Raw genomic sequence first — 576,716 nt, 5'->3', positions numbered from 1 at the left:
ATTGACATGTTAAGAGAATGAGGGATGGTGATGTACAATGGGAGGACCCTGGGAGACATTCCGGGTCAGAGTACATGGTCCATGGGTAAGAGAAAAGCAACACTGGACCATTTCTTTGGCTCTAACGCCTGCTCTGAAAGGGTACAGGGAATGAAAGTCAGGGGGACACAGTTCAGTGATTACCATATGTTAATCCTATCCATCGCAGTTCTACTGACTCCAATGCTAAAAGGGGGTGAGGAAAATAAAAAGAGAACATAAGCACTGGCTGAAAATGAGAAGAAACACAGCGTTAAATAGCCACTGGCAGCAGATGTTTGTCGCACTTTGTAGTGGAAACAAGTGGACCATCTGGCAAATATTGGCAAAGGCCAAGGGAGAGACAATGGGTAATATGATCAACCCAAACCCGGGGAGTAAATGGGTAGAGTTCATAGGGGCCAACTTCACGACTAACTTAGAGCCGCAATCAAAGTTAGGCGAATTGGGGAGATGGCCACCTGCCCCACAGTTTGATGACATCTATTTGGCAATAACTAAACTAAAGGGGTCGCGGGCACCAAGACCTAACAGACTGTTGAATGCCATATTGAAAGCCAATCCCAAAGCAAGGGCATTAGACTTGAAAATCTTCTTTGAGAAAGTGTGTGAAGAAGGTGTAGTACCTGATTCACGGTTGAAGGCTATCCTCCTGCCCATCTATAACGAAAGAAACGGGGGGAGACCGGAAAACTATAGACTAATTTCATTGTTAAACGTAACAGGTAAATTGTTTTCCAGTTTCGTGCTCCAAGCTCTACAGGGTTGGGCAAAGGAAAACAAAATCCTGGATTACACACAGATTGGTTTTCGCCCGGGGTCTGCAACTACGCACAACATACGACTGATCGACAGCCTTATCAGGGAAGCCAAAATCAAGGGTAACCCAGCGCTTTATGTAATCTGGGTGGACTTCAGTACAGCGTTTGATTCCGTTAATCAGGATCTCCTGTAGTCAAAGTTGAGAAATTGGGGTTGTCCCGAATGGCTATTGGGAATACTGATTCGATTACATACTAGGAACAGTGTACAAGTGTGATTGAATAGCATGGGGGAGTTGTCCACCCCGGTAGAAATTAACTGGGGTGTTAGACAAGGGTGCAATCTGGCTCCTCTGTTGTTCTGTCTCTACCTGACAGACCTTCCTGCAAAGTTAATGGGGAGCATGGGTTGCCCCGTGAAGATCTGTTCGAACCACATAGCTAGACTGCTGTACGCAGATGATCTTGTGTGCCGTGATCGCACAATAAGAGGTGCGAAAAATACATTTAAGACACTGCTAGAATACGCTAATCCGAATGATCTTGCTATCAACATGAGCAAGACTAAGATGATGGTCATGTCAGGGAGGAGGATAGCTAGGGTGAGTTGGCAGATAAACAGACATAAGGCGGAGTATGTCAACAGTTATCCCTACCTGGGTCTGGACCTATCAGCAGATGAGGGGCATAATATTATTGTCGAGTGTAAAAAGAGAAAGGCTCGACAATTAACAGGTTTGATCAATAAATTTACCAAACATAAAGCAGGGTTCTCGCTCGAGGGGATCCTAAAGCTCTACAAACAGAGCTACCCTCTATGGTCTTGATGCCTTGGCCATGAGGGACTTGACTTAGCTAAATGTGGTGGAGGGATACTTTTGGGGGAAGCTCCTGGTCCTCCCACCTACCACCCCAATGGCCCACCTGAGATTAGATCTGGGAATAATGTCCCTGATGAGCCAAGCCCCTATGCAAAGCGGTGTATTATACATGAAAGCGAGAAACAGACCAATGTGTAAACTGTTATATTTAATGGGCTCAAAACATGAAAGGTAAGGCAACCACGACTGTGTCACCTTGAATGAGATATGCTTTTCAAACATAGGTTGGTCCCTGATTTCACAAGTCGAACTAGGCCGAGGTGTTAAAAACACTTTTAAAAACAAAGTTAAACAGTGGGACTGGGTGGGAAACTTTACACACCTGGAAAAGTTGCACACCTTTAAATACCTTGAAGGGATAGTTTACTGCTACTTCCAGCCCCAAAAATATCTCCTTAAATGCCCAAGTCCAGCGGTTCGTATGTTTAGGCTGAAACTGCAGACAAACCAGTTGCCACTGCAGGGAGCCCAAGCTAAAACACCGTCTGACCAGAGATTTTGCTGTATGTGTGGGCTAAAAAATCGCAAGGAAACACCCAGACATGTGCTGACACTGTGTCCTAGATGGGGACCCACATACAGGTTGGTGGAGTTTGTGGGGAGCTATGAGGCAATGAAAAGGGAAAAATTCTGTATTTATTGTTTAAATACTGACCTCGAAACAGTACATATGGCTTTGTTCTCAGTGTAGCAAGCGATCTCAAGGGGGGCAGCACAAGGCGACACAGAGCGCCCCCTCGGTATATCCTCAAAACCTCAGACTTTACAATGAAAGAGAGAACTTAATAAGAAAGCTAGTAGGTATCTGCTAACAGTCTTGGTGAGAAACGTTTCGCACAATTGTAACATTTATTTTACACATTTTTTAAATTTTAAGGTTTTGTGAATACTTGAATCAATTAATTTATGTGAAAAATGTTGTCTATTTTTGTTACATAAATGTCAATTTTTTAGAATCAAAACAAATAAATTAAATAAAAAAATGTAAACAAAGACTATTCAGGGGCTTTAGAACAAGCTGCATTGAATGCATATCTCCAAATGTTAAAAAAGTGCACGGGAAAATGTTTTGCTTCCTGTGTGTATCAGCTAATTTCGGGAAAGTGGCAGAGTTGTAACACAGATGTCACGACTGGAACCTAAACTACACTCAGGGACAAAATGGCCGCCAAACAATAATGATCTCTTTTGCATTCGAGATGCAGTGAACACGATTCAAAGATAAAGTAAAAAGCCACTTATCTTAGGAAAACAGTTTCACATATAACTCACCAGCTACGAGCGCAAGACCTCCCAAAGAGACACAGCGAACTCTCTCACCTAGTTGCAGCGACTGTATTAAGTACAAATGAACAGTGGAATGAATTATGTATCAGCAGTTGCTTCTGCCTGTAGACATAACTTTTTTAAATGGCATAATTTTCATTTACATTGGATGTCAGAACACTCTGTTCCTCACAAACTATTTATAACTGTTGTAAATGTCAATATTCAGACTCAAATTGCCTATAGTTAAAATCACATTTGTACTGCATCATTGAAATTACATATTACTGAAAACCACATCAGAGTCAATCAAAACACCTGGGACTGATTTGTTGTTTTGCAAAAATGTAATAAATATATCTTTAAAAAAAAGTCCTCGTTAGGTCATTTCACATTTAGTTGAACGAGTGGAACTTACAAAACATGTGCTGCTTCATAAATCAGTTTTGTTCAGCAGTGGTTCCTAGATTGATGAATGCCCAGGGCATCCTGGGAATGATGATAGCCTAAGACATCCTGGGAATGATGATAGCCTAAGACATCCTGGGAATGATGATAGCCTAAGACATCCTGGGACTGATGATAGCCCAAAACATCCTGGGAATGATGATAGCCTAAGACATCCTGGGACTGATGATAGCCTAAGACATCCTGGCAATGATGGCAGCTCAAGGAATCCTGGGCATGATGAATGCCCAACACATCCTGGGAATGATGATAGCTCAAGGAATCCTGGGCATGATGATAGCCCAACAGATACAGGGAATGAGGATTGCCCAGGACATCCTGGGAATAATAATAGGTTAAGGAATCCTGGCCAGGACATCCTGGGAATGATGATAGCTCAAGGAATCCTGGGAATGATGATAACTCAAGACATCCTGGGAATGATGATAGCTCCAGGGATCCTGGGCATGATGAATGTCCAAGGCATCGTGGGAATGATGATAACTCAAGGAATCCTGGGCTTCAAGATTGCCCAAAACATCCTGGGAATAATAATAGGTCAAGGAATTCTGAGCATGATGAATGCCCGGGGCATCATAGGAATGATGATAGCCCAACACATCCTGGGAATGATGATAGCTCAAGGAATCCTGGGCATGATGAATGCCCAGGGCATCCTGGGCATGATGAATACCCAACAGATACAGGGAATGAGGATTGCCCAGGACATCCTGGGAATAATAATAGGTTAAGGAATCTTGGGCAGGACATCCTGGGAATGATGATAGCTCATGGAATCCTGGGCATGACGATTGCCCAAACCATCCTGGGAATAATAATAGGTCAAGGAATCCTGAGCATGATGAATGTCCAAGGCATCATGGGAATGATGATAGCCCATCATATACGGGGCATGATGAATGCCCAAGGAATCCTGGGAATGATGATAACTCAAGGAATCCTGGGCTTGAAGATTGCCCAAAACATCCTGGGAATAATAATAGGTCAAGGAATTCCGAGCATGATGAATGCCGGGGCATCATGGGAATGATGATAGCCCAAAGTATCCTGGGAAAGATGATAGCCGAAAGCATCCTGGGAATGATGGGGGGGCAGATGATAGCCCAAGACATTCTGGGTATGAGGATTGCCCAAAACATCCTGGGAATGATGATAGCCCAAGACATCCTGGGAATGATGACAGCCCAAGGCATCCTGGGAATTCTAGGTTAACATAGCCTGGGCATGACAATAGCGCAACGCCACCTGTACTGGACAGTACAAATGCTCATGTGCATGACTGATTCACACGTATATCGTCTATATCGTCCTTTACTAGTTAGTATTTCTAAGTGCTAGAGATGCGATGGACTATATAGAGAAGAGACAAAACTTCAGTAATTGGAAGACTATAGTAAGTGACCCCGCATTTCTAATATCTGAAGACAGCAAGTTCCAAGGTGTCCCCAACACCACCGAAAAAGAGCTCTGGTCTCTATATGCCTTTTATTGGGAAGAGGGCAGTCCCCCCAAGGTGCTTTAAAGTAAGGCGAGATGCACTCAAGGCACTGTGATAAGCCAGGTGGAGCGGGAACAGTGAGAGGGACACCTTCCCATCCAGCGGGATCCAAGGTTAATATAACCAATTATAGTCCAACTACATGGTGTGGCACAAGGCTCGAGCGGCATCGCTATTTTGCATAAATATTAATAATCCTAGCTAGAAGGGAATGATTGCGTGGTAAATGCAGCATTACATGCACGAGGCCCAAATCCACGAGGCCACAGAAATCTCCAGTCATGCCCAAGCTCCCAGGAGAACAATGTGCACCCCCACCCGCCACACAGTCTATTCATTGTTCCCGAAAGTGTTGCAAAGATGTGTTTTTTCACCCAAGAGAAATGTACCCTACATGGCCACGATCAGAGACCGGCACGTGATGTGCATGTTATCTCACACTGGCCAAAGCCGGACCTGGCCCATTCCCGGGTCACCATGAGTTACAGCCCATATAACTAACTAAACTCTAAGATTCCCGAATTCCATGGCACCAGGTGCCCTTTGACCAGCAACCCCAAAGTAACAAAGTAAACACTGGTGGGCTGCTGTGTCCTCTATTGCATAGGTTGGCACCACTAAGTGTTACCAACTGCACAAATGGAAGTTCATATCCAAGTGAACTGCATGAGGTGGAAACGTTTAAAGTGTCTTCCCCTCACCACGTTATAACACTGAGCTACAGCACCTCTATGGAGTGTACGCCCCGCCACTGAGAACTACTTTCTCAAGACAGAATAAACTGATGGTTTGTGTAGGGCTTTGAGACAAATGTAAAGGAGCGCTTTGGTTGCAATCAGTATCCTCAATAGAAATGAGTATTGGGGTGGCAGACCAGGGGGAACACATACGGGGTGTGGGGTGGTGGCACATCAAATAAGGGTCAACAAGTCCAACTGGTTTAAGTATACCTATATCTTACAAAGCTGGTTAAGAAATGTGCCAATAAGCATGTTCAGAGAAGTTTTAACAAATAAATGTTTTGTATCAACTTAATATACATCCCAAAAAGTGAACACACGTTCAACAGTTGCAAAAATGACCTATGCACTCAGCAAGAGATTGCATTCTTTTAACTCAAGCAGACATCACTGACACCACAGCCTCAATAAATGTGTAGTCAGACCCTCCAGGATTTTGCGGCTTGATATGACAAATTTTGCGGCACAAACTGTTATTTATGGCAGCATTTTTGCAGCACAATTTGTATTGACTGGAGGGTGCAAAATTGGCACATTGCAGGAAAGAGGCTGTGTGCAATGCTACAAGAGAGCCAGGGTGTCAATATATATAGTGGCCATGTAGTTATGGTTAGGTTGCTGTTTCCATAGGAAGAGCACTTTTTGGGTGGCTTATAACTTCGCTCTCCCTAGACGGATCCTCACCAAACTTTGCAAAAAAAGTATTTGGGTCACTCTGAATTTATTTGCAAAGTTTGGTGAGGATTCGTCCAGGGGAGCCAAAGTTATAGGGGGGGTCCCAAAACTTTTTTTTTTCCCATAGACATAATGGGAAAAAACTTTGCTCACGCCTACAGCCCAAACCGCTGGACGGATTTACACCAAATTAGCGGCAGGAGCGGCGGCTTAGTCCTGAAAGCGTGCTTTGCTTTATTTGGTGTAAATCCGTCCAGTAGTTTTTAAAAAAATGACAAAAATGTAAGTGAAAAAAATTAGTGATATCTGTGTTCGCTTCGCGGACACACTTCCCTGTTCGCTCCGCGGACAGGACGGTGATTGGGCAAGCAGCTTGCGTGATGTCCGCGGACATCTGACGTGCTCTCTCATTGGATGCGTGAAAGCGTGCAGTGCGTCTGGCTTCAGAGACTCCCGCCATCTTTGTTCCTCGCATGAGAGGCTTTGTATCCCGCCTGCACAGTACGTCCCCCACCCCCGCTCATTCCCGTGTCTGTCTCCTGTTCCTCCCACCCCCCGCTCATGTCCGTGTGTCTTTCTCCCTCCCGCCCACCGCCGGCTCATGTCCGTGTGTCTTTCTCCCTCCCGCCCACCCCCCGCTCATGTCTGTGTGTCTTTCTCCCTCCCGCCCACACCCCGCTCATGTCCGTGTGTCTTTCTCCCCCCCGCCCACCCCCTGCTCATGCCCCGCTCATCTCTCCCAACCGCCCACCCCCCGCTCTTGCCCCCTGTGTCTTTCTCCCTCCCGCCCATCTCCCGCTCATGTCCGTGTGTCTTTCTCCCTCCCGGCTGCTCATGTCCGTGTGTCTTTCGACCCTCCCGCCCACCCCCTGCTCTTGCCCCGTGTGTCTCTCCCACCCCCGTGTGTCTCTACCACCCGCTGCTCATGTCTGTGTGTTTCTCCCCACCCGCCGCCCGCTCATGTCCGTGTGTCTCTCCCCACCCGCCGCCCACCCCCCGCTCATGTCCGTATGTCTCTCACCACCTGCCGCCCACCCCCCGCTCATGTCCGTGTGTCTCTCCCCACCCGCCGCCCACCCCCTGCTCATGGCCCGTGTGTCTTTCCCCACCCGCCACCCACCCCCCGCACATGCCCCGTGTGTCTTTCCCCCTCCCACCCACCCCCGCTCATGTACGTGTTTCTCTCCCCACCCGCCGCCCACCCCCCACTCATGTCCCGTGTGTCTCTCTCCCTCCCCTCCACCCCCGCTCATGCCCCGTGTGTCTCTCCCCCTCCCGCCCACCCCCCGCTCATGCCCCATGTGTCTCTATCTCCTTCCCCCCACCCCCACTCATGCCCCGTGTGTCTCTCTCCCCTTCCCCCCACCCCCCACCCATGCCCCGTGTGTCTCTCCCCCTCCCGCCCACCCCCTGCACATGCCCCGTGTGTCTCTCCCCCTCCCGCCCACCCCCCGCTCATGCCCCGCGTGTCTCTCCCCTTCCCCCACCCCCCGCTCATGCCTCGTGTGTCTGTCTCCCTACCCCCCACCCCCGCTCTTGCCCCGTGTGTCTGTCTCCCTCCCCCCACCCCTGCTCTTGCCCCGTGTGTCTTTCCCCCTCCCGCCCACCCCCGCTCTTGCCCCGTTTCTTTTTCCCCCTCCTGCCCACCCCAGCTCTTGCCCCGTGTCTCTTTCAACCTCCCGCCCACCCCCGCTCTTGCCCCGTGTCTCTTTCCCCCTCCCACCCACCCCCGCTCTTGCCCCGTGTCTCTTTCCCCCTCCCACCCACCCCCGTTCTTGCCCCGTTTATCTTTCCCCCTCCAGCCCACCCCCGCTCTTGCCCCGTGTCTCTTCCCCCCTCCCGCCCACCCCAGCTCTTGCCCCGTGTATTTCCCCCTCCCCCCACCCCCGCTCTTGCCCCGTGTCTTTCCCCCTCCCGCCCATCCCCGCTCTTGCCCCCTCCCGCCCACCCCCGCTCTTGCCCCGTGTCTTTCTCCCTCCCGCCCACCCCCGCTCTTGCCCCGTGTCTTTCTCCCTCCCGCCCACCCCCGCTCTTGCCCCGTGTCTTTCTCCCTCCCGCCCACCCCGCTCTTGCCCCATGTCTTTCTCCCTCCCGCCCACCCCCGCTCTTGCACCGTGTCTATCAACCTCCCGCCCACCCCCGCTCATGCCCCTTGTGTCTCTCCCCCTCCCGCCCACCCCCGATCATGCCCTGTGTGTCTCTCTCCCTCCCCCCCACCCCCCGCTCATGCCGCGTGTGTCTCTCCCCCTCCCGCCCACCCCCGCTCATGCCCCATGTGTCTCTCTCTCCTTCCCCCACCCCCCTCATGCCCTATGTGTCTCTCTCCCCCCCACCCCCGCTCATGCCCCGTGTGTCTCCCCCCTCCCGCCCACCTCCCACTCATGCCCCGTGTGTCTCTCCCCCTCCCGGCCACCCCCCGCTCATGCCCCGCGTGTCTCTCCCCCTCCCGCACACCCCCCGCGCTCATGCCCCGTGTGTCTCTCCCCTTCCCCCACCCCCCGCTCATGCCTCGCGTGTCTGTCTTCCTCCTACCCCCCACCCCCGCTCTTGCCCCGTGTGTCTGTCTCCCTCCCCCCCATCCCCGCTCTTGCCCCGTGTGTCTTTCCCCCTCCCACCCACCCCCGCTCTTGTCCCGTGTCTCTTTCCCCCTCCCGCCCACCCCCGATCTTGGCCCGTGTCTCTTTCCCCCTCCCGCCCACCCCCGCTCTTGCCCCATGTCTCTTTCCCCCTCCCGCCCACCCCGCTCTTGCCCCGTGTCGCTTTCCCCCTCCCACCCACCCCTGCTCTTGCCCCGTGTTTCTTTCCCCCTCCTGCCACCCCCGCTCTTGCCCCGTGTCTCTTTCCCCCTCCCGCCCACCCCCGCTTTTGCCTCCTCCCGCCCACCCCCGGTCTTGCCCCGTGTCTTTCCCCCTCCCGCCCACCCCCACTCTTGCCCCGTGTCTTTCCCGCTCCCTCCCACCCCCGCTCTTGCCCCGTGTCTTTCCCCCTGCCGCCCACCCCCGCTCTTGCCCCGTGTCTTTCTCCCTCCCGCCCACCCCCGCTCTTGCCCCGTGTCTTTCTCCCTCCCGCCCACCCCTGCTCTTGCCCCGTGTCTCTTTCCCCCTCCTGCCCACCCCCGCTCTTGCCCCGTGTCTCTTCCCCCTCCCGCCCACCCCCGCTTTTGCCTCCTCCTGCCCACCCCCGCTCTTGCCCCGTGTCTTTCCCCCTCCCGCCCACCCCCACTCTTGCCCCGTGTCTTTCCCCCTCCCTCCCACCCCTGCTCTTGCCCCGTGTCTTTCCCCCTGCCGCCCACCCCCGCTCTTGCCCCGTGTCTTTCTCCCTCCCGCCCACCCCCGCTCTTGCCCCGTGTCTTTCTCCCTCCCGCCCACCCCTGCTCTTGCCCCTTGTCTTTCTCCCTCCCGCCCACCCCCGCTCATGCCCCGTGTCTGTCTCCGGTTCCCCCCACCCACTCATGCACTCATGTCCCGTGTCTCTCTCCTGTTGCCCCCCACCCCCCGCTCATGCCCCGTGTCTGTCTCCTGTTGCCCCCCACCCCCCACTCATGCCCCGTGTCTGTCTCCTGTTCTCCCCACCCCCCGCGCATGCTCCGTGTCTGTCTCCTGTTCCCCCCACCCCCGCTCATGCCCCGTGTCTGTCTCCTGTTGCCCTCACCCCCGCTCATGCCCCGTGTCTGTCTCCTGTTGCCCCCCACCCCCGCTCCTGCCCTGTGTCTCTCTCCTGTTGCCCCCCACCCCCTGCTCATGCCCCGTGTCTGTCTCTTTTGTTCCCCCACCCCCGCTCATGCCCTGTGTCTGTCTCCTGTTGCCCCCCACCCCCTGCTCATGCCCGTGTCTGTCTCCTGTACCCCCCCACCCCCCGCTCATGCTCATGTCTGTCTCCTGTACCCCCCCAACCCCCCGCTCATGCCCCATGTCTGTCTCCTGTTGCCCCCCCTGCTCATGCCCCGTGTCTGTCTCCTGTTCCCCCCACCCGCTCATGTCCTGTGTCTCTCTCCTGTTGCACCCCACCCCCCGCTCATGCCCCGTGTCTGTCTCCTGTACCCCCCCACCGCCCCGCTCATGCCCTGTGTCTCTCTCCTGTTGCCCCCACCCCCTGCTCATGCCCCGTGTCTGTCTCCTGTACCCCCCATCCCCCGCTCATGCCCCATGTCTCTCTCCTGTTGTCCCCCACTACCCCGCTCATGCCCCATGTCTGTCTTCTGTACCCCCCACCCCCCGCTCATGCCCCGTGTCTGTCTCCTGTTCCCCCCACCCCCCGCTCATGCCCCATGTCTGTCTCCTCTTGCTCCCACCCATGCCCCGTGTCTGTCTCCTGTACCCCCCCACTCTGCGCTCATGCCCGTGTCTCTCTCCTGTTGCCCCCCACACCCCCGCTCATGCCCCGTGTCTGTCTCCTGTTGCCCCCCACCCCCTCGCTCATGCCCCGTGTCTGTCTCCTGTTCTCCCCACCCCCCGCTCATGCCCCGTGTCTGTCTCCTGTTCCTCCCACCCCCGCTCATGCCCTGTGTCTGTCTCCTGTTGCCCCCCACCCCTGCTCATGCCCCGTGTCTGTCTCCGGTTCTCCCCACCCCCCGCTCATGCTCCGTGTCTGTCTCCTGTTCCCCCCCGCCCCCCGCTCATGACCCGTGTCTGTCTCCTGTTGCCCCCCACCCCCCGCTCATGCCCCGTGTCTGTCTCCTGTTGCCCCCCACCCCCCGCTCATGCCCTGTGTCTGTCTCCTGTTGCCCCCCACTCCCTGCTCATGCCCGTGTCTGTCTCTGTTGTTCCCCCACCCCCGCTCCTGCCCCATGTCTGTCTCCTGTTCCCCCCACCCCCTGCTCATGCCCCGTGTCTCTCTCCTGTTGCCCCCCACCCCCCGCTCATGCCCCGTGTCTGTCTCCTGTACCCCCCCACCTCCGCTCATGCCCCGTGTCTGTCTCCTGTACCCCCCCACCCACCGCTCATGCCCCGTGTCTGTCTCCTGTTGCCCCCCCACTCATGCCCCGTGTCTTTCTCCTGTTCCCCCACCCACTCATGTCCCGTGTCTCTCTCCTGTTGCCCCCCACCCCCCGCTCATGCCCCGTGTCTGTCTCCTGTACCCTCCCACCCCACGCTCATGCCCCGTGTCTCTTTCCTGTTGCCCCCGACTCCACCGCTCATGCCCCGTGTCTTTCTTCTGTTCCCCCCACCCCCCGCTCATGCCCCTTGTCTGTCTCCTGTTCCCCCCACCCCCCGCTCATGCCCCGTGTCTGTCTCCTGCATTCCCCCACTCCACGCTCATGCCCCGTGTCTCTCTCCTGTTGCCCCCCGCTCATGCCCCGTGTCTGTCTCCTGTTGACCCCCACCCCCGCTCATTCCCCGTGTCTGTCTCCTGTTCTCCCCACCCCCGCTCATGCCCCGTATCTGTCTCCTGTTCCCCCCATCCCCCGCTCATGCCCCGTGTCTGTCTCCTGTTCTCCCCACCGCCCCGCTCATGCCCCGTGTCTGTCTCCTGTTCTCCCCACCCCCCGCTCATGCCCCATGTCTCTCTCCTGTTGACCCCACCCCCTGCTCATGCCCCGTGTCTGTCTCCTGTTGCCCCCCACCCCCCGCTCATGCCCCGTGTCTCCCTCGTGTTCCCCCCACCCCCCGCTCATGCCCCGTGTTTCCCTCGTGTTACCCCCCGCCCCCCGCTCATGCTCTGTGTCTCCCTCGTGTTCCCCCCAACCCCCGCTCATGCCCCTTGTCTCTCTCCTTTCCTCCCCACCCCCGCTCATGTCCCGTATGTGCCCTGTACCCCCCCGCTCATGCCCTGTGTCTCCCTCGTGTTCCTCCCCACCCCCTGCTCATACCCCGTGTCTCCCTCATGTTCCTCCCCACCCGCTGCTCATGCCCCGTGTCTCTCTCGTGTTCCCCCCACCACCGCTCATGCCCTGTGTTTCCTTCCTTTTCCCCCCACCCCCTGCTCATGCCCCGTTTGTACCCTGTTCCCTCTCACCCCCCGCTCATGCCCATGTGTCTCCCCTGTGCCCCCCCAACCCCGCTCATGCGCCGTTGTGTTCTTTATACACCCCGCCTTCCCTTTCCATGGTGGCCACCTTGGTAAAAGATTTTCCTTCCTACACCGAGACGCCGCAGGCGTCCCAGCGTAGGAAGGAACATTTTTTTGTTTTTTTTACCACCCGGCATTCCCACTTTGAGGACATAAGATGTTAGTGGTCTTCATCTATTGAAAAGGATGTTATGGTCACGTTGTACTAATAAAAACCTTTAAAATTTAGTTTAAAAAAAATGTTACAGGGACGTTATGGTTAAGTTGCACTAATAAAAACCTATGAAATTCAGTGAAAAAACTTTGTCAAAGGAATGTTGTGGTTCCAAGTAAAACCGAAAAACCCTTGAAATTCGCCAGTTATGGTAAGCTAAGCAACCATAACTCGCGCCACCACCGTGCACTGCTAAGACTAACACCCAGGACATCAAAGATGACATCACAAATGTCATTGATGACATCACTGATGACATCACATGTCTGGCTCACTCTTTTTTCTTTTGCTGACATATCTAGGCCACATGGTTTTCTTCAGTAACAGTCAGAAACTAAACATTTTATTTTATTTGTAGACGTATCCTTCAAGTAGGTTCTTACAGTAATTCTGTTAGAGTCCAGTCACATCATATGAAACATATACATACGGGAAGACACAAGCTTGAAAGACAGCAATCCTTTTTGTGCATAAAGATAATCAATAGACTTATGAGCACTTTCTGATAGTTCTGTTGTTTTCTTTTATGGCTGTACTTTCCCTGTGGGTCCAATCACTTCAAGTGATACATATAAATAGGGTGAATAGCAGCTTTGAAACAGAGCAATCATTTATTTGCATGAAAATAATCAGTTAAGTTATGAATTGTTTCTGCTACTACTCGTGCTTTTTTGCTAACTTCACTTTCCCTGTATATACCCATATTGGTATGTGTTCTTGTGTCTTTGTGTTTTGTCTGTAGTAATGTTTTATTAGCTACGTATTACATATTTCACAGTACACAAAAATCTATTAAGAAAACAATTATCATTTCATTATTCAACATATTAACTTTACGAATATTATACCTTCATCTTGTACACTGCACACCATGTTATGTTTCTGTATCAGTAGCTTAGTATACTAGAGTACACAAGAACACATACCAATATGGGTATATACAGGGAAAGTGAAGTTAGCAAAAAAGCACAAGTAGTAGCAGAAACAATTCATAACTTAACTGATTATTTTCATGCAAATAAATGATTGCTCTGTTTCAAAGCTGCTATTCACCCTATTTATATGTATCACTTGATGTGATTGGACCCACAGGGAAAGTACAGCCATAAAAAAAAACAACAGAACTATCAGAAAGTGCTCATAAGTCTATTGATTATCTTTATGCACAAAAAGGATTGCTGTCTTTCAAGCTTGTGTCTTCCCGTATGTATATGTTTCATATGATGTGACTGGACTCTAACAGAATTACTGTAAGAACCTACTTGAAGGATACGTCTACAAATAAAATAAAATGTTTCGTTTCTGACTGTTACTGAAGAAAACCATGTGGCCTAGACATGTCAGCAAAAGAAAAAAGAGCGAGCCAGACATGTGATGTCATCAGTGATGTCATCAATGACATTTGTGATGTCATCTTTGATGTCCTGGGTGTTAGTCTTAGCAGTGCACGGTGGTGGCGCGAGTTATGGTTGCTTAGCTTACCATAACTGGCGAATTTCAAGGGTTTTTCGGTTTTACTTGGAACCATAACGTTCCTTTGACAAAGTTTTTTCACTGAATTTCATAGGTTTTTAGTAGCGCAACTTAACCATAACGTCCCTTTAACAAAGTTTTTTCAATATATATATATATATATATATATATATATATATATATATATATATATATATATATCTTTTGTATCAAATTGGAAGAGTCCTAGATGTCTCTGGCTTGGCAGAACAGGGTTGGTTTTGGCTACGTTTTTTGGTTTAATGTGCATGCCTATTTAATATTATTAAAGTTATTAATCATTATCAGTTGTAATGCTGAAAATGTTCCCCTTCTATGTTCCCGAATCCCGCAAACTCGCACACACCTCTCTCACCCAACACACCTCACATGTCTCACCAATTCCCCATCACAACTTGTATTTTTGAACCTCACGCTCAGTCATACACATACTCACATGCTCGGTCACACTGCCAAGTCACAATTTATGCTCTCCAGTCCCTGCCAAACTCCAAATCATACTCCCAACTCACACTGTACGCTCCCCAATTCCTCCAGCAGTATACAGTCCTTCATTCTTGCATGCTACTTCTGCATCTTTCATCCTTTCTCCCATTCTATCACACTCTTCCCTCATCCTTCCTCCCAATCTGCAGCTTACTGCCCCTTTCCGGCCAACCCCTCTCTGCTTTTGGGCCCACATTCCTTCCATTTTCTGTACCTCCACTCTCTCTCTGATTATTGGGCCACCCCCCCCCCCCACTGCATCTGCTCTGCTCTCTTGCTCACTGCTTCCCCCTCTGACCCATTGCTCTCCCTCTGATCTCCCTTTTGCTTTCTTGCCTACCATGCCACAGCTCACCCTTTCTCTCACATATTGTGATCATTTTTCAATTTTTGAAGAAAACTGTAGATTTTGGCCTAAAGAAACGGGGCATCTAAAAATAGAGCAGAAGATGTGCTGTTTTTAGATAACCAATTTTTGGAGATGAGGAGGCCACCTTAATCTCAAAGGTGACCTGCGCATTTCCACGGGGCAAATGATGCGCTGGCCAGCCGCCTTGAATACCTTTGTGTTGGAAGTGCTCTCCCGACAATGGTCTACAGGCTCCCCGTGCATTTCACCGCGACTGGCCCTTAAGGGTCCTGCCACTGCAAAATGCAACCCACAAAAACTGAATTCTATCCCATTTGGGGAACATAAATGCAAGTGAGACAGCAGCTGTCACACTTAAAAATGTTTTTTCAAAAAAGTTTTGCTGTAAAGCAGTGGCACCCCTCGTGCATGTTTTAAAAGTGGGCGCACAGGGTGGCCTACAAATTCTGCACTTTTAAAAGCGCTTCTTGCTTGTCAATTTGGGATGCGCTTTTAAATGCACAGAAACGCCCCCTGATTTACTTTAAGGGGTGAAAAAGGACATCTTAATGGGCGCATATAAGAAGTGTCCATTCAGATGTCCTTTGTGGAACTGACTGTTTTTTTTTTTGGCTCAAGTGATGAGATTTGCTTGCGCATTTCATTTCTTGAGTCCCAAAAAAAATCGGAGAAACTGGCCGCTTGAGTATTTTTTTTTTGTGCAAAAATGCCAATTTTTGTGCTTTTTTGAAAAACAGCTGTTATTCGCGGCATTTTGCGGGATCGCAAAATTGCTATAAGCTGGAGGGTCTGTGTAGTTAAAGGTGCTATTTACAGAAGAGACATCGCTTACAGCTCATCTTTCAATAATAGCCAGTCAAAAAGAGTCTGTTTAACAGAACAGATATGATATTACATGGCATTTATAACGCGTCTGTACACAACTGTTTCTAGGCGTGACAAGACAAGACAAGGAGCGGGAAACAAAGGGAGGAAGAAAAAAATGATCTTACTAGGCCTTGTGTCATTCAGAACGCGCAAGTGCAGGAAGGAGGGACGGAGATGTGCCAGGGGGAGGGGAAGGCAGAAGTGCAGGTAACTCAATAAGTGCAACCAGCGAGTGGCTCATAAGTGCAGAGATAAGGGACTCTAGGTACAGACCCTTAAGTGCTGGGGGAGACGGAGGCTTTGCAAGGGCAACTGGATATGCAGGAGCCCGGGCCCGAGTTCAGAGGGTAGGCAGATGTCCAGTGCGTGGAGCAGTCGTAACATCAGCAGAGGAGAGGAAAAGAGAAAGTGGAAGTGAAAAGGAAGACCTTGAGTTGCTTCTGGAACCAGAGGTGGTTTTGCCCAAGTTTGACAGAGGAAGGGAGGCTGTTCCAGAGAGAGGCTCCAGCCAAAGAGAGAGATCTGCCCTCAACTCTCTGCTTGGAAAAGCGTCTGACCCTCAGAGAGTTGGAGGTGGATGAGCAGAGAGCTCGAGAAGGCAGATGTTTAGGAAGAGAGAGTTGGAGGTAGAGCGGTCCCAGGCCCCAGAAGGCCTTGTGGACAATGCAAAGGGTCTTAAACTCGTTCCTTGCCGCCACAGGGAGACACTGAAGAGAATCCAGAGCTGGAGAGATATGATCCCAGGGCTTGAGGCCAAGGACAAGTCTCGCAGTCCTGTTCTGGATAAGTTGTAGAGGCCTCTGAGAAGAGGCAGGCAGATTTAGAAAGAGGCTGATGCCGTAGTCCAGCCTTGAGAGGACCAGAGCTCTGGAGACAGTGAGCTTCTGGGGGGAAGTGAGGAAAGGAAGAATACCTCTGAGGAGGTGCAGCTGATAGTTTGACTTCTTAGAGATGTCAGAGATGTGAGGAGAGAAGGAGAGGGTAGAGTCAAAGATGACTCCAAGGTTCTTATCCTCACAGGTAGGAGCAGGGAGAGGGCCCAGGGTGGGCGGCCAGAGAGAGAGAGGAAAGGAGGGAACTGGTGTTCTGATGAGGAGGATCTCGGTTTTACTGCCATTAAGGCAGAGATCATTGGCGGCACACCATTCCTGAATTGTGGTCAGACAGTCTGGTATGAAAGAAGGGGAAGAGGCGGCTGAGGGGAGCCTGAAAGAGAGTTGGGTGTCATCCGCATTACACTGAAAGTTGGATCAGAAAGTAGCAATGCGATGGGAAAGGGGTGCCAGGTAGTGGTTGAAAAGCTAGGGAAAAAGGTTAGATCCCTGGGGAACGCCACAAGTAGAGAGAGACAGAGAGAGAAGAGAGGAAAGACCCCAATTGGACCTGAAAGGGTTGGCCAGTGAGAAAGGAGGTCAGTCAGGCCAGGGTCTGATCAGTGATAACCAGGTTATCACAGAGGCGGTTGAGCAGGATGGCATGGTTGACCGTATCGAAAGCAGAAGAAAGATTGAGGAGAATGAGGACAGAAGGAAGGGTAGAGTCAAGTTTGGAGTGCAGGTCTTCACAGGTGTTCAGGAGAGCAGTTTCCGTGCTTCTCACAGCTCTGAAGCCAGGCTGGTGGTAGTGGAGACAACCAACAGATTCAGTGTGCAGATTAAGCTGGGAGATGGCCAGCCTTTCCAAGAGTTTGCCCAGGAAAGGAGTGATGGAGATCAGGCGATAGTCAGCTGGAGAGGATGGATCGGCAGATGGCTTCACTAGGAGGGGGAGCACAAGGGAGTGTTTAAGGGGGAGGGGAAGATTCCAGTGGCAAAGGAGTGATTGCAGAAATCGGCCAAGGCTGGAGCTAGAGTGTTAATGTGGTCCTTGATGGTTCTGGATGAAACTCATACATCGGTTTTGAAGGATAGTCAATGACAGTTTGTTTTACAGATGAAATATCACCTGTAGAAATGGTTGCAGGAATCTCACTGTGTCCCCATACATTTTTTAAAGTTTTCAGTTTCTGGCTGTACACCCCAGTGGCGGCTGTGAATTTTTCAACTAGAGGGGCATAAATATTTCCCCTAAATCTGCCAGAGGGAAAGAGTTTAGCAAGGGAGCCACCACCAATTGAGGGGTTGGGAGGGGGAGGTCCGCCGCTAGAATTATTTTTAAATAATGGCTTCAAATGTTGCATTCTACAGCACGCTTAAAAATATGTTTAAAAAGCCAAACAGTTTGCAATCGTTTTTCTACGAACTCATGAAAAAATCCAATAGATGCAAGTCACTAACAGTGCACAAGAGCATTTCCCCAACACATTTTCACGATGCCTATGCCCGCAATATATTCCAGTATAAAAATATGTTCATGCTGGCCCATACATTTCCATACTGGCTGCACCAACATCTGCTGTATAAGGGTATACCCATGTTTGCTATGTGCATGTTGCCAGTAATGATAATATAAGAAAGCATGTCCATGCTTGTACTGCCAAGATATTGCAGTATCACCATATAAAAACATACTCCATTAGGCTCCACAATTAAAATGTCATGCCACAGTATGAAAACATGTCCAAACTGGCTCCATCAAAATAACAGACTAGCCACGTAATAACACTTATCATGCTTGCTTCATCAAAGATACCAAACACTTTACTTTTACTTTTATTGATTTATTTTGGCAAAATAGTCATAAAAGCAGTTCACAAAGAACAAATAAAAAACCACATCAGTTACAGCGTCACAATCACTTAGTTCAAAAATCGCTTCCGCTAAAATTACACATTCATCACTTTACCATAGGAACAAATAAAACAGAATCAACATTATGCAACAATAACAACTCCTGCAAAAATATATCTTTATCTCATAGCACTGTTCAGCAACTTGGCCTTCCTCGTATACATTTTTCTAGTCCAACTCAAATAACTTGTAGGGGAAAGCACAACCTCTGCATCCGCGGCATCCAGACATATTGCCATGGCAATAGCTAGGGACCTGCAACCACGGCTTAGAAACAGAGGCTTTAAAAAAACGCTTCCTCAAAGGCATTGTGGCCGGACAAAGTAACAAATGATGTTGTACAGTCTCTTCAGATGCACCACAAAGAATCCATGACGCAGAAAGAAAATTGCTCCATCTGTGCCGAGATATAGCTGTCGGCAAAATTCTAATATGGAACTTTAAATATAGGGCTCTTTCCCACCCAGGTGAAATATAATCCAGGTATTCTTCGCAGCCCGCCCGCGTCTTTATTAGAAGATATCCTGCTGGCTGCTCAGAAGCCCTGGATCTTTCCATGATGTCCTCCCGAGCCTTTGCCCCTGCTGCGCTCTTGACCGCTTCCCTTGAAACCGATGTGATCATTGAGGGATTTGACCAATAATCCTCCAGACCCAGCAAGACCAGATATCCTTTCACATGGGCAGCCCACTTTAAGGAGCCGCTCCCCTGCTGGGACAAAACATCTGTAACTGCCTCTCTGTATTTACAAAGGTGAGGATTAGACCAGAGGCGAAACCAGTACAAAACTGGGCGCAATTTACAGATCATCTGAAACCTCTAATCCAGTTTCCAAAAGCATTGGGTTGTTCGGGGAAGCAGTGGGCAACCCAAGGGTGCTTTTCAAAAATGTTGTCTCTGCCACTGCAAGAGACTTAGGGCCTGATCACGACTTTGGCGGTAACGCTGGCGGTATTACCGCTGCGGGTATTAGCCCTACCGCCGAACTCCCCGGCGCTAATAGCGCAGGATCACGCGTTTGGCGGTAATGTTAATCCCCATTCCCCATTGAGCCCATTCGGGAATGCCCCATTCCCCATTGGGCTCAATGGGGAATTTTCGCGTTCTTACTGCCGGCGGATTTCCCGCCAGCGGTAATAGCGCACATTTTCGGCAGATTTCCCCCCAGCTCAGAGCTGGGGTGAAATCCGCCGAAGTCCTGATTTGGCGGACCCTTAAATCCGGCGGTAATAGAGCGACCGCCGGATTTAAGGGTTACCGCCAAAGTGGTGATCAGGCCCTTAGTCTCCACATGCCCCATACAATGCTGCCTGGTGTGCTTGTGCTCTATAGGCCTCCAGTGAAACCTTCACTGCCCTATTCCCATGTTCATTAGTAAGGTTTATAGTGATAATGTAGAAAACAATAATGTCGAAAGTCATTTTTTAGAAAAGAAAATGTCGGAAAAAAAAATGTCGAATTTATTTTCAATATGTTTTTTTTTTTAAATGGGGGGGTTCACCCCAACCCTCCTTTTTTATATATTTTTTATTTTACCCATTTTTTTATACTTACCAAAGACAAAAAATACATATAAATAAAAAAATAATACATTCGACATTTTTTTTTTCGACATTTTTTTTCGACATTTTTGTCATTCGACATTATTTTTTCTAAATTATGACTGACCACCCATTAGTAAATCTAGTGAGGGCCCCACCTTATCTGACCAAGCTGTGATTGGCCTTCTCAACCTGCATTTTCCAGGTGCATGATGCCATAACTCTCATAACTTAAACGTAGGACTGAACCTGCTCAATTGCACCCCCTCTATGAAGAGAGAAAAGGGCTTCTGCTTCTTCTTGGGATTGGCATTGAAGATCATAGCCTTGTTTTTGTAATATTCAAAGAGAGCCCATTCCTCTTCGAAAAAGACACAAAAAATCTCCAATTGATGATGCACGCCAGTCGGTGTGAGGGAAAGAAGCACAGCATCGTCTGCAAACAACAATGCGGGAACCGTATCGCCTGCTAATGAAGGGGCATCAGTCTAGGCAGCCAGAAGGCTCCTCAGGACTTCATTAATGAAAATGCAGAACAGCCTAGGCGCCAACACACGTCCCTGTCGCACTCCCTTCTGTATATCAATACTATGAGAGCTACCGGGATGCCAAGCTCCTCCTGGACCATCCTCAAACATGCCCGTGGGACCGTATCAAAGGGCGTGCGAAGATCCACAAACTCAGCATAGACGTTAACCTTTCTCAGCACAGAGTATTTTTTACAGATCAAACGCAACCGAAGGCTTTAGATACACAATTCTGAATGAGGATCCCCAGCCTGGGCAACCTGTAATAAAGAGTTAACAAGCCCAGTCCATAAATGTTCTATAAGCCTTGCTTCCTGGTTAAAATGTTCAAACACCCCAATGTACCTCGAATGGAAGAGTTTCCTCGACGGTTCATCGACGGGAACCTTCGAGAGGTTTTCCCTTTCAGCCGGAGACCCTGGGTGTCAAGAACCTTGAGAAAAGATTGAACACTTGCAGCGAGGCTGTGGCTTTGGCCTTTGCGGTGCTATTCTACGATCGATCGTGGAAGTCCTGGGAAGATGAGGCGTTGCGGTAAACCTAGATGCAAAGTGTTTGGTGCCTCAAATAATACTCAGTGATTGATGCAGGCTCGGCAGCGGGCGTCGGGAGTCGTGTTTGGCGGTCCTCTAGCCTGTCGGTGCGGCTGCCGTAACACGTACCTCGGGATAGCTTCGGCGATCAGACTCGAGCATTCACTCTGGCAGTGTCCCCGAGACGTCTTTGTCCACTTCTGGTGGTGGGAAACCCACCGGCGGACTTTCATATGTAGCTGGCAACCTCGACTCCCTCTGGTGGGACAAGGTAGCCAATGGTGATGGTAAGGGAGCCCTCTTTCGAATGTTCTTAGGCAAGTGGAGCTTTCTCGGGTCCAGGCGTCAAGCAGCACAGCGTCAAGGTGTCCCCACTTCTGGGCAACACGATTCAGCCTGGCTTCCAGCAGTCACGGAAATCCTCCAACCCCAGTCGACGCCAATGGACTGCGATGACTCTCGATGTCCCAGCGCACTCATTAGGATTCTCAGCGGACCCCTTCTCCGGTCGACAGCCTTTCGGGGCTGGCTTCCAGGGTGCTTCGATGAAGAACAGCAGTTTTGCACAATGGTCGCTTGTCGGTCTGGGAGAGGTCTCCTAGCAAGTTCCTTTCTCGGATCAGTCCTCGACAGACTCGACAGCTCTTGGATTGCCTTGAAGGAAATGCAGCAGCAGTCTTCTCCTCCAGCTGGGCTTCAAGGGTGAGCTTCAAGTTTCGACTTCAGCTTCTGAACAAATTGGTAAGTGAGAGGTCCAAAGATTTACACATCTGTCCCTCATTCACTGTGGCTGAGCCAGGCTCAGTTAGCCAATCAAACAGAAGGGCATTCATGCAGGCAGGCAGCCAATCAGGCTCACAGGCATTCAGGCCATTCTCTCCCACCCAGACACCCGTAACAAGGAATGTGGATTGGGGCAAGCACCCAGCCTTTCAGAACACCACACTGCATTCATGTCAGTTTCAGGCAGGGCTGTTTTATTCATTGTGTCACACACATAGAAAACAGACACCCATAACATAGAAGGCATATTGATGCATATTGGTCACACTCTATTCACACATGTCCCACCCCAAGGGTGTCCACAACATACAGTCACTGGGAAGGCTCCAGCCAGTCTGGCCTGGACTTTCCCACAATACCATATATGGTTATTCCACCCAACAGCCAGTCAGGGGAAGGGGCATGACTTTTGGAAAACAAGGTTACAGGCAATAGAAGCCAAGAGGCCCCAGGGGCCATATTGCCTTCTATTAGGAATCCACTGATTCCTATGGCAGGGCCTGGTATCCCAACATGGAGGATACTCAGATGTACTGTCACATGAGCATGAAGCTGCTGCCACCAGCCCATACCCTGCTCTGTGGGCAACACACAAGTGCCCAAAACATACACTAGGGGCACAGTGTTGTACCCCCACCCACGGGTATCATAAGGGTATCTCATAGGTCTCTGTTCACCACAACAAAAAGAGGAAGAGCTGCACTGCCCAACTGTACTCCTGTGCAGAAAGCAATACAGAACAAACATGATAAGGGACTACAGAATAAGGAGAGGGAGGTTGTGTCCCTCCAATGCATTTCCAGCATCACAAGCACATGGGAAGGAATCGTAGGAAGAGATTTAGTGTGCAAGATAGGTGCAAAAGAGGTGATGCTATGGGTGGCTGGGCAGGATACAACAATTTACTGTGTGTGGCCAATTCTGAGACCTGCTTGTTTAGAGGATGGTGCGGCTGATGGCGCACAGATGTCGTGATGAGGCGGCATGGAAAAGCTACGCAGCTCTGGAAGCGCAGGTAAGAACAAAGGGTTTGGGGGTTCATTGGAGGAGTAACTGGAATCGCTGTGTACACTGTGTATGGAGGTACAGGGGTGCTACTCAACTCAGAAAGGCCAGGTAAGAACAAGATGGGCAGGGGCTGTAGGAGGAGGTGCAGGAAGCACTGTGTACACTGTGTATGGAGGCACAGGGGTGTTGCATAACTCAGAAAGGCCAGGTAGGAACATGGTAGGCAGGGGCTATAGGAAGAGTGGCAGGAGGCACGCCAGTCCCATAAGGGGGCGCAAGGGTTGAGTATGGCTCCAGGAGCACAGGTAAGAGCACAGAGGGAGATGGGAGGGTGTTGGAAGGGGTGCAGGAGATGCGTAGACCGCATTCTGAGACATAGGTGTGCCACGAAATATCGAAAGCCTAGGTAGAAATGAGGTGGGCAGGGGGTTGTTAGATGCAGGGTGGAGAGTGTACAGGCCAGAGTAGGAGCAGCAAAGCTTGTGCACAGTTCAGGGAACACAGGTAGCAGGGTGAGAGGCGGCTAGGACATACCAATCAGGTCATGTATGTCTACTAGAAGCATATGGATAGGAGAAGTGCTAACATCTGCCAGAGAGACAGCAGAATGAACAAAAGGTTGAGATGGCGGTTATACAGAATCATGAGGGTAAACAATGTGTTTCCATATGCATACGAAACGTGCTACCTGAAGGCTCTTGCCTATGTATAAATTCATGTCTTTCATGTTATGTTGAATTAAAACCTTTTTTCTATTTGACATAATGAATCATACTTCCTTTAACTATTGGTGATCTTCTTACCCTTCTTTTGAGCTAGCTAATATCTAGCTCCACGACCAACAGTTAGGTGACCTCCCTACTCAGGCCCATGACTAGGGTAGCTTTTGACTCCAACCCTCTCTTTGCTATACTTTGTCAGCTGAGACTGCAGCATAAGGCCTTTTGCTGAGGTTGGCTTTGCGTTCTAGCTCGTCCGGGCTCCCAGTATATGCTGGGCAATGGTCCAATCAGAGACTGGCAGGCCTGCTGCACGCTGAGAGCCAAGTGTTGTACTCTCCTGAGGGATCTCTAGCCTAACAGGTAAAGGTTCCCCACCCCCTTTCGAGAAGTGACATAAGACTGTGATTGTCATACTAAAATGCCAGTCCTGAAACATACTAACATTTATCATGCTTGCTTTATCATAGATGCCCATTAATAAAATACCATGCCTGCCACTGGGCCCCCAGCTCTTCGCACAGGGAGCAGATTTTGGCCGGTGGGGGGTGTTTTGCAACAAGCCCCCTCCCACCAAAATCAGCTCCACAGCCCAGCACAAATAAATGTGCACACACGTAGCATGCACTTCCTCTTTCACACACGCACCCATCATCATACACTATCTCATTACACACAACACAGCATACATGCATACATACACATATTTGAATGAACTTACCTCCTACCCTGGTCCTGACGTTTCCTGCCAGTTCTCTAGCTGTCGCATAGCACAAATAGGAAACAGGAAGCAAAGGGCGCTTCCTGGTTCCTGAACATGCGTGCAAGTCCCGGAGCACTGATGACAAAGCACCCCATTATGTTTGTTTGGGGAGGGGCACAAACAAACATGCAGTTCCCCAACCAGCATCCCCAATGAGCCATGCAAAGTTGGGGAAACCAAATTCCCCAGGCTTTGCATGGCCTATTGGACATGTGCTGCTGGGAATAAGAGCTTTCAAATGTAAACCACCTTTCCTTTTGATAGTTCAAGTCAGCCTAGAATTGCTCCCTAAACTAGCTCCTCGAAACCTCCATAATGGGAGAGAGTGCTCATGGGTAAACCCCCCCATCCATTAAGGTTGTGCCGCCACTAGTACACCATCAATTAATCTATGTACAGGGTCAGTGTGGCTGGAGATTAAATACTGTTGACTTTGATGTCATATACATAAACCACACTGTTGGTAATGCAGTGATTTTCTTTAGTACAGTTAGGGATCCATAGACACGCTCTACAGTAGAAGGCTACTAGGGTAGATTAGCAGGTTGAGTGACAGTTGCTGAGATGTTATATATTTAAAACTGGTTGTTAACCATTTGAATTTTTGCAATCTCTTATAAACAAGTGCTATAAAATGTGTTTGGTCAGGGGATGGGTTGGGCTGGTCATTTGCTCATTGGACGTGGGGGTATTTGTCACCCTGTAGTGAAAATAAAAAGTTGGCATCCGTCCCCTCTCCGGACCTATGGACTCCCCATATTGTCTCAATCCCCTCCCCTTTCTCTTCTTCCCCCATTAATGCTGGAACCAGATGAGAAGTACTCCTGGCACACTTCTCATCCTCTAGGTGTATCATTAATGTCTATCTGAATGGCACTGTCATGGTCCAAGGCTCTCAGCCCAACCTCCTCCTTCTTTATATGAGTCTTCCATGTCTCATCAGCTCCTTCCCTCTGCTGCCTTTTCTCCTTCTTCCACCCCCCCTAGCCCCTTCGCCACCACTGATGGTTGTACCACATCCCTGCACCCCCTCCTCTGAAAACTTTCAAAGGAGGCAGCCAGCTTCACTTAGCTACTCTCAATGCTCTCCCTGCCATTAAACATTCTGCTGACATCTGTCTCCTTCTTGAATATTTTGACCATGACATTCTCTCCCGCACTGAGATGTGGTTCAATGCCAGCTCTGTCACTGCTCTGACACTCTGTTTCCTGAGGGCTACAAGATACTCTCCAAGCCCAGGCCCACCCGGTCTGGAGGCAGAGTGGCACTGATCTTCCCTCAAGGGTCCCTGCTACTATCATACGCACTCAATTCTATTCTTCCTTTGAATGCCTTGTCTACAGGCTGGGTGTGTCTCCTACCCTCTTGCTGCCATATACAGTCCCCCTGGTCCGGTCTTCCTCTTCTTCTCTGAATGGGCCGATCCCACCTCTTCTCTTCTGACCTCCACCTCCAAGCTTCTCCTCCTCAGAGACTTTGGGCCTCATTACGATCCAGGCGGTAAGGGGTTAACGGCAGCGTTAACAGCGCCGACCCTTACCGCCTGAGTATGAGGTCCCTTAGCGCCATGGCGCTTTTAACACCTGCTTTTAGCTAAGGGACCATGGAGTTAATTACGCCACCGTAATTTACGGTGGCGTAATTAACGCCTTCCCCACTCCCATTAAGCCCTATGGGGCAAAAATGGGAATGGGGAAGGGTAAATGGGGATTGGGGACTTACCGCCCCGCCAAGGTCGGAATGGGGCGGTAAGTCCGCCAACCACCATGGCGTAAACATAGTTTACGCCATGGTGGTAAAGTCACGGCCCAGGCGGTAACTTACCGCCTGGGTCGTAATGAGGCCCTTTAACATTCATCTTGACTCTTCTGAGCAGCCACTGTACTGTTCTGCAACCTCTGTGAATCTCTCTCCCTCAACATTCTTCCGTCTGGTCCTACCCACTCAGCTGGACATATCTTGGATGCGCTCATCTCAGCAGGCATCCCTACCTCTAACCCACTCACTACACCTTTCTCCGGGACTGATCATGCTCTCCTCACCTCTCATCTAGAGCTCCTGGGTTCCCTGGCTCTGCCCGCACTGCCAATCTCCTTCTCCATCAATCGACCAATGAAGCGAGTGCTTTTGCCACCACTTTGATCCCTCCTCCTACCGTGGCCATTGACTCTCCCACCGACTCATCCCTCGCTAACCTCCACCTCTCCATCTCCAACACCCTTGGCACCTTTGCCCATGCCACGAGGATCCACATGAAGCATGCCTTCAAGCGCAACATCTGGTATGATTCCGACCTAGCCTCCGTGAAATACAAGTGCTTGATGGCCGAACGGAAGACCTCAAACACATACTCTCACTAACTGGCTTGTCGCTTGCTCCAAAGGCAATACCATCTCTCCATCCGCCTCAAGAAAAGGGCCCACATCCAAGTTTGCATCTCCGGCTCCACCAACAATATGGCTGAATTGTTCAAGATCTGTAAGGAACATGCCAATCAAACCGCAGTTTCCACTTCTCCTCTTCCATCCCATGCCCTCTGCACTGGACTGGCCTCCCACTTCACAACCAAAACTCAGGATATCCTGTCCTCACTCTCCACTACCCCCCTCTGCTCCCCAACCTGCTCATACCTCCCTCGGCCCCCGTTTCACCCTCCCCCATACTCTCTTCCTTCTCACGAATAGCACCGGATGAGGTTTCTAAAGCTGTCTGCTCAATGAAACAGGTCCTCCCCTGCTCCTCCAGAACTATCAAAGACAACATTTCCTATCTCGTTCCTGCCTTGGCTGATTTCTATAACCACTCCTTTGCCACTGGCTCCTTCCCACAATCCCTTCAGCACTCCCTTGTGCATCCACTCCTAAAAAAGCTATCTGCTAACCCCTCCTGCTGGGCTAACTACGGCCCTATATCTACTACCCCCTTCCTGGGCAAACTCTTGGAGACGTTGGTCATCTCTCAACTGACCCACCACACTGAATCTGTTGGCTGTCTCCATGACCAAAGGTCTGGCTTTAGAGCATCCAGAGGCATGGAAACTGCTCTCCTGAACACCTGTGAAGACCTGCTTTCAAACCCTGATTTCAACTCTCCTTCTGTTCTCATCCTCCTGGATTTGTCCTCTGCCTTTTACACGGTGACTCATGCCACCCTCATACAACAGCTCTATGATACCCTTGGTATGACAGACATGGCACTGAATTGGTTGACCTCCTTCCTATGTAACCAACCTTCCCAGGTGCAACTGGGCCCTTTCCTCTCCTCCATCTGACGCTCTACCAGCGGTGTCCCCCAGGGCTCTAACCTATTGCCATGGTGTTTCAACACCTACCTTGCCCCACTGGCCCACTGGATTTCCTTCTCTTCTCATTTCCACTGTTATGCCGATGACACACAGCTCTCCTTCAAGCTTCTCCTGAAGTACCACCTCCTCTTCTTCCTCTCTCATTCCGGACTGTCTGACTGCTATCCAGGCATGGTGCTCGGCTAATGATATCTGTCTTAAAGCCACTAAAACCGAGATCCTTCTCATTGGAACCCCTGCTCCCTACTTCCCTCCGACTCTCTGGCCACCCTCCTTGGGTCCCCACCCCTCATCATCTGGTGAGGCTAAAAGCATTGGTGCCACCTTTGATCCCTCTCTCTCCTTCTCCCCTCACAACATTGACCTTGCCAAGAAGGCACACTTTCAGCTTCACCTCATCAGAGGCATAATCTCATTCTTTAACCTTCCCCCAGAAAGTCAATGGCCGTCATTACGAGTTTGATGGCCTAGAAATAAAGGTACCGGTAGCAACATACTGGCACCCTTTCCAGACCGCCAAACTACAATTCTGCTGGTAGGGGCACTGAACTACCGGCAGGCCTGACCTGCCGGTAGTCCAGGCCCCTACCGGCATGTTTTTCACTGAAGCACCGGCACAATTAACAACAGTGCCGTTGCTTCAGTGTCCCCATTCCCATGGAGTCCTTTGTGACTGGGTGTTTACCGTACCACCACCGCTTGTGACATTCCAGTAGCACTGGGATGTCAGGCAGCGGCACCAGTTGTTATGGGGTTGCCGGTAACCCACTGGCTACCAGCAGGTTTTACCGACAACCTCATAATGAGGCCCAATGTGTCCGGGGCTTTGGTCCTCTCTAGGCTGGAATACTGCTGCTGCCTCTTCCTCAATCGGCATCACTCCTCCATTCGTCCCTTTGAACTGATGCAGAATAGGACTACGAAACTTATCTTTGGACTCAACTCCAGGGACCGCATCTTACGAGCCCTTACATCTTTTCATTGGCTGCTCGGGGTTTCTGCAAGGATCACATTGAACACCCTCTATGCATCATTCCCAAGGCATTCTGGGGCCTGGGACCCTGCTACATCCAACTCTCTCTCCCTAAATAGCTTCCTGCTAGAGCCCTTCACTCTTCTAACTCCAACTCTCTGCAGATCATACGCTTTTCTAATCAGAGAGTTTTGGGGGGGTAGATTGCTTTCTTCGGCAGTTGCCTCCCTTTGTAATGGCCTCCCTGCCCTGCTCAGACTTGAGCCAGACCTCCGTAAATTCTGGAAGCTTCTCAAGACCCTGCTCTTCTCTGCCTTCTTCCCTCGCCCCCTCCCTTGCTAACTCCTTCATTTGCCTCTGAGACTGGCAGCCTGGTCCCTCATGAGCCATACAGAGCACCAGGCCCACGTGACTAGTCCTTTCCCTCTCACCCTCCCTTGTTAAAGCTCCCATCTGACGCTGCGAATGGCAGCCTGGTCCCTCATATCCTTACAGAGCAGCATGCCCTTCTTGCCCAGTCTATACCAGCAACACCCAAACCAGCAATGCCCTGCTGAGCCCCCTCCCTTGACTAGCCTGGTGAGTTTAGCATCCCTACCTTGTCTGGTCGTCCCACCGTCCTCGCACTAAGCCGGTAGTCCACCCCCCAGAAACCCCTGCCACTTGCCCCCTTGTGCTCCCACCAGTACTTGCCTAGCCACTGGGCCCTTCTCCCCATTTCTTTATGCCCCCTCCCCTGACCTTTCACTACCACCCACCACCACCACACGTCCCCCTGCACGTCTTGTTACTGCACTTTAACAATCAGAATGTCACAAAGCCTATTAGCACTGCTATTGTTGTTCATCTCCCCTTTTCCCCTCCCCCTTTTGTCTTGTGGTGCCTGGAAACACATTTTGGTGTACAAATAATATATACAAAAATGACCCGACAGTTTAATTTCCTTATAACGGCTGTCAGCACAAAACAAGCATGTATTTGTGATTAAGCAGTTTGACAAGCAAATAGCTTTATACATATACCCTGTCAGGGCTGGCATTAGGATTTGTAGGGTCCTATGCAGGAAGAGATGTGTGTCCCCACTAATTAGCATAAATAGTGACATTAGTGCTATCACAGAATGAGTGTTTAGTACGCAAAGATATCATGGTAAGTTATTTTGTTGCCATGTGTAAGGTAGTAGACAAATACACTGTGACGTCCAGTATAGGAATTGTCAATAGTAACATTTACCTATGTGGCAATATCAGGGGTGAGGCATTTTATTGAAGAAGCAGACAGCTGAATATCTTATACAGACCTTTGGCAGATAAGTCATAGTGCGATAAAAGTTGCGGGAGCACACACTTTGGTTAAGTGACAAAGGCCGGATTTCTGAGCAGTATGCAATACAGGAACTTGAACACATCTCTTCCCATGGGTGAAATCCTGGTAGCCAAATGCTTGAGGAAGCTTGCCAACCTCAAATACACCCAGGGGGATGCGTCCGCCTGCTGAAAAAAGTTACACTGTCCACCCACATGTATCCTTTACTTGTGGCCCGAAAAAAGCACATGGCCACAATCAGGGAAAAATAACTGCACCAATCTCCAGGATTACCACATCCTGGGCAAATATTCAGGGCTTGCATGCCCTGTCATCATTCGCCCTCCTCAACCACATATCTGGCTTTCAACAATACTATGCTTTATAAAGATTACTTGAAAAGTACACATAACATAGGTACCTACTCAAATATATAAAACATTTCAGAAATATGTAAAAGGTGTACAATTGTGGCATTATTCCCCAATCTTGACCGCGAGACTACAAATACCAGAATGCAATTCAGCAAAATGCAAATAAAATGGCCTTTGGGTTTTGAGTGTTTTTTCAAGACATATAAAAATATGTAATGTGTGAAAAGGTTACCTCATTGTGTTTTACAGTTTGACAAATGAAAGGTTCACATATGATGTGATGAAAATATGACATTCTACCAAAGGTAAGCTTTTTTGCGCATTAAATATGAGCATCTGAAAATAATGTAGCTAATTTAAAACTGTTTCATTTCATATAATTTAATTGACCTGGAAGAGAGCATGGATTTAGGCATTTAACTGATGCTTTGTGTGTGCTTTCAGAATGAAAAAATGCCTTTTTGCATTTCTTAAACACAAAAACGTTGCAAACATCTCCTCCAAAGCAATGGTCTCTTAAACGGGACATCATTTGTAAATCGCCTCCACTTTAATGCGCTGCTTGAAGAAAGAAAATGAAGCCCTCCTTGACCGCCTCATGTTCTCTCCTTCTCTACGCCTTCTCTCCTGTCACACCCAATGAGGTTTCCGGAAAAAGTCCGGTCTATGAAATTCTCATCCAAACAGGTGTCCACCTGCCCCCTCCAGAACCATTAAGGACAACATTGACTCTCTCGCTCCAGCCTTGGCCAATCTCTGCAACCACTCTTTCATGACTGGAGTCTTCCCATCTCCTCTCAAGAAGTTCCTTGTGCACACCCTTCTAAAAAAGAAACATCTGCCGACCCCCCCATTCAGGCAAAATATCACCCGATCTCCATCACTCCTTTCCTGGGCAAACCCCTCGAGAAATTGGATATCTCCCAGCTAACCCTCCACATCGAAGCTGTCGGCTACCTCCTTTCCACTGACTGCACCAGGGGAGTGCCCACCCTCCTATACCTAAAGTGGGGGATCCTTCCGCATCGTTCTGCATCACCCATAGCTCATCCGTCCACCATATTTTGAAAGAAACTAGAGTTCTGGGTGATGGTCCCAACACCATCTGTGGCTGTCACCATTGATCCCTTTACGTTGACCACGAGTGGCCATGGCTCGTATGTAAGGGATAACTCCCTGCGGGATGTCGTGTTGGCACTAGGATACTGTCTCCTGGTGTCCACGGATAGTCTTGAAGGTGCATCTTCTTGTTTTCTTGATTGATTACTCGTTCTCTTTCTTCCCTCGCCTCGTCATTGTTAATGGTTGTGGGTGCTCTCTTCTCCATTGTCTGGGATGAAACCTCGGGGACAGTGTTGGAATAGGGCCTCTAAAGCACTAGCCCGCACGTTTGCACCATCCCAGGGAGACTGTGATAAAGTTCAAACAGCCTTCACAGACAAAATCAATAAAGCTAGGGAATTGATAAAAGAAGTGCAAACAACATCCTCAGACCAGGTTGACCTGTTGATTGGGGGAAAGTCACTTAATCAACAGGAAACGTTCAAATTTCATAAAATTACAACAGAGGATATGGCCAAGACGCTGTCTTTGATGAAACCAACGTCTTGTGCTGAAAATGTACTCCCAATGAAATTAATTTTGGAAAACAAACATTTTTGCCCCGCTACTCACAAAAATTGTGAATGCTTCCTTTCGTGATGGAGTAGTTCCAACAGACATAAACATTGTAACTATCACACCATTGCTGAAGAAACCAGTGCTTGAAGCAAATGATATCTTGCTTAACCAGCAGTCAGGTTTCCGTACGGCCCATAGCAGGGAACCAGCAATGCTTGACTTACAGACGCATATGCTATGCATAGTTGAGAAGGGGAACACAGGGCTACTCATAATTCTTGATCTGAGTGCTGCTTTTGATCTTCTAGATCACAAGGAGCTCAAACAGGCACTTGAGAATGGGCAAATTGCTCCAAAGAAGCAATTGACTGGCTTACATCCTTTCTTTCACAAAGGAAATCCAAGGTCCACTGGGGGGATACATTCTCCCACGAAACATTTAAATTCTGTTGGGTATCTCAACATTCCAGTTTATCACTGCTCCTTTTCAACCTCTACATCCGGTTGCTCTGCGTAGTATTAGATCAAATTGGCGCACACTTCAGCAACTACACTGGCGATACTGAGGAGGTGGTAGAACTGAGTGGAAATTACACACAAGATAGAGACAAAGTCAAGGCACTATATACGACAATTGAAAACTGGATGAACAATAGTTGGATGTGCCTAAACGGCGAGAAAACAGAGGTGATGGTCTTTGGATCAAATCAAACTCGGGCCACATTAAAGCATCAGTATGATTCTTTTGTATCAATGTCTGCTCCATAAAGGTAGTTGGCATGGTGAAAACTTTGGGGATATTCATGGAAGCCTCAATGAGTGGCGAGGCTCATGTTATGCAAATAAGTCAGAACTCTTCCTACTATTTACGGCACTCAGGGCAATTAGACCTTAGTTGAGTGAGGACAATTGTGCATCTATAGCCAGAGCGACCATACTGTCCCGAGTAGATTATGGTAATGCATTTTTATTAGGGGCAAATAAATGGTGCATATCAAAATGCCAAATTATGGACTTGCACCAGAACGATGACATTCTGGTCAAGGCTAAAGCATACCTGCACAGAAGCAGGGATAACTAGATATGCATGGTCCCCGAAAGAATGCTTGCTAGGATCCCATCCCAGAGTGTCCAAACACAAGCACATATTTAAACTAATGGACATCGCCTGCATTTTGGCAAAGAGGTCTATAGCAATGGCATGGAAGTCCCCCAGGGACCCGAGATATGAAATATGGATCAAGGAACTGGAAAGATGGACTGATGCGGAAACCAGGGTCTGGCAAGACGGGGCTTACACAGGGGCGGAGGAATTAAATGATACACTTGAATCTTGGAAGGCCCTCCTGCGGGACATTTGCTTCACCGCTGACCATAAGCCACCCTGACTTTCTGTTTGCACCTATGTGGTGAAGGCAAGCGTCCCCAGATAGCACGACCCTCCCCGCAATGAGAGGCAAGACTGGACTCTCCCACGAATGAGAATAAGGCTAGGACCAAGTGCGGGTGAGCTCAAGGGAAGCTTTATCTAAGTCAAAATAGGGCATGCAAAGAACTCTGCAAACTCCAAGAGCGCTCTGTCTGACACTAGCAAAGACAGGCGTTTATATTTACAAAAAGTGTCATAGGCAGCTACACATTATTTGGGGCACATGTACATGGGGATTGGGTGGCGTCGACTAACTATATGTGCAGCTGTGATGCGTCTCTCCGTGGTTGGTGGACACCACCGGGTGCCAATGTGGGGTGGGCAGGTCAGCTGGGCTCATCCGGGAGGCGTTGTCCGGTCAGGCGTGGTCAGTGTCATTGATGGACGTCTTTCTTGGCTTTCTGCCCTAAGGGCCAGGCACACCCCATTCATTCAATGCTGCAATGTCAGTTGTCCTGTAAATCCTACAATAGGTTATTCTACAGGTTAATATAACACAGGAGGAATGTGCATTAGGTGGGGTACTTTGGCGAGACATCAGTACAGGGTTGGTGTTATCCTGTTGACTAGGTATCATAGGCCACGGGGTCGGGTCTCAGGGCAGGGGGTAAGCTGTCCGGGCTTTGGGTCTCGTTAGAAGTCATGACGGATGCTTTTACACAATGTTGGTGCAATATTAGGTGTCTTCTTTTACAAGCGTCATTATTCTGGGGGGAACTGGTGGGTCGTGGGACCTATGAGGGGGCACCTCTGGCCTCTGGTTATGGCCGGATTTTGCTGCTGCGCTGTAAATAATTCAGGTGGCTGTTCGTGGCCATGTGAGCTGCGGGGGAATCATGAATGCCTGAAGTGGCTCCAGCTGAATTGGGGGAGGTGAGGCGGCGTCGCTCGGGCCTTTGCTTTCTCTGGCAGGCTTCAATAGGAAGGGAGGAGAGGTGGCCTTGGACATGCCCACAATGATAGTCTTCTTGCAAGCTGCAAATTGTAAAACTAAGGGATTCGCATAATGTAAAATGGCTAAGGGGTTACACATCTATAGTATTTACATCAGTACATATTCATTTCAGAATTCGTTAACTATATCTACAGCTCCATTAGTCACTATAGGGTAAGTATTTGCAATATTGGCAGTTTTAGTATCAAACTGTAAACACGATACGTGAGGTAGCATTAGGGTTGGTGGAGCACGCAGGAGCAACAGACCAATACGGTTGACAGCAGTAATACACATTAAACCTGTACATTTGCACTTGATGGCATTCTATGTATCTTATTTACATGAGCTCACAATACTGTCACGCTTGTGTTCCTTTGCACTCTAGCAGCATCAGGGTAGTCATGGCATAAGCATTTGGTATCACTCACTTTACATTACCCCTAGAGAAGCACATAGTAGGAGGCTAGGGGCCCTGAGTGTGTGCGCGTACTGAGGGGGTTTGAGTATTGTGACCATGTGGTCACACAACGACACATTCTTCGGTTCGTACAGTGTTTGTAGATTTCTGACACGGAGGTCGTGCAGAAAGGATATCATTGTAATGCAATATATGTATATATGTATGTATGTATGAGCAGTTTCTTGGTGTGAGATTAAGGCTTTTGTTTCATCGAGGACGGTTTACAGTTATTTTCTAATCCAGCCCCGCTGTCCAGGTCACGCTGAGGATAATGATGCACTGCGGAAGGTGAAAGATACAGTGTTTGCTCTAACACTATCTCATGTCCGACTGGTCGTGGGAACGGGCTTTCAGCGGATCTGCCAGGGAGCGGAGGCAACAGGTTAGACGAGGACTCTCTAAAGGTGGGGGCCATGCTGCAGCGCACAAGGAGTCATGTCTTAAGATGGCGTTCTGGTTTTCAAAATGGTTTCCTAAGCCTAGCCTAATACAGTATGTTTAGTCGATGTGTCAGCCAGTGGTCCACCCACCACCTGGGCCCTGGTGGCAGGGGGTCACCTGACGAGTCATAGACATCACAAGGAGGGGACTGCAGGGGAGGGAGGGTCTCTTTGACCTGTCCTCCCATACATTTCCCCTCTTTCGTTACTTAAGTAACGAATACCGTAACTCCCCCAACCGCTCACATTCTTTTTCAACAGCCACAGCCTCATCCCACGCCGGGGTGCCCTTTATGGGCATCCAAGCCCTGCACACCCCCCTCAGGCTTTCCCCTCTTCTAGCATATTCGTCTGGGGTACAAGTTAGATATATACAATCCCTAGTTCCTTCCAAGTCTACCCACACCTCCTCATACCATTCCAGTTCCCGGGGCTCTCTAATTGTTGTGTGCCATAATCTATCTACTATATCCCCATTGTGGTATACCAGCACTATTTGGTATTTAGGCCCCCGGCTCTTCGCCTGTTTGCACTTGAGCTTCCAGCATAGCTTGCACTGTTGTGCCTCGAGCATTGCCCATTGTCACCATCATCAACGTACCATTTGGTACCGCGCTTGCACAGCATCGAAGGCCCATTTGGCACACACAAAAAATTAGAAGTAAAAACACTACTGTTGGCATTAGTAGTTTAATAGTCAATCCCAGCCATGATGGGACCCAGGAGAAACACATGCTTGCTTCTGCCCCGCCTTCCGTTTTCATTATTTCTCCTAGGTTGTGCACTGCTGCGATCATGTGGGACAATGTGCCATTATCAGCGTCTTCAGAAGGTACGAAAATGCAGCATACACTTCCGATTTTTCGCCAAACACCTCTGTCCATTGCTGTTAATAGGTCCAGGACATACCTATTTTGCATTGTCATTAGCCGCAGGGCTCTCAACTCTACCTTGATCACGTTGAAACCTTCCTCTGTATCGTTCGCCAACTGGATCAGCTCCCAGCGTGTTATTTGGAGCCACTTAGCATTTGTCCATGCCTGGATGCTTGGAATGAGTGAGGCAAAGAAGGTCTCTGCAGAGCTAAACAATCGATATCTGTCTGGGATCTGTGCCAATAGCTCTGAAGATGCCTTGGATATTTAGTTTGATGATCGTCTGTTTCGGGACAGCATTTCCTCCTTGTTGCCAGAGGACAAAACATACATCTGTGGTTCTACTGTCAGTTGGGCCTTGTTTTCACGGGGGGCGTCTTGCCCTTTCTTGCCCCCACCGATGTGGCTCTCTGATATCACCATTAGTGCTGAATGTAGTGTGGCCAATGAGCAACTGCCGCTCCATGATTGTGGGAGATGCAAGTATGCCTGGCGGCCACACAACCAGTAGGTGTCCATGAGTGCTGCTGTCGCCTTTCTCATGTCTGGGATGGTGAAAGTCCTATTGCAGTCTTTGTTTACCCCCATTGCGGTCTTTCCTTCCCCCTGGAAGCATAATTCATATGTTATTTATTTCTGCAGTTTGAATGGTTTTTCAATGGCAGTCACCCACGTTAACTTTGTGATGTGCTCTTTCCAGATGGGTGTACATGTTCTTTCGATCCACTGCATTTTTTCAGGTGACACTCCACTCAGTGCCTCCGCTTTGCATGTAACTTCTTTGTCTTTCCATGGGTTGTCTGTGAATAATATCCCCTTTATTACAAAAAATGGTTATATTATGGCATATTACGCCTTCCACTTTCGGGTAGCATGTTTTTTCGTTCTGCAGCATGCTAAAAGTTATTTTGTGTGCCTGAAAGGTGTTCTTAATTCTGCAAAGCGTAAGATGAAGGAGACATTGGGCATTTATCAGAGGCAATTCTTTTGGTAGCAGCACCTTGGGTGTTCCTGAGGCATGGGGGATAAGGGAGCAGACATAGCAACTCTCATTTGTTGTTTGTTTAGCAGTTGCGCTCATGTCTGCATACCATTTATTAGTCTGGTGAGGGTGTCTTGGGTCTTCCATCTGATCTAAACCCAGACCATAATACTCGTCATACTTCCTACTTCCCACCTCCCTTTTCCTCCTATTATTTCTAAGATATCTCGCAGCTTCATGGGCGATGTGTGCTCTATACCCCCCTTTTCCCACATCCCCCTCTGTCAATTCATCATATAGCAATGCAAACCTTTCTGCCATCTTTTTGTTCTCTTCTGTTATTCTGTGATAGGATGTACTGGCTGCTGTAGGGGTGGTTACTTGTGTGGGCGGGGCGGTGGGGGTATTGTAAAGCCACGATATGACAGAAGGTTGCGGTCATTTAGACTGAGGGCATTGTAGTCAGAGACATTTGGCACGGGACTTATGCTAGCATTTATTTCAGCACTGCTTTTCTTGGAATGGTTGATTGTTTTGGGCGGTTTCGTGTTATACCCCCACACAAGCTGGTATCCGTTCCATACCAAAAAATCACCTTCTTTTGCCTTTTCAGTTGTTATATTTTCATTTGCAATATTACTTCTGTTCCCCCCTCCCCCCTCATTCATCTCGATAGAGACGAATGCTATGAACCAATATGTGCTTATGCCAAACAGTATCACAAAAAATAATACGATACACACAGACAATCCACATTCATATGAATATCTACAACTTTCCACTATAGCATTTCTATATCTTGATATTCTATTGCTTTCCGTTGCGGGCTGCCCGTTTGTTGCCATGGTTGTTCCTATTTGAAACATAAAAGTGCATTAAGTATATACATGTAAACATTTTCATTTTTGACAATAGACTCCATACATTTATAATGTGAGATAGAGGGAGAGAGAGGGGACGGGTGTAGAGAGAACGAGAGAGAAAGATATATATTCTCATTCATATTTGATCACTTTTTCCATTTTTCATTTTGTCCCTAAATGTTATTCATTTATTTCTTTCTCGTACCTGTAAATCAATTTCTTTGTTAGCATATTAACATACCTGATACACTTATTTTTAGCTGCACCTTATATGTTTCATTTGTTATCGTTTGCTGTTGTCTGCACCTCCTCATCCACTTCCTCCTGAACATTATTGTATGCCCTTCGTACGTCTGTTAAATATATCCAGAACCTCAGCCCTTTACCTTTGACTGCTGTGGGAGTACAAAAAACTACCTTGTATGGGCCATGGAATCTTGGGGCACTCCATCTGCGCACAAAGCTTCTAACATAAATAAAATCCCCTGGCATTAGTTGTCCTTGAGGGCTCTGTTCCACAAATTACACAGTTTGGTTTCCCTCTTCTCTTGTAAATGGCGGTGACAATTGTCTTGAGATTGCACACGCTGCTCTAGTCAATTTTTTCAGATAATTAGTAAACTCATCTCCTAAAATTGTTGCGCTTCTATGTGCATCTGAGTGTCTACGCAGCGGAGAATGTGTTGTGTGTATTCTTCTCCCTGTCACAATCTCGTGAGGGGACAAGTGGTGGTCCTTACTTGGTTGGGTTCTGAACTCGAATATTGCTAGGGGTAAGCAATACACCCAGTTCTTTTTGAGTGAGAAGTATAGCTTGGACAATCTTCCTTTTAATAGGCCGTTTGAAAGGGGCCCCTAGGGGACCCTGACGTCTATGGAAACAAGGCGAGTCACCACACACGATAGAGACGCCAGACACAAGGTTGTATTCCCAAAGCTAGGCTTTTATTGCAAAGCAAAAGTCTCAGTTGGCCAACTCGGTCCCACGCCCCGCGACGTGTATCTCTAGACCTCGAGGGACGCAAGAGAGTGAATTACGTACATCAGTTACATATATACAAAATGCATATCAAACAATCAGCTATGTCATGGTTAACACCCCTCTTCATTGGGTTTCTTTGAACTTGGTGTGACGATGGACATCTCCGGCCACTATGACACCTTCAAACATCTATTCTAGTAACAATTTGCAATTTGTGAGTGCGTAGGCATCTTTCAGTTGTTGAATAGAACACAGCGCTTCTGTTCTTGGAAGCGAGCTACATGTAGAGGGGGTTACATTCCGGACCTTGCTATTTATCAGGTGCTATTCGCGTCCTGGGAGCCGACATGCTCTTAGCGGGCTCAGCAAAGGGGGGCCGTTAGAAAAGCATAATTCAAGACTTTAGTGGTATTATTCTAACATATTCTACAATATAACGAGACTGGATAGCAGCTGTGAAATGATTAAATGCCCTGCGGCTCTGCTTCAAGGCTACATTAAGGAGGGAGCCGGGCATTCTTCCTGGCGCTGCCTACGTTTGTGTTTCAGCGAAACTCTTGTTATCCTCTCGGCCCTGTGCCCTTGTCCTTTTCATATACAGACAGCATTGTTCCTCAGTCAAGCAGTGTAAGCGAAAAAATATACTGCGAAGCAATAGGAACAGAAAGCAATGAGCAATGGTTAGAAAACAAAATGGCGATTCTTGTTACATCAAAATGGCTGTTCATTAGAACACTCGAAAACCTATATTCTGTCGTATCGTGCATGAGACGGTTGGCCCACGGCCACCAAAATACGTTTGCTGTCTCGAATTAGATTTCTAGACTGACAAACCCTCCTTTGGCCGTATGCCAAACGTCTCATCTATTTATTGAAACCTCCTCTAGTGATGATGAATCTGAAGTACTTATGTCTGAATTTCGCATGCTATCGTGGTCATCATTGACTTCAGTAATATCTATTGCCATCAACTCTTTCATTACTCTCATCTCATTTGGGTCTGGGCTAGTTTGATCATGAGGTTGTTTTTTTCTTTGTTATCATTTGCATGCATCCTTCCGTACATCCATCAGTTACCTCTGCACAAACTATGGGTAAACAATGTATACAACAACAACACGTTCGGAATATTCCGAACACCACTACTAGTATCGAGATCAGCTTCCATCCCCAAGATCGTAGTATTCCCCAAAACCAAGATCCTATTTCCCAGCTCCCTTCTCCCGTGGGGAGGTCAGAGCTTAGAACGTGCATTTTCTTTATTGCTTCAAAGATCGTGGGGGAATAGTCATCGACATAAACGCAACATGCTGATCCCACTATTTTGCAAATTCCCCCACGATCAAACAGGATTACATCGAGAGCCATTCTATTTTGCAGCGTCATTAACCTGATTCCTCTTTCTTCCAACGTCATGTTGAATAATATATCTGTTGTTGTGTTTATTGTATTCTTTAGGATTCTGGACAATTGCCTTATATTATAGGAGTTCACTATCTGTCCTAAGAATGGAACTAATGATTTTGCTACATCAGTTGCTATTAAAACACCGTTGTCAGTCCTTTTGACTCTAGTTCTGGATAATTTGGCCATGGCTGCTGTTTCCAAGAGGAATACTCCTGGGAACAGTAGACCTAGGTAACGTGTACCTCCCCAGTTTCTGGGCAACCAAGGATATGCTTTCTCTCCACATATAAAATAAACTGGATCACCTACATATACTGGTTCTATTTCCCATTTTAATACCACTGTATTCATGCATCCAGTATATGGTCCGACTGAAAAAGAGCCTTTCTTTTTCAGGCAAAACGGGACAGTTTTTGGGCTATAATTCACCGTGTAAGATGGGGGAATCACATCTTTGTTCCCTTCTGTTCTTACATGAAACGTCATTACAGATGTTTTTTCTAGCGGGGACAATCTATCTCGTCTATTTTGTCGTGTTATTTTACGTGTGCTTTTCCTCGTGGGCTATGGGGCTATTAATTGTGCTTTATGGAAAATGGAACAACCCACAGGCTTCATTATTATCTCCTCAAACTCATTCATGTTGGTTCTGTCTAATTGACCCGTACTACTCTCATTCCATTTCCCATAGAACATTGCACCTAAAGATGCACTACATGCAGAACTTAATGGTAACAGCTGCACATACCACCCTATTCCTTTCCCAGCATGCTGTGGTAAATGGGCACATACCCAGCAGTTTGTTTTCTTCAGGATTGCATGTGTCATGTTCATGATTAATAATAATGTATTATTCCCAAAACCTTCCCTATGTTTTTCTTCCATTGGGGGTAGGGTATAAGTGATCACCTGAACCGGGCTTTCAGTAGTGGATATATTAATTATTGGTAAAAACATTTCTAATGGGTGTATTGTTTCTACCCACCATAATATTAGGGCTGTTGAGATTGGTGCTACCACGCTCATAAAGCACATCATTATCTTTAGTGTCGGCATACAATTTGTTTTACCATGCGTTTTTCTTAAACTTATAGTCTTTATAACTGACTCATTTTCAGCAGTGCTGTTGCAGGAGGAGGCTGGAACCGGTCCTGGCATGTTTCTCGTCGTTCTTCTTCCTTATCACAGTTCGTTGTGTATATTTCTCTTCGTCGCGTTTGCTCTGATGTCTATAAGTTCAATGAAATTCTCCCAGTTCAGTTTTGCCTGTCCTTTTTTTGTTTCAGCCTGGATTCGATTATTCGTTTTTAGACGAGATCACTTGTCCCTTCTTATACTGCTCAGAGGACCTTTGATCAGTTTTCGCCTCAGTATCATGCGCGCCCAGCTTGTCCGCTCTGGTTCCGGACGCATGTACTGTTAATCACTTATCTCACTTGCCATAGTACCATGTGTGCCCAGCTTGTCCGCTCTGGTTCCGGACACATGTACATTTATGATCGCACCGAGGAGCCGCGAGTCTTGAATTGTCCGACTTGCACAATTCTCACGCTTCTCTCCTCTACGCCCCTGGTTCCTGCTCCGTCCATGAGCTGAACCAGAGGTTCACATAAACACCAAAAGAAAAAGAATGCAGATCACCTTATCTTCCGAGGCCGCAGGTTGTATCGCCTTGCTCCTGGTATCGTATGATCCGTGAACAGTGCAGGTGCATTTTCAGATTCAGGCTTGAAGTCAGCCTGCGGCGCTTCTGCAGGTGCTGGTGTGCGCCGCGCCAATGATGCAGATTCGGTCTTTGGCGTGCTGGCAAGTGCTGGTGGGCGCCAAAGGGGTACACAATTTGTTTCTGCTGGTATTTGCAAGGCAGATTTCACGTCGGTCAGCAGTGATGTCGATTCTGCTGGGCAACGTTGGGGCACTCTTTGCTCTTCCCCCTCTTTGGCAATCGTCTCAGGCTTTGTTTTGAGTTTCACTTCATGTTTTGGCAGATCAGGTGGCTGCACACTGGCAACAGTTTATTTTGTCTCTGCGACCGCTGTCTCTTTCCAGTCATCGGTGTCAGGCAAGACTTTCAGTGCAGTTGGAATCTTCTTGGCATTGGTGGCATGGATCCACGACTTCCTTCCATCCACCCTGATTGCCATTTGCGTCGCCAAAAGTACTTGATAGGGCCCGCGCCACGTGGGTGCTAATGATGACTTTCTTTCGAAGTTTTTTAGCAGCATCCAGTCTCCTGGCTCCAGCGCGTGCCCCGGACTGGTATACCGCACGGGTAATGCCTCCTGTACCTGCTGATGAATCAAACGCAATTTCTGCATTAAAAGGCCACAATAAGTACTGAGCACAGGATGTTCTATCTCACTGAGTCGTTTTGGCTGAGGTGCGCACCATACATTTGCCGGCCTCCCCATTATGATCTCGTATGGGGAGAGCCCAGTTTTAGCCTGTACAGACGTATGGATGCATAATAGTGCTATTGGTAATGCATCCACCCAACTCAATTTGCTTCCTGCACATATCTTGCTTATTTTTGACTTGAGAATCCCGTTGTGCCTCTCCACAAGACCGGCAGAACTTGGATGCCTTGAACTGTGGAATCTCTTATCAATCTGGAGACCTGCACATATCTGTAACACCACTGCACCCACAAAATGTGGTCCATTATCGGACCATAGGACACGGGGCAAGCAAAATCTGGAAAAATACTCCTTCAACATTACTTTTGCCATACTCATCGCTGTGCAGTCTTTTAAAGGATATGCCTCCACCCACTTACTGAATGCACAGATTACCACCAAGACGTATTTTAAGTTTTGGCACCTTTCCATCTCTATGAAATCAAAATGAACTACCTCAAACGGCATGGAGGGCGGGCCAAAACTTCCTGTTGGTGTCACTGTTTCCTTTCCTACATTGTGTTGTAAACACGTGATACAGTTCTGCACCAACCTTTCTGCATTCTTTTTTATGTTTGCATTCTGCCATACTGTAGAAAGGTGCTGTATCATTTTCTTGGCACAGATGTGCGTGGGACTGTGGGCCATTGTGACCATTGCAGTCACATATGAATTTGGCAACATCCAGTTTCTAGTTCCCTTGTCCACCCAACAACCCTCCAAATCCAACTCAGCAGATCCCTCTGCCCATCCCTGTATTTCATTGGCCGTAGCCTCGACCTGCATTTCTTTGACAGTCGCAACTCCATCTTCTATCATACAGGGTACTTCCTCTGTCTGAACCGTCATCATCTTGGTATTTAAATCAGTGGCAGTTTGTTTCGCAATCCTGTCTGCAAAACGCGTTTCCCTCTCCTATTTTGCATGTTACTTTGTTATGTGCCTCACATTTCACTATTGCTAGGCGCTTTGGAAACGTGAGTGCAGACAGCAATCGTACAATCAAAGGGCCATGTTGAATTCTGGCACCATGTGATGTCAGAAACCCTCTCTCAGCCCAGAGTCGTCCAAAGTTATGAACCACTCCAAACGTGTACTGACTGTCAGTATATATATTCACGTTCAAATTTTCAGAAATCTCGCAGGCTCTGGTTACTGCTATTATTTCCGCAGCTTGTGCTGAATTATAGGGGATTCTTTTACTTTCTACAACACTCCCTAGGGTAGTGATAGCGTATGCGGCAGTTGTCGTGCCATCTGGTAATTTAAAACATGAGCCGTCACAAAATAACTCTCCATCCGGCTCTTTCTGTGGAATATCACTTAAATCAATTCTCCCCTTGGTTTCTTCCTCAGTGACCATTAAGCAATGGTGGGGGGGTGATTTATTCTTCCCAATTTCTGTTATGGTTAATGGCATTAATTCTGCAGGATTCAAAGTGCTACACCTCATAATTTGGACATGGGGTGCAAACAAGATAATCTCATATCTTGTCAATCTAGCAGAGGTGAGGTGTTACGTCTGTGTCCTATTTAATAGAACGCCTATGGCATGTGGCACCATCAGAATTAAAGTGTGCCCCAATACCATCCCTTCCGTTTGTTTCACTGACGCAGAATCCGCCGCGACAGATCGCAAACATTGTGGTAGTGCGCGCGCTACAGGGTCCAGCGCAGATGAAAAATAGCCGCACGGCCTATTTCTTCCACCTTGTTCCTGTGTCAAAACCGCCACTGCACAATCTTCACTTTCACACACAAATAGTCTGAAAATGTTCTTATAGTTCGGCGTACCCGAAACGGGAGCCGAGAATAATGCAGTTTTCAATCCATCAAATGCTCTCTGACATTCCTCACCCACTGCAAAGGCATAACCGCATCCTTTCTAGTCAAATTCACTAATGGTTTCACAATCAATGCAAAATTACCAATCCATTGGGCCTTTTGCGGTAAGTATGGGTTTTTACCGGCATGGCGGAAAGACCGAGTCCGGTCTGGTACGACACCGCAATTTACAGGCCATTCTGACTTCGCGGCCACGAGCTTTCCACCATGCCGGTAAATCCCCTAGCGGCATACCGCTAAAGGGCCCGTAAAACACCTTAGCGGCATGAAGCGAGACGGTCATTACAACACCGCCACCGAAGCTCCGCTGTCCGTTATTAGCGGTGACCGTAATTTACGGTATCCGTAAATTACGGTCACCGCTAATTAACGGATACGGAAATTACGTCATCGCACATGAACGGGAAGGAGCGCGGCGGCCATCTTTAAAAACACAATCCACTGCCATCCTCTTAATACAGTACCCGGAGGTATATTTCGACCCTCAAAAAAGCCATCAGTGACCAGTATCATGCCGAAAGCTCTGAAGAAAGGTGCCGCCCGCATCAGGAAGGAGCGTTTCACGCAGGACGAGCTCCAGGTCCTGGTGGACACCCTGCACGCAAATGCTGAGACAGTATTCAGCAGCGACATGCGTAGGCCGACCATTGCCAGGAAGAAGATCTGGGACTTGGTGGCACAGAGGGTGAGCGCCATAGGGAACACCCCCCGTACGACGAGGGACTGCAGGAAACGGTGGGATGACCTCCGTCTCAGGGTGCGGGCCATCCTATCGGCCAACCGAACACAGGCCCTGGAGACAGGAGGAGGCCCAGCTTCTCCAATCAAGATGATGCCCTGGGAGCAAACGTGTGCGGACATGATGGGCACTGAAGCCATAGAGGGGGACGGCGAGATGGAGTGCGGTGCCCCGTCATCCGCAGATGGAGGTGAGTGCCATGAGTGAAGATAGTAAATGCATTCCCAATGTAAGGCACCGCCAAGGGCTGGGCAAGCAGTCACATCACGTATGGGAACCCCCCACCCCCCATCAAATCATGCCGTCACAAGTAAGACCCAGGCTGATGCCAGGTGCAAGGCTCCAACCCATATTGGCCAGAGCACACAAAGAGGCAGTCAATGTGAGTCAGCACAGTACTCCACCAACATGAGTGACCCAGACACCTGCATGCATTTACCGTCCAAGCCCAGATCACTGTCCCACTCCCAACCCAAATGTCAACAAAACGCTGCAATCCCATTGTCATACCATAGGCTTGAAGAAATGCTGACCCCCAAATCATAGCTCATGCCATCTCTCTCTTCCCCCCCACAGGCAGCGGCCATGAAAGTGAGGGCCAGGAAGCCACACAGCCCTGTACCTCCAGGGGCACAGCCAGGGGACAGCGTAAACCTGCAGGAAGGAAGAAGGCACAGGCAACACCACCTGCACCAGCAACCCCCATGGAGGCTGCACAACCCGCACCCACACCCCTACCCATGCCTGCACTGCTGACGGAGACATGACCCACGGTGCACTCAGAAGAGTCCAGTGTGGCAGGGGAGAATGCTGCCTTGTGCCTCCCCGAGGAGCCAGATAGCCCGACATCAGTTCCCGTATCCGACGTGGAGGAGCCCCATGACATCGTGCACAGCCCAGACACCCCATCCTACAGTCAAGTTGCACACAGCGACTCCGGGGAGAGTGATACCCCAGGCCTCACAGGCCAAGGAGCACCGCCTGCCAGTCCTGGATCCACCTCCCCTGCAGAAAGCCCCGAAAGGGCTGCAGGCTCAACACTACGGCTGCCTAGCACATCTGCCACACCGGCCATGGATGGATTGCACTCCCAGCGCCTCACGAGCCTGATTGAGGACTTCATCCGGGACAACTGTGAATCCAGGTCAGAGTGGCACAATGACCTGCAGGCCCTGGGCGAAGTCATCACTGCCAACACAAACCGGCTCTGTGAGGTGCTGGGCCGTATCGCTGATGCCCTGGAGGCAGCACCCCCCAGACCACAGCCCCAGTGGGAGTGCCCACCCTCACAGTGCTCCTCCACGCAGACCAGCCCTGTCCGTCGGTCAATGCGCACACTCCGCCGGCAGAACATGGATGCCCCTGGCTCTGGAAGCACACAATGACCATACTGCCACACACAAGTGGCCTATGTTGCACTGATGGGACTATTGTGGGGTTGTTGTGGGGGGAGGGGGAGGGGGATGAGGGTGTGTGTGGGAGTTGGGGGGAGGACGAGGGGGGGTGAGGGTGGTGGTTTTGTTGTACACGTTCCTACATAAATGTTGAATACACTGGTTGTTCATTCCCAAAAAACAGAGTGGACATTGCTCATTTTGCTTGTGTCTTTTGATGTCGCACATTGCATGGTGTACATGTATCGCCACACCCAGTGCCCAATGTCCTCTCACCCTCACACCCTCAGCTGACTTGTGAGTCAGAAATATTGTCCAATCAATGATTGACGCACTGAACGTCCCTCCTGTGCATCGGCACCGTGCTGCTGTCCTGCCATTCCTTCCTCCTCCCCCTCATCATCATCTGGTGGTAGCAGTTCCACGTCAGGGGGCAGTGGCACGTTCCGACGGATGCACATGTTGTGTAGCATTACACATGCCATGGTGATCTTGGACACCTTCTCGTGGCTGTAGATGAGTGCCCCACCAGACCGGCTGAGGCAACGAAATCGTTCCTTCAACAGGCCGAAGGTCTGCTCTATCACCACCCGTGTACGGGTATGGGATCTATTGTAGTCCTCCTCGTGCCTGTTCTGTGGGTTGCGGACCGGGGTCATGAGCCACGGCTTTAGAGGGGAGCCAGCATCACCTGCATGGAAGTGGAAAGGAGGTAATTGTGTGTGCATTCATGGTGGAAAATTGTACTAGTCTTACATGGCCGCAGATGATTACTGGGATGAGTGTGCATCCCCCCGCCTTTCCCACCCAGGTGGGGTATGCATCCCCCCCACCTTTCCCACCCAGGTGGGGTATGCATCCCCCCCCCTTTCCCACCCAGGTGGAGTATGCAGGCGACCTACTCACAGCCCCAATGCACTGCCATGGCCCATTCAGGTTACTCACCAAGCAGCCAGGCATGTCGTCCGGCATGTCGCTTCATGTAGCGTGGTAGTGTTGAGTTCCGCAGGACCAAGGAGTCATGAGTTGATCCGGGGTATCGGGCATTGCAATGTGTGATGGCTTTACTGGCATTAGACACCATCTGGACGTTGATGGAGTGGTATTGCTTGCGGTTGCGATACGGCACCTCCATGGCATGCAGGACCACTAATTCCACGTGGGTGCAGTCGATGGCACCTATGCAATTTGGCATGCCTGCCAGTGCATGGAAGGCAGCTTTGGTGTCATATATCTCCTGGGGAGTACGGGGTAGGGATATGTATTCCCTTGTGTGGGTGAGGAGGGCATCCAGCACTTGTTTGAGTATCCGTGAAAATATGGGCTGTGAAATGCCATGCATGTGCCCCACTGTATGCTGGTAGCTGCCTGTGGCGAGGAAGTGGAGCACAGACACTACCTTCAGTAGAGGGGGGATGGCAGTGCGGATTTCTATGCGGCTCACTGTATCATCATGTATCATGTCCACTATGCTGGTAATGGTGTCCCAGTCAAGCCGGTACAGGGTGTGGATCTGCTCTGGTGTGAGGTTGAAGGGGGTGGCTCTGATGCGGGGGATTGGGGGCTGCCGGCATGGTAATGGTGGCTGCACCGGTAGGGCATGCTGGGCCTGTCTCACCCTCCTTCTCCTCCTGTGTATCCTCTGTGGTGGGGGTTGTGGTTGTTGTAGTTACTGTTGTTGTAGTTGCTGCCTTGCAAGCAGGGCCTCCAGCTCCAGGAATGCTGCTACAATTGGTATCATCTTGGTGTGGGAGGGGGTGTGGTGTGTGGGTGTGCTCCTTTTCTGCTGTGCCAGACTCCATTGCCTCCACCTGTGCTGATTGAGTGCACCTGTTCCTCTTGGAAACACTGCTCAGGGTCCTTAACACCTTCTCAGCGATGCCGGTATTTACTCCATGGCGGTAAGGTACTTTGCGGTCTTGTGGAGGCCGTTTTTTCCATGTCCGCTTTACTTGGGATCAGCTCCGGTTTACGCCATGCCGCTAATTACGGCATGGCGTGTCGGGCGCGCGCCACTAAACCGCTATTTTTGGCATCGTACTTTACGACGCCGTAAATAACGGTCTGGTGGGTCCGAATGGGCTGTAACGGGAAACAATGCCGGTATTCCTTTACCGGCATCATTTTTCCCTTACCACCCAACTCGGAATGAGGCCCATTGTCGCCAATATGAAGCCATGCCTATTATGGCTCTGATTCCTTTTTGTGTCTTTGGAATAGGCATACAAGAAATACTTTCTATGCGTTCTGGCGTTAGTCTTCTCCCTCCTTTCGAAAGTAGGTAGCCCAAATAAACTACCTCCTTTCGATTATACTGAAATTTCTTCAAACTAGCTTTATGGCCATGTGGCGCTAGGTGTGACAGTAGTAATACAGTGCTTTCTTTACAAATCTCCTCTGTGTCTGCAGCTAGTAATAAATCGTCTATGTACTGCAAAAGTACACAACCCACGAGTAATTCCAGCATGTCTAGCTGCTATTTTAATGATCTACTGTAAATACTTGGCCTTTCCGTGTAACCTTGTGGAATCCGTGTAAATGTAAATGATCGTCCTCCTAATGTGAACGCGAACAAGTATCTACTGTCCTTGTCGACTGGAATACTAAAGAATGCGTTCTTCAAATCTATTACACTAAAATATTATGCTGAAACAGGTATCATTGTCAATATTGTAGTGACGTCTGCCACTAAAGGAAATTGCGGATGTACTACCTTGTTTAGTGCGCGTAGATCAATTATGAAACGGTATGGTACCTCATTACCTCCTTTTTTATATACTGGAAGGATTGGGCTATTACATGTAGTGCCTGTGATTTCCTCTATTACCCCTAATTTCATCAAATCGGTAACAATACTCTTCAATCCTTTCTCACCTTCAACCAAAATTTTGTATTGGGGTATTCGCGGTAGGGTAACACCTTCTTTTAAAATAATCTTTACTGGCTCTGTCTTTAAACATCCCACATCGTTGTCATGCATTGCCCATATAGAGGTTGGGACTTTACTTAGTTCCCCTGGTAATGCTTAGGACATGAATTCTGACACAGGGGCATTGTGTGGCCATATCGTTAGAAACACTCCGTCTGCCGTGCAATGTATAAAAGAACCTAGTCTTTTCAACAAATTCAATCCCAACAAATTTTCTCCACTTCTCCACAATTTTCTGTTAGAAGGAAAGGACAATGTTCAGTGAATGGTCCTATGGTAACTGGGACTGGTTTGGACACTGGGTTTATGACTGGTGTACCTGCGAACCCTACAGAAATATTCTTTTGCCCTGACAGTGGTATATTCGGAACCAAGTGATGGTCTATTGAACAGTTCTGTGCTCCTGTATCTACAAGAATGCGGTGTTCCTCATTCCTGACTCTCATTTCTACGTAGGGTCCTCTCTGATTCACGGGAATAGACACTGGTTCCGTCCCCTGTCCTGGGCTGTCCTATTGGGGAAATAACACATCGTCCGATGTGTAATCATTACTATTACTGTAATACGTGTTTGGCTGTGTATCAAAAACATTTCCACTCTTCCCTCTATTTCCTCCATTCTGATTTCCATATTGTTGATTTTGCTGTCCCTAACTCTGGTTTGGGGCATTTTGGATTTGGCCTTGGTTTTGATTACCTCCGTTATTATGATGCTTCTGCATACTATTCCTATTTGGTCCATTCGCTCCTGGGTGTCCTCTATGCTGTCTCCTTTGACCAGACCCATTTCTGTTCTGTAAATGCGGGCATTGCGCTCGCCAATGTCCTTCCTCTTTACAATATGCACACTGATTCAGCCCCACTGTTCCCCCATACATATTCAAACTACTCCTCACTTGTGCGTTCCCTCGCCCTCTATTATGTCCTACTACTTGCTGCATTAATACCCGTGTCTTAATTAGACATTCCTTTAAGTCTGCCCCCACCTGTTTTAGCAACGATAATTCGATCACCATCTCCTTCTGTCCCGGCGATGGTAACTGCTGCCGTTTATTATGCGACCCCATTTCCTTCTTCCCCGGTCTCCTGACTTCCCTACTCGCTGCGGTGGTAATTTCCCAAATAGCTGTTTCCATCTCTCCACCAAATATTCACCCATGCATTCCAACACTACCTGTCTTTCGTTGCTTCTACGAAAGTCATATATCGAAGCCAATGTTACCGTCCCATCATTCCCGTCTATATACATATCTGCTTGTTGCTGCAATTCCACCTTCCTCTCCTTGCTGATTGCGCTACGGGTTAACCTTGTGCACTGCCGTTGGTCAGTCCCGCCTCTTGCCCCCGTGGTTTCAACTTCAACCCTGGGAGGAACGGACGGTACCGAGTCTGTGTCTAAGGCGGGAGGTGCAGATGGGACAATGGGAACAGCGAGTGTCTGTTGTGGGCCTGGTTGGCTAGTAGGAAGTGTTATGTGCGCGGTCTGTTGCTGTGGGAGGGCTTGAGCTACCGGAGGGGGGGCTTGAGCTACGGGTGGGGTCTGGGCAATAGTTACTAACGTATCTGGTCTTTCTTCTGATCTTGGGCCTTGTTTTGTATGAGTCAATATATTTTCTATCAATTCATCTGCCATGTGTAATTCTCGTTGTGGGTATATCTTTTCTATATTCAACTGGTCACGCCTGCCTGCCCTTCTTATACTCTCAGTCCACTCCTCCTCTTCTTTTTCTTCCGCTACCTCACCTTTTGATTTATGCCTGCGCGCATGCTTTGCTCTGCTTTTAAATTGGAGCATTGCTTCCTTTCTCCAGTCTTTAATAGTTTCAAATGCCGCAGGGCGCGCTTTCTTTCTTATCAACACCCTTTCCAAGTTATCTATCCTCGCCATCTCAAAACTACCATTAATCGGCCACTGGTGGTCTTGTTGCTTTCTGGTTTGCCTATGCCAAGTCTCACAGAATATTATCGCACCCACTCCATACTTCACATACATCTCATACGCCAGCGTTCCCCCAGGTGGTACAATTTGGCCATCTTCCAAAGATTGTCTACCACAGCGGAAAAACCCAGCTAAGGTGGACAATACCCCAGGCATGTTTCAACCTTCCCCTTGGTTAATCAACCTTAGCTAGGGCGTTTGATTTTGCAAAGTCAACTCTCAACCAATATCAGGATGCTATGAATCGGGGAATGACTCACCTGATAAATCAAGTCGTCTGTATTCTAACGCACCAAAGGATGTCGTGTCTGCGTTTCTTGGCTTCCGCCTCGTTTCGGGACCCTCGCCTCCTTGTTCTCTAGCCAGGCACGTCGGTCAGGGATCAGATGTGTGCAGATCTGCAAAGGAGTCTCTCATCACTTTTACAGGGCGCCCCGAACACCTCTTGATCCCGGCTTGATCGTTCCGTCCTCGCCGTTCTCTGCCTTTCTCAATTACAACGTTACGCGAAGGAACAAGTGGGGGAGGGTCCCTGTTCGGGCACCATCTTGAAAGGTTCCCCTAGGGGACCCTGACGTCTATGGAAACAAGGCGAGTCACCACACACGATAGAGACGCCAGACACGAGGTTGTATTCCCAAAGCTAGGGTTTTATTGCAAAGCAAAAGTCTCAGTTGGCCAACTCGGTCTCAACGCCCCGTGACGTGTATCTCTAGACCTCGTGGGACGCAAGAGAGCGAATTACGTACATCAGTTACATATATACAAAATGCATATCAAACAATCAGCTATGTCATGGTTAACACCCCTCTTCATTGGGTTTCTTTGAACTTGGTGTGACGATGGACATCTCTGGCCACTATGAGACCTTCAAACATCTATTCTAGTAACAATTTCCAATTTGTGAGTGCGTAGGCATCTTTTGGTTATTGAATAGAACATGGCGCTTCTGTTCTTGGAAGCGAGCTACATGCAGAGGGGGTTACATTCCGGACCTTGCTATCTATCAGGTGCTATTCGCGTCCTGGGAGCCAGCATGCTCTTAGCGGTCTCAGCAAAGGGGGGCGGTTAGAAAAGCATAATTCAAGCCTTTAGTGGTATTATTCTAACATATTCTACAATATAACGAGACTGGCTGGCAGCTGTGAAATGATTAAATGCCCTGCGGCTCTGCTTCAAGGCTACATTAAGGAGGGAGCCGGGCATTCTTCCTGGCGCTGCCTACGTTTGTTTTTCAGTGAAACTCTTGTTATCCTCTCGGCCCTGTGGCCTTGTCCTTTTCATATACAGACAGCATTGTTCCTCAGTCAAGCAGTGTAAGCGAAAAAATATACTGCGAAGCAATAGGAACAGAAAGCAATGAGCAATGGTTAGAAAACAAAATGGCGATTCTTGTTACATCAAAATGGCTGTTCATTAGAACACTCGAAAACCTATATTCTGTCGTATCGTGCATGAGACGGTTGGCAACGGCCACCAAAATACGTTTGCGGTCTCGAATTAGATTTCTAGACTGACACGTTGATCTTCTCCACAACGCCATTGCTTTGAGGTTGATAAATTGAGCAAAGCTTGTGTTTGATCCCCAATAATGCAGTAACTTCCTTGAACAGTTCATTTACAAAATGAGTGCCATTGTCTGAGCGAATCACGTCGCAAATTCCCCAGCATGGGAATACTTCCCTCACTAGGAACTTTGCTGCACACTTAGCATCCGGTCGTGCACATGGACCAGCTTCAACCCCTCTTGAAAATGGACATACAACTACTATCATGTAGCGTGCCCCATTACACCTTTCCCCCATGTCTGCATAATCAATATGTAGTTCCCGGAAGGGTCCTGTTGGTTTTGGAATTGTCCCTCTGAGTGTCCGTAATGTCATTCCGGAATTGTATATCTGACACATTGTGCACTCCATTGCCAACCTTGATATATGTTCCTGGAGCCGTGGCACGAACCAATCTTCCTGTATCTCTGCTGCTATGTGTTGTTTGGCATTGTGTGCTGGAAGGTGTAATTGCTGGAACGCTATCTCCATCAATTTAATGGGCATCACCACCTTACCTGTGTTATTTTGGCGCCATAGTAAATCTGTTGCCGACTGGCTGCAACCTCTTTTTTCCCACAATTCTTTTTCCTCATTACTCGCTTCTTCCTGCAACTATAATATTTGCGATATGGGCATGGCATTGTACCCTTCTGGTACTTCTTCGCTTGCTTGTTGCTGCAATATGTACTCACCTGCAGTTTCCTTTTGGAAATATGACGCCTCCTTGGCGCCAGCGTCCGCTGACGCGTTTTCCAAAGATACAATATCTGTGTTGGACGTATATGCTTGGCACTTGACGATTGCCACCATTGTAGGTTCTTTAAGTGCTTCAATTAATTCTTGTAGCAACTCAGCATGTTGCACTGGGGTCCCATCTGCCCTGCGAAAACCCTCTCCGTCCCCATCGGGCCAGACCACCGTGTACCGTTGTAGTCATGCATGCTGAATCTGTGTATATTGTGACTGTGCATCCCTTGGCTGCACGTAATGCTTCGATTAGGGCAACGAGCTCTGCTGCTTGTGCGGAGAAGTGTGATGGTAGGCGATATTGCACTAACACTTCGTACTCTCCTTCCTCTAGTCTCACTACCGCCATCCCTACGTGTTTCTCCCCTGTATCCATGTCAATTGATGCTGATCCATCCACAAAGTACACTTCTCCTTCCGTTAGGGCATTTTCATTTACCACCGGGCCCTCACCCTCTTCTCTTGTGTATGTTGCACAATCGTGCTTTTTGCATGTCTTCTACTGTACATGGCTCGGTGATGAATGTCGCTGGATTTACTGTTCTGCATCTCACTATGTGGATGTTGGCGCTGGATAATATTATCTCGTAAACTGTTGCTCGCTGTGTTGTTAGTGTACTTTTAGATCTTTCCAGTATCGCGAAAAGGGAGTGTTCCACATATAATGTAACGGAGCATCCCATTACTATTGTGGCACTTTTCTCAATGGCGAATGCAGCGGCAGCGAGAGACTGTTCGCACGCAAAGTGTCCTTGCATAACTGCGTCTAGTGTGCCACTGTAGTAAGCCAATAGCTTGTGTCCCATGGATGTCTTTTGTGTCAGAACAGCTGTCATTAGTGTTCCCTTGCAGTGAGAAAACAGGTAAAATGTGCGCTCATAATGCGGGTTGGCGAGTACTGGAGCACTTGAAATTAGTTGTTTGAGTGACGCAAAAGAGTCACTCATCTCTTTTGACCATTTAATTTCTTTATTCACCCGCTGGGCCTCTTTGAGTGCTTGTAGTAAGGGTCTTGTGTATTCTGCGTAGTCTAGTATCCATGCTCTGCAATAGTTTCACATTCCTAAAAACTCCTGCATGTCTTTTACTGTTTTTGGCTCTTTTACTATTATCTTTTTGCCATCCTTTGATATCAGCTGTCCCAGGTATAATACTTCTGGTTGGCAGTATTGTAGTTTCCCTCTGTCCACTTGGTACCCTTTGTGGGCTAACAGTGTTAGGAGTGTAACTGAGTCCTTCCTGCACTCTTCCTCATTCTGTGCGTATATGAGCAAGTCATCTACGTACTGAATGATTGTACTCTCAGCTGTCAAATTTCCCAAGTCTTCGTGGAGGATACGATTGAATATACTGGGGCTCTCACAGTAACCCTGTGGTAACCTGCAATGCTCATATATTTCCCCCCCTAGTGTAAATGCTGTCAAGTATCTGCTCTCTTCTGCCAGGGGAATGGAGAAAAATGCATTTTTCAAATCAACTACTGTGAAATGTGATGCGTTCTTTGGGATACTGCAAAGTATCGATGCAAGGTTTGGGACTAGAGGAAACTCTTTTTGTATGACGTCATTTAGTGGGCGTAGGTCCTGGATCATCCTCCTTGCCCCTCCCTTTGCTTTTTTGATCGGGTAAATGCAAGAATTACATGGGGAATTTGAGGGTACTATTATTCCCTGGGCCAATAAGGGACTTATCGTTTCTTTTATCCCTTCCTCAGCTTCACGGGACAATGGGTACTGTTTGACTCGGGGCAGGATTGCTCCTGGTTTTAGTTTTATCGTGACTGGGGTAACTCCGTGCAACAACCCTACATCATGGGGACCTGTAGTCCACAAGTTGCTTGGCACTAATTTCATGTTATCATCAGAGAAGAAAGGTGTTGCTCCCACCACAGCCATTAACTGTACAGGCACTTGTCTCGTTTGTATCAAGATATCACATGGTATTGCTATTTCCATTATTATTTCTCTGTCACTTTCTGAGTCTGAAAAGAGATCCTCATCTGATAGTTTACGTAAGGCAATGTCAGCATTGATGCACAACACAGTGTGCCATTCACACCCGTCTATGTCCATACCAATTACGGCAATTCTTTTGGCTGATATCTGTACGGCATGCAAATCTAAAGATATCACTGACCCCGGTGCAATGTCTGTGCGTACTATTGGGCGGAAGATGAATTCTGTTGGTACCCTCCATTCTAACCTTTTTAGCTCAGGTACTACTCGGGCTAGAGTTTTCAACCCTTCAATGAACACACTTTCATCTACTGGCATGCCACGTATCTCTGGCGCTGTTGCTCGCGCATGGACTACTATGGACTACTAGCATGGACTACTAGCATTACACGCAGCGGGCATATTCCTGGGGTTGAGCAAACTATCCCTCTCTCTGTGAAGGAAATAGTCATATTGAGCTTGCTGAGAAGGTCCCTTCCGAGCAAGTTTATTGGTGAATGTTCGTAATACAGTAGGGGCTTCCTCACTATATTACCCCCCCACTGTCACCCCCACTGTCACATCCAACTCTTCTGTGTAAGGAACTTTGATGACAGCCCCAGAGAACCCCTGCGTCTCCAACCTACGGTTAGAAAGCGGAAACCGACCCTATGCATGATTTTTCGGCCCCCGAATCCACCATAAATATGAACTGCTTGTCTCCTATCTGCGCCCCCACTAATGGTTCCTCCGCTGCATTGTAGGTGGTAGATAGGATGGGACACGCAAGTGTTCCCTGTGGGCTGTCCTATGCTGGCTGCCTCATTGCTCCCCCCTGACTTAAAACATTGCCTGACACTAACGCCACACCGCTATAGGGGGCTGGGGCAGGTGCCCCGTTCGCAACTGTGGCGAAGGGGTTTCCTGGTGTGTAGTGGATAGGTTCGTCGATCTGTGGGTGACCCTGTGTTCTGCTGTGTTGAACGTGTCTGTGGTCTACATACCCTTGCACCTCTGGCCTCTGTTGTCTTCCCATGGGGAGGCCATATGGGCTCCCTGGGTGGGGGTTACCATATTGCTCCACATCCTGAAATCCGTTGTTTGGTCTGTTTCTACATTCTCGTGAGAAGTGCCCCCACCTCCCGCAATTCCAGCAGCTCCCTTGTGCACCTCTGGGGCCTTGCCCCCCTTATCCTCCATTACCACTGTACCCCTGCCCCCCTCCTCTGCGACCCCGATACCCACCTCGTCCCCCTCGAGGGGCCCAATCCTGCCACTGTGGACCTCCGTACTGCTCCTGTCCGTTCCACTGCGGTTGTCCCGCTCCTGCCCAATTCGCTCCCATCCTCCCCTGTATTGCTACCAGCCCCTCCTCCTCCTCGTCTCCCTCCCTGAGCTCCGCTACTGCTGCAGCGACCTTCACCAGTTTCGTTTGAACTAACTTGGCTTCATCTGCCAATCTTTTTTGTGCTATTTCCTTTTCACGTTCCTTTATTCATTTGCAGTGGTGTACTATTATACTCTGTATTTCGGGCCACCCCTTCGCCTCGATCCCTGCAATTTTGTCAAGTGCTTTCTGTACCTTTTTCGGCAGTCCTCTCTTGATTATGAAATAAAATAATGATGTTGACTGGTACCAGGGTGTGCCCGTTTCTGCTCTCCACATCTCCTGTACCCGAAAAATGTAATCCATAGCATCCTCCCCCTCATTCATTGTGCATTGCATTACTGACTGTAAATCTGGTGTGTCTGGAAATGTTTCTCTTAATGCGTCCCACACTCGTGCTCGTACTGTGTTAAAGGAAGCACCATCATGACGGTCACAATCTAATGTTATCCCCGGAAAAACGGCTTTTATCCACACTCTATCTGCTTGGTCCCCAACCGCTGATACTAGTAGGGTTTTTACATCCCCTACCGCCAGTGGGACCCCCGCTGTGTGTTTCTCGAATGCATATATCCACTTACTTGCCCCTCCGCACAGTGGTGGTAATAGTTTTAACAGATTGGCCTTATCCATTTGAGGCCAGGTTATGTAGTTTGGTCTCCCTCCTCCCCTGTGTATCAATGGGAGTTGTAACTTCCCCTTTGTTGCTTTGCCTGTACTCACCTTTGTTCCCTTCCTTCCTAGTGGGGCCATTCTCCCTAGCCTATTTCTTAGTCGCCCTGTCCATTCCTCATCCATTGTTCTCCCCAGATGTGCACTATCCATCCTCCCACTCTCTCCTCCCATTGCCACACTTAATCTCCCACCTTCTTCTTCATCGTCCTCTACATAACACCGCAAGTCCTCTCTTCCCCCTGTGACCAAAATGTCATCATCTCCATGTTCACTTGCCCCGTCTACTTCTATTATTCGCGTGGGCTCTTCTTGTATTCTGAACAATATTTCCCCCTTCTTCCACCCCTCCTCAATCGTCCTGTCATTGTTTTGTGCCCTTGGTGTTTGCTCTTATCGGGCAGCATTAGTCCCACTTTGCTCACAGATATTTTTAATTCTAGATAATTCATCTCTTGCTAATGAGAGCCTTGAATCTAAATCCTCTGTTAACTTCTCTATATCTACTGTGGGTGTACATATCTGTCCACACTGTCTATGACCCTCATATGGCGGAGGTGCAGTCGGGCCATGTGTTGTTGCAGCTTGAGTTGGGGGCACATATGTGGGGTCACTATACCCTTCTGCGGGCACTGGTTTATTAAGTATAGGGTACAACCGTGTCACTTCACCTGGTTTTTCTTCCTCAGTCCCTTCTTTATCGCCATTGGGTATCAGTAACGGGTTGTCTGTGGTGGATGGCAAATTGGTCGTTGGCTCTATCTTTTTAATGGGAGGCACCTCTTCAAACAATCGCCAGAGATCTAATATCTAAAGATGCATGTAGCCACCATGTCTAGAACATTTTTATCAAAAGATCCTCCTTCGGGCCATATTTGGGGCAGACCCTCTCCCTTTAACTCTGTGACCCACTGATCGTGGTACTTTCTAATGCGTTCAGCATATCCAGGTAAACTCTTACAGATATGAGCCAGGGGTGTTTCTGTCCCCATTGTATGTGGCTGGCTTGTATAACAATATATCTATAGATATGTATCTCTGAAACTCTATGCTTTTCTGACACCTTAGCAATAAGGGGGTGTGCGGTTGTGTACTTTATACTAAAAAAGTACTTAGGGGGCACATACAAGAGCAAACCACCTTCTGCACACTACCAATATTTCCGGTACAAATATTCAAAAGAAACAACTTAATTCATTGGGCTTACCACCTTATAATGTTTCCTGGTCACACTTACCATGACCACACCATGATCATGCGCATTTTACAATCCACTAAAATCATCATAACATGGCTTTGTGTCTTGGCTTCATGATGCGGCAGGCCCTGCCCTATCATTAGCAGTTCCTGACAATTATACTATCCTACGAGCAGACAGACACACCTCGCGTGGTGGGGGTCTAGCAATCATAGCTAAGAGCAGTCTAGACATGAGAATTACCGCAACCCCTACTATGAAATCTTGTGAATGCCTCACGGCCCAAATTGCCACCGCTAGCTCCCAAACATTAAACCTCTTCCTTATCTATAGACCTCCAGGTACTAGTGGAACCTTCGCTGAGGATCTCTCTACAACCCTGTCCATTAATTTAAAAAACACCTCCCAAACAATAGTGCTAGGCGACTTCAACCTAGGCTATAAAGACATTAAGGATATCCAGTCAACAGCTACTGCCTTGATCCTAAAAGAACTGGGATTCTCCCAGAAAGTCAACCTTCCCACTCAAAACAAAGGTCGAATCCTTGACTGGATAGCGGAACACAACTGTGAAGCAACCATCACAGATACTGTACCCCAGATCTGGACTGACCACCATCTACTATTATTTACAGTAGCAACGAACTATGCCACGGCCCAGTCCTCACTTGCCCATCCTATGCTCACGAGGAACAAAAAACCTATGACAGCGGAAACACTGTTGCCCATTATACTACCACAACTTAACTCGCTCCCAGTCAATGTGGATCCTAATGGGCTAGTTGAACAATTTAATGAAACTATCAATACAGCCCTTGACCATATAGCGCCACTTAAACTACGGAATAGTAAACCAAAAAAACACCTTAACTCATGGTTCACTCCTCATCTAAAAAATCTAAGGCTAATAAAAAGAAAACTTGAAACCATTTGGAGACTCTCTCCTTCAGCCGGAAACAAACGTAACCTCGCCAAGGCATCATCCCAATACAAGAAAGACATCCTACTAGCCAAACAGGAAACGTACAATACTAGAATATCTCAATCTAAATCTAGTGTCAGAGAATTATTCAGCATTCTGAAAGAACTGGAAACACCTATTGCTCCCCAAGAAAACTGCACCAAGGATAAAAAATGGTGCTCTAGCATTTTGTCTGCCCTAATCAACAAAGTAGCCAACCTACAAACTAAAATTGCCCTCAAAAAAGCATCTCTAACGCCTCATATCCCGCAGACTATAGCACCACCACCAAATCCAAAACAAGAATCGCGTTTCTGCTTCTCCAAGTTATCGACCATTGAGGTAGAAAAGGTTATTCTGGGACTTAAATCATCCAACTGTAAAGGTGACCAATGCCCTGCCCAACTGATTAAGGATGCTGCGAGAGAATTATCACCATTCATAACTAAACTCATCAATTCATCCTTTACCACAGGCACTGTACCAAATAACTTAAGAGTCTTGGGTACTGCCACTTTTAAAGAAGCAAACCCTTGACCCGGCCATTCCCACTAACTTCAGGCCCATCACGACCGTGCCCTTTCTCTTAAAAATTCTCGACAAAGTGGCATACATGCAAATACAAAACTTCCTTGAAACCAACCACCTACTCGGAACCCGCCAATCCGGATTCCGCCCACAACACGGGACTGAGACAGCCCTTATCGATCTTAAGGCACAAATAGATCAATGCAGAGACAATGGCCAAGCAGCCCTACTCCTCCTGCTAGACCTCTCAGCTGCATTTGATTTAGTTGACCATACAGTCTTATGCAGCCACCTAGACTCTGCAGCCCACTTCTCTAAAGAGGCCATAATATGGATCAAGTCCTTCTTGAGTAACCGAACTATGAGAGTCTTCTCTCCATCAGCCTCGGCAGACCCGATCCCCATAACTTGTGGTGTACCTCAAGGATCCTGTGTGTCACCTACCCTCTACAATGTATTCACAAAGCCACTTTTTGACGAAACGGATCATCTGGGTATTGCCTACACCAATTACGCAGACGATACCCAGATCCTCCTTCCGCTTTCAGGAGACTACGTCAAGGATCTAGCCCTAGTGAATAAAATTTACAGCATCGTTCAGGCCTGGATGGCCACACACTTCTTATGCCTGAACGATGACAAAACTGAGCTCATTATTCTAGGCACCCCGACATACATATCTAAACTCGGCCCTGACTATGCCAATTTCATTATCGATGGGAATAACATAAAAGTAGCTAAGGAAGTGAAGACCCTAGGTTTTTACCTAGATGCCACCTTGAACTTTTCTAAACAAGTTAACTCTCTACCCTCAGCTACTGCATCCACATGCAAACTTATCAGAGCCAGCAAACAATTCCTCTCTACAGACAGTTGCATCACGCTCGCCAGAGCCCTTATACTTTCCAAATTGGATTATTGTAATGGACTATATATTGGGGCCAATAAACAGACCATACATAAAATCCAGGTCCTCCAGAATAATGCCTTGAGAGCAGCTCTCAAGATTAACAGAAATGAGCATATATCCTCGGTAAGAAGAGAATACAAATGGCTATCTACTTCTGATAAAATTCAACTCAAAATGTCCTCCCTTACCCACAAGTGCCTCAACAACAAAGCACCACCCTACCTCAAGGATAGGATACATCTAAGAACCTCGACCAGACCCACAAGATCAGCAAACGCAAACTGCTTACAAGTCCTGCGATTCAAACTCGCTACCATAGGAGGACATAGTTTCCCAGTCAAGGCTGCACAGCTGTGGAACTCATTACCCCATGGCATTAGAGAACCCCAGCCTTTTGTGAAATTCAGACAGAACTTGACCAATTGGATGAGAGCTAATGACACCTAACTACCCTGACTTGCTTGTATCCGCTGACGAACTAACCTGAAGTTCGACTTGCACCTCATCACCAGACTATGTGTATCCGCCTCTTTCTTTATGCACTGGAATGTTCCGGGTGCCTGTATTTTATCACTGTGTATATTATTATTATTTTATATTCCTCTCAAGAATACCTCCACATGTAAAACTCTGTTTCAGGACCTAGAGCCTGCCTTGTATATATCTACCCACTGACAAATTGTCTGATGTTCCTACTTACCATGTTCCTGTAACTAAGCTGAGCATATTCTTGTCTTGTGCGCCCTGATGCCCCAGGGTCTGGCGCGCTCTATAAATAATAAACTAAAGTAAACTAAACTAAACACATATAATGCATATACAATGATAGTCGGTACCCTATTGGAAGTTAACCTTTAATCTCGTTCTTCCCTCCGTTGTTTCCCCTAACCTTTCTTTATTTGTTATGAGGTCCCCCTTTTTCACGCAAATCTCTTTTTGTCTCTACTAAGTATTTCACCTATTTTCATTTATAGACCCAGAAAGAATGAAAGAAAAGCATTTACTAATATATTCACCGTGTCTCCTTTTTCTACCAGACACCTTTATCTTTTCCTCCACTTGTTCATATATTCCCAGTACTAGTCAAGATTGCACTATACGGCGCCGTCTTCTACCCCCTTGCAGAGCTAGGTTCCCGTCTCTTTATCTCTTTTCACCTTTTGATCCTAACGGCCATATGCAAAGAAAAAGGAAAGAAAGTATAGTATTGATGCTAGTGATCCCCACCGTGTCCCCTTTTTAAATGACCTCGTTTTTTTTTTTTTAGATCCTGTTCCCTTCCCCTACTCCCTGTATCCCTTATGATCACTCGCACTTAATACTCACGTGCCCGTCTTGAACCGAGAGTCTCCGAACTGGGTTCGTCCAGGCGGCGCTGCCTCACGCTCAACGTCCAGCCCCAGCTCCGGCGAGCGGTACTCAAAGGGGATTTTTTTAAATGGGATCCCTTACCCTTTCTCTAATACGTGCACACTTCTAAGCGTACCAGTCGCCGTAGGCGGATAGCTTTATGGAGCAGGCGTACCATGCGTCTCCCCTTTCGACCGGAGATTTTCGTGCCAGAGGGGACGGAAAGGACGTACCAGGAGATGTAATCACGCAATCTGGGTCACCACTGAAGGCAAGCGTCTCCAGATAGCACGATCCTCCCCGCAATGAGAGGCAAGACTGGACTCTCCACAAATGAGAATAAGGCTAGGACCAAGTGCGGGTGAGCTCAAGGGAAGCTTTATCTAAGTCAAAATAGGGCATGCAAAGAACTCTGCAAACTCCGAGAGCGCTCTGTCTGACACTAGCAAAGACAGGCGTTTATATTTACAAAAAGTGTCATAGGCACCTACACACTATAGGGGGCCCATGTACATGGGGATTGGGTGGCGTCGACTAACTATATGTGCAGCTGTGATGCGTCTCTCTGTGGTTGGTGGACACCGCCGGGTGCCAATGTGGGGTGGGCAGGTCAGCTGGGATCATCCGGGAGGCGTTGTCCGGTTAGGCGTGGACAGTGTCATTGATGGACGTCTTTCTTGGCTTTCTGCCCTAAGGGCCAGGCACACCCCATTCATTCAATGCTGAAATGTCAGTTGTCCTGTAAATCCTACAATAGGTTATTCTACAGGTTAATATAACACAGGAGGAATGCGCATTAGGTGGGGTACTTTGGCGAGACATCAATACAGGGTTGCTGTTATCCCGTTGACAAGGTATCATAGGCCACGGGGTCGGGTCTCAGGGCACAGGGTAAGCTGTCCGGGCTTTGGGTCTCGTTAGAAGTCATGACGGATGCTTTTACACAATGTTGGTGCAATATTAGGTGTCTTCTTTTACAAGCGTCATTAATCTGGGGTGAACTGGTGGGTCGTGGGACCTATGAGGGGGCACCTCTGGCCTCTGGTTATGGCTGGATTTTGCTGCTGGGCTGTAAATAATTCAGGTGGCTGTTCGTGGCCATGTGAGCTGCGGGGGAATCATGAATGCCTGAAGTGGCTCCAGCCGAATTGGGGGAGGTGAGGCGGCGTCGCTCGGGCCTTTGCTTTCTCTGGCAGGCTTCAATGGGAAGGGAGGAGAAGTGGCCTTGGACATGCCCACAATGATAGTCTTCTCGCAAGCTGCAAATTGTAAAACAAAGGGATTCCCATAATGTAAAATGGCTAAGGGGTTACACATCTATAGTATTTACATCAGTACATATTCATTTAAGAATTTGTTAACTATATCTACAGCTCCATTAGTCACTATAGGGTAAGTATTTGCAATATGGCAGTTTTAGTATCACACTGTAAACACGATACATGAGGTAGCATTAGGGTTGGTGGAGTATGCAGGAGCAACAGACCAATACGGTTGACAGCAGTAATACACATTAAACCTGTACATTTGCACTTGATGGCATTCTATGTATCTTATTTACATAAGCTCACAATACTGTCGCGCTTGTGTTCCTTTGCACTCTAGCAGCATCAGGGTAGTCATGGCATAAGCATTTGGTATCACTCACTTTACATTACTCCTAGAGAAGCACATAGTAGGAGGCTAGGGGTCCTGAGTGTGTGCGCATACTGAGGGGGTTTGCGTATTGTGACCATGTGGTCACACAACGACACATTCTTCGGTTCGTACAGTGTTTGTAGATTCTGACACAGAGGTCGTGGAGAAGGGATATCATTGTAATGCAATATTTGTATATATGTATATATGTATTGAGCAGTTTCTTGGTTTGGGGTTAAGGCTTTTGTTTAATCGAGGACGATTTACAGTTATTTTCCAAGCCAGCCCCGCTGTCCAGGTCACGCTGAGGAGAATGATGCACTGCGGAAGGTGAAAGATACAGTGTTTGCTCTAACACTAGCTCATGTCCGACTGGTCGTGGGAACAGGCTTTCAGCGGATCTGTCAGGGAGCGGAGGCAATAGGGTAGGCGAGGACTCTCTGAAGGTGGGGGCCGTGCTGCAGCGCACAAGGAGTCATGTCTTAAGATGGCGTTCTGGTTTTCAAAATGGTTTCCTAGGCCTAGCCTAATACAGTATGTTTAGTCGATGTGTCGGCCAGTGGTCCACCCACCACCTGGGCCCTGGTGGCAGGGGGTCCCCTGACGAGTCATAGACATCACAAGGAGGGGACTGCAGAGGAGGGGGGTCTCTTTGACCTGTCCTCCCATACAGTGGCCCAGCTGATGGAAGCCTGCTGCTTGACATAAGCCCAAAGTAACCCATGAACTGCCAGCCCGTGATACACCCAACTTGGCCCGAACGTCCTGAGGTCGCCACGGCGTGAGCAGACTGTTTTTGTTGACTGTTTGTCTAGTTACTTGTTAGTTAATTGTTATCTGTTGAACAATTTAAAGAAAAAGAAAAATGCGACACTATCAACTCTCATGTACCCAAAAAGAGTTTAATTTGCAATTGTATGCGATATGTCAATAAAGTATGTTTTAAAAAAATAAAAAATGCCAAATTATTCAGAACAACACAGTAAGAATCATAAAAAAAGAGGAAGATAGGAAGATATCAGTGAGGATAGAAGAGCACTGCATTGGTTATCTGTGGAAGACAGAATTCAGTTCAAGGCGCTGACCTTGGTACATAGGTGCATTCATGGGAAAGCTGCCGTATACCTTAAAGAAAAGATCACTCGATATGTACCTGGCCCAGCCCTTAGATCTGACGTACAAGACCAAATCATGGTTGCACCTTATGAACAAACAAATAGCCTTGGCAAAGCCTTTCACATAAAGGAAGCAACCAAATCAAACAACCTACCACTGCATTTGAGACTCGAACCTATTTATACTATCTTCCGAAAGAAACTTAAAACGTACTTGTTTAAGTAAAACACCCATCCTAGAGTCAGAATAGCCTCCTTCGCCCATCTCATTATGTGTTATATTTTTGTCCTGTTATTCTGTTAGTACTATGTCCTTGTCTTGATGTAGGTGCCCCGATGCCTGAGGGCTTACAGCAGGGTAGTAATAAATAAATAAATAAATAAAATCATGCGGCACTCCTGTGCAGCAGTGTGGTGTGCGGTATTCCAGGAAAAACTGGCATAATGCTCTTCTCTCGCATATGCCCTGCCCATGGGCGATGCAAAATACCTTGTTTAATGTGCGCATGAAGCATTCTGCCTCACTGTTGGTGCGCAGGCGTGACCTTCCTGTGGCGCCCTCCTCTCTCCTCAAGGAACTCCCGGAACCCCTCCACTGTGAAATGGGGGCCCGCTCTCCGAGCACAGTACGCTGGGGATTCCATGAGCCGCAAACATTTTCTCCAGTGCCGGTTGTGAGGAAAGATTTCCTTTAGGTGCAGTTTTCCCTCCATTGATGGACCCCAAACATTTTTCTTTCATTTGGCTTACCTAACCTGACTTTTTGCAGTGGAGCCTTCAGCTGCACTCCTCTGGGCTTTCGTTCACTTGCTATGGGGAAACAGACACGTCATTCGGACTGTCAGTACTGGGAAACTATGTTTCCCTTAGTCTTTGACTATGTTGCCATTTCTTGGTAACTTTATCTATGTGACAAATAACTTACAGTACCGCACATAGGGGTCCTTTTATTTTATGGCCCTAGACACGCTCTAAGGATTTTTGGGAGTTTGTACAAATCTTCCTAGGACGAAATGGTGGCAGCAGTTTACTTTTAAGTACTTTTACTCCGTTTTCATGGACCATATCGCGATTACCATGTTTGGTCCAAGACTGTGGACAGTGCCAAAAATGGCCATGCCACAAAATCTTTTGTTCTGTCCTTTGGCCATTTTGTCCCTTTGCCTTCCCCCCAGGTCGAGAGACTTGGGTATTCATTATTTGGGCATGCAGCCTCCTGCAAAAACCGCATCTTTCGCAGCCTCCTACAAGTCACGTGTGCGAGTGCCCAGGAAGAGATTTGGGACTGTCTGGTCCCAATCCACACTACTGGTGCCAGTATGTCTGGCATGCCTGAATAACTGGAACCACAGTGGGCCACGACTGGCCTACATCTGGCGTGCATGCAAGAGAGCAGATCTTCCATTGGCTAGCTGAGATTTGGGCACAATACAAATCTTGGATAAGAGAAGGGGCACTGTATCCATTCCAGCTCGATCACCCGAAGTTCACACCAAACTACAGCAGAAGCCAAGTATCCTGAATGAAAGAACAGACTTGTGGAACCAGCAGTGATGTGCTGGAAGGTTTAGCACCCTGACCACGCTGTTGTCCTGTGGGACCCCTGCTTTTGTATTGTACCAAGAAGGCCTGCAAGGGTGCTTCGACCGTTTGGAGTAGTGGGACCAGCTGCTCTCAGCTCCCCCTACTTACCCTTGCAAAAAGCCTGTTTGGAAGTGTTCCTGGTCCATCCAGCAAACTGACCAGTTCAAGCCTGGGATATCGTACAGGAGCATCGCCATCCGGAGTTAAGATTCAACACTTTGGGCATAGCTTACTTTTGGTCCTGGGCTCTCTCCCACCAAAACCTGTTGTCCTAGCTCCTCTGGGTTGCGATTTATGAGAGTGCACCACGGCGCGAGCATTTGCGGTCCCTGTGTCGCCCCACTGTGGTCACTGTTGCTGTACGTGCCTGCAGACTTACCCCACCGTGTCTTGAGATGTGCTGCACCAGAACTATTCTTCCCCTGTCTTTGGGAGCTGAGAAAAAGGCTACTGTCCCGCCATGGACGATCATCCAGCCACTGAGAGCCGGAGCGTCCTGTAACCTGTGAAACCTACTAGCAAAGTGGACTACACTGGCAAAGTTTGGTCCGGACTGTGCTGAAGGTCGGTGATTACTTGCATCACTTACCGGTGGCCCCCTGGCACATCCATCGGTTTTTACGCTCGGAAATCCCTGAAAAGATACTCAAATTAGCTGAGCTAGCCTGTGCTCCACAGCTATTCCTGATCTCCAAAACTCACTCTATCTGCAAGGGAAGACCCTCCTCAAGGAGTAGAGCTTTATTCTTCATCGCCTCAACCCCCTTCCTGAACAGCTCCAGCTCCTGAAGAGAACCCGATTTTTGCCTTACGCACGACTGTGTGTTGTTAACGCACTGCCATACTTTCAGCATAAGGCTCTTCACTACTTAGGGCTGGACTGCATAAGATAGGGATTGACTTCTAAGAACTGCATAATGTGATATCTGTGTTGAGCTTACCCCTTTCTGTTGCTGGTTGTGGTTTTTTCTTCCCCTTCAACAGCATTAGGATAAATGCATTTTGTATATATGTTACATAGAAAGAAACATGTGTGGTAACTGTTTCATTATTACAGTGGTTTATTTGTGTTTAGTTATAAGTCCTATAATAAATGTATTTTTGATATAAATCTGTCTAAGGGTAATCTGTGGAGTTGTGCTGTGTGTGCTCATTGTGGGCTTCTGATCACTCCCACCCCTCCTGAGGCTTAGTCTTGACCGCCTGCCACGCTACTATAGATTGATCTGGTTTGTACAGAAGGTTCCCCTATTCTACTAAACTAGGGTGGCCTCCTAAACGTCTGCCCACCAGGTCAGAGTTTAGAAATCCATCGTAACACCGGTATAATGTCCTTTAGGGCTGTTGATGGTACAAGTTCGACCTCTGGCTAATGGGACCACTGGTCTATAGCGACCAGAAAGTGAAAGTCTCAGTGGGTGGATCCAAAATCCACATGTATTGTGTCCCAGGGAGATTCGCTTCTCTCCATACACTCGATGCAGGGCTCAGCGTGCTTAGGGGGTGGCCTGGCGCCATATGCATGACTCCACAAACTCTTCGACCTTCTCTTCTAAGGCTGGCAACCACACCTTTAGACGGAGCCGTGCCTTTCTTTTTGCAACTCCTCCTTGGTGTCCGTGGTGGGCCAATTGAATGACCCGTTGTATCAGTGATGATGGCACCACCATTATGGATCTACGCAGGAGAAGTCCATCCTTGATGAATGGTAATTCGTGTCGCACTCACCACAGGTGAGTCAGGGTTGTTTTAGCCTCCTGGGTGCATTTGTCTATGTTTTGTAGAATGCTCCACTCTCCTCGTGGCAGTGTCTTCCGCAACAGGTTGAAGCATTCGTCATGCTCGGACGTCCTCTTCAGCTCTTCCACCTCCATTGAGTTAGGGATGGCTCATTACCCCATCGGGTAAGTTGGGTAAGGACTGGTCCAAGGCCAAAAGGGCTGCCGCCCACAATCAGTTCTGTGTCAAGGCTGTGCACTCCTCGGACAGGGCTTCCTTGATTTCATCAAAGGCGTGTTGTTCTAGGGGTGTCCATTGCGATGCTGTTCCTTTCCGGGTGAGACTTCTTAGTGGTTACTACATGGATGCCAGGTTTTTAATGAATTGACTACAGTAGGTGACCGTCCCTAGAAAGCTTCTCACCTCAGACACCGTCTTAGGTGCTTTGGCAATGAGAATTTCATGGACCTTCACTGGGTCAGCAGAAACACTGCCTCCTAAAAAATGAATATGAAGATCTCAATCCTTCTCTTTAAGAATTCTGATTTTTCCTTATGTAGGGTTCATCCAAGTGCAAGGTTGCATTCTAGCACCAGAGTTAGGCGCTCAAGATGTTCGGATTCTGATAGGGCAAATACGAGGTTGTCATCACTAATATTGAGTGCTCCTGACAGTCCTGCTGAGGCCCCCTGAATGATGTTTTGAAAAACCTCAGCTTTCGAGGATACCCAAAGTTTAGTCTCTTATCTCGACAAAGTCCTTTGTGGGTCGAGAAGGCAGTGATGTACCTTGACTCGTGATGTAATACTAGTTGATGATAACCAGCCCGAAAGTCCAGTTTTGAGAAAAATGTAGCACCTTGCAGATCAGTGATGATATCAATGGTGGGTGTGATGTGACGCTCTCGTTTGATGGCCTTGTTTGGAAGGTGCATATCTACACAGATTCTGACAGAGTCTGGCTGCTTGGGCTTCCGGACAACTACAATGGGGGAGAAACACGGGGTGGGGCCTTCCACTGGTTCAATGATGTCCAGGTCAACCAACTTCTGGAGCTCTCGTTCCACTTGGTCTCGTAGGTGGAAGGGTGGTCTCCTGTGCTTCAATGCTATTGGCTGAACAGTTTTATCAACCTGGAGACTCACAGGGTCACCCACCATCTGCCCGATGCCCATGAACTCGTTGTTGAACCACTCCTCTATCGTTTATAGGTCTTCCACAAATACTCTGTAGATGAATTGCACCAGCTTGAGTGCCTCTGCAGCAGCATATCAGAGTAGTGTTTGATCGCTGACTCGGGATACAAAGAACTGTGCCTTAGTGGAGATGTCCTTGTACTTGACAGATGCCACAAAGACCCCTTCGAGTGGCAGTGGAGTCTTGCTGCCAAACGTGAATATGCGCACCCCTGTCTTCTTTAGTGGTGGTGGAGGTTGAAGTGTCTAATAGTGGGTATCCACCATGAAGTTTACGGATGCACCTGTGACGATTAGTGCTGGGATGTCTTTGTTTAATATGTTTACCAGGCGTTTGGGTTGGCACTTCTTTTTTCCGTTGATCGTCTGCACCAATGAAATGAAGAAAATGTCCTGTTTGTCCTCATCCTCCAAAACACTATGCGTCTCCTGTGGGGCTTCCTCCACAGCCACGCCCTGAGGAACGTTGCATCGGACCGGTGCTCTCTGCCATTCTCTCCCTCTTGAATGGGTTGCACGGGCCTATATCCTGCGCACACTGGCAAAGTGGTTCTGGATGCCACACCTGCTGCAGGATCCACTTCTAGGATGCGCTGTCGGGTGATGCCCGGTTTGCGAAGGATCTGTCTCTGCAGTTTAGTCAACAGGCATCTGATGATGAGTTGAAGGTGAACCTTCTCTTCTTCATCAGCCCATGTGCACATGGATACAAGGTGGCAAAAGGCGCCCATGGTAGCCGTCCAGACTCTCGCTAGGTTTTTGTGATGCCGTTCACATGTTGAATTTTTCATAATCCGTGTTCACCATGGGGGCGAAGTAGTCATTCAGGGCGGACACAGACGCTGCAAATGTGCTGACAGTGGGGTGGAGGGTCTCAAACAATTTGGTCTACTGCCGGGAATGCAGAGTAGAGTAACATAGATTTACGGGCCTGGTCACCGAGCTCACCAGTCGCGTGTACATGTACAGGCGTTTGACCCACATGCTCCATCTAGGGCCTAAGGTGGCAGGGGAGCTGTCTGCATCAAGCTCGGGGATGGGTGCCAAGGACCCTTGAAATCGAGGGGCTCTCCCCCTTGGGGCTGCTGCCCTTTTGTCATCGGCCATGGTGAGGGTGCGTGTAGAGACAGTAGACCAGTTAAAAGGGATCCAGTAGTGTGCCTTAGGGTCAACACCGGCAATGCTGCCACCCGTTCGAGGTACTGTCTCATAGGCTACACTTGGCTTATGGGCGCACAGGCACTCTTCCAGGAGTCGCAACCCATGCCACAGCAGTTATGTGCCCATCAGCAATACTGGGATTCAGGGCGCACATGCACTCCTTTTCCAGAGAGCCGCAACCATGATGTGCTGGTGTGATGGAGGATCCGTCTGTGACCTTACAGCTGAACTCTGATGTAGGCATTGTGGTGGATGAATCAGCTGGTGCCTAAAGTCCCTCAAAGTGCTCCTCAAGGGAGTGTCCAAAAATGTGTTCTGCTGCCAGTTTACTGTGTGCTGATCAACATGAGAAGGCAAGCGCGATCTTCCCAGCGGGATACTCTGCACGTGCCATGGGTCGCAGTGACTGTGCTAGCCGGCTCTTGATAATGACGTGGACTGCAATCCCACCGTTGTCGCCAGTGTTATGCCCAACAGGACCGGTGCCATCCGGGGGCAGGGTCCGGATAATGAGACTAGGAGACTGCCTTTATTGGCTTGCCTGGTGATGGACGCCGTCACCACGCATAATCGTACCACATGAGGGTGAGCAGTAATGAAAGGGCCTGCAGCATATGATGGGCTTCTGGGAACGGGTGTCTCTCTCTAGAGAGCCACAGGAGGTTGGGAGGCCGACATTGGCCTCACGCGAGTTCCCTACATGGAAGCTGCACAGCAGTTGAGGCAGACGCTGGTGCCTTGCGGTGCCCCTCTGACAGCGGGGCCCTGGCTGGTGCCTTGCGGGGCCCCTCTGACAGCGGGGCCCTGGCTGGTGCCTTGCGGTGCCCCTCTGACAGCGGGGCCCTGGCTGGTGCCTTGCGGTGCCCCTCTGACAGCGGGGCCCTGGCTGGTGCCTTGCGGGCCCCTCTGACAGCGGGGCCCTGGGCCGCTGCACAGATTGCCCATCCCTCGGGCCTGCTCTGTACCCTGTCATAAAACACAAAAAAAGAAGGCACATAAAAATCACAGAGTATTTGTGTGGTATTCTGAAAAAAAAGGAGCATGTTAAAGGAAACTCGTGAATGCAGTATTAGGCAGCATTTTTCAGTTTGGAAATGGCTTTTTTTTTGTTTCTATTGCAGTGTAAGTTGCACATCAGTCGTGTGTCCAGCATGTAGGTGGCCTGCTTTTAGCAGTGATGCCCCCAACCCGTGATATTCATGGCCCATTGATTCCTGTGGTGCCCCTTTCAGGCCAGAAGGAAGAACACAGACTAGGTAGATAGAGTCGGCACAGGTGCGAATGACGCTGGGCGAAGGCGCATCTTTAAAACTGGAAATCATTTTTTGCCAGAGAGGGTGGGAAGCAGGACACCAAGTACGGAGAGGGGAGGGCAAAAAAGCGTGGTCAATTGCCCCTTTTGTCCCTATCTAGGGGCGCCTATGGTTGCAATTGATGCGAGATGTCTACTCGAGCCTTTCCCTGCCCTATAACTTTAAGTCCTGCTATTTATCTTTCTCTGGTTCACACCAGTCCCTTCTCATTTATTGCCAAGAATAATCACCTCTGTGCACTTCTTCTAAATTATCCCGTTCCGCGAGTTCCGCATGCAGGAAGCGGGGCATGCATGGGCAGAAAAGCGCTGTGCCAGGACTGAGCATGAAAGTAGAGGGACACTGCCATCTAGTGGAAAACACGTGCAAGCCTTCTGCATCTGAGAAAAACCCAGGGCTCAGTCAGATCACCAGTGAACTCACGTAAACATGACACTGTCAAACCTACCAGCAACCTCAAGGACAGTCCCTCTAACTCAGTGGTCTTCAAACCTTTTAGGCCTGGGCCCCCCCCTGAGCACAATGTGGGCAGGCCGGGCCCCCCCAAAAATGCCAAATGGACAGCAAGTCCAAATGGCTATGAACTATCGTTCACCATCACCACACCCAACTCCCAGTATAGTCTCTGGGCTCCCCCACCTGCTCCCATCACAGTCTCTGGACTCCCTCATCCCACTCCTAGCCCACTCCTAGCCCAGTCCCTGTGCTCTCCCCACCCCACCACAGACCCTGGGTTTCCCAAACCCTGCTCCTACCACTATCCCATGGCTCCCGCCCATCCTCCTCCCAACACAGTCCCTGGGCTCCCCCATCCTGTTTCCACCACAGCCCCAGGACCTGTGGTGGCTGGTGATTTTTTTTAAGTGGAGGTGCTTATATATTTCCACCAGATATGCCATAGTGACCAAGCGCAGCAAGGGATCCCGAACCAATCAAGGGGGATCGGGTGATTTTCCCCCCATGATTATTTTTAAAATAATGTGTTAAAAAGTTGCATTTTAGAGCATACTTTAAAAAAAAAAGAATGAGTGATAAGCCAAACAGTTTGCATTTGGCGCTGGGGGGCCCAGGGAACAGGCATGATATTTCTTACTTGACATCTATGATAGATGTCCATTAAAAAGATACCATCCCTGTCCCCTAGGCCCCACAGTGCATAACACAATCAACATGACTATGTGTGTATGCAAGGCTATGGGGGACCAAGGGGGAAAGCATGGTATTTTTGCTGGACATATATGATAGATCCAGTAAAGAAAATACCATCCATGTCCCCTGGACTCCACGCACCTCAGAAGGAGAGCTGATTTTGGCAGGTGGGTACGGGGATTGTGCAACAAAGGCATTTTTAAAATGCATTTGTTGTACAACCCTCCTTTCCCCCTCTATCTCCACTCACCAAAATCATCTCACCTAACCAAACCAAATACACACACACACATTCACACAGCAATCACTCTATCATTCACACGAGTACCCATCACCATACACTCACTCATAACACAAGCATACACGCATCCATACACATATTTAAATGCAAAATAAATTAACATAAACATACCTTCTGCAGGGGCCTTCGTGTGGATGCTGAAACACCCCACTCCAGGCTGCTCTGTCCGTATGTGAGAGGAGGCGCAGGAGCTCCCCCTTGCACATACAGACATGCAGTGCCCCAGCCAGCATTTCCAAAGAGCTATGCAAGGCTGGCAAAGAAAAATGCCCCCAGCCTTGCATGGCTCTGTGAGCACGTGCGGCTGAGGAACTGAACTGTCAAAGGGAAACAATGTTTCCCTTTGGCAGTTCAGCCAGCCCAGGAGCACTCCCTCAGCTGGAAAAAGCAGCTGAGGCGGTACTCATATTTCACTGGGCTGTTATGTTAGGTTAGGATTTTTCGTAGCCAATGTAGAGCATTAAGAACTGGAGAAATATGCTCCCGGTAGGAAGCACCCTTTGCCAGACGGGCAGCTGAATTTTGAAGAATTTGAAGGCGACATAACAGGTAGTCAGTCTGAGCCAGATACCGAGAATTGCAATAATCGATCCGACTGAGAACCAAGGCGGAGACCACCGGAGCCCGCAAGTGAAAAGGAATGAACTGCAGAACCTTTCTGAGTATCCTCCGTTGAAAATGACCAGCCTGGCCAACTGAGCTGATCTGGGAGGCCATAGAGAGGGAAGCAGACAGCTTTACACTGAGATTCCTAATCACAGGGACAGCAATAGGAAAGGAGCTGAAAGAGGAGGGCCAGAAAGATGACGAGACAGCAGTAGAACCCACAACCATAACCTCAGACTTATCCCCATACAACTTGAGCCAGTTGCCGCTCGTCCAGCACCCCACAGCAGACACTCTTGTAGCTGAGTGGCATGGCCCGGACTTCATCCTTGGCTCTGTTGGGGATGAACCCCCAGGTATGCCAGAGGGACACTGGAAGTTTGTGGACTTGGAGGGCCCAACACTCTCTCCCAGGATACATGGAGGACTCAGTCAATGGCAAGTTCCAACTGCCGTTTATTCCAGACAGAACTGACAGGGATATGCACAGGAACAGAAAATATTTATGCACATCTCGCTCTTCCTCGACTCGCAGGACGTTTTCACTCCCAGATGGTGTCAGCACTTTGTCACAACATGGGTCCCTCTCCAGGCCAAGTGATTGGATATTGAGTATTTTATTACTATATAGGACATTATAGATGTTTTTCTACTGGCCCTCGCATGTCAGGTGGCTGGCATGATCCATCCCCAAGTCACTAACTATAACATTGTTGCAGTGTTGTGGACTTACCATTGGTTCTTGCCCATTGCTACCTACTCTAGGGTAGTAAATTGTGATTGGCTGGAGCTAACGTCCCCAGGCCTGGAATCCGCAAAGGTTCTCAGCTCACTGTGTACCTCTTAAAGGTGATGAGAATAATTATGTGTCTGCATTGTAACTTGTGTGTACCACCTTTGCCTTAAGAGAGTGCTCTCCTGACTGACACAACACATGTTACATACTGTTGCATACTCTTGCATACTTGTTGCAGTGTGTGTCTGGCTTCCTGGGACCGGCTCTTTCCCACCGCTGGTCGCTGTCCATTGCCTGCTGCGGCCGTGTCACGTGTTCAGAGACCACGTATTTGAGCTGTGCAGCTCTGAATTATGAGGATTTATTCATATTTTCTGCAGCTGGTCCCTTTGTCATATAGGGATTGGAATGTCATCTGTATCTTGTGACCTTGGCTGTGAGTCCTGTTACACACGTCTTGCTCTCTGTCCAGCCTGAATTGGCTCAGCTCGTCCCTTGCTCAGAGGCCTGAGGCCTGCTGTAATTTTCCTAAACCTTATAATGTGGTTTCTACAGTGTCCATGCTGTACTACTTATCCATAGGTTAGTCACGCTTCTCTCTTTTAGGTCCCACAGGTGCTCCTGCAATTCCATATAGTTATTTGCATGTAAGCATCTGCAAGCTTTGCTCAGGATCTCTTGCTTCTTGCGGTTTCTGCGTTGCTGCATTTGGCTGACGGCAAAAAAAATAAAAGCAATGACAGTGTGTATATGTATACGTCCACTAACTATAGAACTGTACACTCGTGTTCTTCATGTATTCGAGTACGTGTTGGTATCCTGAAGTGCGGATGGCACATGTACTTCATGTCTAATGCTGCTATACCGTGGTGTTTCTAATGACGTCAGCAACATGGCTTCTTGGGGTGTAGTCCAAGCTGTCCATACAGGTGTCTCTGATCATGGCCTGTGGTTCTTCATCCATGCATGGATAGGACTGTATGTCCTCTGTCGGTATGGCTGGCTGAGGCGATACCTCTTGAATTACTTGTCAATCATAAGTCCATTAAGAATTTGTCCGAAATAGAATGGGTGACTGCAGTGTTTTCTAGCCCTCTTCCTTCTCATGAATTTAGTAGGAGGGGGGTGGTGGTGGCAGGAATCCCCATCCCTTTTCAGCTCCTCCATAATGGGTGATGGGGCCACTGGGTGGACGACCCCTCGCCCATTATGGATGTACCGCCAGGCTCAGACTGGCCCATAGGGCAATAGGGCAATGACAGTACCAAAAATGCAATATGCTAGTGTGGGCCAGTCAAAATGGGCCACTTTTTGGCCAATGTGGGCCAGTTTGATGAGTTACTTCACTAAGCAGCTAGTAGTATTGACCATTGTTGCTGAATAAATATTCTTTACATAACACGATTTTTTTTTTTTTTACAATTTATGTTGGGCTCTCGCGGCCCACAGTTTGAAGTTAGAGTCTAACTGAAAAAAAGCCCTATAGTCCCAGGGCCAACAGGCCACCAAAGAAGCACAGCACCACGCTGCACTGCCCAGGCAGGCCAAGCTGTTGGTTGTGTTATCCACCAATGGACATATTCCATTAATTAATTTACTTTCATGTGTTGAGCACTTTTGTAAAAAAATTGTTGCAGATCAGGTTAACAGGTAGTAGTATGGCAAAAGTCAGCAATCGCACTCGAGGAAGGGAGAGGCTTAAGAGGGGCGTATAAGGGGGCAACCAAAGTGGGAGCTGTGCACAGAGAAGGGGAAAAGGAGCGTCCAAAGTGTGGCAGCTGGCAGGGAGAACGAGTCGAAACGGGGAACGAGGAACAGTTAGCAGATGATGGGAAGGGAGCAGCAAAGAAAGAGGACACAGGCTGGCAGCACAAAAAGGGCAAGCATACTCGTCCTTGGCAGTTAAGTGGTTAAATAGAATACACAGTTAGCAACACTGGAGCCATGCAGTAAAGGAAAGTCAATTTATTGACAGTAGCAAGTGAAGGCAGGATGTGAAGCAGGGAAGTGAAAGGGCAGGGAGTCCCAGAATGGGCGAGGAATAATCAATGGGAGAGAATAATAGAGTCCTGCTAAGGGGTCAGGAGGGTCGGAAAAGGGAGAAAGGGGAGGTTTTAACTTTTTAACTAACAGGTGAAGGCAAGAGAAGAAAGGTGAGAGGAAAAAGGCAGAGAGGGATGAAAGGTAAAGCCGAGATTGGAGGCGGAGGAAGAGACGGAAAGGGAGGTGTGGGGGTGGGGGGGAATGCTGCGGTTGTCTGTAGGAAGGCCAGTTTTAGATGAATTGAGATATAATGAGTGGAGAGGATCCAGGACTTCACCAGAAATGACAGTCAGACGATGTGGCCTGAAAGTGATGAGCAAAGGAAAAGAAGACTGGGGGTGGGTGGCCAAGCTTAGAAGTGGCAACTTGAGCCACAGAGGAGAAGAGAGACAAACAGTAAGAGAGATAATCGGTTGGGTCCTGAGGGACACCACAGCTCATGGAAGCGGAGCAGGAAAGAATCACCTGCCTAAAATACAGGGCTGTAGAGATAGGGTGATAACCAAGAAAATTGCCAGACACGTGTAGTGTGGAGCTTGCATTGCCATATGAAATGCAAGCCATGGAATTCTGGCTTGTGGTTGAACACTGGGTTCCCTCAGGGTTCCATGGATGACAGTCATTCAGGATGGGAGACACAGCTGAGAGGAGGATGCTCCCTTTGCTCCCCCTCTCCTCATCACCTATGGGTTCCATTGATGACAGTCATTCAAGATGGGAGACACAGCTGAGAGGAGGCTACTCCTTTTGCTCTCCGACTCCTTATCACCTATGGGTTCCATGGATGACAGTCACTCAGGGTGGGAGACACAGCTGAGAGGAGGATGCTCCCTTTTCTCTCCCTCTCCTTATCACGTATGGGTTCCAGGGATGACGGTCACTCAGGATGGGAGACACAGCTGAGAGGAGGATGATCCCTTTGCTCTCCCTCTCCTTATAACCTATGGGTTCTATGGATGACAGTCACTCAGGATGGATGACAGTCACTCAGGATGGGAGACACAGCTGAGAGGAGGGTGCTCCTTTTGCTCTCCCACTCCTTATCATCTATGGGTTCCATGGATGACAGTCACTGAGGATGGGAGAGACAGCTGAGAGTAGGATGCTCCCTACGCTTTCCCTCTCCTTATCACCTATGGGTTCCATGGATGACAGTCATTCAAGATGGGAGACACAGCTGAGAGGAGGCTGCTCCTTTTGCTCTCCCTCTCCTTATCACGTATGGGTTCCAGGGATGACGGTCACTCAGGATGGGAGACACAGCTGAGAGGAGGATGATCCCTTTGCTCTCCCTCTCCTTATAACCTATGGGTTCCATGGATGCCATTCAGTCAGGAGATACAGGTGAGAGAAGGATGCTCTCTATGCTCTCCCTCTCCTTATGACCTATGGGTTCCATGGATGACAGTCACTCAGGATGGATGACAGTCACTCAGGATGGGAGACACAGCTGAGAGGAGGGTGCTCCTTTTGCTCTCCCACTCCTTATCACCTATGGGTTCCAAGGATGACAGTCACTCAGGATGGGGGACACAGCTGAGAGGAGGATTCCCCCTACCCTCTCCCTCTCCTTATCACCTTCCTCATTTTTCATAACAAACAAATTAAATACTTTCCTTCATTAATGATGGTTTAAACTTAACAGTCTTAACTTAGTGAACATGGTAACATACCAAACTGGTTCTGGCCCAACGTGGGCAACATCTGTTGACTTGATCTTGACCCTGTAAGGTTGAGCTTATACACCCATTATGTAGTCTTCGAATCGTGTGGGGCACCTCCTGTTTTCTTGGTTGGGGAATCTGCTTATGCCTGCCTCCCCTGTGGCTTGGTCTTTGACCAAGGCTGGCATCAGCGTCTCATTTTGTCACATGTTTCCTGGTCCTGCCGCCGCTCCTGAGTTTCTGGTCGGGAGTATCTCATCATCCTGTTCTCCTATTCCCTCATTTTCACCAACCTTTTGGAAGAAACTGGAGTTTCGAGTCACTGGGCCTCATTACGACTTTGGAGGCCTCCAAAATCGGGTCCGGGTTTCCTGAATGGGGAAATACCGGGCCATTCCAAGTATGGAGGGCCCGGTATTTCCTCCTTCAGGGAACCCGGGCCCTTCCCCATTCCCATTCGAGCCTCCATAGGGCTCAATGGGAATGGGGAGGGAGCTAACAACAGGCCCATTACAAACGGGCCCGTTGTTAGCTCCCTAGTCCCCTCGCGGGACCCGCTATGGACGTCTGGAAAAACCGTCCAGAGCGGGTACCGCGAGGGGACCTCGTAATAGTGCAGAGTGGGTTTAACGGCGTCAGCACCATTACCGGCACCGTTAAACCCATTCCGCACTTGTTGTAACGAGGCCCACTGTCCCTCTTTGATCTACTGTGGTCACCATCGAACCCTTGACTTGGACAACACCCTGGGGCAGGGCTCTTAGGTTAGAGATAATTTCCCCCCCTGGGCATCGATTTTGCACTAGTACGGTGTCTCCTATGGCTATGTCTGTTGGCTTGAGGTGCTGTCAGATATTTTCTCCTTTGTAGTGGATCCACCAATCCTCTGCTGTTCCCTCATCGTCGATGGTCCCTGGGGGACAGCCCTCTATCTCTAGGATGAACCCTCTCCGGCCTCTCCGGAATAGTGCCTACGCTAGAGCAACTCCTGTGGAGCAATGAGGCATAGATCTGTATTCCCGCAGGAATTGGTACAGGGTCCTCTTCAGTACATTGCCTTGGCCCTGTGCAGTGTGGAACACCTTATTCAACGTTCTCATAAACCGTTCAGCCTCCCTGTTGGACCGGGGACGAACTGGCATGACTTTTCGGCGGCTGATTCCACATTCTTTCCGAAATTCTGCAAAGCTCTCTCCTTGAAATGGGGGCTCGGTGTCCGAGCATATAACTCTGGGGAAGCCGTGGGTTGCAAACATTTTCTCCATTACCTGCGCAACTTGGTCAAAGGATGTGGATTCAACTAGCTCAGTGTCTGGGCACCGAGACCACTGGTCTATCATTACCAGGAAGTGCATTCCACAGCCTGTGGACCCAAAATCTGCATACAACGTCCCATGGCCGGTCGATGTGAGGCATGGACTCTATCTGGGGCTCTTTGCTGGCTGTGGCTGCTGCTTGACACCAGATACAGTTTGCTCGGAAACCATATCTTGTAGCCTGGACTAGGTTTTGGCTGTTCCCTGATGGCCACAGTGTGCTAGTTCGATTGCACTTTCCACCAGCACCTGTGGGATCACCAACTTGCATCCTCGTAAGATGAGCCCTTCTTCGGTTGTTGATAGTTGGTGCCACACCTGCCACAGCTACTCTAGGTCTTGCTGTGCTCCTTGGTCCCTTCGCTGTGGGCTAGACAAGAAGGTCTTCCAGTCACCATTGGCCATGGCTGCTTTGACCATATGGAAACACATATCACAGTTTGATGCGTCTGCCACCTCTTGAATGGAGAGCACTACTGGTTTGGCGGCCTCCACTCCCATGCGCACATGTTCTTCGATCGCACTTTGTTCGATACCTTCCACTCCCCCGTGTTCCTTGGGTGTCACGAGAGGTAGTCTGCTGGATTGTGGGTGCCAGACCAGTATGTCAGACTTACCCCGTACTCCATCAGTGCGAGCATCTAGCGTTCGATTCTCAGGGGCAGTTTGGATGAGGACCCTGCCAAGATGGGCAGTAGCGGTTTGTGGTCAGTCACTACAGTTACAGGTTTGCCTAGGATGTAAATGCCATGTCTCATAGAAGACGTTGGTCCATTTGGCATTGTTGGTCCCGCATTGGCATTTCCCACATTTCTACTTCCAACATGGCGGACCGTGTTGTCTGCAGTATTCCAGCATTGCTGTTCAGGTCTCACCATGTGTCTCTGCCCCCGTTGCCAGGGATGACATATCTGGCATCTGTATATGCGCCAAGGTGTGTTGCTACTCTTCTCTCACGAACACTCTGTGAGTTCTCCTGTATTATTGATTCTGTCCTTTTGTTTGTGTGTTGGACTGTACTAATCAGCGGTCTCTGTCCATAGGAGAAACTGTTCATTTGTATTCTAATCCCGATCGCCAATCACAGACAACTACATTTAACAAGATTTCCTCTGAGATATCTCACCCTGGTATGTGTCATGAATTCCCTCGTGTTATTCAGACTGTAGAAACATCATGTACAAAATCATACATTTCTTACCTTCGTAGCTCCCGATCCTTGCATTCAGTTGCCACAGCAACCCGCAAACGCCATCTTCGTTCACAGCAAGGTGTGCGTGGTGATTCCCTACTGCCAATCTGTCTTGCATCATTGGATTCTCGCTGCCGATCTGGCAGTAAGACGCTCTTAACGTTATTGCTCTATCCGATGTCTACACTGTTAATAGGGAACTTACTAGTCTCTCTGTTCCCCTATACTTACACAGATATATGTGGATGAACTGCTGATGAATATTTTCTCTTCAAGAGTCACTCATTCTGGTAATACTTTCTTCCAGCCAACTATTCATCTTACTTTAAGCCTTTTTTCTTCTTACCACTTATCTAAAATATACCCCTTTTCTACCTATTCACTACTTCAGATGCAGTCCTTCTATTAACCACCGCCTGAAGTCTCCTCCTACTCTTCATCTACAAGAACATTGCAGCTCCTAGATTCCAGCAGGGTTTTATTCCCCAGAGGGTTTCCCTGACATTCTCACTTCTTCCTTACTTATTAGTTTACAGGAAGTAAGGGAACTGACAGGAGGCCTTATCATCATTGCTGCTGTCTCAGAACCAGGTCGAAGGACTTGATGCCTTGTGAGTGATTATTACTTACCTAGATATTATCTCAGTCGTACAGTAAAGGCGAAAGTGCCGATGTCCCCATAAGACAGCTAGTAATTCTCTTTTGATTTTGGAGTACTGTTGTTCCGTATTTGTTAGTGCTTTGCTGGCGTATGCTATCGGTCCCATCTGTCCTTGTGTGACTTGTTGTGACAGGACTGCTCCGAATCCAAAAGGGCTGGCATCAACAATGATCTCCCACTTCTTTTGCCGGTCGATGAAGGCCATGGATTCCTTCCCAGTGAGTGCATGTTTGATGGCTTCAGAGGCATTCTGCTCTTTCGCTGTCCACTCCCACACTCTGTCCTTTCTCATGAGCACTCCGAGGGGCACGGAGAGGGTTACCAAGTTGTGGATGAAGCAACTACAGTACGTCACCATCCCATGGAAGCTTCTTGGCTGGCTCGCCCCTTGTACGTCTTGAATTTTCATGAAATATGTACCTGAAGAACTCTATGCTGTTCTTCAAGAACTCGCACTTCTCACGGTGAAGAGTGAGCCCGAGGAGTAGAATCCTCTCTAATGTTTTCTTGAGCCGTACAATATGTTCTGCCTCGGACATGGCGTACACCAAAACCTCATCACTTAGGTTTATGACTCCATCAAGACCCGCCAAAGACCCACGTATCACGCTTGGAATACTTCCCCTGCTGAAGAAATCCCAAAGTTTAAGTGTTTGCGATAGAGGCCTTGGTGGGTTGTGAAGGCGGTGATGTAACGCAAGTCTGGGTGGAGTTCCAGTTGATTGGACCTGAACCGCAGATCTAGCTTCGAAAATACTCAAGCACCCTGTAGTTCGCCCACCATGTCATCAAGAGTCGGGTAATGTGTCGTTCCCTCCTGATGGCCTGATTCGGAAGTTTCATGTTGACACAAATACATAGCGACCATGGTTGCTTCTGTTTGCTCGCAACGACAATAGAGGAGACCCATGGAGTGGGTCTTTCCACTCTTTCAATGATGTCTAGTCCCACCAGGTTTTGTAGTTCCAACTCTATCTGCTCTCTTAGGTGGAAAGGAATCCGACGGTGTTTCAGTGTGGATTGGCAGACTGTTACATCGATGTGCAGCTTGATGGGTTGATCCCGCAGCTTGCCAATGGCTTAGAAAACCATTTTGAATTACTCAGTTACTTCATTGATGTCCTCAGCATATACACCAAAGGCAAAATGAACGATACCTAGGGCCTCTGCCTGCAAAGCTCAGTAATAAGTGAGTACTTATGTCTGTGACGAAGAATTTGGCTTTGATTTCCTATCCTTCAAGGGCCACTTTTGTGATGAACACACATTTGAGAGATATTGGTTGGGTGCCACCAAATGTGAAAATCTTTGCTCGGGCTTTGGACAGAGTTGGGGGTCCTGGGAGGGCTTTGTAGTGATGGGTTGCCATCGAGCATACTGACGCTCCTGTATCTACGATTACTGGCGTCTTTGCTCCCTCCAAGGACACTGTGCCCATGGGTACTCTTTTTTTTCATGGAATCTATGCTGGAGATGAAAAAGATCTCCTCTTCCTCCTCTTCTGCCAGCTCTTGACCTGGAGCATATTGTTCAACTACTGCCACTTGCCTCTGTCACCCCAGAATCTGACTGGGCTTCCTGCTTGGTTCTCTGAGGGTGGTCACAGGTGTGGGGGCTTTGCACATTCACCTGAAGTGACCCGCTGCTCCGCATCATCCTCATTCTCTTCCCCTTGCTGAGCACTCCCCTGCGTGCGGAGGGGTGTAGTCACACTTGGGGCAGGGCATCGGGGTTTCGGCTCTCCTTGCATTCCAACAAGGTTTTGCCGGACCAGCGCCTTGTTGCCATCCCATCGCACAAACGTCCTCCAGTTTACGTGACCGGACTGCAGCGTCCATTTTGGTGGTTCAACGTTCTGCCAGTTCATATGATCTGCCCATTTCCAATATGAGGGCTAGCATCAGTCCTGGCTCACGCAGCACCTGGCGGGGCAGTTTCCCTGAAGTGCACCCTTGTATCACTTGGTTTCTTACCACGCCCTCCTCATTTTCCCATGCGCACGTGGCTGCCAAATGTCAGAGCCTACATAACAGCGCACATAAACCTCTCACAGTCCTGGTTTGCCAGCGGTTGGAAGTGTTCCTTGAGTCAGTCCTTTGCCTCCGGATATGAGTCGTTGATGGGAGTGAGGGACTTGAAATTCTTGTGTACCTCTGACCCAGCGGAGTAGATAAGGGTCGCTATTTTGGCCTCCTCATCAGTCTCACCAGTTGCTCTAAAGTACATGTCCAGCTTTTCTATCCAAACCATCCATTTCGCTCCCAGACTGGAAGGGTTACCGGAGGTATCGAATTCCAGCATCGGGGCTAGTGTGCCGTGTAGATGTGGGGTTCTTCACCCCTGAGGGGGTTTCGATGTGTCTTGTCCGGCTGCCTGTTGATCTTCCTCGTCACCCATGGTCGCAGGTCGCACAGGCACCTCTTATGTGAGTTTAGGCCGCGACTTGCACCTGTTGACACACTTAGGGGCTGGCAGGGTATAGACAACTGCTGTGGTGCATCAGCTCTGTTTTCAGTGGGGGCCACCATGCTGTATTGTGGGGCGAGCCAGTGCCTCAGTTTCAGTAGGGCACCTCTACTTTTGACCAAATTCAGTAGGCCCTTGTGGGCCTGCAGGCAGTCTTTTGCTTTGCCTTGTAGGCGTGGATTGGGGGCTCCAAAGATTTCCCACACGGTGCACAACCACTCCACCTGTGGAGCCGCTGCCCTTGGGAGCACAAAATGGCAGTTTTTGCCTTAATGCAATTGGGAATGCATCTGACAGTTGTCAGATCAGGTCACCGGAGACTGTATCTAGTGTCGTAGTGCCTTCCCCCTGCTCAGCTGCATCCTCATTGCCCGTGTTAGATTGTGCTTAGCCTGGGGACTCCCGGATGCAGGCCTCGCCCCACCCGTGCCGGAAAGGAACACACAGACACAGGTCCTGCTGTATCATGTTCGTGGCGCGCACTTCCGCGGTGCGGGACCGCCCCCTTTATTATTAACTACGTGCAACGGCTTAACTTGGCCGTCGCGCACCACGTGACCACATCACAGTTTGCACTAAAGTGCAAACATAATGATCCTCCTCTGGATAATGTATGAGAACTTAAACATGAGCCTCACAGTGGCACCTTTTCGAAATCCCTGTACTTTCTGCAGGGGGGGAACATGTTACGTTTGCACGTAGGTGCAAAATGTCCTGCTGGCGTAAATGATATCGAATTAGTATGGTGGAGAAAAAGGCAGAGGCTGAATAATATATTGCGACCCGGGCGCACTCTCCGCCATGCAAATCCATGAACATGAAGTGCAATGTAAAATTAATGAATGCTTAACAGTTTTACAAATGACTTATAAGCATTTATGTTATGCTACAACAGAACATGAAGACCACCACAAATTCAGATCGGCGAGTCTTACCGCCTCTGGGCCATTTCCCCCCTCTGTTAATGTTAAATCTATGGCGTTGCTTATCCATTTGACAACACATCAGATGAGTCAGTAACCAAAAGCACAGTCGTCTGAGAAATGACATCACACCACGCTTCATCCATCAGTGAAACCATAGATGGTGCCATAGCACGACCTTTGACCCCGATAATTAGACAATGTGTACATCTTTATCTAAAACTCGAGAAATCAGCCTGTTAATGAAGAGTGTCTGATATCTTTTACAAATACACACCTGATCAGAGTGGTAAAATCACAGGGTTGACGCAGCAACAAAGAAATAAAAATTGCTAACCCCTCAGCTACTCTATGACGTAGGTCAGAGGTTATATGGCAGAACGTGCTGCCCGTTCATGTGGTGGACGTTTTACATTATAGTCCACTGCACGCTCATGTGTTAGCAGCACAGAGTTCTAGTAACAAACTAGAGGGCCAACCATCCACCAGAAAGTGAGGCACCTCCACAGAGTTATAACATAACAACTAGAGAGCCAATAGTCTACCAGAAAGTGGGGCACCCCCACAGAGTTATAACATAACAACTAGAGAGCCAATAGTCTACCAGAAAGTGGGGCACCCCCACAGAGTTATAATATAAGAACTAGAGGGCCAACCATCCACCAGAAAGTGAGGCACCTCCACAGAGTTGTAATATGAGAACTGGAAGGCTAACCATCTACCATCAAGTGAGGCACCCCACAAGAGTTATAACATAACAACTAGAGGGTCAATAGTCTACCAGAAAGTGGGGCACCCCACAGAGTTATAACATAACAACTAGAGGGCCAACAGTCTACCATCAAGTGAGGCACCCCCACAGAGTTATAACATAACAACTAGAGGGCCAACAGTCTACCAGAAAGCAAGGCAGCCACACAGAGTTATACTATAAGAACAAGCGGGCCAACAGTCTACCGTCAAGTGACACACTCACATAGAGTTATAAGAACTAGATGGACAACAGTCTACCAGCAAGTGAGGCACCCCCACAGTGTTATAGGAACTTGAGGGCCAACAGTCCACCATCACGTGAGGCACCCCCACAGTGTTATAGGAACTAGAGGGCCAACAGTCCACCGTCACTTGAGGCACCCCCACAGTGTTATAGGAACTAGAGAGCCAACAGTCCACCGTCACGTGAGGCACCCCCACAGTGTTATAGGAACTAGAGAGCCAACAGTCCACCGTCACGTGAGGCACCCCCACAGTGTTATAGGAACTAGAGGGCCAACAGTCCACCGTCACTTGAGGCACCCCCACAGTGTTATAGGAACTAGAGAGCCAACAGTCCACCGTCACGTGAGGCACCCCCACAGTGTTATAGGAACTAGAGAGCCAACAGTCCACCATCACGTGAGGCACCCCCACAGTGTTATAGGAACTAGAGGGCCAACAGTCCAGCATCACGTGAGGCACCCCCACAGTGTTATAGGAACTAGAGGGCCAACAGTCTACCATCAAGTGAGGCACCCCCACAGTGTTATCCATAAGAAGTTCTGGATGGCCAACAATGAAAGAAGATGAGGCACCCCCTGTACGCCATACTGGTGGATAAAACAAAACAATTTCCTACACAGCCTCTGGCTCCTTATCCACCATCATGGCGTCCAGCAACTGCCTCACTTTGTGCTGTCATCAAGTATGCAATGTCAGCAATTTAAGGACTTTATTAGGACTCTGCTAGTGTCTAATGCAGCCCGTAGCTCCTTATGCACCGGCATGGCACCCAGGGCTCTTCTCATCACGTATGGAATGTTAGTCCTCTGGTTCTCTACTGGAACTCTGTGTGTGCAAGATAAGGAGGCCATCTTGACGGGCGCGGCCAGTTACGCGCATGCTCGTGCCGTGCTTTTGTTGCAGAGCTCACGTGGACAGCCCGGAGGCAGATGTTATCATGGGAGTGCTACGCCAGTGCAACAAGCTAACAAAGGTACATTCTGGGCGTGGACCCAATCCTGAAAAACAAATGGACTGGTCTGTCCTAAATGTGCAGGCAAGTGGAATGCATAGTTTTCATGCGGGCCAAAGCCATAGAAACATGTGCATTGTTCCCCCATGCATAATGCGTCTGTGTGGTGCTCTCTGTGTGAATTGTAATGAAATATGAATTATCTGTGCAGAATACACTCTACTTCCCACAACTCTCTCACCTGTGGAGACTGCAGTAGAGGGGTGGTGCTCGATATGACAGGGGAATATTCTGCAGGGCCACTTGTACAATCTTTATTCATTCAATGTGCTTTCAGTAAAATGTTTTCTACACTATTCCCAATTGTAACCCATTTGCTCACCCTCGAGAAGCCTGAGTCAGCCTTGGTTGTAACCATGAAATGTAATGAGATTTTAAAGATGCGTTTGTTCCAAAGCCCTGCCTTGGAGTGAACATGTTGCAATGTTCTTCCCGTATGCCCTCAGGCGCAAGACATCTGCAAGAAAAGCACAAGATGGGAATCGTGACACTCCTGATCTCCCGAAGCAAAGGGAACCAGCAGGAGCCCCACCTAGAATCGCCGAGCACAGGCGGTGGCCGCCATTAACCCCAAGAAAAAGAACATGCTGTTGGCAAGAAGGATGGGGAACAAAGAGTCAGCATTGGCAAAGCCGAGGTCTTGGGCTCGGTATGGGCATTGGAAAAGGGTCTGTTAGGAGAGAGAGAGAAAGAGGGGCACAGAGAGAACGGTAGGCGAAGAGGGGCTGAGGAGTGAGGGAAAGAGGGATAAGGACTGACGGAGCAGGACTTTAAGTGGGCAGGGTCTAGCCTGGGTTCAGACCATGCAGAGTCCAAACATTGACCATGATCAGGGGGGACTCAGTAGGGGCTCTTCACCTGATTTCACTGTTCTAAAAGTCAATGGCAATATTGCTCTTTCCCAGGAGGTGTCACCCTCACCAATGCTTTGAATCATTTCATCCGTTTCAGACATTTATAGTCAAATTATGTTTTTATACTACTCTGAATGGAAAATGCAATACAGTAAATACATTGTTTGAGTTTTGCAACAGATATTCAAGTATTTCCATCGGAATAATGGAATAAAACGAATAGATTTCCTTCAAAGGAGCTGAAGGATTAGAATTGTCATTGATTAATTCTTTCAATTTGTTTTTATATTTATCACGTTGCTGAAGTTGGATTAGACCAGCCCACTGCACAGGTCAAGAAATCAACAAGCTTGCAGGATAGCCAAACACCCGTGTCATGTACCGAACATGGCGAAAGCTTTACAGATCCATCTAACATCATAGGAAACTAGGGAGGCCCTATTAAGTGGAACCCCCAAAAATGTATGTACTGTGGAAAGCGCTTTACCCAGCAGTCACTACTTATGGTGCATTTGAGGAACTGCTTTGAGGAGCAAGCTTTTCCAGGCAGGGTCATTGGAAAGTGCTTCCGTAACCGATCCAATCTTATCCTGCACAAGCAATCCCACAGTGCAGAAAGCCCTTATAAGTGTAAGGAGTGTGAAAAATGCTTCACTCAGTGCTCCAATATGTACACACATCAGAGGATACATACAGAGGACAGGCCATATCAGTGCATTGCATGTGAGAAAACCTTCACTCAGAAAACCCCTCTTATCAGTCATCAGAGGATCCATACTGAGGGAGGCCTTTCCTGTGAACTGCATGTGAGAAAAGCTTCAGTCATAAATCCAGTGTAGACCAACATCAGAGAATCCATACAGGGGAGAGACCATTCCAGTGCATTGCATGTGAGCAAAGCTTCACTAATAAATCCGGTCTACACACACATCAGGGGATCCATAGAAGGCATCCTCTTAAGGCTTTGCCTATCTGTGCCATGGCAGAAGCACAGCATCATGACCGAGGGAGGGCAGGAGCCCATCCCCCTGATCCCACGTGGCAGCTACGAGAGCACAGCCCAAGCCTGCATACACCATCGGCATCGTCGCCCCTGAGAGGGTAAGCCCATCAGTGCCCCCCCCCCACTGACCTCCATTCGCAGTGTCCTGCCCCTGCATTATCCTGAGCCACAAGACACGGCCTAAAAGGGCCACCGCCTGTTTTACTGTTGCCAAGCAACAAAGCCTTGTATTTTGATTCGCCCCCAGCCCTACATCTTCAGTACGGCGCCGCTGAAATGGGTGAGCTAGCCTTCCTCTGAAGGCATCCTCTTAAGGCATTGCCCGTCTGTGCCTGTCGGGGCCGTGGGCCTATCCACTATGCCCTAATCCCAAGCTCCCGGCGTGAGGTAAGAAGCCATCCATACTCTTCACATCCGAAAGTACTCTTTTTAATTTCCAATCGATACTAATCCATATTCGCCGTCCTACCTCCCTGCTGATTGAGCTCCTACTGACGTCCAATAAGCGCTAATTCACCTAAACCTCCAGATTCTGGTCTACATTGAAGCCAAAAACAGTAACTTTCGATCCTGTACGGCGCCTGTCCACATGCGTAATTCAGTTGCCCAGGCTGCGGGCTCGGCACCTTGAACACTGCCAATCGACAGTCCTGAACTCACTCGCATCACTCTAACCAGCCACTATGAGGACCTTCTTTGCCTGTCTATCGTTCTCGCCATAGCCCACTCGTATGCTGCCCCCTTATATACGTTGGCACTCCACTTCAAACTACAGTGCTGTTCTATGCTGTTACTCCCACGACCAACTTGGCGACTAGCTCCTCGCACAGCATTGATGTGTCCTGTTTGCAACCTACCATAAATCCATGAGATACTGTATAAAATTGCATCTAGCCCGCATTAACTCATCGGTGTTAATATGTGCAAACTGTACCTGCCTGCATAATTACCGCGGACACCAGCACAATCTGCATATTGCCTGCACCAATCCTGTCTATATTGTGTTTAAATTTCTCCTAGCCTGCATGAATTTCTCACTTATATTGTGTGTAAAATGTACCTGCCTACCTCAATCCCACTGTGACTGAGTACAAATGGCACCCAGTTTACCTCAACTCAGCGTTTACCACGCATAGATTGCTGCAAGCCTGCACCAATCTCTTACTAGGATTTTGTGCATACTGCACTCAGCCTACTTCTATACTTGCTGGCACTGTGTGACAGTTATGTAAATTAGCCTGCTCTGTTACTGCTGACTATTATTGCACCATTGCTAGTTTGATCTGTTACTACTGATTACTGCTGCACTAATGCCCATGTGCATTAACTGTACCTGCCCTGTTACTGCTCATTTCAGTTGCACCCATGCCCACGCACATTGACTGTATCTAGCCTGCTCAGCTCTAGCTGATCATTGTTGTACCCATTGCTAGTCTGCTCTGTTACTGCTCATTACTGCTGCACCTATGCCCATATGCATTAACTACATCTAGCCTGCTCAGCTCTAGCTGATCACTGCTGCACCCACTACCAGCCTACCCCATCATCTCAGGACTGTACTTAGCCTTCCTAGACTTTGTTAACTTTGATTACACCTTACTCATAGCCCAACACAACTTTGTGCTTGTATTGACAGAGCGCGACACCCAGTTCATCTTGATACTGGCTACACAGTGCTAGCACTCACCATTCAGAGAGGGTAACCTATTCTAGTATCCTTTTCTTCTCATAGTTACTCAGGAAAATCCCCTTCGTAATGTCTGCCCATTGATCTTTATGTCACTTACCTTCACTTTAATATCATCCTACCTATACTCACCACTATCGGTTCCAACTTTATCTATTCCAAGCAGCCCGACGCAATTACAGAGCTGCCACCCCTTCATGTCCTTCCCCATGTTCACTTCACCACATATACCTACTGTTCCGTACCCTACCGCCGGTAAAAATATAAGACTCAGCCCTTGCACTAAAACTAAAGCACAGTTCCAGCATAAAAACTCCCTGCTGAAAGGCACCACCGCCAAAGACCCTCAAATCCTGACACCTCCTGCATCCCAAATCCAAACAACCAACACTCCCTCACTGCCTGAAGCTGCCACAATCAAGGGTGCTGTTATTAATGCAAGATCCCTTATTGACCATGCACTAGAATTGTTAGACTTGATTACCACAAACAAACTAGATTTCCTGGCGATCACAGAAACGTGGCTCCACCAAGCGGCCGGCCCCGCCCTTATGCTAGCAGTCCCTGATGACTATAACATCTTCAGATCAGACCGAACCACCAAAAGAGGAGGAGGTGTGGCCATCATTGCAAGGAACTTGTTAGCTCTCAGAGAATGTGTTACTACCTCCCTCCCATCGGGAGAACTCCTCTCGGTGAAACTCCCACTCTCCCCAGACCGAACACTCCTCATCCACACCATCTACAGACCGCCTGGCCAACTTTCCTCCTTTGAGGACGACCTAACTGATCTACTCACTCAAAACACTAAACCCAATTCACAAATTCTCCTATTAGGAGACTTGAATCGCGGCCTTTATGATAACCTCGACACTAATGCACTAGCTATCCAAAATATATCAGAATTAGACTTCTCATTAAAAATATCAGACCCCACTCATGACAAAGGTACAACATAGGACTGGGTCGCAGAGTTTAACTGTAACACCAATATTCTTACCAACTCCCTATGCGCATGGTCTGACCACAACGTCATCACCTTCGAAATCTCTGACGCCAAACATCCCTCACCTAAAGATTTCCAAGCCTCACCAGCCCTAACAAGGAATAATCGCCTAATCTCTTTAGAGCGTCTATTGCCATTAATTCAACCTATCTTCCTACAACAACTGTCCCCTGACACGGACCCATCCACAATGGTAGAGCTCTACAACCAGCGTTTACTAAACGCCTTGGATCAATTAGCCCCGCTCAAACTTAGGAAAGCTAAACCAATAGCTCACCTTAATAAATGGTTTACCACTGAGCTAAAAACATTACGCAAAGCTAAAAGAGAAGCAGAGGCCGCCTGGAAAAAAAACCTTCAATTCAAAACAAGGATACATTTTCAAAAGCTTTCACTATCTATAAATCGGCCATCCGGGAGACAAAAAAGGAGAACTACAACATTAGAATTTCTAATGCCAAGTGTAGTACTAAGGAGCTCTTTTCCATCCTTAAAGAAATGGAATCTCCCATCTCTCCCCCTGACTCCTGCATGAAAGACACCCTATGGTGCACCAATATCCAAAAAGCCTTACTTAACAAAATGTCTCTTCTTCAATCAAAAATTGAAGCTAAAAGAGTCAGCCTGTCAACCACTGCCAAACCCAACATCCATAATATGCAACAGACCAATCTGAACCCCCAATCCGCCACACCTACCGCCCAAAAGAAAGTCTTTCGAATTCACCCCTGTCACTCCAGCGGAGGTTGAATCTATAATTAAAAGCCTCAAACCATCCAGATGCCAAGGAGACTCCTGCCCAGCATCCATCATAAAAAAAGGATCAACGAATGTTCTCCTTCTATCTCCTCCTTCATAAACGCCTCCTTCGCCTCATGTACAGTACCAAAAAACTTAAATGATGCATGGGTCATGCCACTCATCAAGAAACCCAACCTGGACCCGAACATACCAACTAATTTCAGGTCTAAAACCATTGTGCCTTTCTTACTAAAAATCTTAGACATGGATGCAAATACACAAATCCAGAATCACCTTCAACAATCTCCTAGGCCTCAGACAATCGGGATTCAGACCAAGACATGGGAGAGAAACAGCCCTCTTCAAATGGACGAAGCAAGAGACTCTGGCAAGCCCGCTCTTCTCCTCTTGTTAGATCTATCAGCTGCGTTCGATTTAGTCGACCACAGCATCCTAACCAACCACCCCACCACAGCCGCCTCATTCTCCAGCAAGGCCGCCGCTTGGGTTAACTCCTTCGTTTCGGACAGATCCATGAGGGTCTTTTCTTCCTCTGCCTCAGCAGACCCCTCTCCCATCACATGTGGAGTCTCACAAGGATCCTGCTTCTCCCCCACCCTTTACAACATCTTTACTACGATCCTGTTCGACTACCTAGATGATCAAAGCGTTTTATACACAAATTATGCGGATGATACGCACATACTGATCACCTTATTAGGTAACTACCATGCAGACTCCTCACTCCTAAATGACAAATACAGCAAAAGCTTGAATGGCCAACCATGGCCTTTGTCTCAGCGATTCCAAATTAAGACTCAACAAGCTAGGCCCAAAATATTCATCATTCACTACTGATGGTAACCACATCAAAGTTGACAAAGAAGCAAAGACTTTAGGATTCTATCTAGAATCGGCACTAACTCTCCGAAAACAAATCAACGGCACCTCATCTTCTATAGCCTACACAACAAAACAAATAAATGCCTGTAGACCCTTCTTGAACACCCACAGCTGTCTTACTCTGGCAAGAGCCCTCATAATGTCCAAGTTGGACTACTGCAATACTCTCTACCTAGGTACCAGTCAGAGAAACTTGCATAAACTACAAGTAATGCAAAATAATGCTCTACGAGCAGCCCTCAACATTCCTCAACATTGCTCAAACTCACCGTGATGCCAAATGGCTCCCCATCCAAGACAGGATTACCTTCAGAACGCTCATGATCACACATAAGTGCCTCAACAACTCAGCACCCAAGTACCTCACAAACAAATTCTCCAGAAAAGAATCTTCCAGACCCACCAGATTCAACCACGCTCATTGTCTAAACATTCCAAAATTCAAACACACTAAAGCTGGGGGTTTCAGCTTCCCAATGCTTGCAGCCAAGACCTGGAGCAAGCTCCCACCGGCATTCAGGATTGACCCAGTATTCCTCTCTTTTCGGTACAAAATAAAAACTTTGCTCTTCTCACTCTCAAATGGATCACTCTACCTCCTTGACCTTGATCCCTTGTCCTGCGACCTCCCGACATGATTACTGACTAACTATTCGGCTGAATGTACCCAGACTTAGATTTATCTCAACTTGCACAGTCACCTGTACTATCTGCGCATTTGTACATTCCTGTATGTTATACTGTATATTGTTATTTTATGTCCTGCAATCTATTGTCCATCCTTCAATGTTTTCATATCTACCTTCCTATACCCTATGTATCTCAGTCTGTATATTGTATATTGTAACTATGTACTCAAGAAATGTGCCCAGTTACCCTTGGGTTTGGTGCGCTATATAAGCAAATAAAACAAACAAACAAAACAAATAGATTTATTTCAGTAAATTCTTGACAGTTGGCTACTTATATGGCACTTAACACATTTAAAATGGACTTTCACGGCAGGTGCAAAATCTACACTGTCTGTAATGCCACTGTTTTGGTTACATAGAGCACACGTCTTGTAAAGTTTCCTTAGCTGCATGCTATTTTCAGGCCACCTATGTCGATTCATGAGATGTCGTCACTTCTCCCCAGAGGAGAGCCCTTCCCTATGAGGATAGGGGGGTGAGGCGACTACCCAATAGTCCCACTAAGGGTGGTGAAAACAGGAGGACCTCATAAGGGAGAGACACATCTCATGGGCATAACCACTCTCGTCCCGTGAAAGACCTCCAGGAAGCCATGCCCACATTGACTCCTTCCTCTCCCGACTTGAAACTATTACTGTATGTTATTGTGAAGTTTCTACTATTTAACCTGTAAGACCAGATAGGACTAAGATGAAGAGCCAAAGAAACATACAGAAACACAGTACACAGTATTACCAAAGTACTGTAACAAGGAGGCCATCGGGAGGCATGAAGATGACAAAAAGTGACACAATGCTGGGGCTGTCCCAGCAATATAATGAGAAGAGCAAAGAAGGACAAGGTGCGACTGGGAGCAGGAAGAGCAGTGAGGGAAGCTGGCGTTTTTCCTGCAGGTCCTGGGAAATTCAAACTCACGCTATCCGAAGCATCGAGAGACAGTCAGTCTTGGAAGAGGCATCAGAAAAGAACTACACAAGCTGGATAAAACCAGACTAGCTGCAGAGGCAGGAAGAATCCAGCACTGGTGTGATCTCTCCGGGGTGGGCAGGATGGTCCATAAAACATGCTGAAACTGCTGCAGCAATGGCTCCGGGGAGCCGCACCTACCAGAGAGGAGGACAGCCGGAATACGTGTGGAGTGCATGCAGATTCAACAGCGACCTGAGACACCAGGAAGAATCGGTAGTGCTCCTCAGTGAAGTTACAGGTAACAGGAAATTGTGGGAAAGCCGGGTGGGGTCCAGGGAACCCAGAGAGTGAAGCATTCCTCTCGAGTGATCTGCCTCGTCACAGTAGTGATACCCAGAGAGCCAAGAGTGAAGCCTTCTTCAGGAGTGATCTCACACAGAACAGTATTGATACCCAGAAAACCAAGAGTCAAGAAATCTTTGGGAGTGAGCTCCCTCATCACAATAGTGATACCCAGAGAACCAAGAGTCAAGCATTCCTCAGGAGTGATCTCCCTCATCACAGTAGTGATACCCAGAGAGCCAAGAGTCAAGCCTTCCTCAGGAGTGATCTCCCTCAGCACAGTAGTGATACCCAGAGAACCAAGAGTGAAGCATTCATCAGGAGAGATCTCCCTCATCACAGTAGTGATACCCAGAGAATTACGAGTTAAGCATTCCTCAGGAGTGATCTCCCTCATCACAGTAGCGATACCCAGAGAACCAAGAGTCAAGCCTTCTTCAGGAGTGATCGCCCTCATCACAGCAGTGTTACCCAGAGAGCCAAGAGTCAAGCCTTCTTCAGGAGTGATCTCGCTCAGCACAGTAGTGATACCCAGAGAACCAAAAGTCAAGCATTCCTCAGGAGTGATCTCCCTCGTCACAGTAGTGATACCCAGAGAACCAAAGGTAAAGAATTCCTCAGGAGTGATCTCCCTCATCCCAGTGGTTATATTCAAGGAAACAAGAGTCACAAAAGTCAAAGGGGTAGTCTGCCGAATTACTGGAGTAGTCTGCAAAGTACAGAGTGTGGCAGGAGTGAACTCCCTCCTCACGGTGGGAATACAAAAAACCATAAATCTCAACAGTGCCTCTGGACTGAACTACCTCGTCACAGTGTGAACTCCAGCACCTGTAAAAGATACCAAAAGGACCAAGAACTGTCAAGGAGCAATATCCCCAAAAACCAAGGTATAAAAAGTGCTGGAAAAGTCCCAGCACTAAGAAAAAGAGTTGTTAACGCCTTAATTCTGTTGTTTGCAAATCCATGGGCGGAAGTAAAGAGACTTTTAAAGAACTCTACAAAGGACTATCCAGAAACAGTCTTCAAAACTCTTCCAAATAGCCCAGGAGGAGGGTGGCATTCTCCTGGTCTAAGACTATGTGGTAAATCAGAACCTACAGCAAGAGACTGCTGTTAAGTCAACCTAAGCCCGGATTATTTCACCAGGAGAAGGGAGCTATTCTCCTGCTGGTTTTGATAAGAAGTTCATCTAACCCTTTTTGGTTTATTTCTTAGTGTCAAGGATAGAGTAGTTGGTTTTGGGTGATATATTGTTTTTTTTTTACTTATATCCTGATGAGCACCCAAGTTATTTTGTGTTGAGGTTGGGAAAACCCCTCTACAAATCAGGAAAGGCAGCTTCTTTTCTTTATTTCAATAAAAGTCTATAGCTATAGCCAACATTATACCACTTTGTCAGCCTGTTTACTCCACGCACCACACACCTCTTAGGACCCAACACCAAATAATGTTTTGTGGCTCATTGGGGCTGTGCCTTGATTTCCTGCCCAATTTACAGCACTGGGAAAGAGGGACATTGAGGAGCACGAGGAAATGGGGCAGCAAGTAGTCCCATATTTAAGATAAAATCAATTTTCACCAAATAAGAACCAAGTTAGGCACAAATCGCTGTAGATGTGCCTTATTTTGTTTGGGGTAAAGCCCTGCAGTATTTTCATTTAAATAAAGTGATGGAGAAGGTGGTGCCCATGTGTCAAAAAAACCTCTGTATATATTACATGTCACATTCTGAGACTTTTCCGAAATGAAAAACAACCTTTGGGTGTGATAAAATGTGTGTCGTTGCATATGTTCCGTGCATTCAATTCCTGAAAAAAAACAAGCATTGTCAAAGCCAACTGTTTAGCCTCTTGTTGATACATTAGGTTGAGTCAGTTCTGCGGGACTATGATATAATATTCCTCCAGGAGACGTGCGCTCTTTCCCCCAATACCCTTGGATGGCTTTGTCTTTGTCTCGAAATGTGTTGCTGCCAAAAAGAGCGGGAAAGGCCGTTGTTATGGCGGCTTGGCAATCCTGCTGAAGTCTTCCCTAAATATCACTCTAACATTTAAGGAGACAAAAAATGTGAACCTTGAGTGCATTAGTGCACGACCCGAGCAGGGTCGAGCAATGACAATGGTGGACTTTTATAATAGCCCACACATTCTCAATTAAGGGTGCCCAGGGGCACTGAGGGATCTCATTGACTCAGGGCACATGGCTAATGGGAGTCAAGACTCGATACTAGTCATGGGCAGTGACTTTAATGCTAAAATGGGTTTGGGTGGCCTGCCTGAGATGGTAGACCCTGGGGAAGATTTTGCCTGTGGGATAGCCCCTATCCAAATGATAGATGAAAGAATGTGTGCGAGGGGCCTGCAGTTTAGTGAGTGGCTTCTGGAATGGGGTATTTGCTCCCTGAATGGCCGTGCTGGCCTGGATCGACCTGGGAAGCCTACTTTTTACAGCAGCCAAAGGTCATCTACAATTGATTACCTCTGCAATTATTCAAAGTATTGACCCCTAATAATTGAGTTTCAGGTACCTGAAAAGATATTTAGTGATCACCACCCCCTGAGGCTGGTATTAAGAGCTGATCAGTTTAGGGCCCCACACGTCAGTCTACCACAACTGGACTATTGCGAAATTAACCCACTGTGCAAGCGTAGACTAAAATGGGCCAAATTGGACTCTATGGCTACACAGTCTAGGGTATGTAATATCAATATGGAGCAAATTGCAATCATTCTCTTGAATGGGTCAGATCCCAATTCCATAACTCTGGCCTCACAAAACATCTGGATGTTCTTAACAGATCTTTTCCAGCAGGTCTTCAGAATAGGGAGACCGAATATACGGAGCTGGTTCGACGAACAATGCCGTGCAGCACAGAATAATCTGAAAGGGCTTTTACATGTAAAGGACAGTACGAGACGAGAGATAATCAGTACTCGGGATCATTAAAAAACTGTCCTGTCAAAAAGGAAGAGCCAGTTAGATGAACTTGCATGGGAAGAACTTTTACAGACTATTAAGCAAGGGGATTCCAAAAGGTTTGGGGAGTTTGTGATCGATGGGCCTCCTCATATACGAACGAGGACTCAAAGAGAATAATTTAAGTGCAAAGGCATGGTCGGATCACTTTAACTCCCTATACAAAGCAGGTGCCCCTACAAAATTCTTTGGGGCTAGCGGTACCACTATGCGTCTCACTCTAGAGGAGGTACAGGTTGCAATAAATAGTCAACTTCTTACCTGAGCCCCGGATGCTATCCTAGCAGACCTCTTCCGCGACAAGGTGGATTTGTGGGTACATGGTGCCTACACGACTTCCTGGCGGCAGGCAATAATCTAACCAATTTTTAAAAAGGGTTACCCAGGCAACCCTCTATCCTACAGACCGATATCTCTGTTGGATACTTCCTTTAAAATCTTTGGTTGGGCTGTTCTCGAGTGTCTGGAGAAGTGGATCTCTGATTCTGGGGTACTAGCAAACATACAATATTGTTTCTGCCTGGGTCTGGGGACCCGAGATCAGGTCTTGAATCTATACCTGGTGGGTGTAACATTGATCTTTGTTAGGGGGGGGAACCACTCTATTTGGCGTTCATGGACCTGAGCACAGCATTTGACAAGGTGGACAGGCGTCGCTCTGGACTGTGCTCAGGTCCATGGGTTGTCCGTAGGACTTGGTGAAGGTGCTTCAGTTGGTCCATGAAAACACCTCAGCCTGTGTTAGATTTGGAGAACAGGCACTGTGCACAGCTTTCTTTGAGACTTTTTTGGGTGTCCAACAGGGCTGTGTGGTGGCACCGGTACTATTTGCCCTCTACATTAATTGAGTGTACAGGGCATTGGTGGAAACTAACACAGATTTTATAAGGGTAGGTCGGATTTCCGCTCCCAGTATTGAGTTATACGGATGATATGGTTCTAATGGCCCGTACCCCCACAGCTTTACAATGCTTGGTAGATGCCTACACACGGTTTATGTCCAACCACAAATTGGCAGTGAACGCTAAGAAGTCGGCAATAACGGCGTCTAGGGGCACAGGCGATAAACCACTGAAGACCATACAATCTGGAGTGGTGGAGAACCTATACCCAGGGTTAGTAAATTTGAATATCTTGGAGTATGTATTAGTGAAAATTGGCAGGGGCTTGGCCATGTAGAAAAACAGTGCCTGAAAATGAGGCAGGCACTTGGGGGCCTGTCCCGATTTCAAAACATTTGTGTAGGGAAACCTATCAAATTGATCTTGGAGGTGTATAGAGCCCAAACAAAAACCACCACCAACTATGCGGCTGCACTATGGGGCATGGAGAAATTTACCAATATTGAAAACAGAGCAACTCTTTCTTGAAAAAACTGCTTGGCCTACCAGAGTCAGCACCCAACTATGCCACACATATGGAATTAGGTTGCCCCCACATCGGTGACGAGTGGCAGATGGCCCCTCTGTCGCATTGGTTGGCGATATGGTCAAACCCAAAAGCCACATTAATGCACACAATTATAAGAGGCCTGGTCTCTAGCACAACAAAACATACAATTCCATGGCTCTCATACATTCACAAATGTATCCCTCAGTTAACCGCAGAGAATCTGCTATGTCCCCCAACCCTTGTGTCACCTTGCACAGTAAGAAAATACAAGCAACTCTATAATGACATTCTTGTGACAAATAGAGAAACTCTTGCACTGGGGGTCATTGCGAACAGAAGGCATATTGTTATAACAAACATATTTGCTGCACAGCCACACGCCTTCTGATCGGTGGGCACAAACGCAGGCACGTTTAATTCTTTATGGCTCGGGGCACGAACCAAAAATTGGTTACACAGCGAACAGCCTATAGCCAGCCCGTGCTGTCAATGGCGTGAGGAGGATTTATTGCATTTTGTATTGTTCTGTCCAGTTTACAGTGATCTAAGAAGAAAAACATTACTACCTCTGCTTATAAATGCAAGTTTTTGTTAGGCTAGACCTGCCTTGCTCTATCTGCTGTAAGCCGCCACTATGCCTGTGGCCTGGGGCTGTGTGGAATACCTGAGAAAAACATGGTACCGGCGGAACACATTTTTTTCAAGTTGATTGAATATTTGTAAAGTTTACGAAAACTAAGAAAAGATTGGGATTGGTGGAATCAACTCTTTTTCAATTTGCCTGAACACATGCACCTATTTTTTATTATGTTTTTAATTGGTGTTTTCTACTGATTTGTCATTGTTGCTTTTAACAAAATTTTGTATGAATTGTTTTTTAACATTTTTTCAATGGGTTTTTTAACAAAATGTTTTTTTTTAAACTTATCAAAAAACATAGGGGGGTCAGGAAGTGCATATAAGGCATAGCAGTGGTCAGGAGTCAGGAATACATAAACACAATAGGGGAGGGGGATTTTAGGGGAACGCCCCCAAAAATAAAAACAAATAAAATTATATTTGTTTTTTCAGAAAAAAGGTTTAGAAAGAAAACCCATCGGAAAAACATCTGACGATGAAAGAATATAGAACCAGCAGAGCATGAACCCCATGCTTCACTGGCACAACGCCTTGCTTCAACTTAAGTATGTAAACAAAACTCTTCAGAAAAAACACATATGTGCACTCATAAAAATCTATCCAAGTCAAGTTGTTGGCTCTACGACAATACTTGCTCCTCATTACATGGGTTGAGGACAATTATCAACTTGGCTCGTCTCTCACATCCGAACATGTTACTTCCTTTACTCGCAAGCTAGACCTTTTTGACTGCAAACCAATCTTTTAATTCCAATTCACAATGGAAATATGGCCTCAAGGATATTTTTTCATCTTCAAATGGCTGTGTGTGATCTCTGCTTTCATGAGCTTTTCATGTCTAAACAAAGGACAAGAGATTTCTTGCAAGGATAACAAGTTTTAATCATATACAAATATTAATGCAAGCAAACAACTCTGCTACTCGAGAACATTCTGCTGAAAAATAATACAAGCAGAAGCTTATAAGGCATCACAGCGTCATCACTGTACAGTAAACGTCTGTGTGGCAGATTGGTGAGACCGTATACATGGGCCTGCTCCATAGGGAATGTCAGGCTGCGAATTGCTCGGGTCTCATCCTTCTGTCTTCCACCACGTGGGGTCAGCTAGGATCATCTCTCCAGGGACTGAAGGTCAAGCTCTTCACATGTTACAGAGTTACTATTGTAGAATAATAATACTACATCATTATGGCAGCACCTGGGAAACTTGGGACTGGCACAGAGGGAGGAACACAATCATGCTGACTGACACATTCTTTGCTCAGTTCATATCGCACTCTCCACACCCAAGGCTTCCTCCCTCGCCTTGTACTATAATTTATTCCTCCCTGTACCTCGAATTACAAAGGGTGTTGTTCTGGGATAAGGTGAAATGGTTGTGTTAGTTTTGATCTTTTACAAACACTGGGCTTATATTTGGTGGTCTGAGGACACCTACTATTACGGAATTCAGGGGTCTTGGACTGGATCAGTGGTGGATGCCATTACTCCTGGTGGTTGGGTGGGGGTTGGAGGTCTGCTGGTGCTTGGCTGAGATGGATGTGCGCGTTGAGGAGCCTGGTGCTGTCTCATGTCCTTGCAGAGCACATTCCTCTCTGGGATAACAAGTAATTGCAACAGTTAGGGAACAAAGGGAAGTTTCTATAGGAATTAGCAACATTTGGGCCCGTTCATGTTTCTCCATCGGGCCTACATTTACCTCACAGCCAAGCAGGACTGATTGTGTCTGCCATAACTACAAAACGGCTTCTCTTTATATGCACGCACTAAGTCTATACACCTATACTTCATGCAATATTGTGTTTGTGCTGGGTTTCTTAGCACAGCCCTTTCCCCCCGGTACATCACACGTCTATCTATGGGACTCACCTCACTCTAAAGCGCCAAGACGTGTGGGAAAGGCTAATTTCCTTCCCAACATTTTCCACTTAAAGTCACTTCCACAGTAACAAACTCCTCCGCATGCTTGCGTTAATTTTCCCTCCTCACCTCAGCTTCATATGGCGGTGTTCCCTTTATTGGCATCCAGGCAACCCTACATACATCCCACAGGCTTTCTCCTGCTTGTGCATACTCTTCGGGAGTGCACGTCATGTAGATACATCCCGCTTCCCCTGCTAAATCTACCCATACCTTCCTTATCATTTTCAGGGTCAGGGGGAGCAACAATGATCATGTGTTATAGTCTGTCTACTTCATCTCCGTAGGGTATGGGAACCATGTGGGGGATAGGGTGGTCAGTTTGTATTTCTATCTCTTTTGTACTATGAGGTACTTTTGAAATGCTAATTGAAACCATCATCATTGCACTATTGGGTACTGCTTTGGCCAAAAAATGGAGTCCCAGTTGGCACGTGCAGAAGAGAACCAGGATTAACGCGATGGCAGGTACCAGCTTCTTCACCCGGGCTCCCAGCCAGGATGGGGCCCAGCTGAACGCCATTGTAAGCCAGTTCTCTTCTTGGATGCCAGCTTCTTTTTTCATCTGGACCCCCAGACCGTGTACTGCAGCTATGATGTGGGACAGGGACACATTTTCTGCATCTTCAGAAGGTGCGAACGTGCAACAGGAACCCCCAAACTTTTTGCAGACACCTCCTTCCAATGCCGTCAGCATATCAAGGACGTAACGGTTCTGCATCATCATCAACCTTAGGGCGCGCAGCTCGACGTTTATGACATTGAACCCCTGCTTGGGACTGGACCAATTCCCAGCGTACGATCTGCAGCCATTAGGCATTGGCTCGTGCTTGTACGCCAGGTAGCAAGAGCGAGGCAAAGAAAGTCTCAGCCATAGCACAAGATGAACAAGGCATTGTGCCTTTATAAATGGGACTGCTTATGGTACTAAAACCTTGGGTGCCTCTGATGCGGTTGTTAGTCTTCCCACTGCACTCATATTGGAATACTAGCTTTTTCAGTGTTCTGGATGACTATTATCTTCAATAGCATCCAGACCTAGGCCATGGTATGCATCGTATTTCGGCCTAAACGCTTGCCTTTTCATTCTGTCACGGTGCGATATATTCCTCCTTGTTGGTATACTGCTACTTACATTAGTGTTGCTACTACTATTCATGCTAAAAAAGAGGTTTTTAATTGTGGGAAACAGTATTTCTAACATTTTGCTCAGGCACACACTCATTGGCGCACTCTTGTTACTTATATGAGATGTATTGTACATGTGTGCTGTTGTGTTGCTGGTTTCATTTGACAGTACAGTTGCGTTCAGTGGTGTACTTACATTCACTTTGCCCCTGACCCCCTCTTTTAGATGGCTTGAAGAAGGTGAGCCCCAATATATTTCTAACATAAACATAAGTATGGTGACCAGAGTAGCAGTAAAATGCAAGCCACAATTATATGAATATAATCTGCTAGAACTAATAACATTTCTATCACTATGCAATTAATAATTTGATGTTGAGCGCTCTGTTTTCTTCTTCATGTAATGGGAACAAAAACAGGTGGGGGTAAAGCGGAAGGGAGGGGGAGAGTAAAGGGGAAGGGGGAGGGGATAAAAGGGGAGTGGAAGGGGCAGTAAAGGGGAAGGGAGGGTGGAGGGTAAGAGAGGGTAATGGAGAGAGAGTGAGAGATTTGTTTTTAATTTACAGAGCTTATGCATTTAGCAGCAATGCATATTTGGTAGCTTGTACATGCACTTATATTAGCAGCATTATGCTAAGTATGGTGATGTAGATTGGTTGTTCGTTGTAGGATACTGGTGAGGAATTTAGCGGTGCCTTGCGAATATGAGAGGTGTATCCAATATCGAAGCCCTTTCACCTTTACTGCGAGAGGGGTGTAAAACAGCACTTCATAAGGCCCGTGAAACCTAGGGTTGTTCCACTTGCGCACAAAGGTCCCGATATAGACTAGCTCACCCGGCAACAATGGTTGGGTGGCCGTGGTGTCTGTGACAGGTTGATCTGCAGTGCTTTGTGGACTGTCTGAGTGAAGTTGCGTGACCTGTCATGAGACACAATCGATCGCACATGTTCGATTTGTTAAGTATTCTTTGAACTCCTCACCCAGGGGCAAACAATGGACCCAGTTCCTTTTTAGGGTGGTGCAAATTTCGAAAAGCTTACTTTTGAGAAGGCTTTTGATTCATTCCACAGCGTCATTTGCTTGGGGATGATAAATTGAGCACATACACTGTTAAATGTCAAGTAGTGCTGTGATTTCTTTGAAGATCTCATTGAAAAAGTAGGTGCAGTTATCAGACCTTAAAACATTGCATCCCCCCATTGAGGCAAAACCTCTTGGACAAGACATTTTGCGGCACACTTGGAATCTGGTGGGCACAAGGGGCAGCCTCAACCCACTGAGAGAAGGGGCACACAACGACAATGAGATATCATGCTCAATTACAGCTCTCACCCATGTCTGCATAATCAATATGGTGCTTGCGGAATGGCCTGATGGCGTGGGGTAAAGTGCCTCGTAGCATGTGGAGCATCATTCCAGTGCTGAATACTTGGCATGCTGTGCATTGTATGACCCTGGTTGTGAGGTGTTCCTGAAGGTTTGAAATTAACCAGTCTTCCTGAATGTCTTCTGCAATGTGTTGTTCCGAACTGTGAGAGGGGTAGTGTAATTGGTCAAATGCAGTGTGTAATAGTTCAATGGGCATTACTGCCTTGCTGGTGCATTGCTGCCTCCATAAGAGATCAGTGGCTGATTGAATGCACCTTTGCTTCAGCCAAATGTCCCTTTCTTCCTGTGGTGCTCTGCATTGGAGCTCTATTATTTGTGCTGTGGGCAGTATTGTGTATGGGTCCTTCTCTGGTCATGCCGAAAACGGTAGTGACAAAAGGTACGCAGCAGGTGTGGGAGCTGGGAGATAAACCGCTGCTTTGGCTGCCTCATCCGTGGCTGAGTTTGCCAAAGAAATTTCATCAGTATTATTGATATGGGCAGCACATTTGATGACTGCCACTACATATGTCTCTGTCCGGGTGGAAATCAGGGTATTTAGTAGTGCTGCATGTTGCACATGTGAACCATCTGCCCGCCGGAAGCTCCTTCTTTTCCAGTGCGAGAGACCAGCATTCACCAGTAGATGGTCACGTGACAATCTTTTGATGCTTGAATCATTTCTGTGAGTGCTACGGGCTCTGCTGATTGTGCCGAGTAGTGCATAGTTAGTCTTTCATTATTAATTTTTCATACTCTCCTACTTCTTAGCACACCACTGCTGCCCCAGTATGTCTATCTCCTGAAATATTGTCGCTGACCCATCAAGGAAGAGCACCTCACCCTCTTCTAGTGGACTGTCCTTAGATTTGGGGATATCATCCTCATCGCCCTCATATGTGGCGCATTCGTGTTGTTCCAAGTCTTTGTCTGTGCATGCTTCCATTAAGAACGTGGCAGGATTTACTGTTTTGCATTGCACTACACGAATATTTGAGCTTCAGATGATAATCTCATATGCTGATGCTCTCTGGGTAGCCAGGGTGGACTTCGATCTTTCTAAGATCGCAATGACTTAGTGCTATACGTACAATGTTACTGAGCACCCCATCACAATTGTGGAGCTTTTCTCGATGGCAAAGGCAGCTGCTGCGAGAGCTTGTTCGCATGCAAACTGCCCTTGCATCACTGAATCTAGTGTACCGTTGTAGTAGGCCAGTGGTTTATGGCCCATTGTGCTCTTGTGGGTCAGCACTGCAGTCATAAGTGTGCCATTTGAATGTGGAAATATGTACAATTCCTGCATACAGTCTGGAGTGGCGAGTACTGGGGATGTGGAAATCACTTCTTTTACATCATTGAAATTGTGTACCATGTCTGCTGTCCATTGTAGTTTATGGCTGCCTTTTTGTGCTTCCTTGATGACTTGAAGGAGTGGCTTTGTGTATGCTGCATAGTCCAGAATCCATGACCTGCAGTAATTGCATAACCCCAGGAACTTGTGTGTCTTTTACTGTAACCAGTTTGGGCATGGCACGCACAGTTGCTGCGCTGTCTGTTATGATTCTTTTGCCGTCTGCTGAAATGAGATGTCCTAAGTAGAGTACCTCAAGCTGGCAATACTGGAGCTTGGCCTTGTCAACTTTGTACCACTTGCGGCTAACAGTTGCAGTAGGGTAATGGAATCTCTGCGGCAGTTTTGCTCACTGTCACTGCAAACTAATAAGTCATCCACGTACTGGATGATCGTGCTGGGCACCTAGATGTTACCCAAGTCTTTGTGCAGTATCCTGTTGAATATACCCAGGCTCTCGCAATACCACTAGGGCAAACAAGTGTGCTTGTAACACTTTCTGCCATGTGTGAATGATGTGAGGTACTGCGAGTCTGGGTGCAATGGTATTGAGAAGAAGGTGTTCTTTAAAATCGACCACTTTGAAGTGCGTCACTTCTTTGGGGAAGCTGCACAAGATGGAGGCAGGGTTCGGAACTAAAAGAAATTCTTTTTGCACTACGTCATTAAGTGGGCAGAGATCCTGCATCATTCTCCAATGCCCCACTGTCGCCTTTCTGACAGCGTATATGACCATGTTGCATGGTAAGATAGAGGGCATTATTATCCCTTGGTGCAGTAAGGCCTGTATTGTGTCTTTTATCCCTTCTTTGGCCTCCCTTGATAGTGGGTATTGTTTTACTCAGGGTAGTACTACTCAATTTTTTAGTGTGATATGCATGGGGTCCCTTCTTTTAGTAGCCCTACGTTGTTTGGGTTGGTTGTCCATAATTACTTTGGCACATGCTCTCAGTTGCCCTGGATGAAGGTAGGCGGTGCGGCAATGGCCATTAGGGGGCTCTGGACTCTCCTATACTGCACCATGATATTGCAGGGGATGAAAATCTCAAGTATTATTTCCCTTTCTTCATCATTGTCTTCAAAATGTTCTTAATCTGTCAATTCCTTGAGGGGTACGATGGGATCAATGCACAATATAGTGCACCACTAGCACCCCTGAGTGTCTGTGCCAAGGACAACAATTATTTTGGCAGATAATAACAACCCCTGCAGATCTATGGACGGTATGGTGCCTGCTATTAACTCTGGGGACACTACAGGGCAGAAAATAAATTGGTTGGCACTCCCCAACAGGCTTTGGTAATTTCCAGCACTGCTTCCATGAGCACTGTTATGCCAAAGATTAACATGTCTTGGTCAACTGGAATGCCTCGCAACACTACATCACGTGCCATGGCGTGTATTACGAGCATCACGATCATAGAGCACATGCCTGGCATGGCGCAGACGATGCCGTTGTCCGTGAATAAGATCGTCATGTTCAACTTGGTCAGCAGATCCCTGCCGAGCAAGTTAACAGAAGAGCTCTCGGAATACAGTAGGGGAGTGCATACTACCTTCCCTCCTATCTTTACATCAAAATCCTTTGTATATGGAACTATTAAAATAGCCCCAGAGAATCCCTGCATGTCAAGAGTTTAGCCAGATAGAGTGAAGTCACCTTTACTGATGTAGGATTTCTCAGTGCCTGAATCTACCATAAAAATGAATTGTTTGTTGCCTATCTCTGCCCCCACCAAGGGTTCCTCTTCTGGGCTGAGGGTCATTGGAGACCCAAGTGCTCTCTGTGGGCTGTCCTAGTCAGGATATGTGCCTGTCCCCGGGAATGAGAAAGGGTTTCCTCCCACTACTGTAGCACCTTCGAACAGGGCTACTGTACCGTAGGGCGCACCACTAAAGGCATTTGCGTTCCCTGTCTGCTAGATGCTATTGTGAGGCGGGTAATGCTGCATCACCTATAGGGGGTGTCTCAGCAAGGGGAGGTCCTGGGATCGGTGGGGGCAACTGAGTGTAAGCTCTGTGTATCTAATATGAAATTGCGGTCAGTCTGGGAGTCGTCCCTTGAGGGGGTCCCTGGGGTGGTGTGCCATAGTTCTGTTGGCCATAACCATACCCGATTAGTTGCCTGCTCCTGCACCCTCTTGAGAAAAGCCCCCACTTCCCACAGTTCCAGCATTGCCCCATTCCTCTTCCTGCGGGTCCCATTCATCCAAACCCTCCTCCCCTTAATCCTCTGAACCCACCTCGGCCTTGCTGTTGTCCTCCTTGCCACTAGGGCCCAGATAATTGGGGGTTTCCACCCCACTGTCCTTGTCAACCTTCAGTTCACACCACTGCTATTCTGGCATTTGTGAAGTTAGGGGTATATCCTGCCTCTTCTATCTGGGTGGGCGTTCGTCCTGAAGCCACCACAGCTACTTCACCAAATTTGTTTTGCATCAGTTTTGCTTCCTCTGCCTGTCGCCTCTGAAGCATTTCCGTCTCACGCTCTTTTATCCTCCTACAATGGTATACTATTATGCTCTGAATCTCAGGCCACCCCTTTGCTTCGACCCTCGCAATTATGTTGAGCACCTTTTGCACTTCTTTGGGCAGGCCTTGTTTTACTATAAAATAGAAAAAGGGCATTGACTGGTCCCAGGAATTACCCGTTTCTGCTCTTCACATCCTTTGGACTGTAAAAATGAATTGTGCAGCGTCCTCATAATCACCCATGGCACACTGCATAATGGACTGTAAATCTGGTGTGCCCAGGAAAGCTCGCCACAGTACATTCCATACTTTTGCTATAATCTTATTGAAGGAGGCTCTATCATGAGCATCATTGCTCAGGGTTATTTCCGGGTACCTCCCCTTCACCCACACATCAGCAACCTGTTCACCGACAGCGGCCACCAGTAAACTTTTCATATCTGCTACTGCTAGGGGCACCCCCGCCATTTACTTTTCGAAAGCGTATATCCATTTCCCAGCAACCAGCCGAAAGGGTCAGAAGCACCTTTATTAGGTTGTTCTTGTCCATTTGTGCCCAGCGGCACAGAATGCTGCCTCCCTGTGCCCTTGCATATCAGGGGCATTTGCATTTTCAGTTTACTCCTTCAGCCCTTCGTCGCACTACCCTTTTTCCTTACTACTGCCGTCCGGCCAAGCCTGTCTCTCAACCTGCCGTCCCATAAGCTCTCCACTCTACAGGTGCGTTGAGGCACATGCTCGTCCTCAACAGATTGAATGCGCTCCACTTATCTTAGTCTCCCTTCGGGGAACCTACATTCCCGTAACCTCGGCTTTCTGTGTCACTGTCACGCTCTATGTGTAGGGTACTTATGGGCCCGCTGCCTATCCTGAATAAAAAGTCTCCTGATTTCCACTCATCCACCCCCTGCTGCACTGGTGTGTCTTTCTTGGTTACACCACATGCGTCCGCTGTCTGGCTAGTTCTGTGCACATCAATGTTAGTGCTATTTCTAGGTCCATTGGATTGAAGTCTGTGTGCGCTGCGACATATGGAGGGGAGACATATGGGTCGGGGAGGCTGTCGCTGGTGTTGATGCATTGGAACTGGTTGATACATATGTTAGGTTTGTATATGCCACATCGGGACGAGCTACTAAAGGATATATTCCCTTATGTCCCGTTGATGTCTTCCCATCGTCGCTTGGGCCTGCGACTTTGCTATCTTTGCGCACCCCACTCCTGCTCCTCTGTATCCTCGAACATCTTCCAGAGGTTCAATATTTCCCTACTGTTCCATTTGCTGTCAGAAAAATGGGCATGTGTTCTAACCTACTCTTGTCAAAGAAGCCCTGCTCTGGCCCTGAGCAGGGTATCCCCGCTCCCCTAGTCTCGGTCACCCACTGGTTGTGATACTTCTTGATCCTGTCGCAGTACAACGGCAGGGCCTTACACATGTACTCTATGGGTGCTTTTACCCCCCATGGTCGCATCTGTTGTGTGCTTGCTAGTAGTACTACATCTGTGCTAATGCGCCACACAGTCATATAGATATTGTCAAAAGCAAAATTCAATTTTCCCCCCTCTCTGCCAACACAAAAGATCAAAAAATACTCTTTCATCCCCCAACCCCCTGCTTCTCCTTTTCGGTCACCTCAATCACGTAAACCACAATCTCGACAAACACATGCAAACCACACAATGCCCCTTCTGAGCCTCCTCCCTACACAATGAAATACACAAATAAATCAAACTAAAATAGCAAGCTAATATAACCATCACTACTATGCCAGAGCTCTCTACTTATACGGACCTACTATGTATTTGCTCTTTTTCCTTTGTTCAACAATGGTTTTGGCATCACCGTCCCTCCGCACATAAGGAGGCACCCTATCTTCCCATTTTCTTTTCCTTATTATTCTCCTTGTACAATTAATAAAACCAAAAAACAAGACAAGCCACAGGCATGCCACACTCCCAATTTAAATCTCTTCATGTTCACACTTCCCCATACATCTGTCCCCTACTTGTTATCCCTTGTAAGGCTATACTCACGTGCGCGTGTTCAACTGCACTTCTCCGTTCATGGGATTCCAACAACACCGGCCTGCACTTCTCCTTGGTGCCGCAACCCGCTCCAAAGAGCAGACAGGATTCTGCAAAGACGGCTCCTGCACGGCCACTGGTAAGTATGCATTTTTAGGGCTGGTCGCTGTAGGTGGGCGCGGCCCTTCCGGAGAGGCTGCCTGGACACCTCCGCAGGTACGGGAGGCACTGGGATCACATCAGGGTCATCAATTGAAGGCACGCCCCTGTACGCTTGCGTCAGAAAAAATACAACCCATTGGGCAAAAAAAAACCAAGAGATTTCTTGCAAGGATGACGAGTTGTAATCATACAAAAATACGAATGCAAGCAAACAACTCTGCTGCTCGAGAACGTTCTGCCAAAAATAGTATCAGCAGAAGTTTATAAGGCATCACAGCATTATCACTGTACAGACAAAATCCGCATGGCTGGTTGGTGAGACCCTATACATGGGCCTGCTCCATAGGGGATGCCAGGCTGCAACTGGCTCCAGTCTCGCCCGTCTGTCTTCCACCACGTGGGGTCACCTGGGCTCTTCTCTCCAGGGACTGAAGGTCAAGCTCTTCACATGTTTATTTATGCATTTATTCTTTACTTTTTAGGTGCTTATACAACAAGAAAATACTGTTTCAAAGCACACACAGCGCTAAGCGAGGAAACAAGGGAGTGAAATACATTACAAACACAATATTTAAAACAGTGGAGGGAAAAAAGAATGAACCTACTATGCCCTGTGAGTATTCAGAACGTGCACATGCAGCAAGGAAGAGGGTAGAGGAGGTAAGAGCATGGGAGTTCAAGCTCATGGGTGAGCCACAGATCAGTTGCTTTCAATGTGAAGTACCACACGGCCTAGGGCCATGTTAAGTGTAAGAGTGACGGTGGAGGGTGTGCAAGGCAAGTTCTCAGGGTAGACAGGAGCTGGGGCAATTGGGTGTGGGAGTTCAGGGGCCCTGAACTCTGCGATTAGCAGAGGAAGGAATAAGAGAAGGTGGAGGTAAAGATGATAGCCTTGAAGAGCTTCCAGAATTTAAGAAAGTCCTGCTCCAGGCTCAGAGGGAGGGGGAGGCTGTTCCATAGGAGGGAGCCAGCTGAGGAAAGTGTTCGACCACCTACCCTTTGTTTATTGAAACACTGTACACAAAAAGAGTTGGTACCAGATGAACATAGTCGTCTAGAGGGAGAGTATTTAGTAAGATAAAGTTGAAGATATTGTGGTCCCTGGGCCCAGACTGCCTTGTGAATGATGCAGAGGAATTCGAATTTAATCTGTGGAGAAACCGGGAGCGAGTGAAGACTTTTTAGGGCAGGAGAGATGCAGTCCCTGGGTCTAAGGCCAAAGTTAAGTCCTCTTGCCCTGTTCTGGATTAGCTGGAGGGGTCACAGAGTGGAAGATGGTAGATTCAGGAGGAGGTTATTGCAATAGTCAAGCCCAGAGAGAACCAGGGCTCGGGTAACATTGAGCCTCTGGGGAAAGTGAGAACAGTGAGAATTCCTTTGAGAAGGACGATCTGAAAGTGGGACTTCTTGGCAATGCCCTGAGTGTGAGGGAGGAAGGAGAGAGAGAAGTCACAGATGACTCCAAGGTTTCTGGCTTTAGAGGAAGGAGCAGGGGGAGAGCCCAAGGAGGAAGGCCAGAGTGAAGTGAAGAAGGGGGGCCCACGGGTCCCGATGGGAAGGTTCTCAGTTTTACAGGCATTGAGGCAGAGATCACTGGAGGTGCACTAGGACTGGTTGCAGATAGGCATTCAAGGATGATGGAGGGTCAGAAAAAGGAGGAGACGAGGTGTGCAAGCCGAGCAAGGTAGATGTTAAAGAGCCAAGTGGAGAGGATAGATCCCTGGCGGACACCTGAGGTGGCAAAGGAAGTAGGAGAGGAGAAGGTGCCCAGGATGACTTGGGAAGAGCGGTCAGTTAGGAAGGATGTCAGCCAGTCCAGTGCCCATTCCGAGACACCAAGGGTATTGTGGAGCCTTTGTACGAGGGTGGAATGTTTGATTGTGTCAAAGGCAGAGGAAGAGGACAGCTGGGGAGATGTTGTCCAGAGATGTGAGCAGTTCTTCACAGGTGTTCAGAAGAGCAGCTTCCATGACTCTGGATACTCAGAATCCAGATTGATTGTCGTGGAGACCACCAACAAGTTTGGTGTGCAAATTGAGTTGGGTCAATGCCAGCTTCTCCAGCAGCTTCACCGGGCAGGGGGTGATGGAAATAGGATGGTAGTTGGCAGGACAGGTAGGGTCTGCTGAAGGTGTTTTCAGGAGGGGGCACACAAGAGAGTGCTTAAGGGAGGAGGGAAAAGATCCAGTGGCAAAAGAAGGATTGCAGAAATCAGTGAGGGCTGAGGCAAGAGAGCCAATGTTATCCTTGATGGTCCTGGATGAGCAAGGGGAAACCTGTTTAGAAGAGACCTTCATGGTGCAGACAACTCTGGTAACTTCTTCAGGTGTGACAGGGGAGGAGGAGAAGGAGGAAGGAGGAGGATGAGGGGCCAAGAGAGGCAAGGGGTGTGGGATGGGTTGGGGGTGGGTTTTTGTAGTGAAATGAGTGGCCAGTGTGTTGCAGAGGGCGTGGGAATGAGAAGGGGAGGAGGAGACTGCGGAAGATTTGGCTAGTTCCCTGCAGATCTTAAAAAGTTCAGCCGTGCCTGTATGTGGGACCTTTTTTTGGCACAGATGGAGAGTCTGTATTGCCTTTGGAGCAGGCGGCAGGCCAGTTGGTCAGAGGATGGCCCTGACCTTTGCCACTTCCGTTCTACCTGCATGTTCAGAGTAGTACCAGGTGTTAAGCTTAGAGGCAGGTTTCAGGCGGATCTTCATGACTGGGGCAAAAACTTCAAGAGTATTGGTGATGGACTAGCGGAGGTTGCTGCGAGCAGAGTCCGAGGTAGAAACTGAGGTAGGGGAGTGAGGGGGATGAAGGTGGAAGTGAACGAGATTGGCAGGGCTTTTGGGGGGGCAGTCAGAGGGCCCAAGGGACAGAGGAGAGAATGGTATGACCGCGAGAGAGGAGTGACTAGTGGGGGAGAGAGCAGTCAGAGTGTATGAGGGCATCCAGAGTGTGTCCAGCTGAGTGGGTTCGAGAGGAAAAGACAGGTGAAGAGGTGAATGAAAAGAGTGGATGCTGAGGCAGGGGAGTCCAGTTGGATGTTGAAACCACCCAGGAGGAGGAGGTTGTTGAAAGTAAGAAATAACAGAAATCAGCCCATTCAGGGTGGTGGCGCCAGGAGGCCGGTAAATGGTAGCAATGGTCAGGGTGGAGATGAGAGATATGACCAACTTGCAAACCAGGCTCTCAAAGGAAGAATAGAGCTGAGTGAGTGAGATGGAAGCAGGAACCCACTCAAGGAAGATTAAGTCAACCCCCCCCACCAGTGCAGTGAGATCGAGGCTTGGAAAAGGGAGTCAAAAGCAGTGACTGAGCTGGCATTGAACCATGTCTTGGTAAGAGAATGCCGAGGTCAATGTCTTCAAAAAGGAGGCAGATGTCAGCAGAGTGTTTTTTGGCTGAGCAGGCGTTAAGAGTCGCCAGGTGGAGGAGGTCTCCACCTCTGAGGTTTTCTGAGGTGGGATACAGGGCATGGTAGAGCAGGAAGAGGAGGGATAGAGAGAGTAGTAGCGGGAGAAGCGGGAGAAAGAAGGAAAGTAATGAGAGAAGGGAGGTTCTGGTCAAAAAGGAGGAGGCTGCGTTGAGGACCCTGAACCAGGATGGTGCCAGTGTGATAGACATTAACAAAGCAACATGAAGATGAGATGCCGGCCAAGACGACTTCCGACTTGGTGCCACCGTTAATAGGTGACGATGTGGAAGGAGAGGGAGTAGAGATGAAATGGGGTGTCCATACATCGGGAGAGGGGACTGAGAAGAGGATATCAGTGAAGACCTCTCTGGAGGAAGCGCTGACACACGTGTCTGTGATGGGAAGGCCAGGATTTGTACTCAAGATGTCTTTTTTGTGCTTTTTATTTTACCGGACTTCGTGAGAGAGGGGGTTAGGTCATAGTGTAGCAGTTATGATATGTATGATATGGCATTTATAACGCACCTATACACAAGGGTTTCAAGGCGCAACGAGGCAAGGGAGGGGGGAACAGAGGAAGACAGACAACGATCTTACTAGGCCCAGTGTCATTCAGATCACGCAAGTGCATGGGAAGGGGGAAAGGGAAAAGTGCGAGGGAAAAGGGAGAGGGGAAAGTGCAGTACATGGGATAATAGAATAATAAGACAGTAAAACGGCCAGAAGGTGCCAAGTGCAAGGTAAGTACAGACATAAGTGCTGGGAGGGGGACTGTAGGGATACAGAAAACAGACCCCAGGTGCAAGGGTTTCCAGGGAGGCAGTGCAGGTGTGCAACTTGTGGGGCCTGGGCCCGAGATCAGAAGGGTGGCCAGGTAACCAGTGCAGTATCAGCCAGGAATTCATCAGGGGAGAGGGGGAGAGAAAGCAGAAGCAAAGAGGAAGGTTTTGAGGTGCTTCCGGAACCGGAGATGGTTCTCCTCAAGTTTAAGAGAGGCAGAAAGGCTATTCCAGAGGGAGGCCCCAGCCGAGGACAGAGATCTACCACCAACTCTTTGCTTGGAGAAGCGACTGACCGTGAGGGAGTTGAAGGCGGATGAGCAAAGAGCTTGAGAAGGAAGATATTTAGGGAGAAAGAGTTGAAGGTATTGAGGCCCCAGGCCCCAGAAGGCCTTATGGACAATGCAGAGGGTTTTGAACTTAATCCTCAAAGCCACTGGGAGCCAATGCAGAGATTTCAGTCCTGGAGAGATGCGATCCCTGGGCTTGAGGCCAAGGACAAGTCTCGCAGTCCTGTTCTGGATGAATTGCAGAGGGCGGAGAGTAGCAGGCAGATTTAGAAAGAGGCTGTTGCAGTAGTCCAGCCTAAAGAGACCCAGAGCTCTGGAGACAGTGAGCTTCTAGGGGAAGGAGAGAAATGGAAGAATACCTCTGAGGAGGTGCAGCTGGTAGTGTGACTTCTTAAAGACGTCAGAGATGTGAGGAGGGAAGTAGAGTGTGGAGTTGAAGATGACGCTGAGGTGTTTGGCCTCACAGGTGGGAGCAGGAAGAGGGCCAAGAGAGGCAGGCCAGAGAGTGACAGGAAAGGAGGGAGCGGGTGTGCCAAAGAGGTGAATTCCGGTTTTACTGGCATTAAGGCAGAGATCATTGGCGGTTCATCTAAACAGAAAAATGTACCCTTGCTAATAATTATTTTCATATTATTTCTTTTTTTCTTTTTGTTTCAAATAATGAATTAATATCTCTGAAAGGTTTCCAAATTGTGGAAATCCTAAAGTATGAATCTACCGCTGTTCTTATATAACCACCCAAATAATAAAGTAGCTGTGTGTTTCAAAGGACAAACATTACGGTGGTGCTTCCAGTGTTTGAGAAATAAAATAAAAGGTAACTCATATAATTAAGGGAAAAAGTGCAAGACATTCACTTTCTACCTCCGAGGACATCAAAAACATATATTTAAAGGAAACCAGAACACATAATCGGAAGTCAACAAAGTTATAATCTCAACCAAAAAATAGAACAAAATACAAATACATCCACATAATACATTTAGGAAGCAACGTTTTTTTGTAGAAAGAGATTACAATGTGCATAAGTGTTTTGACACAATAAAAAACAAAAAACACAAAGAACATTGGATTAATATTCATTTCTTTACATTATAATGATTAAATCATAAAGAAGAGTGCAAATAGGACATACATGTGATACTGGTTCAGTAAATAAACGAGTATCATGGCCCAATTTCTAGGTATTGTTCAATGATAGTCCCTTTTTGCAATTGTTAGTTTCAAGCAATTAATGCTGCAGGGTCTTTGATACAAGATATCTTTTTTATCCTTGCCAACGTGAGATTTGATGGTTGGAACCGGAATGTAAGCTCCAAACGATCAGGGATATGTATGTATGGTTTGAATCCCTGTCTTCGTCACGTTTCGGCGGTTATTCTATTACGATAGGTCCGCCTTCATCAGGGCTCCTAGTTGGGGACCCTGCCGGTGTTTGAGATCCCAGAGGTTCGGGTGTGGGCCACACAGGGAGGGAAAACAGGCGACAGGACCAGGCGTCTATGTGAAGAGTGAGAACTCTCAGGTAAAGTCACCGTCTCGTCTTGGTGATATCCTGGATTAATTTGCCGAGTAGTAGAGAGATTGCGCCGTATGGGTAAATTTTCTCCTCTGTCACCGTTATTGTGGAATGTGGTTGTTCACTTTGGGCTGGTGGCTGTTGCCCGAGTCCTGCACCATCCGGTCCGCTCCCTTATGTCTACCATCTCTTCCACTCAAATGGCCTGATTTAGGCGTCAGCACCACTCGAGATCATTGGCGGCACACCACTCCTGTATGGTGGGCAGACAGTCAGAGATGAAAGAGGGAGAAGAGGTGGCTGAGGGTAGCCTGAAAGTGAGCTGAGTGCCATCCGCATAGCACTGGAAGTTGGGGCAGAGAGCAGCAATGCTGTGGGCAAGAAGTGCTAGGTATTGGTTGAGCAGCCAGGGAGAGAGGTTAGACCCCTGGGGAACACCGCAGGTAGAGATAGAGATAGAGGAGAGGAAGGACCCAAGTTGAACCTGGGAGGATCGATCAGAGAGGAAAGAAGTCAGCCATTCCAGGGCCTGACCGGTGATCCCCAGGTTATCACAGAGACAGTTGAGCAGGATGGCATGGTTGACTATGTCAAAGGCAGAAGAGAGATCAAGTAAGATGAGGACACAGGGGGTGTTGGAACAAAGGTTGGAGAGCAGGTCTTCACAGATGTTCAGGAGAGTAGTTTCCGTGCTTCTGGCAGCTCTGAAGCCAGACTGATGATCATGGAGACAACCAACACATTCAGTGTGAAGATTGAGCTGGGAGATGGCTAGCTTTTCCAAGAGTTTGCCCAGGAAAGGAGTGATGGAGATTGGACTATAGTTAGCCGGGCAAGACAGGTCAGCAGAGGGTTTCTTATGGAGAGGGTGCACAAGGGAGTGCTTCAGAGTTGAAGAGAAGACTCCAGTGGTGAAGGAGTGGTTGCAGAAGTCAGCCAGGGCAGGAACCAGGGAATCAATGTGGTCCTTGATGGCTTTGGAGGAACAGGGATGAACCTGTTTTGATGAGACTTTCATAGATCGGACTTGTTTAGAAACCTTGGGCCTCATTCCGAGATTGGAGGAAGCCATGGCACTATTTGCACCATGGCTGCCTCCAGTACCAGGTCCAGCACCGGTCTTGTTCAATGGGGACTTACCGGTGCATTCTGACCCCGGAGGGACCGGTAAGTCCCCATTGAACAAACCATTCCCCATTCCCATTTGAGCCCCCGTAGGGCTCAATGGGAATGGGGAGGGCGCCAATAACGGGCTCGTGACTAGCAAGCCCGTTATCAGCGCCCTGGTCCTTTAGCGGGACCCGTAAGGGATGTGTGGTCAGACCACACGCTCTCGGAATTGGGCGGTAAGGGATTACCGGCACCGGTCTCCTTACCAGTGCCGGTAATCCCTTACCGCCCAACTCATAATGACCCCCCCACCCCCATTGTCTGTTGAGAATAGGGGAAAGGCAGAGAAGGAGGGGGAGAGGTGGCCGAAGAAGGGTCAGAGGAAGAGCAAGGAGTAGAGGGAGGAAGGGGAGAGGAGGAGAGAGAGGACAGGATGTCCTGAGTTTTAGAGATGAAATGAGAAGCCAGTGCCATGCAAACATCCCTAAGTCAATGGCTTTATCTAAACCTGAAGCACATCCTATGACATTTCTGCCCTACACCACTCTCCCTGTGTTCTGGTCTTACCTGAATCCCTCTCTCACCTGCACACACTGGTCACCCCATGCTGCAAACCATCCCCATCTTTCATCTGCACTCCGTTCTTGTTCCCATCTCTCCCCTCTCTTGCTCTTCTCTTTTTCTGTCCTCTGCACCCTTTCAACCCTTTTTCACTTTGCAGTCTCCCACTCTACTGCACCCCAGTTCCTCACTTCCCATTCCCCCATACCCAGAACCCCACAACTCTCATCAGTACACTTACTCAGCACTTTCTCCTCAGTCTTCAGAGCAACCTCGCTATCTTTGGGCGCTTTTCTACAACTATTAGTCATCCTTCATTGCCGTACCACATTTTGGGGTCTTCTCCAGGTCCCTGTCGAGGCAAGGCTCAGCAAGTGCTGTGCACACATGCATGTATTTATTATTTACACTATAATGCTGCTTGCCGCTTGGCGGATGCTGTGCACCCCCATTCCGGCCTACACCGCACTGGTCTGAGACCACATGTTTGCCTCACCTGCACTGTATGCAGTGTCAGTATACATACACTCATCGCTCTGTGGTGATGAAGTCCATGTATGGACCCAGCAGCGGGTTGAGGGGGCAAGTGGATAATGGAGATTATAAGCCACTTGAACTTCCATAAGATAGTGCCCTGTTCTGGATGTGCTAAGGGAACAGAAGGGAAGATGGCAACATGCTTCTTCTCACAGCAACAGCATTAATACTGCATATACCATAGGGACCCCTGGGAGCTCTGGGAGGCAAACGCACAACACAAGGGAAAGGAAACAGCAACAGAGCATGGACAGGAATGTGCACTGGCACGCAGGTCCATGGGGGAAAGAGGCCCGCTAACAAGGCCATACAGTACTGTCTCGGGTCACTGTCACCAGGTAAGTAGCATAATGTAAGTGACTGGCCTGCATTTATTTTGGTGGGGTTGAGCTGTGGGGTCAGGTCTTTGTAGTATTTACACATTAGCCTGCAGTGCAAGTCTAAGTAATTTCTCATTTCTGCATTCATGTAATACAGACTATTCTTTGTAGTCGACACGATTTCCAAACGGTCATCTCCCTATCATGGCTTTTTAATTCCCACAAGGCGCAGGTGGCGCGGCGGTGGTGGTGCTCTGACCTCACACTACACTTGTGGTTCCTAAATCCGAATTCGACCTCTGCAGAGCCTAAACAAGGTCCCCCCTAGCCCCGGGCCAACCGCTCCCTGCGACACACACCTCCCCTCAGCCACAGCCACCACAGTACAGTAGTTGGGTTCAACTGCTACAAATGAATCCACAGATGTGTGAGCACATCCCTTTGCTCCGATACAGGCCGAGGCAACTTTCATTTCACACCCACTTTAATGGTCCTCACGAATGCCCTCATTATCAGGAAGACAACACTGCACAATGCACCCCATTATGAACTTCAACATAAACAAATAGCTTAATTTTCCAAAAAATGGAGACCTTCCCAGAATAGCGCTCCATTTTATGTGCTCCAGGTATGTCACCACAAACCAGTTTGCCTGCGGTGACCTACAAAGAGTTCCACCAGCGGGTAAAAATTGGTAAAAATGGAATCCCTCTGAACTGGGGGCTTTTTTCTGAAGTTGCGTAGGTTTGCGATGCACTCATTAGCACGTTGCGCAACACAGGGGTCTTCGGTGTTGATTTATCATTTATGTTCTGTAATGGGGCTATGAGAAAGGTGAACAATCCGTGCAATACATCAGGGACGTATGTATGCTCATCATTTAAAAGTGCACATTGCATGCACAGAACAGCCCAATTTAGCACTTGTGTGTTGTTGGGTCACCTGCATGCAATTTGAAACCTTCACGAGGCATGGGGCGAAGCCTGTCTTTTCCTGCAATCATGAAATAAAACGAGAGTTCGACCCTCGGGTTTTTCAGTTCATGATGAAACATTAAGATGCCAGGATTCCCTGATCAGTTTGCAACGCGCTGCACGTGTTTAGAAACTGTATAAATATGACGTTGGACATTCTCCCTAATAAATCCTCCCTATGCCGGCCTGCACTGCACCTGGTAGAGGGGGGCCATTTGACTTACCTTAAGTACGGTAGCTGAGGTCAAAGGAGGTCGAGTGGCAGTCAGAGTCTCACTCTGTCTCCCTCGATTTTAACACACTCGCTGCCTGGCTTCACTTTCGTTCTGGAAGCTGAGGCTGGGCAGCAGTGCACTGCGCAGGGGCAGGTACAGTTCCCCAGCCTGGGCACGTTCCAAATGCACAGGCGCGGGGCATGCATGAGTAAGCAGCAGAAGTTCTTGTTTTAGCCCGCTGCTGCAGACAGTCTGAAGTTAAATTGTACTTTTGCACGAATGACCAGGGATGTCATTTCACCAAAATGCAAGGGGTAGCAGAGGTGACATCACACGACCCTTGACCTCTGATGACATCACAGGAGGTGATGTCATTTGATCCCACCCCAAAGTGATATCCCGGGAAGCAATGGAACTCAACCTTTCACGCCTTGACAAAACAGGAAGTGGCATCCCATAGCATTGTTCCTAAGTACACTACGAAAAATATGTTTACGATATCACTATAATGTGATGTACACTTCATACAAGAATGGATCGCCATATGTATCGTTAGGATCAGTGTCTATAGACCCATATTACCAAATTACTGTGAATGCAACCATACATCCATGACCAAATGATAATGATGTGTTACTATATAGCACTTATGCTTAAGCGCTTTATATAGAATAAATATACACCCAATATCACCCAACCTGTGGTGGTACTCATTTATCGACCTCAGAAGGATGAAAGGCTGAGTGGATGTGTTTAAGAACAGACTAAATCAGTGACTCACCCCCTGAAGTGTGCCTGAAATTAACCTTTAATGAGTCTAGCAATTATTGTATAGAATTCCAGAAAGACACATTATTTGGTTTTCCTATTCTTTCTTATTTAGGGTCAGTGCTGAAAGTGTTAGACTTGTGGCACCCCTGTTCTTTTTTTTCTTCTTTCTTTTGAGGGCTGAACAAGAAAGCCAGCCACTCCAGAAGAAAAGCACCACATGGTGCTGGCCACAGCCCGGCAGCTTGCATTACAAAAAAAGAAAAGAAAAAAAAGGACACTTTTTTTCTCCATTTTTTTTAGGGATAGCAAGGGAGACAACAGGGGTAGCAAGGGAGACCTCAGAGGTCGCAGTTGCGACCTCTGGTGACCCCTTAATGACGTCCCTGCGCATGACATCTGCAGCCTGCAGTGCAGGCTGCAGACGTATTTTACATGCTGAAGTGACACAAATTCTGGGGGGGGATAAATGACATTATATCCCGCCCACTTAAAATTGTGGGGGGATTTGTCCACCCTGCACCGCCCCCCCCAAGTCCTACGCCCATGGGGCGGAGAGTAGCGGCAGGCAGTTTTAGATAGAGGCTGTTACAGTAGTCCAGACTAGAGAGAACCAGGACTCTGGAGACAGTGAGCTTCTGGGAGAAGGAGAAGAAAGGAAGAATACCTCTGAGGAGGTGCAGCTGGTAGTGTGACTTCTTAGAGATGTCAGAGATGTGAGGAGAGAAGGAGAGTGTTGAATCGAAGATGACCTCGAGGTTCTTAGCCTTGCAGGTGAGTGCAAGCTAGAGGGCCAAGAGAGGCTGGCCAGAGAGCTGCAGGGAAGGAGGGAGTGGGTGTGCTGATGAGTAGAATCTCAGTCTTACTGGCATGAAGGCAGAGGTCATTGGCGGCACACCACACCTGGATAGCAGACAGACATTCAGAGATGAGAGAGGGAGAGGAGGAGGCCGACGGTAGCCTGAAAATGAGCTGGGTATCATCCGCATAGCACTGAAAATTGGGGTAAAGAGGGGCGATGCGGTGGGCAAGGAGTGCTAGGTATTGGTTGAACAGCCAGGGAGAGAGGTTAGATCCCCGGGGGACACCACAGGTAGAGAAAAAGATATCGGAGAGGAAGGACCCAAGTTGGACCTGGGAGGGTCGGTCTGAGAGGAAAGAAGTCAGCCACACCAGAGTCTGACCTGTGATGCCGTTATCACGGAGATGGTTGAGCAGGATGGCATGGTTGACAGAGTCAAAGGCAGAAGAAAGATCATCAAGCAGGATGAGGACGCAGGGGGTGTTAGAATCAAGGTTGGAAAGCAGGTCTTCACGGATGTTCAGGAGAGCAGTTTCCATGCTTCTGGCAGCTCTGAAGCCAGACTGATGGTCATGAAGACACCCAATAGATTCAGTGTGGACATTAAGCTGGGAGATGGCTAGTTTCTCCAGGAGCTTGCCCAGGAAAGGAGTGATGGATATTGGGTGATAGTTAGCTGGGCAGGAGCGGTCGGCAGAGGGTTTCTTAAGCAGGAGGTGCACAAGGGAGTGCTTCTGGGGGGATGGGAAGACTCCAGTGGTGAAGGAGTGATTGCAGAAATCAGCCAGGGCAGGAGACAGGGAGTCTGTGTGGTCCTTGATAGGTTTGGAGGAACAGGGGTGAACCTGTTTTGATGAGACTTTCATAGATCGGACTTGTCTAGAAACCTCATCTGAAGAGAGCAGGGGAAAGGCATAGAATGAGGGAGGAGGGGTGGCTGCAGGATGGCCAGTAGAAGAGCAGGGAGTGAGAGTAAGGGGGGATAGGAGGAGAGAGAGGACAGGATGTCCTGAGTTTTAGAGATGAAGTGAGAAGCCAGTGCCGTGCAGAGGGCCCGGAAGGGGACAGGGGAGGTAGAGACTGCAGCACGATTGTCCAGTTCCTTACACATTTTAAAGAGTTCAGCTGAGTTGTTAGATGCCACAGGGACGCAGGCTTGGATGTGAGCTCTCTTCTTGGTAAGGACAGAGAGCCGGTATTGCCTTTGCAGCAGGCGGCAGGCCAGTTTGTCAGAGGATGTAAATGAAGCACGCCATTTCCTCTTAGCCACCCTACACTTGCGTTTTAGGGTGACGAGGTCTGAGTCGTACCAGGAGTTGCATTTGGCTTTAGGCTTTAGACGGATTCTCATGACAGGGACAAGGATATCAAGAGTATCAGAGATAGCAGAGTGTAGGATGAGGAGGGCTGTGTCAGAATGAGAGTCAGCCAAAAGTAGTGGGGGTGGGGTGAGAAGATGGCGGCGAAAGCCTCAGCTGACATGTGCTTCATGGGTCGGATGACTGAGAAGGTGGGTGGCAGTGATGGAGGTGGCTTGTCCTGAGGGGTCGGGAGGGTGAGGTGGGAGGAGAGGAGAAAGTGATCACTCCAGGAGAGAGGAGTGGTTAGAGGGACAGAGTGTAACGCTCACCTGATTCCCACGGAGGCGCCGACCTGTTCTGGACTGCTATGACCTCTTCTAAGGTGATGCGCAGGACTCGGAAGACGGACTGGACCGGACCCCCCAAACCTCGCCTTTCTGGCCCGTAGAAGAATCCTTCTGTAGATGGAAAAGGGGATTAACTGTCTGCTGGATAATGTGTCGGATTCCCCCCCTTCCCCCTCTCACACTCCTCGAACCCCCTCTGCGATTCCCCATAGAGTCTCACCTTAGAGTCTGAAAGGACGAGCTCTCCATCCTGCTTCCGATGCAGGGGCGCGTTGATTTCCAGTTACTTCACTGGATCTCGGGTTTGGTGAGTATTCAACTCCGCTTGACTTTTCCGATATGAGGCCGTAAGTATTCAGTTGCAAAAGTTCAAGCCTTAATTGTCCGTTGTCCTTTTCTCTAGTTCAGATGCAGGATGAAGAATCCGCTTAGTGGAATGGATTCGCCGAAGGTAAACTCTGGTGAGTCTTTTTGATGGATGGTTCCCTTAGTGATCTTGCTTTCACCCACTAATGCGTGACTTTTTCCCCTTAGGGGCCGGGGTACGGAAGTGCCAAAGAAGCGGCGCCGACCCGAGGTGAGGAAAGATTGTCCCAACAATAATCAGGTAAGTCTTAAGGTGGAAGAATCAGGCCTTCCTCAATCTGTTCCTTCGCTCACCTTTGTTTTGTCTCTTTTTCTCCTTAGGCGGTGGATGGTGCCAATGGTCGCTGAAGAGCCAGAGGGCGCCTCGTGAAAGTGAGTGGAACGCGGCGCTGCAGCGAGCGATGCAATGCGCTTCTAAAAATAATGTCTTTTCTCAGGATCGTCGGAGTGATGGTTCCGGACTCCGGATGGAGGTAGGTAAAGTTCAATTATTCACCTTTCTCTCCTTTCCTTTCTTTTCAGGTGTTCCAGGTTGCAGGCCGTCGTGGCTGGAGCCAGGATGCAGGAGCAGACACGGTGAGCGTCCAGCTGCTAGATGCAGAACAACGCAAAGCGTGAGCTGCTGTCTGGGCGTGGTTTAAATAGCCCCCAAAGTAGTTCCAGGTAAGTATTCTTCCTCAGCCACGCCCGAGTGGTAAAATAGTCCCATAGGTAAAATAGTCCCTTTCAGACCTCAAGGAGGTCTGGATCCGGCAGCATGGTCTGCATCAGGTAAGTCCATCCAAGCACTCCCATAATGAGTCTGGCGCCTATGGTGCCAGGACTGATGCCTTCTATGAGCCTGGCGCCAAAGACGCCAGGACAATGTCCAAAGAGCCCCTATAAGGGGTTGCTGGGTCCCTCCCTGGGGACATGATGTCTGCTTTTGGGGACGCTGGGCCTGAACTGGCTTCCCGGGAATAGGCATCATGACAGCACTCTCCCCCAAGGCTCCTCCCAAGATTGTTCCCTCCGGGGGTTTTGGTTTGTTTGGGAGGATCCGGTGGAATTTCTTAATTAATCGAGGTGCATGTACATGGTCACTGGGTTCCCACGACCTCTCCTGAGGCCCATATCCCTTCCAATCGATTAGATAGAAAAGTTTTGACCTTAACATCTTTGAATCTAAAATGTTCTTCACCTCGAATTCAGGTTCTCTATCTATTTGAATGGGTTCTGGAGGCTTGATTAGTCTGGTTCCAGGTTGCACTGGTTTCAAAAGTGACACATGAAACAGGGTGAATTCGCATGTTAGCTGGTAAATCACGTTTAACGGCCGCTGGATTGATTATGGCCGTAATGGAGTAAGGCCCCAGATATTTTGGATTAAAAGTTTGAGGTCCCTTGAGCGATAAGTGCCTGGTAGCCAGCCATACTTGGTCCCCAATCTAGTACTGAGGTGCTTCACTCCGATGCAGGTCAGCATTCTTCTTGTATTTTCTCTTGGCTTGTTGTAAATGTGTAGTTGCTTCTTTGAAGGCTTGGGTAATTGTAGAATGCAGACGGTCCACTGCGGGCATTCCGAGGCCTCGAGGCGAGTCGAGGTCTGAGGTTCGAGGGTGATGCCCATATAAAGTATAAAAAGGACTTTGCCCAGTTCCAGAGTGTACCGAATTTTTATATGCATAATCGGCTATCCAAACAATGTCTTTCCAGTTACTTTCAGATTGCTGCAACATGCACCGTAAATATTGCTCAAGGGTCTGATTCGTCCTCTCTGTTTGACCATCGGTCTGAGGGTGGTGACTAGTCGATAATCTTACATCGATTTGTGCCAATTGACAACATCTACGCCAAAAGTGGGAAATGAATTGGCTTCCCCGGTTTGAGATTAGTACAGACGGGAATCCATGTAAAGGAACAATATTTTCAAGGAATTCTTTGGCTAGAACTGAAGCTGAAGGTGAACCTTGCAATGGAATGAAGTGGGCCATTTTGGAAAATAAATCCACAATAACAAGAATAGTGTTATATCCTGAACAAGGAGGTAAGTCCGTAATAAAATCCAATGACAGGGTGTGCCAAGGTGCTGGCGGAATGTCTAAAGGTTGAAGGAGACCGGCTGGTCTTTTCTTTTGGCCTTTATTTTGGGCGCAAACACCACAGGACATCACAAATGACTTAACATCTTTTTCGCCAAGAAGGCCACCAGAATTGTCGTTTCACCTTTTCTTCCGTCTTGGCAATACCGGGGTGCCCCTCTATTAGTGTATCATGATAACGAGAAATAACGAGCTCTTGTAATTCCTTGTGTGGCAGAAATAAGCGCCCTTGGAAATAAGGTAAATCATTATTTATAGTAAAGTCAGATCCCTTTTGTACCCAATCCTGTAAGTCTGTAGGGTCCAGGAGTTGTTTAACTCTAGCTTGAATGTCTTCAAGCATTTGTAAAGAAGTCATGCCCAAAATTCTCTGTTCGGGAATTATCGGTACAGGTTCTGAGTTAGTATCAGTTTCTCCCATTCCTATTCGGGATAGAGCGTCCGCTTTGCCATTCTTACACCCAGGACGGTAGGTGATTACAAAATCGAATCCGCAAAAAACAAAGCCCAACGGAGCTGTTGAGATGACTGAGCCTTGGCGGTCTTTAAATACTGTAAGTTCCGGTGGTCGGTGATCACCGTGATGGTATGTCTAGCGCCAAGTAGATAATGCCGCCAGGCTTTAAAGGCGGATTTAATGGCTAACAGTTCTTTGTCAGTGATTGCGTAGTTAACCTCGGGTGCCAAGAATTTTCTGGACCAAAATGCAACGGGATGCAGTTGGTTAGTTTCGGGATCTCTTTGAGACAGGATAGCTCCCATGGCTAGGCTGGATGCGTCAGTTTCGACGACATCAGGGAGATCTGGGCGCGGGTGCTTCAATACAGGTGCAGAGGTAAATTTAGCTTTTAGTTCCTGAAAGGCCTGCTCGGCTTCTTCAGACCATTCGAAACTTTTATTTTTCCTTAAGAGCGCAGTGATGGGTTGAACCACACGAGAAAATTCCGGGATAAACCAGCGATAAAAATTGGCAAAGCCAAGCATGCTTTGAACACCTTTCACAGAGCTAGGCGATGGCCATTTGAGGATAGCATCCACTTTTCGTGAGTCCATGCGGACTCCTTTAGGTGTCAGGATGAAACCAAGAAACTTGACTTCTGTGGCATGGAAAACACATTTTTCAAGTTTAGCAAATAGTTTGTGTTGGCGCAATTTCTCGAGAACTGCCCTGACATATTTTCTATGATCAGATTCCGAAGAGGAGTACACAAGAATGTCATCGATATATACGACAACACAGACGTCGATGAGTTCCCGAAAGACATCGTTCATGAAGTATTGGAAGGCAGCCGGTGCATTGCACAATCCGAAAGGCATCACCTGGTACTCGAATAGCCCATATTTGGTGCGGAAGGCAGTTTTCCATTCATCGCCTTCCCTTATTCGCACCAGATGGTAGGCCCCCCGGAGATCTAACTTGGTGTATATGCAGGCATCCTTCACCTGGTCAAGGAGTTCAGGGATCAGGGGCAAAGGGTATCGGTTTTTAACAGTTATCTGGTTCAATGCGCGGTAGTCAATACAAGTTCTGAGGTCGCCTTCTTTTTTTGGCACGAAGAATAAAGCCGAGGATGCAGGAGACTTAGACGGGCGAATAAAACCATTGGCTAGGTACTGATCTAGATATTGTCGTAAATGAAGATTCTCGGGTTCGGTAAGGGCATAGATCCTGCTGCAAGGAGGTTGTGCACCGGGCAATAGATCGATCTGGCAATCGTACGACCTGTGAGGCGGTAGAGAGTTGGCCTGTTTCTTTTGGAAGACGTCTTGAAATTCTTGGTATTCTGGCGGTATTTGCAAAATGATAGGGGTTACTGTAGCTAGGCCAATATTTGGATTTCTTGCATAACAGGTTTGTTCACAATCTGGAAAGTTTATCCTCTTTGCTCGCCAGTCAATTCGAGGATTATGTATTTCCAACCAAGGGATTCCTAGAATTACTTGAAATTGCGGAGCCTTGATTACATCAAACACAATTGCCTCCCGATGTCCGTCTTGACCCAACAATGTCACTTCAGTAGTGGAGTGTGTTACCGGCCCAGAGGCGATTTCGGTTCCATCCACTGTAGTGATGACATCCTTACTGGTTTTAGGGCCAAGAGGGAGGTTGATCCTGGAAGCCAATTCAAGATCCACATAGTTTCCTATAGCCCCACTATCGATGTATGCCTTAATGGCATGTAACCGCCCAGGCTGCTTCGGATTTACGAGGACCATTGGCATGATGAAATGCAAGGTCAGAGAGTTAATTTTTAAGCTCGGCAAGCGGACCCCTACGCTTGTCGGGCGTGGTTGTTTCCCGACTCAGATTCCATCAGGTTCTTATCAGCGACTCCTACCGCCTTAGACGGTTTTATAGGGCAATCTCGTAAAAAGTGTCCAGAAGCCCCACAATAAAGGCATAATTGCATTTGCCGTCTTCGTTCATGCTCTTTTTGAGTTAAAGGTCCTTTAACCCCTCCAATTTGCATAGGTTCAGTAACATCGGCACCCTTGGGGTTAACATGGGTTTTGACCAAAACCCGGGTCTCAAACTTGGACCGATCTGCCTTTCTGTTTTGAAGTCTGTGATCTAATTGGACCACCAAGTCTATATATTCAGAGCAGTCTTGGGGTGGATTTACGACCTGGGCCAGGACATCCTTAAGTTCTCCACGTAGACCTCGATGGAATAACGTGATTCTTTTATCCTCCGGCCATCCAGTCTCCATAATTAACCTATTGAAGTTCGCGATATAGGCTAAGAGGTCCAGGTTACCCTGTCGTAGGGATAGAAGCTCGTTGTCCAGGGCCTGTCCCTGAGAATTCTGCGCAAAAAGTCTTTCCATGCTTGTCTGGAAGGCTTGAAAGTTCAGAAGAATTGTGTCATCTTGAGTAACCAGTGGAACTGACCAATCCGCAGCACTGCCGCTGAGATATGATAGTACAAAAGCGACCTTGGTTTGGTCATTAGGGAAGGCCCCAGGTCTGCAGAGGAAGTGCAATCGGCATTGATTCATGAATACGGCAAACCTTTTGGGGTCCCCGGCAAAACGTTCCGGTGGGGCCAGTGGCGTATTTCCAGGTAGATTAATTTGCACAGGGTTATTTGAAACCACTGGGGCGGAATTACCCCCAGAACCTGGTAAAGAAGTTTGACCAGCCTGACCTTGTGATAGCTGTCTGGCAAGATCATCAGTTCGTTCTTTAGATACAATTAACTCTCTACTGAGGGCATTCGTCTCCTGGCGAGCGGAATGAACTTCAGCCCGTAATTCCCCCAATAGCTGGGCCAGCTGGTCTGACTCGGAAGTCTCCATAGCGCCCGGGTGGGAAATTGTAGGTAGGCTTCGCGCTCTGTAACGCTCTCCTGATTCCCACGGAGGCGCCGACCTGTTCTGGACTGCTATGACCTCTTCTAAGGTGATGCGCAGGACTCGGAAGACGGACTGGACCGGACCCCCAAACCTAGCCTGTCTGGCCCGTTGAAGAACCCTTCTGTAGATGGAAAAGGGGATTAACTGTCTGCTGGATAATGTGTCGGATTCCCCCCCTTCCCCCTCTCACACTCCTCGAACCCCCTCCGCGATTCCCCGTAGAGTCACACCTTAGAGTCTGAAAGGACAAGCTCTCCATCCTGCTTCCGATGCAGGGTGCGTTGATTTCCAGTTACTTCACTGGATCTCGGGTTTGGTGAGTATTCAACTCCACTTGACTTTTCCGATATGAGGCCGTAAGTATTCAGTTGCAAAAGTTCAAGCCTTAATTGTCCGTTGTCCTTTTCTCTATTTCAGATGCAGGATGAAGAATCCGCGTAGTGGAATGGATTCGCCGAAGGTAAACTCTGGTGAGTCTTTTTGATGGATGGTTCCCTTAGTGATCTTGCTTTCACCCACTAATGCGTGTGTCTTTTCCCCCTTAGGGGCCGGGGTAAGGAAGTGCCAAAGAAGCGGCGCCGACCCGAGGTGAGGAAAGATTGTCCCAACAATAATCAGGTAAGTCTTAAGGTGGAAGAATCAGGCCTTCCTCAATCTGTTCCTTCGCTCACCTTTGTTTTGTCTCTTTTTCTCCTTAGGCGCTGAAAGGCGGCGGATGGTGCCAATGGTCGCTGAAGAGCCCGAGGGCACCTCATGAAGGTGAGTGGAACGCGGCGCTGCAGCGAGCTATGCGATGTGCTTCTAAAAATAATGTCTTTTCTCAGGATCGTCGGAGTGATGGTTCCGGACTCCGGATGGAGGTAGGTAAAGTTCAATTATTCACCTTTCTCTCCTTTCCTTCCTTTTCAGGTGTTCCAGGTTGCAGGCGGGTGTGGCTGGAGCCAGGATGCAGGAGCAGACACGGTGAGCGTCCAGCTGCTAGATGCAGAACAACGCGAAGCGTGAGCTGCTGTCTGGGCGTGGTTTAAATAGCCCCCAAAGTAGTTCCAGGTAAGTATTCTTCCTCAGCCACGCCCGAGTGGTAAAATAGTCCCATAGGTAAAATAGTCCCTTTCAGACCTCAAGGAGGTCTGGATCCGGCAGCATGGTCTGCATCAGGTAAGTCCATCCAAGCACACCCATAATGAGCCTGGCGCCTATGGTGCCAGGACTGATGCCTTCTATGAGCATGGCGCCAAAGGCGCCAGGACAATGTCCAAAAAGCCATTATAAGGGGTTGCTGGGTCTGCTTTCGGGGACGCTGGGCCTGAACTGGCTTCCTGGGAGTAGGCATCATGACACAGAGAGGGGAAGGTCTTAGGAGATCAGAACATCAAGAGTGTGCCCTGCAGAATGAGTCGGGCCCGAGGGGAGAATAGTGAGTGAGAGAGAGTCGCAGTGGTCACAAAAGAGTCCAGAGGGAGGACAGGGGGTATCCAGGTGGATGTTGATGTCTCCAGGAAGGAGGAGTTGAGTAGTTGAGGCCAGGAGTGAGGAGGAGAGGTCCGCCCACTCAGAGAGGAAGGATGAGATCTGGCCAGGTGGCCAATAGATAGTAGCCACAGTAAGGGAATGGCTAGGGGTGAGAGAGAGCCTGCAGATGAGGCATTCAAAAGAGGAGTAGGCCTGCGTAAGAGTGACAGAGACAGGAATCCACTCAGGGAAGATCAGGGCAACACCCCCACGCGGGCGGTTGGCTTTGGGTGTGGAGAGGATCTTGTAACCATCAGGAAGGAGTGTATCAAACCTTGTGACAGAGGTGGCCGTGAACAATGTCTCGGTGAAACCGAGGACATCAAGGTCAAGTTATTCCAGAAGGCGGCAGATATAAGAAGAGTGTTTGACAGCAGAGTGCGAGTTTAGAGTGGCAATAAGGAGAAGGTTGCCATCCTTGAAGGACTTCCGGGGAAGGGTACAGATCAGAGGTACGCCCTGTGGAGGTGTAGAGGGAGCCTGAGAAGGAGCAGAGAGGGAAGGGGAAGGCAAGGTAGCCAAGGAGGAGGCAGAAGAGGGAGGCAAGGTCGTCATGGAGAGGTGAGAGGGGACAGCAGGAGACTAAAGGAAGTTGAAGAGGCGCGGGAAGCGTCTATCAAAGAGGTGAAGTTTGGCCTGAGGGCCTTGGACCAAGACGGTCCCATTAGAGTAAACATTATTGATGACCTTAGAGGAATGGAAGGATGCCAGGAGGGTATCCCAACGGGTGCCACCATTATTGGGAGAAGAGGAGAAAGGGGAGAGCACAGAGACCATGTGGAGGGTCCGTAGGTCTGGCGAAGGTATGACAAAGAGGATGTCGGTGAGAGTTTCCTTGGAGGAGGCACTGGTGTAGGTGTCAGCAATAGGGAGGCCTGGATTGGAGACCAGGATGTCCTTTTTAAACTTCTTCCTACCAGATTTAGTGAGGAGAGCAGGATAGTCTATAGAGAAGCAGTTGGAAAAGATAGGAGAGACAGAGAGCACCATAGATTGGGTGGGGGAAGGGAGAGGGGACACACTAGGAAGGTCAATTAGTGCAGGTGGACAGGGCAGCGCGAGGCAGGCAGCTTGAGCAACGGGACAGGAGGACACTCAGGATGAAGGGATCCCAGAGTGCACATATAAAATACAAGTTGGAAAAGCCACCTAAGTTTGCAAATCCTAGATAGTGGGAAAAAGGCCTATGTTCACCATGCAATATTTGAACTTAGACAGTCACATTAAACACAAGGTGGAAAAACTACCAACAGGTGGTAGGGGGTAGGAGGGTGCCTGGCAGCTGGCAAACCTCTGCGGACACCTGCAGACACTTACAGGGAGCCGCCCAAGTGGGAGCCGCCCTTAGCCTATGGCCCTTAACTGTGTGGCTGCTGGGCAGGGGGGCTACCCATGGAGGGCCTGTAAGTAGGAGAAGGAGAGCCAATCAGGGAGGGGAGTGGGCGAGCAGGCAAGCGCAGAGGCGGGAGGAGACAACACGGGAACTAAGACGAAGGAAACTGAGCAGGGGGTTAGGGGGCACCAGAAGCAGAAAGTTCAACAAGCTCAAGGCCCTGGAGGGTCTTACCTGGGGAGTCTGGGCAGACACAGCAACCCGCTCAAGCCACGAGGGAAATGGTGAGCGCTGGTGCAGGGGAGCAGGAACACCAACACAATGGAGTGAATCAACCAATCAGGAAGGGGGGTGGGCGGTCAGGCAAGTGGGGAGGCGGGAGGAGACAACACAGGAACTACGACGAAGGAAAGTGAGCATGGGGCACCAGAAGCAGAAAGTTCAACAAGATCAAGGCCCCGGAGGGTCTTACCTGGGGAGTCTGGGCAGACACAGCAACCCGCTCAAGCCACGAGGGAAAAAGAGGAGATGGGTGAGATGGAGAGAGCCATAGGTGCAGCAGACGTTAGTCGAGGAGTGAAAGAAGAGTGGCTGTACAGCACAGCTCTAGCTAAGCTCACCAGGGGGCTTAGTGGACGTAGTCAGAAAGGCATAAATGCAATACCGAAAGGCAATAGAATTTTAGGAGACAAGAGGTGCAAATATGAAAAAGTACACACCTAAAAGCGACTTTTAAAAAAGGAGGCGCAATGCTAGTGCAAAGATGTAAAAATACAAACACCTAAATTCGATTTTTAAAAAGGAGGCACAAACGCAATGCTAGAAGTGCACAGATGTAAAAGTACACACACCTAATCTCGATTTTTTTAAAAAAAGGCACAAATGTGATGCAACGAATAAAATATATTCATCAAACACATGCATATAACAAAACAGACAATTAAGACATAATCCATCAGTACATATTAAATAAATCAGACACCATTGCATTTTAAAAATCCAGAAAGAAGTAACAATACAAACATACAATTTATATGATTCTAAAATGCAGCATCTTAACCTCTTGAAAGCCCTTCTTTGGTGCATGGCAGCCTTCAAGTACAACAACAGGGCCCATGCCGTCAGTTCCGTTTCTGCCATAAATAGGAAGATCATGGCTGGCCTGTACTGACGCAGATCTGTTCTTTTTTATCATCCTTTATCATATTTTCGCATAGCCCGGACAAAACAGAATAAAATGGCTCAAATTTTTGTTCAGGGCCCCACACACAGGGCAACTTGGATCATCTGTATAACCCACCCATTTCACTATGTTGCCTCTCAACCGTAAACAGTCAAAACGTGCCCTTGCGATGAGCCAACTGTGGTATTCTTCCTTAGCCCACACATGGTATGGCTGTAAGGTTGATGTCCCACATATGATTAGGTGAAATCTATCCCCTTGTGACGCCTGTACTACTTCTGCACGTTTGGCCATGATTTCCTTACTTACTTCCTTAAATGTTCTTACTTCATGCTGCAGTAACATCCGAGGGGAGGTATCATAATTGGCATGTCCGCAAATGTAGTCAGAGAAGATGTAGGTTATTTGATGCAAGGATGTCAGAGCACATGAGTACATATGCACAGTGAATTGTTCAGAAAGATTGGTGCTTGCGGCAATGGAAGAGTTCAGCCATCACTCACTTGCAGAGCTGCAGGGAGCGTAGATGTCCAAGGATCAAAAGAAAAACACATGTTTGAGCAGTAACTAGTCTGGAGGCCGAGTCATAGTTTGTGTCCGGAGTCTCCAGCCCTCCTCGGCCCGGACAGGCACAGACAGGGTCCTTAGGAGTGGACCTTTGGCTGTGGGCCAGCATTCGCCTGCCGGTCTGCAGTTGGTTGATAATAAGGGGCATCAGCCAATCAGGCAGTTTCAGACTGCGTTGGGAAACACAAAAGGGATGCAGTATACCATGGCGGCAGTCTTACAGAATCGTAGTTTCAATTGGGGGTAATATACAAACAGAAGTTGAAGCACCAAAACAAAGCACCAGCAGGTAATTCCTAAATTAAAATGTAGCGCTTTGGAAATGCTTCTAAAGCGCTATTTATAGTGCCAAAATAGCACACCCCACAAGCTTTGCTGCTCGAGTAAGGCAGCATGGTGGAATTGCAGACTGTGCAATCCCAAGCTCATTGCAGCTTTGTTGAGGTGAGAGGGCTTCTCGCCAGCAAAGGATTAGCCGGTACGATAGCACAGCGAGTAGAGCACTCGCTTTGACATCTGTGCAGAGCCTGCTGACGCAGGCTCGAATCCCGGCAGGGCCAAAATCAGCCTTTCATCCTTCTGAGGTTGATAAATGAGCACCACACATGGGGGGGGGTAATAATAAGCAGCGCTCAGATACCTGAGGGTTTGTAGCACTATATAAATGCTAAATTATATGATGTGGGGCCTCCTTCCTTTGTGCTGAAAGATGTGACACAGAGTTACTATTGTAGAATAATACTACTTGGGTAATGGCACAGGGGGGAGGTGATCATGATCATGCTGACCCACACATTCTTTGCTCAGTTTATATCGCACTCTCCGCACCCAAGGCTTCCACCCTCACTTTGGACTATAATGTATTCCTCGCTGGCCTCGTATTACAAAGGGTGTCATTCTGGTATAAGGTTAAATCGTCGTGTTGGTTTAAGGGTTGGGTTTAGGGTTGGTGGTCTGAGGTCACCTACTATCGCACAGTTCAGGGGATCTTGGACTGGGTCAGTGGTGGGTGCCAATACTCCTGGTGGGCTGGTGGAGGTTAGAGGACTGCTGGTGGTCTAGTTGTCATGAATGCATGCCACACGGAGCCTGATGCTGTCTCATGGCCTTGCAGGGTGCATTCCTCTCTAGGATAACGAGTAATTGCAACAGTTAGGGAGCAAAGGGAAGTTACTATGTGAATAAGCAGTGCGGGTTCGTCTGCCCTCAACGTTTGGGCCCGTTCAGATTTCTCCGCCGGGCCTACGTTTACTGAACTGCCATGCAGGACTGAATGTGTCTACCATAACTACAAAATGGCGTCTCTTTACATGCACACACTAAGTCTATACACCTACGCTACATTCAATATGGTGTTCTTGACTGGTTTTCTTAGCACGGCCCTCTCCCCCCTGGTACATCGCACGTCTATCTATGGGACTCGCCTCACTCTAAAGTGCTAAGGCAGGTGAGAAAGGCTAATTTCCTTCACAACATGTGTACTACAGATCTTCACACAGCACTGTGGTATCTACCTTATACTTTCCGTCACCGATGCTGCTTCCGCCATGAGCACTGCGTTCTCTGGACTCCTTTCATCCTCCATGGAAAAATTCACATGTGTGCTTCTGCCCATTCGGCACATCTTGGCGAAAGGACTAACCCACCTACATGTGTTAAACTCTTTACTCTGTGCCAGGCATGTCCTTCTAGAGGGTATATGTCCAAAACCTCCACAGCGAGGGCATGTCCTAGAGTTGTGCACTGCATCTCTGCCACATTGTCTCTCAATGGATCCTTCTCTGCCCAGTGGCATGTTTGTAGGTTTATCACTCACATAAGAGCAGGTCGCTCACTCCCTTGCTTGTCCAGCACCATCACACTGCATGCAGACACCACCATACTCTTGGCCATATAAATTGCCTGTTCCTGAGTGAAATCCCTGCCACTAAACGGCTTCTCCAGAATGTACTTGCTGATGCAATGCACCACGTGATCCTTGATATGTTGATCAACCAGCAGAACAAACTCACAGTCAGGAGACAATGTTCGTAGTGCTGTCCCATATCCCTCAATTGACTCCTCTGCATCCTGCTGGCAAACACAGAACCTGATGTAATTCAATGATAACATTAATTTGAGCAGCATACTGTCTTTCTAGCTGCAGGCTGCCTACTCGTATTCATTCTAGTTCAGATCAAGCACTTCAGCCCAAGGCAGGTGATGGAAAGCAGTCTGTCTCCCAAATTCCAATGCAGTGGCGTTGAGCCTGTGCTCACTGTTCTTTAATTTCTGTCACCAATAATTCCCTTATGTTGTCCTATGGTGCCCTCTGGTGCTTAACCTTAGAAGAGCAGTCTCACTGCTTCTGTGCTCTGCATTCCTCGCTTGTTAGTCTTTTAGTGTCAGGCTTTCATTCACTTTTTCACCCACCTCCTCCAGTGTGCTTCCCCACATCGCTGGGAGGCAGGGCCATCTTAAGCACTTTTGGGGACATGGGCACAGACATCTTTGGGGCTCCACTCCACCAAATCAAAGGAATTAAGGATTCAAGAATACTGGTCGTGCCTCCCGCCTCCACCTGTCGAACTCACAACCTATAGGTTGATATGCTGTCTCGCAGCATAATAACCACCTGTACTCCATTTAAGTCCCTTTGCCCTCTTCATTCTTGCTCTAATCAGAATGATAAACAAGTAGCATTTGAAGACCAACACATTACCAAACATGACCATTTTTAAACAAAATATTATAGAAGGGTGTTATGCAAAATGGGAATGATAATAATAATTTAGCATTTATATAGCACTGCGAACCCTCAGGTATCTGAGCGCTGCTTATTATTACCCACGGTGTGTGGTGCCCATTTATTGACCTCGGAAGGATGAAAGGCTGAGTTTGGCCCCGCTGGGATTCAAACCTGCGTCAGCAGGCTCTGCAGGATGTCAAAGCAAGCGATCTACTCTGTGCCACTTGACCGGCTGATTCTTGCTTCATTCTCTCCATTATCAAGCGAAGTATATAAGTACCAACGCACCAATTGATGTGATTTAACAAATTTAATCTGGGTTTGTCTTTTGTATTGTAAAGCTTTAAATACTTCCAAAACAATGGCTTGTGAAATTTTCATTTATAAAGGTGCATAAAAACCTTTGATGTTTACCAAAAAGCAAACTGATTCTTGTGTCAAACAAGCAGACCTTACAATGTGCCTGCCTGAGGCCTGAAACATCTGGTCGGCTCTCGTCTGTCTACCAGCTCTTCCACCCTAATGGCCTACATAAGAAGAAAGATCAATTAATGGGCTAAATGATACCAGCAGCATGAATAAAGGCAAACCTCACAGAAGACAGCACAGTAACGTAAGATATATTAGATGATTTGACCAGGATCACTGTATCGTCTGCTGGCAAATCCAGGCTACAAGCATCAATTCTTTCGTTCCATAGTCTTGAATTTGGATACGTATTCACCTCTTGGACTAACAGTTTATGCCATTGTTGGAGGCGATTGTCTAGGTTTTACAACACCCCATCTGAACAAACCAATTTCTAGGCCTTCACCATACGGATGATCGTTTTTATAGCAACCCCTATCTGGTGCAGGTACATTGCTGATAATAGCAGATGCTGTTCTGCAAAACCAAGTACATATGCAGGCAGGTTTATAAACTTCAGACATAGGAAAGGCTCAGCCAGCCATGCTGGAATGTGATATTCTAATTTTGCATATGAATACATATCTCTGCAATGGGTGCTTCACACACTGAGCTAACTTCTGAACCATTGTGGCACTCAATTTATCAATATTCATTTCACTGTTGCCTATTGCACATGATCAGCATAAAGGAAGGAAAGAATGCTACAGAGTTGTGCCGTAAGGAACACACAAACTATGTGTACCACAGTGAACGCAGAAAGCAATACATGATGAATTGATCAAGGCAGAATGTACTTGTCAAAGCAGAAAGGCAATGTGTCGAGAGCCCAGCAGCACCCCGTCAAATATCCTGACGTATGCTATTTAAGACTGGTGAACAATGGAATCTTACTTCTTCAGATCAGGCAGCCCTGTGGGGCCCCCTCCAAGGAGGCGGCCCTGGGCAAGTACCTCTTTGCCCTCCCATAAAAACATCTCTGCTGGGAGGTCCCTGGATCACTATTGGGTAAACCCTGGGCCCTTCCAGTACTGCACCCTGATTGGCAGAAGAGCTCTGCCTTTCCCTCACAGTGGGCCGCAAGGCGTTGGACCCTGGTCCTTGTTGCCAAGATAATGTGGAGTACAATGAAGATGGAGCCATCAGGAATTTCTAACATTCTTCTTTACTAAGGTCTGTGAAGGAGACAATGGTGCCACTGCTTCCCCAACCGTCCACCCCTTGTGTTTTATAGCACATGGCACGGTCCTGTGCCGCGCACCATGGCATAAGATTGTATTGAAGGTACTGAACCAGTGCCATATAGGGGTAGGAGGGGGGGTCGTACCTACAACCTGTGGGAGTGAGCAGGGATGGGAGGGCAACCTAAAAGTGGTAGGGAAAACACAGGACAACCAGAATACAGTCATATCATGAGAAATGACCACATGGAATTGTGGGGTTGGGGATGTCCTATATATATTAACAGCACAGAGGACCCACGTATAATTAGCACTCGATAGAGATGGCCTATCCCAAATATAACACACCAAACATGGAAAGTGACCATGTCTGGGAAATCCCGCTTTAAGCACATGATCAGCCTTCCACGGGCCAGGGGAGTAGGAGACAGAGCTCACGCTGCACAGAACAGACAGACAAAGCCAGCTACAACCACAGAGGGTGTTGTCAACACAGGTCAGAAAGCCAATCCTGGGGCACTGAGGGATGAAGGGGGTGGGAGGTGGACCTGAGCCAGCGATTCGTTCACATGGCCGCGAATGCCTATTGGCCGGTGGCTATGTGAAATGAAGCTGAGCGGAGTGAGGTTCCTGGAAGAACCAATCAAGCGCTCCGTTGTGTGTCCCTAGAAGGTGGGCAGGTATTTAGAAGGTACCGTGCGACTGTCTCCCTTACCAGCAGAAGCCGGCTGGCTCACGTCTCATTTGCAATGGCGCTGCCTAATGGCAGAAAAATAAAGCCCGGTCAGCACAAATATTATATTACTAATTACAAATTGTTCCAGGCAGGGGTGAGAATCAGCGTGGCACCACACGGGAGGGATGTATTGGGATATTGTTCATTTGATTGCTCCAATCATGTTTCACTAATATACGCACAGCACAGCGGATATGACATAACAATAACACAACAAATGGCTGTCCTGGTAACGATGCAGAATATGTACATTCTAACCACAAGTTTCAGATGCGTGGACTATTTTAACATCCTATAAAGCCTGTGTTCCCTGTGTGCCCTCTTGTCAGCTCTCATCAACCAGTGCCTGCCTAGTGCCCCGTTTGATTTGTACTTACCCAGCATTAGTAACCTGCTCGCGCTGTACACCGGGAATACTACGTGTGGATTGGCTCTTTCCCAAGTCATACCGCACGGTATTCTTGTGTTTGTTAGTGTGTCCCGCGTGTGCCGGATACTCTGTTCCCAGCGTGGGGCGTGGCAGCCCCTTAGCCAATGAGGAGGCTGGAAACGGGGCAATCCCCGCTCCGATCCTCCCCATGGCTGGAGGCTGCCTACGTCCACCGCCGGGGACTCAGGTAAGTTTTTTTTTCCCTCCTGCCCCCACCCCCACAAACTATCCCCTCAAAACCCTCCCAAACCCACTTACCTTCTTTTTTCTTCTTTTCTTGGGAGCAAACGCACTGGAAACACTTCTGTTCCCAGCGCGTCTGCCCCGATGGCCACCATTGAAAGGGGAAACGGACTACGTTTTCCATTTTTTGGTGGCCATTTTTTTCATCTTTTTTTTCTATTTTGAAACACGGCAGCATTTCAAAACAGAAAAAAATGCCATTAGTACCCGAGTCTAACGGGCCGGGGTACTAATGGCTATAAAACCGTCGGCGGCTGGCCAATACCGCCCACAGTAATGCCCCTGGGGCTTCGTTGAGGCCCTCGCTATACTCGGGCCTGTAACTACAGCTCCGTGGGCGTTGCCTGTGGCGTTATTGGCCCGGCACCTCGGGTCTTATTGCCACAGTAATAAACAGCATTGATTCTTGCCCGGTGTGTGCCCTTTTTGGACTTTGATTTTTTTATATGGTATGATCAGAGGATCCCATGTATACATTTTTGAATGCCCCAGTGAGATCCTCAGTCCTCCCAGCTAGCTGAGGATATCCAAGCCGCCCGTGCTCAGCAGGGGGGGGGAGCTCGTACTGGAGGCTCGGTACCGAGTGTTAGGAAAGATTCCCATTTATGTGTAATTCTCTCTTCAGCTGTGTACCCCCCACAACTTTTTGCTGATGTTAAACACCACAGTCTGACTTTACCAGAGAAGCTCAGCCTTCTGCTGCACTCCTCTGGGCTTTTCACTCACTTTTTATGAGGAAACTGACATGCCCTTAAGACAGTCAGTACTGGGAGACTTTGTTTTCCTTAGTCCATTCCAATTTTGCAACTTTTCTGCAACATGTAACAAGTGTACAATGTACCATCCAGTACAGTACACTTGGGTCTATTAGTCATTTCCAAAGGCCTTAGATACTCTCAAAGGATTTTTTAGGAGAAGTGCAGATATACCTCGGACAGGGCCGGTAGCAGCTTATCATTTTGTATATTTTTAACCCTTTCCTGCCAGGTAAACCGCGATTAACGCATTTGGCACAAATAGGTGGCCCGGCTCCAAAATTGTCCATGCCACTAGGTTCTTTGTCCGGTCCTTTGGCCATCTTGCCGCTTCACTTCCCCAAGTCGAGCCAACCCGGGTCAGTCCTTATTTGGGCATGCATTCTCCTGCTAAATGCCAAGCTTTCGTGGGCTTCTGCATGCCTTGTGTGTGTGCCTCCAGGATTTGGGCTGGAACATCTGGTTCCAATACACATCCTGGGTGCCAGAGAGTCTGGAGTGCTGTGAATGCCTGGGACCACCGTGGTCCGTGATTGGTCCACATATGGTATGCCTGTATGTGAGCAGATCTCCCATTGGGTCCTCTTCATTTTGGCACAAAGGAGATTCTGGATAAGAGAAGGCCCCAAACACCCATACCGGGTCGATCACTTGAGTTCTCACTGAACGAAGGATAAGATCCAAGTATCTGAAACGAAGAAGCCGAGTCAAGGAACTGCTGGTGACCTGCTGGAAGGTTTGGCACCCTGAGCCCGCTGCATCTGGTCGTCCTAAAAGGTCTGCGAAGACGCTTCGATCCATTGGAATAGTGGGACCAACTATTCTTGGCACCTTCATCACACCCTGCAAGTAAGCCTTCTCGGAGTATCCCAGGGCCAACCAGTGGGCTGACCAGCTTACGCAGACTCTTTGCCCTGATTCCGCTGCTATTTCGAGGAGGCCCTCGAAACTTGGTATATCGCTAGCTATGTGTTCATGGCACCCTCACACCGAATTTCGCACACTTGGCATTCCCAGGTCTGAAGTGAGACGAGTGTGCCAGAACCGGAGTGCACACGGTTACCGTGTCGCCCACCCGTGGTGACAAACTTTGCAGATGTGCTGCATTTGTGCCCCTCTTGCCCCTAAAGCCTGCTGCAGTGAAACTGGCCTGATCCATCTACCAGGAGCGGAGAAATCGTCACTGTCCCATTTGGGAATCATCGCTGTATCTTCATTGCTGAAAGCCGTAGAGCCGCAAAATTGCCGCACTTGAACCTGCAACATGTGTGCCGGCGGTCAGTAGTAAATGCAACCCTAAGCGGTGGCCGCTAGTGCCTCCCTCAATTTTTATGCACGAGAGGCCCTTGTGGGCCCCTCTCATTTCCACTGCTAGTGAGAACTAGCAAACTATTCCCAACTCTTGGAATCGATTCTGCCCTCAAGTTTAGACCCTCCTCGAATAGTGGAAACCTATTCTTCATCTCCTCACCCACCTTCCTGAATTGCTACAGACCCTTGAAGAGACCCTGTTTTACCCATTTGAACTGCTTCATGCACTTGCATTGCATGTACATTTGAGCATTAGGCTCCACTCTTCTTAAGATTGGACTGCCTCTTAGTTAGGAGTGTGTTGGATGGAGAAGGGACTAAAGACTATTTGCACTGCCTGTTTCCTTCACCTTTTAGGTTGTGGACCCATTTCATGCATTAACCCTTTGGACCCCAATGGTCTTGTATGTATGTATTTAGACAGGATTGTGTTGGCTTAATACTATTACTGTGATTGATTTGTGTGTTGAAACTCAAAGGCCTTGAAATAAATGTATATGTATTTTTAATATATCTACACCTGACTGGGAGTCATTTGTAAGTATCCTTTGCTCTGTGTGCTCATTGAGATCTTTCTGTCATCCTCACCACTCCTGAGACCTAGTCTTGACCTCCGCCAAGCTACCTTGATTGGTCTGGCTTGTCCAGAAGGTTACCCTGTTCCAAGAAACCAGACTGGCCTCCTGAACCTCTGCCCACCAGGTCAGAGTTCAGAAATCCATCTTAACACCAAGGGGACTTGAAGGTCTCCAAGACGTGAGTATACCATGCAAGAATGTGCTGTATCTTTATGGCATGCCCACAGCGGAGGAGGGATACATTTTTTATGGTATCTAGGACGCATCCTCAAGGAGGGGGGACGATCGGCCGAAGTAGTACATACAAAATAGTGCATGCCAGCCAACAGGGATTGTACGGAGGTGTGTGCACACCTGCATTAGGCAGGGGCGGTGTGTAGTGTGTGGTGAACACCATTAGACGAGAGTTGTGCGTAGTACCGGCGATTGTATTGTTGCGTCATAGAAGTGAGAACTGTGCTGTTGACTTTGTTGTATTTCTTAAAGATCTAGAGAGGGATACGCGTGCAGCAGTTAGTGTTGTTTAGATCATACAAGACTCATGGTGGCAGAGTCGGTATCAGAGGGTACCTCATTGTAAGATAGCTTGCTTGGCATTGTAGCAGCAATTGGGTGCAGGTGGCATGGCAAAGGCACAATGTCTTTGCTCTAACACAAAGCATGGTGAGCCCTTGAAGAGAGCTGTCTGATACTAACACCTAGTGAGTGTTTGGGCCTGTAGAGAAGGCCTGTGTGACGAGTGGAGTGTCTGGTCGGGCCTGGGGGAAGTGGAAGCGAGTGCGTGGGTAAACAGGGTAGCGAGGACAAGGGAGGGAAAAAGCAGGAACATTTCATATTTAATGAGGCCCCTGGACCATATGTGTCGGAAATTGCCCCAGTATTGTGAAAAATTAAAATTAAAATTAAAATACAACTTTCAATGGGCCTAGGAGACTAGAAGTCAGCGATTCCATACATGGCCCGGGGAGGATACTTTTGACAGCAAAATTATAGAAAATACATTCTCGTATCTATGAAGAAAGTACAAGGGCTCTAAGCTGAAAAGCAGACAGAACATACTGGGGCTATGGAAGCTATATGTGGAGACATATGGGGGAAAGATGAAAAAGGAGGAAGGAGAGACAGCAGAAGGGAGCATACCAAGCTTGGTGCCCCCGCCCTATGGTGTCTACCCTCATTGTAGAGCAGAGAGCAAGCCCAAGACCCCACTGCTGCCGCCATTCACTGCGTGGACCAGATCCACACAAGAAAATGGTCGCCGCGACGTTTCGGAGTGCTTTTGTTTATTGATGTCGCCTAGCAACCAGCAGCTACGTGCTATTTACTTCTCCCGGCACGACCGGAAAGGTGTGAGCCGGCACCCTGACTCTAAGGCACCGCCTACAAGGCTCAGCCTGTCTGTGCCTGTCCGTGCGTGACAGTGCCCAGAAAGCTTCACCCCCTCCTCACCAAAGGAACTGCAGCCAAAAGGACTCTAGTATCCCGGACACAATTGTAAGGTACTCGTAAAACCATTAGCTTGTTTTGAATGATTACTCACCGTTGATAAGACCTTTACCAGGTCCTCCTATCAGTGAGCTGTTCGGCAAACTATATCATTTTAAGGCACTGCATTTGCAACACTGTACTCTATGTCTATGAATGCTCTTGCTATGGTCAATGATGTGTCACCATATGATGCTCTGCTGTCCGCCTGATTTACTGTGCTCCTATCCCTTGCTCAGCCAACTTACTACATAGCCTCTCAAGCTGATCACACCCTCATCCCATTAACGGCCCACCTACCCCATTCTGACCTAAGAAAGAGTGCCCACAACTGACTATGGCACCCTCTCGTCCCTGCTCACTCCACATCCCACCCACGTGGTTCTTACCCGCACTCACTATTGTCAGCACCAATCCCTCGCATACCATTAACTGCCCTAAAGGCGCTCCTACCCACAACACCACCACTAAGCCACACCCCAACACACAAACTATCACTAGACCCATGCCTGTCCACTTGAGGAACCAAAATCTAGGTATCCGCTCCACTCGCCCCAGACACTACTCTGTCATCCACCCAAGCACACACACGCAGAACCCACCACCCCCAATATAAACAAGCACCTCGCAAGTGAACACCAACAAAACCAACAACCCAACTAATACCTACACAAACGCCAAGCATAGGGACAACCAGAAAATACAGCTCCAATGTGCACTCATTAATGCCCGCTCCCTAACTGCACATGCAACTGAGATCCATGACCTCACACAGGACCTAGATCTGGACATACTCGCTATTACCGAGACATTGTACATGAAGCCACCGGACCAGCCATCTGCCAAACCCTACCACATGGGTACATCATCTTACGCCAAGACAGAACTTCCGGTAAAGGAGGAGGGGTTGCACTAATCCTCAAGGAGACCCTCAACGCTAGGCAGTTGGAGATGCACGAAGCTGAGAACTTCGACATCTTATCAGTGAAAATATCACCCTCTCCCAACGACACCATCACAATGCATATCGTCTACCGCCCACCAGGCCCAAGCCCAGACTTCCAAACTAACATAATACACACCCTAGGAGACAACCTGAAAGCCAATTCGAGAGTCCTTCTCTTAGGAGACCTTAACCTTGGGTTCAAAGACCCTAAAGACACAAAAAGTAAAGATCTCGCCAAAGCCCTCTTAGACTTAGGCTTCACCCAACGAGTGAACGATCCAACACACACCAAAGGTCGCATCCTAGACTGGATTGCCGACCACAACTGCACAGCTGACATCAGCTCTAACACCCCCCGCCCCTGGACCGACCACCACCTACTGCACTTTTCCATCCCAATAAAAACAGGAGGTAACCCGTACCCACCTGCACCAGCCACCTTGGCCCGATCTAAAAAACTGCTCACCGTAGACAGGCTACACCCACTCCTGGAAACCTCAGCCCTCGCCCACCCCACCTCTAAGGACCCAACAACATTAGCTGAGACTTACAACACCACGCCTAAAGAGATAGTGGAGGCCATAGTCCCACTGGAAAGGAAAAAAGCCCAAAAAATACTCCATGCTAACTCCTGGTTCTCTGAAGAACTTAAGGTAGCACGGACCGCCAAAAGAGCAGCACTAACAGCCTGGCAGTCCAAGCCCTCTCCTCTCACTAGAGAGACTTACCGCACCATGGCCAAACTATATAAAAAAGCCATTGCCACAGCTAAGGCAGCCACTTACAACACCAGAATAGAGTAAGCTAACTCACAATCCAAAGAGCTCTTCGCCATATACAATGAACTTACTATCCCCCCCACATCGGCACAACCTACCGAGAAAAACGCAACCTGGTGTAACAACATTGAACATGCCATGCTAGACAAAATCAAAACACTCAAAAACAAAATCAAAACCCAACTCGAGAATCTGCCTAAACCCAGCTCACTGCCAGCCAACCTTTCCACCAACCCTCCGGTAGGAAATACATCCGACAGCAAAAACCCACCCAAACCCTTTAGCTTTAGGGAAGTAACTATCCCCGAAGTCCTACATATCATGAAACACACTAAGCCCATATTATGTAAAGGAGACATCTGCCCAGCCAACCTAATCAAAGATTGCGCTACCGCACTTGCCCCCTTTGTCACTACCTTCATCAATATGCCTCTTTTGCTAACAGTACTGTCCCGCCCACCTTCAAGGAAGCCTGGGTCCGACCCCTACTAAAGAAACCCACCCTTGACCCCGACTCCCCAAACAACTACCGTCCGATTACCACTGTGCCTTTCCTTTTGAAAATTCTAGACAAAGCCGCATATTTACAGATCCAGGCTTTCCTAGAAAATCACAACATCCTAGGCAAAAGACAATCAGGGTTCCGCCCCCGCCACGGCACAGAGTCGGCGGTACTTGACCTCAAGAACCAACTTCTTGAGGCTATGGACAAGGGCAAAACCTCCCTCCTCCTTCTCCTAGACCTCTCTGCAGCTTTCAATCTGGTTGACCACAAGATCCTCTGAAAACATCTGACTGACACGGCCCACTTCTCCCAAGAAGCCACCGCCTAGATAACCTCCTTCCTGAACGGTAGAGCCATGAGGGTTTACTCTGACCAAGCATCCGCCATCCCTTCAAAAATTGACTGTGGAGTCCCACAAGGTTCATGCACCTCCCCGACTCTCTACAATCTCTTCACTCTCCCCCTCTTCAATGACCTAGACGAATTCGGCATATCATTTACAAACTATGCCGATGACACACAAATCCTAGTCCCAATAACAGGCAACTATGAGCAAGACCTCAACACCCTACAAAGCATATATGCCCACATCCAGGCCTGGATGGCAGCCAATGGCTTATGCCTAAATGGGGAAAAAAATGAAATACTATTGGTAGGTCCCAAGGAAGCCCTCAAAAAACTAGATGACTCTTACAACTCCTTCATCATCGAAGACACAGTCATCACCACCTCCTCTGCGGTAAAAACCTTAGGCGTCTACCTGGACTCCACACTGTCCATGGATAGGCAAGTCAGTGCCATCTCCTCCTCAGCAGCCCTCACATCAAAAATCATAAATGCAGTAAGACCTCATCTCTCGCCAAAGAACTGTCTAAACATCGCTAGAGCCACAATCGGAGCAAAACTGGACTATTGCAATATCCTACTCCATGGCACGTCCACAAACAACATTAACAGACTGCAAATCGCGCAAAACAATGCCCTCAGGGCAGCCCTCAACATACCTAAGAGAGAACACATCTCCCAGGCTAGAAAAGAGGCCCACTGGCTCCCGATCAAAGATCGCATAACGTTCACAGCCCTCACGATCACACATAGATGCCTCGCCGAGACAGCACCAGCCTATCTAGTGGAAAGAATACACCAAGCCCCATTCCACAGACCTAAACGCGACAAATACTCTAACCAACTCTCAGTCCCAACCTTCAACAGAACTAAGGCTGGTGGTACCAGCTTTGAAGTCCAAGCTCCTAAAGCCTGGAACTCTCTGCCACCTAATCTCAGGAAAGAAGAATCCCTACTCACATTCAGAAAAGCGCTAAAAACCAAACTATTCAACTAAACTATGCTCCAATACTACCCCTTACAATAAGTAAGCAGTTCCACTGTAACCACGGAACACCATCTCTGTCTGTATCGTTAATAACAATTGTGCTCACTTTGTTCCACTGTAACCATGGAACTCCATACACCTATCGCAAATAGACATGATCTATGCCTGTAACCATTTTTGTCAGCTGGTTACCAAGTCAAATATTCTGTAACAGCGCCACGATGCCCCCGGGCCGTGGGGCGCTTAACAAATCCAAATAAATAAATAAATGCCCATCGCTACGGCCTGCATCTGGGTACACTAACCCCCAGTGAGAAATAACTACTAGGGTGGGGGAACAGAGCAAAAAAGGTAGGGGAAAAGGGCAAAGACACTCGAAGGGAGGAGTTGCATGCAAGGGGTGAGAGGAAATACTTAACACACAGAGAAGGATATGCAACAGGTGGACACGTTATTCGGTGAGGCAGAGAGGGTGATAGAAGAGGAAGTACAAAGGAAAAACAAGGGAGACCATGGGGAATGGCTATCATGGAGAATACAATTCAAATTAGACAATGAAGGGGAAGAAGGGAAGAAGGGGGGTGATGAAAATGCAGCATCAGATGACGGACTGTTAAGGGACAAGTGGAGTGACGGGATAGTGACGAATGGGCACCCGACAAGACAAGGGGGAGGAAAGAGCAAAAGTGCCAAGATCGTGACAGGGACTGGTCCACCTCCCTTTCCAGCAGGATAGGGAAGGTAAACATGGGGATAACTTAAGCAACTACACCAGGAGGAGGAACAAGTCCAAAGACACAAGTAATGCAATTAATACAGAAAGGGAGAGGGGATGCACATTATGTGCCATGGCAGATGATGGACATAGACAATATAATATGCAGCCTGCCTTCCCTCATTGCAGGGGCAAGTAAATGGATACAGGCGCTCAAGAAATAGACAGCAGGGGTGACATTAGCAATCAGGGACATGAAACGTTTATTCGCAGCCATAATAGGGGAGCAGGCAGCCAAAATATGGAACCGGGCAGGATACAAAGGAGTGAAGTTGAGCACAAATGCTCATGATGGGGCTCCCTTTAACAACTGCCAAGCACATGTCTACGAGGTTCTGAGAAGCATGTATCCTGATAGTTACGACTTAGGGACAGTAATGGCTCATAAAATGAAAAGCAACAGAGGTCTTGGGATGAATCCATACCCTTGTTCCATCACATTCTGATAAAAGGACTGCTGGGAAAAGTACAGGCATGATTTGCAAGATTGTGGGCATCGAAGCTAAGGGGTGGCCAGAAATACAGGCGACGATTGTGCATTATTGCAAACCGAAATAGGAGCGTGATTGACAGGCAGCAGAAAATGCTGCCAAGGTGGAGAATAAACTAGTACAAAAGAAACAGGGTAAATAGTCACTGGAAGAAGCACTGCTGATACAAGACACTGCTGCAGTGGCACCTGCCCCAATTGGGGGGAGGGGTTGCTCACGAGGAACATGCCACAGCAAGGGAACTACATGCAGCTGCATTACATGCCACAATGAGGAACTCCACCACAAGGGAATTATGTGCAGGGTGATTCTACCAAATGGGGAGAGGGTACCTACAGTGAGGAAGAGGGATCTAGAAGGAATGGGGTACAGAGTAATTGGGCCATGTTTTATATAGCAAAACATGGGACATTTGGCGCGCACCCGCCCTTTCGTGCAGCAAGTGCAGGCAACTTATCGTGCCCCTTCTGTACTCCAAAGACACCCCCATCAACATACTACAGAGGGATCTGCTTAGCAAGCTAAATACAACAATCTGCCTTTAGAACTCCTGTTAATAACTCAGTGCCAGAAAGATGCCATGAAAGGAACCACACTCATGCTACAACTAGAAGAGGTGGTAGTACACAAAGACATAGTGATCCTGGGTGGGATAGACAACGACAGCAGGAAATGGCGTATAGTGCTATGCATTGACCCCACACTGACAATTACAGGAGTAACAGATGTACAATTGTTCTCCGATGAGGAGGAGGAGAGATGGTGTTTCAGATACAGATACCATGTCCAATTCAAGTAAAGAAGAAACTGATACCGATACTAACACAGTTACAAGAGAGAGGGAACAGACACAGAAGAAGATCTCAAGAAAGTCCCAGAGAAACTATGGACCAAGGGGCCCCATGATGAAGAAGTACTGAAGGGGGTGGGGGCAGTAAAGATAAAACTGAGGGAGGGGGCACTTCTGCCTTGCACGAAGCAAAACCCATTGTCCAGAGAGGCAGATGAGAGAATATACTCTACCTTGCATTCACCATGCCAACAGGGCAACATCCAGTCCTCCTCATTGCCATGCAACACAGCAATATATCTGATAAAGAAATCAAAGGGTGGGCCATGGCGTTTCATCCAGGACTTGTGCCCCTGAATGATGTGGTTGATGCAGAGTTTCTCTTGGTTCGGAATCCCTCTACAATATTGTGTAACATCCCAACAAAGGAAAAGTACTTCACAGTCATACGTATCACGGGAGCAGGTTCTAACATACCCAGCTGCCCCAAGGGTACTGTGAGTCACCCAGCATCTTTAACAGAGTGATGCAAATGGATCTGGGTAATGTACACATGCCAATCACAATGATCCAGTATGTTCACAATTTGTTGCTATGCAGTGAGACAGAGGAAAGGAAGAGTGTAGAACAGATTCAGAGTATCTTCTTACCTTGTTAGCAGACATGGGCTATAAGGTGGACAAAATCGAAACTACAGTATTGTCAGGAAGAGGTTGGGTACCTGGGACAGATAATATCAATTGAGGGGTGCAGGATAGCACCAGAAAGGCTGCAAGCAATTCATTCCACTTCACGCCCTTGCACAGTGAAAGAGATACAAAAATTCCTGGGGCTTACTACTGCAGGGGATGGGTGCTTGAGTATTCCACATACAAAATCTGCTACTCCAGGGCCTCAAAGAGGCACAAAAAGAGAAGAGAGAACTAAAATAAACAGCAGAAATGAAGGAGAGATTCACAGAGCTAAAAGCGGCATTGGCCCATGCACCTGTTCTGGCAACTCCAAACTACAGAGAGATATGTTATCTGTTCTGACACTCAGATGGCTCAGTAATGTCAGCAGTCCTCACACAACAGAAGCCACAGCGACAAAAGTCAGTGGCATACTACAGTGGTTCCTTAGATCCTGTAATGCATGGACACTTCCCCTGTGAACAAGCGCTTGCGGCTACAATATTTGCCATAGAAAAGGTGGCAACAATCACAATGGGTTGCCCTGTAGTACTGCATGTGGAGCACGTATTATTAGCCATCCGTGAGAAATCCAATAGTACACTATCCACACAAAGGGCATCAGATTAGAGGTAATACTGACTAACCCAGCCATTGAAGTAGCAAGGTGCTGAGTGGTCAACCCAGCTATCTTCATTGAAGAGCCCGTAGAGGAAGGGGACTACATACATGACTATGCGGGGCACATGGCCAGAATGAAAGGCAACATACAGGTAAAAGAAGAGATAGCGGGGGAAGACATGGTTTACATTGCCGGGTCATCGAGAATAAGCCTGGAGACAGGGAGGAGACATAGTGGAGCCGCGGTGGTGTGCACTATAAATGGGGAAAATGTAATAGCATCCCACCTGTGATTACCCTCACACTCTTCATTGCCAGCAGAATTGGTGGCAATCATCAGAGCATTAAACATGATGGAAGGACATGCCGCCAACATCTTTTCTGATTCTGCCTATGATACCTCAACAATACATTCAGGATTAGTACGATGGGAGAGGAGAGGGTTCAAAAGAATGACGGGACCCCTGTGCAACATGCAGAATTGCTTAAACAGTTAATTGAGGCCCTAAAGCACCAGCAGAGTTGGCAATCATAAAATGTGTTGCCCACACAATTAAATAGGACAGATTATCATTGGGGAATGAAATGGCAGACAGAGCAGCAAAAGAAGCATCTTACTTACCTGAAGAGAGTGTAAGAAGGTACCCAGGAATTAAAGAAAAGGCCCCTCATGGTACAGAAAGGGAGGTGAGTGGGGATGAAGAAAGAGGATAATTTCAATACAATACCCATCATTCAAATGGGGTATATGTGAAGAAATAACATCTGATAATGGCCAGGACTTTGCCAATTACCTTTTTGAGGAAATTGCATGTCTCATTAGAATAAAACACAAACTTTGGACAGTGTATCAGCCGCAAGCAAACAGGATTGTAGAGAGGATTAACAGCTTAGTAAAAGAATGCTTGGCGAAGCTAACCTCTACTCTATGTTGAAATTGGCTTTTTTGCCTCCCCTCACTCTTTTTGCCCTACGCAACTCACCCAGTGCGCATCACCATTTGACTCTGCACAAAATTATAAGAGGTCAGAGAATGCATGTTCCTATCCCTGCCACACGTTCAATTTCAGATGCTAACCCAGCTCAGAAATCCTTGGAGATTAAACGAAAGCATAGATGTCCGAAACTAAAGCTCTCCGCTACATCTCCCGCCAAGTTCAGCAACCTACCTGTCAGTCAGTCAACAATGAAAAACAGTCAAGTGCTCATCAGGGGAAAGATTATCTGGAAGCACTGCCTTATTACCTGGGTATTCATCCACAACGTGGTTCCAAAGCAAAAAAGGAGCTGCGATTCTGTTGCCCCCACTAAGTGGTGTATGCAACACCAATAGCAAGTAAGATCAACTTACTTTGAGACAGGCATGAATACATTTATCTGGAATTCCCAAAATCAACAGCCGCAAAACAGAACCAACATGCATCACTTGATGGGAAAAATTCATGAAATTTCTTGGACATTTTGTGCTGCACTTAGGTGGTATCAGTGGCCCACCAATGGACAAGATGATGGGCAAGAGAGTACTAGGGGAAACAGGAGGAAAAAAGAGAATTACTGTAAAAACAATGGGGATTGGAATACTGTGTACATTTACCTTTTGTCTTCTTCTTTCCTTCTGGTTCCTAATACAAAGGGATAGTATCAGTATATCGGCTTGTGGTGATGGAAAGACAGGCACTAAAAGGAGTACATCCAAAATTGAAGAATTATATAATGCAATTACAAAAGGAGTGGACCTGGCTTCCAAAAACACCTTGTATAGGGAAATGAAGAGGGTGCAGCGAGGGAGCACTAATGGCACCTGCTATGTGTGCTCCCTCATCCCACATCTGGCAGGGACCCTACACATTTTTTTGGCGCAAGAAGTGAACGTAAAGGAAGGGGGATGTTTCATGCTTTTGTCTCTATGTAAAACAAGGGGGCTATTCCAGGAACATGAAGTATATGTAAAATGGATTGATGAAAGGGAAGAAGTTTACGAAATAACTTCTGACAACTAGAAAGCAGGGCCCGGGGTGAAGTATCCAAACACACGATATTAGAATATAAAACTGAAGGGTCAGAGAAAGGAAAATAGTTGCCAGCTACACACAAGAAAAAATTGTGCAAAACAGCAGGGCATGATATACCATGGTGCACACCAGACCCCTCATGCAAATAAGAGGTTGAGTGTATCACAACGAAAAATGGGGCAGAGGGATGGTCAAATGTCATGCAGAGGGATTGGTGGGGTTTGAGGAAAGGGCGGTGAAGAGGATAAATTAGGAGTTTGGGGAGATATGGAATAGTAACGTTCATGCCTTAACCTGGATAGATGAAAAAGACCACCCTGTTAACATAAAACCACTCAATCTGTATCATTTGTGTTTCAGAGGGAACGGAACAGTGGTGCTGGGGATTAACACCAGCTGTGGGAGGGCCTTGAGCGCTGCAGAATTGAAGAGAAGGACCGCTGTAGCGATGGACATATGGTGGACCTGTGGAACAATTCCGTATGCTCAGCTGCCACCAGGCTGGGGCAGTGTGTTCGCACTGGTGAACTTACACAGCCCCGCATTGGTGGTGGCGTCAGCAGATTTTGCACCATTTGTTAACATGTTGGCTCAAAAAAGACAGAAGGAGGACACTGGGCCTCACATGACACAAGAGGAGCGGCCCAAGATAACAAGGTGAAAGAGGGCCAGCAACTACATCTCAGCCAAGTCACCCAAAGTTTAAATGTTATTGCACATTTTAGCCTCTTCAGCAAGGCATCTGTCTTCATTACCTCCCTCCTGTTGCTCGGGGTGCAAATGGCCACTAATGCAAAATGGATCCAGATCACCAGATATGAGTTGTTTCAATTGGCTAATGCAACAGAAAAGGGACTAAACACAGTGCAAGATGAGCTTCAAGCTTTGTGTCTAATGACCGTACAAAAGCAATTCAGACTGGACGTAATGACAGCAATGGAAGGGGTGTGTGCCACAAGATTGGTAGCACCTGCTGCACCACCGCAAATGATGCAGAAAACGGAATACTCAGAGAGGCTGTTGCGGAGATACAAACAATTCACGAAAGAATGACTGAGGAAACGCAGGACGTAGCATCAAACACCTGGTTTGAGAGCCTATTTGCATAGGTGCGGGACTGGTTGGCAGCGATGTTTAAAATAACTGTGCCCCTCCTCGTCAATATTCGCGTTGCCATCGGCATAAGCTGGTGGATCATAGGCTGGTGCAATTTCCAGCAAAGGATGACAGGGTATATAATGAATGCCAATAAAATAGAACTCAATAATGTGTTAGGTGAGGGACACCAGTGTGTGAATGGAAGTGAGGATGAAATGGGGAAGATTTATACAGCACCACTTCAGGATTTAGAAAACTACAAGGCCCTGTGGGGTGAGTGCTCACCTGATGGAGAGAAAATATAGATTTTTGGGAAATATTTAGAAAGGTATGAAGAAGAAGGGGACATAGACAGGGTCACGCGGGGGTGGGTGCATAAGGGGAAAGGTAAGGAAATGAGTGGAAAATAGAGATCTATCGAAAGATCGATCGAAGGGGGGAGTGTATTGAAGGTGCTGAACCAGCGTCATATAGGGGGTCAGACCTATAACCTGCATGTGTGAGCAGGGGGGGGGGTGAGTGTACCCTAAAAGAGGTAGGGAAAACACAGGACAACCAGAATACAGTCATAGCATGAGAAGTGACCACATGGGAAATTGCAAGAGTAGAGATGTCCTATATATGTTAGCAGCACAGAAGGCGCACGTACAATTATCACTCGATGGAGATGGCTGATCATAAATATAACACCTAACAGGGAAAGTGACCATGTCTAGGAAATCCTGCTTTAAGCACATGATCAGCCTTCCATGGACCCGGGGGTCGGGAGACAGCACTCATGCTGCGTAGCACAGACAGACTGAGTCAGCTAGAACCACAAAGGGTGATGTCAATACGGGTCAGCAAGCCAATCCTGTAGGCACTCAGGGATGAAGAGAAGGTGGGCTTGATTCAGCGATTCATTCACATGGCCGTGAATGCATATCGGCAGGTGGCAATGTGAAAGGGAGCTGAGCGGAGTGGTGTTCTTGGAAGAACCGATCAATCAGTACATTTTGTGTCCCTGGGAGGTGGCCAGCCTTTGGAGTATCTACTTCAAGCTTTGTGAAGGCCAATATTCCGAAGGTCCGTGTGACTGTCTCCCTTACCAGCAGAAGCTGTCTCGTGTCTCATTTGCAACAGTGCAGACCAATGGCAGAATAATAAAGCTCCAGCGGTCAGCACAAATGTTATATTACTAATTACAAATTGTTCTGGGAAAGTGGTGAGAATCTGTGTGGCACCACGCGGGAGGGATGTCATGGGATATTGTTAATTTGATTGCTCCAATCATGTTTCACCATCATACACACAGCACAGCGGATATGACATAATACAACCAATGGCTGTCCTGGGTGCGATGGAAAAAAATCGACATCATAACCGCATCAGTTTCAAATGCTTGGACTATTGTACTCATCTTATAAAACCTATGTTCGATGTGTGCCCTTTTGTTGGCTCTCATCATCCACTGCCTGTCCACTGTCCTGTTTGATTTGTGATTATCCAGCTGTAATAAACAGCATTGCTTCTTGCCCGGTGTGTTCTCCTTTTTTACTATGAATTTTGTATATGGTATGATCAGAGGACCCCTGTGTACAAGAAGTAACAACCCTCAGTCCAGAAGCACATGCATGAGATACAGAAGGAATCAACAATGGCCTAAATAATGACATCACAGGTGTGGGGGGGACCGCTGAGTTAAAATAGTTGTCCCTTCACTCAGTCGCTGAATTGAATAGGTTTGGTTGCGATAAATCGATCATCTTAACAGTGTTCTGACTAAGGTTTCTTCACTGAATATCAGTTCGTTGGTGCCATGTTCATTGAAAAAAAAGGCAAACAGTCGATACCTTAATTAGACTAACAAATTAATTTATTTATTTGCAAGCTTTTGTAATCTTCAGATGACTCCATTAGACTCACTTAGAATGAAGCTTTCAGAAATATAAGCAGCTCAAGCTTTCACTGCTGGCATTCATTATCTGTTCATACCTGTGGTTCTGATTTGTGGTTCCTTCACAAAGCCACGTACTTCAGAAGTTACGGCCGGCGCAATGCAGTGTGAAAGACTTAAATGGTCACTGCAAACTATATGCTGGCAGGAAGAGAAAGAAACCTTGTTAAGTGGCTCTCAGGAAGGGGCACTGTCAGTCATGGCAGGTGCAAACCGATTGAAGGCTGATAGGCTGGAGTGCAACTTGCCTGCTCCTGATGTCCAGAAAGGCCCTGTGCATACATTAATCAGAGTCATTCATACATTCATATGTGGGGCATGTTGATCGTATTTCTAGCACTGTCTCCAAAAGGCTGGTCAGACTGCATAAGAGCAAGTCAATTATTGGTGTTGGCACAGTCATCTGTGGGTTTGGCTTCTGCTTCTAGAAGGCCAAGGGAAGGGGGGGGGCAATAAGCCACGTGTTAGGCCTTTTATTTGGGAAAGCTAGTGTGGCAATGCTGGGATAGCATGTCACATTGAGAGTCTGTTCCTCTGCATCCAATGAGGTACGGGCAGAGTCTGGCACGACTCACAGGCCTCTGGGCAGCTTGTGGGTCAGGGTTTATAAAGAGCTTGGAGGGCTTGGTTGAAGTGAGTCCTGTAACGCACCATGGCCCCAGAAAGGATGGTTGAATGCTACATGAAAGACTGTCTCATAAGCCTGGAAGTGTTTTTGTGTGGGGGTGCATGCAGGTGACAGGTGTCCTGAGTGACAAGTATGGCATGACAGTAATGACAATAATGACAGTGTCAGTAATGAGGAGGTCAAACAGGATGCGAGGGGGGAAAAGCTTTGGCCACACCCTTTATTTTAGTACAGGCCATGGTGCAAAAGAACACCAACCATAACAACATTATATAAAGAATGACAAGAATATATTTTGGGTACAGAGGGATCAGGTGAGCAGGGGGCCCTACTCCCATGTAGGGCCCGCTCGAGGCTGATCCCCGCCGCCCTTCATACTCATGCTTGTGACGATTGGTGGACCCAGCGTGTGAGATGTGTCGGTGTACTCGGTGGACCCAGCGTGTGAGATGTGTCGGTGTACTCGGTGGACCCAGCGTGTGAGATGTGTCGGTGTACTCGGTGGACCCAGCGTGTGAGATGTGTCGGTGTACTCGGTGGACCCAGCGTGTGAGATGTGTCTTGTTTCTTAGTACTTGACTTTGCAGTAGGTCTTCCCTGCTTTCACTTGTTTTTCCCGTGTGAGGTGGAGGTATGTGCTTGTAGAGGGGTTATTTTTTGCCATCCCCAGAGGTGGTTATAGACCTTCCACTTGCATCCAACCTGATCCGGGTTTGGGACTTGCGCCCTTTCATGCTCACGGTGTGACTTTTCCTGGCTCATGATCCACTTTTTGTCTGAAACCCCCTCTGCGATATTCTTGCATTTGATACTCCTCGGGGTGGGTTCTACGAAACATTGTGTTTTTATGATCATGTGTTTTGCAGTTTTTTGGAGGCATTTTAGACTTTGTGTGTAACACTTGGGTGTTAAAATTGGCATTTTCTTCTCTCATGATCCACTTGCGTTTTTGAAAACCCCAAGCTCTTTTGTTGTATTGTTATTTCTTCAGGGGTGGGTTCTTAAAGCCTTACTATGATCTTACCCTGCTCCTGATCCACTTGTGGTATGAGACCCTCGAGCGTTTTTAATGTATTATTTTCAAAAGGCTTAGAGCCTTACTGGGAACTTACCCTGCTCATAATCCACTTGCGTTTTTACCCCCCTGTGCGCTTTTAATGGATTGTTTATAAACGGGGGTGGGTTCTAGAGCCTTACTCAGAATTTATTCTGCCCATGATCCACTTGCTCTTTGAACCCCCTATGCGCTTTTATTGGATTCTTTTCCAAAAGTGGGTGGGTTCTTCGAGCCTTACTAGCATTTTTCCCTGCTCGTGATCCACTTGTGTCCTGAAAACCCCCGCAGCACCTGTATAGCACCTATCTGAGTTCTTTTCCCGTTGATGCGTTTAAAGCCCTTCACAGCGCCTGTGTTTATTTTCTGCAGGCGTTTTAGACTTTCTTTCTACTTCTTTCTCTTTAAAATTTGTTAAAAAATGGTTTCACTTTTCGCTGTCATTGAGGATCTACCTGGTCCCTGTTGCTGTTGTTCCTAGAGGCTGTTTGCAGGGTGGGAGGGAGGTATTTTTCTCCGCACAGCAGGTCCGTGTGCCTGCTGGAGCCTGTCAGGGGGAGAGGCCATGAGTGAGAGGGGTTGCCTTACCCTCCCTGGTTACAGGCCTATTTTTGCCTGGGGGCAAGTTAGCCCCTCTTTGATCACCAAAGGCCCCTCCCACTCCACGTCCGTCCGGATTGGAGAGGGGAACCTTTGATGTGAGGTAACAGGGGCAGGGACTACCTGTTGTCGACTGCCCCTGCCACCTCGCTTTCCTGGAGGGCGCCCAGCAGTCTGAGTCCTCATTGTTCTGGGGACTCAGCTGCCCGGCCTAACACCTGCATGCAAGGCAGAGGCCACACCTAGATGGTGCTGCCCTACCGGACCCATAAAAAAACCCACCTCCCAGTTTATGCCCTCCTGCCTCCCATCTGGGAGGACCCATGTTTATTTGAACTAATCAAGGACGGTACACTAAACAAAACTTTATATACACAAGCACTGCGAAGTCCAGCAGAGGGGCCATACAGATGCCAGATGCAACATCCCACTGATGATACTGATTTCAGAATCAGCGAAAAAACAGATTCCTACTCTGTAGGTCTGTCCAAGTTTTTACTTTAAATGTGTGAATCTTATGTGCGGTTAACTCTTGCAATAGCAAAGAAACCAAAGCCCCTATAGTTCCTTTAGGTACTCAGTGTATGGTAACTGAATAGCGCATAGATTTAATCTTCATGTAATGCATATGTCCAGGGATTCTGGTCTTTAAAGGTCTGATCGTGGAGCATACACATTGTGTAATAGACTGACACAAAATCACTTAAACATCATATGTGGCATTACAAGTAACATGCTGTTGAACTGTGAATGTGTTATCCAGATTGGGAGGCAGACAGGGAGGAGGTTTCAGAAAGAGGGAAACAGAGAATTAATTGACAAAATGTTGGAAAAAAACACTTCAGAAACTGGATCTAGTAGAAAACATATCGAAATAGTCCACGAAAATGTACAAAGTGCACACTGCCTTCAAAGGAAAAGCATGAGAGGTAGGGTCCAACTGGGGCAAAAAATGGTCCCGGGCACCAATGAAGGAGTGTCCCACAGTTGCAAAAGACAATTAATTCGTTTTGTGACAGACTGAGTAGTATCAAAAGGGGGAGTTTTTGGATAACATGTTATGCAAACTGTGCAATTTAAAGAATATTTATTCAGCAACAATTGTCAAAACTACCAGCTGCATGGGGAAGTAACTCATCGAACTGGCCCACACTAGCAATTTGGCAGAGCAGATGCACTAGAGATCATTTAAACACATTTGAAAAAACATTTGCTGAAATATACATTTTTATTTGACTATCATATAGCTACGTGGCTGCACCCAATAGCATATTCAGTTGTATGTCGCATAAGCAGCCAAATAGCTGTTTTATTTAATTAATCATGTCCCAAACTTGATAAAAAAATCTTTAAACAAATAATGTAATGCATGATTTTAAATATGGGTTCCCATGTTTAATTTATTTATTTCTGTTTTAACCAACAACTCATCCTTATTCAAAATGCACAAGACAGAGAAGAACAGATTAAATAAATAGTAGGGGTCAGATGTGGAGGAATGATGTTGCATACGCAAAACCAGTACTACTAACTGTGGCAGACTTCACAAAGTGCAAGATTGCAATGACCAAAATGGATACAGCAATATAGAACGACCACTGCAAATTGCACATATTGCAATCTCTTGTGTGAGGGAGGCTTGTATCACAAGTAGACACTGACACAAGAGCTGCACGTTTCAAAACCTTTATTGATGGATAAAAAGGGGTTGGAAAACTCCTATCTTGCCCTATAATTAAGATGGCAGTATTCTCGACCATCAAACAAAAAGAAAATGCAGTCCTAGTCAGTCCTTAGTCAAAATAAAATGGCCTATACAAATATGCCTAAATCCTGCAAAGGGAATGTATTATACAAAAAGGAAAAATCGTGTTCAAAAGAAATATCAGTATGGCTGAGTACACTCCCTTCCCCACGTTTTGTATCACGGGGTAAGGTGGCACACTTCGACCTTGTGACACACTCTGGCTTCGGACACAAGGATGCAGTTTGCCTTGTGGACCAGGGCCCACTTGGCCTTTCATGAAAAGTCACTAGTTTATCTGCTGGATCTCTCGGCTTTCTCACTCCAGCCCAGGTCACCTTTTAACTTGTAGTAAAGTTCAACAAAAGGTCATTTCCTTCTGGTTACCACAATTCGGTACAGGCTTCCCTCCGCTGGGCTCAAATCTTTCAATCGCAATGTGTGGGGGTTCACTTCCCCAAGCTTCAATCACACCTTCATAGGCTTCCCTGGGTCGGGCTCGAGCCTCCTTTCACTTTCTTCCTCTGTCAAAGTCCTTCAAAACTGCAAGGCTTTTGCTCTCACCTCAGCATTACCACTTCGATCTTATTTCCTCAAACTTAATTTTTTCTTTCCTACACCAAGGCCTCTTGGTAAATGTAGTTTCCAGTACAGTACTTATTTCAAAGTTCAACGATATCTCTCACATTCAGGTTTCCCTCTGCTGGGATCAAACCCAACAACAGTTCAAATCTTGCATCTCAGTTTCTTTCTCTTTCAGACACTTATATGGCATCAGACATTTCAGAGACTTTCGAATCTCCTTTCCCTGACCACTTTAACATTGTATCTTTAATTTACAGTTCTTTACAATGCGTTGCTTTCTCTTGCGTCTTAGGGGTGATGATAAGCGACAAAAAGTTCTCCTTTCATGTAGACACAGGGGCGACTAGATCCTGCATCCGGGAAGGGAAGTATAGAAGGTCAGGCAATGCCATGAATGCTCAGGGATTTTATGGGTTAACGTAATTGATTCCATTGACAGACGATATTGCGCTTGCTATAGGAGAGCACGACCTAGCTCTACCCTTACTGTATTCTCGACAGACACCGGCAAACAATGGGGAGAAACATCATGAACAAACTTAACATGACCATCTCATTCACTGACCAGGGGATAGATAGGATGTTGCATACCTGGCTTACACCTTCTAAACTTGAGGGAGATTATTCAAGCTCTTTGTGGACGCAAGGTACAGAGAGAGTGCCAGCAGATGAGGAACTATTCCGATATGGGACTGAAATAACAGCATGGCTCCCATGGAAAAAATGTGCCGCCTTCCAAAGGAGTACATGTTTAGGCCAGAATTACCATTAGACGAGAAGGAAGGGATGATGGTGCCACTAGCATTAGAGGCAGTAATAGTGGGGGACGACAGGATACCAGTACATGGGACAGATGTCACAGGGGGAGCTTGGCAATCCGTGATCGCTGTGGCCAAAGAGTACAGATTGACTACAGTCACATATGAAGAACTGTTTAAAGACAATCTATCAGATCACAAGGTATTGTTTGATATTAGCTTCACATACTGGGTCAAAATACATTACAGATAGGTACCACAGAGAATGGCGATGATGCTACAATTACCACTGACATTTCTCGAGGAAGACTTGGCAAAGGTCCCCAGCATTTTATGGACCACAAGTCCCTATGATGTGGGGCTTCTGAAAGGGATAGGAGCAGTAAAAATGAAACTGAAGCCATTAGCCATTTTACCATGAGGTAGGCAATATCCCCTGTCAGGGGAGGCAGAAAAGGGCATTTATGAGACAAGTGCAGCACTAGTGAAGCAGGGCATCCTAATATCATCTCAATCACTGTGCAACAGGGCGGTGTACCCTGTGAAAACAGCGACGCAGGGTCGTGGCATTTTATACAGGACTTGCATCCTCTGAATCATATTGTCGAAGTAGAATTTCCTTTAGTTCCGAATCCAGCAACAATTTTATGTAGCATTCTGTTGTAATGTATCTTGGATGAGGTGATGACATCACTGTACATGGATGCAGTGAGGTCAGTGTGAGTGGAGTGTTGGTGTGTTATCTGAAGCTGGATTCTATGCTTGGCAGTTAGAGGTATGCTGGCTTGGAAAGGACATGCCAATGTTGTTCCTGGCAATTGAACTACAATAAACCTACTTAATATCTTACCTGCTGATCCGGGTGTTCTTGAGCTACCAAGATATTACACATTCCCATGGAAGCTAACTACCTCACGGTCATATATTTGAAGAATGCTTTCTTCTCTATACCATTACACTCAGACTCACAAAACTTAACTTCATTTCTATATAGAAATGAAGAGTGGAAACATACTTCCTCAAGGGTACTGTGAATCACCTTCCATATTCAACAGGGTCCTTCAAATGGACTTAGGAAATGTAAAATTAGAGAGTGTTGTTATACAGTAAATATACAACATTGATTTGCAGCAAGACAGAGTGTTATCTGTTAATGTCTGAGACTAGTGATCCCAATCGGTCTCCTACATATGAGTTAAACAGACGTTATGACTAGCCCTTCACAGTGACCATTCGCATGCAATAGTGACCAAAACACAGACCTGATCTTCAGGGTAGAATTGAAGATATGAAAGTTCACCTAGGACACTCTCATCAGGCCGAGGTAAACTGGCACTGTGAGCGAATTCCAGGCAAACCCTCAAGGGGAAAAAACCCTGTGAAGCTGGGGTGCGTAGGTCGTGATGTCTGAGAAAAGGCTTAAAGGAGAGTGGAATCTTGGAATGGAGTTCGGTAGGAGTTGTTGTGTTTACCCCTGGTACAAACTGCAGGAAAGAGAAGAGGTTTAGAGAGGCATTGGAGCCAGTCTTCCTCTTATTATAAAGAGATTTACCTATTCTCTTCCTTCTGGTCATTTCTGCACCTCAGGTCAGAGCAAAGGAGGCGGGACTGCACTCATACAAGAGACTAGGAGTATACCTTAAGAAGCATTATTAGGATATTAGACTTAATTACTTCAATTCTTAAACCAATATATAATCTGGTTTCTCACCTACCAAGTTGAGGGATATTAGGTAGGGTTCGGTAGTGTCGCGGATGTTTGGAGCTGGGCGAGAGATGACACAGGATCTAAACTGAGGGAGCTGTGTGACTGTGGAATACAAGAATAGTTATTTCTGAAAGGGAATGCGTCTATCGTGAAACAGAATGACCGGTCGGAATACCTACTTGGTATGTGAATGCCGGGCTTTCTTGGGAGATGTAATGGGATCGAACCGGACCGCTGCGCATGAGAAAATCCCTGAATGCACACGAAGATAGTAAGAAAAAGATTCTGAATAATGGCCACTGTAAGCTATAGGTGTAGAGGGAACAAACTTAGAGCTTGGTTTCTGGTAGCAGTAGCAACGCGAAGCTGCAAGGTCTCCCGGAATCGATAAAATGCTTCCTGGAAAGGGGGAGGAGCTACTGTCTTCGACCTTGGATTAGTGCATAGAACGCTGCACAACACTCGGGGCTCCATCTTGGAGTGGGCAACATGGGTAACGGCAATGCGACGCCAGCGTGTCCATAGCGACCAACCGCGCCACCAACCCTGAGCTATAACAGTATGACCCCTCCGTAGGGAGGCAAATCCTGGCTTGCCGGGGTGGCACCGAAAAAAAGAGTGGTTAAGACGTGGGACGTGAACCGCAGAAGCCGGTTCCCATGATCTCTCCGCCTGAGAATACCCCTTGCAATCAACAAGAAATTGAAGAACACCCCGCCTATATCTGGAATCACAAATTGCTTCTACTTCGTACTCTGGACCCGTGGCGGTCAGCACCAGTGGGGGAGAACCCGTAGAGACCGGATGGAAGCGATTCCGAAGATCTGGCTTCAATTGAGACACATGGAACGTGGGATGGATCCGCTTCCAGGAGGGTGGTAAGTGCAAGGTGAAAGCTGCAGATCCACATTTGGCCGAAACAGAAAAAGTGCTGAAGTATTTCGGAGAGAGTTTGGAAGGCACCAGCATCCGGGGAAGGTAGCTACAAGCCAACCATATTTTGTCACCGATTTGAATGGATGGAGATGGGTTCGATGTCTGTCTGCCAGTTTCTTGCTCCATGACTGGGCTTCTTGCAAGGCTTCACAAGCCTTCTTATGACCCTGTTGAATGGAGTCCACCCGGCTATCCAAGTCTGGACATGGAGCGGATTGAGGGATGGATGCGGGGAAAACCCAAGGATGAAAACCATGCGTGCAGAAAAATGGGATGGCTCGGATGTGAGTGAGTATCGTTATTGTACACAAATTCAGCCAACGGTAGCATACCCTTCCAATTGTCTTGAGCTGATATGTAGCATTTTAGATATCCTTCCAAGGTTTGAATTAAGCGTTCTGTCTGTCCGTTGGTTTGAGGGTGGTATCCCAAACTTAAAGCTCAAGAAATCCCAAGGGTATCACAGAGAGATTTCCAATATGGAGAGCAGCGGTATAAAGTGAGCCATCTTGGTAAGGGTGTCTATGGTAATCATGATTGTGGTACATCCTTCAGATTCCGGAAGATCTACAATGAAATCTGTGGAGATTTGCCAGGGTTTTGTTGGTAGTTGCATTATGACCAGTACTCCCAATGGGGACACTCTCAGAGTTTTAGTCTGTAGACAAATGGGACAGGAGGCTATGTACTCCCTCACATCCTGCTTAATGGTAGGCTACCAGAAATGGCGTTGGATTAGTTCTATGGCATTTGTGACCCCTCCATGTCCTGCAGCACATGAATTATGGCAAAGCCTCAATACTTCCTTACAAAGGTCGTCCTTCGGGACAAACACTCTTTCATCCTTGAAGAGTAGACCTTTACTCTTTGTTAATCCATGCAGTGGGAGTAAGCCTGTTGGGAGATTTCCAATTCCTTGGATTTAGCCTCAACCTTTTGTCGGAAATGGTGAACTACTGGTACAAATACGGCCTTTGGGAAGATTTGTTCAGACTGGAACGGAGGACATTCCAAATGATACCTTCGGGATAATGCGTCGGCCTTTCAGTTAGACTTTCCGGGTATAAATGTGAAGGTGATACAAAAAGGGGAAATGAAATGAGCCCATAGAGCTTGTCAGCTGTTTCAGGTTTGGGCATATTAGAGAGAACAAAGGTTATGGTGATCTGCTTTGATTTCAATCGGGCATCGAGCTCCTAATAGTAGGTGCTGCCATTCCTCCAATGCTCGTATAATGGCTAATAATTCCTTCTCCAGGACTGTGTAATTGATTTCAGCCGGGGAGAATGTTTTTGGGAGATATGCCACTGGTCGCTCGATATTCTTGGCATCGGGTTGGAGAAGTACGGCTCCCATTGCCTGATCTGAAGCATCGGGTTCCACTATGAATCTTCTTTGTTGATCGGGTATAGCCAAAATAGGGGCCTTTGTAAAGAGGAACTTCAGTTTGTCAAAGGACCATCGATTATCAGTTGTCCAGGAGAAGATAACACCCTTTTTAAGGAGGTGAATCAAAGGCTGAGTTAGGGATGAAAAGTGTGGTATGAACCTTCTATAAAAGTTTGCGAAACCAAGGAATCTCTGGATTTCCTAGATGGTTCTTGGAGTAGGCCATTCCTTGATTGCCGAGACATTGGCTGGATCCATAGAAATGCCCTGAGCTGAAAAGATGTACCCTAGATATGCAACACTGTTTTTTTGGAACTCACATTTTTCGATCTTACAGAAAAGATGGTTTTGTTGAAGACGATGCAATACCTCCTGCACATGGGTAACGTCATCCTTCCGGTTAGAAGAAAAGATGTGTATGTCATCCAGAAAGATAATGACATAATGCAAGGCTATGTCAGCAAATGTATGATCCATTAATCTTTGGAAGACCGCTGGTGCATTGGACAACCCGAAAGGCATTACTCTATCGATAATGACCAAATGGGGTCCTAAATGCTGCTTCCATTCATCTCCCAACTTGATGCGGATTAGATGGTATGCGCCTCTGACAGCCTCCAAGAAATCCGGAATTCAAGGCATTTGATATTTGTCAGGTACTGTTATTTTGTTAAGGCCTCTATAATCTATACATGGGCGTAGTTCTGAAGTGTTCTTCTTGGGAATAAAAAAAAAGAGAGGCTTACGCCGGGGATGTAGATTCAGTGATAAGACCGTTTTTTAAATGGGTGTGAAGATATTCCTTTAATGCCTCCTTTTCCTTGGCTGACAGAATGTACATGCCGCCAAAGGGGAGAGGGCTATCCGGGAGTAGGTCTGTTGCACAATCTTCTCTCCTATTAGGTGGTAGCTCAGAATACTCTGTCTGTGAAAAGACTATCTTATATTGATTGTATTCGGATGGAACGGTAGAGACTTCATTTAACATCGTGCGTGTGGACATAGTGATGTCTTCTTGAGGGTTCCTGGTTGACTTAGGAATATTAATGCTCGGACAGTGATGAACATAGTATTCCGAGCCCAAAAATATAGTACCTGCCGTCCAGTTGATGTATGGGTTATGAACCCTCAACCAGGGCAGTCCCAAAATAACAGGATAATGTGCTGTCTTTATGAGATCTAATTCTAATGTTTCTCGATCAGCTGCGATGGTCATGATTAGGGAGTTTGTTTGGTCTCTGATAAGACCCGAGGTTAAAGAACTTCCATCAGCACTCTCCACAGGTACCGCCATATACCTGGCTAATCTAGGAATTCCGTGGGTGATTGCCCAGTGGTCATCAATAAAATTGCCCGCTGCCCCACTATCAATCCGAGCTGGTACATTTTCTAACTGAATGTTGTCCCAGGCAAACACAACCCCCAAAACTATCATGTTTTTGAAGGGAGGCCTTTGTGGAGAAGCTAAAGCACTCTGGAGTGGACTTGTGGGCTGTTTTAACCTACTAGGCTCTGCCCCGAGACATCCCTGTGTGCTGGTGGCACCAGAATCAGCAAAATGGCCATGAAAAGCCGTATGCGTGCCAAAACCTATGGATATTGCGCTTTGAAAATGGAAAGATGGCTGCCAAATCTACTTTGCCTGTTGTCAGTAGTGGAAAGGAGACCACACTGCTGAAACATGCCACTGGGCTGCCAACCAAGTAAAAATGAACACTGCAGGAAAGGCAGTGCTTTATTGCAAGAAACCCAGAAATTGCTCTTAACTCCCTTTTTCTTGGTTGTTGAAAATACAAAAAACCGAACCAAAACATCCAATATCTTTGCTGGGTGTTACCCGCCACTTCATTTAAGGAATCATTATGAACACACAATGTCAGGAAAAGCAGAATCTATCATCAGAATATCCACAGTAAAAAGTATGCTTGCCTGTGAAAATCTGTCAAAATATGGGTGCAGTACCAGCGGCCGCCTGCATGACAGCTGCCATTAGTTGCATCAGAAGCTTAAACTTGTGCAATTGAAATCAAATGTCTATAAATTAAGTGACCTGTTATCAAAAGTAATATAGGTTACAACTATTTCATCTCCATGGTTTAGAGACTGGAATTAGAGTTCTGGTTACCCGTTTTAAAATTGCAAGTTTATTTTCAACAAAGAAAAATGTAACAAAGTGACTTTTAAAGTAAGCCTGATTCAAGTCAAAACTACAAAGGAACTTCCCCAACTGGGCAAGGCACCTCGCTTCTGCTCTCTGGACCAGGAACCCCCATTCATGTGTTGATTAAGAGGGGAGGGGCACTGGGGCTGCTCCTGGGAGAGACAATGAACCTTCCCTGGCTGAAAGGATATGCAGATTGTAAAGTGTCAACAGTGGCCTCTGCCAGAGGAAGAGGGTGGAGATTGCTCTTGAGCTGCAAGATGGAGATGGAGGCAGAGACAGACATTTTTGTTGATTCACAAAGCACAGAAAGCATATTTCTGAAAAGACTGATAAAGGACTGTGCGAATTTGTAAAAATGATAGAATTAGTAGCGGTGTTAATGTGATTTTTATGTGCACATTTTAAGAGGTGCCAGAAATCTGTGCGATGTTCAAGTAAGGCGCAGTGAAAATTCTGGTTTTGTAGCAATTGTATTTATGTCAGAAGCATGAAACTTCATACGATTATGCTCAGATATCATGCGCACATATGTACAAAATTGTGGACAAATCAGATAGTGTCCCGGACAAAAAGTGTGAAATGTTGCCAAATCCAGACCCAAGATCTCACAGCAACGAGCCCTGGAAGAAGGTGTGCTCCACAAAATATGTGATCTATGTATGTTATTGGTATAAAGATTGTACACATGTAAAGATGTATTATATCAAAAATAGAGTTTATGTGCAAAAGGCAAAGGGGGAGGATGTTTTGCCTCATAAACCACATCATCATGATGACACATCTGTTTTCTCCTCCAATCAAGGGAGAGAGCAGACTTTAGCCAATAGACTACCTAGGGGGTGCACCTAGGATAATTCAGCATACCCACCCCTTTATCAAACTCATATAGACAGCTGAGGACCTAGAAAGAGACACTGATCCACCCACCATCCCGAATTTGGCAAAACACTCTGAAGGAGATCCATCCATACTCCTTGTTCCAGATGACAAAAACTTTGCAAGCAGAAAGGCTCAGAGCATAGCTGAACCACTTTCAGCTGAGCCTAACTTCCAGAACCCATCCCTCAACTTAAAGGGGAAATCAAAGAAGCAGCCAGGCTGTGCTGTAACTGCTTACGTGCCAAAGAACTATCTTCATAACCAGAAGGGCAGATTAAATCCCAGTCTGGTGCTGTGCCGTGTTGTGCAGACCACAGGGCCATTGCAAATCCAGTCCAGTCGTGCTGTGCAGTGTAGAACAGAGCGCCTTGCTGTCCAGTCCTGCCGTGGGGTGTACAGAGCGTCTTGCTGATCGCTGAAACAGACCAGTCCGGTGGGCTCAGCAGTCAGTCCCAGAAAAATACTTGCCCAGAAACAGAATTCCTGACGGTTCCATTCAAAACATTGTAGTGAGTATCCATAGTATAGGATTGTCACTAGCCTGTGTACGGTCCATAGTCATCCCTATCCAGATCAAATCTAACTATATCCAGAACTGTATTGTTAGAAATCCTTTTTGTCTTGCCTGAACTCTCTCTCTTGTCCTATAGTCCTTCTGTAATAATATTGTTAAAATCATCTTTGCGCTGATATATTTTTCTGAAGAAGGCGAGCGTCTCGGTGGGCAAAAACCTGATCTGAGACATCCTGGTCTGGTGGATGTGCTGTCGAGTAGTTTGTATCTTCATAGTCCATCCCTAGTGTAAAGAAACCTTGTTTGTATTTTAAAAGCGCATCCTTGTTTTACATTTTGCCTTTATCTGAAAGAAACGACCTCCACGAAAACATCCATAACTTCAATTTTTATGCTAGAAACGAACATCCTAAGCTTTCTAAAGAATCCAAAACTGCATCTCAACTCCTTATAGTTTTTCCGCAATCACGCTTACCGCGCGCGGAAAAGTTTGCTGTGAATTTTTCGTTTGGCTAAAATCTATAACGTGTAAAATAGCTTTTCATTGCACCCGACTTCAAAATTAAGTTTTCAACTTGCTTTTTACTCTCAGATCATTGGTAGTTTGTGCCTGAAACTAGATAAAGCGACTCCCATTAAAATTTCAACCATTTCAGTGAATTAAACCATTTTCAGTGTTTTACCCATTCTATTCAAGCCAACTTTAAAACCATTTTGACAAGTTGCCAATCAATTCTGTTTTTCTCTGGTGTTTGCTGGGGGAAAATTGGGGTTGATATATTTGCATTAGAATTCAGCATTCCTGAAACCTGTTCTCTCTCCTTCTATCTCTTTATATTGCATATTGGGGGATAGAGGAGTGTGCAGGGGAAATAGTAATCACATTGCTTTGATATAAACACACCCAAAAGTATTATTTCTGTGTTTCCCACCATTGCTCCTTGTGATTAAAGAGATTGTTTAGTGTGACATCACCCCATTGGTGATTATTGTGTAACCATTAAAAATAGTGTGATATATATTGTGAACTACATAAATAAATATTTTTAGCTTTGCAAACCAGTCCGATTCCTGGTTCAGTGTGACCGAGCGGGTTTAAAAGAGAGTGGCGTGATACAAGTGGTACATCATTCAGAATAAAAGAACTTATAGACAAAAATAGATAATTAAGGGTTTCAGAGGTGCATCCCACGCTAGGCATTGACTTAGGTGAAGTGCTGGATTGAAATCACTTACAAGATTCGGGGCTTGTCACGAGATCCTGAATTTGACATACCACTTGTGACAGTCTAATACAGCGTGCTAACTGACAGCGTACATAAACCCTGTTGGGCTACCACACTGTGAAAAGCACCCTTCAATAGGAATGCTCTAAGGAATTGGTCTGTTTGTAAAAATAAAATAACTTCTGTAAGTCATAAAGGAAATTAATATTTCCGGAATGGCGACCATAGTAGAAATCAATATGGCAAGGGAACACCCACTGCACAAATTATTTGTCAGAGGTGAATGGACAGAGCAGGATCAGAAGGTGTGGTTGCAGGAAATCAAAGAACAGGCCACTGCAACAGGATTAAATATATGGCAAGATCAGGGTCCATTACATATGGCACTGAGTGAACTGTATATGGCCCCTAAGGTAAAAGAAGAGCAGAGTAAGATTGCCAAAATAGCGGCATATCTGTACCTCCACCTTGGAGCAATACAGGACAAATATGCCGAAAACCTAGATCTGGCAAACAAGCAATTATAATCATTAGAACAAGCCCAAACTGATCTGGGCTCTGCAGAGCAAAGGCTACAAAAGAACCATGAATCAGAAAATGAAACCAGGCAGTACCTGATCAAAATAAAAGAAGATATGGATAACCTGCAGCAGGAGAAGGTAGAGCAGGATACCAAAGTACTGGTGATGCAGGAGTAGTGCCAAGAAAGTTTGGACTCTCTACTGCAGAGCCAGAAAAAGCTGAAACAGCAAATACATTTTAATAGAGCATGCGCACAGCAGGTAGTCACCCTGCAAAACCGCCTAGACCAAGAAACAGAAGAGAATAATACATTAATTCTCAAAGACCTTGAAACCCAGACAGAATTCGATGAGGTGCGCCAGAAAGCTGGTGCACTCTAAAAACAAAAAGGGACGACCTGGCTGCACAGAGGGCTACTCTTATTCAGGAAAGGGACACCTTAGGCCAGGAGGTCAGTTATTTAAAAGATAAGATGGAAGAAAATCACCTGGCCCTCCAGGCGCTGGGTGAGCTCCAAAAAGATTACACAAAACTGTTATAGCACTCCAGGAGGATGGAAGATGCTGTGGCAAAAAGTGACCAGGCCAGTAAGGACAGGACTCAGGAGGTAACCCTCCTGCAGCAAAAAGTGGCCCAATATTCAAAAGTTACACAGGAAGCACAGAGAGACAATGAGGCTCTCTGTGAGAAAAATGACAGGCTCCACAGACAGTTAGCTATGGAGAAACAACTGATCGAGACTAGCAAGGCCTTGATAGAGGAACAGAAAGGCCAGGTTCTTGCATGGCAACAGGGAGTAGAGGCTGAGAGAGAGGAGGTCCGCTGCGAAAGGGAAACACCTGAGAATAGCCTCAGGAACCCTAGTACCAGAGGCTTTCATCTCTTCCACTCCATGGACTCTGCCACCCCCATGTACACTGGTGCACATGAGCCAAAGGCCCCGGTGATGGCAGACTGCAAGCCAATGAGGAATATGGGGCTCATAGATCAGCACCTCCCAGGAATGAGGGCGGGCATCTACGTAAGGGCCACATTCTCTGATCAGGGAGACTCCAATGAGGGGAGGGTCAGAGAAATGTATCCTCAGAAATATAACTTACCCAGAGACCAGATGGTAAACTTTAGTGGGGAACGCCATGAGAGTAGGCCCCTAAGGGCATCCTGAAAACCTCTTCCCAGCTAGGACAGTGGGGGGGGGTGGGGTACTCAGCCAATCCTGGGAGCAAGGAAGAGTCAGAAGACTCTTCTGAGCACCACAAGTCCCAAGAGACTAGGCCCCCACATTCTGTCAGCCATTCCCAAGCTTGCAGAATCCGGGAGTGCCTAGAAGACCAGACAGGCACCTCTGGTAGCAGTGCCTCTGAGTCAGAGGATGAGTGGACCAGGGTCATCTGAACCAAAAAAGCCAACAAGGTTAAAAGGGCCTTGCTCAAGGATCCCCTAAAACAAATAAAGGCCATTAGGAGCGCCATCACGCCCTATCATAAGAACGCAAAATATTCGGTTTGGGAGCACCTTGAGCTCTTTGCACAAAGGATGGAGACTTTCCATCTGAAGGACAGCCAAAGCTGTATTCAATATGTAAAGTGGACCTTCTCTCCCGAGTACTCCAGCTTCTTTGCGGGAGTGGAGGATCAGAATCATTCCAGATGATCCACCTACAGGGCGGCCATCTTGAAACATTTTTCTGTGTACAGGAATCCTCAGGAGGCTCGCAAGGCAGCCTATAACTTGCAATGTGGGGAAGATCAGGCCCCACAAGAATTTGTTCAAGAGTTGAAACGTGCCTTTGCGCAGACCACTAGAAGGGTGCGCACTGACAGCAAAGAGTTTGTAAATGCTTTCTTCCACGCTCTCCCTAAGTACATCATGACCCAGCTAGTGAGGGACTTTCACAAGAAAAGATCACTATACTGGGTCATTGAACAAGCCACACGCATTTATGAGGTGCAAAAGCCAGTGGAAAACAAAAATAGTCCCAAAAGCCCCAAAACAACCAACACCCCAGCTGCTGCTAAAGTGGCAGAGGTAAAGGTTGCCCCCATTTTAGATTTAGAGACGGGGGGGCTTAAAAACCTGCCCGCACAGAACCAAAACAACCCCAAACCTAGAAGGCCCTCGGGTCAATCACAAACAGGGAGCCAGGGAGGCAACCCCACAAATGGGACCTCTAACTCCCCTGACTACATCAGCCCGCGCTACAAGAGCAATAGACCCAAGGGGTGGAGGGATCCAACCAGACAGCAGCTAACCCAGGGAACTTCCCTCCTCACTTTCCCCAGGAGGGCAGTAATCCCCCAAATACCAGACAATTTCCTCCCAAGGTTCCCGCCAAACTTTAACCCCCAAAACAATCCATCCTTCTTTCCCCAATTTCCTGAGCCCAGAAAGCCCAATCCGGGAGAGGGTAGGCCAAGGGTGGAGGGGTACTCGAATTTTCCTAACCCGGGGTATTTTGGGAGAAGGGATAGCTACCCTTCCCGGGATCACCCAGGGGAGACATGAGAACCCCGCACCAGCCAGAACGGGTGTCACAACTAGAGCACCAGCTCCAAAACGTGGCACAGGATCTGGTTCGCATGCTGAGAGCTCAACAGAACCCTCAGATGAGCATGGTGGCACAGAATGCCTCAAACCCAGGACCTGGTGCTCCAGAGCAATGACGGGGGAAGAACCCCGACAACCCACCGGTTCCCATAGAGGAGGCTTAAGGAGAAGGGGGGTGTAAAGCCTTTGAGGAAGCTTCCTTCCCCACTTGTAAAAAGCCCCTGGAAACCCAGGAACCGGAAACCAAAATCTCCTGCCCGAAAGTCTGCAACCAAAGGAGCAGAGAGGGGAAAGGAGAAATAAAGAGCTCAAAAAGACCCATTTTGAGGAGGAGGTACAAATCTTCCAGTTTGAAGGAGAGGGATCCACAGAGGATCCTGGGAAAAGGATCTTCTCCTTCAGAGATGGGGGAACTCCTCCCAAAGAAAAATTGGTACCAAAGGATCCAAATCCAGACTGGGTACATGTGGAGACTGAGTTAGCACCTCCCATCATCAAACCCCAGAACCATCAGCAGGAAAATCTCCTGGTTCAAACCCATCCTGGGGACTGCCTCCAAAAAGGGGGGGAGCAGCCCAGAACCAGGGGAACCCAAACCTTCCCCCATATCTAGCTGTCACCTTTTTCTTTCAGGCTCCCCGGACCCCAAACAGAATCCTGCCCAAATCACCTTCCTGTCACGTGTCCAAAACCAAGAAACTAACCCACCAGTTGTCCAAAAATGTGCATTATCTTTGCCCCCTTGAGGAGAAGGAGGGAAGATTCTATGCCCCAGTTCAAATATCGGGGCAGTGTACAATTTTGGCACTGGTGGATACTGGATCCCAAGCTACCCTTCTGTCAAAAAGGGCCATTGATCAACTGAATTTGGGAAGGGGAGAAATACCAAATTCCTCTCACCCCTCTTCCTGGACAACTTCAGAACTTAGACGGGAAGGAAATTCCTGTCGAGGGGAATGCAGATTTGGACATTAAAATTGGGTGACACAAGGTGAAGCACCCGGTCATAGTTTTGATTCCAGGGGGCACCCCCTGTTTACTAGGGAATGACATCCTGCGTAGGTTGTCACCCTTCATAGATTGTGTAAACAAGGTCCTCTGGACCCAGACTAGCCGACCAATAAAATTGAAACAGTGTCAACCATGTTAGTTTAAACGGCACATGCCACTTGGTTGAACAAAAAGCTGACAAATAGAATTTCACTTCCAGAACAACCAAATCCTAGACGTGACAGTAATAGTAGTAGGACAACAGACTGGTGATGGTGGGTCCTCTATTTCTGAAAATCAACGTTCCTTCCAGTCTAAGGTGGCATTCCACACTGGAAGGAAACACTCTGAAATTCTTTACAAATTCACAATCAGAAAATCCCACTCCTATAGTCCAGAAAGATGAGACATTAGCTCAAAGCCTGGCTGATATTCAGAAAATTGGAGAGCAGTTGTTCATCCCTGGTCAGTTAAATGAAGGGAAGGACTCTGTTCTCGCCCGAGTGTGGGTGAACCACGGTAAGAGCTTCATCAGCGAAGTCATGTATCGCATACTCCCAAAAGATCCAGCCATTCCCACATTTAAACTGTTAGATAAATGGGAAATGGACGTGAAAACACCTAATTCCAAACATCTCCTGCCTAGCAGGTATGCTCAAAATTTCCATAGGCAACAAAAGCATAGTCCATATTTGTTGGGGCGTGGCCGGAGCTCATGGAGTGGGGCAGCAGCAGAGCTGAGCTCCCATCCTGATTCTTACATTGATCCTTGAAATTGCTTCCAAAGCAAAAATTTCTGGCAAATAATCACTACACCAGTTAGAACAAGCGCTGCTGTGCCTTTCCAGCGAAGACCCGAAGAAAATCAGAGCCTGCATACACCGAAATGAGGTTTGCGAACGGACCCCGGAGGTCCCACTGTAATGGCGGCCTAATCGAAGCCAAAGGCTCCAGCAGGGGAGGAGCCTATTTGGACGCTGTAGGCCTGAGGAACGCCAAAGACTGCCACGGCCCAGAATCGTGAACTGCCGACGAGAGACTGAGGAGGGCGCAGCAGCCCTCAGAAATAGCCACACATTGAAGCCGCCGCACATTGAGCCCGTCTCGGCTCACCCGGCCGCACAGCAGTTGGAGGCGCAGCGGTGCTGCCATGCTACAGACCTGCTTGAGTACCCCCCCAGCTGCCGCACCGAGGGAGGAAACCGCTGGCAACGCGGATATACCGCCGGGGTAAGGACTGACACACCGTCCTCCCCCTGCAGCATCCAAGCATTCTGTTGGTTCCCCACGCGAACGAAGATCGGGACCATGACAAGGTCTCCGTATCACAAGTGAAATACTTGGAATAGCAGGGTTTCCTGCCGGGGCGCACACTCAACAGAACACTAACGCTGGAGCCCAGACTCACTTGCAGGCGAAACCCGTGAAGGCCTGTGGGGGTGCCGTGAAAGCACGGATAGAGCTTTTGGACCGCAGCACTGCTCGTGCCCTCAATAAAAGCTCCCCACTCGAGGGGCCTCATATACTGGGCCGCAAGGGTCCCAAGGACAATATCATACCCAGATGTCCCCCACCTCGCCAAGACACTCTCTGGCAGACCGCCCTTTCTTCGCAACCGGTGGGAAGTCCCAGTGAAGTGCAGTGCCCGGGGAGAGCTTGGAAGCACTGGTGGACACAAGTCACTAGCGTCCAGATAACACAAGGCCTGACACCTGGGCGAAGTATTAACGCTAATACGAGGGAGTGAGGGCCCATCACGATACGCCAAGGACTACTTTGCACCACGGCGAGCTAGAACCTGCTGGAAATCCCTACGCAACACAGCGCAAGATGTCCGCCTCACGACACAAGAATAAGTCGGCTTCAATTATGCAACTCCAACATGAAATTACCACGCAAACAGAGCCACCCCCGCTCGAGGACGACCCTAAAAACACTCAGGTACTACAGGCTATTGCGGCACTCCAGACATTTATTGAGACCAAAATAGGCGAATTCAAGGCCGACGTGCAGCTCATATGCCAAGATGCCCGTAATCTTACAGATAGGGTGAGCAAAGCGGAGGTGAACTTGCAAGACACCACGGATACCGCCACAGATTTGAAAACCAAGGTAACTGAACTACAAAGGCAGGTTGCATGCTAGAGGCGAGATCGGAGGAGGCAGAGGGGTGGGCTCACCACAACAATATACGTATTCTTGGAATTCCAGAGGAAATGGAAGGAACCGACCCAACAAAATACGTAGAGTCCATGATACTTCAGGAGATTGGAACCGTCAAGCTCACACAGGGATTCTCAGTTGAGAGAGCTCACCGATCTCTTCAAAAAAGACCCCCACCAGGATCACACCCATGCCCGATGACTGCAGAGATTTTGAATTTCCATGACAGAGAGACAATACTTTCTCGAGAGAGAGGGAGGCGAGATCAAACGGAATGGCTTCAAGATCGTCATGTATCCTGATTATACCCCCAATGTGAACCGAGCCAGGAACTCATTCATACCAATTAAAGCCTGATTACGCAAACTCAATCTCAAATACATGCTCCTATACCTATGGAAACCCCAACTGCAGACAACATGCGGCTGGAGCATAATAACCTAGCCAAAGGCAATTAATGCACTTTAGGGGCCGAAGGTCTAAGCAGGAATCAGGAATCCTAAGAATGAAACCTCATCATGTTACGAAACCTGAACATTGCATCTACAAGGTGTTGAGAAGGCAAAATGTGCTTCTATGGACGGGAGCTCAGACGATCACACATGGGCACTGTCACAACCCACCCCGTCGCAACCAGTGCTGGCCTGTTGCCAGCGCTTCATCCCCATCTCACGTCCTGTATAGGCCAATGGGAAGTGGAAGCCCCCAAGCGTTGCCCTCCCAAAGCAGCTGCTGGGGGCAGTTCACAGTTGTTCCATGTTGTTAATCCACCTCTTCGTGTGGACTTTCAAAACATTAACAAGTCTCCACTTTCTAAAGCAATTCAATCACTAAAGACACGGGAGGGAATAGACTATCTACCAATACTGATCAGCCATGAGGGGAGGCGTCCAAAATGCAAAGCCAACAGGAGGGTGAACCGGCTTGGCCGGGAACGAACACTCGATCTTTTCTTTGTACTAACATGGCCACAAGCATCAAGGTTGTAACCTGGAACGTGAGGGGTCTGGGTACCTACCTTTGTCGCAACAGGATTAAATCCTACCTCCACAGAAAGGAGGTGGGACTGGCCCTCCTACAGGAAACCCACCTAACGAAGGAGTCCATCGCAACGCTTCAGACACACTGGGGAGGGCAGGGGTTTGGATCCACATACTCCAGATATGCCAGAGGGGTGGACACATGGATTAGCCCCCATATCCCCTTCCAATTCAACAGAGCTGAATCAGATCCAGAAGGAAGGTATGTGATATTGTGGGGCCACATCGAGCAAACTGAAATATGCATTGTTAATTCATACCTCCCCAACAGCAACATACCAGCACATTTCGACCTGATGTATGCCAAGGTCACACAGTATAGGAACGGATTGTTTATTTGGGGGGGAGATTTCAACTGTGTCAGCAACCCAGAACTCGACAGGTCCACTCCTCTCCCCGGGGGCCCGTCGGCATCCACCGCGGCACTGAATGCCATGCTGAATCGCCTAGACTTAGTGGACATCTGGCAGGAGAAACATCCAAGAGACCGGGGCTACTCCTTTTTCTCGTCCCCACATAACCTCCACACCAGGATTGACTACATTTTCACTGGCAAAGAAACCCTACCCCAGATCGAAACGGTGCAGTACTTGGACCGGACCATCTCTGATCACTCCCCCTTAATAATAGCATGGAGCACCGCAGGGCCCAGATCTCCAATACCCACATGGAGGATGCCCACTGAAGCGCTAAAAGACCCAGCATTCAGAGACGACCTCAGGGAGTCCCTGGAGAACTACATAAAGGAAAACACGGATAGAGTTGACCATCTAAGCACATTATGGGAAGCCCTGAAAGTTGTTACACGAGGGGAAATCATAGCAAAGGCAGGGGGAATCAGGAAGCACCTGAGAACTGAACTGGAGCGATGGGAAACCGATATTGAACAGCTTGAATCCGGCACCCGAGTTTCCCTGCAAGCAGAGGATGAGCTCAAGCAGAGTAGAGCTGAATGCAAAAAGGCTTGGGACAGGCTAGCCAAGTTTGATTATACTACCAGGACCAACAGGGCACACACCCAAACGGACAAACCCGGCAGACTATTAGCCTGGTTGTGCAGAAAGGAGCACCCCAGATACCCGACCACATCCTTGAAAGGTGCAGACGGCACACTACACCAGACCCAACAGGGCATCAATGACACTTTTAAGCAATGCTATGCCCAGCTGTACTCCCATGACGCCCAGGTGCCCTCATGTGAGATATCGGACACCTTGGGGGAAATAGGTCTGCCTAAACTGCCGCTCGCACTCAAAGAAGCCCTAGACGCAGACATCACCAAGGACGATATAACCGAGGCGATCAAGTCCCTGGCCACGTGCAAAGCCCCGGGCAGCGATGGGCTGCCCACGGAATTTTACAAGACTTACGAACCTGAGTTAACCCCGCTGCTGCATGAGGTTTTTCAGGAGGCTTATGAACTGGGGATCCTACCTGAGAGTATGCGTGAAACACTGGTGATTCCAATGCTTAAACCCAACAAACCTGCTGAAGATTATGACTCTTACCGCCCACTTGCAATGCTCAATCACAACGCCAAGATTCTGACAACGATCCTAGCTAAGCGGCTTTCTAGGGTAATAGGAGGGGTGGTGCATCCTGACCAAAATGGCTTTGTACCAGGCCGCAACACCACTGCCAACCTCCGTAGGCTCCAACATGTTTTGTCTCAAAACAACCTAGACAGGGGTTCCTACACTCTGCTCTCCTTGGATGCCATTAAGGCATTTGACTCCATCTTTTGGGAGTGGCTGCTGGCGGTGCTCCGTGAATTCGGCTTTGGAGAGAAATTCATTAGGTGGGTCAAGGTCCTTTATACTAAACCAAGGGCACGAGTGAAATCCGGACAGCTTATCTCTGCAGCCTGGGACATACAAAGAGGCACTAGGAAAGCTTGCCCACTCCCACCCTCAGCCCCCCCATGCTCTACATACTTGGGCTCGAACCTATTGCCATCTATTTCAGAAAACAATTTTTTGATGCCGGCATACGGCTGGACGGGACAGATCATATAATATCCCTGTCCTCCTCTATATAAGAGATCCGCACCTGAACGTCCCGACCATGCTGGAGGTCCTTGGCAACTTCGCCAAAGTATTGGGCATACAATTTAGCAGAAGTAAATCCTGCCTCTTCCCATTGGGAGGCCTCAAAAGTAAACACATGGATGACCTGCTAATTGTTGAGTATCACAATCCTGGAATCATTGAAAACATGGCTGAAACCCCAAACTATTGCTTGAAGTGTCAGCAATGCAGGACCATACCCATCAGTAACCTGGACAATAAGGTATTGCCAGCAAAATGCTGACAGTTCTAACCGGATTCTTGCATAGAGATCACTTTGGATCCACACCATCTATGAATGCTGCAGTCAATAGGAAGCCAACACTTTATGTAATGGATAGTATGCATCATCAAGTCAATGTGAACTTCCCATGGCTATACGCAGGTGTATTTGACCTGTGTGTCAGTCATAACATGCAGGTCTGGTCTGAGATAACTATCAACCCCACATTGGATGCAGATATGTGAAATAGAAGGAAAAGTACAAACCCTCTCCATGTATGCATGACGTGGGATAAACAACCATTGAGGCAAAGGTCAAGTGAGTCACAAAGGGTACAGGTCATGGTGAAGGGGGCCAACACAGGAGTTGAGAAGCAATGATACTATAGCAAAACTGCATTACTGTGCAATACAAACCAGTGTAGCACGTCTCCCCATAAATACAGTGAGGCAAGAACATTGATAAGTGCAGGGGCTCAGGACTAGTCTGTCTGAGGGTCGCTACTTGGCTTGGGAATTTGAAAGGCAATACCACTTCAGAGTCCAGACAGTTGCCCTCTTTCAAAGAAAAATCGCTCCACCCGGTTTCTTGGGTCTGGTCCTATGCACCCCTGTCTCGTGAGAAACCATCTCTTGTGGCTCTAAGGACCTTGATTTCTGGGCCTAGAGTCCAGTGGGCACTTTCAGTTAATGAGATTTGATCTTGTGCCCCCAAATACTTTCTTTAACTTTTCTTGGCAAAGGTTGGCCCTCCGAGGCCATGGGTGTGCTAGTTTGTCATAATAATAATAATATAATAATAATAATTTGGCATTTATATAGCGTTACAAACCTTCAGGTATCTGAGCGCTGCTTATTATTACCCACGGTGTGTGGTGCTCATTTATCGACCTCGGAAGGATTAAAGGCTGAGTTTGGCCCTGCCGGGATTCAAACCTGCGTTAGCAAGCTCTGCACGGATGTCAAAGCGAGCGCTCTACTTGTCATCTTCAGGCCATCATCATTTGGCCACGTTGGAGACTACCACAGGCTCAGGCAATACCTTTAATCTACCTGCTCGTCTCAAGTGCACAGAAGAGCCTGTGTATTAGCAGCCCCTGGCTCTGCACTGTGAAAGTGAGCGTCCCCAAAAATACAGCACTCACTCCCCAATGAGAGTCAATAATGGATACACCCCAGGAGGGAATGAGACCAAGACCAAGTGCGGGTGAAGGTAAAAGGTAAGTTTATCCAAAAACCAAAATAGGGCAAGCAGAGAACTCTGCAAACTCTGAAAGACTCTGCCAGACATCAGAAAACATTCACATTTTGTTACAAAACCACGTCACCTATGACGTGGAAACTAGGGATTACATGAATCAATGAGATTGGGCACTGGGGACTGGACAGTATGGATTATATAATGTCGATGCTCCAGGATTGGTGAGGCTCCACGTGGTGTCACGGTGATGCTTGGAGGTCAGCTGGGCTCATCGCGGTGGAGTGTTAGATGAGGAGATGTTTGAATTGATACATCGTGGCTGCATTGACATTTGCCCTTGTGGCCACACATACTCATTCAGTGTTCATTATAATTCATAATGCCCTGTAAATCCTACAGGCTGTTAATCTAACATCACAAGAGAGATCGCACATAACTCTGGGTGCCCTTATCTCATCATCATAAAAACACGATGCAATAAAGGGGCTGCTTCATGGGTTCAGGTACTCTATCAGGGGGCACATGTCAGGGATGCCTCTACCATTCTACTTTGTTAGATCTAGTGGGCGACAACTTTATAGTATGTTAGTACAAGAGTAAAATATACTGCCACTATGGTCAGTCGGGGTTGGGGTGAGCTTGGATACTCTCTGGTAAAAGGGCTCATGGCTGGTACATCAAAGGGTGGTGGGATGAGAGGCTTGCTGCCTATGTTTCTTTTAACCAAGGTCTCGGGTGTGGACCAGGTTTTATGGTGTTGTTGTGGGTTTAGGGGATTAGGGGAGGGCGGATGCCCGGTGCAAGCTTAGTGGAGGGGTGAGAGGTTACAGTTACAGCATCACATTGTAAATGAGAATAAGGGCCTTTAGCAGTCAGCCTGACCTGAGGGGGGGGGAAGGTGGGGGCTGCATGCGCGGCGCTGCAGGAGAACACAAAGAGAGAGAGCCCGGTTGCTTCTAGCTTGTATACTTTACAAGGTTACATACATGTCATTTAGAATGCGGGGTAGGATTAAGCCAGTGTAGTTACAGGTACATCGAACAATATGAGAGTTTATGAACATTGTTATAGGTTACACGTTTACGTTTCATGAGTACCATGTTACAAAGTAAATTCTATCAACAACAGTCTTGCATCTTTACTGTCTTACATTATATACATTGGGACCAGTATGCAAATTAATAATTTTTGTGACCACACGTAGATTTGAAAAGCCAGTGAACATATGGAATGTGTGCCTTGTATTGCAATAAATGAGTAAATCAACATATCATGCAGAAAAAGACAAGATTCGTTCAATGATATGGGGCTTGGGCATATGACTAATAGCTTACGTGCATTGAAGATAGGGGAGGATCTTCTTGTTTCGTATTCTGGATTTTAGCCCCTTAATACACTTTTACATGAGAGGATTTATAACCTTCTCAGAGGGATTAGCAGTATGAGTCAACCAGGGTGGCACACAGGCTTAGTGTCAGGCTTAGTGTCATTGGTGCAATCAGCAGTTCTATGATGCATGGCTTGCGGCTGATGGTGAGCCTCAATTGCTTCAGCCCTGGCATTCGACCCCTGCTCCTCCTCTCTGTGCTTGTGCCTTCCTACTATCCCTTTATGTCTCAGTTTTTTGCACCTACCAAATATTTTCTGCCTCCTCCTACTTGTCCGTTAACGTGTCATTTACTCATATGCATATTCTGCCTTGCTCTTACCAGCCAACTCCAAATTCCCACCTTTAGTTTGATGTTTCATACCCTTATATATTGTGTAGTGTCAATGCAGCTTAATGAATATTCAAATGTGCACCGGCTGCAACTTACAGGCTGGGCCCTGCCGACAGCCCTGGTGTAACTAAGTATCCTAGTACTGGAAAGGACCAGCCCATGGCTAAGCAGGCTGAGCGCATGCATACCTAGGGCAACATCTTAGAATCAAGCGCCCCTGTTAGGATGGCTGTATGACGGTGGAGGGGATTCCTTGTTGATCATAGGAATCCCATTGTTTGTGCAGAGAGTTATATCAATTGTCTCTGCTTTGGGGAACACAGTGGTTAAGAGTCCGGGCCACGAGGATGCACCTACTGTTCTGCCGTTGTATGGTTTAGGGGTCATAATAATGTTCGATGCCCACTAACTGGTGAACCAAGGTACTTCTCCTGCTCCTTTTGGGGGCGTTTGTCCACTGTTTCACAGAGGCCAAGAGGAAGGGAGAGATGCTGGGGGAATCCTATATATATATATATATATATATATATATATATATATATATATATATATATATATATATATATATATATATATATATATATATATATATATATATATATATATATATATATATATCTCCTTTGGGTTGACATGCTACAGTAGGTCATCACCTCCCAGCCACAGGGTGTTGCCTTCCCACCTCCCTGACCTCAGAAATGTAACTGTCACAGTACACAATGAACATGAGATTGCTGGCTCCAAAGATTATCACAAGGGGTAATGCAGTAAATATCCAGTCTACAGTACCGGCCCAACTTTCCTGTAGCCAACAGTCCGGAAAGCATTTAAGAACAAGTTACTTTCTTACCTGGTAACGTTCTTTCGATGGGATGGTCCGACGACGTATTCCATATCTATGACATGTAATCACCACAGCTGTGCTGCTTCGGAAACTTTTCCGGCGTCTGCGTCCTGCGTCGATGCGCCGACGTCTAGGACCTCCTCCGACGTCTGACGTCATCCGATGTGATAAGTAGGACGCACGACGCCCGTAGCCTCAGTTGTAGTTTTTTCCCCCAGAACGTGTGACATAAGTCAACTGCCAGTCAGACACAAAGCCTTGCGGAACGCAAGCTGCAATCGCAAAAGAAATTCTGCAGCGGGGAAGGCAGGGCGGGAGCGATATGGAATACGTCGTCGGACCATCCCATCGAAAGAACGTTACCAGGTAAGAAAGTAACTTGTTCTTCGAGGGGATTGGGTCCTCCGACGTATTTCATATCTATGACAGACTCCCAAAGCAGTACCAAAACAAGGAGGAGGGAAAGAATTTAGAAACAAATTTACAATAGCCAATCAAATAGCAGAGCAAAGGACCGCCTTGCCAAAGGCCAGATCCTGCCCTCTGATGGAATCGAGGGAATAATGCCGTACAAATGTATGTACTGAAGCCCAGGTGGCTGCATCACAGATGTTGCGAATAGGAACACCCCTCTGCAGCGCAGTAGATGCAGCCACACCCCTGGTAGAATGGGCCCGCAAGCCAGCCGGTGGGTCCTTACCCGCCAAGCGGTAACACTCCGAGATGGCCAAAATAATCCAGCGGGACAAAGTCTGTTTCGTCACAGCTTGCCCCAAACGCTTACCAGCGTAACCAATAAAGAGTTGATCGTCCACTCTGACCCGGGACATGCGGGAAACATAAAGCTTAAAGCTCTCCTAGGATCAAGCCTATGGAGCCTCTCCTCTTCCTTACCAGGATGCGGAGGAGGATAGAATGCCGGAAGAACAACCTTCTGGGCCAAATGAAATTCCGTCACAACCTTCGGAAGAAAAGAAGGACGAACTCGAAGGACAACCCTGTCCTTGTGGAAAACAGTAAAGGGTGGCTTAACTGAAAGTGCCTGTAACTCACTCACTCTGCGAGCGGAAGTAACCGCAACTAAAAACACAGTTTTCAGAGTTAACAGCCTCAAAGGGCAAGAATGCAAAGGCTCAAACGGAGCACCCATAAGAAACCTAAGAACAAGGTTTAAATCCCAACCGGGCACCAGGAAAGGTGACGGAGGGAACAGATTAGTGAGCCCTTTGAGAAACTGTGAAATTAAAGGGATCTTAAAGTAAGAACACTCATCAGACGAGCACTTAAAGATGGACAGCGCCGCCAGGTAACCTTTAATGGTACCCACTTGCAAGCCCCTGTGGGCCAAAGAAAGCAAAAAGGACAGAACCATGGGGATGTCACATGCAAAAGGATCCACATTCCGAACTCTGCACCAGTCGCAGAACTTACGCCAACGGCAACGGTACAGAGACTTTGTTGCTGGCCTTCGGGCCGAAAGCAACACCTCCAACACGTCTTCAGGGAGGTCCCAATCCCTATACCTCAACCTTTCAGAAGCCAAGCGTGAAGGTTGAGGGATCTGACCTCTGGATGGAGAACCAGACCCCCCTCCCGTGAGAGCAGATCGTCTCGGTAGGGAAGACGACGTGGAGGGCAGATGGACAAGTCGAGAAGGTCCGGGTACCACGTCCTCCGAGCCCACGCCGGAGCAATGAGGATCATCCGGGAACCGAACTTCCGTAACCTCCGCAGCACTTGCGGGATGACGGGGACTGGAGGAAACGCGTACAGCAGCGGGAACGACCACTCCACCACAAACGCGTCTCCTAAGGCTCCTTTTGGAGGAAATTCCCGCGAGCAAAACCTTTCGCACTTCCGGTTGACACTGGAGGCGAAGAGATCCACTTGAGGGGTCCCCCAAAGGGCGAAGATCTCCAGGAGAATCACCTGAGCCAACTCCCACTCGTGAGCGATCGTGCTCTGCCTGCTCAGAGCGTCCGCCGTCACGTTTTCGACTCCGGCCAGATGAACTGCCGAGATCGAAACTTCCTGCTGGATGGCCCAGAACTCGAGCTGCATCGCCTCCCTGCACAGAGGAAGTGACCCTGCCCCCCCCTTTTTGTTGAGGTAGTGCATGGCCACTGTGTTGTCCGTCAGGATCAGGACATTCTTTCCTCGCACAGTCGGCAGAAAAGCCTTCAGGGCTAGCCTGACGGCCCTCAGCTCCAACAGATTGATATGGAGTCTGGACTCCGACGGAGACCAACGACCGCTGACTGTCAGCCCGTTGGCATGAGCTCCCCATCCCGTGAGGGATGCATCCGCCACGATCGTCACCTCCGGCCAGGGAAGCCAAAATGGAGCCCCCTTCATCAAGTTGCCTTCGACGGCCCACCACAGAAGGTCCCGGGCGACCGAGGGTGGCACCTGAATCGGGTCCGACATCCTGCCGGAGGACTGAGACCATTGCATCTTGAGTGCCCACTGCAAAGATCTCATTCGCAGGCGAGCCTCTGGCACCAGAAGAATGCAGGATGCCATGAGGCCGAGCAACCTCAAGAACTCGAACGCTGGGAGCGTCTGGGCATGCTGAAACTTGCGCACCATCTGCTGAATGTGAAGAGCCCTCACCTGGGGAGGAAAACACTTCCCCAGGGAAGTGTCGAGCACTGCTCCGATGTACTGGAGCCTCTGCGTTGGCGTCAAATGGGACTTCTTTAAATTGAGGGAGAAGCCCAGCCTGTGAAGGGAGTGGCAGGTGACGGACAGATGATCCAGGACTTGCTCGGGAGAGCTCCCCCTGATCAACCAATCGTCCAGGTAGGGGTAGACGTGAATCCCCCCTTGCCTGAGATGCGCTGCCACCACCACCATGAGCTTGGTGAAAACCCTCGGGCGGAGGTCAATCCGAACGGCAGGACCCGAAACTGAAAGTGCGAGTCGCCAACCGCGAACCTCAGGTACTTCTTGTGCTTGGGATGGATCGGCACATGGAAGTAAGCATCCTTGAGGTCGAGTGACACCAACCAGTCCTGAAGCTGAAGGGCCTGGAGGACTTGAGAGAGAGTAACCATCTTGAACTTGTCCTTCCTGAGGCGTTTGTTCAAACCGCGCAAGTCCATGATGGGTATCAATCCCCCGTCTTTCTTCGAAATCAAAAAATAAGGGGAATACCATCCCTTGTTCCTCTATGCTACAGTCACCAGTTCTATGGCGCCTATCTCCAGTAGGGCTTTAATTTCCTGCGCAAGGAACAGATCCGGACTCTGCAAAGAGAGGTTCCCCGGTGGATTGTCGCGAGGCCTGTGCTGAAAGGGAAGACAGTAGCCATGGGTTATGATCTCCAGAACCCACACATCTGAAGTAATGGCTTGCCACTCTACAAGATGCTGCGCCAGCCTTCCCCCAACCGGCGAACCATGGGACATGGCCTCATGACTGAGTGGGAGCGGCTGCAGCGTTACCTGAGGGCAAAGAGGCAACTGCCCGAGCGGCCTTGGCACCACGGGTACACTGTCGTCCACCTCTGGTACCCCTGCGCTGGCCTCTTTGACTGCCAGCTCCTCTCGCTCTACTGAAGGGCGAGTAATAGTGAAAGGAACCACCCCTCCACTGCTGTCCCCTCGGACGAAAAGGCGGAGGTTGGCGAACTGCAGCGCCCAACGACTTGGCTGCAGCTTTTGAGGTCTGCAACCTCTCAAGGCTCTCGTCAGCCTTGCTGCCAAAAAGGTGTTCACCATCAAAGGGCATGTTGAGGAGGCGGGACTACACATCAGGAGCAAACCCCGACTTCCGCAACCACGCAAACCTGCGTATCACGGTGCTCACCGCCATGGACCTACTGACGCATTCAGCTAAGTCCAATCCCGACTGAACGGACTCACACATGGCATCCTTACCATCCTGGACCATAGCAAGGAAACCATCCCGTTCGTCCCCTTCGGGAATATGTTCAGCCGCTAACGCAACACAGTTCCACAGAGTGTGTGTGAAACGAGACAAGGCACAAATGGAGTTGGCCGCCTGAAGCGCCATACCACCAGAAGAAAACACTTTATTCGCCCAGCCATCAAAACGTTTGTCGTCCCTATCAGGAGGGATGGTAGGGTACGACGCCTGCTTTGCCGGGGCCGTGGCCGCCTGCACCACCAAACTCTCCGGAGTGGGGTGCCTGGTCAAGTAGCAGGGGTCGCTACTGGCTGGACGGTATTTTTGCGACAAGGATCTGCCCACCGCCGGGAGACTCTCCGGAGCAGTCCAAGCCGCCGCCACCCTCCTCTGTAAAGCCATATGGAATGGCAGTACCGGGTCAGTTGGGGGACCAACATCAAGGATGTCCGCGAGATCATCCTGCACAAACTCCCCTGGGGGAGCAGACCACCCCAAGTACTCAGAAACCCTAGCCATAAGGCGCCGGTACGAGGAATCGGCATGAGAGCCAGGCTCAGGCCTACAAAACTCCACCTCCGGAGAGGTGTCCAGTCCACTGGCATCATGCAGTGACTGCCTCAAATCGTCAAACTGACTATGGCCCGAGACAATTTCATCTGGAACCTGACTAGGAACCAGGCCATCAGAATCCTCATCCGCCTCTGAAATATATTCCAGGTGGCGAAAAGAAGGCACCCGAGAGTGTTTGCTCTTAACCAGAGCCTTCCTAGGGGGTTCCCCCGTGCCACGGCGTACCTCCGACACGAAAGGCGTCGATGGCATCGAGCGAATCGGCGCCGGCGTCGAGCTAACAGGCATCGGCGTCGAGGAAATTGGCGTCGACGTCAGATGCAGCGCCGCCAGCATCGGCGGCGTCGACACAGCCCTCGAAGCTGGAGCCCCGAGCGTGTCCTTCGACGACCTGAGCGTCGACGGCTTCGACGACTTCCTCGGAGCCGGAGCCTCGAGAAAGCCTGTCGACGCCCTCGACGCCTCAGACATCGATGTCTTCCTCGAAGACCTCACAGGTGCACACGGTCTCGAACGCGTCGAGGACTGGGACCTTGAACGGGTACGTCGAGAACGAGTCTCCTTGTCCGAACGGGACCTCTCCCGTGACTCGTGCCGACCACTCTTGCGAGCGGTGGCTCTCGACCTCTCACAACCGACCCCACTCGGGGGCGCGGACGGCTTAGTACCCTGCGACTCGAGAATCGCCAGCATTTTCTTCCCGAAGGAAGCCCATTCCTCCGGCGTCGCATGGCTGGTGGGGTAAGCGACGTGCCGGGCAGAGTCCTCCGAAGAAGACCTGGAAGACGACCGGTGTCGGCGCTTCCGAGAATGCCTCGAAGAGGCTGAGGAGTGGCGAGACCGACTCCTAGAAGGAGACCCACGAGACTTCCGACGATGACGCAGAGAGTCACCCCTCGAATCATCCGTCCGGGGCTTGGACACCCGACCTACCGACAACTTCTTCTTATGTTCGCGTAAGGCTTTGGACGTGAGCGACTGGCAGTCGATACAGTCATCCGTGTCGTGGGCCTCCCCGAGGCACCAGAGGCAGGCGTCGTGCGAGTCCATCACCGACATCTTGGACCCACACTCCCCGCATTTCTTGAAGCCTGGACACGGGGTCGAAGACGAAGTAGAAGACATCTTCACACAAAGGATTTTCACAAAAACGAACAGGTTCGAAGAACCGAGAAGAACAGAACTCCAAAGAGTCGAGGCGTTAACCGAGATTCACGAAGCAACACGTTCGCGGAAAAAACAGAACTGAGGCTACGGGCGTCGTGCGTCCTACTTATCACATCGGATGACGTCGGAGGAGGTCCTCGACGACGGCGTATCGACGTCATCGACGCAGAAAAAAGTTTCCGAAGCAGCACAGCTGTGGTGATTACATGTCATAGATATGGAATACGTCGGAGGACCCAATCCCCTCGAATGTGGCGTTTAGAGACAATATCTGCACCGAAGCAACACGAATGCCCCATTAATACTTTTTGCAATGTAAACAATCGCAGCATTATTTGAGTAGGTCCCCTTAACTCTGGGGGAGCTTAGTTTAGGTTAAAAGGCATGTAGTTTCCCCTTTACTCAATGAAGTCATTTCAAGTCTAATCTCTTTAGGCAAGCGTGCATGATCCCATAGATATTTATATATAAACTGTTGCCATTAAAGGCATGAAACGTTTGTAAACATGCCTGGCACTTTCATTTGAATAAGAAAGGCACACTAAAATTTGTTTTTACATTTTATTACAAAATACAAGAAATGCAAATTTTTCTTCAAAACTCAAATTTTACTTATATCTCAAGATTGAAAAGTCATGACTCCACCATAATGTCTTAACAAAAATGTCTTTTTTAATTCATGTTGCATATCAGCTCCTAAGTGACAAACCGGTCAAAACATTTAGTTCTCTTCAGATATAACAGTTTTTCTGCACCGACCAAACTAATGTAACAAAAAGCCTCGAACGATTTATGTGTGAGGAATTACCAATGATGCCTTCATTATGTAAAATCTAAAAGCTGCAAAATGTAGTGGAAATCCTCATTCATTCATGAAAGCTACCCCAAAATTACCCCATGTAACCCAAAATAAAAAGTTCATTTTGCACTTAAAAATGGTCAATACTCAGTGAAGCATCACCTGTTTTTCAGTGTCTGTCCACATGTCTTCTTAGACTGGCACTTCTCACTCAACCATCTGGCCTAGGGTGCATCCTCCCATCACCTCATATATATGGCGGCTTAATATGGGGTGCCTCATTTACTGTTTGATTAGCTGGCCTTAATCCCAAAATGAGTACATACCTTTGACGGGTGACTGTTTCTGTAACACAGAGTACCAGGCATTTCCGCCTGTAAATTGTTTATGTAAACAACACTTCCATGTGTCAATTACAGTCAGCAGTTTTGTATTTCAGAGTGGCGGTGTACTCTGCCATCAATCCTGGTACTCACTGTTCTTATACAGAGGTCACATCTAAATTTAAATCATCCCCTTCTAACAGAGTCTTACAACACAAATTACTTCGACCGGTGTGCATTGAACTGTGCCCACTGTCTTGGAGTCACATTTTTGTGAATCATTTGCTGTTTCCTAAACTGAAGTTTTTTTTTTTTTTATTTACTTGTGTGTAATCAAAGGAAAAATGCTTTTTACAAGAAGAAGAAAATAGAATTTGCAGATACTCTCTTCCGACAAGTGTCACAGATAAACATATTGTTTAGCATGTTTGTTCAATCCTAAACTCGCTGCGCAATTTCAGTCCATGCGCCAAAGAAAGCCGAGAATTGTTCTTAGAAGAGAAGAAGAAGATAGAAGTCCAGACAAGCGGATATCCCCCCTGGCTTACAATTCCAATTGTCGCCAAATGCAGAAAGTTCGATGCAGCAAGTATCTACGGTAGTCCCCTCCATCTGAAGGAAACAAGGCCACAAATTATTCTTTGCCTGTCGACTGTGGCTTACGTTGGTTAGCCGAAGGTTGGTGATTGGAGTCGTTGGCGTTTATTTTTGTAAAGGCTATTTCCATTAATTTGCATGTAGCTACTGCCCATAGGGCTTTTTCCCCCGAAATAAGGCGACAATACCATGTGTCTTCTTCTACCAGCACAGAGTTTACCCACAGGGGTGCCAAAACAGCTGTGCGCTCTGGTTTTAGGGTGGAGCAATTTAAAAGGAGATGTCGAACTGTTTCTTTGGAGTCCGGAGTTTTGCACAGTCTGCATGTTGTTAAACTGGCTTGGCGTATTATCCCCAGGATCTCTCTGGTATGCAGCAGATTGAGTCGTGCTCTTAGGAAGATGCTTCTGAGCTTTTTGTCTGGAAATTGTATACAGTAAGCCAGGAGTGTTTTTAACTTATTATATGTTGGCGGAAGGTGTTTCAGGAACTTGATCGCCACTGTTTGCTTGCCTGTGATTACCCTGTCTTGGTTTTTCAGCTTTTGGATCACTCTTTGTGGGTTTGCAATCAAATCATCTGTTGTGCATGCTAGTTCTTCCAGTTCATTTTTTTGCTGAGTGGTCCACTTCTGAAGCGCCTTAGATTTAGTTGACACAAGCTCATTGCCGATGGTGTTGAAAATCGGAAGGCCATCTTGTATAAGAGTCTTCCTGTAGATGGACAGTGAAGACACACTGACGGTAGCTCCCAGTGACAGGAGTCCCAACTCTCTTCTCACTGCCGAAATTGGTATAGAGTTCGGGAGACCCAGGACCGTTTTCCAGATGTAGCCCTCCAGTTTCTGCCAGATCGAATTTGGCATGGTGATAGTGGCATCCATACCATATGTTAATGCAGGTACTGTTTTGCCTTTGTAGAAGTTAATAACTGGAATCAGTGAGAATTTGCCAAACTTTCGATCAATCAGCCTCATTTGCGAGGTCAAGTTTTTTGCTTTATCCCAGAGATTTTTTTGCATTTTAGCCTCCTGTGGTGGCCAATCAATGAGGACTCCAAGGTATTTGAAGTGAGGAACAACTTCAATTCGGGTTCTGTTCACTGATCAAGAATTAGCGATTTTCTGGGGCTGTCGATTCTTTGCAAAAATCGTGATTTTAGACTTGGTATTGTTTATACAGAGGTTGTTAGTAGCCATATATTTTGCCAGATTGTCCAGCTGTCATTGGAGGCCTACTGGCAGATGGTCAAGTAGTATCATGTCATCTGCATAAAGAATACGAGACACCTCAGTATTGCATATTTTCGGGGGAAAGGAACAAACAGTTGCTTCCGAATCTTTAAAGTCTCCAAGGAAAGCTAGGAAAAGTGCCGAAGCCAGCGGGCTGATTTGGGTGACTGAGTTAGATCAATCGAAGGGGCTGCCTTTGTTTTTGCTGAATCAGAGTTAATTGAGATTTTGATCGGCCGAGTCTCCAGAGTGTTCGAGTCAGCTCCAGAGTGTGTTGGCAATCGGGTCAGTAATTCTATTTGCTCCTTCTCTGCCAATATTAGAGCTTTTTTCCTTGTCCCGGCCCTTGTAGGTGTTCAGTACTCCGAGTAGGCACTGAGATTGTCTTCAGTTGTTTTTTGGTCATAGTTGTTGCTAATTTGGATTGGTTGAGAAATATTGGTGCAGTTTCCTCATTCCATTTAGTCAGAGGCATCTGTGTTGATTTTTTCTCCGATGGCCCAGCTGACACGTCTTTTTGTTTTATGGGAACCATAGTGTTTTGAGACTCAGCCTCATTCATGTCCCTTTCTTTTTCTTTGTGAGATGTCATATTTCAAATCTATGGCAGTTATGAAACCTTCCAAGAAGGTTAGCTTCGACTGAATGATTGCTAGGGTTTCTGTGTTGTCTCCAGAGGCATCGCCTATAGTTTCATAAAGTTTGCAGAAGGGGGCCATTGCAATTGTTATTGCTGACACGATCGTAGTCATATCTCTCCTGTTGTTCGGTGATTCTTTTTGTGTGGCTGATGGAAGTTCACTGAGCCTTCCGTTTTTCAGAGGTGTGTCTCTACACTCTATGGATTGAGGTTTCGTGACTGAGTGCCGACGCCTAACTGAGGTACGGCCGGCCTCTGGTTGAATGCATGACCTTGGGGAGGAATTCCACGGCCCAGCATCGGAGCGTCCTTGGGGCAGCGGGTCTATTGAGTGATCTTGCAACATTGGCAGAGGGTTTGAAGTTGGCAGGTGGGCTTTTGTCCAAGGTTTTGGACTCATTCCTCTTTGCGATGGATAGACTTTTGGCTGCAGTAGAGCGAGTATGTCTAACATTCCGTGCTGCTGTGTCTGGGCGTCTGTTGGTGGCATTTGTATGGTGCTGTCCAAAATCCTCAGTTCTGGGTGAATGACTTTTGCTACCTGCAAGTCTATTGATTGCCTTTGTTGCGTATTGTCTGGTCTCAGCAGTTCAGGCTGGGTGATAGCCTCTATGTCAGTAATGTTTCCCTGTCTGTGTGGGGAGCAAGTAGCTTCTCTCAGAACCACACCAGGGAGGGCCTCTTGCGTAGGTAGTGTTTTTCTACATTTGGACAGTGGGGGGGTCTCTTCCAGAGCTTCCAAAATTTCTGCATCCGAGGGTTCGGAGTCATTGGATAGGTTGCGTTTTCCTTGTGTCTTAAAGTTCAGGAGGGCATTCGAAAGCAGAGGGGTTGGTAGTGTGGTTTTCCCAATCCCCCTGCTTTTTGGTAGATGATTGGGGCCCAATGCTTTTACTCGATCTAATTTCTTTTGCATTGTTTTCATCTTTTTTTTTTGTGTGGTTGCTTTGTCATTGATTCCTTGCGTCGAGGCAATTTTAGATTTGGCATTGCCTCTTTTTTTGTACTGTATTCTTTTCTTATTTATATGAAAATTGGATTTTGGGTTGCTGATGTCAGACAAAATGGATTACTGCTCAGAATCTGAGTCTGAGTTGAGTGTATAGGGAACACTTTGATTTGGGTGTCCCATAGGTGGATCTAGGCCCGAGATCTCTTCAGATACTGGATCTAGAATCTGCCTCTGTGTTTCGACAGAAGGCTGAGAAGTTGTTGTGACAATTGCATCACTGGAAATAAATGATGCAGCAGGAGGGACTGATGTTTTTTCTGTGAGGTCAGCTTTTTCTGGAGCATTTTTTTTTTTAAGGTGCCTCCTCAGGCGATGGATTACCATGGCCATTATGGTCAGTTTAGGAGATACTCCGTTGTATCCTTGGTGCGCATCAGAATCGATGGGGTAGTTGTTGAGCTGGCCCAAGGTCAGGTGATCCGGGGGAATTCGTGCCGCTGAGGCAGTTCCCATTGGCGTCATTAGAACCGTAGAGATCTGCGTGTCTTGACTCTCTCGGCTGAGAGCGGTGGATGACTCCTGTTGAAGAACTGGATAATTTCCATTCGCCTACGCTGCCGCCCTCCGATCCACTCGCAGTTCGGGCCGCTCCCCGAAACGATAATGGGGCGCTGGCAGATGGAATGGACCGAGCTTGCTCTGCTGGTACGAGGGCTCCTCCCACCGATCCTGGCGGGGTGAGCAGCGCTGACGGCATCGAGGCCGCGAGCAGCGATGGAGGTGAGCTGCTGCCTGTTGCTGCTAAATGTCTTAAGTTCTTATGTAAGTTTGGTGATACTGGTAATGTTTGCGATATATGTCCCATATTGCTGGTTTTAGGCGGGGGGTAGGTGAGACCCAGAGGAGCAGCGAGATCAAGTGGACTCCCCACCATAGGTATGGAGGTGGGAGTATTCAAATTGAAAGGTTGTTTCGGAGTCATGTTTTTTTTTTTTAACATGGCTCCTTAGGCAGCATTGGTCGGGGTCTTCCTCCATTTTATACGTATAGTAGAAAGACAGAGGAAGCTTTTCCTAAAGTAGATACAAATGTCAGGGATGCTCAGTTGAAATGTTCAGCAGATTGCACACAATAATGTCATCAAAAGTCTGCTGCCTACCTCACTATCGGGTGACAGATGTTCTGAATGCCGAGCGGAGGGCCCACCGCCCCCTGCTGCAGATTGATACTCTGCTCGAAACTCTGCGCGCGCTAACGAGGGTTTTTAAAGGGGGTAGGCCTTGTTTTCCTTAAAGCCACAATCCACAATGCCCAATCCACACGGTTGGAGCAGCAGAAAACGATGAAGCACGTCGGTTCTGGCAGTCCAACTGAACTTTTAGATGTGGCGCATAACAGTTTTTCCATTTTCTTTATAATTTCTTTAATGCACGATGCTGGCGACAAATCTGCTGTGTATATGAATTTTGGACCTTGTATGTGACTTTTGTATGCTTTGCTACTTTGCTAAAACAATAGAGGCATTAATGAGAACCAAATTACTTTGATTGAAATTTGCAAGTCTGATATCTGGGTCTGAAGATTCCCCAACATGCCATAGGGGAAACCAAAGTATTGTTAGTAGCTAGATCTTTAATGAGTATTCAAAGCACATGTGCTGGTCTCATATGAGCATTTTGTTTCAAAGCAAGCGCTTTTACTCACATGCACCATGAAATGCATGTATGGTCATACCATTTATACAAAGAGGAGTTGCTACGCGCAAATCTGTAATTGTGGAAAGGAATTGGTTAAAAGTATGCGCAGCAAAGTGTGTGACATACTTGATATATAGAAAAATTCCAAGATCAGTTCCGCTGTGTCAGAGTCTTGGCTATGGTCACAACAAAAATTGAAGTCGACTAAGAGAAGAAGTTCTGTTTCAGCCAGTTGCAGTTCTCCTCTGTAGTCTACGCAAGTATGTGAACAAACAACTTTTGAGACTAAGTGGGGTTGGATAGTTGAAATTCCAATCAGGATAATGGAGAGCCCGAAATTGGCTTACAGACAAATCTTGCTCATATATATCTTCACTACACCACTGCCCATTCTGTTTTGATGAGAATTGAGCAAACTCTTACAGGCCATGGGAACAAGATCGGATGGAGGTGTCAGAAAAGTTGCTGAAAACCATGTTTCAGTAAGACACACGGTCTTGTTTTTCCATCAATGATTAAATCAAGAATGGGAAAACTAATTTTAGGAGCCAACATCACTTTAGAAGCAAAGATCTTAAGTTTGTCCCCTGCATTAATATGCAACATTCTCAAGGATGTCTGAAGCTTCCACTTACTAGTCAAAACCGGTACAATCTAGCCCTGTAAAATGTACTGTTCTAAAACTAGCCCACAATTCAAATAAAACATACAATCGTAGCACAAATAGTGAAACTTACTAAAAACGTCCATGAGACTGGAGCATGATAGGCTGCGAACTCGCTGTCAAATCGGCTGTGTAGCTAACTAGACTGTTGTGTAGTGACACAAACAGATCTATCAAATTCTCAATGATTAGGTACGTGTGTATTTTTCAATGTTACTAAAACTACAAAGCTGCTGCTTTAGTAACAATGTCTTAAGAGTCAAATCTAAGCGTGGTCCATGTATTCCACAGCCAAAGAGAAGGAGTGCACTCTATATTGTATTATCACAATTCGATAACTGTGGCTTTTTCCACACACTCAGCAGCGAGACTAGTTCCCTGATCTTGCATGGTGGTGCCCCCAGTCCTCTGTCCTCCCTAGCTGCCAGTGGCAGTGACTGTGCAGCACTGATTGGGTATGCTAGGTTTTACATTCACTGAGCCTGCACCCTTCTGTACTTCTGCACTCTTTGCCAGCACAAAGTTAAGAGAAAGCACTAGGCCAGGGACTGGGCATACCGGGAAGGAGCCCTGCTCCCACCTCTTTGGTAGCACAGGATGCCGGTCACACCTTTATCGCATAGTTCATACCCAGTCCTGCACCATATCAACGTGTATGATGTAGTTGACATAAACCGTGCCTGGGCGTGGTCAGCGCAAATGCCATCACCATCAATAAATTAATGAACATTGGATTAGAGGGTGCCAGTGTGCAACAGTGTCAGCCCTGCTCATCAGTTTCATTAATTGAATAACAGTGAATAACAATGAGCCAGGCACTTGGCGGCAGAGACTGCACACACGTTGAACCGCCCCGACAGTGATAATATAACAAATTAATAAAAGATGCGAGAAAATACAGAGAGCAGATTTTATCAATGCCAACTGAAGAACGCTTGTGGGAAGTTAAGAATAGTCTCAGGGCTCAGCCCAGGCAAGCACCGGCCCAAAGTAAGCACTGATCCCTTGACAGCAGCCTCTACGACAGGGTGTAAAAGCAGGTCATAAAATATTTACTTCGTTCCCTCCCCCCGGGGGCTCTTTTCAGCTTTTCTTAGCCTATCTCTGGATGGAGTTATTACAAAGATGAGGAAGGAAGGAATTCTCATGGCATTGAAAGTAAAACATTCAATTCCCCGAACATACTGTATATCTACAGCATCTCCAGGAATCCGAGCTTCATTTTTATTTGAACATATACTGTACCTCTCCCACAAAGCACCATGTCGTTTGCTCGTGAAATTGAAGAATTTGAAATAAGCATTATTTAAAAATACAGAACTTTTATTATAGTTTTTGTGCAGTTAACAAGTCTAAATTGTCCCATAATCTTACTGAAAATAAGATTTTTGCCACTTGTTGGGGTAACTTGTGTGTTCTTGCCGGTTGAGTCTTCGCGTATCTTGGCATTGCGCTTCCTCCGGGACCACACGCGTGTTACACTTCACAGAGCATGGCTGCAGATGGTACTCCAGAGTCATTGAGACGTTTAGCTCAAAGGCCATATCTTTTCTTTACATTTATAATGGAAGAAGCCATTTCTCCAGACATCTCTATGTGGCTGAACAAGGTACGAGCAGCTGTGGACAAGAGGCATAATAGATCAGGTCAGTTCATCATTATAATTAAATATAGAACATTTCTGAGTTAAATACAGTACCAACGTGTGCACAATCTATGCGTTTAGCTATTTATAATTCTCAGTCATCTCACGGATGGCTCTTTCTAAATTTTCCCTGATAAAGGGAACAATGGAATCAAAGAACTAAATATGTACCTCTCGGTAATGTTCTTTCTGATGGAGTCTTTCCACTTAGATTCCTTATCTTCGACATTCTCTTTCCAGTGCCAGCTGAGTTTGGAAACTTTCAGACACTAGGGAGCACAGTGTGACTCTGTATCAGCTTCGCCCTGTGCCATTGTGCGCACTGATGCCGGACGTGATGATGGGGCAAGTATAAATCGAGTTGCAGCACCCCATGACCTCAATTCTGCCCTTTTCTAAACCACCCAGCAGCTGAGGGGCCCCAGAATAGATTAGGTGTACGAGCTATTGGCCTCAAGAGGCAGGTTTGGAGGGTGATGAAGAATCTGTTGGCGGAAAGACTAAGCTATTTCAATGTATATTACCGACAGGTACGTAATTTGTTATTCTAATGGATTCCTTCTTCCCACAGATTCCTCATCTAACAGATTCCTCATCTAAGATGGACTCCTACAGCTGTACAGAAAAATCTGGAGGAGAGTAAGTAACCACCACCTACACCTGCAAACTCTGGAGAATTCTCAGAAGGCAGTAATATTTGCCACCTCTGTCCGTCGACAGGACAGAGGTGGAAGCTAGACCTCTGGTGGAATGAGTCTTGGGACCATCAGGCAAATCCCTTCCAGCCAGATCATAGCATTCAAAGATGCAGAGGACGGCTTATCTGGACAGTGTCTGTTAAGTAATAGCCCAGCTTGCATGGGCACTGGAGATATAGAAGCAGAGGGCCTGCAAAGGGTCCACTCAACGGGCTGTCTCGTCCATCTTCGAGGGATGAGGTGGAAGGTAAAATACAAGAAGATCTCTGTTAGAGGCGAAACTCTGACAAACCCTTGGGCAGGAAGAATGGCTCCGCTCAAAGTCACCTTCCCCTTATAGTATAGCAAGTATGGAGGTTACCCACACAGAGCCTGGAGCTCACACACACATTTTGCGGAAGTGATGGCCACCAGGAAAATCACCTTAAGAGGGAGCAGTATTACAGAAGTGCAATGTTGGAGCTCAGGGTTCCCATAAGAAAAGATAACACTAAATTCAAATACCATGCATGAACGACAAACTGGTGTGGGGGAAGCTGGCTAAAAACCACAGAAACTGCACAATAGCATGGATCCCGAAATACAAGCCCTGCTAAGAGGTCCATTAAAGACCGAAATGACAGACAGGTGGCCCTTTACAGTGCCAATCTGATGGCATGTCCTGGAAAAAGAAAACAGAAAAATCCAGAACAGCGGATGCTGGACAGGCTCAAGGTTCCAGACCTTTCTCCCAAAACCAAGTTGAAAACTCATGGCGACTGCCTGCAGGCCACTGAGCGTAAAGAAGCAGTTCCACACAGGATGTCGTCAGAAAAGTGCCACTCCTTATACTTTAGCCTCTTAACAGCCAAGCATGAAGGTCCACCTTCCTTGGAAGTCACCACGGGGGACATTATTTCTTTATTTATTTAGAATTCTTATATAGTGCCTTATGCCCATAGGCCTCAAAGCACTTCCAAAAGAGACATACCATACAGACAATACATAAATGGAAAACCTCAAAACAGACCATTTATAGCAGGACAAATAAAAGTAGTACTGGATAGAAACTTTACTACTGAGGTAATTAAGCGAGGTCAGACTATAAGACCAAGGTTTGTGGAGCCCATGGGCAGATATTTGCACAGGGTCAGGTACATAGGCAGGGTGCAGGCTCCACACCCCACCACGATGCAGTCTCTGTCCTCTTGGGCACACCAATTAACCAGTTCACTCTGGCGCAAGAATTTCAAATCAGAGGAACACACTACCCCGGCCCCGATCTTGCACGAAGCCAGGCAAGAACTTTGTTCCAAAGTGCGTCTCCGGGTTCACTCTTAAGGGGTTTCGGAACATTAGTAATGATGAAGTTTCGTTTATCCAAAACCAGAGCTTTGATGGCTTTATCCTCAGGTATTAACATGTTGGATTTTCCCACGGCAAAGACCTTGAGTCTGCCCTTCTCGGATTCATGGGCTCATGCTGACGAGGGAAACGTCCCTTTGCAGGAAAATTGACAGGCTCCGGCGGAACAATGCTGTGATTCTGTGGTGACTTATTAGCTGATGAAGGGGAGGATGGTGGAACTTCTATCCGACGAGACCGCGGCTCGGGACTAATTCCAATGCGCAGGGCCCCAGTTGAATATGCATGATTATCAGCTTCCTTTAAAGGCGGGTCTGTCTGAAATCAACGGTTCTCTTTGCTAATGGGCAGCAGGCTCTCAGGTGGAACATTGGCTGCTTGAGCACTTTTCTCAAAGAAGGAAACGTCAAGAGACACTAACCATGCGTCAAAGTCCTCAGAAGACTCACAGCTATTCAATTCCTTTATAAGGGTATATTTCCATAAGCTCAAGGACTCAAGGACTCAAGGATGGAATTCAACTCCAAATTCTCTGATTGAGCGGAGGGAGAAGCAATGGGGAATGTAGCAGCCCTCTCCAGGCGAGGGGCGGGTGTTTACATGGTCAGAGGTAGCACCTCTGTTATTTCCAGAGGCTAGAAGGACTCATGGGTTACCTTGGCGGTCCTATCCACCCCACTCGGAGTTACTGGTAGGGTAGAAATAAATGCGTCCATGCTGTTTGCCTGATGGTTTTTATTGGGACTGACAACCCCACGGCCTATATGAATTTTGTTCACATTGCCCTTAGGTATTGGACTCCTTAACGATGGGGCCAATTCTTTAGTTGAAATTGTGCAGGGCCGATCATAGGAGCCCATGGACTCCTAGCGTAAATCAGTGCACCTAGCACCAACATGCTCTTTCCTATGAGAGGTAAGGGAAAGAACTTCAGACAGCTGGTCTTTTTTAGAAGCAGACAACATGACCGGGGAGTCAGAGGCAGAGTGGATTGTTTCAAGCATCATGATAGAGTGCGGAACAACATAAGAGGCGTTTAAAGGATGAAAAAAGGATCCGTTGAAGGCAGCACTAATGCTTGTGTTAAAAGCAAAATTGAAATGTGTAAAAATGTAAATTCAAGCGAGTGGTCTTATCCCTCCCAAAATGTGGGCTTGGCAACTGAACGGGCAAATCAAATAGAAGAGGGTCGGCTTTGGGTAAGATGATGGAAAATACCCAAACCCAACGAGCTGGCATTTCATAATTTTGACATTTCTGGTTTGTGGTTTAGGTGTTATAAGGAGATTGCCTGAAATTACCTGGGCTGGAACTGATAAGATTTCTGGATGAAACTAGGAGAGGGGACAGAGTCTGAGCCCTATGGCAAAGGAGAGGCAAAATGGAGGGGTCGAGCATAGCGAATATCAATGACCGAGGTTGGATTCTGAGGGTCCCTATCCAGTATCTGAAAGTCTTGATGTCCTTTTTCCTGAGTATTTATGTAAGTAAACTTGTGCAACCAAACCATGTCTGATGATAAGGGGGAAGTACCAAAGAGGTGAGACGCACAGCAGGCCAGTCAGTGAAGCATGGGAGCATGGAGGGTGCAGGAATGTGTGCCTGTCTGGTATAGCGGTTATTTCTACTGCTTCTCTGAGCTTTTAGCTCCTTTTAAGTTTTGGATAGAGGCATTAAAAATACGAGGGAGAAGAAGAATCGAAAGAATGGCAAAAGTACAAGACAAATGAGAAAAATCACACAACCTTGAGAGACAATATGGAGTTTCAATGTCAGAATAAAAATTAAGCAAGGTAGGAAAAGGCACTGACCACCTACTTTTCTTTTCAGACTCTGTCATAAACATTACCGCCATATCAAATCTTTTAAGTTCCGACAACCTCTCGAGGACTTCCAAGATCAGGGATGGCTGCTCTTTCCTGCAATATCAAAATAAACATTGCTTAGAAGCAATCAGCCCTGTCTATCAATCTATCAAATTCCTTATTTCAAAAAGAAAAGAGAAAAAAAGAAATAAAATATGCTCTTCAGTAACTACATGTCTGCTCATCAGCGTAATTAATCATTGTTTTGTGAATGTTGTGACCTTCATAAAACTGCAAGGCTCTAAGAATACAAACTACCATTTTGAGTCCCCTCCATCTTTGTGATGGCCAAACAACATTGCTTCGCGATGCATCTTGGCCATCCACCAACCACCAACTACGTTCAGAGACTATCCTACAAATCTGCTCTCAGAATGCAACCCTTCATAAGACCGTAGACCAATACAAATGGTGCATGATCACAAACATATGATGTTATTTCATCTTCTGCATACATTTCTTCAACTATAGAACTTGTTTGGATGGGTACCAAAGCATTACCTAAATCGAACGGAGCAGTCCAATAATACACATTTCAGTAGAAAATCTCAGTTAGGCAGTGTGAGCAAAATATTACCACGCCAGGCATATCCTCAAAAATCTAATAACCCAGATGAGACATATTAAAGTTTATTTGTATTATTTAAGGAAGGCATAGTATCAAACAGTGAAGACAGACAAGTGATAACAGTTCAAGGGTGTTTATTGAACTTCAATGGGTTGGTTGAACGCCTATCTAAACCTAAAAGATGGGAGCAAGCTACTACCATTAAATAATAATAACACAATCCTAGTCGAGTCTGTCAAAATAAAAGGGCCTATACTAATAAGGAACAAGTTACTTACCTGTAACTGTTGTTCTCCAGCATGGGGTCAGGCATGGATTCACATGCTCATGAATATAAGAATACATAGCAGTATACACATGCACAACCACGGGAGGTGGCAAAAAGGCTCAATATCAAGCAATACAACAACTCAACATTAAGCAACTCTTACCTCCTCACCAGGCTCCCCTTAGGCGAACACGTTGCGCAGCACTGCCTGGCCGACTCTGGACTCCTCCCTGGAATCCCGGTCGACGCAGTAGAATCTTGTGAAGGTGTGCGTCGACCTCCACGTAGCAGCCCTGCAGATGTCGAGCAGGGGCACACCAGACAGGAACGCTGTGGTAGCAGCGATCGCCCTGGTCGAATGGGTTCTCGGACGGCCTGGCAACGGTCGGTTTGCCAACCGGTGACAGTGCATGATGCAGCCGGAGAGCCATCTGGAAAAGGAAGTCTTCGAGAGAGTCTTCCCTTGATTCACAGGTCCAAAGTTCACAAACAGCTGTGATGTCTTCCGAAAACTTTTCGTGCGGTCCACGTAGAACTTCAGCGCTCTAGCTACATCTAGTGAGTGCAGAGTCCTCTCAGCCGGCGACGGGAAGAAAACTGGCAACACCAAGGGCTCGTTGAGGTGGAAGTCCGACGGCACCTTGGGCATGAAGGAGGGGTGTGTCCTCAGCACCACCCTCGTGTCGTGAAAAGTCAAGTATGGAGGCTTGCAAGATAGGGCCTGGATCTCTCCCACTCGTCGTGCAGAGGTGATAGCCACAAGGAATGCTGTCTTCCACGACAGAAACTTCAACGGCACTGAATGCATAGGCTCGAATGGGGCCCCCATGAGCCTAGTCAGCACCACGTTGAGCTCCCACGCCGGGGCAGGGGCCTTCATCGGCGGGAACGATCCGAACAGTCCTTTCATAAATTCCTTCGCCAGCTGATGAGACCACAAGGACGCCCGTCCTGTAGTTCTGGTGTAACGTGAGATGGCAGCCAGATGCACCTTGATGGAAGCGTGAGAAAGGCCAGCCTTGGCCAAGGACAGTAGGTACGGCAATACTTGAGGAGCCGTAATCCGCAGAGGGTTAATCTGTGCACGGCACCAGACAGAGAACCTCTTCCATTTATGTCCGTAGCACTTGAGAGTTGAGGATGCCCTGGCCTTTGCAAAAACCTCTCTGCAGTCGGCCGGGATGTCGTACCCTCCAAACTCTAGTGCTGCAGGAGCCAGGCCTGCAAGTTCAGCGACCCTGGTTCGTGATGAAGAATGACGCATCCTTCTCTGGAGAGAAGATCTGCGTCCGTCGGCAGCTTGACTGGTGTGGACGCTGACAAGTCCAGAAGGTCCGGGAACCAGATCCGTCTGGGCCATGCCGGTGCGACGAGGATCATCCTGCACCGGGACCTCTTGAGCTGGTTGACGAGCCGGAGTAGTCACGGCAACGGCGGGAACGCATAAAGGAACAGGCCATCCCAGGGGAATGAGAAAGCATCGCCCATGCTCCTCGGCTGGGGAAACCAGCTGGCGAACCTCCGGCACTTGGAGTTCGCCGCCGTCGTGAAGAGGTCGATCTGGGGTTCGCCCCATCGTCAGAAGAGTCGATCCACTTAATCCTGGCGCAGTTCCCACTCGTGGCGAGCGCAGCTCTCTGCTGAGCGAGTCGGCGATGGTGTTTTTTATCCCTGCCAGATGAAAGGGTACCAGAAACATCCCTTGGACGACGGCCCAATGCCACAGATCCTGGGCTTCTTTGGATAGGGCAGGGGATCTGGTTCCGCCCTGCTTCTGAATGTAAAACATTGTGGTGGTGTTGTCGGTGAAGATCCTCACCACCTTGCCCTTGAGGGATGGGAGGAAAGACCTGAGGGCCCGGAACACTGCACGGAGCTCCAAGATGTTGATGTGGAGTGTCTTCTCCTCCGGGAGCCAAAGACCTCTCGCGTGGAGATCCCCGGTGTGCGCTCCCCAACCTTCCAGGGAGGCATCGTCATCACCTTCACCTGGTGGGCCGGGGCTAGGAAACCTGTTCCTGCCGTCAGAGGAGAGCGGGAACCCCACCATCGTATCGCTTGATGGAATGCTTCGTCGAGCGGGATCCTGTCCTCGAAGCTGCCCGTCGACTGGATCCAGTGGGTGTCGAGGAATTCTTGCAAGGGTCGCATCCGAAGTCTGCAGTGGCGCACAAGATAAATGCAGGAGGACATCATTCCGAGGAGGGACTTGATAGACCTCACTCTGGCCACGTCCGTGGCCAGCAGACGTTGCACCTTTCACAGGATGGTCCTGATCATCCTTTCCTCCGACGGAGAGGCCCGTTGCGCCACTGTGTCGAGCTGTGCTCCAGAAACAGGGCGACTTGCGACGGGACCAGGTGGGATTTTGGAAAGTTGATGGAGAATCCTTGCCTCCTTGACCACCTTGGCGACGACGGCGGGATCCACCTGACTTGCCGCGTCCCCTGTAGGCCTCCTGCGACGAAGATCTTGCCGCTTGACGGTACGTAGAGGAGCTACTGCCGGCTCCCCTGGAGGCACCCTGTCTGCCTCCGGAGCTCCGAAAGGACGGCCGTCGCTGTTGGAGCACACCCAGTGCACGGGCCATCTCCGTGTCCGTCTTGATCGCCTGAAGGGACTCATAAACCGCATTGACAAACAGGTTGTTCCCATCGAAGGGCATGTCCAAAACCTTGGTCTGTACGTCCTGGCGGAAATCCGTCTTCTTGAGCCATCCTCGCCGTCTCAGGCAAACGCCGTTGCCCAACTGACGGAAACCGGTGTCTGCGATGTCCGTAGCCACTGTAATGGCGTGGTCCGAAGCAATCTCACCTTCCTGTAAGATTTCCAGGGCCTCGGTCCTCTTGGCGTCCGGAAGGAAGTCCAACAGAGGGGCGATCTTGAACCACAACTCCCTGTTGTAGCGGGATACGATGGCCAGGGCGTTGGCCTCCTTGATGGTCGTCGCTGCAGATGAGATGACCCGTCATCCCATCGCATCCAGCTTCCTACCCTCGCCGTCCGGCGGGGAGGTTGAAGTCGAGGCCGATGCCCCCCCTGCTTTCTTCTTGGACGCCGCCGAAACGACCAAATCCGGGGTAGGTTGCGCCCAAAGGCACAAGGGGGCAGCGTCGGGGACCCAGTACTTCTTCTCGTACCGGTCCCTCTTTGCAAGCGCCGTGGCAGGGTTCTTGAGGAGGGCGAGCCCCTCATCCCAGATGTCATCAAGAAGAGGTACGGCGAGGACCGTTTTCCTTTTAGCCTCGCGCCGTTGGTAAAGGAACCCTTCCTTCTTTTCTTCGGGGCAGAGCTGGAAGAGCTTGGATGCCCTGGAAATCATGGCATGGAAGGATCCAATCTCGTCGGGCGGGGACGCCCGGGCAGGGGGCGACAGGGGACACGTCCCGTTGTCGCCTCCGTCGTCATCCGTACCGGTCGTAGTCGTGTCCATGCCTGTATCATCCCCGTGGGTAGTAGACCGGGGGGAAGGCAGAGAAGGCCGCAGAGGCGGGAGAGGTGGCCTAGGATGCGTCCTTCTCCTCTTAAGCGGTGGACTCTCCGAAGGTCCTGGCTCTTGTTCCCCCGTCGGGTCTGGCTCAGGTACCTCCGTCGGGGGAAGGGGCAACCTAGTCCTCATCTCCGAGCATAAGGACTGAATGACTGACAAAATGGCCACCGAGGAGTCCTGCGGCGCCGGAAACAACGGGAGGGAGGGCTCTAGAGGAGCCTCGTCTGCGACACCGTCGCTCTCGTCGTCCCCCTCGTCAGGATCCTTCCCGATGGGCTGGGCCTCTTCCACGACTTGGATGAGCTCCCCTTCAGAGGTCGTGTCCGTATCCACGCTGGCCACCAGCCCCTCCCCCACCCTTTCCAACGAGGACTTCGTGGGGGTCTTCTCGATGGGCCTGAAAGAAGACTCCCTCCGCGGTGGCAGGGAGACTCTGGCTCCTGAGGGCGCCTCCACTGGTGTAGCCTCCACAGGCTGAGCCAGGGCCGTGGCAACATCCTCAATCGAGGTCTTAGCAGGGTGAATTAAGGCCGACGTCACCTTCTGTACGCCTGGGGCCTTCACCTTGGGGGGAGGGTCCGAGCCTCGCTCCCCCTCTGCCGGAATCTTCGAGATCGACCGGGGCCTCTCCAGAAGCTTCACCAGGTTCTCGGACTTCCTCTTACCCGAGCCAGAGCATTGGCTCATGGATGAAGGCACCGGGGAGAGTGCGCCCTGCCTGGCAGCCAAGGAGCCCGACCGTTCGGCGCTCCCGGTGCCCGCGGACTCGTGGTGCTTAGCCTTTTGTTGGGCCCCCATCGCCTGGGCACCCTCACAGGACTCAGAAGACTGCTCTGACTTCTTTTTCTTCTTCTCGCCTGGCGGGCTCTTTCCTTCCAGCCAGTTGGCGAGACGGAGGTGGCGATCCTTCATGGTCCGCTCCGACATGTTCCCACAAAACGCGCAGTCCTTCTCCTTGTGCGTCTTGTCCTCATGGAGACAGTAGAGGCCTAACGAATGCTCGTCCTCCTTGAAAACGTTCTGAAGCTGGCATCCAGGGCAGGTCCTGAATAGTTTCCCGGGCGTCGAGCTTCCTTTCTCCTGGGCCATGACCGGGGTAGGCCTCGGAACTTCTGGAATCCTCCAAAAGCGTAACTCGACAAAATCTTCACCCTTGAGGGGCGTAGAAACTCCGAAACGGATCCCCGTTGATCGGATGTAGACACGGTGGAGCTTGAGGCTCTATTTAACCGAAAAATGAGAAAATCTCCTGAAAAAAGCGCGAAAACGCAGCAAAAGCTCGAGAGCTACAGCACGAGGACTCCCAACACTTGAACATGCGGTAAAAATCTGAGGATGGCTGCCAGGGGCGGGGCTTAGGGTGAGGGCAGTCATTGGCTGGGGACAGTATGACCCAGAGACCATTGATTGGTTACTAAGAAAGACAGATCAGAAACGAAACTGATACTGATTTTTTCTATACTGAGGATTCCCGGCCTGACGACGGGAAATATTCATGAGCATGTGAATCCATGCCAGACCCCATGCTGGAGAAACCTATTGCCAGTCCTTACTTCTAAATACAAAATGGTGTGGAACAATAGTGTATGCAAAAAAGGAAAAGTGTTCAAGAAACAGTATGTCAGGACAGTTGAGCAGTTGGGTTCCCTTCCCCACGTTTTCAGCATGGGGCAAGGCGGCACGTTCGAGCTTCGCACACACTCTGGCTTCTCTGCCACAAGGATACAGTTCAAAGCAGAGGTATCCGGGCCTTTTGCCAAAGCTTCTTTTCCTTAACAGTCTCTTACTTCAGAGGGCCTGTCACAACAAATAAGCACCAAAGTTCCTTTCTTATCAGGGTTTTTCAGAAAGGTCAAGAGTATTTCTCTCCTTGCGAACCCGTCTTGGTTTGCCTTCTTTCTCCCCTCCTTCAGCTGCCGACTCTAAACTGCTGTTCCTGTGTGTGCTTTGTCTTGCTCAGAGGGTGCTCTCGTGCTCTGCCTTTTATCCGTGTGGGAAAGTTTAATGAAAGTCAGGTGTGAGTGATTGTCAGTAATTGCCTGACTTCGCCTGACCACAGTAGCAGGACATGTCAGGTACACTTCTCAGGAGTGAGTGTTTTCTCCCAGAGCGAGCTGTCCGTGTGAAAGTGTTTGTGAAAGGAAAGGAGTGTGGGGGAGCAGGGGTGGAGGTCCCGCATATCCTACCTGGTAGGATGGGGTAAAGGTGTTACGGGGGGGATACCGCGTCTTGCCATCCAGTGTCCCACTCCCAGAAGACCCCTCACCCAGGTGACCCGCCCGCACTGGCACACCCCCAGGGACTGGATCCAAAGGCGATGGCTGTGCCCTAGCCACTTGAGAGAGAGAGATCCATGGGGACTAGCGGGTGAAACACCTTTTGGTTTCTCACAATTACTAGAGCAAAATGTTCAACCTGGGGACAGAGTGCAATCAATCCAGTAAGGAAGAAGACTTATCCAGAGGACCGAACACACAAGGTCCTGTGACATCTTCGTGACCAGCAAATGATCCTTCATGCAGCCCTGAATCTGGGGCCCTGACAGTGAAGCAGCCATTGAAGAGACACAATGTGAACCACAAAGATGCAGAAGTCCAGGAGGTCCGGAAGGTTGAGAAAGGCAGCAGGCAACGGCCAGGGATCAAGTACAATAGCTGGGCCATTTGAAAGATGTTGGAAATACGTCCTTGGGAAGATGAGAGAGGTGTCATATTTTGAAATATAAAAGTCCAAATTATGTAGCAGGTGGCCTGTGGTGAGCATGTGCTCTAGAGGACTCTGGGATGTGGGCGCGTATCAGCCAATTATCCAGGTAGGGAAAGCAGAGAATCTAATCCCCCCGAGATGAGTGGTCACCAGTGTCAACAGTTTGGTGAAAATCCTTGAGGGCGATGAGAGGCCAAAAGGCAGAACTGCAAACTGGTACAGGGTGTTGCCTACCACAAACCTCAGAAACAGCTGGTGTTTCCGTGAATAGGCACGTGAAACTAGACACGGGAGGTCCAAGGTTACCAACCAGTCCTGAAAGTCTAGAGATTAAGGGCCTGTTGCAAAGGCCAGAATTCTGACATTGTCCTCGAGCAGGTTCAGTTTTGCAGCGGCAGATGTAGGATGCGCCTTAAACTCGGTACAAGAATATAGTGCCATGCAGGCACCAGCTCTAGGTCTATCTCTTTGATAGACGTTGAGCAACTTCCTGCAGCAGGGTGTATCAGTTAGAGTGTGGAGGGCAAAGCAGACAAAAAACAACATGCAAGACTCAGGTTCCATTCACCGACTGTGAGAACCAAGGCAGCCTCCTCCACCAAAACCAGTGAGGAATGGTTGAGGTTAACATTTAAGATTGTTCAATGCTAGTTTGGAGGAAGGTAGTGAGGAGGTGGAGTGGTCAAGTCTGGGAGCCCCATGTTAAGATGATTTCCAAAATCAACCCTGAGGTGGATTTCCAGAGGCCAACCTATTATGGTGAAGAGGAAAGAGAATTAAGTCTAGCTAATCCCAATCAAGGCAGGTAGCTGAGTAGTCCAGGTTGAGTCTCAGGAAGGATGTGAGAGTGGTCTAGGGCTACAATGAGTCCACACCAATGATTCCAGTTACATAGGTAAGTGCAAAAATAGACAAAGATTTATTGGAATAATTCTTTAAAATACACACTAAGGAAATAAAACTTCTAGTTAAATATATTCAAATACTAACTATATAAAAGATCTATAAATTCACCATTAGAAGATTGAATTAAATGCTTTCTGTCACCAGTAAAAACTGGTAAGTATGCACATGCGCAAGTTCAGTATAAAACACTTAAGTGTAACCACAGTACAGTTCCCTAGCACTAAGGAAGTACTGCACTAAGATAGTTAGGGGGCTTCAGCTCTACTATGTGACTGGACAATGAAAGTGGTTATAATTCAAAATTCCAAAAAGTAAAGATCTGTTAAGTAATCACTAAATCCAATACACTAGAATAGGCCTAGTGAGGGATCCTTGACCAGGTTTCTACCAATCAAAGTCAGGACAGAGTGAGATTAGGACAGGAATTTACACCCATGTTACCCTTTGAAAAATGGGGTGCAGAAACAGGTATGTTAACGTACCCCCTGACTATTTTCTCCTGAGACCTGATGAGACTCTGGGATCCGTTGGTGACACAAGTCTTCAGTGCTTGGTGCAGTCAAGGAAGGCCCAAGGGCTGCCGATGCAGAGGTCACTTTCGGACGCTGGATTTAGTTTCAGTTGGTTGCGGTGCTTAGATCTCGATTCCAGGTACCTTCGAGATGAACACCCAGGTGATGGAAAGAGGAAGACTTCTGCAGAGCAGGTGAAATCATGACACCGCAAAGAAGACAGATTGCAACGGGAGTCATCACTGTAAGGTGTTGACAGTCAATCTTAAATGGACGAACAAAGGATCAGGTGCTGCGTGGCTTCTGTTGATGCAGGAAGGCTGAAAGGGCAGGAGCAGGCATCTTGTAGTACACTCTGAAGATCCTCCAAGTTCCAAACTTGTGCTCAGAACAGTGATGGCTGCATCAAGGTAGCCCAGGAGGGAGCTTGTCAGTCCACTGGTTGGTCCAGGGACACTTCTGAATACTAAGAAGACAGACACATATCGCTCTGGTCCATCATTGGTAAGGATCTGAAGCATTCAAACAGGGAGTGGCTATCCAATCATGGATAGCCACTAGCCACACATTCTACCCAGCAACAGACATTCAGGCACGAGGATGTGAACTGGAACCAGACAGTCCCAGACCCCACATCCAGTCACACACCCAGGCCACCCATTAGCCTGCAAAGGTAGCAGCGTTCCCCATGAAGGTGTATTCCATATCAGGTAACTATGTCCATGAGCGGTCAGGAAGAAGGCCAAAGAATAATATTGCGTGATTACTGGCAAACCTGGTGTGTAGCCATTTGCAGTAAATGCAAAAGGCAATGGGTAAAAACTTCAAAACATAGTAGGAACACATCCACTGCCACCAGCCCATCCTGGTCACATTGAAGAATAAAAGGTAAGGATACAAAGTATCATAAAACGACTCTTCAATTTAGGATGATATACACAGTTGTAAAAATCCATAAAGAGAGACAGTTTCTCAGCACTGATAGTCTGATGGACTGGTCAGTTTTCCCTTAACAATAAACACAAATCAAGGGAAGTGAGAAGGCTTTACGTACCTTCAGAAAGTCAGCCAAGGAGTCGAAACAAGCCACAAAAAAGGGTGTCCCATAGAAGTCTACGAGAGAGAAAGGAATATTTTTCTCAACACCCTTTGGCAATGCTATCTGCACTGAGGCCCCCTCCCTTGTGGGTAAAGGATGGGAAGGAATGAAAGCCCAAGACACCTCGAGAATGAAGAGGGAGGTCGTTTACACCTAGTGACTTGGTTGTGCTCTTGAATGCTTCTCATTTCTCATGAGATTCATTGGCCTTGCAGCCAAACAAGTTGGCACTGTCAAGAGATCGCCTACAGAGGGCCATTGGGTGCTCCACTGAATTCTGCTGGGGGACATAACACCAAGATTGTGTGTGTAGGAACAATATGCATAAACATTTACATGTACCTGTGCTCAACGCTGGTGTCTCCACCTAGATGTTCATGAAACCATGTGAAACTGAAGAACAAGTTACTTACCTCTTTGTAATGCTCTTTCTGAGGTATGTTCCTCCCAGGGATTCCTCATCCATGATATCCCTATTTTAGTGCAACTGCTCTTTGGAAACCTTTACACCACCAGGTGGCGCAGCGTCGCTCTGCCCGATGTGTCTACGCGCCCGGTGCCGGCCAGGACGTCAGGGCCAGTATATATTGAGGTGCTGTGCCTTGTGACCTCCGTCCCACCTTTTTTCCTTAGCACTCTAAAGACGAGGGACAGTAGTACCGTTGGTGTACTATCTATACGCCATCGTGGAAAGTAGGGAGGGGGCGATCCATGGGAGAAACATCCATCAGAAAGAACATTACAGAGTTACAGAGAGGTAAGTAATTTGTTCTTCTAATGGATTCTTCCTCCCATGGATTACTCATCTATGGTAGACACCCAAAGCAGTACGTAAATCTGGATGAGGGAGAAACGGAGAGGATGAGGGAGAAAGCAAAAGGGCATCTCCTAGACAAAAAACTCTGGAGGACTGCCCTACCAAAATTGGCCTCCTGGCCAGCAAGAAGTAATGCTTAGCAAACATTTGCAGAGACGCCTGCGTCGCAGCCTGGCAAATGTCGAGGACAGGAACTCCCCTCTGCAGGGCAGAGGCAGAAGCCACTCCTCTGCTAGAATGAGCTCTGAGACCCTCAGGCACATGCTTTCCAGCTAGATTGTAGCATTCCGAGATGCAGCAAATGATCCACCTTGACCGGGTCTGTTTGGCCACAGCCCTGCAAACACAGGCACCAGCGTAACCCACGAAAAGCTGGTCATCTTTCCTAGCCTCTTTCGTCCGAGAGACATAGTAGGTGAGGGCCAGCACCGGATTCAGGGGATGGAATTGTGCCTCTGCTTTGCAAGGGTGAGGCAGAGGAAAAAACACAGGTAGATAGATCTTTTGAGCGTGATGGAAATCCAAGACCACCTTTGGAAGTAAGGAGGGCTTCACTCTCAAAGTCACCCTCTCTGTGGGGAGAACCATGTAGGGAGTTTTCGCAGACAATGCCTGGAGCTCACTCCCCCATCTCATGGAAGTGATGGCAACCAGAAAAATCACCTTAAGTGTGAGTAACGAAATAGAACAGTAATGGAGGAGCACCCACAAGGAAAGTCAAAACTAAATTCAAATCCCAGGCAGGAAACAAATTGGTGGGGCAGAAACTGGCTACACAAACCCTGCAAGAACTGCATAACAGTGGGGATTGTACAGAACAAGCTCTGTTCCGGAGACCTCTTGAAAACCAAAATAGTGGCGAAGTAACCTGCATGAGGGCCAATCTGCACGCCTCTTGGGCCAAGTAAAACAGAAAATCCAACACAGGGGACAAAGGACACACTAATGGAACCAGCTCCCTCTCCCAGAAACAAAACAAAAACCTACGCCGGGCCCAATGCAGAGGAATCATGATCAATGTAGTCCCAAACAGGCGCAGCCTAGTGAGAACCAGCGGACTGATTGGGATCGGTGGTAATGCATAAAGGAGGTCGAACGTCCACTAGACCATTAGTGCATCTCCCAAAACTCCCCGTCGAGGGAATTCCCTGGAGCAGAACAACTCACACTTCCTGTTCACACTGGAAGAGAAGTTCACTTAAGGAGTGCCCAAAACGGAGACCTCCTCCAGAACTTCCCGACCAAGCTCCCGCTTGTGGGAGGTCGAAGTCTGCCTTCGCAAGGCATTTGAGTGACATTTTCTCTCCTGGCAAGATGGGAAGATGTCAAAGACGCAGTTCTCCAGAGCCCTGAACGACAGTCGCTTTGCTTATCTGCACAGAGGCAAGCACCCAAGACAAACTCATTAGTTGAGATAGTACATGGCCATTTTGTTGTTCGTCAGGACCAGCAGAGTCTTACGTTCCACTTAAGGGAGGAAAGAGCCTAATTGCTCTCAACTCCAGCAAAATTATGTGCTCCAGAAACTCGGAGGGAGACAACAGTCCGCTTACTGTCGGGTCTGACAGGTGGATGCCTAGCCCATCAGAGAGGCATCAGTGACCACTGTCACCTGGGGCCAAGGGTGACAAAACAACGTGCCTCTCATCAAGTTGTCTCTCACGGCCCACCACGCAAGGTTCCGAGCCATTTGGTCTATAACCTGCAAGAGGTTCGACATGTGGCCCTAAAACTGCAATCATTGGCAACAGAGAAGTCACTGAAGTGACCTCATGCGCAGCCTCGCCCCCGGCACCATTAGGATGCAGGAGGCCATGAGTCTCAGAAGGAACAGAAAGGCCAAGGCAGGGACGTGTCCCTGAGACTTAAGGACATTGACCGAGATGCTCACCACTCAGTCCACAGGCGGGAAAGCCCTGCCTAGGCGAGTATCCAAAAACGCTCTAATAAATCAAAAGGCACTGGCACTGCGAAACCAGAGACTTTTTAAAATTGGGGGAAAGGCCAAGCTGTGCAACAGGCTACATGTGCAGAGAAGATGCTCCGAAACTAGGTCTGGGGAGCAAGCTCGGATGAGCCAGTCATCCAGGTAGGTAAAGATATCAATCCCCACTCTTGAAGCGAGCTGCCACCACCGCTAGCAGCTTCGTGAATCCTATGGGAGCCGAAGAAAGACTGAATGGCAGGTCTTTGAACTTTGTTGGCCCACTGCAAACCTCAGGCACTTCCTGTGCTTCCGATGGATCAGCACACGAAGTTGGCATCATGAAGGTCCAGTGGAACCAACCAGTCCTGCAGATCGAGGGCTTGAGAATCTGGGCAAGAGTAACCATCTTGACCTTGTGAAGAAACAAATTCAGCAGCCAAAGATTCAGAATAGGCAGCAAGCTCCCGTCCTCCTTCGGCACCTGAAAATAGGTGGAGCATGGCCCCAATTCTATCGCACTCTTTGAAAAAAGCGGACGGGCCTCCTCAGGAGGATGAGATCCAGATACTGGGTGTAGGCCTGAGGGCTGTGGCCTGGAGGGAACTGAAGGTATGGGAGACAATACCACTGACGAATGACCTGCAAGCCAAAGTGTCGGGCATGTTCCTTGACCATTCCGAGCTGATTAGGGAAAGCCTTTGCCACCCGGCGTTAAATGCCAGAGCCTATCAACAAGGCTTATTAATTTATTTTCTGGGGCATTTATGAGACAATTATACAACAAGACAGTGTTTCATAGGGAAAGGGAGCAAATGAACAATAATCAATAAAGTGACAAAGAATAAATCATAAAACAGCGGTCCTACTATGCCTTGTGACATTCGGAGCGTGCAAGTGCCGAGAAGGGGGAGGGGGACGAGGGGTAAGTGCTGGAGATTCCCCCAGGGAGGAAGTGCCATAGGTGCCAGATGCAGAGGCAACAGGTGAGTTCAAAGACAGAGATGTCCCAAGTGAAGGGGGAGGTCAACCACCCATCAGGTAAGTGCTGGCCTGAAGTGAAACCCAGGCATGTGAAGGCCCATGGCCAGTGCATGGGACGGGGGCGGATGCTGGGGCGATTGGGCACTCTTGAGGGACCAGGCAACCAATTTCATTGACTGTGGGGATGGTTAGCAAGGGAGGGAAAGAGGGAAGGGCGAGAAGAGAAAAGTCTTGAGTTGTTTGAGGAACTTGAGGAGATTTCATTCAAGATGAAGAGGGAGGGAGACTGTTCCAGAGGAGGGAGCCATGCTGTAGCATGACTTTTTATTAAGTGAGCATTTATGATGATGAAACAAGGATAAGTGTTCTTATGGGTCTAAGCTGGCTTATATTGGAATCAGTTTGGACACATTTTCTTATTGTGACATGCCACTTTTAATGGCCAAACCAACTGGAGTATTTTCTTACATAGAAGTACTGGCATATATTGGCAGAGCCAGCTTTGTGCCTAGTGCCAGTAATACTACTATAAAAAAACATCTCAAAGCTAACAGGAGTATGTTCTTATATGGGAATACTAACATATGTTGGTGGAGCCAGCATGGAAATGTATGGGCACAGACAGCATGACATTTTTTATTTTATTATTTAAAAGTTGTTATGGCCGCGAAAAACTCGAGACCTTTCAACTCATTACAATGGTTAAAACATAATAATAAACAATTTAATCATACATTATTTGTCTTTTTGCAAATCATAATAATGCACTCCAATAAATATACATAAAAGGGACATATTCGCAAAAATAAAAATTAACACCGAGCCTTCTCAATATTTAAATCTTAATTCATTAATCTTAATATACACATTCTTAATTTGTAAACACCAGCCAGTTCGTCATTTTGTTTTTAAATTTTACAGACACAGATGGCGAAGGTAGTTTACTACAGCGTATCTCACCGACTTCCTCTTAGAGTGAAATAGCAAACCCCACAATTTATCCGCTGTCATGTCACTATACTCAGCAAATTATTGCTTATAATGAATACATCTAAACGTCACCAATTCAGTACATTCTGTGCATAGATGTTTGAGGGTTTCCACCTGTTGTTTACAAAAGCGACAGTTTACTTGCACAGATCCAACAATATTACGCCTATTTAACACATCTTTAGTCAGCCATAAATTCAAGCGAAATCTCATAAAACCATCTCGATGCACTGGGCTAGGAGATTTCACCATATAACTCGCAACCTTGTGATATTGTTTCATCTCAAAAAGATGATCAATAAAATGTTGATATTTTGAACAAGCTGTTCTGGTTTTAATCCAATCTATCTCCCAAATTTACATTTTTTGCTCGATCTGGATTCTCTACTAACACATCTACGTCAATTTGGGCTTCTTCTAGAATGCTCTGAATTTTCATACGCCACATTTTAGGAAATAAATTTGCTGAGTTTAACAAATAGGTTGATATGATGTTGGTAATACCCTTTGTTAATTCATTCATAAGACATTTGCAGTAAAGCGAACATAATTTCCATTTATAGACCGCATTCAAAGAGATTAAACCCAATTCATGTCTTATTAATGGCAAAGGTTGGGAATTGGGTAAGTTTAACACTTGTCTCCAATAACGTCCTTCTCTAAATGCCCAATAGGTATAAGTCATCAATTTCTGAGTCTCAGCACCATTCAAGATAACTGGGGTTGCTTTAAGTTTAAAGTAGGCAATCACCGGCACAATTGAACATTTACAATACCTAGCCTTAATAATACAGGCTTGCGAAATTGCCGTTTGAAGTTTTAACATGCCTTGTTGGTTATATGAATCATTTGCCCGTTGGTTAGATATAATCATACCTAGATAAATGTAAGCTGTTGCCACTGAGATTTGACAATTTTGCAGAGGCCACTGCAGACTAGCTAGACTTTGTTTTCTTGTTCCAAATTGGATTATTTTTGTTTTTGGAATATTAATTGTTATACAATTTTTCTGAACATATTCGTCCAATGCTCCAAGTAATGTATGCAAACCCTTAGGAGTACGGGGTATAAGGACCACATCATCTGCGTACTTGCACGCCCATAATCCTTGGGGAATCAGTAATCAACTGCGTGAAGGCATGGTTCACATCCGAAATAAAAACAATTAAATAAAGTGGAGGCTAGCAAGCAGCCCTGCTTTAAGCCTCTAGCAGTTTCAATTGGATCTGACAGTAAACCACCCTTCGTCAGGCTCACCTGAATAGTGGTGTTTGTATGTAATTGTATGATCCATTTTAAGATTTCACAAGGGCAATGTGCTTCGGCAGGTTTTTTATAAAGAAGCTCTCGTGGAACTGCATCGAATGCAATCTTAAAGTCAATGAATGCTACGCACAATGCTTGTTTACACTGGTAGGCTTTCTGTATAATACTTGTAAGGGTGATCATGTTAATGGCAGTACCTATACCTGATAAAAAATCAGTCTGAAATGGATCACACAGATTCTTACTATTCAGCCATCTGTTAAAGACATTTAATAACAATCTGGTGAATAGTTTTCCCGGGCAGTCTAGTAGTGCTATCGGTCTATAAAACCTAGGATCTTCACGATCACCTTTTTTAAATATTGGCAATATGATTGATTTTTGCCATGTATCAGGAATACTACCAGTTTTAAAGACATGTACATATATACGGTAGAAGATACCAGCCCATTCATTTGAATGAATTTTAAGCATAGCATTATGCAGCCCATCTGGACCAACAGCACGAGATGTACTTAATTTACTAATACAATTTTTGATATCATTGATGTCAAACAGAAAGTCATGAGACATTACCTCACTTTGAAAGGTTAAATGCATAGAATGGTGATGGTACAAATCTTGAAAATACGCCTGCCATGCCTTAGATGATATCGAATTTATTTGGACAGCCACTTGGGGGTTTCCTGAGGTTTGATTAAGTAGGGCCCAAATGCCAGATGTCGATTTAATAATTAATTGTTTTAGCATTGCGGCCCCATCGAGTTCATATTGTTTACATCTGCTATTTTTAAGCCACATTTTATACTGCTTTTTTAAATATATGATCTTTATTGCAGAATCCAAAGAGCCCAACATATACAACCGGCGAATTTCTCGCCTTAGTTCGGCTTTCTTATACTTAACATCAAGATCAAAGACGTGGACATGCTAATGCTTGATGGTATTATCCACTAAGATGGTCTGTCTGAACATCTGCATGGCATGAGTATAATCATTATTCTCTGTACTATTACCCTGATATATTTTTTCCAAATTTTGATCAAGGTTACATAATTTAGTTCGTGACCATCTCAATCTAGTACCCTGATTGTTCACGGATACATCATCTATATTTGTATCTGCTGCCATTATTGTAATTGGAAACAAGGTATCAAATGTTAACTTTAGTTTGTTCTGATCACTCATGTCAGTATATACGACTTCAAGTGTGTTGACATAATTAAAGAGTGTCGAATTAACATATATATAATCCAAAATGGCATCCTGAGGACTTCGATGCCATGTCACTTGAGCTGGTATATCCCCCCGCACACTCTCATTCACCATAATGAAGTTTCTTTCCGCCATAATTGTGGACCATGTCACTTCATTCCCTGATAACTCAACTTCCACACTCGGATGAAGATGTAGATTGAGGTCGCCCAGTATAATAATATACATTATACCAATATCTAATGCTAGAGTGTCTAATATGGTAACAAATTGTTCAAAAAAATCTTCTGTTTTTAATGTATCAATACTCCAGTAGATATTAACTATCGCCAGTTTCCCTTTGCTGGTGATTAATTTAGATACTTGAAAGGTAGCTCAGTTTGAAATCCACGGGTTTTCTTTACAGCAAGCAGTAGACCACCTTTCGGCCGGCCCAAGAAGCTTTTTTCTGCAGGTGTAAACAGAATCACATGCGAGTCCCAGATTGGTGGTGACAGGAGCCATGTTTCCTGTAGGGCTATGATGTCAATTTCAGTTACGTCACCAGTAGATAAGGAGCGGAGATGTCTATGCCCTCTTGTATTCCAGGATATCAAGCTTATGCTTTTTGTATTTGGGAATTGTTATGATGACATTGCTTGTGTTTTGGGATCTGGCTTTGTTGATCCACTGCGTGTTGCTACAAAAATCTGTGGCGTATACCCTTGTGTCATTAATGCATTGGGGGGCATTTCTTGTGTTAGAATAAAGCCCATATCAAACAATGCCATTCTCGCTTGCCAGAATGCATTTGCTACCAAAGCTGACCGCATGCACATCCGGGCCGCTGTCAGATCATTGTGATTGATAAATTCAATCTGGTCAATATCTACAGTTATTGAAGCCAAATCTGGAATTTCTGCACAGATATTTAACACACTTGTTCTATTCAAATCATATTTTTTGTATGGTAGATCTCTACATTTAATAATTAGGCGATGTTGACTCAGATCTTTCCTTTCTTTATTTTGGGGACATTTCTCCCAAGCACGGTTAGTAGATCTGGCAGAAACTGAACCTTGGGGGTCAGTATTGCTCATCAATGGGAATTGGAGCGGTCTAGCTGCCAATTGTCCAGATTGGTGTGAGTGGCTGGTTGGGGTCCTTTTAGGAATGATGTTATCGATGGATACAATTTTCCTGTAGACTGTTGATGTATTACACTTTGATCAATGGCATTAGATTGCATTATATACGCTTCAATAGATGCCTTAATTTCATCGCGTATTTCTTGTCTAGAAGCTGGCTTTGAATTTGCAGAAGGTATTGTTAGCGTTTGCATTATCTGATGTTGATGATTATTGGCTATATTTACCTTTCGTTATGTGTCATACAAGCATCAACAGAAACTTTGATTTCATCACGTAAGTCTGCAATAGAGGTGTCAACTTTCGCAGATGCCTTGGTCACTAATGGATTCTGTCCCATTTGCTCATTTACACTCGCAATTTGGGTAGTACTTACATTATTATCTTGACCAAAGTTAGACTGTTGTATGTTGTTAATTTGTTGAGTATTTTCTTGATCGACTAATATAACCTTTTGCAATTTAGTAGAATCAAGCTTCATATAGGATTCAATTGAGCTCTGGGTCTGATTCTGAATATCTGCTATCGAGGGAAATATAGGAGCATTGGCCTTTTGGTCAAGTTTCTCAATTGGCGGGCCATTCACCTCAGCAAGCTGCGAAGGTTCTATCGTGTCATGAGAACTTTTCTGTATTACAATCTGGTTATCAGTGGCAGCTACTTTAATCAGGCTTGCCAGATCATGAAGTGGTTTATATGCCAAACAATTTTCAGAAATCAATTCTTCTCCAATGTCATGTCTATTGCTTTTGCTAGTATTTAAGCTAGATTTAGTTGAATTTATTTTTATAAATTTTCTGGCCTTATACTTGGCCGGCTTATTCGTACACTTGGCCCTCAATTGAGAAATCTGTGACATTACAGGCATGGGTTCCGCCTATTGTACACCCTAGAAGATCTAGTTTTAGTCCCTGCTGCTCCAAATACTTCGAACATGTTTGTATGGGTGAAGTCTTTCGAAAAGACACCCCGGCGTCCATTTGATGTTTAGCCACTATTGCTGACATTACCATGGGGTTTTGAACTTCTATAGGTGTGTCAGTGATGTCTGGACTAGAGTTGCCCTGACACTGAGTTTCTGTTTGGGCCACTAAAGTTGGTACACTTTGCTCTACAATGCCTGGGACCTGTGTGCTAAAGTCTTTGGCCAGCGGTGAAGGCAAGGGATCATTGGGGATTTTTTAGTCTTTTTCCACCACTGACCCTATGGCTTCAACACAACCCAACGCAGTTAGAGATGCCTGTAAGCCCTGCTGGGCTTTGGTCGCATTTATTGATACCAAAGATAAGAGCTGCTTGATATACTCCGTTTGTTTTGTAACCTTCGTGTCCAGCATTTCATAGAGTTTTGCTACAGCTAATAGGGCCGTATTCATTGCAGTTAAAGTGTTATTCAGAGCTGGGGCCTCTGGAAAGGAACCCCTGCCTGGATGATTGGAATTGATGAAAAACTCGGATTCACGAGCTGATGGATCGAATCTTGAATGCCTTGGAGCGGGGGCTATAAATGAGACTGATTCCTCTACATATTGAGTGGGCGAGTTATCATTAAGCATGGGTGTTCTCGACGGCTTGTCTTTTTGATCATCGGTATTGGGCAAAACTGGCGAAAATGGTTCTATATTCATTCTTGAGTGATTTTTATCATCTCTCCCTTCTTTCACCCGTATTAGAACAAATATATAGCACTTCATTACTACCTTCTTGAGTTTTGTTAGACAAGTTCATAAATTCTATGTCCTCGTCCTCAATTTCCCCTATCATGGTTAGATGTGCATGTGCCTGCCTTCGTTTTTGCTGCGCCGACAGAGCACAGCACCGGTTGCAACATGGTTTCATCAGTTGCATGAGTTGATAATTGCTGGGTGTCTTCAATGAGGCAGGCAGCAATTAGTGTAGTATCTGTGGGAGCACCATTCATTTCAACTTCACTTACTACATCCTTATGTCCCATGAGGTGGTTAACTGATGTTTCTTGACTTGCACTACAGATTTGTTTGCCTGTTGTGTTTCCAGCAGGGGTTACGATGTGTTCAATGGGTGGGGCAGATTCAATATTACACTTAGTGTGGGGAGCTACACTCTCAGTAGTAAACAGTCTAATATCTGCTGACACACAAGCCGAGCATTTAGAAGTTGAGCGCCCAGCACGTGGGAAAAGACTTGTTAGGCGACTCTGAAGAAGAACTTTACCATTTCCATTCTCTCGAGATGGTACATCAATTTTCGCCCTTATTATCGAGATAGGTGGCATATTACTAGTCAAAGTATATTGTTTCATCAAAAAAGGAAGAAGAAAAGAACAGAAAAGGAAAAAAAAAGAAAAAAAAACGGTTGACTAAAACAACCCTAATCGGACTCAAACTTACTTTCACTTGATTAGCGTGAACACAGTTTAAAAAACAACTCCCACGCTCCCAACGCTAACTCGCTAGCCAGCGAGACAGCAGCCAACACACGTTCCAAAGCACTTCTCAAATGCGCACACGCAAATGTGCAAGCACTGTGCTTTTGGTTAGCTCCGGGAAAGTGGGCGTGTAACACGCTAAAAAACAAACAGAAAAGAGTATATAATTAAGACTGCCGCAACAGCTGACAATGGCCAGTAGCAGCCTGTAGGCCAATAACAGGCTCAATGCTGTGTATGCGTACCAAACCAATCAGCTTGCTGCAAATGTCCACGTAACGTCACGAGAACAGCAAAGCCTTGTCTCGCGCTCAGTAGCACAATATGCGGTCCTGGAAAATCCTGGGCAGCAGCGAGACAGCAGCCAAAACACTTTCCAAAGCACTTCTCAAATGCGCATGACATTTTTTTTTATACAGGCATTATTGAAGCGATCGGCATGACAATGCACTGGGAAAACGCTTGTGCACTTTTGGTGACTTGCATCTATTGTACTTTTTTTTCATGAGTTAACCTACACCCTGCACAACCGATTGAAAATTATCTGGCCTTTTACCCAAATTTCCACAGAAAGGGTGCTCTGTAATGCACCATTGTAACCCATTATTCAAAACATTTTCCCATGGGAAAGGGAAGAATCCCCCTGAATCTCTCAAACCCATTTTTGTTAGTTCGGGCCACCTCGCTATTCTCTGTCATAATTGCATACTTGTGGCAAGTATCTACACCTTCCAATAAAACAACTCACCAGCCACCACGGGTGGCTGCTATATTTGGGGACCAAGCAATGCCCCCTTCTTTGTACACTAGGTGAAACATTAGGTTTGATTAAAAAGCATATTTACTTCTTTGACTTGGAGTAGTGCATGCCGCTGCAGCAGCGGCATAATCAGCATGGACATTGCACACACATGGTGGCCCGAGCAGGCCCGGGGTGTGGCGTGCCCTGTACTTTAAGGAACTTGGGCAGTTGGGGGTCCCTCAGCATGGCTTGCAGAGGGGCCCCCAAATTGTGTGCTATGCCACGGATTGGGCTTTGCTCACCTTGAATGGATTAAAGTGGGATGTGAATGGTTGAGAGGAGCCGCAAACTCCAACAGGACCCTGCTCTGGTGCAACACTGTTTAAGAAAATAAACACTGGACATGGGAGTCTCAGAAGTGAGAGAGCCATGGAGTGACCCACCCTCCCCACTCAGACTCCTTCCTGGAAAAGGCTTTTTGAAATCTACATTCACGGTTGAGGGATGGGGGGGGTCATTGAATAACGCACCTCGCAAATGGAGCTCTGAAAATCGTAGATGCATTGAGCCCCACACTTGAGGTAAGTGCAGCCCCCATCCACACACCACACCCCGTTAAAAAAGATTGAAGAGTCCTGTATCAAAGACTAGGACATTAAGGTGTTATGTTCGGCTCTGGGTTGTGGGAAACAGCGTGTGGTTCCTTGTCACAACTTAAAAATAAATGCACACGAGACAGATGGCCTCAGCTTACACCCGCACACAAGCTTACACTTCTATTGTTGTGGTAGCTGACTCAGATACATTTATAACCTGGGAATTTTGTTGCTACTAAATCCTGGTAAATTATTTAATTTTCAGGTCTTGTTCATCTAACATTTTGCTCCTGGGTAAACAGACAGCGCACGCCTCTCCAGGTCAGTGCTTTTTTGGCTTGTTTACATCGATGCCACAGAAAACGAGTACTTCTGTGCCCATTGATCAATAGATGTTTCATGTCCACGTTAGAGATTTTGGTTAACCTATTACAAGTACTGCATTATGTATATTTTACATATAGGCTCCACGTCAAATCTGGAAAAGGACATTCCCCAAATATGCGATTGTGGACAAATCACGCCTCCCTATGTGCCTGGGTTCTTCTATCTGGTTGAAATGAGAGCGCCTGGAAACACAGGTGTTGGACGCATCTGAAGGTCGTGTGCCATCACTTCCCATGATCTTATTTGAGACGGGGCCAAATGACATCACTTCCTGTGATGTCCGAGGTCAAGGGCCGTGTGATGTCACTTCAGCTACCCCCGGCATTTTGTTGAAAGGACGTCCCTACTGCCACAGGAATCCAGATGTAATCCACAAATGTATTTAGATCACATGTGAGGTATGAGGAATCCAATAAAATGGTTTACTTAATGTGTCTTTCTTGGAAGGTGAAAGGAAAGCGGCAACATGTTATGGGTTATTTATTATTCTTAACATACTTGGCAGAGCAAAACGAACGTGCTTATGGTTCTGCTTATTAGTCTACGCTTCATGTGTAGCACATCACTTCATGGCTCTGCACACCACTATCAACAGCAGACATTCAGGTTGCAGAATAGGATCACACAATATGCACAAAAAGGTCCAGGAGCCCCTCTACTGAGAACAAACACGGCCAAATAACCTGTTCTATGGGAAGGTGTCTGCTCAGGAGGGTCTGCAACCACGTTTTAGCTCACTCTACCTTTTAAAACTCCACCTAACTGATGAGGCCCGACTAGGCCGAAACACATGTCTGGGGTTGCTGTTGGTACTCTTGTTCAGACGAGAATTGCCTAGCATTTCGGTGCTGGACTGCCCTTGTGGCCGGGACAAAGACTGATATGCAAATGGATATTTCTTCTCTGTGAAAGGTACAGTGAGCTAAAACATGGTTGTAGACCCTCCCGAGTGGGAACCTACCCAGAGAACAGGCTATTTGGCCGTGTTCGTTCTCGATAGAGGGCCTCATGACCTTTTTGTGTATGATCAGACAATAGCCATTCTGTGTGATGGCCTTCCATATCTACTCCTCTGGCTACTCCAGGCTGAAAGCCATAATGGGTGGAATCAGCCTGAAAACCTGAACGTTCCCTCGAAGGAAAATCTGGTTCTATGCCCGCTGAACAACAGGAACAGGATCAGAGTTGTGAAGGGTCAGGAATGAAACAGACGCATATTAAATATGTTTTTGGCTAAAGACCTTTATTGATAAAATAAAAGGGGTTGGGCAAAGGCCTCGCCGTCCCTGCGCTAGAGGTATTTCCCTACCTAAACTCAAAACTAAAGATCGGTCAGTGTCAGAATGCCCAGAACAAAACGGTCCTGTGTCCAAAGTACTATGCTGACCCTCACCTTCTAGGGAAATAAATCTTAAGGTGAAAAGAATAACATCTTTTGTCTTCAGTGTTTCAAAACTGTTCAAAAAGAAATTGATAACTCCAACATAAAGTCTCTGAAGGATATTGCTCCTTAATGAAGAGTGTCTCCCTTCCCCTGGATGCTTCTTCACAATTTCTTGATAATAGTTCTCTTCTTCTCTTGTTCAACAACAAAGCCACATATATAAAATCTTTGGCCTTTAGGTTGTCAGGCAGGCAGTTGGTGAGCAGGTGCAAGTGGATATAAGTCACCTGGCGTAAGCACCACCCACCTTATTAGCCCTGCCTCTACCTTTCTGCTCTTATCTCTTAGATCAAGGGCGTCTCTCGCCCAGGCGTCCGGAGAAAAGGGCCGGCGGAGAAAAGGGCCGGCGGAGAAAAGGGCCGGCGGAGAAAAGGGCCGGTGTATGTGATGGTTGGCTTCAACTTGATTCAGCCAAACGAAGAGCTGTAGCCCACTCCCATCAGCAGTTTGCCATTTTATCTGGTGATATTGTTTTAAATGTCCCGGGACAGGAGTATGGGCACAACAACTAGAGCATTGCCTGTGCGCAGGGCTTCCTCTGCTCTGCATGCCTCAATTCCTCTTCCCAGTGTTAAGGTGTTGCTGGGAATAGTAGTTCCCATTTACCAACTTGAACGAAAGCATGGGAGGAACGGTTTGAACATGTCCCATGGGCGAATCAATGTTTGAAGGGTGTTATGAAGAACTGCTTGAGGGAAATTCAGCATTCTCCTTTGAGGAGCAGAGAAATAGTCACAATATGCCATTTGGGTTTTATGTATGGGTGATTCATCCTGCAAAGTGAAGGGGGTTACCATGTCTCATCCGTAGACACCACCACTTTCTCCTGGAGGCTGTTTCCTCCCATGTTATCCTCCTTCATATAGCCACCCCCAGGGTCAGGATTAGGTAGTGGGTCCCGTCCCCTGGCCACATTGGAGGAGGTCACCCCTGGGAAAACAGTGATGACTGCATCGGATTCATCACAGAGTGCTGATCTTCTTAAGATCAACGTCAGTGATTGGGGAGACCTCTGGAACATGGGCTTGAGGCTAAACTCTCGAATTACCTCAATGATCCAGGCACAGTTTTTTCCAGGTGAAATTCCATCCTTTTCACTGACTTGGGCCACATGGCAATGGCTACCATGACTAAGGTAATGGACTTTAACCATACTTGCTGGCATACCAGGTACAAACATTAAACACAGTCCAAAATGGGTCTCGAACAACTATTGTCAGGCACAAAACAGGTAAACCAGAAGGGGACCAGCTTAGGACAATCTACTGTCAGAATATTTGAAGATCCTGTGTGGAATAATATGCTCCGACGACAGTATCTTTTTTTTTATTTTTTATTTAAAATGCATTTGGTTTATTTCTTAAACCTTACATTTGTGCAACATATTGGTGCAATTTAAGAATAATATGAATAAAAACGGAAAAAAGAAAATCTCTGAACGAAAATAGCATAGTCTTTAAAACACTTATTTATAGTTTACAGCAGTGATGTACTTCCAAAAGTGGACGATTGTGGACACCATTTTTCTGTTTCCCATTAAAATATAGCTCCACTGTGCCTCAATGTCCAATGGGATGATTGCTGACTCGTATCTTTTACTGTATGTGAGCCTTTTCTGATTCAGAGCTTCACATTCCATTATTATATGTTTGATGGTTTCTTCAGTGACTTTGCAGAATCTGCAGTTAGTACTGTTCGAGGCGTTCAGAGTCCATATGCCTAAGATTTGTCGTGTCGGAAGGATGTTTAACCTAAATCTTAGGAAGGCGTCGCGTATTTGGCGATCTGGGAATAGGTTGAGCTAATGGGGCAGTTGGTTTATTGCTCTTGCTTCTCCGTCGCATTTAAGATTTAGCTTGTATTCATCTTTCTTTTTTTCTGTCTCAATCCAGTCTAGTCTAGCCAGATGCTTTTTGGCTTGAGGCCTTTTTATCAGCATGTCGAGTGATATGTTTTTTTCCGAGCATATGAGCTCTGCGGCTTCTGTCCATCTTGTCAGTACAGAGTTGGGTGGTGTTGATGGCGATGCTCTAAATATATCAAGTGTTGCGATGTTGTCTTCGTTATTCAGTTTCCTGTATGTGTCAAGGATTTTCCACGTGATTATGGATTGCAAAGATTGAAGGCCGAGCTCGTAGCGTATATGTGGCATGGGGGTTGATTGTGGTAGAGATAGAATTTTCCGCCAGTAGATGGCTTCAAGTTGGATCCATATAGATTGATCCATGTTAATCAGGCATTCCCACCTGTATGTCAAGATTGCTGTTACTTTTTGCTTGTAAAAAGCTAAGGCAGGTTTGATCGAGAACTTACCAAATTTCCGGTGGATGATTAAACCCTGTCTGGCCAGCGATTTGACTTTTGATTTTAAGTAGAGTGCCCAAGGAATTTCGCTCGTTGATTGATTTATCCAAATTCCTACATACTTGTATGTGGTGACTTGTTCTTCAATTTACCTTGGGCTTTCTGTATTAAAGTCATGACTTTTTTTTTTAATATTTATGGTGAGTTCGTTGTAATCCATGTATTCGATCATTTTGTTTAGTGCAATCTGAAGACCGCGTGGCATTTTTGCAAGGAGAATAATGTCATCAGCATAGATCAGACATTGAACCACACTGTTGTTAAGTTTCGGGGGGTTGATGTTAGGGGAGTTGGTGCTTTCCTCGTAGTCAGATGTAAACAGGTTAAATAGGGCAGCAGCCAACGGGCAGCCTTGTTTGAGCCGGTGCCATGTTCCGATGTTGTTGCTTACGATCCCATCTGCTGTCATTCTCACCTGGATCTTGGTGTTCGAATATAGGAGTTTTATAGGTGCCAGCATGTCGCTAGGGCATCCCCACAGCTCAATTTTTTTCCACAGGAGGTCCCTGTTGATTGTGTCGAAGGAGAGTCTTAGGTCTACGTATGCAACATACACTTGGGTGTTCGTCTTGTCCGTTTCGTGTTTTAGCATGTTCAAAATTAATAGGCTTATACTTGTGCCAATTCTTCTCAAAAATCCCGTTTTTTCGAGTTGCTTGGTGGTAGGTCAGTTTTGACCATGCGTTTAATTTTGTTAGGTGGTGGTTTGCGAATACTTTCCCAGAGGATCTAGTAATGGCAAAGGTCGGTAATTCATCGGATCTTTGGTGGATCCCTGTTTGTATATGGGGATTATTGTTGCCAACTGCCAGAATGTAGGTATCCTTTTGGTGCTGTTGATTAGGTCGATGATTGCACCGCGGTATTCGGCCCATTGTTTAGGATCCTTTTTGAGAATTGCATTTGATAGCCCATCAGGGCCAGGGGCCCGTGATGCATTTAGGTTCTGGATCGCATTTTCAAGATCTTTTACTTCATATACAACTTCCCATGTGTTTTCCTTTTGGGTGATGGTTTTTCCTTGGATTGCAGGCCTTTCTTTATATAACTCGGTGAAGTATCTGGTCCATTCTTGTTCAGTAACATCGACTATCATTGCTTCTTGTTTGTTAGTATTCGAGTTTAGCAGGTCCCACAGACGTCGGGTGTTGTTGTTTCTGAGAATAGACATGTTTTCTGCATTCTCTTGTTCTTGTATCATTTTTGCATTTTTTAACCAATTTTAGAATTTTTGCTTGGCTCTATGTATTTTTATTTTTTTGGTTAAACTCGTTTCGTATTTTGCTCTTCTAACTTCTCTTCGCGTTTCTTTTTTTTTTTGCAGCAATCGAGTCATTATAGGTGTACTGATGCCTCGGGTGTTGAAGGTCTTTCCGGACGGTTGTCAGTTTGAACTGATTCAGCAGCCATCCGTAGCTTATTTTGCTGTTGTCTTTTAAATCAGCGTTCTTGAGTGTTTCCATCAAGGTTTTTAGTTTGTGGTGGGCGATTTTGAGTCGGTTCATTCTGGAGTTTACCGTTATTGGAGGGATGTGTATTCTCCTTGGGGAAGTGCTGCTTGAGTCCCACGAGCGCTTCAGGATGTAATGGTCGCTTAGGATCCTGGATATGTTTTCTACTTCCATGATGGCTGCTGAAATTCTTTTCGTGACATAAAAATAGTCTATTATGGATTGCTTGTTTCCACATGACCAGGATGGAGTGGGGGTCAATGTGTCTGTTTATTGCATCCAGGCGGATGAAGTTCGTATTGTCTAGTTCAGCTGACCATCTTCTTGCACGGGGTTCGAGTCTATGTTCTTCTAGCTTTTTTCCTTTCGAGTCGTAAATATGGAAATTAAAGTCGCCACATAAGATGTGGTCTATACCTTCATATTTCTGTGTGTTGATGTCAATTATGGAAAGGATTGTGTCTATTGTCTGCTCGTCTTCGTGTTTCTTTGGGTTCCAATAAACGTTGGTAATGCTAAAGGTATTTGGAGGGGTTCCCTACATCATTTGTGGTTTGTTCCAGTTCCTGTGATATTCGTTTTTTGAGTATTGTGTTTTGTGCGTAGGAGTCTAGGTTTGTGTATTCGATGACCTCATAGGAAAGGTCGTGTCTGATTAAGGTGATGAGACCGGCTGAAGGTCTACCTGCCTTTCCTGCAATTGCGGGATTTGTCTGTGTGAGGTATCCTTCGCAGATTGGAGGAACAGTGAGCCAGGTCTCTTGTAAGCATATTATGCTGGCATTATTCAAACCTGCATGTGCTTTGTGGAACAAATGTGAGTGACCACGTGTGTTCCATGAACAACATGTCACGAGCTGATTAATATCTGAATTTCATTATTATAGTGAAGTTTTGTCGTTGTAATCATTGGTGCTATTTGTTGAGTCGAGCTTTCTCCAGAAGGGGGTTTTGTCAATACTTCTCCTGTTGCCTGCTCTTCTCGGTCTATGCTGATGTGTATCAGGGTTGTAGAAGCTGATGTCACTTTCATTGGAGCTCTTGTTGTGCTGGTCCCAGAGCTTGGTGTATTCTAGGTCTTCGGTGCTGCTAATTTCTGAATACATTTGGCTGTTTCCTAGAACGTGCTCATGGTGTAGGTTTTCATATTGCTGAGCAAAGCATTCTACTATTGATAAATTGAAACCAAGGTATTTTATGTCTTTCTTGGATGAAGAAATTTTCCTCAGAGTTTTTTTCTGTGTGACAATGTATCAAAATGTCGTCCAGACTTTTGTCGTTGATGAATTCAATTGTTTTCAAATCTTTCGTGGTGATCGTCTTTAAATTTGGGATGGCTTGAAATAGGCAAAGGGTGTTAGTCCTGTTCATGATCAGTTTTACATCACGATTTGTTGTCCTTTCTAGTCTTAATATATAGTGATGGATCTTGTGAAGTGGGTCAACAAATTGAGGATATTTTAGTGGCTTGTTTGTTCCATCTGGCTAGATTTCTTTGGTTTGGGATGCATCTGGTCCTCTAGATTCAAGGTTTGGTCCGAGTTCGCTGACTCTGAGGGCGTAGAGGTTGAAGAGTTATTTGACGAAGTTAGATTGCCATCGGAGATCTCCTCACATGATATCTCTGCAGTTATCATCGCGCTTTCATGGGTCTCTTCATAGCAGTCCAGTATTATCATTGATGATGTGTTGATTTGGTCTCCTTGTTCAGTTGGTTTCTCAGGATTTTCGTTCTCTTTAGGTTCAATTTCTTGTTCAGAGTAGGTTGAAAAGTTCATCAACGATTCTGTGTTTCCTTCGTCACTGTCCTCTTTTCCAGTGAATGGGATTGAGTTGTTGGTTTGTTGAATCTCTTCTGATGCTTTCTTTGAATGTCCTTGCAGATTAGATTGCACTGGTATGCTCGTTTTAGATCTGTCTATTTTTGTTTCTTGACGCTGGTTTTGTATAGCTTTTTTATTTTCGTTTACACTGTTCATTAGATTTTTCAGAAATGCTTTTGAGCCATTTTGACGCTTTTTTGTTAAGGTCTTTTTGTTTTTTTCTTTTATTTTAGGTGCTTCACTTGGATTTTGTTGTTCAAAGATGCTGTAATTTTGCGTCCCCTTTTTTGGCTTTCCTATGGGGGTGTCTGTTTTAGGATTTTGGTCAGACGCTTCAGAGGACAGGATTTTGGCAGCATCACGTGGGGGGTGAGTCTGGAGTTAGGTCAATTAGTAGAATATCGCAGTCAATGTTCTTATTCTCCATTTCAGAAACCTTTTGATTTATCACTGTGTACTTCTTTTTTTGGTTTATAGTTTGCGTCCCATTATTAGTGTTTTTTGCCTCCTTGGGTTCTGTTTGTGTATTCAAGCTTTTTGTCGCTGTTATGGCGATAAGAGCTTCGATTAGTGCGGCTTTATCCGATCTGTCTTGTCTTGCTATTTCAGCAAGTCGTTGTTGCCAGTTGTAGCTGATCTCTGCTTCTTTATTCAGAAGTTCTTGGATTTTTGCTATTATCACTTCGAGAGTCTTTTGTTTGGCGTATATTGAGGCCAGTAAGGTCGTGTGCTCTTTCACAGTCTGCATGTTTGATTCATGGAGCTTTATGTATAGGATCATGGTTTGGGTCGTCACCTCCATCAACATGTTTTGGAGGTCGACCATGGAGGTCGCTATAGACTCTTGGGGAGCTGTCAAAGTTGTTGCGCAAGTGCACTTTCTCTGTTCATTCGTTGGATCCATTTTCTCTGGGCACATTGATTGGTTTTTGTTGACCATAGGATTTCTAGATCTAGGGTTCATCTCGGTTCTGCTTGTCAGAGGGAGTGTTTGGTTTGTTGTTCTTTTAAGCTTTCTATTTGTGTCCTGTAATTCCATTAAAGCCTCAATTTCAGTCAGATTGAGTGATAATCGCTCCATCCGTTTAGCATTGATGGGGAATGTATTTGTGGCTTTCTGTTCAGGGGTCCTTATGCTTTCATAATGATTCTTCCATTGAGTCTTTGCGTGCATTGCTCTCTCTTTTTGTGAGTATAGGCTGAGAATGGATGATCGATCCTTTCCTCTCGCTTCATACTCGCCACTGGTTCCTGACTATCCTGGTTCTTCTTTAAATTCACTTAATGTGGTAGATGGATATGTCGATTGGAACTGCACTCCCGTCGAGGCAGAGGAGTAGTTCTTGGGTATGGTTTGCTGTATATCTTTCAATGTGGTTTGTTTGGTTTTCTCTTCTGTAAAATTGGTCACAGTGTTAGATTCTATCAAGCAGTGCTTCCTTTTGTCTTTTGCGGTGGGTTGTGTCTCAAAGCTGATTTCTTTGTTTCCGTGGTGAGGATTAATGCTGTCTTGCTTTGAGGCTGTCGGAGCATCTAGCGTGTTTGTTTCTGCATCACTGTGACATGTTTGACTGTCTACATTAGATATGTCGCAGTCCACCTGTCTGTAGGAGTTTAGTAGGCTGCCTGCATCCTTGGCTGAGATAGGAATGCGGGTTGATATGCGCATTTCCTCCATGATTTTTGTTTGCATCCTAGTATTGGGGTGTATATTCAGTGCAACTTGCTCTTTCACTTCTGCCATACTGATTTGTTTATTTTATTTTGTGAGTGTTATTTTGTTCGTGTCTTTTGTATGACTTTGGTCTTTGGTATCAACTAATCCCGGATACAGATACAAGCCCAGGGGGGGGGGGGCGGGTCAAGGGTGTTTGTTGCCGAGGCTGCCGGTGCCGCTCCTCCACACCAACGGGTGCGGCAGGCTGGGCAGGGCGGCGTCAAAGGACTGGTCGGGCTACTTCGCCTGATTGAGTGTGACGCAGTAGAGCGGGTTTCGGAGGTCTGGGGCCGACGCCGGTCGCGCCGACCTCTTCACCAGCAAACAAACGTTCAGGAGGGACCAGGAAGACAGGCAGTTGTCATGGACAGGTGGTGAGATTCAATTGTGCTGAGAGAGAGAAAAAAAAAAGAAGAAGAAAAAGCTGGGGTGTCAGACAGCTTATGCACCAAGTGCTGGGGCTCAAGGCGAATGGGTCAAAGGACAAAGGCCCGCAGCTATCAATCTGTGTTTCGCAATTCTGCATGCAGACTTGTCAGATCAAAAGAGCAGGGGGTGCTCGAGGCGTGAGGGTCAAAGGACAGAGTCCCGCAGTCCCCCACACGCTATCCCCACAAGCAGGCAGTTCCTGGGATATATACTTCGTGAGTTATTAAGGATGGGGTTCCAGTCGTCTTTTAGTCTTAGATATCAGTTCTGCCAGCTATCAATGTTTGTTAGACCCGGTGCAGGTTAGAAGGAAAAGCACCGTTACAGGTGTGTTTCTTACCTGGAGCTTTCTGCTTTCCGCGAGTCCCGCGGACTCCCGCAGACTCCACACTTGTCCTCCACACTCCGCGGCCCCCTCTGCGGTCTGTTGTAGGTTTAGTAGAGGCAATAGGCTCCTCCTCAATAGAGCTAGAAAGAATACTGTGGCCAGCTCACAACAGTATCTCGTTGATGATCTAATCCGATTTAATGATGCCCAGCACCATGTGTAACAGCAGAGGGGATAAGGATTTTCAACCACTGCACAGAAGCTGTAAAATTGCCCCAAGCAAGAGATATGCAGTGCCTCGGTGCTCGAGGAAATTCACAAAACACTAACTGGCAGAAACAACCATGCCACAGAACTCACTGAATGTAAATAAGGCGGTCTGGCTGTTTTGCTGGATGCACCAAGAAGCAATTGAAGTTGGGACAGTTTACATTTCTGAAAGCCCTGTTCTTTATGCATAAATGTCACTTAAAGATCTTGTGCAAAATCTGTGTCCTTCAGCGTTACCTAAAACTTTCAAAAAGACTAGATTTAGCATTTACCCTGAACTGTTATGCATAGTCCTATTGTAATAGCGACACATCATGACATTTAGAAACAGATGGTTAATGAAGCTCTACTTACCCAAGATAGAATTCTTGTAAAACCTTTAAAATCTGGTTAAACACATCTGGGTCCAAGGATTTCTGGAACAATTTAGGGTAGAATGATGGCTCGATTTGCTTAAAAAAATAAATAGAAAAGGGTAGATTGTTATTAAATAAGTACAAAGAAATCCCAACGTTCATAAGTGGGCTATTTTACCATACAAGAAACAGTCTGCCTTGAAGGTAGGTCTTGATAGCTGCAAGAGAACATTTAGAAAAGTCATAGTTGTTAGACGATTACCTAGGTGACTTACCCTATGCATGGGTCCCTACTTGCTGCCAGAAAGCGTGTTAAGAAGGTGGAACAGGAGTGTGAGTTGAGTGTGTGAGCGTGCTAGTGCTCCAGTTGGCTGGCATACCCTTTTTTAAATGCTACTGCTGGGAAGGATAGGCTTGGCCAGTGATAGAATACCAATTGCTCAAGAAGGAGCCATCTGGTGCCTTCCATTAGCTTCTCCCCTCCACCCACCTTCCTATTACATGCACTTGGCTGGACTGAAACAAGAGGCAGACTATGGGGTGCTGTAAGGCACTATACCGTGGACTTCTACCAAAAGACCCCTGGAGGCTTCATGTAGCTTCTAAACTCCTAGAGATCCAAAACTCCAAAAGTTACCCACATTTTCGAGCTATCAAGTTGCATTATAGTGGGAAAGGACGACCATAACTCCAGCGCTTTTCATGTATTTTTCTTGCTTCAGTTGGAGTGAGCAAATCTGTGGTGGTCATGTTGCTGGCGCGAGCTGAGCGCCATGGCTAATGGTGAACCCCTTCAAGAGGGTTGGCGGCGCTCTGCTGGGCGCGACCCAGGTTTTCATGTTGGTGCTCCCCCGACGAGCAGGGGAGCACCTAGAGCACTGCCACCCCCCAGGTGGCCAAGAATCACCGCCGGCCCTGGGAGCTTCTAATTACTGGCACTCCCCATAGCTGGGGCACGCCCAATGTTTTCCAGCCATCCTGGGCTGTTTTAAAGAAAGGGACCAGCCCTTCATGGACCAGGGGGCCCACTGAGACCTGGGCCACACCTGGGGGACATGGCCCAGGTGAGAGAAGGCTCTGGAGCTCCCCCCTCTATTGGTGAGTGCTGGGCTGCATCTGCCACACGCAGCATCTCTAAAGACTTTAGGGGTCCCCACACACCCAATGCTGCTGTTGCTGCCATGAAGGTCAACACCAAAAAGCACAGGAAGAAAGAAGATCAAGAGAGCCGCAGAGACCTTGAGACAGCCCAGGCCAGGTTGTCTTGCAAATAAGGTCTTTCCAAATAGTTTTTAATACAGTGCATTGTATAGACTGTACATATTTTTGAAAGATTCATTATGTAATATATAAAGGACTCTTTTTATATGTTTTTTGTTAGACACACAGCTGCTAGGAGTAATTTATGTTGGGTCCTGTGTTTGGCCCTTCTATACAAAAACTTTTAAGACACCTGCTGGTGTACTGGAAAAGTATATAGAATGATTACTGTCGAGAAAAAATAGATGTTGAGGAGACCGGAATCAATGATGAAGAACGACTAGAATACCCCATGTGAATAGCCCCGTCCAGAACAAGCCAAACCCAATACTGCAAATAGTGACCAAAGCAAAGCGCCATGACTGGGCTACATAAAGTGAGGCAGAGTTAGTGTGATAACCAGGGGATGTCGGGCACCTGCCAAGTTGGGAACCTTGTTGACCTCAAACGGATGCATCCAGGTTTCCTGCTAAACTGGAACACAATGTCAGGTATTCGTGAAATGGCAATGGCAGCTTTGGGAGTGGAATTTCTTAAATTATTGTCTGTGCCTTGTACCTCTTATCCAGGGTCGGTCCTATCCTACATTTCTCAGGGAATGAGCTTTGACAAATTAACCAGCAATGAGTGAGTACACTAACTTTTCCCTCTGAGATTTCTTTTCAAGTGTGATAAGTGTGTATGTATGTGTGCATGAATGCATCTGATTTATGAAACAGAAGACTAGCTTCAAATCGACAGAGAGCTGTAGATAGGGGGGTGCACCTAGTGTGCTACAGGTAACAGAGGAGCTGGAATGGGCAGGGGGAGGAGGAATGTGAGGGAACACCAAAGTGGGGAGGAGGAGAAGTAAGGTTGAGAGCAGCCATCAGCGAGATGATTGAAGAGCAGTGTATTCAAGTCCTTCCTCAAGATTAATATGAGGCGCTCCGTAGTCTCACCTGCATTGGTGACCTATTCCACAGAAAGGGTGCGCAGCAGGAAAGGGCATGCTTTCGAGTTTATTCCCTCCCTCTTGCAGTTCTTTTTTTTACCAGCCTGGTGATGTTGTGGCTTCTGGTGGCCTTGGTCCAGTGGAGATGGCGAGTTTCTCAGCCAGGTAGAGGGGCCTTTCGGTTGCGACTGCTTTATAGATTATGCAGGCCGTTTTAAACATGATACATGACATTTAAATCACCAGTCCTGCAGCAATCAGATTTAGCAACAAGACATTATTTCCAGATAATCATCCAGAGAGGATTCAAGGGGGCATCCAGGAACCCCCACTTCAACATCAATGTGTGAGTGTGAATGAAGGCCCGAGTGTCGAAGCTGCAGCCCTCAGAAGCGCTGGATCCACAGCCCATTATAGCCACAGTACTCCAAAAGGCTGATAAGGCAATGCCACAGGGCTCTGGTCCTACATGGCTTGGCTTGAAACAGCTGGAGAGGCAATAATGTCATCATGCGTCCTGCCACTGGATTTAATGCAACGCAGGGGACCATCAAGCCGGGAAGTCTCTGGAGACACAGGACACAATTTGATTGCAAATTCTAGACGAGCAGCATGGCTTACCAAAGAGACGAATGACTGTGAGAAGTGGGAGGCCATGCCTCGAGTGTCCTGATCACCCCTGAAGGATTGGGGTCACTGCTGGTATGACTTTGGCTAGTTCAGGGTAGAGCCCACTGAGTGAACTGCCTGTAAAACCAGTTGGAGGCTTCTGCGCGGATGAGCTGGGCTGTCAGAAGAGGTGCTCTGTTGGAATATGGAAATGGGCCTCCATTGCACCACTTCAATGGACAATGGTATGTGGGCCAGGAGGCCAGTAGGAGAACTCATCATATTCAGGGCGTCCTCTGTGAAATTACTACCCTCTTTGATGGCTTCTGAAGCTCAGGAGGAGTGCACTGGCCCGCACTGAGGGTGCCCACATGCCCAATTTGAATAATGTGTTGCCAACTTTTGTCAGCGCTAACTATAACATCTTCAGGCAGCGGTTGACAGGGACACAGAATGTGCTGCACTTGTGAATTCAGAAAACTGGGCATATTTTGCCAGTTTGTCACTGCCGATTGGCTGCAGGTACACAAGGACCTTCCTGTTAGAGTGACAACCTGCCCAAGCCTTGGAGTGTACCTTGGAATGTTATAGACTGAAGAAGGTGTATGCTATTTTCAGGAGGCCTTTCTGCGACTTTGATGGTCAACACAATGTAAAAACGAGAAGGCAATTTTGACACATGACTCTAAAAACTACTCTACTCGACCAAAGAAGTTACATATGAAGCAAAAAAGAGTGGCATGGCTACTCTGAGGTGGCACTAAACAGGATTCTGTGTTTCTTTGTTTCGTATGAGAATATAATTGCATACATGTAGAAGAGTATGTAGGCCTGTAACAAACCGTATTGAGCCATTAATAGATTAAAGGCAATAACCAGCAGCACTTGATCAACCAAGTCAAAAGGAAACGTGCAAGTTATTGTAATGCGCATTGGGTGCAAAGGCAAATGTACCAAACCATACTGGCAGTTTTTATTTTGCTGCATCCAAAACAGAGACCGAGCCTATAAGCAACTTTCTGGGGGTAAATGGCATGACAGCGCAGAACAGTGAGTGAGTTGGTAGTCGGAACAGGGCTGCAAGCGACATCATAGCTAACGAGCATGAAAAGTGAGTGGTCCGTGATGCAACAGGCAATGCGAGGAGAAAGTGCCCACCTACAGTATTAAGTCATCGTTGTTCACTACATTCAATTCTACCACCTTAACAGCATCCATAAACCTGCTATACAGCTTGGTGATTAAAAGGCTCACGGGAGAACTATACACAGCAGGTGTCAAAAAGTCCACTAGCCACTAGCCATTGGCTAGTGAAAATTGACTCCCGATAAGTAAATGCTGTGCTGTTTGCATGCAGGAAGAGTGCCTCACTTGTGACTTGTACCTTTACATTTTCCCCCCCTAATATAAAAAAAAACATCTGGTCTCCTACGCACCGCCCATAGAATTAAGGCGGCTACCGGTGGCCAATTCACTTGAATCTTTTGGTGCCAGTTGTATACAGACATTCTTCATATTTATCAATATCAGACCTAGCACCATCACATTACATAGATACAATCATACGTTTCAATACAAGCCAAAGGGATTCTCCTCTGGACCCACCCCTTCCCCACCAACTTCTTGCAAAATCTTTCCCATGGCCCAACAGAACATTCAAGAAATACCTGATTTACGGTGCCATCCGCCAATAGCCCCAAGACGTTGCCTCCACTTTCTCTGCATATCAACATTCCCCTCATTACTCATGCTTCTTCCGGCTCCTACCCATTACCCCCAGAGCGTTGGAACCATGGAGGAAGCTGTTCTTGCAGTATATACAGCAACTCTGTTCATACAGACAGAGCTGTTGCAGAGCGCCGCCACATCTCTCCGAGAACTGTGGAGTGGAGTGTAGTTGTGGCCCAGTTTCACTGAACGGGGTGTATCTTGCTCGCTCCCGCTTTTGTGCGACTGTGGCAGCGGGATGCCCTGCAATAGCTCAGTGGCGCTATTTAACATCTGCGCTCTGGCTTGCTTCGCACAGCTGTTGCGCTCAGGTGTGGAACAGCAGCAGCACGCGCACCATGTTCATGCTTCTTTGATGCTCTGAAAGGGCAGTGGGCAGGAGTGTGGGAGAGGTGGAAGGTATCTGCTGTGTAGTCCTTTGTATGCTGCTGTGACGTCACAACACAAGCAAATCTAATATGTTGTACATTGCTGTGACATCAAAATCAGCAAAAGTAAATGTTATTTGCTGTAGTGACTACGCTGTACTCCTAGTCCAGAATCCCTCTTCCTCCATACTCTTGGATATGAGGTGCTAACTGTATAGAGGAAGGAGGACGGGATGCAGGCATACAAGGACTTTAGTTGGCATCACTGATTTCGTCAAAGATATAGGCAGCCATTATTGAGGCTACGGAGGGACCAATGCATTCAAATCAATTACCTTTTCTTAAATTGCACATCAGCACCCGACGGGAGGTTTTACCTTCAGGTACATGTATAATACATCAGGAATGTCTTTTAATCTTCTGAAATCAGATTCGAGTTGGAATGAGTTTGCCGGGACGGCGGGGACCTCAGAGATGGGCACAGTACATGCCGATGGCCGCAAGGTGTTTCCGGTTTCTCTTTCCATGCTAAGAGCCTGCGACACAGCTTGGAAATGGTCACCCTCACAGGTCTTTGGCCTGCAAAAAAGTAGTTAACATGAATTGTGTGCATTTCACCTTTCTCAATACAATTCCTTGGGTGCACAAAATAAACTCGCACTCACAAACATTTGCACAATCACACAATTGAGAAACAGGACCACCGACTTGACTTTCCAACATTTAGGCAAGCACAGCAAACGGGCCCGACAAAAGTATTTCCACAGAGAAATAGATGGGTCGTCATATTGCGGGGTCATGTCAGAAAAAAGAATAAGCCATCAAAACACAGCTAAAAGTGAACTCAAAGTACAGTGCTTTCTCATCAAATGAGCATTTCTTGTAAAGGATTACTTGTGGAATTGGTCAGGTAAGCACGATCTGCATGCCTGAGCGACCCCATTTTTGCGTAGTTTAAAACGAAAATAGTTTTTTGCTGGTAGTAATTGTATTTGCCTCGCCTGGAGATTCACTGCGTGTTCGGTGCCTGGCTTCTTTCCCGCGCCCCCTGCTCGCTGGCTTCCCTCTGTCCCCAACCCCCGTTCGTCCCCTCCTCTGATCGGCTAAATTCCCATCGCAGCCCCTTCAGATAAGGACCTGAGGAAAAGGGCAGCTCCTACAGAAGCAGCTCCAGATCGTATCTGCAGGTGTCTGACGACTGCTGGCTTCTTGCTTCCCCGGCTGTCAGCAGCCGACAAGTTAGGCAAAAGTCACCACTGTTCCTCATTAAACTACCCCACCATTCACATTTGTCTATAACCTTTACATTATAATTATTTCTCAACGCTTAGCACTCCGCTCAAATACATCCATAGTTGCTTGTTAGACATCTCTCAAAGAGACACTAATCACTGTGTGCTCTCAGCAACTGCTGCACTTTGCAATTTTGAAACATAGGCTTTTTCCCCACTATCCAGGAAAACTCGAATCTAGGTGCGTTCTCATTGTATACTAGGAAACCTACGTTTTTTTCCCAGCCACTATCCAGGCACTCAAATCTAGGTGTGTTCTCATTGTATGCTATGCTTTGAAACCTAGACCGTTTTCTACCTATCCAGGAAACTCGAATCCAAGTGTATTTTTCATTAACTGCTGTACTTGGACACTCCTTTTTAGAGATATCCAGATGCCCCACACAAGAAGCCTAGAACCTCATCTAGTCTGGGAATTTCCGCCTTACTCACCCTAAAATAAAGATAATCTAGCTGTATGGCAAGCACTCCCCAGTCACCCTGCCCCTGCCAACCTTCCCACCTCTATCCGATAACCACCCCACATATCAGGCCACCAACTAACACTTGGATAGTTCAATCAATATAAGCAATCGTGATCTTGTTGTTTGTCTCATCATAAAAAGCCCGCAAAATTGATCTCCTCATTAAGTCCTTTTGGTGCCAATGTCCCCAACCTGTCTATCCAGAAAGACTCTCTTTGATCTAGTCTTCTCTGAATGTTTCTCGTGTGGTTCTCTTCTCTTTATTGTTTCCAAAACCTGGAATTTGATCTGTGACAATGTCGCATGAGAAGAAACATAATCTGTCAAAGTCTTTCTGGACAGACAAGTTGGGGACATTGGCACCAAAAGGACTTAATGAGGAGATCCATTTTGCGTGATTTTTATGATGAGACAAACAACAAGATCATGATTGCTTATATAACTATCCAAGTGTTAGTCATCTGCAAGAGATATAGGGCTATGTATGAAATGAATATTATGAAGATGCTCTGCCTTGTTGACACATTGTTAATTCTGAAAATGTCATAGCTAAAAAGTGAACATGTATAGGTCCACCATTGGAGTAGCCATAATTTGTGATAGGCTCCACTATGGTATAGATTTAGCATCCTGAAGTTGGGAATTAGCTGGGTCCTATCTCTTAACTTGGATAGACATTTTCAATAATTAGCCCGATGCAGTTATTCACATAGGAATCTTGTTACTGTTTGATGAACTCAGATTGAGATTATTTTTGACCACTTGTTCTTGAAGAACAATAATTAGATGTGTTTGTTTATGACTATGGTAGCAGCTAGTTACCACTGACAATGTACACTAGCTTGTGGATATAATAGTCGGATACTGGGACCACACGTACAATGCTTTGAGCACCCAGATGACAGCACGCTTTGTGCGCTTCCGTGGATGTTGACAGAGTTACTCATGAGCATGTAACACACAGATAGACACTGGATAGTATTGATACAGGATTGTCAGCTCTGCAATGCAGAGTAGTATTGGGAGCACTTTCACTGCACCCGCAACACTGCTAGCAGATGCAAGGTGTACACGTGAGACATAATATGGAGAACAGTCACGTTGATGTACATTATTACCAACAAACAAGTGATCTGCATGCTTGCAGTCCCCATTTGATTCATGGGGGAATAACGGGCAGACTTGCCTGCGATAATCACATAATGGAGTTTACAGTTATTACAATAACTTGCACGTGCACATACAGTTGTTACCAAAGTATGAGATATCTGTATGCCTATAGTCCCACTTGATAGGAAAGGGGAATCATGGGGAGAGGACCCTGCGTAAAGGTATTGCTTCTTGGTGTTGATTGTACTTCAAAGCCATCACTGTTTTGAATATGTGTAGGCGAGCAGGTTGTCATGGCGACCTCCCGTCCCATCCTACGGTTTCCATGGGAGGGTGGGACGCGAGGCGCAACTCGTACAGCTGCTCGTAGCCTACGGGCGGCGCCTTTTGGGTCGCCATGATGACGAATAAAGCCAGGAAGCCGTGCGGATTCCCGCGTAGGGGTTTGCAGTGCTGGCGAAGGAGTGAAACGAGCAAGAGGTGAGTGTGCTAGCTTACTGGGGCTTGGGTTTTTGTCATACAAACGGACATGAGGCATTAGCTTTGACTCATTAATACATATGTTACAGGCAGCTCGCCCGTTAGCAGATTCCCAAGGGGAGATCACGAGTTAAGCCCCCGCACGGAGACCCAGCCCTGAAGATGGTGCTAGGCAACGAAATGCATTGGCACAATGGTGTTTTTCAACACACCAATGGGTCTTTCTTTGCCTCAACAACCGTGTGAATAAACACGCCTTTTTGAAATCTTTATTTGAATTGAATACAACTATTATCATTTTTTCGATCTACTGTTTAGAAGAGTTTCTTCTTTGAGAACTATTAAAGAAAAAGGATATTTATTGATCATACAGTGGGAAATACGATGTTGAAGCAGTGGAACTAATGAATACAGCTCAGTTTGAGCAATTTTTTTTTTAATAACATTTTATTGAAAGTTTTGAACATTCATACAACATACCAACTGTTTCTCCCCACCCTCCGTCTCCCTTTGCCGGGTCGATCGTCGATCTGTTCGTCTCTTGCCACTCTGTACATCATCTGTCCAGCAATAAGGTCTTTGCCATGTCCATGTTGTGCTCCTGTGCTTCCCGCTCTCCCATCCCTCAGAGCGATCTCAGGTCACACTTTCTTCCTATTATCCCCAGATTTTTGTGGCCTTTGCCGGGCATCCAGGTGCTGTATAAGTTCTTTCGCCGCGCAGATGTCCATTTCGTTGGACCACTGAGCCACTGTCGGACACTTCGGGGCTCCCCATTTCTGCGCAATGTCACGTTTTATCAGGCCCATTGCTGTGGAGAGAAGAATGCCCTCCCATTTGTTTGAGATGTTCTCATCTGGGGCCCCCAGTAACATTATTGCGGGTCGCAGTTCTATCGTGCGGCCCAGTGCTCTTGCCAAAACTTGTAAGCATTGTGTCCAGAATGTCTTGATTTTAGGGCAGTCCCAAAGGAGATGGATGAAGGTGCCCTCTTCCCCTCGGCATTTTAAAGAGTTTGGATCCGTTGCCCTTCCCCAACCAAAAAGGGCCACTCGGGGGTAGTATACCGTATGTAGTATCTTTAGCTGTACCACTCTTATTCTGGAGTCTATAGAGATTTCACGTGGATGCATGAGAACCTGGATCCAGTCCTCAGGCTCAATGTCCCCGACATCCCGTTCCCATCTAGATTTGAGGCTGGTCAGTTCTGGGGTGGCGAATGCGTTAATAGCTTTGCATAGGGTGGTGGTCACCTTGGTGGGGATATGTTGTGGAACTAAATTGCGTTCCAGGAGTGTGTAGTCTGGGGCGTCAGCAAGTGCTTGCCTGTGGCCACTAAGTGCGTGTGATAATTGTGTGTAATGGTAGTGTTCTGCTGCCGAAATACCATATTCCTGCTGGAGCATTTCAAACGAAAGAATAGAGCCCTCTGTTAAGATATTTCCTATCGTGGTTATTCCGGCCCTCACCCACCAGGTCCAGGCGGGCAGCTTCCCCACTTCCGTCAGCATGTGGTTATTCCATAGTGGTTGTGCCATGGTAATCTTGTTCCCCCAGCCTATGTGCTTGTGTGCCTGCCGCCAGACGATTGCGATGTGAGAGGACATTGTCTGAGCGGGGGGTCTGGATAGCCGTTGATACATCATTTCCAGTGGTGGGGTATCTTGCCTGAAGGGTAGTTCTGCTCTGATGTGTGGTAGGTCACGGTCCCCATGGAGGAGGTTGTTGACAATGTTTAGTTGACTGACCCAGTAGTAGGACTTCAGGTGTGGGACACCAATACCCCCCTCCCAGATCGATCGCTGCAGCGTGGTCAGCGCGATTCAAGGTTGCCCCCCCTTCCACATCAATTCCCTGAGGGGGCGTTCCACCCGGCCAAATTCCGAGTTTGGTATGGCCAGTGGGGCGTTCTGCAGTACGTAGAGGAACACTCATCATTATTTGATAGTCCTCTTTTTTTAAGCCTTTCAGAACACCAATAAACTCGGTTCAATATTTTAATTTGGCGAGATCTCTCCCCCAAATTTACCGAACATAAAAGTACATTCCTGCAAATAATTTGCCAATTCTCAGGAGTAATAACAAAATCAATCCTCCTACTCCCTTCTTCTCATAATTTGTCATTTCCTTGTAACAATCAATCTATATATTCTGCTAGCCAGCCCTGCTTCGCCTTCTTTTGGTCTAGCCAGAAAAATATCCACATCCAAAGTAGTTGTCCAATCAACCACCCCTACCAACTTCCTTAAACGCCTATAGGCAGAATCCGACAAAGCCCTGAAACCCACCGCTCTCTCATCTCATTCGCCGTCATCCATCGCCCATCCTTACCAAGATCACCAATCTTTCTTATGCCACCAGAGGAGTACCAATGATGTGCGATTGGCTCTGGCTTACAATTTCTGGGGTGCTAGGGAGGTACTCTGTGTCAAGCCACAAACATGTTCATTGTAATGATTGTCCCCACAACCCGATCTATTTCTGGAGAGAATCCATCACCCGTAGTTTAGTGCCACCCTGAGGTTTACTATCAAAAAGGATTAATACAGCGGTTACAATTTCCTAAGCGTAATTTCATTTCAAAAGGTTTATTGTGACAAAACAAAGCGCCTGTTTTAATTAACTGCAGTTCAGTTCTGAAGGCACTACAAGAGGCATAATCTGTACAAAGTGATACTGTGGAAATGGCAGTATCTATATGTCACTTCTCGTTTACCGTGGGTTTTCATTTTACTAATGTATTGCATGACTTTCATGTTTCCCAAATGTATTTTCCACGGCATAGGACTGTATATCACTGCACTGTTTATGCCAGCTGTTTATTTCTGTCAAGTGCTTGCATGTTCCCCAACATTGCCTGATCACTATATTTTGTACCTTCATAATCCCTATAGTTGCTTGTTTCTGGCACAAGGGACATTGCTCACCTGGGGACTCCACGCACAGCTAGTAACACCGTCATCACGTTCCTCCCAAAGGCCTGGCTGACTCCTCTGTCGGAAAACCTGTTCTGCAGCTTCCTTGAGGCAGAAACCAGCCCCAGTGTAATCTGCTGCCTTGGGCTCCCCTTCCATGAGACCCTCCTGAAGTCACCGAGCTAGCTAATGATGGGAACCTACATTCCCCACTCAACAAATAGCACGCCCTTTGGTCCCAACTTCCCTGCACAGTATAGTTTAATCTCTCCACGCCCTACAATTTATATCCCCTCTGGTCTCAAAGTGTGTGTCCCACTCTGCATCCCATCTCCCCTGGAAGCGACCCTGGCAACACTTTCACAAACAAACACTTGCCTGGGTGAGAGGCTGGCCTTGCAACGGGTGGGAAAAACAGCCTTATATAAGCCTGTGGAGAGAGGACTGGGGGTCTTCCTTTTTTGGCTGCTGGGGGTGTGCGCTGACTGTGGGGGGTTGAGGGCAGAGAGGCCTCCTATCTAAGGTACCCTTGTCCCCAGTCTACCCTTCATTTTCTCCCTCTTCCCCAAACTGTTCTATTTATCCTCTCTGCCATGCTTCCTCCTATTCTGTGTCTGTCTCCCTGTGTCTCCGTGTCTCCCTGTGTCTCTGCCTCCGTCTCTGCCTCCGTCCCCCTGTGTCTCTGCCTCCGTCCCCCTGTGTCTCTGCCTCCGTCCCCCTGTGTCTCTGCCTCCGTCCCCCTGTGTCTCCCTGTGTCTCTGCCTCCGTCTCCCTGTGTCTCTGCCTCCGCCTCCGTGTGTCTCTGCCTCCACCTCCCTGTGTCTCTGCCTCCATCTCCCTGTGTCTCTGCCTCCGTCTCCCTGTGTCTCTGCCTCCGTCTCCCTGTGTCTCCCTGTGTCTCTGTCTCAGTCTCCCTGTGTCTCCCTGCGTCTCCGTTTCCCTGCGTCTCCGTTTCCCTGCGTCTCCGCCTCCGTCTCCCTCCGCCTCCCTGCGTCTCTGCCTCCGTCTCCCTGCGTCTCTGCCTCCCTGTGTCTCCGTCTCCCTGTGCCCCGCTGCACCTGCCCCCACTCTCTCTCCTTTTCCACCTCACCATCTCTACCAGACTCTCCTCTCCAACCCTTCCCTTTCTCCCTTGGTCTCCCTTTCCCCCTATTTCCGAGGGCACTCCCCAGGCCCGGGTTGCATGCCAGTGGGTGTGCCTAGCTAGTCCAGTGCATCCAGTATGTCCTGCTGGCAATGTATTTACTCATCTTCCTGTAATAAATCTGTTCCTGGTTTCTACAAAGGTTTTGGTGCCTTCATTGTGTTCCCACTTTTCAGTGCAGCCTGCCTGTTATTGCCAGAGGGTGGACCCAGTTGTCTGCGTACACAATGCACCCCACCAGGTCTGTTGACTCCCTGGTCCAAAACTGTGGCTCTGACTGGGGTCCCCCACATGGCCTTCCCCATTTTGGCCTGCCACCCACTTCCACAGTTTTCTGGTGCCGGTGACTCGGATCCAGAAGCAGGTCTAGGTCCCTGATCACCCGAATAACACCGTAATGCCTGCACCTTCTCGGAGTAAACTCATTCCTGTTCTGCAGCCTGCACTCCTCATCTGTCCATTTTCCCTCTGTCCATTTTAACTCTTTTACTATCTACAGACCAGTCCCTGAGAAAAGGTGCACCTGCCCTCCATGCTGCCTGCTGTACCAGTGTCTAGCAGCCAGCCTGTCGTTTCCAATAAGGTATGAACTGAAGTATCAGTCACACACATTGACAGCTTGTAGCTTGAGGGGAGGGCTACTTGTCTCTAAGGGGGGTGGTAACATTGAGGGGTAGGTCAGTGTACCCATCAAGTCAACCCAGGTCCCACTCCCACAGTGTCAAGGCGCTGATGCGTTGCCACTGTCAGGGGCGTATCTGCACACCCACACAACATCACACAATTGTACTGGCAAATTGTAAGGTGTACCTTTCCAGATAATCTACCCAACTAGTCACAGCATCCACTTCTCAGCCCTTAATTTGATCTGGTGTTCGGTTTTAACCTGGAGGGTTCCTCAGCTGAGGGAAGTCACCTACACTGTAACAAACTCACTTTCTAGGCCTAAACTGGAGGGTGAACAAGGGTAGCTGTGGCTCAATGTTTACCTTAGGGACTGGTCCACCAAGAGCCTCGTTTTAGAGTTCACTAAATGTTGCTTAATTCAGTTTACTAGTGTGCCTGAATCTGGGTACAAAGAGTGGTGAGGTGGCATCCTAATAGTAAGTCCTGTAGATACCTTTGTGGAGTGTTCCCTGATATCCTTCAGTTTGCTTGTCTGGAGCCCTCACCCAGGGGTGAGGTGACATCTTTATGGTAAGTCCACCCGTAGATAGCGCTCTGAGGTATACAGCTGGCACCCTTAATTTTGCTTGTCTGGGTGGCTGGAGCCCTCACCCCACCAAAGCGTCTAATTCAGTTTACTAGCACCAGAGTCACCTAGTCTGTTTCAAACTCATCTCCTAGACTCTCACTAGGGGTGAACAAGGCTAGTAGAGGGCCCAACCTCTCCCACTTACCCATGTTTATAGTGTACATACCCTGGTCATGAGAGCTAAGTACTTCTTTAGGACTACAACTCTTTTGTGCAGAGTGCCAGACCTCCCTTCTTGCTTGAATCCGAGTAGTTTTCCAGGGACGCCTGGCAATTGTATTTAACACTCCTTTTGGAAGTGGACCAGCAGCTTGGCATTACCGTGACCCCTGTCCTGCAACAGTATATCATCCAACCCCTTCCCTAGTTGAGTGCCTGTACGTGTGCATCTGTGAGCGATTGCGAGTGCGCTAGAGTAACCCTGTATGACAGACTTGGATAGTAGGGACTCAGTTGTGCTGACCTACGTCCGGTAGTGATTTAGTATTTGTCAAGACATCTGCAAGCCAGGGAATGAGGCTTTCTTCGGATTCCCCTGTGGGACTCATGGCTACAGTGCATGGCCCAGACATTGTCAGATGGATGCTAGTATGGCATAAATAGACAAAGCCTTAAAAAACTACTGTTCTGGCCCCCATAATGCTCCTTTGATGACTCACCTAGCTGCGGTGAGTGAGGTTCTTTAAAGGGAGAAAGGGAAGTCTGCAGTTAGGCAGTGGAAGGCCTACACATTGTGGTCCGTGCAGAGTGTGTCTGTGGCGAGGAAGAAGTGGCTGGAACGACAAGTGATCCTAGAGAGGAAGCTAGAACAGCCTAATCTAGAGAAAATGAGAAATGACCGCAGTTATGGGCTTGACCCCCGCCTGTTCCCAGTGTTGCCCCCCTAGTCACCCCTTGTGTCCCAGAGGATGTCCTAGATAGTTCTGCGCTTGCTCCCACACCCAGCTATTCTGCTCCCTTCCAAGTTCCTGCCCCTTGGCCACACTCCCCTGCTGCATCAGCCCCTGTAAGGTCAGCCTATGGGGACCAGTATAGGTATTCTTGAGGATGGCACAAATTTAGTGGGGGAGGAAGAAGAGGAATCATTCACCACTCCCAGATGCCGCCTCGAAACCCCCAGCACTGGGGCTATGAGAGCAATCGATACATGCTTCAGCATGTCCCATGCCAGTATCCACCGCCAGCCCGGTGCCCATTCCAGTTAGGTCACTGCGTGCATCAGGACCAGTGCGCGCCTATTGTAAGGAATGGGCTTAGTGGAAGTACAACTGTCCTCAGTGGATTCAGTAACAGCAGAACAAGGGCACAGCCCTGTCTGCTTATAGCAAATCGCAGCTCCTATACCATGCCCGCCTGGTCCCTTTCACCTACCCACTCAATCTAGACCAATAGGTCACAATGCCGGTTCTGGCCCAGAACCCCTGCCTGGACAACCCCAGGCCAGATACCAGACCAAGGCAGCTCATCTCCCAGCCAGTAGCAAAAACAGCCAAGGTGCCTCTTCTGGCACCACCTTGCAGCCCTGGCCCCAGAAGCCAGGCCAGGGTCCCATCCATTTCCCGCACGCTTGACGGGAACTGGACCCAGACGATGTACCCCTGGCACCCCAACTCCTCGCCCTAACCATCCCCTTCCCATCCAGTGGTCCCTATGTGACAGCACAGGTAGGTAACAAGTGTGCCCGGATACTGCTGGATACAGGAGCCACCTTCAGCAAACTGAGGCTGTGGGAGTTCCTGGATGCCCCAGTGTCTGACCGGACTGTCACCACTGTAGGAATAAAAGACATCCCATCTAAGGTGCCTGTATCATTGTGGTGCACTGTGTCCTCTGGCCCACTACAACATTCTACTTGACACTTTAGCTTCTGCCCTAAATGTTTGTATGTGCTCTGTTGCGAGTTTGGTGCCCCTGGTTCATTCTCCCCAATTCTCCAGTACAAAACCTGGTAGGAGAACTGACAATATTGCTTCACAATGCAGGCTACCCCAGGGACGAAATGGAACACAAAACTTGGGGGGAAAAGAGAGGAAGAATGGGGAGCTACAAGCTGGCAAAAGTGTGCGCACAGACCAGACTAAGTTGGCCAGATGCGTTGCCCCTTGCCCTCATGTAAATGGGGTATGCCCAGTAGCTTTGCTGGACTCTCTCTATTTGAGAGCATGATGGCAAGAACAATGCATCTGCCCACTGCACCACCTCCCTCTGTGAACAAGTTGCTTTTGGCACTGACTGATGTTGGAACAGAAAATGTAAACTAAGATACACTTATAACAGTCACATTGCATGATGGCAGTTGAGAAAAATGGCTCTAAAGAAAATATTGACTTCCCCTGGCGGAGAGGGTGCACTTATTGGATTGGAGCAGTGTGTATGTGTTGCAGACTCCTATGAGTAAATCTTTCACCATGCCGCTCACATCACTTTCTTGAGGCCACCCGCAAGGATGCAGCCAAAGACCTTCTAGGTGGAATAAAAGACTGGTTTAGCTCGTTCTGGGGAATCTCCTTTCATATATCCTGTATGCTGTTGGGGGGGGGGGGGTGCTTGCACCAACTGTCACCTGCAAACAAGAAACAAGTTACTAACCTATAACTGTTTTCCAGCATTGGTCTGGCATGGATTCAGATGCTCATGAATATTTGCCATCGTCAGGCTGGGAATCCTCGGTAAAAAAAAATCAGTTTCAGTTTTGTTTCTGAACTGTCTTTCTCCTAATAACCAATAACTGGTCTCTGCGTCATACTGCCCCCAGCCAATGACTGCCCTCTACCTAAGCCCCTCCTCTGGCAGCCATCTTCAGATTTAGTAGCACGTAAAGTGGCAGTAGGACCAAGAGAAGAGCAGCAGAGGGTTAGGCGGGCGGGTTTGCATGTGAATCCATGCCAGACCCATGCTGGAGAACAACAGTTACAGGTAAGTAACTTGTCCCTTCTCCAGCATGGGGTCTGGCATGGATTCACATGCTCATGAAAAAAGAATACACGGCAGTACACACATGCACAACCACGGGAGGTGGCAAGGCTCAACATTAAGCATTTCAACATCTCAACATTAAGCATCTCTTACCTCCTCACCAGGCTCACCTTCAAGCGAACAGGTTGCGCAGCACTGCTTGGCCGACTCCTCCCTGGAATCCCGGGCGACGCAGTAGAATCTCGTGAAGGTGTGCATCGACCTCCACGTAGCAGCCCTGCAGATGTTCATCAGGGGCACACCAGACAGGAACGCCCGTAGTTGCAGCGATCGCTCTGGTCGAATGGGCTCTCGGACAATGGACCGATTACAATGGGTGATGCCGCCGGAGAGCCATCTGGAAATGGAAGCCTTGGAGAGGACCTTCCCTTAGTTCACAGGACCAAAGTTCACAAACAGTTGTGATCTCTTCCGAAAGCTCTTTGTGCGGTCCATGTAGAACTTCAGCGCTCTAGCCACATCCAGCGAGTGGAAAGTCCTCTCAGCGGCGACGAAGGCAACAGGAAGAAAACAGGTAACACCAAGGGCTTGTTGAGATGGAAGTCCGACGGCACCTTGGGTATGAAGGAGGGGTGCGTCCTCAGCACGACCCTCATATCGTGGAATGTCAAGTACGGAGGCTTACAGGAGAGGGCCGGGATCTCTCCCACTCGTCGTGCAGAGGTGATGGCCACAAGAAATGTCTGTACACAGGGTGTGCAGCGCTTGCAGTATGTCTGCCGACCTGTCCGTCGGTGGTGGAAGCGGCTGCAACGGGAGCGTGGGCAGTGGTGTGGTCTCCTCCGGTTCCTCACCGTCCTGCAGCCCCTCGTCGGTTCCCTTGTCGCTTTCCACGTCTGCCTCATCGGGGTCCACCCGTAGGACCTGGCCTTGATTAATTTCTTGTCCAGCCCCTTCTTCAGCCCAGAGAGTTCCTTCTCGGAGGAGATGTCCGAGTCCGGCAGGACTACCGTGCCCCCCCCTTCTTCTCGGCCAGGGGCGACGGCCTCGGGGAGATGATTGGCATCGCCTTCACTGGCGTTTTCTCAATGGGCAGGAAAGCCAATTCTTAGAAAACTCTTGGCTCGGGGGTCGTCTTCCCTGGGCCCGCGTCAGCGGCCTTCGTCAGGGACGCCATCATGCCTTCAATAGACGCCTTAGCCTGGTGAAGCTGGGCCTTCATGACCTTGGGCGTGCCCGGCGCCTTCACCGTGGGGACCGGGGGGGTCAACGCCTCGCTCTCCCTTGGTTTTCTCCGTTGGGGTCGACCGGGCCTTCTCCAGAAGCTTACCCGGGTGGTCAGACTTCCTTTTCTTCACCGAACCGGAGGGTTGGCTCGTGGTTGACGGCGTCAGCAATGCTACGCACGGCCTGGCTTCCACGGAGGCTGTACCAACAGCACTCTTGGTGCCCGTGGACTCGTGGTGCTTTGCCTTATGTTAGGCCCCTGTCGCCGGAGCGCCCTCAAAGGTCTTAGAAGACCGCTCAGACTTTCTTTCGGGAGAAGTACGTTGCCGAGGCTCACCTGCCGCCGGGTTCGTCTCCAGCCACTCGGTGAGCCGCTTGTGACGGTCCTTCATGGTGCGGGCAGACATGTCCTTACAGGGCGCACAGGCCTCCTCCATGTGCGAGCTGTCCGAATGTAGGCAATAAAGGCACATGGAGTGCCCATCCTAAAGGATGATGTTCCGTAGCCCGCATCCTGGGCAGACCCTGAACAGAGGTGTCAAGTCTCCTTTATCTTCGCCCATGTCCATGCGGTGTAGGCCTCCAAGAGTCTTCTGGAATCCACCAAGAAGTAAACTCAACGAAAAATCGCCTTTGAGGGGCGTAGAAAGTTCAGAAAAAAGGGTCCCCGTTAGTCGGTTGGTGGATCGATGGAGCTCGAGGCTCGATTGACCGAAAAATAGAGCAAAACTCTTAGAAAAATCGCAAAACGCAGTAAAAGCTCGAGAACTATAGCACGAGGACTCGCAACACTTGAACGTGCAGTACAAATCTGAAGATGGCTGCCAGAGGAGGGGCTTAGGTAGAGGGCAGGATGACCCAGAGACCAGTGATTGGCTATTAGGAGAAAGACAGTTCAGAAACAAAACTGAAACTGATTTTTTCTTTACCAAGAATTCCCAGCTGGCCGACGGGGAATATTCATGAGCATGCGAATCCATGACATACCCCATGCTGGTGAACTCTGGTTCTTCATATCAAACTGTTGCCAAACCCCTGGACACCACTTAACCATGGCTCATATCCACCTCACATCCTGGAATCCAGACTCAAAACAAGAACTTTCCGGATTGAGGAGTGACGCTGGTGACCAGCCCAGTTTATGTGACACTTTCGGGACCAGAGGGGGGCTGTGGAAATGGCAGTATCCATGTGTCACTTGTTGTTTACTGTGGGTTTTCATTTTACCAATGTATTGCGTGACCTTTGAAAGGTAGGCCACACTTGTACCCTTTAAATACATTGAGGTACCCCCTGATCACGCTCAAACCAGAGTAAATGCACCCCTCTAGGGAATTAAGGCCATGAGTCTATCTTGCAAGAGATAACAAACTTTAATCCTTGCAAAGATGAGGATTGAGGGGAATGGCAGAGGACTCTGCCATTCTGACCTCCTTGGCTGGCTCCCAGGTCCTGAAGACTGGTGCTGGGCCTGGAGCTTAAATACTCTTGACTTGGTCACTGGAGACCGGCAGAGCTCATCCAAAACTGTTCTTCTTGCCATACAAGGGACGCTGCAGTTCTTCCTTCTTGCATGGCTGGGTTCCGTTTGGGACAAGCTACATAACATTATGCTGCCTATGCAGGAATACATTGTGCTCTTACTTAGCATCATTTGCTATGTTATAAATGAGCACCACACACCGTGGGTAATAATAAGCAGCGCTCAGATACCTGAGGGTTTGTAGCGCTATATAAATGCTAAATTATTATTATTAAATTATTATAAACATTCATACATCTACCTGCCATTTTCTTAACACTTCACTCAACATAATTATATTAGATCTGGTCCAGTAATTTCTACAAAACCCCCTTATTTTTACATATTGTTGCATTGTGCGTATAAGCACGTACATTCTGCTATTCTTAATTGGCATGGGCTTTTGATGAACAGAAACAGCTATTCATCCACCTTATGTGCTCTGCGAGAGGTAGCCTTGGTGACGGTGACGCAATGCCTGAAGTCTACTTTTAGCACAGGCTGCATTCCTTCTCCAGAGAGCCTGCTTTGAGATTTGATTTTAAAACTACACAAAATAACATTTGCAAGTGTTTTCAACTTGTGGTTATTTGCACCTTATATTTAATACTATTTTCATTTAGTGGCTGGCCATGCCTGTATGTGATTATATTTGCATGAAAAAAGCGTTCTCAGCGCTATAGTGATAAGAAGTCTTCCCTAATTCTAAAGCACTTGTGAAACTTGGGAAAGAAGGAAAGCACCAGGCTCCTTCCCAACACTTTCATGTTTCCCAAATGTATTTTCCACCTTGCACTGCATATGACTGTATATTCACTGCACTGTTTATGCCAGCTGTTTATTTCTGTCAAGTGTTTGCATGTTCCCCAACATTGCCTGAACACTATATTTTTTACCTTCATAATCCCTATAGTTGCTGGTTTCTGGCACACTGGACATTGTTCACTTGGAGACTCCACTCCCAGGCAACCAGCCTACAGCCAGTAACAAAGGGATCACAAAGGAATCACATTCCTCCCAAAGGCCTGGCCGACTCCCCTGTTGGAAAACCTGTTCAGCAGCTTCCTTGAGCCTGAAACAAGCCCCAGTTTAATCTGCTGCCTTGGGATGAATCTTTACTCCCCCTTCCATGAGACCCTCCTCCACTACCCAGTGACAGTTGGCCTGCCCTCTGCAAGTTACCAAGCTAGCTCCTGCTGGGAACCTACATTCCCCACACAACAATTAGCGTGCCCTTTGGCCCCAAACTGCCCTGCACTGTATAATTTCATCTCCCCATACCTGCTGTGGGCTCAAACTGCCAACTCCCCTGGTCTTTACTTTACTTCATTTATATTGCGCCACCATAAACCCATAGGTGTGAGGGCGCAGACAGGACAAAAAGGTCAAGCATATAGGTAGATCCGGAAGCAGAAGGGAAGACTGAGGATCAAGTGCTGCTACTTGAAAATGAAGGTTTTTAGGTCTTTCTTGAAGTTGGTCAGATCGACAGAGTATCTCAACCGAACTGGTAGGGTGTTCCAGATAGCTGGTGCCACAAAGGCGAAGGCACCCCATTGTGCTTTTTTGGTTTTGACTTTGGGCTGGTGAAGCAGGTTCCGATTGTTGGAGCGAAGATTTCTGCCACTGGATTTTATTCTTATGTATCTTTGAAGGTAAGTGGGCATAATGCCCTTGAGACATTTAAAAGGTAATGACCATGAGTCTAAAGGTAATACACGCATCCACGGGCAGCCAGTGCAACGCGCGACGTGCCTCAGACACGTGCTCTGTAGGCCAGACCTGAGATAACTCTGACCGCTCCATTCTGCACCACCTGCAGGCGACTAATGGTCTTTTTGCTTGCACCTGCTAGGAGGCTGCAGCAATAGTCCAGTTTATATCCTATGATGGCACGAGCAATGGACTCTGCATTAGGTTGAGAGATAAGTGGTTGCATGTGGGATAGCAGTTTGATATAGTAGGTGGCCGAGGACACAGTACTAGCCACATAGGAATTCATGGTAAGCGATTGGTCCAGCACCATCCCTAGGATAATTACTTTAGGAAGAGAGGGAATGAGATCATCTCCCAGCTGAAAATGTTTATACGCTGGGTCTAGTTTAGACAAAATACTGTCAGAACCCACAACCATGAGTTCCGTCTTTCCTTGGTTTAAGGTGAGATTGTTCAGCATCATCCAGTGTTTGATGGTCTGGGAATCACACAGAATACTTGAAAGTGTATGTCCCACTCTGCATCCCATCTACCCTGGTAATGACCCTGGCAACACTTGCCCTAACAAACTCGCCTGGGTGATGGGGCTGGCCCTGGAAATGACCCTGGCAACACTTGCCCTAACAAACTCGCCTGGGTGATGGGGCTGGCCCTGGAAATGACCCTGGCAACACTTGCCCTAACAAACTCGCCTGGGTTATGGGGCTGGCCCTGGAAATGACCCTGGCAACACTTGCCCTAACAAACTCGCCTGGGTGATGGGGCTGGCCCTGGAAACGACCCTGGCAACACTTGCCCAAACAAACACTTGCCTGGGGGATGGGGCTGGCCCTGGAAACGACCCTGGCAACACTTTCCCAAACAAACACTTGCCTGGGGGATGGGGCTGGCCCTGGAAATGACCCTGGCAACACTTTCCCAAACAAACACTTGCCTGGGGGATGGGGCTGGCCCTGGAAATGACCCTGGCAACACTTGCCCAAACAAACAATTGCCTGGGGGATGGGGCTGGCCCTGGAAATGACCCTGGCAACACTTTCCCAAACACACACTTGCCTGGGTGATGGGGCTGGCCCTGGAAATGAGCCTGGCAACACTTCCCAAACACACACTTGCCTGGGTGAGAGGCCGGCCTGCATTGGGTGGGAACAGCCTTATATAAGCCTGTGGAGAGAGGACTGGGGGGGTGAGGGGGGTCTTCTTTCTTTTTTGGCTGCTGGCGGGTGTGTGCTGATCGTGGGGGTCGAAGGCAGAGAGGCCTACAATCTAAGGTACCCTTGTCCCCAGTCTACCCTTCATTTTCTCCCTCTTCCCCAAACTGTCCTATTATCCTCCGTTGTTCTCCCTTTCCCCCTACATCCAAGGGTACTCCCCAGGCCCCAGGATGCATGCCAGTGGGTGTACCTAGCTAGTCCAGTGTGTCTAATTTATCTCACTTGCTCCCCCACATCGCACCCACACACCACCTTTCTTCGCCTCATTTATCGCCCACCTACACGCAATCCCAACTTCCACACCGACTGGACTGACTTCACTACTAACAACCACACCTGCCCCTGCAACAAAATCTACCTTGGCGACTTCATCCTTGGTAGTTCCCTTCCAGACACCAATCCCATACTAAAGACTGTCCATTCTCCACTCATCCCTTATGACATTACACAACACATCACCTATCCCACACACATTGCTGGCAAAACCCGAGACCTTTTGATCACAAGCAAAAATCATGTCTCTGTGGATAATCAAATCTGGGTATCGTGGTTTGACCACTTTGCTATCCCTTTCATGCTCACACTATCACAATCCCACAAAATCCCACCACCTCCCACAACACATCTTCAACCCCCAGCCAGACAAACCAAACACATTACAGATGGAACAAGTTACTTAACTGCAACTGTTGTTCTACAGCATGGGTCTGGCATGGATTCACATGCTCATGAATATTCCCCGTCGTCAGGCTGGGAATCCTCGGTAAAAAAAAATCAGTATCAGTTTCGTTTCTGATCTGTCTTTCTTAGTAGTAACCAATCACTGATCTCTGGGTCATACTGCCCACAGCCAATGACTGCCCTCTCCCTAAGCCCCTCCCCTGGCAGCCATCCTCAGATTTGGTAGCACGTAAAGTGACAGTATAACCAAGTGAAGAGCCGCAGAGGGTAAGGAGGGAGGGTTCGCGTGTGAATCCATGCCAGACCCATGCTGGAGAACAACAGTTACAGGTAAGTAACCTGTTCCTTCTCCAGCATGGGGTCTGGCATGGATTCACATGCTCATAAATATAAGAATACATAGCAGTATACACATGCAACCACGGGAGGTGGCAACAGGCTCAACATTAAGCAATACAACAACTCAAGATTAAGCATCTCTTACCTCCTCACCAGGCTCACCTTAAGCGAACAGGTTGCGCAGCACTGCTTGGCCGACCCTGGACTCCTCCCTGGAGTCCCGATCGAGGCAGTAGAATCTTGTGAAGGTGTGCGTCGACCTCCACGTAGCAGCCCTGCAGATGTCCAGCAGGGGCACACCAGACAGGAACGCCGTGGTAGCAGCGATCGCTCTGGTCGAATGGGCTCTCGGACGGCCGGGCTGCGGTCGGTTTGCCAACCGGTGACAGTGCATGATGCAGCCGGAGAGACATCTGGAAATGGAAGCCTTCGAGAGAGCCTTCCCTTGATTCACAGGTCCAAAGTTCACAAACAGCTTTGATGTCTTCTGAAAACCATTCGTTTGGTCCACGTAGAACTTCAGCGCTCTAGCCACATCCAGCGAGTGCAAAGTCCTCTCGGCCCGAGACGAAGGCGACGGGAAGAAAACTGGCAACACCAAGGGCTTGTTGAGGTGGAAGTCCGACGGCACCTTGGGCATAAAGGAGGGGTGTGTCCTCAGCACCACTTTCGTGTCGTGAAAAGTCAAGTATGGAGGCTGGCAAGATAGGGCCTGGATATCTCCCACTCGTCGTGCAGAGGTGATGGCCACGAGAAATGCTGTCTTCCATGACAGGAACTTCAACGGCGCTGAATGCATAGGCTCGAATGGGGCCCCCATGAGCCTGGTCAGCACCACGCTGAGCTCCCACGCCGGGGCAGGGGTCTTCACCGGCGGGAACGATCGGAATAGTCCCTTCATAAATTCCTTCACCAGGCGATGAGACCACAAGGATGCCCGTCCTGCAGTTCTGGTGTATCGGGAAATGGCCACCAGATGCATCTTGATAGAGGCGTGAGCCAGTCCAGCTTTGGCCAGCGACAGTAGGTACGGCAATACTTGAGGGGCCGGAATCCGCAGAGGGTTAATCTTCTGTGCACGGCACCAGACAGAGAACCTCTTCCACTTATGTCCATAGCATTTGAGAGTTGAGGACGCCCTGGCTTTTGTAAGAACCTCTCTGCAGTCAGCCGGGATATCGTATCCTCCAAACTCTAGCGCTGCAGGAGCCAAGCCTGCAAGTTCAGCGACTCTGGGTCGTGATGAAGAATGGCGCCTCCTTCTCTGGAGAGAAGATCCGCTTCCGTCGCCAGCTTGGTAGGTGGGGACGCTGACAAGTCCAGAAGGTCCGGGAACCAGATCAGTCTCGGTCACGCCGGTGCGACGAGGATCATCTTGCACCTGGACCTCTTGAGCTGGTTGATGAGACGGAGCAGCAACGGCAACGGAGGGAACGCGTACAGGAACAGGCCGTCCCAAGGGAACGAGAAAGCATCGCCCATGCTCCTCGGCTTTGCGAACCTGCTGGCGAACCTCTGGCACTTGGAGTTCGTCGCCGTCGCGAACAGGCCGATCTGGGGTTTGCCCCATCGTTGAAAGAGCCGATCCACCTGGTCCTGGTGTAGTTTCCACTCGTGGCACGAGCGCATCTCCCTGCTGAGTGAGTCGGCGATGGTGTTTTTTATTCCTGCCAGGTGGAAGGGAACCAGAAACATCCCCTGGGTGACGGCCCAGTGCCACAGATCCTGGGCCTCCTTGGATAGGGCTGGGGATCTGGTGCCTCCCTGCTTCCAGATGTAGAACATCGTGGTGGTGTTGTCGGTGAAGATCCTCACCACTTTGTCCTTGAGGGACGGAAGGAACGATTTGAGCGCCCAGAACACGGCTCGTAGCTCCAGGATGTTGATGTGGAGAGACCTCTCCTCTGGGAGCCAGAGGCCTCTTGCGTGGAGATCTCCGGTGTGGGCCCCCCATCCCTCCAGGGAGGCGTTGTCGTTACCATCTCCTGATACGCCGGGGTGTGAAAGTGCATGCCTGCCGTGAGGTGCGCGTGGGCACCCCACCATAGAATCGCCCGACGGTACTCCTCGTCGAGCGGGATCCTGTCTTCGAAGCTGCCCGCCGCCTGAATCCAGCGGGCGTCGAGGAACTCTTGTAGCGGACGCATTCGTAGTCTGCAAAGGGGCACAAGGTAGATGCATGAGGACATCATCCCGAGGAGGGACTTGATGGACCTCACTCTGGCCACATCCGTGGCCAACAGGCGCTGCACCTTGCCCAAAATGGCCTACGTCCTTTCTTCCAACGGAGATGCCAATCGCTTCACTGTATCGAGCTTCGCTCCCAGAAACAGTGCCACCTGCGACGGGACCAGATGGGATTTGGGGTAGTTGATGGCGAATCCCAGCTCCGTGAGCAGGCGGACGGTCCTCGCTGTGTGTTCGACGGCGAGTTCTCTTGACCTTGCACGGATTAGCCAGTCGTCCAGGTAGGGGTAGACGTGGATCCCTTGCAGGCGCACCGCGCCGCCACAGGTGCGAGGCACTTGGTGAACACCATGGGTGCCGACTTTAATCTGAACTGCAGGGCTCTGAATTGGTAGTGACGCCCCTGGACTACGAATCTGAGGAACTTTCTGTGTCCTTTTAGAAATGGGATGTGGGAGTAAGCATCCTCTAGGTCCAGTGATGATAGGAAGTCGCCCTCCTCCAGCTGTCCCAGCACGTGCTGGAGGGTGACCATCCTGAATTTCTGTGCCTTGATGTACTTGTTCAACCGACACAGGTCCAGGATGGGGCGCCAACTGCCTGTCTTCTTTCTGACTAGGAAGTATCTTGAGTGTATTCCGGAGCCCCGGAGCCTCTTGGGGACGAGCTCGAGGGCACCTTTCTTGAGCATCGCCTTACCTCCAACAGCAGTTGAGGGATGCGATTCTCCTTCCTGGCCACGAGAGGAATGCGAGGACACTTCTTTTGAAATTCTAGCGAGTGTCCGCGGGCCAGAGTGTCCAGCACCCAACGGTCGGTGGAGATGGACTCCCACACGCTGACTAACTTCGTCAGCCGGCCTCCCACCGGGGTGTTTTGGTGGGGGCCCAACGCTACGGCCGGTTCAGTCCTGCTTGGAAGAGGCCTTGCCGCCTTGGCCTCCTTGCCAATGGCGGCGAGACCCTCCTTGCTTGCCACGGCCTCTGTAGGCCTCCTGGGACGAGCAGCTGGCCGCCTGGCGGTAAGTAGAGCCACCGCTGGATCCCTTGGAGGCTCCCTGTCTGCCTCCCGAGCTCCAAAAGGGCCGCCGTTGCTGAAGGACTCCTAGGGCTCGGGCTGTTTCCGTGTCTGTCTTGATGGCCTGGAGGGACTCATCCACCGTCTTTCCAAACAGGTTGTTGCCGTCGAACGGCATGTCCAACACTCTGGTCTGGACGTCCTGGCGAAAGTCCGTCGCCTTGAGCCATCCTCATCGTCGGAGGCAAACCGTGTTGCTCAGTTGGCGAAATCCGGTATCGGCAATGTCCGTTGCCACCGTAATGGCGTGATCCGACGCCACCTCGCCTTCCTGCAGAATCTGTAGGGCCTCTGCCCTCTTGTCGTCCGGTAGGAAGTCTAGCAGAGGAGCTATCTTGAACCAAAGCTCCCTGTCGTAAAGGGCCACAATCGCTAAGGCATTGGCCTCCTTAATCGTCGTCGCCGCCGACGAGATGACTCGTCGTCCCATGGAGTCCAACTTCTTGCCCTCGCTGTCCGGCGGGGAAGTGGAAGTTGAAGCCGCCGCACCCGCTGCTTTCTTCTTGGCCGCTGCCGAGACGACAGAGTCCGGCGTGGGCTGGGCCCTGAGGCACAAGGGGGTGGCATCAGGGACCCAGTACTTCTTCTCGTACCCGTCCCTTTTGGCGGGTGTCGTGGAAGGGTTCTTTAGGATAGCCACCGCAAGGACCGTCTTTCTCTTGGCCTCTCGTCGTTGGTAAAGAAAACCTTCCTTTTTCTGTTCCTCAGGGCAGAGCTGGAAGAGCTCAGATGCCCAGGCTATCATGGCGTGAAAAGAGCCAATTTCGTCGGGTGGAGAGGCCCGAGGGGTGGGGGGTGATGACAGGATGTCCATTGTATCATCGCCGCCGACGTCGTCCGTCCCCGTCGCTGTATCCGTCGCCGTATCCTCCCGAGGGTCCGGCGAGGGGGATGAGGGGTCCACAGGCCTCGCAGGCACGAAGGGCAGCGCGGGATGGACTCTCCTCCGCTTGTTCGGAGGGCTTCCCGACAGTCCTGGTTCTGGATCCTCCGTCGGGGTCCGTGGTAACCTCGTCCTTATCTCAGTACATAAGGATTGGATCGCCAACAAAATGGCCACTGAGCTATCCTGGGGCTCGGGTAATGGCTGAGACGGACGGGATGGCGCTCTACTTGGCCCTCGTCATCGCCATCTTCGATCACATCAGCGGGAACCTTCCCGTGGGATCGAACCTTCTCGAACCCCTCGTTGAGGCCTACGAACCTCTTGTTGAGGCCTTTCACGGTTTCCAACGGATCCTCCTCAGAGGCTGAATCCGAGTCCGTAATGGCCACCGCCCCCCCTCTTTTTCCACCGGGGTCTTCACGATGGTATGGAAAGAGGATTCCCTCCGCAGTGGCAGGGAAACTCTGGGCCCCGAGGCCGCCTTCACTGGCGTAGCCCCTGCCGGCTTCGCCAGGGCCGCTGCAACAACCTCGATAGAGGCCTTTGCCGGTTGGATCAAGGCCCTCACCACCTTAGGTGCATCCTGGGCCTTCGCTTTGGGGGGAGGGTCATCGCCTCGCTCCCCCTCGGCTCCCTTTGAGATCGACCGGGGCCTCTCCAGAAGCTTACCCGGGTTCTCGGACTTCCTGTTCCCCGAACCAGAGCGCTGGCTCGTGGTTGATAGTACTGGGGAAGTCGCGCCCTGCCTGGCAGCCGAGGAGCACGACCTCTCGACGCTCCCGGTGCCCGCGGACTCGCAGTGCTTGGCCTTCTGTTGGGCCCCCATCGCCGGGGTGCCCTCACAGGACTTAGAAGACCGCTCAGACTTTGTCTTCGCCTTCTCACCTCCTGTGCCCTTCTCCAGCCAGGCGGCGAGGCGGGAACGACAATCCTGCTTGGTCCGTTCCGACAGGTTCTTGCAGAACGCACAGTCCTTCTCCACGTGCGTCTTGTCCTCATGAAGGCAGTAGAGACATCTCGAATGCTCGTCCTCCTTGAAAACATTTTGCAATCCGCATCCTGGGCAGCTCCTGAACAGCTTGGATCCGGGCGTCAAGCTTCCCTTGTCCTGGGCCATGTCCGTTGAGGTAGGCCACAGATCTTCTGGAATCCTCCAAGAAGCGTAACTCGACGAAGACTTCACCCTTGAGGGGCGTAGAAGAATTCCGATACGGGTCCCCGTTATCGGAAGTAGAAACGGTGGAGCTTGAGGCTCGATAAAACGGAAAAAATGAGAACATTCTCCTGAAAAAGCGCGAAAACGCAGTAAAGCTCGAGAGCTAAAGCACGAGGACTCCCAACACTTGAATGTGCGGTAAAAATCTGAGGATGGCTGCCAGGGGAGGGGCTTAGGGAGAGGGCAGTCATTGGCTGGGGGCAGTATGACCCAGAGATCAGTGATTGGTTACTACTAAGAAAGACAGATCAGAAACTGATAAAGAACCCATGCCCCTCAACCAGAACACCCCGCAGACACTGCCGTAACAAATCTAAAACTGCCATACGGAATGTCAATACGACCCATTACTTACAAGAACTCCAACCCGCCACCAATCGTACCCAGAAACTATGCAACACCATCAAGTCCCTCTCTAAACTACCATCCACACCTTCCACACCTTATGCAGCTCCCTCATGTACTACTGACACTCCAAATTACACATCAGGACAACTCTCCTCTCTGCTCTCCCACACACACCCCCGCTCCCAAAAATGTCAACACATGGGACACCTTCCACTGCATCGACACCAACACCCTCACTGCCAAAACAAAACCTGCACACATCCTGGATGATGCATGCCCATCTCAAGCTGCAGCCAATTGCATCACCACCCGCGCTGCACACTGGCTCACCATGATAAGCTTCGGTCTCTCACATGGCACTACACCCTCTGCACACAAAACTGGACAAATCTCACTGCTTCTCAAAAAAACATCTCTCGACCCCACGCTCCATGAAAACTACTGTCCCATTACTATCCTACCATACCTCGCCAAAATCATGGAGCGCTTTGCAACTACCCAACTGCAACACACCACCACCACAAACAATCTACTCCACCCATTCCAATCTAGCTTTTGGCCTGGACACAGCACTCGGACCACTACTTTACACATCCTCGATGACCTCCACAGCATTCCAGACAAAGGACATATAGCAAATCTCACACTCCTCAACCTCTCTGCAGCCACTGACACCATTGACAACAACATTCTACTAGACATCCTAGCCCACAGTATGAAGCTCTCTGCCACCATACTCGACTTGTTCACCTAATTTCTCACAGACAGGACACACTTTGTCTCTATGCCACCTTATCGATCAGACCCCCAGCCCTGTCAAGTATGGGGTCCTGCAAGACTCCTCCCTATCGCCACTCCTCTTCAACTTAGAAGTTGAATCGTTTGGACAAATGCTTAGCAAACACAATGTACATTTCAACCAATGCGCAGATGACACAAAAATATGCTTCCAAATGTCATCCCCTTCACAACTCCACACCCTCAGAACCTGTCTCTCCATCACCACCAACTGGATGGCCACCCACTTCCGCGTAATCAACCCTTCTAAAACAGAACGCCTCCTCATGTGCTCCCCCCAAGGCACAACCACGGCCTCACCCGTTGTTAGGCGGAAACCTGTGCAGTTCCCTCTGGGACCACTGCAAAAGATTTAGGACTACAGGCGTTGGCGGTGAACCCACTTGGTAGCAGTCTGCACCACACAGATTCACGTGGTAGCTGTGGCTGAGCAGTCAGACTTCTCTCAAGAAAAGTTGAGCAGTATGTGGAGTATACAAAATAGGGCAATTCTTCACAGCAAGACAAGCAAACACGCAACGAGGCTTAGTGTAAAGATATTAAGGTATTTATTTATAGCAAAACATCTATGGAAAACACTGAGGCAAATCACGGCAAACAAATCAAACACAATTACTCTACGAGGTAGAAAACGATCAATCCCCCTAGCAAAATATCGACAACTCTAGGTTCTACTGGTACCACTTATTTTCAGACAGAGGTGTATACCTCAACCTAGATGACACTCGAATATTAGTTAGGACGGGAGAGAAAAAAATAGACAGGTTACGAAATCAACGCAGTTCAATACTTCGCGGATAAAATGCAAGGCAGGAAGGCAAGGATCACAATAGATCGTAAAGTTCAGAGGCCAGGCCCACTCAGAGAGAGGCAAGGCGCGATATCCCAAAAAGTCTCTAGTGTAGATGCATTCAAGTCTTATAGCAAATTGTTATCGGCAGATTGAACCAGTTCAGAACAATGAATGAGAAAAGCTTGGAGGCGACCCCACGGAACGGAGAGGATTAAGACACCTCACTCGAACCGACCGAAAGGGAAGCCAGGCGGACACGGTACCTTGTTGTGGAGGGCAGCTCCGGCGGGGGCAGTTGTTCCTGGTGGTGGATGCACGTCGGGTCTTTGCCAAGAGTAGAGAGGTTCTCGTCGTCGAAGAAAAGTGAAGTCCGGTGCACCACCAGGGAAGAGACCAGCCGCGGAGTGCTCCGTCACAAGGCACCACCTTTTGGTCGCGGTACAGGGGTAGTGGCTATCCGGTTGCCGGGTTGCTCTGCACGGGCAATTCGACCACTGTGTCCTGAGGCGAATAAAAAGCAAAGGGGACTGGTTGTTCCCACCAGTCAGGGGAAGAGACTCTCCGGCAGGGAGATCTCCTCTGTCGTCGGGAAGTGGTGAGTCGCTCAGCAGGGCTCCACCGGAGGTGTCGTCGTTGCAGGTCGGCTCAGCGTTACCCTCGTCGGATTCTTAGGTCCTGTGGCGACTTCTGAAGATCCAGTCCCAAAAGCCCTGCTTTTATGCAGAAACCCCCATTCATTCAGCCTAGCTGTCAATCAACACATGCTAAGTGGTGAGCGGGAACGCTCACCACTTGGGCCAATCACTCCAGAGTGCGACCTGAGTTGGCAAGGCAACTCGGTCCAGGGTGCCTAAACCCCCTCCCACACCCCTGTGGTAACCCAGACAGAATGGCACCACTTTGGAGGGTCTCTGTACAGAGGCCCGCCAAAAGTGGAACAAAGGGCTCAACCTTTGGTTTAGGAGTCACAGAGACGAACACAGACGCCATTTTACAAACCGAGTTCTGGCAGAAAATACCATCCGATAAACTTATTTAAGATTAGGAGACCGGTGGTACGTTAGAGATTAACGAGAAAAAGGGTCAATCTCCAACAATGGGACGAATCCCATAGGGTTATGTCCAGGGTCGAACATAACAAGTAGTTTCCACTGCCACCAGCCAAAACTCGACGAGGGGGGACGGGACAGTGCCCCCTCGAGTAACAGATCCAGGAGTAATCGAATTACCCCTACTAGTACGTCAACAATAAGATGGTTTGTACTAGTTCTGTTAGTAAATTTAGGTCTAGTAAAGCCAATGGTGACTTTACATGCCCGGGGAGACAGTAGTCAGTCCCCGGGTATGGAGTCTATGGTGGAGGTCCGCTAGGACGCCCCAGTGTTACGGCACGTAGGGTGCAGTGTAACACACATAGAAAAACATATGAGACCCTATGGAGTAAAAGACCCCATAGCCCATCGAACACATTGACATTTCAAAGGAATTACACACATACATGTCCAAGAGTGGGAGAAAAGAGTCTCACTCTTGGCAGGATGGAAAAAAACTAACTCCAGAAATCCAGCAAAGCTGCTGGGGGACTCACTAGGTTAGGAAATTCAGCCTAAACAGAGAATTCTCCCTAACACCCGTGGATCTAAAAACTTGCCACAGACAACCCATGCATATCCCTCTCAACACCTGTCAAATCCCTTTGCTTCAACATCAACGCCAACCTTTCCTTCACACACCACATAGCCACTTTCACCAAAACATGCAATTTACAACTACACCTTCTCCAAAAATCAGACATATCCTTCCTCTGGACGACTTCCGCACCGCAGTCCAAGCACTGGTTCTCTCTAAGCTAGACTATGTAAAGGCTCTCCTCACTGGACACCCCAACACCACCCTTGCCCCCCTGCAAGCAATTCAAAACGCAGCAGCCAGACTCATCCTCCACCTACCTAAACATGCACACATCACCCCCACTCTTGCCCAGCTCCTCGGGCTCCCCATACCATGGTGAATCGCATTCAAAGGACTCTGCATCGCATTGAAAGCCATCCACCTTAAACCTTCATCTTATCTTCATGAGAAACTCAAACCAACACCCACCCAAACACCAGACTAGCCAGCCAACACCTTCTACAAACTCACATGCACACAAAACAGGCATTTACCCACTGGGCACCCAGGGCATGGAACATCCTTCATGACCACATTCAGAAAGCGCCTCGAAACCTACCTGCTCCCCACACATAATCCTGCCCTCCTCCACTGCTATCATTTGTCTATCCTAATCTCCCCATCATTCCCTGTTCCCCACACATAATCCTGCCCTCCTCCACTGCTATTATTTGTGTATCCTAATCTCCCATCATTCCGTGCTCCCCACACATAACCCTGCCCTCCTCCACTGCTATCATTTGTCTATCCTAATCTTCCCATCATTCCCTGTTCCCCACACATAAACCTGCCCTCCTCCACTGCTATCATTTGTCTACCCTAATCTCCCCATCATTCCCTGTTCCCCACACATAATCCTGCCCTCCTCCACTGCTATCATTTGTCTATCCTAATCTCCCATCATTCCCTGCTCCCCACACATAACCCTGCCCTCCTCCACTGCTATCATTTGTCTATCCTAATCTTCCCATCATTCCCTGTTCCCCACACATAACCCTGCCCTCCTCCACTGCTATCATTTGTCTATCCTAATCTTCCCATCATTCCTTGTTCCCCACACATAAACCTGCCCTCCTCCACTGCTATCATTTGTCTACCCTAATCTCCCCATCATTCCCTGTTCCCCACACATAAACCTGCCCTCCTCCACTGCTATCATTTGTCTATCCTAATCTCCCCTTCATTCCCTGTTCCCCACACATAACCCTGCCCTCCTCCACTGCTATCATTTGTCTATCCTAATCTCCCCATCATTCCCTGTTCCCCACACATAAACCTGCCCTCCTCCACTGCTATCATTTGTCTATCCTAATCTCCCCATCATTCCCTGTTCCCCACACATAACCCTGCCCTCCTCCACTGCTATCATTTGTCTATCCTAATCTCCCCATCATTCCCTGTTCCCCACACATAACCCTGCCCTCCTCCACTGCTATCATTTGTGTATCCTAATCCCCCATCATTCCCTGCTCCCCACACATAACCCTGCCCTCCTCCACTGCTATCATTTGTCTATCCTAATCTCCCCATCATTCCCTGTTCCCCACACATAACCCTGCCCTCATATATGCAGTGTACATTTTAACCTGGGTGGTGGTGTATGCTTGTATGCTACCCTCTACCCTTTCTCCACCTGGCTCCCCATCTGAGCGTATGTCCTGGACCGCTCGGCTAAGTTTACCCCTGGGGGAGACATATACCAAAGTGCAATGGAGCCTGGGTGCGGATCGATCTCCCCGAAACCTAAACATAGGGTGCAGGAACATCTCATCACTTATATTTCTAAAATATGAAATAGGTTTCTGAGAAGATTTTACTTTTATCTTTAAACAGGAAATGCATTTTTTGATTGTTTAAAGGAATTTACCCTAACGAACATGAAGTGGTTACAGTTGTAAACCACAATGTTTACAAGTTTGATCATTTTAGAGGCACAATGAACTACTAATAAAGGCAAAACATTGGACTTACTGAACGGCTGAGCATTCCACAGCATCTTCCATCTTCAGCACCTTGGCCTGGGGGATGTCACTCGGGGACGGATGCCGGTCATGGCTGGAGACGTCCTCTGTTACTATGGAAGACATGTGTTTTCCAATAGAAGGGTTGACCTGCTCAGTAGCTGTGGGACTTGGTGATTTAGAGACATGGATCTCATCACCAACTTCTTCAATCACCATTCGCCTTAGAGGCTTCTAAATGGGCGAGGAGAGAAATCATAGTCAGTGGCTTATAAGGCAATACAAAATTACACTGCTACACTTAATACAAATAAATTCCTACATGTCTGTCCTTCGAGCAGAGAACGTGCACTTGCAGTAATAACAGAGCAGAGCACCCCACGCTTTCCAGAGGTGGGTCAATTCGGTATTCTCATAGTTACACCTTTAATACATCTTCGGAGACATTTTTCTCATCTTTAGAAATGCAGTGCCATGACATCCTAATTACAAAACAAACAAAGGCAAAGCCAAGAGGTTTTGTCTTTTACATGCATTGCGTCCTCATTTACAGGGCACTGTCGTGATGTTCCCAGGAACTTGCATGATTTGCCAGCTGCTGCCATTTTAGGGCTAGGTAGCAGCACCATTGTCCAGACATGTCCATGTAAGGTCTCCCCGGGTACGTGAGCCAGCTGCAGCACTGCAATGAACCAAGCTAATGACAGGAATGGAACAAGTTACTTACCTGTAACTGTTGTTCTCCAGCATGGGCCTGGCATAGATTCACATGCTCATGAATATTCCCTGTCGTCAGGCTGGGAATCCTCAGTAAAGAAAAAATCAGTTTCAGTTTCATTTCTGAACTGTCTTTCTCCTAACAACCAATCACTGAGCTCTGGGTCATACTGCCCCCAGCCAATGACTGCCCTCTACCTAAGCCACTCCTCTGGCAGCCATCTTCAGATTTGGTAGCACGTAAAGTAGCAGTAGGACCAAGAGAAGAGCCGCAGAGGTGTAGGCAGAAGGGTTCGCATGTGAATCCATGCTGGAGAACAACAGTTAAAGGTAAGTAACTTGTTCCTTCTCCAGCATGGGGTCTGGCATGGATTCACATGCTCATGAATAAAGAATACATAGCAGTACACACATGCACAACAACGGGATGTGGCAAGGCTCAACAGAAGCATCTCTTACCTCCTTACCAGACTCACCTTCAAGCGACCAGGTTGCGCAGCACTGCTTGGCCGACTCTGGACTCCTCCGGGGAATCCCTGTCGACGCAGTAGAATTTTGTGAAGGTGTGCGTCGACCTCCACGTCGCAGCCCTGCAGATATCCAGCAGGGGCACACCAGACAGGAACGCCGTTGTAGCAGTGATCACACTGGTAGAGTGGGCTCTCGGACGGCTAGGCAGCGGTTGGTTTGCCAACTGGTGACGGTGGGTGATACAGCCGGAGAGCCACCAGGAAATGGAAGCCTTGGACAGGGCCTTCCCATGGTTCACAGCACCAAAGTTCACCAACATCTGAGAGGTTTTCCGGAAACTCTGTGTGGGCCACATAAAACATCAGCGCTCTAGCCACATCCAGCGAGTGCAAAGTCCTTTCAGCCGGTGACGAAGATGTCGGAAAAAACACAGGTTACACCAAGGGCTTGTTTAGATGAAAGTCTGACGGCACCTTGCGCATAAAGGAGGGGTGGGTTCCCAGCACTTGTGGAAAGACAAGTAACGTGGTCTACAGGAGAGGGCCTGGATCTCCCCCACTCGTCGTGCAGAGGTGATGGCCACGAGAAAAGCTGTTTTTCACAACAAAAACTGGTGCAGAAGGCATAGGCTCGAACGGAGGTCCCATGATCCTAGTAAGCACCACACTGAGTTCCCACGCCAAGGCCAGAGCCTTCACCAGCGGGAACGAGCGGAATAGTCCCTTGACGAATTCCTTGACCAATTGGTGCGACCACAAGGATGGTCGTCCTGGGGATCTGGTGTAGCGGGAGATAGCCGCCAGATGAACCTTGATGGAGGCGTGGGCCAGTCCCGATTTGGCCAATGACAGCAAATATAGAAGTACCTGAGGAGCCTTGATCCCCAGTGGGTCGATCTTCTGGGAACACCACCAAATAGCAAATCTCTTCCACTTGACTCTGTAGAATTTCAAAGTACACAATGCTCCAGCATTGGCGAGAACTTCCTTGCAGTCCGCCGGGAGATCGTAGCCACCGAATTCTAGCGCAGCAGGAGCCAGGCCTTCAGTTTCAGAGACCCTGGATTGTGGTGAAGAATGGCGCCTCCTTCGCAGGAGATAAGATCCGCGACCACTGGCATCTTGCCTGGTGGAGACGCTGACATGCTGAGAAGGTCCGGGTACCAGATCTGCCTCGGCCACGCCGGTGTGACAAGGATCATTTGGAACGGGCACTGTTTGAGTTGACTGATTACTCGAAGTAACAACTGCAACGGTAAGAACGCATACAGAAAGAGGCCTCCCCAAGGGAATGAGAATGCGTCCCCCATGCTCCCCTGCTGGCAAACCTCAGGCACTTGGTGCTCGTCGCCATAGCAAGCAAGTCGATCTGGGGATTGCCCCATTTGAGGAACAGGTTCTCCACTAGGTCCTGTCGAAGTTCCCACTCGTGGCAAGAGCAAAGCTCCCTGCTCAGAGAGTCGGCGACCGTGTTCTTTACTCCTGCCAGATTGAACGGGATCAGGACCATCCCATGGGCGACGGCCCAGTGCCATAAATCCTGTGCCTCTTTGGAGAGCGCTGGGGACCTAGTGCCCCCATGTTTCCTGATGTAAAGCATTGTGGTGGTATTGTCTGTGAAGGCCCGCACCACCTTGCCCTTGAGGGACGGCAGGAACAATTTGAGGGCCCAAAACACTGCTCGTAGCTCCAGAACGTTGATGTGCAAAGTCTTCTCCTCTGGCAGCCACAGGCTTCTGGCGTGAAGACTTCCGGTGTGGGCTCCCCATCCTTCCAGGGAAGTGTCAGTCATTACCGTCTCCTGGTGCGGTGGCACCTGTAAATCCACGCCTCCGGCCAGATTAGAATGTATGTCCCACCACCTTATCGCCCAATGGAATCCCTCGTCAAGTGTAATCTTGTCCTGGAAGCTTCCGGACACCTGAATCCAACGGGTGTTGAGGAACTCCTGCAGTGGGCGCATCCACAACCTGTAGAGACGGACGAGATAAATGCATGCCGAGCAGAGACTTGATGGCCCGTACTGTGGCGATATTCAGAGCAAGCAGCCTTTGCACCTTGTCCAGGATGGCTGCCACTCTCTTCTCCGACGGTGACTCTAGGCATGACACTGTGCTGAGCTGGGATCCCAGGAACAGAGCGTCCTGCGATGGAGTCAAGCAGGACTTTGCGTAATTCACAGAGAATCCCAGATCCGTCAATGGGCAGACGGTCTTTGCTGTGTGGTCAACGGCGATGCTCCTTGAGCAGGCCCGGATGAGTAGACGTGAATCCCTTGTAGTCGCAGGTGGGCTGCCACTGGCGCCAGGCACTTGGTTAAGACTCTGGGCACCGACTTCAACCTGAAAGGGTAGTGCCTTGAATTGGTAATGCACCCCGTGAACGACGAAGCGCAGAAACTTGCGGTGTCCCTTGTGAATGGGGATGTGGAAGTACGCATCCTCCAGATCCAACAACGACAGAATTCTCCCTCTTCTAGCTGTCCGAGCACGTGTTGAAGGGTGACCATCTGGAACTTCTGAGACTTTATGTACTTGTTCAAACTTTATGTACTTGTTCAGTCGCCGTAGGTTGAGAATGGGCCTCCAGCCCCCGGTCTTTTTTTGCACAAGGAAGTACCTTGAATAAACTCCAGAGCCGCTTTGGAACCAGCTCTATCGCCCCTTTCTTTAGCATGGCCCGAACCTCCAACAGTAGTTGAGGGACGTGGTTTTCCTGCCGGGCCACCAGTGGTATTTGGGGCACTTCCGTTGGAACTCTAGAGTGTGTCCGTGGGCGAGAGCATCCAGCACCCAGCGGTCAGCGGAGATGGTCTTCCATACGCTGACGAAGTTGGCCAGCTGGCCTCCCACTGGGGTGCACGGGGGAGGGGGGCCCGACGTCACGGCCGGTTCATTCTTGCTTGGACAATGACAACGTCCTCCTCCGAAGGCCTTGGAGCGGCCCCTGTTGGTCTCCTGGGCCGAGGAGCGGGAGGGCTGGTGGTAAGAAGAGGAGCCCCCACCGTAACCCTTCGAAGAATGGGGAGACTTGCCGCATGAGGACCGAAAGGACAGCCGTTGCTGCTGTAGCATTCCCAGGGCATGTGCCGTCTCCGCCTTGATGGTCTGTAGAGACTCATTTGAAGCCGTCCCGAACAGATTGTCTCCGTCAAAGGGCATGTCCAAAACCCTTGTCTGGACCTCCTGTTGAAAGTTGGTGGCCCTGAGCCAGCCACGGCAGCAAAGGCAAATGCTGTTGCCCATCTGGCAGAAACCCACGTAGGCTATGTCTGTGGTCACCGTGATGGTGTGCTCCGACACCAGCTTGCCCTCTTGCAGAATCTCCAACGCTTCTGACCTCTTGTCAGGGAGGAAGTCCAGCAGAGGTGCAAGTTTGAACCACAGCTCCCGGTCGTAGCGCACTACGATAGCGAGGGCGGCCTTGAAGGTCGTGGCTGCAGAGTAGATAACTCGTCATCCCATCGCATCCAACTTCTTCCCCTCGCTGTCAGGAGGGGTGGATGCCGACGGCACCGCCTCCCGGTCTTCCAGCGGCACCAGTGTCGGCCACCCCGCCGACTACGGGTGAACCACCGGCCAAGACGAGGAAGAGGCACCCGATGCCTCCTTGCTACCCGTCTCCTCCCTCTCCACCGCCCGCAACAGGTGAGACGGAGTCGGACACAGCAATGACGACGGGCATGGACGACGACAGAGGGATGGGGACCTCCTGTCTCCGCCGCCCAGATCCTCTCCTCCCGGCGAGATGGGATCGATTCATGCAATGATCTCCAGAGCATCAGAGCTCTTCCAGCTCGCGCCAGAGGAGAAGGAGGACTTCCTATATCAGTGACGCAAAGCGGAAGACCATCCTTTCAGTTCCGCTCTTGGACAACATTTGGGACGAAGGACTGACTCTCCCGAAGAACCCTTCTACTGCCCCATCAAAGAGGGACCGCCTACAGAAGAAATACAGGGTGCCGGACTCTGCACCCAAGTGTTTGCAGGCCAAACCGTCACTGGACTCTGTGGTCTCGGCAGCGGCCAAGAAGAAGTCGTCGGGCTCTTCATCTTCAGCAGCATCCACCCCTCCTGACGCTGTACACTGCCTCGTCTTTTCCTTGGTCGCCTCAGGGGTCACCTTCAGCTTGCCCGGGTGATCAGACTTCCTCTTGGATGATGATCCAGAGCATGGACTGGATACCGATGCAGCCGGGGATTTAGAACGCGCCTTGGCCGCCGAGGAGCACGCCGCAACGGTGCTCCCGGTGGAAGTGGACTTGCGGGGCTTGGTCTTTTGTTGGACCCCCGCGGGAGGGGCGCCCTCAAAGGACTTCGAAGCCCGCTCAGCTATCCCGGATCCGGAAGAGGCATGCTTCTGGGACCCACCCAGTGCAGAGGCCTTGGTCTGCAGCCACTCATTCAGCCGCTTACGCTGATCCTTCAACGTGCGTGTCGAGAGTTCACGGCAAACATTCCCAGTGCATTTACTGCTTGTGCATCGGGTACAGGCAGTAAATGCACTGGGAATGTTTGTCGTCCATGAAAACATTCTGCAAGCCACAGTCGGTGCAAAGCTTGAAAAGAGCAGGGGATTCCTTCTTCTCCTCCGACATGATCCACGCATCGTAGGCCTGACTAATCTTCTGGAAGCCTCTACGAAGAAACTCGACGAAATCCGCCCTTGATGGGCGCTGAAGAATCCAAAAAATGTGTCCCTGTTAATCGGAAGGTTGATCGATGGAGCACAAGGCTCGATTGACCGTAAAATAGTACAACTCTTGCAAAAAGCGAAATACGCAGCAAAAGCTCGGGAGCCAAGCACAAGTACTCCCAACACTGGAACGTGTGGTAAAAATCTGAAGATGGCCGCCAGAGGAGGGGCTTAGGTAGAGGGCAGTATGACCCAGAGCTCAGTGATTGGTTGTTAGGAGAAAGACAGTTCAGAAATGAAACTGATTTTTTTTTCTTTACCGAGGATCCCCAGCCTGACGACAGGGAATATTCATGAGCATGTGAATCCATGCCAGACCCATGCTGGAGAAGCTTGGAAAATGGGAGAGTACTTGGGCATGTGACCATCATATGTAAGATATAGCCCCAAGTGCTGCCATCATATGACAGGTGCAGCCTTGAATGCATTAATAATGCCATTGCATGCCTGATAAATTTGACATATGTAGGGTTTACTGTTTTCAGTGTTTATTTTCCCTCCTGGTGGTGTTTTTTATTCAAACTCTGTAGTCATCAGTGTTTACCCATTTTTTCCCTCACCAATCACCGTGGTTTCCACTGTAGAGAAAAAGAAAATCTTTTATTGATGTGTGTATATTATGCATACTTCCTTTGAAAGAAAGAAAAACGCAGATGGCGCTGAGGCACTCCTTGCTGTCCCTTTACATTCTTGGACTTGTAGGCCGGAATTTATAATGGAAAAGGAAAACTACACATACAAAAATGCAATGAAATCAAAAAAATGACTTAATGGGTTCCAGTTGTGTGTCTTGGGGCAAGGTAAGATCCGGAATTAATTTAGCAGTGAACCCCAAGACATGCACTACCCAAAGATAACATACATCATGGTGTGCAAGAGCGGAAGAGAAGGTTGTATGAGAGACATAAGAGGCTTATCAAAGCTGCAGGCAGGGCAAAGAACTGAGAAACCTTTTTTTTAAAAAACAAAATACACTTTGAGAACGAATCTTATGATCACACAGATTGCAATGGAGCACTTGGTAAAAATATAAAGTTTGTATATATACCAAGTGTGTGGTTAAATAGATTCTGGAACTGGTCTCCGGTCCGATAGCACAGCAAGTAGAGCGCTCGCTTTGACATCTGTGCAGAGCCTACTGAGGTAGGTGCGAATCCCAGCAGGGACAAACTCAGCCTTTTATCCTTCGGAGGTCGATAAATGAGCACCACACACCGTGGGTAAAAACAAGCAGCGCTCAGATACCCGAGGGTTCGTAGCGCTATATAAATGCTAAATTATTATTATTTTTTTTTAAAGCTGGATATTTATTTTGATGGGAATTAGGAATCCAAATCACAGACAAAAATATTATTTAACTGACCCGTACTATCAAATTTCGCTGAAAACCTTGAATTATTGGAATAGAAGTGACCTTTCCTTGGCCCATTTCCCCACTAGTGTATGATGTAGGATCTTTGGAATACAAGGCTCCATTTGATCAAGAAGCCCATTTGGCTCTTCTCTGACAAGTCACTAACAGATTTATTTAGCCTTGTAGTTTCAGGAATCCTATAAATTAACTCCAAATTGCTACTTTAAAGAAAATACACGGTCCATGCAATATAGCATTATTAAGGGGATCATCATATGACTTATTTCAGTTTATATCGTATGCAGTATGACAATGTCTGAAACTGTCCACTTGATGGCAGTGCTGAGCTTGCTTTCAATTTTAAATTTAATACAGTACTCAGTATTTTTTTTAGCAAGGTCAGTGCTGCCATCTACTGGAAATTATCGGAGATTTTTCGCAGAAACCGATTTTACTGACATCCCAAAAGCCTACCCATATCTAAGGCATAGCTTCACAGGTGCTGCCATCATATACCATATTCAGACATACTTACACCAGTAATCTCCCTGTATGGCAAGCAAAGTCACCTCACGTAAAAGTATAGCTTTGCGGGTACTGCATTCATAAGCTAAGTTCAGAACTTCCTGAAAACATTTCTTTTGCCATTTATAAAGCGCACTAGGCCCGGACACATCAAGCCACTGGCAACAAATTACAACAGCATGGAAAGACAGAGCGAGAAAAAGTTCAGGCAATGGCAGTTTTTTAAATTTTTTTATGAGAGTCTTTCAGCGATCACATCCTTGGCAAATTAAAGTCTTGAGATGCTTACGGAAGGCCCAGTAAGATTGTTCCGATCTTAGATGCAGAGGTAAGGCATTCCAGTTCTCAGCGGCAATGACCAGGAAGCTCAAAGACACCGAGCTCTCTGAAGATCGAATTTTGAGCCAAGGGTGGGGAGTCAGGGGATGTTCCCCAACGGGTTCTAGAATTTGTTTCAAAGACCTTCCCTGCTTCATTTGGATGATGTATACAAAAGCGGAAAACATGCCTGGTGCCCAACAGCCATACATTAGTTGCTCTTGTATGCATCAATGACATTCAATTCAGTCACGTGACACTGCAGCCATCCAAAGCACTGCTGCAGAGCACTCCTTCAGCTTTTCTCTCCCTTCGGGGTCAAAAGGTGGTTGAGGTGGAGTTGGGGGGGAAGTGGGGTGCTGCCCCAGCATATACGAAAGTCGCTTTGCCTCTTGTTACCCAGTGCTGGAAATGGGCAACATTTACTGGGGGACTCCACCCACCCCAAACGCACGTGTGTGGGTTGTCAGTGATGTGGGTGGGACCTGGACCGGATTGTCAGTGGTGTGGGGGGGATTGCGGGTAAGTGTCGAATGATGATCGTGCCCTGAATATAGGATGCTGGCTGCTTTGCATAGCAACCAACAGCATTTTGGGAACAAAAGAATGACCCCCAATTTATCAAACATGTCTTTGCTAGTAATTCAAACGTTCATCCCTTCAGAGCATGGAATGCACACTTGATATGGTGCTCATTTCCTCTGTCACAACAGTCACCCGGACAGTAAAATGTGTGCAAAGCATGAGACACATATACAGCTTGGATTGTTTCATTGTTTGCGCTGGAATTGTTGAGCAAAGGACGACTTTCAGATGCAGTCTGCAAAGTCGCTGTATACTGCGGCACAGCAGCTGCACAGAAGCACCGTGACGGTATGCATGCAGCTGAGCAGCGATATGCAACAAACACTCCAACCCCTCTGCGCCCCCCCCCCACAACTCAAGTTGCGGAAGCTCTCTGCCCCCGACACGGCGAGGCTTGCAGCGGTTTTCTGAATGCTGTGTCTCGGACGAGGCAGCAGCCCTGGAAAGGAAAATGTCTAACCTGCAGAGTGGAAATGCAGACAGTGGCTCATAGAGGGACAGCTAAGACCTGAAACACAGGGAGGGGGAAAAGGGCAAGAGGGAGAGGAGGCTCAGCGGGGGCAGAATGTGAGAGAAGGAAAGATCCTGCGCTGAGTCTTCTGTGAGGAGTTAGTTACACTGTCTCAGAGAACTTTAGCTGTTTTGACTTTCCAGTGATATAAGATACAGGATAATGTATTTATATAGCACCTATACACAAGGTGTTTCAAAGTCTTTCCACGCTGCTAACCACCAGAAGGAGGTGGCAAACATACACTTGCCTCTCTTCCAGCAGAGTGGTGTGTGTTCCTTCAACATCTGCCTTTAAGCTCGTCAGACGACACCGCCACTCCTCTGGGGGACAAGTTGGGAGTTTGCGGCATCAGGGGAGCTGCAGCAAGTCATTTACAACCATTGCCATGTGATAGCTTATTACTCGCAAATCTTTGGTAAACGTGTCGACCGCGCTTACAATTTAATGTTCTGCTTACCAGGGACTAAAACTGAAGTTATCCTTCCGGGGAAGAAGAGTACGTAACCTACTTACGCCCAATAAGCGCACGTTTATAATTGCGCCTACTTTGGAAAATCATGGCATGTCACTGCGGAGCAAGCAGCGCACAATGAGCACGACTTGACATTATACACCATCTTAATACACACATGCTGCCAATCATTCATTCTGTACGGCCCGCCCAGGGGGAGGTTGTAAGAAAAACAACACAGCACAAACCATCAAAAATACCATCTTTCGGCAGATCTTCAAAGCTTAGAACGACTCCACGACTTTCCTGCATGCCGAAATTACCAGCGACACCTTACAACGGGATGGCAAGCTCAACTAATGCAAACATCAGTGCACGTCAGGATTCACCTGGCTTTCTTTCCAATCATGTGCACCTGCCAGAGGACACTCATTCTGAGTCTCAAACACCACATACTGCAAGACTCAATATCCCAGTGATGCTCCAAGTGGCTGCAGAGCCAGAATTTCACGCAACGCCAGACAAAGCTATTATGAATGAACAACAGACAGACTCCACTGTAGCATCATGTAATGCTACATGGAATGTTACATATGTAATATGTGGAATGTGGAACTGACCAGGGCTGAATGAAAATGTCACAGCAATGTTTGGACACAAAAGAAGCAGGTCCTTAATTGGTAACAGCAGTTTCCTTTGCATACGTGCCAAGAGTACTTGGATTTATTTGTAAGCACACTGAAACAGCAGAGAGACTTTGACGTTCCTTTCTCCCCTTGTGACTTACGCTCACAATGGGCTTTCATCTCATGAATAACGAATACTCAAGTCACTGAGGTTCCTTTATTTATGTGTGGAGTGGGCTGGCTTCAACATTCCTTTCTGAATGGAATACTAAGAAGACAAGACTTCCTTTGCTCTCATGGACAATGTAACAATTGAAAAGAAAGCTATAATCGAAAAAGGAGAAATACAAGGAGCAGGGGTAGCAAGGATGAATCCGACAAGAAAGGATGTTTTTGTTGTGCTAGTACTTCCCATTTTGCAAGCCCGGCAATTAAAGCTACGTGCAAAAGGTGCAACAGGCGTGGACATTTTACCTCTTGTTGCAGGACAAAAAGTGAGAATATTGCTCTGTTGGATGAACTATGTGAGGGCATGGAGGACTGCACATGTCTCATTGATTTTACCTCAGATGTCACTATGGTACAGGATGATGATGCTGACACCGAAAAACGCATGGCTGCCATTGAACTTCAAGGGATGAATCTGAATATGGTGATAGATTCAGGGGCGAAGTGCACGTTACTGCCCAAACATGTGTTCGAAAAGGGATTGCAAAGCTCCATATCTCTCAATACAGTTGATATCCGCCCTGTTGCCTATGGTGGAAAGAGAATAGATTTGGAGGGTTGGTTCTGGGCTTTATTGAAGTTCAAAGACAGGTCAGCAAAGTGCAAAGTGTACGTTTCTAAGAAAGGTACCATCAGAAACGGCTTAAGATAAAATTAGATCCTAATGTTGAGGAAACTGTGTATACTGTAGAAGGCAATGTTGATATGTCCCAACATGCTGTGTTTCGTGATGAGTTAGGCAGTCTCAAGGGTTTTATGCACAAAATAAGAGTAAAACCAGAATCTGTTCCTGTTGTACCTAAACTCAGGAGTGTACCACTAGCCATCAGGGATGCGGTTAAAGAGGAATTGCTTACCATGGAGAAGAATGATGTTATTGAAAGGGTAGAGGCTGTCCAATGGGTCTATCCTTTAGTGGTGGCACAATGGACAACTGAGATTATGCATTGATTTAAGATCTGTTAATCGTTGTATAATCGCAGATAGACATCCCTTACCCAACATCTCAGAAATGCTTGGTACCATTAAAGAAGCAAAGATTACGAGCACACTAGATTTGAGGTCTGCCTATCATCAGATTGTACTCTTCCAGGAATATGACAGCATTCATTACGCCGGAAGGCCTATTCCAATGCAAACGCATGCCTTTCGGATTAGTTTCAGCTGCATCAGTATTTCAACGCATTATGTACCAGTTATTTCACAATATGAATGGTGTTCTGTGTTTCCAGGATAATGTGTTGGTGTATGGTAAAGATCAGGAGGAACATGAAAGAGGTTGAAGAAAGTGTCAAATATTTTTATGGAAGCAGGTTTAACCTTGAGTAAGGACAAATGTAAGTTTAGTAAGACTGCTATCCTATATTTGGGACATACTATATCTGAAAGGGGCATTGCGCATAAGGCTGAGATAGTGGACAACATTGTACATTGCCCCAGTCCTTCTGACAAGGAGAAAATACTATCCTTTTTAGGCATGGCGGAATACTATTCCAAGTTTGTGCCAGGTCTAGCGAGCAAATCCACTCACATGAGGGAATAAGTAAAGAAAGAGGTAATATTCAATTGGTCCGATCAGTGTGAAAGAGAATTCCAAGAGATTAGGTTTGCTCTCAACAAGGCACCCACGTTGAAGAACTTTGACTCTAGGAGTAATAACCATGGTCTGGGTGCAGTGCTGTCACAAAAGGGTGAGAAAGAGAAGTACACTATTGCATTTGCATGTAGGATGTTTAGGGCTGCTGAAAGAAATTACTCCACGATACAGAAAGAACTTTCAGCCATAAAATGGGCAATAGAGAAGTTTTGTCCCTTTTTGTGAGGGATAAAATTTGCAATTAGATCAGATCATAAGCCTTTGAAGGAAATTATTATGTCTAAGGGATTGGATAAGGTGTCATCCAGGATTCGCAAGTGGGCCGCTGGATTACAAGACTTCATTTGGGATATTGAGTACCTACCTGGTGTTAAGAATAAGGCAGGAGATTGTTTATACAGGCTCACTAATGTGGTTGATGATGAGGATAAATATGAACACATTTTGAGTATAGACTAGGCAGTAGTGACACAGGAGGATTGACGTGAGGGTATGTTGGTTGATGAGGTCCACATCAATGTTAAGGAAAGGTTGGAGTGTGGTATGAAAGGTGTTGAATTAAGAAAAGGGGTAGTGCCTGATCCCTTCAGGCATGTTTTCGATGAACTGTGCATAAAAGGGGATTTGATTTTAAGGGGTGATAAGATATTACCCTCAACAGGTGTTAGGAAGAAAATTCTTGAAATGGCTCATGAAGGCCATTTAGGAATGACTAAAACTAAACAATTGGTTAGACAGAACTATTGGTGGCCGGGGATGGATGTACATATAGAAAGGAGTATCAGGGAATGTGGCATCTGTGAAGAAGCGGCCAAAAGGGTGTGTTTCTAGAGCTGAACCCATGACCCTTTTATCTATTCCCTCTGTTCCCCGGGAAAGAGTAGGTTTGGATATCATTGGTCCTGGGAGGTCTCAAGGAGTCAATAGATTTGGTATAGCACTAGTTGATATGCTGTCTCCCTGGGTGGAATTGTTGTGGGTTCAAAATGTGTGTGCCAGGGACGTGATTTGCATTTTTGGATAATATATTTTGGAGGGAAGGCTATCCCACTTCCATTGTCACTGATAATGGAGTCCAGTTTGTAGCAGATGATATGAAAGAGTATGTTAGGACCAATGGCATTGAGCATAGGACGAGTTCCATTTACCATACTGAAGCCAACGGGATAGTCAAACGGTTTAACAGAGTTATTAAGAACAGTATAAGGGTGGCTATCTCGGAAGGCAGGGATTGGAAGAAGGCTGTGGAGGACACTGTGGTAGCATACAGGTTCACACCCCATGTTACAAAAGGTATTTCTCGTTTTGAAATGTTAAGAGGAAGGAAGCCTAACACAAGAATCTGCCCAGGTTGGTTAGGTAGGGCGTGTCAAAGGAATATTGATTTAGATAATGTCAAGGACAGGATAACTGCTAGACAATTGAGCAATAAGGCTACATTTGATTTGAGGAAAGCGACCAAGCAGGTTGTTGTTAAAGAAGGGGAGTGGGTTTTCATAATACTCCCTGGTAACAGAATGGAAGGGGGTTTGAGATGGTTGTTGCCCATGAGGGTTATTAAGAAATTACATGGCGCTGTGAAGGTGTCTGATGGGCGAATGTGGAACATGAATAGGGTATGTAAAGACAACAAGGAGGTTACGGAGAAGGAGATGGTGAGTGATTCAATAAGGAGTAAGTCGCCTGGTGTGAGCAAGCAATCTTGTGTGTTGCACAAGACTGACAATTTGAAGTGTTTCAGTAAGAGGGTGGTCCCCAGTAGGAAGTGTGGGAGACCATCCTATTTAAAAGATTATGTGGAATGAAAAACGTTTCTTTATCTGCATGCTCAGATGAGCTTTCACAAAGTATCTCTCAGTATTCATGACTGTTAGTTATTTACCTATCTGTGCATCACTGCAGTTATTCAGTTTCAATGTAATGTTCTTATATAAATTCTTCATTTTAGGCTGTTGCTTTTAATAATGCTCAGGCATCTGTTTGTTTCATTTTCTGCTTTTTATTATTATTATTATTATTATTATTGTCTGTGCTGTTATGGAGAAAGGGAGCTGTGTAGCATCCTGTGATGCTATTGGGAATGTTGTGTATGTGGAATGTGGAACTGGCAAGGGTGGAATGAGAATGTCAATGTTTGTCTGGTCAGTTAAAAGGAGCGGTGGACAAGGCCGGTGGGGCATTTGGCAGATCTTAAGTTTATGTACATAAATAATCTTCACTGACCTCATGAGTGAGAAGAACCATTTCATCCACACAGCAAAATGAGCATGACGGAGGAGGAGTCATTGCAGAGTGACTGCCGTTATTGGCAGGAGAGGCCATTTTATTGTGCGAACAGTCTTTCTTCACTGGAAGCTAATAGAAGGTAGAGCACCCTTACAAATACTGGACTATAGCGCAAAGCGCCATGGAGTCACTGCAGAATACTGCAGTTCTTGGCAGATACGGCAGGGCTCTTGATGCGGTGAGATGGGGAGAACTTCCACCAGAACAAATATGGTGAGTGACGTGCAGAGTGTATGTATTCCTTGTTGCCACATACCGCCCCCACTGCGTCTCCGGCCCTACAAAATTGGGACTTTTATATCTTTGATTGTGTGCTTTACTTTCCTTTTCTGCTTACGTGACTGTGCTCTCATCCCTGCTCGCTCCACGCATTTTAGACCAATTATGGGGAAAATCAATCCACCGAAGCCACCTAAGCTAGTCCCCCGGAGGACACCGTTGCGTGCTGCCAAACAAGGGCGCAGTCCCTTGCCAGCTGCTACCATCAAATCTTTAAATCAGCACTCCAAGAAAGCGAAACCGGCTACGTGCTTCTTCATACCCCGCCCAAATGAAATTGACTGCATATTTGGAAAATACAATCCCAATGGTCAAATTGGGAAACAAACCAGGTGGGAAACTAGACAAATGTGACGTACATCCTGTCAGCCTCCTGCAAAGATTGTTCCTGATTGCTAATGAGGAGTCATTGTTAAACCATTGCTTGAACTTGAAGCATAACTCGCTCGCCCTCAATAACTCCAGTACCAAACCTATCAGCTACCCCCAATCTTGATCAACTGGCTACACCAGAGTATTCTTATTAATCTGAAAGTGAGGGGGGAGAATCTGAATTTGCCCAGGAAGAAAACTCCAAGCGCCCTATGGTCCGGATCCATGATTCCTTTGAATCCTCCTTGGACATGATAGTAGCAAAATTGGGCGCTTTATTTGCACTATGCTATAAATTTGCTGAGGATCATCTGGTTATTAAACACTCCAGGGCCAAGATTCAGGAGGCCTTGAGGGGGACACCCAACGACAGACAGTATGGCATGCGACCCCACTATTATTCCACATAGCATGCAGCTGAGGGGCAATCGCCATCAGGGCAGCAGGTAGGCCCTAACCCATTGTACTCTGGAACCGGCTGTTCAAATTGTAAAGACCACAAAGCCAGTACAACCAGTGGTCTTGCAAGACCCCTCACTTAGAGTCACAGCGGTGTCAAGAGAGCAAGCGATGGACGCCATAGACATTGAGAAATCCCTCATCAATAGCCCGGATAGATCCCCCAGGAGGAAAAGGCAATGTCCCTCCCAATCTATGCCCAGGCCCTCTGCATCCAAGGAAAGGGCCTCAACCGGCTCCAATGCTGGCGGCTCACAAAGTGTTAGATCTTCATGATGATGAACTAAGTGCGGGCAAATATCTAGTAACCAATACCCTACTCAACAGAGCCAAGAGACAAGTGGTACTACATGGCCCCCTGGACAAATGGCTCGCCCCTGCGGGTCCATCTGGCTGAAAATTACTGTCCCTCCTCCGTCGTTGAGGGCAAATGTGCAACAGGTTCCTGGGATAAGCCCTCTGTGGTTAACCGGGAGGGCGAGCAGAATAAACTGATTCCTGGACAGTCGCATATTCAGGCCTCTGCCCCCGTTTTGGAAGGTGGGCAGGGCCTCCCGGGGTATAAATTAAACCACCGAACCTTGTATTCATGTGTGGAGACACGGAGCAGGTCCTCTATGAAGGAGAGGCTGTCTAAAGGGTGTGGTGGAAGACTAGCATTTCCAAAGTGTCTCAACACAGTAGAACTCGAACCTTATTACATTTATTCCAGCTTATCCTGGACTTAGGCAGGCTTACGTCTGAAAACATTTCTAGCTTAGAGCTGCCAGTTTCTGGTAGACTCACGAATTGGGTGTTAATAACAACGGTTTCATCTTTGATTGCTGAGCAAATTTGTATGAATGTTAAATCTTTGCTTGATTTAGATTTTGAGGTATTTGTTTTCCATCCATTCACCCACTCGCTCTCCATTGCAAATAGGGCATATGGTATGTATGAGGATTCGTGCTGGGCTTCGGAACAAGAGAAGGGAAAGGATGGTTGGGTCGCTGGACCCAAAAGTAGACTGCTCTGTACTTGGTCACGGTTACTGTGCAACCTGAATTGAACTTCAGAGTATCATTCAGCCCAGTTCTCCATGCTATCCTGGCACACACAAGGCCACTGTTAATTTTGAGCCAATCCCTCAGGCCTAAAAGAAATCCTCTATGCCCATGTCTTTTACCTTCAGGAAACCTGGCTTACTTCTGCATTCCTTTTAGATGGTTACACAGTGTTCTTCCGTCTTTCCTCTCCTCCTCTATCTGGTCGCCCTAGGGGCGAGCTTTGTCTAGCGGCCAGGTGTGAGTAGTCCCCTATTCTCTTCAGTGGAATCAGGAAAGATGACCCTTTTCTGGCAGTGATACTCCCTACTCTCCTGCTGAAAAGCTGGGGTGCATTAGTATCTATGTTGTATGACCCACTGGGGGGAATGTGACAAATAATCTTATGAAAACAGTTTATGATAATCTGCTGGCATGGTTGGTGAAATCGAAGGAACGGGAGCTCATATTGACAGGGGATTTCAATGTAGACTGCCTAGCTGAGGAAACCCCTTTATCAAGGACTCAAGGTCTGTGACCTTTTGGCCATGTTTGACCCGACTCCTCTGATGGTCAGATCATCAGATGTAAAGTTCACATGGTCCAAAGGGGTCTACAGCAGTAGAATTGATTTCATATTTGTAAATGCAACCATAAGGATGTACTGCCTGAATTAATTACACAATGAGTGAGCATGAGTGATCATATGATAATGAGAATGGTTTGTAATAAGGATGTTGCTAAAACTATTGCGTTCCTGAGGGAGAGCCCCCAGGTCAACCTTCAGGGTAACAGGTTAATTTGGAACACGGCCATCATGGGAGGCTTTAATAGGGCAGTGAACAAGTGAGATCTGACAGTAGAAACAGTCCTGGAGATTCGCTTCTGGGATATGGGCCAATTTAGAGTGGTCTTTTGGCCTCACGGGCGGAGATGCTTGGCTAAGCATATTAAACCTTCTAAACTTGGTGTCCCATATGACGCTGTTATTGCCGCTAAGAAAAGAGAAGTGAGGGTAGCACTTCGATACGTAAAGCGTAAGAGGACTAAGGAGCCTCGTTCCTGTATGGAACAACTTTTCACATTTGGATTAGAACGCACGACACAAAAAAATTCTGCCACATGTTGCGACTATTCCGGGCAGGTCCAGAGGCACAGGAAGTTACCGGTGTGGCAGAAGCAGATTGAGGCAGATTTATTGGGAAACATTACTGGTCCCCGGTGAGGTCAGGGAGGATGGACCAATTACTCCAATGGCTAACACATTCGTGCAGTCCCATGTGGCCTCATCCGACCTAGAAGGGATGAGGAGAAAAGTTTAAACATCACGGGTCATGGGTCCAGATGGCCTTTGTATTGCGGTCCTAAAAATGGACACACCACCCCTTTCTGGGCTGCTTTGCTGAAGCGTTACTTCCAACCCGTATGTGAGGTAGGAACCATTCCTATTTCTTGGCAGGAATCAATACTGGTGCCGGTTTTTAAGCAGGGCTCACGAGAAGATCAGTCGCGCTACAGATTGCTTGCCATGTTAGACTGCAGCTCTAAGCTTTTTGCGGGCCTACTCTTGCCATTGCTGTGGGATTGGGTTCAGAATGTACACCTACTACGCCCTAGTCAGTCAGGTTTTCTTAAGGGATTTAACACCTCCCAATCCATTTGGATTCTACAGACTCATACCACTACTCAGAGGCCCCTCCTTATCTTTGTTTCGTGGACGTGGTCTTCGACTGTAATTCGCTCCAGTCTTTTCGAGAAACTAACAGCATGGGGCATAGACAGCTCCCTGTTATACTTCCTAAAATCATTATATGGTGACACCAGGGTAAGTGTAAGACTCTCACAGTAGGGTGGCTTGTCTGGACATTATCATACCAATGTGGGGCTTAAGCAGGGCTGCGCAGTGGCTGCACTTCTTTATAATTTATACATATCTGACCTAGATTTGGCCTTAAATTCTGTAGCTAATGCCCCCCTCCCTAATTGGCAAAACCAAACCGGCGTGCTTAATGTGCGCAGACGACACTGTAATCTTGGACAGAACTGCCATAGGGTTGTAGCGATCCTTTAATGAATCGTGACCATATTCCAAACTAAATGGCCTAAAAATGAATATCTGAAAGACAAACACCACGATATGTGGTAGGAAGTTACATGGTCTTTAGACCATGTACGACTGGAACGAGTCCATACATATTAGGTACCTCTGTGTTTATATGCAGGCTTCCCCGTCCCGTGCACATTTAGAGGAGCGGATAGCAGCTAGAGCGTGGGATGGTAGGAATTATGGACACCCTATATGCCATTACTAGTGCTTCTATAGATCTACCACCATTTTGGGAAATCACCCTCTTAATTGCTAACCACTTGCTAGCAATTAAGAGGGTGATTTCCCAAAAATGGTGGCAGATCTATAGAAGCACGTGTAATTTATTTATTTATTTGCATTTGTATTTGTATAGCGCGCATCGGCCCTAGGGCATCGTGGCGCTTTTAAGGATACTTGCTTAGACAAAGAGCATAGCATAATGGCATATATATGGTGTCTATAATTCCTACCATCCTATATGCACTGGAAGTCTTCCCCCTCAAAGCAGTACTTTGGCTGCCGAAGCTCGAGGCGAAAATTCTATGCTCACTATTGAATCTCCTAAGTGCCATCCAGTAGAGGCCTTAAGATTAGAACTTGGCCTACAGTCTCTAATATCTGCCTGAAAAGGGCTGCCTGTAAATTTTGGGGCGACATTAAATTTAAATGGAGTTCCACTGACTCTCTGTTGTACAACACACAAGCCCATAGTGACCGCTTATCTAGAAGTTCTTGGTTCAGGGATCTTGAGTCTTTGGTGGTAAACCACTGTCGAGGCATTAGTTTATCCTGTTCTGGGATCTCAGATATACCCTTATTTAAGAGTAGCATCATTGGGAAAACACACATCTTTGATTACTGCTCTTCCTTGAGCAGGTTTGCAGAGATGCGTAAATATGAGGTCTATACACATCAGGGTCTGTCTGGGGACTCCCCGAGAAAATACCCAATTACAGCACGTCTCCCTGCGCTTATACGATTTATTCTCTGTCTGAGCTTTGATCTACTCCCGGTACTAGCAAATACAGGAGCGTAGAAGGGAATCAAAAGACGAGCATATCTGCCGGCTATGTACCATAAAAGTATAAACAGCTCGGCACATGCTGACAGATTGTTCCTCCCTTCATGATTTTGATGTAAGGGGATACGCCAGATTTGGTAACTACCGCTCTGACCTGTTATGGAGTGCCCTATTCTCTACAGAATCGTATGTTATCCTGGCCTCAGCCTTCCATTTCTGCCTCAAAGTAAACTGTGTATCCGTTTTTTAATTGATTTTTGGATGTTGATAATTGTCAATAATGAAATGTTGATTTTAATATATTTGATTATACTGTATGTTTTAGACTATGACATTTGTACTGATTTTATGAAGTGTGCGAAAAGGACGCCAAGTGCCTCCTAAATGCACCACATACCAAAAATAAAAAATAAATGAGCACAATAACTCTATTGTCTTAGACAAGTCTTTTCTGTGTTTGTGTAGGGAAATGGGTGATCTCAATGACAATGGTGGGGTGGTGCATACACTAAACAATGATGAACCAGTGCCCACAAATCAAGATCAACTGTGGGAAACGGACCTCCTAAGGAGGAAACCTACCTTAAATGTGCTGGGTCATAAGGACTACTTTATGCCGAGAAATACACAAATAAGGCGTGAGACTAACATTTTGCCCAACCTGAACTGACTTGAAACTGCTTCAATATTGGCCTTCCATCTGGTCTTGGAATCTTTATGAGGCTATACGATAACATTAAAGAAACCGTCCTGGACACTTCGCTAAAAATCACAGGCATATATTCTAAAATTCAAAGGTTATTGGTTCTGGCCACTAAGAACAGAGCTAAGAAAAAGGAATAGTTCCCAGCTACAAAGGCGATTGATTCTATGTCAAGACTCGGAGGCTCAGATTATGCTCTGACTTCTCTTTACTAACTCGAGCAGCAACCATATAAACAAAATAAACATGGAAACCAATAAAACTACAAAGTCCAACGAAACCCAGTAATTTTGTAGTTCGTTTTCCATAGGATAAGCAAAACCATGTGATCCATTCTTCCAATCAGTGTCACTTCTCCCTTATAACATCCCATAACTCTGAAGTCCTTCCTCCCTTTCTTTGCTGCTCGAGCAGCGAGATAAGTACCTTTATTTTATTGATAAATGTTGACTTTGATGCTGTATTGTTAACAAGCTGATAACGCGCGCGTTTGCAGGCGAGCGCGTAGGGATTGGCGGAGCACATCCGCGGGGAAGACGCGACGGGACTCTCGTTCCGGCGTCGGTTTCCCTCTAGGAGGCACTGCAGGCACGGAAGTTCGCAACGGCGCGACGGGACCTCAGGAGTTCCGGCGCCGTTGCGAACTTACGTATTGGGAGAAAAGTACGAGCAGAGTTTCACGGAGCTCGTAAAGGATAATATATTCCAAGCCCGACTTTTGAAAAGCGCATCAAACTCCGTCTTCGGAACGGGCAGCCGTGTGTGGACTGAAGAGGCACGGCTCTTTGCCTAGACTGGAACGCCACCTAGTGGCTGAAGTTGATATCGCAGGCTACAAACCTACTCAGAAAATTGTAAGCTGGGAGAACAGCACAAACTCACTAACCCCTCATTCTGCCACTGGGGAGGAGGTGAGCAGAGGCTATAACCTCTGCTTGACGGGCTCAGTCCCAGGTAAGACTGTTATTACCACGAGGTCTCGCCTAGCTACTAATACATATCTTTGACGGGGGCAGCCCAAGCAAACTGCACAAGGCACCTTAACAGTGCTACAGGGGCACCAAAACATGAGCGACTACACCGACGACTCGGACGGCCCCCATGTCAGCGGGCGCCGTATGACCGAGGCGGTGCAGATTCTGCAGAGTGCCGAAAGGCCCCGGGAAGAGAGGGGCATTTTGCGAAGCCTGGCGGATCTGTCCCAGGGTAAGGCTCGCAAAAAGAGAGGGGGAAGCAAACACAAAACCCACAGGGACCGTAGCGCCCAGACCCCCCCGGGTTCACCCCACAGATCGGGGAAAAGGAAGGCGAGATCCCACGAGAGAAAGGTCTCTAGCTCGAGCGAGTCGGACGACGACTACTGTAGGAGCAGCTCGAGGTCCGAATTTTACACCTCCTCAGAAGACCAAACCTCCCTGGAGGAGGAGGAAAGCCGTCCTAAGAAAAAAGGCAGGAGGGAAGAAGAGGATCTGCTCAAGGGGGAGTTCGATCCCGATGATCTTATCCACCCCAGGTCCAATGAATGGGACCCGCCGGAGAAGATCGCAGAATACCTTAGAAGGCGCCTGCGGGCACCGTTAAGCAAACAGGCCAGGTCCAAACTGAAATCTGAATGCCCAAGACCAAGGGTCCCGGACGGAGTAGCGCAGACCCCGGAGATCGACGAGAGGATCTTGACGTTCCTGGGCCGGTATGGCAGGGACGTAAAGAGGGGCATCGACAGATCCTGGCGGTCCTGTCAGGACAAGGTGCTGGATATGCTAGGGCCGGTCACCAAGATCTGGCAACTGGCCGAGGAGGCAAAGGCCAAGAAGGAGCCCATGGATCCAGGGATTATATCTGGCTGGGCTCAGAGAATTATCTGCCTGCTCGGTAACGCAAATACAGCGTTGGCGACCGAAAGGAGAAGGTCGATCCTAATGAAACTGGACTCCAGATTAGGGGAGATGGCGACCTCCGAGCAGGCCACAGCCGCGAAGGGCAAGCTCTTCGGGGATTTGTTTATCAAGGACATGGCGAAATTCGCCAGTACTTATGTATCGATGGACAGGGCCCAATCTTCCCTGAAGAAGATTTTCGGTCGAAGAGTTTTCGACAAGGCTGGAGGAGGAAGGGGCCGCTCGTCCAGCCGTGGCCAGTACAGAGGCTCCTACAAGGACAGAAATTGGAGGCAAGAAGACCGAAGGAACAACGGAAGGCAACATCACCAGAGTCCCCCAGGTGAGAGATGTGAAAGTGCTAGCAAGGTCAAATGCAAGTATTCCTCCAGTAGGGGGGAGAGTGAAACGATATGTAGAAATATGGGAAGAGTTGTCTTCAGACGCCTGGATAAGACAGACCGTAAGAGGGTTTCAGTTAGAATTCTGGCGGGAGCCATATCCAGTAGTACGGCCAAGAAAGATACATTTCAGCAGAGAAGACGAGGTCCTGCTAGACAAGGTGGTGGATCTGCTAAGGGCAAAGAATGCAATCGGTCCAGCCTCAGAGGGACCAGGGGGTTTTATAAGCAATCTGTTTTTAGTCAAGAAAAGACACAAGGTCAGACCAGTGATAAACCTGAGGGGTTTAAATTTCTTTCTAGTGTACATGCATTTCAAAATGGAAGGCATCCATCTTCTAAGGGATGTTCTCCAACAGGGAGACTGGCTAGCAAGGATAGACCTCAGGGATGCGTATCTAACGATTCCTATCTGGCCAGAGCAGACAAAACTTCTTCAGTTCCTTTGGAAGGGACAGAAGTGGGAATTCGAATGTCTCCCCTTCGGGCTAGCGTCGGCGCCATGGTGTTTCACCAAGCTCTTGAAACCTATAGTGACACGCCTGAGAGAACAGGGGATCAGGTTAATTATTTACCTGGACGACATATGTCTAATGTGCCAGGACAGAGAAGTTCTAGTTCGACAGGTCCTGTTAACCACGGGGTTATTACAACAGCTGGGGTTCCTGATAAATTGGGAGAAGTCACAGCTAGAGCCAACTCAGGATCTGGACTTTCTGGGGTTCAACTTAGAGACAACACAGGGCACTCTCAGATTACCCCTAACCAAAGTAAATTCAGTCAAAAGGGAAATCAAGGTCATGTTGGCGAAACAGGAAGTTTCTCTGAGGGAAATAGCGAGACTTATAGGACGTCTGTCATCATCGATACAGGCGATATTTCCAGGCCCTCTGCATTACAGGGCGTTACAGAGGTTGAAGATCAGCCATCTCAGGAAAGGGTTTTCTTACGAACAGAAAGTGAAACTATCACAAGAAGCGAGACTGGAACTAGAATGGTGGTTCTGCCACATGGAAGTCTGGAACGGCAGGGCGATATTTGGCTCATCCCCGGACCTAGTGATAGAGTCCGACGCCAGCCGCTGGGGATGGGGAGCCAGATGCGGAGACCAGTCGACAGGGGGGAGATGGTCGAGAGAGGAACTGGGTCTCCACATCAATTGCCTGGAACTTCTAGCGGGTTCCTTCGCGATTCGGTGCTGGACACAGAAAGCGGCGAAATCGTCCATTCTTTTGAAAATGGACAACGTTTCGGCAGTCGGATATATCAATCGACTGGGCGGAACAAGGTCACAGAAGCCGACGGGGATGGCCAAGGAGTTTTGGCAGACCTGTCTCCAAAAGGGGATAAGCGTGAGAGCAGAACATTTACCGGGGGAGCTCAATCTGATAGCAGATTGGAACTCAAGATACCTGAAAGACTCCAGCGACTGGCAGCTGGACGACTCAGTCTTCCAGGAATTAATGCGCCGCAGAGGTCCCTGTCAGACGGATCTCTTTGCTTCCAGGTTGAACAGGAAGCTTCCCAGATTTTACAGTTGGAGACCGGATCCGGAAGCGACAGCAACGGACGCTTTTCTCCAGGTCTGGGGACCAGCAAGGGTATACGGGTTTCCCCCATTCTCCTTGATAGCACGCACAGTGGCACAGGTCAGACGTCAGTTAGCAACAGTGATTCTGATAACACCAGACTGGAGAGGCCAAGCTTGGTTCCCGGACCTTCTGGAACTGTCGTTCGAAGCCCCTATTCGGCTGCCGGCCAGGGAGGATATCCTGCTGAATCCGGCAGGAGAGATTCATCCGTTAGTCAGGTCAGGGAATCTAAGTCTTCTGGCTTGGGCGATTTCAGGGAGAACTGGTCTAAGCCAGGACTTTCAGGCACAGCTCAGGAATTCATCAGAGAATCTTGGGCTCCATCGACAGGCAAGGCATATAGAGTGGCATGGCATAGATGGAGTAATTGGTGTCTGGAGAGACAGGTTGATCCCGTATATACAGATGTGATACACATAGTGAATTTTTTGGCAGCGCAGGCAGCGCAGGCAAAGGCCTACAGGACCATTAATAATTATAGGTCGGCGATTTCAGCAGGCCATGCGTACATAGACAACAAGCCGGTAGGGGAGCATCCCTTGGTATGTAGGCTTCTGAAAGGCATTAGGTGTATGAAACCCCCAGCTCTCAAGTATACTCGTTTGTGGGATGTGAGTATAGTTTTAAGAATGTTTCAGGGTTGGCCGGACAATGAATTCTTGTCCCGGAAAGCACTATGGGCTAAGTTGACTACCCTTCTGTGTCTTATTTCCTGTAAAAGAGTCTCGGACGTGAGAGCGTTAGAAACAAACAGAAAGTCTTTTTCCCCTTCAGGGGTAATATTTTTTATAACAAGGAGAACTAAGACGAATATTAAGTCTGTAGAATACATGGCCTTCCCAGACAAGCCTAAGCTGTGCCCAGTTACGTGTTTGAAAGTGTACGAGCGGAAAGCAAATGAAGTGAGGCCCGCGGGTGTGAACCAGCTACTAATAGCAATTAGGAAACCTTTTAGAGCAGTAGCATCAGCCACCTTAGCTAGATGGGTCAAGTGGTGCATGGCCGAGGCAGGAATAGACGTACAACAGTTCGGGGCACACTCTACACGGGGTGCAATGGCATCGTCCGCCTTTTTGGCAGGGGCTCGTTTGGAAGATGTCCTAAAGGCGGCAGACTGGTCTAATGAGGAGACCTTTAAGAGTTTCTATTTTAGACCAGTGGAGCGAGTTGCATCGTTGGTGGTAGGTAAGCTTTAAACGAGCATAATCTGAGCCTCCGAGTCTTGACATAGAATACAGATTTTCCACACATTCGTTACAGAAAGTCATGATTCTATTAAAGACTCGGAGGCGAAAGATTATTCCACCCAATTTAAATCGCTACGGTATATGTAATTTTATCATGCTGTAATAATGCAATTTGTTGGAAATATGCAATTTTGTCTTGATTTATAATGGTATTGCTATGCGATTGCCCACCCGTCTATGAAGGAATTTCTAACGATTTATGTTTGTTTCAGGAGCGGAACAGAAAACGACAATTTGAAAAGTTTGGCTGAAGCAAGTCGCCTACCGGTTGGGGCGCGAGTTTGTCGGTGCAGCGAAAGAAAGAGGAAGGACTTCAGAGTTATGGGCTGTTATAAGGGAGAAGTGACACTGATTGGAAGAATGGATCACATGGTTTTGCTTATCCTATGGAAAACGAACTACAAAATTACTGGGTTTCGTTGGATTTTGTAGTTTTATTGGTTTTCCATGTTTATTTTGTTTATATGGTTGCTGCTCGAGTTAGTAAAGAGAAGTCAGAGCATAATCTTTCGCCTCCGAGTCTTTAATAGAATCATGACTTTCTGTAACGAATGTGTGGAAAATCTGTATTGACCTACAGTATTGGTGGGCATGGCAGTAGGTCCAGGACCCGAATTGGCCAGTCAAATGCCGAATAGTCCAACGCCACTTGTTGAGCGTTATCTCAGGTCCTGTGCCTCACCAATTTTATTTGAATCCTCAACTGCTATTTTGGGCTTCGAGGAGGATGCAACACGTCAGCAACACAATATATCCTTACCACCTTGCCCAGTTAATCCATGTACTAGGGAAACCAAATCTCCTTGGCTGTACAACCAATACCTCTCACCTCTCTCCCACTACATAGCTGCTTCTCTGCTCCAAATTTCAGTGCTATGCGGATGTCACCCAGCTCGCTTTTAGGCTCCCATCAGCTGCCTCTTCTCCCTCCCTCCCTCATCCCGGATTGTATGTCCGCTATCCAGGAATGGTGTGCCAGCAATGATCTCTGCCTTAATGCCAGTAAGACTGAGATTCTCCTCATCGGCACACCTGCTCCCTCCTTTCCTGTCGCTCTACGGCCGAGCTCCCTTGGCCATCTTTCTGCTTCCATCTGTGAGACTAAAAACCTCAGGGTCATCTTCGACTCCACACTCTACTTTTCTCCTCACATTTCTGACATCTATAAGAAGTCAAACTACCAGCTGCACCTCCTCAGAGGTATTCTTCCTTTCCTCACTTTCCCCAGAAGATCACTGTCTCCAGAGCTCTAGTTCTCTCTAGGCTGGACTACTGCAATAGTCTCTTTCTAAATCTACCTGCCTCTACTCTCCTAACTCTACAACTCATCCAAAACAGGACTGCGAGACTTGGCCTTAGCCTCAAGCCCAGGGGTTTTATCTCTCCAGCACTGAAATCTCTTCATTGCTCCAGGGGTGGCAAGGTTCAAGTTCAAGACCCTCTGCATCGTCCACAAGACTTTCTGGGGTATGGGACCGCAATACCTCCAGCACCACAACAATTTCATTTTCTCAACCATGCTTCCTTAGCACCACAACAAGTTCCTTTCCTCAACCATGCTTCCTTAGCACCACAACAAGTTCCTTTTTTCAACTGTGCTTTCTTAGCACCACAACATCCTTTCATCTATTTGTACAATTCCGTTTCATTCGATCCTTGTTGGGATCTTACTTCACTAATCCTTCTTCTTCGTAGCCTTCTCCTTTTCCAGGTTCCACTTTCACCAACTTATTCCACTTGCTTTCCACCTTAGCGTTTACTTATTTTTACATTTCACAGAGACCGTTGACAATGCAGCATTCCGCAGGACCACTCTGTTACTTTGTTTCACCATAGTTCAAAAACCATTCAGAGCTTTCTTTCAACTCATCTCGCTTTGCACGCCCATCTTCTGCTTGCACCTTTGTAATCACTAACGTCTTTTAGAAACCGAGCTCTCGCATCTCTTTAAATTCACCAGTTGTATTGAAACAACGCGTCCTTCACTTTCTTCTTCCCTGTCCCAGGGAAACAAGCAATCGCCTGGCACACCGTTCAGAGAGATCAGCCTCCTCTACGGTTTTCTGCAACAAACTCTCTTGGCTTCTTGGGAGCCATGGCTCCCTCGCCACGCTTTCATCCGGTTAGGCTGGCAACCATGTAGTGTCTTGGCATCCCGTTCACTGAACCGTGGTTCTTGACAGTTTCTGCTCTCCCTGGCAAATGCGTTCTTGCCTTCTTGGCGTTCCGTGGTCTCTGGGCTCTTTTGGGTTCCACCTCAATTACATTAAGGTTTTTGGTATCATAGGCCAGTGCCTGACCTCGTCTGGCCTTAGTAGTGGGACATTCACAGAAAGGGAAGAGTTCTCTTAAATGCAAGTGCTCCGTCGTGGTCTTACTAAGATGGGAGAAACTTGGTCTCCGGAAAAACCAGGGGTCTGGTTGACAGTAGGCGATGGGAATGCCGGGTAGGGGGTTGTCTGAAATTGCAGGGGGGGGGGAATACCATGTCTCACCCTCGGGTAATCCCTCACCAATCGCAAGGGACCCTCCACCCAGGTGACCCTCCCTCATTAGTCATCCCCCAGGGTCGGGACCCAAAAGCGATGGCCTTCCCTTGGTCACCTGTTTGAGAGGTCCCCAGGAGTAGGGAGGTAAAAACCCTCAGTTTATTAATTTAATTGTTAATAAATTAGCCAAATAATGACCAGATTAATGCTATGGTGGCAACATTACAACCACAACGTTTGATGGTAAGGCTTGAATAAGCTAACGCAAAGATTACAGGAGGATGTGTTTTAGGTAGGGAGGGGCAGAAGTGGGTGGCACTTGCCATAGGGATTAGCATGGGCAGTCAATGAGCGTGTAAATAATCAAACATCTAGAAGCTTGTATCCCTCCTCATATGCATTCTATCTAGCTGTACTCTAATGCAATAGTTTGGGCTTGTAGGTGGCGCTTTAGCACCACCTAATATCTAAAACAAACAACAACAAAAATATCTGGCGACATTCTACAATTTGTTCCTGCACAGAAGGCAAGAGCAAGGGGCAAATTGAAAATGGAGGTTGGGCGAGGAGGGAGTGTGCATCTCTGATGCCCACCTTCTCAAGCTGGTATCCCATGTGATGCAATAGAGTTACATTTCACAAGTAGTGTTATGAAGCACTACTGAACATAATCCATTTAAATCCTGATGGGCAAGATGTTAATGGGATTTATTTTTTTAAAAGAGGATTCAGTGAAATACCATTGGTGGCATTTCCGCAAATACACATCCCTTACCGACGTTTCAGTGATATTGATTTACCTGGATTGGTTTCAAGATTAACGCCAGCAGGTATCAATGTGAAAATCCATTCTTGCAGCAATGTGGTTTTAAATGATACTCGTTTTCAGAAATAAATAAGAAGAACAGCAGAATTCAAATATATGCATGCAGATTCAAAAACCTCATGCTAGCTACATGCATGTGTTATTACCCCCATAAAATGAATGAGGCCAATGCCACAGACCATCTGCATGAAATAACAACCGGCTAATCTATAACATTGGAAGTTGGTAATGCAGACAAAGAAATGCCCATTGTTATCACTAATCTGTGTCAGTCACACTTGTGTCTTAAATATATACCGAACCGGAGATCTAAAATCATATCCCGTAAGCTACGGAGATTAGTGCATTTTATGTTGCAGCTTCTGTACAAAGTGATGTGAGGCTGAATGTCAGATCTGCTTGATTATATCACAGTGGGAATAGGGCCACTTGAGTTCCTTCCCTGTGGATGTGACTACTTTCAAGACCAATCCAGGCACATCAGAAGAGCTTGCTTGGGTGATCAATGGAGAAAGGATTGGAGGGTGGCATTCTTGGTGGTACCACTCCTAGCAAGCAGAGCTATCCGCAGATGGAAAGTGTGAACCTCACGTAAGAGCAGCCAAGAGAGAGATTAAATAGAATAGAAAACAAGCTATAGCAGGGAAAAGGTGGGAAACGAGATTCAGGGAGAAAGATAAAAAGAATGTGAGAAAGGGAGAGAGAAGAAAATATAGGAAAAGTGAAAGGGGAGAGAGCGCAGAGGAAAGAATGACTGTTAAAAGGAAAGTGCAAATTCAAGTGGGAGAGGAGAGACAGCAGAAAGAAGAGTGCTCAAAAGCAGTGTCAACAAGCTGGCTCTTTACATCACCCCTGCAGTGAAATGCAAACAAGAAAACATCGACGTGCTGCAGCACTATTTCTAGATGCAGAGAAAGCTTTCGACTGCGTGCGTTGGAGCCTTCTATTCCAAACATTATAATGAATTAACTTTGGACCAGAGTTCAAGAGCCGGTGTGGATTTTATACAAGAGCCCAACGGCTGTAGTGTTGACCAATGGTATTCTTTCCACAAAATTTGACCGACACTGGGGGGCCCCCGCCCGGGCTGTCCTCTCACACCATTGCTCTTTGTCCTATCATTGAAGCCTCTTGCTCCAGCTATTAGATCGATGGAAAAGATAGTTGGGGTCAATTTCTTTGGCGTGATGTAGAAACTGTGGTTATATGCAGATCTCCTACTGGTGTTGCAGGACTTACCAGTTTCTATACCTGATTGGACTAAATTGAGAGGTTTGGCAAGGTTTCAACTACAAAATCAACTTGCTGAAATCACACAGTTTTGCAATAGTGCAGACCTGACAGTCCGTGGCTTTAAGTGGTGTCCGTCAAAGACGAAGTATCTAGGAATCTGGTTGACTAGTGAATTGAGACTCATGACAGACATTCATCTGAGGTTGGTGACAGAGAAATTATCGGCGGATCTGCTACAATGGGATTCCCTCAATTTCTCGCGGGAGGTGGGGGAGTGGGAGGCGAGTGCTTTGAAAATGACGGCCTCGCCACGGATCACCTACATCATGAGCATGACCCCCCTCCCCCTTTCCACCTTGTAAATCCTTAATGAGAAAACTGGACAGTATGATTCAGAACGTATTGTGGAGCACAAGCCTCCCAGGCTTAAACTTTAGAAACTTCAGCTTTTGTGTGACAGAGGGGACTGGGTGTTCCTAATTTCACTAGATATCACCTAGCATTTAAGTCAAGACATTTTTTTCCTGTTCTTGAGGGAGCCTCTCGATGAGTGGTCAATTGCTGAGGCGAGTGTAACAGGTCCCCTAGAACACATTGCTGTCCTCTGCAAATGAGGTGAGAGAAAAGTCTGTTCTGACGGAATTTCAACAAACCTGCTGGAAGGATGCAGCAAAATAGCTCAGTGGATCCTTTTCTAACAATTTCAGCATCAATATGGTTGAATCCTTCAATAAGACTCAACTAAAAAGTTTTGTTCTGGTCTAATGGGTACTTGGGAGGAGTACAGAAAGTTGGAGACCTTTTTGAGGGGGTTCTTGGCTCTCCTGCCGAAATATGATGGTTAAGTATGACCTTGTAGGTTGTACATATGGAGAGAATAGGTCTCTTAAATCAGTTGTACCACTGAAGGACCTTTTGAGTACATTGTCCACTTGGGTGGTCCGGATCACATGGATTCCGATTGGAGGTGCTGTTTTTCTTTTTCTTTCTTTTCCGCCCCTCGATTCCTTTTCTCTAATTGCATTGTTTATGTGGATGTGTTTTTTTTGTATTAAAACCAAAGTAATTCCAGCAGCTATTCAAGAGCAAAGAGAACTATGACGAGGGCTTTGGACGCAAACAGCACAAGGAGCTCTGACCGTTGGCCTTATATGTGAAAAAAAGAAATACCTTTGATACAAGAATGGGAACAAATGAAAGGCTGAACCTATATGAACTGAGCTGATGCAAAATGGTGTCAGTGGCGTGACAGCAAGATGATTGCTGCATGATCTTGCATACTTGTAGCAAAGGCATATTTCTAGGAGTGGATTAGGGGAGTTGACCAACCAACTGGAAGCGGTTTGCCCTTTACTGCGGGAAAAGTAGTCCTTAAGGGAAAGATGGTCTATAAAGGTTGAAAACAGATTATCTTAACCATATTACAGGACTGACAACCCCCCCTGAAATAAAAACATTACTTCCACCCAGCAACAAAGAAAAAAGATAAAAAGACCAAAATGATAAACTAAAAAAAAAGAAAACATCAACGTGGCTCTGAAACCTACCGGACTGCAGGACGACTTCATCAGAATTGCAACCTTTCAATGATCGATCAGATGAGCTGATGTGTGAATGTCTTCCCGCACATCTGACTGGTGCTAGAAAATACCGGCAGACACGGCTGCTCTGGAGCATTTTTTGCTATGCGTGTCACAGGTTTTTAGCCTTGGATACTTGAATACAGTGATTTTGATCCAGTTCTAAGAGGAACATGATAGATAATGACACGGCATATATTGGAAAAGGAGCTTTGAAGTTGACCTACAGCTACTAGAGAGCTATTGAATAATCAAGACTCGACTTGTTGGAGTCAACGGCCTAATTTTGATGTAGATACACCGGCGCTACGGGTACCAATTTAAGAGGAAGCGTGTGAGAACCCTTAATTGTGACCTTGGATTGCATGGTGGAAAACTTATAATTGAAATATTCCCCTGAAGAAAGTTCATGCATCTGAGCAACTAAGAACTGAAACATGTCGGGAGCTGTTTATACCTGAATCATTATACTCAGGGTTTGGAAAATTGTTAAATCCATTTATTGTGGTCTTCTGTAATTCTTTTTATTGTTGTATGTGGATATATGGATGTGTATTTTTGTGATTTGTATTGTTTTTTATAACCATGCTGTGTGAGGTTGGGTTTGACTCATACCAAACACTTTTATAAGTGTTTTTATGCTTGTGAATTAATGATTAAAAATATAACAGAAATAACAAGTATCGGGTCTATTTTTTCAGGACTGAAGGTACCAGTACTGTGGGGCACATACCAACACATATGCACAAGATCAGAAAAATGTTATATGGTGTAATGATCTCCTTTACATATTAATATATTTGGGTCATCCCCTGACCGTGTGAGAACGTTTGAAAAGGGGCTTGTTGTGCCTTATATAAAGTGGGGGGCTAGATAATACCCCACAGAAGTGCTGGCACCAAGGGTGTGGTGGTCTGCTGCCTGAGAGCATACATGGCTGAAAATAGGCATTTCTCAGGGTTAAACCAACAAAGAACCACAAAACAAAGCACGGAGGTTGCAGGGCTTAGCAACCCCTTGGTGTCCACATTTCTCCGGTTCAGAGAGCATGTGGCTTCCGAAATGGTAAAGGTCTACAACACTGTGCAGCCAAATAAAAGTATACATCTTTCACCAGCCTGTGAAACTAAACCCATTTAGAGGCAAAGGGAACTCAGCCGAGGACAAACGGGGCACTTTGTTTGCTAGTACCTTTAACCTGGTAGCTTAGAAGGTACCTAACACAGTTGAGCTTTCAGATTGACAAACTTGAGGAAAGAGGGACTTAAAAGATAGTCTGAGCCCAAGCGGAGGTGCCATTTCTGATTTCCATCCACATCCGCATTTTGTGTTGGGGAATGTTGTCCAGAAATCTCCACAGTACCGTAGGTTAATTCTGCGGAGCCCTGACAGATCCCAGCCTAAAGTCTCCTGCCATGTGGCCAGGGAAAGGAAGACACCACCTGATCCTGACCCTGGGGGTGGTGCAAGGGGGAAGGATCACATGGGAGGAGAAGGCTATCAAGGGAATGTGGCGACTTTCAGGAGAGACGCATGTTGCCACAGTAAGACCTCCCCTCCCGGGATTATTCAATGTACCAAGTATGAAATTCCTTTGTGTAAACCTGAACAGGATGCATATAAGGCACAGGGACATAATGCAAATATTTTTTGTAGTTATGATTTTCCAGTGGGTTTAGATAAGAGAAAATCATTACCTCCTTTAAAACCTTCCCCTAGAAATATGTCCCATAAACCACTCAAACAGAATGGATTCAATGATCTTAAAATAACTAAGGGGATTAGGGACTTCAAGTCCCATTATGCTCTTTCTACTTAGATGAGAAAGAGGAGTACAGAGTAACTAAACCGTAGTGAGCGGTCTAATTGTTCCAATGAGCCACACCGGAGGGGGACCTTTGAACATTTAAAGGCCTTTCAGGTACAGGTCAATAGAAAGCAGTGGGAGCGGCCGATGCAGAAGGAGAAAGCAGAAGTAGAAGTCACTGCTGAATGCAGTACAGAAAGCGTGGCATAGAGCGAGGTTCCTGTGAGATGCAGAGGACACGCAGCAGGAGCGGTGTGAATCCCAGCTGTGCCGACAGAGAGCAAAGCTTTCCTAATCATGCATTTCACTTTGGTGTGAAGTTTTCACCGGAACACGCGAGGAGCATTGGAAGCTCCATTGACAGACCGTATGAGTGTCATAAGGTTTACCTGAGCTGTCAAATGCAAAGGAAACCCTGACGCTTTAAGAAGCAGAAGTAGCCAGTCCTGAGGAGATGCCAGGAAAGACCATTGAGTTTACCCGACACAGGTGACCCCGGGGCGCTCCGTGACGCTGCATAACAATATATGTTTTGAATACAGAACTTTTGAATTGAAGCAGGTTGGACGTGACACTCATAAAAGGGAGAGGTCGAATGAAAGAACATTTTAACCAGTATTGCCAAAGCCAAGGGGGGAAATAATTAAGCAAGGAGAATATAATATCCCAAAAGTGAGAGGTCGCATAAAAGAAAGCTATGGCCCGCATTGCCAACGCCAAAAGGGGACAATAGTAAACAGGGAAACAACTTACCCAAAGAGGGATATCTAACAAGAGGAAACTATAACCAGCATTGCCAAAGCCAAAGTAAGCAGGGAGTGATAACAAGACCATTTGAATGTAACAATCCGAGAACAAGATACCTGTGGGAGAATGTTGTAAGCTAAATTGCCTACAACCAATAGGTTGTGAAAAAAGAAATAAGAGACTGAAGGAGAAAGGCCCTCCTTGTAGAAAGGATCAAGGGGGAAAGAAGTATAACCTGCATGGTCTATGGCAATGAGATCAATATGAGAAGCATTGTCATTTTGTATGATATACATGTTGAAGTTGTGAATTAAGTATTTTGAAAGTCAAGAAACTGAATTAAGGAACAGTTGCTGATACAAATGCCCCATTAAATATTTCAGTGTGGAAAGTTGACAACAAACCTCACCACAGTGATAGTTATGGGAATTTTTTATCCTGGCAGGCGAGTATACCAGGAAAGGGACAAATAGTAGTCAGTCCTGGCAGGCGTGTGGACCAGAAAGAATATGATTTGAGGTACTGTAATGTGGTAGAAGGTCCTGGTGCAAAAGGACGAAATAATTCCCCTACTGTGTTTTGATGAACTGTTATATAACCATTGTGACAAAAGTATTGTTTATGAAGAAGAAATGTACTGTGATATAAAAGTCGTCACACTTTTGAGAAAAGGACATATATATTGACTTTCAGATTGACACATGAAGAGAGAATCATTTTTGGTTTGTCAAGCAGAGAACTTTAATAATTACCTCAAGATTGAAGAATCCTTTTTGCATCTGGAAATCACTTTGCCAAGTGAAAGAACTATTGAAACTGTGTGTTCTACTCGAAGTAGAATTTGGATAGTGAAAGGAACTTTCCTGAGCTTGATTGTAGGTTTGAAACACCCTGAATTGATGCAGGGGAAGGGAATCCAAACCTGGTCACAAGGATTTCTATTTATAACTTTTGATGTTTGGATTTACATGTTATTTTGTGCAGTTTAATTGCAAAGATATTCCTGCGTGTTTTTATTATGTGTACAAGTGTGAGGAACAGTTATTTCAGACACTAGGTCATTTTCCTTTAGCTTTGACTGATTAGGCTAGGGAAAGATGGGCGTTATTCTCACCCTTTATTATTTAAATAAAATGGTGACTTTTGAGAAAACTCCACCTATGTGTCTGCCTCACATTCCTGACCCTTCAGAGTACTCTGGACAGCTGTTTCTGGGTCTAGTACACAGAGAGTGGCTAGTTACAAAATCTATTGGGACCTGCCCGATTAGTTCCCTTGGACATGCAACAACCTTGCTGTAAAGATTCATCTATGCTTTTGCGACCCCCAAGCCCCACAAAATGCAGGTCTCTACTCTCCCTCTTTTGCTCTATGATCCTTCTCTGCACTGTCCGAGATGGCCTCAAGAACATACCAACTCCCAGAGACAGCACAAGGGTTTTTATTTTCAATTCAGTAAAGGCCCTAATGGCTGTCCCTCTAACCTAGGAAGGAGCAGTGCCACCCTAACCAAAGCTAAGCTCGATCATGGACTGGTACTAGAGATGGGTAACTTCTACTATATCTTCAAACTGTCTGGCTTCTGGTGATGGACGAAAAGCAAACTCCTCATCTAACTAAGCTTGCTCAGAGAGCAATCTGTGTGTTCCTATTTAATGACTTCCCCAAAGGAATAGTTTAACATTTGTCTCTTTCAGACATTCAGATCATCCCCCTCTGATATTCCTCTGCTTAAAATCGCTCTACTACTCACCATATTGTCCTCCTACTCTCCTTCCCTCCTACACCACCTGCAGTGTCTCTTCCCTCCCTCATGCTCCCTCTGGTGTTCTCCGATGGTGCTCTCGCCCCCATTTCTCCTTGATGCTTCTTTCTACCCTACAATCCTACTCACCACTAATGTCCCCGTTGCACACCATTACTACGGTTACCAGACATTTGGTCGAAACAAATTGGTCGACCAGACAAATGGTCGAACCAATTTGGTCGAAAACCAAATGGTCGAATTTTTTTTTTTTTTTTATTTTCACCCTTTTTTTTTATTTTTTTGGGGGGGTCCCCCCCAACCCCCTTTTTTTCTCTAAAAACCCCTTTTTTTAAAAAACGAAAACCCGAAAAATAAATATATAAATAAAAAAAAAAATTTGACCATTTGGTTTTCGACCAAATTGCGTCGACCAAATGTCATTCGACCAGTTTTCAGTCGACCAAATGACTGGACACCCATTACTACCCTAGCCACACATCTGCTACTCTCCCACGTCCACATCACGACTACTCCCCTCCCCTCTCCACACTTTTGTAGAGGAAGAGCCGAATGCCTCAAGAAGTCCCTCCCCCATTTTGCCTCTATGTTGTGAACCGGAAATTGCGACATGTGCAACACCAGTAATTATGCCTACATCACGAAAAGCCTTCGAGATTAGGTATCCATTGAGAAAACCTTATCTGATGTATCCCTGTAAAGATGACAATCTCTTGGAAGAGGTCCCTGAAGGAATATGAAGATGTGAGAAAGAGAAGTTGGTGACATCACACAAGAGAGGAGTGTGACGCACTGAGGAGACTGGCTTGAGAAGAGAATGTATGAATCTGATGACGAAGTACAGAATCGAGTAACCTTTCATGTGCGATATGAAGATTGCACGTGTGAAGAGCACTGCAGAAAATGCAAGCCGTTTTATAACTGTGCAGATGCTGTAACGCATGTAGACAAAGTAATCGTAAAGGCTGGGTATACGTAGTGAATAGACTGCAGGCAGTGCCGCCATTATATAGAATCTGGATATTTGATGTCACAACTTTAGTAAGCCAGGACCCATGAAGAGAAGGGCTGAAAGTGTGGCGCAGCAGAGAAAACAGCAGAAGATCGAGGAAGGATCGAGAAGGCTGTTTGGCCGATTGTCAAGGGTTGGGGTAGACAAAAACTGGCTATCCATCTTTGAAGATACAGAGAATGTGAGAAGGGAGACGAGCCCCTCTTAAGGTGCGAAGGAAAGACACTATGAGTGCCAAGTTTTATTAATTTAATATTATTAAATATGAAAAAGGAGCTAAAACACGGTCTCCTGTCACATGGGGTAGATGGAAACAGAAATTGGGCAAGCAGCACCGAGACTTGAAGATAAGAACGTGCTTGCACTCCCTTCTATTCTCAGGAGCAGTCATACTTTACAAGGCAGAGTTCAAAGACAATTCAAATGGCAGAAGCCATGAGTGATGATGATGTGAGGCTAATTGGGTGGGAAGGCATGGTCAAGTCATTCCACTGACACATGGGGTACCAGCTTGCGTGCTGCTAGCTTGTCGAATATTCCAAAAGGGTATAAGCATGCCAACCAATTATAGAGGGCCATGTATTGAAGAGCCCTATAGATTGGAAGCCAGTGATGTACCGTGTATCTAACAAATGTTGAAGATGACTTGCACTAGAGGTGGGAATAAGTTGTCCACCTGACTATAGAGATCCAATCACAATCCAGTCCCTTATTGAAAGTATATCTAGATGTTCCCCTTCAGCCAACAACCACAATACTAAGTAGGTTATCTTAGTTTGCCACGTAGTATGACATCACAAATTACACATTTGTTGTATATAAGGAACAAGTTACTTACTGTTGTTCTCCAGCATGGGTCTGGTATGGATTCACATGCTCATGAATATTCCCCGTCGTCAGGCTGGGAATCCTCAGTAAAGAAAAAATCAGTTTCAGTTTCATTTCTGAACTGTCTTTGTCCTAACAACCACTCACTGGTCTCTGGGTCATACTGCCCCCAGCCAATGACTGACCTCTACCTAAGCCCCTCCTCTGCCAGCCATCTTCAGATTTGGTAGCACATAAGGTGGCAGTAGGACCAAGAGAATATCCGCAGAGGGGTAGGCTGGAGGGTTCGCATGTGAATCCATGCCAGACCCATGCTGGAGAACAACAGTTACAAGTAAGTAACTTGTTCCTTCTCCAGCATGGGGTCTGGCATGAATTCACATGCTCATGAAAAAAGAATGCATAGCAGTACACACATGCACAACCACGGGAGGTGGCAAGGCTCAACATTAAGCATCTCTTTCTTCTCACCAGGCTCACCTTCAAGCAAACAGGTTGTGCAGCACTGCTTGGCCGACTCTGGACTCCTGCCTGGAATCCCTGTTGATGCAGTAGAATCTCGTGAAGGTGTGCGTCGACCTCCACGTAGCTGCCCTGCAGAAGTCCAGCAGGGGCACACCAGAAAGGAACACCGTAGTTGCAGCAATCACTCTGGTCGAATGCTCTCGGACGGCCCGGCAACGGTTGGTTTGCCAAATGGTGACAATGGGCAATGCAGCCGGAGAGCCACCTGGAAATGGAAGCCTTGGAGGGGGCCTTCCCATGGTTCACAGGGCCAAAGTTCACGAAAAGCTGGGACGTCTTCCGGAAACTCTTTGTGCGGTCCACAAAGAACTTCAGCGCTCTAGCTAGTGCAAAGTCCTCTCAGCCGGCGACAAAGGCGTGGGGAAAAAATACAGGCAACACCCAGGGCTTGTTTAGATGAAAGTCCGACGGCACCTTGGGCATGAAAGAGGGGTGCGTCCGCAGCACTACCCTTGTCTTGTGGAATGTCAAGAAAGGTGGTTTACAAGAGAGGGCCTGGATCTCGCCCACTCATCGTGTGGAGGTGATGGCCACAAGGAAAGCTGTTTTCCACGACAAAAACTTCAGTGGTGTCAAATGCATAGACTAGAACGGAGGACCCACAAGCCTAGTCAACACCACATTGAGCTCCCACGCCGGGGCTGGAGCCGTCACCGACGGGAAAAAAAACGGAACAGTCCTTTGATGAACTCCTTAACCAGACGATGTGACCACAGCGGCAACTGTCCTGGAGATCTGGTGTAGGAGGAGACAGCCGCCAGATGGACCTTGATGGAGGCATGAGCCAGTCCAGCCTTGGCCAACAACAGCAAATACGGCAGTACCTGCAGAGCCGTGACTTGTAGAGGATCGATCTTCTGTGCACAGCACGAAACGGCGAACCTCTTCCATTTATGTCCATAGCATTTAAGAGTAGACTATGCTCTGGCCTTGGCAAGCACTTCCTTGCAGTCTGCTGGGAGATCATAGCCTCTGAATTCTAACGCTGCAGGAGCCAGGCCTGCAGGTTCAGCGATCCTGGGTCGTGGTGCAGAATTGCACCACCTTCCCTGTCGAGGAGATCTGCGACCACCGGAAGCTTGACAGGAGGGGCTGCTGACATGTCGAGAAGGTCCGGGTACCATATCTGTCTCGGCTACGCCGGTATGACGAGGATCATCTTGCACCGGAACTGTCTGTTGATTGACTGTTGAAGAAGCAACAGCAACAGAGGGAACAAATACAGAAATAGCCCGTCCCACCTTCTGCACTTGATGTTCGTCGCCATCGCAAATAGATCCATCTGCCCCATCTGCGGAAATGGCGATCCACTTGGTCCTGACGAAGCTCCCACTCGTGACAAGAACGCAGCTCCCTGCTGAAGGAGTTGGCGACAGTGTTCTTCACTCCTGCCAGGTGAAACGGGATGAGGAACATCCCCTAGGCGACGGACCAGTGCCACAGTTCCTGCGCTTCTTTGGAGAGTGCCGGGCACCTGTTGCCCCTGCTTCCTGATGTAGAACATCGTGGTGGTATTGTCTGTGAAGACCCGCACCACCTTGCCCTTGAGGGATGGAAGGAAAGACTTGAGGGCCCAAAACACTGCCCGCAGCTCCAACACGTTGATGTGTGACACCTTCTCCTCTGGTAGCCTCAGGCCTCTTGCGTGAAGACTTCCGGTAAGAGCTCCCCATCCTTCCAGGGAAGTGTCCGTCGTAACCGTCTGCTGGTGAGGTGGGGTCTGGAAATCCACACCACTGGACGGATGTCCGTGACTCCTCACCACTGTATTGCTCGAGGGAAACTAGAGTAGAGTGTGATCTTGCCCTCGAAGCTTCCTGGCACTTGTATCCAATGGGCATTGAGGAACTCCTGTAGTGGACGCATCCGCAGCCTGCAGAGTCGAATGAGGTATATGCATGACAACATCATGCCAAGCAGAGACTTGATGGACCTCACCCTTGTGATCTTCAGGGCCAACAGCCGTTGTACCTTAACCAAGATGGCTGATATTCTCTCCTCCGACAAGAGACGCCATGCACGACACTGTGTTGAGTCGGGATCCCAGAAACAGCGCGTCCTGCGATGGTGTGAAGCAGAACTTTGCATAGTTCACCAAGTACCCCAGCGCCGTCAGGAGCCGGACGGTCCTCGCTGTGTGGTCGACGGCGATGTCCTTTGAGCTTGCCTGGATGAGCCAGTCGTCCAGATAAGGGTATACGTGGATTCCTCGTAGACGCAGCTGTGCCACCACCGGCCCCAGGCACTTGGTGAAAACCATTGGTACCGACTTCAATCCGAAGGGAAGGGCCCTGAACTGGTAATGTTGCCCTTGCAGTGTCCCTTGTGGATAGGGATGTGAAAGTAAGCATCCTTCAAGTCCAGCGATGATAGGAAATTCCCTTCTTCTAGCTGTCCTAGAATGTGTTGAAGAGTCACCATCCGGAACTTTTTGGACATGATTTACTTGCTCAGATGACAGGTCTAGGATGGGCCTCCAGCCACCGGTCTTCTTTTTGACGAGGAAGTAACTAGGAGTACACTCCGGAGCCCCACAGCCTATTTGGGACAGGCTCTATCGTGGCCTTTCTTAGGATGGCCCACACCTCCAGCAACAGCTGAGGGACGTGGTTTTCCTGCTGGGTCACTGGTGGTATTCGGGGACACTTTCGTTGAAATTACAGGGAGTGTCTGTGAGCGAGAGCGTCCGGCACGCAACGGTTGGTGGAGATGGTCTTCCACACGCTGATGAAGTTCGCCAGCCGGCCTCCCACCGGGGTGCATGTCGGACGCCACGGCCGTTTCAATCCTGTTTTCATTTCGAAGGGCCACCTTAGAGACCCTAGCAACGACGATGTCCTCCTCCGAAGGCCTTGGAATGGTCTCTGTTCTCCTGGGTCGACGAGCGGGAGGGTTGACGGTAAGACGAGGCATCTCCACTAAAACCTTTGTAGGATCCTTGGGATTTGCCGCCTGAGGTCAAAAAGGACTGCCGCCGCTGTTGAAGCGTGCCCAGGGCACGAGCCGTCTCTGTGTCCATCTTGATGGCCTGAAGAGACTCATCCACGGCCTTCCTGAACAAATTGTCTCCGTCGAAGGGCATGTCCAACACCCTCGACTGAACATCCGGACGAAAATTGTGGCCTTCAACCTGCCCCGTCGACGAAGGCAAACGCTGTTGCCCATTTGGCAGAACCCCGTGCCGGTGATGTTTGTGGTCACCGTGATGGCGTGGACCGACGCCACCTCACCTTCCTGCAGGATCTCCAAAGCTTCCGACCTCTTCTCGTCAGGAAGGAAGTCCAGGAGGGGAGCGATCTTGAACCACAGCTCCCGGTCGTAATGTGTTAGAATGGTGAGAGCGTTGGCGGCCTTGATGGTAGTCGCTGCCGATGTGATGACTCGTCGTCCTATGGTATCCAACTTCTTCCCCTCACTGTCCGGGGGTGGTGGAGGCCGCCGAAAAGGAGGAGCCTGAAGACTTGTTCTTGGCTGCTGCCGAAACCACAAAGTCCGGCGACGGTTGGGTCTGCAAGCACTTGGGAACAGAGTCCGGCACCCTGTACTTCTCATAATGGTCCATCTTCGCCATGTTCGTGGAAGGGTGCTTCATGAGGGCCAAACCCTCGTCCCAAATGTCATCCAGGAGTGGGACCAACAGGAATGTCTTCCTCTTGGCCTCACGGCGCTGGTATAGGAAACCTTTCTTCTTCTCCTCCTCAAGAACTAGCTGGAAAAGCACCGAAGCCCTGGAGATCATGGTGTGGAACGAACATATCCCGCCGGGCGGCGAAGATCTGGGAGGTGGAGACTGGAGGTCACCCAACCCGCTGTCGTCGTCCGTGCCCGTGGTCACTGTGTTCGGATCCATCTAGTCCCTCGGGGGGGGTATGGAGGCGATGGGTGGCAAGGAGGTGGAGGGTGAACTTTCCTCTTCTTGATCAGTGGTTCCCCCGTCAGCACCGCAGGAGGGGCCACCGGTGCAACAGTATCCTCGTCTGGATCTCTGAGACCAGAGTATGCAAAACAGAGAATGTCCGCCGAGATATTTCCAGGTGGCCGCTGAGGCGAGTGCGGTAATGGAGGCGATACCGGAGGCTGAGGCGCAGGCTGGTCGTCAAGACCCCCACCACCCTGCTGTTCCTCATCGGTAGCTTCGTAGTCGCCCTTGTCGGAATCCTTGCCGTAGGGCCTGCCCTCAATGCACCTCTCCTCCTGGATGGTCTGGAGGCAGTGAAGCTCCTCCTCTGAGGAGATATCTGTGCCTTGGAGGACTACCGGTACTCCCCCCCACCCCTCTTCTCTGAGACCAGAGGGGACGGGTTCAGTGAAATGACTGGCATCTTCTCTGGTGTCTTCACAATGGGCTGAAAAGAGGACTCCGTCCAGGCAGGCAGGGTTACTCTCACCTTCGCGGTCGCGTCCTGCGGGTCCGCCACAGCGGTTTTTCATGAGTGACACCACCACCCCTTTGATGGAAGGCTGTGCCTTCATCGGATGTACTTTGGCCTTCACGACCAGGGTCAAACCCGCGGCCTTCTCCTTAGGGGGGGATGGTCAGCATCCCGCTCCCCCTTGGCTTTCTCCGACAGGCCAGTCTTGGGCTTCTCCTTGAGCTTGCCCGGGTGGTCCGACTTCCTCTTTGACGAAATCCTGAGCGTTGGCTGGTGACCAAAGCCACTGGGGACACTGTACTCGCCCTGGCTACCGAGGAGCCCATCGCAACGGCGCTCCCGGTGATAGTGGACTCATGGTGCTTGGCCTTTTGTTGTGCCCCCGTGGGAGGAGCGCCCTCAACGGCCTTAGAAGACCGCTCAATTTTCTTGGTAGCAGGGGATGCATGCTGCTAGGACCCACCCAGAGCAGGGGCCTTGCGCTGTAACCACTCCTTGAGCCGCTGATGCCGATCCCTCAGCGTGCTGCGCACGATCTCCTGACAAAACACACAGTCCTCCTCCACGTGCGTTGGGTCTGGGTACAGGCAGCAGAGGCACTTGGAATGCCTGTCATCCGAGAAGACTGTGACAATGAGGCAAAACAGGCGGGTTGAAGGAAACAAAAAATGCTGGTCTTTATTCAGATTTAACAAAATGCTAATTGGCAATATCACACAAAGTTCTTTTTAAAGAAGTCTTCCAGGTGTTCTTCTTGTTGAGCAATGGTTTATCCCCTGTTCTCTTGTAGGGCACGGTCTATGGACCTCTGGCAGGCTTCTTCCTCCTAGTCCTCATAGGCCCAGGTTCTTCCTGTAGCTCCAGAATCCACGTCTGATCGGCTCTGCAAGGAAGTCAACAATGAACACCCTTCTTCAAACCTGCTTGCTCTGTATATAGGCAGGTAACAATTGGCCAATCAAGTTCCACTTCCTGTTTTAGAGCATAAGAACCCATATAGGCCCCGCCCCCTTTTCCTTGTGAGCCCCTCCCCATGTTCGTTCCTGCACCTGTTCCCCGGAATGCCTTTCTGCCGCCCAGGTAAGTGTCTGCTGTTGAATCACTTGGCATTTTGTGGGGAACACTGGTCGGGTTGTGAATTCCCTGCCAGAGACATCTCACTACGTGCTTGTAACTATGTTGCAGCGGGTCACCTTCCTCCTGCCCGATGTCTCCGTATAACACACGGTTGGCGTCCTGCCCGCGGTTGCAGCAACACACACAGATGGCGTCTCCACGTAATAACTGGAGTTCTTCCTTCCAACATTCGTCTCTCATATGGGACGTCGGGTCCTCTTCGCGGCTACGGTTTCCTTCTCCTTTCCCCTTGGCCGTCAATGCCGCTTTTGTGAGGCGAGTCTCTCCCTGTCGGACGCAGCGCTCTGCCTCTTCGTCCTCGAACTCGGGGTTTACATCTTTGCGGGGACGTTTCAGCCGCCGCGTCTCTGCGGGCTGACATAGCGTTGGCTGCTCTGGGTTCTTTATATTGTCCCGTGATGTCCCACTCATGGGTATTATGGGCCCCCAGTCCTTTAAGAATTCAGGAAGTTCTTCGGTTCTGGGTATGTCGGGATTTGGTTTCTGGGATGCATGGCCCCACCACTCGCCATTCCTGAAGGTCGCGGTTGGTTCTTTCCCCAGCCCGCAAGTCTCCCTTCTATATTCCCGGGGTTTGCAATCCCCCTTGTCTGGGTCATTACAAAGACATTCCGCAAGCCGCAGTCCGAACAAATCTTGAAATGGGGAGCCGAATCCTTCTTTTCCTCCGACATGTCCATGCGGCGTAGGCCTTAAAGAAACTTCTGAAATCCTCCACAAAGAAATACGAAGAAAATTCACCCTTGAGGGGCGCTGAAGAATCAGAAAAACGGGTCCCCGTTAATCAGAAGAATTATCGATGGAGCACAAGGCTTGATTGTCGCAAAAATAGAGTAAAACTTTCAAAAAGCGAAAAACGCAGTAAAAGCTTGAGAGCTAAGCATGAGGACTCCCAGCACTTGAACGTGCGTAAAAATCTGAAGATGGCTGCGAGAGGAGGGGTTTAGGTAGAGGGCAGTCATTGGCTGGGGGCAGTATGACCCAGAGACCAGTGATTGGTTGTTCGGAGAAAGATAGTTCAGAAATGAAACTGAAACAGATTTTTTCTTTACCGAGGATTCCCAGCCTGACAACGGGGAATATTCACGAGCATGTGAATCCATGCCCGACCCCATGCTGGAGAAGGATGTTTTTTTACATGATACTTCGAGATTATGCTGTGCTTCGTCCGTTGTACTCCCTGTTTTAGACAATTAAGAATAAAACAGAATACATTGCCAACTTCCTGAGTCGGTCTTGTTATTTGGTGTAAGAGTTATTCTTCATCCCCATCCATCTAACGATGCGCTACATCATTTAAAAGGGCCATAAGGGTTCACTTCTAGTACCTTCTCTCTCAATCGCCATCTTTCACTCTCTTAGGCACCTTCTTACTCACTCCCTATTCTCTCCTACGGCTTCACTCACACATTCTCATTCACTTCCAGCACCACTTCCTCTCACCAACCAATACCTCACATTGCACACAAACTCCTTCACCTCCTCCTTCTCCTCCCCCTCCTCCTCCTCCTCCTCCTCCTGGCTTCTCTACATCGTCCCTTTTCCGATTGGTCTATTGGTGTGCCGCTCCTCCAGGGAGTTCACCCGAACATCCCACAACTTCCTACCTTCTAGGTCTCTTCTTATCCTGCCCCTTTCCTACCCACTGGCTACCTTTCCTCATTGATTCCCCAGGCCAATCTTTCTCTGTTCTCCCCTCCCAGGAGGTAGTACAATTATCAAAAGACATGAAAGTGGGGTCCAATCCCTGCCCCTTTCACTTATGCTAGTCAGCCAGGGTTTTGCAATGGCAGCCCGTCATGATGAGTCATGCTGCTCAAGCCCCAGTCCATGCGAGCTAGTTTGGCTGGAAGTCGTTCTTCAGCTCTCTCACAAGTGAGCAAAATGTCTTTGGAGCGTCTTCCGCTCTTGACTGCTGTTCTGTGTCGTGCAGCGGATTTCCTTCAGTATATTGCAGGGTTGGGCTTAGAGGTACCTTGCAACTCAGTGGAGCTTCGTTCAGCTGGTCACTTGATTCTCTCGCTGAGGATGCTGGGATATGTAGTTGTCTGGAAGAAATGGAGAAAAGCAGGCCAGCATCATGAGATATAGGTATAGGGTGACAGGCAGTGGCACGGTGTGCAAGCAAATTGCAACTATCAGAAGGGACAGGAATTTGGGACCTCCCAATGGCCACCCATCCCCAACGGGGTAGGGCTGGCTCTGCCTTCTGTTAGGAAAGATTTACATTTATGTGTAATTTTCCCTCTAGTTGTGTACCCCCTCCCCCCAACTTTTTTGCTCCTGTATAACACCATAGTCTGACTTTACCAGGAGAACCCAGAATTCTGCTGCAATCCTCTGGGCTTTCGCTCATTTTTTGGGGGGAAACGGACATGCCCTTAAGACAGTCAGTACTGGGAGACTTTGTTTCCCTTAGTCCTTTCCAATGTTGCAGCTTTTCTGCAACATGTAACAAGTGTACAATGTACCTTCCAGTACAGTACACTTGGGTCTCTTAGTCATTTCCAAAGGCCATAGATACTCTTGAAGGATTTTTTAGGAGATGTGCAGATGTGTCACGGACAGGGCTGGTGGCAGCTTATCTGTTCATGTATTTTTAACCATTTCTGCCAGGTAAACCGCGATTACCACGTTTGGCACAAGTAGGTGGCCTGGCTCCAAAATAGCCATGGCACGAGGTTCTTTGTCCTGTCCTTTGGCCATCTTGCCTCTTTGCCTTCCCCAGGTCGAGTCCTTATTTGGGCATGGATTTTCCCACAAAACGCTAAGCTTTTGCAGCCTTCTGCATGCCTTGTGTTTGTGCCTCCAGGATGTGGGCTGAGGGCGTCTGCCCCGAATACAAATCCTGGGTGCCAGAGAGTTTGGAGTGCTGTGAATGCCTGTGAATGCCTGGGACCACTGTGGACCACTGTGGTCCCTGATTGGTCCACGTATGGTATGCCTGTATGTGAGAAGATCTCCCATTGGGTCCTCTTTATTTCGGCGCGAAGGAGATTCTGTATAAGAGAAACCCCCAAACACCCATACCATGTCGATGTCTGGAGTTCTCACTGAACGCAGGATAGGATCCAAGTATCCTGAAGCTAAGAAGCTGAGTCGAGGAACCGCTGGTGACCCGCTGGAAGGTTTGGCACCCTGAGCCCGCTGTCGTCCCGTGGGACCCCTCTGCATTTGGTCGTCCTAGAAGATCTGCGAAGACACTTCGACCCATTGAATAGTGGGACCAACTATTCTCGGCACCTTCATCAAACCCTGCATATTTCGGAAGTGTCCCTGGGCCAACCAGTGGGCTGAACAGCTTACGCAGACTCTTTGCCCTTATACCGCTGCTGTTTCGAGGAGGCCCTTGAAACCTGGTAAATCGCTAGCTCTGTGTTCACGGCACTCTCAAACCGAATTTCGTACACTTGGCGTTCCCAGGTCTGAAGTGAGAAGAGTGCGCCCGAACCGGAGTATACACGGTTACCGTGTCACCCAGCCGTAGTGATGACCTTTGCAGGTGTGCTGCATTTGTGGCCCTCTTGCCCCTGAAGCCTGCTGCAGTGAAACTGGCCTGATCCATCCACCAGGAGCGGAGAAATCGCCACTGTCCCGTTTGGGAATCATCGCTGTATCTTCGTCGCTGAAAGCCACAGAGCCGCCAAATTGCCGCACTTGAACCTGAAACCGAAGTGGAAACGACTGCTGAAGTTTGGTCTGGAGTGCGCCGGGGGTTGGTGAGTAATGGCAACCCTAGCGGTGACCCCTAGCGCCTCAATCCATTTTTACACATGAGTGGCCTTTCCACTGCTAGTGCGAACAAGCGAACTATTTCCAACTCTTGGAATTGACTCTGCCCTCAAGTGGAGACCCTCCTCGAATAGTGGGAACCTAACCTTCATCGCCCCACCCACCTTCCTGAGTTGCTGCAGACCCTCAAAAGAGACCCGGTTTTGCCCATTTGAACTGCCGCGTGTGCTTGCATTTCATGTACATTTGAGCATTAGGCTCCACTCTTCGTAGGGATTGGACCGCCTCTTAGATAGGAGTGTGTTGGATGCAGAAGGGACTAAAGACTATTTACACTGCCTGTTTCCTTCCCCTTTTAGGTTGCAGACCCATTTCATGCATTAACACTTTAGACCCCATTGGTCTTGTATATATGTATTTAGATGGGATTGTGTTGGCTTAATAGTGTTACTGTGATTTGATTTGTGTGTTGAAGCTCAAAGGCCTTGAAATAAATGTGTATGTATTTTTAATATATCTACACCTGACTGGGAGTGATTTGTAAGTGTCCTTTACTCTGTGTGCTCATTCAGGTCTTTCAGTCACCCTCACCCCTCCTGAGACCTAGTCTTGACTGCCGCCAAGCTACCTTGATTGGTCTGGCTTGTCCAGAAGGTTACCCTGTTCCAAGAAACTAGGCTGGCCTTCTGAACCTCTGCCCACCAGGTCAGAGTTCAGAAATCCATCTTAACACCTTCCACTCTGGTAAGCCGCTCACCTCTGACTGAAAAGGAGTCCCCATCCCCTTGACACAGTCAGCTTACTACCACCCCTGTCGCACCACAACCTTTCCGTCCCCCGCAACTCCTCCCATTTCCGCTCATTCTCAATAGTGGCACCTCGCCACTCATACAATGGACATTTTAAGGCTAAACTTAAAATCCCACTGGTTAGCCTGTGAAGAGGCATCCCACAGACCACTTACGGACCATGGCCCAAACCTAAGGACCTAACCACACTGATGCGTTACTAATGGATCTAGGCATAACAACGGCAGGCTCAGTGTTCCAAGCCTTATTGTATACTATATTTTTGTCCATGTTTTTCGTACCCAGTGTATGTCGGACTTTATCACCAAAGTATCACCGGGTTCTTTTAATAATATTCCATCTACCCCTACTGTAAAGGCTTCTTACACAGGTACTGCCTCGGTTCTTCAGTACTGCCTCCCAATGCATGTCATTTCTGAGAGAAATTACAGCCAGATTGCTAAAAAAAAATACAAAACACATTGAATGGTTTCTGCAAAGGCACATTAGTGATTTACTTTCTTATAGAAGCATCTTTCTGCAGTGCAGATGTTGTCCATCAGTTCACGTGCATTACATTTTTTTAAATTTTTATACTTTGACTGATAATCCAGGGCAATCTTCCTAACAACTTCATTAAATTATCGTTCCCAGCATCCTTCTCTGAGAATATCTGCATTTCTAGCTGTCACTCTGGACAACATAAAGCATTCCTTTGGAGTAGGAAGGTGGATCACTCTGAAGATGTTTTCCATTCCTCCTGCATTCTATTTCCAAATCCACGCTTGTGTCAGGCTCTTCTGGAAAAGGCCTTTACTCTACCACCTCCAATGCCGGAAACTGTCCTATCTGACTCTCTAATACTACAGGTGGAAGATTGTTGTCCTGTCTTCTGAGGTCCCTGTTTGTCTTTGTGCGCCCTGATGCCTGCGAGCTTTGGCGCTATACAAATATATGAATTAAACAAATAAAAATAAATTAAGAGCCAAGACCCTGGTTTTCAACCCACATGGGCTTGGCTGGGTAATGGGCCAAAATGTCGCCCTCACAATTAAGACGGCCGAAAATGCCGATTTTAAGACCCCCCCCCCCTTACACCATATATATATGTGGAGGGGGGTATGTTATATAATGGTAATATGGGGGGTCCGGTGGGGTGCTCCCCCTGCATATGTATGTGGTGTAAAAGGGGATTAAAAAAAAAAAAGAAAAAAGTCGGCATTTTCGGCCGTCGTAATTATGGGGGTCGCAATAATCGCATAGCATAGATCCCTTGGCTGGATAAGCATTCATTTATTAAAATTGATTTACTGATAGATCGTATTTGTATAACAGACATTAACCCAAGTGGGTCTGTTGGTGATCATTCTAGGTCCTTGACTATCTTTGTTCAGTGTCTCAGGGCTCAATTGATTCAATTAGTACCCATTCTTGGCTCTAAATCTATAAATCCTCGCATTTTCCAATTTTCATTTGCATTCTGCATCAATCTGTCAGCACCATCGGAAACCAAAGGTGCTACCATAGATCACTTTTTGAACTGGCATACACAAGTACTTTAGGTTCTACTAAGTTCAGGCAAACACCTAAATGCATTTGACAATAAACTGATGTACTTACAGTTGACCTTAGGTGTGGTGGTTTTTCAATGGGTTTTACAAGACGTTTTATTTCCGTTTCAGAGGCAGGAGGTGACTGACATTCCTGGTCAGGACACAATCCACGGTCACCAAATTCCTACACAGATGAAATAAAGAATATCTGAAGGCATTTATTTGAATACACATTTTTATCAGAAAATCTCTACTTTGCGATATATGGTGCATCAGTGCAGTAGGTGAGAACGTTAGCAAGCAGTGCAGGTGAGGCGGGGTTTAGCAATGGCACTCTGCGATTATGCCACAAATGAAGTCAAAGGGAATGGTACCAAGGCCCAGGTAGAATAACCCAGGTAGAAAAATTAGAGCAGTTGGGGCTAAGGAACAAGTTACTTACCTGTAACTGTTGTTCTCCAGCATGGGTCTGGCATGGATTCACGTGCTCATGAATATTCCCTGTCAGGCTGGGAATCCTCTGTAAAGAATAAAATCAGTTACAGTTTCATTTCTGAACTGCCTTTCTCCCAATAACCAATCACTGGCCTCTGGGTCATACTGCCCCCAGCCAATGACTGCCCTCTACCTAAGCCCCTCCGCTGGCAGCCATCTTCAGATTTGGTAGCACGTAAAGTGGCAGAAGGACCAAGAGAAGAGCCGGAGAGGGGTAGGCGGGAGGGTTCGCATGTGAATCCATGCCAGACCCATGCTGGAGAACAACAGTTACAGTAAAGTAACTTATTCCTTCTCCGGCATGGGGTCTGGCATGGATTCACATGCTCATGAATATAAGAATACATAGCAGTACACACATGCACAACCACGGGAGGTGGCAAAAAGGCTCAATATCAGGCAATACAACAACTCAACATTAAGCAACTCTTACCTCCTCATCAGGCTCACCTTAGGCGAACAGGTTGCGCAACACTGCCTGGCCGACTCTGGACTCCTCCCTGGAATCCCGGTCGACGCAGTAGAATCTCGTGAAGGTGTGCGTCGACCTCCACGTAGCAGCCCTGCAGATGTCGAGCAGGGGCACACCAGACAGGAACGCCGTGACAGCAGCGATCGCCCTGGTCGAATGGGCTCTCGGACAGCCTGGCAACGGTCGGTTTGCCAACCGGTGACAGTGCATGATGCAGCCAGAGAGCCATCTGGAAATGGAAGTCTTCGAGAAAGCCTTCCCTTGATTCACAGGTCCAAAGTTCACAAACAGCTGTGATGTCTTCCGAAAACTCTTCGTGCGGTCCACGTAGAACTTCAGCGCTCTAGCTACATCTAGTGAGTGCAGAGTCCTCTCAGCCGGCGACGAAGGCGACGGGAAGAAAACTGGCAACACCAAGGGCTCGTTGAGGTGGAAGTCCGACGGCACCTTGGGCATGAAGAAGGGGTGTGTCCTCAGCACCACCCTCGTGTCGTGAAAAGTCAAGTATGGAGGCTTGCAAGATAGGGCCTGGATCTCTCCCACTCGTCGTGCAGAGGTGATGGCCACGAGGAATGCTGTCTTCCACGACAGAAACTTCAACGGCACTGAATGCATAGGCTCGAATGGGGCCGCCATGAGCCTAGTCAGCATCACGTTGAGCTCCCAAGTCGGGGCAGGGGCCTTCACCGGCGGGAACGATCGGAACAGTCCTTTCATAAATTCCTTCACCCGCCGATGAGACCACAAGGACGCCCGTCCTGTAGTTCTGGTGTAACGTGAGACGGCAGCCAGATGCACCTTGATGGAAGCGTGAGATAGGCCAGCCTGGGCCAAGGACAGTAGGTACGGCAATACTTGAGGGGCTGTAATCCGCAGAGGGTTAATCTTCTGTGCAGGGCACCAGACAGAGAACCTCTTCCATTTATGTCCGTAGCACTTGAGAGTTGAGGATGCCCTGGCCTTTGCAAGAACCTCTCTGCAGTCGGCCGGGATGTCGTATCCTCCAAACTCTAGTGCTGCAGGAGCCAGGCCTGCAAGTTCAGCAACCCTGGTTCGTGATGAAGAACGGCGCCTCCTTCTCTGGAGAGAAGATCCGCGTCCGTCGGCAGCTTGACTGGTGTGGACGCTGACAAGTCCAGAAGGTCCGGGAACCAGGTCTGTCTCGGCCACGCTGGTGCGACGAGGATCATCCTGCACCGGTACCTATTGAGCTGGTTGACGAGCCGGAGTAGCAACGGCAACGGCAACGGCGGGAACGCATAAAGGAATAGGCCGTCCCAGGGGAACGAGAAAGCATCACCCATGCTCCTCAGCTGGGGAAACCTGCTGGCGAACCTCCGGCACTTGGAGTTCGCTGCCGTCGTGAAGAGATCGATCTGGGGTTCGTCCCATCGTCAGAAGAGTCGATCCACTTGATCCTGGCGCAGTTACCACTCGTGGCACGAGCGCAGCTCTCTGCTGAGTGAGTCGGCGATGGTGTTTTTTATCCCTGCCAGATGAAAGGGTACCAGAAACATCCCTTGGGCGACGGCCCAATGCCACAGATCCTGGGCTTCCTTGGATAGGGCAGGGGATCTGGTTCCGCCCTGCTTCCGAATGTAAAACATTGTGGTGGTGTTGTCGGTGAAGATCCTCACCACCTTGCCCTTGAGGGACGGGAGGAAAGACCTGAGGGCCTGGAACACTGCACGGAGCTCCAAGATGTTGATGTGGAGTGTCTTCTCCTCCGGGAGCCAAAGGCCTCTCACATGGAGATCCCCGGTGCGCGCTCCCCAACCTTCCAGGGAGGCATCCGTCGTCATCGTCATCGTCACCTGGTGGGCCGGGGCTAGGAAACCCGTTCCCGCCGTCAGATGACAGCGGGAACCCCACCATCGTATCGCCTGACGGAATGCTTCGTCGAGCAGGATCCTGTCCTCGAAGCTGCCCGTCGACTGGATCCAGGGGGCGTCGAGGAGATCTTGCAAGGGCCGCATCCGAAGTCTGCAGTGGCGCACGAGATAAATGCAGGAGGACATCATTCCGAGGAGGGACTTGATAGACCTCACTCTGGCCACCTCCGTGGCCAGCAGACGTTGCACCTTTCCCAGGATGGTCCTGATCCTTTCCTCCGACGGAGAGGCCAGTCGCGCCACTGTGTCGAGCTGTGCTCCCAGAAACAGGGTGACTTGCGACGGGACCAGGTGGTATTTTGGAAAGTTGATGGAGAATCCCAGGTCCATGAGCAGCTGGACGGTCTTAGCAGTATGTTCTACGGCGAGCTCCCTTGTCCTTGGCCGTATGAGCCAGTCGTCCAGGTAGAGGTAGACGTGGATCCCCTGTAGGCGCAGCCGCGCCGCCACCGGTGCTAGGCACTTGGTGAACACCCTGGGCGCCGATTTTAATCCGAACGGGAGGGCCTTGAACTGGTAGTGCCGCCCTTGGACCACGAATCTGAGGAACTTTCGGTGTCTCTTTAGAATCGGGATGTGAAAGTACGCATCCTCCAAGTCCAATGACGACAGGAAATCGCCCTCCTCCAGGTGTCCCAGCACGTGCTGGTGGGTGACCATCCGGAACTTCTGTGCCTTGATGTACCTGTTCAGTCGTCGCAGGTCCAGGATGGGACGCCATCCTCCTGTCTTCTTCTTTACGAGGAAGTACCTTGAGTAAACTCCGGAGCCCCGAAGCCTCTTTGGAACAAGCTCGATGGCACCTTTTCTGAGCATCGCCCTAACTTCCAACAGCAGTTGAGGGACGCGATTTTCCTTCCTGGCCACGGGAGGAAAGCGGGGGCACTTCTTCTGGAACTCGAGGGCGTGCCCCAGGGCCAGGGTGTCCAGCACCCAACGGTCGGTGGAGATGGACTCCCACACGCTGATTAACTTCGTCAGCCGGCCTCCCACCGGGGTGCTTCGGCGGGGGCCCGACCCGACGGTCAGTTCAATCCTGCTTGGAGGCCGCCTTGCCTCCTTGACCACCTTGGCGACAACGGCGAGATCCACCTGACTCGCCGCGTCCCCTGTAGGCCTCCTGAGACGAAGATCTTGCCGCTTGACTGTACGTAGAGGAGCTACTGCCAGCTCCCTTGGAGACACCCGGTCTGCATCCGGAGCTCCGAAAGGATGGCCGTCGCTGTTGGAGCACATCCAGTGCACGGGCCGTCTCCGTGTCCGTCTTGATCGCCTGAAGGGACTCATCAACCGCCTTGCCAAACAGGTTGTTCCCATCGAAGGGCATGTCCAAAACCTTGGTCTGTACATCCTGGCGGAAATCCGTCGCCTTGAGCCATCCTCGTCGTCTCAGGCAAACGCTGCTGCCCAACTGACGGAAACCGGTGTCGGCGATGGCAGTAGCCACCGTAATGGCGTGGTCCGAAGCAATCTCACCTTCCTGTAAGATTTCCAGGGCCTCAGCCTTCTTGGCATCCGGAAAGAAGTCCAACAGAGCGGCGATCTTGAACCACAACTCCCTGTCGTAGCGGGCTACGATGGCCAGGGCGTTGGCCGCCTTGATGGTCGTCGCTGCAGATGAGATGACCCGTCGTCCCATCGCATCTAGCTTCCTACCCTCGCCGTCCGGCGGGGAGGTTGAAGTCGAGGCCGATGCCCCCCCCGCTTTCTTCTTGGCCGCCGCCGAGACGACCGAATCCGGGGTAGGTTGCGCCCGAAGGCACAAGGGGGCAGCGTCGGGGACCCGGTACTTCTTCTCGTACCGGTCCCTCTTTGCAGGCACCGTGGCAGGGTTCTTGAGGAGGGCGAGCCCCTCATCCCAGATGTCATCAAGAAGCGGTACGGCAAGGACCGTCTTCCTTTTAGCCTTGCGCCGTTGGTAAAGGAACCCTTCCTCCTTCTTTTCTTCGGGGCAGAGCTGGAAGAGCTCGGATGCCCTGGAAATCATGGCATGAAAGGATCCAATCTCGTCGGGCGGGGACGCCCGGGCAGGGGGCGACGGGGGACACGCCCCGTCGTCGCCTCCGTCGTCATCCGTACCTGTCGTAGTCGTGTCCATGCCTGTATCATCCCTGTGGGTAGTAGACCGGGGGGAAGGCAGAGAAGGCCGCAGAGGCGGGAGAGGTGGCCTAGGATGCGTCCTCTTCCCTCTTAAGCAGTGGACTCTCCGAAGGTCCTGGCTCCGGTTCCCCCGTCGGGTCTGGCTCAGGTACCTCCGTCGGGGGAAGGGGCAACCTAGTCCTTATCTCCAAGCATAAGGACTGAATGGCTGACAAAATGGCCACCGAGGTGTCCTGCGGTGCCGGAAACGACAGGAGAGAGGGCTCTTGAGGAGCCTCGTCTGTGACACCGTCGCTCTCGTCGTCGCCCTCGTCGGGATCCCTCCCGATGGGCTGGGCCTCTTCCACGACTTGGATGAGCTCCTCTTCAGAGGTCATGTCCGTATCCACGATGGCCACCAGCCCCTCCCCCACCCTTTCCAACGAGGACTTTGTGGGGGTCTTCTCGATGGGCCTGAAAGATGACTCCCTCCGCGGTGGCAGGGAGACTCTGGCTCCTGAGAGCGCCTCCACTGGTGTAGCCTCCACAGGCTGAGCCAGGGCCGTGGTGACATCCTCAATCGAGGTCTTAGCAGGGTGAATTAAGGCTGACGTCACCTTCTGTACGCCTGGGGCCTTCACCTTGGGGGGAGGGTCCGAGCCTCGCTCCCCCTCTGCCGGAATCTTCGAGATCGACCGGGGCCTCTCCAGAAGCTTCGCCGGGTTCTCGGACTTCCTCTTAGCCGAGCCAGAGCATTGGCTCGAGGATGATGGCACCGGGGAGGGTGCGCCCTGCCTGGCAGCGAAGGAGCCCGACCATTCGGCGCTCCCGGTGCCCGCAGACTCGCGGTGCTTAGCCTTTTGTTGGCCCCCCGTTGTCGGGGCACCCTCACAGGACTTAGAAGACTGCTCGGACTTCTTTTTCTTCTTCTCGCCTGACGGGCTCTTCCCTTCCAGCCAGTTGGCGAGACGGAGGTGGCGATCCTTCATGGTCCGCTCCGACATGTTCCCACAAAACGCGCAGTCCTTCTCCTTGTGCGTCTTGTCCTCATGGAGACAGTAGAGGCATAACGAATGCTCGTCCTCCTTGAAAACGTTCTGAAGCTGGCATCCAGGGCAGGTCCTGAACAGCTTCCCGGGCGTCGAGCTTCCTTTCTCCTGGGCCATGACCGGGGTAGGCCTCGGAACTTCTGGAATCCTCCAAAAGCGTAACTCGACGAAATCTTTATCCTTGAGGGGCGGAGAAACTCCGAAACGGATCCCCGTTGATCGGATGTAGACACGGTGGAGCTTGAGGCTCTATTTAACCGAAAAATGAGAAAATCTCCTGAAAAAAGCGCGAAAACGCAGCAAAAGCTCGAGAGCTACAGCACGAGGACTCCCAACACTTGAACGTGCGGTAAAAATCTGAGGATGGCTGCCAAGGGCGGGGTTTAGGAAGAGGGCAGTCATTGGCTGGGGGCAGTATGACCCATAGACCAGTGATTGGTTACTAGTAAGAAAGACAGATCAGAAACGAAACCGATACCGATTTTTTCTATACCAAGGATTCCCGGCCTGACGACGGGGAATATTCATGAGCATGTGAATCCATGCCAGACCCCATGCTGGAGAAAGGTAGTATTCCGATTCCGTCGCCTTTCTATTCGGCGTTCGTATAGTCTATGTTCAATTTGTAAAGCTGAGGTTGTCAATTCTGGAAAGGATGCAGGCCGGGGAGATCGGGCTAACTCATCTTTAATATCTTCCCACAATCCTCTTCTGAAGATGATATATTGGGTCTGCTCCTGCCAACCAGCTTCTGTGGCTAAGCGTTTGAACGTGGTAAAATAGGTGTGGACATCAGTCTGGCCTTGACGTATGTCTAACAGGTCTTCGCCTGCAGAAAACGAAATTTCAGGCCTCTCGAACTCTTGTTTTAGTCGGCCTACAAAAGCCTCGTAGTCTTGCAGTATAGGGTCTGTTCCCAACACGAGTGGAGTGGCCCAGGCCAGGGCATTACCCGACATGTTGGAAATCATGAATCCCACCCGGGTATGACCGGTGGGGAATGTATGAGGTCTAAAAGCAAAATGGATACTACAAGCTTCCAAGAATTCCTTGAGCTTCTTTGAAGCCCCGTCATGTTTCCCTGATGGGAGTGCCATGGGAGGCAAGTCTACTGGTTTTGGTTCACGATTAGAAACCAGTTGTTTTAACATGTTATTTTCAGTGCTTAAGGTTTGCACTTCCATGGATAAATTTCAAACCTCTGCTGAGAGGTTTTGAACAGCGGCCACCATCTCTTGCAATTGTTCAGGGGTCGCCATCCTCACCACTGGGCGTTGCAAACTGTCAGCCCTCTGAGAATGTTCAATCTCCACCCTTAACCTTTCTCCCCTTTCCTCCTCCTCACCTGAAGATTGGTCTTGAATGGATGATATTTGTGGTCTTCTAGCACAATAATCCTTCTCCTTCTTTCTCCTTTCTTTTTTTTTCTGAGAAAGTGTCTTTCTCACGAAAGGAAGCCACAGTGTAGTGCTGTGAATAGCACTACCTGCGGCCCCTCTTCCGAGAGGGACAAACTGGGGAAAAAGCCAGCCGGCACAAAAAACCCCAGAGGTAGAACAGCAGCAGCGGAGGTAAGGATTCCGGGTGGAAGGTAGGCTCCAAAGGAACAGTGAGGTAGCCGATAATGACAGCCTGCGAGAGTCAACAGTACGGAGAAGAACCGAAAGGGAGCCGGAGAAAGGAGGCAAACCGAAGTGAGAAAGGGAGCAGGAGGAAGAAGGAAAGGATAACAAGAGGACCGGGAAAACGGGAAGGCAAGAAGCGGCCCAAGGGGCGGCAGAGGAGAGAGAGGAAAAAGGAAAGAAAACTAGCGGAACCGCAACCGAAAGAAAGCAGTCAGGGAGCTGACCAAGCGGGTTGCAACGCACTGTGAGCCGGGGGGGCGTGGCTGATAAGCTTCCCGGCTCGCAGTGAAGGAAACACTAGACTGCTACAGCGACGTTTGAAAAACGTGGTGGAACGCTGCAATGGCGGCCCCCAAGCTGCACCCTGGACCATAACGTCCACGGGAGGCGGCGCATGACAAGAACATTGTGGTGGTGTTGTCCGTGAAGACCCGTATCACCTTGCCCTTGAGGGACGGAAGGAAAGACTTGAGGGCCCAAAACACTGCCCCCAGCTCCAGCACGTTGATATGTAAAGCCTTCTCCGGTAGCCACAGGAACTTGCGGTACCCCTTGTGTATGGGGATGTGAAAGTAGGCATCCTCCAAGTCCAGCGACGATAGGAAGTCCCCTTCTTCCAGTTGTCCCAACACATGCTGAAGAGTGACTATCCAAATCTTCTGAGATTTTTTGTACTTGTTCAGACGGCAGAGTACTAGGATGGGCCTCCAACTGCCAGTCTTCTTCTTGACGAGGAAGTAATGAGAGTACACTCCAGAGCCCCGGAGTCTCTTTGGGACGAGCTCTATCGCACCCTTTCTTAGCATGGCCCGTACCTCCAGCAGGAGCTGTGGAATGTGGTTCTCCTGCCTGGCCACTGGTGGTATACGTGGAAACTTCTGTTGGAATTTGAATGTCTGCGTGCGAGAGCTTCCAGCACCCAACGGTCGGTGGAGATGATTAATTTCGCCAGCCTTCCTCCCACCGGGGTGAGTGGATGGGGGCAGACGCCACTGCCGGTTCTATTCTGCTTTGCCGTGGAGGCACCGCCTTGGGGACCTTGGCGACAACGGCAAGCTCCTCTAGACTTGTTGTGGCCCCTGTAGGTCTCCTGGGCCGAAGAACGGGAAGGCTGACGGTACAACAAAGTACCTCCACCGAAGCCTTAGGAAGATCCTTGGGATTTCCCACCGGAAGTCCGAAAAGATGCCCGTCGCTGTTGAAGTGTGACCAAGGAACGAGCCGTCTCAGTGTCTGCCTTGATGGCCTGAAGAGACTCATCCACGGTTTTTCCAAACAGATTGTCCCCGTAGAAAGGCATGTCCAATACCCTCGACTGCACATCCTTGTGAAAGTTAGTGGCCCTTAACCATCCCTGCCGACGAAGGTAAACTCAATTTCCAAATTTGGCCGAACCGCGTGTCGGCAATGTCTGTGGCCACTGTAATGGCATGGTCCGATGCCACCTCGCCCTCCTGCCGGATCTCCAACGCTTCCGCCCTCTTGTCGTCGGGAAGGAAGTTCAGGAGGGAAGCAATCTTAAACCAGAGCTCCCTGTGTAACACGCCACAATGGCGAGTGCTTTGGCCGCCTTGACGGTCGTCGCTGCCGATGTGATGACTTGTCATCCAATGGCGTCCAACTTCTTCCCCTCGTTGTCCGGGTTGGGGGAGGAGGTCGTTGTTGAGTATGAGCCCGAAGATTTCTTCGCCACAGCGACCACAGAATCTGGGGAAGGCTGGGATCTCAAACACTTGGGTGCAGAGTCCGGCACCCTGTATTTCTTCTCGTAGCTGTCCATCTTCGCTGGGGACGAGGACGGGTTTTTCATTAGGGTCAGCCCCTCGTCCCAAATGTCGTCCAAGAACGGAATTGAAAGAACGGTCTTCCTCCTAGCGTCGTGGCGTTGGTACAAGAAACCCTCTTCTTCTCTTCGGGTACCAGCTGAAACAGCTCTGATGCTCTGGAGATCATGGCATTGGGCGGTGAAGCTCTGGGAGGCGGAGTCGGGAGGTCCCCTAATCCTCAGTCGTCATCTGTGCCCCTCATCGCCATGTTCAGGTCTGTATCATCCCTTGGGGGTGGGGAGAGAGGTGAAGAGTGGCAAGGAGGCAGAGGGGGAACTCTCCTGTTCTTGGCTGGAGGTTCTCCTGATGGCCCAGGTGTCATGGGGGGTTCCGCCAGCGTAAGGGGCATCTTTGTCCGGATCTCCGAGCACAAGGTGTGCAGTGCCTTGAGAATGCCCACCGAGACGTCCGCCAGGGGCTGAGGTGGCTGCTGAGGTGGCGAAAGTGGAGGAGGCAAAGGCGCGGTTTAGGGTCTCCCAAATCCTCCACGCCCTGTTGCTCCTCGTCGGTCTCATAGCCACTCTCGGTGTCTCCCTTGTCGGGATCCCTCCCGTAGCATCTGGCCTCGACGAACGTTTCCTCCAAGATGGTATGGAGAGTAGAAAGCTTGTCCTCAGAAGAGATGTTCGTGCCCTGCAGGTTCTACCGTGCACCCCCCCCACCTTCTCTGCAACCAGGTGAGACGGTTTTGTGTGATGACTGGCATCGCCTTCTTCGGTGTCTTCTCGATGGGCTGGAAAGAGGATTCCCTCCTGGCAGGTAGGGAAACTATCTTTAGGTGTCTTACCCTGCGAACCCGCATCTGCGGCCTTCGTGAGGGACGACACTACTCCTTCAATGGAAGGCTGGGCCTTCGTCGGCTGTGTTTCGGCCTTCACGACCTTGGTCGAGCCAGAGGCCTTCACCTTAGGGGGAGGGTCCAAGCCCCGCTCCCCCTTGGCCTTCTCCGTAGGGTCTTTTCCAAGAGCTTGCCCAGGTGGTCCGACTTCCTCTTCTTTGAAGAACCCAAGTGTTGGCTCGTGGTAGAAGGCGCTGGAGACGCTGCACTGCCCTGGCCGCCGGGGAGCCTGTCGCAACGGCGCTCCCGGTGACAGTGGACTCGCTGTGCTTAGCCTTATGTTGGGCCCCGGTGGGAGGAGCACCCTCAAAGGTCTTAGAAGACCGCTCAGCTTTCTTCTTGTGGCTAGGGGAGGCATGCTGCCGGGACTCACCCGTAGCAGGGCCTTGGTCTGCAGCCACTCGGTGAGATGCCTGCGCCGATCCTTCATCGTGCGGGGGACAATCTCCTGGCAAAACGCAGTTATCTTCCACGTGTGTTTAACCCGAATGCAGGCAGTATAGGCACAGGGAGTGCCTGTCGTCTGAATAGATATTCCAGAGGCCGCAGCCTGGGCAAACCTTGAACAGAGGCGTTGAGTCTTCCTTCTCCTCCACCATGTCCACGCGGTGTAGCCCTCAAAGAAGCTTCTGGAATCCTCCAAGAAGTAAACGCGACGAAAAGTCACCCTTAATGGGCATTTAAAAGTCTGAAAACAGGTCCCCGTTAGTCGGATGATGGATCGATGGAGCTTGAGGCTCGATTGACTGGAAAAATAGAGTGAAACTCTAAGAAAAAGCATAAAACGTAGTAAAAAGCCAGAGAGCTAATCACGAGGACTCCCACCACTCGAATGTGCTGTAGAAATCTGAAGATGGCTGGTAGAGGAGTCATTGGCTGAGGGCAGTATGACCCAGGGGCCAGTGATTGGTTATTAGGAGAAAGACAGTTCAGAAATGAAACTGAAACTGATTTTTCGTTTACCGAGGATTCCCAGCCTGACGACAGGGAATATTAATGAGCATGTGAATCCATGCCAGACACCATGCCTGAGAAATAACCTTACAAGGCAGTGGTGATGCAGCTTCTCGCTACTTAAAGAAAGCAGACAAGGGTGTTGAGCTGATCATAGGAGAGAGGTCTCTAGTAACGGGAAAGAAGGACGGTGAAGGGCCAAAATCAAGAGACAGCAAAGGGGGGAGGGAGGGAGGGTTGTACGGAGACAGACAGTGCTGGAGCGGTGGGCTTGTGTACTAAAAGGTTGACTTGAAGCGGATGACAGTCTCTTCTAGGCGATGCATGTGAAACAAAGTTAGGGCAGACCACGAGCCAAGTGGCCCTGGGCTGCTAGAGGTAGGTACCTGCGGTGAGGTTGAAAGTGTGGTGAAGATGAGGGCTTTAACCAGTGGAAAGAGTTGAAAGTAATGCCAGGGCTGATGCAGTTTCATCTGCCTGGTTTGGTAAGAAAAAAATAATTAAAGCTTTTTGCCTGAAAGTTAGGTGTGAACGGTGCCAATCAATATTCAGTATTTGTTAGCAGGTCTGGTGTCCGTTGAGGCGATGAAGGCAGTTATTCCAGTTGTAGCAGACTCTGAGTGGGCGGACATGGGCAGAGGTTGGTGTCAAAGGGTACGGGGGCAGTGAGGAGAGAGGATTGGGCTGCTCGGAGGGCATTGTTTTGTACGATCTGCATCTTGTTAATGTTGCGTGTGGATGTTCCAGTGAATAAGGCATTACAGTAATCAAGCCTGGAGCCTATGAAAGCTCTCGCAATGGTGACACAGCGTTCGATGGATAGGAAGGGTATGCAGGCGTTGATTAACTTGGAAGTATGCGCAGCGGATGAGGCAATAGCGTTAACTTGCACGGTTAAGGAGAGGTTGGCATTGAGGTAGACACCTAGGGTCTTGACGTTGCTGGAGGCTTGGATGGTGATGCCGTCTATGGTGAAGGATTTGTAAGATTGTTTGAGCTTACTAAGTGAGTTCTGTGTTCTCCCTAACAAAATTTCGATCTTTGCGTGGTTAAGACAGAGATGGTGCGTAGCCATCCAGGCCTGGACGACGTGGATGACTGAATGTAGATTGGTCAAGTCTGTTGTGTAATTTCCCGTCGGAGAGAGAAGGATTTGTGTGTCGTCCGCATAGTTGGTATAAGAAATGTCTTTATCATCAAGCAGGTCGAAAAGTGGCTAGCGGGCAGCCACGCTGGTTGAAAAGACTCATGGTCCTTCCTGATAGAAAGGAGGAGGTACAGGCAATTGCTTCCGGGGAGAAATGAGCAGCTAAGGCCAGGTGTCGGCATAGTGTTTGATGGTCCAACAAATCAAAGGTGGCCGACAGGTCTCACAAGAGTAGGAAAGCTGAATTGCTTGCCATCTTTAATTATGTCCGATTGGATTTTTATGTCGAGTAAGGCAGATTCAGTACCATGACCTGGGCGGAAGCCAGATGCCGGATTGGTGCTGGCCCAAGAGGTTATTAGATTCCAGGTGGTGCTAAATCTGGATGTAGGCCACCCGGTCCAGTATTTTCAAGTGGAACGGGACTGTGGTGATGGGGCGGGAGTTTGTAGGTATGCTCGGGTCCAGTGATTTACTTTTTTAGGAGGGGAAGGACCCAGGCATCCTTGAGGCTGGAAGGTACTGAGCTTGAGGTGAAGGAGAAGTTGATCAGGGTAGCGATGAACAGTGCTAGTGGATCAGCACAGTCCTTGACGACTGCAATAACACCACCACGCAACCTGGAGGATTTACCTTTAGGTTTAAGGCATACTATGCTGGCAACGGTAAATGAATATTTATTACTGGTAATTCCCACAAGCTCATAGGAGGCCCGATAATTCCCTTTGGGATCTTGTCATGTCCCTTATAAAAGGATATGACCCCACTGTTTTTTCATACCCCTCTTTACGATAGGCGTGACAAACTTGAGGATGTCGTCCCCTTACCCTAGGTACAGATCTTCCTATGGGGCCAGGGTGGTGCATCCACAGTACAAAAGTCCCCATTGTGGTGGTACACCGAGGGAAGATCACACGGGGAAGGAATCCCCCTATGGGATTGGGGGCGACCATCACCAGGGAACGGGGTAGCACCCCACTTTATTATATTCAACCCTTCTTCAACTCTAATTCCTCCTTCCCCCTCCCTGGATAGAGCCAGTGTATTCTGTTGTTGAATCAGTCAACCTAACCTATATGGCAACACTGAAAAAAACTGAAAATGCAAATTATCATGCATGTAGCTTTAAGGCTGGTACTGTGACGAAGATGGCCGGGAGTCCAACACTCACTAACAAGAATCAGAACAAGCGGTCAAACTTCCTAATGCCAGTAATTAGCCCAAAAAAGTACATGAACACCACACTGGAGTTTGAAAGCAGCTCAAGCACAGATGAGTAGAGAAAAGGGAGAGAGAGAGAAAGGGAGAGAGGGAGAGAGGGAGAAGAAGGAGAAGGAGAAAGAAAAAGGAGAAATAGAGAGCGATCCTCCAAGAGAAACAGCCAGAGCCGTTCACGGAAGCAGCTGACGCAAGCTGCAAGGGAACCCAGAGGAAAGAGAACCCGAGCTTTGAGGGAGCAGTTGTCCAACCTCGCCGTCTGCAAATAGAAGAAAACTTTTTGCCGCAACAGTCTTTTGCCTTATTACTGGACTCCTACCCAAATCCGCCCCCTGGCTCTGTCCACCTCCCACAGCTCTACCTACTTTTCTGACTCCCACGCACACCGCGCGTGCGCGCCCGGAAATGCCCCTAAGTGCGAGGCTGTTTGGCTGTTCGGGTGTGCAGCGTGAGCTGCGTGGGAGATATTTTGTTGTACTCACAACACACACGTTGGGATCTTAAACCCTGACGATTTAATTACCTCGTGGGCACTCACAGCAGGTACGGCAGCCCTCCCCTCCTGCACATAGCGGTCACATGACATGGGAAAGCTTGCAATCTACGGTTAGTCTAATTACTGCTACGTTGTTAATCATTGCTCATTATTTGCATTCTATCTGACAAAAGAACAGTCTATCATAAGCACGAACATACTAAGAAATGGAAAATGATTAATTTATCTCTAAAAACACGAGCAAATTCTGCTGCTATGGCCCATGAAATCCCACAGTCTCAACCTAACATGTTACCAACAGTGGAAACTTGTCATTTATCACAGAATGCATCTGATGTAGAGGCTGCTGCAGTAAGCGTTAACAATGCTGATAGTCCAGATTGCAAGCCAAGCAATCCCGGTCTGGGTACAGACGTACTAAATGCTTCTAACCAGCAGATAAATACATTCCCTCACACGCACGGTCTTCATAACATTCCAATCATTGACAATTCATTTCTTGGTGCTACGTGCGATTGCAATGTCATACCTGCTGTAGACACCTTGCTAGTTGCATCTGCAATTATGGCGGAATTGCACAAGCGAGTAGGCTTGTCAAATGGCCCTTCAACTCCCGTCTCGAAATCTCAAGGCCTGCGCGAACAGGTCCATTTTCACCAAACGCCATCAATGAATCAGCCAGCTCCTAGTCTAAATGGAGAGGTGTTTCACACAAAGAAAAGATCTATAACCAAGTTAATGCTAGTTCTCCAACCCTTGAGGCCGCATCTCTAATGTTAGAGCTGCTTTCCTTGCATTCCCGGTCGATTTAACCAGTTCTACCTCACAAAATGCTATGGGGCCTTCATCTCATCCACCCCATTCTAACTTTCCATTCTACCCTTTGGAAGACTTGTTAATTGATTTGAATGAACACGAGTTGCAAAACATTCCAGTGCTTACTCATATACTAAATCTGTTGGAGAGGGGGCATGAACGTACGCATTTAGCCATCAACTCTCTCAACTCATCCACATCCGATATTCTCATTAAATGGAGTAGAGTTGAGGGCTACATGCTGGCATGTGAACATCTTCAGGCATCCGCCCTACATCAAACCTGCAAGCACGTGCATGCCACTCATCACGACCATGTTTTTCCTTTAAAAACATATAGGAGACAAGAATCACAAACATGTATTGAACTGCAAAACCAGGCGACAAGGCCTAAAATCTTTGCAGAAGTACTGAAACCCCTAAAGCCTGGACCTTCTAACGATGAGGCTTTGCCGTCCGTCGATTATATGATGGTGGCAAAGCTGCAGCATGACAGAATTGAAGTCATTGAAAATATTCTTTAACAAGCTAATACAGTACCTAGCGACCCTCTTCATGAAGTATACATGACACAGGATATCAATCTACCTTCTGAGGCAGTCTCCTCCTCACCAGATAGCCCATCAGCACTAACGGCAATTATAGATGCTGATGAGCTAAACTCTGCTGAGATCAGCTGGCCAAATGATTACACAAACAATCGAAGCAAAATCAACAAAACGTACAATTTATGTCACGTAAAGTTAAAAAATCATACTTAAGAGTGAGAGGAAGAAGAACAGCTTTGGCTCGAGCTAACGGCGATGCAAATACCAAAGGCATTGCAGATTGCAAATACAAGAACTTGCCATTAAAAGGTCACAACTCAGCAGTTAAAAAAACCTGCCAATATGGCACATGAGGATGCCATTATTGATCTTAATCAACTTCATCTTGAAAGCAAACTACATCTTGACTTAAAGAATCATGAAACAGCTCTGTTATCGAAGGAGAGTTCAAATACCACTACTGTGTCCACGTCTTCTGACATAATTGTAGTAAATGATGGTATTCCATAGTTGATTCCGAGCAAGGACCTATTTCCAAAAACAAATATGGCAAATACCCCTCTAACTCAAATGCAGCTGCTCAACTACTTTCAGGCAACTGGAAACAAGAAGACATCTGGTCCCATTTAGGGCGATATTCCTTCTACCTCCAGCATCAAATCTCCCACTAAAGAGAAGGTTCTAACTGCAACAAATAATTGCAATCCACCTGTCACAACAAGTTCGGTATCAAAGGATAACCATATGGTGAACACAGAAACATTGCCACCAAAAGGGACACTCTCTGTGTCTCACTCTTTGAATGGCCATGGTCAAGTGGACCACTCCTCCATACTTCAGTCCGCGACGACGTGCAAAGGGAGGGTGGAAATAGGCACACACCTTCTGACTGGACCAGAGGCACCAGTCACTAGGATCGAAGATGTCTCACCTGACATGAAACTAATCCTGGGCTGGTACTCTAATTCCGTTACAAATGGGTCAGCTAGTCTTAATAGTTCAGCATTAATGAAACTCTTCCATTTAATTCCATCTCTCCGTAGCTTCATTTCAAAAGATGTGTAATGGATTAAATTGCCTCTCTCAAAGAACAATCGCATGCTATGTAAATTACAAAACACACATAATAGCAAAATACATTTGGGATCACGAAGCGGACTTGGTGGCACTTGGTCGTCAATTGTTGGTCTTTAAGTCTGTAGAAGAAACGGTTACTTTCATTGAGTACCACCCACCTTTGGTTTCATTGCCCATCCAGACAATTGTCCCTGACCATCAAGCTCAGGCAATTAACAACACATTAAAGGACCAACTTGACTCATTCTCCAACATAATAAAGGGACTTGCATGGCTTGAACCGTTGATTAAAACATTAACCAACACCAATGCGCAGGCTAACACTTCATAAAAAGTAGATATCTCCATTTGCTCGTGGAATTGTTGTGGTTTTAATACTTTTTATGCATGGTTTATAAGTCTGGCGGACTACCCATCAATCATCATCTCACAAGAAACAATGGCATTGAAAGACATTGTATCAGATGGTTACACAGCTCATTTCCATCGTGCCGAAAGAGGACTTATGGGGAGACCGTTTGGTGGGCTAGCCGTCTTTATTCAAAACAAAATACAATTCTCCTACCAAGTGATTTTTTCATCTCCACAATTTCTAGCTATTGAATTGCCTTTGTCCTTAAGTCCGCCTCCGACCATTTTGATTATCTCACTTTACTGGAATCCAGTTTCCTCTCCCACTGAGAACATAATCTTTAATCTCAATGAAGTATTAAGTGATGCTTTTCTCAGCAATCTCAACTTACAAATCATCATCAGTGGTGATTTTAACTCGTCTCTCAACACATGTTCCAACTATCCATTTCAGAACTCACAGTTTTCCCAATCCCATGCAAGAGGTCTCTCTTGGGTCCACTTTCTTGAAGATTAGGATATGCAGATAATCCTTTCAGATCAATATACAATATACTTCCCCTTTCACCTGGTAGAGAGGCTCTCACAGATCCTGCATTAACTATCTTGTATTATCGACCGGTTTAGCCATGAAAGCAGGTACACCAACTATAGTCCACTCTGGGACTAGTGCCTATCCCTTACTAAATGGTACATTATCTATGCCTTGTTTCATATACGTTGCTGATTCCATACTTAAACTACCAGTCATTGATAGACATTTGCTATCAGTCAGATGGAATGCAACAACCTGTAGGAAGCTAAATAGCCTGGTCAGACACGACCTATGTATACCAAAAGCTACTTCTAAGGGGGGTCCTAATAACATGGAAATCGATATCTGGAACCTAAATATGATTCACAAACATCTTCTGGACCTAGCTCGGTTGGATGTCTCTAACACTCAGGATATCCATGCAAATCACTCTAATTATTCCATAAGAGCATTGATAAATCATACAAACCGTGCAATAAGAGACTTGAATGGCTCCAAATGCACCACTATTGTCTACTTGGCTTAAAAAAAAAAATTCTCCTAAGGTATAAAAAAGACATAAAAAAATTAAACTTGAGTTGCATTTGAAGGAAAAATCAAAACATGATTAACCTGATTTGTAAAAAGAATAAAAGAAATGTGGGCATTGATGAGAAATCCTTCAGCCAAGTCCAAACCTGATTTCCAAGCAACAATTTCGGGTGCTACCTAGTCACAATATTACAGAGCCAAATACATTCTTCCTCACGGCTTTTGTGAATAATCAAAGTTTGTTACCTGCATGTCCATTGGAAATAAAAAACATTCTTGACGCCATAACCAGGCTTAAATACTCCATGTGTACTGAAAGATGATCCCCACTTTAGGGCCCGCAGTTCTCAAAAGGCGATATGACATCATATTTCAAACTAGGGTCATTCCCAGCTCATGGCTAAAGTCTATCATATCCCATTGTACAAAAAAGGGCCAATGGATGTGCCATCCAACTATCGTCCCATTGCTATAATAGACGTGGCTGCGAAAATATTTGCCTCATTAATACTACAAGATCTAAATTATCACATCACCACGCACAGAATTCTTTCGCGTTTCCAAACTGGCTTTAGGAAATCAATGGGTGCGCAATTAAATGCAACCATTTTAGCGCACATGCGGGTATCTTCCCATCAATCTATAAATGGACAGTTATATATGGCATTACTAGATCTATCGTCTGCATTCGGTAGTGTCTTCAGAAGTCTTCTCTCGGCCAAAATGCAAAAATACAGTATCCCACCACATCTTATAGCCATTACTGCCCTTTTACATCACAACACAAATTATCAAATCAGAATCGACCAGACTGGTTCTTTAACTGATACAATTCCAACGGAAATTGGAGTTAAGCAAGGTTGCAACCTGGTGTCTGTCTTGTTCAATCTCTATCTGGCGGACACTGACTCTCTATGGTTTCATAAGGACACATATTCGGCAAAATTAAGCGGTTTACGCTTAAATTGGCTCGCATTCGTGGATGATGTGATCCTATTTGATCGAACACCGTTAGGTCTCCAGAAAAGAATTGGCCTCTTTGCAGGGTTCTGTACCCAACACAACCGGACTACTAATGCTGAGAAATCAAATATTCTTGTATTCGCAAACAAAAAAAGAGGTGTAGTCTATAACTGGACCTTAGGGGGTAGACCCATTCAATGTAAGACAGGTCTAACCTATCTATGTTACAATTTAACCACCACAAATTCCTTGACAAGATGGTACAACTTTCTAACCATCAAAGCAGCTCCGGTAATGGAACAAATGAGAATCATCTTCACCAAGTTTTGCAAATTCTCCCTGATTCCTCTGATAGACTTCTACTTACTCAAAAGTTGAATCCATCCTCCTGTATGGATTAGATCTTTATCTATTGGATATAGGCGATCATCTAAACAAGATACAAGGTCTAATTTGGAAAACGGTATTACATCTCCCCAAAAGTCTGCCTAATGTTTGCATTACTCACGAGCTAGGTATTTTGCCACTAGCTATGAGGCTTCAATGGCGTAAACTTAGCAATTTTGCCAAAATTCTACAAGCACCAGCAAACTCACTTTATGAGGACTTGGCAGATATGATGACCAAGGATTTTCCCATTTCAATGGCACGATTCAAAGGGCAAATGTTCTCTGTACTTGCCATGTTGGGTGTGGGAGAACACGATCTGATATCACGTCCAGGAATTGTCAAGAAAAAACTCTTGCAGCTAGATTGGACGTGCATTTCTGATCAGTTAGCAAATTATTCTCAACTAGAGGAATACACTAAATTCAGGCATAAACAAACTCCACGATTATCCTATCTTAAACTTTGTCCCAATGAAAGAGATTCAGATTAAATATTTTTCACACTAAGGAACGAACCAAGCATTGGAAAAATCTACATGCAATTTCACCTGACCAATCGTGTTGTTTTCGTCATAGTTCAAATGAAATAGAAACTTTAAAACATCTAACTCTCTATTGTCCGTTTTTTGAAAATCAACGTCTGTGTGCACTGGGTCAGTTTATGGCAAACACCTCCTCTTTTTCAATGGAATTATTGTGGATTTTTTGTATGTGGGGAGAGAACAAATCGTCTTTTACTGTATATTCAAACAAGATTAGTTTAAGGGGAAAATTAACCTTTGTAAATGTACACATGTGACAATTTGTGATGTTATGTTTAAACGTTTCAACAAATAAGCTTGCTAAAACTGTTAAAATCTTAATTGTTGCAAATTAAGAACCACTATATCCAAAAGCAGTCCCTTCTTCTCACTAGGACTGTCTGTCGTATCAGTGACAATTGTCTGTTCCATCTCACATTCTTTTTCTTGCCTTGGCTTCTAGTCTTTTGTCTAGATCACAAGTTCTTCCACAAAAGTCAAATGGTCATGTCTTTAAATGATTAGGTGATGGTTTATTTTATTAATTTGTTTGTTATTGTTTTCTGATGTTACTGTTTTAGGATTTTTTGACTGAGTGGTTAAAGTGTAGCGGATTATTTAATAACTGTATGGAAAGTATGTATTGTTTTCCATTGTAAAGTGATCAAACAAAATGTTGCTTTTATTTATTGTAAAGGTGCTTGCATCAAACACAATTTTAATTAAAAAAAAGAAAGAGAACCTGAGCGTGATCCATCACGAGAGGACTACTCGGGTTGCCGCCGGGCAAATCCTCTGTGCCTCTCAGGGTCTGGCGAAGCGTGGAAGAGACAGAACGCACAGCTGGGAAAAGGCATCAGACTGCAGAGCTGCTGCAGACCCCGCCGGACGCCTGTACGCTACTGGAGCCTCTATAGGGGATACAGCTGCCCGGGAACAGCAGGTACCTCCAAGAAGGAAGTAAACAGGTACACGGGTTGCCCGGGAGCTGTTAAGAGGTCTGGGGGAACAACAAAGTGAGCTCAGGAACTGGAAAAAGAGGGTGTGGCACTCTGAAGCAAATGAGGGAATTTATATATACTTTGCAGGAGAGTGAACCAAGCAGATACAACCCAACAGTGTGAGTCTGGGACCGCACCCAAGAATAAGAGTGTCTGGGACCCTGAAGCAAACGAGAGAGTGTTGGATAGCAAGAACAGGACTGGGGGGATGGATTGCCTTCCCACGAGAGAATGAAACTCAATGCTTTAGGAACTGGACCATAAAACCTGATGACTGTCTGCAGTTCATTTTCAATAAAACAAATGGTACCCATTTACAACTTGCATCTGTCTCTGTGCTTGAATGTTAATCCTTAAATATACATTGAATGTATTCTGATCCGTGGTCACAAGTGGTCCCCTGTCATCTAATCGGACATTTCAATTACTGAAGGAAGGCATTTAACACTTTTTGAAAGTGGAGGGCTGGATCAAAGGGGCAGCTAAATCCTGGAATCACCCACGTAGAAGGGACTGAAGGCAATAAAAACTCCTGCCAGCTTAACTACAGCGATTATTTGCCATGGTGATCGAGCATTCACAGGAGTCATAAAAGCCCAACCCTCAACTAGCAGGATGGAATACCAGATGTTCTGTTGATGGGCAGATTAAATGGAGCTGCCATATAATATTTGTAAATAAGAAATAAAATACACCATTGAAATTACATTGGATTGCTTTATCACTTATAATTTCCAAAGAAAGTTCAAAGAGACTTAATCATAAAAATAAAAAAACAGTGGGTTACCCAATGACTCCTGACCCATCTCTGTCCCTCACATCGGATAATGCTGCTTGACAGACTTGCATCATATCTGATGGCTGTGGACGCACTACCCAAGGCAGAAATACACTATGCACCCACGTTGTCAGTGGGGCAGGGGACGGGGGTGGTTTGGGGGTGAGGATGAGTAGAATCGACAGGGCTGTGTGGCATTCCCCATTCTGGAATGATCACAGGTAAAATAGGCTCCTTTGGACAAAGAGATTGAACTTCACTTGTGAAAGCCATAGTCACAAATATCTAAATACCAAGGGGACCAATTGCACCTCAAAGTAAACGGTTTACATTGCCCAACCATTGTGGGGTGGAGGAGTGGTGACGCCAGTCTGTTGGCCTAAAGGAAGAAAACACTTCATTGGACCTCAGAAAAACAGGGGTGTGGGAAACCAAAATGAAAAAGAAAAATGTAAAAAAAAAAAAAACACAAGAAAACAGATTTAGCGTTAAACAATTACTAGTAGGGCACTTGCTATTATCAAACACTAACTTATTTCTTCATCTATATAAATAAGAAACACAGCCCTTTATAGACTTTTTTGATGATACCTACTTTCTTGATTTTCTCCAGTTCAGTCAGCGCTTGCTTATTTCCAGGCTCGAGCTTCAAAACTATTTCAAAGTCTAAATGGGAAAGCACATAAGACACATTTAAACACAATATAATATGCTGCACCTGCAATAAAGATGTTATTTTGCCAGTCATCATGGCCTTGCTGTAACAGATTCAGGCCATCTTGGGCTGTGATCATTATCCTAATGTCTAATTTCTCACTACCAAAGCTTTGCACTGTGACATGTACAGCACTCCATTGCGCCAGAGCTAATTTTGTGCAATAATAAAACTAATACTAATAATAAACAGGGCAAAGTTACTACATTAGTTCATGGATCGATAGTCACTAACAAATCTAGATTTTCCAAAAGCTTTAATTACAAGGATCTCATTGAAAATGCAACGGGGTTGATTAAAAAAGAGTATGGCTGAAATCATTTTTAAAGAGTACAAAAAACGAATGGCTTCCTATTAGCAACTGTGAGGGGTCGGAAATGCGGGGCAACAACTTTGTAAGGCTTTTTCAAAATTTGCCATTTTATTAAATAGAAAGTTTGGATAAACGCCTCAATATCCCTACCCTAACAAGCATTTCCTGCCTAAAGTAAACTAAAGAAACCACTCTAATAAAGGATATCTTTCCTTCACACTTACACATTCAACAAATCAATAAGGAAATGCATGGCAGTTCAAAACAACACAATTAATATAACAATTGAATTCGTAATATGACCCAGGCCTGGCTTACGATCTGGGCGAATTCCCCTTCCCCAGATTCAAACAGGATTCATGCTCCACCGTTCAAAAGGAAATCAGAAAATCCTGGTTTGTAACCAAGTTCCAACACAGTTCCTCATAACTTCAACTGGATAATAGAAAGTTCAGACACTTCACAGATATACCAAATAAAATCAAATGTTCTTTCTCTTCTTTGTTTAAGAACAAGCATCAGAATTATCTTCTTCACTAGACGACAAGAATTGTCTTCGTCAGGATGATTTGCCACAACTGAATGCTTTCAACAACAGAAAGAAACCTCCTCCACAGCAGGTCTATACAGTTCTTCCTTCAGCACCGCAAATAATGAAAAATGTCTTTGTTAAGACCACTTTACAGCACTTCATCAACTGCTGCTGCTACCTGGTTTACTCTCATGCCAGGCCTACTTACTTCTTCAAAGGTTTGCAATCCCAGTATAATCTCCTGCCCAAACAAGGTTTCACAAAATGGATCATGCTTTAGTGGTAACCTTCAACTTATAACAGCTTTGCAACAACTTCACAATGTTCATTATCTTGCAGCATTACACTTTTAGCAACTTCTCAGGGAAACCAGATTCACTTTGGTGCTCTAACACTCCTCTGCAAATGATGCTCCTCTCCCTCTGATAACCTTTTTCAGAAGGGCAGCCTTTTTTGCCACTTTCGTTCCTCCACTACACAAGTAACCAAATATTTTTAAAGAAAGAGTCTTTTCCTGTTCCTTTCATGGCTTTGGCAATGTGGGTTTATATCAGCTGTTGGTATATGTGTCACAAAAAATGCATAGCAAATTTCACAACCCTTGGGTCTTCCATTACTCCCTTTTCGCCTTTGGCAATACCTGTTGGGCTTATATTGTTTAGGTTTTAGTTTCTCTTGGCGTGGGTGATCTATGTATGCCTTAGCTTCTAACAATGTTGCCCCACCGTGTTGTTGGCTTTTCCACAAAATCACATGCTTAAATTTACAGTCACTTGCTTTCACTGAATACAACTGTCGCTGCATTTTGATAGTTGGGTATTCAAAAGCACTACTAACACTTCTTTTACTCATACGCAAGTGAAACTGCCTGCCTCAAACAAACAGTCCTGAATCGCTCCGGATCACTTGCAACTTGTTGACTCAACGGGTACGTCGTCTGCTTCCGATCCTCTTTGCATTCGCAGCTCTCTGATGCAGTGGCTCCTCATGACCTAAACAGCTTCTCCTGGTCCGCCTTTCACTCGTTGTTGGAGCTTCCTTTGCTCCTGAGAGTCTGTGGTGCATGCCTGCCACTGAGGCCTTTCGAGAGGGAAAACATCCCTCAGTGCTTTTGCTTCCCTCTGCGCAACCTCTTCAAGTAAGACAACTGGAGGCATAGACCCTTTCCGGACCCACTACTGTCTTTGGCTTCACAGTGGTCCTGCCGTCTTCTCCCTCCTCCAGTCCCGACCTCGGCTGCATACACAGTCTGCACTGGTGGTCACTGGGCTCTTCTCAATTTCCTAATGCCTGCACATAAGGGGGCTTTTTAAACCTCCCAGTCTCCCTCAGGCGTGGCTTATCTACATTAATTATTTGACCTCTCCTGCAGCATTGTTCCTCTTGAGCTCTCTTCCCCGTCCCAGTACTTAGGGAATTATGTGACTTGAAGTTCAATATTGATAAAATGAGCTTCTTTGTCATTTTCTGTTTTGCAATAAGCCATGAGAAGTTTGGGGTTTCGGGGAAGTTAAACAAGGGGATTTTCCATTCCTCCTCACCTGTTCTCCCCCGGCCCCATGTGATCCTAGGGTCAGGATCAGAAAGAGTAAGTCTTGCCCTGGCCGCATGAGGGGGGGGGGGGTCCCAGGCCATGTTTTCTGGGGGAATCATTGCCGATTCATCACACAACCAACTGTTGAAGTTCCAGTAAAATCTCTTCTTTTTGAAAAGCACGAGTTACCTCTCCAGGGTAGAAATGCCAGATTGCTAATGATGCCGGTTGAGTATAAAATGAAAACCCTAAGAAGAGATCTCCAAGGAACTACACACGCTCTTGAAAAAGCAAATGATCAAGAAGGAAATGATCTTTTTCATTATTTAATTAACCGAACATGTTTTCTTTTCTCCAGTTTAGACAGTTCGATGTAAAGTTGGTTGGAAGAATATCTTTCTTTTTTTATTTAATATGGGAGTTTTGTTTAGAAATATAAGACAGATACAACCAGGTTTGGGTTTAAAGTTGTATGCCTCAGTAGTAATGAATAATTTAATTCACAGCATCTAACGAAGCAACAGAAAATGGTGCACTGCAAAGCTGGTGGAGAAAAATGACCAGTTCTAGAAGACAAGGATGGAACAGGTTACTTACCTGTAACTACTGTTCTCCAGCATGGATCTGGCATGGATTCACATGCTCATGAATATTCCCCGTCGTTAGACTGGGAATCCTCGGCAAAAGATAAAACAGTTTCACTTTCACTTACAAACTGTATTTATAACTATTTCTCCTCTAAACCAATCACGGTACTCTGGGTCATACTGCCCCTAGCCAATGACTGCCCTATCCCTTTGGCAGCCATCTTCAGATTTGGTAAGCATGTAAAGTGGCAGTATGACCGAGAAGAGCCGCAGAGGAGTAGGAGGGAGGGTTCGCATGTGAATCCATGCCAGACCCATAGTGAGAACAATAGCTACAGGTAAGTAACTTGTTCCTTCATCAGCATGTGGTCTGGCATAGATTCAATATAAAGAATACATAGCAGTACAACATTACACAACCACGGGAGGTGGCAAGGCTCAACAGTAGCAATTACTCTTACCTCCCGACAAGCTCACCTTCAAGCGAACAAGTTTCCTAGCACTGCTTGGCCGACCCTAGACACCACTCTGGAATCCCCGTCGATGCAGTAGAATCTTGTGAAGGTGTGTGTGTGTGGGCCTAGCAGCCCTACAAATGTCCAGCAGGGGCACACCAGACAGGAACGCCGTTGTCGCAGCGATCGCTCTTGTGGAATGGGCTCTCAGACCGCCGGGCAGCAGTCGGTTTGCCAACCAGTGACAGTGCGTGATACAGCCGAAGAGCCACTTGGAGATGGAAGCTTTGGACAAGTCCTTCCCATGGTTTACAGGACCAAAGTTCACGAATAGTTGAGACATCTTCCGGAAACTCTTTGTGTGTGCCACATAGAACTTCAGAGCATGCGCTACATCCAGTGAGTCCGTTCAGCTGGCGACAAAGGTTTCAGAAAGAACACGGGCAACACCAAAAGGCTTGTTGAGGTGGAATTCCGACAGAACCTTTGTCATGAAAGAGGGGTGCGTCCGCAGCACCACCTTTGTGTCGTGAAAAGTCAGATAAGGATGTTTGCAGGGTAGGACTGGATCTCACCTACCCACTTGACAGAGGTGATGGCCACGAGGAAAGCCGTTTCCATGAGAGGAATCGGGTGACTTTTAAAAGTAAAAAGATACGTAGTTAAATATTTAATTTTGTATATCGCAGTGGCAAGAGACTGAAGTCTCATTCAGTTACACATTTTAAAAAGAGTTCCGAGTTTTGATAAAAGCAAGAAGTAGATGCAATAGGTAAATACCAAGCAACAACCATCGGTAAAAGACTTTTATTGAAAACTACAACAGTTTCAAGATTTCAAGAGCCTATCAGCAAAGAAAGCATAGGCAGAAGGTATAGAAGGGACATTGGGAAAGGTAACCAATAGAACAGTTGAGAATTAGTAGACAAGTGGGTAATATTCTTTTGTGATTAACTTCTAGGTAATCAACTGAATAGTTCTTACAAAGGAGAGATCAGGAGACGAGGGCAATAGAAGAAACCTGCGTTTATTTTATCCACTTCCCCATTCCCCTTGGGGTTGCCAGCTTGATAGTTGTAACTAAAAGATTATTGGGGCTGCAGGGTTATGGGGTCTGGTGGGCTAACATCACTCATGCAGGAATTTTCGAGTTGGACCTGACACTTGCCCAGCATGACCGCTATCCTCTCTTCCAAGGGGGCCGCCAGGCAGGAGACTGTGTTGAGCCTGGTCCCCAGGAACAACGCGCTGTGCAATTGTATCAAGCAGGACTTTGGATAGTTGATGGACACCCCAGATCCATCAGTAGCCGGACGGTCCTCTCTGTGTGTTCAACGGCTACTTCCCTTGACTTTGTTCGGATGAGCCAGTCGTTGAAGTACGGGTACATGTGTATCACCTGAAGATTTAGATGGGCCACCACCGGTGCCGGGCATTCCGTAAACAACCTGGGCGCTGACTTCAGTCCGAAGGGAAGGGCTTTGAATTGGTAGTGCCTTCCCTGTACCACGAAGCGCAGGAACTTCCGATGCTTCTCGTGAATGGGGACGTGGAAGTATGCGTCCTCCAGATCCAGTGATGTCAAGTAGTCTCCTTCCTCCAGTTGGCCGAGCACTTGCTGCAACGTGACCATCCTGAATTGTTGGGACTTGAGGTACTTGTTGAGACGCTGCAGGTGTGGAATGGGCCTCTAGCCCCCGGTCTTCTTCTTTACCAAGTAGTATCTGGAGTAGACTCGGGAGCCCCAGAGTCGCTTTGGAACCAGCTCCATCGTCCCTTTTCTTTATCATGGCCTGTACTTCCTGCAGGAGCAGAGGGATGTGCTGCACCTGCCGGGCCATCAGAGATATCCATGGACACTTCTGCTGGAACTCTAGTGTGTGTCCGTGGGCGAGAGCGTTCAGCACCCATAGGTCAGTGAAGATCATCTTCCACTCGCTGACGAAGCCCGCCAGCTGGCCTCCAACCGGGGTGCATGGGTGGGGGCCTGACTTCCTGGCCGGTTCAATCTTGCTTCGGGGCCTGCGTGCCGCCTTGGGCGAGACGTCGGCCACCTCCACTGAAAGTCTTTGAATGGCCTCTGTAGACCTCCTGGCTAGTGGTATGGGAGGGTTGAAGGTACGAAGAGGACCCTCCGCCGAAACCCTTTGACGATCTGCCAGACTTCCCGCCGGAGGCACGAAAGGACGAGCGGTGTGGAAGAGTGCCCAAGACACTGGCCATCTCAGTATCAGTCTTAATGGCCTGCAATGACTCGTCGACGGCCTTCCCAAAGAGGTTGTCCCCTTCGAAGAGCATGTCCAGAACCCTCATCTGGACTTCCTGACGAAAGTAGGTGGCTTTCAGCCAGCCATGATGACGGAGGCAGACACTGTTCCCAATCTGTCGGAAGCCTATGTCCGCGATGTCCAGGGTCACCATGGTCCGATGGCACCTCCCCCTACTGGAGGATGGAAAGTGCCTCGACCCGTTTGTCGTCGGGTAGGAACTCCAGCAGCCATCTCATACCACTGCTTTGTTTTATCTGGCTAGGATTGCAAGGGCATTGGCACCCTTGACTGTTGACACCGCCAAATAGATTACTTTTCTTCCCATGGCACCCAACTTCTTCCCTTCGCTATCGGGCGGGACAGAGGACGAAGACCAGGGGTTAGATGACTTCTTCCTTAATGCTGCTAAGACCACTGAGTCCGGGGAAGGCTGTGAATGTAGGCCCTTGGGTGCGGACGCAGGCACCCAGTATTTTTTCTCCAGCCGATCCCTCTTGGCCGTGGCCGGGTTTCTCATCAAAGCCAGGCCTTCCTTGCAAACGTCGTCCAGGAGAGGCACCGCCAAGATGGCCTTCCTCTTGGCCTTGCGTCATTGATATAGGAAACCTACCTTCCTTCCTGGTCTCCTCCGGTGTCAATTGGAAGGGATCCGACACTCTGGTGAGCATGGCATGGAATGACCCCACCTCGTTTGGGGAGAAGCCCTTGGCTGTGGCGAACCGCCTGCCGTGGCCATATCATCGTCTGTGTCTGTGGTCGCTGTGTCTGTCCCCGTGTCTCTGGGGGGGCCACGTGTGGAGCTTGATGCGGCGGCTTAGGGTGCGGCTTCGTTTTTTTCACCAGAGGTTGGTCTGGGGCCGGTGGTGTTGTCGGCACCATTTCCCAATCTCTAACACCAGGGTGTGCCGGGTCAAAAGATATCCAGCAATACTTCCCTTGGAGGGGGTCTGGCGGTAGGCTTACTGGCCCTGTGACATCGTCAGAAGGTCAACGTCGTCACCTCTGTCGTCGTTCCCAACAGGACTTTCACTGCTGGCATCGTCGTCGTACCCCACGTCCTCCTGGATCGTGTGTACTGACTGGTAACAAAGAGGAACTCCAAAATACCTCGGGAACCGAAATGGAGCACAGAACTAAGGGCAAACAAAGATATGTTCCTGTGTAAACACAATTGAACAAATGATTTAAAGACTACCAATATATTAATAAACTGGTTTCTGTAATGAATTAATCACAAGGTTTAAAGACATGCTCTGCTTGTTAGCACAGATAAACTGAAATGAACAAAACAAAAATCATATACAAACTGTTTTTTAATAATATGTCAGTGATATATTAGAATCAAAAAGTGACATAATACACATTTTCAGAACCAACAAAAAAAGACGATGGTGTGATGGCAAATCATAAAACAAGTATTACAAATATATCATACACAAAAAGTATCTACCTATCCCTGACTGAATTGAAGTTGATTACATCAGTCTCTAATGACAGATAGGCAAAATAATTATTTTTTGGAATGCTGCTTCATAGATGCTGGTCACAAAAAACAACAGAAATGCTAGTAAACAACTAGAGATGAGACTGATACACTGTGCCTCATGTTGATGAGCAGCTAAAGATGAGACTGATACACTATGCCTCTACGTCATCCGTTGCCGTGAGTGATGAAAAGCGTGGCTTGCCACGTTCATTAGTCATGAGAATAAATGCAAACCCCGTGCATGGACAGTGGCTTAACTGGCGTTTCGGTGGTGAGATGGAAAAAAATAGACCACCTTCATCAGGATGATGGATTGTTTGTACAGCCCCTACAGTACAACCAAACAAACTTGGTAAGTGAACTGTGCCTATATTATAACACAAAACAAGCTATAGCATAAGCGGTAACCAAAAAGTAAGAGGAGCATTATTGCCATATGCTTAACCGGACATTATCCACTCCTGCCGGGTTAGCCCAGGAGGTACACCGTCTACCTGATCATAGTGTGCATGCAGTGCCAGGTCAGTGCAACCAAAGTGAGAAACACACCACATGCATTAAAGGAGGATTACGTGAAAGATCAGATATGAGACACATGCACAAAGAAAACCAAAGTGCTATGGTGCCATTCCCGTTAAATCATTTCTGCCATATGTATAGAGAAAGAGAGGGGATAACTGGTGGTGTAAAGCAAATTCACAATGGGCAATTGAAATAAGGCATTGCTACATACCAAGGTGATTGCTTCAATATCAGGTATAGAGGCATGATGATGCCATATTATTAATGGCCATGCCTCCATTTAATAACTCTGAGGTAGCAGGGTATCTCCTCTAAAGGGCAGAGAGATCTGATGGGGGTGGAATGGATTAAGATAGTGTTAATGTATTGCCTTTCCATGTGTCCCCTGCTTAAGGCATACAGGATAAAATTATGAGTTTAATGGCGCTGGATGTCTGAATTAATTAGATGTACCTGCTATAGGTGCTACCGGCTCGCCGAAATCTGTGCCATTTGCTTAAAAAATGTCTGTGGATGGAACGATGAACCCAAATAACTCACTCCATGGCAGCAAAGTGTAGAAGAGGTTCCAGACATGGCCTGCACCCCGGCCCCCCATTTCACGGTACCAGAGACATACTCGCCGAGATATGTGACGTATGAGGAACAAATGAACCAACAGAGAGCAATTCTAGGCCTCTGCCCAGTGCCCATCAGAAATGCAATATCCGTCGAAGTGCCTATAACCAGACAGCCATGGGCAGCTCGGTACCCACTGAGACAACGTACCAGCAGCTGACACGAAATGAAGACTACTTACAAACTGTCCCCGAAGAGACCCAATATATCTTAATGGAGGGTAAATGGTGACGACATAAGAACCTGAACAGTCGTACAGATGAACATAAACGACAAACAAAAGTTGACAAACAAGGGTGAAATGCTAGGAATAATGTTGTAATGGACGTGTAAGAGGAAAGATGTTAAGATAAATAAACGTAACCAATAAGTGAGATGAACACACGTAACTGACTAAAATGCCTGTAAATAGGCTTGGAACGCAAGAAGCTAAGAGAACGTTACTGCTTGCAATGCTTAGTAGAAGACTAGAGCGGCATGCACCAACTATATATCCACCTCAATAAAGCACACTATACAAGTGCAACTCCATTTTGTAAAAGCAGAATTAAGCCTAGGCTGCAAAGGGCTAGCAAGGCCATGATTCATATTCCAACTGAAGCCAAAGGGAAGAGCGGAATCGAAACTTAGTGAGAAGGAGCTCATGCTTGGGAATTCAAGGTCAACCTAAGGAAGGGAGAAGAGCGGCATCTCCGGAGAATCGAGACTTCAGAGCATAGCAGCCAGTCAGTGAAAGTCGAGATAAAGAGGCCCCAGGCAGGTGGCGAGGCTACGGGAGAATCAAATACACGAATACAAGGAACATGAAGCAGATTCACGGTGAACAGACCCGTGACCAGCCAAGGGCGAAGAGGTACCAACGTCTGATGTCACCCAGAACCCGAAGATGCCATAACTTTCCCAGATGAGAAGCTATAGTTTCGAGGCCATCCTCGGCCAACTAATTGACACATAGCCCTAAAGTACTGATTGATGGAAGGGAGGCAAGGTGAATCTTGGGGCACAAGGCACCTGGGTGTCTATTCTGCATGCTGCTAATTAAAGTAGAGATTTATGCCTAGGGGTGTAACCCACCCAATCACAATGGACTGAATAATCTACGGTCTTATAACTGTAGAATCAATTAGACGTTGTGCTTGTAGTGACGAGTAGACGCCCACCCGATAAGAACTATCCAATCCTTGCGCTTTGTTACCATATACAGATATAGCATCTATACTTAAGTTACCTTTTCCAACCAATAGAATTGCATGGTAAACTTATGGGTGTTGCACGTCAATGATGACGATTTTTGGGTATAACTATTGCTGTCTGAATGAAGAATGGGGGAGTTGAAGCGAGACAGGCGATCGCAACACTGCTGATTTCCATTTGTTTTCCCCATTTTTTGTACTTGTCATTAAACGGACTTCCCTTTGCCAAACCATTGAGTTGTCTTTATTGATTGGTGTCGGAGTAAGAGAATCCTGCACCCCATCCTCCTCAAGATGCAGCTATCTCGTTTTAATGTGCCGGAGGGCGAGCTCTGAATCTTATGTGCCCGTTCAGAGGTCGCTCCGCCCTCCTGTACAAAAGCACCAACAAAGAAAAGGTAAGCAGACCTATAGAACAGATAAACGTGCGAGTGAAAATGCGGGCTTGTATTTGTTGTAAAAAAAGCCTTGAGTTAATTCCTATCTCGAGGCAACCAACCTGTGTCCGAGATCTTTCAAGTTGCGCAATGAAAGCGCCGTAGTGCTACTGTTTGAAGCACTTATGAGTCTGCCGCGAAAGAAGAAGCTTTGCCGAGTTCGGTAAGCTTAGTTCCAGGAAGGCAAATGTATGCAATCATCGAAGAAGAGAGAGGACTATAAGTAAACATGTATAGTAGACAGACAGTTCTAGAAAGGCCAATGAATGCATACATAGAGAGAGAAAGTGGACTGTGGCTGAACGAATATAGTAAAGAGAGCGTATTGAAGAAAAATATATTAGCAGTCGGGGGACAGCATCTCCATGTCCATTACGTGACTCAGTTGCAATGCGGTATTAACATAGGATACATCACTCGGTGAGGTAGATAATGCTCTACCCTACACCAAACCGATTGATCAATCTGGAAAAATCCAGAGAAAAGAAAAAAAGGGAATATATATAAATGAGAATTCGACTATAAAGCACTAAATCAACAGAAAGAATATTTAAAATGAGTCCAAGATATTGATATAGAAATAAAATACTGGAGAGCAGATCTATATATCCAACGTGCTTCCTTATTGGCTTGTACTTGGTGTGGATTGGCAGCATTCTTAACCACATCAATGACCTACCAGCGGAGATCTTGTGTACTGACACCTGGTCCTCCTCATCCAAGGAAGACATATCCGTGCCCTGGAGTATGGTTGAGGCCCTGCCCCTTTTTTGCATCCCGGGGAGTCAGGTTCGGGCTCAGGGATGGCATCCTCTTCTCTGTTGTCCTCTCCACCGGCTTGGCCGATGCCTCCTGTCTCGGGGGAGGGATACTCTGGGCAGAGCCAGGGCTACCTTGACTGGGTCAGCCCCCTTGGCCTTCCAGAGGGCGGCTGCCACCAACTCGATCATCGACTACTTCTTTACCTGGGCTGCCTGGGCCTTCTGGGGCAGGTCAGTCGTCTTTTCCCGCACCTTTGTCTTCTCAGGCTTTTTCTGCAGCTTCACCGGATTAGCCGATTTCCTCTTCGAGGAGGAACTGGAGCGATGGCTGGAGATGGAGGCAGATGGTGAAGATGAGTGCGCCCTGACTGTCACAGGACCCTCTTGCGCAGCGCCCCTGACGGAAACGGACTTGTGGTGCTTGGCCTTGTCTTGGGACCCCACCGATAGAACGCCCTCAAAGGACGTAGAAGCCCACTCTTCAAACCGTCCGGTCATGGGTGAGGCATGCCCCCGGTTTCCGCACAGGGCTGGGGCCTCAGTGCTGAGCCACACCGCCAGCCTACTGTGACGATCCTTCAGGTTCGCTCGGAGAACCTGAGGCAGATTTTGCAATCAGATTTCCTGTGATCCGGATGGAGACAGTAGAGGCACTGGGAGTGTTTGTCCTCTATAAACACATTCTGCAGTCCACATCTGGAGCACAGCTTAAAAGGGGAGCTTCCCTTCTTCTCCTCCAACATGGTCCGGAGTGCGGAGCATACCCGATGGCCTTCGGGAAACTTTGATGAAACTTTGATAATTCTTGCCCTAAAGGGCCATTGATTTTCACCGACAAACGGATCCCCGCTTGTCGGCCAATGCAGAGAAAGAGCACACAGGCTCTGTTTGACAAAAATCAAATTTTTACTGAAAAAGCATGAAAAACGTAGATCAGCTTACAGAGCAAAACACGAGGACTCCCAACACTTGAACGTGCAGTAAATATCTGAAGATAGCTGCCAGAGCAGGGGTGTAGGGAGAGGGCAGTCATTGGCTGGGGGAAGTATGACCCAGGGTACAGTGATTGGTTTAGAGGAGAAATATACCTCTTATTCCTTATTAACTCTGTAATCCTGAATATTCCTTTAGGTTTACCCGCCTCTAACAGCCCTGTACATATCTGTATATTTACCCCTGCATAGATATTGACTCTGTATATATGAAGATTTGTATATTTTTTTTTTATTCCTGTAATTCTGATTATTTTTATGACTACCTCAAAGTGTATATTTCTGCAACATTGTAAGCCTCGAATTATCTTTTGCCTGCGCCCTGTTGCCCCTGGGTAAGGTGCGCTATACAAATAAATAAACAAACAAACAGTTTGTAAGTGAAACTTTTACAGAGGATTCCCGGCCTGTCGACAGGGAATATCCATGAGCATGTGAATCCATGCCAGACCCCATGCTGGAGAAGTGTGTTGACATGAGCAACAATACAAAAAAGTAGAAACAAGTCGCATAAGTTCCAGAAAGACACAGAAGGCACATTTCAGGTTACATAGAGTACATACTCTATGGATGTGTGCAAAGAAAACAGGCTATTTGCTGATGCTAATTGAGGATGTGCGCAGAGAGGGGCCGAATCATGTGCGATTAAGTTAAGGGTTGAGGAATCAAAAGACTGTAGGTCCTTGATTCAGCGAACCAGAGCTTAAAGTGCTTTTTGAGTCTTGTGCAGCCACGTTCAGTTTTCAGGAGAGAATAGAAGGAGTTTGTGTTTGGCACCTTGATTTGCCAGGGACCTGCCTCCATATTTCATTTGGTTGAAGCAGACAGCAGAGAGTTTGTGGTTGGAGGTCGATCCAAGTGATCTTTTCGGAATATTTCAGATATACGAGTGTCAGTAATGCTGGCTCTTTTTCCCAGGATACGTATATTGCAATACAGAATGCCTTCTGCCTAATCAGATTCTCGCGTGGCGGGCATTTAGGGCCTTCAGAACTAAGGAAATGCAGGCCTTGCAAATTATTAAAAATCCCACTAGACCTGCAGGGCGAGTTCCTTAGTTTATATACTCTACTTAAGAGAAATGCACTCGCCCAATGGTGACAAATGAGAAAAATATTTACCAGTGCTTTCAGTAAAATGGTGCATGTCACCATAAGCACAGGCATATTGGTGCAATGCTGTCACCCAAAGGCCAGCCATACACAGTGACACTTTCATTTGACATTTACTGCCAAAGTTTGTTTGCAGTAAATGTCAAATGAAGTTTCTGACATCCCCATACTGTCCAGCAAGGCCGGGTACACCATGTAAATGGTACTCACCTACATAAAATCTCCTCCCCAATGCGAGTGGGCTAGAAGATTTTGCAAGCTCCGAAATGTGATCCCATGGCTTTAGGCCAATACTAATCCGGCATCTTTATTGTAAATTAGCAAATAAGAAATACAGCAATGTTAGCTAAATCCTAGGTAAAGGCTGTTATAGTAGTCTACGTGCAAGATTAATTCTTCAGGATGTGGAGTTGGCAATGTGACTTTGGTACTAAGGTACCGTTTTGAGATTGTTGTCAAATTACACCCCAGGTTTCTCAAAAAGAATGGAAGGGATTGGGCCAGGCCTATCTGGGTGCACCAATCAAAAGGTAGAGTGCTCAAGTTAAGGATGTCAAAAACAAGGTTACTGTCAGAGGCAGAGATAATAGTTGATGTTCCAATCTTGCATTTCTTTAAGGTGGTCTTCATCCTTCTGAGAATTCATAATCAGGAGGACTTGGAAATTGTCTGCGTAGGGTTGGGAGGATTTGGTAAAAGGATTGGGTCTATTAAATACACCAGGCGTATAATAGACACAGAAAAACCTAGGTGAGATGACAGAACCTTGTTGTATTCTGCATGTCAGAGCGGATGTAGAAGATTTGAAGTCTCCCAAAGGAGTGATCTTTTAAATAGTTGGCCAACTGGAATGGTTTTAGAATTTAACAAAAGAGCTTAGAGAAATGATGAAATAACTAGCACTCTCTTCAGACATCTAGCTGTAAAAGGTTTGAGTCCGGGCAGGGCCAGCTCAGGTCTTTATCCTGCTGAGACGGATATACTGCGCCCAATTAAGCTCTTCGGCTAGAACACCCAGCTCTTATAAGCAGGAAGAATCTGGAATGAAGAACTAAACAACAAATCCATGTTAATAGTTGGTTGGAAAAGTTAGGAAATGCCTTTATTCAGCTTTTCAACAAGTCAATGCCCAAGAAAATCAGAAATCAAATTTAGTGGGCAGAGTGAAATGCTGGCTCAAGCATAAGGGGCAGAGTGAAATGCTGGCACAAACATAAGAGGTTAGGAATAATAAATAGCATACAACTGATTCAGAGACTAAAGAGAAAAAACCAATAGGAAGAAAGGAAAGCTCCAGTAGAAGGTTTCATTCGATGTGATTTATATTTGTTAAAAGAATGTAAACCCTTTCCTGGACTCACCCTCCCTTGCAGCACATCCCAACAGCGAGAGGTGCAGGAGGCATGGGGAATCGGCAGACCAGATACACTCGACAACTTCAATTTAACACAATGTATTGGGATATTATTACAGTGCAGGGCCAGAACAGTAAATGAGGAAGTTATAGGTTGGAACAGAAAAGGGTCAGGCTATCCTCATGGTCTCAAACTAAAATTCTGGAAGAGCTCAGGGTTCACAAACTCACTCCGGGGGTTGGGTAGTTCCAAGGTATCACTCCAATTAATGGATATGGTGCAAAAAAAGAAAGTCTTGACAGCAACAAAGTCTCTGCAGTTTCCCAATGCCCCATGCACTCCTTTCTCCTACAGGCCTTGGTGTTTTCGGGTGCACTGGCTCAACTGGAACATGTCCCCTTTTTTCTCTTTTTTTGGCTTGATTCGTAGAGCTCAGTTTGTTCCTGTCGTCGGGGATTCCTCCGGTCTGCCAGAGAGGCCTCACTTGAGTATGGGGAGTGGTACTTTCTAGAGTATGGGGTGTGGACGAGGAGAGCTTGGCAGAAGCGAAGGGGTGGCCACCTACTCATCCCAGACTTAACCATAGAATCTTTCTGCTCCATGTCTGACCACACTCCAACTTCATCATCCATTCTGTGGAGTCTTCCATTGGTTCTGCTTCCTAGGCTTATATTTCCCTATATAGCGTGTCTATCTCTGTCTATCTCTGCTATTAAAGCCCCCACCAACTCTCAGGCTCTCTCCTTGAATGCTCTTTCTATATCCATCTTCAGTCTTGATACGCCTCCTGTCACCATCATCTCTGGTCTGGATACATGAGGAACCGGACCAGAGACCGGAAGTGACCTATATATTAAAGCTAATAATGAAAACTTCCTCACCTAGAGCGGCCGGTCCAAATGGGCTCACATACCAGGTACTAAAAAATAATGCAGGACTGTGGGCCTGGCTGTTAGGCATACTTTTCGATGAGATTCTGAAAAGGAAGGTATTCCCCCCCCTCGTGGAGAAATGCAATAGTTATACCAATTTTCAGGGGGGTGTCGATCGGCTGGAACCAGCGAATGACCGACCGATCGCCCTCCTTGATATAGAAAGTAAGCTGTTCATGAAACTTCTGCTGGGGGACTTAGAAAAATGCGTTGAAGGAGAACATATTTTACCAAAATTCCAGACAGGCTTCCGTAAGGGGTTCTCAATGGTAGTCAACGGGCTTGCCCTGGGAATACTCAGTGAAAAAGCAAGAGGAAAGGGGGGAGACTTCGCTATACAGCGCCTCTGGGCAGAACTTTCAAAGGCATTCAACCGAGTACATCGAGACCACTTCTGGGAAAAACTCGAAAAATGGAAGGTACCAAAACATCTTTTGGCCATGGTAACAGATCTCCATAGAGATACTACCATGAGAGTTAGGCTGGACGAACAGGGCTATCTGTCAAGAGTTTATAAAAGTGGAAAGAGAGAAGGTTGTATGGCAGCTTCCCTTCTATTTAACTTATACCTGGCAGATATGGGGAAATCACTGAACGAAGTAGCTTTGGCCAGCCCTAAAAATCAACGATTGTAAAATCAGTTGGCTGTCCTATGCTGATGATATTGTGTTAGTAGATAAAACGGCAGTAGGGCTACAACGTCTGTTAAACGCTCTCGCTAAATATGCAAACGACGACTTAACAAATCAAGGGAATTCGAAAATAGTGATCTTCAAAACAGCAGGCAGAAAAAGCCAAACATTCAAATGGTCTTTGGAGGGTAAACAAATCCCGAGAGTAGAGGAAGTTATTTACTTGGGCTTTTGTGTTTTTGCATCACCAATGATCGCCCTCATAGCGACAGACCTACGAGCCAAAATTCTATATTTATTAACTCAGATGAAAAATACTCTATACAAATAGTGCAAATTCTCACTAATTCTACTCATAAAATTCTACGTAGCTAAAGTGGTGCCAGTGATGGATTAGAAGCAAAACCGCTAGCTTGGAAATCCAATTGGCAAAAATGGGAAGAGATAATCTGGAAGAGTGCTTTCGAGCTTCCCCATGGTCTATCAACTTTGTTATTTGAGGTATGAACTCAGCCTAAAATCATTGAAATATCATGCGGATTGGAAGCTGGTCTCTCTCTGTCGACTGATTATTACATCTCAGTCTTTTATATCCCCATACAGACTATCTGCCTATCTTAAACAGTCAAGATCAGCTATGCTGGCCAACCTGAACACCCTGCTAAATGTGATATTGACAGGAGCAGACACTGACTTAGAAACTTTGATTCTCAATCCAACGAATGTGAAAAAAGCAATAGAAAGGGCAGTTTGGATTGCAAATATAGATGCAATGTATAAAGCATCTCTTTCGGGATCACTCAATCTATAACAAAAAACTTGGGTTGCTACCCAAGTACCTAAAACAATTCCGTGACTGGAGGATGAGACAGAGCTTCCTTAGACTCTGTTTATATACATTACACACGTGAGGTGCTTACTAAATGGGGGAGGGGTGATGAAGCGTTGACACTGTGTAATGTCTGCAAATACCCTAGACGACAATTAGACACCTTCTAATGAAATGTGAGGGAACCTAGGAAGTTAGAGTCAACCTGCTACAATGGTCTGTGGACAGAAAGGAAGGGCTAGTGTCTGAAATGTTCTGGGACAGACTAATTGCAGGCCATGAGACAGCGCTTACAATAAAGGTGATACAGGTCCTACACTTGTGTAACTTGCTAGACAATCATTGAAAATGGTAAGAAAGGTTTGGTGACCTACAGAGTATTAGAATGGGCAAAATCTAATTCTAGAAACCATATTACTTAAAAAACGTGTAATGGATCCTGGAAATGCAGTGTTGGTTGCAATCAATATGCCCTTCTTATTTTATTAGTGTTAAACTTTACATTGTGATATTTTATGTAGATATTGTGATTATCTCTTGTTTTTATTCTTGCATGATTTTCTTTTCATTTTGTTGCTTTTCTTTTTTTAACAAATTGGTGTGTGTGTGTGTGTGTGTGTGTGTATAAAAAAAAGAATCTGGTTACGACACAATAAAAATAAATGTGATGGTGGAAGGTTATGAATTAATATTTACCGATGGCATTGCTCTGGGCGAGCTTCCACGTCATGGTTTTAGCCGGTCTGTGCCATTGCAGAAGGGACTAATCATACAAATCATTCTGGGTCCTACCTCCTGCACACGGGCCCTAGTGTGAAACTGCCTCATGGCCGATCTTCTAGCCTAATGGGATTTGCTCTCACTCCAGAACTTCTCTCTCTTCAAGCCTTCTACAAGACAGCTCCTGTCTGCAGTCTGCGCTATCCAATGTCTACTACATCTGCTTCTGATATCCGAGTGGGCCCTTGGATGATTTTAATAGGACTTTAACCCTACCCCTCAGTCCCTCTCTGGTGAAAGGAGAGTCCAGCAATTAGCTGTTGGGCTCTGCCCCATGGCATGGCAGATAGTTCTGATGTGGGATGCAACAGGGTCAGAGCCATGTCCCTGTCAAGGTGGTAGGGGGCAGGGAACTCCTGCCGACTTGGGGTAGTTGGCCTACCAGGGCAGCAGGGTGAGTCGAGGGGCCCCAGTCGCTACCCCCCACTGAGTGTGCATTGTATGTGACCAACAATACCACCGTCAGCTGGTCTTCTGGCCAAGGTTCTCTTTTGTCTTTTTCAGAATGCATCCGGGTGAAACTAAGAAAACCCTGACTAGAACCAAAGATATTGAATCGATTCCAGGCATGGAATGGACTGTGATTTCTTCTGCCAAACAAGGATGAGACGCCCCATCATTTCCCTAGGTCCAACAGAAAATGAACTGAGAGCAACAAGGGGCTGCAGGGGAGCAGGGTATACACAGAATTCCTCCCCACATACCTGCGCCGGAAGCAGACTACAAGGAAGACAAGCAGAGCACAAAACTGCCACCTCAAAACATGGAAGATGAAAAAAGGGAAGGGCTAAAAGCCTTCCAGAGGCCACCCCAACTCTCCGAGAGATAGCTTAGCCAGAGAGGCCAATGGGAACTGGGAGGAGGCGTGTTGGAAGAGGTTAGGCTCAGAGGTGATGGACAGGTGTTTGAGTGTCACCAGATGGAGAAGTGGCGGGCTAAGACACTAGGCGGTGGGAGGAGGGGAGTGCAGAGGAGATGGTGGCAGAGTTGGTGAGCTTGGAACTACTCTCACTATTCCTGGGCATGGCTTGGTTTGTTTCATGTTCCACAAAAGGAGTTCAGCTCCCACACATATAAAAACCTCCTTCGGGCGCATGAGTGGTGCTGCTCCCCCTTTATAGAGAGTCTCTCCCTCTCTCTCTCAACAGAAAACCTGAGTATGTACAACACAACAGGTTTATCTATGACAAAGTTTTTGTATAAATAATGTTAACATGTAATGAACCGGAAAAGAGTAAAGGTTTTTGTCACTATATAGGACTTGTAAAGGAAAGATTTTAAGTGGCTGGGGAAGAACAACAGCCCTATCACAGTTAAAGGTCACTAAAAAATATACATACACTTTTTTTTATGGGTAGTTGGTAATATATTTGAAGTAATCATGCATCCATAAAAACACAGTTCAATTTCAAAAAGTAAAGAAAACAGTCATTAAAAAAACTGATATTTTCATCTCCCAAATTGCAATGGCATTTTACAGTCCTATTTACTCCCACAAACCCCAAAGGAAATCACAGTGGGCATAATATACTGTCATGTGCCAAACCCGCTCTTTATCAATAATGTAAACTATCCTAATGAAACGGATCACTTCCTACAGCAAACAAACTACATATCCCATGAGGCTCTGCTATTATGCAAATGAAGCCTATGGTGAAATGCTCTGTTGCTATTAAACTCCACTCATTTACATGATCATAACAGGGGATAGTTCCCGACCTTCCTGGGCTTCCTTCAGTTTCCCAAGCGCTGCCCGGGCCGTCCCCCTCCTGGCGAAGGCTTTGGAGTAGGACCCATCCAGGGAGATGGCGTGCGTACAGTCCTTTTCCGCCTCCTCGTACCTGATGACAACACGAAACAAGGCCTGTGTTAGAAGACAGCGGCGGATACCTTTTATGGGTTCTACATTGTTGCAAACATATTTGAAAGTCTGCAGTTTGACTTTTGGTCGAAATGAATACGACCTTTTTTTGTTATGGGGATCCTGCCATGTTCCACTTCCCTACACCCCGACCCCCACATACACATAATTGTATGTGCATCTGCTATTGGTTGAATCGACCAAAGGTGGTCGAGCAAACAGCAGACTTTAAAAAGGACGTATTTAATAGGCCACACTTTTTAATGCATGAACAACATAATGGCAAAACAAGAAGAAGCTCACATCTCACTGAAATAGAAATAGTTGGAATGGGAAATGCCGCCTGGGTTTCATAAATTATGCAGCTGATGGAGGACCCCCTCTTCCCCTCTTCCTTATGGTCTCCCTGATATATACCGTAACTGGGCAATGGTAGGTGATGGAGAAGTCTAGACTAGATTCAGGATTTTATTACATTTATTTAAATTGTTAATTTATAATGCACTTAATACCAGCGAGTGGTTTTGAAAGCACGGGACCAGGATTCAAACATGTAGTGCGCCTATTGCCTTGCTCCCAAGACCAAGGCATTTCCCCTGGGCGATCCTTCCTCCCCAATTGGTTTAGTGCGCCTCCAACGACCTTTGCCTTAATGCCAGTACGACGGAGATCCTTCTCTTTGGAACCTCTGCTCCCGCTTTTCCCTCGCTAGCAGTCCTCCCTCCTTGGGCCCTCTATCCTCGCCTTCCTCTGAGGCATAAAAAACCTTGGCATCATCTTCAACTCCACTCTTTCCTCACATCACAGACCTTGCCAAAAAGGGCCACTTCCACTTCCAGCTGTACCTCCTCAGACGAATTCTACCTATTCTCACTTTCCTCCAGAAGCTCACCGTCTCCAGAGCCCTGGTTCTCTCCATGCTGGACTACTGCAACAACCTCTTTCTCAATCTGCCTCCCTCTACTCTCCGCCCTCTAACTCATCCAGACTGTGAGACTTCTTTGGCCTCAAGCCCAGGGACCGTATCTCTCCAGCCCTGAAATCTCTCCACTGGCTCCCGGTGGCTACAAGGATCAAGTTCAAGGCCCTTTGCATTGTCCACAAGGCTTTCTTGGGCCGGGGCCCACACTACATCTAACTCTGTCTTCCAAAAATACCTTCCTTTTAGAGCCCTTCGCTCTGCTACCTCCAACTCTCTAAAGGTCAGATGCTTCTGCAGACAGAGTGTGGAGGTAGATCCCGCTCCTCTGCAGGTGCCTCCCTCTGGAGAGGCCTCCCCACCCATCTCAGAAACGAGTCGAACCACCTGAAGTTCCGGAAGCAGCTGCAAACCGTCCTTTCCCTCCCTCGATCCCCTGCTAACTTACCTGTCTGCTGTGCCAACTGGTTGCTTGGTTCCCTCAGAGTCTTCCTGGGTACCAGGCTCCTCCACGGCCAGTCTCTCTGGGCCTACTGCACACTTAGATGCTGTAACTGTAACGCCTATAGCCCCCCCTGCCTCCTTGCACTTACCCAGAGCCGCGCTGCCCTGGCTGCACTTACTCAGAGCCAGGCTGCCCTGATCGCACTTCCCACTCTCCTTCCCCTTGCACTTCTATTGTCGCACTTGCACGATCCGAACGACAAGGCCTAGTGGGATCGTTTGTCTCGCCCTCCCTCGGTCTTCCCTCCCTTGTCTTGTGGCGCCTAGAAACACTTTTGTCCAGGCGCGTTATAAATGCCACGTTATATCATAACAGACTGCTCTCATTCTCGGGTTTGAAATGTACCTCTCGCTAGTGTTTGCTTGCATTTTTTTTTAAATTTCTGATCTGGATAATAAAATCCATTAGTTCATTAGAGTGAGAGTGACGAATGTTAGCTATCCATGGTATTGGCACAGTGTCCGTGTTGATGGGTGGTGTGTGTGAAACCGGCAGGTGCCGCGTCCTGTGTATTAGTGCTGATGGGGGCTGGGGGTGTATAGCTGTGCATTTTCTCCAAGGGTCGGCAGCTGGGATAAATGCAGTGCTAGTGGCTAGTCTTCCCCATCTACATATCCTAATCACGAGTAGTAGAATAAAACAACTTGGGACTCTGGATTGCGTTCTACAACCCGGTCCCTTCAGTGGGTCTGTGCCCAGAGTCTCTAGAAACACTCCTGGGCTCGCCTAGCAGGGGCGCCCCTGATAGGGGAGTCGCGTTCACGTGTGGGAGGGGGCCAGGCTTCAATGACTTCCTATGGAAAGTAGGGCAAACATGCACATCCTTAGTGCTTAAGTGGTTACGCGGTAGCTCTCACCAGTAGGCAGCAGAACCCTGACTGCCACTTCTACCTGAAAAACCACACGCTAGTGGGGGCAAAGGCTTTGGGGGCAGAGTGAGGCATGAATGAAAGGGGATTGCTGAAATGAGCACTACGCAGAACATTGCCCCCTTGCATGTTGCAGTTGTTTGATGTGTAGGCGGCAGCGTGAGTGGGTTACTTCCCACCATAACTAGAGACGCTCTGCATTTCAGAGAACATGGTTTGTCACCGCTTTGCAAATGGAAAGCCAATCAATAACCCACACAAGTACATCCTATCCCTTTCAAGGCATTAAAGAGAAGACCCTTTCTGTGACCAGTACAAGGTGCAGCTCAATACAAAACAGTGTCAAGCTATTTACTTTTGAATTTTCAGATAGGCCATGGCTCTGTTCGCTGGCAGCAGTGCGTTGGCGCCATCTGCTGCTATGCCTCGTGTATAGCAGTCTATCGCCACTTCATACTTCCCCTCTTTGAAATAGCCATTCCCCTGCAAAAGAAAGCGAGAGAGTCATGAGATCAGATGGCTCGTGCCAGCTGCCAAGCTTTCCAGACCCACTATACACGGCTTAAGCACAGCGCCACATTGTACAGAGAACAGCACGGGGACCCAGCATTCTGAGCATCACCCATCTTTGGCATTCAGCGACCTCTCCCCCCCCCCCCCCCCGCACCCCACACACACCATGCTCGTCCACATCCTCCCAAGCATCCTTTCCATAGGTCTTACCTGGCCTCTGCGCCCTGCCTGCATGGTGGCCAGATGGCCCCCCTGGTCTTACACTGGGGCTCTGGAACCCACCCGGCGCCGCGGTGCTCACAGCCCTGCACACAGCTCTCCAGGTCCCCTCGTTTATAGGTGTAGGTTCGTGATTAGCCAGCCTCCCTCCCCTCTTCCTTTGAGCACCAGAGGAAGCCTCCGACGGCGGCCTCAAGCTTCAACAGTTCATACTTGTATGGTGAAGGCTGCCTGCCAGGCTGAACATCTGTAAACTATCTAGATTTGTTTTCGTATAGCGCTACATCGCCCAAAGGCCTCAGAGCGCCCACAGTGACATACAGAACACAAGGAAACACAGAAGACAGTGAGGTACTGTTTGTCTGGCAACCAGAAACTGAAGGGAAATTACTCTGTGGGGTCGTCTAACAACCAGGACTTAAGCTGAAAAGATATTAAACAGTAGCGGCGATAGGCATGAGCCCTGTGGAACTCCAGATAGCAGCGGGATTTTTAAAGAGGAGAAATTCCCCTTCACGACCGCTGCAGATCTGACACCTAAAAAGGATTTAAACCAGTCTGCTGCGGACTGGGAGCATTTGCCAACTGTTATGAGTTCTTTCAGCAAGGAATTTGTGGTTAATCAAATCAAATGCCGAGGAACGATCTAGCAAAAGAAGCAGTGCATTGTTTCTTTTTTTCGATGATGGAAGCAATATTATTCTGGAGATCCAGAAGAGCTGTCTCTGTGCCTTGATTGGCCAGAAAGCCCAATTGTTGCTCTGCAAGAATGTTATTACTTTACACAAATGTCTGATATTGTTCACATGCAATCCTGTCTATGATCTTTAGTAAAAATGGTACATTTGTAATGGGTCTAAAATTGCCGGGTATTGAAGGATCGAGATTATCTTTCTTTAGGAGCGGTGTGATCCAAGCCTCCTTGATATTGTTAGGAACGTAGGATTCGTCAAAAGAATGGTTCACAAAATGTGTGACCAAAGGGGCCAGAGTAGCGGCAAAATCTTTGAAAAGCTTTGCTGTGAAGGCATCTCCCTTGCAGGAGGAGGGCTTCAGTTTATGGATAATATCAAGGACCTCCAATTCTGATACCCTTCAAAGGTGAAGACTTCTGAGGGATCTTTAGCACATTGGACTGTCCTCTCTGGTGTCAGGATATTATTAGAAAGGGTTTGTAGTTGTTCTTTGATGGACTGTTGGTGTTTTTTGGTTTTAATATTAAATCCGTCGTGAATGGCTTGACACCAGGCATTACTTTCTTGTGTCTGATTATTGACTAAGGTTTTTATTAGTTCTTGCAAAATAGAGAACGTTTCTTTGGTGTGGGATTTGGCATGATGGATTCTATCACTAAAGTATTTGGCTTTGACATTTAGAATTATTTTGTAACATTTTACAGTTTGCTTGCAGAACACCATGTTTTCTGTGGACGGAGCTTTCCTCCAGAGTCTTTCTGCTGTCCATTAAGTTTGTCTAGCTATCAGAATATCCCCAGAGAACCATTTGTTTTGGTTCGTAGATTTGTTAGGGTTAGCTAATTTAATAGGGGCGAGCAGATCAAATGCAGAATTATTAGCTGACCCAAATAATTGGGGAAAACTCATCAAGGGAATAATGTTTCTGTAATGAGAGAAGGAGTGGGACTACTCGCTCCTTAAAAGCGTCATGCGTCAGATTGTTTAGATTACGCCATGTCTGACGAGGTTTATTCTTGTTAGACATGTTTGTTTCTAGTGCTCGCACTCAAGCACTCAAAGTTAACGAGGTAATGATCGGACCAAATGCATTCCACAATAGCAGAGAGATTTATTTGCAGGTTTTTAGTTGCAATCCAGTCCAGTATATTGCCGCTACTGTGGGTGGGGCTATGGACCGGTTGTTGAAACCCGATGGATTCCAAGGACATAGTTAAATCCTGGGAAACCTCATCAAGAGGATTGTTGTACCAGTAGTTAAGATCTCCAAGGATAACAAATGAGGATGTGTCCTTTGATAGATTACCTAGAATAGCCAATAGTTGTTCTTCAAACAGTAGAGTAGTTCTTGGGGCTCGGTATACTAGCAGTATACTAATAGAGGATGTAGGGTTTATATTCAGTTTTACCATTAGGCCTCGCAATTATCAAGATTTGGACAGTTGGTGGCGTACAGCTTCAGTTTCTGTTTAAAGATAATAGCCACCCCCCTCCACTTCCAACTTCGCGCATGGTTTGGAGGGTCGAGTATCCCTCAGGAGTAGCCAGAATCATAGCTTCATGAACCCATCCCCTGTGCAGCCCTCTACTCCCAATCTAGACCTCAGTGTGCTATCTTACTGCTCGAGGCTGCACACAGAGTTCCCCTTCTAGTCCAGTACAGATATTTCCACCCGGTCTCAAACGCACCTTCTCCGCAGGCCCAGCTCCAGCCTCTGGCCCCCCCTAGAAAAGAGGCAATGTCAATGGTGTTATACACCACTGGTAACCGAGGGAGTGGGGGGTGGGGGGTGGATGTCACTAAGGATTCAGCAGTAACCTGCAGGAGGCCCGGCCAGGATATGTTTTCTTGCCGTAAACAATGATTTATGCCCCACAGCCATAAAAGTACAAATAACCAGGGAGATGGAGGGCCATTCACACCTCTAAGTGAGGTAGCACACTTATTCAAGCAGGCTGCCTACAACGATTTTCTCAAACCTAAAATCACCGTTTTGGTTTCTGTAATTTAAAGTATGTTTAGGGGGAATATAGTGGTTTTTCACATCATGCTTAATAAAATGGTTAACTAGATCAAACAATAAATGACAGGTAAAGTTGCTTGAACACACATTTCTGCAGAAGGGGCGTCAACTGACTGGAGCCCCCTTACAAATCACATTCAAAGTATATATTCTGCTACATTAACTACTTAAGTATAATTGAAAAGATAAAGGTTGGTAGTAACACAAACTTTAATTCTGGAGGTGGGAAGAGTGTAGTAAAAATCAAAAAGTGATTGTGCTAGGCTTTGAATTAAACAGGACCACTACCGTTGCCCTGTGCAACATTCCATGCCATGATTCCGTAGTATGTCTGTGTGATTAGAGAAGGGGACAAGCCATTAGCAAACTGCTTTTGGTGCTGCCACTAAAAGGTGCAGTTCAGGCTCAATTGCTGGGCCGTGTTCCATCTGCACTGGAACACAATAAAACACATGAATTGTTAGGCCCTGTGTTCTAGCAGTTTGGGAAAAGCTTCAGATATTAGTGATAGGGCCAGGGCCGATATGCAAACAATGGTATGGAAGGCTGGCCAGAGCAATGACGGTGGTTATAAATGATTCAGAGACTTTTGCTTACTAGATGCAACCAGAACGCATGCTGTGGAGCACAGATAGGATGATAACAAGGGGGGTCCTGGGAGTCCCTCTGCCAGACATTAGTCCTGGTTACGAGAGACTTACCCAGAGTCTTTAGCTCACTATCTTTCACAGAGAAGAAATATCCCAAACACATCAGTCTTTGTCCTGCCCTGGGGCAGTCCAGCACCGAACTGCTGGGCAAGTCTCCTCTGAACAAGAGTACCAACAGCAACCCCAGACACGTGTTTCCAACTGGTTGAACCTGATCAGTAGGGTGTAACTGTGCCTCTCTAAGAATAGTGAGCAAGGGGTCCATGTCTGGATTCTCCTAGTATTATAAGCAATATATTTGTTAATGCCTCTGAGTTGCACTGAAGTCCTGTCTTAAACAAGCAACCACAAAACCAGCAGTTTTGGCTTGTGTATAGGTATTAGAAGACATTTTCCAGGCAATGCCATCATTTGCCCAGTTACTGGCATCATGTTCCACTTGTTCCCATCTTATGGCCAGGTGGGTACCCTTATGGCAGTGCCTGGAAAATGCCCATCAATGCCTAACCAAAAGCCCAAGCTGTTGGCTTTGCCAATGCATGTTGGCTTCCGTTTGTCTCCCTAAGTGAATGTGTATTTGCCCAGATGTGGGTGTCTTGCTTACTACGCCTAGATTTGCACCTCACTGAGCTGGTCCAACAAGGCCCTACCTGAAAATGATAAGGCTAGGTTGTCAAGTATTGACCAGTTTCTGAATGTTCTCATGCATACTTAGCACTGGGGCTCTGACCTAAATAGAATGTATCTTTGTTTGGAAGCCTCGTCTACTCTGACAGAATGTTTCATTATTCAAACTTATAAGTACTGATTTGATAACCTCATTCTGTTTGAGTAACTTTACAGAGTTTGTATGCAAACAGAATATGTCGTTTGTGTTGTGGGATTTGTTTGGAAAGTATGATGTAAATCCTGGGTGCTGGGTGTTTAGGCAGTGCCGGAAATGAAACATGAACACCTGTAAAATAACAAAAAAGAAAGAGCGTTTTCTATAATGTTGCGGGAAAAGTATACAAGGTGTACATCTTTTATAACTAAAAAGCAGTATTTAAATATTTTCTGAAGAGTGCAATCAGAGGTGGATTTAACGCCAATGCCTCCCTACTGCTCTACTCTCCCACCTCAATACAAACAGCAGGGCTGAACAGATCCTACCAGTGAGATTTTATCTTTTTAACGTGTCTCAGAGGCAGATTATTTACAACTGGAAGTGATTAGAGATGAGAAAAGGTAAAAAGGCAGTGAACATTGCTTTGGCACTTAAAAAAAAATTATATAGGGTTTTAAGAAGCTATTTAAGTATGATTGTTGGGTGATTAGTAAGGGGATACAGAACAAGCTGTGTGAAACAATAACCTTGTCATGCATTTCATTTTACTTTGTGTCTGTATGAGATTTATTTGTAGGTTCTCATTAATTGCTATGCTGGAACTTGTAGGCTTCCATTCAGGATGGGGAAAATAAAGCTACAGTCATAGGGGATAATTTTCGAGGTCAAGCGGAGTGGAAGAAGTGGCGTTAAATGCATTTAATTCCACTTTTTATGAGCTGCAGGGTTTTGTATGATTTGACAGGCAGAGTTGGAGAGCAGATTGGACTTAACAAGGTCCCCCTGCCAAATCCGATTGGTATTCCACCAGCATGTATTATTACGTTGGCGGAAAACCAATAGATTCCCATGGTATCTGCTTGACTTTTACACCTGGCAAAAGCGGGCAGAGGCTGGAGGAATTCATTGTGGATGGCTCCCAAAATCGTTAATTGTGGAAGGGATTTACACTTTTCCAGACACAGTGGTAAAGAGCAAAGGCGATTTTCGCCTGTGTTTTACTCTTTACTTTTCCTGTACTTGGTGGAAAAAATGTAAATTAATGAACAGCCCCTTTTGCAAAAAAAAAAATGCAAACAGGAGAAATCCACTCTGTGCAATTTAGGATTCAAAACAAAATGCCCCCGCCCCCATAATCTTTTCATCAACATGTTTCTACAATGATTAATACATTTCCAGGTTGATTTATCATGTGACTTGTGCATTTTTAAAGTAATCTGTATAACATTTACTATTATTTTAAGCCAAACTTCAACACATATTAGTACCAACTTGAACTCAGGAACAGGATCAGACCCTGAATCAGGGGAGTCGGGAGGTCACAAAATGGGGACCGAATTATCACCGGTCCCGATGCTCCTGAAAAACAACAAAGTAGGAAATGGGCAGGACTTTGAAGAGAAAGAAAATAATCCTAGGGCCAATATAAATTAACTGGAACAGGAAATACTGCCACCAAGCTGGCCAGGAGACCTCATTGAAGAGAACCGCGAAGAGTCAAAAATCCCCGAAAGGGTGGAAATTGAAAAATTGAAAGGGGGGGTCAAGCTGAAAGGGGAGTAAAACCCATCCCCGCCTCCCCTGAGAAGGAAGTTGAAACACTTGTAAATAGAGATGACACTGCCAGCCTTGGAAAGAAAGGTGAGGCTGTCGTTCAACTGGAAATGAGGGAGCCAGACAAAGAGACTTCAAAGTGGGAAATAGCCATCAGAGAACACTTCCCTAGCCGGAGGAAATCGGAGGTGGGAATATGGAAAGACGATGGTCCATGGGACCTAGTAGACCTGGAGCTAATAGATGATGCCCGAAAAGAGTTGCTGAGGGAAGATAAAGTTCGGCCGAACAGGACCGAATTACATCGTCAAGGGGGAGAAAAAGCCACACCACCGAAAATAAGTAAACTTGGATGTCTGAATGGAGAGGAGAAGATCGGTGGTGAAACAGGAGAGGGGTGTGCATTGCCTAGTAATGGCCGCAAGCATCCTTGGATGACAGTGAAACGGTCAACTTGCCAACAAATGACCATAGTAATTCGAGGCTGGCAAATAAAATAATGCAGGATATTACAGCACTTACTGGCTGCAAGAGAGAAAAGAAAAAGCCTATCCTTTATAAACGATTGGATCGCTGCTCTTGATATGGAGAAAGCACCTGTCGTCTACATGGAAGAAGGAGAGGGTTTCAGGCTGGCACAGGTCCGCACAAATACATCTACTCAAACAGACCAAATAATCCCCCAAGTAGACATGACGCTTATGCTAGCAGATCTACCCAAAGAGGAACTAGTACAATTAATTAGTGATTCTTGCAAAACAGAAAGAAATAAAGACAACGTCCATTTTCAAAATGTAATCATGGCTTCGCTAACTATTTCCATTGCTCCATTCCTCAAATTATACGAGACGGTAAACGATTCCCTTCAGTAGGTAGCTCAGACAAATCTACACATTAAAGAGCAGATAAGGGAAATGGAAGATTCCTTAAAGAGACTGGAAAAAAGAATGGATAAAGAGTCGGATTTAACAAATACCTGATAAAATCGACTTCGTGATTTAGCAAGAAAAGACGCAAATGATAAATCACTATTGATGGATGCAGTATTAGAGGACTGCAAGTGGATGAGGAATATGTGCAAAATGGATAGTCCATCTAGCAACCAGGCAAAGGAGACGAAATCAGGAAATGGCCCAATGAAATTGGGCAATGGTGAAGTTCCAAAATCGACTAAAAGAGGTGTCAGTAGCGGTTTAAGCCAACCAATCCCTTCGATCCACCAAGACGTGAAGAATGGAGAACCTCCATTAAAATCAAACTACTCAATCTTTGCTGGGAGAAATGCGCCGGCGCCCCTTTCAGTTCAAGAACTACAAAATGATGAACGACAGGACGAGAAGGAACCGAAAAGGGGAAAAAAAGTCAAAGAACCAAGCGGCAAAGGGGAAAGTGAATGGCTCCAGAGCTTTCCTGAGAAACATTAGAACGCTACCCCGAAGAGAAAGTTTGCACTGTGCAAAAAAACTGAGGAGAGAATTGAAACTTGCTGATATTACGGTGTCCCCTGAAAACATGGAAAAAAATTCAATAGAAGAAACAGAACCAGAGCAAGTGAATTGTTCAGATGACGAGTCCAATGGCTGTCTAAGTGATCTGATAGAAGTTATGTAAAAAAATAAGGAAGATGAAGAATGGGACAATATTAGTCTATCAGATTGGCAAGACATAGGGGACAAGGAAAAGGACTTTTTGCCTGACCGATCCGAAGAGTCATTGGTACAGAAAAGTTTAAGAAAAAAACCTGGTGAGGTGTTAAAGTTCCCAGAAACTCGAGTTCAAAAAAAGGCAGAACCTCCAAAGGAAAGAAAAAGTTTAAAGGACAAGCAAGGAGAAGCACCCTTCAAACCGTTGGAAGAAAAAAGGAAGCAATACATACAAGAAGAAAAGGGAAAGAAAAACGTGAGGGAAAAGTCACCCCAAAAACAAACAAAACACAATAATGAGGAACGAAATAGAAGTGACTTAAGAAAATAATCTACTGCATTGAACGTAACCAGTAACAAATTTAAAAAAGTATGGAACCTTAAGCTTGGAATAACATCGAAGGGCCCTAAACGTGCCCTATTGAATAGGAAATATGTCAACACTATTCAATCAAATCCCAATGCTGCGGAACATCTCAACGGACAATATAAAAATAGTTGAATTTGTAAATGAAGACCGGCTTGACCAAGTATGACTCCATCTAAAAACAAATAGGATTAAGCAGACGCTGATGGAAGCCTCTGATAGACTCTTGAAAATGGGCTATCGACTAAGTGATCCGGATTGGAGAGTTAGAAATAACAGCAGGGAGGGAAGGAGAGTGCAAGAAAAAGAAAGAAATGAAGAGGAAAGACCTGAGCAAATCAAAAAGGTGAAGACAGAAATGAACCAGAAATAAAAATAAAAAGATCTGAACTAAAGAGGGATGATGTTAAGGAGCAGAGAGAGAATCAAAAAAGATCACCATTAAAACAAAGAAGGGAAACCTCAAAAACGGAAAAGAGTGAATATCACCCCAAGGAATCACAGAAAGTTAAGTCCAGTGGGCGATCATCAAGCAGCCTACAACAAAAGGGGGCATCCTTTGATGAAGCCCTTGTAAGAAAACTAAGGTTTACTGTTGATAACTCAGGAAAGTCCTCCAAAAATCATACTGCATCAAAAGTGAGCTGCAAGAAGGACGATGACTAATCTTGGATGGCGAATGCCTTAACCTCAAAGAAAAACCAATAGACCGAAGAAGAGAACTCAAAAAACATCCTCTGTGCCTCATGGAACACCAGAAGGTTTAAGCATTTATTCTCTGGCGAAAGCAACTTCTTGGGCCAATACAACATCATATGTATGCAGGAATCATGGCTGAGGAAGACCTTAATGTGCGAGGGATATGAGGTTTATATAAACCCGGCACGAAAGGGACCAAAGGGTAGACCTTTTGCAGGCCTGCTGAGCCTGAAGAAGATATTTATTTATTTTATTTATTTATTCACATTTGTTGAGCGCACAACAGACCGAAGGCATCGTGGCGCTAGTTACAGAGTTGCTTACTTAGTTACATACAGTTCAAGTAGATATACTTTTTTGCAGATGTGCCATAGCAGCAGGAGTACATGAAATCGTGTTTAGTTGAATAGGGCAGTTTTAAGCTTTTTTCGGAAGGAGAATAGAGATGTGTCAGCTCTGAGGTCAGTAGGAAGGGAATTCCAGAGTTTAGGTGCAAGGAAAGGGAAGCCTATACCTCCTGCTTTGGTTCTGTTGATGCGAGGTATTGCTAGTTGGTTCGTGTATTGTGCTCTTCTAGGTCTTGTGGATTGGTATCTACCTATCGTGTCAGATAAATAGGAGGGAGCTGTGACAGTGATCTGCAGGTTGTAGAACATCAAATCCCGAATCCATTTGTACAGATCTTGAAAATAAAAGAAATCACAACGAACCCAAAGAAGGGCCAACAAAGTTGCTCATAATTAATACATATTGGAGTGAAAATATGACCAAAACGGATATAAAGACATATCATGGAGGCGATTGATAAGTCCATAATGGAGGACAAAGAGCAATTCATCATGGTCTGTGGCGATCTCAATATCAAACTATTGAACAAGGAAGGAAAGAAAAAAGTACTAATATCTTGTAGGGAAGTAAAGGAGATGGATGGAGGAAATGAGAGTTTGTGACATGAACATGCTGAATAGCCATATCAGAGGCGATCTGAAGGGGGCAAACACATGGACTTGTGGAAGGAGCGGAGCTTGTTTGGACTATTGCTTCGTAGCAAGTAACACCATACAGTGGATAAATTCCTTCACGATCAGGAAGCAAATGCATAGTGACCATAACTTATTGGAAAATTAATTATCATGGAAAATAAGAAAAGCCCACATAATGAAAATCGGCCTTACGGAAGTATCATGGGGCAGAAACAGACTAAAACTCAAAAACCAATGTATATCGAAATGTGTGGGGTAATAGGATAACTATACATTGGAAAACCAGAATGCAGTTGAATATAGATGGTTTCTGAAGGATTTTGAGGTGAAACACGATCCAGGCAGGATGAAAGTGATTACAAGAAAGCACGAAGAAAGCACGCTTATGACGAGATCCTGGTCGTTAAAAGAAAGACATTTAGAGCAGAACTCCCACAAATAAAAAAGAACAACTCTGAGAAAGAGGAACAACTAAGGAAATGTCGACAAACATAAGAACTGGCTCAGTTCCATAAGACTACAAAGAGCCCAGGGAGATGCAGAGAAATGTTAGCTGCTGTCGAAACAGCCAATGCAAGGAGCCTGTGGGATATAATAAATAACTCTGTCAACCAAGTCTCGGAAGAGAAATGGATAAAACATAACACAGCTTTGTTCCAAGAGAAAACAGACAACCAAGGAGAAAAAAAGGGCATAAACCAAAGCCATGGTCTACTGAATTTGATCGAGAAGACATCTCAGGGTTGATTAAAAAAATGAGTTCCTCAAGGGCGGCAGGGCCCGATGGCATCTCAAACCAGATTCTTAAGGCAAATTGCGAAGAATGGACGGATCTAATACTATCACTGTTCCAACAAATAAGAAAAACATGATCTATCCCAGCATCCTTTTATTGTGCCAATCTACAAAAAGGGGGATAGAGGCGATCCAAGAAACTACAGGCCAATCGCCCTTTTGGATTCAATTGGCAAATTATTTGCCTCCCTCCTGTTACAAGATCTGAAAACATGGGCCCTAAAGGCAGATATCTTGGACAAACGACAAACTGCCTTTATTAGTGGTGTACGCACATCCCTGAACTTGTTCTTGCTCAATCTTCTGAAAGCTAGGGCTCTAGAGACCAAACAAAATATCTATCTGGGCTTCATAGACCTTGAGCAGGCATTCGATGGAATAAACCGCGACCGACTGTGGACAAGGATGAAAAGCTGGGGATGCCCAGAAGATTTGTTAGAAGCTATTCAAGCTCTATACATGAACACCACTATACAGGTAAAGACTACTGCAAAGGGCACAGTAACGGCAAAGATACAGAACTTTAGAGGGATAAAGCAGGGTTGCGCATTAGCACCCTTCCTGTTTATCCTATACATGGCAGATATGAAAACCTCACAAGGCACGGTACGAGCATTTGCGCCAAAGATTGATGGAACAGAAGTGCCATGGACACTATACGCTCACGGTGTACTTTTCATCAATCAGATGGCTATAGGTCTTCAGCGACAGATAACGGCATTTAAAAAAATATCAAACAGAAAATAGTATGAAGATCAACATACAAAAATGAAAGATAATGGTAATGAAATCAAGCTGTGGAAAGAAAGGGGAAAAGAAAATGTTTACCTGCACTATTGACAATCAACAATTGTAAGTGGTGGAAACAACAATATACCCAGGAGTGAGGATAAATAAGAACAGTAATGAAGACGGACAATACGCCTTGATCTGGCAGAGATTAGTGACCTTAACACACCAGCGGCAAGTATTAAATCGAAGATATGGGAAATACTCCATGACCCCTTGTTAGGCAGAAACCTGTGCAGTTCCCTCTGGGATCACTGCAAAAGATTTAGGACTACAGGTGTTTGGCAGTAAACCCACTTGGTAGCAGTCTGTACCACACAGATTCACTTGGTAGCTGTGGCTGAGCAGTCAGACTTCCCTCAAGAAGAGTTAGGCAGTATACAGAGTATTCACAATAGGTCAAGAGAACACAATAGAACAAGTAAACACTGACCAGGGCTTGGTGTAAAAGAGATATAATTATTTATTTAAAACCACATCTAGAAAAACACACAGGCACTAATAGTAAGCAATTCAAAAACATGGTCACTAAAAGATATACACTCCCTTAAAAGAATATCAGACAAGTCTTAAATAAAGCCCCACTTATTTTCAGACAGCGGTGAGCGCTTAATGTAGATGGCACTCTAATAATTTGTTTTAAAAAGGGAGAGAAAAGCAGAGAAATAAATTGAAACAGATCCCAACACTTTTTCACGAACACAACAAGAGAGGAAGGCAAAGTAACACAGTGAATTCAGAGTCAGTAGGCCGGATCCGCTTTACGAGGATCAAAACGAAATGTGTCCAAGGTCACACGGTTGCAGTGCACAAAAGTCTTGTAATGGTTCAAAAAGGAGTTGGACCAAAGAAAGGGACCAGTTAGAGGGTCAAGGAGGCCTGCCCAGTCCAGAAGGTTAAGGGGTTATTATTACCTTGTAGCAATCTTTAGAAAGGGAGGCCTGGCGGACACGGTACCTTAAAGTGGTGAGAACGCTCCAGCGGGGGAAGTTGTTCCTGGCAGCGGATGCAAGTCGGTGCTTCGTCCGGGGGAAGAGAGCATCTCGTCGAGGAGGAAGACAGGAGTCCGTTGCACTGCCAGGGAAGAAACCAGCCGCAGAGTTTCTCAGGTAAAAGGAGCGGTCCTTTAGTTCGCGGTCCAGTGGTGAGTGGCTATCCAGTTGCCGGGGTGCTTGGCACGGGCAATTCGACCACAGACCGGTCTGGGGTGCGAAGAGAAGAAGGTAAACTGGTTGTGCCCACCAGTCAGGGGAAGCAGCCTCTCCAGCCGGGAGATCTTCTCTGTCGTCGGGAAGTGGTGAGTCGGTTGCGCAGGGCTCAACCGGTGGTGTCGTTGTGGTAGGTCGGCTCCGCTTCTCCATTGTCGGATTCTCAGGTCCTGTGGCGACTTCTGAAGTTTCAGTCCCCAAAGCCCTGCTTTTATGCAGCATACCCCCATTCACTCAGCCTAGCTGTCAAACATGCTAAGTGGTGAGCCGGCCAATCACACAAGAGTGCGACTGAGTTACCAAGGTAACTCAGTCCAGGGTGCCTAAACCCCCTCCCACACCGCCTGTGGTACCCAGACAGAGTGGCACCACTTTTGGAGGCTTCTGTGGAGAAGCCCGCCAAAAAGTGGAACAAAGGGCTCGACTTGGGTTGGAGTCACAGAAGAGAACACAAACGCCATTTTAGAATCGAGTCCTGGCAAAAAATACCAACCAGCGAATTAATATTAAATAAATAAACCGGCGGTATGTTCGAGGCTATGAGAATTAAATAATTAAAGTTGGTAGCCTCGAACAATGGGAAAATCCCATAGGGAAATATTCGCGGTTGAATATAAAAAGTAGTATCCACTGCCACCAGCCAAAACTCGATCAGGGGGGACGGAGACGTGCCCCCTCGATTAACAGACCCCGGGGCAATCGAATTGCCCCGACCAGTACGTCCACAATATGATGGTTTGTACTGGTTTCTGTTAATAATTTGGGACTAGTAAAGCCAATGGTGACTTTACATGCCCTGGGAGACAGTAGTCAGTCCCAGGGTATGGAGTCTATGGTGGGGTGTCACTATGACACCCCTGTGTTACTGCACGGAGGGTGCTGTGTAACACACATAGTAAAACCACATGAGACCCTATGGAGTAAAGGACCCCATAGCCCATAAAACACAAACAGTCAAAGGAACACCATAAATCATGTCCAAGAGTGGGAGAAAAAGAGTCTCACTCTTGGCAGGAGAAAAAACAAACTCCAGAAATCCAGCAAAGCTGCTGGGGGACTCACTAGGTTAGGAAATTCAGCCTAAAGAGAGAATTCTCCCTAACACCCCTATCTTAACCTTTTATAAGCAAAAGGTGGTAGCAGTCCTTACCTATGGATCAGAGGATTTACTGGACCTCAGCTGGGAAACATGGCGAGTCTGTGAAGCATATTTCTGGCGAAAGATCCTGAAATTACCAAACTCCCTTTCAGTGGATATCATAAAACACGAGTTAAGGCTGCAAACGCTTGCTTCCATAGTAATGTGTAAAACTCTTTCTATCTACAGGAAACATATCCTGTGTCGGCCTCCAGCACCTTTTGAAATCTTAGTGCACCCTGGGCTGGTAGAAAGAGAAAATATTACAAGCCTGGAAGAGGAAATGTAAAAGCTTTCTAGATCACCAGAGCATTACCTGTGACCTATTGAATTTAAATCCAAATAAAGCAAAAAGAAACCTCCAGGAAAAGGACTGGGATGATACTCAGGAAGCGAAAAAATGAAAAAGAGTCCTGCCATAACATCAGAAGGGAAAGGAAAACATTGACTAACCTCCCCCCTTACTTGAAGAAATGTCCATCATATCACTATAGGGACCTTCTGATGAGATGCAGAGTAAACAGTTGGCGCTCAAGAGAAGTTAAACTAAGGAGAAAGCAGATCCCAAAGAAGGAAGCGTATTGTAGGTTTTGCAAAGACAAAAATTTGCTGGAGACCATCAGGCATGTGATGTTAAACTGCCCTGCCTTGGGGGCGCAACGAGCGATGGCAATGAGGGAATATGTGATGGGGCTACTCCCAGAGATGGAGGAAGAATATTGGGAGGGGCTATTGACAGCAGATAAAGTAGGGTGGACAATCGATGCCCTAAAATATGTGCAATCCCTGGATATGGGGCAGGTGGAGAGAGAGGAACCGTGCCTAGATGAAACAAATGGATCTTGAAAATGGACATTGCTAATGATATAGGAAAATGGACAATAGTCATACGTAAATGATAAATAGATATGGAATTGGAATGTGACAGTGTTAAAGGTTAAAAAAATTTATCAAATTAACCAATAAAACAATAAAAAATTAAAATAATGAAATAGTGGACTAACTTGATGGACAGACTTCTGAAGCGCGCATCTGATGGCTTCAGGGCAAGCTCCCTGGCACAGCTGAAGACGGTTGCGGTCTAGATCATATATTTACCAGGTCTTTGTCGGCGATGGCCTGCTGCCTGAGCTGCTGCTCTGCAATGCGCTTCTTCTCTTCTTCAGAGACTTCGGGTCTTCTGGACTCTTTTGCGGGCTGCTTGCACTGATTGGATTCCTGCAGCGCCTTGGCCTATTCAAACACAAAATCACAATCAGTGCTTAGTCGGAGGGACAGACCTAGCTGTGTGTCTGTGCGCGTGGGGGTGGTCGATGTATTGAACACCTTTGAAAAGGCAGCTTTCATGTACAACTAATGTGAACGCATTCATTAACTCAAACAAATATGTACAGGCATTTTTTGGATCCTCCCTAAATGGTGGGGTGTAGAAAAGGCATTAATGGCACGCTCCATTTTCTGTTCCCCACTTTCTCATTTCCCTGCCCCTTTTCTACACCCCTCCACTTAGGGAGCTCTGTAGCGACTGTACTGCAGTTGCACCTTAATACATCCACTACTAAAAGGCAGACATCTGCAGCTCCTCCCACTGGACATCTTTGGGAAACTCCCCCTACTTGTAAATCATTCCAATGTGTCTGAAGATGATACTTACATCATGCTGTGTTGCACTTATTAACCACAATGCTCTAATTACCCCAACCACCTTGTTCTATTCAGGCACTTGCGGGTGCACTCATGGCACTTATCCCCCTCTCTTCGCTCCCGCACTTATTAACCACAATGCTCTACTTTCCCAAATGCCTTGTTCTATTCAGGCACTTGCGGGTACACTCCTGGCACTTATACCCCTCTCTTCGCTCCTGCACTTATTAACCACAATGCTCTAATTACCCCAACCACCTTGTTCTATTCAGGCACTTGCGGGTACACTCCTGGCACTTATACCCCTCTCTTCGCTCCTGCACTTATTAACCACAATGCTCTACTTTCCCAAATGCCTTGTTCTAGGTCAGGCACTTGTGAGTACACTCCTGGCACTTATCCCCCGCTCTTTGCTCCTGCACTTATTAACCACAATGCTCTACTTTCCCAAATGCCTTGTTCTAGGTCAGGCACTTGTGAGTACACTCCTGGCACTTATACCCCTCTCTTCGCTCCTGCACTTATTAACCACAATGCTCTACTTTCCCAAATGCCTTGTTCTAGGTCAGGCACTTGCGGGTACACTCCTGGCACTTATACCCCTCTCTTTGCTCCTGCACTTATTTACCACAATGCTCTACTTACCCAAATACCTTGTTCTATTCAGGCACTTGCGGGTACACTCCTGGACTTATCCCCCGCTCTTCGCTCCTGCACTTATTAACCACAATGCTCTACTTTCCCAAATGCCTTGTTCTAGGTCAGGCACTTGCGGGTACACTCCTGGCACTTATACCCCTCTCTTCGCTCCTGCACTTATTAACCACAATGCTCTACTTACCCAAATACCTTGTTCTATTCAGGCACTTGCGGGTACACTCCTGGCACTTATCCCCCTCTCTTCGCTCCTGCACTTATTAACCACAATGCTCTACTTACCCAAATACCTTGTTCTATTCAGGCACTTGCGGGTGCACTCATGGCACTTATCCCCCTCTCTTCGCTCCCGCACTTATTAACCACAATGCTCTAATTACCCCAACCACCTTGTTCTATTCAGGCACTTGCGGGTGCACTCATGGCACTTATCCCCCTCTCTTCGCTCCCGCACTTATTAACCACAATGCTCTACTTTCCCAAATGCCTTGTTCTAGGTCAGGCACTTGTGAGTACACTCCTGGCACTTATACCCCTCTCTTCGCTCCTGCACTTATTAACCACAATGCTCTACTTTCCCAAATACCTTGTTCTATTCAGGCACTTGCGGGTACACTCCTGGCACTTATACCCCTCTCTTCGCTCCTGCACTTATTAACCACAATGCTCTAATTACCCCAACCACCTTGTTCTATTCAGGCACTTGCGGGTACACTCCTGGCACTTATACCCCTCTCTTCGCTCCTGCACTTATTAACCACAATGCTCTACTTTCCCAAATGCCTTGTTCTAGGTCAGGCACTTGTGAGTACACTCCTGGCACTTATCCCCCGCTCTTTGCTCCTGCACTTATTAACCACAATGCTCTACTTTCCCAAATGCCTTGTTCTAGGTCAGGCACTTGTGAGTACACTCCTGGCACTTATACCCCTCTCTTCGCTCCTGCACTTATTAACCACAATGCTCTACTTTCCCAAATGCCTTGTTCTAGGTCAGGCACTTGCGGGTACACTCCTGGCACTTATACCCCTCTCTTTGCTCCTGCACTTATTTACCACAATGCTCTACTTACCCAAATACCTTGTTCTATTCAGGCACTTGCGGGTACACTCCTGGACTTATCCCCCGCTCTTCGCTCCTGCACTTATTAACCACAATGCTCTACTTTCCCAAATGCCTTGTTCTAGGTCAGGCACTTGCGGGTACACTCCTGGCACTTATACCCCTCTCTTCGCTCCTGCACTTATTAACCACAATGCTCTACTTACCCAAATACCTTGTTCTATTCAGGCACTTGCGGGTACACTCCTGGCACTTATCCCCCTCTCTTCGCTCCTGCACTTATTAACCACAATGCTCTACTTACCCAAATACCTTGTTCTATTCAGGCACTTGCGGGTGCACTCATGGCACTTATCCCCCTCTCTTCGCTCCCGCACTTATTAACCACAATGCTCTAATTACCCCAACCACCTTGTTCTATTCAGGCACTTGCGGGTGCACTCATGGCACTTATCCCCCTCTCTTCGCTCCCGCACTTATTAACCACAATGCTCTACTTTCCCAAATGCCTTGTTCTAGGTCAGGCACTTGTGAGTACACTCCTGGCACTTATACCCCTCTCTTCGCTCCTGCACTTATTAACCACAATGCTCTACTTTCCCAAATACCTTGTTCTATTCAGGCACTTGCGGGTACACTCCTGGCACTTATACCCCTCTCTTCGCTCCTGCACTTATTAACCACAATGCTCTAATTACCCCAACCACCTTGTTCTATTCAGGCACTTGCGGGTACACTCCTGGCACTTATACCCCTCTCTTCGCTCCTGCACTTATTAACCACAATGCTCTACTTTCCCAAATGCCTTGTTCTAGGTCAGGCACTTGTGAGTACACTCCTGGCACTTATCCCCCGCTCTTTGCTCCTGCACTTATTAACCACAATGCTCTACTTTCCCAAATGCCTTGTTCTAGGTCAGGCACTTGTGAGTACACTCCTGGCACTTATACCCCTCTCTTCGCTCCTGCACTTATTAACCACAATGCTCTACTTTCCCAAATGCCTTGTTCTAGGTCAGGCACTTGCGGGTACACTCCTGGCACTTATACCCCTCTCTTTGCTCCTGCACTTATTTACCACAATGCTCTACTTACCCAAATACCTTGTTCTATTCAGGCACTTGCGGGTACACTCCTGGACTTATCCCCCGCTCTTCGCTCCTGCACTTATTAACCACAATGCTCTACTTTCCCAAATGCCTTGTTCTAGGTCAGGCACTTGCGGGTACACTCCTGGCACTTATACCCCTCTCTTCGCTCCTGCACTTATTAACCACAATGCTCTACTTACCCAAATACCTTGTTCTATTCAGGCACTTGCGGGTACACTCCTGGCACTTATCCCCCTCTCTTCGCTCCTGCACTTATTAACCACAATGCTCTACTTACCCAAATACCTTGTTCTATTGAGGCACTTGCGGGTGCACTCATGGCACTTATCCCCCTCTCTTCGCTCCCGCACTTATTAACCACAATGCTCTAATTACCCCAACCACCTTGTTCTATTCAGGCACTTGCGGGTGCACTCATGGCACTTATCCCCCTCTCTTCGCTCCCGCACTTATTAACCACAATGCTCTACTTTCCCAAATGCCTTGTTCTAGGTCAGGCACTTGTGAGTACACTCCTGGCACTTATACCCCTCTCTTCGCTCCTGCACTTATTAACCACAATGCTCTACTTTCCCAAATACCTTGTTCTATTCAGGCACTTGCGGGTACACTCCTGGCACTTATACCCCTCTCTTCGCTCCTGCACTTATTAACCACAATGCTCTAATTACCCCAACCACCTTGTTCTATTCAGGCACTTGCGGGTACACTCCTGGCACTTATACCCCTCTCTTCGCTCCTGCACTTATTAACCACAATGCTCTACTTTCCCAAATGCCTTGTTCTAGGTCAGGCACTTGTGAGTACACTCCTGGCACTTATCCCCCGCTCTTTGCTCCTGCACTTATTAACCACAATGCTCTACTTTCCCAAATGCCTTGTTCTAGGTCAGGCACTTGTGAGTACACTCCTGGCACTTATACCCCTCTCTTCGCTCCTGCACTTATTAACCACAATGCTCTACTTTCCCAAATGCCTTGTTCTAGGTCAGGCACTTGCGGGTACACTCCTGGCACTTATACCCCTCTCTTTGCTCCTGCACTTATTTACCACAATGCTCTACTTACCCAAATACCTTGTTCTATTCAGGCACTTGCGGGTACACTCCTGGACTTATCCCCCGCTCTTCGCTCCTGCACTTATTAACCACAATGCTCTACTTTCCCAAATGCCTTGTTCTAGGTCAGGCACTTGCGGGTACACTCCTGGCACTTATACCCCTCTCTTCGCTCCTGCACTTATTAACCACAATGCTCTACTTACCCAAATACCTTGTTCTATTCAGGCACTTGCGGGTACACTCCTGGCACTTATCCCCCTCTCTTCGCTCCTGCACTTATTAACCACAATGCTCTACTTACCCAAATACCTTGTTCTATTCAGGCACTTGCGGGTACACTCCTGGCACTTATCCCCCGCTCTTCGCTCCTGCACTTATTAACCACAATGCTCTACTTACCCAAATACCTTGTTCTATTCAGGCACTTGCGGGTACACTCCTGGCACTTATCCCCCTCTCTTCGCTCCTGCACTTATTAACCACAATGCTCTACTTACCCAAATACCTTGTTCTATTCAGGCACTTGCGGGTACACTCCTGGCACTTATCCCCCTCTCTTCGCTCCTGCACTTATTAACCACAATGCTCTACTTACCCAAATACCTTGTTCTATTCAGGCACTTGCGGGTACACTCCTGGCACTTATCCCCCTCTCTTCGCTCCTGCACTTATTAACCACAATGCTCTAATTACCCCAACCACCTTGTTCTATTCAGGCACTTGCGGGTGCACTCATGGCACTTATCCCCCCTATTATTGACCCGGAGCATGTTACTGACTTTGGTCTTTCCCTTCACCCTACATATTGCTCCACGAAATTACTGGTGTCACTGCAGGCATCTTATAACTCAATTTAAAATAAATAAAAAATACACTTTAATTTAGCAACCGCGAAAGAATGAAAGCTAAGTCGGCCCTTCCGAGCGGTAAATCTATGACCTGCAACTAAAGACAGACCTCTGCAATGGGCACTCACATACGTGCCAACATGCCACCATTCGGGAGATGCTAGCCCAGTTCCGGTTTAAACACTGCATTCTGGCATTTGTAGGCCCAGGTTTACAGTGAGGAAATGCAGAACTACAAGGCCCAGAATGCAAAATTAAAACCAGGCCCGGAGAGCCATCTCTCGAATGGAATAGGGGCATGTTAGCATGTATGGCTTAGAAAAGCCTTACAGGGCAGGGCCTCATCTTAGAGAGGCTACGAGGGACACATGCATAAAAAGAAATTAAATGATGTCCTTGTTATATGTTGCAAACTCTTCCTGTACAATAATCCGGGTGTCAGAAAACTACAGGAGTTTTTAGGGATTTATTTAGGACCTATGGACCAAATGCTGAAATGTACCAAAGACTGCCTGGAGAGGAAGGACTTTGCCACCAATATTCCAAAATGACCACTAGGCCTGTGTGAGGGCAGGTACTGATTCTACCCAGTTGGGGACTCCTAGCACCGCCTCTGAGACATAATAGCCATGTGCCCTCCATCACGTCAGGTGGGGGAGGGTGCCGGGAGGCACAGGAAGCGGGATGGGCGGAAGGGGAGGGTTCAGTACACTGATGTTATGTGAAAGAGTAAAGGTGTGTGTTCAACTACTCCAGTGTGTCAGCACCTTAAAGGGGCGCAGTGCAGGGGAACGAGTTTGGAGGTCCCAACCCGGGGGCCGTGAACCACATAGGAGGGCCCCGATGTAATGAGGCTACCAAGGGAGGCCCACAAACACCGGTAATGTTGAATAAAGCGCTGGGGAGGACTATCAGGCTCCATGAGAAATGCCAATGCCACCATTTGCAGAGTGAAGGAGCGTGTTGGATGGAAATGAGTCTATCCCACCCCCCTAGGTGCTTCCAAATAAGGCGAACACCATAGAAGTGTACATACAAGTGTAAAGACGCCAGAGGGGGGTGTCTGTACTTCTGGTCTCTATATGGTAGAGGAGAGGCACAGAGGACCCCAGCCAAGATTCTCTATTCGGTAGCTATGGTCGAGCAATCAAGGCCTAGCTTCTCAGGAGGTGATGCAGGCTGGTTCTTAAGTACAGTGTAGTCCCCAAGCACCCACAAAGGAATGTCCGCACACTGTATTGGTTAAAATACAGTCTTTATATAATTAATATTCAAAGGTATATACAATATCACAATAACGCACTGTGTGCTCGGAAAATCAACAATGGTAAATATATACAGTTCTAAAGTGGTACCACAACGATTATTAGATCTCATAAAAGTGCATGAACTATATGGTCAAAATGTCACACAGATCAATAAAGAGGAAACCAGCAGTAGAGAGAGGAAGGAAAGCAAGATGGTTGAACAATTGGCAGAATGCTGGCCCCGTACCACTAGACACAGTTCTGTGTGGAGATCCCCCCAATTGGGCAACCTGTAGGATAAAAATACAAGCCCAGTCCATATATTGTTCACACTAGACTTCCTAATAGTTCTGCAACCCCAAAGTACCTGGCGCTGTAGCGTTTCTCATTGGGGAATCGACGGCCCTTCTTGAGTGCCCTCCCTTTAAGGCAGGAGTCACGGGTCGAACGTCCGACGGAGAACAGGTTGAGCTACAACAGTGAAGTGGCAGCTTCATTCCTAGCGGTGCTCATTGACAGGGAAGCGTAAACGTCCTGCAAGGAAGAGGCGTGCGGGGCACCTCGTTGTCGATAGTTCTGGACCACAAAGAGTTTGAAGAACTGTGGCCCAGCAAGGGCGTCGAGTCGCCGCGTCTCTGTGGTCTTTGAGTGGCGGGAAACCCACTGGTGGATGCTCCTTGGCGGGTCGACGGTCAGGTCTTCTCCAGCAGGATACAGCGGCGACGATGCGGACGAGAGCGTCCTTGGATCAATGAAGTTCTTAGGCAAACGGGAGCACGGCGGCTCCAGTTGGCGACAGCGGTCATAGACAGTGGCAGACAACAGTCCGGGTGCTTCTCCTTGCGATTCCGCGGCGGTCGGCAGCCTGTCGAAGGTCTGTCTACCAGGGAGCTTTGGCAAAGATCAGCTGGTGCACGATGGTCCCTCTTAGCTCGGGAAGAGGGCGCCTTACCAGGTCCTCTCTGGGTTAGTCCTTGGAGGCACAGCAGCTTTCAGATTGCGAAGGAGAGCAACAGCAATTCTTCTTGTCCAGCAGGGCTTCAAGGTCAAGCTTCAGTTACTCCAGTTAGTCGTCGTAGTGGACTTCAGCTTCTGAACACGATTCCTAGCAGTGAGAGGTCCCCAGATATACTGTTGATCTCCCATTCATTCCGCTGGGTCACACTCAAGCATCCAATCACGGCGAAGGGCATTCATGCAGGCAGGCAGCCAATCAAGCACACAGTGCATTCAGGCCATTCACTTCTCTCCAGACACTCACAACAAGTTATGTGTATTGGGACAAGTACCGAGCCATTCAACACTCCACACTGCATTCATACCGGTTTCGGGCAGGGCTGTCTCAGTCATTGTGTCAAACACCAGATAGTAGACACCCACAACACAGAATGCATATTCGTCACACACTACATTCACCCAGGTCCCACCCACAGGCGTACCCACAACATACGGTCGTTGAGAAGGCTCCAGCCAGTCTGGTCAGCACTTCCCCACACTACCATATATGGAACTTACACCCAACAGCCAGTCAGGGGGAAGGGACAGAGTCAGGGCTTCCCGGGACTTCGGGAAGATCAAGGTAACAGGCGATGGAAGACAAGAGTCCATGGGGGCCATTTTGTCTCCATCGGGAATCTACCGATTCCAATGACAGGGCCTGGGCAACCCAAAATGGAGGACGCTCAGGGCACCAGTCAATTCAACACGTAGCTGCCACCAGCCCGTACCCTGCTCTGTGGGTCACAAACAGGTGCCCAAAAACATACACTAGGGGCACAGGGTTGCTGCCCTACCTATGGGTGCAATAAGGGTATCCCATGGGTCTGTTCACCAAACCAAGAGAGAGAGCTACACTGCCAGGAGTCTTACATGAACTCCTGCGCGGAAAACACGACAGAACACACGATAAAAAGCTGCAAAGGTCAAGGATACAGAGGCCCCGTCTCTCCGATGCATTTCCAGCATCACAAGGGTGGAGCAAACCGCATTACGGGGCACTATGTAGAGGCCATGCAGTGCTTAGATGCAAACCCGCGACTCAATTTTGTATTAGGCCCAGAAGGGATAAAACTGCAGGCCCACGTTGTTCCACAAGGCACAGCTTATATGCGAACACCCTGACTGCGCACAAGCCCTGTTCCCACGAAAGTCCATTTCCCTTCTTCCCTCCAATGTTGCGAATATTTAGTATCGTCTAAAAGAATGTGCTCTGTAAGAGCATGAGACAACACCAGGCTCTGTGCTGCTGGGTCCATTCATCTGCACTAAACTGCCATAAGGCCTCTAACCTCTACCCAGCCAGGGCGAGCCGGCCTCACACCACTGACTCTACCCCCACACCTTTGCATTCTCAATAAGCAAGAGACCCCCAGGTACTAACCCCCATAAAATGTCCACCAAAGGATCTATGCATGAGTGACTATTTATACAACAACAACACTCTTCCTGTTTAACACGAGGTACCAGGAGGGATAAATTACAGATCAAACCCAAAGGGGAGGGGGTGGGAGACCTTGAGTGCGGGAACTGTGGTATTAATGAAGTTCTGAATGTGTAGGTCAGCACGACTGTATTTTACCCTCCCTTCTCCCTGGCATCATTTCCCGTGCAGCCCAGGTAGGAAATCTGGAACCCATATTGCCACTAACAGAAGAGATCAACTGTATTCATTTTTTCTTCCTGGCAGGAGAGTGAACCAGGAAAGGGATCACTTGTAGGAAGTCCTAGCAGGCGAGTTTACCATGAAAGAAACAGTTGCTTTGAAGAAATGTGTATGTTGTAAAAAGGTGTTGTGGAAAGACATTGGTAACTTTATCATTCTGACAAACTGTTGCATCACCAAAGGTAGTTGGCTGTGCTATCCGGACAAAAGTATTCCATTGGAAGAATAATTGTGATATGCCAATATTTGCTTTGCATCCTGACAAAGACATTGCGCGGAGGAAAACACATGCCTTGGTTTATGAACTAGTGTTTTGTGAAAGAGACATTTGCCTTATCAGGAAGGATACTGTGGAGGAAAGAAATTGCTTTGTTTTTTGAACAAATGTCTGTGAACGACATTTACTTTATCAAGCGGAAAGACACAGTGGATGGAAAAGACATTTTGTGTTGAACTGAACAGAACTTGTTGAATCAGAATTTTCCCAAGGGTATTCCTGAATTGATCCAGGGGAAGCAAGCCCAACCCTGGTCACAAGGAGTACTTTCTCAAAAACTATAAGTTTGAACTTTTTCACTGTTTTGTTGAACTGGAGACAGACAATTATTCCTCATATGTGTTAGCGTGAGGGTCCGATGCTTTTTGGGCACTAGGTCAACTTTATTTAGTTTGCTAGGTAGGGACATTCTCGTTAGGATAGGGAAAGATAGCTTTTTATCTCAACTCTTTTTGATTTTAATAAATGGCAAACATTGTGAAAATGACCCTTTTGTGTCCGTCTCGCATTTCTGACCCCTCACAATGGGTATATCTGGACAATGGGGCGTATCGATCAGGGGCTTCATCACTTTAGGCGCATTCTCTCCAACATAGCCTAACTTCCTCTGCACTCAAAACCCCTCAAGGAAATTAGGGTGTAGATGCCATGCTCTGCCCTAAACTAAATATACCATTGGCTTGGCCCTGCAAACAAGGGACTACCAGCTCCATGCTATGTTCCTCAATGGGTGAGCGCCACATCCACAGTCATTACTAGGTCAGAAGGATAAATGCAGAAGTATGGGGACCATGCAAAAGAGTGAATTAAGACGCAGTTAGCGCAAACCTCTGATTCATGTCTGTTCTCGTTCCAAAAGTATTTCCAACTTTATTAGTTGGATCAAATAAATCTAAGAGTAAACTGTTTCAAGGGAGATTGCAACATCAATTTTACTACAGCATGTGTGGGAATCATGAAAATAGAAAGACAAGGTGGGAATTTAATATAGCCAGTGGTTGAAGTGTACGAAAAAGAAGTAGTGGAACTATGTTCCCTACCTGCCTGCCCTGCCTCCGACAAACTCCATCACCAAGCCTACCTTCCATGCGCAAACCAAACCCCCAAACACATGTGCATGCTGTTTAAGGGAACTTTCAGAGCAGTGCACTGAAGTGTAACTTTCAACTTCTTCCTACACTTTTATTTTAAAACAAAACCATTCCAGAACAGTTTCTTTTTAAAATATAAGTATAGGAACAGTAAAACTTAATAGAAATAAAGTAAAGGAGCACCGCTCCCAACCGCTTCAATCACTGAATCTATCATTAATATACACAAGGACTCTTTTCAAGCTCTTACCTGATCAATTTTCTTGAGTTCGTTTTGTGCTTCGGAGTTGTTTGGCTCAAGTTCCAGACATTTTTCATAATCTAAAATAAAGGCAATACATTCAGAACATTTCCAAAAACAATTTGGAAAGATTTCCAACAAAACCAAATTGGCCGTAGGAATGGCGGCTGAACTAGAGTTACTTCATCACAGTAGCACATAAACAGGTGGACATTGTTGGAACCCAGATATTTGACTCAAAATATCCATGTCCGACACAGGAAGACCATATCACCTCCCTAAGTTAAGGTGTGGGGGATAAGGCGCACACTTTTAATGCAGTTACTTTTAAAAGTATAAGGGGGTAGCAGCAACTAGATTTTTATTAAAGAAGACAAATATATGTTTTCTGAGCAGGACTTCTTTGTGAAAGTCCCCTCCTTCCTTATTGTCTTGGTCATGGGCTCTGTACACACCGGGCAGGTCTGACTGCGCTGGGGCAGTGTGTTTTCCACTGGAAAAGGGTGGGTTCTGTGAATGTGTGGGGGGAATGAACTTGGAGCGGAGTTTCGAGCAGGTAGTACTTTCCCTTGGATCAGTCACCAGACTTTCTGTTGATCCGTTCAAGGTGCAAGGCTTGATTTGACAGAAGAATCCATTTGGGAACACCCTGGGATGAACCCCCTTCCTCTGAAAAGATCCCAGGTTTCATGGACCAGTAGCAGGGCAATCTGTGGCATCTACCAATGTATATAATAATCTACTCCCATAGGAAGGAATACTTGTGGATTACAGACAATAGGCACCTGCTTCAGGATACAGGAATGCCAAATCCAGGATATTCGAGCTGCCAAAACATGTGAAACAGATTAATAAGTAAAAGAACAGTGATTTCTTGGTTTCTAAAGGTTCCTCCCTAAATTCAATAAGTTGGTGAGGATCTGATTGAGGTAGTAACAGGGATTACTGTTCTTCTGCAAATCACACTTTTGCATTATTTTGGATACTATTTTGAATAATATTTTACATGTGCCGTGTGTGAGAACATGGGTTTTTGGAGTTTTTCCTAGGTTTCGTTCTGTGAAGCAGTCTTCTGGCCAGTCTGCCTTGTCTTTCCGTGTGTTGACCAACAGGAATCAGAAGATATCAGAAACTATGAAGGATCAACCGGACTGTTAACTTGGCAAATAAACAGTGACAATCAAGAGGTTTCAAAAGGAGCATGAATTGATCAGGATTCCAGTATCAATGGAATGTACACTGCACTATAGATGAACTGTGGATACATATATAACAAACGTTCTTCAAGAGCCCTGAGGAAGAGCAGTGCTTGAAACACACGCAGGCTCCACGTAATGTGAAATATACAGGTTTTGAAAAAAAATTCATTTCAAATTTCAGAAAGAGCAAAAAGAGTGTTAGTCAAAATATGGTACTAACCAATTTAATGAATTTAGGGGGGGGTGTTTTGGAATCTAAGAAATTACTGTTTATATTAATCTCTCAAAGACCCAAGGGAAGTGTCTTTTCTTATGGATTCGTTGCGAAACCCTACGAATTTTACTAGCAAATAGTGCAGGATATGAGGCCTTTTCATCTCTGAATGTACTAGATTTAGAAGTGATGTTCACTGGAAGGAACAATAGTCTCTTGCTTGGTGGTAGTGAGGCAGATGAAGAAAAGAAATGGCTTCACGCAGAAACAGCGACAAAATTAACAGAATTAATGCTCAGAGGACGCATCAAAGCGTGCACGCCCTTCCTCTCAACTAACAGCTGCATCACCCTTGCGAGAGCTCTGATCTTGTTGAGACTGGATTACTGCAATGACCTTTTTGCGGGCACTAAGACCCAGAATATCAAAAAATTGCAGGTTATCCAAAATAACGCCCTGAGAGCAGCTCTCAATATTCCAAAAACAACCCACATTTCATCGATCAGTCGGAACACTCACTATTTACCTATACAAGAAAGAATCAACTTCAAAACACTCTCACTAACCCACAAATGGCTACATAAGCAAGCCCCTAAATACCTCATAGATAAACGCACGCCCAAATATTCCAACAGGCCTACACGCTCAGCCTTTGTGCACCGCCTCATCCCCCCACTATTCAAGCTGCAGAATGCAGGCGGCAGTAGCTTTCCAGTGGTAGCAGCCAAACTATGGAACAACTTACCAGTAGCTTTAAGGTCGGAAGCGGCGGTCCGTTGGAATTACGGTAGTGCGGCTCGACAAACCATCCCTGCTTTCTGTGCTTGCGGTGTTTCTGCGGGGTCATTTCCTCTAATCTGGCGTGGTCGCGCGGTGCCGGTCTGCCGCACGACTGGAGGCTGTGGTAGCTGCAGTGCCGGCTACTTCTGGAACAAGGGTGCAGAGACACGGTTGGAGCGGTGTATGGTGGCGGCGGGATTGCTCTGCCTTTTGGTCCTTGTCCCTCACGCTGGGTATGTAGACCTTTGTACTCTGGCTCGTACATTGAGTCGGTGCCGCTACGACAATCATCAAGCAGCAGGCACGTCTATTGGCGTCGCTTTCCCAGGCTGCAGCTAAATTTGACTGTAAAGTCTGCCAACTGCCTCTGCTTCTTAAGTGGGCACCTTTTTTGCTATTAATAATGCCTTCCCGTTTTTTCGGTCATGAAGCCAAAATTGAAATTGAAGGACCCGGTGCTTTACTCCCAAGCCACCTCATCCCTGCATAAGAGAGATCGGGTGTCTGTCGTGATCCTTAGCTCTTGTAGGAGAGGGCATGATCGCGCTAAGCGAACTGAGGCACTTCCTGATTCAAGGAACTCTAGTGTTATGCCCTCCGTAACCCCCACTAATGGCTTAGAGCCGGCTCAAATCTTAAGGAGCCCAGCAACTAGGGACCATGAAAAAAACATTATGTACAGTACAGGGGGCAGCCAGTTCCAAATATCCCCGGCTAATTGTGTTAAACCGCTCTTCTCCATCCTACTGGCAACTCCCTGTCGGGTAGTTGAGGTGGCCACTGTTAACCATGCTTCTCCACTGGCCCTAGCAAGTAATGGGGTCTTGCCAAACTATCCTTCCTGCATCTTTACCCCTGGTGGAGGGGTCTGTTAAACCCAACCTTGCCTCTGTGTCAGACCCATTGGTGGGTTTTGAAATAACATCCTTCCCAGGGCCTTGGAGGTCTTGGACGGAGACACTCAAAGAGCTGACGAATTGCCATACCTCCCAGGATTTCGATGCATGGCTAGTGTCTCTCGATATTTCCGCTGAGATTTACCATGCTCATGCCCTTGCCAATGGCCTTCAAGCAGCCCATATCCTATCTATGAATCATCAACCTCCTTGTATGGTGAATTCTTCATCTCAAACAGTCTTGCCCTTTATGGGGGTTACTCACCATGTGCACATTTTAGCAGTCTCTCAAGATGGTTTCAGACCCGAGGCTCTGCCCCTGATGAAGTACCTCCATTACTCCGCTCTGCCCACAGTGGGGTGTACCATTGCGCCTGTGGAAGGACGCATAGATGATCCTTGTGAGCCTTCGAAGCCCTGACAGGCTAACAATGATTCAGCGTTTAAAAAAACTAAAATGCCAATCCCCAAAGATGACTATTAAAGATTTGGTTATTGATGACAGGAACTTTATTATCACTAATGTCACGAACCCCATGCAGAGAGAACCCAGAGATGCTCTTTGCAATAAAGTCCTTGCTTGGCTTTGTGCAAGATCCAGACCTGGGGTTGTTCGATGCTCCGTCCTGAAGTTCTTGCGCAGGATGGAACCGGACGATTGGTACGCCCAGTGGAATAGGGATTGTATTGAGGTGGGGTGCGGAGTTAGTACCCTGCTCCTCTACCTGACATTATGCAAATATTTGCCCATGGGCTCCTCGAACCTTGGACTCGTAGTCTAACCCCTTTGGCTGCCTGATATAGTGAACCTCTGGTCACTCTTGATTTTTTATATTGTTCCTTTATGCTGTGTTTTCTGCTCTAAATGGTTGCGTTTTTTTCATTTACCAGCTTTGCCTTTTCACCAATGTTTTTATTGTATGTATGTTTGTCTTCTTTGTAAGCGTTTTGGAGGCCCATGGGCAAAAGACGCACTATAAGAAATTTTAATAAATAAATAATAAATCAACCTCTTATTGGACCTTCAGAAAACACCTTAAAATATGGCTATTTGCACAGGAGTTACTAAAATAACTGCACAAACCTACCCCTCAACTAAGCCACAATCTACAGAGCACCACCTTACCTATGTAACTCAAGAACTACTGCATTTTTCATCTTTCAACTGTAACTCTGTAACCTAGTAAGTTTAAGTAACTGAACAACCACTGTATCTGATGTCACCTGTGCAACCTTGTAACCATGTAACTTGCGTAACTGTGTAACCTTTATATACCAGTATGAAATCTGTAACACCATCTTTGTTTACTGCCAAGAACAGCGCCTAGATGCCTTCGGGCTTGGTGCGCTACATACATTGCAAAATAAATAAAAATAAATAAGCAGTCTCAAGGATGTTCGATGAATGTTCAGTTGGTTTAAGTGTCATTCATAGCAGTAGGCCTCTAGCTCCACATAATACCAGCCCTCAGTCATCCGGTGCTCCCACCGCTGTGTCAAGCAGTGCAGCTCTAGCAGGACGGCACTGTCAGGGAACATAGGGGTGTTGGAAGGCGTGTAACCTATTTGGTCCCACCGGGTCAGGGTGAGGAAGCTCTGAGGTTAGTTGAGAAAGCTGGAATAAGCAGATCCCAGCAGTTCAACATCAAACTGTGACCTTGTGCAGATTGAATAACACAGCTTCTAAAAACCCCTCTTTGGTTTCTTTGGTTTCTTTGGTTTTAGGTTGCTTATCTGTGGTTTGGGGCTTGTTTCAGCAATTGACAAAAGGGGTTGGTAAAGATTCCCCCATCTTACAAAAATATCTGAAGCAGTGCGCAGCCCACCTACCAATATAAATTGAGCATCCTTTCAAACATTGTGCGAAAATCCATTCATTAGGTTGTCCACATCCAAACTTTCCTGGCCCCCTTCCAGGGCTAGCATAGTAGGTGGATTTGGCTTTGAATCGCATAAGAAAGAAAATACTTTTATGTCTTTCTTTTGAATAACTTGGATAGTCCCAGTGTTCTGGCAACAGTAAAACTTTTTCCAAAGCCTCACTGAAGATTGCAACTCATTTATTTTATTTATTTATTGGGCATTTGGAAGGCGCTTATACATCAAGTAAATTGTTTCAAAGCGCCCACAGGGCAACGGGGAGGGAACATGGGAATGATAATCAAATAAAGCAAAGAACGATAAAGGCAGACCTATTAGGCCTTGTGAGCATTCAGAAAATATCATGTCTATATGGCTACCATGGAAGGGGTTCTGAAAGAGTGGCCCAGAGTGTCCCTGGGTGAGTGCTCACCCAGACAGTGTGCCAGGGCTATAGGTTGGAAGCAGCTAGCTCTAGGTTTGGGTTTACAAGGCTACATCACAGTGTAGCCAGCTGGCATCAAATGGCAGCCATTTGCTCTCTGAGCTGGAGCAAAATGACTGCCTGGTGTTTTAGAATACTGGTGTCTAGTCCATTGTCCTTGTGTTTCTTCTTGTAAGTGTTTCATGCCTCGTACGGGTGCCCCTGGACGAACGTAATCCAATTCTAGCTGGTTCTGTGTCTGACTGACACCTAAATTCACATGTGAAAAAAACACTGAGGCTGGCCTACAACTGTTGGGAGGCTGTCACATTTCCAAAAAGGTGCCCGAGTGGTGATTGGTGGGAGGGGCAACCCCCTCACAAGCCCCCCCAGCCCTGCAAGGTGTTTATCTGTGAAGGCAACCAAGCGCCAGTCTATCACCTGGAACTGCTCTTGTGTACAAGATGATGACACTGCAGATGGTCCATGATGAAAGCTCTGTTGATGGACACTTGATTCTTCCGAAGGTTGAAGCTCTACTCCTTTTCATCAAGAGGAAATCTGCTTCAGTGGACTCCTCCTCTGCGGTTTGGTTTTGGGTGCTCCTCTGATATTCCTGGACCATGTGTATGCTGAAACCAGAAGTGGGAGCTCAATTGTGTTGCTGAAGGCAGTCCTGCATTAATTATGTGTCCCCAAGTGTTTTTCCCTCCCAGGAAGAGGCAGCCTAGACCTCTGAACCAGTTCTTCTCCTGAGGGAAACTCCTTTGTCCGGTCATGGAACGCCAAGTCCTGATTGAGGCATCCACTTATCAATCCCAATGAGTCCGTATTGGATTAATTTGCTGCTGATGTTCAGTCCACCGGGGGTCCATCCATGTAGCCCTTGGCCTGGGGAACCGTGAGCTGTGAAACAATCTATGTCATACCTTCCCTATGCACCCAGAGCCCCTGGACCTGTTAATACTCCAGCAGCCCTATCTGTAAGTGGGTGGTTTTAGGACTCCTGCTCCATCTCTTGTCCCACTCTTCAGTTCCTTGGGGATGTGTTGTAAGGCATTCCTCCTGGGCACTGCAAGCACAACTCTTTCTGCATCAAACATGTGGATTTGCTTCTGCAATCTTCCTTCCATGGCCTTTTTGTGCATTCAGTTTTGTTCTGGACCTCCTCTGCAGCTCCTTGGCAAAGTTGCTACGGACATACTCCTGTTACCCATGGGCAAACTTCTATGACGCCTTAAAGTATCTGAAGATTTATTTTACTTACCTGTAAAGAATAGTATAATACTTGTTTGCATTGTCGTCTTGTGACCCTTAGGGGGACTGGATTAGTTTTGAGTATTTACATCCGACATATACATTTCCTTTATGCACAACTTGTACATTTTCAGCAGTATACTGTGTTGACATTCCTTTATTGTGCGATTATGTGAGTGTAAACTGTACTTTACTAACAGAGCGGCGCCTGGACCGTTTTACCAGCTGCCATTGTGAGAATCAGGGAATGCCATGCCTACTTACAACAGTTGGAACTTCCTAGACCCTCAGAGGCCTTTTGTAATATCTTCCCAACAAATCCATCTGATTCATATACTCCCCAGATCTAGACTTGGCCCCCACCCAGGCTTCCTGGGCACTTAGTATCCAAGACATACATGGAGACATCAGCACCCTTTCAAAGAAAGTCGAGCTAAGCTGCAATACACCTTCAGATTTTCAAAGTCAAGCGCTCCACACAGGATCTGTGACAGCAAATAGGTGGCACTACCAAATTGGTAATTTACTTCAAGGCTCGGGGCACTATCAGCGTAGCACGGCTTCCACAATCTCTGGGGTTCTCTCTGCTTACTTGGAAAGGTTGCTATCTGAGGAGAATCAGGAATAACATTTGGTCACCCAACCTTGGGAGGCGGAAGGCCTCCAGGTTAGCGCAGCACACACAGCTTCACCCACAGCGAGGCATTGGATGCAGACCCACCGGTGAAAATGGTACGTGCACCACATCAGGCCAATCAACTATTCAGATTTCCTACCTCTTACGCATGAAGGATCAGAAATCTGGGGATTATATGGGATCAGGCTCTATCCTTCTCTTCTCTGATTAATGAGGTCTCCAGAACTGCATTTTGTTTGCTTTCGGCTATTGAAAAGAGGCTTGGCCTTCATTCCTAAAGGAAGTTGGCGTCTGGTTACCGGAACCTTCATCAATTCCTACATTGACTATGGGAACGCTTTATACGAAGCTTGCAAAAGATTCAAAGAGCAGCAGTACGGCTTATTTTCCAGCTATCTAAAGATACACCCATCACATCCTTTCGGCAACACCTTCACTGGCTTCCAGCCCACAGAGGATGCAGTTTAACATCCTCTGCTGGGTCTCCAAGAGCAGACGTGGGTGGTCTCCGCCTTACTGGACTGTGCTGCTGAAAAGGCATCCACCTGTAAGGTGCCTAAAATCAATGCATAGTAATTTTCTGGTAATCCCCCACACCCATTGTTTATCTGCCTGAGGAGCTAGGTAAGGCTGACATCTTATTGTTCTGAAAAGAAACCTCAAAACCTTCCTTTTCTGCAGATCACCCGGTTCTTTCTATTAAAATCTCACCCAGATACATGGTCTCCTGTCTGGTCCCTCAAGATTAGTGCATAACAAATGTGCACATCCAACTACAAACTGGATGGTACATCATACAGTTGCTTTCTTAATTATTTACTACACACATTACACATTTTAGCATGCGAGGAAAAGGACTTGCCCAGAATGCAATGACTTATTTATGTTCAGGATTCTCTTTTTTTTGCCAACTCCAATTAGGATTAGAAGACAGGTCTCATAGTTCCAAACTCATCAACTCAGCCACTCCATCATGCAACGAGCCAGAGGACCCCAGGTTGCCTTCTAAATTCATTCAAAGACTTACCTTCTTTTGCGCCTGTTAGGTTTTTTAAAGCTAGCCGACAAGATCCTCTCCTAGAGTAGGCCTTGGCATAATTCCTGTTTAGGGCAACAGCTAAATTGCAATCAGATTCCGCCACAGCGTACCTGTAAAAGGGGAGACGTTTCAAACAGAACATGTGCGATTAGGTGTTATATGGCATCTACATTTCTCTCCCGCAAAATCAGTTAAAATAAAAGCCACGCAAGTTTCTAACAGTATAACTTAAACGAAAAGAAAAACATATTTCAACACTGAAACACACATGACAAAACATATCTGATGTAGAGCATAACAGAATATACCTGTGAGATACAGAATAGAAATATCCTGCGACTCAAGAGGGTCGTGAGAGCAGGGGGGATAGATTGCACATTCAAGAGCAGCAGGGCTACAACAGGGTGCAACATTTGTGGGAAGGCCGGGTGATTCTGCAGGGAGTTTATTTTTACTTTTTTTTTTTATTTTTTTTTTAATTTGATTTGGCTGATAAAATCAACCTTTCAAATATATAAAAATAAACTTACAATGTACATTTTTATCAATTCATTCATTATTTAAAACAACAATCAAAGTATAAAATAGCTCAATTAACCAAGAATCACAATCTATACAACAAACTTGATATATTATAATATAGGAAATGATCAGTCGATTTCATTGTGGTCATTGGGTAAAATAGCATTTAAATATTGTATTATTGCAATTCTAATAACCAGTTTTGAGCTTCTAAATAGTCTGATCCAAATATCATTTTCATTCATAGGGACATAAGCACATAATAAATCAGTGAAAAAGGAGTTTCTTAGTGTAATTAAAGCTGGGCAGCTCACTAGCAAGTGCTGCAAAGTTTCAGAGAGGTCTATGTTTTCACAGAATCGACAGTAATTTAATTGTTTCGGAACCATCCCTCTCCTTGCCATTATTTCCCTTGTCGGCAATAAATTAAACCCGAACCGTAGATATTGGTGTCTAATATCTGGCGCGGGAAATTTAACCAGGTAATTTGCCATTGTGTGTAGCCTTTTTTGCCCAAACCACTGTTCGTTAAAATCTTTATAGGTGGAACATTTGGCAGTATTACATATCCAGTCATACTGGAATAGCTTTAACTTGGCTCGATCAGGGTTTATGAGAAGTGTCTCAAGGGATATAGTTGCATCTGCCAGAGCGTTCAGTACACAAGTTCGCCATTTGGATGGAAAAAAGTCTTGCGAGCCTGCAAGATGAAACGCAACTGTGCTTAAGATGTTATTGTTTGCTAATCCCAGTAAACATTTTCTAAATAGTGCACACATTTTCCACAATAATTGAGTGAATAGCGACACTAAACCCATCTCAAAACGAATCATGGGGAGTGGAGCACAATTCGGGAGTTTCAAAACAGATCTCCAAAATTGTGCTTCACATAGATCCCACGTGTTTCTCCTGAGGGGCAGTTTGGTATCAACTCCATATAGTAAGATTGGAACTACTTTTGCTTGATAGGAAGCCATAATGTGACTATATGAAAACTTCCTATATTCATACACAAGTATATTAGCCTGTGATTTCAGCGTTTCTAACTTCAAATTCAATTTTACAATATACGCTTTTTCATTTAGAGTGTTAAAGATGGTTAAGCCTAAATATTTATAGCTTTCAACATTCATTAATGTGACATTGTTAAGGTGCCACCTATATTTTTTTCCACGGGAAACCTTTTTGGCTTTTTGACAGACTACTACTTGTGTTTTCTCTAAGTTAATTATGAGATTGTTTTCTATTGAGTATGCGTACAACTTGTCTAATAAATTCTGTAGCCCTTTAGGAGTCTGTGACAAAAGGACTAAGTCGTCCGCATACAGCATCCAAGCTATGCGTTGTTGTCCCAGTTTTGGTGCATCACTAATAATGTCTGCAAACGATTCTCCGAGATCAAGAATAAACAAGTTAAACAAAAAGGATGCCAAAATGCAGCCTTGCTTAAGTCCTCGCCCAGTTAGAATTACTCTGGAGAGCAAGCCTTCCATAGTAAGACGAACCTGGATCGAGGTGTTAGTATGGAGTTGTTTTATAATAGAAATAAGAGAAGGGGGACATGCAAATCGAATACGTTTTTGATAGAGTAGATTGCGATCAATAGAATCAAAAGCAACCCTAAAATCAATAAATGCTAAATATAATAATTGATTCCGGGCTGCATACTGTGATTTTAACATGTTCAATGTCATGATATTTGGTGCTGTCCCTAACCCCGACACAAAGCCCGCTTGGAAAGGGTCCCTCGTTCTCAAGTTCGAAGCCCAGTTGTTCAGTTCTCTGAGTACAATACGATTGAAGATCTTCCCCGGTGCATCCAACAAGGCGGTGGGTCTATAACTGGCTGGATCCGACCTATTACCTTTTTTGTATATTGGGAGAATGATTGAACGTTTCCATGAGTCAGGAATTAATTGCGTCTGAATGATATTTGAAAAGATGTTGTATAATATCTCAGACCAAATTTCCGGGTGTCGTTTTAGCATGAAATTCGAGAGCCCATCAGGACCCAGAGCTCGAGATGTACTTGCTTTATTTATGAAAAATAAAATGTCTTTTTTATCAAAAGTTAAAGAAAATGTTTCTGTTAATTCTGGCAATCTTTGTTTGCTTATATTCGAACATGGCTTATATAAACTTGAAAAATGTGTGACCCATGCCTGTTCTGACACATTATTAGACTGTTGGAATATTTGATGACCTGTAGTCACTTGATTGATTACTGACCAAATTTGTGACGTGTTCTTTCCTGCTAGCATGCTTAACATTTTAGAACTATCATTCTGAAATAAAATTGCTTTGTGTGATCTTAACCAATTCTTATAATTTGTCCTTAATTGAGAGATGACAGTATGTCTTATAATGGGTGGAAGCTTCGAGGCTTGTCGCCTTTTTGAGCGAAATGTTCTTTTTGCAGCTTCCACTTCCCTGTCAAATGTATGTCGAGTCCGAGTCTTGAATGACATGATGATGTTTGTTTTATATTGAAAAAGTTGCATTAATTTATGATATGGAATTTGCAGCTGGGGATGTGCGATTACTTTACCGGCTAGCCTTGCATAAAAGTGATTAAATCTTTTTAAAGAGGTTTCATTCCAATATAATCGATTACCACCAGGATTAACAATTACAAAATCTAGGGTGTTAGTAACTGCCTGGATACTTATTGATTCACGTATATTCCACTGCATTGAGAGACTATTATGATCGCTCAAAGTCGACGGATTAATCTGAAATTTAAAGACTTCTGAAATGAGAGATTGATTTACATAAATGTAATCAATTATTGCAGAGGTGTTACCTCTGTGCCACGTTGGCTGTGGAGGTATGTCATCTGCAAATGAACCATTTAACATTTGGAGATTATGCATTTCAATAAAATGGTTCCAAAGTAACAATCTATTACAAGATTTGCTTTGATCAAAGTAATGCAAATTTAGATCTCCTGTTATGAGGGCATATTTAATGGAGTTATCAAGACCCACCAGGTGCATTAGAGAGTTCATGTCTCTCATAAACATGTGGTCGGAAATACCAGTAGGGTTCCAATATGCGTTTATCAAGGCATATATGGAGTTGCCAACCTTTAGTTTTATCATCTGCTGAAAGGGATTTGGAGATGACCAATCTTCAGATTCAAAGAGAGGAATTTGTTTAACAGCTATGAGGAGGCCTGACGTTGGTCGCCCTTGCTTTAATTTTTGGGCTAAATTTATATGTATATTATAATTGTCCCAAACCGGGACACTAGTGAGCCATGTCTCTTGAAATACGGCTATATCAACGTTGTCGAGGCTTGACTCAACAGTATTGAACAAATGGCGAAACCCTCTCGTATTCCAACTGGTTAGAGAGACATGAGTTCGCTGATTAGGTTGATCTAGTTAATGCACATTGTGAGTTAGATGACAGTTGCAGATCTTTGTGGAGTCATCTGTGGACCCCTGTGTGGCACTTGTTTCAATGTTCCTCTCATGAGTGATTACTGAGTGTGATGAATTTGCTGATGGAGTTTTGGAAGGAGGGCGGGATACTTTGATAACAAAACCTAGATCATATAGTTGGTTTTTAGCTGACCATATAGTATTCACAACAACTCTAGAGTTGATCCACAGTTTTACCGAATATATGCGCATCCTCGAACTCCACTAATTGAATGTCAGCAGATTGAATATCTTCCAACTCGGGGATTTCTGCAAAGATGGTGAGAATCGATCTGCAATTTAGATCATGTTGCACGTCTGGAGGTTGGCGACATGCAATAATCAGTGAGTGTAATGCTGGACGTTTCAAATCATTTTTAAGTGTTTTTTTGTGTTGTGATGGATCGGGACCACTTTTAACAGGGACTAGGTTTGTTGATGCTTTTTTATCAAAAGAATTTACTATAGTTGTTTCAATCAGCCGTTGAAGTTCTGGCCCCAGCGCTGTTATCAAACTTTTCTCCTGAAGTGCAATGTTTGTTTCGGACGTTGTTCTTGCTATAGTCGGTGGTTCAGCTAAACGAGTCTGATTAATTGCCTTGGTACAAATAGGTCGTAGGGGCTTTTGGGCCAACAGTTGAGCATGAGAGGTCCCAATTTCAGCCTCAAGGGCTTGACGAAGATTTCCAATTCTATCTGGGACAGATGACTCTTGTCCATATAGAGAAGAGGTTCTAGTCGAGTCAAAATGTGCAAGATAATTTTGCGCTGGTTGTGCGGACATATATGTATCAACCGCATGCCGAATCTCCTTTCTGTGTTCCTCCAGGATCTGCTGTGAAGATCCATGTAAATAGGTATCTTGACTAGTTTGATTTTTAGATCCTTGTTTTGTAATGGGTGAAATGTGCTCTGCGCTATTTGCAGTAGTAACCAAGTTATCTTGAGCGAATTTCACATGGTGTCCAGCAGAGAGGTTAGTCATCTCATGTTCACTATTAGTACTATCTTGACGAGCTAAGGTCTGCAGATGATACTTTCTGGAAATTGCTTTTGATGCCAGTAAAATGCTTTTCTGTGGAGTTACTAAGGATTTAATGAATCACTTAGTTGTGGAGGTGCAGACGTTTTTGGGTAGAGCTTTATTTTTTGATTTTTTCTTGTCTGTCAATGAAACTGCAACTTTTTCTAGCGGAAGATTGGTGCAAGAGTTGAGGACGACAGCTTCTTTCTCAAGAACATGTGGTATTGAGTTTGCATCTGATCTTTGTCCTGCGTTCTCAAGGTTTCCTTCCTTTGATCCAACTGGATCCAAAGTTTTGAATTTACCAGTGCCAAGATTTATTCGCACCCCACGATCGCACGTTGCTTTCTGGTTTTGATCATAGTGATCTTTTAAAAATATGGGGGCAATTTTTCGAGGGGCCTCGATGATTTCATCAGCCCCGCCGTTAACTGTAACTGCCGAGATCTTTGTTAAAGAGCCTTTTTTGAGAAAAATCGGGGCTATTTTTAGTTTCTTCTGCGGAGATGGTGATGTGAGTCCGACGGTTTGTTCGAAGTTCACTTTAGTAGTTTGCGAACTTGTTGATGTCATCAAAACTGTTTCCTTTTTCCTCTCCATGTCTTTACTGGGGGCTGCCTCATAGAATTGTTTATCAATTTCAGTGTTGTTCTTGATAATTTTTCGAGATATGGATTTTTTTCCACGTTTTAAAGTTGTGACTTTCTCTCGTAGTCTTTTTCGTCTTCTTGCTTCTCTTTTTCTTTCCTTCCTGTCACCTGATAACGAAATATGTTGTGGACGAGGGTTTTTTTCTATACTATGATCTTCATTGATGATTGCCGGGCCAACTGATGGATGTGCATTTAAGGTGATTTCGCTTTCACACTCAATACTTACATTGGCCAACCTTCGAAATTCATCAAGAATTGATTCAGACAACGGAGTGTCGTCTAAAGGCTGGTTTCTGTCATTATCATTAACTTGGATGAGCGGAGGCAAATCTTTGATGGCAGAAGCTCCTGAAGTGAGAGTCTGTTGGTGTCCTCTAGACTATTTTTGAGGGCCATGGATCTCTGTATTGCAGAGAGATCCATACCTTGTTTTGTTGATTCTACTTTAAGTTCCTGTATTTGTTGCAAAATATTGGTGTTAATAAGATTGCAACATCCAACCATAGCTCCATCTAGAGAGGCGACTTCCTTTGTTAATTCCAAAAGGGAACCAGTCTGTGATTGAACTTCGCTTTTCAATCATTCGAATACAGATACTAAAGAGTTTAATACATAATTAAGTGCACTTAATGTATGTGTAGAGGGTTCGGATGGATTCTGACGAGGTTCAGCTTGCAGGTTTTGGGCTTCAGATGGAGTGTGAGGGGTTACCAAGTTATTGTCTTGATCAGAAACTAAAGAATCTGAAACCCCATCTAAATTGGATAAATTTAGCTTCTCCAAGGGATGCGTACTTGTGTTGGAGACCAATGACGTTAACGCAGAAAAGCTCTGAATGATCGGAGATTCACCATGAGTTATCAGTGGAATCGCTTCCTTGTGAGTTGTTTTTTCCCCAAAATGATCTTCAATTTTTCTCTGTAATTTTGTTGTTGTAACAGTAAAGTCAAGTCCCTTTTTCCAGTTTTCAATTAGAGGGACATGAGCTTCATGTGTTGTGTATATTTTAATTGGGGTAGAATTCGTTGACTCAGAGTGGATCTGTGCTGTGATGTGTTGGGGCGCTGCATAGGAGAGAGGCTGACTCGCAGGAATTGCTTGGGTATCTATTGATCCATTATTGGGGGAGACAGTCGATGGTGTTGGCTCATCCCATTCAGGAGCACGAAGATCATCCTCAGGTTGATTGCTGCAAAGTTTCATCTCTTATATATGCACGAGTACGTAGCTAGAAGTATTAATAGTTCACCTTGCTCTACTTTTAGATTGGGTTAGTGTCTGTTAATAAAACAGATTACTTAATTCACTTGATCAGCCGAATCAAGGGAACTTGGATCCCGCAGTCTTCGGCAATGGGTAATGTGTTATTGTTGTACCCAGATTGAGCAAAGTCGAGTGACTAAAGAAAATGCTGCTCAAAGGCTAAAGCCCGCAGTCACAGCATGTTTATAACAAAGTAATAATCAGGTGTCAATTTTCCCAATATTAATGAGCACTCATCTAGAAAGTGATCAAGCCAGTATCATACGGGTAGGCGCACTGGGAATAAGAGTACGTAATGCAAGGAGAGACAGTGGTTACCTGGTGTCCAAAGTGTAGGACCTTCAACAAGTCATCCGATTGTCAGTTCCCGATATCGGCGCCTCCCAGGGCCAAACAGCGGCAAAACAGTTCTTGTAGAAAGACAAGATGCACCGCCCTTTACTCCGCGGCCGGGCTTAACGCCGCTCTGTCGACTGTGGCAGTCCTTTAAGGTGGGTGGAAGTCACGTGATAATGCACGTGACCGGCAGCAGTCTCCGCCCCCTCCGGGGAGCGAGCGTGATGCAGCAAGAGTCTTCCTGACTCGCAGTGCTGCTGTTAAGGTGATAAAAACAAACGCACGTTCGTTTTCAATGAGCCAGTTCCAAAAGCAGCAAAAACACCAGCAGTGAGTTTATTATGATCATGTGGAAGAAGCATATCCTTGCAAACACCGTAGCCTAGCAACAGCACTTTACATGCTGGCATTTGTAGGTCCATTGTAATGGAAAATGCAAAAAAAATATTCATAGTATGCAAGGTGCTTGAGGTTAAAAGGGAGTGTATAACTCCAGATTCAATAGTAGGAAGTAGCAATAATGCATTCCCTTTATTGACTACAGATCCAAGTGCTGAGGTACTTAATTTTATTTAACGTCTCCAAGTCTTAAGCTACTGTTTATATTGTTGGATGGCATAGCCAAGAGTTCTGCGACCATCCCAAGACATGGAGATGACGCTGCAATCAAAGAAAGTCAGCCTACCAGGACAATAGCATGACAGCGATGAGCTCCCTGAAGTTGGCGCAGGGTTGGAGCTTCAGAGACCCACCCTTTATGTCCATATCACTAGCTTGCTCCTCCTAGAATTCCAAGGTTCAAACAATGGTCATGTACCTTTGGCCCCGGCTGTCAGATACCGAGGCTTCCTCCCCCAACTCCTCACCTGTTTCTTCCGGTATGGGTTCTGTAAGAGTAGCCTCTGATCTCTTCTGATCCCTCCTCCTTGTGGGAGTCTTGTCCTTTGGTGCTCGGGCCTTTTTATCGTACAGATAGGGTCTGTCCCCTCCGGAGGCCACCTTGGCAGAGATATTCCCTGACCGCGGGGATCCCCAGGGGGCCAGTCCTAGGTTCAGGGAAAAAGCACTAAGGCAGAAAAAACCCTGTTCCCAATTGGGTTCTGCTGGGCAGCAATTAGAACTCCTCTCTTCCCGTTATGAAAGTTCCATTTGCAGCAGGCAAGGAAGTCCGTTAGACTTGAGAACAAACTCCACCTCTGATGAATGCTCAGTGTATCCAGGAGATGTGGAATATGTGAACAGGAGAAAACAAGAAAGCTACTAGAGCCAGAGGTTCAGACTAAACAGAATAACAGAGAAAAAGTACTAGAAAGGGTAAGTAGGTAAAGAATAAAAAGAACCCATTCAGAGCAGACCGCGAAGGCTAACAGTTTGGAAGAAAGGAAGAAGTACCGTGAAAGAAACCCACTCACCAGTTAAGAAATGCTCCTTAAGGTCTTAGTGAGCAAGGCATCGCTCGCTAAAACAGAGTGACGGCGCCGGTTGTAATTATACCCCCGGTACCTAAAAGAAATGAAAAGACCAATAGTGCTCAAAAGAATTACCAACAGAAATAAGCATTATGAAGGCAAAGAAAAAAGGTAAGCACGGCACGGCCCAGAGCAAGCCGATACCGCGTACAGTGCAGTAGAATTCAGGCAAAGGAGAAGGCAAAAACAACGGAAGTACAAGGCTAACACGAGAAGGGCTGAAGAGTACAGTAAGGAATCAAACATAGGCGAAAGTAGGAAGCCGGAACGGATGAATTTCACGAGAGAATCTCCACACGAACGGAGCGCTGGTAAACAGATACAACGCGTCGGCTTGTGGGAGGAGCCTGCCTATAAAGGTACGGCGGCCATCTTGGGTGAGGACTGGAGCGTGATCAAAGCTTCCAGCGCTTCCACAGCCTCCAATTCCTGACACCGCCTCAGAAGGTGAGACCGACCGGTTACACTCATGCAGGGAGGAAAGCCTAAATGTAAAATAATAAACATATCAGGGGCCCAATGACACCATCCATGAGGCCCACCGCACAATCAGGGATACAGTGGTCCACGAGAAGGAGGAAACACTGTTGACAGGAAAACTCTGCAGGATCCAGTATGTCAGCATTGATTACTGCACAGTAGTAACCGATCACACCTGGCAAAAAACACCAGAACACAATTAAAGCACCACATAGATCAGCGTGGTCCCATTGGCCAAAGGAGAGCCCCTTAACACCCAGCAAAGACCTAACGCTGGTAAGCATCTGAAGAATGGACACCAATTCGATAAGTCGAGACATCTGGGAAGCAGAACCAGGTGGAAGGAGCAGCACTTCCACCCAACGTCAAAATATCCACCATCAACGCTAGAGCAAATAATGGGGCTATACAAACAACCCAATTGCGTTATGCACTCTTTACCAAGCTGGTTATGCTGTTGTTGAAATTCTCTTTGGCTGTAGATATTGGACGTAGTGTGGATTTCACTAGAGCACTTTTTGAAGAGCGCACCGTATCAACAGTATCTGGTAATTGTATCCTTTCTCACTGGACATATTTGCATGATGTAAGAATCTGCATATATGGGTGGCTTCCAGTAAATTAGGGCACGGGTTTAGTTACAGCACTTCTACGTACACGGTGTGTTGGACATAAGGAAATGGTCAGTCTCAAGAACGCTGCATGTGCTTGGCTAACCAATTAACGTGCTTTTAGAGATACTGCAAGGTGCAGTAGGGAGTTTTAGGCACTTGGAGGCTTGAAAACATTCCCATCAGTGTGTGCACACTAATGTGCATTTACTACACGGATGGAACGTGTTGGGTGTAGGTGGCACTAACAATTAATCATCAATCTTATCAATTAAATAGAATATTTAATAGAGAACCTGCTAGTAGTATGCTAATGAGGCAAATCATATTACTCCATTTTATTTCTCCTATCCCTTTCCCTTCCCCTTTGTTTTTACATCTCCTTTGTTCCCCCTCCCCAACAATTAACCACTGAATGAGTGGTTTCAAACAATGTATATGCATTTTTGATTCACAATTGGATATATGCATTATTCTACATCTATCTTCAGTTGTGTTTATGTTGTATTTTTCATTTTGATATCACTTACATTGATGTTATGTATACTCGAATTGCCAATGTTAATTAATCATGGTAGACTAAGTATTAAGCCCTGAGGAGGACCTTTGGTCGAAACACGTGTCAGCTTTTGTTGCATATATTGTTTCATATGGATATTAAACAACAGTCTTTGCACTATGTGAGACAGACATGGTATCAAAATATGACACGGACAACTGAAGCATAGTTTGGAAACCTTTATTTTATGGGTCAGGATGGTGTAACAACTAACTTGCTCCATTTCTAAAGGTAGGAATGTTCCTAATCAAAAAGAAAACTAACGGAAAGTCTAAGTCTATCAGTCCAAAGCAAAATACTGTCTGTGTCATAAGTTATGCTTGTCCTCACTTCAATACAATAACAATGTGTATGGGACTTGAAAAACTCAATAGTGTTCAAAGTAAAAATAGTTTGGCAATGAACTTCTGTAACTCCCTTCCCCAAGTTCAAGGCACTCGGGATCACAAAGTTCCACAGGCTCCTCAAGATTCACTTATCTCAAGCTCATAGTACCTTAGTTGGCAATGTTCCTTGGGTTTATCTGGGTTCCCTTTCCCCTAACTCAAAGCCCTCTAGTTAACACCCTCCAATGGGTTTCTCGGGTTTCCCCTGCCCAAGTTCAAACTCCTTTGACTTTACACCAATGTTCAACTTGTCAAGTTCCGCTTTTCAAAACACAAGAGTTCAACTTGTTTCTGTAGGGGCTCCCTTTCCCATATTCAATGGAACAGAAAGGTTCAACTTATTAACACACAAGTTGATCTGGTTTCCTTAGGGTTTCCTTTCCCCACATTCAATGGCTCCTCTTGGTTTATTCAATTCTGACTTGCCACACACTTCACTTATTCAATGGTGTCTCCCCTGGTTGTGGCGCAGTTGTCAGACCGCACTGTCCACCTATAACAGGTCGCCCAACCAAGCGCCCTGGGGTTAAACTGTGCCTTCTTGTTAAAGTTCATTAGCCAAAATAAGATTCTCTTTCAACCTCCACTTTCATAAAAATTGCTGTTTCTTCATATTCTTTTTACTGGGTTTCTGTGGTTCTCCTGGGTCGCTCCCCTGCCTGGAAACCTTCCCAGTATGTATTTCTTTATGATGTGGTCCCTGCGGCCGTCCTGAATTGCTCTCCCACCTGGGGGCCACCCTGATGCTGAATTCATCTTTTGCTGGATCTCTGTGGGTTTCCTGGGTCACTCCCCTTCCTGGAAACCTTCAGGTTAAACTTCGTTATGGTGGGGTCCCTGCGGCCCTCCTGGATCACACTTCTGCCTGGTGGCCACCACAATGCTTAATTATTCTTTATAGTTTTTCTTGGGGATTTTGCTCACACTTCATCTCTTCACATAACTCCCCATTTCTCTCAATGCTCTTCCTTCTTGACACATAGGCTGTTTACTTTAAAGTATATTTCACATGGAGACTTCCGAAAACATCTCTTCACTTCTTTGAAGGAACGCGCCCACTCCATTACAATGTACACTTTAAAAAATGATAGAATAGAAGATCTTCCTCTAGCATTCGCAATCAATATCACACAGGGTTTTTCAGCCTCTTACACTGACCAGCTCCCCTTTGAAGGGTTTACTTTAGATTGCGCTTGCCACAGACTTTGTGAAATGCCGCTAGGAGTTCTTCCTCTACCCCTCAGGCACTCCAGCACTATCACAGTGCCCCAGGACGGCGAGCACTCCGCTTGGTGGGTGGAAGAATGGCCCCTCAGCTGGCCTCCTTCCTCTGCCTCGCCCCTGTCCCGAGGAGCTCCAGCTCCTAAGCCACACCTGCCAGGACCAACAGCCTTCCTAGCACCCAGGGTGTGGGCGCTTTCCAGGCTGCAGCACTGCATACACCGGCTCTGGCTCCCCTTAGAGTCTCGCCTCCTTTCAGGTTCTCTTCTGGCTTCACGACCACGTCTGCTTCCGTCACTCCCAGGATTGTTACTGCTATTGTCGCTTTCTCTCCTTTTTATACACATGTGACTGGTTAATGGGTTGCAGGTTGGTATACCTAGTTATTGGGACATCTCCGTTCAGTATGCTGGTGTGCCTTTGTTTACATCTTCTTCATCCCAGTATCATAGTGGTGTTTCACATAGGAAGGCTGTATTCCTCCGGACTCCCTCTTCTTTGTTCCATTACTTGGTATTTTGGGAAACGAAGACAGTGTGCTTTAATATATCGAAGGCTGATGGGGGCGGGGGAGGGCAGGTTGGATAGGTCAATGTTAGAGAAGGGGGAAACCATGTCTCTCTCTCGGCCATTCCCTCCCCACACCCTGAGGACTCTCTACCCAGATGATCCCCTCTCTGGTCGACCCCTAGGTCTGGGATCTATAAGCAATGGCCCTCCCCATGCCACCTGTATAGAGGATCCCGGACAGTAGGCAGGGAAAAACACTTAGATTTTTCAGAACTGTTGAGTTATTATCGTTTGTGTATAATTTAGCGTTACTATTCGGCCAACCGGTTTTGAGAGAGTCACAATTTAGGTTGGGAGGTTAAGAGCGCATGGGAGCAGCATCTTTCTTTTCATGTTTGTTCTTGATTGGCCTTGGGCTTAGGCCAGCTGCTTTTATTCAAGATAGTACCCTCCTTTTATGTTCACTCGCATTGTTCGAGTAGCGCATAAGGTTGCAGCTTGACTCGATAGCAGCCCAGTGCACGATTCCTACCTTTGTGGCACCAAGTACAAGGCCTAACACAAACGAGGATGAAGACATTTAACTTCCTGGGCCACGATTCCGCAGAGAAAATGAGCGGGGCTTAGCCCGCTACTTGTAACCTTTGTTTCCTTCCACAAAGAATCTAGTAATTTTAACGAATAAAAACAGAGAATGACTTTAATAACGAAACAATAATAAAGAAAAAATATAAAATTTTTATTTATATTTAAAATACATATGGAGTTGGGGTAAGGGGTTAAAAACAGGTGGGAAGAGGTTTAGGGTGGGTTTAATGCATGGGGAAAGGAGGGGTTTGGGGGTGGGGAACCCCCAAATAAACAAAAAACATTTGATATTTTTTCATTATTAAAGTTTCGTAGTTAAATCATTCTCTGTAATTAGAACCCTTCCACACGTCCTGGATGTGGGGAGACTGGGCCAAATTGGCCAGGGACAGAGAACCTCATCCACAAAGGGGACATAAGGCGATCATATGAAGCAGAACTTATTCGGGTGTGGGAGGAGGAAGAGATGGAAGACCAAGAGACTAGCATGAGGGAGGAGCCAGAGAGTGTGAAGGCGATTTCTGGATAGATTGAGGTATTGAGTAGTCAGTGAAGGTGGTACTGCGTGGTGAGTATGTTAATGGTATCCAGTGATTATAACGGATTTCTTTTTTACGAAACAATACCAATGAAAAAACATCGAATTTATTTATTTTTAAATATGGAGTTGGGGTAAGGGGTTAAAACGAGTGGCAAGACGGTTAGGATGAGGTTATCCCCCCAAGCCTCCAATTTGCCTATGCTTTTGACGCCAACCTAACCCCTTCCCCACCCGTTTTAATCCATTACCCCACCTCCATATAGAAAAATATTAAAAATTCGATGTTTTTGTTGTTATTGTTTCGTTAAAAAAAACATTCTCTGTAAAAGATTTAGAAATAATCACATAGAACTGTGTGAATGTGTGGCTAAGAGAAGGAGAGTAGGGAGTAAATGTGAAGTGAGTGTGTGAGTGAAAAGGGGTGTTTTAGAGATGGGAATAGTAATAGTGGTGTGAAGAAGGGAGTAGTATTTTGGAGGGAGGGCTAGTAGGGCGGAGGGAGGAGTAGTAGTGAAGTGGAGGAGGGAGGGCTACTAGTGTGGAGGGTCAAGTAGTAGTAGTGTGGAGGTGGCAGTAGCAGTGTAAAGGGCGTTGTATAAGTGTGGAGGGAGGAGGCAGGAGTAGTAGTGTGAAGGAGATATAAGCAGCAAGGATCAGGAAGGATTAACAAAGGGCAGAGGCGATGCATCAGCAGAAATAGGACGAACAGAGTAGAAGCGGATGGACTTGGAGAAGGCATGTAGGAGACAGCCGAAAAGCGGAAGAGGAGACAGTGAGCATGCAAGGAAAGGACTGAGGCAAGCAGGGTGTCTGCAAGGTCCAGATCCCATTTCCTTTCACAAACTAAGACCTGGTTGGAGTATGCAAAAGCCAAGAAGCCCCTGAAGGAGTTTAATAAGAGAAGATCTCAGTCTATTTAGCAAATTAGCATACTGAGGGTGAAACCATCATTATTTACTAACCGGGGAGCTAAAGACAACTGGGTTAGGGAGGTGCATTGATACGAGAAAGAGAGGGAGGGCCCCAAGGCCCATTGACATTTAAATAAAAACATTGACCCACTTCTGAGGTTTGGAGGGATTCTTGTGCCTTCTCCCGCACTACATTGTAAGGCTAAAACAAAGCCAGTGAGTGTGATTTAGCAAGCAATAAGTCAAATAAAATCACAGGAATGCATTAGAAATACATGGAAAGCCTCTAAAACCCAGGGCCACGTGGGAATCAAAGACAGTGAGATTTCAGATTTAAGGAATTGCTATTGATCCCATTGGGGTGTTAAAGACGTTCAAGAAAGATTTGTTAAAAACCTGCAGAAAAGACCAATCCAATAGTTCACGCACTGTGAAAAAGTACATACCACTACGAGGTAATAGGTGAGGAGAAAGCAGGGCAACCATGCATCTGGGGAATCTTTAGGGACCCACCAGAAAACAAGCAGACTCAGGCCCGACCACCAGGGGGACTGGTGAGGGGTGGCAGCCGAATGGGGGGGACACAAGTCCACTGACTAATCCAGACAGGTGAGGTGGGGGGGGGGTCGCAGAATAAGGAATGCACACAGGGCCCAGGACCATCAAAAAGAGGACAAAGCGGTATGATCGGGTTCAAAAGACCCTGGAAGACCACCAAGGCTGACAACTGATGTGGAGAAGGTCCATTAAGAGCAGGTGCCAATTTCTGCTGCATGTCCAGATTTGGTGCGACTCTGCAATGATATTTGTGATTCCGTTCGGTTTCCACAGTCACAGATTGTGCCACAGCCACAACCATAGACTTATTTACAACAAGACCAACTAGGGCCACGCCTAGGGCTGCAGAATGCCAGAGGAGTAGCATTGTATTGCTGTTTAATTTCAATGTACTGGTTGTCATTTCTTGTAAACAGTATGTACCACTTCATTTGTGAAGGTTCCTGCACTGTGCAACTACCGGGAATGGTGTTGCTTCTGAGATAAATGTTCAAGGGCCGCCCTTATCCATTACTCCGTGAGAATGCACTGCCAAAGACTCCCAGGAACCTTCTCCAACTGTCTTTACTCTGCTGAGGTGTAGATGCCCAGGCAGAGTTTACAAATTACACTTGTGATTTTGTCATATTTTAATGGCGTTCCAGCCCAAGGGATTGGAGGTACATTGGCTGTAGCAGGTAACTTGCCTTATTTCCATTCTGCCCCCCCCCCCCTAACCCCAGAGCTGTAACCAGGAGGACAGGGTTGAGTTATTTTTATTCAACATTTTTATTCGATGTGCATGTACCGCTTGCATATGTTTCATGTGTAAACTTTACCATTTGACAAGACCGGATGTAGACATTTAGTTATGTTGCATTAATATTACAGACCAGTCTACGTGCTTCTGAGGGTGACAGCAGGCAATTTGTGAGAGAAACCAGATATTAGCACTGAAACCAAAATTCCTAATTCCATTCTTTTCTCAAATGTGTCCAGTTGGCAGACAGCTTATGTTCTTATCACTTTCTCCAAAATATTGTTTTCAGATTTAACTGAAAGTAGACAATTAGCCGTAACAATTACCTCTATTGAACTCAACTGTAGAACGCACTGTCTTCTCCAAATCTTGGGCAGCAGAGATCTTAAAACACTCTTTCAACTAATATAAAATAAAAGATAACCGGCTTGAATTACTAGAGAGGGAGCAATAACATTCTAAACCCTGCAACCTTAAAAACACATTCTTACAATGTTATGGAGCCAAAATAAGGCCAAAATGGGGCTGAAGGGGCGTTGTTTGCATAATGCAGACAAAGTGTGTTGAAGGGGCAGAGTCTGGTGAAGGTGCAGATTCTGGCAGAGGTGGAGTTAAGTTGGGGGAGGGAGCGCAGGCATTTATTTTGGGCCTAGGGCAACGGAAAGCCTAAATATGCCACTGGCCACAACTGCAGGTTTCAACAGCAGGGGAACCTCATCAAGACAATCCATGTTGAGGAAGGACCAGCAGCATCTCAGATGAAGGCAGCAGGAAGGGCCCATTGAAGAGCAGCTGCAGGGGCCCAAGATTCAGTGTCCCATGACGGAGGAGAGGATTTGGGAAAGCAGTAGCAACCCACTCACCAGGCGGCAGGAGGACCTCACCTCAAGTTCAGCAAACTGCATGAGGATAGCATAGCTCAAGAAGGGTTGCAGGCGGGCCTGGAAGGCTTGTGGTCTAGGGTTTCCAGCACAGAAGCTCAACAGGAGGAGAAGAATGTCAGGATCATGTTATCTTGCCACCTGGGTACTCTTAAAGGGTCTGTGGAGACCAATCATTAGCTGGTTATATTCCAGAACTGTTCAAGTGTCCTAGCACCAATCCAAATACCTCCGATGTGAACCCAATCCTGGCCCTCTGCCTTGCTAATTCCATTTACTTTGTTTGTGATTAGGAGAGCCAACGTAACTCCGTCCTAGCCAGAGGCTTGATTTGCAAACCGGATTCCCAGCTCTGTTCTCTACACTGAAGTATTGCTTGCAGATTTCATTTTACCCACTTGATGCCTTTCCTCTCAGATTTCTGGTGTGGTGAGGAAACTCTGTTTGTGCGCCACACTGACATGCAGCATCGCGTTCATGTTCCCAGTTTGTAGGTATTCCTTGTTGCTATTAGGAATTCACATGCTCCGGTTTCCAGGTATTGTGATAGCATTCTGTGTTCCCTTGACTGTTACCAATAACCTTACCCCAGCAATTCATGTCTGTGGTAGTGCCGAGGTCTAGCCCTTCATTAGTGTTAGTTTGAGAGCAAGAGATAGCTGTGCTTCTTTCCTTTCCATGGCCAACTTATTTTGTTGTTTATTTCCAGCCCCTGACAAAAGTTCCACGGTTCCCACGACCGACTATATATGGAGACTATCTTTTCCTTTGTACTCGTCCACTTCTCCTCGGAAGCCATCAAATGGATTGAGTCCTTTCTGAGCGAGAACTATGAGAGTCTTCTCTCCCTCGGCAGCAGCTGACCCGACACCTATCCTGTGCGGTGTTCCTCAAGGTTCCTGCTTCTCGCCAACCCAATACAATATCTTCACCAAACCTTTGTTTGATGATCTAAACCATCTGGATGTCATCTATACCAACTACGCAGATGACACTCAGATTCTCCTCCCGCTTTCTGGGGATCACAGCAAGGACACGGGGTTGGTGAACAAAGTATATCTTATCATCCAAGCATGGATGGCCACTCATGGTCTATGCTTGAACAATGATAAGATCGGGCTGATAATCTTGGGCTCGCAGGCCAACATGAAAAAATTAGGCCTTGGATTCTATTTGGACTCCACATTGTCCTTTGATAAACAGGTAAAATCCCTCACCTCCTCCACAGCTTACACCTGCAAGCTACTCAGAGCTGGTAAGCCATTCCCCTCTGATGACAGTTGACTGATCCTGGCCAGAGCCCTAATACTCTCCAGAATCAACTATTGTAAATGCCCTATACAGTGGTGCGAATAAATCTACTATCCAAAAGCTGCAAACACTACAGAATAATGCCCTAAGAGCAGCCTTAGGCATGAATAAAAAACTCACATCTCCGCCCTTAGGCACCATCATAAATGGTTATCCACGTCTAATAAAATACAACTAAAAACGCTTTGACTCACAAAGCCCTCAACAATGTGGACCCCAGCTACCTTACAGATAAAATCCAGAAAAGAATTTCTCACAGACCTACCAGAATTAGGAATGTTAACTGTCTGACCATACCTAAATACAAGCTCACCGCTATTGGTGGTAATAGCTTCCCTGTAAAGGCAGCTACATTTTGGGACTCACTGCCACAAGATCTCAGAGCTGACCAACCCTACCTACACTTCAGAAAAAATGTAATAAAACATATCATTACTACTGACCCCTAGTCTCCCAGTACCCGTCTCAGACTTGTCCGCAACTGACGAGACCTACTCACACTGCATCAATATTGTAATATTGTGTTAATACCTGTAGACCATGTATAATCTAGTCTTCCTATCGTGATATACGGAGGGTATCACTTTCGTAACCTGTATTTCTGTACATTGCTTACTGTTTATCTCTGTAACTACATAGGTCTTTTTTAGTTTGCGCTCTTATTTGTACATTTTGTAAATTATGTAAGCATGTAATTATTGTATCTGGTGTATTTCTCGCAATTTTGTAAGCTTTGCATTTTCAAACGGCTGCGCCCTTTTACTTACGAGTCTGGTGCGCAAAACAAATGAATAAACAAACAAACAAATAAGGTTCTCCTTCAGCTTTTCCTGCTTTATGAGGCCTTTTCAATAGGTTTTCAAGTGTGATATGTATCCGTTTTAGTGCACTACTCGCTTTTACCAATAGTGCCCGTGAGTGGGTGTTACAATGCCCTCAAGTACAAAGAAACAAACATAGCTTTCTTTCTCCATAGAATTGCTGGGTCTCTTTTGTCCATGCAAATGCTGGGACACTGTAAGAGCCACGGCTGCAATATGGTTTGGCAATCTCTCTGTAAAGTAGCCACATTCCCTCAGCCAACAAGCTATCATTACTTATAAGGTGGTTTGTTATGCGTGCTCAACATAATAATTCACTCTCCGTTTCTACTGCTTTGTTTATTTGCTTCTGGTCATTAACTAAGCGTTTATGCTTAGCTGGCATTCATGCAGAGATATAATGGTTGTATGTGTGTCTCCCCTTTCTGTGCTCTTCATACGGCATGTTCAAGTCGCCTACGCTAGTCCAGCCCACAGCTACAGTCCAGCAGTCCAGTACTGTTACACCATCCTGTCCACTGTGTTGCTATTCAGGCATGGTGACACTAAACTATCACCCTTTCTGAATTAGTTTCTTAAAGCTCTGTGTGGAGGCATCTCTAACCGAGTTTCGCCCCATCGGTCATGACGCAGGGACATGGCAGGGACAGCACAAGCATGGTCCTCAGAGACATCTCATCTCCAGCTTCTTGCAGGTAGTCATAAAAGAAAAAACACACACACACACACACACACACACACACACACACACCCCCCCTCCACTCTATGCTGATATCCATTCAGACAAACGGTTCCTACAGACAGAACAGACATGTTGCTTATTACTCGTGATCTATGTAACACAGGAGTCTGCACCCTTAGGCTATGCAGATTTTGGGGCAAGCCAAAGGCCACGACCGTCCTTAGTAAGGGACAGTGGGAGCCGTGGTCTAACACATCTGGAGAGCCAGAGGTTGCAGACCCCTGGTGTAATAAAATGCATCGCAGCACCCCTGCTTGCACAGTGGAGAGTCGACAGGAAATGTGGAGTATTTAAGTGTCTTTGTGTGGGAATTGTTAGTTTAGTTTGTTTATTTATAAAGCGCGTCCGAACCCTCAGGTAACTGGGCGCATAATCATGTGCACAGCAGCGTTACATATCGTTACACAAACATCTTACTACACCAGACAGAGCATACATTAGTCCAAGCTCTGAGTAGTTACATACAAGAATAGAATATATAGGGAGCAGGGTACAAGATATTTGCAGTGGAGAGTGAGGACTGGGTTACAGGGTGGTCCTGAATCGGATATAGACAGGGTGACCATTACCACATGGTGACGAGCGGCGGCTGGCCGAGCGTGTCATTGAGAGATTAGATGTTTAGGCTAGTAGCCATGATTTCACCATGGCTCTGAAAGGCCAGAATGCGGCTTCCGATCTAATTGCAAGAGGGAAGGTATTCAGGCACTGTGCTGCAAGCCCTGGGAAGCTGGAACCTCCTGCTGTTGTTAGGTTGTAGTTGGGGACCTTTAGTTGGTGCAGGTAGGGGGTTCTGGTGGGTCCAGTGGAGCAGTGTCTAGTGAATTTGTCTGAGAGGTAGCGAGGGGCGGTGCGTGACAGGCACTTATGGGTGATGACCAGGGTTCTTAGCTTATTTCTGTCGCGGATCGGGAGCCAGTGGACTTCTTTGCTCGCCGTGGATACGTGAGCCTTGCGCGGGAGGTTAAGGGCGCATCTTAGTGCATTATTTTGCAAGATCTGGAGCCTGTTCAAGTTTTTTGTGGTAGTGCCTAGGTAGAGTGTGTTGCAATAGTCTAATTTAGACAATATCAACGCTCTAGATAAGGTGAGGCAACTAGAGGTGGAGAGAAAAGGCATTGATCAATTTATTGGTGTAGGTAGTGGTTGAGATGGTGGTGTTTATTTGTTTTTTTAGTGACAAGGTGGAGTCCAGGTACACACCTAGTGTTTTGACCTCTTTGGAGACTTATGATGTTGCCGTCAATGGTGAAGGATTGGTACCTTTGGTCTAGTTTGTTAAGGCGAGCCTGGGAGCCTACGATAAGCAGTTCTGTCTTATCGTCGTTGTGGCAGAGAATGTGTGTGGCCATCCAGGCTTGGATTTCTAGGTAGATTTCATTAAGCTTTGCAACATCCTCTTCATAGCTGCCAGTGAGGGTGATGAGGACCTGGGTGTCGTCTGCATAATTAGTGTAGCTGACACCAAGACGGTCAAAGAGGAGCTTTGTGAAGATATTGTAAAGTGTGGGGGAAATGCAGGAGCCTTGGGGCACTCCACATGTGATTGGGATAGGGTCCGCAGCCGCAGTGGGGGCGAAGACTCTAGTCGACCTGTCAGACAGGAATGACTGGATCCACTTAGTGGCATTCTGAGAGAATGCAGCAGCCGAGGAGAGGCGTTGAGTGTGGATCTGGTGGTCAACCAGATCAAAGGCAGCAGAGAGATCCAACAAGAGCAAGATGGCCAGTTTGCCCTTGTCTTTAGCGTCATCCATTTGGATTTTAAGATCCAAGTGGGCAGTTTCAGTCCCGTGCCTTGGTCTAAAGACGGATTGTCGCAGACCTAGGAGGTTGTTGTCTTCCAAATGTTGTATTTGGAGGTAGGCTACCCTGTCTAAGATTTTAAGGAGAAATGGGACTGTGGTGATGGGCCTGTAATTTGTAGGGATGTTGGGGTCGAGGTTGGGTTTTTTGAGCAGGGGTAGGACCCACGCTTCTTTAAGGTTATTGGGGACCACTGAGTTTTTGAAGGAAGAATTGATCAAAGAGGTGATGAGAGGTGCTAACTCATTAGCCCCGTCTTTGATGACGGAGGCGGGACAGATGTCACCTTTGTAGTTGGATGGTTTGAGACTGGCGATTATCTTGATTACTTCCTCTTCTGTGACTGGTGAGAAGTGGAAGGAAGGGCTATTAGGGGTGGTGTGGTTTATTATGCTGATGGGATTCTGTTTGGAGGCAAGGTTGGCTTTTTTTGCTTCCATCTTAGTTTGTAGGAGGGCAATTTTGTTAGCGAGGGCAAGCTGGATATTATTGCACCAGGTCTTGTCTTTAATGCAGTCCTCTGAAGGAGGCAGTGGTGATTCGAGTTCCCTTAGTATAGAGAATAGTTCTTTAGTGCCAGATTTGGCGTTTTGTATTCTCATGTTATAGATCTCTTTTTTAGCATTTAAGATGGTGGATTTGTAGGTGGAGGCTGCTGAGGCAAACTTATCTTTAGTGGAGAGAGAAGGGGCTTTTCTCCAGCTAGTTTCTGCAGTTCTTTTGATATTGCGGAGAGCCTTTAATTCTGCTGAGAACCATTTGTTGGAGTGGGCAATGGGTTTGGCTTTCCGTTGTTTAAGAGGAGCTATCTGGTTGAGAGCTAATTCTAGGGTATTGTTGTATAGGTCTACAATGGCTTATGGGTTGTCATTTTGCGTAGGTAGATTAGCTTTACTGATAGGCACGAGAAGAGGTCTAAGGTTCTCTATAGTGATGTTGCAGTTATTTCTGGAGATTATTTGAGGCAACCTAGTGGGTAGTGTGGTAGATGGTATAGATCTGGGTAGAGAGAAGGTAAGAAGGTGATGGTCAGTCCAAGCACAAGGAGTGATGTCGGTCAATGAGAGGTTGCAGTTGGCGTCCGCAAGCCAGTCCAAGGATCTTGCTTTTGTATGTGTAGGTTTGTTAATGTGTTGGGTGAGGCCTAGATGAGTAATGGTGTCATTAAGGGAAGTGGCCTGATTGTCATTGGGGTCATTAAGTCCCAAGCTGAAGTCACCCAGAAAAGATGATTTGTGATTTAGGTTTCAGGTTGGTAGTGAGTAAGAGTGAGATATCTTCTTCAAAGGTAGAGGGGGGTCCTGGAGGTCTGTATATAATGTGGAGAAGGATAGTTTTGGTGTCAGATAATGGGAGTTTGACGGAAAGGAGTTTGGCTGAAGGTAGGGTTGTGCTAGTTACTTCTCTGATGTTTAGGGTGGATTTCGCAATAATTGCTATTCCTCCACCTAATCCATTTTTTCTGTCAGCTCGGATGATGGTGTAGTTATCCGGGGTGGCTAGAGCTATAGTGGGGCCGGCTGCTGGGTGGAGCCATGTCTCCGTGATAGTGATAAAGTCTAGGTGGTTGGTGGAGATAATGTCGGCGACATCAGTAGCGTGGGCTACCAATGAGCGTGCGTTGATGAAAGCTCCCTTGATGGTGGTCAGTGGAAGGTTGACTTTCATGTGTGGTGGCGGGTAGGGTGTTGCAGGATTGGGACTCGGTGGAGGGTCAGTAAGTGAGGTGGGCTGCCTGAGGTTCCTAGCCTGATTAGTGAGCATTCTGGTGAGTTTTACATCAGGATTAGTGCGATGGCTGAGTCTAGCGTTTCTAATCATGGTTGGTGGGGCTGCGTTCAAGAAGGTGGTAGAGGGTACAACAAGGCGAGAAGCTAGTCTTGTATTTCTGAGAGGTGTGGGACAAGGTATGAAGGGTGTAGGTGGGTCTGGCGAATCTGTTTATCCAGTCCGCTGGAGAAAGTAAGTCTGGGTAAAGTGGTGGGGTTGTGTAGGCATGGTTCTGAGGTGAGATATTCTGGAGCAGCGGGAGGAAAGTGGCCATAGTTAGAGTGGCACCTCTAAGTGAGGCCATCATGGATAATTTGGCTCTGGAGATATAGGCAGTGAGGTTCATAAATTATTAGCAGAAGTAGTTTGGGCACTCAGTTAACGCGAGTGTGGGCGCTAGTTAGGCGTTTCACTGACAAACATAGGCATTGACTCAAAATGCAGTGTGCAGAGGGCAGAGTGGATGCTAGATAGGCATATCAATGGCAATAAACATAGGCATTGACTCAAAAAGCAGTGTGCAGAGGGCAGAGTGGACGCTAGATAGGCATATCAATGGCAATAAACATAGGCATTGACTCAAAATGCAGTGTGCAGAGGGCAGAGTGGACGCTAGATAGGCATATCAATGGCAATAAACATAGGCATCGACTCAAAATGCAGTGTGCAGAGGGCAGAGTGGACGCTAGATGGGCATTTCAATAGTAGTAAGCATGGGTAGTAACACAGCAGTAAGAGGTTGCAGCGAGCAGTATGCAGTTTGGCAGAAGTGCACAATTACGGTCACGGTAAGGTGAACGCTTAAGGATGTTATGCAACAGGGGGCTATTAGTGTCGTTAAAAATTGCTATGTAGAGCTAGCTGGGTATGCAAAGTATCAAAGCCGACGGATAGGATGGGCACGGTTAATCAGGGATTCTCTCCGATAATCACTCATCAGATGCGGTAAGTCAGCAAGAAAACAGGCAGATATGCTACGTAGAATGAGTGATATATATAATAGTATCACGACCGTGATAGACAGAGGCAGAGCAGCGGAGTTAAGACAGTAATGAGAGGTTTGGATCTCAACCCCTGGACAGAGGATCTCCCAGTAAATGTTCGGTAGGTCGGGAAAGTTTTGCAAGCGTGTAGAGCGTAGCGTCGTCGCCTTGCTCCGGTGGCGCTAGGTCAGCTTGGTCAGTAGAGACGTAGGCCTTCTTTCTAAGGCCTTACTTCATAGGCCGGCTGATAGCCTGCCGGCTATTGGATCACCTTGAGAAAGATTAACTAGCCAATCAGGGCTGAGTAGGGACAAGCACCGGCCGATGCTCAGAACGCAGATAGGCATGGAGGTGGTGCGGCGGCGGCCATCTTGTGACGGGTTCCCATAAGCTGCATTATCTGAGATTGTTGGCTGAATCTCAGTGTAAATGCAAACAGGGGCCAGATAAATTCAGGTATTTCGGGCGGGTTCGCTCCGATTCAAAAGCGGCGGCTGTGTGCGGATGAGGAGGGCTTCAGGCACAATTCTTCAAATGCCTTAACCTTACCTCCGTAGCACGGCGCTTCTCAGGGGGAGGGGGTGTCCTTTTGTCTGATTGTTGGAAACATGCAAACCTGACCTGAGCGACTGGTGCAGATGCTCCCATCCAGGGTCTGCGCCTACTCCTCCCCCCCCACGTTCCCCCTTCTGCTTCTAATACTGCTTTACAGCAGAGAAGAGTTAGAAAGCATTGCCCAAGAGGAAGTCAGCTGTAATGAAGCTCCTTAATGCACAGGAGAAGCTGCGGGGCTGTACACCAGTGTGTGGTAGCTGGGACCTGCTGATGGAGAGGTTGGAACTTAGACCTAGGCAGGAATTGGTACATTGTCCATGCATGACTTACGCACCGTACAATCTACGGGTTCTACCACTCCAACGTACTAAGCCAAGAGCATTGGAAAACAGGTGTGGAATTAGAACAAGTAAATCGTCTGGTCTAAGTAAATCGTCTGGTCTCAAGACCATGTGGCCACTTCATTCAAAACAAGGGGGTGGTCTCTCCATTAGCCAAAAGAGCAAGAATCTGGCAGAGGTCACGATTTTGCTTTTTTAACAAAATCCCATATGGTGTCCCATGGCTGGAGAAGGACCTGGGAGTGACTGGACAAGGTAAGAACTCTATGCCATTTCAAGTGTTTCTGTATGGAATAGGCAGAGTACATGTGCATGCATGCAAACTTTGAATGCAATTCTGAGCAGTTTTTTGCAAACGTACCCCATTCACAATGATGAGAACCGACATCAGAGCCTTGCTAGGGACATACAATTAGAAATTGTGTACCCTGGTGGAGGCACAAATAAGTGGGTTAAGTAAAGAATAAGAGAGAAAATAGTGCTTAAGGATACAGGCAGAGAATTCATTTGCAACAGAAAGCGGTTTGCAGCGAATTGCTCTGCAAAGCTCTTCTGAAAATAATGCCCAGCTCATCATGAGCAGATGTGTGCTGCCAGTGGCATAAGACGTACCACAACAGAAAATGCATTCGTCATCTGAGTATTTTACACATATTGGGGCCTTTGTCTTTCCTGGCATATAATGTGCAAGTTCAAAATGTCCAGTCAATTTCGGCAACAAAGCCAGCATGTGTTTTCAGCTTTAAGGGGCTTCCCGAGAGCTCCCAAATATAGCAATTATTCCAAATGTCTATGTTCTGGATATAAATCTGAAAGTATAGGACCTCCTGAAAGAGGGTGAAACCAACAAAAAGATCAAAACAATCAAAAGGAATAAAGGAAGAGATGCAACCTGCAAACCTCCCCAACAGGAAAAGCTGGATGAGGAACAAGGCAGAGAAGCAGGGCCCTCCTCATTAACTTAAGAGACACACCTACAAATTGTGTCTAGAGGATGAATCCAAATTGTACTTCGTAGCAAGCACTTCGCTCACAGATGGCGATGATCAAGCACTTCGCTCACAGATGGCGATGATCAAGCACTTTGCTCACAGATGGCAATGATCAAGCTGCTTCGCCCCTTGAAGGGATTACAGCACGCTTAGGATAAAAGTACTGTATCATTAGATGCTGAAAAGGGTCCCCACCATGGTTGCTTTGCTCTTCCTCATGTGCCCTCTTAAACAGTGTAATTGAGGCGCGAGCTATTGACATGGATGAAGTCCATTTGGCCTGTGTCATCCCAGACGTTGCCCTTGTGTGGAGGGGGCTGGGCACTTTTCTCTATAAACTTGATATCATTTGTAGCCGTAGAAGTTAACAGTAACAGCTGTTTTTATTGTTCCAAGAAAACACAATGTATTCTTTCCAGCATCAACAAGAGAAAATTGGTCATTCTGGGTGATTACATGCGGGGTATCTCCATCCTGTCCGTTCAGGCCATCACTCATTAAGACCACAAATAAGACGGACTTACTTCTTCATCCTAAAAAACACAGCGGCTCTGTTGGTCGGCAAGACTGGATCGTACGGATCAGCATTCATTCCACGTGTGTAACTTTCTATTGCGTCATCAAGTTTGCCTTCTTTGAAAAACATGTTACCCTGCAACAAAAAAAAAGACGGATTACTGATTTAATCACACAATGAATAATGAGCACATTTGGTTACTGGGCGATTTCCAATCCGGTTGGCCTTTAGAAATGCCTCTCAACCCAGACCACCTCCACAGAAAGTGATAAGCGCAGCACGGGGACTTATAGCAAACAAGTGGAAGCCAATTTGAGGCTGCCATGTGGGCTCACATAGAACCAGATGTGCAGACGGCCCAATTGAAGCCTGCCCTGGGGTTCCCGAGAACAAAGTAAGCCCTAAAATACAAAATGGCCTACAGCAGGACTACCACAATGAATTTCCTGTTCCACTTTAAGTTGTAGAAAGCGATTCAGGATTCTTTTTATGTAAACTATGGTTTTCACAGTTCAAGAAGTTGATCAGTCCTTGCAAATCTGTGAAATATGTTTTACGTGCCAACAAAGATATCATTTTCTCCTCTTAAAACCCAGAAAATGAATTGCCTTGTGGAGGCAATCAAAAAACAAAACGGTAGAAATAGGGAAGAAGCATGCACCTTGAGAAACGAATACAAGGCACTGTTGGAAAAAAAGTTCAAACATATGAAGGAGCAAAGGACAGCATTGCATTATGTAATTCACACACGCAACACAAAGGAATGTTGGCGTACGGTGAGATCTGGTCCAACTATAAATAAGAGACCGGATATGTGCCACTTTGCACCAGAGACATGTGTAAAGCACTTTGAAATATGTTATTCCTTGAGGCAGGCTGAATCTAGGTTGGAGATAGAGGCTACGAGCTCTGGTGAGACCGAGGCAAATGAGGCCAAGAAACCTACTGCCCGGAGTTGTGCTTTTCATTTCTACAAGTGAAGTTGAGAGAGCCATCCTCTCACGGCAGAATGACAAGGCTCCAGAACCTGATTTTATCCCGGCCAAACTCTTTAAGAGCAATATAAATATATGGGTCCGCTTCCTGATAAAATTCTTTAACAAACTAAATAGTTTGTTTGTCCTCCCCCGCAGCTGGAAGGGAGCAAATATAATTCCAATTCACAAAAAGGAACACCTGGTCCTTGGTAGCAAACTAGAGGCCTATATCACTCATTGATTCTACTGCCAAGATTTACGCAAAAGGTATTAATCCAGTCCCTGGAAACCTGGGCCGAAGAATACAGTATCCCGTCTACTGCCCAGGCAAGGTTTAGAAAAGGAGTGTCGCCCATTGATCAGGCATTTAGGTTAGATCTTACTCTCCAAACGTTTGTCACACTTCGACTACAGCCTATATACCTGCTATTTGTCGATCTGCAAACAGCCTTCGATACTGTTCCCAGAAACAAGCTGGGGAAGGTGATGTATGATATAAAACTTTCCGAGCCACTTGTCAAATCTTTTATGGCCCTCTATGCCAGTAACTATGCATGTGTATGATGGAATGAAGACCGTGAACTAACGCATACATTTCCAGTTGAGTTAGGGGTACAACAGGGATGGCTCCCGTTTTATTGTACATCAGCAGCTTTGCTGCTGAAATGCAAACGCTATCGCTGGATGCACCAAGGTTGGGTTCTGCAAAATGGAGCCTCTTGCTATTTGCTCACAACGCCATGCTCTTCGCCATAAGCCCCTAGGGCCTACAACAGCAACTTGCATCCTTTGGGCTGCTCTGCATGGACAAAAACATGACTATAATACAAACAACACAAAGACTATGGTGTGCCGTCCCTTGGCCGGCCCAATTGACTCAAAGTAAAATTCTACCTGAACAACCATCCACTATCATCCGTAGAGAGCTTCGAATACCTGGGTATATCCTTTGCGAAGGATCGGAAATGGACCAAACAGCTGGAAAAGAGCTATTTAACAACGGCTAGACAGACTGGTGCAATAAACACCTTTTCAGCATGCCTTGGCGGCAGATCAGTGTCCTCGGGAATGGTGGTGTGCAGGACCCAGGCAGTCCTAGCCATAGTCTATGGTGCAGAATTATGGGGCATATCTCAACTGAGTCATTCGAGAAAATGGAAAATCAATTTCTGAAACGTCTTTTAGGCCCACCGGCCAGTGCTCCATCAGCCCCAGTTGCCCCACAATTAGGGGATGTAAACATTAAGTATGATGTCATGCTGAAACCTCTCCTGTATTGGTTAAAGATCTGGTCCATGTCGGAGCTGGATTCCTACAGAAAGGGCCTTGTGGAAGTTTTAAAAATGGAAGGTGTCAAACTCATGCTGCGGCTGAAACACGTTAAACACCTTCTCCTGGTCCTTGATCATTTATTTATTTATTTTATTTCTATAATGCTGGAGACGGGACCAGTGGCATGAGAGCGCTACAACAGGACACACAAGACAATTAAGCAGGGTCTTAAGCCCGAAGGAATATGTGCATCAGGCCAATTACTCGAATAATTCGCTAAGAGGTAGACAACGAGACACAGAGTAAGGCATAAAGCCACCTGTGAAATGTTGGGGGGAAGGAGTGTGTTAAGATGGATTTCTGAACTCTGACCTGGTGGGCAGAGGTTCAAAAGGACAGCCTAGTTTCTTGGAACAGGGTAACCTTGTGGACAAGCCATACCAATCAAGGTAGCATTGGCGGCAGTCAAGACTAGGTCTCAGGAGGGGTGAGGGTGACTGAAAGACCTCAATGAGCACACAGAATAAAGGACACTTACAAGGCACTCCCAGTCAGGTGTATATATAAAACTTATATGTACATTTATTTCAAAGCCTTTGAAAGTTAACCACACAATAATAATCACAGTAATACTTTTAGATCAATACAATCCTATCTGAATACATATATACAAGATCAAGCGGCCTAAAGGGTTAACGCATTGAATGGGTCCACAACCTAAAAAGGGAAGGAAGCAGGTAGTGCAAAGAGTCTTTAGGCAGTTCTGCATCAAACACAATCCTAACTGAAAGGCAGTCCAGTCCCTAAAATGAGGGGAGCCTATTGCTCAAATGTACCTGTAGTGCAGATGAGCGAAAACGGGGTCTCTTCAGAGGGCTGTAGCAGCTCAGGAAGGCAGGTGAGGTGATGAAGAATAAGTTTCCACTATTCGAGGAGGGTCTGCCCAACAGGGCAGAGCAGGTTCCAAGACTTGGGAATAGTTCGCACTAGCAGGGGAAAGGAGAGGAACCCTCAGGGGCTACTTGTGCGTGAAAAGGGTTGGAGGCGCTAGGGGCCACCGGTAAGGGCTGTTACTTATCGGCCCTCGGAGCACTCCGGACCAAACTTCGGCAGTCGAGTCCACTTCAGTTGCAGGTTCGAATGTGACCATTTATGAGGATCTGCGTCTTTCAGCAGCGAAGATACAGTGATGATTTCCAAACGGGACAGTGGCAATTTATCTGCTCCTCGTGGATGGATCAGGCCAGTCTCACTGCAGCAGGCCTCAGGGCCTAAAGGGGCACAAATGCAGCACACCTGCAAAGTTCATCACCGCAGCTGGGCGACACGATAACCACGTTCACTCGGTTCAGGCTCTCGCTCTTTACTCCAGACCTGGGAATGCCAAGTGTACGAAATTCGGTGTGAGAGTGTCAGGAACACAGAGCTAGCGACGTACCAAGTGTCAAGGGTCTTCTTGAAACGGCGGCGGTATCAGGGCAAAGGTCCTGCATAAGCTGGTCAGCCCAATGACTGGCCCAGGGACACTTCCGAGAAGGCTTACTTGCAGGGTTTGATGAAGGTGCCGAGAATAGTTGGTCCCACTATTTTAATGGGTTGAAGTGTCCTCGCAGACCTTCTGGTTCAATCAGATGCAGAGTGGTCCAGCAGGGCGGCAGAGGGCTCAGGGTGCCAAACCTTCCAGTGGGTGACCAGCGGTTTCTCGATTCGGCTTCTTGGTTTCAGGATACTTGGATCCTATCCTTCGTTCAGTGAGAACTCCAGAGATCAACATGGTATGGCTGTTTGTGGGCCTCTCTTATCCAAAGTCTCCTTCGCGCCAAACTGAAGGTGACCCAATGGGAGATCTGCTCACATACAGGCACACCATACATGGACCAATCACGGACCACGGTGGCCCCAGGCATTCACCATACTCCAGACTCTCTGGCACCCAGGATGTGTTGGACTCAGACAGTCCAGCCCACTTCCTGGAAGCACACACACAAGGCATGCAGAAGCCTGCAAAAGCTTGGTGTTTTGCGGGAGAATGCATGCCCAAATAAGGACTGACCCAGATTCAACTCGACCTGGGGAAGGTGAAGGAGCAATATGGCCAAAGGATAGGACAAAGAACCTCGTGGCATGGCCATTTTGGAGCCAGGCTACCCTTCTCCTTCTGTGCCAAAAACGGTTAATGCGGTTTGCATGGCAAGAAGGGGTTAAAAATACATGAAGATAAGCTGCCATCACCCCTGTCCATAGCACATCTGCACCTCGCCTAAGAAATCCTTTGAGAGTATCTAGGGCCTTTGGAAATGACTAAGAGACCCAAGTGCACTGTATGTTAAGATACATTGTGCACTTGCAACATTTTGCTGAACAGTTGCAGCACTGACAAGGACTAAGGAAAACAAAGTCTCCCAGTACTGACTGTCTTTAAGGGCATATCAGTTTCTCCATAACAAAGTGAGCGAAAAGCCCAGTGGAGTGCAGCATAAGCCTAGACTCCTCTGGCAAAGTCAGACTGTGGTGTTAAAACTAAGCAAACATTTAGGGGGTTCACAACTGGAGGGAAAATTACACATGAACTGGAAATCTTCCCCAACAGTGTGCACTGTCAGATTGCTAACAAACTATTTCCTATTGACCCCACTCCAGCCCAATTATCTTAAGCTATCCGTCCACCTACATTAATAGACCACAATCAATAGCAAACAGTGCACATGTGGGCCCATCTGCGGTACCAATGTAAAATCCTAACCAACAGCATTACCTTATTCTTTTCTGCGAGGGCCTTGTCAGTATCAACTCGAATGCCATCTTCATCCTCAGACTCCGACTCGTGTGTGCTGTTGCCCTTATCAAGTTCTTCCAATACACGGTCCTTGAACCCCATAAAACAAAATAAATAGAAGTAGATAGTGAGGCAGAAAGGTCATTATGGAATGAAGTCAAACATCAGCAGAATCATTAAGGCACATGTTCATACAAAACTCCAAACCTAAAAGATTACAAAATCATTGCTGTAGAGAAAACCCAAGATCAGAGCAGACAGTTTCAGACAGGCAAAAGAGCCGTTGTGTCCAGCTTCCCGGTGGTGGCAGCAGCCAACCATTGGACAATCTACCACTACCCCTTCAATCTGAAGCCTCCTATCCTCTGTTCAGAAAAAATCTCAAGACGCACTTGTTCAACTAATACGGTATGTACCTAATGAATGTACCATATCTAAAACTAGGGCCTAGATGCACAAAGGTTGTGCGCGCCTCTACAAATGTAAGAATACAAAAAATAAAAAGATAAATATAAATAAACCTTTTTCCATGTGGTTCTTTTGCAAGTGTTAACACCACACACAAATAAGTAAGAAGGCACAATTTTTACAGATAGACTGCACAAACTTTCTTGTTGCAAATGTGTTAAAGCAGCAACTGGAAGGTGTTGGTCAACGTATGTTGCTGTATAGGAATCCTCCAGCCATTGCATGATGGGTATAGAAACTTTGCACAATCCACATGAGTCCCACATGGCAGTTATGAAATCTGACTACAATGTGCATGTAAAATCCATTGGGCGCCAGATGAACGGGGATCAAGAGAAGTTGCCTGGAAGCCTGAACCCAATGCTGCCAATGGATGTTTTAAGACTCTGGACAGACAAGGGCACCAATAGGTGGGAGGCTGCTTTATCAAAAAGGGGAGGATGTACATTTGCCTGGGTGTTGTAAGGAACGCATGGTGGCAATAGTAAAACAGAGACAAGTGACCACAGTTCAAGGGAGTTTATTGAATTTTTGCAGGGGTGTGATAACCTAAATAAAATGGTACCAAGCTACAACCATCAAATAATAAAGAAGGCAGTCCTAGTGGAATCGGGTCAACATAAAATGGGCCTATACTAAAATATCTATTGCCAATCCTTACTACTAGATATAAATAGTGTGGGGGTGCAGTTCATGAAAAAGAAAGCAGTGTTCACAAAATGATAAATCAGGATACTTTGGCCGTTGGCCTCCCTTCAACACGTTTTCAGCACGGGGCAAGGCGGCTCACTCAAGCGACGCACACACTCTGGCTTCTGCAGCATGAGGATACAGTTCCAATTTCACAGTCCACAAACTCAAGATCTTCTGTGTTAAAGTCGCTTTACTTCTCACCAGTCTCTTGGCGCAGAGGGCCTGCTGTAACAGAAACGACACGCAAATGTTCTCTTTAGCGTTCACAGTATTCACTTTGGGTATTCACACTGGATCCCGCTCAGCCAGGCTCAGATCCTTTTCACAAATAAAAAGTTCAATGTTGGATCCCCCTCTTCCAGGCTCAGATCCCTTTACCAAACAAGGCACAATTAGTCTCCCTCAAGCGGGCTCGGACCAATTGGATTTACCTTATATACTGTCAAAGAATTTCGAATGTGCACAGGGTTTAGCAAGACCCATTGCAAGACCACTTCGATCTTCATATTTCATTCACACTCAGCATTAGTTGGATACCTAACAGAAACTTTCGAATGAGCACCAACGTGGTACCGGACCACTGTGTATGGTATCTTTTCTTGATTTCTCCAGAGTTTAATTCTGAAGTTCAAGTAATTCTTTCTGGCTTTCAATTACAGTTGCGCTGCTCATTGCAAAACGCTTCATAGAATGATCCCTTTATACAATGTTGCTGCTTGCAACCTTGGTTCAAAACACAAGCTGGTTTGGTATCAGTCTCTCCGACCCACTGGCTGTGTTGCTTTTTTGGATGCCACTTGGTTGTAGGAGCAAGGACAGTACCACAGCGGCAATCGCTCCTCCCCACCTTGGTTATCGACGCGGGAGTGCGCCGGGTACCTCCGACACACAGATCTTCGGTTTCTTATTTTCCAAGGCTCGTGGAAGTAACAGTCTTTATAGATCAAGGGAGCTTCCCTTCTTGCAACCCTCTCTGGTCTCATCATCTTCCTCCTTGTATTAAACTGCGATCTTGCAACTGCTGTTTCCTCATGCGTTTTGTCTCGCTCAGAGTGTGTTTTCGTGCTCTGCCTTTTATCCATATGGGGAAGTGTGATGGAAGTCAAGTGTGTGGATTGATCCATAATTGCCTGATCTTGAATATAAACACCTGGTCGAGATCAATAATAAAGATAGAAGCCAAATATAGCAATAGCCTCAGGCAACTAGAATTTTGAAGTGTAGTCTCCACGGACAACATTGGCTGCGATTTGCCATTGATCCCCCAAATCCCTGAAGTTGAAAGGGCTAACCTTTATAGTTATTGTATCTTATTTGATCTTATATAGTCCTCAATGTGAGAATCTATTGATGAGGAAAACTTGGAATGGGATAAGAATGTCAAACCCCTTTATTTTTAGAGCAGGTAGGTTGAGGAGGTGTTGTGCTCTCAAAACTGTGGAAAAGCTCAATGTTTTCGAACCATCAAACTATTCAAATGTGAGTCCAGAGTGCGGGAACCATTCCTAAAACCATTGTTCAATGCTCTGCTTTCCTGTGGGCAAAGCCCAGATTCCTCGAGTCAAGCTGTGAATATACTCACCTATACAAAGGGAGCAAGGAATAGTCCCTATAATATCAGTCTGATATTCTGGCTGGATGTAATGGGTGAAATACTTAGTAAAATCCTTCTAACTAGACTGGAAGCCTGGTCTTCAGACAAATTCCTTCTGACAAATATATAAGCAAGTTCCCCGGGGTATAGGGATGCTCGGTCAGGTATTCAGATTGTTCCTAATACTACAAGAGTAAGTGATAACCAGCAAGCAAATAATCAATTGTGTATTTATTGACTTACAAACCACCTTTGATTGTGTTCACCAATACCTGCAGTGGGGAAATGTGGCCAACATGAACAACCCAGCTAATATCATGTGACCCATCAAGACCTTATAAAGCAACAACCAAGCAATGGTAAGATGTAGATCATGAGGCAAGTGATCACAACACTTCCAAGTCCAAAGCAGTGTTAGAAAGGGGTCTGTATAAACTGTACAGCAAAGGCTTGGCCCTAAATAGAATATCTGCAACAGGCAATGAACAAAAGCTCAACAGATATAACAGGTCATTCTTCTCTTTAACGAAGATTGTGCCCTTAAGTCAAGGACCCCATCAGGCGGTCAGAACAAAGTTGATAAATTCAAAGAATCCAACTATAAATAGAACAAAAACAAAAGCAATTGCTTGTAAGACGGGCAAAAAGCTGAAGCACAATGTTAGAATAGGTAAGGAGGGGTACATATTGTTGATCACTATGGGGCTCATTCTGAGTTCCTGTCACGGCTCGCTCCCTTCGCTCCCGTTCCCGCCACTTGGGGGCATGTTTTGGGGTTTCTTCCCTACTGGACATTTCCTCCGAACCTTATGCTACAGTGTCCTGATGAATTGGGAGCGCTAAAACCTTATTTCCCAAATTACTTCCCTTCCGGATCCATTCCAGGTTTTTGGCAGCCAGCATGCTACTGCTACTTTAATCAAATGACTATGCTTCCCAGAATGCCTGGCTCACTGCCTCACCTCCTCCCTTGCAGGAAAAGGCTGGGTGGAGGATAGGCAACACCTGTGGCTGCAGGTGCAGCAGGCGACACGCCTGAGGGGTGTGCTCGTTAAGCAGCTTTAAAAGCCTCAGTTTGCTTCAGTCCAGCGCTGGTCATTGTTGCAGCGTTCCTGTCGTGCCCAGTTTCTAGTTAGTGTTTCTTGTTCCTTGTCCTGGAATTCGTATTTGTATGCCTAATTGATTTCTGCCTTTTGGAAATCCCTTTCTCTGTCTGCAGGCAGCCTTTCTCTGAGCTTTCCTTTTGCTGTAGCCCAATTGCCTGTGTTCACTGTTTCCTAGAAATTGTCCTTTGCTACTGAAAGACTTGTTGCATTAATCTTTCCTTTACAGGTTTAGTTTCCTGCCTTCTCACCTTAGACGGGTGGGAAAGTTTCCCTTTTGATATCGTTTTCACTGCTCCTGATCCTTGCCTTCTATTGGGATCCATGCCATGTTTTCCTTTACACTTTTACATTTATTTCCTATTTTATTATTAGGTGTGGGAAGCTGTTGTAACTAGCTCCTGTGTGATTATCTTTTGTTTTCCACACTGTACTATTCCTTCTTGCCTCTTGACTTGGGTTTAGGTATTTAGTCATCCTCACTCTTTGCCTTTACTGTCTTCTGGGTTCTTGTTTGATTTACAGGGTTGTGGGTTAGTACTGACTTTTGAGTGGTCTTTCCGGTCCTCGTGAATACGGACATCCAGGTGGTCTTTCCGGTCTTCGTGAGTACTGGCATTCATGTGGTCATTCCGGTCCTTGTGAGTACTGTTTCCAAATTCTTTATTCAGTACCGTCTAGAGTGTCAGCTTACAGATTCTGTCCCTGCTTGCCCTCTACGTGGGCTTAGCGCTGTCAGTATCTGTAATAGCATAGTGGGTAAGGAGTTTGCCGACTTTCCTTTCAGTCATAAGGAGGTTCTAAGTGCTTACCCTACATTCCTTTTCATATAGTGGTATACACGAGTCTTGGGTATTGAATGCACGTTGTTATATTCAAGGTTGTTTACTGTGTATTTTGTGCACATTTCCCCTGCCATATCCATCGCCTTCTTCCTTTCCTAACAGTTCCCTGGTCCAGACAAAATGCTGGAAAAAATGCTGGTAATTCCAGACCCGGCATTTTTTCCGGACCGGGGAAACACACATTTGCTGGTAGGGTTAGTGATCTACCGGAAGGCCTGACCTGCCGGTAGTTCAGGCCCCTACCGGCAATCCCATCCATGGAGTCCTATGGAACTCCATTGAATGGGAGCTTACCAGCGTCTCCTATACCAGTAATACCGGGACATCGGGTGGCGGAAATGGTAAGGCAGTTTTGACTGTCTCCTGCCAGAATTACCAGGCAGGATTACCAGACAGGAAACCAACAAACTGTAATGAGGGCCTATAACTACTTATGCATCTGAGTAAATTAGGGATCGGTGAACCGACTCGAAAAAGATTCAAGCCCATGAAAAAAAAAAGAAGGGTTTGATTTGGCTTGAAAGATTTCTGAATGAAATTCGAGCCACTCATATAGATGTAAGTATTTGATGGTCCAACTTGACTTGACCACAGCTCTTTGGTAACAACACTACATTCTAGGATCCTGGCCAGGATTCTACAATTCAGTATTACTGGTGCCTATTGATTGATAGTACAGTGAAAAAAGAAAAAAATGAATGCAAGTGAAAAAAGTGCAGAGGATGTTTTTTTTTTCCTTTGCATCAATCTTAGAAATATGCAGATCAACGTAAATATGGCAACCCCCCTTCAGACATTAGTATGAGAAGTGAACTCCTGACCCTAATGTAGGACAGTCCACAGATTCACCACAATAAGAAGGTAATGATAGAAATGGGTTGTCTTCCATATGAATTGGATCAGAAACTTCATTTTCAGTGAAATAGGAAACCATGAACGAACATCACAAGTAACTGGATACAAGAGGGCAGGAGATCTTACCACATCCAGCTTGTCCCACGCTTCATAGTCATAAGATTTGATCTTAGGCTTTTTTGCATTCTCGTTTTTCTGATTCTTTGATGCTACCTTAGATTTGCTCTTTGCCTTTTTCTTATAATCCCGGTTTCTGATTGGAGGCAAAGTCTAGAAAGAAAGCGAGGTATCATAAAAATACAGTTGGATTCTTGAAACATTTCAAAAGAAAACTGGTCTAGGGACAAAGAGATGCTGAAATTGAACTAAATTAAACATCTACATCTAGCAACGAGGACTTTCATTCTCTAGCACAAGACACTGCTGAGCATACCCCCCCCCCCCCACCAGGTAGGATTGCAGGATTTAGCTGTCTTTACCTACTTGAAGAATACATGTAGCCTATGAAGCATCTTCCTCCTAAACAACCTAACCCCCCTCCATATTACACACGTAAGCCCTGCTTTCTAAACATCCTCTCATGGTCTTTCATAAAGAGGGTTTTTGGGAATGGAGCATTGGGTACAAGAGCATTCATCTACAGAGTTCTTGATTATTTTTCTGGGTGTTTCTGGTGAAGCATTGAGGTATAGGTTTATTATGAGTTAGTACTTTGGTCCTGGAACAGGAGTCAGAGAAATTTGGAGGGCAAGTCTAGTTCTAAAATGTAACTGTTTTAGAAAGGGGGATAGCAAAGTAAGATCTCAGGTGTTCGCTTTTCCGACTACATATGTATTTGACCGAGATAGAACACGTTTGTTTAGAACCTACCTAGGTATTACAAACAAACGATTCACTAGCACTGCCCTTTAGCTGAGGTCCTAATTAAAAGTATCTTGGAGATGATTTAACTCTCTGTAGCAAAGCTAACAGTCAGATACCAATTTGAAATGTAACATCTAGTTCTGAGCCAGGAAATGTGTTCACAGCTATTTACATGGCTGAGCCAAGTTATCAAAGCAGTCTATGCAACTCTTCCAAAAACGAAGGATTGCCACTCGTTTTCATGCCACCTCCTGCATACAACCGCCGACTGGACGTTGCGATTTCATCTCTGGGAAGGCAGACATCCGCTTAAGTTGGAATCTTGTGTAGCACCAGATGAAAAGGTTTGTAGGATCCTGAGTACTCAAGATTCAAAACATTTATGCAATTGTTTGCCAGGTGCATGCAGACCTTTGAGCACTTGGGTCATTTTTGTTCAAGAATATGCACACAAAGTAAATAATATCAGTAGAACCGAACCAGGGCAAGTGTGCCTCAAAGCTTTCAGGTCTTCGATAGAAGTAGAAATCAGGAAAAGATCTACTAAAATGTCAGTCATGAAACATTGATAAAGTGTGTAAAGGAGGAGGGTTAGGCATTAGGTTAAGTAGAAGGTTGAAGAGCTGCAGAGATAGCCAAGGGGTATAAACGTGTGTGCTACGGGACCATACATGGAATACACTTGTTTCAATGGTTACCAGGTAAATCCAGCCTTCTTGTGGCATCTCGCTGGCCTGCTATACTCAAGTCACTATTTTAAGGGGGAATGAGAGCCTTCAATCTTCTGAATTAATACAAAACATCTGTAGCCAGCCAGCGTGTTAAACAAAAAGCCCCAAAAGTTGAATCTCCTCTGATACTCTGCAGCGTGACTTACTGGAGAAAAGATGTTGCTGAACCATGAAGTAATACAATACTAAAATAACAAGGGACTCGCTTCGATTAACAGTTTGGGACTGTAATCCAAGCAAGTAACGCTGGGTTCAAAATCTCGGAAAGCTATTTAGCTCCTACCTGTAGCCTAGAAGAGCTTGGGTAGCTCGACTGCAACAGCTACTATTAGCTTATTTTGACTTTCTAGGACAACTGTTGCCATATAAGCATACCCCCCTGCTACCACATGTTTATCCTAATCGGTCTATCCTATCCTGAAAAAACGTGCAAATTGTATTTCATCTCCCCCTTTTCAATCTTTGAACCTTGTAAGGTGCTCCGAGACACTCTGGGTCAGGCCAGGTTGAATACAAATACCAATGAGATATTAGCTCTTTGTATAAAAGAGGCAGAAATTGAAAGCAGAACGGGTCATATACAAAGACAAAACGTTATAGTTTCCCGTGACATGCTGTATGCTAGCTTCTCATCCCTCAGTGCTAGCTCCTGCTACTTGGATGATGTCCAATACCCAGGAGATGATTTTAGCTCCTACCCACAAAGGCACTTTGATCCCTGCCATGCAAAGAGTTGGATGCATGCCTCTTAGTCTCATAACCTCTTTGTGAAAGTTGCATTTAGAAGTGTTCCCAATAGCAATGTTCCCAATAGCCACTCTGGAAAATTGAATTTAGAAGTGTGCCCAATAGCCTCTCTGTAAAGTTGCATTTAGAAGTGTTCCCAATAGCCACTCTGGAAAGTTGAATTTAGAAGTGTGCCCAATAGGCTCTCTGTGAAAGTGGCATTTAGAAGTGTTCCTAGTAGCCTCTCTGTGAATTTAGAAGTGCGCCCAATAGCCTCTCTGTAAAAGTGGCATTTAGGAAAGTGTTCTGTCAAAGTTGCATTTAGAAAAGTGTTCTGTGAAAGTTGCTTTAAACGTGCTCCCAATAGCCTCTCTGTAAAAGGTGCATTTAGAACTGTTCCCAATAGCCTTTCTGTGAAAGTTGCATTTTAGAAGTGTTCCCAATATCGTCTCTGTGAAAGTGGTATTTAGAAGTGTTCCCAATAGCCTCTCTGTGAAAGCTTCATTAAATCTGTTCCCAATGGCCTCTCTGTGAAAGTTCTATTTTAGAAGTGTTCCCAGTAGCCTCTCAGTGAATTTAGAAGTGTGCCCAATAGCCTCTCCGTGGAAATTGCAATTAGAAGCGTTCCCTGTAGCCTTGCTATGAATTTAGAAGTGCGCCCAATAGCCTCTCTGTGAAGTTGCATTTACAATTGTACCCAATAGCCACTCTGGAAAGTTGAATTTAGAAGTGCGCCAAATAGCCTCTCTGTGAAAATTGCATTTAGAAGTGTTCCCAATAGCCACTCTGTGAATTTAGAAGTGCGCCAATAACCTCCCTGTGAAAGTTGCATTTAGAAGTGTTCCCAATAGCCTCTCTATGAATTTAGAAGTGCGCCCAATAGCCTTTCTGTGAAAGCTGCATTTAGAAGTGTTCCCAAAAGCCACTCTGAAAAGTTGAATTTAGAAGCGTTCCCAACAGCCACTCTGAAAAGTTGAATTTAGAAGTGTGCCCAACAACCTCTCTGTGAAAAGCTGAATTTAGAAATGTGTGCAATAGCCCCCGTCTGAAGGTTGAATTTAATTGTGGGCCCAATAAACTCTCTGTGAAAACTGAATTAGAAGTGTGCCAAACAGCTTCCATGTAAAAGTTGAATGTACAAGTGTGCCCAGTAGACTCTCAGTGAAAGTGGAATCTAGAAGTGCGCCGAATATCCTTATAGTATAATACCATGCCGGACCGAACCGACTAATCTCCCTAATAACCACCTTGTGCAAAACCGATTAAGATTCATGCCCAATACCCTCCCTGTATAAAGCTGAATTAAAAAAAGTGCAACTATTAGCGTGCCCTAATCAAACTCGCTAGTATCACTTAGCCTCTCCGCACTTAGTACAACGCGTAAAAGTGTACACAACACCAGTGAGGTTAAGAAGCGTACCTAAATATCCTAATTATTAGTATGCCTAAAAGTATATCTGTGTAAGGTAGAATTTAGAACTGTGCCCAATAATCTAATATCCCCACTATACAAAATTGAATCTAGAGATAGACTTAATATCATCTCTATGTACAGATGAACTTAGAAGTGCACCTAACTAATAACTAGTAGCATAATATCATTTGTGTACAATTCAACCTAGAAGTGCACCGAATAGTCTAGTATCGTCTCTGTGCAATTGAACTTGAAGTGTGCCTAAATCCATGCCCCACGGAACTTAGAGCTACAATTAGAAAGCCCTCCTAAAATCCACCTAAATGCGCGTACCAAGCATGAGTGCACCCACTTCACCAGAGTTCATTGGAAACGACCACCATGGACCGCCCCTACTTCCTGATCTGCCTTCCCTCCCGTCCCCCCCTTCCCAAACCACCCCACCCTCCTTCGCACTCCCTGCCATTCCCCTCTCTAAACACCAAGCCAGAGGGGCACGATGGCGAGCCAACCACCCTAAGACCACTCCTCCCCTGAACACCACCACCGACCAGCAATCGTTAACCATGCCCGCTCCCATCACTATCGTACCTGGCACACCCTGCCCTGAAATCACCCACTCCCTGCCTTGTCCTCACACCCCTGCCACCTTCGCCCCAGGTCCGCACCCTTTCCCCTCCCTAAAAACGGCACACCTAGCCCTTGCTAGAACCGAAGCTGCATCCCTCTCCCCCTCTGACCCCACTACCCTCTCTCACACCCCAATCGCAACAAGGAAACTAAAGAGGAAACCTTCCTGGTCCCTCTCAATTTCTCAGCACTCTTCGCCTCACCTGTCTCGACCCACCACCTCATTCCCGCAATCACCTCCTTCCCCCGCGGCTTTACCCTTCCTGAAACCCCTCTCCCTCGATTTCTCATCAACTGCAACTGAAACTCCTAACCGCCCACACCCCACCTTCAAATCCCCCGAATCAAACCGAATCATCCTAACACACCCAGCCAACCAACCCCGCTCAAATTTTTCTGCCCGCCCATTATTCCCATCGAGCATCACCCACCCTAACCCCCTCCCTCCTCCACTCTCTGCACCACCACCCCCTCCGACTCCACCACTGAGACCAACCTCGCCTGCCGATGTGAACTGCATCCTATTTAATGCCCGATCCGTAGCAAAAAACAGACACTGCATCTTCGACCTCCTCGCCTCTGTCAAACCAGACCTTGTTTTCATCACTGAAACTTGGTTCTCAGACGACTTCGCCCCAATAGCTAATGAAGCCGTTCCCCCTGACTACTCCCTCATCCAACTGAACCGTCCCTCCAGAGGAGGGGGAATAGCATTCGTCTTCAAATCTCTCTTCCACGCCTCAATCATCGACAACCAACCTTCCATTCCTGCCTGCGAATCTCTCCTTGTTAAACTATCGATCTCCCCATCGCCCTCATACAGCTTCCTAATAATCTACAGGCCACCTGGCTACGATGGACAATTCGCAAACAACCTCTGCGACTCTATTGCCACCCTTCAACTAAACCATCCCAACCTCACCCTTCTTGGAGACTTCAACATATGGCTCGACATCCCCACGAACCCTATGACACACTCTCTGGTTGACGGTTTAGACGCAATTAACCTCCAACCCCGCTTAAATGGCCCAACTCAGTATAAAGGACACACTCTGGATGCCATCTTTAGTTCCAACACTCTGATTCATCTAAAACCACCCACCCCTATCATCTGGTCCGATCACTTTATTCTCTCATTCACCTTTCGCTCACCCGACCCCCTTCCCGTTCTCGAATCTGAACCTCCAAATCTAGGCAAATGCTGGAAAAAACTAATAATCACCCCGGACCTAGCCGAGGCACTCCTCCAGTCTCCACCACCTACCAACCCTCTCATCAAATAACTAACCCCGGACGCCTTTGACTCATGGCTCAACGCATCTCTGATGCGGCTCGCACCCCCGTGCAAACCATCAGCCCGCCGTGGCCTCTTCCCCAAATGGTTCACTCCTGAGTTGAAGATCACTAAAAAACTATATATAAATACCTAGAAAGCAAATGGCAGAAAGACAAAACCCAGGAGAACAGGGCCACCTTGGCCCGCCACCTCTATCAGTACAAGGCCGAAATCCGGAAAGCAAAAAAAGCCCACTACAACTCACGAATCCTAAACTGCAAAAATCCACGCAAAAAACTCCACAAAATCATCTCCGAATTCACCAATCCGGCCTGCACCACGACCGTCCCGACCCCCTCACAATCATTGTGCGACTCACTCTCCCTCCACTTTTACACCACGGCTCTCGAAAGAACAAAAACCCTAACCACCAAACTGGCTCTCTTACATACACCAGGCAATTTTCCGCCCGTACCGCCCAGCCCACCAGCTGGGACCTCTACGCAACCAACATTCGAATCCTTTAGCCCAATATCAACAGAGCAATTTCTCAAACTTCTATCTGCCCGCAAACCATCTGGATCGCCGCTCGACCCTTGCCCAGCCACAACCCTCAAAGAAATGTTCACATCCACCTGCGCAGGAGAACACGCAAGATCCATCAGAAATGCCTCCCTTTCCTCTGGTATCTTACCCGATGCATTCAAAACGGTTCACGTCAAACCTCTAATGAAAAAACCCTCGCTCGACCCTCTCGAACCCAAAAACTATCGCCCCATCTCAAACACCAGGTTCCTTGCCAAACTCATTGACCGAACCGCCTACTCCCAACTAAATGCCTTTGTCGAAGCCAACAATCTCCTAGACCCCGCCCAATCAGGTTTCAGAGCCCGTCACGGAACTGAAACCACCCTAACCTCAATCTGGGATGACCTTAAAATGACGGCAGACTCCGCGGGATGTGCCGCGCTAATCCTGCTCGACCTATCTGCCGCCTTTGACACGATCACTCAATCCTCCTAGACCGCCTCCACTCCCTAGGAATTAGTGGAACCGCTCTTAAATGGATTGCCTCATTCCTCAAAGATAGGTACCAAATAACGATACTCTCCACCTATACCTCCCAAGCCCGACCAGTCGACACGGGAGTCCCACAAGGAGCATGCCTATCTGCCCTCCTATTCAATCTCTACCTGACCACCCTCCGACCGATAATCCGTTCACACAACATCCTGTGCTACAACTACACCGACGACACTCCGCTAATTCTAAAGCTCCTGAACTCAAAACTCAATCTCCGACCTGACCTGCTGCCTCCTTGACATAGAACTCTGGATGACCCAAAGCCACCTCCTGTTAAACCCCTCCAAAACGGAAATCATGGTATGTGGCAACTCCGAACTCCTTCCGCACCCACTACCATGGCCATCCGCCATGGGCAACTCACTGACCGCCTCCAAATCATTGAAAAATCTTGGGTGCACCCTTGACTCTGACCTAACTCTCTCGCGCCAAGTCAACAACATCTCAAAGTCCTGCCACTACCACCTTAAAACCCTTAGACGCATCTTTCCATATCTCTCCTTTCCCAACAGACTCTTTGCCGTCCAATCAATCGTTATATCAAGACTGGACTACGCAAACCCCCTATACCTCGGAATCCATGCGTACCAACTGAATAAACTCCAAAGGGCACAAAACGCGGCAGCCAAATTACTACTTGCGCTTGGCCCAAGAGACCACGTCTCCCCAGCCCTTAAGGCATCTCCCATCGAACACTGCATAAAACTGGACCTGAATATCTTCAAGACAAACTAAAACCCTATCAACCCCCACGCACCCTAAGATCAAGTTCAGCCGGCCTCCTAGTCATACCGAAAACAAACTCAGTCAGGCTAGGCGGAGCATCATTCTCAGCCTTGGCCCCCACGCTATAGAATTCACTCCCACCCCACATCCGCCTAACTGAGGATTCAATGTCTTTCTGCAAACTGCTGAAAACCTGGCTCTTTCCATAAAACCAACCCGTACCATACCATCCCAAACAGACTAACGACAACTCAATGACATCAATCCAACAAACTACCGATGCGAGAAATTGACAACTAATAACCCTTACCTTAAACTAGAAGGACAAACAGAATTAAACGAATAAAGTAGATCAAAGCAGTATAAGGGTTAATAAGAGTAAATCATACAAAAACAGTAAAGAAAGTTAAACTGCTGAAATGGACAGATTGCATGTGGTGTAAACGAAGTGAATGGCTAGGATGATATGGTTAGAATTGATGGCTGGAATGATATAGTTAGAATTGATGAAGTCGGTGGAACAGATGAATGCACTGAGTCGAAGAATGCATGAGTGGAAGAACAGACAGCTATATAGCGAATGAGTGTAGAAATCAAAAGAATAAGTAAACCGGATGAGTTTATAGAATGGATGAACACGTTGAACAGAAGAGTGTGTAGAGCAGACGGGTATGTAGTGCGAACGAGCGTGTAACACGGATGAGTGCGTAATATAGACGAGTGTGAAGAATAGATGACTAAACCGAATGAGTGTGTAGAACAGATGAGTATGTGGAACGGATGAGTTTGTAGAGCATGTGACAGCTCCAAGGCATAGTCTGCAAGTTTCCGCAAGAGAGGCAAGTAAAGCGCATGATTGAGAGGATAGCGGATGAACTCGGAAGTGCAAAGCGGATGACTGTATGGAGCAGACGAGTGTATAGAGCGGACGAGTGTATAGAGCAGACGAGTGTATAGAGCAGACGAGTGTATAGAGCAGACGAGTGTATAGAGCAGACGAGTGTATAGAGCAGACGAGTGTATAGAGCAGACGAGTGTATAGAGCAGACGAGTGTATAGAGCAGACGAGTGTATAGAGCAGACGAGTGTATAGAGCAGACGAGTGTATAGAGCAGACGAGTGTATAGAGCAGACGAGTGTATAGAGCAGACGAGTGTATAGAGCAGACGAGTGTATAGAGCAGACGAGTGTATAGAGCAGACGAGTGTATAGAGCAGACGAGTGTATAGAGCAGACGAGTGTATAGAGCAGACGAGTGTATAGAGCAGACGAGTGTATAGAGCAGACGAGTGTATAGAGCAGACGAGTGTATAGAGCGGACGAGTGTATAGAGCGGACGAGTGTATAGAGCGGACGAGTGTATAGAGCGGACGAGTGTATAGAGCGGACGAGTGTATAGAGCGGACGAGTGTATAGAGCGGACGAGTGTATAGAGCGGACGAGTGTATAGAGCGGACGAGTGTATAGAGCGGACGAGTGTATGGAGCGGACGAGTGTATGGAGCGGACGAGTGTATGGAGCGGACGAGTGTATGGAGCGGACGAGTGTATGGAGCGGAAGAGTGTATGGAGCGGAAGAGTGTATGGAGCGGAAGAGTGTATGGAGCGGAGGAATGTATGGAGCGAATGGTGTATGGAGCGGAGGGGTGTATGGAGCGCACGGGTGTATGGAACGCACGGGTGCATGGAGAGGATGAGTGGGCAGAGCTGTTGAAGACATAGAACAGACGAGTGTGTGAGATTGAATATATAGAATAGGATATCGCTGTTGGATGCGTGAAAAGCACAAGTGCTTAAAGCGGATGAGTGCGGAGAGGGGATGTGTCCATGGAGCAGAGGAGTTCGTGGAGCAGATGAGTGCGGATGAGTGCGTTGGAGGGGTGTGCGCCCAGAGGGGGTGTGCGCGCGCAGAGGGGGTGTGCACGCGCAGAGGGGGTGTGCACGCGCAGAGGGGGTGTGCACGCGCAGAGGGGTGAGTGCGTAGAAGGGGTGAGTGCGTAACGCGGATGAGTGCGTAAATTTAAGAGAAGCGACTAGAAGGCAAGAATGCGCAAACCGGATGAATGTGCAGAACGGATGAGCGAAAACAGGATGAGTGTGTAGAACAGATCAGAATATGGAGCGGATGAGTAAGTAGAGCCAACGAGTCTGGATAGCTGATGAATGCGGAAGTGCGGAGAGTGTGTTGATCGCCTGAGCGGACGATTGTACAGACTTGGCGAATGTATGGAGTGAATGAATGTAGGAAGCGAATGAGGGTATGGACCGGATGAGTGTAGGGAGTGGATGAGTGTAGGGAGTGGATGAGTGTAGGGAGTGGATGAGTGTACGGAGTGGATGAGTGTACGGAGCGGACAAGTTTTTGGAACAGACGGTGGAATGGAACGTATGGGTGTATAGAACGCATGGGTGTATGGAGCGGATGAGTGCATGGAGCGGATGAGTGCATGGAGCGGATGAGTGCATGGAGCGGATGAGTGCATGGAGCGGATGAGTGCATGGAGCGGATGGATGCATGGAACGAATGGATGCATGGAACGGATGGATGCATGGAACGGACGGGTGTATTGAGCGGTTAGGTGCAAGCACCCAGCAGATCGGTGTATGAGAGGTTAGATGTATGCAGTCAGCAGATCGGTGTATGGAGAGGTTAGGTGTATGAAGCCGAGGGGAGTATGGAGCGGATAGGCGTATGAAACGGATGAATATATGAAGTGGATGTATACTCAGAGTAAATGAAGGTATAGGACAGATGAGTGTAGAGATGAATATATAGAACAAGATATTACTTCTGGATGCGTGAAAATCACGAGTGATTAAAACGGATGAGTGCAGAGAGGATGAGAGCGTGGAACGGTTAAGTGCGTGGAGCGGGTGAGTCCGTAGAGGGGGTGAGTGTGTAGAGGGGGTGAGTGCGTAGAGGGGGTGAGTGCGTAGAGGGGGTGAGTGCGTAGAGGGGGTGAGTGCGTAAAACAGGTAAATGCATAGCACGTGTGAGGGCATAAAGCGGATGAGTACCTGGAGCGATCAAGTGCCCAGAGTGAACTGACGCGTCGCGTAGAGCCAACGAGCACGTAGAACGAACGAGCACTGGCGCATCCAGTACTGATGAGTGCTTAGAATGGATGAGTACGTTGAGCTACTGAATGCGTAGAGCATGAAGCAGTCAGGAGTGCATGCCTGGGGCAGTCAAGAGTGCATGCCTAGGGCAGTCAAGAGTGCATGCCTGGGGCAGTCAAGAGTGCATGCCTGGGGCAGTCAAGAGTGCATGCCTGGGGCAGTCAAGAGTGCATGCGTGGTGCGGACAAATGGACAGTCGTGTGGCCGACAAGAGCGCATGCGCGGAGCAGACTAGACCGCGCAGGGCGGACCAGAGTGTATTGGACCTGACTGGGGTGCATAGAATGGATAGCTGTTCACGGTACGGACTGGAACGCATAAATATTGCGTGACGTATATAGTATGGTTTAGAATGAAAAGAACGTTTGAAAGAGCATATAACTCATCATATCACACCACCATGCTTACTCTCTCTTTACATCACCACTCAACTAGAACACAGAGATACTATGACACCATTCGGTATCTCTCTATCATACCAACATCCGCCGCTCACCCCACATCATACTAAGTTGACACTGCTGGTCTCACACCCCCCAGCCAGGCGTTCTCCTCAAGCCTAACGCAGCCGCAGCCGTTCTGGATAAAACCTTCCTGAATGAACACATTCTCCTGACCTCTCAACCACCACACCTACCGCTAAGAAGCAGCTACTACACTGATATCGCACGTGCTGCACACATACCCGGTGCTCACATGCACCTTTTGACTCTCTCTACTGATTTGAACTTCGGTTCCCAAGGGCGTTCAACCTACCAGCGCCTTCAGACCACACCAATGGTATATAAGGCGCTATATAAATGCAAAATAACATAACATAACATGAATATCGAAAAAAGTATGCAGAAAAGATTTCCGTCCCTTATGGACACTGTCAGAGAACACAGGAGTGAAACTGAAGATGTTGCAGGTTTGTAAATTGAGCGATTTGGATGCACTTGCCTCTTCTCCAAGACTTTCTTTGTTCAGCTTGGCATCAGTTGTCTTGATATCCTTTTCCCAGTTTTCCAAATCCTTCAAGAAATCCTGAAGCTCTTCAGCATTTTGTCTCATCTGAAGCTGCAACTCCAGGGCTTTGTTTGGAGAAGTCATTTTGTCACAATGTTGATAGTGGAAGTGTCAAACCTGCTTAAGAAGAAAAGAAATGTGCAAGTAAATTAAAGTTGGTGTGAAACGAACGCTTCATTAAATGGGTCATTTTCTTATTAATATTCCATCTTGTTAATGACACACTATCTAAAGCCTATTTACCGTTGGGATAATTCATAACCTATGCCTTACGAGTATTTTAAGTCACGAGGCACCTTATTAAGTGTTTCAGAACACAAGCAAGTCACTAGCAAGAAACTCGGTCAGGCACATTTTCAATTAGGCCCAGTGAAAGTAAAAGCTCAGGAAATGATCATATGCTAAAGCAGACACGTTTCAAATATAGGTAGCTTGCTTAGACAAAGAAAGACACTCCTCAGCGGTGATCAACAATCAGAGGTGGATCCATCCTGCTTGAAGCTGGTCGATGTGATGAAGGCTTTGGGCGACTGAAGGTCAAAGGTGAATAATGGATCAGAGACCTAGGCCACCTGCTATGCACCTTCGTGCTTCCAAGATGCCATCAACATTTCGGTGTGGCACTGGACTGCAAGAGTGCAGTACCTGCTGCATTTTTACGTATACTTGTGTAATGTTATGTTTTGGGTTAGGGAGTAAGTGCACCAGTCCACCAGCCTTCACCTATCCTTGGAGGGAAGCCTGACTGCTCTGCCATTGTCACCCACATCGGGTTTCATCCAAAAGATGTACCGAACCCGATCTGGCCCATACGATATACGATTTAGCATCCTCCCCAGTGGGCAATTAAACGACTACCATACCTCAATTTCCATTCCCTAGCCATCAGTAATTAATGAATAAAAATCATTGGTAAAGACTCAATGACAACTAATGCAATAAATGTAGATATATTTTAAAAGAGAAGTGTTCAACCTCTGTAGGCTAGAATTCTTATGCATGTAATCCCAATCCAATGAAGGTAGAACAGGGGCATGGTCGGAAAAAATAATTATAATCTAATGTAGACTATGAGTCACAAGGAGGCGTGCGCAAAGTTTTCATTCCGCTATCGGAATTCTCAAAGTTGCCAACTACTTGATGGTTTGCAGGATTTGAATGCCGAGGTAACCGCTGTTCTCATGATCGAGGACTTGAACGTAGCCCATGGCCCATATGGGGCCCGGCTAGAAAAGGCGACATGTTTGTCCCCAAAGGGCAAAAACATAGAACTAAAGACACAGACACCAGGGTTGAATTAAGTACTTTATGTTGTGTAGTGTTTGTGTTTCCTTTGTGGGTGGGTGTTTAGATGTTGCAGACTAATCAAAAAAGCCCACCATGGGGCTGGGTGAAATGCTGGAAAGACGAGATAAAGAAACAAAGGGACAGAACTCCTCTGCCCAGGTATGGACTGTACAGGGGAGAAAAGATTCAAGAGGTTTTGAAAAGAAAAGCATTACCAAAAACAGTTGAGATGAGAAAAGAAAGAAAAAACAAGAGAAGAGCGATAGCAGAGGGGAGAGAAAAGAAAGCCACTCCCTTGGGGGACCGTGGTCTCGAACGTCCCCGATCCTGGGCCCAAGGATCATTTATATGGCAGGCCACGTGAGGTGAGCTTGGTAGCCATGAGCCCCAGTACCTACGGGCCGTTGCACCTGAGGGCCCGCCCCAACAGCCTGCCGATCTGCTGTAAAAAGCACCAAGGCCGATATAAAAGGTTTCAAGGAGCAGGAGGGCTCCCCCGTCTCTGTTGAATATTTTAAAAGCTACTGAATGGATTTACTCCAAACCAGTCAAGTAAATTAAGTCAATGCTGAGTGCCCAAATTGTTTCTTGTTTGGACCAAATCTGCCAAGTGGTTTTCACGCTACAGCTGTTCAAAAACTGCACTTTTTCTCTTCAGCAAAACAAATGGGCTGAAAACAAACTGTGGTGTTATAATTTTCATTTTATAACTGTAAAACCACTTTTATTCAGGGTTTCTGTGTGGATATGGGAAGTCTGTTGCAAGTTTGTTTGGCAGGCATTTTTTATTTTCCTTTGTTCATGCTCCCGGCGCGAGGTTTGGCACTGGAGACACAAGGTATGCTCCACGGGCAGGGGGAGCGAGCGTACGTGTGAGGTGATTTCACCTCAGAGCGGTCAGGAGCTCCCCTGCCGACTCACACAGGTGGAAGATCCCCGGGGAAGATAAAGCCCAGGGGGGATCCCTGGGAAGAGCTCCGGAAGACAGGAGAGGAAGAAGAGAGGGCACACGGAGGGCTGTGACACCTTTGTCTTGAAGGCCTGTCCTGTGTGCCCGTTCGCTCCACAGCTTTCATCTTGCTCTCCCCTATCCAGGGGTGAGACTGCGAACCGGGTCGGGAGCCGTAAGAGGTGAGAGTTGATGGGTGTGTGGGCTCACACACCGGCGCTGCAGTGAGGGACAGAGCACATCCTATTGTGAAAATACATCCGTTTTCTGTCATTCTGTGTTAGCCTAACGCACACATTAGAATGTGCCATTCAGCTGCCATTTTGCTCACTTTATGGGTTTTCATTTCACATGCAGGAAATTATCGCAGACCGAAAGGCTGGCAAACGCGTCTCTGCGGGGAATGCTTAGCTAATGGAATTTGCCAGCTACAAACCTTGAACAGGCAGGCACGGTCAGTAAATTGTACAAATGTGACGCAGAGCAAAGCTCCATGGTGAATGGCTTTGTTACGTGAGTCGTAAACTATGTATTATTTCACCCGAAGCGGATTCTGAAGTGTACTTAAGGCTGTCTGTCCCCCATGTGAATTGCTCAACTTCTCTATGACTGTGCGCAGACATAGATGACTCTGGTTCCGTTTGAAGTGAAAATAAAACTTGTGTCATATATTTGTTTCGTGACGGGTGTGTTCTTCATTTATTTGCAGTAACTGCGATTTGAGACATCCCCAGAGTCAGAACCGAGAAGAGGGAAAGCATGAAGTGGTGAAGGGTGGTGAAGAGAATGGATAATTTGTACAGCATGTTCGCTGTATCAAGTGCATATTGCTGTTTACACATGGGTTTACCATGTTGGCCAAGTCCAGTCAGAGGGGGCATATTAAACAGTGTGTGCGGAATAATCATAACACGCGCTTGTTTTGTACCGACGGGCCTAAATGAGTTATACAGGGCCGGTCATAGAAAGCACAGAGTAAAACCTTTATTTCGTAGCCTCTACATGCATTGCTGAGGGGATTTCACCTCAGGCAAGCATCAGGGGCCCCTCCGGCGGCCCAGGGTAGATCTGGGTGTGTGTGGGTATGGGCTTAGGTTAATACAAATGCAAAGGGAGTCCAGCACTCAGTACAGTTACTGAATTGATGCTATTTAATTATTTGTCAAATGTGAGTCAACATGTGCCCAACAGGCTTCCTCCCAGAGTACTGAATTGATCCCATTTAATTATTTGTCAAATGAGAATGAACCTGCGCCCAACATCCATCCTCCAAGGGTACTGCATTGATGCTATTTAATTATATATTTTCTAAGGTAACGAAATTATGTAATTTGAATCTGTATTCCTTTCATGTATTAACTGAGAGTGCCCCATCCTAGGGGCACAGAGATGAAATGTTACACATGAAATAAAGATAACCTGTTCAACACATTCAGGTATATAAAAAGGCTGTTCAAGCATTGCAAATGAAATAAAGCTGTATCTGTTTATTTAACCAGGTGCTCAGGTACCACTGTCAGTCATCAAGGCTGACCAACCCTAGGAGAGGGCCTAATCCCCCTCAGGGCACACTGCATATACTGAGGTCTGCAATTGACCTTTACGAGAGGGTTCACAATTTATCACCCTGGGTTTCATTTGCACATGTGTTCAGTAAGGTGTAAGTATCCCGGCTCAGGTCCCATAAAGGTTGCTGATCATTCCTTCATAAAGAATAAAGGGGAGAAACACTGCTGGAGGCACTGCTGAGATCCCAGGGGCCATTCACACTATTTAGCAAGGTCTCTGGTTTATCCAACAGGAGCAATGAATAATACATTGTGGTTTATTACCTTTGGTCGAAAAGGCGCATGAATATGTGTTGCATTGGGTACGCGCCGAAGGGCTCAGTCCCACGGCCTGCTTTAGACTGGCTGAGGTCCCCTTACATATCACGACCGATGAGGTTTTAGCTAGGACTGGTCCCTTGGAACCCATCACTGGGAAAGTGAAAAATGTGGGGCGCATACCTGGTCAAGATACAACATTTTCTATGCTATGTTATTGTGACATTTCCCTTACAGGTAAAACCCTGCCCACTGAGATCCAAGGTGGGGAGCCTTTGATTACCTGCCCCTTCTGGACCTTTGATGCTTGGCCCGGAATATCTCCGCGTGCAGAAGCTATTACACCCAAAGATGCCATAGTCATTGCTGCTGCGATGACTGAGGCCGGTAGAGTGACTATGGAATGGCGATCCCTGTCCTCTTTGGTTAGTGAACATGGACCCTAGACCAGATTACAACCCTTTTCTGGCGAGAAATCTGTGCCTAAAGGAGAAGAGGGCTATGAACTATGGGCATATCTCACTCAGCTTATGCTACACGACTGGAGAGTGTCTGATCCAGAGAATAGACAGCGAGTCATAGAGGTACCGAGAGGGCCTACACTGCAGACGGTACAGTCCCTTTGAGCACTGAGTCTTGTTCCAACTTCCGGCACGTGATAGATGCACTGGAGGGAGCTTTTTGCACTACTGAGCCAGGAGAGGACCCAATGATGAAGTTTCATGTCACCTCTCTGAAACTGGGAGAGAAGTTGTCCGATTACCTGGTAAGGATCGAGCAAATGTTTGCGTCTGGCACGCCATAGAGGAGGAGTAGAGACTTCCCGATTGAACCAGTGTCGGTTGAAGCAAATATTTAGAGGGGCCAAGGAAGCCGCCATACCTATTCTGCAACTGAGACTGCGGGAGAAAATGGACACCTCAATCCAATGAAGAACTACTACGGTCAATAATGGCCCTGGAAGAAAAAACATGTCATATCAATGTCCAGAGCCACCCAACCCAGCAAAAGGCAGGATCTAAGTACAATGCCACTTCTTAGCAGAAGCAGATTGAGGAGGTGCAACAGCTAGTCAGGAAACTACAAACCAAGTTGCTGATCTGGGAAAGCCTGAATGCAAATCAACATCGAGGCAGAGACCTTTTCCCTTCATCTCGAGAAAGAGAGCATCAGGTATTCTGGCGAGCACAAGAGCCTCGAATATTTACACCAATCCTCTGCACCGTTACTACCATGGAGATTTTGCCATCGATGTGGGGATGACAGCCACTCAACTGGACTGTGGCCAAGACCCAGATTATGCCAGAGTAGCAGCTTGCTTTAATGCACTGAAATTATCTCCAGCCTGGGCACTGTCGGGAAACGCACAAGAGGTTGTAGCGGAGGAACAGCTAGAAACTCAACTACAGGAGTAAGCTCCACTGCAACTTAACCTTGCAACTCAATAAGGACACTGAATTCAAGTCTCCACACTAACCAGTAGCAAATTAAGGCTCAGGAGGGTCCCACGGCTGACCACCTCAGTCTGGTTCATGAACTCTGTAACACCAAGGAAATGCTGCCAGAGAACTGTAACAGACTAAGGACTCAAAACAGTCTCTCCTGAGGAATTCCAGCTGGCCTCATTGGGGCCCACCATGACCATCCCAGATGATCTTGAAGAGTGAAGGACTACAGCATTACTGGCTCAAAGGGCAACATTGTATATGAACCCTACTATCGCCGACATATGTTGCATCTGCCCTTAGAGCCGCTGGAGGGGCTTCATCTGATGGGAGTCGGAGATGCTGCCTGCCGATATCTGGGGTATACCTGTGTGAAGATCCATTTGAAGCAAGAAGTGGTCGGAGTGAACGCCACCTTGACCACCCTGGCTTTGGTGTGCACCACAAAGGACTCGAATCTGGAGATACCCCTAGTCATGTCCACCAACTCCGCCTTCTTCAGTACACTAACCAAGATGTGTATGGAGATGGCAGGTCCACAGTTCGCCCAATCTTTGAAGATGCACCTGGCGTGTAAACAGGCCTACCTCATGAAAAGTATGGAGATGGCAGAACAGCCTGAGGGGCCAGTGGGAGATGTGACCACCACCAACCACTGTCAAGCTGACATACCACTCGGCCAGACAGTGATGGTGCCTGGCCATGTGCACCTCCATGGACAAAACAAACAGTTACAGAAGATTAGTGATAGAGGCTCCTGAAGGGGTAGAACTGCCTGGAGGTCTAATGGTCCAACACACTCTGATTAGCGATACTGGCCAAGGAGTGAAAACCATTAGAGTCCCCATCACTAATATTACTGATAAAACAGTGCACCTACCAGGAGTTCTGACAATTGCAGTTTCACCTTCCTGACTCAGTGGCCCAGACGGCTGGTACCAGAAGCATATATCCTCCCTTGGATGCAGGAAAGATAATCTTTGGGGAATCACCATTGTAGGAACGCAAAAAAGATCTACGAGACCAGATGTCCATGCGTGCAGATGTGTTTTAAACCAGTGACTGGGACTTGGGTGAAGCAAAGGGAGTAAAGCATCATATCCATTTGAACAACAGCACCCCTTTCGAGAAAGATCACAGGCGTTAGCACTGACTGATGTGGAGGATGTTTGGCGGCATCTTGAAGAACTGCGGCATGCAGGAATCATATAGGAATCCAGAAGTCCTTATGCTTCCCCCATGGTGGTGGTACGAAAGAAGAACAATGATGTGCGTCTATGCATTGATTACCGGCGTCTAAGCAGCAGAACGGTGCCCGACCAATACACCCACCCCTTGGCCCCCCGACACCCGAGTGGATGAGGCTTTTGACTGTCTGGTTGGGAGCAAGTGGTTCTCAGTCTTAGACCTACGAGTGGATACTATCACATTCACATGTTACCCGAAGACAAAGAGAAGACTACATTTATCTGCCCTTTCGGTTTTTATCAATTCACTCAAATGCCACAGAGGATATCGGGAGCGCCAGCCACATTACAAAGCCTGATGGAAAAACTGTAGGCAACATGAACTTTCTTGAGGTGCTGGTTTACCTAGATGATGTGATTGCGGGAGGACTTGAAGAACATCATCAAGGGTTACTGAAGGTTTTGGATCGCCTCCAGCAGCAAGGGCTGAAGGTGTCCTCAGATAAGTGCCAATTTTGCCAAACCAGTGTAAAGTTTATTGGACATGTGGTGTCAGCTGAAGGAGTGCGTGTGGATCCCGCAAAGATGGAAGCTCTTGAAACTTGGACCCGTCCACAGAATCTGCGAGAGATGAGAAGTTACCTGTGGTTCTGTAATTATTACCAAAGGTTCATGTCAGGCTTTGCCAACATAGCCCAACCACTCGCTGAACTGACCAAGGGCTATCCAGCCCCACAGAAGACAGCAGCTAGCGGGGTAACTCATCCCAAGGTCCTGTACCATCCCAAAGAGAATTCTGGTCAGCGATGGAGTGAGGTGTGTAATCAAGCCTTTGCCAGACTAAAAATAACTCTCTCCGAAGTGCCTGTCCTGGCGTATGCCGGTCTACAACTGCCTTATATTCTACATGCAGATGCCAGCTACAATGGGCTGGGTGCAGTACTTCATCAAGAAAGCAGGGCACAGCAAGAAATGTGGCTTTTGTCAGCCGTCGGTTAAGCCCCCTCTGAGATGCACTATCCCACTCACAATTTGGAATTCTTGGCTCTAAACTGGGCAGTGACTGTAAAACTGCATGACTATCTTTACGGAGCAACGTTCACAGTGAGAATAGACAACAACCCATTGACCTATATCCTGAAGTGGTCCAAGTTGGATGCTAAGGGACATCGCTGGTTCTCAGCCTTGTCCATTTACAACTTCCAGTTGGAGTATCGCCCTGGAGTCAATAACACTGACGCGGACACCCTGTCCAGGAGACCCCCGCCGACAACAGCTCAGAGTCTATCCCAACGGAGATGGCTTCTGTGGCCACTATGAAAGACACTGGTAGGACTGCAACTTTCTCGCAAGCTGAGCCAGCGAGATTTCCTGACTCTCTAGGGGGAACCGATAAGGGGGGCCCTGTGAGATATTGCAATGCAACCAGTCGGATAGCTCCTGAACTGCCTTACCTGACCAAGGCTGAAGACAAGCGCAGTTGAAAGACTTGAAGTATGCAAAGTGATGCACGCCAAAGAAAATAATGCTGAAGGACCACCGGAAAGCACAAACTTGGCCAATCACCAGATCTATCGCAAATAATGGGAATCTCTAGTGATGAAAATTGGAGTGCTGTACAAAGAGTCAAATCCAGGGGCGACTGATAAGCCGGCTTGTGCGCCGGCTTGTGCTCCCAAGCTCCTTACGTCCACTAGCACTGCGCACCCTTCATGATCAACATGGGCACCTGGGAAGCGAACAAACACTTGAATAAGTCCAAAGCCAATTTTACTGGCCTCTCTTGGGCCCAGAAGTAGAAGAGTATTGCCACACCTGTGGCAGATGCATTGCCCGGAAAAAGCTCAGCCTTCCAGCCGCAGCACTTCAGCACCTTCAGAGCTCTGAACCCATGGATTTAGTCTGTGTTGACTTCCCGGGCCTTGAACTGGACAACAGCAGAACTCAGAACATTTTGGTAGTGACAGATCATTTTACCCGATATGCCCGAGCCTATCCCACTAAAGATCAGAAGGCTACCACCATAGCCAAGGTACTTTGGGACAAATTCTTTGTGCCTTAGTGCTGGTCCGCTCGCCTACATTCTGACCACGGGTGAGAATTCGAATCCAAGCTTAAAGAACTCATACAGTTGATTGTGGTAAAGAAAATCAGGACATCCACCTATCACCCACAGGGGGATGCACAAGATGAACATTTCTATCGCACATTGTTGGGTATGCTCGGCACGCTGAATGCCAAATAAAAACTCAAATGGAGTCAGCATGTGTCAACGTTAGTTTACGCATACAATTGTTCGAGGAATGACAGCACTGGGTTCATCACATACAAGCTGATGTTTGGAAGAGATTCCAGGCTACCCACAGACTTGAGTTTTGAGGTCTCCGCTGATGGAACTGGTGTGGAGAACTATAGCAAGTAGGTGAAAGATCTTCAAGACCAATTGTTTTAAGCCTTCAAACTGGCGCAAGCTGCTGCTGAACCGAATGTGCAACAAAACAAAAAAAGATATGATGATGAAGTCAGATTCCATAATCTACAATTCGGTGATCGGGTGCTCATAAGGCGTCTAGGGAAAAGAGGACGAAACAAGTTGGGAGACTGTAGGGAGTCTCAGCCCTACATTATTGAGAAACAGTTGACAGGGTTTCCTGTGTTCCGACTAAGAAGGGATGGCACCCAGAGGGACGTGAAGACCATGCACAGGAATCACCTCCTACCCATAGGGGATGGTGTGGACATGGATCCGACTGTTGCCAAAGTTAATCTTTAACCCAGTAAGAGCATCACCAGAACTCAACAACAAGAGTCACTCGACGGAGAAGACCTACACCCTGCAGGTCCAAGTACTGTACCGTCTGTAGTCTCCAGCTAAAAAGAAAAAGAAAAGGATGAGGAGGAAGAGCCACCAAACCCAGAAATAGCCCAGAGGCCCTCAGTGACACACAAGATACAATGTGTAAAACCTTTATTAAAGGTTCTGGGTTTGGAGAAACTACTACTTTGCCCTATAACTAGGATGGGAGTAGTCTCGGCCATCAAACGATAAACAAAACAGTCCTAGTGAAGTCCGTCAAATCAAAATGGCCTAGCTAAAAAAATAAATGAATACCTGCCCTATCTCGGGTACAGAAAGTGTATAAAGGAGATATGTATGCAAAGTAAAATCAGTGTTCAAATATAAAAAAATAAATCTGGCTGAATCAGCTCTCCTCCCCACACCTGAAAGCACGGAATAGGGCGGTTCCCGTAGGCAGGATGACACACTCTGGCTCGAGGTTTTAACACAAACAGTTCAAAGCGTGGATTGAGGCCCACGTTAAAGTTTCTCTTTCCAGTCTTTCAAACAATGTTCAACAAAAAGTTCACGTTGGTCCCCATCCGTCTTGCTCAAAAAGGTACATCAATCCTCCTTGCAGGAGCTCCCTTCCCTAAGCATATTACACTTTCGGTCTCCCTCAGTCGGGCTCAGACCGTTTTCGCATGTCAAAAACTTTCGAATGTGCATGGCTTTCCTTAGAGACCTCTGCAGGACTGCTTCAACTTAAAGTTCAATGTTCAGCTTTTTACTATCCCCTTCTCTCTGGGTTAATTATGATTACTTTGCTTTTACAGTTCATTCACTTTATCGCTACAAACAATGTACCTTTAACAGAGACTTGAGTGAGCTACTTCCTTTCGCTGGACCACACGTTACTCGGTATCGCTGAGCTGTCCTTACTTCAAAATTCATTCACAGGTCTGACTTTATTTGCATCTCATTCACACGCGTACAGCCTTCACTTGTGATATAATGTTGCAACTTCAGTCTTTCTTTAACACACACAGCTCTCTCAGATTGTTTGCCAACTCAACGGTTGTTTGCGTTTCTTTTTTCTCTTTACAAATTCACAAGTCAAGGTTAGTACCACAGGATTGGTCTTGCCTCCCTAACTCTGGTGTTCACCCGGGATGGTCGCTGGCGTCCTCGAAAAACACAATGCAGCCTTCTGCTTTGGGATTTGGCCTTCTCCACGTAACTGTCATGGCCTTTTTCAAGGCAATAACCTCTGTAGGAAACTCCTGGTGTTCTTGACCCGCCGCTCTTGTCCCTTGGTCCGTAGCTCTGCAAGTTCTGCTCTTACTTGTGTTCCACTTTGCTCAGAGTGTCCCTTTAGGTTCTGCCTTTTATCTGTGTAAGGAGAGCTAATTGGTATAAGGTGTATGTACTTAAAGTCAAGTGCCTGACTTTGCCTGACCCGATTAGTGGGACATGTCCAGTGCAATATATGAGTTAGTCTTGTTACTCTCAGTCGCCCTCTTCCTCGGCCCAATGTTTGTATAGCAAAGGGTTCGGGGGTGGGGAGTTGGGACACCTAAAAAATAGGATGGGTTAGTTACAAAAAAAGGGGGGGAATACCCCGTCTCACCATCGGTTGCCTCACCCCCACTCCTCGAAGACACCTCACCCAGGTAATACTCCTGCCGTGTTCCAACCCCAGTAACTGGATCCAAATGCGATAGCTGTATGCTGGCCACCTGGATGATAAGTCCACAAGGACAAGCAGGCGAGACACCATTTGGTTTCTCAGATTAGGTATTGTGACGATTCATGGTATCACGTCACTTCTCCCTAGGAGGTAGCCCTTCCCTGTGATGCTTGCGAGGTGAGCCCGCTATGCAACATTCCCCTTAGGGGTAGCAGAGAGTGGGACCTCACACAGAGAGACTCCCCTCCTGAGATGGAACTCCCTAACCTTCTTGCCCTTGAGACCATGAAACCCATGAAGACTGCTGAGAAATAATCTTAAAGCGCTACTGTATGTTATAGATATAGTCCTTTCCTTCCTTTCTTTCTTTCTGTAAATAGTGATACCACCAGGACCAAGAAGACAAAAAGAGACATACAGTCTGGTTTCAAATCATCTTCCAAGAGTACTGTGAAGAAGAAGATTAATGGATTTAAACAAACTTTGGCATGTACCAGAGATACTGGAAAGGTGGCCCAGAGGAGGCATGACGAATACACAATGAACACAAACAAAGGATAAGGAAGCAATGAGAGGCCAAGCAGGTGTGAAGCCCGGCAGATCCGGAAAGTTCAGACCTGGAAGCAAAGCGCTATGCCAGAGAAACAAATCTTCGGTCGGGAGGACGTAAACAGCAGGTTGCAGGAGTCCTTTACAGGCCTACGCAGAGCAGGCCTGACTGCAAGATGGTAACCGACAGATGGTGGCAGGACCTCGAGGAGGTGGACCGAGCAGTCCATTAACAGCGCCAATGCCGCCTGGCTGGAGACCCCACTGAGCAAAAGCATGGCAGTGGGGAGAGGAAAGAGTAGCAAGAATAACATTCCACAGGAACGCATTGATCCAACATCCCAGGGTGAACCGTTGACTTGGTCCCAACAGAGAAGAGGTAACGGGAGTCACAGGCGGCCTGGTAGGGATTGGGGAAAGCAGACGAATATAAAGAAGGCATTGGCAGTAATTGTCCCTTGTCACAGTAATTTTACCTGAAGTACCAAATTGGAAGAATACATAAGGAGTAATCTCCCTCTTCTCGGTAGTTGCATCAAGATTATTGAATGGAAAGAAAGCCTCAGGAGTTGTGATAAAAGTATCACGTGTGAATAAAAGTATCAAGTGTGAAGATTACATCACAAGTGATCTTCCTCAAGTGTTGTGTCAAAGAGAGGAACATAGTGGGAGTACTCTCCCTCAACACTCTACCCTCAAAAGGGGTATTCAGGCTAGGGTACCAGGAGAATCAACTACTTTGTCAAAGTGCTGGAAGGAATCAAGGACACTACAGTTCCCCTTGTTTTCATCAACAGGAGGAGGGGAAAGAAAAAGACAAATAACTATTGTAAACAAAGGGAGTGTTTGACCTTTAATCCTTTAACTTCCATGCCCACCCCCTTCAGTTTCAAGGCCCTTTTTGTTGATTTCGGTATGTCGCCATTCAATGCGTTGTAACTTTTTTGTTACATGAGATATCTCAGCCAAATGTGGTCCCTTTTTTCCCCCCACATGTACTCGGTCGTAACGCCACCGAGGAATCCTAGGTTGCTGTAGGAGGGTGAGAGAAAATAACCAAAAAAGGTAAACATTTTGGGTTTTTTCAGAAAATGCCAATAAAATGTTGTACAAAGAAACCTGTGTTTTTTTACTTGTAAGAGCTAGGAACAAATGGTTTGCTGTGCTGAATTCCCCAATTTCCTGGCTTTCAAGAACAGGTTGAGTGGGAACACAATTATGTTGATGTGGTTTTCAACCGTTTTGTGAGAGGTAAGCAATTTTGTCAATTGGACATGCGTGGACGGAATGGAAGAAAAGGGTATGAAAGCTGAATTGGAGGACAGAAAGGCATACATTTCTGAAAAGTAGGCGAAATTCGACATTTAGGAAGTGGTGTTTGGCGCAGGTCAGGCAACAACTAGGTAAGGGAAAATTCCATAGTTTGGGGAAAAAGAAGGAAAATGACAGAAAAATAAAAATAGGTATGTGGTGGACATGCTTGGCCTGGTATGGAAATTCTATGAATTTTGAGAAAAACAATGCTCCACTACATTTACCTAACCCCACACCCCCCCAACTCTTGCAGTTAGGAAATCACACATTTTTTGTAGTGTTTCACAAACAAGCAATACCACAAGCCAAAAACTGAACCATGGTAGACAGGGGATTTATGCTTACGGCCTGAACAGACATACTTAGCATGTGTAAATCAGGAAAACCAATGTGGTGAGGAAGGGCAAGCATACATTTTTTGAAAGAGCACAGGCAGACCTTTTCAAGGGTAGGTGACTTGTGCAGGTTACAAAAGTGTATGGTGCCTAAAGCAGCGACTAAATGTAGGTCGCATTTGGTTGAGTGACAAAGGGCAGCAGCAAGTGGGTCGAAACGTTATGAAAACCACGCAAACACAACAAATGTCATACCTTTGCACGCTCCCACAGGTGTCAAGATGAAAACGGTACCTCACATTTGTGGGTGCAGCTACCTGGGCGCCATGGGGAAAGCCGAAAACGCAGCTAACCCCAAGTCTTTTCGGACAGCAGAATTTGTGGAAATTTGCTGAAACGCAAACCATACAGATATCGGCCTAGGGTGTCCAAGCCACCAAGGACATTTTGTGGTGGCCTTCTCCCCCCTCACCCGAAATGGGTGGTGGGGCACCTCATGCAGGCCTCCCTGGGCCTCCTACGAATGGCTGTGTGGGGTACAGCCCCCACCATTTGGGGTGGGAGGGGGGAAGAGGGCAACCAAACAATGTGGGACAGGCCCCCCAGTGGGTGGGGCAGTAAGGTTTGGGGACCCTGGGGGCAGATTGGCACACCAATGTGCCCATCTGCACCAAGGCAAGTTTGGTAAACAAAGACAAACATTGAAAATGGCAGGCTGCGCTTTAGGGGGGGCTGAGGGGCACCCTAAACAACAGGGGAATTTTGTAATGGGAAGGGGGTGCACCTCTCCAGCCCCCCAAATGGAGGGGCGTGGCATCTCATGTCGCCCTCCCTGGGGGCAAAATAGGGGGGCAGTCACACACTCCTCCCTGGGGTCAGGTGTCCCTTCCTAGGAGCACATTTCTGCCCCCAGGGAGGGCTGCATGACATGGCCACCACCCCTTCCCATTAGAAAATTTGGCAGCGGTTTGGGGTGCCCCGCAGCCCCCCCCCTAAATTGCTGTCTACCATTTACACTTTTGCCCACACCAAATGCAGAGGGGGGCATCTCATTCAGCCCTCCCTGGGGGTGGATAAGAGGGGCATTTCATGCAGCTCTCCCTGGGATCAGATGCCCCTTCCTAGGAGCAGATAACTGCACCCAGGGAGGGCTGCATAACATGACTCCCTGTCCATTTTGGGTGGGGGACACCCCCTTTCCATAAAAACAATTCCCTGGTGGTCTAGTTTGTTTTCCCCTTGGGCCCATTCCCTAGGGCAGATGGGCACCCATCTGCCCCAGGGGGGTCCTAACCTGCAAGCATCATCCTTTGGGGGGCCTTCTCACACTTTCCTGGTGCCCCCCCAATTGGATGGGGGGCCACCTCATGTACTCCTGCCTGGAGGCATAAATCTGCCCCATGGAGGGCTACAAGTGGTGCCCCCCTTTCCCCTTGGGGTGAGGGGGAGTTGGCCATCTCCCTTTTGTGTAAAGAAAATAATCCCTGGTGGCCACCCACCCACCCAAATCTCCCTTTGGTTTTTCAATGTGCCCCCTTTCCTGAGGGCAGATGATCAGCCATCGGCCCCCAGGGTTATCCATATATGTGCCCCCATGCTTTGGGAGAATCTCCCCTTTCCAACGACACCTGCCTCGATCTGTGGCCTGAATACAGCCGGAGATTGAGGCAGAGCAAGGTGGACACTCACCTTTGTGTTTTCACCGCGGCAGCCGAAAATGGCTGCAGCGGTGAAAATACTTTCAGTTTCATGTCGGCATGCGTTACGCACACCAATGTGAAACTGAAGGTAATCCAGCCCCGGGGCAGTGAGGAGGGACCTCCCCCTCACATAACCCAGGGGTTGGATTCCAGTTTTGGGTGATCCCTGCTTTGCAAAACTAAGTGCCAAAACTAAGTGCCAAAAAGGACGAGGTATCTCATCCTTGGCAACAGGGAGGTAAATAAAAATAAATAAAAATAAATAAAATCCCATGGACGAGATATCTCGTTCTTGGCACTTAAGGGGTTAAGCAAGCCTTGAGAGCAACATTGGAATAAGTACAAAAGGTTGATAAACTGTTGCAGGAAGTTATCCAAAGATAGCCAACAGCTGAACACACTTGTTGAATAGAAGGTTGCCGAAGAGCAGCCTGGAAGCGGATAACATGGACCAGGAGGAGATAGTAATTGCTGAACTGTTGAACCAGGAGATGGGAGTAATTCTCCTGGTAGTTTGTACAAGTGAAGAAGTTGAACCGTTATCAAAGACTAATAGAAATTACACCCCTAGTGTTGATTCCATTGAACCAGGTGTTGGGAGTAATTCTCCTGTAGTGAGTTATGTTAATGTTGTATTAGTGGTAGGTATGATTAATCCTGTGAAGTCATCACTGATCCCCAGCGGCTAACGAATCCTGACCCTGTGGGTGGTATTATGAGAGAGGATCACATGGAAGGGACGGCTGTCTGAGAAGTGTGGGGATCCTATCAGGAGAGATGCAGTATCCTTCTCTTCATGAAGAAGACCCTATGATTCCTAAATTCCTAATGTCATTTTACAAATCTCTCCCTTTGTAGGACCCAAAGAACCCTTTCTGCAAAACACTCTAGCAGAATAACATTCACACCTCAGGTACACATGACTCACATTTAACATCCTTGGTCTCTGATGGTGTTGTACTAAATAAGCGTCCCAAACAAAATACCATTACACATAATGTCCACTTAACACCTGTTTCTGATGGTTTTGATTTAAACAAAAATCCAAAGCAATACAACTTTTAAAAGCACAATCCCATAAAACCTCAATACTGAGATGAGGAAGAGGAAGAAGGAGTTAATGTGGATTAAAAGAAACACCAAGCTAAACGTGCAGACTAGGTGTTGTGATGGAAATCGGCAGTGAGGAACATTTAAAAATGGAGTGCCTCTTCAAGTAAGAAGTGAAGGTGGAGGAGAGAGATGCAGAGCAGGCGAAAAAGGAAGCAGAACCGAAGGCAGATACCCGAAAGCAGACTGTGCTGAAGGAGGCAGGCGCTTCATACCGAAAAGGCAAGATACAGTGAGAAATGCAACAGCTACTGCAGGAGGACTGCTGGGGAGCTGGCAATAGCGGAGAGGCTGTCAGGGACGCAGTCACATTGAAGAGCAGCAGTTCAACAAGCGGGTGAATGAGAAGCCAGCGGGAGAAATGCACAAGGGTCTGCAGAATGGGAAACACTTTCCCGAAGCAAGGACTTCTCTGCAGCCATCCGCCACGGGTCGGAAACGCCAGCAAACTCCAGTGAGTCTGCCCAGAAATATTGGGAGCCACAGGGTGTACAGACAGGCGAACAAACAGTTGGAAACTTGTTTGAATACCAACCAGGTAATATAGAAAGACAGAATGTACACAAGTCTCTGTATATGAGATTACGATATGGGGAAAACTGGAGTAACATTGAAAACTAATGAGAGCTGCTTTTAGGTCCTGCTTATCCGATCTGAATTTCGATGCCCGAGCATGGACTGTTGGAATTTTGGCTGACAAGGTAATGCATTTATGTCTGAACACAAATATTATCAATTAATAGGGACAGCAATGGGAACCTCCTTTTCCCTGGTATATGCAAATCATTTTATGGGGTATTGGGAAAGAGTTTGGCAATCAACATCATTTTAAAAATACAAAGGAAATATTCTTATGTGAAACAGACACATCTATAATATTTTGATAAGGGACGAAAGAAACGTACACTCTTTTGTGAGTCATCAATGAAAAGAATTGGAATTTAAAATTCACTGTTAGCCTGAGCCAAAAGGAAATGGTCTACTGTGATGAATCAAGGGAATTCGTCCCTTCTCCCCACGGGCGAGCATGCCCTCTCCCCCCTTGTGAGGCTAGCGAGATGTGCCTGTGCTGCAAAAACTTCCCTAGGGGTAGATGCAAGTGGGATCTCACTGGGAGAGACTCCCCTTTTGGAGATAAAGACTGTCGTTCTGGCAAGGAACTGCCTAGAGAACATGTCAATACTACTGCTTCAGCTGTATTTTTATAAAGATTTGTGTTAGAAAAATTTCAATATGTGCTACTGTAAACAGGAAAATGTGACTATTCCTTTAAGTTAGGAATTCCCAATGACTGAAAAGAAGAAGATGAAGAGAACCATACGAGACAGAGAAAAAGGACTACGACTCTATGCCAGGGAAGTCCCAAGAATTAGAAAAGTGGTTAAATGCCAGGGAAGTCCCAAGAATTAGAAAAGTGGTTGGATGCCAGCAGTGCGCTAAAGCTCGATGGTCGGTATCCTGAGAGAAGAAGAAAAAGCATCCTAACTGATAGGATACTCCCATCCCCTGCACACTGTCAATGGTAAAAAAGCCAAAAACATAGGAATAAGCAATTTATTCAGAAAATAATTTCATCCTGCACAACGCGTTTTGTACATTTGGTGAAAGAATTTAATTTCCTAAGGAGCCCTCGGGTAAACCAACTTTTCAATAGTTACTGCACATATTGTAAGATTTGTCGCGCATTCATAAACCACTCACTGGAATGTATTCAACTTATTTTACAGATTTTAGAGGTTATGCTCCTGAAGAAGGGACACGCAAGTCCCAAAACGCTGAATGCAGTTTTTTTTCTAAATAAATTACTTGGATGAAAAGAAAGGATTTTGAACTTTCATGGAACACTATTTACCTGGGCTTATTTTATAATTTGACAATTAAATTATCCATTGTGTATCTCTGACTGTATAATAATTTTTACAGAAGTTGAAAGTACTCTTCTGAGGTTTTTGGTGTTTTGCCATAGATAGTGTGCAGGGCACGGGAGTATCATATCAGTTAGGATACTTTCTTTTCCTATGTGTTTCCATCACTGTGCCAGGAATGTTTGTTTCTCCCAGCACCTTTATTAACTTAAATGTTTCCACAAGAATTGTTTTTAGTTTTTATCAATATTGGTGTGCAGTGTAAGGTTGCTCTTTTTGTGGTCGGTATCCTGAACCAGCAAGAGAACGGGAATCAGACCAAGACGCGCAGCGTCTCGCACCGACATGAAGGAGAGAACCAGAATGGGACGCATGGAATCCTAAAGGTCAGAGAATGCACAAGGAGGAACGTGGTGGTGTGACCACAAACTCGTGGTGCACCTGCGGTCCTTCAAGCAACACTGATACTGCTCAAGAAAAGTGGAATGAACCAATAGGTGGGAGACCAGAGACCCTGCAAACCCAGATGCAAGAAGGAAGGGACGTGAAGGAGATCCTAAAGGCCAACCTGACGAAACACAGACGAGCAGGAGAGATTGGAAATCAGTGACGTTATCCCTACTAGTTGTAGGTAACAGGGAATACGGGAGACCCGGGAAGGGAACAGAGAACTCTTATTGTAATGCTTGTATTCTTCCCAGTACATAAAAAGAAGCAATAATATTAAAACCCTTTGAAGCAACTGAGAAGCTTCATCGGACTACTCATACTTATCCCATTACAGGAAGATGAACTCCAATATTAAAAACCAGCGAAGAACAAGAGAAGTATGAGAACATTCATACTCGTCCCAGTACAAAGACTATAATATTAAAACCTTTGAAACCAGTAGAAATCATTATCGAATACTCAAAGAAGAAAAGTATATCAAATTGATGTTTAGAAAAGTGAAAGAGAATAGGTATTATGTTTAGAAAAGTGAAAGAGAATAGTTATTATAACACTCATACTCGTCCCAGTGAGAGAGAAGAATACATCATATTAATACCCAGAAGAGGGATTCTTCATGCTCAGCTAAAACTAGAGATACTAAGTCAAGAAGAGAGACCAAAGATCAAGGAAAGCAACAAAGGAGAGATTTGTAAATCCTCAACAGTCATAAGCAGAGGAAAGGAGGAAAGCCCCCATTGATACAAGAATCCACAAGGAAGACTAGCAGGAGGCTAAAGAATATAAAACCAGAGAAAACAAAGTCAAGTTTAAAAAAGTGCCTGGTTAACTATATGGTTTGATAAAAGCATTCACCAGAGACTATTTGAAGATATTCCATTACACTGAAGTTTGCAAGAAGTGAACACCCCAGGAAAAGGGAGTCATTCACCGGTCCTTATTTATTAGGTTAAAGGTAGGGTCAGATAGGGTTAATTTGTACGGGGACAGATTACTTTACACTTCACTGACAAGCACCTTAATCTGTTAGGTAGGGACGTCCCATAGTATGGGAAAAGGGAGATGGGAAAAGGGAGACATTTATATTTTCCTTTAAAAAAAAATTATCACACAAAAAAACTAAAACTGATATGAATGATCAGAGTCTGCATCCTTCTTCTGACCCACCACACTTCCTAGACTTAAACATTATGGTCAATTGTAACTAATTGGAAACAGCTAATTACCAGAAAAAGAGAATATGTATACCTTTTATCATTAAAACATAGTATACTGTATGGTGAGCTGGTGACTTAAAGTTGTACAACCAAAGAAGAACAATTGCGACAGTTAAGGTAAACATCGAACAGATTCATAAAAATGAAATCTCTGAAACATGTAATCGATACGACATATTACAGTGTTGATATTCAAACAAGAGTTTTAATTGATCTCTAAAAGTAGAAAACAATTTACGATTAAGAATATGGTGGCAAAGATATGATAAGGATTATAACAATATACAGTCGGAGTCGGTGCCTGGACCAGTCTGTGCGCTGCTACTTCTCTTTCCACTTAGAGCTCAGCATGAATGTTCTAGAGAAAAACAAAAAGCCAGGAACAAGAGCAACCCCAAAGTGTATTTTATGAAGCAAACTATTGGTAACTCCTGTGGCACAGTTGTCTTAATTCATGCAGTGGCCAATAACCGCGACAAATTGAGCTTTGGTGAAGGGTCTGCCTTAGAAAAGGTTTTGATGGACAAGTTGTACAGATGGACACACCAGACACAAAATATCAATATAGGGTTTGAAAATGAGGGGAGGTGGGAGCTAGTTAGCTCCTGCTTGTGGCCTGGAAGTGCCTGTTTAGCTTGACATCAATAGCTACTAGGAGCTACTTTTGGCTCTCCAGGGCAGCTGATGACAAACAAACACACCTGTTATTGCCACAGGAGTTACCAATAGTTGGGACATCTATAAATGAGCATTAGGACACAAAATCATATTCCAATTGGCAAGATGGCTCCTGTCCAGGAGATCACATTCTGTGCATGCAGAGCGTCAGAAATCGGATTCACTTGAAAACGTGCTTCATTTACACTATCTTTGTTGATAATACTCCACAAACTGATTAACTGTTTCTGTGCAATTATTTTCAACATAATTTGGCTGTCTTGTTACCAAATATGAGGTTTATGACAACTAAGCCAATTTTTTATACCTTTGCTTCAGTGCCTTATGTGAAGAATCCTGTGGAACCCTCACTGAAACCATGCCTTATGTCTCCTGCCAGGCAGCCAGGGGAAGGCAGACGCTTCCTGATCCCCAACCCTAGCAGTGATCTACTGCAGGAGGATCCCCTGGGAGGAGACAGGGTCCAGGGTGGTGAGGAGATTCCGTGGGATAAGGCACAGTATTTTTCCTCTGATGGGAAGGCTCTTCCCAATGTACCTAAAGAGTTAATGGCTTATTGTCGTGGTAATGTCTCTGACTCCTATATTAAAACTAACATTGTGGACAGAAGTGGTGCTGTTTTTGTACAAGCCTTATCAAAGGAAAGATCTTTTTGGGAATCCCAAATCAAACACGCTCCTTACTCCCAAAAATATGATGTACAGGAATCTGGAAATGTTCTCTTTAATAAACTACATTCCTCTATGACAACTAATTCTAATGGTCCTTCTATTAATCAGTTCAGGGAAATTAATTCTACCTGTAAAAAGAACTCAAATGTCAGAAGAACTAATTTAGTTTAAGGGGACTACAAGTTCCAGAATCCCAGAGTTACTGGGACGAGGGAGAGGGCTGAAGAGGCATGGAGATGTAGTAGCCAGGCCACTAAACCTAGTGGCCATTGCAGTAGTCAAGCAGTTTAGTTTAATAGACCACACCTGAACATTTTAAAAGAACCTGGGAGGCATTAAAGGCCCCCTCAGGAAAGGAGGAGAGGAAGAAGTTGGAAGGCTAGCTGTAGTAGAAGTAGAGAAGAAGCACAAGGCTGGCAAAGCACAAAGAAGTGGTAACGCAGAAGGGGCGCCAGAATGTGGGGACAGCAGATTTCACCTGCAAGCTCTGAGAGAGTCCTGTTCTCCCAAAATCTGAAGTGCAGAGGCCGCACAGCAGAAGATGCGCAGGAGACTACATTTTCCCCATGTGAGCCTTATTGTCATGGATGCAGAGCTGTGAACATGCAGGAGACCGAGGGCAGAAGCGTGAGGCAAGCCGAGGGTCAAGGAAGGAAAATGAATAAACAAATTTGAGTGGCTGGACCAGAGACACCTGTGCAGGAGAAGTGTGTGGGTCCCCAGCGAGCCAGTAGTAGTGGAAGTTGGAAAAGAAGTGCATTCATCAAAGCAAGTGTCTGATAAGCCAGTGAGTGAAGCACAGCGTTCTAACGCTTTGCGCAAGACTTGCCAGTAACTGTGTCCAAATCCTTTTTGAGCTGCGTATGATTTTATGCAAGCAGAAGCTGTTCACTGTACTCAAAATATTGCTAACAATGGAAATGTAGCGCTCACGTATACCAAAAAAGTCCTGTTATTCGGGTGAGAATTTAAAGCTAATGAAATCCATTGTTCCAATATCCTTAATTAAGGAGAAGGAACGCTGATAGAACCATTTCCGAATACCGAACCTCGACAATACACGAGTAACACTTTATATAGTCTGAAAACCACATCAGAAAAAGGTTGCATAGTTGTGGTTCCCTAGGGAAGTCAGAAGTATCCTTTTACAATATACAGGAATACAATTCTCTCTTCATCTTTAAACCTTGAAATGTACTTAAGCCGATATAAGCCTAAATGTGCACTCGCGGCCCGTGAGGCAGTGCCCCCCCCCCAGATCCCTGAGTCGAAGAAACGGACACAATCAATGCCCGAAGAGCAGAGATCTAAGCTCCCGTGCAGACAGCGGTAAAGTGAAAGTAACTTTCACCGCCTGTGGCGTTTGGCGCTCACAGATCGAGAGGCTGGGAAAAGTGAATGAGGCCCAGCAGGAGGAGACCACACCGCTCCAAGTGAGGAGCCCCACGCCGCAGGCCCAGCAAACCACATAGCTCTCAACTCACCCGCTTTTGGCGGGTGTCACCCGCCTTGCAAAGGGCTGACTCACCCGCCAAGCCTCCTGCACGCCCATTCATTCCAATGGGCGTCTCACCCGCCAGAAACAAAATCGGGTGATTTCACCCGCCTTTGCGAGACAAATGGTTGAGAGCTATGAAACCACAGATGGGTAGTCCCTGCCTGAGAACCGGGGCATACTTTTTCCTAGCCCCTCGGCCTCTCCTGGCGGGGGAGGCACCAGACGCCTATCCCTTTCAGATGAACACAGGGTAAGTGCACCCCTGAATGCCCCAGTGGCCCACGAGACAAGTGAGGACGCCAGCACCCGGATGCGGCACCGGAGGGGCCCTGTGCAGGCCACCCCCAACCTTACCACCACAAGGGGGCAGTGAAGGTAGCAAGCCGGAGACCCTGGGTGTGAGGGAAACACCAGGGGCCTTTGTGTGAAGCCCCCCAGGGCCACCTGAGGGAAGTGAAGTGCATATGGACATAGGGAGGTCTGGGCCCCCGATTATGCACGTGTGCCCGCCTCCCGAAGGCAGTGACCAGCTAAGGAAGGAGGTAGTGGCAGACAACCAGAGAGGCTGAACTGAGAGCCCCATGCCCCACGACATGACTATCAGTACTCAGAGGGACAAGACCCAGTGCAACACACCAAAGGCAGCAGGTGACGGAATTCCCCCAGTCACAGCACACAGAGAAGACGCAAAGAAGATTTCCCCCATAGAGGCAGAGGTCGGAGCCCTGTGGTGGGGAGGGGGGAACACCCGATCCACGTGGGGGCCGGATGCAGAGTACCTCCAGGAGCTTCCCTGGGACTCTCGACGTGCAGTGCTGAACTTATGCTGTGCAAGAGATTCATCCTCATCTTAGGATAGAGTTCAGGGGTAACCCTTACCAATGCACTCTGTTGTGCACGGTGCCGCATGGACTGGGTCTCGAGGCTCTCAGGTTATATTTACACCCAGAGGGTCGACACAAGGATTGCGGGACACAAGAGCAACATGGCGGGGAAGAAGGAAGACTGTGGCCACATAAAAAGATGTGGCCTCAATGGACGAGATCAGAAGCATGAGAGCGGACATAGGTGGGAAGGTGGACAAGATCACACAGAGGATCGATAAGATAAGAGGAGTGACTACAGGAAGAGGAGCACAATCAGTCCTCGCTCGACATACTAGAAACCCATATGGATGTGAGGATGGCCGAAATCGAGTGTAGTGAAGCTGGGATGAACTTAAAAATGGATGATTTTGAGAACAAAGAGAGGAGATGTCTTAGGATTTTTGGAATACCGGACAAAGAGGGGAGAGAGAGAAAGATCTGAAAAGGAATCTGCATGAAATTACTAAACACTTTTGGCAATGGCTCCATAATCGAGAGGATACACAGAGTGGGTGGCCCCCGTGGGGGACCAAGATCTGTCCCTGTTCGCTTCCATAACTACCCAGATAAGGTCACGGTCCTTGAGAGGGTGAAGAAAGTGGGGCCCGTTACTTCTGGCGATGTTAGAATCATCATTTTTCAGGACTTACCATCCCTGACCCTCGCCAAGAGAAGACTCTGTTAATCGACGGTTATAAACATAAATTGGTCACAGAGGAGAGTTCAACAGAGCAAAGAACAGGCTTTTGGAACATGCAGATGCTCCCTCAGGCTCTCAGGAGGCGAACACTGAGGGGAGACAGTGGCAGGTTAAAAGCCCAAGAAGAAAACGTATTCAGGTGCTAGGAAATACAGGAAACTGAGTGCGTCCCTGGCAGCCGGAACCTGACTTACTCTGGTTCCGGGCACACAACTATGAACATCTGCCCCAAGGGTTGGAGAACAGGGGTCAGGGGGGGCCTGGTGAAGGGATATGACTCCAGGAGACATACCTAAGAAGTAATAGCCTCTGGGTGGGGTTAGGGGGGTGAGGGGGGATTTCGGTGAGTGTGTGTTGAGAAATTGCACAATGTTGGTGCCAAGGGGAAAATTAGGGGACAGGGAGGGGGCTCATTGGTTGATGGGTGCAAGTTGAGACGACCCAAGTAGTGGGTTTAATTGGCGGTTCCGCTACACATCCTAGGATGGATCTGGGGGGTGGATGTTGGCTCTTAGTTATGTTGAGTTTTGGCTTGGTTCAAGACAACGTTCGCATCTTACAGTGGCATAGCAAGTGGAGGAGAGGGGGCTCTATCCGTGGGGTAACATAATGGTGGCCTCGAGTCAACAAATGGGCTCCCTGAGGGTCCGTACCCTGAATGTTAGGGGCCTTAATTCCCCGACAAACGGATCCTTGGTTGCCAGGGAATTTCGATAGGGTTAGATTTCCTTTTTCTACAGGAGACGAAATTCAGGAAGGGGGAGGAACGGAGGATCCCAAATGGCACAATGCGACACGAATTCTGGGGCTCCGGCCCCTGCAGGAAAGCGCAAGTAGGCATTCCAGTACGTAAGGCACGCAGGATGGTGGCATCAAGGGGTTTGGTCAGACGTGGAGGGGAGGGCCCTCCTGGTTTCAGGGAGCATTCAGAAAGTGAACTTTAAGTTTGCCACGATTTAGGCCCCCAACCAGGGGCAATTGAGATTTATGAAGGGTACACTCCCTAAGATACTGAGTGAAAGCTCAGGACATCTCGTTCTGGGAGGCGATTACGCCTTCTTCTCACAGCCCCCCACCCCCACGGAACATTCAAGAGGATAGATTACCTGTACATATCTAAGGACCTGTGTGACATTGCCCAGGGATCTGAGGTTCATGCTATCTCATGGTCGGATCACTAACTGCCGACGCTGGACCTGGGCTGGTTGGGGGATGAACCATAAAAGCTCGAGATGGCGGTCCAATGAATCCCTGATAAAGGTCCCAGTGCTCCGGATGAGCTGCAAACAGAAATCAAGGAATTTTTCATCACAAATCACACAGGGGGAAGTAGGAAAGACAATAGTTTGGGAAGCGGGGAAGGCGACCTGGCGGGGAATACCGATTAGAAGAGCAGTGGCGCGAATGCCACTGGGCAAGGGGCCATGTGAAGATTGGTTCTTGGCGGGGTTCTACAAATCATTCCTTGAAGTCTTATTGCCCTTCATGACAGAACTCTTTAATGATATACGCGAGAAGGGAGTGGCCCCCGATTCCTTCACTCGAGCACCCACTACAGTAATACCCAAGGAGGGGAAGGATCTGAGGACATGTGGGGCATATCGGCCAATCTCCCTCCTCACCAAATATTGATGCCAAAATATATGATAGGGTTCTTACGTCCAGGCTTCAGGAATAAATACCCTGATTGATACACCCTGACCAGGTGGGCTTCATCAAAGGCTGGCAGGGGATGGACACGATGAGGAAACCACTGCACCTATTACATTAAGCAACAAGAGTAGCAGGTGACCCCACCATCCTCTCAGTGGATACCGAAAAGGCTTTTGACAGGGTGGAGTGGGACTTCCTGAAAGCAGTCCTGGTTGAGTGTGATATGGGGGAAGAGACTCTGGTGGGGGATCATGTCAGTGCACTCTTCACCCAAAGCATGTGTCACTGTTAATGGTGGGTATTCACAATGATTCGGTTTAGGGAGGGGAACTAGGCAAGGCTGTCCCTTTCGCCAACGCTTTTTGCAATTTCATTGGGGCCTCTAGCATATAAGATCAGTGGGGAGCCTTGTGTCGAGGGGTTTTGCATAGGGGGGCTGGAATACAAAGTAGCATTATATGGGGACATGTTGTTACATGTTACAAACCCCTTGAGTTCAGTGCCGATGGTGGTCCAACTCATCGAACAATATGGCAGAATATCAGGGTTGAAGATCAATGGGTCTAAGTCGGTCCTCCTCCACCTTGGACAAGAATGAAGATTGAAATATAGCCAGATTCGGGCCTCTTGGAATGCAGGTCATCTTGGGGCTGCTTAGGTACTTGGGGATTAATGTCACTAGGGACCTCAGAAATTAAATGCATCTAATTTAACCCCACTGATGGCCAAGCTAAAAGAGGACATGGAGAAGTGGAGTAAGCTCACGGTCTCCTGGCTGGGGCGCCTTAATGCTCTTAAAATGGCCCTCCATCCGAGGATCCTCTCTTTGAAGCAAATGCTACCCATTCGGATCCTGGACTCGTACTTTCGGGAAACTAAGCGCACATACTGAAATTTCTCTGGCATGGTAAAAAAGGCTAGGATTCCCGCGGGGATCCTTGCCCTTCCAAAGGAAAAAGCATGTGTGGGTCTACCAGACATTAAACTTTAATATAAGGCTGCCCAACGGATACCCCACCTAAGAGTGCAGCAGGATCTCCAGTGGATCGCCATGGACAACATACAGATGCGCCCGGCGACGGTCGGGGAATGGCTGTGGTTCCCCAAAACAAAAATAGGATACTGCGTAGAATTCTGGAACACTCGATTGTGGGTACGGTCTGGCATATTTGGAAACAGCACACTGAAATGGAAGCAGTAACAACCTGACCCTCACCGTAGGGACACATCTGGGTACAGGGAGTCAGAGACGCCATACGAAACCCAAGGTCTTTCTATATTTCCAACTCAAAGAAGGGGGCACTAACGGGGAGGGCTGAAAGGAGCAGATCCAGAGAGACATTACCCCATTTGAGAGACCCCTAGACACCAGTAAGGAGGCGAGGAGGCTTATCTCAGCCACATGGATGGGTCCTAGTGGCTTTCTTCTGTCACATGTCTATGAGTTCATTAATGTGTTCAAAATCACTGTATTACCAACAGTGCAGTCACGTGCATAACTTCAAAGTCAGCAGTATTTCTTCTCCAGCCACACTGACCCTGAGCATACATTCTTGGACGGTGCACCAGTGGTGCTTCTCCATAATAGGCAAGGTTGCGCCGACCCATATGAGCCCCCGCGCCCACAATGGAGGAGCCAGCCCATTGTAAACACTAAGAACTCACTCAGCTGCTTTATGCAGCTGAGGAATCGAGGAAAACGCGGTATCCGTTTGACAGCTGTGTTCCTCAGTCTTGCATATTCATTTATTCATTGTGCACTTGTAAGGTGCTTATTCATCCAGTAAATTGTGTTTCAAGGCACCCACAGAGCAAAGGGGAGGGACTGAAATGTAAAGAAAGAGAGGCGGTCCTACTAGGCCTTGTGAGAATTCAGAACCTGCAAGTGCAGAAATTGAGAAGGGACGAGGGAGGGGGTAAATGCTAGGATTTCCACTGGGTGAAGTGCTAGGGAGTGAGTTGCAAGCAGATGTTAAGTGCCTGGCAGAGATCACTTGGTAAGAGTGGTCAGCTACAATACAATAAGTGCAGGCCTGTGAGACAGCACAGGCCAGTGGGCGCCCAAAGACAAGTGCTGGCAGTGGGCAGAGGCTAAAGACAATTGGGGGGTGGGGAGCAGGACGCAGAAGGACACATAATGGCCCTTTCACCAATCTCAATGACTGTGGTGTTTAGCAAGGGAGGGAGGGGGGAAAGGAGGAGGTGAAAAGCAAAATCTTGAGGAGCTTCCGGAATTTGAGGAGATCCGGCTGAAGACGGAGATGTAGGGGGTAGACTGTTCCAGAGTAGGGAGTCAGTAGAGGAAAGAGATCGGCCACCAGCTCACTGTCTAGAAAAGTGCTTGACACGCAGAGAGTTGGCACCGAAGAAGCGTAGAGATCTGGAAGGAGAGTATTTGGCGAGAGCCAGTTGTAGATAGCGTGGTCCCCGGCCCCAGCGAGCCTTTTGGATGATGCAAAGGGATTTTAATTTGATGCTTGCAGCAATCGGGAGCCGGTGGAGAGATTGTAGGGCTGGAGAGATGCGGTCCCTGGGCTTGAGGTCAAGGATAAGTCTTCAAGCTCAATGGATTTTCTCCAATTAGCCATGTAAAAATAGGGGCGTATTGCTTCCCCAACCTGCTATGGCCCATTGGGGATGATGGCCGAGGAACTGCATGTTTGTATGTACGAAGGAAGTGCTCCTGCGCCTCTTCCCACATGCAAACGGAGCAGGGCTCTTCCTCAACAGCGCTCCAGTTCTTGCGCACATGTGCACGAACCCGGGAGCGCTCTTTGCTTCTTTTTCGTTCTACACAGGAGCTTTAGCACTGGGAGGAAACATCAGGACTAGGGCAGAACGTACTTTAATTTAAATATGTGCATGTCGGTGTGTATGCTTGTGTTTCAAAAATGTTCTCGGGAGGTAGGGAGGAAGCCCTCTCCTCCTCCCCCAAACACCTCTTGATTGGTTTAGGCTCCCTTGCTACACTCCATCATACTGGCATATTTGGAGGAAATATTTACGCCCCTCCAATTTAGTACACAATTTTACCAACACTAGTGCTGTAAAGCATGGTAATAGGCAGTATGGTAATAGGCAGTATAGAAAATAAACTATATTGGTTATATTTTCTTTCCAGGGCCTGTACACACCACCTGTATGATGCTTCAGAGCAAATTATTGTAAAGAGAATATTTATGTATTGCCCTGGTGACAAAGCAATGTTGACAGTGGGTATTGAAGTCTTTTGGGGCAGTGCTTCTGAAAGCAGAGGGGTTTGGTGGTTGCATGTGGAGGATGCAAATGTAAAGGTTTTTCTTTAAATGTGATGGCGTCCTATGATGCCGGTGGCCTCCCAGTCTACCCATACTGCAATGTAAAGTGCAAAGGGTTGGAGGCTGCATTCTCTTCTAAAGATCCAGAGGCAAAGCTTTCTCATGTAGTCATTAATGTGGGCAGATCACTCATCAACCATATTTGCACATCTCTTTTTCACCTGTAGGACAGCTAGTTCCGTTAGGTTATTGCTGCTGGGGGAGCAGGGATGATTTTTGTTCTCATACTATTCATAACATGTTGAAGCCCAGGGGCAAATAAGTTTTTCTTCTGGCTTGGTAATAATGTGTACTGCGGAATTGAAAGCACAAATAGCAATAAAGACAAGAAGTACACCTCAAAATGCCTGTTTGTTCCCCCACATGCTTACTAAAAATGTCTGGGGGGGGGGGGGTCGTAAATTCAGCACATGCCACACCCGGCTACCCCACACAAACAATCGGGCCACCTGTAGACAGCTTGTAAGGTACATTCGGTCCTCCAGCAAAACTAGTTGTGCACCCCTGCTCTAGATGATTAAAATGGGTGCAGTAAAAAGTTGGGTCCTGCAGGTTCAACATGCTGAAAGCAGACTCAGCAAAAGCTTTATTTCCTGTCAATTCCAAAATGCAATAGAACCAGTAATGGTGCATGTCATGGATGGTCCACTCCTCCTGGACTAATAAAGTGTCTTTTTGTGCATGTGCAAATTATTTATTGTTCACTTGTTAGGCGCAAATACTGTTTCAAACTGACCAAAGGGCAACAAGGAGGGGACATGGGATGATAGACAATGTAATTACAACAATGTAAAAAAATTAGATACAACAAATAAGAAGAGTCAATGGGGAGGGGAAGACAAACCGACTATGCCTTGCGAGTGTTCAGAACGTGCAAGCACAGAGGGGTATGGGCAGGGGCGTCGCCAGTCATGGGCTTGACACAGCAGGCAACACTCTGCTGTTACGCCAAGCCTGGGCTCAGACCGCTAGAACCTGTAACATTTCTCACCTCGGAGAACGGTGTATTTAATGAAGCAAATACACCGCTCTCTGAGGTGAGAAAACAGGCATTGTAGTGAAGAGAGAGGCACTGCCATCAGTAGACCCCCCTCCTCCCATGTTGCGGCTAAAGGTTTAACTGCTGGCCCAGCTTTTACGTGGCCCATGCTTTCAATAATTAGTATTTACTAAAATAAAGTGCATTTCTGTACATCCAGGGATTGTATGTATGCATGCATGTATGAATGTATGCGTGCATGCATGCGAGAGTGTATGTAAGGGGTGTGTGTGTGTGTGTATGTACGTACACACACACACACACACACACACACACCTACCTATCATGTTTTACTGCCGTATCTGGGCAAAGGAAAGCCAACTTGAGTGTTTGTATGTGGTGGTGGGGTTGGAGTGGGGGCTATGCTACAGTGGGGCAGGCCTGGCCTGGCTGGGTCTTAATGTGGCATGGAATGTTGTACTCACATTAAGGGCAAAGCCAACATGAGTGTTATTACATGGGGAGGGCATGTTTTCTTATTTTGACTTGGCTTTTTACTTTGCTGGCGTTAAGGTCAAAGGCAACATCAATATTCTTACATGTTAATATTAAAAGGACATTTGTACCGCGCACTATTATCACCAGAGTGGTCCCCTGGCACTCTGATGGATCTGAAAGGTCAGAGGGCAGGAGCTCGTAGAGTGTAGCAGGATAAAGGTAGAGCAAGATTGATAATGTCCTGTTGGCAGCTACAGTTCGGTTTACACTGTTCGCTGAGCATGGGTGTGGTTTACGGACTGGTAGACTACCATGTGCTGTTGTGCGAGACTATGTGTGGTTTGTTTTGTTGTTGCCGTGGAGTGAAGTGTGTGCACTTTGCTGTGCAAGAGAGTGGTGTGTTTTTTTAGGATGTGAGAGGTGTAAGCGGAGAGTTGAAGTTTTTTAGCAGATGGGTTAGTGGGGTTACCTCAGTGTTTCGGGCATCTGTGTTAGGTATCGCTGCCCTTACTGCCTGCAGGAGCATTCCTTAGTGGTTCATTCATCAGATTCTGCGCGAGGCTGTGCCATGTCTCTGTGACTGCCTAGTGATCTGTGGGTGGGAAGGTGGTGAGGGCCTCCCTAGGCTGAGATCACCATGGTTGTGGGCTGCTTTTTGGTCGTCAGTCGGGTCGGTCTGCCTGATATCACCTTCCTGAGCTCCTAGGGTGCAATCCCTCCCTCCAAGTCCTAAGCACTTCCTGTCCTGTTGGGTGCTAGTCCCTTGGGCTTTGCCTAGTGTAGGGGTTTGGTTTGGGAGAGGCTGAATCCTGGGCCTCCTTCCTCCCCAGCTACTTTTTGCCACGTCGGTTTGTTTGTGGCGCATTCTATTTCCATTAGTATAGTTGATTCCGTCTGGTTCTGAAGTGAAGAGGCAGGTTTTGAGTAGTTTCTTGAATTTCAGGTGGTCCTTTGTACTGCGTATTTCTTTAGAAGGGTGTTGCACGTTTTTGCTGCCAGGTGGGAGAATGATGAACCCCCAAGTTTTTTTTCTTGTGTATGGTTTTGGTTCCAGGCAGATGTCCGAGTGTTCTTGTCAGTTGGCAGATGGTTATTTCTTTTGTAGGAATTCTGCTCCTTGGCCGTGGATTGCTTTGTGCGTTATGCACATCATTTTGAAAGGGATTCGTTGTTTGATTGGTAGCCAGTGTAGAATTTCTAGCGCTGGGGTGATGTGGTGGTCCCTTTGTGATAGTTTAAGGAGGAGTCTGGCCGCTGAGTCAGGGATATGTTGCAGTTTCTTCAGCAGGTGCTCTGGCATTCCGAGGTAGAGGCTGTTTGCGTAGTCAATTCTCGAAATGATGAGGGCGGTGATGGTCAGTGTTTAATGAGTGATGGACAGGAACAATAGGATTTTTATTGAGTGTAGGAGAAGAAGCATTTCTTGATTATTGTGTTTACTTGTGGTTCTAATGTTAGAGCACTGTCCATTAGGACTTCAAGGTTTTTTACTTTTTTTGATGGTGAGGGTGTTGTTCCTAGTTGTGTGTGCCATGGGCCATATTTACATAAAATATATCACCCAACCGAAGTTTGCACACATTTAACAGCGCTGGTACAACTTGGTGAGCAGGGAAAACACAGTACAGAGTGAGAGGTAACATGGTGCAAAAGCAAAATAATAGTACACGGTACATAGAGATCAGGGAGGTCACTTTGAAGTATGAAAGGCTGAGTTGGCCTTGCCGGGATTTAAACCTTCAAATTACACTCAGATTACAACATGAGCTCAGCCTGCTGAGCTATTTTACCGGCTAGCCAGCAAGAGCATGTTTTCCTACTGTGGCATTTTATCTTATTACTGGTGTTACCCAGAATCATGGCTATGCCTCTGGTGAGCTTGAGTGAAAGATAATCTAATGGGCCAAAGGAAAGCGTGATATCAGCCTCCTGGCCTTGTGTGGGGGGGTGGTAGCATGGGGTGGGGCGTAATCAGCGCAATAGGTTTAATGTCCCGTCTCACTAACAGTTTTCAAAACTGCCATCTAGCCCCCGTAAAATGCTGTGGCTGGCTCCGCCCCTGGGTATTGGATGGGTGATGTGGTGCTCGGGGAGAGCAGCAGGAGAAGTGCTATGAAGAAAGGTAAGTGCAACCTCCAGTGGTGGAGGGCGAGCAGAGGCGAGTGCAGAGGATTGACAGCAGCTGCTGGGACAATAAGATGTGGGAGGTCAGGGACCCGAGGATGCTTAAGGGCCCTGCACACCAGTCAAGCTACTGTGCGATTAGCAGGGGAGAGAGGGAGGGAAATGCCCACTGGCTCTGTTTTAAATGTATGTGACGTTTTATGTTGCCACCCTATGCACCACTGTCTGGTCTGAATGTGTTTTATAATTGGATATGCCCAAAGAAACTATTTGTCGTGAATTGGTAGCTTCCTAGAGAGCATTAAGAATGCAGCGTCTGCGTTTTCAGCAGCAGGGGCACGCACAACTCAAGCAGGCGAGGGTAGTTTAGAAGCAGTATTCTATGCATCGCGGGACTCGTGGAGTAGTTCTAACGTTATAAACAGAGGACTACAAGTCCCAGAATGCAGAGGCAGAACCAAAGCTGTCAAAGCGGGAGCTCTAAGCTCATCCCATCTAGGGCGTAGCGCCGCCTGGGCGTTACCTGTAACGAGCCGCTCCGCTGGCCGGGGGCGAGCTCTGCCAGTCTGCGCGTCCCCGGGGCTTAGCACTACACGCTTCTAGCCGCAGAAACACAGCGGGGCTGTCACTCGGCGCGACACTATCCCAGCATCCCCCGCGCCCGCCTCACGCACATGACGCTGCGCCCGGAACCTTGGCAACCGCGGAGGGGGGGGGGCCTGGGCGACTCCCAAACCAATATGGAGGCAGTGCGCTCAATGACGTCACCGGCGTCTGAACGGGGCGTACGATCGGATAACCTGCCAGCCTAGCTCTAACACGGGGGGTCTACAACCTTTGGCTCTCATGTTTCTATGGACTACAACTCCCATCAGGCTATGGCCGTGTGTGCATCGGTGAGTGCTCATGAGACTTGTAGTCTGAAACAATTGGAGAGACGCAGGAAACCTGACTGACTCTAACATGGCCGCGACGTCCGCGGCGCAGCTTTCACTTTTGGATTGAGGATTATGGAAAAGAAAGAAAGACTAACATTCCGACGTCCTTTTTAAGGCCGGAGAACTGCGCAGCATGGCCACGCAGGATAGGCAACCCCGGTTCACATCTACCTTCCAAGCGTGATAGCATATCACACAGCTGCACTCCAAATATGTAAGGCACTGTATTTATAAATAGACATTCACGTACAGTCAAATGTACGTCCAATGCTCACATTTATTTTACGAACCGAATTGTTCCTCTTTTGTAGCGCCACTTCCTAAAAACGAAATGCCTCATATATACGTAGATCTCCTTTGTCAGGGTGAAACGTTGATGTTCTGAAGCATAAACTGCTGTTACCATGGCAACTGTACTGCGCCTATGAACGGGCGGTCGCCACAGAAAAGGGACCACGCGGCTGGAGAGGCGCGCGCCTGCGTGAGGGCCCTGGACATAGAAGACGCCCTGCCCACGCGCGCGAGCGCCATAGACATAGAAGACGCCCCGCCCCAGAGCCCTGGCTACAACCTGTGCCCCGCGTGAGAAGGTGCACCCTGTCCCCCGGCTTCCCCCGTCACCGGGATCCCCTGGCATGGACGGGCAGCAGCAGCCGCAGCAGGAGGAGGTGGAGGACCACGGCTACGGCCTCTTCCCCGAGAGGAAGGAGCGGTCCCGAGCCTCCTTCCTCTCCAAGAGCATCTTCACCTTCAACAACAAGTGCCGGATCATGCTCTCCATCGCGCTGGACAGCAGTAGGTCGCGACCCCGTGCGTGGGGTCATCCTCTCTCGCTTGCATTATGGGACTTGTAGTTCTAACTTTCACATGTACAATCAAGTCAATATTATGTACAAACTGATGAATAACCTTGTTATCTAGTACTTCACAACCTGTCACACTATGTTTATTTAACGCTCACCAACATTCAGTCTTGAGAATCCTACATATACAACCTTTCCGTGGCAAATTCATCCTAGGCTTTATTACTTTGTGTTGCACGTAAATTCAGGTTTTACTAACCTTCATGAAAGCCATAATTCTTTTAAAGACACAGAGGCTAAGTATTATGATGAAATATGACAAACACATTAAGAAGGGCATAGATTGTTCGTGAAGGGCTTGCCAGGAAAGCTTATGGATATCATGGGCCCTCTTCCTAAAATACTGAAGATGGCAGAGGAAGAGGAGAATCCATCTACCCGAATATCCTGACCGGTTAGGCGCAATGAGCAATATGTTTGTTGGGCAATGCAAATTGCACTATTGCCACAGAGCGTCGATGATTGATCGTAGTGAAGATCGACACAGAAATGGGCATGCTGGCATCCTCGGAGGCCACCTCAGGAGCAAAAGGGCTTCTCTTCTGTGATCATTTTGTGAAGGATATGTTCTTCAGTACCTTCGCCGCCCTGGACAAAGCTCAGTCGTCCCCCAAGAGCACTTGCTGTGTGGAATCGCCTCAACTGTTGGAATAACAACTGGAACTAAGAACAAACAGTGTCCTTGGTACTTGTAAATCTGCTACTAGTACGTGGTCTCAGCCCTGCAGGCACTCGGGAGCGCCTCTGCTCAGTATCCGCCCATGCATGAGAGAAACAAGGGAAGAAAAAATACAACCTTCTTGCAGTTTGTGGGTTGGCTAATCGCTATGCCGCTTTTGCTCCTGGGCACGTCTCATGCGCTTACAATGTTCTGCTGTTTGTTCTACTGCACCCTATCCTACGCAGAACTGAGCGTTTAAAGGGTTGGGATAATACTTTGCCTCTGTGTCTTTAATAGAATTATGACTTTCCTGAACGTTAGTATGGAAAATCTGAATTCTATGTCAAGAAGTGGAGGCTTGCATTATGCTTGTTCAAAGCTTACTAGTCACTAACAAAGCTATTTTCTTGTATGCTTAAAATAAAACGTGGCCTCATTTGACCAGTCTGGAGTCTTTAGGATGTCCTGTAGATGAGCACCGTTGGTGAAAATACAATGTCCCCACTCGTAGAGTGAAAATAAAACAAAAGTTGTTCGTTGTGGAAAAATACATATTTTTTTATGGTCTTTCATTGTTAAGTGTCTGATTAAAATCGAAACGACACTAGGAACTGGGTTTACGAAGAAGTGGTTTATTTTACTCCTGACCAATTTACTTTGTACGCTATTTTACATTAGTTATAAAGACATGCATATCAATTTATTTACCTGTTTCTTTAGTTTCAAGTTTTTTTTAAAGTTTTAAACATGACTATATTCTCTTGACATCATTATGTGCACAGAAGAAAAACGTGTCTCCATATTCCCTGTATTTGGAATTGGGAAGACGGTAGTTGTGCAGAATAGTGAGTTAGGTGCAAGTAGTAGCAGCCTAAATACGTAATGTACGGCTAGGAAGCTTTAATCAAACAACCAGGGTCTATATTTTCCCTAAACGAGAAAGCTGCTACATATTAATGAATACAAAAAAAACAACTTGAAACTGAACAAAAATATGTAAATACATTGATATGTATATATGTCTTTCTAAATAATGTAAAATAACGTACAAAGTAAATTGGTCAGGAGTGAAATAAACCACTCTTCTTCGTAAACAAAGTTTAGAGAGTCGTTTCGATTTACTTAGACAATTAACAATGAAAGACTGTAAACAAAATATATTTTTCCACAAGGAACAACTTTCGTTGAGTTCCTTACTCTCTCGAAGAGTGAGCACCAAAAAGATGGAGATCTATTCCTGCCTCCTGGTTCACCACTCCTGACATGGGTGCCATTAGCTGCTGCTTTGTATGGTCTCCAGAGTGCAATGAAAAGGTTTCACTCCCCTGCTGGCCTAATAGGCCCAGTCTGCCTCTCGTATTCCTTCAGGCATCTGACTGGACAGAGTTTAGGCTGTTCCCGGAAAGCAGTTCTAAAGGAGATTTTCGTCCTTCGCTTAATGTGGAAGGTGATACCCTGTGGACAAAAGTCCTGTCTAAGTCCACAGCTCCCACGCGTCCAAAACTCCAAGCATAACAGGATCGCTTAGAGAGACTCTTCCTGGACAGGGCATCATTAGCCAGCCAACTCAGGAACAGTCGAATAACCTAGTTAACATCCCAAAGACAAGAGTACTTTGGTTTTTGGTGGCCAGATGGCCTTTACTCCCTTAAGTAGCCGCACAACCGGGGCGTTGTCCATCTGATCATGCCCCACAGAGATGGTGGACATGACCCTGTTCACAGTCAGATATGCTTTGCCTTCTGAGAAGATTAGCTAGAAAGTTGACTACGTGCACTAAATCCGCAGAAGTGGGATGCACGTTCTTAGCCACACACCAGCTGCGCCATCGGTGCCAAGCTGATCTGTAGGCCTTGGCTGACTTAGGAGCACAGGATTCTCGGATGAGGTGCTCAGCCCCCCCCCCCCCCCGATTAGTCGTTGCTTTCACCAGGTACCCTGAAATCCCCCCAGCTATCAGCTGCAGGGGTTTTACCTTCAATGAATGGGTTTTGCCACCCTGCCGCATCTAGCAGAATTCCTGGGAAGTCCGATAGCAGAAGCAGGGTGTTTCAGATGAGCTCCCGCAGGTCCGGTAACCAATCTTGACTCGCCCAGCCTGGTGCCACTGTTCAGTCTCATGTGCTGCTGTCTCGCGTACACCAGGGTTATCGCAATCATGGCAAACTGGGGCGATGGCATAGTCCCTCTGTAGACCCCACTGTTGCAATAAAGCATGTGTGGCTGCTGCTTCCGGGTCCGCCTCCATCTGAAGAACTGCACTAGTTGGCGGTTCAGTCTGGATGCAAACAAATCTGTCTGGCAAGGACCGTCCTCTGCATGAGAGCCTAAAAGACCTCTGTCCAGCTTCCAGTCACTGGAGTACTTGAGGTGTCTGGAGTTCAGTCTGCTACTTGGTTGGATGCCCCCAGGAGGTACTTTGCAGTGACGCTGAGACCACTCTCCAAACAGAAGAACCAGAAGTCCTTTGCCAGCTCTGCTAACCATCTGGACTTCATCCCGCCTAGGCAGTTGGTGTATTGGTCTGCCGAAAGGTTCATTTACAGCAGGATGCAGCATTGAATTCTGTCCTGGGATAGGCGCCCGATCACAAAGGGGCTGGCTGGAAGCTCCAGGCAATTTACGTGAAGCCTGAACTCCTCCAGAGACCACCTTCCACCGGTCATCAGCTCCCCAGTACCTGCGTTTAACTCTATAATAAGATCCGGAGCAGAGCTGAGAATTTCCCTTTCATTCCATGCATCATGTGCCTGAGCCACCAGTTAAGTTCCATCTTGGTTTCTGCCGACATGAGGACCAGCTTCTCGTAAAACCACCCCTGTCTGAGAAACTGAATCTTGAGCTGTTGAAGGGCACAATAATGAAGTGGTCCAAGAAAGACTGCCTGAATTGATGGTGAGGTGCCCCACAATCCTTGCCAGTTGCCTGAAAGAAATTAGATTCCTCCTTAGAATAGACCTGATTTCCCTTAGTTATATTGTTGACCTTCGGGAGGGGTAGGCTTGGTGTCCCCACAAGGGAGTGTATAACAAATCGTAGAAGTTTCTGCTGTGGGTTGATCTCCCATTTGTCCCAGTTGACGAGAAACCCCAGAAATTCCAGAAGCCCCAATGTGAGGGCTAACTGCCCCCTGCAGTCTCCCCAGGTCTTGCACCATGAGGCATAGGTCGTCGAGGTACAATATCATGCGCACCCCTAGTTCGCGGAGTCTCGCCACAACCAGCCTGAGGAGCTTGGTGAAACACCATGGCGCCGAGGATAGGCCCAAGGGAAGGCATGTTAATACCCACCTCCTGGCCTTGCCAAAGGAATTTTAGGAACCGTCAGTGTGGATGGGGACAGTTATATAGTCATCCCTCAGATTTAAGCGGACTAGCCACTCTCCCTTCTGAAGGATGTCTCTGAGGTGGATGCCCTCCATCTTGAAATGCTGGTACATTAAAGTGTCAACTCTCTAAGGTTGATCACTGGCCGTACTTTCAGTTTCGTTCTCATCAGAAAGATGTTGCTCAGAAAGCCTTACTCTCCCTGGACCGCTGGTCTTGTCGCCTTTTTAAAAAAATCTCTCTTGGCTCCTGTTAGGGTTGGCTCTTATGCTTGCATGTGTGCTGTGCCAGGATTGATGTCGTCATCAGAATGTAGGCTGTGAGTGTGGAGTGTGAGGTTAGAATGTTTGGAGTTGAATTGGTTCTAATCCAGGCAGTTACAATATGTGAGCCTGGGTGGTGGGAGCCAGTGGGTTCAATGTCCCTTGTTCCTCTTGTTCGCTCAATGACTTGATGACATCTGATCCTGTAACTATGAAGCTAATAAAGTAACCACTAAGAATACCTGTCCTGAGTATCCTTGATGGGTGAACCCTATGACCAAGGGCTGGTCTTAATTGGCGACGAGGATGGTCCAAGGTATGGTGAAGGAGGACCTTGGAGTGGACATCATGAAAGCAAAGAGAAGCAGGTACCTGTGTGATGTCATGTGAGAGAGGAGAAGAGATTCTGCTGCGGGGGTGCAGCCAAGAGGACAAAAGTGACTGTTTGGAGAGTGGGAGAGCCCACTGCCCCCCATGGCCTTGATTAGCGCCCACCACCCACGGCTGAATGAGGCGACTTGTCCCAGAGGCATGTTGGGACATGTGAGGCCTGCCGGTGTCCCGTCAGGATCAGAAGGGGCTGCCAGGAATAGGCATCCCTGGGACATGAGAGATGAAGGGTCCTTATTCAATCCAAGTGTAAGGAGGATGCCTGGAAGATATCAAGACTTGGTGTTCCCAGGAGTATAGTAAACTGTCAAGTTATGCCCAAGGAATGGAGGTTGCCTTAGTGCATAAGACTGTTCGGGAGTCCTATAACTGGAGTGAGAGGAGATACTGGAGTCTATGTATCCCTGTGAGAAAAGGGAAACAAGTGCTGTCTGTGTGGCGATTGGAGGTGCAGCGCGACCTGCTGATCTGAGAGAACACGGGAATGCCAAGTGGCCTGTGTCCATGTCTGATGTCAACCCGGTGTTGTGAAGGGAACTATGCGGCTCGCTTTGGTCGTGGGGCCGTTGGGACTGGGAGACCTCTGATGCGCAGTGGCCTAAAGGTGACTGATGAGGTCGTCGCCTCTGCAGGAGGTGATTACAATCAGTAAGAACACTGACCTCACCTGCATTCGGGTTAAGAAGACGGCGTCGGCTCAGTGTGCTGGCGTTCGGGAGATGCGGCATGTAGAGGCTGCAGACTGAGCCTAGAGTAAGGAACCTGCTCCAACGTGACGACGTGCGGAGGAAGTCAGTCATGGGTGTCAGAGGAAGAGTGTTCGGACTCTCACGAACAAAGTGATCTACGTGGGACAAGAGGTGTAGCCTTTGGCTGCGTACCGTGGGGACTAATGGTGCAGCGTCATCAAGTGGGGAGCACGAGCTGCGTGAAGTAAGCGGCAATCGAGTGAGAGCCTGAGCAAGCAACTGTGATCGCATTTAATCTTCTTGGTGTTGATGCAACCTTAACGTAGTCTATAACGTTCTCCAGTGAAATTTGGGAGCAATGCTGTTTATGGAAGCCGAGTAATGCCTGAGCATAGCTGTCGGCATGGGAAGCATAGTATGGTTATTTCAGCAATTGTACTCTGTGGTGAAGAATAGAGTGATTGGGTGTTTATGGCTGTTACTAGTGAAAGAGTGTAACCCTGTGGATCTCATAATCTGGAGTTTTGTGAAATGCAAGTATAGGTATTAATGTTTTTGTTGTACATGTTGCTTAGCTGTAACAACTTTGAGCAATTCTAGATTGTAGAGTTGGTATGGCACAGGCAACATGGACTGATCTTTTTAGGTTTGAACTAATTCATGCGTCACTTCTTTGCTGGTATTTGGATGATTGTGTGTGGTGAGATGGTTTTAATACAATCAGTGTGGTGAGATCCATATTTTATTCAGCATAACATTTTTTGAGGCATTTCAGCAGTTAGAGTTGTCTGTGCTTTGGCAACATAGACTTTTCGGAAATGAGATCAGCAATTTATAATGTGATTATACATATGTCAATGCAATGCTTAATATAACCAGTTTTGAGGCATTGTAGGTGTGAAGTTTTGTTTGTGCGTGTTTGGATGTGCAACACATGATGACTGCTAGAGCAACTGCAGCGCTGCTTAGCAGTTAACATTCTATGTGGGGGTTGTGTGTACCTTGTGTATCTTGTGTCTGATGTATGTTTTGGAGTAGTCAAGGAACTCTGCGGAGTTGGTGGTGTTGTGTGTGTGTGTGGCCCTCCGAGGTCAGGTACGAATATACTAGTGGCCGGCTAGTATGGAAACTTGTTGGAGCTTTGATGGGTGTTGGTTAGTGACTCTGCGGGGTCCAGAGGTATCTAGTAGGAGACTAGTACCAGAAGCTTTGCAAAGCTTTGATGTTGTGGTGGTTTGTGGCTCTGCAGAGTTCACCTGAAGCTTTGTGAAGCTTTGATGTTGTTTTGGGTTGTGGCTCTGCAGAGCCCAGAGGCATCTAGCAGGGGACTAGTGCCTGAAGCTGTGTGAAGCTTTGATGTTGTTTTTGGTGACCTTATGGAGTTGTTGGGGTCCAGGGGTTTGCTTGAAATTCTGAAGATGCAGGTGACATTGCAGCTTGTGTTTTCACTTCTTGAACTTTTAGGTGGTTTCTGGAATTGTTCTTGAATTTTCTCTTGATCAATTTCAGAAGTCTGGCAACGTTTCATCTGCAGCTGTGTTCTCTTTGGGGTGTTTTGATTTGTTTAGAAGGGCTCAAGTGTCTGGCCAACATTTGTAGCTAGGGCTAGTTGTGGTTGTTTTAGTGACAGCTGGTTGCCTTTATTTATTGGTGTGATTGGTGACCTGAGGTGTGTTTGTTGGCTTGCATTTCTGAGTGGATTTAACAGCGGTATGGGTTGAGACTGTGGGTCCTTGTTGACCCGGGTAGATTGTTGGGTTGTTAGTAAGTGTCTTGTGTTGCTACGTTAGTACCTGGTTTTTTCCCGGCTTTGGGAGTTAGTGCTCTGAAGTGGCAGTCCGAGGTTCCTTTGTGGCAGGGGGAACGGAAGGTGAATTGTGGTGTTTTGGTAGGCTTTGGTAGTGTTTTGTTGTGTTTTCCCGCGGTGGGCAGTTAGTGCTCGAAAGTGGCAGTTCGAGGTTCCTTATGGCAGGGGGGAACGGAAGGTGATTTGTGATGTTTTGATTGGTTAGGAGCGTTAGTTGTGGCGGCTGGGTCTGTTGTAGGATGTTGGGTACGCCTGTTGGTACAATTTTCCGGGTGTTAGTGGAACATGGTTGAGAGTGAGGAGTGTTCTGATGTTTGAAAGGGTTTGGTAGTGGGCTTGTCTTTATGCAAGAGGAGGAGGTGTTGGGATTGCTTCCTCCTGGTGAGCTTGAGGTGTGTTTTTTGTTGTTGTAGGAAAGGAGGTGTTACAGTTGGCTCTTATGCTTGCATGTGTGCTGTGCCAGGATTGATGTCATCAGAATGTAGGCTGTGAGTGTGGAGTGTGAGGTTAGAATGTTTGGAGTTGAATTGGTTCTAATCCAGGCAGTTACAATATGTGAGCCTGGGTGGTGGGAGCCAGTGGGCTCAATGTCCCTTGTTCCTCTTGATCTCTCAATGACTTGATGACATCTGATCCTGTAACTATGAAGCTAATAAAGTAACCACTAACAGTACCTGTCCTTAGTGTCCTTGATAAGTGAACCCTATGACCAAGGACTGGTCTTAACAGCTCCTTGTCTAAGAGGACCTGATCTGTGCTTGACCTAATGCAGGGGCGGTGCGGCTGTTCTGGCACCTGCAATAGTCGAGTCAGAACCCTTGCACCGTGCCTACGACCCAAGCATTTGCAGTAAACTCTCTCCAAGTCTGAGCGTGTGCTGCTAGCCTGCCCCCAACGGGTGGAATTGCGCTGAGACAGGCAGCGCTGGACACTTGTGACTGCAGTCTCACCTGCAATAGCATCCTGTATCTTGCTGTTGTGTTGCTGCCATGCCAACCGCGTCCTCTACTCCACCTGTGAGAGGTGAAGAATGGGTTGGGCCTCTTGTCCTCGCACCAATGTGTGCTCATGCAGGGCTTTTGGATCCCTCTGCGGCTGGCTGAACGGCCTCTCCCTCTGCCAGCAATGGGAAAAACCAGAGAGGTGAATACTGTCTTGAGGGACGACTGACCTTTGTCCAGGATGGCAAAGGTACTGACTAACTTCGATATACACTTCACAACATTGAAGAGAAGCCCTGCTGACGCGGACTCGGAGGATGCCAGATCGTCCAGCTTGGGGTCGATATGAACTAGGATCGATCGTCGGTGCTCTGTGGCAATAGTGCATTTCGCGTCTCCCAACAAACCTATTGCTTGTTGTGCCCAACCTGTCAGGATGTTTGGGTCGATCGCCTCTCCTCCTTTTGCTTCCTCTGCCATCTGCAGTATTTTAGCAAGAGGACCTACCGTATCCAGGAGCCATCCACGAACGATCTATGCCTTTCTTAATGTTTTTGGCATATTTCATCATGCGAGCCTCTGGGTCTTGACATAGAATTCAGTTGAAAACACATGTATATACAGATATTAAAAATGTATCCAGGAAAAATATATAACTATAAAGTGCAGCAGAAAAGTATTTTGGTAAAACATTAAAAACCCTTGTGCATGTTTCTTATCATGTAACGCATTCTAATTATTGTTCAAATCCCACAGCTTTTCCTTGGATTTAATTTCTCTAAATAGTAAATCAATAACATACACAGGACTTACCGTTGTCTATTTAATAAAGTGTAGACAGACGGTGGGTTGGGTAACTTTGTAAATGGCTAACAATCTGAAAAAACCATGGGGCAATCATGGGGAATGAACACAATACAGCACGAAATAGTAAAAACACACTCAATGCTCAAGATGTGAACGTACGTCTAAGCTTTACTTTCGACAATCTCTTACTGTTGAGGGTTAATGCTTTCACCACAACATTATAATTTCTTAAGTGTAATCTATCTACAAACAGTTAGATAGCGAATAGACATTTAGAGTCTGGGGTATGGGACTAGGTGCTGGACCCGACTAATTTAAACCCTCAATTCATAAAAAGCGAATGGAGATTTCAACATACCGTACATGTTCTATGAATAGGGCATGCAAACCCAATTAGTAGGATGCTAATATGCATGATCATATCACTAGTATCACCAGTTAACATAACCGTACTCTCGATCGCTCTTCTTACCTAAATGTTGTTACAACGGCATATGCGGTTGTCTGTACAAACAGTTACTGTGTGTCATTTTCTATACACGGGTGTCTGCTTGCTCCACAGTAACACGTTACTTTTATCTGAATGTTGCCGTCTCTGTATACCTGCTGCACACTCGTTCACTCTTACCTAGGATGAAGCATTTATGGTATATACACGATTGTCGTTAGTACGTTTGTGGCAAAGAGGAGTTCTGCTATTGGTGATATGACGTAAACTACTACGTCTCAAACCCTCAAGACGTTATAAATAACTTCAATCCAAGGTAGTTTGTTTTCCTCACTACATCCCTTCATCATGTGTTTAGGAACATCACTTTCCGAACTCGCGGGGTATCACAGATGTCTTTGCAAGTCAATAGTCCATCATGCCTTTTCTTGATTGAATTCCCATATCGTGTGAGGCGGTGGCCATCTTTAACATAGTCTGATCTAACATAGAGGTCTTTCAGATTAGCAGAAATAGGTGGTTCAAGTGGACAATCTCATCCCTCTAGAATGTGCCAGTATTTCTTTGGATAATATTATTGATCTTCTTTGACAAATAATTAAAGTAGTTACAAATACCAGGTTTTTTTCTCATTCCTTGGGCGTACTTTATATTCAAGTAATGCATCGCAATGAAGATTGTCCAGGCTTATGGCTCAGGCAGTCTTGATTCTATTAAAGACAAGAAGGCGAGCATTATATTCCACCCTCTTGGGTCATGACAATATCATTAACTGTATTTGAAGATGTGTTGAGAAAAGACCCACCCTTATGATCGCGTCTCCATTCCTTCCAGGGGACCTTGCGTCTTCTGTTGGAGGCGAAGCAACCAGATGCTCGACCCCTCTGGCATCCGGTCCCGGAAAAAACACGGCCCGGGGAAAATTCTCTTGATGGAACTTTGAGCCTTCTCCAGGGCAGAATACATTCTTACGAACTGGTTCATCTCCTTGGCGAAAAGGTCTCCGAACAGCATGCCTTTCGCTCCTTCGCCAGTGTCATAGGAAGAGAGGTCGCTTAGCTTACTGTCGATTTTTAGCAGGACCCCCGCGCCTCATCTCTGAAGAGAGCGCACAGTTCGCATTTCCCAAAAGCAGACAGCGCGTTGCGCCCAGTTGGCCAGTACTCTGGGATCTACTGGAGTGCCTGTGTCTTTGGCCCTCTCGGCGAAATCCATGATTTTCGCAAGGGGCCCGGAGAGGTCTAATAGCTTATACTGGCCCCTCGCCACGCTCTGCCCACCCCTTTCCTCACATCTTTGGAGGATTTAGTTACAAAATTGACCATCTAGGGTCGAGATCTGGGGTGTCTGTCACTTTGCCTGGTAGCTCAGGCCTGGGGCATTCTGCCCTCATCTTAGATCTTATCTCTCGGTTGAGAGGTTTTCTGATATGTCATGTACTAGGCAACTCTGGGTGACAGCACCCAGTCTGTTGACTTAAGATGTCTTATTGCTTCTGGATCCAACATATCTCCCAGGGATTCTTCGTCTGGGGGCTGTTCTGGCATCTCGGGTTGTTGAGGGGGGGATACCACCACCTCTCTGCTCTCGTCATCTGGCATCTATCCAGCATCCTCTTTCTCCCCTGAATTGTACACTCCTGGGGCAGGGGTTCAAGAGCCTGGTACCATTGCCGTTTTCAGAAAGGCCTCCTTCAACCTGTTTACTGGGTCCACTGGCTCTTGGGGCATCAAGCCTACCCCTTCTGGCTGGCTCGGGGGCATCACAGTCTCTACTCTGCTGAGCTTTCTTACTGCCCTTATGATCAACCCCAGGATCGAGGTGTCTCGCTGAGGTACCCTCGCCGGGGCTCAGCGACCTCCTCTTCTTGGACTTCTCTTGTTCTGCCCTCTGATTATTAAGCATGGCCTCTAGATGGTCCAACCTTTGAGTTAGAGGGAGAACCCCCTCAGAAACTGCTTGGGATACTGAATCTCCCAGGACCCTCTTAAAACTTAAGGAGAGATCTTGGTCCTCCTGTATGGGCTCCTCTGCCCATTCTTCCGAGCTCCACTCCGGGATGTGGATCTTGACCGTCTGGGCTCGCTGTATTGTGCCATGATTCAATTAGAAGTGGAACCTCAGCGTTATTTATATTTCTTATTCAATATATTTATTTATTTTTTTGCCCCACAAGGTGTTCTTAATGTAAAATGCCCACACGACTTCCAAAACGAAATGACTACGATTTCCTTTTTTGAATGAATTCCAGACAAAAAAGCTCAGTTCACGCCGCGCTGAACCGCTCTTTCTCTTCAACTGAGAAGTAACGTCTCAACATGGCGCGTGATGGCTGATGGGATGTGATTGCCTGCTGCTGGGTTCCCGCTGGGTCCTAAAGACCTGGCGGTAGGGACCCTCGTCGAGCGACCGCGTAGTATGGCTGAGGAGGCGGGGCCGGGTGCCTTGTGAGAGCGCGTTCGCTTGCGGTTCAGGCTCCTGCCCCGGCTCCTCTAAGAAACACTACACTAGGAAAGGAACCGTGGGAAGACGCAGCGGTGACGGAGAGAGCGAAGTGCTCCTCAGAGTAATATCAGAGAACACGAGGTAACCATACTAATAAAATTGGAATCACTTGGAACCACTACATAATGCTATAACGCATCCACTAATCTCACAAAATATATATCTATATATACTGCAAAGCATGTGAGCGCGGGTGCGCTTAACCTACTCTTCACAACAAAACACAATTGTCAGAGGTACTTAGCCCAGGAGCAGCAACAAAGAAAGAGGAGTTGGGAGTCAGCTAGGGTCCCTCTTATGGATAGGGATCAGCCCTGATTGAACAAGGGGTGTGGTACAGGACTACGTGGACTCAGAAGATTGTGGGCATTTGTAGTCCAAAGACATTTTTTCTGTCATTTCAAAACTGTGCTACCCCTATGTTTGTTTTAGGCTTCCAGGGAAGCTGGAAGGAAAAGTGTTACCAGTTTTGGAAAAAAAAAGTTTAAGTTGAATTGCTGTTGGATCAGTAATAAAAGAAGTAAAGCATAAGGCTCACCACCGTCTTGCCATAGAATTATTCTTGGACCGTTTATAGGCCTTCTTTACAATAGATTTTGGGTAAACCCTAGTGCTCAATTTGACACTTAAGGCCTTTGCTTCCATATCAAATGTTCCATTTTCTGAACCGTTGCGTTTTTATCGTAAAAATTGGCCTATGGGGAGGTTCTCCCTAGTGTGACGTGGATGACAACTGTCAAAGTAACAATGAGTTTTTGTCGGTGGGCTTATGGAATGGTCCTACTTGCAACATGTTCATATCTGTACCTGCCCATATTGTGATGCCAAGAAAATGTATTTCCGTTGCACTCTGTACTGAAGTGAACTTCAGGAATTTATCAATGTTATCAACTGCATAAATGAAGTTGATTCTCAGATTACCAGAAAATCATCTATCTAGCACCTCCAAAAATGCAGATTGGGCAAAAATGGATTTGACTTGTTGTATAGAATATGCAGTTCGAAGGCCTCTACATATAGATTGGCTGCCGACAGGGCCACTGAGGACCCCATTGCAGTGCATGAATCTGGTGATACGACTTATTGTTGAAAATGAAATGGTTTTCAGTAAGGGCTAGCTCGGCACACCATAGAATTAAACTATTCGGTGATAATCCATCTTTTCTCTTACTTGGCAAGACTTCTTCGATAACTGCCAATGCGGCTCCTTGAGAAATGCAGGTATATAAAGATACACTATCGAGGCTCGACAACAATTGGGTGTCGTTATCGAACGGAAATTGTTCTATTATGTTACCAATCTCCATTGTATCTTGAATAAATGAATACATGCCTGTAACAAAAGGTTTGAGATGTCTATCAGCACATTTTAACAGAGGTTCCAACACAGAAATGAATTGAGGGTTTAAATTAGTCGGGTCCAGCACCTAGTCCCATACCCCAGACTCTAAATGTCTATTCGCCATCTAACTGTTTGTAGTTAGATAACAGTTAAGAAATTATGATGTTGGTGTTAAAGAGATTGTCGCAAGTAAAGCTTAGAAGTATGTTTACATCTTGTACATTGAGTGTGTTTTTGCTATTTGGTACTGTATTATGTTAGTTCCTCATGGTTGTCCCATGGTTTTTTCAGATTGTTAGCCATTTACAAGGTTACCCAACCCACCGTCTGTCTACACCTTACGAAATAGGCAACGGTAAGTCCCTTGTAGGCTATTGATTTACTTATGGGATGTGACACTTTTTCATATGCGAAACACTTGTGTATAGGTGCGTTATAAATGCCATATCATATCATAAAATATCAGCATTATTTATAGCTGTTTATGCTGTTTTCCCTGACCTGAGTATGCAACTGGAACTTAGAAGCAAGCAACCCAAACCAACACCAATGAGATGGGTGTAGAGAACCCTGTCTCATAACATCGCCTTCCCCTGAAGACGTTCTTTGTTTATGAATTAAATTACGATAAGAACGAAACATGTTGGGCTGAGAATCACTAATTTTCAACAGTGTTTTAAAGCAGCATATGTTGTTGTATTAGGACCTAATTATAGGTACCAGTGATTTAGAAGACTTATTAGATGATTGTATTACATTGCTGGTCACCAGCAGTGATTAATGGGATGGTGCAGGTCTGAGATTACCTGCCGTTCTCTAAAAAGTGGTTATCTAAGAATCATTGAATGTACACTTTAGTACTGTAGAGCATGCGTCACTTTAATGTTTTTTTGTATTTGCGATTATGTGTATATTATGTGTTTTTTATTTTTTTATAACTTTGCATTTAATAAAATGTCTTATATTTGAATAGATGCTGTAGATGTTATTTGCATTGCTAACCGTACAAAGTGTCTGGAGAAGCAGTTTAATGACATTAGGATATTTTAGTTTTTCTAATCATTGTATTTGCAGGCCATGCAATTTCTCTACTAAATATGAGTTGTGAGGAAGGCCAGGGGTATTTTCCCATGTCTATTTAAAGTAATTTGAGGAGCTGCTGCAATTGATTGAAAAGCACCATATACAACAAGAACCATCTCTGCATTGTGTTTATTTGATAAACCTCTCAATTAGCCATGCCATAAAATGTGACATGTTTGCATCATCCAGTCTGTGGGAAAGAGTGAGGTGAATGGGAGCATAACCAAGCAGCGGCTGCAGAGACATGGAACATAATTTCAGGATGAGCTCTATACATGTAGCTCTTTCACTGCCCTTAAAACAGTGTATGCTTCCTAGTTTCCATTCGAAATCAGTGTGAATTTCTGACTTTTTGGGCCAAAGTGATGACTTTGACCAACTGTTGGTAATGTTGTTTTTTATAATTCTAATTGTTAACATGTTTAATGCTGGAGACCAGTGTGAGAAACCTGAAGGTGTCTCACCCACTAGTCTCTGGGGGATCTGTCATCCAGCCGGCCAGGAGATGGCCATCGCTATTGGATTCAGTTCCTGGGGTTGGACCAGTGTGGGAGGATCACCTGGAGAGGGGTCCTCAGGGAGTGGAAGTGGGACACAGACTGGCGAGACGTGGCACCTCATTCCCTATAACACCTTTTCCCCATCCTACCCCGTAGGATATTCAGAAGTTCAACCCCCCCCCCCCATCACCTTTTTCCAACACAAACACTTTCCTACACTGTGCAAGGCATACATTTGTTTTAAAAATGTGATTATTAGAACTTGCTAATTAAAATGTTCTTGATTAGCAAACCTATTTGATTAGCAATGGTATACTATTATTTGTCATGTCGCCAGAAGTTGTTTGTACCCAAGACATAAAACGAGCCACAATGCAGCCTTTTTGTACACTGTTGAAGTAAGATATTAGTGAAAAATTGTCAGGCCATGCAAATTCTTTAAAATTCCACTAGACCTACACTTTGTTTCCCTTACTTACTCGAGAGAAATGTGCTTGAAGCTTGGCAACAGATGACAAAAAATTGTAAATACACTTTCTGTGAAATGGTGCAAGTCACCAAAATCCCACTTTATGTTCTGCCACCCAGAGGTCAGCCATGCACAGAGAAACCTTTATTTGACTTTTACTGCAAACAAAGTAAATATTAAATAAAAGTTTCAAACATCCCTTAGAATGGTATTCTGCCTTCATAAAATCTACTTGACTATGTGCCCTGAACGAGTGGACACAAATAGATACAATAAAAAGCCTTGGAAAACAGTGTGGCCACCTAATGTTTGTGCTGTTATACAAGGCATTCGTAATCGTAGAGCAAAGTGACCTCTGGAGGCTAAACGCAGTGGATGGTATTGCAGCAGATCTGTAGATGTACAGACTGGATGGAACTATTGATCACTACTTTGCGCACACATCTAGTTAGTTTTGCGTATTCATTATGTCAGAGGAAGGAAAGTAAGAGACTAAGCAGAGTGTATGGCGTAGCAGACAGTGAACTGGACAAACTAGGTGGAAAATTGTAGTTTGTGGCCGTCTCACGTTCACGGTAGCTGGTATAAAGCAACAGGGTGATAAAATGGAATGTCCAGGAGTATGGGTTCAGCTCATGGGTTGAGCACCAGTTGCAGATGTATGTGACCAGTAGGTCACAGAACTAAGTTTTCCTCAAAAGTATTTGACTGTGTAATCATGCACATTTTCAAAAGTGTTCACTAGTCTATATGATGCATCTTCCCCAATAAAATAAAATATAGTTGACAGAGATTTAGATATACTAACCTAAACTTTACTCTAAAGCATGGAGACACTGCAATGTTTTACAGTAGCAATACTGCCGTTATGCATTATGTAAGGAATGGAATTGCAAGACTCTTTTAAAAAATATAAACTTAACACATACTGGTCTTTGCCAGATATTATATAGTTTGCTTAATAAAAGTGTCATCCCGATTACTTCTGGCTTGCAATTATTTGAAGAAAAAGAATTCTTGACAAGCACTCCCACACAGGCTTTGGCACGTAAGCGTGGATGAGATTACTGCAGTGAACAGAGGGGAAAAAGGATGGCGAGTGGCCTGCGGGCAACTGAGGAATACAGGGTCAGCTATGCTTTCATTGAACAGGGTAACTTAAATGGCTATTCTTGCTACACAAATTTAATTAGCAAACCTGCAGAACTGCATAGCAAATTGTTATACAGCACTGCTTAGTTTATGCCTTTCCGTGACAGACAGCGGACTAACACTGAGACATTTACCTGACATGTACCAACACAAGGGTCAGGCAATTGCCAATAACTACGCACACCTGACAACCCTTTCCCTTCCCCACAGGGAAAAATCAGAGCACGAAAGCACACTTCGAGCAAGGCGAACGCACAAGGAAGCAGCTGTTCCGGGCCGGCAGTTCAAACTGAGGAGAAAGGCGGAGAGACCTGGAGGGATGATGAGGAAGGAATCGCCACTTCCCTTTTCAACTTAAACCCTTAAAGCATCCGAAAGGGAAATCCTAAAACTGGGGTCCAGCTGGCGTGTGGTGTGACGGGTGTCAACGGCACACGGGGCCCTCCAGCGCTGGTAGCCAAAGCTGGGAGTAGTGCTTGCCGCTGTGGAGCTACCCTTGACTCCGGAGACAAAACAGTTCAGCACAGCAGGTGAGTCGCAGATAATAAAACCTAACTGTGCTGGGCCTAAGGTTGCAGGTCGCAACCTTGTTGAACAAAGAACTTGTGTAATTGTACTTTAAAGAACCCCTAGTAAAAGGTTCTGGAACAGAGTGGTCGGGTCTCGCGAGGGCGCCCATTTGAAGGACTCTGACTCAAACCCCTTTTGGGTTATGTTGTTTTCTTGAAACTACGAAGACCAAGAGGCCTTAGGAGAGGCTAGTGTAAAGTGTCCAAGTGGTCCTACGAGGGTCGAGCAAAACCACTCGTACACTTGAAAATCTTTGACACATGGTAGATAACTGAACTGTGAAACTTGCAAATGTGAACCAGATAGAGGGATGCCTACGAATTGAGGGTAATTGGTGATATGCCCGTGAACATTGTTACGACCAGCGTGAACCCGGCTGAGGGATGTCCACAATGGATAGTTGGTGAAAAGGACATTGAGACTGTTAAGTGATATGTTTTGAGTGAAAAGCCATATGTTTTTGAGTGAAAAGCCGTAGTGAATTCGATCGAGGGAGGCTAACGTTGCAAGAAGGATCAGAGCCTGGCTTAGGTGGATCCAAGGGGCGAAGAGCAGTTGCCCAGCGTAAAAAGATTGCCAATGGAACTTTTGTGTTTGTTTATTGATTTTGGTACAGCAGGCCTAATAAGGCAAGAGACTTTTTCAGGAAAGAGACTTGGCCCCGGAAGGTCCTGGCATCATTGAAAAGAACTATAACCTTGTGCTGGCTAGACCCAGGAGTGTGCTGTGCTCAAAGGTCCTGCATTGTCCCGTGCAAAAAACGTGGGGAAGGGAGACCCAGCCATACCGTGCTTACTTATCATTTGGTGAACACTTCTTTCTTTTCTTGAGAACATTATCCCACACTATTTTGTAAATTAGTTGTAAGGATTGGCAATAGTTATTTTGTAGTATAGGCCCTTTTTATATGACAATACACCACTAGGACTGCTTTATTTTTTGATGGTCGTAGCTTGCGCCATCTTAGATTTAAAATCAGTCTTAGATTGTATAATGGGTGAGAAAAACATCCAGTTTAATAAACACCCTTGAACTGTGATCACTTGTGTCTGTCTTTACTGTTGCCACAATGAGTTCCTTACACCAGTTACTAAGCACGAGACCAGGATTCGAACCTGTGCTGCTATGCGTTGTCTTGCTTACAAGACAAACGCATTGCCCCTGAGCTATCCTCCCGGCCCACTTGGCAACTTCCTCTTTTTGTATTTTTTTCTTTTTTTCCATCTACTTGTCCATCCTCATTACTTGTTATAATCTTTCTCTACACTTTCACTTTTTTTTTCTATTTTAAATATTTGATTTTTAAACCTTTTTAACAGTCCCTTCCATTATAGTCATCAGTGCAATTCATCATGAAGGGAGTTGTCCGGAATGAATTCACGGTTTTCCTTTTCGTGAAATTGACAGAATGCCATAATCTTGGTGCCTAGGATTGGTTAGTGAAGATGAGTAGGTCCAGGTCTTGGAAGGAGTAATGAGGGAATGTGAGCCACAGGAGGTTGTTTATAACAGCTGATGTGCTGAGACTTTTGGCAGAGGGGAAGTGTTGTATGAGTTCTGATTTTGTAGGTTTTGGAGTACGTGGTTATGGCTACAGAGAACTGGCGGGGTGGGAATTTAGATGGGGAATTTAATTGGTGAATTGAACCATAAGGTGTTGGACGGGAACATATGAATTCTTCAAAATTAGATGGGTTGAGCATTGTCCATTAGTCAGCCAATCCATCATATCCAATGTCGAAAGAGCACTGTTTACACATGTGGTTGAAGAAAAGCAGACGAAGATCTGATTTCATCAAGAAAGAGCTGTGTGACCTCTTGTCGGTGGGGACTAGTTTGTGTTTAATTGCAACTTTGTGAGGAACTCGGAAACAATGCAGTGCGTACATTTCTCCACTATATACAAGTTTAAGGGCATCCTTTTCAGTTCAGTAGAGGATGACTATCTATAGCTATATATCGAGATAAAGAGAAAAGGCCAGCAAAATAAGAAAGGGTCGGAATAAAAGAAGTCGACCTGAAATATGAAGGCAAAATTGGCCATTTCAGGTGCTTTACTGTGTGAGGGCCATGGGCATTCCATAAACCCTTTAAGTGCCAAAGACGCATATATGCTCGTCGCTTTTGCATGGACTTGCATATTACCCTGGCAGCTAAGGACGTTCTAATCCTTTTCCTCTCTTCTCAAAAAACACAAGGGCTTCTACACCACAATTTTCTTCTTCTCCTGCATAATTTCCCTCAATCATTTGTTTGGAATTAATGTCCAAATTGGTCAACAAACGAGTAATAATAACGCAAGATGATTGATGGTGCAATCTATATTAAAACCACTGGTCCTGATTTGCTATTTTGAACAACAAGATGCGTTGTCAGTTTGGCCAAGTACAAAATATAGTTTTCCTTAAGCACTTTCGGGACATAACTTGCATCTAATTATAAACTCAATCTTTCTGTTCCATTGTAAGTCATCATTGGAAATTAATTATTCTAGCAGTTGCTTCCCATCCTCTCAGACAGGGCTCAAAATGTGCACTCGCTACTAACCATTGGCTAACGGTGATAATTGACTCTTGGCGATCTTATGCTGTGTCTATGTGTAGAATTGAGGTGGTGAATGACTTTATGGCGGGATTGTAGCTTGCATATTGAATTGTATACCCCTGTCTCAAGCTTGATTCAGTTAACTTTGTTTTCCAGGCCCATACGCAAAACTCCTGCTCGATGCAATGAAACAGTCTGGTTGGTAAGTTACTTTTGCACTTCCTTAATTATCTTTTTTCTTAAAAATGTATTTAAAATATCTTTAAAATGTATTAAAATGTATTTTTGTAAGAGATCACCTTTGGACCAGTATACTGTTTCCACAATGTTTAAAGGCTGGCCTTCCCAAATCTTACTGTGAGGTGTGACGATTCACAGGATCTCGTCACTTCTCCCCAGAGGGGAGCCCTTCCCTGTGAGGCTAGGGAGGTGAGCCTGCTATGCCAATTTCCCCTAGGGGCGGCTGTCAGCGTGACCTTACAGGGAGAGACTGCCGTCTTGGATACAAGGACTCCTGTTCTGTGATGGACCTACCTGCCCCACTTTCCTATGAATCCCTCGGACCATCACTGCCTCAGAAGTCACAACCTGAATAGACCACAGTGTTCTGTTGTGATACCACTTCCAATATTGGAGCTCAACACAAATCTATTGAGAAGAAGAAGACTGAAGGAGTAATGCTGATTGTTCTTCTATGACAAACAAGGAATACTGTGAAGAGTGGGGAAGTATGGAGTAAGAAGAAATACTCCAGAGAAAGAGAAGGACCATGATCCTCCGCTGGGGGAGGATCCAGCTAATGTGCATGAAAATCAAAAAACAACCTGCATTAGGGAGTCGTGTTCACTGAGAAGGTGAAGCCTGGGAAGTTAGAACCTGGGCGAGAGAAGCCAGGTCATTCCGGGAGGTCTGTCGAGAGGGCGTGGAGAACGAAGAAGAAAACTGTGCAGGAGCTGGCAGGGAGCTGACGTGTGTCTGCGTGTCAGTCAGTCAAGCATTGCCAGGTGGTGGCGTACTCGTCCCAGTAAGTGTGAAAGCATCAGAGTATATATCAAAAGCAGTAAAGATGGAATAGAAAGTCAACAGACTGGTAATCCTTGTCTTGGTGTTTGGGAAATCCATACCAAAGTGGAACAGAAGAACCCAAATCGTGGTTCCCAAAAAGGGAAGTACTTACAAGACAACAAAGTGGTTAAAGAAACCAGGGACACTGGTCTTTGGGGAGTGAGAGACTTTGAAACAAGTGCAAGAGATGGAGATATTTATGTTAAGGAAATCCAGAGGAATAAAAGTCAAGAGCCTTGAATGAGGAACTGTAAATGAGGCAAGACGGGGAATACCTGAGAGCAGGTGGAAGAGCCCCCTTGAGGAATTAAAGGAACTGATAAATAAGTTGCAAGGAACTAGATAGACCGTTAAGGCTGAGACGGCCTGTCCAGGAGAATGGAGTCCGGCTCATGGAACCCCCTTTTTCTTTTGTTAGTTGATAACTAGTGGTAGGGTCAGAGTAGGGTGGTTTTTGGACAGAGGATGGACTACTTTGATGTGGGCGACCTCACTGCTGATGAGCACCCTAGTTAGTTAGATTCTGTTGGGTAGGGGAAATGGTATAACGTCCTTTCATCACCAGGAATTTTTACGAGTGCCTTTTAAACGTGTAAACAATTACGAAAAAATTAATGGAAATCTTTTGGGGGGGCAGATACAGGGTTGGAGGGGTCAGAATAGTAACAAAATAGGTGGTGGAGGATGGGGGAGCGGGGCCTACCCCCTCTAACCTCCACCAAAAATAAATTTGATAACGCGTTTAAAAGATTCACTAAATCTGGTGGGAGCAGCTTCGCTGTTAAAGCAACACAATATTGGAACTCCCTTCCCCGGCTCTAAGGGAAGTTCTCCCCTACCGGCAATTCCGATCCAATCTGATTCAACGGCTAAAAGCTCATGATGCCTAACCTCACCCTAATGTCATCTGGGATCTCATGTATATTTTGTATATTTGACCTGTTCTATTTATATGTTACACCTGTATTCTTGTAAACGTATTGTATATATTTCTGTGATTCCCCGACATCACTTGTCTACAGCATTGTAACCGCAGCTGTACCAATATGTCCAATCTTCAACCTGTAACCTAAGCTGAACAACCCTCTTGCTGCCTTCGCGCCCGAATACCCCTGGGTCTGGTGCGCTATATAAATAATAAAACAAACAAACAAACAAAAATGCCTGACAGTGAAATAAGATAGAATGTGGGAAACCCCTGTTTAGTAGGGATAGATATGCCATGTGTTTATTATTTGACTGCAATTTTCGGTAGAATTTGTCTGCCTTCTAATTGTGATCTGTCACAGAGGGTAGGTGAAAAGCAAAAATTTGTCTGCACTTATTTCTGTGCGCACACAACCGAGGTACGACTGTGCCGTGAAACTATAAATCTCTTCCCTACCCAAAGTCAAGTCACCCTTGGTTATACTCTCTCTTCTCCTTCCCATTTGCTTTCCTCCACTGTTGGAAGGCCCTGTTGGTTTGTAACCTTGTTGTACATGAGGAACGCTGTCCCAGTGGTTAGAAAACATTCATAAATGTATTGAACACCTTAAGGTTGTATGAATGAATGGGTGGGAGGTGCTACTGGGTATCACTTACTGATTAACTATTTTTCACTTTTCAGTACCGTTTATAAAGATCGTCACTTTTCATGCGAAGACTGTGATGGATCCGTAAGTGGAGGTTTTGACTCTTCAACGTCCGAGGTACGTTTTGTACAGAATGGCTAAATGTCATTTTCAAATCGTAGAGACTCCAGATAAAGGTCCAGCCTGTATATCTTTATTTAGATTTGCATAGAAAAGTCAGGATTACCTAAAGAAATGTTTTTTATTCATGTCCCTGCGCATCCTTAATTTGATATTAAGTATTTATTTTATAAAAATGATCCACAACCCATAGTTTCCAAACAAAAAGCAATATGTGGCAAGCAACAACTTGCTTTCATTAGACATTTCAATTTGTACCCTTCGCTATACAGTCTCTGATGGCTTCAAGAACACACTATCTCTCAGTTCAAGGGTTTCTATTGACATTTTGGAGAAGACTCCACTAAGGCACACCCCTCTGTCTCCCATGGACTTTTCCTTTCTTAAATCAAACTAGGTGCCGTACAATTACTCTGTTAACAAAGGGGGTCTGTTCCGACGTGTAACGTTTTGGGGGCGGGGCTACTTATTGACTCTAGTAGGCCCAGGTCATTTCTATTGTGTCCAAGGAAATACAAAAACACTGTAAATGTGAAGATGTACATGAAATAGTTCAGACAAAAATAGATATCATATATACAGCTTGTAAATTTATTTTGCTTCTGGATGCATTTAGTAGTCATGCATCAGTATTATTAATAAAGAGCTGTTTGTAACGAGAGCAAACAGAAATACAAAACAAATTTTCATTCAGAGATACTGGGTGTGCAGGGAGGTTAGTTCACAGTCTTAGCCCTGCCCTCACACCATTGTAATGGCCAAATAAATTGACAGAATGCAGTAATAAAACAAAAAAGTAAAACAGACAACATGGACAATATCAACCCCCCAACCAGATGCCTTTTCTTTGACAAATGGCCCCCAGAGGCGCATACTGGGGGCCCCCTCCACATCCACAGGCAATGCAGTTTTTCAACTACCCCCAGTGGGGACAACGCACCAGAGGAGGAGAACCAACCGCATGTTCTAACTGAAATACCAATCTTTAATCTATCAGGATATGTGCTTTCAAAAGAAGAAACTTCCATCCTCACCAAAGGACTATCATTTGTACCTACAGAACATACATACTGGTTCAAACTGGACACTGAATTATCGAATCTCTTTAGAAGTATCAGAAGGAAAGTGTACTTCAAGGATAAAGACCTTCGTCCAGAACAAGAGGACACAGGACTAAGAATTAAATCTACATTCAATCCTTTGGAAAACGAGGTACCCAGTTCCTTGCTTACTTTTAAAAAATGCATATCAAAAGAAATCAGAAAACTACAAACCAATCCTCAACAGATGAGACAGAATTTGACCACTGGGGAACGCAAGGCTTTAACAACATTAGCAGAAAACAAGGATTTGATCATAAAAACAGCGGACAAAGGGGGTGGAATCGTGATTCAGAATCTCACGCAATACAAAGGAATGGTGATGCAATTGTTAAATACAGAAGGCAACTACAAAAAGCTAAGGAAAGACCCCTCAGGTGCCATAAAACACAAAATCCAGGAAACAACTATATTTGCACTAGAGCAAGAGTGGATTACAGAGCGGGAAGAAATTTTTCTCAATACTTCTGAAAATAGAACACCAGCATTTTATGCTCTTCCAAAACTCCACAAAGACAGCCTAAACCCTCCAGGCAGACCGATTGTGTCAGGTTGCGGTTCAATTCTTGAACCAATCTGCAAATTCATAGACCATTTCCTGAAGCCCCTGAGCCAACAAACTCCTACTTACCTAAGAGACACCATGTCCACTATCTCAAAATTTGAAGGACGTCAATTCAACAGCGAACAGGAAATCCTAGTAACCATGGATGTAGTTAACCTCTATACCAACACCCCACAAGAAGCAGCTATAGAGTGCATTCGACATCATCTAACCCGTTTTATGACCCAGAAAAGAGTTCCCACCAACTTTATAGTGGAATTACTAGAAATTAATCAACAACTTCTTCACTTTTGATGATGATTATTATCTTCAAACAAGTGGGACAGCAATGGGAGCTGCCTTTGCCCCGAGTCTGGCGATAATCTTTATGGCAGAATTTGAAAAGCAACACGTCATTAACGCATGTAACCCTTTCCAAGATCAAATCTCCTCGTGGTACAGGTATATCGATGATGTCATCTTGATATGGAATGGGAATGAAAACAGCCTTACCTCATTTTTGGAGTGGATTAACACACAGACCCAAGAAATAAAATTCACCATGAAAAAGAGTAATATCGCCATCGATTTTTTTTTGGACCTCACCATCTTAGTCAAGAATGGCAAACTACAATGTGATCTTTTTACAAAAGAGACTGAGAGAAATACTCTGCTTCACTACAACAGCCATCGCCCAAGAAATCTAAGGGATAACCTTCCATATGGCCAATTCTTAAGACTGAGGCGCAACTGTACAGAGATGGATACATTTCAAGAACATGCCATTAAACTACAAAGTAAGCTTCAAGAAAGAGGGTACCCCAAAAAACTTGTTAAGCGGACCATAAAAAGAGCCAAATACACACCCAGAGAAAGCCTGATAACACCCAGAGTGAAACATTTGGATCAAGAGAATATTCTTACATTTGTATCCACTTTTGGCCCTGACACAACTAAAATAAAAGGTTTATTGAAAAATTTTTGGCCTTTGGTACAATTAAGCCTGCCTGAAGAAAAAACACCACGAATGGCGCTTAAAAGATCCAAGAATCTAAAAGATATGCTTTCACATGCCAGACTAGAGAAGAAGTCACAAAGATCCACGCTCTGGAACATGCGGGAAATAAGGGGACACCACCCCTGTGGCACTTGTACGGTTTGCCGCTTCACCAAGAAAATGTCCTCATTCAGAACAGGTGAAAAAGACTGGCAACTCAGACAGTTTACAAACTGCAAAACAGCTAATGTAGTTTACATTATTGAATGCCCTTGTGGTCTTCGCTACGTGGGGCAAACTACCCGACAAATCAACAAACGGATCGGTGAACATAGATCTCGAATCCGATGTAAGTCTGCCTTTGGCCCAATGGTACAACATTTCATCGAAAACCATCATGGTCCAGACGATGTCCTGTGGTGGATAGCAGACTCAGTACCGAACACAAGTAACGTTACTAACTCACTCAACCACAAAGAGGCGTGGTGGATCTTTAAACTTAAAAGCACTACCAACGGCCTCAATGAGATAGATCCCACACACTTTTGCAGATAAACATACATTTTAGAGCCTTACTCCCCTCCTCCTGAGGTACCTTGTAACTCTCCTGTCTTCCTGTTGAGACCACGATTGGTGGCAATTTACCATATCCTCATCTAGTGTTCTTTCCCCAGATGGTCCCTTCTCACTCCATTTAATTACGCTCATTTTGCAATCTGCAGGAGCCGCGTGTCTTCTTGGCATCCACCTCTACATTTTCATTCCATCTGGGAGTACCTAATTACTTGTTTTCCAAATGTCCTTAGTTTGAGATGCTGGATAGATTTGGCCCCCATACTTCTCTGCAGCCCACATAAGCCACAGGGTATATTCTTTTTTCCCCCATTTCATGTACATGTAGCAATGAGAACCGCGTTTCCCAATGCGCATGCTTTAGCGACTAGCATTTTCATCTATAACAGGCTCGCCTGGAAACGCTACAGGAGTTTAGGCACGGGCATGCGCAATCGCCGGGCAGCCGAACACTACCCGCGGCGCGCATGCGCACCCAGTATAGGCGTGCACAGCTCAGCTTTTTCTTTTTCATTTACTGCTGTGAGCTCCCTCAAGTGTATGCGGCGCTCCGTTCGCAAGCTGCACACGCAAATTTACTCGCCAGCCTGCAGCATACTTTGAACTTAACTCAAGGTAACTAGAACCCCCTTTCTTCTGCAATATATAGCAGAGCTGACTTACACTATACAACAAATCGGGATCATTTACTCCCTTTCTCCTTTTCCTTTTTAACAACCGCAGACCAGATAACAAACCTGGCTCCAACCAGCATTCATTCCGCACAAGTCAGACTTCCTGCTGACCTTGGCCAGTATACCGGCTTCCCTTTCTTCTCGAGTATTTTTGGACACATCAAATACCCAGCAAGGTGAGCACCCGCCATTCTCACGCACCATAGTCACTATATCTCAGCCTGTATTAGCTGCAACTGAACACTTAACCTGTACTATATGTATATTTTTTTGACTCCTGTAGCCTTTCACAGCCTGCCGCTTGCGCCTAGAAGCTCACTTAACCCTGCACCTTATTCGTCTCGGGTGCCACAAGCAATCCACAGAATCATGCAGCATTGCAGCCCCCAAGGTCAGTTCCGTATCTCCCTTGCCCCTGATTTTATTGTGGTGTACCATATTCTTGGAACAGATTGTGTTTTTAAACCAACAGTTTTTAACCCCTGATTCAGACACTAATAGTGTCCCCATATCTCTATCCTAGGGAGACCTATTCCAGGCCCAAGAGGAAGGCTATTAGCCGAAACGTCTTAAGGACCAACATCTACATACCTCTCCTGGTCCCAAAATCCTTTTGATCTAAATCTAGACGTCGACCACGTGTTAGGTCACCCTCCAGCCTGGCTACAGACAACCAAGAATTTCCCCATTTAATGCTTTTGTTTTGGGTTGTCTTGCATTGAACACACGCTAATCACTTGTCACTAGTGGTGGTGGTTACTTTTTTACTTTTTTGTTTTATTACTGCATTCTGTCAATTTATTTGGCCATTACAATGGTGTGAGGGCAGGGCTAAGACTGTAATCTAACCTCCCTGCACACCCAGTATCTCTGAATGAAAATTTGTTTTGTATTTCTGTTTTCTCTCGTTACAAACAGTTCTTTATTAATAATACTGATGCATGACTACTAAATGCATCCAGCAGCAAAATACATTTACAAGCTGTATATATATCTATTTTTGTCTGAACTATTTCTTGTACATCTTCACATTTACAGTGTTTTTGTATTTCCTTGGACACAATAGAAATTACCTGGGCCTACTAGAGTCAATAAGTAGCCCCGCCTCCAAAACGTTACACGTCAGAACAAACCCCCTTTGTTAACCAAGTATTACCAGCCCATTGTTCTGCCGTTGGTGGGCTATCCCTCCAGTTACCAGTACAATTACTCTGGCCCTTGTATTCTTCGCCCTGATCTTCTGTCTCCTTTCCCTTCCCCCTACTCTCCTTCCACTCTCTACCTTCTCTCACTTTTTTGTCCCTCCAATGTTTCTCACTCTGGGGAGAAGGGGTCAGGCTGCTACCCAAAAGTTCTTCTAGGGGTGGAGGAAAGCGGGACCTCACAGGGAGAAACACCCCTCTTGGGTATAAGGACTCATGTTCTGTGAAAGAACTCCCTACTACCCCCTTTTCCCTTGGGACTAAGTCACTATCAGAAATCCCTGATGGCACTGCTGTCTGTTATGGTAATGTCTCTTCCATCTTTTGCTTCATGATGACATAAGAGGAAGAAGAGCCAAAGAAGCATGCAGAGTTATAACATCTTGCCTTACTATCCTATAATACTGAGAAGAGTTGGCCCTTAAGAAGGCATAATGAGTACCTCAATAACAGTAAAGAAGGACTTTAACTTTACACTGGGGAGGATCCAGCTACAGGAAATGGTGTCATGCTGGAGGAAGGAGTCTACAAAGGGGTGGCATGGTATGAATGTGTCTTAATTAAATGATAAGCAAAAAGCCCCAACTCTCTGTATTCTAAATGGTATTTCCTGCCTTCCCAAGGAAAACTCAGGTGCTCGTCATCAGGGTGATTGTCCACATGAAAACGTCCTGTCCTCTGTCCAAAACTACCTAACTTCAGCCCAACCGCTATATACACAAACACGTAAAGAACACCCGGATCCTTTCTTCTGGCTCACTGGCCTACACCTTTGTGATTGTGTTTACATTTTTTTTTTAAAGTCTTAACTAGGAGTTCATGTTCCACAAGGATGTAGAATACCAGGAGGAACTCCCTCCTCAGGATCCAATGGTTAAGCGTCTTGACATTTCGGCAACTGTTGCCCTGGTGTCTGAATCAACAAAGCTGTACTGGGATCCCAGGAGAATGGCTTTTGATGACACCATTTCTTAAGTTATCATTCAGCTTTGTACTTCTTTCCAGAGTTAATGTAAGTGTTTCTGCTTCACTTTTCTTACTGTTGCAATAAGTATTGTGGTGAGGGAGATTACTCCTGAGTCTTTGTTCTTTTTTTGCCAGAGATACTGGTATGAGGCAGATCACTCCCGAGGCGCTTGTAGGCTCTGCAACCATTACTGAGACGAGGGAGATGACTCCCTATGCTTATTTCACTGTTTCCTTTTACAACAAGTGCTGCGACAAGGGAGATCACTCCCAAGTTTGAGTCCATCTTGGTTACTTTTAAAACTATTACTGAGATGAGGGCGACCCCTCCCCTCCTACTGACGCTTTCTTTCTTTACAAAAACGGTAGCGGGCGCCCCTCTCTCTAGAAAGAACATGGCATGGTAACCTGGTCTGTGTTTTATTTTTCCCACTTTGAGAGTCTGCAGCATTTTTAAAAAACATTTTTTATTTTGCTCACTGTACTTTTCACAAAGGAGGAATATCCATTTGCATATCGGTCTTTGTACCCGCCCACAACGGCAGTCCAGCACCGAAATGCCAGGCAAACCTCCTTTGAACTAGCGTACCAACGCAACCCCAGACACGTGTTTCAGCCTTGTTGGGCCTCATCAGTGAGGTCAAGCTGTGCCTCTCTGAGCATAGTGAGCAGGGAGTCCACTTTGTTTGTTTTGACCACATTTACTGAGATGAGGGTGTTCACTCCAGATGCACTTCTCACTGGCAATTGTTACTCTTGGTACTTCTCCACCAACCATTGTGAAGAGGGAGATTTCAGGGTAAAGTGCAGCTGGAGTAATCTCTCTCTTCACAATGGTTGGTGGAGAAGTGCCAAGAGTAATATTTTCAGGGAAAGGTGCATCTGGAGTAAATGTCACCCGTGGCCCTTCTCTGCCAACCACTGTTACGAGGGAGATTACTTCTGATGTACTCCCCGGTTATTTAAATGAAACACCAACCGGTTTTCTATAGCTTCCGTTACCTTCTGTTTTCTATGGACAGCTTACCGGTTTTTCCTGCTGTGTGTGGTTGTCTCCCTTCTTCCGGGCACTCTTGCTGCTTTCTGCTATTGGTGGTCCACTCTGGGATATTGTGTTGCTTGCTGAAGTTCCTGCTACGTCTGAACTTCTCCTTGGGCTGTCGTGGAGTCTTTCGATGTCAGCGTCACTAATAGACCAAACTGTCCACTTTACATAGGTCGCACCTCCTTCAACTTCCTCAAAGCTTCTCCACCGGTTGGTCCCGTCTGGATTTTGGAGTACTCCACCTCTTTCTCTCTGGCTCAAGGCAGGCTTCTTGTCGAGGCTTCCTTCTTTCCAGGTTTGAGTTTCCCGGTACAGCAAGGTTTCACCACTGGGACAGTTTTCTGCAAGTTCATTGTCATTTATTTTATTTACAGGCTCAGTCCTTCCCAGCGTAGTAGGATAGTCCTTTGTTTGTTTTGGTGATGTATTAGTTAGCCGTCCTCTGGGTCGCCTCTTCCCAGTACTTTTGCTGTCAGTTGTCTGCATGACTCCTGTAATCTTCTTCACAGTATGTTCATAACGCAATACATTGGATCTTACAGAAAGAAAAAAAGAAGGGTGGCAATAGCCAACAGTTGTACTGTCGAAGGGTGTTTGTTCAGATCTCATAGATTTTAGGGAGTCAAGTGTCAGGAGTTTAGGGAGTTCCGCCATGGAGCCTGAGTCCTTGACCCCCCCTGCCCCGTGAGGCCCAAGTCAAGCTGCGAGGTTGAAGCGGGGAGCTGAGTAAAGAAAACAGGAAGCGCTGAATCAACGCAAGTCAGCCCATCACCCCAGGAAGAACCGGTGATACAATCCCAACAGGTAACGGGTGTAGCGGGAGACCTGGTAGGCTCTTGAGGTAGATCAAGAGTCAAGAAAGCCTCAGGAATGATCTCCTTTGTCACAGTAGTGACAGACAGAGAACTAAGAACCAAGAGATCCTTGGGAGTGATCTCCCTCGTCACAGCAGTGAGATCCAACAATCGGTCAAGAGTGCATCAGGAGGAATCTCCCTCTTCGGAGTGGTGATATGATAAGGAAGAATTGCTGGACCTGTAAAGTGTTAGGCAAAATTGCATGCAGTACCATCTGGAACTACCACATACAATTTTAGGACTACGGGTGTAAGCAAAAACAAACCTTTGGTATAATTCTCTAGTACACAGATTGTGGTAACGAGCAGAGCAGCCTGGCTTATCTCAAGAGGGAATGTGAGCAATACAAGAGGTTACACATAAGTCTTACAATCACAGTGGTTCAAGTAGACGCATGCACTCAAGGTTTCTTGATACATTTATTACACAATCATTTAGGAAACATGCACTAGAAAGAGGCAACGTAATGTTATACACAAATATACTTCAATACCAAACCAATACGTTTCTGAGTAAATTAGGCTCCCCTGAAATAGGAGCAAAATGGCATTTCAGTTACTTTGACTGGGAGTAAAAATGCACAAGATAATAGAATAGATCACAAATACTTTCTTAGGCAGTGCAAATAGTTTCAGTTCACTAGAGGACTCGGTTCAGTTCAATAGGCCTAGGCCAAAGTCAATGGACTAGTGTCTTGGATAGTAAAGAGCAGTTCTTGTAGTAAACGGTAAAGTCTTTGCCAATGTTCTCAGAAGTAGTTTGTACGAAAAAGTATCCTATATTGGATCACAAGCTGATTAGGCATGCAAGTTGGGAACGTTCCACGAATTTTCACTGCGAGAGGTAAGTTCTCTCATTCGGGTTGGCACAGTACCTTAATACGAAGAACAAGATGCAGCAGAAGACGTTGGTTCCTGCAGATCTCATTGTTCCTGAGCCTAAGTCATGGGAACAAGAGGGAGGATGTCTGGGGACTCCAGCACTGCGCGGGATCGTCGAAAAACACTGACAAAATGGAGTCACTTTAGTTCGAGTAGCTGTCATGAAGCATACAAGCTGGTGTCTTTCCCCCTGGTTAATCCTAATCAGCTCCGAGAATGGTATTCGGGTGACTTACGAGTTGATTGGTCCCACCAACTCAAAGGAAAAGTCGTCCTTGAAGGGGCTTCTCTGTCGAGATGAACTTGGCAATTCGGACCTGCAGCAGGGCTTCACCGGGCAAACCAACAGTCCAGGAGTTGCAGCAGCCGTCCTCTTCCAGCTCGTCTTCGGTTCTTTCGTTCCAGTGCTCGACTCTGCTTTCCAGTTCAAAGAGACTCGCCTTTTAAACAGCTTTCTCCCTTTCATTCCAAGCTAGCTGCCACTCACCCAGCAGGGTGGCTGTCCTGGCCAGACAGTCAGCCAGCCAATCATGCCAGAGTGCATTTGGGTCTCCCAGGAGACTAAACGCAGGGAGTTTCGGGCTCCTCCAGCACTCTATTGGAAGATGGTGTGTGCTGGGTCAGTAAATTTAAAAAAACTAGTAAAGTCAATTTAACTTTACGTGTCTGGGAGACAGTCAGTCCAAGAGAAGGTATTTAAACCTTGGGAAGTCTAAAAAACATCCATGTGTCACTGCACTGAAGGTGCTGTGTGACACACAGTAAAGGATGATGCCACTGGAGGTGTTTTAAAACTCCATAACCAAAGAACACAAAAGTAAAACGCACCTCAAAATACATGGAAGAGGGGGGACAAAAGGCTCTCACTTCCCAGGTAGAAAATATCAAATCCTAGAAATCCAGCAAAGTTGCTGGGGGTCTCAAAAGGTAAGGGAAATTAGCACATATTCAGAATTCTCCCTAACAATCCCTAGACATTTGTTTGTTCTAGTTGTGAGGGCAAGAATAGGTTTTGGACACAGACTATAAGTTGAACTCTTTGACTCAGACTTTCCTTAGTTTCCTTCTTTAGGGAAATCCCACCTTAGCATAGGGCAAGTTGGGCTTTCAAGTATCCTGACATTTAGTCTTCAAATTCTTTGTTTGAATTTGAACTATGTTGATGTGCCTTACTTCAGGGTGATGAGCCTGTGAAGGCATCATGAAGTTCCCAAGCTACCTCACAGAGAAATTCTGCATCTCCAGAGGCTAGCGATCCACCAGATGTAAGGTCATGCGTAGACTAGAACTCCGCCGGTGCAGGATGGTAGGTCTGCGCTCAATAAATACCATAATAGTGAAAGGTTGCAGACTGCTGTCAGCTGTCTCATGTGATTTTCCCAAGTTCAGCTGTATAAGAAGAGGTTGACCAGATATGCCAAAGCGCAGGCGCCGCAGAGGTGATCCAACAGCTGATGGACCACTGAGGGTGCCCTATGGAGGCCAAACTGTAGGGCTGTAAATTGAAAGAACCTTTTCGGTGTTCAGCAGGCCTCCTTTGCTTGGCATCTTCGTGGCGTGCCTACCTATAACCCTTTGTAAGGTCCAGCATTGACATTTTTCCACCAGTTCATCTTTTAATTGTAATACTCTGAAATTAATTGCTGGATCCATTCCTCAATGTAATTAACAGAGTGTTACCATATATCATGCTCATCCCATCCATCAGTGAAATTGGACGATCATTTCCAGCGTTATCGCGGCCTCCTTTCGTATGGTTTGGGACAACCTCTTCAGTGTTCCAGGGTGCTGGGACCTTGCCTAACTTAATTACAGCATTGGAAAGTAATAAGAAATATAGCAATGAATTTAAACAAGGGACAGATGCTTCTCAGCGTAAACCACTCCCTTCAAAAAGAAAGCTGATGGACGAAATGCTGCACTATTTCAGTTAATGTGCTTCTGCTGCATGGACCTATGACAACAGGCCCTATGTCCCAAAACTGGCCTTCCACAAGAAAAAGAGAAATTAAGTTTCTGTCCAATGCGCCAAACACTCAGATCTTTGAATGATTCATGATATTATGTGTCTCCACTCTTTTCCTGAATATATTCTCCACACAATATTAATGTTCAATCTTTGCCCAATGTAATTCTTCACACAATAGTAGTATTCAATCTTTGCCACACAATGATGGTGTTTAATATTTGCCTTGCCAACACGTGTTTCAACCTAAAAGACATTGGTCTTTATCAGGGATAGTAAATCACCATAGTCGTGTAAATCACCATAGTCGTACAAAACACATTATGACATGGTTTGTTCATTCCATATTGTGAAGTATATAGTCCTTTTTGGTTTGGATTACAACTCTTTAGCCGTGGATATTGAGTGGGACATATTTGAAGCTAAATTGTGGAAACGCACACTTGGCTTACCGGATTGCATGCCAATAGTCTCTCTTAGTTATGAATTAGGTCTGACGTCCCTCAGATCATGGCTGCACTATTCGAGGAAATTGCTTGAGAGATGCAACTTGGTAAAAATGGGGTTTCTGTCCAAATTCCAGCAGAGATGCTCGGAAATATTAGCGAGAGCGGACTGTGATGTTGACCTCCTCCTTGAGAATCCAGATAAGGTAAAAGAAAAGATGACACAGTGTGATTGGATAGATACCATTGACAGTATGAGAAGGGTGAAGTGATCTGCCTCCTTTATAGTGGTTGACAAGCGACTATCTATGGTGCCTTCCTATCTAAATACATCTCCTGATCTTCGTCTTGGATTATCCTTCTTTAGATTCTGCCTAAACCTACTTCCGAATTGTGATAAGTGTCATAGCAACGATATTCAAACATCTAAACACCTACTAACTGTTGTGAAGTACTTGTTTGTGAGAGTGTTTGGTAAGGAGGGAGATGTGTTGTGAAGTGCTTGGTTAGTCTGATGTGGTTTGTCATGTGATTTATGATGTTGGAATGTTGATGTATGAGTGGGAGAATGCTGTGGTGAGTGTTCTATGTTGAATCAGTTGGGCCCTCCCTTCCTGGGTGATGGGTGCCCGTGTCTCTCTTGTATATGTCTTATTCCTGATGTCTTAATCCTGCAATATGTAACTAAAGAAACTGAAGTAAACTTACTAAGAAGTAACCTAAAGCAGCCTGGACTGTGCTTTATTCCACTAACAAATTGCCTAGGTACTTGGATGAGGGTTAGAAGATTTGGTAGGTTTGTCCATCAAGTTTCCTGGCTAAACACCAACGAATTCTGGGAGCGATTACCCTCAGGTCAAGAGTCTGGTCTCAATGGAAATCGTCAGAGCCCTAAGGGAACTTAATTGGATTAGTGATTAAGATTGGAAATGGAGAGAAGAAAGTGATTGGGCCAGTGCTTTACCTTTTTCTCTGTTTGTCCAATGGATTTGTTTCAGCAGCATGCACACTTTTGGAGACTGAATAGCTCGCATATCTTGAAATGTGCTGTTTTCAGCCGCTTCTGCGTATACCTTCCATGTTTTTCCTGTCTTATTTTAGTGTTTGCGATATCTTTCTTTTAATCGAATAATTTAGTTAATGGAGTTTGCAAATTGGCTGAAGTCTTTCAGTTTTATCTTTTGTATGTACTACTTTAAGTGTTAAGTCAAATGTTGGCTATTGCACGATGAAAAAAAAGTATATAATATGTTCCATAAAGATCATTTATCATCGATAATACAATTGCAGAAAAAGATGAGAAAGGAAGAAATAAAAATGGTTACATTTTTCTATTTGTATTTTATTTGTTTTTTATTAAGCCCCTTATACCAAAGTGTTGAACATAAAATGAAATGCAGTACAATAAAAATGAATAAACAATTGGGTCCAGAGGGCAATCACTCAGGAGTGTTGAAGGAAATGTGATTTTAGAGAACCACGGAAGAGAGAGTAGACCGTGATGGAACGAAGAGAAAGTGGGAGGGCATTCCAGTGAAGGGGGGCAAGAAGTTCAAAAGTTACAAAACGAGACTGAATACATGGGGGACGAGGAACCAGAAGTCTGAACTGAGAGGAAGACCAAAGAGAGCAAGACGGGATGTAAACAGGTATACATGCAGCAACATAGCTAGGAGCAAGACCATGGAGAGACAAGACCAAGATAATTTGAGAGTGAAAGGGTAGCCAACCAAGTGCTGCAACCGAAGATCTAGTCCCGAGGGGGGAGAGAACTCGATAGATGAATAGGAGAATTAAAGACTGAACTTAGAGGACCAAGACGAGAATTGGGAATCCAAAACTGAGTGGTAGAGCAATAGAAGAGTTGATAAACGATCAAAGATGAGGTTAAGAGTTTTTAGATGCTTAAAGTGAGAAATGGGCAGTCCTTATGGATATTGTGGAGATGGAAACTACAGGAACAAGAGGTTAGAGAAATGTGATTTGGGGCCAGGGGGAGATTTTAATCGAAGTGGAGACCATGGTTGCGAGCTGTGTATGACATTGGGAGCTTGGAACGGTGAAAGGATATGAAGGACTTTGGAAGATGGAGTGGAAGAGTGTTGGCAGGGAAGAACAGTACCTCACTCAGCCACACATTAAGAGTAAGAAAGTGGGAAGACATCCAGGATTTAATGGCGAGCGACTAGGCAAGCTGACAGGGTGTGATGGGTTTCTGGAGAAAAGGATAGGAACAGTTCAGTGTCATCAGCGTTGAAGTGATGAGATAAGCCAATGGAGGAGATGATTGCTGCAAGATGTGATGTGTACAAGGAAAAGAGAAAGGGGCCTAGAACTGACCCTTGAGGTACCACATAGGTGAGTGAGAGAGACTTGGAGGAATTGCCCGCCCAGGAAACCGAGAAAAAGTGACGCCAAAAGTAAAGTGATCCACAGTGTCGAAAGCAGCCGATGGGTCAAGAAGAATAAGAAAGGAGTACTTTGAATAGTGGGCAGAAGAGAATTTAGTACGGAGGCCAGAGCAGTTTCTGTAGAGTGAAAAGGACGAAAGCCAGACTGAAATCGGGGAAGAAGAGGGGAGTCTGCAACAAATCGGGTAGTAAACAAGATGTTCTAACAGTTGAGAAAGGTATGATAGGAGAGAAATAGGACGAAAGTTAGAGACGGTCAAAGGAACAGCAGTGGGTTTCTTTAATATAGGAATAGTGTGTTTTTAAAAGATGAGGTAGAAAGACAGATGTTAAAGAGACGAGATAAGGTACAAGAAGAGGATAGGCCTTGGGGATTAATGTAGAAGGAATTGGGTTAGTAGGATGGGATTTAGCTAGTAAAAAAAGAACATCAGCATTGCCAACTTGAGCAAAGTGGGAGATGCGGGCATGCGGAATAGACATGGGAGGAGGTGATGCGTCGGATGGAAAAAAGCTTCAATATGTCGACTAAGAGAAATAACTTTCGAAGAGAAGAAATTAGCAACCTCTGACGCAGAGCAGAATTAACAGAATGGTCAAGGGTAGGAGGAGAAAGAAGTCATGCAAGGCTTTGGAAGAGACGCTTAGGGTGGGTAGATTGAGTATGCAAGAGATCAGAGAAGTATAGACGCTTAGCGGAAAATAGACCCGACCAGATGAATAATAAGAAATATGGCATTGGCAAAGATGAGCATTGGATTATCTTTTAAAAAGATCCCCTGGGATCTTATCAGTGCGGTGTTCCTTGACCTGTGATTGACTCTTAAAAGCAAAATCAACATATCACAAAGTAAATTCTAAAGGATCTTGTTCAGCTGGACCTCTTTTGGCAGGCACGTGCAAGCTTTTGTTTTACAGATGTTTTACTTCTGGAGAGTGTCTGTGTTTCTGTCAGAGTAAAAGCTTCAAATTGGACTTCACGACATGACCCAAAGAACTCCAACGACTACATCAAACTCTGGATGTAGACTGCTGGCTGGCGTTCAGTAGACACAGTTTGGGGTCTTTCTCTCACAGGGTCGAGAATGTCTACATTTCCCCTTACTATTACATTTCTACGCTGCCCCGGCTTGCTCTCTAAAGATGGACAAAAACACCATTTAAATGTTGCCCTTGCTCTAACTCCAGTTCCTTGGAAGGAAGTTTCATAATCTTTGCCTTTGGAGGGACTATGTCGACGACACAAACTCTGCATGTTAAAGGTTCCAATCTAGCCCTTTTTAAAAGACCGTAGAGTTAGGCATTGGACAACATATGCAACAGAGTGTAAGGGAGGCATGGTATCACAAGTATGACACTGACACAAGAGGTACAAGTTAAAACCTTTTATTCAATTTTCAGGGTTTGGAAAAACTCGTGCTTTGCAACGGGGTCCCTGACCCCACTAAAGACCGATCACACCCCCCGACCCCAGGCGACTTCGCCCAAGCACTCAGCCTCCTTCGTCTCTTTAGGACCCTGGAGATAATAGACTCATGGCGGGTGTTTCACCCTGATGATAAGGACTTCTCCTTTTACTCGTATGTCCACCGCACCTTCTCAAGGATTGACCTATTCCTGATTTCACCTCACACGTTCCCTTCAGTTAAGAAGGTCACTATCGGCACGAGCGATCTCCGACCACGCCCCAGTGCTCCTGGAACTTCGGGTTCAGAACCCTGACCCCACCACCCCGCGCAAATGGATGCTATACGACCCAATCCTCAACGACATGGCCACCAGAGACAAGATCGCAACGGAAATAAAGAACTTCTTTGTGGAAAACCCGGCCTCAGACACCTCATTAGCAAACAACTGGGACGCCATGAAGGCAGTAATCAGGGGCTCCCTGATAGCCCAGGGTGCGGCCTACCATCGAGATAGACGACGAACCCGGGCGGCCCTGGAGCTTGAATTGAGAGAGGCCGAGGCACTCCACAAGGAGAAAGGCTGGTCCCCCAGAACACAACGGGCCATTCGCACGGCACGGAAAAGACTGGAAGCCCATTACGCGGAACAAACCGCCCAACTAATGGCGAAGGTCAAACAGTCGTATTATGCGAAGGGCAACAAAGCGAACAGGTTCCTGGTGGCCAAATTAGCCAAGCAGAGACGCAGCATCGCGATCATGGGCCTGCGAGACACCAACGGGGTCATACTGTACTCGGAACCCGAGAAGCAACGCCTCGCGATTGAGCACTTGGCCCAAATCATGAAGGCAACCCCACGAAACCCAGCACAACAGAAGGAATACCTTTGGCGGGCAGAGGTGCCCCAGCTCTCCGACGCAATGAGAGAGGAACTGGAGGAGCCCATCACGGGGGAGGAAATTGAGGATGCCATCAAATCTCTCAAAACACGGGCCCCTGGCCCGGATGGCTTCTCAACCAGGTTCTACAAGCTATTCAGGTCGCAACTGACCCCCCATCTCACCACCCTCTTCAACTCCTTCAGGGAAACGGGGGCGGTGACCCCATCGATGCAGGAATCGACCACCATCCTTCTGCCCAAACCTGGAAAAGACCCAAGAAGCATAACTTCTTATAGACCCATCGCACTCTTGAACATAGATGCGAACATTTACTCGAAAATGTTGGCGACCCGCTTGAATCGCATCCTGCCGAACATCATTCATCCAGACCAGGCTGGGTTTATCCGGCACCGGACCGCAGGCGATAATATCCGGAGAACCCTGAACCTGGTGGACCTCGCCTCCCGGAACTCCCAAAAACTAATCCTGGTGGCCCTCGATGCAGCTAAGGCGTTTGATAGGGTGGATTGGACGTTTATGGGACACACTTTAGGGGCCTTCGGCTTCGGACCGGCGTTCCAAACGATGGTGCTGGCCAACTATGATCGACCTACAACAAGCCTGAGGATCAACGGCCACTTCTCGGCTCCAATCCCCTTGTCATGCGGGACTCGACAGGGCTGTCCGCTATCGCCCTTACTTTTTGCACTCACCATGGAGCCCTTCGCACAAAACATTAGGCGGAATGACCAAATCAAGGGCATAACAAGCGGCCCTTCACATCATAAACTTGCCCTATATGCGGATGACATTTTACTTACGATCTCGGAGGCCCCCTCATCGCTTGAACATGCGATTCGCGAAATCACCAGCTATGGCGAAGTCTCGGGCCTCACCATAAACTTCGATAAATCTTCCGCCTTGGGCATTGGCCTCACCCCAGCAGAGCGAGAACCGCTGACTAGGATGTGCCCAATAGTATGGGAAAGGAGCGCCATCCCCTATTTGGGGGTTTACATTCCGGCTGACCCAAAAGAGACGTACAAATCCAATTTTCCCCGATTTCTCAAGGAACTGGAGGGCGACTTGAAGCGATGGGGGACCCAGGAGATTTCGCTGCTTGGACGCATCACGGCATGCAAGATGAACCTTCTCCCGAGATTTTTGTACATATGCGCCTCACTGCCAGTGGCAATCCCCACGCCGACTCTCCGAGGGATCCAGAGGAAAATGCTGAACTTTATCTGGAAAGGTAAGAAAGCGAGAATCCCTCTCAGAACTATGTTGGGGAGTCCCAAACTGGGGGGACTGGGGGTTCCAGACCTTCAGGCCTACAGAGTGGCAGCCCAACTGGCCCGGGTCCAGGCCTGGCAAAATACGACAGACCGCCCGAGATGGGTGGAGCTGGAACAGTCGCGGACCCCCCTGCCTCTGCGATTTCTGCCACACATCCCGCCCCCCTCAGGTCCCATGGGGGAGAGCTCCTGCTGTCGACCAAACACACCCTTAGCACTTGGGACTGGGCGCTGAAACGAAAGGGAGTGCCAAGAGGACTGAGCCCACACTCCCCGGTCTTTCTCAACCCAATGTTCGCACCGGGCATGCATCCCCGCAATTTCCAAAATTGGACCAAAGGTGGGCTAGAAACCATAGACCAGCTGTATACAGGGGAGAAACCGCTCACTTTCGCCCAATGTAAGGAGAAGTTCCAACGTGACAGATTTACTTATATCCAACTACGCCACTGGTGCTCACACCCCCAAACCTTGCAAGCAGCGACCCGTCCTCCCACTGCCCTGGAACTCACCCTAGGAGACCTTCCGACTCGCGGCAGCGTATCCACCCTCTACAGACTCTTCTTAAGCGACTTCCTAACCACAAGAACCCGATGTATGGCCCAATGGGAAGCGGACCTGGGACACCCGATAGAGGATCAAACCTGGGTGGACATATGGACCCGAACACATACCGCATCCACCTGCATCACCAACAGAGAATGCGCATACAAAATCATGCTGCGATGGTACTATTCGCCTCTCAGACTCCACCATATGAACCCCCAGATAGACCACGCTTGCTGGAGAGGATGCGGCCTCCCTGGCTCTTTCTTCCATATGTGGTGGGACTGCCCGAAGATCCGACCATTCTGGAAAGCTTGTCTAGAGTCTATTTCGCTGATTACCGGAACAATGATTCCATCGAAACCGGAACCGATCCTGTTAGGAGCTCCAATTCCCGGGATCTACCCGCGCTCCGGACCCAGAGCGAAACTATTGGCTCACTGCCTACTGGCAGGGAAAACGGTGGTGGCCCGAACCTGGAAATCCCCGGAAGGCCCCCACATTGCCCAATGGTGGACCAAAGTATGGGACATTTTGATAGCGGAGAAGGTAACGGCAGCACGAGCGGGGATGCTACACCGCTTTCAGAACATCTGGGCCCCAGTCCTGGAATTCGACCGGCGCTTCCCCGCCCTGACCTATAGGCCCGCCAGAGCCCTCTGGATCTTGACGAACCAGGCGAGCCCGGAGGAAGACTCATGACCGCGGAGGCTCCAGCCGGACCGCCCGGGCGGGAGGTGCCCGCTCGCAGAGCCTGTGGGACTGATAACCCAGGGAGGAGGATAGAGAGAAAAGACACAGGGGGGGTCTAAAGACTGGGGGTCAACTTGCTGAGATAACCCTTGCACAAAATTTCTGTATTTATCATTCTGCCTTGATTTAAAATAAACAAAGTTAAAAAAAAAAAAACTCGTGCTTTGCTCTATAGCTATGATGGGAGTAGTGTCTACATATCAAATAATAAATAAAACAGTCCTATTCTTCTCTGTCAAATCAAAATGGCCTATACTAACAAAACCTAATGCCTGCCCTATCTCCTATACAAAAAGTGCATAAAGGGGAATATGTATGCAAAGGAAAATCAGTGTTGTAGCATAAAGGATCAAGATGGCTGAGTCGGCTCTCCTCCCCACGTTGGACAGCATGGAATAAGGTGACCCCCATAGTCAGGATGATGCACTCTGGCTCAGGTTCGCAAAACAAAAATGGTTCAAAACGTGGATCGAGGCCCACCTGGCCTTCGAAGTTAGTCACCAATTCCAGCTTTCAAAAGTTCTTTTTACAGTTCAACAAAAGTTCACGTAGATCTCCTCAGTCGGGCTCAGACCTTTCAATCACAGTACTTGCAGGGGTTCCCTTCCCCAAGCTTAATTCACATTCGTTAGGGGTTGCCTTCCCCTAACTTATCACACTTCTCTACCCTTTTGTCTAGTTTCTCGATGGGTCACTCTGCTCCAGTAGGCTCCCCTTAAGCCCAGAAGTTCTGCTCCTTCTCGTATTTCAACTTGACTCTATGTTCTGCTTTTTATACGTGTGGGGAGAGCTAATGGGTATTGGATATATGTGATTAAAGTCAAGTGCCTGACTTTGCCTCACCCAATAAGCAGGACATGCCCAAGGTGATGTGTAAGGGTTAGCCTCTTTACTCTGACGCCCTCTTCCTCTGTCCAGTGTTTGTGTGTAAAGGGGGGTGGAGTTGGAACACTGGCGAATCTTATAAAATAGGATGGGTCATAGGTACGGGAAAGGGGGGGAATACTGTGTCCCTCCCGCACTCCCCGAAGACCCCTCGCCCAGGTGATCCTCCTGCACTGGTCCACCCCCAGGGTCTGGATCCAAAGGCGATGGCCGTGCCCTGGCCACCAGAGAGAGGGAGATCCTCGGGGACTAGTAGGCAAGTCACCCTTTGGTTTCGCACAGGAGGCAGAGGCCTCCTACCGTAAAGAAAAAGTTTCAGTGCTTAACATTCCAAGAGTGGCTTACAACTCTGGCCATAAACTGCAGGCGACTGGAACGATCTAGTGGTCGTTTCACAAAAGGTAATATCGGCCCTAAACCGGTGGTCTCCCTCAAACATGTTCAAGGGCCACCTTTTTCTGTATGTGCCTTTACATGTTGCCATATCAACCAATGCATGTTTGTTGGCGAGGTGGTGATTGCAACATACTTGCAGTGCAGGGTAGATGGACCCCCTCAAAAACACCATTCTTCACATGAATTGCTAAGTTTGAAGCAAGAAATAACAAACCCTTCCACTTCACAGGTGCCTATCAATACTAATAGATACACTATAGCCATGTTTTACGTAAAGAAGCCAGGTGGGACAATCTACCAACATTGTCACAAATTGCCAAGCGGATTTGGTGATGGTCCTTGCCAAAAGACCTGTACATGCAGAGCATCTTCTGAGAGTTAACTGCCTGGTAAACAATTTAAGCAGGCTGCTAATTCATGCACAGCAATGGGAATTGAAGACATGCACTGAACCAAACGGTGACTTATTTGCGACCAGTGTAAACCTCAAAATGGCCAACCTTTGCACCAAGATACCCTCAACTTTGTTCGTTGGGCCGTGCTCTGTTGATGAATTTGTCAGTGAAACCTGCATCCACTTTTCCCAGGCTCTCCTCTCCAGTGTCTGACAGGGGCTGAGTTTTGCCTGGGCACCAACGAAAAAATGGCCAAGTCACAAATAGCAATTTGTTCTTTTGTGAGAGACAGTTTGAGTAATATCCAAGGGGGAGTCTTTGGGTAACATCTGTTGCAAATTCTGTATTTTAAAGAATATTTATTCATTAACGCTTGTCTAAACTATGAGCTGCACAGTGCACAAACTCCACAAACTAGCTCACTGTGGGCAAAAAAGGCTAGCATGTTGGGCCTGCAGTCCGGGCATTGTCCCGTTGCCCTCTGTGCTACTCTGATCCTTCCACTTGTACATAAGGTCGTACATGAGTCATCCAGGAGAAATGCACATTAATACTCATTGCTCTCTCTTGGGCGTTGCTAGCTGTGGTATCCCCCTCTCCTACACTTTCTGCTTCATCCAGAAATCAAAGTGCACCCAATCCAGTTTGTTCACATAAACTGCAGACAATGCACCCAATCCAAAAACTAAGAACATGGCAGCCCGACTCCTGAAGTCCTAGGATTTGGTTACTTGAATCTGAGTCAACGTTGTAGGGATATACTTTATGTGGCACTTGTATAGCGCCTAATGCTATTGGTATGGCCTCAAAGAAGCACTGTGGGTGTTCGCCTTTGGAGGATTGAAGTATGAGTATGGAGAAGAGGATTTTAGAATGTGTGTGTGTCTTTTTAGCCGGTACAAAGGTAGGTAAGGGCGGCTAAGTCCCTACTAGCGACCCATGGTGATCAGTCTTGTAGATGGGTGCTGTGATGGGCTGTCGGGAGAGTATGAAAGTCAAGAAGACTGATTATGTGCCCATCTGGACTGAATTTATTCGTGGGACTCTGCCACATTCTTGTGGCAGAGGTGATGTGCGTTATGAGGTTGAGTAGTGATTTTTTGCAGGTGTGTGGGTGGCCATGCCCCAGGAGGGATATGGCCAAGTTCCATTGGGACCGAGTGCTTTACGTACCATAGAAGCATGGCTAATATCTAGTTGTGATGAGGGTATGCAAATCGTATTGTACGGATTGACTTAAATCCATTCTGGGCATGCTAGTCACCCTCTTTTTGTCTCCTCAAGTAACTCATCAATGCACCCACCTTGCCATACCCATACCCGTGTGGTGGCGATGGTTCACGCAAGAGGTGAGCTAGGCCAGTCAGGTTGGAGAAGGGACGAGCTAGGTCTTGAGGGCTTCTGGAAGGCAAGGTGATCCTCTATTCGGCGAATGCTGAATGGGTTTCAGTTCCAGATGGTGGGAGCTTGGAAAAAGGAGGACCCGCCGCCCTATTCTGATCAGTTTAGCGACTGGGATGACCAGGAGCAGAGCTGTGCCCGATTTCAGTTTTCTGGTGGTTCTGGAAGGTGTGAGCGTGTGTTGTAGATATTCTGGACCTGTGTTTTGCTGAGCACAGTGGATGATGCACATTGCCTTAAAGGTGGATTGTTGCCTGATCGGCAGTCACTGAAGGACACAAAGGGTGGGTGTGGGGCCTAGGGCAAGAAGGAGCCTTGCTGCAGTGTTTTTAACCCATCAGAGTTTTCTAAGTTGCCCAGGTATAGGGTGTTGGCTTAGTCTAGGCGAGAGAGGACGATGGCCATGATCTCTGTATGAGAAGATCAGGTATGTCAAGGGTTTTGACCCATGTTGAATCAATAGACTGGGTAGATGTGGGGATGAGCTGTCGCCGCCCATTATTCTATCCCAGAACAAACTAAATCAATAGACTGGGTGGGTGTGGGGATGAGCTATCGCCGCCCATTATTCTATCCCAGAACAAACAAAATCAATAGACTAGGTGGATGTGGGGATGAGCTATCGCCACCCACATTCACGCCAGAATAGGAGAACTGCGCAGTTGGCACAAGACCACTCCAAAGACGCAACCTTCTTGTGGGGGGTTCCACATCACCACTCTACTGTAAGGATTCCATCAAAACAATGTTAAGCAAGGGTCCTATAGTATCAAGCAAAAGAACACTCTATTGAAATGCAGTAATTCAAGACAACTCAAAAAATGGATGCAGTACCGACAAATTCCCCAAGGTGGCGCTAGCGGTCTAAACTCTGACAGGGAAACTGTATTTAGGAGTTGCAAGAGGGGCAGGGACTTCAAAGCTTGTTGGTTAATTGGAAACCTTAGCCACCTGCTGTTTCAAGAGGCTGGGAATCCTTAACACCTCAGAGATTCCCACCCCAGGTGGCAGGATATCACATGACCCTGTTGATTGATTGAGGAGAGACTTCCAGGCAGCCTGCTGGAGCCCACACAAAAGGCTCTTTCTGTTGAATGGGGTATGTTAATTTTGAGTATTTCCTGTCAACAGCCCTATGCCAGCAAGGAGAGACATGTGATCACTGACCCACCCAGACTCCTGGAGGCGGACCCAAACACTTTGGGGAGTTGAATTGCAACAAATATATATTTTATAGAAACAGTGATAATTTATTGTAACCAAATGACAGGAATGTACAACTTTGAGAGTCTTAGTTTGAAAAATGCCCTCACGATTTGAGTCCAAACTCCAATGTGTACCATGTTCTTGGGCAAAACCCCGCTAATTATGATTATTGTAGACAATGTGTTTAAGCTAGAGACATGGAAAGTTACTGGGATATATGTGGAAGGGAAATGTACCTTTTGTATAATTTTTGATGAAAAACCAATGTTGCAAAACCCACTAAAATCGAAAATAAGTTGCCATTTTTGAATGCAAGCCCCCAGGAACATCAGAGGCGGACAAGCATGGACCATAAGGAATATATAATGTGTACATGTAATTTCAACAAATTGTGTATCTGGGAATATGTATTTGAATCAAATATAGATTTGTGGGCAAATTGACCAGGGGAGGGTCCTCTGACCATAAAACCTACAGCATCACTCTGACACTCCATTTCTTTCCCCCAATCAAAGGAGAGAGGAGGAACTGGCCAATGAGAAGTAGAGAGGGGCAGGCTCAGTTATGCCACGCACACACCCATTTTCAAAACGCATAAAAAGAGACTGCTGGGACAGGTAGAGACATTCAATTCCATTTTCTGCGGGACGCTCTGCCGGGAGACTCCAGACTTCACATCCATCAATCTCCAAAGACCAGAACTTTACTTCAGAACTTAAAGCAAGGGCCTAAACCCACAAACTGAGAACTCTTCTCAGCAGGCCTCCGCATCCTTAAAATCATTTGCAAACTATTCCACAGCCGGGCGAGCTGTTTGAATTCTTTGCCAAGAACAATTGCCAGAAATCCAGAGAGACCCAGACCGCTGTGAGCAGAACCGGTGCCCGATTGACCCGCCGTATCCAGAGAGGCTAGACCAGCAGAGCAGAGCTGACCCAGACGCTGTGAGCAGAACCGCCCAGTCCAGTCCAGTTGACCAGATCCGTGATGAGGCCCATTCATTTAAAAATTAGGAGTGAGTATCCGCCAGAACTGTGCAGAACCCAATCTCTTAGTTAAAATAATCTAATTCAAGCTATTTTAACCTAATTAGAACAGCCTCCTAGAAATCTTGTCATCTGTCATTTTTAAAGCTGCACAACTGTCACCTGTCAATTCTGCAGCTTCAAGCTGTCACCTGTCATTTTGAGTTTTACTTTAAATCCGAAAATCTACCTTTATTAAATCATCCGTATCTCCGGAACCGTTTATGCTAGGAACGAGATTTAACTTTCATCTGAAAGCTTAGAATCTAGGCTTTCCGAACCGTGAACCGACTTCCTACTCACTATACTTTTTCCGTAATCGCGAGAAACGCACTCGCGAAATTTACCGCAGTTTGCGATTTGGCCCGATTTCTTCATCTGTAGAAATCAGCAGCTTTTTGCTTCTCTTTGCTAAAATTCGTTTGCAATCTGCTAATCATTCATAGAGTATTGTTAAAGTGAGCCTGAACTAATATAAAGTAGCCATCACCGACCCTGAACCTCTAGAGGGAATTAAAAGTAATTTTAGCACCTTTTCACTTCCTTGCAAACCACATTAAAGTAATTCGCCTGTGTTTAAAACTCATCCCTGTTTTCCCTAAGCTTGCTGGGAGAACTGGAACTGTGTATTGCATTATAAAGTGTGATTTGTTGGGATTCTTGAAGACTGTGTGCTCTCCTTCCATTCCTTGTATTGCATAGGGGGGGAGTGACTTGTCAAAAGAAAAAGTGATCATATTACCCTTTGCTAAAATAATAACAAGTTATTTCTGTACTGCATTTTATTCCACCTTGCATTTCCTTGAACCATATAAAGCATTCTTTCCCACCTTATTCTTCTGTTCCTATTCATAAGTTACCTCTTGCTGACTACTGCTCATATTCACAAGTGTAATATCCATTATCAATTTATTTATAGAAGTGTGATATATTGTTTAAATTTTCGAATCAACCTTTTAATTTGCAAAACAAACCTACTTCTTGGCTCAGTGGAGTCAGGGGGATTCTAAGAGGGGGGTGTTATACAAGGGTTGTCATCCAGAGTACTGAACTGGATATAAAAACACATCAATAAGGGTTTTCCTCAGCATCCCAGACTAGGCATTGACTTAGCTGTAGTGTTGATTGAATATCGCTTACAGGTAGGGGAAAAATGTATTGGAGGAAGAGTAGGTGTAGATTGCAAGACTTTGACACTGAGGTGATGTGAGTCCATGGTGCATCAAGTTCTTACAGGTGGAACGGTGACGGATGGATTTTATCAATACTGTATGATGAAAGACCGGAGCACACGTGAAGAAATTTAGATTTGAAAAGGAAAGTGATAAATCAAAGAGGGCACCAAGATTTTAGTCTGATGAAAAGCTGCCCACGGTCTTTGAGTGCCTGGCAGGACAGGAAGTGGGGGAGATCAACTGGAACTCTACTGCCTCTTGCTCTGCAATGTGCCTGACTGAAACCAGTTCATACTGGGAAGCAGAGTTTCCCTGTTGGAAAGCCATCCCCATGTTTGAATAGTGCATGGGACATGATTGGTGGACTGGTGTTCCTTGATAACTTCCGAGGTGCTGGAACAGAAACCAAGAGTCGTCCACGGGAGCCAAATTACCTTGTCAGGCAACGTCTTGCTTCGTTCTCCTCTTAACGACCATTGAGTTGCTGCTGCTATCCTGACCTCACCACTCTATTGACAGGGAAGACCTGAAGAAGACGACTTCCTCTCAGATTCGTGGGCCTAACCAGTCTCGATGCGAACTATAATGGGGCAATCTTTCAGGGGGATATCCCAACCTCCCTGAACCCACTTGTAACAACTGGTGTTGCTCACATGCAACTTTAAGGGATCACTGCTGGATACTTGTACTTTGAACTCTGTATTCTGCTCCTTCCGCCTTTCCCAGTCTACCTCCAGCTACTGGTGGCCCATCTGAACTTTGAGAGACTCATAGGGTTGGACTGTTAAAACAGGAATGGGTTGAAGTCACAACAAGTTATTAAGAGTTTGGAAAGGTTTGCATATATGTTTCTAGTAGATTTATTCAGTGATTTGGTACTGAAAAGGCTATTCTAGTGAAACTACACCTGCGGTTTACTATTCTAAGAGTATTGCAAGTATTCTTATACTGTCTGTTTTCTGGTACTTATCTGGTCTTTGAATTACAACAGTGTGCCTTATTGTATATAATGTCTACTGTTCTATAACTTGTAAGTTTGTAAATGTTTTCTTGAACGAAAGTATGCTCCGAGATCGTTGTACCTTACTACAGCCCTCCTCCCTTAGACTAAGCCTAGCTGCTCGTCCACTCTACCAATCCCTTGGATAGTTCATGCTGATCCTAAGAGGTGCAACCCTGTTCATCCAAGGTGGGATTTCCTAAGTACTGTCACAGTGACTTTTCCAAAAAAACCCTAAAGAACAGACACAGCCTTTCCCCAAGAACTGTGGTATTGGGTTTCCCCGCACCCTTCCATAGGGCAGAATTTGTATTCTCAATCGGTTACTGCTCTGTGGAATATTGTAGAGGAATAATCTGCCATTACTTTGTTGAGCTCATCATGGACCAATGTCATCCAGCTATTTCTGGCAGGTGTGTGTGTGTGTGTGTGTGTGTAAGGCATGGTATCAAACAGAAAGACAGACACAAGTGATCACAGTTCAAGGATGTTTATTGGACTTCAATTGGGTTTGAAAAACGCCTATCTAATCCAAAATCTAAAGATAGGAGCAAGCTACGACCATGAAAAAATAATGCAGTCCTAGTCGAATCTGTCAAACTAAATGATATGAAGCAAAGAGGAAGGTTTTGAGGTGCTTCAGGAATCGGAGATGGTTCTCCTCAAGTTTTAGGTTGGCAGGGAGGCTGTTCCAGAGGGAGGCCCCGGCCGAAGACAGAGATCTACCCCCAGCTTGTTTCTTTGAAAAACGATTGACCCGGAGGGAGTTGGAGGTAGAGGAGCGAAGAGCTCGAGAGGGGAGCTATTTGCGGAGGGATAGCTGAAGGTATTTTGGCCCCAGGCCTATACTAACAAACCAATTGCCGATCCTTACTTCAAAATACGTATAGTGTGGGAAACCATGTTGTGCAAAAGAAAAGTGTTCAGGATATTCAAGCCGTTGGCTTCCCTTCCCCACGTTTTCAGCACGGGACAAGGTGGCACACGAGTTTAGCACACTCTCTGACTTCTCTAGCACAAGGGTGCAGTTCAAAACCTCAACATCAGGACCTTCTGTGCCAAAGTTTCTTTGCCATTCAAAGTCTCTTATTTCAGAGGGCCTGATGCAACACAACATACATTAAAGTTCCTGGTTTCCTGGTCTTTCGCTTTCTATTCTCAAGGTTTCTGGAAAGTAATGGTTCACTGTCGAAAAGGTCAAGGGAACTTCCCTCCTTGCGATTCCCCTTCTGTTTGCCGTCTTTCTTCTTGTGTTCAGCTGCCGTCTCGAAATTGCTGTTTCCTCATGTGCTTTGCCTCGCTCAGAGTGTGCTCTCGTGCTCCACCTTTTATCCGTGTGGGGAAGCTTTATGGAATTCAAGTGTGTGTGATCGTCAGTAATTGCCTGACCATTGGGACACATCAGGTATACTGTTCAGGTATACTGTTCAGGTATACTGTTCAGGTATACTGTTCGGATGTTAGTCTGTTTTCTCATGTGAACGTGTTTGTGTTGTAAAAGGTGAGGGGTGGGTGGTAGTTCCTAAATATTCTACCTGGTAGGATGGGCTAAAGGTGTTATAGGGAAGGGGATACTGCATCTCACTATCCTGTCTCCCCCTCGCCAAAGACCTCTCACCCAGGTGATACTCCCGCACTAGTCCACCCGTAGGAACTGGATCTAAAAGTGATGGTGTGTGTCCAGTTGTTTAAAGATAAGCTTCTACAACCTATGGCTGCCACTGCATAGAAGGCCAACAGTTTGTTTAAATGCATACATCCTGGGGAATAAACTCGGCCCCTGTGCCCCCTTGCTTTATTTGCACATTGTCAGCAGATCTTGTTCCTGTGGTATGTCGGTGGTTGCATGCAGATAAAGGAAAACTCTGATTCTCTCGCATTTACTACGATTTTACTCCTGGCTCAACTCTGTTTGAAGACTTGACCCATGAGTCACTAGCTCACTCCTTACGCAGCTTTAAAAAAAGCCACACAGCAAGCACCGTCCTTCCCTGGCCTTGAATCGCATCCTGTGGCATTGCCTGCTACAGTTCACACCTAATGCACAGTGAACTACATCTGTACATACTGGATTACTGAACACGTGTAGTTATTTACCATCCATGAATGTTTGCTTCCTGGCTCTAGTAATGGCAGTATAGTTGGCTCTATTATATGCTATTTTGAGATTTCCCCAAAAATGTGTTTCAAATAAATCTCTGTGTGACACTCACATGAGTATTTCTTTCTCCTAGATCGTGTTATGCCAGAATAATATTCACGGGCAGTCTCACATGAACCGAGTCGTAACACACGAGCTGATTCACGCTTTCGACCACTGCCGAGCACATGTAGATTGGTTCGATAACGTCAAGCATCTTGCATGTTCCGAGGTGAGTGTAGCACATGTGTCCTTGGAAAACATTTATGTCCTGGAATTGAAGTCTAATCTGTGTTTGCAGTGCCATACTCGCTATAGTCCTTACTGTGTAATGAACATGTTTGCACAAGCGGCATGTACAAGCTGCATGTACAGATCAGTAATCAGGGTACCTTTTTCTAGTACACTTTTGCATACAGTGATTTTGATTGTCAACTTAGATAGCCTTTCCAGCTTTTGGCAAATTGCTCCTCGCTTGCTGCTCTGCTTAAATCGATTCACAGTCCCTTTGTCTGACTTTATAGACTTGGAGGAAGTTGTTATTTTACTACCAAGCATTATTCTGGTTGGGTTGATAAATGTCTAATGAAGACTGGGCTTTGGTTCACTATAGTGGTATACAGGTTATACAGGCTTGGGCTACTTGGCGTTCTTCGAGACATCGAATGGCCATGAGAGGTTGGCCATGGGTTGGAGGGGTGCAAGAGGAGCGTAAGAACCATTTGCCAACTTGCATGTGTTCATGACCAAAGGATTTCTGTGAAGCAGTCAAAATTGCAGTCCCCACAATACGTTGGTTTCACAGCATGTAGGGTATCAAAGAAAGGAAACCCCATTTACATCCCAGTCTGTGGCACCTCTTCTGCAAGAGTTGAGGGGAGGGGAAGCCGTTGCTGCTTTCCCAATGGTTGACTCCGAAAGCCAATCCAGAACCAAAGATCTCCTGATGTATATTAAAGCTCACTCTTGGTCAGACTCCGAGATGTAATTGGGGTTTTCGTTCGTGGTGCAACCAATTCCAGTGGAATTCCTCTAACTCCAGCAGTGTGGCCCACTCCATCTTACTAAAAAGTTGGAGCGTTTAGGCAAAGTCTGAACCTACAACCGCAGGAGCGAAACACACACTTTAATGCCTTCAATGCTGTTGTTTTTTTTTTTTTGTTTTTGTTTTTTTTTACACAATTCTGGAATGTTAAACCCACTCCTAGGGCATTGCATTTTTGAAATGACCTCTGTCATAGGTACATGTATTGGTTTACACTTCAAAGACCCTATACTGGTGGCTCTTTCTTGTGTGAAGTTCTTATCTCATACTCTTTCGGTTTTCACCAGGGGTGGAGGGAATGGACCTTTAGAATGAAACCAACCTCTTCAGCAGGCACACCTTCACCAAATCTAAACAAAAGAAAGCTGTGATGTGCTGTCAAGCAATCTTTTATCACTACTTGAGGAGTGATGGAACAAAGGACCAGTACAACAGGGCTACACTCTGAAACGCATTGGCCAAGAAGTTGAGTGTGGACAATAAAATACAGGGAAAGATTGGAGTGAACAAAATTAATAAAAGTACCCCCGCCCCATCCGTGTCCCATATCGGCGTCATTGATTTGCAAACCAATGCGCAGTAGAGAAAAACATTAGAAGACACAGGCGCATGATTATCTGTGATTGTTTACAAACAGGAACTACCAAATCTGACGCGTGCTAACTTTGAAGCAGATTTTAATTGCAAGAAGAACAGGGATTCCTGTTTTGTATTCCCACAGTGTGAACTGATACGACGCATATGCATCTATATGCACAGGATCCATGATCCAAACATTCCAGAATTCATTTATAGTTTTCCAGTGGTCCTATATTTCCAAGTCAATACTTCCTAGAACTTGGGTATGCACTGGAGATTACCTTCACCCTTCAGCCCAGGAACCCATCTTGCTGACCCACTGTCCAATTGGCTCTGCCTCTCTGCACACTACTCCTCACTGGCACAAAGGCTTCAGTTAATCAAAGTTCTCCCTTTGGAAACGGCAAGCTTAATTTGGTTGTCTAGTGCTTTAGAAAGTGGTACATTTACAGTATCGCAAGTGTAGGTTTCCTGTGTACCTGGATGACTAATGGGATCCGAGGCCGGATTCTTTTACCTAGGTTCCACCACCAGTGTTAAGCCTAGCACAGATGCTAATGAGGACTATATTCCCTATAGAACAGAATAGGGGATGGGGACACAAAAGTGTTCTAAGCAGACCTTGAACCCTGATCAGTTGGGGAAACAGCTCGACGTAGGTTTAGGCCATTGGGGTCAACTGCTTCCACCATTGGTTGCAGCACTGGGGATTCAGGATTTTAGGGAGCAGAAGTGACTACGCTAGACAACTTTGACAGCTGGGCGTTGAGATTCCAGTCTGTCAGCAACCTCAGTTTGGAAGACCACCGGGTTGAGCTTGGGCTGAACAGGTAGACTAACCTCTGCTTCTGATCCCACGACGATGGGGGACCATCGGAATGCTGCAGTCGGAGTGATCTAACAAAAGGTGTTCTTCAGTGTGCCAGAAGGATGATCGCATCACTGCAGGCCTGGCTAGATGTACAAGATTGAGGGAGGGAGTGTCCTTGAAAGGACTAGCTTGTCAGTTTCCCCTGTATGGTAGTTGGCTGAGACAATGATTGTCCCAGCAGAAGCCCCACTGCACCACCAGGATCTTGTACTCACATTCTTGGCTCCAATGCTCGACTAGCTCAATGTCTGTTAGGTCCCTCTACTGATATACAGAAGCTCTGGCTGATGAGGGCACAAGCCCACCTATCCGGGGACCTGAAACTTTCAAATGCTGAGTGGCTTTGCAATCAGGGACAGCCATTTCTGATAGACATAATATCGGTCACTTTTGGATTGTGTATTGGGACTGCCCCTTGCCCAACCAAAACCAGTTCCAGGCACACACAGGTTGCTTCAACAAGCCTGTGAACAGAATGACCATTTCCCACCACTACCCTAAAGGAAAAGCGTCAACAAACGCAATAAACCAAAAAGGCCCTCCTTAAACAACATTATACGCTGTTGTGGCCACTGTAGTGCTAAAATGGCCACCTTAAGGTTCACAAAAAAAGAGCTACATAGGAGTGTACCGAAAAAAAAGGTAAAAAATGAAGTACCACTGCCACCAGCCTGTCCTTGGCTTCACAGAGGAGGAGCAAAATGGCCATGAAGTAAAAAGGATGGGTACCCCTCACTTCTCTCCAAACGTGAGGTACTAATGCAATACAATACAAATGGATTGTTGACCGGGTCACCCTGCATTGGTGCCTTAAGGACTAAGCATAACCACCAAATCAAAATGAGTTTAGCATGCGAGTGATGGTAACATCACCTCCCCCTCAAGAATTGGGTTAGGATTGCCCCAACTGAATGTTTCCTAGCTGTTTCACATCGTATCTCAGCATCCCAGCTACAAACATACGCAAAGTACTTGTAATCAGAAAGGTTAAAAGGAGGAGACTGCCAAAGCCGCATGTAACCAAAATAAAAATGTAATCTCTGGATGTAAAATGAAAGCCACCAGCACCTGCAGCTATAAAGCCACCCAGACACATATTCTAATTGACATCAACCTCTTGTTTACTTGACTAGTAGTGTACCCACCGTCTAATGCTCCTCATACTCACTGAGGTTTTCACCGGGTCTAGCATAGAAAATGGGCAGATCTAGTCGGATACCACTGACTCTCCTCATACAAGAAGTATGGGTACACTGCCCTTGAAGCACCCGGGCACTGAATCCATTTAGAAGGCCCAGGAGCCATACCAGGGAATCAGATGATCGGACATTCCTAGAGCATAATGCCAAGTCTCTTCCCTTTAAGCACCATGCATTAAACATTGTGAGAAATATGAGGGTGTCTTCACTTCTTTCGCCAATCTATCCTCCTCCCAGTGGTCCAGGGAAATGCCATCTCTTTTGGATACTGACCCTGGCAGTGGATATGCGAGGGAGGATCACCTGGGTGGAGGTGACTTGGGGAGTTGGAATGAGTCACCTTTGGGTGGGACACAGTATCCACCTTTTCCCTTTTCCCTTTGCGACTGAGGGTGTGCAGTCATTTTTTCGAAAAAAAAAAAAATGTCGAAAGACAAAAATGTCGAAAAATAAATGTCGAAAAAAAGTCGAATTCCTTTTTTTAAATTATATATTTATATAAAAAGGTAAAAAGGGGTAAAATAAAAATAAAAAAGTGGGGTTGGGGGGGACCCCCCATTTCGAATAAAAACGTCATTAAAAAGAAAAGTGACCTTTTTTTCGACATTGTTTTTCTCGAAAAAAATGATGATGAACCGCGACAGAGCTTAATATTCCCCAGACCTTTTGTAGGTTACTATCGGTCCCTTCTCCACCTCTCACATAAATCATCTCCCAGAAATCACCAGTTAGATACCGATGCGAGGAAGAGACCCACCAGAGTCATACCTTCTATCCTTTATTGACTCTGACCCACACAAAGACCATTTTGGTACTTGGACAATGAAGAGGCAGGAAATGCGGAAGAAAGACTATTGGTTTGGCAAGGATCAGTCCAGTCTTAATGAAGCTTCAATTGGTGGTGGAAACTAAATGGAGGAAACGAGTGCCGGAGAGAGAGAACTTGGGTTTACTTTTGGAAACATGGCGGGACAGAGGACGAGCAGTGGAGACTTGGAGAGGCTGCAGCGGGAACTGGAGAAAAGCCAGGTTGAGAGTCATGGGTGAGCTGGGAGAAGCAGAACAAGCATTGAGGAATGCTGCAGACACTGGGAGCAGAGAGAAGCTCCCTGGGTGTTTTGCAGCTGCCGGACCACGAGGACCGTTCTTGCCATTGCTACAGGGAAGGCAGCAGGGTGAAGTGGAGTCGGGGAAAGGTGAACCCGAGGCATTGAAAAGGGTTTTCATTAGAAGGGAGAACCAATGGAGGTTTTCCAGTGTCACTTCGAAGCCAACAGTCACGTGACTAAAAACGGGTGAGTCTGCCCGAAGGCTTGGGGACTAAGGAGCGTGTCAAGTGTACATAGCAAGTTGAACAATGTTGATCAACGTTAAGGGGCAAACCAGCATTGCCAAGAGAGAATAATAATTGAATGAAGCATTACCAGATATTGAATAATAATGAGGTGAACTGCTGAGAAACTGAAACCTGTATGCCAGAGTAAAATACAGAGAAACCTTGGGGAAGGGCGCCAGATGCTTTGGCCAAGTGAATTTTAATAGTGACTACGTTTCCTAGCAGCAGAGTGTACTGGGATGCTTCGGGTGACTGGTGCTGAAACTGTGGCATGAAGCAATGACTAGTAAGGTCTGCCGATCGCATGACTTGTAATTGGTGGACTGTGTGGTCGGACAACTGCGCCTAGACTTAGTACACCCAACTAAGAAGAGCTACTACTTGATTGAACCAAGGAATCAAACCTGAAGAAGTTGGGATGTGTCCAACTGAGTTAAATTATTTTTCAACATTTAGAGAAAGGTTGGGGGGGGGGGAAGCGAACCCCTCATTGATAACGTGAACTATTTGAACCTTGGGAAGGGGAAACCCCCTTTCCACCCTAGAGCTGGAAGAAGCTCTGAACTTTTATGTTGAACACTTTTCATTTGATGCTGAAATCCCTACACATATTGTGGCACTTTTCACATAACGGAAGCCTATTGAAAGCTGCTACAGTGTAAGATTGCTCCTGCCCGGAGGTCAGAGGCTATATTCTTCACTGCTAACATGCCACGAGTGCAGTAAACCTCTTGTGCAATTTGCACTTTTTTAGAATGCAAGACCAATTGAATATTTTGAGACAATGCATTACTCCTTACATACTCAGTTTGTATTAACCTGATATCTTTTCTTCATGTAGCCATCCCAGGCAATCAGCCTGTGGAATGTTAGTCTTCTGTTGCCCCGTAGCCAGTTGAAATCCTCTGAGTTATTCTTGTTTTGTTGCACGTGCCGGCGCATAAGCCTCATTGGGCTAACGTACAAAATGTCCAGCAATAAAATCCAGCCACCTCCACTGGGAGACTGTGCTCCATTTTGCGATTAGCCTCACTTTGCACAAACCGCTCTCTCTCCTTAGAACCCTGGATCAAATATGGGATGAAGCAAGTTAATTAATCACTGTTATTTACACTGGAAAAATACACGCTGTGATATGCAGCACTTGCTACTTCATTCTAATAATTTCAAAGCACTTAATTTGTTAACATTAGCCAATATAATGCCCCAGCAAACCACTTCAGATCCGGTTGTGCCTTCAAACTCATCACTTCTTTTTTCTCTTTTCCTCCTAATAAGTAAGGATTACTTGAGCAGAAGCAGTCCTTCTGAAGAACATTCCCTGCCTTACAAACATAATTTGGGATTTCCACATCAGCCAAAGAGACTGAGTTGCCAGGGGGTACCAGGTTGGAGAAACCCAAAGCCCCGGGACCCCAGTATTGGGCAGGGATCACAGTAGAATGTTTTACTCTCTGGCTAATTGGCACGTGAGTGGTGTAGTGGAAAGACTCTTGGATCGCCATTGCTTCAATCACTCCGTGCGGTGTTCAAGAGTATCCGTCCAAGAGATTGCCATGCTAATGCTGTCAAAACACTGCATAATTGGCCTTCCCAATGCGTTAATGAGATCTGTATTTCAGGCATGTGGGCTTCACTTTACACCTTCTGGATATCATCAGTTCTGTGGATGCTAGTCATAGAACTGTAGTGGCACATTTGCGCGCTTCTTTAGGATTTGGTTGCACGCACCCAAGGATGGAGTATTAAAAAGTAACATTTCCAAGTGGCTTCATTATTACAGTCTGTTGAAGGACCTGCTGGGTTTTGGCGGGAGGTGAAAGGAACTCATGGTGGCAACAGTAAAGACAGACACAAGTGATCACAGTTCAAGGGTGTTTAACTGTATATGTGGGTTGGAAAAACACCTAATCTAAACCTAAATTTAAGATGGGGAGCAAGCTACAACCATCAAATAAGGCAGTCGTATTGGTGTCTTGCGAAAATAAAAAGGCATGTACTAAGAAAAACCTATTGCCAAGCCTTACAACTAATACAAAGAGAGAGTGTGCGGTAGTGTTCACAAGAAAGAAAAGTGTTCAGAAATAAGTCAGGATGCGGTAGCCGGGATCTCCCTTCCCCACGTTTTGTGCATGGGACAAAGCAAGACTCAGGAGCACGGCACACGCTCGAGCTTTCCCAGCACGAGTCCACAGTTCCGCTCTCAGGTACCAGGACCTTTGGTGGTTGTCTTTCTCTTGCCTCCGAGGACCTGATGTGTTCCAAAAATAATAAACAAAGGTTCCTTTCTGTTTGCACGCTGGGTGATGCCTTTTCACCCCAGGATCCCACTCTTCCGGGTTCAGACCCTTCTTGAATCTTGGCCTCCCTCTGTCGGGTTCACTACGGCTTTTCAAATCAATTCTACTTATGGCATTCACAAATATTAATTTCTTTTTAATCACTGTGGACATCCCTCTGTCGGGTTCACCTTTGTCAACACACTGTTCATTGGGACTTTAGGCTTCGCCCCTTTCCATCGGCATCCCTCCGTCGGGTTCACTCTTGCTAACTTTACTTTTCCTTCTACTTTCCTATGATGCAGGATTTACTTCCCTTGGGTTTTCACTTTTTGCCGGTCCAAGACTTTCAACTGTATAGGGGATTTTGCTAGACCCCTGTATGACCACTTTGTCTTTTTCCTTCCGGCTCTCCTCGGGCCTTCTGGTATCGGTAGTGTCAACAAACGCGGGATCAACCAGAGTCTCTTGAATGAGCATCTACGTGGTGCCGGACCCCTCTGCAGCTGGTGTTGCCTTAATGTTAACATTTCCTTGAACTTCCCTTATTTTGCCATTAGCAACTTTCCTTCATCACAGTTCAGTTTTTTATCGATTCTCCCCTCGACTCACAGGCTGTTGATGAACAGCTTGTGTTTTCTTATCTCCGGAGTCAAGGGCGGTACGACGGTAGCAAGTGTTTCTCCCTGGCTTTATCAGCGGGAGGGCTCAGTGGTCCGTTTGCATCTGCTGCAACACACTCCGGCTATTCGCGGTCGTACGCTTCCTTCCACTGAGGTTTTGCGGGCCTGGGTTAGAAAGGGCAAGGTTGCTTCTCTCCTTGTCTACTCCTTTGTCCTCCTCCTTGAACTGCTGTGCTTGGATAGCTCTCTCGTCGTACAGTCTGCCTTGCTCGTAGTGTGCTCTTGTGCTCCAACTTTTATCCCTGTGGGGAGGGGAAGGGAAAAGGCCATCGGGAGTGTGTGAGATTCTGGCCCGTTGCCTGACTTTGCCTGACCCTTGTGTTGGGACATGTCAGGTTAACGTCTCTGGTGTGTCTGCCGTCTTTCGTGGTATGCAAAAGTGTTTGGGTCCAAAAAGGTTGAGCGGGGGAGGGTAGGATGGGAAATGGTGTCACAAGAAAGGGGATACCGCCTCTCACCCGTCAATGTAACACTTCCTCTCCCTGTGAACCTCCCTATCCAGGTGATCCTCCCTCACTGGTCCACCCCCAGGAACTGGATCCAGTAGGATGACAGATCCCCGTGGACTAGTCAGGGGGACACATTCGGGTTTCTCACAGGAGGGAGAAGTGGGGCTTAATATGGGGATGAAGCAAAGTTGATAATGTGAAGGACCTATGTTTAGAACAGTGTGCTTCAATCTGTGGGGTGTGGCACCATGCCTTGAGGGGTGGGGGGGCAAAAGGGGGTGCAAATCCCACCGCTTGAAGAACAATGAAATGCTGATAAGCGATGATCGGCAGGGGCCGGCAAGTGCTGGCCTTGCATTCAGCCTTTCAGTACGATGCCAATTTCAGGAATTGAACACAGTAGGACTCTCCCTTTCATGCTGCGTTCACTTCTTGAAAGGAGCACCTGACAAAGGCAGTATGCAAAGATGGCGCTTGCCACAAGACTGCCGCTTTCGCAGTGTTGTGGCAAGCGCTGCCTTTGCATTCTGCGTTTAAGCATGGAGCTACTTCCAGAGATGAGAGGGTGAACTCCAAAAGGAATGGAAGAACAGACAAAATAGAAGGCAGACACAGCAGAGGAGACGGTATAGGAAGGAGAGGTTTAGACGGAATAGGAATTTGGTAGAATTGAAGGGAGAGAGGGAGAAAAAGCAAACGTGAAGGGAGTGAGACAGAACAGGGGGCAGGAGAGACTGAATAGGAGAGGATGCAGGACAGAGTGCTGGAATGGGAAAGGAAAGAATACAGATTGCGAGGGAAGGACTATGTGAAAGAGGAGTGAGATAGAGAGGGAGACGTTAAAGGGGATGTTAGAAGGCAGACGATTGCAAGGTAAGAGAATATGGAAATGAGAACCTAACATAGAACAGTAAGAGATGAGACGGAACAGAAAAAGAGACAAGCAGGATAGGAGAAAAACCAAGAGACAGGAAGGGGGGAAAAGAAAGAATTGTAGGGAGCCAAGAGAGAAAGCGGAAACTGCAGCAGGTAGAGAAAGAGAAGAGACAAATCAAGAATGACATGAAGAAAAGAGACAGATTGAGGGGTTTTAGACATCCAACAGACCAAATGGGTGCAGGGATGGAGAAGTAAGAGGCAGATCTAGAGGGGCTCTAGAATGTGAAGTGGGAAGTGTGTAAATTGGAGTGATTTAGGGGGATGGAAAGGAATATTGCAAGTGGTCAGGGGACAGAACAAGAGAATGGCAGTCAAGCCCAGAGAGGAGGAAGAGAGAAAGGGCAGGTGCAGTAAAGAGAGAAAACGGCACAGAGCTAGGGATGTGGGAATGTGTAAGGAAGAAGTGTGGTACAGAAGGCATTAACGGAGAAGGAGACAGCGACAGGGAATTTTAAAAAGTGCTAAGGATGCAAGGGAGTTTGCTGCTAAAACAAACTGCAAAGCCAACCCATAGCAGCTCCAATTATTATGCTGCCAACGATATCAATGTCCTGGAGCAGGGGGGCACCCCGACTCCAACCTTTCAACAAGGGGGGCTTAGGACAGGAAAGTTTGGAGACCGAGTTTGACGCCAATAAATGAATGCAGCATATCTTGTTAAAGCCTTTTTTATTATGTAATTGCCAGTGTTCTGCTCTCAGAACCATTTGTATGAAGAGGTGTGAAATTCCTTTGTGAGCCGTATTTTCATGAGCGGGGAACTATAATCACCTTTTCCTAATGGCGGCTGTAATTTGCAACATTCGGGAGAAAGGTCACAGGTCTCAAATAAATGTGCAACATTTACCTCCAATTGCAGAAGGTAATTGCTCCATAAAAGGATGTGAAACAGCTGGTGCCCCTTTTCTAAAGGCTAATCTGCCAATGGTTGTGTTTTTCAGGTGCGCGCTGCAAACCTCAGCGGAGACTGCTCGCTTGTGAATGAGATGACGCGCTTAAAATTTGGCTTAAAGCAGCATCATCAGGTTGGTAGATATATTCTTGAATATTATTTTTTTCTGGAATAAAAAGCTTTTTTGGGGACTATTCTGCCAGCAGATTCTGTTAGTATTATATCTGAAATGCTTATTAACAAAAAAACTTTGATTTTGGATTATTTACTATGGAATTCAAAATCTCAAATGTTTTAAAAATGTACTTGTTAATATAGAAACAAATATGTATGCTTAATCCTCTGGATCCAAGGGAGCGACACATGTAATTGATCACCTCCAAGCACCAAATTCCAGTCGTAATCCTGACCTCTGGAATGATCTGCCTGTCGCACCATCTGTCCACCCACCTCCGTGTTCCTGAATCAGCCCAGATTAAGTATGAGAGACATTCAACAGGTCATGTATGGATTTTAGTTTGTACTTATTTTACTTTATTATCCCCCCCCCCCGTCCCCCACAATTCACTTGTGGTGAAAAGGGTAGTGAGGGGAGAAGATTGTCAGTGGTGTGGGCGGGATGAGGGGTGGAGCTAGGTGTTGAATAATGTGGGTGCCCTGAATATAGGAGACTGCCTCTAAATACCTACCTTAAATCCATGCACAGTGGGGCTCCCCCCGTTAATGTTGTCTACCTGGGTTCACACACTGCAGCATAAGAAGGCTCCCGTCCCATCCCACAGGACAGAGGAATGTCCCAGAAGTATGGAGGAAAGGGGCCTATGGACTAGGAGTAAGGTGGTCACTACGGTGAGTAACCTGGTTAGTTGTCTACCTGGATTCACACATTGCAGCATAAGAAGGGTCCCGTCCCTTCCCCCAGGTTACTTTTTGGCATTGTGTTTGATGGAACGTCGTGGTTCAGTGTTGACCTCTGTGTCCCTCAGGACAGTTGCTTCTGCACAGGAGGACCCTGACATGTGGTGTTGCTGTGCTTGTTGGCCGATTATGTTCCTAGGTGAGCACTGTGTCCACTTGGGTTCCTGCTAAGGATGGCTTTCTGCAGCAGGTGCTGAATGAAGTCCTCCCATCTTCTAGAGGAAGCTTTCCTGAAGCTGACCTGTGACTGGATAAGAAGTCCATAGGATGAGCCTCGTTTCCTGCAGTGAATTCAGAACTGTGTACTACTGCGTTCCGTCCCCTTTCCTCCATACTTGTGGAATATCTGTCCCAACAGTGACTGGTGCACTTTCTCACAGCAAAATACTGGTTCCGAATTTCAAGCCCAGGGTGAGTGTGCAGGTCTGCCATCTCCTGGCTCTGCCCCCCCCTGGGTTTGTCCTTCTGTCCTTTTCGTCGCACTTATGGCAGTGCAGACGAATCTCAGCTGGCAGGCCTTGTGCTCGGTGTAAATTCCTGGTCCTCTCTGGTGGTTGACGATACCCGGTTATGGCACATATCCTCTGCATATGCCTCATCATCCCAGTTTTCCTCGTTGCACATCGCACCTTTGCCGTTTTGTCTGGTCTGTTCACCCATGCCCTTTGCCTAGAACCCCCAGAACTCTTGGTACTTGTATGTCGCATGTTATATGTTTGAGGTTGTGCGCTCGGTGTGCCTCTGAAAGGCTTGGAGTAAAGTTTTGGTAGGCTACCTCCACGATCTACGCCACTGAGGAAGCTACAGCCTGTTGGCCTATCTTTGGGAATGTAGCTCCAGTTCCAAACAATAAGGCCAGTGAATTCCTCTTAATTCTCCATCCTTTTGAATGTGTGAAGGGCTAGATATCGAAGTTACCTCTTACAATCTCCAGAGTTCTAGACGAGACTTTCCATGCTACTGATTTTTATACCATTTTAACCTGCTGGAAGAGTGACCGTATAACTTGATTGCCACTGTATTTTCTAAATACTTCCCATTAAAATGGCAGTATCTTGATGCGTGCCCTTAACAGTTCTTTGGTGTTACATAGATTGTGTAAGATACACAGACCACCTTGTGGTTCTGTTTCTGGAATCTATTTCACTTTGACTATTTTGGAGTAGGCATGGGGCATGCACCTTTTTGAAGCCTCCCGTATGGAAACAGACTGCTCATGTGCCACCGTTGATTCCCACGCTATTGTCCTTCTTGGGCAGCCTTTTTTCAGAGTTGGACTATATTTGTAGTAGTCTGTTTTTATGTGGAGCCATGATTGAAAGCTCGACTGGCCCCTTTCCTAGAGGTCCTGCAGGGGTCTTTTTGAAGCATTGAGGTATCGTCTCTAGTGGGTGTTGGGTAATCTCTGAAGTGGCTGCTACCCGCTGGCCCAGTCAGTATGTGGCAGCTGTTTAGTAGTCACTCATTCATTACCTGCTGTTGGGCTTCTTGGTGATGGAAAACGCGGTCGCAGCTGAGTCTGGCAGAGCCCCTTCGAGCCATGGCTTCTTTAGAGGCATGATCTCTTATGATTGATGGGATTATTGCTGTTTCGAAGCCTGTTTAACCGTAGGAGACTCTGTGGACAGATCCACACTAGTGGGGACAGGAGCCTTTAATGTCTCCATATTGTTAGGGAGAATTCTCATAGATGTGCTAATTCCCTTCACCTTAGAGACCCCCAGCAACTTTGCTGCATTATGAGGACTTGATTTTTTTTAACCTGATGAGACCCTTTTCCCCACTCTCTCGTATTTTAGTGTGATTTCCGAGCTTTGTGTTTCTTTTGGTTATGGAACCTGACAAACTCCATAGGTGTCATCTTTTACATTGTGTCACAAAGCACCTTCAGTGCAGTGGCACAGGTAAGTCTTTCGGATTTCCCAAAGGTTTAAATACCTTCTCTTGGATAAACTGTTTCCAAGAGCAGTGAAGTGAAATTGACTTTACTTACATTTGTAACTTTCTAGGCCCAGCACACACTATCTTACAATAGAGTGCTGGAGGGGTCACTTAGTATCCCCTTTGTCTAGCTTCTCATGTAACATTTTTCTTACCCTTTTCTCACTGAATGGCTGGTGGCAGTGGTTTTGTTTTAACTACCGTGGTCTGCATTTACCGCGGGCTGCGTTTGCAGCTGCAGTAAAGCACCCAAGGGTGCCATTTTTGTCAAAATGGCCTGGTCTTCTTTTTTCGCCATTTCTTTGTGGAAAGGTCCTTCTTGAGATTTACTCTGCGTGCCAAACCAGGTTTGGTCCCATTGTTCGCTTTGCTTTTGGCAGGATTCACGAGTGAAGGCCTCCTCTGGCTCCAGGGTGTCTGGGGTGGGCAGGAAGTGAGCGAGGTGCCCGAAACTCCCTGTGCTTAGTCTACTAGGAGGCCCAAATGCACTCTGTGGTGATTGGCCGGCTGACTGTCTGGCAAGGATAGCCATCCTGCTGGGTGACTTGACAGCTAGGCTGGAATGAATGGGAGAGAATGGAATAAAAGGCGTGGCTTTTGGCTTGGAAGGCAGAGTCGACCACTGGACGAAGGAACTGAAGAACTTGAAGAGGACACCTGCCAACTCCTGGACCATTAGTTTGGCCGGTGAAGCCCTGCTGCTGTGCTTAAACTCCGAATTCGTATTGACAGAGAAGCCCCTGCAAGGACGACTTCTCCCCTTGAGTTGGTGGCACCAATCAACTCCAAAGTAAGCCACCTGGACATCCTTCTCAGAGCTGGTTGAATTTCCAGAGTTGCTGCTGGAAACCGTATAGCCAGAGAGAGGAACACCAGATTGTGTGTTGCTGTTAAGCTGGCCTAGAGCTCTAGGAAGATCCTCCGGACTCCCAGGAAGCAAGACTGACCGAGCCTGAACCCCTCAACAGAGTGCGGGAGCCAAGAAGCAAGGAAAGCCCATCTCGACAGCCAGGAACCGCAGTGTTGCTATTTGCGGTAGATGCGAGGAGCTGAAACACTGAACAGCCACTGATTTGAAGATTGACGTCTAGGAGCGGTGACTGTCACATTGCAGTGTAGGAGTCCCCAGAATTCCTCCCTCTTGTTCCCACGATGGAGGCCCACGAACAGTGAGATCTGCAGAGCTGCTCGGGAACAGAAGTCATCTGCTGCACTTTTTCTTCAATACAAAGGTACTGTAAAAAGTCTGAGAGAACTTAGCTCTTGCTGTAGAGTTGCTTGCATCTTCTACCACTCACAGGTCTAACGGCTTGTTGCACTACATGTGATTCTTCTTTTCTTCAAAGACTTCTAAAACATTGTGCACGACTTTTTTACTTGCCTACCAGAAGCGCTTCATCCTATATAAGACTTTTGCCCATTGACTTTGTCTTAGCGTATTATACTGAATGACTATGCTTAGGGGATCCAAAAGTATTTGCCTGCTTACGAATATTTGTGGTCTTTTGTTTGTTCTAATCTTTTCCTTTTTACCAACTTCTAACAGTGTTTTAATGCAAACAGTAAGATATTAATGTCCCCAGCACTCTAGTATTGAAGTCACCTGAGGGTGTAGGTTGTGTCTGTGGGCCATCCCAAAAGGGTCTTTACTGATTTAGAAACTAAGAGTGAATAGTGTTTGTGTTACTTTTTATATTGCTACCTTCTGAAGAAGGCTTAATCTGACTGATAAATTAATAATTGTTTATTCAAGAAACCTTGTGTGTAAGAGTTTATTTGAATACTTGTCACTGTGAATCTCTGTGTAACTCCCCTACAGCTCACCCCCTCTTGAGATAAGCCTGGCTGCTCAACACGCTACCAAAACTGTTTATTACAAGCTTATACCAAAGGTTGGGCTTCCTATACCTGTAGTCAGAGTTGTTGTAGTGTTCCCAAAGGGTACGTACTGCATACAAACCTTGCCGAACACAAACCTACTCAATCCTTGGGCATTTTGTGATTACATGTAGGTTAAAGTACAGGTGTGTGTCCATGCATAAATTGCGGTGCTATCTATTGCTCTATAAAGACATCATTTCCAGAGCTTGTCCGTGCTGATAATACTCCGCTACCTGTTGATTTTCAATGAAGGGAAGATCTACGGAAAGCACTGTGATGCGCTAACATTCGTATGGCCCATTTTGTGGACATTTCTGTGTAGGCATGTTAAAGAAAAATAAAATCCCCAAGAATCGTTCCTCTGCATTTAACCCCTACCGCAAAGGAAGAGTAATTGACGGCTGACATTTGCTTGGTGGCCCGCACAAAGTAATCCCTTTAAAAAATAAATAATGCTGGCAGCATCCTTAGGAGTTAAAGTGGCTTCGTCTGCATCAAAGTGAGATGAAGGTGGAGAAGTTGGTATATTTCCTCTATGAAATAAGGCTAACAGGCAGGGAGGATTTAATGCTCCAACCCCCTTTCTCCATGTAGGAAATTAGATCAAAATAACACATATAGTAAAAAATCAAGTGGTGTGCCTGTGTCCATTTTCTTACCATCTGTCTTGTTAACTGACCAATTTAAAATGTCTCTCAATGAACATACTTTCCATTACATGTTCTTGTCTTTGTAATCGGTGGAATTTATAGATGTCTGCCAGTTAATGTTTGTTCTGTGATGGTACACTTAAAATGCTGAAACACATGCAGCCACCAGCATTCTAAGAGACACATTTTGTATCCAAAATGCACACTTTTATTGTGTACTTATTTCTACCCCGTATGATTGAATTAGCCAGCAGTCACTGCGTTCAAGCAGATTATTTTCACAAAACTGGGAGATTAACCTAGAAAGTGTACTGTCTAGTGTGATGAACCAGGAATGAGACGCGGACACAGAAGAGTTATGTTGATTGTTATAGACTTCATTCAAATAAGGAGGTTGACAAATGCCTTTCTGTCCCTGCTCTAAGCTGTATTTCCCTACCTCAACAAAAAGAAAGCGTCTGTCCGATGTCAGATCTCCAAAGCAAAATGTCCTGTGTTGCAAGTCCTATTTTGGCCCTGACATTCTAAAAGTAACTCTAAGATGCTACGGGTAATGTCTTTGTTTTGGAGTGCACAAATGTTCAAGTTTACCAAGAGGTACAACTTCAACATAAAGGCTTCCACTTGGTGTTTCCAAGTCCTGGGAATATCTCCCTTTCCTGGGTTTCTTTCCAGCAAAACAAAAAGTTCCAAAATGGAACCAAGTTCTTTGTAACTCAAGAAGATAACTTCCATTTCCTCTTCCTGATATTCTCTCCACAGACTTCTCTGCTTGGAACACAGTCAATTCCTTTCACAATCCCAAGGTTCATGGGTCTTCCTTAAGATTTGTTTCATACAATTAACTTTGCCTGGTATACTCTCCTACCAGGACTTTCTTACAAAAGGTTCACAAGTCTCTTACTTTCAAAGGTGGGTCTTGGACTGTTTAACTGCAGACTTGAGCCATTGCCATGCTTTTGATATGCAGGTATTCAGCCAACTTTAGTTAATCCCGTTTACTAGGGGGCACTGTTGCACGACTGGAAAATGGCCACCGCCTGATGTTGCTCCGACAACGGCCGACATATCCTTTATGACGATCCACACTGACCCAAAATTGGTGTGGTTTAGCCTGATGAGGAGGACCGTGGAATGCTGCAGTCTGGGGACTAAAACCAGGCTCCCTGCTTAGAAACACTGACCTCCCTGACGTTCCACTGGCCTGCTAAAACGCCCTATACCGGTGTTCCCACACACAGTGGAAACTGATCTCTGCAGGTGAAGTTGCCCTGCAGCTGACAGGGCTGCGGCCACTGGTGAGCGCACCGGGAGGGGGGTCTTGTTCTACCTGGTTCCTGTGTTGCGATATTGTGAAGTGACCCCGCTGCAGCTGAGGAAGCCTGCGGTTGGCGCAGTCCGATTGAGGGGCCTGGTGCCTGGAACAGGAGTACGGACCGAGCCGTGAAATCTGGCTGCATTGGGCCTGGGCCGGTGGTAGTGTGGGCCCCGCGGCTTGCTGCCGAAGTCTGGAATGGGACCCCGCGGGGAGTTGTGGGGTCTTGGTCGGGGTCGGGTGGAGGCCTTATCGGCCGTCCTGCCAGATTCAGCCCCCTTGGCATACAACTGATACACCAAACTTGCTCACGTCTAGGATCCCGCGCCTTTCTACGATTGGGCCCGAGCTCTGAGGGTGCATCGCTACAACAACTTCCCGGAGTGCTGAGGACTAGGCGGACTGCTTGGGCTTTGACCCCCAGGACTGAGAGTACTCCCCAGGTACTCTGGATCTGTTATCCCTTCATAATTAATGGCCAGTTTGTTGTCTGGACTAGGGCTGCACCAGGTGGAGGCCTGACCAGCGGCGGTTCGACGAGAGAGAGTGCTGGTAGCTTGGTCGGTACATGCGCGGGGCACTTCACCAATCTCACTTCCTTCGGCGCATGGGCTGGTGCTTGTCTGAGCTCCCCAAGTGCAGTGGTGGTTCTAGAGCTTGGCAGGAGGTGCTGGGGCTCACAAGACAAACCCCTGTTGAATCCTTGGCTTGGTGGGAGCACACAGTGACCAGACTCCCCTTGGGAGAGAGAGTGTTTGGCTGGGCCAAATACTACAAGACAACAGCAACATAGATTATGAACGACTATAGCTACCATCCAAGTATGGGCAAACTCAAAAAACAAGCCAAGATGGACCAGTTTGCTTAATCTGATCTGCCACCACCCCCTCCTGCTGCGACTCCTGGCCCGTCTCAGCTGGATGTCTCGGCCTTGAATCAGACATTACTGACCCTGAAGAACAGTACTGATAAGCTTGGAGCCAAAATTGATGCCCTAACATGCAAGGTTGATGTCTCTGCAGTCCAAATTGACAAGCTTTGTGGCTGTATGACCGAGGCGGAGCAGACGATCAGCAATGGGGAGGATAAGGGGGCCGTCTTGCAGTGAGAGGTCGCAGCACTCCTGCAAATGGTTAAGAAGGTGGCAGCAAAGAATTATGACCTTGAGAGCAGATCCAGAGAAGCAATATTTGTATCTTGGGGGTCCCAGAATCAACACCCGTGGACAATATGGAAACATTTATAGAAAAACTGCTCATGGAGGTCCTGGAGAGCCCCCTCCCGTTCACAAGCATGTTCATGGTGGAGCGTGCACACAGATCCTTTGCTGTCAGGACTACCCCTGGAGCTCCGGAACGTGCCATTATTGCCGTAACGTTCAATTACCAGGACAGAGAAATGCTGCTCCGAGCCTCCAGAGATGAGGAAGATCAGAGTTGGGGGTCAGTGTCGTACACCATCCCCTTGCTTGGAGCAGACCAACAGTGAACAACAACTCTCAGTACTGCTGGAGTTTACCCTGGCGTTTGGCCCAAAGATCGTGCCACCAGTTGCAAAGGACTTCAATTACCAACTCCCTTTGCACCCGAATCCCACGTGGAACGCCAAGTCATCACACAGCTAGCGGTACCCGGAAGAACCTGTATTTCTCTGTTGCAAGACTGCCGGACGACGCTCCTTAACCAGTTGCGTTCGTCTGGCAAGGTTGCTCCGGTCCGCGTGCATTTGTTTGCTAAGATCCTGCTTATTACCTGATCTGTGTTTTCCGATCTCCTGGCTTGCGCCACTGGAATCCTCTTCCTACAACCCTCCATTGATCTCTGGCGCATACTCCCCACGGACGGATACTTGTTACCTTCGACTTCGGCACTCTGTTTCCTCAACGACAGCCGCCTCCTATTCATGTAACAGTCTCTGGCGATTGATCCCACGTTTCTTCCTCAGCGCTGTAGTGGCCCCCGGCTGCAGTCTGCTTTTTCTTCCGTTCCTGAATTAGTGCTCTCATTTCCCTGGAACTTTATTCTTGCATTTTTCTCTGCAAGATTTCCCGTTCCTGGATTACTGTGGATCTCAAAGTGAACCCTATTCCTCCTTGTAACTTTGTTCTCTTTTGAAACTTTACGGAACTCTGGTCCATTGGACCTCTTCTGTGGAATCGGACAATTCAGAACTTTCAGTTGCCCTGCCTCCAGTGGGGGGTGCTTTAGTTGCACCCTCGTTCTGCCCAGGCTAGGTTCTCCTGCTCTACCTAATCTTCTCTAATCCTCTCCTGGTGGACTACTGAAGCCTGACCACTGTCCTGAGACGTCTTCTACCTGCAAAGAACCATCTAGCTGGCATTCTGTAAGTAGGTCCCGAACCTGCATAACAACCATTGCAGGCAGGAGTTGGGAATTGTCAGAAGGTGGTGTACTGTTATTTCTTGGAACAGTAAGGAGTTTGACTGTTGTGATTACTTTTTCTCCCTCCAGCTCTGCTGTTGCCCGGCCTTTTCACCTGAGCCCCCGGCCTGACAGATTATTTGTTAGCCTGCAGGCTGGGCTCTCTGGAGGAAAGTCTCTCCGTGATAGGAGACCCCACGTATCCCTCGACACTAGGGATACATCGGTGGATGGTGATCCTGACAGGCATCGACCTTCCGTCTTTTCCCATGTTTTAGCCTTTAGCCAGCAGGTACAGGACCAAAGAAAAAACGTTTCAAGCCGTTAAAAATATCCTACAGAGGAAGGAGGTGCGCTACTCCATGTTATTCCTGGCCAATCTTAGAGTGGTGCACAATGGCAGGGCAACTTCATCTGCTGAGGCTGTGGAACGCTCGCATTAGACCTCCCTGTCCCTGGTGGGTCTCCTCGCCGATCACCTCGTTGATCTGCTGCTGTATTCTGTCTGGTTCAATTACTGCGGTAATTTATTTATGAGGGATTGTGCGTTGTGAACTAGTCCCGTTACTAACTGGTATCAAAGCAATTATGTTGGAATATGCCTTCTGTCATAGGGAGCTAATCTACCCCCATCGGCTCCCCACTAACGCAGGCACTGTGGCCACTGCTTGGTGTTTTTTAATGGGGATGGTTCGGGTGGGGGGGATTTGGGGAGCCAGTAAGTTTGTGTTTCTGGTGTGGGCAGGGGCAGGATTTAGGTGGATTACAAATTATAAATTGCAGTGCAAATGTCTTCGCATTTGGGAGGTTGGGTGGAGTTGGGTAGCAGCACTAGTGGGTACTATTGACCTCGTTAAGCGACGTGCTCCCCCAGATCGACATTACAGTGATTAGTATGCAACTTTACGAGGCCCCAGAAGGAATCCCTGTACGGTCATAGTATGGGAATGCCTAAAGCCGACAAGGGGTCTGGAGATCACATCACATTGATGTATGGGTGTTCACCTGACTATGAATTATGTGTAAATATTTTATGCTTGCAGAAAACGCACCTGACACAGGATGTGGACCTTCCTAATATTGCTGGGTGGGGTACACCTTCATACATTTTTGAACTACGAGGTTATGTGAGCGGGTGATTTCAATGTTGCAATCTCCATGGGTCTGGATAGATCTTCTACCCACTTGCCATTCCCCCCCCCACAAAAAAACTCCCAAGGCGGCTCAGAAGTGGACAGCCATAGCAGAATACCAATGACTACATGTGCACCCCCTGCTAGTAAATATTGATTTGACTCGGATGTACACGGAAACTCCTCTAGGATAGATTATGTCATGGTAGCAGTGGACTTGGCTCAATATATTGTGGCGTCTAAGATACTTCCCCGGACCCTTTCAGATCACTCCCTGGTGATAATTTGCTTTTCGGGTCCTACCCGACCCCTTAGACAATTGAGCTGTCATTTCAGGTCATCAATGGATGACACGATTTTCCGGAAAGAAATAGCACTAGACACACAAACCTATTTTCAGGCTAATGAGGGTTCGGGACCAGACCCCGCAGTAGTATGGGAAGCCTTCAAGTTGTAGATCAGGGAGTGCTGTATTGCTAAGGAAGGAGGTGTCTTGAAGGCTTTGCGTAGATCTATGGATACAATTGAGTTGGAAATCAAGTGCTTGGAGTCACAACAGGGGGACCTTGATACTCCAGATGTCCGGACTCGATGGAGGGAAAGAAGGGAGGAAATGGCCTTCCTCACAGCCAGAGAGGAGTGGTATCTCGGAGACCCCATGTCATTGGTAGCATATGGTGAAGGGGACCACCCCAGCCGGACATTGGCCTGGGCCATGAAACACAAGCATCAATTGGATGCTATTGTGGAAATCGAGGACACAGAGGGGAACCCTAGTAGGGATCTTGAGAAGATCAAGAATATATTCTGACTTTTATGAACGCTTGTACACACCCCAATTGACTGCCGGACGTGATTCCATTGTACAAGATTTAAATAGGATAGCTTTGGGTTAGTTAGACCCGGCTCAAGGGGAGATCCTGAATGTACCCTCTCTGATGAGCTTAGTTGGATGATCCTCTCTCTCCCCCCAGTTGTAAGGCCCTAGGTTTAGATGTGATTACAGCTGAGCTATATAAGGAATATGCAGATCGCTTACTTTCTCACCTGCGAAACATGTACGACGTTGGCAGAGCTTCAGACATCTTGCCTGAATCCACTAGAACCGCCCTTGTAAAGGTATTGTTGAAAGCAACCAAAGACCACATAAAGTGCTCCTCGTACAGACCACTGTCACCTATTAATACGGACATAAAATCCTGGGCAAGATACTTGCCGACCGACTCCTACCATATATGCCTGCATTGATTCCTCCTGACCAAGCACATTTTATCCCTGGAAGATCTACCCAGAATAACTGGAGACGTCTGTTCACACTCCTGCATAACGTGAATCCCAGGGTTCCGATTGCTGTAGCCGCTCTGGACGTGCAGAAGGCCTTCGACTCAGTGGAATGGCCGTTCCTGTTCGAGGCCCTTTGGTATTCGGCTGTCCTATCTCTAGTGGTTCTGTCTATTGTACACAGTGCCTAGGGGGGGAGTGTATACTAACCGAATGATGTCTGATCACATCCGTCTGACACGTGGTACAAGGCAGGGTTGCACCTTGTCCCCCATCCTTTTTGCCCTGGAAGTTGAACCGTTGGCTTGCTGCTAACAGTAGTATCATGCTCACGGGGGGTGGTAAAGATCTATTCCCATATCGCCATAAACTCCCTATATGTGGACGACATGATGTACGTGAGACACACTAAGCAGAATTTACAGCTGCTGGTACGCGGGATCTTCAGATTTGGGGACCTCTTGGGATTGAAGATTAACTGGTCCAAGTCCGAAGTGCTCCCGCTGACTCCCGATGTTCGACAGACCGACATTGGAAAGGCCTTTAGATGGTGACCACAGGGTATTTGATACCTAGGAATCCTGGTGACCCCATCCTCGGGGGACTTATACAAGGAAAATGATGTCACGGCGCTCGGAATTGGCAGCACATGGTTGAGTTGTGTATCTTCCTCCCCATCTCCAGTGGGTCTGACTATTGTACACAGCGCCTAGCGCAGCATTGTATACTAACTGAATGATGTTATATATACCGATTTAGCCTCTGGCAGGCTTTTTGTCCCGTCTTGGAGGCCTAATGGTTCAACTGGTCTGGGCCGGTATTCAAGCGAGGCTGTCGTACGATGCCCTGGCCTTGCCTTATGAGCGGGGCAGTCTGGAGTATCTGTATCTGTATATTTATTTTGAGCGTTGCAGATACAGTGCTCTGTCTGGTCGTGTTCCTCTTCCACAGAACTCCCTCATATTATTCTTGAAAAAGCGACTACACACCCAAATGACGCAAGTGGTTATGGGGAGACATGGAGAGAGTAGAGCGAGCAGAGATCCAACCAGTGGAGATCACTTGCAGAGCCTGGGGTCAGCTACGGTGAGTTGTGGGGGAAGCAGGTTCGTCACTCCCTAGCCATGGCCATATATGGAGTTTGTGGGGTGCCACTTATTAATGAAAAAAATATTTCAGACTCATTTTGAAAGTTTGGGGGTTCATACCCTGGGGTTCTCGTACAAGAAGCGAAGTTCATCACATTGGACGCTCTGAATGTCAGGGGGGAAATGGACGGCAGTGACTATACTGCTGTACTTTCGGTTGAGAGAGATATTAAAGTCTAAATGGCCAGACTTTCCACATGCACCTGCAACCTCCCCAATACTTCAGTATGTTACTGCACCACTGACTACCAGCAAAATGGTCTCCTCTATCCCATAGGGTTATTAGATCACAGAAGGTAACTAGGAAGGGGAATTTATACGGTTAAATGGGAGTTGGCATTGGGAAGGGTGATTGCTGAAGAACAATGGAAGGTGGTCTGTATGCAGACGCGCAACCTGTCCCTGAAAAGTGGTTTCCGAGTAATCCATTTTAAATTTCTATTTCAAGTGAACTATTCCCCTGCCCGTCTGCATGGGTTTTACCCTGATAGATCCCTCCTATGTTTACATGTGGGTTTGACCTGGCTGACTTGTTCCATGTGGCTTGGAGCTGCCTGCAAATTCGACTGTTTTGGGTTAAAATAGAGGACTTTGATGCTATATACCCAAAGGCAGTACTCCGCAGATCTGTGGTTACTGGCTCTGATTGAGGGGGGGTTCTTGTGTGGATCAGAAATTGGTGGGAATGGCGTGAGCTCTGGCCAGATCCCTAATTGCTAGGACCTGGGGAAAACGCAAGGCTCTGTGTTTTCGCAGATCGGTAATTGGTACTATTGCCCGCTCAGGATTAGAGGAATAAGAAAGAACTAAGTTGACTTTGGCCTCGATTTGATTCACCTGTTGCTTATTTCTGGGTGGTTGTGATGTTATGGGTACATGGAAGATGTGTGAGGTGCTTTCATTGAACAATGTATGTCCGGGAGGTCGCTTCTTGCTTACTTATATCTACCAATTTTATTTGATTTGGTCAAGTGTATTGTGCTGCATAAGAATTTTCTTTGGTGGGGAGGGGGAAGCATTATGACAAGGGTGTTATTACCTTGTGTATCGTGAAAATATTAGAGAAAGTTTAAAAACAAAAACTGCATTTACTAGGCTTGCCACCCTCTCCCGCGGTGCTTGCCGTGAAGCGCCCCTGCGTCCCACCTTCCTCAGCTGGGCTCACCGGTCATGTGTGGCCGCTTCTGGTTGCTGTAACACTCTGGTAGGTAGTGAGAGCGTTTCATCCTTTCTCCAGTCTCCGCCTGGCTTCCGCTATCTGGAGGCAGCGTTCCACTGTCGCTGCCCATGCAATGTGAGGGCTCTAGTTCTCCCGTTTCTTCTCGGCCGGACCGGCAGACCTTCCACGTCACACAGCTCTCGGTTTGCCCTTCTCTCCTCTGCGAACCTCGCATGCAGACCGGCTCCTGCCAAGCTGTTTCTCCTTTCAATAAAGGCCACCTGCTCCTATGAGCTTCCCAGACTTCATCGGCTGTTCTAGATTTAAAACTCCCGCCACAGTGCCACTCCTTCCAACAACTAGAGCACGGAGTGGGCTTCCATGTTCTAATGGTCTTCATTACTCCATTCTTCCTCCTCATCGCAGTATCTTTAAAGGATATAGCATATAGCATTAAAGGATTGTTATGCTTTGACAAAATAAGGCAGTACTGAAATACTAATTTAGAAAGCAATAACTCTAAAGGGCTGCCAAATTTTGAGACCCGTGTCATGAGATTATTTGAAATAGGGTAGTGAACTATTTTTCTTTTGTATATTATTTATTTCAGTATGAAGTTATCAAATAATTTTTTTTAACGTTAGTCCACTTTAAGAGAATATCCATACATGCATAAACTATGAACTACTATAAAAAAGGATTGGTAAATGATTGGAAATGGATGAGATAAGTGTTGCAGTAGGACAATTACTAAAGAACCGCGTCATATAGCCCTGATCTTTCGCACATATATATGTGACGGGTATTGTTCATTAGATAGCAGATAAAGCATGACTGGAGGAAAGCTATTAGATAGTAATGGACAATAAGAGCGAAGAGCTGTCGGCCCTTGTATAAGCACGAAGCACTTTATAGGAATGCTAGAGCATATGATTGTCACAAACATGGCACTAAGCGCATAGCACGTTATTCCATTAATATAGTGTATTTAATTGTTTTTAATTTCAATTTTACTTTAGTAAAATTTAGTACTTGAGCACTTTAGTACTTGAAGGGAGGGGCCTGGATAAAAAGGCCAATTCTAAAGCACTATATAGCAATGTAACATCATTTAAGTATAACTAATATAGTGTGAAGCTTAAAGCACTGTTATGACTTGGTGGTCGTGAAGATTATGGGGCCTCTTTCCACAAGTTCCGCTCAGAAAGATGCAAATAACTTTCTGAGCAATCCTTGAGGCCACAGGTTTTTTGAGTGCCGAAGAACGCCAGGAACCAGGCACACCGGTGACCCCTCGACCGCTGTAAAGCAAGCAATGGGTCAGTACAATGGCAAACAATATACTGAATTACGAGGTAACCAGTATCAAGGGGCTTACCAAGGGTCTGGGGACATGAAGAACACAGATGAAAAATGAAGGTGTACCGTGGGGCTGCAGAGTGTAGCGAGCAGCAGTGAATAGGCGTAGATGGCTGTAGAAATAGGCACTGCAAGACCTGTATGGAAAGGGTACTCCAGCAGGTAACAGAAGAGGAAATCCGAAAACAGTCCGTTAAGAGTTCCAAGGTCAAAAGCCAGCCAAGTTCGTCGTAACCAGGGGGTAATCCAAAGGAGTCCAAAAATACAGTTCCAAGGTCCTGAAAACAGCAGAGCAAAACAGTGTCCAAGGGCTTGACAGGGGATTCCAAGAAGAACAGTCCGTAATCCAGATTCAAGATGAGGAGACAGGAAGACGCCGAACAGTGCCTTCTTTGGGTCAGCTGTGAAGCACTGAATGAGCGTTCCCTCTCCGGTTTTAAAGGGGCCTAGCAGTGTCACATGACCCATCACGTGACTGATGATGTAGCACGTTTCCTTGTCACATGACCCAAGTTATCAAAATGCTGCCGGGTCTTCCTGAGGGCGGGACGAAAAAGCCGGCGTCTCCGTTGACTGTCTCTAAGACGCCTGGGCAACTGCCAACGTTGCAATGGATGAATATGACCATAGCGTGTTAGATGTCCTTGTGTGCGCCGCTGCCGTGCTGCTTGAGGGAGGGAGTGAGGGCATGGAAGGCAGATCAGGAGCTGAGATGGAGGGCTTAGTGACTGCACGGGTGTTCGTGTGCGTAAGGTGACCAGTGGATGGTGTAACAATCACTTTATTATAATCTGCACTTTATGATACCTAATGTTGAGGAGTTCATATGAAATGCTATGTGACAGAAACCAAAAGGCATTAGCACTGTCATACACATGACAATGCATGCTGACTATCTGATTTACAATATCCTGTAACATTGAAAATATGGCGTATGCCTGAAGTTGCATTTGTTTTGATTTGGGCTGTTTGCACAATTTATTTGAATTATCTAACAAAAACTGCACGTCAATTCCAATAATACAGTATACAATGGGGAAAATACTATGTACAAAAAGTAACACTGAAATGGTTACATAGAGACCGGCACATATTGGTAAAGTTTCAAATGAAACAAAAACACAGGACTAACCCATTGAAGAGCAATGTTAGACCTTTTTCTATGTTAGTTACCAACTAGGCATGTGTGAATAAATTAAGTGGTCTAACATAAGCAAAATCATGTGACCAAGCTACCAGGATTAGCGAAACCCGACATCTGTTGCTTCTGCCTCCCATTTAAACTCATTTGGAGCGTAATGGAAGAGACGTTTTAAACTTTAATATGAAAATAGAAAGGTGAGTTTAACTTGGAAACCTGGTAGCTGATGTCTTTATGGAATAAAAAAAACTGCTAATCCACTAACTACGTTGGACTTATCTGCACCTGTGTTTTCACATTGGGGAATATATATATATATATCTCATTGTCATTACAGGATATTGTGGGAGGCCATTAGCAAGTCTTCTGGGATTTTGATGGGGGTTACCACAATATGCCATTAACACATGAGGAATAAAGGGAACATCCCTAAAAGGAAAAGGGGAAATTCCTGGTCTTATCTGAGGACGCCAATCCCCCACCATGAGGGTCGCCTCCCCTCATGTGGCCCTCCCTCACATAGCCATCCTCAGGATCAGGTGGTGGCTGCCATCCCCTGGCCACATGAGGAGTGGCTGCCTCTGGGAAAGAAGTGATGACATCATCGGCTTCAACACGCTAGACTGTGTTGTTCTTGAATTTGACATCACATATGAATATATTGATCTGCACATCAGTCACTGAGCTTGAAAATGTCATTGCAGAGACAAACCTGCTTTATTAATAGGTTTTGTGTTCCTCTACTTTTTCTGACTAGGTTTGTGTACGAGACAGAGCGCTCCGATCAATTTTAGCGGTTCGAAAAGTTAGCAGAGAAACGGCAGAAAAGGCGGTTGATGAAGTTTTTGACTCCTGTTTCAGTGATCATGAGCCTTTTGGAAGGATCCCACACAGCAAAAGCGATGCGCAATATGCGTACCGAGAGTATCGGAACCGTGATCGATATTATGGGAATCTATGAAAAGGACTGGCTTAAAATTCTTAATAGCCACGTGGTGATCTGTTTAACCATTCATGGACTTTTGACAAATGCCCTTGTTGTCCCAGAACTTACGTTCTAAGCTGTACTTTTTTCATGAATGTGAAAAAATCGAAATAAAAGTTTTGAAACCCATCCTGTTAAAATGTTTTAACTGCATGCTATGTACAACATGTTCATCGGGAGGCTGTGGTCTTAAAAGCCAGTAAGATTGAAATTACTTATGCAATTTGTTGCGAAAATAAATATGGAGTAGGTTAAGGTTGGACTTGTTTTTCGACACTTTGCGGGATGTTTCATAATGGATGTTATCCATGCCAATTAATTGATGCTGGGATTACAATGAAGTAATGCCATGGTTGGGAAGACTGCATTTACAGTGGCCCGTGGTAGTCCTGCTAAAGTCACCTTTGCAGCACTGATTTTCATGCTTCAAAGTAATCTGCCACAGGCTCCTATGGTTTTGCATTATCTAGTTTTCTAGAAGATGCAGTACATGTTGAAAATGTAATGGTCCATAATCTGCAAAAGTGTAGACACGTTTATTTAAATTTGTCAATATTGGTGAATGCCCTGTGTTAAGTTGCGTCTGTTTTTAAACAAACTCTATACCAAACTATTGGTACGAAAATAATTTTATTGTAAAATAAGGACTCACAGTTCGTAAACTGTGATAATTGGAAATGTTACCAGAACTATAATGGCTCAAAATTAACAATTTTTGACAGTATGTGCTCTTCTAATAGAGTAAAACCTGAAGGCTCCTACCTCCTTTTCCTGTTATCCCTGACCCAGTGAAACCCCCTCCGCCCTTTCATTTTTCCATCTTTTCTTTTTCTCATTTCCCCCTTTTTCTAATCTAGTCTCCTAAACCTACCAGCATCTCTTCCTCACAAATGGATTGTATTTCTATGAAAAACAATTGTGGTTCTAAAAATGTTTCTCCTCTTTCGTATACTATAAAATGACAATTTGGTACAAATGATTTGCTTTAAAATAAGAATTCACGTAGTATAATCCTATGCGCTCCTCTGCCGCGTAGTATAATCCTCCAAGTAATGCAAAACTGTTCTTCTCTGCTAACTCTTAGAAAACAGTGTTTCACTTCTTTACTGTGCTATTGGGATTACCAGTAAATGGGGCTTTTATGCATTCCCTAAATGTGTGAGTAGTCTTTGTTTCTCAGCATATTTCAACTTTCCATTTGAACAAGTAAGAATTAGATTTTCTGTAGGTGTTACTGTGTTTATAACATCCCTTAATTTTTCAATTTTGTTTGGGTGGGACTGGAAGTTAAAAACCTCCTTATATGCTACTTTCTATGTTTTTTTTTAGGAGGTTTGTTGTATGTGGCGATCCTTGTAGTAGATGTGATACAGTTCAAAACCTGCTACCACTATGAAAAGCTGGTGTGATTGACCTCGCCCCAACATTTGTAGTTTCTTATTTCACGTGGTTGTCCAATCTGAATGGTGCTAAATAAACTCAAGTTTTCGGTTCCCTGCTGTATTCATTTGCGTACTTTTTGTTGTTAAGCAGTTGGGGGAGCTATTTGGTTATCTTAAGTACTGTGTAAGAAATGTAATAGTTCTCACAATGATTATATGTGGGATAGAGTACTCCCAACTCTATTTCAAGAATACTGCAAGTCAATCTGTGACAATGTTCTTTTCCAAATATTGGTTAAACCAAGGTCTACTATTTATTTTACCTGCCAATTCTAAGAAGATATCATGTGTTAACTTTTTAGAGGATATATCTATTTCAGGGACTCATGTTAAACTGAAATATCCCTCAATAATAAATTGGCCACCTAGAATTTTAAGCTCTTTATGTATTTGTAGTTTTAGAGAAATGTCCGATTGATTATGGATGTAATGATCTGTTATTTTAATGAATTCTCGCTAGTTTGTGACTAACTACCCATCTTTCCCTCTTATCCACGTTGACCTGTATGCAATTGCTTCAACCCAGTAAATGGCCCGCGGTTTGCATGTAGAGTGGAGGCCATTTACGTTCAATCTGTCGTCCTTGTCACATCTTCATATGTGCTTTCCCTACAATTCATACATGGATTCAATTCATAAATAGATCTATGTACTTGGTGGGAAGGGGGTTAATTATGGCACTCGTTTTTTAAGTTAATGAATTTAGGTTTTGCTGTATATCCTGGTTTCAATTGTGCCTGCCTCTGTTCAGTATTCTAATTTTGTGCTTCCCCATTCTCTCCTCTTTGCCCTCTTAACCTCTTTTCATCGTGTGTCCAGTGTTGTGACCCTTCCCTCTCATTTGCATTCTGGGGTTTAGAATTTGGATGTATTTTGGTCTTGTCAATTTTTCTGCATCTGTACTGGTACATGCACATTTAAATTAGTCTCCATCTAATGGATAAAATACCTTAAGCCTTCCAGGATATTGTATGTAAAGCTGACCATTATTCTGTGTGACTTGTGGTTTTTTGGCAGCCACCAGGCTGATCTCAGAGTGCTTTGTTTGTTGTTGCTTTTCCTCTAACGATAGCGTCTTTTCTAATGGATTTGTATTAAAGCTTATGATCATGTTTTTTCAACAAATTCTGGTACCTTTATGATCCTTACATTGCCTCAGAACCCACAGTGTTCTAATTCTCTGGTTTGGGATTTTCAGGGTAGCTATTGCCTGGTCTGCTGCTATTTCCTTACATAAGTGTCTTTCTGGTCTTGACTATCTCTGAATCATTGACCTGTTCTGGAAATTTATTTTTCGCCTTCATGTCAAGGAATTGCACTGATGGTGCCTGGGCATTTAACTTTTTCAGTGACCGATATCCCTTCAGACCAGTTTACTTACAACTTTTTCAAGATGTTGGTCATGGTTGAATCCTGATTTTTCAAATGTGGGTTATTTCACTTCGGGTTGTTCTTCTCATCCAGCATTATATACGTTCAGTGTCTGACATGCTGATTTCAATCTCTGTTTTTGCCTCTAGTTCTGTTTGCTTGCTCTTGTAGTGGGGTTTCCTATCAACCTCTCCAACCCCTAAATGATTATGTTCTTTTCTTTCTTCAACTCTTGTCTGAATTTTTGTTCTGCTATCGTATCCATTTCCTGACAGTTCATTCATGCTCTTCACACTCTCTTCACTTGAGTTGCTATGACTCTTATTATTGTTTTGTTCATAAAAGTATTTATTTACGTTCAGGTTCCCAGCTGCCTGCATACTCAAGGCTTTATCCGGACATAACTCATTCTTTACTTGTTTTGTCACATCGTCCAATTCTATCATTAGAGATATTATTTGGATTTTTGTTTAGTGCAGGCTCTTTCAAGAGGGTCTTGGAGCGCCTTACACGGTTTGAATAATGAACATTTTGGAGTGAAGTTACACAATGTTTTCCGGAATTGATAGGAAGACTAGGATGGACAAATGATTAAAGTAAAAGAGGGCAGGGTTATGTATGGATAATTTGTATGTTTTGAGGCTCTTTCTGAAAGTGGTGATGGAGGATGCACTGCGTATGTGGAAATGTTGTGTGTTCCATGCCATGGGTGCCCATTCGCTAAATGCTGGTTTTTGTGTGCATGGAGTTTGCAGCATGGACTGTGTAGGTGGTGTGGCTGGGTTGTCTCGTGTTTGTGTTGGTTTCAGATTGTCATGAAGGTAAGTTGGAGTTTCGATGTGGATGGCTTTGGAAACAATGAAGAGTACTTTGAAGGCAATTCTTTGGGGTTTGGGGAGCCAGTGGAGATGGGCAAGAGTGAGGGCGATGAGTGAATGTTTGGGTAGGTGGAGGATGAGTCTGGTTGCTGCATTTTTTGGCTTGCAGTGGGGCAAGAGTGTTGTTGGGGAGTCTATTGAGAACATTTCCATAGTCCGGCTTCGAGAGAACCAGTGATCGGACTGTGGTGCATAAGTCATCCGGAGGAAGGTTATGTCTGATTTTGCGTACAAGGTGTAGTTGTAGATTGCATGTTTTGGTGACCACGGCTATGTAGTGTGTGAAGGAAAGGCGGGGTCAATGGTGAAGCCAAGGGATTTAACAGGTGTGGAGAGGGATATGTGTAGGTTGTCGGGACAAGTTCTTGATTCAGGGGGTGCGATCGGGTCTGTGCCTTGGGGGAGGAGGGGACATATGACGAGGTTTTGTGTTTTGGAAGGGTTGAGTTTGAGGAGGTGGGTGGCCATCCAGTTTGTGATGGTGGAAGGACAGCTTAGGAGGGTGTGGGGTTATGAAGGGGATGGAATTTGGAAGTATATTTGTGTCGCCTCCGTATTGGTGGAAATGTACGTTGTGCTTGCTATGGGTCTGTCCAAGCAATTCAACTTGTAGGAGGAGTGAAGAGAGGGAGGATTCTTGCGGGACCGCATATTTGACATGTGTGGGGTCTGATTGATAAGGTGGCATGGAGACAAAGTGAGTCCCATCTGTGAAAAGGGAGGTGAACCAGTCGAGTATGGTGCCAGAGAGATTCAGCCTGTGGGCTACGGTGTCTAGTAGAATGGTGTAGTTGAAAGCTGAGGAGAGGTCGAGGCGTAAGGGTAGTGCTGTGTCCTTTGTCTGTAATGCAGTGGAGGCCATCGAGGATGTGAAGAGTGGTGGTCTCAGTGCTGTGTCCAGGCCAAAAGCCAGATTGGAATGGGTTGAGTAGACTGTTTGAGGTGATGTGTTGTTTCAGTTGGGTATTTACAAAGCATTCCATGATTCTGGCAAGGTGTGGTAGGATAGTAACGGGGCGCTAGTTAGTGGCGGCTTTTTGACTGGCTTTATCATACTTGTATCATACTGAAGTTCAGATGCTTTGTTAGAAAGTTGCCTCTCTAACATATTACTTTTTATAAGCTGGTCATATTTAAGTCCATCAATATAGACTTCAGCATTCCATGGTTCTAAGGATTTACTATACACTTTTGTTTTACACTCTAATGGTATTTTTTTTAAACGTGATTATTATATTTAGATAGCTGAATTCTTGGACTATTATCCCATCTGTTGATAACATTAGCTAATCTATTAGGGGGAAGTGAAGCAATACTCGAGGTTTGGGCTAAAATAGCGGATCTTGATTTCCCCCTCCACCCCAACTAAAACCATCTGGAATCTTGCATTGGGTGCATGTTCGGGGAGTGAAATTGCGATTGGATGACCAGAAGCTAAATGCTGCTCCTGGGTCAGGCATCGCCAGTAGGCAGGAGCTAGTACATAGCGGTGTCAAGTTTCGAAAACATAGTTTCGAAATACAAAAGTTTCGGAACAAAAGGATCACAATGTACATTTTTTTTTGGTTCGTATAGTAAAATTAGTGCCCCCCCCCCCCCCCCAAAAAAATGCATTCGAATTATTTTTTTTCTCGATCGTTTTGTGTCAAAACTTTTGTATTTCGACACTGACTGTCGAGCAAGTGACTATAAACCGTACATAGCTCATCAAAAATCTAACCTGCACATGAGATGCATGTATATAGGTTACGTTATCCTTTAGATGTCCACTAGATGTCTCCTTTATTCTCCTTTATACACATTCCCTATGTGAGAAACTCATGGTGGCAACAAGTAAGACAGACACAAATGTTCACAGTTCAACAGTGTTTATTGAACAATGAATGCTGTATGCAGGTCTGAAAAACGCTAAACCTAAATCTAAAATGGGAGAAAGTGTCAACCATCAAATGAATGTAAGGCAGTCCTAGTGGTGTTGTGTCAAACAAAAGGGGCCTATACTAAGAAACCTATTGCCAAGCCTTACAACTAGTACAAAAAGGTTGTGGGATAGTAAGTGTTTTCAAATAAATGTCAGGATGCGGTACCCTGGGTCTCCCATTCCCCACGTTTTGCATACAGGGTAAGATGGGAGCTTGGAGCATAGCATAGTCTCGGCCTTCCCCAGCACGAGACGACCTTGCCAATGGCAGTTCTCCAGACCGATGATGGGCAAGTCTCGCTTCCTTTTGAAAGTCTCTTGCCTTCGGGGGCCTGACGTGTTCAATAACAAACAAAAGTTCCTTTAACCAAATAAGTTTGTTAGGGTGATGATGATTCACCTCCTGGGGGCCCCTCTTCTTGGCGCTGACGATTGTCAATTGTAATCCACAGTTTAGATTGTGTGATTGTTTCACCCCTGGGTCCCCCTCTTCTGGACGCTGAACCCTTTGCGTATCGTATTCTTTAATTTATGTCAGTTCTTTTCTTACTTGAATTTTGGATGATAGCTTTCCCCTGGATCTCCGGCGATCAGGCTTGGACCCCTCTTGACTGTCAGTACTCGGGTGATGGCTTTACCCCTGGTTCTCCCTCGGCCGGGCTTGGACCTTTTTTGACTGCTGGTACTTGGGTGATATCTTGATCTCTGGCATCCCTCCTTCGGGTTCATTCTAGCAGTTTCTTGAACTTTTGCTTTCACTTTTCTCAATCTTGTGGGCGCTGACCCTTCTTTACTTTTTCTGTTTTAACACAGTTCAATGTTTGCGGGATTCACCTCCCTTTCTTTCACATTGCTTGTAGATCAGTCTTTCCATAATCCAGGGATTTTGCTTGACCCTTTGTATGACCTATTTGACCTATTTCGCTGGCCCTCCTACGGCTTTCTGGTATTTGTAGTTTCGCTCAGATGGGGATCGACCAGAGTCTCTTGCGTTAGCACCCTCGTGGTGCCAGTGTCCGATTTCCCTCTGTAGCTAGTCTCCCCTTAACACTTTTACAGTTCTTTCATAGTTCATCAGATTTGGTTCAGAACTTGCCACTTTGTGATTCTCATTCAACACAGCCCGGTTCTTATCGGTTCTCTCCTCGACTCACTGGCTGTGATGAACCGCTTGGCTTTTAACTTCTCTGGAGTCAAAGCCTGTACCATGGGTGCGGGAGCTTCCCTCATTCCTGCTTATCGGCGTAAGCTTGCCCCGTGTAGCGTTAACATCTGCTGCAAGACTCTGGTGCTATTGTTCAGTGTTAGGCTCTCTTACACAAAGGGTCTGCGGGTCTGGTACGAAAAGGGTAAGGTCACTTGTCTCCTGCCGCCTTTCTCCTTCTCTTGAACTGCCACACCTGCTTAGCCATCTCGTCGTGCTCGCCTTGCTCCCACTGTGCTCTCTGGCTTCACCTTTTATCCATATGGGGAAAAGGAAGGGCAATCAGGTGTGTTTTTAAATTAATTGCCCGACCCTTGTGTCGGGACATGTCAGGTAAATAGGTGCATTACAAGTCTGTGATCTATCGTAATGTGAGAAAGTGTTCAGAATGGAAAAGGGGGGTCGTATAACTCCTGAGTATCCTACGGGGTAGGATGAAGAAAAGGTGTTGTCCTATGGGATATAATGGGGAAGGTTTGCGACATAAATTTGAATGGCCGGGATGAAGAGCAAAATATAGGCGATTGTGGGAATTGTAGCATTCTATCTCAGCAGGTTGGGAGTGCAGTCAGAGGAACGTGAAGAAGAATGCTTGGGAGTATTTGAATAGAGAACAGGATGGAAAGAATTCTGAAAGGCGTTTTTTGGTCCTGATGGGGTTCCGATGGGTGAAAGAGCTGATGAGCGGGAATAGCTTAGAAAAGCTTCAGGAACTATGTTCCCCTCACCATCCTCCCCGTGATGGTACTGCGTCTCACCTGGGGTATTCCTCCAAACATAACCCCGGGTTCCCCTACCCAGGTAATCCTGTCCCACTGGTCCACCCCCAGGAACTGGATCCAACAGCGATGTCCATATCTTGGCTACCTAAATAAGGGATTCTCGAGGTCGTACTGGGAGAATACCCTCCTGTTTCTCACACCAGACATACAGATTTCATATCATGTAGGTGTGATGCTGGAAATGCATTGGAGGGACAGGGCCTCCATGTCCTTGTCCTGTAGTCCTTTTATCATGCGTGTTCTGTTATTTTCTGCACAGGAATCCATGTGGGACTCCTGGCAGTGCAGCTCTTCCTCTTTTTAGTTTGGTGTACAGACCCTTGGGATACCCTTATGGCACCCATGGGTGGGGGGTACAATCCTGTAACCCTAGTGTATGTTTTGGGCTCCTGTGTGTGGCTCGCAGAGCAGGGTATGGGCTGGTGGCAGCTCCTTGCTGAATTTGACAGGTGTTCTGAGTATCCTCCTTTTTGTGGCTACCCATGCCCTGCCATTGTAATTAGTTGATTCCTGATAGGAGACCAGATGGCCCCTTTGGCCTCCCGCTTTCTGTTGCCCGTTACCTTGTTTTCCCAAAGTCGTGGAAAGCCCTGACTCTGTCCCTTCCCCTGACTGGCTGTTGGGTGGAAGTTCTATATATGGTATTGTGGGGAAGTGCAGGCCAGACTGGCTGGAGCCTTCCCAGTGACTGGATGTTGTGGGTACGTCCTTAGGGTGGGACCAATATGCATTTCATGTTGTGGGTGTCTTGTTTCTGGTATGTGACACAAAGACTGAGACAGCCCTGCCCGAAACTGGTATGAATGCAGTGTAGAGTGCTGAATGGCTGGGCTGGGTACTTTTCCCAATCCACATTTCTTGTAGTGGGTTTCTAGATGCAGAAGAAAGGTCTGAATGCACTGTGAGCCCGATTGGCTGGCTGGCTGGCTGGCTGGCTGCCTGCCTGCCTGCCTGCCTGCCTGCCTGCCTGCCTGAATGCCCTCTGAATGATTGGTTGCCTGAGTGTGACCCAGCAGAGTGAATGAGAGACCAAACCGTATATCTGGGGACCTCTCACTGATGTAAATTGTTCAGAAGATGAAGTTGAAACTAACTGCTTATCCTTGATGCCAAGCTGGAAAAATAAGACTTGCTGCTGCATTTGCTTCAACCTGATCCGAAAGCTGATGTGTTTGTCGAGGACTGATCCGAGAGAGAGGACCTGGCTAGGAGACCTCTTCCCGAGCTACGAGAAAACATCATGCAGACTGCTAACCTTTGCCGAAGCGCCCTGGAAGTCAGTCTTCGAAAGACACTCGACCGGAGACTGGGACCACCGAGGGATCTCGAAGCAAAGCACCCAGACATCGAGGCTATCGAAGTCCATTGCTGTCGACCAAGATACAGAGGATTGCTGTAACCACCGGAAGCCTGTTGAAGACGTGTTGCCCAGAAGCGGGGACAGCTTGATGCTGTGCCGCCGATGACCCGAGGTGCAACGCTCCATTGCCTAAGAATCGAGGACTCCCTTGCCCATCGACCGCTTTGTCCCGCCGGAGAAAGTCAAGGTCACCGACAAACCGAGGAGAATCCGCTGGTGGGTTTCCCTCCACCCAAAGACGTTGACGACCCGACGCCTTTACTGGGCCAAAGTTCTTCATTGACTGTTTGCAGCAAAGAACCATTGTCGTCGAGGTGCACCGCATGCCTCGTCTTCGCAGGATGACTATGACCAATGATCGACGAGTACCGCCAGGACCGAAGCTGCTGCCCCAACACCATCAAACCTTTTCATTGAGGACTCTCGACGCCAAGGCTCGCCTTCTTTGAGGACTATCAACGATCCGTGGCTCCGAAAGGGGGTCACTCAAGAAGGATCTGTCGCCGAACCATGGAAGAAATCTGCTATGCCAGGTACATTGGGGTGGTGGAACAATTGTAGAGGGAAATAAGACTCTTCAAAGCAATATATGGACTGGGCTTGTTTATTATCTTATTTACTGGGTGCCCAGGTGGGGCTGGGGAACCTCACATAGAACTGTGCCTAGGGGTAGGAGCCCAGTATTATGCCAATTGCTTAACCAACCTGTTTTCCTGGCCAAGTCTATTGTTGGTTCACTTTATTTATTGATCTGTATGCCATTTGAAACTGTCTACAGTTGATGCAATTTAATGGAATTAAAAAAATAATTGTGGTACCACGTAGACTGTGTGTGTGTGTGTGTGTGTGTGTGTGTGTGTATATATCTATCATTTTAGAATTGCCTGAGCACAAAGTGTGTTATTGTATGTGTACTTAACACAGTTCTTTATATAAATAAGGCTTTGATTATCACTAACATAGTGTGCAGACAATCCTTTGTGGGTGCTCGGGGACTACACTGTACTTAAGAACCAGCCTGCATCACCTCCTGAGAGCTTAAACCTTGATTGCTCGCCCATAGCTACCGAATAGAGAATCTTGTCTGGGGTGCTCTGTGCTTCTACTCTGCCATATAGATGGTAGGAGTACAGAACCCCCTCTCCAGTCTTTACAGTAGGTAGGTTTGTATGGTACCAGTTGACCTCATTGTGTGACCTTGTAGCAAATGGTCTCAAACTAATCAAGTTCTCTGAGGCTCCAAATAGGATCTATACACCTCCCAGCAATTGCAAAACCCTGATGTTCATACAAATATAAGTTATACCATTTGATTGTGAAGTTTTGGACAAGCTTTTCATTTGATCTTCCAGCTATTATCTTGGGGACCAATTTATTGTATGGGCTTATATTTGTATACCTACATTACGCTTAGCTCTTATTAGCTAAGTTAGGGAACTATTAAAGTTTTTATCAATTGTCTTTAAATTCAACAGGGAATTTTTAGCCAAATGTATGTAATGTGTCATGTACACTAGATACTTGTGAGAAACTTTAATTTGCAGTTCTCAACTTAAGGTGGCACTCATCTACGCTTTTCAAATGCAACCTGCTGGTATCTACAGCCAAATATCCTGCCAACCCTCCCTGCACACTCTAAACACTATTTAAAGTTTTTTTTTTTTTTCTTTTCAGGGGACTTTCATTTACCACATCTCTTTACTTGTTAAGGCAACATACGAATGGATTGTGTCCTCCAACGTATTCCACATCTTTGACATGTAATGTCCACGGCTGTGCACTTCGGAAACTTTTTCGTCAGAGGGCGTCCTGCGTCGATGGCTTCTGGTCAATGTCCCTCGAAGGCCTCTGTCGAGGGCGACGTCACAGGATGTTATAAATAGGACGCAAGGCGCCCGTAGCCTCAGTTCCGTTTTTTCTGCGAACATGTTAACTTCGTGAGACTCGGCGCGCCTTGTGTGTTCATCGTTACGATGTATTTCTCTTCGACCCCTCCGACTCCGAGTTGCTTGACACCGATGACTGCTCGAAATGGCAATCGCTGACTGCCAGGGCCTTGGGGAAGGGGAAGCTCTAGGTAGGTAGGGGCTCTAAGCCTGTTAAGTCCCAGACTTCCAAGTCCAAGGGGGTTTCCACCGACGACTCGAGGGATGACTCTCTGCTTCAGAAGGAGTCCCGGGGATCTCGGTCCCAGAGTGGTTCCCTGCCACTCGTCGTCCTCATCCCGGCACTCTAGAAAGCGCTGTCAATGGTAGCCTTCCCCGTCCTCCTCTGAGGATGGTGCCTCGAGAAAGGTTACGTGCCCTACGGAGTCCTCGACTCCGGAGGAATGGGCGGCGTTTAAACAATCCATGTTAGTGATTTTTCAATCGCAGGGCACGGGTCCGTTCGCGCCTTCTGACGAAGCCGGCCAGGATCGGTCTCGTACCGTGGCTCCCACGCCTTCGGGCTCGGGTACACGACGTGACTCGCTTCGGGAACCGTCTCGGTCCTGTTCGGACAAGGATTCGAAGAGTCGGAAGAGACGTGTCTCTAGTTCTCGGTCCTCGTCTCCAGCGAGACCGCAGCAACCTATTGAGGGCTTGGGGCCGGCGGCGACTCATTCGGCACCGTGTCCATCCAATTCGGACCGATGCCTTGCCATCGTATCAGCCTATGGTGCCGTCAGCCCCTGCGTCGATGCCGAAGCCTTCGGTGATCACGACTTCGAGGTTGTCGACGCTCTCGACGCCAAAGCGTTCGGCGATGTCGGCGCCTTCAGGGATTTCTTTCTCGAAATTTGTCATTGGAGTACCCGGATATTATGGATCCCTCAAGGAAGGCTACTTGGAAGTCTGTGAGGCCGGTTTTAGCCTCCAGGCCCTCTGTCCCCAGACCTGGGTTTCAACTCCCTCTGGATGATATTTATGAAGAGGAGGAAAGGTCTGAGGTTGAGAAACCTGGTGACTTTGATGATGCTCCACTTTTTTCTGGAGACAGTCAGTTGGAGGAGTTGAGGCAGACCCTCCATGATGCCAGTGGGCTGCACACTTCCCCGGAAGTGGAATTCGGTAGACCTGAGCCTGGGGCTCATGCAGAGTCTTCTTATAAGAGGCTTGTGGCGCGAGTCTCGGAGTATCTGGCTGATCCAGTCCTCCTGAAGACTTTGTGCAGGATGATCTGACGGACATACTGGATCAAGGTCCGTCCTCTGACCCTGTTTTGCCATTTCATCTTACCTTGCAGAAAAGGGTGGCAGCTGCTTGGCAGTCCCCAGAATCTCTTCGGCTGTTAATAAGTCTTTGACCAAGAAATACTGCCCTTCCGTTAGCGACCCCAGCTATCTATCTACTCACCCCACTCCCGAGAGTTTGGTGGTTCAGGCGGCTACAGCCACCTCGAAGCAGGCAGCGTAACCTACCATCCCTCCGTATAGGGACAAGCGCTTCAGCGGTAGGGCCCGGAAGGTGTTTTCTGCTGGGAGCATGGCCCTGAAATCGGCCAACTCCACATGTGCCTTGGCACTGTTTTCACACACTTTGTGGAATTGTTTCTTTGGCGGCTGAGCATATTCCCGAGGGGGAAGAAAGGGATGGGTTCCTTGCTCTCGTGCAGGGCGGCAAGGATGCCATGTGTAAATCCCTTCAGTCGGGTTTGGATATGGCCGACCGTGTTAGCCGATCCATGGCTGCGAGCACTGTTATATGCAGATTTGCGTGGTTGCGGAAGTCAGTTTGCTCCGGATGTGCAGGCCCGTCTTCTCAACATGTCCTTTGATGGTGCACATTTTTGTTTGGCAGCAAGGCTGACAAGAGCCTTGAGAGGTTGCAGACCTCAAATGCTGCGGAAAAATCTTTAAGCGTCACATTGCGTCAAACTCCGCCTTTTCATCATAGGGGACAGTAGTGGAGGGGAGGTTCCTTTTGTTACTACTCCTTCTTCGGTAGAACGAGACGGGCCGCCAGTCAAAGCGGCCAGCGAAAAAGCACCTGGGGTGGTTGGGGAAATCGTGGTGGCAAAGCAGCTCATGCAGCTGCCGCTTTACCTTCAGGCACTACCGCAGCCGCTTCCAAACAGTCATGAGCCCATGTTCCATGGTTCGCCGGTTGGGGGCAGACTGTCTCAGCATCTCGAAGAATGGCGTGCCATTACTTCAGATGCGTGGGTAGCTACTGCTTTCCCTTCCTTCAGCGGCCTCGCGACAATCCACCGGGGAAACTCTTTGAAGCTTCCGGATCCGCTCCTTGCGCAGGAAATATTGAGCCTGCTGGAGAAAGGCGCTATAGAACTTGTACCTGTAGTGGAGAGGAACAAGGGATGGTATTCCCCTTATTTCTTGATCCCAAAGAAAGACGAGGGGGGGGGGGTTAAGAACCCTCATGGACTTGGGTTGGTTGAACAAACTTCTCAGGAAGGACAAGTTTAAGATGGTTACTCTTTCTCAAGTCCTCCAGGCCCTTAAACTTCAGGATTGGTTTGTGTCTCTGGACCTGCCGATTCATCCTGCACACCGGAAGTACCTGAGGTTTGCGACAGGCGACTCACACTTTCAGTTTCAGGTCCTGCCGTTCGGATTGACCTCCGCCCGAGGGTCTTCACCAAGCTAATGGTGGTGGCAGCGTACCTCAGGTGAGGGAGTATTCACATCTACCCCTACCTGGACGACTGGCTGATCCGGGCACGCTCTCCTGAGCTGGCGTTGGATCATCTCGGTGTCACCTGCCGCACCCTCCACAGGCTGGGCTTCTCCCTGAATTTCAAGAAGTCGCATCGGACTCCTGCCCAACTGCTCCAGTACATCGGAGCTGTTTTAGACACGTCCTTGGGTAAGTGTTCGCCTCCCAAGGTAAGGGCTCATCACATTGTGCTAATGGTGGACAAGTTTCAACATGCCCAGAGTCTCCCGGCCTTCAAATTCTTAAGGTTGCTCGGCCTCATGGTCTCCTGCATTTTTCTGGTGCCGGAGGCCAGGCTGCGGATGAGATCCCTGCAGTGGGCTCTCAAGATGCAGTGGTCACAATCCTCTGGCAGGATGTCGGATCCCGTTCAGATTCCACTCTCGATCCGGAGGTCAAGACTCTCAACAGTCACGCTTGGTATCTGAAAGGTTGAGGTATAAGGATTGGGACCTCCTGGATGACGTCATGGAGGTGTTGCAACCAAATCCCTGTACTGTTGGCATAAGTTCTGCGACTAGTGCAGAGATCACAATGTTGATCCTTTTCAGTGCTCTATTCCTATGGTTTTTTCTTTCTTACTTTCTTTGGCACACAGGAGCCTTCAAGTGGGTACCGTTAAGGGTTACCTGGCGGCGCTGTCTATATCTAAGCCCTCGTCTGAACAATGCTCCTACTTTAAGATTCCTTTGATTTCTCAGTTTCTTAAAGGACTGACTAATGTATTCCCACGTCCCCTTTCCAGGTGCCGGTTTGGGATTTGAATTTGGTTTTGAAATTTCTCATGGGTGCTCCGTTTGAACCTTTGCACTCTTGTCCTTTGAGATTACTGTGCTTCAAGACTGTGTTCTTGGTTGCAGTTACTTCCGCTCGCAGAGTGAGTGAATTGCAGGCACTTTCCTCTAAGCCACCCTGTACTGTGTTTCACAAGGACAGGGTTGTACTGCAAGTAAGTCCCTTTTTTCTACCTAAGGTAGTTTCTGAGTACCATTCTTTCTACCCTCCTGCTCATCCTGGTAAGGAAGAGGAGCGACTCCATTGGTTGGATCCTAGGAGAACTCTGAGCTTTTACATTTCTAGGATGTCCAGGGTCAAAGTGAACGATCAACTCTTTGTAGGATATGCTGGACACCGATTGGGCCAGGCTGTTACCATACAGACCTTGTCCAGGTGGATTATCCTTACCATTACGGTGTGTTACCGATTGGCGGGTAAGGACCCTCCTGAAGAGTTGAGGCCTCATTCCACTAGGGGTGTGGCTACTTCCACCGCCCTCCAGCGGGGTGTTCCTCAATGGGAATATCTTCCATCCACACCTTTGTAAAACATTATTCTCTGAATACAATCCATGGTCAGGATATGGCCTTTGGGAAGGCGGTTCTTTATTCTGCAATCTAATTGGGTACTCTAAATTCTTTTCCCTCCTCCATTTACTGGTACTGCTTTGGGAGTCTGTCAAAGATGTGGAATACGTTGGAGTACACAATCCATTCAAAGAACAAGTTACTTACCAACTAGTAACGTTATTTCGACTGGATGTTCCTCCAAAGTATTCCACATCGTCCTCCCAGCCTGCCCCTCAATTTCCTATGCAATAGTAGCTTCCTTTTCTGCAAGGCTAAATGCAGTCAAGCAGGCATGAGACTGGTGCCACACGTTCTGAGGGAAAAAACTTAAACTGAGGCTATGGGCGCCATGCGTCCTATTTATAACATCCTGTGATGTCACCCTCGACGGAGGCCTTGGAGGGATATTGACCCGACGCCATTGATGCAGGACGTCCTCTGCCGAAAACGTTTTTGAAGTGCACAGCTGTGGACATTACATGTCAAAGATGTTGAATACGTTGGATGAACATCCAGTCGAAAGAACGTTACCAGTTGGTAAGTAACTTATTATTCACATAAAATAGTTTTATATATTAGTTTTTATTTCACTGGACACTGGAGCTCCTGAATTAAATGCTTCAGATATGTTGGGTCTTATGTATTCGGTCAGCACAGATTTTACGCTTCTCATCGGGTATGCTTATTCCATCCACATCTCCTGCACTTGCTTTTGACATATTCTATCATTTCTGAAGGATACAATATGCTATCCTACCTCCCACGTAACAAGGGGGCTAAAGAAGCATTCAGAGGAGAGTTATCTTTCGCTCCTTGAGTATTTCCTCTGCCACCACCTGCTTCTGTCTTCCTGAACTAATGCCAATATATCTCTCGTACAAAAGGGCAACAATTAAGGTGTGTGACAAGGTGAGACCCTACCAGGGTGTCTGCCAGAGCCAGCCCTTCCCTGGATGAGAGAGTTGGGATGTCCCCAGTCTCTGTCCCCACTCCATTTGACCTACTTCAAATGCAAAGTACCACTTGTCACCCCATACCTGTTTTACAACATGATGGCCATTTCAGGTCCTCTGAGAGCAGGATTCCTTGCAGCAGAGATTGAATCCTAAAACTCCCCAGCGGGAGAGGCGGTGGAGAACATCAACACTGCAGAGCTTCACACTGCAGACTGGCAATCCAGATGTTCATTCTATGAGGAATACGAGCTATGAAATGTACTGCCACTGCGTGATGTCGGCAGATCCGCGTCAGAAAGGGTTGGCCTTAAGTGGCACTTTATGGATTTGGAACCCTCTGTAACCTGGCCCCTGTGGTGAAAGCACAGGGAACCAGAAGAGAGCCAATGGAACGGGGAGGGAAGGAAAAAAGGCCTAGTGGTTGTTCAGGTTAGGTCAAGGGAGAAGAAGGCAGAGGAAGGACCGTGCTGCAGAGCGTGGAGAATGTCAGAGATTGTGTGCAAGGTGAGGTGTTGGTTGGGGAGAGAAAGTGGTGCTTGGGTGTGAGTGCATGCACGATGAGCGAAGAGAGTTAGAGGTGAAGTGTAATAGGGGGAGTAAGAGTGAATAAGAAAGGTGAATGAGAGGAAAGGAAGGGTGGAGTGTAGAGTGGTAGAAAGGGAAGTGGAGGGTAGTCGAGGGAGAGTAGCAGTAGTCGGAAGAACATCAGATCGACAGACGATGAGAGGAGCAAGGGAAGAGGGTAGGAGGAAGGAAAGAACATCAGCGGGAGGAATACAAGATGGTGAGTGGTAAAAATCGAGTGAGCCATGGGTGAAGGCACCAATTCTTAAGATCTCGATTTTTCCTGTTGGATCCCATATTAGGATCCATATACAAGACCCCGGAGGGAGTAAAAGCGATGCAGTGGTTGCCTTTAGGCCCTCACTACTAGCCAGCCAGATTTGAGACATTAAAGGTTACTGATTTCTAGTAACCACCTTGTGATTTGGGGAAGTCTATTCTATAGTGGAGGGAGACCCGTGGAAGATGAGAGAAAGGGATGGTTGTTAGTGAAACCCTTCTCAAACGTCTAATAAAAACCCTTGACCGCCTTCGAGAGTTGGTGTGTTCTTTTGGTCATTTGTGATACTCCTCATAATCGTCCCCTCCCCCTCATCCCTGATTGATAACATATATGCAGGTTATGTTTGATGATGATTGATGGCTGGAAGAAACCCTGCTCTGGCACAACCCTCCAAAGCATCGTTTTGTCAGCCTGCCAGTACATTACAGAAGGGGAAGGCCATATGCACATCATGCCTGGTCCCACCTCAAACTGGGCCGGTCACATCCCTTCTGCGCGATAGGGGGAAATGCTTGCAGTGACGCAAACTTGAGCTCGCACCTTAAAAACCTTTTTCATGTGAATTACCAATTGTATCCTGATGAAGGCAGTATCATTTATTTTACAGGTGCTCGGACAGAACATACCAATAAAAAAGTCATTCTAAAGGTGTGCAGATTTTAGCATACAATGAGAACTCATCTCAAATAATGATGGACATTTTCAATCAACATGTATCTTTATTTGTGATCATTTTCGACAAACATATTTTTGTGAACTATAAACATCAACTCTTAACTGTACATGAAGTAGGAAACCTTGCCTTCGGAAGGGTGGCGCCTTTTAAAGATGACTCTGTAGCTAGGCACATAATGCAGAGAAAAACGATGATGGAAAATTCCTTTCATCTTCGCCATCTTCACTGTGAGGCTGAAGATGCACATTATGCAGAGCCGGTGAAGATGGGTTTATACTGATAGGTTAAGGCCCCTAGCCACCACCAGTTCCTTGGAAAACGCACAGATGATGGGTCTGGAAAAATAAGATTGTAAGAATAGATTTATTATCGTCCATATAGAACATGGGTTCTTTAGTTCATTTACCCAGCAAATGTTTATTTGTATTCCTATTTAATGGCAGAAGTTTTAACTTTATTTCTTTGACTTTCTATCCCCCCCCCCCACAAACCCACCCAGCTCTTATAACCTTTGCTCAGCGCACTAACAAGAAGCCGAGTACCGCTGTTGTTTTTTTTTTTAGAGCTTTACAAGACGTTCAGTTGTAAAAAAATAAAAAAATAAAGAATCATGACTGCATATGAGCCGAAACAGTTGTATGGCGCACTAGTAAGGCAGCAGTATTAACCAAGTTCCAAATTAAGCATTTACATTTGGAGGGTTTCTGTGCACATGTTGTGCAAAAGGATTATTTTACTAATTTCCCTTCAGAATGGTTTGCACATTGTTTACACCTTACACTTAGAAATCTATTCTTTTTGATTGATTGATTTGTTTATTTATAGAGCGCTTTACACCAAGGCGCTGTACAATGGAACAACTCATACAGTGAACAATAAACATTGGGAGCAAAATTAAATAATGAATCATTCGACAACAAAACAGTGCAAAAAGCAATTAACTGGGGGGGAGGGGAAGTGGAGAGGGAGTAGGATTGGTGAGGGGGAACAGAGAAGGATAGAACAAGTGAAGAATAGAAAGGTGGGAGAATGAACGGGAGTGGGGATAGAGGAGTTAGAAGAGGGAGAGAGGGGGGAGGAAGAGAGAATAGGGAGGTCTTCAAGGAGGAGAGTGGAGGAGAAGGGATTTAAGGGACGTGCAAAATGAGGGAAGGGTCGTGGAAGAGCGGTTTGAGAGAGAGAGTGAGTTCCAGTGAAGAGGAGCAAGGAGTTGGAAGGACCGGAACCTGGAGGAAGCACAAGGGGAAGGAGGTACAGTGAGGAGGAAATGGTCAGCAGAACAAAGAGAGCGTGAGGGGGAGTAAAAGGTGAGAAGGGAGGAGAGATAAGGAGGAGCAAGACCATGTAAGGATTTGAAAACAAGGCAGAGAAAGCATAATTTTAACTGTAAGTGGAAAGGTAGCCAACGAAGATGAGAGAGCGAGGAGGAGATGGAATCACGGGAGGTAAGGAGACAAAGAGTACAAACAGCAGAGTGGTAAATGGATTTAAGGGGGGCAAGCTGGGATGCAGGAAGTCCAAAGAATAAAGGGGAGCAGTAGAATAGTCGGGAAAAGATGAGAGAGGAGATGAGGAGTTTGGTCGCACGGAATGTTGTATAGGTGGTAACGACAGGAGCGAGAGGTAAGTGAAATGTGTTGTGAGAAAGAGAGAGTGGAGTCAAATATAACGCCTAGATTACGAGCATGGGAGGAGATAGGGAGGTTGGAGGGGGGAAAGTGGATGAATGGGGAGGAGAGGGAGGAGGAAGTGAGTTAGAAGGGAAGAAAAGGACTTCTGTCTTATCAGTGTTAAGAGAGGAAGCGGGAGGACATCCAATTCTTGATGGCTGTGAGAAGGAGGAGAGTTTGAGATGGAGGTCCGGTGTGAAGGAGGAGAAAGAGAGAAGGAGTCGAGTATCATCAGCGTAAAAGTGATGGGAGATGTCAAAGGAGGAGATAACATGGGCGATGAGTGAGATATAAAGAGAGAAGAGGAAAGGAAAAGGAAAGTACAGAG

At 46.9% G+C, this 576,716-nt stretch overlaps 2 protein-coding genes across 8 annotated transcripts; one reads left to right on the top strand and one right to left on the bottom strand.

Annotated features, from left to right (window-relative positions):
- Positions 1 to 197,640: 197,640 nt before the first annotated feature.
- RPAP3 (RNA polymerase II associated protein 3) lies at positions 197,641 to 478,151 on the bottom strand. 4 transcript variants are annotated; one of them, XM_069629862.1, is made up of 17 exons: positions 478,014 to 478,151; positions 444,738 to 444,923; positions 433,353 to 433,496; positions 427,648 to 427,758; positions 422,651 to 422,778; positions 396,117 to 396,238; positions 387,832 to 387,902; positions 377,021 to 377,155; positions 362,175 to 362,302; positions 359,385 to 359,506; positions 340,206 to 340,276; positions 318,078 to 318,194; positions 268,198 to 268,421; positions 239,353 to 239,554; positions 234,075 to 234,172; positions 201,837 to 201,944; positions 197,641 to 197,957 (listed from the first exon to the last, which is right to left on the bottom strand). In XM_069629862.1, the coding sequence occupies exons 2-17, from the start codon at positions 444,885 to 444,887 to the stop codon at positions 197,867 to 197,869; spliced, it is 2,022 nt and encodes a 673-aa protein (XP_069485963.1). In that variant the 5' UTR covers positions 444,888 to 444,923; positions 478,014 to 478,151; the 3' UTR covers positions 197,641 to 197,866. The 4 variants fall into 4 exon arrangements, with proteins under 4 accessions (XP_069485963.1, XP_069485965.1, XP_069485964.1 ...); XM_069629864.1 differs by having other exon boundaries at positions 201,844 to 201,944; XM_069629863.1 differs by having other exon boundaries at positions 444,738 to 444,920; positions 478,014 to 478,147.
- A 400-nt stretch (positions 478,152 to 478,551) lies between these two features.
- ATP23 (ATP23 metallopeptidase and ATP synthase assembly factor homolog) lies at positions 478,552 to 558,774 on the top strand. Of its 4 annotated transcripts, XM_069629867.1 has the most exons (7): positions 478,970 to 479,223; positions 492,762 to 492,825; positions 498,945 to 498,990; positions 501,463 to 501,544; positions 529,811 to 529,948; positions 540,038 to 540,121; positions 557,053 to 558,774. In XM_069629867.1, the coding sequence occupies exons 3-7, from the start codon at positions 498,974 to 498,976 to the stop codon at positions 557,254 to 557,256; spliced, it is 525 nt and encodes a 174-aa protein (XP_069485968.1). In that variant the 5' UTR covers positions 478,970 to 479,223; positions 492,762 to 492,825; positions 498,945 to 498,973; the 3' UTR covers positions 557,257 to 558,774. The 4 variants fall into 4 exon arrangements, with proteins under 4 accessions (XP_069485970.1, XP_069485967.1, XP_069485968.1 ...); XM_069629869.1 differs by lacking the exons at positions 478,970 to 479,223; positions 492,762 to 492,825 and adding an exon at positions 478,552 to 478,642; XM_069629866.1 differs by lacking the exon at positions 492,762 to 492,825 and having other exon boundaries at positions 478,925 to 479,223.
- Positions 558,775 to 576,716: the final 17,942 nt, after the last annotated feature.

The sequence above is a fragment of the Ambystoma mexicanum genome, chromosome 12 (assembly GCF_040938575.1).
Source record: "Ambystoma mexicanum isolate Mex_15411 chromosome 12, UKY_AmexF1_1, whole genome shotgun sequence".
NCBI lineage: Eukaryota > Metazoa > Chordata > Amphibia > Caudata > Ambystomatidae > Ambystoma > Ambystoma mexicanum.
This window is presented reverse-complemented; position numbering and strand designations above follow the sequence as displayed.

Coding starts and splice junctions, on each gene's coding strand:
- RPAP3 (XM_069629862.1), bottom strand. CDS start 444,887: ATGACTTCTCCAAACAAAGCCCTGGAGTTGCAGCTTCAGATGAGACAA. Junction 318,195..340,205: donor AACTGGAGAAAATCAAGAAA/GTAGGTATCATC, acceptor TCATCTGTGTAG/GAATTTGGTGACCGTGGATT. Junction 201,945..234,074: donor TTACAAGAATTCTATCTTGG/GTAAGTAGAGCT, acceptor TTGATATTGCAG/GAAAGAGCAGCCATCCCTGA.
- ATP23 (XM_069629866.1), top strand. CDS start 479,064: ATGGACGGGCAGCAGCAGCCGCAGCAGGAGGAGGTGGAGGACCACGGC. Junction 501,545..529,810: donor TTGACTCTTCAACGTCCGAG/GTACGTTTTGTA, acceptor TCTTTCTCCTAG/ATCGTGTTATGCCAGAATAA. Junction 540,122..557,052: donor GCTTAAAGCAGCATCATCAG/GTTGGTAGATAT, acceptor TTTTCTGACTAG/GTTTGTGTACGAGACAGAGC.